The following is a 555,486-nucleotide window of genomic DNA, read 5'->3' as shown; positions in this document are numbered from 1 at the left end:
TGATTTGAATAGTTCCATTAAAGCAATGAAAAAAAAAAAAGCCCATGGCTTAATAGACCTTCTAGTGATAGCTCCCCCTCTTACTATGCTAACTCTGAAATAAATATGTGATCTAGTATTAGGGACATGGCATTTAGAAGACCCTTGCTGGTAATATTTAATTTAATAAACATACAAACTGTGACATTATTAATGCGATGAAGCTTGTACCACAAGCTGATTCTTTCAGGTTGTTTGACCTATTACTTATCACTAGATTCCTCATAAACATATGCTGTGATTTATAAATGGAATTGTATATTAAAATTATTTTGGATTTTAACTCTGAAAATACCTACATGACAAGGTACTCATTATATATATAAATCATTTATACTTGTATATCTTGGCAAACCTTTTGAGGAGGAAGAGGGAATTTATGAAGGGAGAGCATCTCTAGGGCTATATCTCTGGTTATTTTAGCTAATATAGTTATTTTGTTCAACTACTAGTAGGAATTAAGTTTTGGGGCAAGAGTTATACTTATTTAGTATATATATGTCTTGCCTGGGAAATCCCATGGACAGAGAAGCTTAGTGGGCTACAGTCCATGGGGTTGCAAAAGAGTTGAACATGACTTAGTGACTAAATAATAACAACAAAAACGTGTCTTACATATGTGTGTGATATATGTATTCAGATACACACTTAAGTTTCAAGAAATGGCAAATTAATGGAACTTTCTGATTGAAAGGATCTTCCTAGCTCACATTTCAACTTTTAAGATGTATTTGTCTTTTATTTTGTCATTCCTAGTATGAAGGGGAAGGCATTTTTCAATCTTAGGATAATTCAGAAGCAATTTTTTGGTTCTCGGTTAATTCAGTCTCATCTTAAAAGTTCAAATTTAGCAAAGCACATGTTCCCTTGTTCATGCCAAGTGTGATAAAAACTAGTCGAAAAATAAAACTATTGCAAACAAGTAGAGCACTGCACTTCACTGCATTCTGTACAGGCCACATCATTTCTAGGTCTGATGTCACTGCCTACTGGGCTGCCATTTGTGGGTACAAGTAAGGCAGCCTTTGAAAGTTGATAGAAGGAACTAGTGTTTCAGATATGTGTGTCTGAACTGTGTTTGTGTGTTTTAAATATCCTTTTTGAATAGCGGTATGCACACTTGCGAGCATTAAAACATTTGCCATCTTCTATCAACAAAAGGTTATTCTTTATAGGCTCCAGGATGTTTTTCTCACTCTGCATTGGGAGCTCTTTTCTTTGTATCTTAAACAAATTAGCAAAATCATCTCTCCCACTTTGTAATATAGTCAAATTTAGACTATTCTGTGTAATTATAACTTCTTAATAGTTTAATCTTTCTGTTTACAGTATTAAGCTATCACATATGTATTTTAACATCCTTGAACTTCAGTGGATGAAATACATGTTATATAGATTCAGTTTAGGCCATCTGCAATCATCAGTGATATTTTATGAGACCATCTCAGTTATTATATAGATTTCTTTATTTTGAATAGCTCACTCAGAAATTTACAAAAGGTGAAACTGTTATTTCAAATAAAAAATGTTTCAAAGGTGGTTAGTACTTTTATAGCCTGATTTGTTTATTACCAAAAATTTTATGATTTTGGATGTAATTTTGTCAGATAATAGCAATGTTTACTACTCAGCACCATCCTGAGAAAATAGAAGCTGCAATTAGGACTTACCCTTTCCTTTCACAGTTTACCTGCCACAGAATGCTATATATTTTGTTCAAATGAAACTTTTTCCTACCTCTGTCTTGATTTGCTATGTATATATGTGTATAATATATATCTATATGTATATATATATATATTAATGACTGCATTCTAAGTAATTTTTAGAGCTCACTTACCTTTGGGATTGACTCTTAATTTATACTCACATTGTTCCTGTGAAGAAAGTCAAAGAAACATACTGACTTCCTCCTCAACAAATTTGTTCTTTCCTCCTCCAACTCTGCTGTCTTTCTGACACTCATTTTGCCCTGTTGACTCTCTTGCCAACAACTTTTTTTAAAAACTTACTCTTCCTTCTCACACTACCACCCTAAACCTGAATCTTGATAAAATCTCTGCCTGATTCATCAGTTAGTTTATTTCAGATCAGAATTTTTATGCTTTCCCCAAAAGCAGTTGTGAAGTTTTCAGGATAAATATCAGATGCAATTTGTCTTTTTATTTAACTTCTCCCTCATTGGTTTTTTTTTTTTTTTTAATTTTGTGCTTTATTGTCTATTTCTAATCACTTCTCTCAGTATTCACTTTATTATCTGGGCTTTTTTGTGAAAGGACAATATTTTTTTTTATTGGTATTTCTGTTTTCTTTATCTTGACATTCTTAGCTATGTGAGGCACTCCATTTTCCCCTGCTTTCTTTTGTACTTCAGACCCATCTTTCAATGCTTTCTTTGATCCTTTTCAATTCAGCTTCCTCATTTGCACAGACATTAAAATCTTTCTTACTACATTTACCAGTGTGCCCTTAACCAAATGTAATGACCTTGTTACAGACTAATCTTTATTGTCTTAGCTGTTTAAAAATCATAATTAGCCCTTTGGGTGATTCAGAATCACAGATTCTGCAACTCCTTCACTTTCCCTTGCTTCCTCCAGCTTTTCTTTCATGGGTCTCAATGCTTGCTTGTTTATTTATGCAGTTCCTAGGTTTCTATAGGTTTGCTCTTCACAGGATGTGCCCTCAAATACCTCTTGTAAGGAAACTTGCTAGACATGTGTTATGGCAGAATGAGGTGGGAAAAAGATCTGGTACTAGTTTTCCTAATATATACCTTCCACCCATTGCCCAATAACCTTCACCTACTTAATGGTTTCTTATTTCATGTAGCCTGATACATTTTAATTGACATTCTAAATCTTTCTATTTGTCCTTCCTTGAACCACCTGATATAGACTCATGTTCTCTTGCCTTTAAGTTGAATGTGATGAAGAATAAAGTGTATTTAAAAGATTTAATTTTTCTCAGTTAATATTAACATAACCCATTAAGGAGATGGGAACGTGAAGTGTATGTACCAGAACCATTGAGGAAGGCTTTTTTTAAAAAATGGCTATACAACTATGTGTACTATATCTTATTAATGACATCACCATCAGCCCTTTCTCTGCATAGTTAAAAGAAATAAAGTACCAAACTGAAGAGGTTCAGGCCTCATAGATCATGAGAAACAGTTCTACTTGCATCACCACTTTTTAGGAAACTCTTTGCTCCAGAGTTTAAAGTTACATAGATTTTTAATTTCATTTTCAATTCTTTTTACAGATTCTTTACAGTAATCTTCAAAAATATAAACGTGTTAGTCTCTGTGTGTCTGTGTATGATACCATAATGAAACTAGAGAACAAGAACATAAAATTGAGAATAGTGAGTGGGAATTTCTGACAGTCCTTTCATCCTGCAGTCCTAGATACTGTCATAATTGTGTGCTTTTTTGAGGATCTCTTATTGGAGCCTGAATACTTAATAATCTCCTGTCTATGAAAATAATTCTATACCTCTGAGCACTAGAGTCAAGAGCCTTTAAATTTATTACTTAATTTGCACACAGTATACTTTCCATTTGAGTACAAAGTTTGCGTGAATGTCACCATATCCATGGAATGTTTGCATAATATGACTGAAAATCTGTAGTTGTTGTCAAGGCAATTTAGTGTGTGAAATACCTGCCTTAAATTTGTTTTGTAAATATAGGTTTCAGAGGAACTTGACTTTTAAGGTACAGTAGAAAACACCGGACACAAGACATTTTATTTTTATGATTTTCAGTATCCTCATTTGTAAAATGAAGTGATAAGCAAATCTGTAAGTATCTTCCAGTTATATAAAGAACTTTGCTTTTTTGTGGACCTCTGATTTTCTATGCAGTTTGAGTTCACATGTTCTAAGCTACAGTAGAACAATCTCTAGAGCAGTGACTTTTAGAGTTTTTAAACTGTGAGTCACAATAATAAATGGGTCTTCCCTGGTGGCTCAGTAGGTAAAGAATCTGCCTGCAGTTCAGGAGACCCTAGTTTCATCCCTGGGTTGTGAAGATATCCTGCAGTAGGAAATGGCAACTCACTCTGATATTCTTGCCTGGAAAATCCCATGGACAGAGAAGCCTGGAGGGCCATAGTCCATGGAGTCACTAGAGTCAACGTGACTTGGCGACTAAACCATCACCATAGTAATAAATAAGTACTCACACAAGTTTCACAAAACATTTTCCTTTACCACATTCAACACTCTGATATTTTTTCTTTTATGTTCAACTTCGTTGGAAAGACATTTTGGCTATGACCTAGTAAATTTGACAGTGACTTGAGGTTTGAGAAACATTGCCTTAGTGATAGTATTAACTTTACTAGTGTGTAATGTCCTGTTTCCTCTTATATCTATTTTATTTGTATCTATTTCTTTTCTAGAATGGCAGATTATATATATATATTAGCAAAATAGAATCACTTCTTGTTTAATAACCTACTTGTATATATGTTATAAAGAATGTTTTGATATAAATATCAAGAGACTTGTCATTTACAATATTCTTTCCATTATGATCTGCAATTAAAAAAATTAAGTTCTTTCTCTTTGAGATTGCTAAACTTTATTTAAAGCTTAACTTTTAAAATTTTTCGGCATTTAACAATTCTCTCTCTCCAATACACAATGGAGAAGGAAATGGCAACCCACTCCAGTATTCTTGCCTGGAGAATCCCATGGACAGAGGAGCCTGGCAGTCTATAGTCTGTGGGGTTGCAGAGAGTCGGACATGACTGAGCAACTTCACAAGTAAGCCAACACACAAACATACTTACTGTAAACATACTGATTTATTGAAATCAAAGTCACTTCTAGTCTTTGAAATGAACAGGCCCGTATCTGCTGGTGTGTGGTTCTTTGTAGGAACTATCTCTTGTCCTTTTTTGACATGGATGGAGGAAGAGACTATTAGCATCTTATAGCTTTATGTCAGTGTTTTCACATTTGAATCATCAAGGGAACTTTTTAGAAATCCTGTTTTCTGGGTTTGCACTCCATCCCAAATAAATCAGAGTATGAGTGTTTGGTGGTCAGAGCTAGGCAGCAGTGTTTTTAAAAGATTGCTTGGTGATTCCAATGTGCAGCAAAATCTGGAGCCACTCCTGTAGGATTTTTTTGTTTGTCTGTTTTTATTAAAATGAAAGAAAAGGAAGAGCGTTTTTCTTTTTTAAATTTAACAGCTATTAACCACAGTGGCAAACTATCTGTCCATTGTAATTTCATGCCTAGGGACTCTGGTGATGGTAACTTTCCTAAAAATAGAAATAAGTTCGTAAGATTTTAAAATAACTATTTTCAAATAACTTTCTTTGTTTTATAAAACACTGTGATGGTATGGTAATGTTTTAGAACAGGCAGTTTTTCACCTTGACGGTAAGAGAAGAGCAACCTGGAGAATACGGTCTTCTCAATTTCTATGTAGAAGCATTTGTACTTCCCCTGCAGCTTATCATGATTAAAATGTGGTGATCAGTGCTCTCTCTGCAACCTCTACAGACATCCATATGGTAGCTTTTCTCCAGATACACTGAAATTGGAAGGTTGTCCGGAAGTACTGCTTGTTTGACATCTGATGTCATTCTTAAAAGAATAAATGCCACAGCATCTAGAATAGTTCTAATCCATGGAACAAATGCAGAATTCGAGGGGAGGAATTCAGTGTAGCCATGCCAGCCATTTATCATATTTCTATTCAGTTATAGAGGGATTACCTCCAAAATGTACTAGATGGAAAAATTTCTTACCCTTAATATAGGCCAGATACAAGCAGCTTACTCAGATCGCTTCATAGTTCATGGCAGCCTCCCAAGTCATTCATTTTTAAGTGGTTGCATCCATTTGAGTCATGATGAGAACATCACCCAGCAAACTGAGTCATAAGTTAATTTACATATTTGAGAAGTTGTATTCTGTATATTGCAAGAGAAATATCACCTAAATTTTATATTTTTGTTTCATTCAGATTCAGAATCCATGAAAGTATGGAAGGTTATTACTTTCTGTTATTGTCTTTAGGAATAGTAAGTTTGAATTGAGCTGTTTGGGTTTACATAATGTTTATATATTGGAGCATTACATCATAACTAACAGATAAGATGAAATGAAATCTGTTCATTTGCTGAGAAAGGTAATTTAGGATATATAAATTCATCAGCTCTAGGACTAAAAATAGTTAAAACTCAGAAGATTAAAAGGAAAAAGCTTGTTTAAATATATTTTGGGTTTCCTAAACTTAAAGTATTAGAAAAATTATAGTTTTTGTTATATACAAACAATGCAATTTGTTCAGTCTTTAGAAATCTGCAGGTTCTGGGATTTAAAAATAAAAGAGAACCACAGCAATGAGGAAACTTAAAGTTATTGATTCTACTTATTTTTTTACACTGCCTACTACCCACCTCTCCAAATGCAATATTTCATCTGTGCAAGAATTAAGTATTTATTAATGTTCAAGAACTAGGCAGTCATCTGACCATGCCTTATTATAGCTCACTCCTAAATTTAGAAGTGTTTCCAGATTGAAAAATGGTAAGAGGAGTAGAGAACAAATGCACAGTTTTTAGTTTACTCCTTGTTTTGGATTTTATATATTTTTTTGAAGCTAGATTTTATTATCCTAATCAGACTGTATTGAGCTTTTTAAGAGAGCGAGGTAAAATTGTGTTAGAATTTTTTGAGATCTGAAGGTTTTATTTGTATAAATATATTTCTTTTATTTAATTGGCATACTTTCTAGAAATGATATATAGTCAATTTTTAAAAATTCAGACATTTCCTATTTCTGAATTATCTGTGTACATTGCTTCTCACTTGCTTCCATCTGCCAGTCTTTTGATTACTTTTACTCCTTATTTTTACTCGATAACAAAAAAGGGAAGTTTATGGTAAAAAAAATGAAATCTGTTTATCAGTGAATGCAATTTGGCAAGAAGGAGGATACAAATATTTCTAAAATGAAATCTTCAGACTAATGGATTTTATTTATTCTTGCTCTTTTTGCAGTCTTAAACTACAATTAAAGGTTTTAGTTTATTTTTATTGCAAACTGAAAGCAACACTGTAATAGTTCATTTCATAGAAATCCTAGTGAACATGTACTCCAGGAGGGAACTCTTTAACGTGAATGCCTGAACCAAAGCTCAGGATTTCTCTACCGTTATTTCAAAAGCCTCCCTGATAGATCTCCAGACCAGTTGTCTCAATACTCCTCTTTTTTCTCTATGGATTACCAGTTGAAAGATGAATTATAATGGACAGTGATACACCCTCATTTCCATTATGAGTTATGAACAGTGGTACACCCCCATGTCTCTGTTTACGGTTACTATAGTTTAGATAAATTTTCTTTCTCTTCTACCGCTCTTTTGTGTTCACAACTTTGAGAAATGATAAGTAGCTCCTCTCCACAGAAAGACTGAGGACACTTCAGTTAAGGTAAAACTGATACAGTAAGAGCTTTTTATGTTGATCTGAGTATTTTAATATAGCAAGCCCTTGTTGATTGCTTACTATGATAGAGGCTTAGATATAGGCACCATGGAAAATGTAGGATGAATTAAATATGGATTATCTGTGAAACACTATATTGTTGTGAAACACTATATTGCATGATGAAAAGTGGTGAGTGATGAATTCTAGAAGAGAAGAATAGGTAGAATCCTTTGGGACCATAGGAGAAAATGTGATTACACATCTAGTTGAGGGAATCATGAAAGGCTTTTTGAGTGTGTTACTTGTTGAGCTTGGGTTTGCAGAAGTCAGGAGTTGGAAAGATATTCTGGAAAGGAAAAAAAAACTCTTAAGCCAAGTGTAGGAGGTAGAGAAGCAGAAGCCTATTCGGGAAATAGTGATAGATATGATGCTTAGGAAATAAGTGTAGAGAAGGTAATAGAATGGTAAATTTGGAAAGACCTGATGCCATAAAATGGATCATCTTGATGCAACACCTTGAGTCTTAGGTTAAGACAAACAGGGCTTCTGATTAAATGAAAATAACTCAATTGGATTAAATTTAACTGACTTTTTACTATGAATTCCATTAGAAGAAACCATGTTGTGCTATTGTGCAACTTAAATTGTTCATTTAATATTTTAAGGCTAAATTTCTAAATCAGTACATGATTGCATTCTCCTAACATCTTTACTATTAATATTATATGGGTAAATTATATCTGGCTTAACTAGTCCTTACTGATACACATGTAGTTGTTAGTAGGTTTTTCTGTTGTAAAAAATGCTATGTTATACGTATCTCTGTGTACTTGTGTTAGATATCTATTTGGTAAGTTTCTAAAAGTAGAGTTTCTGGGCTAAAGGCTGTTTCAGTTTACAGTTACTCCATGGGTGTATGAGATTTTGTTTCCTCACTCACTTACCAATTCCAACTGTGTCAGTCGACGTAATTAAAAATTTGACTGTACTGATGAAATTAGAAATTGACATCTAAAATAGGGAGGTATCCACTAGCTACAGAAAATGTAATTTTGGAGGATGTGTAATCCTGGGGTAAGGGATGCTGTGACAGTTTAAGAGAAAGTTGACAGGAATAATATTATGTGCCTTTCTAGGTTGTTAGTTAAAGTTTTGGGAGGAAAATATATTATTTTCATTTTAAAACAAGCTGAATATTTTAAAGGTAGAATTTGTATTTATGTGATTTTTAAATTAATAAAATGAATAATTATAATGTTTCATTATTAATGTTTATGATAGCATTTTTTTCATATTGGAGTGCTGTACAAATTTTATTAGTGTGTTAGTCAACAACCTATTACAAGACATAAAATCTCTTTTCATTGCTCAACCAAACCATCAGTATATAAGAAAAAGGGATGGCAAATTGTTCATTTCTTCAAATGTTCTAGTAGAATAGTTTCATACACAAATCAAAAGTGTCATAGAGTAGAATTTAGTTATAAACACCTGCTTCTCTCTCTTTGTTTTTCAGTTTGTAGGCAAACTATTACATTACCTTAGCTAATTTTACTTATTTCTTATACATTTTACTTTTAATAAAAAAGTCACTCTTTAAACTTGCAGATATCAAATGATTTTCTTATAGCTACCACATCGTCTACACTACTCCCTCGACTGGTAGATGAATTGAAGGGGATAGAGGTTAATTCATATTTAAAATAACACATTCAATAGAAAGAAGCTAAGAAAAGATACGGACTTTTCAGTCACTCTGAGTTTCTCTAGGAGGACTTCAGAATTCTTTAGCAGCACAACTCTTTTTCAAAGTGCAGAAGGCAGAGTGTAAAAGTGGCAGTGTTCTTTTGGAGCAAGCTGAGGTCTGTGGATTTCTGTCCCCAGGCCTCTCTTCCTTAGTTCCTCCGTGACTCCTGCAGTTATCTCCAACAGGTCTAGGTTGCTGGGAACATAGTGCAGGGACAATACTCTCCTAGGCAGTTTTGGTGCTCTTGCTTTTTTGGAGCCATTAGGTGAAAGCCCACAGATTACTCAATGGGTTATTCTGTATTGCAAATAAGTCCTGAATTTACTATATGAAACTTTAAAGACCCCAGATTTTAGGTTCCATTTTTCTTGGCTGAAGCAAGACAGGTCTTTGAATTTGATCTTATGTTGTTTGCATGAGCTAGGTAACCATAGTTAATAAAGCAAGCTACCTTTGCGACCCTCAAAGAACTTCCCTGTTATGATTCATTGACCTTTCTCTATGGATTTCTTTTAGAACATGAATCTTCAGGGAAATTTTATATTTGGACTGGATGCTTTGGGCTCTTATCCTGACTTCTGGGCTCTCCTAAATCAAAATAGTTATTTTGGTGGAAAAGTTAAAAAAAAAACTTAGATTTTATAGCAGTCGCCTTTAAATAATCATGTATTTCTGAGATATGTTAAGTAAGCTTTGATGGTTAATGTATTGATTCATTTTAAAGGTAGATTAATTCTAAAAATTTTGCCTTAAAGTATTATATTATTAATAATACCCCTTCTTTACCAATCAACCTGCTGCAGATATATGACATCTATCAACATAGCAGATCTATGACATGTGGCAGATAATTAAACTCACTAATGCCAGCGCTGTGCATTAAAACTTATTAAACCCCAAAGGAGATTGGAAGTGTCTTAAAGTGTTCCTATTGACGTTCAAAAACTTTGTCCATGAAGTATGAACCAAGATTGAACTGAAAAGAGAGAAACTATACAGAGAGTTTTCTTTTTTGTCAGCGTTCTTTGATAAATACTTTAAATTATTATGGTAGTTAGTGACAGTGAGCAGAGGACTCTGTATAACCTGAAATATTCTAGATAACTCTCAGTATAAACAGTGTACATGGCCATCAAGCCAGCTTTCTTACTTAATGCCATGGTTTGCAAAGGTATTAAGTTAACTGTGTTAGCTTATGGATTTAGTTAAAATTTTTAAAAATGATCTTTTTACCTTTAACTAATGAATGAGTTAGAGAAAGTTGACTATTCTGCGTTTTCTAATCAGGTTCATAGCATTTTCAGTTCTGATTAGCATTATATGAATCCTTTGACTATTTAAATTACATTTTTCTTAAAATATTTATGAAATGCTAATAAACTATTAAGTGAACAAGTAATACAATATGTGATAATTTTTACACCATTCCTATATTGCATAAGATTTTAATACAAACTTACTGTATTCTTGATATTTTACATGTTTATTTTACCTTCTGGTAAATGTGTAGATGATATTTTGAGAAGCATGTTTCATATTCACTTTAACAACTTATTCTTGACAGTATGTGCCCTATCTTACGTATCAACTGGAAGGATCTTTCAAAAATTTTTGAAAAGGATGAGTCTAGGAAAAAAAAATTCATATTCTAGTTTGTTTGTTTTAAAAATATTATGGAGATTTAAGACTTAGTTTTTAGTACCAAGCCAAGGGATTGTGTTGTTTGCTGACTTTTACCAGACATCCTGCTAATTAGGGTAGAATAATCAGGGCAGCTTCCAAACATTATATCATGTACATCAAATCTTACTAACATTATAGGCCACATAGGTAGCAATAATAAATTAAATATGGTTCTGTGTGTTGTTATATAACAGTATCACATCTTTTTCAGAGTGTTTGGCTTGCTATCGCTTGTGTCTAAATATGGGAAGACCATTTTTTCCAATGTGCTGCAGTGAGCCTCCAGTGGATAGTAGTTTTTATTGAATACTTTAACAGCATTTATGACACTTTGGCCTTCTGCCTTTTTTATTTTATCCTGTTTATTGGTCTCACTGGAATAAATCTCAGGGACTTAAAATAAGCAAGTAGATAATTTCCTATTTACTTTTGTTTTAATACACTCTTTCTTAGCTGGTAATAATCTAAAAACCTTTGTAAAATTTCATGGACTACCTCTATATACTAATTACTATCTGCCTATCTATAATGAAGTTGTCTGATAAGCAAATTGCAAATACTGGCTTTAACAAATATGCTCATCACAAAATATTTAATTTGAAATAAAAATAAAACTCAAAACCACATTTTTATCTATTAGATTTAGAAATCAATGTATAGGTATATCTTAAAAATACTTTTGTAAATAAATCATATCACCAATTTCTTTTTAATTCTAAATTTATAGCATTCTAAACTCCTCAAATTAGTTTTTTTGTCATGTGTTTTCTCAAAAAATACATATTTCATTGTTAGGATTGTATAACATTTCTGAAAAATATTGTCATCTGTGTACATCTTTATTTACAGCTAATTATTACTGATAATTTATAAAGCTTGTAAACTACTCTCTACAACAACCCTGCAAGATGAGGATTGGCTTCATTTTACAGATAGATTGAAGCACAAGTTTGTTATCTTTCCCATGGGTATATGACTGATAAATGTGAGAGCGAGAATTTAACCTCAGATTTGGCTTGCCTGAAACCACGTACTCTTCAGTACATTATTGGCTGCCTCAAATCAGGAGGACATGTGCATGCACCCTAAGTTGCTTCAGCCGTGTCTGACTCTTTGTGACCCTGTGGGCTGTAGCCCACTAGGGTCCTCTGTCCATGGAATTCTCCAGGCAAGAACACTGGGATGGGTTGATGGGTTGCCATTTCTTCCTTCAGGTTTATTGAAGTATTTAAAAGTCCAGTATAGAGTCATTTGGTCTTGGAAGAAGGAAGCTGCCTGATAATAGATGTGAGATGGTAGGGGTAGAGACTGGGAAGAGAGGGAAGAAATGCAGATAACCCTTTAGAATCCTTTCAGCACTTTGATTTTGTATTTCTAAAATCTGCCTCTATACAAATTGTTATTATCATGCCTCTAGCCCTTACCTCAAATAAATACCCTTGGATTCAATTTATTATAATATGGGTTAGAAATTCAAGTCAAGTATTTAAGAATCAACTAATATTCAGATTTTTAAAAAACAAGCAAAAATAGTATTTCAGACACCAAGGCAACTCTGGAAGAAAGATGATTTTAAAAAATACTAAAAATATTATAGTGATAATAGTAATAATAAATACTTACTGAATGCTTTATGACATTTGTGCTAAGGTATATTAACTATGTATAATGTATATTAACTAATTCAATTCTCATAATAATCCAGTGAGATACTTTTCCTCAATTTTCAGATGAAGAATAGAGTCATTTGCCTAAAGACATTGTAAACAGTAGCTGAGTTAGGATTTGAACTCAGGTAATCTGGTTTCAGAATAATGACTGTTATTAGCAATGTTATTAAAATAAATGATATGGTAACTGATCTCTTTTTCAACTACTATAAAAGCAGTATGAAGAAAAAAAATTGTATCAAATAAAAGTTAAGAACTCAAGAAGGAAAGTAAATCTTCAATGGGTCCTTTAGAACTTTAGTTTATTTAAAGATATAAATATGAGCAAAATAATTTTCACTTTTCAAGAAATAATATTTTATTTCAGGAATACAATACTCATTATTTATTCCAAATGGAATAATAAGATAGTATGTTTGTGAATTGGCTAAGATTTTCCTCTTTGTTGGTTTCTCATGAGTCTTTATAGTTTCTAATAAGTAGACCAATTTCTAATAAGTAGAACTATAAACAGTTTAGGCTATGTAAGCTTGTTTTATACATCATGAACTGAAAGGATTTCAGCTTTTGTTCAAAATTATCAATGTTTCAGTTATATTTTTGTTATATGGCTTCTTCATACAACAGAAATGCAATATATCTGGTAAAGTAAAATTATTTTGAATTAGAAAAAAAGCATTTTCACCAATAAAATATACATTTTATTTTATTTATTTATTTTTTTAATGTACATTTTAAAAACGCAGTATTTGTAGAATTAATTAGAAACTTGTTACATTTCTGAAGAATTAGCTAGTCTCTCATTTGGCCAGTAATAATGGTTAGAACCTTTGAATGAGATTGCTAAAATTAAAAGTTTTAATAGTTTCTTTGATGTTTAGGGTTGCAAGATTTACTAAAATTCTTATGTAGAGTACATGGTAGGTCTAATTGGGTATTTACACTTAGAGATCAAGTTTTGGGTTTGTTTTTGGTTTTTTTGGTAACAGTTTTTGTATTAAAGTTGGACATCCTCTTATTTTTTAAGAACTTTTTATTTTATATTCGAGTATGACATTTGTTCTAAGGTATATTAACCTCGTAGTTAACAATGGTGTGATAGTTTCAGATGCACAGCAGAGAAACTCGGCCAGACGTATACATGTACCCATTCTTCCTCAAATTCCCCTCCCATTCAGGCTATGTTATATGCTTTGTTTTATTGTTAACTTCAAAATGTAAATCTTTTTTTTCCTGAGAAAGGAGCAATTTCCACAAAAAGGGAAAGAGATAGGACATGTAAAAGAGAAAAAATAATAATGAAAGTATTTCTTTTCTACTTATGTGGCTTAATTTGAGTATCAGTTACCTATGTGCAAATTGTGAAATAATTTTTCTCTCATAGTTTAAAAATGCGTATTTTTATGAATGTACTTTTATTTTATGGTCTAAACTTTCAAATAAGGCTATAAAAGGGAGTGACTACTTCTGCATTAGAAATTATTTTCAATAATTTAATCCATACCTTATTATGGAAAAACTCATTGACCCTGTTTGTGAAGACCAACTCTACAAAACTCATTTCTGTGTCTGCAGTGATAAATGGTCTGAAACTAGATTGTTATACATTTTCTATCCAGACACATTGCTCCCTCTCTTCCCACCCCAACACTGTCCTTCTGAACAAGTCCTAGGTTTACTTTGTTGGGCAAGACACAATTGTAACCCTTGTTTTTGACTGCCCTCCCCACACTGTGTCTCTGTTTTACATATTATTTTTCTCTTTCCTCAGTTACCTCATATGCTCTTGCTTTCTCCTGTATCTATTCACATTTGCTCAAAAACGCTCCCAGTGGTTTTCAAGCATGGCTACCCATTAGAATCACCTAACATTCTCTACCATTTCTCCCCGCACCACACCCCTTCCCCCCAAAAACCAAATACCCAGGCTAAAATAAGAATCTCTGTCATTTTTACAAACAGATAAGCAAAAAACAGATGCCTAGTACATCGACATTTTTAAGAAGCGTCCCAGATAATTCTAATAATTAGCCAGGCAAAGTCATAAAGGTATGCTCTCCTATTGTTCCATTTGGAATAAACAATGAATATTATATACCTGAAATAAAATATTTATTCTTTTTTGAGAAATAAAATTTATTTTGCTCAGGGATTAGCCATTACATGAAATGATGAAATATTTGTTTCAGGAGTCATTAGACGGGGTGAAAAGAAGATATTTGGGGCCTGGGTGCTTTTCCTGTATATTTAAACTCACATTTACATGGAAAGTGCTTCATGAGCTTACCCATAAAGCTAACCACGGTATACCTGGTAACCTAGTGAGGCGAGACGGAGTAGGAGTGTGTGTCTGTAGAATTTGCTTCATTTGTGTTTATCATCCCCAAGTAGGTGGTGTTAGGAAAACAAGAAGTAAAATTTATCTATACCTTCTCCTAAAAGCTACTAATTCTCTTAATTTGACATTTTGAATAGCATAAACTATTCTGACTTAGTCTCTTCCTACCTAGTGTTTGCAAAAAATCAATGCATTATATAATAGGAATTAATGCTAGTTTTGATAGCTTACCCATTACTCAAGTACCTTTGTAGAAGGAAAACAAAAAAACACCTTTTTTGGGTAGATCAATAAATAACATCCAGAGCTTGATTAAATCTGAGCACAGGCTCTGGCATTTAGATTAGGTGTTGTCTGAAACTTGCATGGATTAATCAATTTTTGTCTTTTAAAGATCTTACACTGAGATGCACCATAGTGGATCAAATATTTTTAATTAACTGAAATGAAAGCAGTATCCATCACCTACCTATGGTTTTGGAAATTGTTTTGCTGTTTGGTTGAATTAGGATTGTTCAGACTATCTGATGGAACCCTTTCAGACTGGTTCTTGAGGAATTAAGCCCATCCGAGGTGTCTTTAAAGTCTGTGTTACTTTGGATTAAGTAAGATTTTTATAGAAAAATTAATTATATGTTGGGAAAGTAAGGTATTGGGAATTACTTCTGAGTTCTGTAAGTCATTTAATTTTGTTGAGTCACTATTTCTCCACCAGTAGTTTGGGAATAATAATGATTGTCCTGTACATACTTTAGAGGGATTTGGAGAAGGAAGATTTTGCTATGAATATATTAAAATTCAGTAAGTCGTTGTTGAAATATTTTAATAAAATGGGTAATAAAGGTAGTGAATTCAAGCAATAAAAATTGTTAATATTATTAACAAATCAGCAGTCACTAATGGTGTATTGTGCCCCCAGAGTGCTTTATAATACCTTTTCTGCATAATTTTGAAGATGTATTTTAATGAGTCGCTTATGTCTATTTCTCCTATGAGGCTTAACTGATCTTGAGGGAAGGTTCTGTATTTGTCTTTGTATTGGGTCTAATATAGCCCTTGGCACATAATAGGTTCAATAAATGTTCACGCAACAAGTATTTTTCTTATATATCTAGAATAAAAATGTTAATCACTTAAAAATCATTATATCTGTACTTTTTTATTTTTGGGGAGAATACTATTAGAAAACATAATTTTATTATCTCTGAAGCTATGCAAATACACATTTAAGAGAAGATTCAGTACTTTTGAAAATTCCCATTGGATTGGAAAGTGAATTATGTTAAGTTGGAATGACCTAGTAGAGCACTCATTACTGAGTTACAGTAGGTGGAGAGAAGTATCAAGGAAAGATCATGAGTTTTGAAGCTGGGCAGATCTGGATTTGAATCTGCCACTTTCAAGATAGATGATCTTGGGGAAATTTCTTAATGTGTCAGTTTCAATTTCTTTATTTGTGAAAAGGGGATAATACTATTTACTTCATAGACTGTAATGAGTAAGTAGCATCCTTGGTAAAGCATCTGATATAATGTCTGGACATGGCAGGGGCTATATTAGCTGTTACTGATAAGCTAGCAAAAGGATTCTTTTCAGGTAGAAAATAAAGATGTGCTTTTCTTTTTCAAAGGCAGACGTTTCAGTTGAATAGGAATTTCTGCCTTTTTACTTTTTCTTTTAATTTGCTGTAAGATAATTTTGAAAGGTTTTCAAATGAAGCATAATGAAAGATTGCATAGAATATATTTTACTCCTTACTCACAAGGGATCTTGTACTATCAGAGGATTACAAGGTGAAGCTAAGCTGGTGGTTTTCATTCTAACCTCTGTTAGTCCCTGTCACCAAACTACCACACAGTTTGGAGCATTTGCCAGTGTTGGCTCAAGAGAGGCCAATCGAGACACTAATAGATGCATTTTCTCCATGAGTACACCCTTGGATCACACATAGAATTCCTATTAATAGCAATGAGAGTTAAACTTGTAAATCCCTTATGCACTGATGGGAGAATAGACCTTTTAGTTTACTTAGCCATCTTCCAGTTATTTGGCACTTTCCCCATCCCTTGTGAGTTCTCCAACATTTTCATTAAAGGCTTTTCTATTTTCTATTCTGCTTCATTCAGTTTGGGTTGTAATTCACGTTGGCCTGATGCCTTGGCAGCAGTGAATAATTCTAATTGCCTCACTATCTATCTAGTCTGGCCTAATCATAAAGCCTTTCAACTTTTCATTCAGGCTTCCAGCAGTATCAACTTCATGGGTCACAAACTTCCCACTCATATCCTTTCATTGCATTTTAGCTGCTTACCTCTTATGTTTTTAAGAAACTCCAGAGAGTTCATCATTATTTCATTCCTTTTCTGTTATACCATCTTACCCTTTCTGTAAAACTGAAGCAAGCACTGCAGAAACCTAAAGATGCAAGACGACTTTTGTCCAGACATTGTATCAGACGAGCTAGATACTCTAGTTCTCATTTATTTTAGTCAGTTATAGTAAAGGGTTAGAAACTAGAAAGAAAGTTTTAAGTATTCTTCCATGTCTGTTCTGTCACCTCTTTATAGTCAGCTCCACTTTATTGTCTACCTACTTTAATATACATTTTTCTTTTCTGATCCTAAAAGATAGATATAGTATGAGAACCATAATGGTTACTGAAAACAAAGGTCTTGCTTTGAACTGTTGTGATTTTTTGGCAGACAGGGAGCCTTCTCCGAATCTCTATATAGTAAAGGTGTTCTCTTTTGATTTTGTGTAGCAATGCTTATTGTTTATATTAGAAATTTTATGGGGACCTTTCTCATATGGAAAAAATGTGTTTTAAAGAACCTCAAAAAATTTGAAAGGGAAGAAATACACATTCATTTATTATGAAATATTTTATTTTCCTTTATTACTTTTCTTTTAAAAAATATTCTAAACATTTAAAATCTTTTGTTATGGAAAATTTTAAATATTTCAAATATAAAGTAGTATGTAATGAATTTTGATTTATTTACTGATTGATCTAGAGGCTTTAACAGATTCAGGTTGGAGTTTTGTGTTAAGACTAGTACTTTTAAATGTGTATATTGTCTTTTTAAAATACTTATTTGGCTGTGCCAGGTCCTAGTTGTGGCATGTGTGATTTTTTAGTTGCATGGCATATGTGATACTAGATCCCACATATGGGATCTGACCGGGGATTGAACCCGAATTCCCTGCTTTGGGAGTGCAGGATCTTAGCCACTGGACCGTCAGGGAAATCCTCAGACTAGTATTTTAAATGTGATATTGTGTACATCAGTAATGTCTGTTTGTCTCTCTTCTGTTAGTCAAAAGACATGTCTTTTTGTGTCTATAAGCCAAAATGATTATTGCCTAGAACCATTAATTCATTGTTGTTGTTCAATTGCTAAGTCCTGTCCAGCTATTTGCGACTCCATGGATTGTAGCATGCCACGCTCTTCTTTCCTCCACTATCTCTTGAAGTTTTCTCAAATTCATGTCCATTGAGTTGGTGATGCTATCTAACCACATCCTATGCTGTTCCCTTTTCTTTTTCCTCCCTCTTTCCCAGCATCAGGATCTTTTCCAGTGAGCTGACTCTATGCAGGTGGCCAGACTGTTGGAGCTTCAGCTTTATCATCAGTCCTTCCAATGAATATTCAAGATTGGTTTCCTTTAGGATTGACTGATTTGATTTCCAGGCAGTCTAAAGGACTAATTCACTAGAGTTTACACAATGAGATTTAAAAATTCATATCATTCTTTCATTTATTACATAGAATACATATTAAAGTATTACTCTCCCTTGTTTGGTTCAGTTCAGCTGCTTAGTCATGTCCAACTCTGCGAACCCATGGACTGCAGCACGCCAGGCTTTCCTGTCCATCACCAACTCCCTGGGCTTGCTCAAACTCATGTCCATTGAGTTGGTGATGCCATCCAACCGTCTCATCCTCTGTCGTTCCCTTCTCCTTGTTTGGTTAGAACAAGGTATATGAATCCTCTTTCTTTACCTTGGCTGAGTCCCTTTCCTGTTTAGCGAAACTATTACAACATTGTTTGTTAATCAGCTATACCCCAGTACGAAATAAAAAGTTTAAAAAAAGGAAAAAATGAATTGATTCATCAGTATTTTCCAAAGGTGACCAGGGAGTTGTTTTATCATTATAAACACATGGATTTAAACTTGTTGATATGTTATAGTCCATTCTAGTTACTATCAATTTGTCCCGTCTTTGGTCCATGAATGGCTTATTCAGTATAAATCTTGAGTGCTTTCGAAAGAACTCCTGTAGCCTTTGATAACATCTTTTCCTTTCTTGTATAGCAAGATATTTTAGTTTCATCTTCATTTTTAAATGGTTCATCTAAATTCTATTTCCCACCCCTTACATGGAGTCAATTAGTTCCTTAATGACCTATTGTTCATTTTAGTGTGAAATGGAAATTAGACACCACAGTCTGAATGCTAAAGGTGCTCATTTCTACTGGATTCATCTTTTCAAAAGTCTGTGTTATACACAGAGTAAGATTATAAAATAAGATGTGGGTTTGTACTAATACTTCAGTTTCAATGAAGGATTCTAACATTTTTGTATAAGCATCTTTAGTCTTAAACTTGTAATGGCTTTCCCTTATGTTAAAAATCTCTATTTCCTCTCATACTGAAATGTCTGTTCTCTACATTATTAATCTAATTTTTTGCTTCCCACTTACAATATACTCACAAATCTTATAATAAAAATACCAACAGCACTACGAGCAATATAATCAATGAAAACAGTCTAAGATTCCATTACAGTTATTTCCATTCTTAAGACTATATCCCATTAAGTGTGCCAAGTCACTATGTTTTAAAATCAGGTGGAATGTTCCTTTCTTAATGATTTACTGCATCAAGTGGTGTGGTAGGCAAAACAGTGGCCTTTCTAAGATATTTGTGCCCTAACATCTAGAACCTATGAGTATATTATCTTACATGGCCAAAGAGATGTTATAGCTGTGATTAAGTGAAGAGCTTAAGATGGGGAGATATCCTTGCATCGTCCAAGTGGGCCCAGTGTAATTACAAGGGTCCTTAACAGTGCAAGAAACAGAACAGTATGCTGGAATGATGTGATGTGAGAGGGAAATCAGCATATCCTTGCTGGCTTGAAGACAGAAAGGGATCAGTGACAATATGTGGTATTGTTTTCCCATAACTAAAATACCCATCTCTGATAACCAAAAGCTTGGAGGTGTGAGACTCTTGCTTGTTGCAGTTACATGTAATCGCAGGTTTTGGTACGAGTAGTTCGTATGTAATGCAAAATATACTAATCATGCTTATAATTCCAGGTTTTGGTACAAGGCAAGATTGATCCTTAGAAGATTATTGATAGTTTTGACTGAATCAGTGGGAATGGAGTCTTCCCTTGAAATTTCATGTCTGACAATTGGAGGGATTTTTCCATTAGACTAACTTCAGGCTCCATACATGGCTTCACTTTCTTCCTCTATTCCCCAAATATTTCCAGTGTGGGACATATTAGCATGCAATGATGAGGTCTGTGCCTTCATTGAGTGAGTCAGAACAATGTGAAGTAGAAATATTTCTAAGAAGCCATTTGTATCATGGGGTGGCTAGCAATAAGTCATGTAAATTACCACATATATATCCAATTAAGCCAAAAGTAAATGTCCTTGATATAACTTCCAATTAGCATGATCCTCAGTATGCCTGCCCCACTCCAGGACTCTTGCCTGGGAAATCCCATGGATGAGGAGCCTGGTAGGCTACAGTCCATGGGGTCGCTAAGAGTCGGACACGACTGAGCGACTTCACTTTCACTTTTCACTTTCATACACTGGAGAAGGAAATGGCAACCCACTCCAGTATTCTTGCCTGGAGAATCCCAGGGACGGGAGCCTGGTGGACTGCCATCTATGGGGTCACACAGAGTCAGACACAACTGATGTGACTTAGCAGCAGTAGCAGCAGTATGCCCTGCAACCAGCCATTTGAACACTACTCAGCATGCGGTGAAGGAGAATTTGGAGTGAAAAGAGACACTGATCTTAAGCAATTGTGGTTAAAATATATTACTTTTGCACATTTTACAAAATCTTATTTCCATGTGAATCCATTGCTAAAACCTGTTCCAGGAATTTGGAAGAGGTTTGTATTAGTTTCATACTGCTGCAGCAACAAATTACCACAAACTTGGTTGCTTGCTGCTGCTGCTGCTAAGTCGCTTCAGTCGTGTCCGACTCTGTGCGACCCCATAGACGGCAGCCCACCAGGCTCCCCCGTCCCTGGGATTCTCCAGGCAAGAACACTGGAGGGGGTTGCTTAAACCAACACAAATTTATGATCTTATGATTCTGGAGGTTAGAAGACTGAAATGGATTTCACTGGTTTAGAATCAGTATCAGCTGGACTGTATTTCTTCTGGAGGCTCTATGGCAGAATCTATTTCTTTGCTGCTTTTAGCTTCTAGAGGTGGTCTGTATTCTTGACTCCTGGTCCCCTTCTTCCATCTTCAAAGCCAGTGACATAGCATTCAAGTTTTTCTTTTTGACTCTCATCCTTCTGCCTCCTTTTTAAGAGTCTGTGTAGTTACATTGTTGTTCGGTAGTTAAGTCATGTGGGACTCTTTGTGACTCCCATGAACATTAGGCCTCAAGATAGCTATCTCAAGATCCTTAATTCAGTTACATTTGCAAAGTTCATTTTACTATGTAAGGTAACACAGACATACATTCTGGGGATTAGGTCATGGATAACTTTGGAGGGGGGTAATTATTCAGCATATCACAGAAGAAAGGAAGAGTCCTGGAACTAAGGAGTTTTTTTTTTTTTTTTCATTTCACAGTAAATCTGCCTCAGTCCTTTATAAGATTTTAAAGTTTTCTTCATACAGATCCTATAGAGTCCTTGTTAAATGTGTTTTAAATATTCTATATTTTATTGTCACAATTGTATATAGCGCCCCACTCCCTGTTTCCATTTCTGGATGGTTATAGGGGTATAGAGAAGTGTCACTAATTTTTATATGTTTCTACTTAAATGTGGTGTTAAAAAGCCATACCACATTTTCTTATTAATTCTAGTGTTTATTTTCACTAGAATCTCATATGCTTTATAGATATATAATTACATTATCAGCAAAAGGATTGTCTTATCTTGTCTTTACCAGTTATTTAATTTTTTTTCTTATTGTATTCACAGTCTTCACCTAATGCCCATATTTTGCTGAAATACATTCTAATTTAGTTTCAGATTATGATTAATTTTTCATACTAGTATGCCTCTTCTATTTCCTAAACTCTTATTTAGCACTTACATTACAACTTTTTGTCAATTTATCATTATCTAAATGAATAATTTTTTTTGTTAATTTTCAACCAGGGGCCAATTTTGCGCCCCTAGGGAACATTTGGTAATGTCTGGCTTCATGACTAGGGAAGGAAGATGCTGTTGGTATTTAGAGGGTAGAAGCCAGAGTCATGCTGAGCATCCCACAATGTACAAGTCACCCTCTCGCCCCTGAAATGAATAATGATCTGATACATATGCCCAAACTGAGAAACCTCGAGAGTATTATAAGGTTCATTGTTTACCTCTCTTCTTGTTTTCTTCATTTTCTTATACTTAAGGTAGTTATTCTGTTTCATGTGGTGTTTTGAATGATTGCTATCTTGATTTTTTACTTGGATGGTTGGCTTAGGTTGATGATATATTCTCTGGATTCTTATATATCTGCAAGCATTTTTATTATGCTTGGCAAGTGAATGATACAAGTTTTCCATTGTAAATAACTTGCTTTTGAATGCTATCTTGGCTAGGTATAGGATTTTTGAATTGCATTCCCTCTCAGTATTGTGTCCATGTATTTTTTCTATTTCCCAGTGTTATTGATGCCAATCTGAGTTTTTTTCCATTATAAATAACATTTAGCTCTGAAGCTTGTTATATTCTTTTTATCTCTGAGACTTGAAAATTTTACTAGGATATGCCTAGGTATATTCCCTTTTTTCCTTCCTCCCTCCCTTCTTCCCTTCCTTAATCAGTGAACTCTTTCAGTTGTAGGCTTGATTTCTCTTCTTTATTCCAGAGTGAGTTTCCTTCTTTTATTTCTTGAATTATTACCCACTTCCACTCTCCAGTTTCTTCTAGGGTTTTTGTTACTCACCTTTTAGGTGCCTTGGATCTGTTCTCCAGTGTTCTAAACTTTTCTCTCAAGATTTTGTTTTTCTTTTTTGGTATTTTTTCCCTAAGGCAAGCAATAAGCTCTTTCTGAATTTTTAAAAATAAATTGAGATATAATTTGCATACAGTGAAATGTACAGATTTTAAGTGTTCAGACTTGTAAGTTTTGACATAGGTATATATCCATGTAACCCATATCTTCTCAAGATACAGAACATTTTTATCATTCTAGAAACATCCCTCATGCCCCTTCCCAGACATTTCCAATCCACCTCACTAGGCAAGCACTCTTTTGATTTCCTTCACCTTCGATTAGTTTTGCCTGTACTAGAACAGAATGTAACTAGAATCATAGTGTCTGGCTTCTTTTATTGAGCAAGATGTGTTTTGAGGTTCACTTGTGGGTATTACATATATCAGTACTTTGTTTCTTTTCATTGCTTAGTTGTGTTCTGTGTGGATATGCCACAATTTTTGTTATAATTTCTCCTGATTTTGGATATTTAGTTTATTTCCACTTTTGTATTGTTATAAAATTCCTATGAACATCGTTGTGAAAGAGTTTTGTGTACGTGTTTTTATTTCTCTTGGGTAAATATGTAGAAGTAGAATTGTTAGGTCATAGGTAGGCACACATTTAACTTTATGAAAAACTGCCAGACCGATTTCCAGAGTAGTGAGAATATAAGATGGCACAACCACTTTGGAAATTGGTTTGGTAACTTTATTGAAAATGAGTTGGTCATAGCAGCATGGCTCTGTTTTAGAACTCAGTATTTTGTTTCATTTCTTTATCTTTAACTTTTTAAATATTTTACATAAATTCCATACTGTTTTAATTACTGTAGCTCTATAATAAGTCTTGAAGTCAGGAGTGTAAGTGCTCTAGCTTTATTCTTGTTCAAGATTGGTTGGCTCTTTTTGGTTCTTTACATTTCCACTTGAATTTTAGAATCAGCTTGTCAATTTCTGTAAAAAAGCCTCTTATGAATCTATGGGTAAATATATGTTAATATAACAATCTTAAGTGTTTCAATTCATTATGATGGTATATGTCTCTATTTATTGGCCTCCTTTGATTTCTTTTTTTAAAATTTATTTTTATTTATCTGGCTGCACTGGGTTTTTGTTGCAGCACGTGGGATCTTCAATCTTCATTGCATCTTGTGGGATCTTTAGTTTTGGCATATGGGATCTAGATCTCTGACCAGGAATTGAACCCAGGCCCCTTGCACTGGGGGAGTGGAGAATTAGCCCTGATCCACCAGTGAAATCCTGGCCTCCTTTAATTTCTATTAGATATGTTTTATAGTTTTCAGAGTAGAAGTCTTCTGTATATTTTGTTAAATTTGTCTTTACATACTTCTTCTGTTGTAAAGGGCATTGATTTTAAAATTATTTTAAGATTTATTTTGATTTATGTAACATTGGTTTATGGCATTATATATTTCATGTGTATGATATTATATTTCTACTTCTGTATTCCCTACAGCATGCTCACTGTCAAAGGTTTGCTTCCATCTATCACCATATAGTTGATCTCCTTTACTCATTTCACTTTTTCCTTCCCTGTTCCCTCTCCTCTTCCTTTATAATCTGGCTGCCTTTTACTTCTTTTTCATGTCATATTGAACTTGCTAGGATCTTAGTACTATATCAAAAAGTAGTGCAAGTAGATAGCTTTGCTTTGTTCCTGAGCTTGGGGAAAGAACATTCACTCTTTTACCATTAAATCTGGTAACAGTCGTAGGCATTTTGTAGATGTTCTTTATCTGTCAGATGATGAAATTTTCCTCTTCTAGTTGGCTGATACTTGAATTTTGCCAAATAATTTTCCTACAGATACTGAGACTATCTGTCCTTTTTCTTTTTTATTCTGCTAAATTTTGCATTACATTCATTTAGTATTGATTCTTGAATATTAAACCAACCTTATGTCCCTGGAATAAACCCCAAGTAATAATTATGCTTTGTTATTTTTATTTCAGTTACAGGTTCAGTTTGCTAATATGTTGCCAGTATGTTTTTGTGTCTATTATCATAAATGATGTTAGTTTGTAGTTTTTTTTGTAATATTTTAAATGGCCATGAGGAGTCTTTAATAATGTTGTCTAACTACTTAGGAAAATATCATAGCAAACTTAGATGAAATAATAAAGAAAGTATGATTATAGTAGCTGCCCTTGCTTATTAGGAATATAGAGTCTTTTTTACTTTCTTGTACATCTTAAAAACATTTATATAGAGCAATGATTTATAACTGTTATAAAGTAATATAAAATTATTATTTTTGTAATACAGAATTATTATTATTTTTATTTTCTTGTAATGTTTTTGTCTGATTTTGATACTGGAGGAATGCTAACCTCCTGAAACAACTTGAGAAGTACTTCTTTCTTCTCTATTTTGTGAAAAAGATTGGTAGTTTTTCCTCCTCAAATGTTTCATAGTATTTACCAATGAAGACATGTGGGCCGGGAATTATCTTTGTGGGAGGTTTTTAGTTATAAACTAAAAATTTAAAATGCATGCATTCAGATTTTTCAATTGATTCTTGTGTCAGTTTTGACAATTTGTTTCTTCCAGACTTTGTCCTCCTCAATTAAGTTGTCAAATTTGTTGTCATGAAATTGTTCATGGTATCCTATTATTATTCTTTTAATATCTGTGATATCTATAATAATGTACCGTCTTTCACTTCTGATATTGGTAATTTGTGTTTCTTCTGTCTTGGCATTGATTTATCAATTTAATTAATTTTTCAAAAAGCCAGCTTTTGACTTCATTGAATTTTTACGTTATTTTCTCATTTTCTATTTCATTACATTATTATTTATTTTTATACTTTGAATTTTATTTTCTGTCTACAGAATTCCTGGTTTAATTTTTTTTCCAGCATGCAAGAAATGTGGTTACATTCTTTTCTAGCTTGCATTGTTCTGACAAGAGTTATGAATTTCTTAACATGGTTCTTCTGTAAATAGTGTCTTTTTTTCTGGATGTTTTAAAGATTTTTAAAAAAATTTGTTTTCAACAATTTGATTATAATGTACATGGTAATTTTCTTTGTGTTTGTTTTGCTTTGTTTTCATTGACCTTCTAGGACCTACCAGTTTATATCTTCCCTCAGTTTTAGAAAAAAAATTCAGGCATATCTCCTTAATTTTTTTCTGTCACTTTAATTCAACTCAAAATAACTTATAATTTTCCCATGACTGTTTTTTTACAGACTTATTTAGAAGTGTATTATTTAATTTCCAAATATTTAAGAATTTCCTGTTTATCTTTCTTTTCCCCCTAAATTAATTCTGTTATGATCAGAGATCATCCTTTTTGTGATTTAGTTCTTTCTAATTTTTGAAGATTTGTTTTATGGGCCAGGATATGGTCTGTCTTGGTAAATGTTACAGGAATTTTGAGTCGAGAATTCTATAAATGTCAATTAGAATAAGATCTTCTATATACTAATTTTCTTTCTACATTTTCAACTGATTGTTAAGAGGAGTTTGGCATCTTTGTTATTTTAAATTTGTCTGTTTTGTCCTTCAAGTTCTATCAGTTTTTGCTTCATATACTTTGAAGTTCTGTTGTTGCTACATACTCATCTAGAAGTTTTGTATCTTAGGGAATTGGAACTTTTATCCTTACACAGTATCCCTGTTTATCCTTGGTAACATTTTTTGTCCTGAATTCTACTTTATATGATATTAATATAGTCACTCTAGCTATTTTTGGATTAACATTGTAAGTTGTTTTTTACCCCTTACTTTTAATTTACCTACTTGTTTATATTTAAAGTGATTTTTTTTTTTTTTTTTCCAATAGTACATAGCTGGGTCTTCTTTTCTTCCTGTCTGTCTTCTCTGGGAGTCACCTCAGTCTCTTTTTCCCTAGAGCCGTTCCTGTTCTTATTATTCTGGTCAGAAAGATGGAATTTATTTTGGAAATGTAGTCAAGAAGCTCATTTTCTTGAAGGTTGCTTGTTCCAGTTTTGATCACTTTTTATGATTTTCCTATTTTTTTAAATTAAAAAAAATTTGTTGTGGAAGAGCATAACAGGAACACGTCGGGGAGTGGGTGAAGCGCACTGCTGTGGGGCCAGGCTGGGGAGCAGAGGAACAGCTGGGGGCAGCAGTGGTGGGAAAAGAAAGAAAAGGGAAAACACGTAACGCATAAAATTTGCCATCTTGATTACTTCGAAATGAACAGGTTGGTAGTGTTAAATATATTCACACTGGTGGGTAACAAATCTCCCAACTTTTTCATCTTGGAAAATTGAAATTCTGTACCCATGAAACAACAACTCCCCATTTCTCCATCTCTCCATTTCTATGACTTTGACTACTCTAAATAGGTCGAATGGGCTTCCCTGGTAGCTCAGCTGGTAAAGAATCTGCCTGCAATGCAGGAGACCCTGGTTCCATTCCTAAGTCGGGAAGGTCCCCTCAAGACAGGATAGGCGACCTATTTCAGTATTCATGGGCTTTCCTGGTGGCTCAGATGATAAAGAATCTGCCTGCAGTGCAGGAGACCTGGGTTCAATCCCTGGGTTGAGAAGATCCCCTGGAGGAGGGCATGGCAACCCACTCCAGTATTCTTGCCTGGAGAATCCCCATGGACAGAGGACCCTGGCGGGTTACAGCCCATGGGGTTGCAAAGAGTTGGACACAACTGAGCAGCTAGGCACAGCACAGGCAGGTCATATAAGTGGAACCAAGCAGTGTTTGTCTCATAATTGGCTTATTTCACTTAGCATAATGTCCTCAGATTTCATCCATGTTGTATTGTGTGTCAGGATTTCCTCCTTTTCTAAGACTGAATAATATTCCATTGTATGTAGTACCACATCTGTTTATCCATTCATCCTCTAATGGACATTTAGATTGCTTCCACAGCTTGGCTGTTGTGAGTACTGCTGCTCTGAACATAGCAGTAAGATACTTACATTGATTTAAGTATAAGTTTAATTCTTTTGGATATATATATATATATACACACACACACACACACATATATATATATATATATATATAAACTCTCAACTCAGCGGCGTGGCTGGGCTCTCTTTTGATTTTATTTCCCTGTACCACAGGGATGCTACTGCTGGGGGCCAATTTGGTTGTCTCTCTTCTCTCAGGAATTATTGTCTTGTACTACCATTGTCTGATGTCTGAAATCAGTTGTTTTATGTATTTAGTTTTTCTCGCTGTTTATGGCGTAAGGCTAAGTCGCAGAGCAGTTATTCCTTTGTGGATTGAAGCTGAAGACTTTCTCTTTATATTTGGCTCTGGCTTTGAGATTGATTCTTCTTGGGCTTCTCACTTAATTTTTTGTAATGATCACCCTTCCTTTTAATTCAGCTGCTGAATTTTGGAATTGGAAAAATCATGCTTAATTCTAAGGTCTTTTTGAATGCTATAATTGAATCTCATGTATTCCTTTTATTTTTATGTTAAAGTTATTTATCTTCAGTATTTCTATTTCATTAGCAACTTCTTTTTCTTATTTTTTTGTTTTTATTTGTTCATGAGGTATTTGAATCCCCTTAAATGTGCTGTTAATTTAAAAATTTTTACTTTTATTTACTGTCAGGGCTGACAACTTTTGAGATACTTAGAGTAGTATAGTAAACCCATGAAGAGGAGGGCTAACAGTGTTTTCTCTTGTGGGTTATCTGTGGTAATCTGTCAGACTTGTGGTAGCCTGTCAGACTTTTGTCATGCCAAGATAAAGTCCAGAATTTTTGGCATGGTATTTAGTGTCCTTGTCATTTTATTAACTCCTCTTGTCATCTTCACAAATACAAAGATGACATCCTGTGTTCAAGGCATTCGGTTTGGGATTCCACATGCAAATTATTTTCTTAAGCAGCACTAGTTTTGTAACTACTATTGTTTCTGCCTGGTGTACTTTTCTCCGCTCTTATCGTCTCAGTGTATTCTCTCTTGTTTATACTTTGAGATTCAGCTGAGTAGGCCTTTCATCCCAAGAAGAGTAAGGCATGCCTGAGTGGTTGATCGCATTGATGAGACAGGATCAGAAAGGGCAGGTAGTTCTGAAGTAGAAAGTTAAGTAGTGTCTGTGCTATATATATGTATTATATTAATCATGCTCAAAAGACAGGCTCTGGGATATAAGTCTCTTATATTTCCAGATAAATACTAGTGAGAAATGAAGAAAGGACAGGCGCCTCTTTCCCAGTTTTTCTGAGAGGTCAAATGTTTCATTTCATAGGCCAAGACAGGAACATGGAAGAGAAAGAGAAAATGGTTATTTCTGTAATCCTGGTTCCCTACCTCAATACAATTTAGAATTTTGATACTTTGAATTAGTATTTTCTCTATACTCTTAATCTTGTCATCATTCTGGAAACCTGAGTATCAAAGACCCATCCAAGTGTTCTCAAGTTCAGTGGTGTTTTATGCCCTCCAGATCCAAAAGCATTTCCTCTGGTCATATATGAAAATTGAACTGTCCATATCTGAATTCTTAAACTTCCAATCTTATTCTTTTACAATAATTTCCTGTTTTACTAGTTCTCTACATTTTTAATGCTTCTTTGTTTCGTGTTGATACTTAAAAACCTTTGACGCTTCATCTTCTTTCAAAGTATTAGCACCCTTCTAGTTATATTATTATCTAGCCTAGGCATATGCTATATTAGGGTATACAAATTCAACTCTCTTGTCAGTACTTTCACCTCTCTTGCTATTTGTCATTTCACCGTATCCAGTCTTCACAACCCCAAATCAGAAACAGTCCAACAGCCTGTCTTCTCTATTCCAACAAAAGGGATTCTGGAAAAAATAACAGCCATGAATATTGGTATTAAAAATAGTAGAATAGTGTATGATGTTGTTAATAATATCACACACTTATTTTTGTTTATAATATAAATCCAACCAATTCTTCAGTGAAACCCAAGTTTTCATGGTACTATGCCAAGACAAAAGTTGCTCCCAAAATTCACATAGAGAATAGTTTATGATGTATTGAAAATATTGTAAAAAGAGTGTTTTAGAACTGTGTCATAACATAATCAACAATATCATATGAAAATTTATCTCTGTAAAGATAGTTAAAGGGGGCCAGCATAATATGACCGAGACACATTATGGTAGTCAGTTTACCTAATTTAACCCATGGAACAATCTTTTTTTTTATCATTCCGCATTTATGGTTGCCCCTGGAGGAGGAAATGGCAACTGACTCCAGAATTCCATAAACAGAGGAGCATGGTGGGCTACAGTCCAAGGGGTCACAAAGAGAGACGACTGAGCGTGCATGCGCGCGCGCGCACGCGCGCGCACACACACACACACACACACACACACACACCCCTACATACATTCTTGGTTGCAAATGAAAAAAGCAACTGTAATTTAGACACAAAAAAATTGTTGGAAACGTATCATGTAGAATTAATAAAAATTTGGATAACAAGGCTTGAAAAAAAGGGTGGGAATCAAGAAAGGCAGGGCCCAGAAAAGACCCTGTCATAGGAGTAATCTGCTAAGGAAAATTATGTTGCTGCACTTAAATAGACTCTTGCCCCCATTCCGTGATTCTCATTTCTGCTGCCACCACTGTGGCAGAAAATCTGATTGTCTCTGCATCTTTGCTTCCCTTTGTCATGATGTCATGTTAGAGTCCCAGGGTAACAGGTCGTCCAGTCAGTCAAGCCTAAATACCGTGTATACTTCTAGCTTCTAGAGAGTACTCTTTGGTGTTTGCAGGGGGAAGCAGGACCCTGCCTCTTGGGATTTCCCCAATATAAGATGGGCATTTATATGTTAGGCTGACAGAAATAGCAAATGTCCACTCTATCTTTCAAGCAGTCCTCCTTAAATATTGTTTATCTTGGCCAAGATTTTGATCGGTATTGGACAGCATGAGTTCAAGATTGTATTTGCTGACAACTACCTGGAGTGCTGCTAGTCTATGTTGCCAATTAAATAAAGACCCATATGCTTTAACAGACAGTTGAATTGGGAGTAGGATTGATATCCTCTTGTGAAATTTGAGTTGCCTAATATAGACGCTCGGCTGACTAGAAGGCCACCCCCGGTGCAAAGCAAGCTGTGGGAGTACTCAGAGGCATGGCCAAGAATCCACTTTTAAAAATGATTATGATTTTCTCCAGTGTAGAGACAAAGGGAACATTCTTGCCCCATGTAGCAAAATCACAATAATATAAGCCTGGAAATTTTTAAGAAATTATAGCCAATGCCATATTTTATCCATAAAAATAAATTCAGTAAGGTCCCATAGAACAGAATGCCTGGCTTTGGAAAATTGCTACTGAATATTGCTACTATATGGTACATTTTTACCAAAGAAGATATTTGAGAAATGGATTTGAGGATAACTTAAAAAGGAAACTTCCATGGCATTTTTAATTTTGAAAAATGTGGATATAAAAAAAATCTTATGTTAAAATTTAATTTGAAGAGATAATGTGGTCATGTGGTTCAAAAATGGTATGGAGTATGAAATCTTCTACCCCATTTCTCCAGTGATCTCTCGCCATCATTTTTAACCACTTAAATTGGTTTTTGTATTTCATTTCAGTTACTTATATACAAATATAATCAGTATGTGTGTGTAGTCTTGTTTACCTTCTTTAAAAAACACAAGTAATATGCTATATTCACTTTCTTGTACTAAAAAAAATAGTAGACATTGAAATCTTTCCACAGACATAAGTAAAAAGCTTTCTCATTCTTTCTCTTTTAGGTGACATTCCATTATGTAGATGCACTGTACTTTTTAAAGACTAGTCCTTTACTGAAGGAGATTTGAGTTGTTCCCTATCTTTTGCTATTACATCAATGCTGTAATGTCAACTTGTACATAAATTATTTTGCACATGTCTTAAGTTTATATGTAGGCTGTATACCCAGATATGGAATTGTTGGGTCAAAGGTATTTGTATTTGTAATTCTGATAAATATTGCTAAATTAAATTTGTTCTTCTACCAGTGTTACCTGAGGTTATCTGTTTTCCTGCAGACTCTCTAATAATGGTTTTATTACAGTCTTGGAATTTTAAAAAATCTGATAGTGCAAATGGTATCTGAGCACAGTTTTAGTTTATTTAATAGGTTCATTTTGCTTTGAGTGAGGTTGAGAATCTTCTCCTGGATTTGAACACTATTTGCGTTTCTTTTCCTGGGACTTAATTGATCCTATCTTTTGCTCTCTTTGCTATTTGTTATGTTTGTTTTTTCAAGTTTTATGAACTCTTTATGAATTTGTGAGATTAATTCTTTGTTTATGATATGAGTTGCAGGCATTTTTTAACTGGTTTATAATTACCTTGGGCTTCCCTGGTACTCAGAGGGTAAAAAAATCTGCCTGCATTGTAGAAGACCTGGGTTTGATCCCTGGGTTGGGTAGATCCCCTGGAGGAGGGCATGGTAACCCACTCAGTATTCTTGCCTGGAGAATCCCCATGTACAGAGGAGCCTGGTGAGCTGCAATCCATGGTGTTATGAAACAGATCACCAGCCCAGGTTGGATGCATGAGACAAGGACTTGGGGCTGGTGCCCTGGGAAGACCCAGAGGGATCGGGTGGAGAGGGAGTTGGGGGCGGGGATCGGGATGGGGAATACATGTAAATCCATGGCTGATTCATGTCGATGTATGGCAAAAACCACTACAATATTGTAAAGTAATTAGCCTCCAACTATTAAAAATAAATGGATAAAGAAAAAAGAGTTGGACACAACTGAGCGACTAAGCACAATACATAATTGCCTAATGACTTTACCTATTTTTTTTTTGGTACTACTAGGAAGACTTGACTTTTTATTTTAATTTCTCCTGTGGCTTCTGGATTTTGAGTCATTTTACTAGTATAGCTTGTGGATTTAAAATCATGGTCAACTTAATTTATTTTTAATTGAAATATAGTTGAAATATAATATTAAATATATTTGAATATATTTTGAAATGTAAATTGAAATATAGTCTTATATTAGTTTCAGGTATACTACATGGTGACTTGACATTTGTGTACATTATGAAATGATCACTGTAAATCTAGTATGTTCCCATGTAGTTTTTACAATATAATTAACCATATTGGGCTTTGTTTGTGGCTCAGCTGGTAAAGAATCTGCCTGCAATGTGGGAGACCTGGGTTCGATCCCTGGGTTGGGAAGATCCCCCTGGAGAAGGAAATGGAAACCCACTCCAGTACTCTTGCGTGGAAAATCCCATTGGTGGAGAAACCTGGTAGGCTACAATCCATGGGGTCACAAAGAGTCGGACACGACTGAGTGACTTTCGCTTCACTAACCATATTCATTACACTTTTATATCCCCATGGCTTATTTATTTTGTGTTGAAATCTATTAATCTCCTTCACTTATTACCTATTCCCACCCCTCTCCTCTCTGGCAGAAACCCCTGTGTATCTAGTAATCTGTTTTCATTTATTTTAGATTCCACATTTAAATAAGATTACATGGTATTTGACTTAATTTCACTTAGCATAATACCCTCTAGATCCATCCATGTTGTCGTAAATGATAAGATTTCATTTTTTGTATGGCTAATACTTGATTGTATATATACACTACATCCTATTTATCCATTCTTCTATTGATGGACTCTTGGGTTGCCTCCCTATCTTTGCTATTGTAAATAATGCTGCAGTGAACATTGAGGTGCATATATCTTTTTGAAATAATGTTTTATTTTCTTTAGTAAATAACCCCTCCCCAAATGAAATTACTGGATCATATGGCACTTCCATTTTAATTTTTTGAGGAAACTTCATAATGTTCTCTGTAGTAGCTACACCAATTTATAGTTCCACGAACAGTGCATGAGGATTTCCTTTTATCCACATTGTTGCCAACTTTTGTTGTTGTCTTTTAGTGATTGCCATTCTGACAGATGTGAGGTTGTGGTTTTGATGTGCATTCACCTGATGGTTAGTGATACTGAGCATCTTTTAATGTCTGCTGGCCGTCTGTATATTTTTCGAAAAATGTCTGTTCAGGTCCTCTGCCCATTTTTAATTGAATTGCTTGTTTTTTATGTTAAGTTGTATGAATTCTTTATATATTTTGAATATTAACCCATTATTGGATATACTGTTTGTAAATAGCTTTTCCTGTTCAGTAGGCAGCATTTTTAGTTTGTTGATGATTTTCTTCACTGTGCACAGCCTTTTTAGATTGATGTAGTCCCACTTGTTTATTTTTGCTTTTGTTCCCCTTACCTGAGGAGACAGATCTAAAACAAATATTGCTAATGCCAGTGTCAAAGAATATATGGCCTATGTTTTCTTCTAGGATTTTTATGGTTTTAGGACTTATAGTTAAGTTTTTAATCTATTTTGAATTCATTTTTGTATATGGCATGAGAAAGTAGTACTGTTGATCCCTTTGCATGTAGCTATCCAGTTTTTCCAGCACCATTTATTGAAGAGACTACTGCTAATTTCATTTTAGAAGACAGTACTTCTATTTGTGTGGTATATGAGTAAAAATTCATCTTTAATAAAGCTAACAATAAAAGGGGCTTATCAAAATAATGTTTCTAGGTCATATTTCTAGTTCCCAGTTTTTCAAATTGTTTGCATTTCACTAAGTGTTTTCACTGAACTAAAAGAAGTAGGCTAGAATGTAGACATTTGGAATAGACTTGGTTCATGGTGATTGCAGCCATGAAATTAAAAGACACTTACTCCTTGGAAGGAAAGTTATGACCAACCTAGACAGCATATCAAAAAGCAGAGACATTATTTTGCCAACAAAGGTTTGCCTAGTAAAGGCTATGGTTTTCCCAGTGGTCATGTATGGATGTGAGAGTTGGACTGTGAAGAAAGCTGAGCGCCGAAAAATTGATGCTTTTGAACTGTCGTGTTGGAGAAGACTCTTGAGAGTCCCTTGGACTGCAAGGAGATCCACCCAGTCCATCCTAAAGGAGATCAGTCCTGGGTGTTCATTGGAAGGACTGATGCTGAAGCTGAAATTCCAATACTTTGGCCACCTCATGCAAAGAGTTGACTCATTGGAAAAGACCCTGATGCTGGGAGGGATTGGGGACAGGAGGAGAAGGGGACGACAGAGGATGAGATGGCTGGATGGCATCACTGACTCAATGGACATGAGTTTGAGTAAACTCCGGGAGTTGGTGATGGACAGGGAGGCCTGGCGTGCTCCAATTGATGGGGCCGGACACGACTGAGCGACTGAACTGAACTGATTGATGATGTTGGTTGTGGGTTCATCATCATGATCTTTATTATATTGAGTTATGCTCCTTCCTTATCCACTTTGTTGAGAGTTTTCATAAATGGATGTTGAATTTTTTCAAATTATCTTTGAATATTTGTTCTCTAAAATCTTTGCTATTTTAGTTTTTTTCTTTGACCCGACAAAGAAAAAAGTTACTGTGCAGACAGTTAAAATTTTTTATTTTCCAGGGGGAAGAGTCTATTTTCTGATTTTGTTAATTTCCAATGGTATTACATAGTGATCAGACTATTGCCTGTTTATTTTCTGTTTTATGGAATTTGTAGACAGAATGTAAAAGCATTAATGACAATCCAGATATCCTCTATAAAGCCAGATATTAGCTATATTTTCTCTCTAAACTACGGCAGCTCAAGGTATTTTCTTAATTTCTTACTGAAGCTCCTGAAATGAATTGTATATGCTTCCTTAATAGTCATCCACTCATGAAACACCACATTCTGGCTTCCAGGTTTAATTACAGTTTTGAAAGGATTCTTATTTTGATTACTAGTGATTCTGGCTTATGATTTTCAGTTAATATCATACATGGTCTCTCTGTAGCATATTGACAATGCTGGCCACTCTGTCCTGTGTTGGTTTTCATGATGCTTGGTGGTGGTTTGGTTGCTAAGTCTTGTCCAACTCTTGCAACACCATGGACTGTATGTAGCCCACCAAGCTCATCTGTCCATGGGATTCTCCAGGCAAGAATACTGGAGTGGGTTGTCATTTCCTTCTCCAGGGGATCTTTCCCACCCAGGAATCAAACCCAGATCTCCTGCACTGCAGGCAGATTCTTTACTTTCTTCTCACCACTCTGACTTCTGAATTTTCTTTGTGATTTCTCTTCTCTTTGTTCCTGCTCCTTAGGAATAGAAATGATATATATTTGAGTATCTTCTTTTTGTAATCTTCTTGGGAAATCTGATCTATCCCTATGGCTTTAATTTCCATCTTAAAATAGCTCAAGACCTTCGATCTTCACAAATTTAGTAAAAATCTACAGTTTTAGCATAGCATACAAGATTTTAAATATCTGGCCTTTTCTTCTTTTCATTGCTTTTGGAAAATTATATATGCTCACTGTAAATAATTTTAAGAGTATGGGAAGGTACACAAATTAAAAAATAGCCTAAATTCCACTATTCAGAAAATATCATCATTAGCATTAGGCAAATATTATTCTAGATAGCTTTCTTTATTCAGAACTTGTGCAGATATATTTTTTCTAAATGCAAAGCTGTATATATATATATATATATATGTGTATATACACTTACATACATGTATATGTACATATAAGCAGAAGTATAGATAAAAAGAAATAATGTAGGATGGTAGATATAAAAATAGTTTAATGAAAGTGGATCATTTTGAATTAATAGATTCTATTTTTTAAAAAACTGTTAAATTTTATTTTATTTGAATTTATTAGAAATAAAAGAGACTGAACTTAAAGTTAAGCCATTTTAAACTTCAATAAATGCCTCTTTATCACAGGACTTATTTCTTTTAAGAATCTCTTATGATTAAAAAATATTGTGAAAAAACTAAGAAGTTGGGTAATTTTGTTTTACTAAATGAATGTTTTAATTTAGTGTGGAGTTGACATTCTACTATGAAAAGTGAGAAGAACAGGTCTCTTACATCCTTGTGACTTACCACCCTCCAACTTTTATATTATTATTGCTACATTGTCAATGTTTATAATATCTATAATCTATTAACCAAATCCTGCAGTTATTCTGCCGTTCTTTATTAGTTCTGTATATAAATGAATTCATTGTTTACCACAAGCCTTGTCTATTTTATTTTTTTATGTTTTGTTTGGTTAATCTCTTAAGTGATGATTAGCAAGATAGAGATATAGCTTTTGTAATATCTGTGTTCTTTAGTATTTGAAGATGCCTTTTATCTTTGTATTTGTTTTTTTTCCCCCAGTTTTATTTATTTATTTATTTTACAATATTGTATTGGTTTTGCCATACATTGACATGAATCAGCCATGGGTATACATGTGTTCCCCATCCTGAACCCCCACCCCATCCCTCTGAGTCATCCCAGTGCACCAGCCCCGAGCACCCTGTATCATGCACTGAACCTAGATTGGTGATTCGTTTCACATATGATAATTTACATGTTTCAGTGCCATTCTCCCATATCATCCTGCCCTTGCTCTCTCCCACAGAGTCCAAAAGACTGTTCTATACATCTGTGTCTCCTTTGCTGTCTCTCATACAGGGTTATCACTACCATCTTTCTAAATTTCATATATATGCGTTAGTATACTGTATTGGTGTTTTTCTTTCTGGCTTACTTCACTCTGTATAATAGGCTCCAGTTTCATCCATCTCATTAGAACTGATTCAAATGCATTCTTTTTAATAGCTGAGTAATATTCCATTGTGTATATGTACCACAGCATTCTTATCCATTCATCTGCCGATGGACATCTAGGTTGCTTCCATGTCCTGGCTATTGTAAGCAGTGCTGCTATGAATATTGGGGTACACGTGTCTCTTTCAGTTCTGGTTTCCTCGGTGTGTATGCCCAGGAGTGGGATTGCTGGGTAGTATGGCAGTTGTATTTCCAGTTTTTTAAGGAATCTCCACACTGTTCTCCATAATGGCTGTACTAGTTTGCATTCCCACCAACAGTATAAGAGGGTTCCTTTTTCTCCGCACCCTCTCCAGCATTTATTGTTTGTAGACTTTTGGATAGCAGTCATTCTGACCAGCATGAGATGGTTCCTCATTGTGGTTTTGATTTGCATTTCTCTGATAATGAGTGATGTTGAGCATCTTTTTATGTGTCTGTTAGCCATTTGTATGTATTCTTTGGAGAAATGTCTGTTTAGTTCTTTGGCCCATTTTTTGATTGAGTCATTTATCTTTCTGGTATTGAGCTGCATGAGCTGCTTGTATATTTTTGAGATTAATTCTTTGTCATTTGCTATTATTTTCTCCCATTCTGAAGGCTGTCTTTTCACCTTGCTTATAGTTTCCTTCATTGTGTAAAAGCTTTTAAGTTTAATTAGGTCCCATTTGTTTATTTTTGATTTTTTTCCCATTACTCTGGGAGGTGGGTCATAGAGGATCCTGCTGTGATTTATGTCAGAGAATGTTTTGCCTATATTTTCCTCTAGGAGTTTTATAGTTTCTGGTCTTAGATTTAGATCTTTAATCCATTTTGAGTTTATTTTTGTGTATGGTGTTAGAAAGTGTTCTAGTTTCATTCTTTTAAAGGTGGTTGGCCAGTTTTCCCAGCATCATTTGTTAAAGAGATTGCCTTTTCTCCATTGTATATTCTTGCCTCCTTTGTCAAAGATAAGGTGTCCATAGGTTCATGGATTTATCTCTGGGCTTTCTATTTTGTTCCATTGATCTATATTTCTGTCTTTGTGCCAGCACCATACTGTCTTGATGACTGCAGCTTTGTGGTATAGTCTGAAGTCAGGCAGGTTGATTCTTCCAGTTCCATTCTTCTTTCTCAAGATTGCTTTAGCTATTTGAGGTTTTTTTTGTATTTCCATACAAATTGTGAAATTATTTGTTCTAATTCTCTGAAAAATACTGTTGGTAGCTTGATAGGGATTGCATTGAATCTATAGACTGCTTTGGGTAGTATACTCATTTTCACTGTATTGGTTCTTCTGATCCATGAACTTGGTATATTTCTCCATCTATTTGTGTCATCTTTGATTTCCTTCATCAGTGTTTTATAGTTTTATATATCTAGGTCTTTTGTTTCTTTAGGTAGATTTATTCCTAAGTATTTTATTCTTTTCATTGCAATGGTGAATGGAATTATTTCCTTAATTTTTATTTCTGTTTTCTCATTGTTAGTGTATAGGAATGCAAGGGATTTCTGAGTGTTAATTTTATATCCTGCAACTTTACTATATTCATTGATTAGCTCTAGTAATTTTCTGGTGGAGTCTTTAGGGTTTTCTGTGTAGAAGATCATGTCATCTGCAAACAGTGAGAGTTTTACCTCTTTTCCAATCTGGATTCCTTTTATTTCTTTTTCTTCTCTGATTGATGTGGCTAAAACTTCCAAAACTATGTTGAATAGTAGTGGTGAGAGTGGGCATCCTTGTCTTGTTCCTGACTTTAGGCCAAATGCTTTCAATTTTTCACCATTGAGGATAATGTTTGCTGTGGGTTTATCATATATGGCTTTTATTATGTTGGGGTATGTTCCTTCTATGCCTGCTTTCTGGGGTTTTTTTTATCATAAATGGATGTTGAATTTTGTCAAAAGCTTTCTCTGCATCTATTGAGATAGTCATGTGGTTTTTATCTTTCAATTTGTTAATGTGGTGTATCACATTGATTGATTTGAAAATATTGAAGAATCCTTGCATTCCTGGGATAAAGCCCACTTGGTCATGATGTATGATCTTTTTAATATGTTGTTGGATTCTGTTTGCTAGAATTATGTTAAGGTTTTTACATCTATGTTCATCAGTGATATTGGCCTGTAGTTTTCTTTTTTTGTGGCATCTTTGCCTGGTTTTGGTATTAGGGTGATGGTGGCCTCATAGAATGAGTTTGGAAGTTTACCTTCCTCTGCAATTTTCCGGAAGAGTTTGAGTAGGTTAGGTGTTAGCTCTTCTCTAAATTTTTGGTAGAATTCAGTTGTGAAGTTATCTGGTCCTGGGCTTTTGTTTGCTGGAAGATTCCTGATTACAGTTTCAATTTCCATGCTTGTGATGGGTCTGTTAAGATTTTCTATTTCTTCCTGGTTCAGTTTTGGAAAGTTATACATTTCTAATTGTCCATTTCTTTCAAGTTGTCCATTTTATTGGCATATAGTTGCTGATAGTAGTCTCTTGTGATCCTTTGTATTTCTGTGTTGTCTGTTGTGATTTCTCCATTTTCATTTGTAATTTTGTTGATTTGTTTCTTCTCCCTTTTTTTTCCTTGATGAGTCTGGCTAATGGTTTGCCTATTTTATTTATCTTCTCAAAGAACCAGCTTTTAGCTTTGTTGATTTTTGCTATGGTCTCCTTTGTTTTGTCTGCATTTATTTCTGCCCTAATTTTTATGATTTCTTTCCTTCTACTAACCCTGGGGCTCTTCATTTCTTCTTTTTCTAGTTGCTTTAGGTGTAGAGTTAGGACATTTATTTGATTTTTCTCCTGTTTATTGAGGTAGGCTTGTATTGCTATGAACCTTCCCCTTAGCACTGCTTTTACTGAGTCCCACAGGTTTTGGGCTGTTGTGTTTTCATTTGAATGTCATGTTGACTCTTGTATTGGTCAGAGTTCATAGTTGCTGGCAACGGAATCCACTTTAATAAGTTTAAGTAGGAAAGAATTATTAATCTCACAAAATTAGTGGGAGAGCAGAAATAGTAGGCTGTAGGTTGAGCTTTGTTTTAGGTTGAGTTTGCAGGATTCAGGCAGAGTTTTGAGTATAAAATGTTTATTAGGGGTTAACACCTGTGACTCTGGGAGTTGGTGCTGAACAGGGAGGCCTGGCATGCTGCAGGCCATAGGGTCGCAAAGAGTTGGACACGATTGAACGACTGAACTGAACTGGATACCTGTGAGAATAAAGGGGAGGGAGTAGGATTGTGCTGAAGAAGAAGTCCAACTGCTCATGGAGATCAAATAAAGCCTTATCCCATGTGGAGGCCTATATTGTCAACAATTCACCCATAGTACTATTCAAATTTACTTCCCCATATGTTTGGGAAGTATCTCCATCAAGATTCTGATGGTTCTTCCTTAGGAGAAACTTAGAAGAGGGAGATTAGGAGGACAAGCCACAGTATCTGTCACTATAGTGGGACTCTGTGTTGTGAATGATGCTCATTGTTTTCTTCCTCCATTATCCAGCTTAGATTTCTCTACTCTCACTGGCTATTCTTTTGGCCTCGAGGGCTCATTTAGTGTCATGAGTCAGCCTCTACTTAGGTCAAGGTTGCTGTAACTGTGTATTTATAGTCACAGTCTGGCAAGAGAGTATTAAGAGGTGCCCATTCATGTTCTCTGCTACACTCATGTTCCTCCCTACCCCAATGTGTAACAGTAGTCCTGCCTCCTTCTGATGACCAGGGTCATTACCCCTTCCAAGATTATGATTTTTCTTCTTGCCTACTGGAATAATGATTCCAAAGTTGCCTAGGTTACATCCATAGCTTATAATACAGTGGGATTCTTGCTGTAGCACTTGGTAAAAGCGTGCCTGCTTTGAGGTCAGGACCTCTAGCTCTAGATTCCAAAAGCTGCAGTGATGGGAAGCACAAAGTCCTCCCATGGGCCATTAGTAGTAATGGTAAATAGAGCCACACTTGCTTCTGCCTTTTAGTTCCCAGGCCATATACTTTTTTCTTTGGGGGACATTGTTATGTATATTGTTCTGTATAAAGGTCTTTGATCTATTAATAGTTAAGTATTGTGTCTGAAGCATGATACTCTATTCTTGAAGAGTAATCTCTCTGAGATGTTCTAGTTGTGGCTTCTCCAGAGAGTTGAAGTAGTTAATCAGGTGGATAATCCCTCCATTCCCTTCGTGATATATTCTATAAGAAGACTATCAAAAAGAAATAAAAAATAAAAAATAAATAAAATAAAAGAAGGCTATCAAAGAGTGCCATCTTTGTTCCAGTTCTTGCAGTGAAGTGAAATGCTTTTTTTCAAGTTTTGCTTAGAGGGTACTACTCACTGCAGAAATCACTCATAATTAAGAAGGGTGAGTTTGGAAACCTGTAATGAGACTACCCTTTTCCTTTGAACAATTAAGTTTTTCTGAATTCTTTGTGCCTCTCTTATTTCTTCCTTCAGGTTATCTTCCTGCTCCCTCCAACCGAGAATGGTCCTCATGGCTTAATAATAGGATTTTGGGTAGTGGGAATTAGAATGAAGCGATTTATGTCAGCTAGAACTTCAGCCAGTATTCAGAAATGTTGCAGCATGCCCTATATGAACTGGATCAGAGGCCCACCAGAAGTCATTTTGCTTTTAAAATTTTTTCCTGAAGAAAGGAGAATTTTTGAGTTAGTGCAAAGCTGACATGTGAGTGCAATAGTGTATTGTTTGTTCCAGGCATTAGCTCCATGTCTTGGCTCAGTGGACTCATCCAGTTCTGGGGAGAGAAATGCCTCATGTAGTAATTGAAGAAGCTTTCACTAGACTCTTTGGGTTTATGGGCACAAGGAGCATTACTTGGTCTTAAGTGTTGCACATGGCACAGAGTGGGAACAAGGTTATCTCCGACAACTTAGAAATTGGTGGCTCTAGAATCATTGGATAGTAGCACCTTTGACAGACATAGCAGTCATTTCATGGTGGGTACCATCAATATAGAAAAACCTGGAAACCCTTAAAGTACATTTAAGGCAGCGAATACTTTAGGTGGAATGGGAGAGAAAGAATGTCAAACATTCTAAAGTAATTGTATTTGAAAAACTGATTAATATTCACATTTGAAACATTCCTTGCTGGAGAGTGCCTTACAAGTTTAATGTTGTCATGGATTAGTCGCTCAGTTGTGTCTGACTCTGTGACTCCATGGACTGTAGTCTGCCAGGTTCCTCTGTCCATGGGGACTCTCCAGGCAAGAATACTGGAGTGGGTTGTCATTTCCTTCTCCAGGGCATCTTCCCAATCCAGGGGTCGAACACGTGTCTCCTGCATTGCAGGCAGATTCTTTACCATCTGAGCCTCCAGGGAAGCCCAGTGTTGTCATATTAGGGGATTATTAGGAGCCAATATATTTGTGATGAGAAAAACCAACATGGACACCAAAGATACTTTGTAGTGTTATTGGAAAGCTTGCATTTAGATCATAGATAACATGCTGAAAATTGTTTTAAAAAAACATGGAAATGGAGATATAGAAAATTTTTTAAAGTCATAGAAAATATATGTTTAGACTCCCTGACATTTTTATGCTTATTTCTGTAGCCTCAATCTGACATAATATCCAAATCTTAGTAAATACTTTGTAGCTACGAGGGAACAAATCCCGTTATGGTTTTCTTTATTAATATTGACTATTAATTTTATTGGTCAACTGCTTATTTTTTGTCACTTTATTTTGGACTTTCAGTTTATTGGGGGCTTTCTAATGTTTCTTATCACCACTATTTAGACATAGTAGGTCTAAACAGAAGTGCTTTAGAGAATCATTCCCCTATTTGCCTTCTCCAACTTCTTTTACAATTCAGTTTAAATTGTTACCATTTGGGACTAAAAGAAGAGTCAGTAACCAGGTTATGTCTCTTAACTCCTAGCCCAGTGGTCTTTGCAGTAGGCCATGCTACAAATCAGTTCTATGGGATTAGATCTGTCCCATCACCTTAAATATAAGTATTTGTGGATCAGTTCAGTCACTCAGTCGTGTCCGATTCTCTGTGACCCCATGAATCGCAGCACACCAGGCCTCCCTGTCCATCACCAACTCCTGGAGTTTACTCAAACTCATGTCCATCGAGTCAGTGATGCCATCCAGTCATCTCATCTTCTGTCGTCCCCTTCTCCTCCTGTCCCCAATCCCTCCCAGCATCAGGGTCTTTTCCAATGAGTCAACTCTTCGCATCAGGTGGCCAAAGTATTGGAGTTTCAGCTTCAGCATCAGTCCTTCCAATGAACACCCAGAACTGATCTCCTTTAGGATGGACTGGGTGGATCTCCTTGCAGTCCAAGGGACTCTCAAGAGTCTTCTCCAACACCATAGTTCAAAAGCATCAATTATTTGTGGATAGTAATATGCAAATTAATTATGCCTGTATAACTAATATTATATAATAATTATATACATGTAACATATTGTCCTGAGCATGCAGTGTTGATACTGCTCACCTCGTGTCAATAGTAGGACATATCTGTGAATGAACTGCTTTTTCAAATATGGTGTCTTACTCTTCAGTAGTCAATACACCCTGGTCACCTTTTCTGATGTTGATGAAATGGTGGGCCTTTTATCCATCATTGAGATATAGTCTGTAACCCTAAAGCAAAATTTGGCCTTTTACCCCAGCTAATTGGTTATTATAGCACTTGAACCCACATCCTTATCTTAATTAGCATAATGTTTCTCAGTTATGTTAAGTGGCTTAGATATTTGATCCCAAAATATCACTGCAGGAGAAGATAAAAATTTGGAGATGTGAAAAAGTCTGTGAACATGAGGCTATTAGAATGTTATGTATGTGTTCAGTATGTCTAAGAGTTAAAGCAAAACACAGCAATTGTTTATTTGGCGGAGTTGAGGTACAGAGTTTATCAATGTCATCCCACTGATGGCATGAGAAGAAAGGTCTTATGCAGTCAGCTGGCTGGAACTAAAGGCCACATCACCATGATGAGAAAATTTGCTGAAAATGATGATGTGTGAGATGAAATGATCATTTCCTTTTTGACAATTATGAAGTTAGGATAGATAGTGTGGGAGGTGTAAGGGTTACAAAGAGGATTAGGTGTAAGAATAATAAGGCAGAGTGGGAGGATAGCTTTTAGTGCAGATGGTAATGTAATATATTGTGGCTATATTGTAGGGCACATTAAAACTAGCTAAACAGACAATTATAAAGCTGATGGAAATGAAGATTTTTCAAGTTATCTTTATAAACAGTGAATATTACCCTTTTATCAAAATTAGGAATTGTTAACTCATTTATGAAATAAAACACATTTTGACTATATTAACAAAATGAGTGGATATCATTTTTGTAGAAGCCTAAATGGTGAAGTGATTATACCTGTTTTGCGCAAATCTATATCAATAGTAGAGGCCTAAGTATTGTACTCCACTCTTTTAGTAAGCATTTATTTGGATAGCCTGGCCTAATAAAAAGTAAACAGATTGTTGAGCAAGTTGGGTAGAGTGCAGAAGAAAATGCAGTTGTCTTGACTAAACTGGCAGTGATACCATAGCACAGGGATTTATATATTAGAAAGTTTCTCCCATAAATTTAATAATTTCATAATATACATGTTCTGCCTATAAACAGGTGCTCCATTTTAAGAAGTTTGAGTGATCCACACTAATTGCTGCTGATAAAACATGCTTCAGCAATGTCTTTATTCCCAGAAACATCTAAAAATAAAATGTTAGGAAGGATAACTTTCTGCTGAAATTAAAGTCCATTCTCCTGTGGGGAGCATATTTGTACTCATGAAGACTGCCTTAACAAAGTAGGCACTCAATAATGTTTATTGAACAAATGTGTGAATGAATGAGAATTGCACACAATGGGTAATCTTATAAAAAAGGCTAGCAAGAATCATGCAAGTGAAGTCATTTGAGGGATTTTAGGAAGGCCATTCTGTTCCAATTCATTATCCCCATGATTTTTGTCATATTGTCTAAAATTGCATATTTGAGGTTCTTGCTGTTAAGACACTGCTTTACATAGGATTTCTTATTAAAATGAAAAAAGTCAGAAAGATAATAAATTATCTGTAACACATAACAGCACACTGGTTTATACTTTAGAAATTTTACCCCATAAAAGCTGAAGGGAAATAGTGAGGGTGAGGTTAGAGGTTTGGTCAGAGGGAGGGAGAGATAGCTTAAGTTTTTTTGGCGGGGAGGAGAAAGGAATTTCCTAGGAGGAGGAGCCCTGTTTGTTACCTTAGGTAGGTGGTATGAAAATTTGTTGTCAGTAATGGGAAGAAAAGGAGTGAAAGAAAATAATCAAAGAGAAAGATCTACTTTGTTATTTTTATATTAGAACAGAAACCAAGAAGCTAAGTACCCATTGTATTTTCATACAATCTGAGGAAAATGGCCACGTAGATTTCTTGAATAATGCTTCATGTTTTATATCATGTGACCTGATACTCTGGTCATAAGACTGGTAACCGGGGATTGGTGTTATTGCCAAGACACCCATCTGACTATCTATTGGGTGGCCCAACTGGAATAGACACTTACTGTTGAGTGGTGATTAGATCAGCAAGGGTTGTCTGTCTCAAGAGTTTTGAATTCCTGACAAACAGAAACAGAGTCAGTAGAGGGAAAGGTAGCCAGACACTGGATCATAAGAAGTAGTTCATTAAACAAATACTGAATATTCTCTATGTACCAGACACTGCTCTAAAATGCACAAGTGAACCAATGCAGTAGTGAACCAGAGTTTACCTTTATGGGCTTACATTCTGGTTGGGGAGACTGACAATGAGTAAAGAATAATTACGTAATATTATTTTGGGTAGTGTTAAGTCCAGAAAATAAAATGAATCAGAGAAAGGAATAGATTTCTTTTAGGGTGGTCAAGGAAAGCCTCTCTTAGGAGATATAGTTGGCCTTCTGTATCTGTGAGCTCCACATTCTTGGAGTCAACCAACTGCTGCTGGAAAATATTCAGAAAAAAATTCCATAAAGTTCCAAAGCAAAACTTGAATTTGCTGCATGCTCAATAACTATTTACATGGCATTTCCATTATATTAGGTATTATAAGTAATCTAAAGATGATTTATAAGGGATTATGTTCATAGATTATATGCAAATGCAATATTTTATCTAAAGGCGTTCACCTGCAGTTTTTGGCATCCAAAGGGATCCTGGAATCAATCCCTTGAGACTACCAAGGTATGACTGTAGTTGAAGAGAGAGAAATCTAGGTGACTATGAAGGAGAGAGCCATGAGAGCATCTGGGGTAAGTCTGGGGTAAGTATTTGCAGACAGACAAAATAATATGTGGAGAAGCTTTGAGGCAGGATTATGTTTGTCATGGGTAAGGAATAGCAAGAAGGCAAATGTTATTGGAGCAGTGAGGGATAGAGGATGAGATTGGTAGCTAATGAGCTTGGGATGTATCCAGGGATAAAGTTATATAAAGCCTTACAAACCATGGTGAAGCTCTTTTGTTTTATTTTAAATGTGATGGGAAGCAAACAGGCAATTTTGAACAGGAAAATGACATGATATGATAAGCACTTTAAGAAGAACTTGGGCTGCTGTGGGGGCGAACTGACTGAGGGAAGAAAGTGGAAATAGGATGATAGGTTAGGAGGGGCTTGTAGTAGTTGATGAGAGAGAGGTTGGTGGCTTGCGAAAGTATTAGCTGTGGAGGTCACAAAAAGTTGTTGTACTCAGGCTGTATTTTGAATTTAGAGCAGTCAGGGCATGCTAATGATTTTGTTGCTGTGTATGAAAAAGAGAGGACTGAAGGACGGCTTAAAAATGGCATATTACTATAAGACAGGCAGTACATACTTGAGACAGAGGAGGTCATTAGATGAGCACATTATCAGGGCAGCTAGTTGGTTACTAGAGCTGCTTTGGGGGCTTTGAAACTGCTGTTGTATTCTGAACAACAAGGAGCTATTTTTGCACTTCTGCATGTTGTCTGGTTGTACAGTGGCTGAGTCAGTTTCCTGAGTTTTCTTTTTTCTCGTGTATTTTTGCAGTAAATATGCCTCATATGGGTGCATCTATATTCCCTGCAACATGAAAGGCCATAATATAGTTTTGCTGAAAACTCTCCAACTCCCCACGTTCACATAAATATTACTTAATACAGTATCTTGTCAACATTTTCAAGCATTAAGCTTTACTCTTAAAAAAACTTTGGTTTATCTCTAATGTTTCTTAATAATGGTCTTACAAAGCAAAATTTAAACTGTTTGAAAAATCTGTTCTAAAAAAATCACCTGAAAAGAGGGATGCCATGACCTTTTCCAAAATTATTTAGTTGTTTGAATAGTTGTGTATTCAATACCCTCACAAAACGAGTAACTTCCTCGAGAACTGAACTGACTTGTGCTCTATTACATCATTTAATGCCTTGCCTAGTGCCTGACAAGCCGAGGTACAGCAAGTCTTACCTTAAGGAATGAATGAATTGATGTATGCCAAGACAACAACAAATATTCCATCTGTACTGTTTAATTTATATATAGAGGCTATCATTCTTTCTTCCTGGGGTATTCCGACAAGTTTAGTGATCTGGCACAAAACTTCCTTACAGTCAATGTAGTAGTTGATGTGAAAAGGATATATAACTGCAGAGGGTAGATTTCAAGGAGTTGAGTCAGAAACTTACCTATTTGGGTTTGAAATGTGCATGTCATTTTTTTTACTTAAGCTATCCCCACCCCAATTTTGTGTGTTACATAAAAATAAGTATAACTAGAATAAGAAGAGGTTATTTTTGTTAACATCTGTGTACAAATTATTATTAGCACTGCTAATCCAAGAGCTTAATCATTGGCATGATACCTGTATCACCACCAGATGCAAGCTTTCTGAAACTAACAGTAAATAAATGATTTTGAATAATTTTAAAAAGAAACAAAAATGTAAACATTTTTTTTTCAACGTTACCTCATTGGTTCAAAGCTAGCCCATTTATAAATGAATATTTTAAAAATGTGCCATTGTGTTTCTAAATTACAGTTTTCCTTTCATATAAAACAAAAATAGACATCCATGAATAGTAGTTGTTATGAAAACAGAATTTTAGTGGATGTACCAACATAACTAGAAAAAAATACAGGAAGATTTTCAAACAAATTCAGTCCTCAAGACAAGAAACTAACTTTTGTTAAAAATGGAAACCTGCCGCCAGCCACATCTGCCAATGAAATATTTTGTAGACAGGCCTGGGATAAAATAGGTGCTGAAGACACATTGACCTTGTAAAGGGATAGTGAATTAAAAATATAAAAACTGTATGGAGTTGGCCCACAATTTTTCTTGCTCTCTATTTAATTTCTACCAGTAGAATAAAAGGATACGTTATAGGTAGGAAGGCTTTCTTTTCCTTATTATATCAGTCTCAAAAAGTTAGATTTGGGGTTGGGCGGCCGCTTAGAACTGGTAACTTCACAACCCCGTAGGACATCTCCAACAATGAAGCAGGTGACTTCTACGTTGGGTTTTTTCCTTGCTCCTTAAAGTCAACGGCTTGTGAAGGACATCCATCCAAGTGAGAAACCAGTAGGTTGCCATGGACACAACTGTGCAAAGGGAACACAAACTGGCAAGGAATGGTGTGGTTTTCTGGACTCTGTTTTTCTGATAAAGGAACCCTGAGGACCAATCAGTTTTTGCAGCTCAAAAACCATGGCCTGGGGACCAATAACACTCAGGGATGTGGTCATAGAGTTCTTTCCACATCAGTGGGAATTTCTCAACCCTCTTCAAAAGAAATTGTATTGCAGTGTGATGATGGAGAATTATAGTAACTTGGTCTCAATTGGCCATTTCATTTCTAAGCCAGACATCATTGTGTTATTGGAGGAAAGAAGAGACCCCTGGATGGTTGTGAGGGAAGAAACAAGAAGCTGGAATACAGATTTGGATTCAAATTATAAAATAATCAGCAATAGAAAAATGTTTGTATCTGGGAAACATTCATCTCTTTTTCTTCATCAGATCATTCACAGTGGTGAGAAACCCTATGAAGAATGTGGAAGGCTTTTTGTTGTGCCTCAAACCTTGCTCAACACAGAAAGTTCATACTGGAGCAGACTGCCAGGACTCCAAGATGGTATCGGTTGTAGTATTTAAGGAAAAGAAACTCCTGGATGTCAAATTAAGGGAGCTGTCAAGCTGGGTACTAATGTGAGATTTCATCCCTAAAGGCATTGCTGGAGCATTTCAGAGAGGTTATTGCCAGTATTACAACAAGTTAAACATGAAGAAAGGGAGCGTTGCCGGGCTTTCTATGGTGCTGGCAGCTTACATGCTTTTCAACTGTTTGCCGTTCTTACAAGGAACTTAATCAAGAGCAGCCAAGCGAGGACCGCTGAGGAGGGCACATTCTGCATTCTTTGCTGGGCACCCCTGAATCCTTTCATAGCCTAGTGGAGAATTAACAGCCAATAAAAGATGACTGGTTAAAAAAGTCTGTCTTAGCAACTTTCACATCAAGAAATATGAACTATGATCACCATTCTGTATATAACATCCCCACGAATTAATTATTTTATAATTGGAAATTTGTTGCTTTTGGCCTCCTTCACACGTTTCAGCCACTGCCTCTGGCAGCCATGAGTTTCTTCTCTGTCATCTGTGGCTTCGGTTTCATCTTTTTTTCTCTTTTTTCAAAGTACATTTGTGAGTGAGATCATGCAGTATTGGTATATGTCTTTCTCTGTCTGACTTCACTTAGTATAATCCATGTTGTCACAAATGGCAGGATTTCCTTCTTTTTTATTGAATAATATTCAGTTTGTATACATGCCACATTAAAAAAAAACTCTCTTAATGATCTCTTGTTTCCATGTCTTGGCAGTTGTAAAAAATGCTTCTTTGAACACTGGGGTGCAGATATATTTTCAAGATAGTGATTTTGTTTCCTTTGGGTAAATACCAAAGGAACTGTTGGGTTATATGATAGTTCTAGTTTTAATTTTTTGAGGAATCTTCATAATATCTGTACTAGTTGACCTTCCCTCCAGCAGTTTGGGGCTTCCCTGGTGGCTCTCGGATGGTAAAGAATCTGCCAACTGTGTGGGAGACTCAGTTTCAATTCCTGGGTCTGCAAGATCCTCTGGAGAAGGGAATGACAACCCACTCCAGTTTTATTGTATGGAGAATTCCATGAACAAAGGAACCTGGTGGGCTACAGTCTGTGGGGTTGCAAACAGCTGGACATGACTGAGCAACTAACACACACACACACACAGACACACAGACACGCACCAGCAGAACATAAAGGCTCTCTTTTCTCTACGGTCTTGCCAACAACTTTTGTTATTTCTTGTTTTTTTTGGTAATAGCCATTCTTACAGATGTGAGGTGATATTTTATTGTAGTTTTGATTTGCATTTCCCTGATGATTGCACTCATCTCACACGCTAGTAATGCTCAAAATTCTCCAAGCCAGTCTTCAGCAATACGTGAATCGTGAACTTCCAGATGTTCAAGCTGGTTTTAGAGAAGGCAGAGGAACAAGAGATCAAATTGCCAACATTCTCTGGATCATCAAAAAAGCAAGAGAGGTCCAGAAAGACATCTATTTCTACTTTATTGACCATGCCAAATCCTTTGACTGTGTTGATCACAATAAACTGTGGAAAATTCTGAAAAAGATGGGAATACCAGACCACCTGCCCTGCCTCTTGAGAAACCTGTATGCAGGTCAGGAAGCAACAGTTAGAACCGGACATGGAACAACAGACTGGTTCCAAATAGGAAAAGGAATATGTCAAGGCTGTATATTGTCACCCTGCTTATTTAACTTCTATGCAGAGTACATCATGAGAAATGCTGGACTGGAGGAAGCACAAGCTGGAATCAAGATTGCCGGGAGAAACATCAATAACCTCAGATATGCAGATGACACAACCCTTATGGCAGAAAGTAAAGAGGAACTAAAGAGCCTCTTGACGAAAATGAAAGAGAAGAGTGAAAAAGTTAGCTTAAAGCTCAACATTCAGAAAACTAAGATCATGGTATCCAGTCCCATCCCTTCATGGCAAATAGATGGGGAAACAGGGGAAACAGTGGCTGACTTTATTTTTCTGGGCTCCAAAATCACTGCAGATGGTGATTGCAGCCATGAAATTAAAAGACACTTACTCCTTGGAAGGAAAGTTATGACCAACCTAGACACCATATTAAAAAGCAGAGACATTACTTTGCCAACAAAGGTCCGTCTAGTCAAGACTATGGTTTTTCCAGTGGTCATGTATGAATGTGAGAGTTGGACTATAAAGAAAGTTGAGCACCAAAGAATTGATGCTTTTGAACTGTGGTGTTGGAGAAGACTCTTGAGAGTCCCTTGAACTGCAAGGAGATCCAGCCAGTCCATTCTAAAGGAGATCAGTCCTGGGTGTTTATTGGAAGGACTGGTGTTGAAGCTGAAACTCAAGTACTTTGGCCACCTGATGCGAAGGGCTGACTCATTTGAAAAGACCCTGATGCTGGGAAAGATTGAGGGTAGGAGGAGAAGGGGACGACAGAGGATGAGATGGTTGGATGGCATCACCGACTCAATGGACATGGGTTTGGGTGGACTCCGGGAGTTGGTGATGGACAGGGAGACCTGGCGTGCTGCGGTTCATGGGGCCGCAGGGAGTCAGACACGACTGAGCGACTGAACTGAACTGATGATCAGTGATGTCAAGCACCTTTTCCTGTACCTGTCGGCCACTTGTATGTCTTCTTTGGAAAAATGTCTATTCAGAGTCTCTCCTCATTTTTAGTTAGGTTGTTTGCTTTTCTGTTGTTTAAGGGTTTTTAAAAAATATTTTGTAGATCGTAAATTAATTTATACTCCAGTAGAAAATAAAAGTGTAAAAAAAGAGATTTAAAGCATTGCAAATTTTCTTAAGTCATTATGGCTATCATATTATACTTTAAATAATTTTGAAGTTGTTTACATGATCAGTTTGTACTTCTTGGGAGTAACAGATTTCATGTTGGTACCTCTTACTGTTGTAATGGGTTTACCTGGGGGCTCAGATGGTAAAGAATCTGCCTGAAATGTGGGAGACCGAGGTTCGATCCCTGGGTTGGGAAGATCCCCTGGAGAAGGGAATGGCAACCCACTCCAGTATTCTTGCCTGGAAAATCCCATGGACAGAGGAGTCTGGTGGGCTATGGTCCATGGGATTGCAAAGAGTTGGAGACAACTGAAAAGACTTAGCATGCACTCATTGTTGTAATATTCTTTTTTTCAAATTAATAAATTCATCATTGCTGTGAAAGAAAAGGTCCTCCCCTCAGAGTCTTCGCAATAAGTTTAGTACTTTGTACTAACTTTGAAATCTTATATAGGATTACCAATTTTCTTATTTCTAGAAATAAGAAAGTAAGCAAAGATGGTCTTACTGACTTATTGTCACTGAACATGGTCATTGAACATTTTTCTTTCTATATATTTTATTATGACAAATAAATAATATAAAATTCAGCATTTTAAGCATTTTAGTATCCAGTTAAGTTATATTTAGTGCATTCACAATGATGTACAACTATCATTACTCTCTAGTTTCAGAATATTTTCATCACCCCAAAAAGAAACTCCAGACCCATTCCACAGTCACTCCCCATTTCTCTCTTCCCATAAACTCTTGACAACCACTAATCTGCTCTGGGTTTGCCCATTCTAGGTATCATATAAATGGAACCATGCAACATAGGGCCTTTTGTGTTTGGTTTCTGTCATTACTTCTTACATTTGTTTTCACGGTGTCATATTTTTTGTTTCTCAATTTCTCCATTATCACCTTCTTTTGCGTTTAATTGATTTTTTTATGGTATACTGTTTTGTTTCCTTTTTTCCCTATATTTTTTAGTCATTTTCTTAGTGGTTGCCATGGGGATTAAAATTTATAACAATCTTGATTGAATTATTACCAGCTTATTTTCAGTAGTACACAGAAACACTGCTATTATACATCTCCATCCCAATTCATGTTTGCATTGTCATATGCCTCTACATTATGTGTCTATTAACATAGGTTTGTAACTATATTTTATGCATTTCTCTTTTAAATTATGTTGGAAACAAAAATAATAATATGCATTTCTTTTTAAAATTATATTACAAACCAAAAATACAATACCACTAGATTTTATGTTTATCTGTATAGGTGCTTTTGCCAGTGTTCTTATTTCTTCACATGGTTTTAAGTAACTGTTTAGTGTTCTTTCATTTGAGCCTAAAAGACTCCCTTTTAACATTTCTGGGGCTGGTCTAGTAGTAATGGACTCTCTTATCTGGAAATGCTTTAATTTCTTCTTTATTTTTGAAGGAGATTTTTGCCAGGTATGGAATTGTGGTTAACAGGTTTTTGTTTTTCCCTTTCACCACTTTAAATAGATCTTCCCACTGCCTCCTAGCTTCCATGTTTTTGGATGAAGATTGGCTGTTAATCTTACTGAGGTTTCCTTATATAATGGCAAGTTGCTTCTGTCTTGGTACCTTTAAGATATTCTCTCTTACTTTGTCATCTTACAGTTTGATAATAATATGTCTTAATATGGACCTCTTTGAGTTTATGTTATTTGGAGTTCATTGAACTTCTTGAAAGTGTAGATTCATGTCTTTCATCAAATTTGTTAAATTTTCAGCCATTATTTCTTTTTTCTTAAAATTAATTAATTAATTAATTTTACTTTACAATATTGTATTGGTTTTGCCATACATTGACTTGAATCTGCCATGAGTGTATGTGTATTCCCCATCCTGAATGCCCCTCCCACCTCCCTCCCCATCCCATCCCTCTGGGTCATCCCATTGCACCAGCCCCAAGCGTGCTGTATCATGCATGAAACCTGGACTGGCAATTCATTTGACATGTGATATTTTACATGTTTCTATGCCATTCTCCCATATCATCCCACCCTCGCCCTCTCCCACAGAGTCCAAAAGACTGTTCAATACACCTGTGTCTCTTTTGCTGTCTCACATACAGGGTTCAACGATTATTTCTTAAAATAGTCTTTCTCTTCTCTCCTTCTAATACTGCCATTTTGTGTATATGTTTGTATGCTTTATGGTACCCCATAAGTCTTTTAGGCTGTTCTTTTTCTTTATTCCTTTTACTTTCTGCTTCTCAGAGTGTAATTTAAATTGCCCTATCTTCAGGCTCACTGATTCTTCCTTCTACGTACTCAAATCTGCTGTTGAACTTCTCTTAAGTTCAATTAGAGGAGCTGTTGTATTTTTCAGCACAATATTGTATGTATTGTTTAACTATTGTACTTTTACAGCTCTAGAATTTCTATTTGATTCCTTTTTATAATTTTTATCCCTTTTTTGATATTCACTGCTGAATCATACATCATTCTCCTGATTTCTTTTAGTTTTTTTGGCCTATGTTTCCTTTAGCTATCCAGTGGAAAAGTTATGACCAACCTAGACAGCATATTAAAAAGCAGAGACATTACTTTGCCAACAAAGGTCCATCTAGTCAAAGCTATGGTTTTTCCAGTAGTCATGTATGGATGTGAGAGTTGGACTATAAAGAAAGCTGAGTGCTGAAGAATTGATGCTTTTGAATTGTGGTGTTGGAGAAGACTCTTGAGAATCCCTTGGACAGAAAGGATATCCAGACTATCCTAAAGGAAACCCTAAAGGAAATCAATCCTGAATATTCATTGGCAGGACTGATGTTGAAGCTGAAACTCCCAATACTTCAGCCCCCTGATGTGAAGAACTGACTCATTTGAAAAGACCCTGATGCTGGGAAAGATTGAAGGCGGAGGAGAAGGGGATGACAGAGGATGAGATGGTTGGATGGCATCACTGACTCAATGAACTTGAGTGAGTAAGCTCTGGGAGTTGGTGATAGAAGGGAGACCTGACGTGCTGCAGTCCACGGGTTCACAGAGAGTCAGACATGACTGAGCATTGAACTGAACTGATAAGTAAAACAGTTAACTCAAAATTATTGTACATTAATAGTATGTTTGGTATCTGTGTTTACTCAGAGATGGTTTCAGTTTTTTTCCCTGTGAGCGGGCCATACTTTCCTTTTTATTTGTATGCTTTTAATCCTGAACATTTTGAATATTGTGATATTGTGACTCTGGAAATAAAAATCTCCTTCCTCTCTTGGGATTGCTGTTATTGCCTTTGGAAGGCTGCAACCATCTCCTTAATGACTTTTTCAAGGCATTTTTGCAAAACAGAGTATCATGCAAGATACTGTCATGCACAGTCTTGAAGTCTGTGTTTCATTATCTCACAGTCAGTCAGTGATCTAGAAGAGACTTCCTTCAAAGCTTGGATCCAATAAAAAAAGAAATAAAAATATGTTCTCACCTTAAATTCTTTTGACAGACACTTCTTGGGAAGCTGCTTTAGGTCGGTGGGTTGAAATAATAGCCAGCCCCTGGGCTAGTCCCCTAGAAGGCTACTACCAGGCAGATAAGAACACTTACCACAATTTTTGGAGGTCAGGGTCCCTCCTGTCTAACTTGGCAACATCTAGCTACACCAAGAATTGGACTTCTATTCCTATGGCTACCTGCTATATGGTAGACTGATGGGTAATAGAAGCTGCTATACACTGAAATTCACAAAATTTATCAGCCTCTTCATCAAGCACTCCTCCGAACACGTGTTTGCCTAGACTCTGGAGTTTCCTCATAGTTGATTTTGCCAGCTTTTGCCAGCTAAATGGTTGTCTTCATGGAGAGATTGATTCCTGGAGTTTCCTACTTGGCCATCTTCTGTGACATCACTCTGGGCCATGTTTTAAAATTCATTAGCTAATTTTCTCTTGGTGCATTTGGATAATTTACACTTAATGCAGGGCTTCCCAGGTGATGCAAGTGGTAAAGATTCCATCTGCCAGTGCAGGAGATGCAACAGACACGGGTTCGATACCTTGGTAGGGAAGATTCCCTGGTGTAGGAAATGGCAACCCATTCCAGCATTCTTGCCTGAAAAATTCCATGGATAGAAGAGCCTGGTGGGCTACAATCCATGGGTCCCAGAGAGTTTGACGTGACTGAGCAACTGAGCATGCAGGTACACTTAATGTAATTATTGATATAATCTGCTGTTTTGTTGCTTATTCTTTCTTTTCTCATTATATTGTTTCATTTTTCTTGTTTTTATGTTTGTTACTTGAATTATTTAGAATTTCATTTTAACTAATCTTTAGAATTTTAAAATGTGTTTCTCTGTATATATTTTCAAATAGTTGTTCTAAGCCTTACATTATGTACACATAACTTATTGCAGTCTTACTGGTGTCAACATTTACTTCCATTTAGGTCCCTTTAAATGCCTTTGGTGGCTCAGATGATAAGAGACTCTGCCTGCAAAGCGGGAGACCCAGGTTCGATCCCTGGGACAGGAAGATCCCCTGGAGAAGGGAATGGCAACCCACTCCAGTATTCTTGCCTGGAGAATTTTATGGACAGAGCAGCCTGAAGAGCTGCAGTCGGTGGGGTCGCAAAGAGTCAGACACCACTGAGCGACTAACACTTTCACTTTCAGGTCCTTTTATACTCCCCTTTATAACATTGTTATTGTTCAGTCACTAAGTCATGTTTGGCTCTTTGCGACCCATGGACTGTAGCATGCCAGGCTTCCCTGTTCTTCACCATCTCCCAGAGCGTGCTCAAACTCATGTCCATTGAGTCAGTGATGCCATCCAACCGACTCATCCTCTGTCATCCCCTTCTCCTCCTCCTTCATTCTTTCCCAGCATCAGGTTCTTTTCTAATGAGTTGGCTGCCCACATCAGATGGCCAAAGTATTGCAGCTTCAGCATCAGTCCTTCTAGTGAATATTGAGGATTGATTTCCTTTATGATTGACTGGTTTGATCTCCTTGCAGTCCAAGGGACTCTCAAGAGTCTTCTCCAACACTGCAGCTCAAATGCATCAATTCTTTGGCATTCAGCCTTCTTTCTAGTCCAACTCTCACATCCATACATGACTACTGGAAAAACTATAGCTTTGACTATATGGACCTTCTGTTGGCAGAGTAATGTCTCTACTTTTTAATGCACTATGTTTATGACAGCTGTCCTCTCAATATTTTGCTTCTTATACATTGAGAATTGCATCACACAGTGTTGTAATTTTTACTTAAACTGCCTAACATAATCTGGAAAACCCAAGAGAAGAAGAATAGTCTATTATGTCTACCCATATTTTTGCTCTTTCTGCATTCCATTCTTAATTCCATATATTCAGAGTTCCCTTCTTTTATCATTTCCTGTCTTTTTGAAGAGTTTCCCTTAGCTATTCTTTTTGAGTAGATCTTCTGGAGATAAATCCTCTTACTTTTTTACATCCCCAAATTCCCTTCATTTCTGAGGGATATCATAACTGAGTATAGGATCTTGGGTTGACAGGTTTTCTATAAAACTAAAACTGTTCTAAAAAGCCTATTTTAAAAAAGGACACAAGAGATTAATATAAAACCAAAGAATTACTTTGAAAATTGTTAATTGGAGAGCAATGCTTAAATATTTATTCCATCTTTCCTATAGGAACTATATTTCAGGGCCACTAAAAGGGAAAGCCCTATTTTAAAAAATAATGCCACAGTTAGAGAAAGCTCTATTTTTTTCATAAGCAGTGGCATAGGCTTAGGAAAAAAAGCTAGAATTAGAAAATTACCATTTCACAATTCCTAATGAAATTATTATTTCAGGCAATGAGTATTAATTGGTGTTAAAACTGTTAGATGAATGGTTGAAAATGAGCTGGACACTTGAATGGTGCTAAAGTCATATCACAGAGGTTCCGTTTGAAAACAGGGGAGGGACAATATACAATGGATAAGTAGTGTTGTCAGCACCCTAATGCTATTTAAAAACAGTGTTTTTTTTTTTAAGGCAAAACTAAAGAATACATGGTTTATGGATCCATATACACATGGATAAAACTTTTTTTTTAAACAAAGGGATGATGACATTCAGGATAGTGATTACTTTGAGGGAGGCAGAGAAGTAGGATTAGAGAACACAGAGTTTTAATCCTACTGATAATTTTCTTGTTTTAAAAACATATGCTGGATTCATGTATTGTTTTGTATGTATCACGTATCAAATATTTCCTAGTAAAAATAAGAAATATTTATGAAATACTTATAGTGAATGTTAGGTTACATTCTTATGTATGAATATTTAGTCACTGAGAATGAAAAATAACATTCTTACCTTTAAATTGCTTTTTTCTTGATGTTGAAAGTAGTTTAATAGCATAAGAGCTGAGATGGCGCTATTTTTAATAGGTCTTTGTTAAAAAAAAAGAATGTTTAGTTCTGTTTCTCCATCTGGATAGCCTAATATGCATTTCCTAGTTTCTTTTTGCCAAGCCATCTAAAATGGCATGATATCTGAGAGGCCGTACTTAACTTAAACCTTTTAATGGTTATTGATGTGAAACGGTATAGATTTCATTTCATATAATACTTTAGAACTCATCATATAGATCTTTAGGATGAAATTTATGTAGGAGCTAACAGTAAGAGTGTATTTTTTAGTCTTTTATTACTGTTTCATTAAGGATATTTCCAGGACATGTTATAGAGATAGTATGGTTTTACAAATTTATGAATGTAATTCCAAGATAATGTGATGAAGAACTTTGTTTTTCCTATAATATACAGACCCAGCATCATTACAGAAATCTTCAGAAGTGACCTAGGGACTATATAAAATTGAAATTCTATCTGTTGACTTAATATAAGGCACAGTTCAGAGAAGCCACAAAATTCTTATATGGTACCAATTTCATTCATAACTAGATGTGAGTACTGCATTGTCACAAAATATGAAGCGTGTTTGTTCCTAAGGGTCTCTAAAAAAGACACGTTAGACTTTATGGTGGCTCTCAATTTCTAATTATGTCAGGGCACTGCAGAATATCATATTAGCAAAGTAAAACAAAGAAGAGAGACTATATGTTCACACGCTTGTATGCTAGTTCTAAGCAAAACTGTAAAACAGGCAAAATTAGTGTTACATGATTCCCCCCCTCCCCATTAGCCTTTCAAATTTGTTTATGATTTGTATTAGTTTCCAGTTTATTTTTCCAGGATTTATTTTGCAAATTAGGCAAATACATAAATACACATACACACGCATTCTTTGAGGGAGGCTCTTCCTTTCTTATGAAAAGGGTAGCACGTTTTGTGTCTTGCTTTTTTCACGTAACATATCCTGGAGGTCACATCATGGCAGCACAGCGACATCTCTTCAGTCTTTTGTTGTGGCTGGTTGCTGTCTATACATTTTATGAATGTACAATAGTTTAGTTAACCTGTCACTTCTAAAGGATATTTGAATTGTTTTCAATTGTTTGGTACGACAAATAATATTTTATTGAATAACCTTCTGCTGTGTTGTTTTGTGTTTCTTGAAGTTTATCTTCAGGGAAGATTGCGAGAAGTGGGATTGCTGGGTTAAATGGTAAACACATCTGTAATTTTTTTGATATTACCAATTTCTCAACAGAGCTCACATCATTTTGTATTCTGGCCACAAATGTTTGAGAGTGCCTGTTTCTTTATAGCCTTGGCAACAGAATGTATTGTCAAAATTTTGGATTTTTGCCAATATTATAGGTTGAAAAAATGGATCTCAGTATAGCTTTTTGTATTTTTCTTATGAAGTGGTAGAACATATTTTAACTTGTTTAAGGGCTATTAGCAATTTTTCCTGTTTTTGTGTTAGATTTTGGTCATTTTCTTTGTTTTTCAAGGCTCTCTTTGTAGATATCTATATGCACACATACATATGTATATATTTTTGCCATGCAAATTTATTTTGTATTTATAAAGTCAAACTTGTCAATCTTTTATTTTATTTTATGGTTTCTGAATTTTAAATCATAGTTAGAAAGACTTTTCCATTCCCAGGTTATAAAGGTATCCAACCATAATTTCTTCTAGTACTTACATGCTTTCAATTTTTATATTTAGATTTCTGAGCCATTTGGAGTTTATTCTGTACTGATCCAATTTTATCTTCTTCCAAATGGTTATCCAATTGTCCCAGCGTCATTTATTAAAAAGTCCCTTTCCCCAATCATTTGAGATGCCACTTTAATGATATACTAAAATTTGCTATGTACATGGTTCTATTTCTAGACTTTATAGTAGTCTGTTCCATTGGTCTATTTATGTGTCAGTAAATTATAGAGGCTTTGTGGTGTTTTTAAGATCTGATGAGGCTAGCCATTCCCATCCATATTACTTTTCTTTATGTGTAAACTTTAGAATCAACATATCTAGATCCAAGAATTTCTTGGTTTTTTTTTGAGATTGTGTTAAATTAAACTTTAGGAGAACTGATCATCTCAGGAGCTTGATATACCTTTCTGTTGTTCACATCTATTTTTTATTTTATTTAATGAGAATTTCATAGTCTTCTACATGTAGGTTTGCACATTTGTTTTTCAGTGTAGAGGTTTTCTATTATATTTTAGTTGGTTTTAATTTGTATTATATATGAAAGCTGTTGATTTATGGGTTAATTTTCTCTCCTGGTATCTTACAGATTAACTATTGTTGTAGTTTTCCCATTGATTTTCTTGGGTTTTCCAGTTATATCACCTTGTTATTTGAAAATAATCTTTCTTTCTAATTTTTAATTTTATTTTTTATTTGATTGAGTTGGATAAAATTTCAGATACAATTTATTTAGCTGTGCAGCTTTATTTTTGACTTAATTTAGAATATATTTAGCATTTTTTTCAATTTCTGCAAAACTCCTTCTGTGCCCCCATTAGGCCTGGACAGCCTCTTTACTTCTCCTAGGTCTTTTTCACCCATCTTCTTAGCATTCATTCCTGTCAAAATATGCTGTCTCTTGGCATACTTACCGAGGGCCATGCTTTCCCTTCTGAATTGCAGTTTTGTAAATGAAGAAAATTCCCTTGTATTCAGTTTTAGTCCTTCATCAGGCAGCTTACACCTAAATCCTATTGTTTGTTTTTTAGTAGAAGTAGACAAATAGTCCTTGTAAGTATGAAAAAATTTCTTATGTTTTTAAGACTGCTGCTAAAATATCACTGTTCCTACCATCAGTAAGATAATATATTTTTTCTATGGGTAATTAAGATGCAATTAATAAAGCATGATTACTACCTCTCTGGTTCTTGGCTAAGCTTTAATTGCTCTCTTCTATTTTGTTTCAAGCTTTATGCCAGCTGGCTTAGTGCCTTTAATCTCCAAAGTAGCCACACTGTATCATTGGTGTGAACTTCTTTAGAACATGGAAGATTGAATAGGATGCAGAACTATGGGACAAATCTTTGGCAGGTTGGACAAAAATGAGAGGATGAGTCTTACTACTGGGAAACTTAAATAATTTAAGATCAAAATATAATTTTCTCTTTCAAAGGTTTAAACTCAAGACAAATGTGAGTAGCATAACATATTTAGCATAACATGTTTTAACTATTAATTTTTCTGAAACAAAAGATTTTTTTACTCTGAATTTTATCACAATACACTTTACCAGATATATGTTCAACTCAAAATGACATGTTTGATATATGAAAAGAATATGAACTATCAATCTCAAACAACCTAAAGTCTACCAGAGATGGCAAATAACTCTCATTTCATGTCAATTTTGATTGACGAGCTTAGAAGATTATGTTAAGAGTGGTTCTGGGGTTGCATCTAGGTTCAGAGGAAAGGGTGTTGTGATGTTTGCCAAGAGCAGAGATGGAAAAATAGTGACATATATACCTTTTTGAGGGCTTCCCGGGTGGCTCAGTGGTAAAGAATCTGCCTGTGATGCAAGAGACAAAGAAGACGTGGGTTCAGTTCTTGATTTAGGAAGATCCCCTAGAGGAGAGCATGGCAACCCACTCCAGTATTCTTGCCTAGAGAATCCCATGGACAAAGGAGCCTGGTGGGCTACCATCCACAGGGTCGCAGAGTCAGATATGACTGAAGCGACTGAGCACGCACACATGCCTGTTTAAAATACCTCACCTGTGCTTCAAAACGCCAAACATATGGGATGGGCACTAATGAACTATGTTTTAGAAAACAGCTTTTCAGTCTAGATTTAAAAATAACTTTATTGTCTGTAAAGAAATCTCATGTGTTTTTAATGTGTCCAAGTCTGAATTTCTAAAGGCCATCTTTTTCTATGGTTTAAACATGAAAATCACTAAACAATTATGGAATAACTTGTAGATATTCCAGTAGATCAACCATAAGGAGGTAGTGTAGTTGATCTCTGCCATGTGGGAATGATGGCAAACTATTAATCAAAGCCTTTACAAATTGTCATTCATTACCTTGGGATCAAGCCCTCAGCTCAGCAGACATAGAACCTTAATTTTGTCATTAAATTCAATCCATGTATTATCGATGAGTCACAGTAGCCAAGCACGTAGTGTATATTTGCTAATTTGTGCCGAAAACTTTACTGGAACAGGTACTAAAAAACCATAATTAAAGTCTGATTAGCTCATGATACTTGTAGTCAAGTTACTTGGGAAGCCAAATCTTAATCCAAATATCAAATTATTGATTTATGAATAAAAATGTAGCTGCCATTAGAACTAGAATGAATACTCAAATCTGCATACCCACATGGGAATTAAAATCATAGTGTTCTTTTCTGAGCTTTATTTAGAACAAAGAAAGTTTGATTTATTTAGTAGTCTTTTCAGTGAGTTTTGTTTTGGCCCAGCACTGCCAAAGTGTAGCCCTCTGAGGCTTCCTTATCTATGTATTTGGTTGGCCAATTCCTTTGTTTATGATGTATTTAATAAAACATGGTAATATAATTGGTCAACCAGCAGTCAAATCTTTTAGGCTTCGCTTCCATTTGCCTTTCAAGGTAACTTTGAATCTCTACACTTGCCTTTAGGCATTCAGAGTTTTACAGTCAAAGGACAACTTTACTTCTCTATTTACCAGGTTCTTGTGGGAAGCCTTACTAGCTCATAAGCGCTTAGAATATATCTAACTGAAAATTATATTTAGGTTTATTTTTAGTGAGTAACCTGAGAATTATTTCATTATCTCAGTTGTTTAAAACAGATACTATAGAGTAAGAAAGGGGAAAGATGATTAAAAGTCACAAGTTGTGTGCCAAACAGAGAAAGTTTTTAGTGGATGTTAGTATTCAGTTAACTATTTCAGAAGTGCACAGCTTTTCACACATTTTTTGCTGCATGCTCTAGCTTTAGCCCTCAGACCTCTCATGCAGACAGCACATATGTTCCATTGGGCTGTGCTGTTAAAGTTAGTATCTAATGATGTGTGCTATTAGTCTGTGGTAATGGTCCATGGAAGTTGAACTGGGCTCAGATTGTTATCCAGACAGTACTGCAGTGCTTACTAAAAATGTATTTCTGTTTCTTATCCTCATTTTATTTGAGATTGTGTTTCTAATGATTTTTATTTCTGTAAACCCCACACTTCTCAAATTCTGTTCTATTCAACCCTGAAAAACAAAAGCTTGACCCCACTGCCAGTTTCATAGTAAATGCATACTATTAAGCTTTACAGCAACACTTAATCCTCTGTAGCAGTTTCTAGTTGAGGAGCTCTGAACGTTTCATAAACATAACTTTCTCATTTTCCATTTAGTTGGATTTGGGGGAGAAGAAAAGAAAGTAGCAAGTTTAACTTTAGTGTTAATTCTATGGTCCATGTGTAGAATTATAATTGGTTATGGTGAAAACATTTCCAAAAGGGAAATAATTATTTTATATGAAATTGTTACCATTGGAGCAAATTCACAGGTATGACTTGGGGACTTACTACTTCTCTAGAGAACTTGGGACATTTATGTTGATTTTTATTTTGAAAGATCTTATGGTATGTAGTAAGATAAAATATTGCAAAACAAAGGAGTGTTATTTTTAAATTAATATATCTGAATTTTGGGGTGGAAGGTGACTGAAGAAAGAGTTGAAGAAGATTGTATTGCACTTGGACCAGACTTGTGCACCTCAAGACTCTTGGCGATGTTTCAAGGAGGAGATGAGAAAAAGAGATCCCAGCATTGTTTTTCTTGTGATTTGAAGTTAGGGAAATCTTTTGGGGATGAGTAAGGAGTCTTTGACTGGGACAGGTTAAAGAGGGAATTGGGACTGGTGGACAAAGCGAGACAGAAGTGAGAGTGTGAGTAGACAGTGGAGCTGACGGTAGTAGTTCTGAATCTTTAAGTCAGTGCATTCGGCAACTGATTCCAACTCTTTGAGGACAAGTTTTAAGAATGTTTACACTTTAATGATGAAAAGATATTGCATATATGTGAATCCAGAGCTGGGCCCTAAAAATGGAGGTATATGGCATTTGGGCTTACTCAGAAATGACTCTCCCTCCATTGGGAATACTTAGGGATGCACAATTCTAATATCCAGAAAGAGGATGCAGGGTCTAGTTCTGTGTTTCAACTCCTTTCCTTTAGGGATAGATCTTCAACTTCTGGATACATTTTCTGAGTTTGGATAGCATTTGCTTCCTTGAAAATCTGTGTTCTCAGTTGAGAGACTTCTTACAGCCTTTTTCTGTGATAAGATAATGAGTTGTCCTTTTTCTGTTGTCTAGAACTCAAAGTTGGGGACAGGGAGGCCTCATGTGGCTTAAATAGCATGAAACAATTAGAGGCTAGGCCCTACACCTGTTTAGAACTTATTAAGAGGTACACAGGTTCTACTACTCCTAACCAACATCTCAGCACCAACCTTATCTCTTTCCTCCTCCTCCTCGCTCTTAGCTATCCAAACAAAAAGCCAGAAAAACTAGGGTGAAAGAAAGAAAAAGTGCTGGAGTTGAGTCATTAGCCTAGAGGGAGAGTTATGTGGCTTTTCTTTTTCTTTTTTTCACCGAAGAGAAGAAGGGGTATTCAACCCACATAAGCCAAGTGAGAGAGGTTTCCTTGGAAATATTTTAAAGTTCTGGTTTGATGTCTGCTTAGTGGTAGACTTGTTGATCTGTCCAGTGCCTATCAGAACAGGAGTGTAGAAATTGAAGAGAGTGCAGGGTGGGGTGAGGGGCAGTGTAGAGCACCCTGCACTCCATTGTGATTTTAGGCCAATAAAAGATGGTGTGAGTTTCTGAAGAGTCAAGTGTGATGGTTGCTGGGCTTTAGCCATCTTGACAGAAGCCTACTCAAGAGAGATTGCCACTAGACCAAGTATATCCTGGCAGAAAGAAGATGTGAAATGAAGCAGTCTCTAGGGCTATAAGCTGAAGGGACACTGAAAGAGGAAGGACAAGCTGGAGACAGATTTTCTACCTCATGGAACCATGTTTTCCTAGTGAAGGAGCCAGCATTTGAATGCCTGTCACATGGAGCTCATCAATACCCAGCTTTGGCCAAGAAAAGATAACAACAGGGATCAGATAAGAAAGAGTCACTTATCTCCAGCTCTTTCCTTCTTGTCGCAATGGGCCCTGAGAAAGGCTACCAGCAATGGAGTTGGGGAGGAGGAGGAACAGATTAGACCATTTTTTTTCTCACTCTAGGTCATTAAAGCTTGGATACCACTGCAGGGGAGAGGATGAAATAAGCTCTAGGTTGGAACTTTCATATCAGATTGGGCTATTTTATACCTGAAAAATGATCCAGAAAGTTCTGTAATTGTTCTGAGATATCAGTAAGGGACAAGAAAGGGAGAATTAAACTAGTATATCTGAAGATAGTGAATGGAGAAATAGAAAACCTTTGAATGTCTATATCCTATCTGGGTCAGACTGCTCTGCATTCTCGGGCTGCTTAGTCATATGTATTCCATAAAAGTCACTGTTTCATAGAAACCAAAACCCCTCGATTCACACCTGTGAATTGTCACCAGAACCCATCTCATCTTCACCTGTAGCACTATGTGAAAGTGGTTGAGGGAGGGAATGAAAAGGATTGTAATCTAGTAGATCCTGTTCAACTTAATTGGGAGCTTGCTTCCTTGACTAGCAGTAGAACTGAGATTTTTGGCAAATTTGTATTCCCAGTTCTTGGTGTTACCGCAACACTCATGGTTGTTACAGGAGTATGAGTACTTGCTTTACATTCTGGCTTCAGTCTCTACCTGCCAAGGCCAGTTTTTACCCAGAAGTAATACTCGTCTGTCATAGCCAGCGTGCCCAGATGGGATGGACCCTCTAGACTCTTTTTCTAAAAGAATTTGGGACCTCTCAGTATCCACAGAGGAAGAACTTCTACAGCAGTGGGAGATTGACTGCTTTCTCCTTGTTACTAGTGGTTTAGGCAAAGGAGCATTGCCCGTTGGGGATATTTATTGCTCTGTAAATTGTTGTGTGATACTCTGTGTTTATATCATTAAGTTTTTAATTTTTCCATGTAATTGCATAGTCTTCATAATTATTAAACTACTACTACATAATACATTCATTCCTTGATATATTGGGGGATTGGTTTTAGGTCTCCCCCTCCAGATACCAAAATCCACCAATGCTCAGGTCCCTTATATAAAATGGTGTGCTATTTTATTTGCCTATAACTTATGCACATCCTCCAATATACTTTAAATCATCTCTAGATTACTCATAGTATTTAATGCAATGTAATTGCTATGTGAATAATTGTAAATACATTATAAATGCTATATAAGTAGTTTCCTGCATACCAGCAATCTCAAGTTTTGCTTTTTTGAACTTACTGGAATTTTTCCCCTAATATTTGTGAACCGTTTTGGTTGAATGCAAGGATGTGGAATCTGCAAATTCAGGGGGCTGACTGTATTCTGTTAAGAATATATGTCACACTTACCCCAATTTTGGACATTGAACTGTTTTTTCTTTTTTCCTGATAGAAATGTTACTTTGTATACCTATTATTTGCTTTTGTAGATTTTTGTTTCTTAATTTAAAATTTTTTATGATTTGTTTCTTCAGTAGAAGAATTTAATAGGTATAAATGTTCAGACAATTTTAAGAATCTTTAAACATATCTGGATGCATATTCATGAAAAATATTTCAAAATTGTCCTTTGCTGCCTCCAAACCTTCCACATGCGTGTCTGATTTAACCTTCCAGATACACTTTTTTTTTCATATCATTTTTGTGTTCAGAATTTTTAGTGGTTCCCATTGTCTCTTATTTTGTATGAGTTAAAACTTTTGACTTCATGTTTTTCATTCCAGTCTTTTTGGTTCCAAAGTTCTTTTAGTCCTTGTCACCTCCTATATTTACATATTGATTTGTTACTCTATCCTAATTGCTCTGCTCACTGTTGCTAAAATGCACTGCCTCAACACCTTTGCTCACATCATTCCATCTACATGAATGCCCTCTTTTCACTTTTAATTCTAAGTTCTATCCATATATTAACGTATACTTTTAAAAAACATACCTTTTTTTTTTTTTTAAACCAAGTTTTACTTACCCATTCCTATCCTGTGCAAATTTGCTTTTTTCAGTTCTGATGTTTTTTTTTTTTCCCTCACCTCCATACTTTTAAAGAATTTATTTTAGTGTTAATTTTTCACCATCATTTATTTTTCTGGGCTTCCTAGGTGGCACTAGTGGTAAAGAATCCGCCTGCCAATGCAGGAGATATAAGAGATGTAGGTTCGATCCCTGAGTTGGGAAGATCCCCTGGAGGATGGGAGAGCAACCCACTCCAGTATTTGGGCATGGAGAATGCCATGGATAGAGGAGCCTGGTGGGCTATGATCCACGGGCTCTCAAAGAATCAGACACGACTGAAGACTTAGCACGCATGCACATTTATTTTTCTGCCTAGTATTATAGATTGCCCAGCAAGAAATGCCCAAGACTGAACAAACAATAACAAAAACCAAACCAAATGAATAAGCTCCCCACTCCCCACAACATGCTCACCTGAATGGGACTAGTAGAATCTAGAAAGCTGTTATTTCAAAATGGAAGTAGTCTGCCCTACGAGAATAGATATTTGGGTAATTCTGAGCATAGACATTTGAAGGGATCCTTTAATTGCAGTGAAACTCCAGCAACAACATACATTTTTATCCTGTAATGGTGCAGTGGCATAACCAGAAAAATATACAATAATATTGCTCTCTTGAGGTAACAAGACTCTTGCATATGATGAATATATGGCTGAAAATCTAGTTATTTTAAACTTTGAGTGTGTATCTGTTGAATTATGTAGAAAATACCTGCAAGAGGCAAAGCATTATGCTGCTGTCTACAATTTATGCATGTCTTGGAAATGAGGTCTACAACTTGTGAGCCTTGGGAGAATTCTCACAATTAACTTAAATCTTTGTTTCCAGGGTAGAGGGAAGTGTGTCTTACCTCTTTCCTCAAGTGCCCGAGCCTGAATGGAACCTCTTTGGCATTGGCTTTTTCGTACAGTATCAGCTCAGCTTGAAACAATGAAAGTAGTGTATCTGATCACAAGCAGTTGATCCCCAGACATGTTTATTGATGGCACTATCAAGGAAAACAGCATACTGACATACAATACAAAGAAACTTGGCAGACTTTATAGTGGCAATTCAGTTTTGGCATTTATATTGGTAAAAACAGATTACAAGGCTTAGTGCAGCTCAAACCTTATTTAAGCTTGCAAAATGTCTGATTTGATCAGTTGGCATTCCACTGAGAGCAACACCTCTATCTCTAGGAATTCCTCTTCTGCAGTTTACACTGGTGTATTGCCTGTGCTTTGCTTTGAGTGTGTTATATAATCTAATCTTTTTCTTTCCCCCTGATTGACCCCATTCAAAAAAAACTCAACAGAGTCACCGTGCCGTCAGTGCAGTTCTAAAATTTTTAACTGAACAGTGACACTTAGTGGCTAGAAATATTCATTACAGTGCCCTTCCGCAGGAATCTCCATTAACATGTCCCATGGTAATAAAATAAATGATACCAAAATTTAGTCTTCTTGGCAAAGTAATATATAGTATTTGAAGTGTTGTTGGTTTTGCAGCAGCTGTCATTCCATACCAATCCATTTAGTTAAAAAGCAAACAGGTGGCTTACACATATTGTTTGTACTACATAAATTTTAAAATTTTCTTTAGTCCTAAGGAAATAAATGGGGGCATTTTTGCTGTTGATTTCAATTTACCAGAATATATAACAATGCAGTGAAGATATTATTAATTAAGAGCACTATTGAAAGTGATTTCTTTCTTCTAAGCAAATATCTATTGCCCTGAAACATGAACAAGTATCTTAAGCTTAGACAAGTAATTTACACTTATACCTATGAGACTGAAAAAAAAAAAGACAAAACAATTGCTGTCCTTAATTAACCCCTTTGTTTTGGTACCATGGCATGTAAAAAGTTAAATTATAGCGAGGTTCTTAAATGTTTACTCCAAGATCAAGAGTTTATTCCTTTAAGATCTAGGTTAAGTTTTCTCTCAATTTTTACTGTATTTATGGATTTATTTTTGACCTTTAAAGAAGGTTTCAGGACAGTAATTAGTGTTTTATTTTCCTGTAAAATGAAAGCAAGCTTTCTTTCCTGAGGTTAATGTGTTTTTGAATCTCTTGAGGTACTGTGATTGAAAAGCAATTTATAATATTGTCTTCTGCCAGTGTCACATGTAACAGAGATGAGTGGAAAATATTTGATTAGTGGGTGTGACAGCATATGGCAAGATAGTCATGGAAGTGAATGTAAACCATGTTGTAAGACTTATGTATTAGATTTTTAGATAGCAAAGTAAATACAATGAAAAGAAATTTTTTGAAAGAACTGATTTTAGGGAGTGGGAGGAGAGAGGTGATACAGTCATCTTTTAGAAGTGTAGTGAAAAGTCTTCTTAAACTTACTTTATGAAAAGATAAATTAGAATGTGATTATGAAGTTTACAGAAACACTGAAAGTGCTTTAAAAGCCTTTAAATAAGATACACATTATCCAAAATGATAATTTTATTTAGATACTTTCTCAATTGAGTAAATTGAGTAAGCAATTAACTTAATTCTCTACTCTCTGGCTCTTTTGAACTCTTATTCCTCCTCTTTTTACCCTTTCTACCTACCATCAGGAGATGATGTTCCTCTTATAGCTGTCAGGGTGTTATGGATGTACTCTTAATCCTTAACAGGCTGTATTGAAAATGCCTGTAATTGTCTGTTTTTTCTCAGCTGGCAAACTCTTTGAGACTTGAGATTGTGTGTCTTATTCACCGTCTCCAGCAGGTAGCACAGTGCCTGACATGTAGTAAGTACTGATTACTTAATGTCTGTAGGGGCCAGAATGTTGGAGTACAGTTAGAGTGAAGAGGCAAAGTAAAATTTCTTCCTGGTTTCTAAGGGGTTAGGGACCCCATTGCTTATGGGGCTCTCTTTTGTGCTTTTCCAGAAGGGATGATGAGCCTCTGGGCTGTTGATGTTTCTTTTTGCTGTTGACAGTTTAGAGGTAATGGTTTGGGATTCCGTCATTGTATATAAAAGTGGCCATTCTGTTTCAGAGAGTGAGAAGTGAGAGTTCTGTTTCAGGTGGTATACAGCAGGTTCTTTATGTAATTCTCCAAATAGACATACTATCAAAGAGACTGTGTTCAATCTTGGGAAAGTGTAAATCAAAGTACTGTGGTAGAAATGATGTTGGATTGTTGAATGGGAGCTTAGACCTGGAAGGTTAGATCTAGTTCTACTACTCACTCTGTATTTAACCTTGACCATATCATTTAATCTCTTTGATTCTCAATTTCTTTTATGAAATGAAAGAGTTGGGCTGAATGACCTCTAAGGATCCTTCTTATCTTTAATATTAAGCTTGCATTGCTCACAAGGACATAAAACAAAGATATTGAGTTAGATTTTAATTACTTAGAAGGTCAAGACAGGGCTGTCCACTAGGTGAAGTATAGGCCAATAGAAATTGCCTACTCTTTCTTTCATTATTTGATTTAATACAAATGCTCAACATGTGCTTTGTTGACTAATGAGATAACTTATTTCTTTTAGTTTTTTAAGCAAAAATGATGTTTTATTTTTAAAAAAGCTTTACTTTTGGTATAATTATAGATTTATATACAGTGTGATAAGAAGGACTGGGCTTCCCGGGTAGCTAAGCTAGTAAAGAATCTGCCTTCAATGCAAGAGACACGTGTTCGATTCCTGGGTGAGGAAGTTCCCCTGGAGAAGGGATTGGCTACCCATTCCACTATTCTTGGTCTTCCCTGTGGCTCAGATGGTAAACAGTCTGCCTGCAATGTGAGAGACCTGGATTCAATCCTTGGGTTGGGAAGATCCCCTGGAGGAGGGCATGGCAACCCGCTCCATTATTCTTGCCTGAAGAATCCCCATGGACAGAGGAGCCTGGCAGGCTGTAGTCCATGGGGTCACAGAGTCGGACGTGACTGAGCGACTAAGCACACAGCACACACATAAGAAGGAATATAGGGAACTCCAGTATATTCTTTACCAAATGTTAACATTTTACAAAACTGATTCAAGTACAGTATCACAATAGGACATTGACATTAATATAGTCAAGATACAGAATATTTCCATCACAATAGTTCAGTTCAGTCGCTCAGTTGTGTCTGACTCTTTGCGATCCCATGGACTGCAGCATGCCAGGCTTCCTTGTCCTTCACCATCTCCCAGAGCTTGCTCTAACTCATGTCCATCGAGTTTGTGATGCCATCCAATCATCTCATCCTCTGTTGTCCCCTTCTCCTCCAGCTTTCAATCTTTCCCAGCATCAGGTTCTTTTCCAGTGAGTCAGTTCTTTGCATCAAGTGGCCAAAGTATTGGAGTTTCAGCTTCAGCATCAGTCTTTCCAATGAATATTCAGGACTGATCTCCTTTAGGATGGACTGGGTGGATCTCCTTGCAGTCCAAGGGACTCTCAAGAGTCTTCTCCAACACCACAGTTCAAAAGTATCAATTCTTCGGCACTCAGCTTTCTTTGTGGTCCAACTCTCACATCCATACATGACTACTGGAAAAAACATAGCTTAGACTACATGAACGTTTGTCGGCAAAGTAATGTCTCTGCTTTTTAATATGCTGCCTAGGTTGGTCATAGTTTCTCTTCCAAGGAGCAAGCATCTTTTAATTTCATGGCTTCAGTCACCGTCTGCAGCGATTTTGGATCCCAAATTACAGAGTCAAGATACAGAATATTTGGAGTCAAGATACAGAATTTGGAGTAAAGATACAGAATATTTCCATCACAACAAGGGTCTCTCATATTGCCCTTTTGTACCAACTCCCAACTCCTTCCCAAACCCATTTCTAAACCTGGATAACCCTAATATTTTATCCATTTCTATAATTTTGCCTTCTTAAGAATGTTATATAAATGGAATCATGCAGCATATAACCTCTTGTGATTGACTTTTTTTCATGTATTACAGTTCTCTGGAGATTTATCCAGGTTGTTGCATGTGTCAGTAATTTTTTACATTTTATTGCTCAGTCGCATTTCCCAGTATGGATGTACTACAGCTTGCTTAACAGTTGGCTCATGGAAAGACATCTACATTGTTCCCAAGTTTTTCTATTATGAATAAAGCTGTTATAAACATATTCAGGCTTTTGTGTGACCATAGCTTTGAGATAAATGCCTGGGAGTACAATTGCTGAGTCATATGGTAGTTGCCTGTTTGGTTTTTAAAAGAAACTACCAAATTGTTTTTGAATAGTTGTACCATTTACTTTCATACCATCAGTATATGAGTGATTGAGTTTCTCTGCATCCTCACCAGTGTATGGTGTTGTCATTATTTTTTATTTTAGCTAGTGTGATAGATACGATATCTCATTGTGATTTTAATTTGCATTTCGCTAATGACTAATGGTGTTGAACATCTTTTTATGTGTTGATTTGCCATTGGTGTATCTTCTTTAGTGAAAAGTCTCTTCATGCTTTTTTGCCTGTTTTCTAATTGATTTTTTAAAACTTTTCGGTTTTGAGTGTTCTTTATATATTCTAGGTACTAGTCTTTTGTTGGCTATGTGGTTCACAAATATTTTCTCCTAGTCTATAATTTGTCTTTTTATCATCTTAGCAAAGTCTTTCAATGAGTAAATTTGAAAATTTTGAAGAAGTTCAGCTCATCAATTTTTCCTTTTATGGACTGTACTTTCTGTACAATCTGTTAAATCTTAGTACTCTGTCTACTCATAGATCCTAAAGATTTTCCCCTATTTTTAAAAAAATGTTTTACTGTTTTAAGTTTTATATTTAAATCTATGATTAATTTTGAGCTGCTTTTTGTATCATGGGTGAGGCTTATGTTGAAGTTTATTTTATTGCCTGTGGATGTCCATTGGCTTCCCAGGTGGTATGTGGCATTAGTGGTAAAGACCCTGCCTACCAGTACTGGAGACATGAGACAGGAGTTCAGTCTCTGGATCAGGAAGATCTTCTGGAAGATGTGTTAACCCACTCCAGTATTCTTGACTGGAGAATCCCAATGGATAGAGGAGCCTGGTGGGCTATGGTCCATAGGGTTCTAAAGAGTTGGACATGGCTGACATGACTTAGCACCCATGCGAGGATGTCCAGTAGCTCCAGCACCATTTGTTGAAAAGGCTATCTTTCCTTCATTAAATTCTTTTGTACCTTTGTTAAAAATCAGCTAGGCATAATTAGTATGGGTTTTCCCCTGTGTTCTCTGTTTTTTTATTCCATTGATCTGTGTGTCTGTCCTTCCACCAATACCGCACAGTCTTGATTATAAGTCCTGAAATTAAGTAGAGTGTGACTTCCCATTCTGTTCTTTTTCAAGATTGTTTCACTATTCTAGTTTTTTTGGCTTTTCCATATAAATTTTAGAATAAGCTATGTAGCTAAAAAATCTCATTGGGATTTTGATAGGAATCACATTAAACCTATATGTCAATTTGGAGATAATTGGCATCTTTCTACCAATCCCCGATCATGGTCTGTCTATCTGTCTCCCTATTGTTTGGTTTCTTTTATTATCTTTGTATAATTTTCAGCATGTAAATTATGGATATATCTTGTTAGAATTTAAGTATTTCATTTTGAGCAATAATAAATGGCACTATATTTTAAGTATCAGTGTTTATATGTTTTTAGTTACCATATAGAAATAAAACTGATTTTGGTATGTTAATCTTGTATCCTGTGACCTCACTGAAATAATTTATTAGCTCTAGGAGGTTGGTTGTGTGTGTGTGTGTGTGTGTGTGTGTGTGTACAGATTTCTTGTCATTTTCTATATAGATAATCATGCCATCTGCAAAAAGGAACAATTTTATTTCTTCTTTTTCAATCTTTTTATCTTTTTTTTCTTTCTTGTCTTATTGCAATGGCTAGAACTTCTCCCAGTATGTGTTGAACCAAGAGTGGTCAAAGCAGACATTTTTGTCCTGTTCTTAATTTTACTGGGAAAGTCACTGTTAAGTTTAATGCTAGTTAGGTATACATTTATGTAGATACCTTTTTACCAAGTTGAGGGAGTTTCCTCTATGATTATTTATCAGAGTTTTTTTTTTGAATCATGAATGGTTGTTGAATTCGTTAAATGCTTCTGCATTGATTGATATGATCATGTGATTTTTCTTCTTTAGTTTGTTAATATGGTGGATTATACTGATTGGCTCAAATATTGAACTAGCCTTGAATTCCTGAAAGAAATTTCAGTTGGTCATGGTGCATAATTCTTTGTAACATATTGCTGAATTCCATTTTCAAATATTTTGATAAAGAGTTCTGTATCTAATTCATGAGGGCTATTTGCAGTTTTCCCTTTCTTTCTTTCTTTTACTATCTTTGTCTGGTTTCGGTATCAGTGTAATTAGTATTAATTCATAAAACAAATTGGGAAAGATTTCCTTCTTTTTTATTTTCTAGAGAGATTGTGTAGAATTGGTGTTAATTTTCCCTCAAATAACTGGTAGAATTATCTAGTGAAACCATCTGGGCCCGGAGATTTGTTTTTTTAAATTGTTAATTCAATTTCTTTTATAGTTATAGGGATATTCAAATTATGTATTTAATACAAGACAAGTTATGGTAGTTTGGGCTTTTGGGAATTAGTTCACTTCATCTGGGCTTCCCTGATAGCTCAGTTGGTAAAGAATTCACCTAAAAAAAAAAAAAAAAAAGAATTCACCTGCAGTGCAGGAGACCCCAGTTCGATTCCTGGGTCAGGAAGATCCACTGGAGAAGGGATAGGCTACCCACTCCAGTATTCTTGGGCTTCCCTGTGGCTCAACTGGTAAAGACTCTGCCTGCAATGCGGGAGACCTGCGTTCAGCCCCTGGGTTGGGAAGATCCCCTGGAGAAGGAAAGGCTGCCCACTCCAGTATTCTGGCCTGTAGAATTCCATGGACTGTACAGTTGCAAAGAGTTGGATACGACTGAGCAACTTTCACTTTTCACTTCATCTAGGTTGTCAAATATGTGTATAGAGTTATTCATAGTATTCCTTCATCTGTTTGGTGTCTGCAGGGTTTGTAGAGATGTTTCCTCTTTCATTCTTGGTATTGGTAATTTGTGTCTTCTCTCATTTTTTCCTTGTCAGTCTTGCCTGCAGTTTGCAATTAAACAAAGAACCAGCTCTTTTTTTTTTTTTCCATTGATTTCCTGTATGGTTTTTCTGTTTAATTTAATTGATTTCTGTTCTTATCTTTATTATCCCTTCTTTCTGCTTGCTTTGGGTTTATTTTTCTCTGTTTCTAATGTTTGCATTTAGTGCTATAAATTTCTATTTTAGCACTGCCTTAGCTGTGTCCAACAAATTTTGTGTTGTATTTTTATTTTCATTCATTTCTATGTATTTTAAAAATTTCCCTTGAGACTTTTGTCTAGTTTCCATTTTTTTGTGTGTGTGTGTGTGAGATTTTCTTGTTGTCTTTCTGTTTTTGATTTTCAGTTTGATTCTATTATGGTCAGAGAACATTCCCCATGATTTCAGTTCTTTTAGATTTGTTGAGGTTTATTTTACAGCTCAGGATATAGCCTCTCTTTGTATATGTTCCTTGGGCATTTGAAAAGAATGTGTATTCTGCTCTAACTGTGTGGAGTGTTCTCTAAATGTTGATTCAATTCTATTGATTGATAGTGGTATTGAGTTTTTTCTTCTATACCGTGCTGATATTTTATTTCTTCTATAAAATGTTCAATGGGAGTACTGAAGTCTGTAAGTATAATAACACTGTATTTATCTGTTTCTTCTTTCAGTTCTGCTGTTTTGTGCATATACATTTAGGATTGCTTTGTCTATGATGTATCTCTCTGTTCTGGTCATTTTCTTTGTTCTGAAATCTGTTACTTTACCTGATATTAACATAGCCACTGCTGCTTAACTTTGATTAACCTTTGCGTATTGTGTGTTTTCCCATCTTTTTACTTTAACTAGCCCTATATTGTTCTATTTGGAGTGAGTTTCTTGAAGATAGTATTGTATTTTTCTAAAATTTTCATTTGATTCTTTATATCTTCTCTTTTTTGCTGAAGCTTTCTATTTTTTTGTTTCAGACATGTTTGCAGTTGCTCATTAAAGCACTTTGTAATGGTGACTTTAAAATATTTATTAGATAATACTAGCACCTCTTAGCACTAATTTCTTATTGGCAGCTATTGATTTTTTAAAAATACAGTTTGAGGCCTTTCTGGTTGTCGGTGTGGTAAGTGATTTTTTGATCGAAACCTGGACATTTTCATATTGTATCATGAGACCTTGGATTTTATTTAACCTTCCCTTTTGGTTGACTTTCTCTGACACCACAATGGAAGGAGGTGACACTTGAGTGGGAATGGCTCCTCATACTGCTGGGTGGGGGTGGGGATTCTGGTTCCCCACATGGTCTCCACTGACACTGCGGTAGGAGTGATCTAATTACCTTTGGTTGGTGGCAAAAGTATTGTTCTGCACTAGAGCCCCTCTGACATTCTCCCAGTGTGCTAGGGAGTGTGCTCATTACTGCTGGGTTGGGGAGAAAGTTCCCATCCTTCATGTGGCTTCTACTGATACAGTAGGGAGGAGGAGATTATATTACTGGCCAGCAGAGGTGAAAGTCTCAGCTTTCTACTTGACTTTCTTTGATAGCAGTCTGGTGAAGATTTGGAGCAGCTCTTATGGGAGTTGAAATCTAGGCTTTCCTGTCAGCCTTTTCAAGCATGGCCTGGAGTAGAGTCACAGTTTTCTTAAAATTGATTACTTAGTTTGACTGCACCAGTTTAGTTGTGCCATGTGGGATTTCTGATCTTCCTTGCAGCATGCAGGCTCTTTAGTTGTAGCGTGTGAACTTTTAGTCAAGCCCTGTAAACAACTCTTAGTGGCAGCATGTGGGACCTAGTTCCCGGACCAGGGGTTGGAACCAGGCTTCCTGCATTCGGAGCACAGAGTCTTAGCCACTGAACCACCAGGGAAATCCGAAGTCACAGTTTTTATTGTGGTATTCGGCTGGAGTAGATAGGATAAAAGTTTTCCGTGTCACTAGGCTGACCTTTTGTTCACCCCTTGATTGGTGAGAACAGACGTTCATTGGGACTGTTTTGTCTGTGGGCTTCCCCGATGGCTTAGCAGTGAATAATCTGCCAGCAATGCAGGAGATGCGGGTTTGATCCCTCGGATGGGGAGATCTCCCAGAAGAGGAAATGGCACCCCACTCCAGTATTCTTGCCTGAAAAATCCCATGGACAGATGAACTTGGTGGGCTACAGTCCAAAGGGTCACAAAGACTTAGACATGACTGTCTGAGCATTTTGTCGGTACCTGCTGATGTCACCAGGTTCTTGGGTTCTTCAGCTCCAAGTCTGGGATGTATGAGGCAAAAATAAAACCCAAGGAACTCACCATCATGTTGTTCCTTGAGTTTTGATGTACTTAGCCAATCTGCTTTCTTCTCTCTGCCTTTCAGAATCTTCTGTTTATTTTATACATAGCCAGGATTTGGGGGGTGATTTTTAAAATTGTAGTATAGTTGATATACAAGGTTATATAATTGTACAATATAGTGGTTCACAGTTTTTAAAGGTTATAGTCCACTTACATAAAATATTAGCTATATTCCCTATATTGTATAATATATCTTTGTGGATATATATAATATATATTATATAATATACTCTGTTACTCCTATAGTATGGCCTTGTAGCTTATTTTGTGCATAATAGTTTGTACCTCTTAATTTCCTACCCCTATGTTGCCTCTCCCCTCTCCCCACTGGTAACCACTGATTTGTTTTCTGTATCTGTGAGTCTGTTTCTTTTTTGTTATATTCACTGGTTTGTGTATTTTTTATTTTCCACATATAAGTTATATGATGTAGTGTTTGTTTTTATCTGTCCGGCTCCTGTAATACCCTCCAAGTTCATCCACATTGCTGCAAATGGCAAAATTTCATCCATTTTTATGGCTGAGTAGCATTCCATTGTGTGTGTATACATATATATATATGTATACACACACACCACATTTTCTTTATCCATTAATCTGTTGATGAACACTTAGGTTGCTTCCATACCTTGGCTAGTGTAAATAAGGCTCCTATGAACATTGGGGTGCATGTATATTCTTGAATTAGTGTTTTTTTTTTCTTTGTATATATACCCAGGAGTAGAATTGCTGAGTAATTCTACTAGGGTAATTCTGTTTTTAATTTTTTGAGACACCTCCATACTGTTTTCAACAGTGGCTGCACAAATTTACATTCCTACTAACAATGTGCAAGGTTTCCTTTTTCTCCACATCCTTGTTAACATTTGTTATTTGTAGACTTTTTGATGATAGTCATTCTGACAGGTGTGAGGTGATGTCTCATTGTGGTTTTGATTTGCATTTCTCTGATGATTAGCAATGTTGAGCGTCTTTTCATGTGCCAGTTGGCCGTCTGCATGTTCTCTTTGGAGAAATGTCTCTTTAGGTCTTTTTTATGTTGGATAGTATGAACTGTTTATATATTGTCATATCCAGGATTTCTAGTTGTACCCAGTGGTAGGAATATGGAAAAGTACCTCTACTCCATTTTCCTGGAATAATGTGTCTTTTAATTCCTCCAAATAGAGATATTTTATTAGGAAGTTAGGAGTTGTTGTGAACAAGAGTGGAATAGTTATGGGGAGAAGAAGAGAGTTTCACTGTGGTTTATTTATAGTGTTTTTGAATGTTTGAGAAGAGTAGAGGGAAACAGATTCTGCCACTCCTAAAAAAAGTGTGAGTACCAATTGAATATTGGTGCATTCATTCATTCACCATTCAGCACACATTTAGAAATCAACTGTATGCCTGGCAGTGTGATTGATGCTAGGAATATAAAGACAGGTAAGTTTCTTTTTGCCTGTTAGGAGCTCAAAAACTAGTCTGTCAAAGCCTGACATCCAAATAAGCAAATAATGATAACATCTTATGGTAAGTAAACTGAGTATTGAAGGATGAGTTGAAGTTCTATAGGTGATCTGGAAAAAAGATAATGAAGGCAAAAGAAATGACTTGCTTAAGAGCACAAAAGCATAGCATCTTGTGGATTTAGGAAAATGGCAAGCATCAATGTGGAAAGAATAAGGGGGTCGTGTATGTGAGTGGTGCAGTATTAGGCTAAAAATACAGGTTCGCTCAGACTATAGAGGGCTTTAATATGGTATGTCATGCCAAGGAAGTTTTACACTGTCTGTAGGCAATGGAGAATATACTTTAAGCTATTTGATTGAGCATTTTGAAATAATGATTTTTGTTATATATATTCAAATATATCCTTTAATATCCTTTTACATATGTGGATGTAAGACTTGACAGTCTGACTTCTGTCTTTTCCTCCTACTTTCCCCTGTACGATCGTCTGTGGCTAGAAATGGGGGAGAGAAACGTTCGCTTGAACATCTAGAGTGATTTGTGTAAATGTGACAGATGCACAAGTGCAGCTCAGGCTGAAGCTATTGTTTCAAACCTGTTCTCACAGACAGCTTCAGTTTTACTGGCTGGGTGTGTGACTATGTGTTTAAATACAGTAACGCCCAGTATTAATCCTAATAATCCCCTCACAATTCGTTTATCCCCTCAGTCACTTCAGTTTACTTATAAACAGTGGTCTTTCATAGATTCTAGAAGAGCTGTACACTGATGGGGCATATTAATTTTAGGAAATGAAAAATCCATATCTTCTCCAAGAATGGGAATGTATGATTTAGCTCATTTTGTTAAAATAGTCAAGATATTCTTTATCAGGCAGAGTGTTACATTAATTTTTCACTGTTTTCTTCTTAATCGTTCACATTTATGATCACTATTTCTTCTTGTCTTTAGGTATATTCTATTAGTATCTATAAATGTTTCCCTTCTTCTATAATAGCATATATTTAAACCTTATGGGATTCCTAATGTATTGGTGTATTTAAAAAAATTCCGTATACAATAACACTTTATTTTTATGCTGTCTAAATCTTTTATTTAAAGACATCTGGTATGCTTGGCTCGGCGGACAAAATATGACAGTGCTGAAAAGTAGTATTAGCAATTCTTATGACTTCTTACATATTTTAAGATGTTTATGGCAGAAATTACATACTGTGGTGGATAGAGTAGCAGACTAAGAAAAATTTATCACTGATATACATACAATTGCTTACTTGTTTGTGACTTTGGGAAGATCAGTAGCCTTTTCTGATTGAATGATTCTAATTTTGAACACAATTTTATAATTGTGAAAGAAGCTAAAATTTCCTGGAATATCTGTGTAGTAAGAATACTGAGATTTTAAACATAGTTCTTGTTTTTTAAATTTAGCATATTATATTGCTACCATTAATGTTCCTGAAGTGGCTCACTTGAGTTCAGTTTCTTGTAATGATTAAAAACATGCTCTTGATATAGTCAGTGGAAACTTTTTGGCTTGAATTTCTGAATGAATTATCAATGAAGATATAATACTCACCCGTACATGAAGATATAATACTCACCCGTACATTTGCTTGTTAGATAAGTTCTTTAGATATTAAAACTGAATTAGTATTAAACTAAATTTGAGACACTGTTATAAATTTCAATTATGTTTTGCTGCTTACAGTTTTAATTCAGAAATATTAATTGACTGCATCCTATCTCTGTAATGAGATCATGACAAATAATGCTATTTATTAGATATGTGTAAGAACCAGCTCATAGTTTGTGATATTTCAGCTTGTGTGTACTGTCCTCTGCTGGATGGAAAATGTTCTCCCAGTTCAAATGAGTCAGCACCTTGCTGCCTTACTAGTGATTTATTTTGCTTAAACTTTGAAAGTCTTTGTGTTATATTTGCTAAGGATGGAATGAAAGTTTCACTCACAAGCCAGATTCCCTCACATATAAGTGATTCTGGGAAGTTCTTTGATTGTAGAATAATTAATTTTGCTATAAAAATTTTGCAGTTATCTGGGACACTGGTTAAAAAGAGGAACTTAAGTTACTATGGTATGTCTATAATTTACATATATTTATGTATCTTTTATTGAAGCCAAAGGTCAAGATTCAGTCAAACCAGGGAACTCAGCAAGTCATGACCAATTGGCAGTTTTTGTATGGTGAGTGGCCTTGTGATTTTTGTGCATTTCTTTTTAAGACTGAAGTTACTTAAAAATTGTGCATGCTTGGTAGAGGTGCATAAGAAGAAGAATGCTGGAATTTGATCTAATTCACTATACCCATGCCAGATATATTTTGCTTTCCTGAAAAAGTTGTACTGTCTTTACTCCTTCTCCAAATCTGTTGCCTTTCTAAGCATGATACCAAAGGCAAATATCCTGAGAAAAGGGTGATAGATTTTACGACAAAATTTTAAAGTTTCTGTCTACCAGAATCCACTATAAACAAGATCAAAAGGCAACTGACAACTGGGGACAATGAGTGCAATACATACGGTGAACAAAGAGTTAAAATAAAAAAGCATGTCGTACATGTTAGGTCATCGTTTCATCTGGAGAGCTAGGTACTGTTGTTATCTTTATGTTATAGATGAGGAAAGTGAAGTCTGGAGATGTCTTACTGTTAGTGATCGATTAAGGCTTCAAAACTCAGGCAGTTGTAGCCTGAGCTTACAGTGTTAGCTATTATATTACCTGACCTCTACTCCTGTAGACATCCAGAGACATGAACAGGCAGTCCACAAAGACAGACATCCAGTAGCCAGTAAACATGTAAAACATTTACTTTTTAAAGAAGTCAAGTAAGTGCAAATGAAAATAAGAAGGTACTTTTGTATATGAAACTGTAACAGAGATGAAAAAATTATTATGCTCATTATTGGCAAGATATAGAAAAACCACACTATTTACAAATCCTTTCATTGGGAAAATTATCTAAAAATTTTTTTAAAATTCTGTAAAGTTTTAACATTACAATTCAATTTTTAGTTCTTTGAGAAAATAATTGTGTATATGAGGTCTGGTTTCAAGGACATGAACACAATATTTGTTTATGATAGCTACACACTGGAGTCAGCCAAAATGCCCGTCAATACAGTGGTTAAAAAAATTAGTGTGCATTTATAAAATGGAATACCAGTAGTTGTTTAAAATGATAAAAATTATTTAATTATATATATATATATATATATAGTATTAAGAGGAAAACCAGGTCATTAAATCATGAGGATTCCATTTAGAACATGTAAATTTTACATTAATAAAAGGCTGGAAAATTTAGAACAAAATATTGGTAGTGATTATCTCCAGTTAGTGGGACTACAAGTTGGTATTTTAAAATTTTCTAAAATTTCCATAATTTAAAATTTTTGATTTATGTTGAGGTTTGACAGAAAACAACAAAATTCTGTAAAACAATTATTCTTCAATAAAAAATCAATTAATTAAAAAAAAAGAGCTACTATGAAATTTCCTTTAAATTACCTATTTTCAAGATTTTAAAAAGCATAGCCACAGATTTGCAAAATGGAAATTTTGGTCTCTCTGTTTTTTAAGTTCTGATTAACAATACATCTGGATCATTATTTTGGTCTTAAAACTGATAGTTATCAGTAATGTTATTCCCAAGTAAACTTGAATGATGTTATTTTATTCATAATTTCAGTGTGAATTTTTCTTTATCTCATTTGTTGGCCAAATTTTTCTTTTTTTCTTTTCTTTAATCTATCCACATTCATATTTGCCTTTCTATTACCTATTTTTTCCCAGTGTATTTTCTACTTTTAAAAAATACCTCTCTTTTTTTTAATATTTATTGTTTCGTAACACACTGTTCTATTGTTCATTTTTCCAATCCTCCTTTTCCCCATGAGGTGAAAATTTTGCAAATTTGGTGTGAAATTTGTTGTGATGAATAGAAAATGCCTACTTGGTTATTTTATCATAATTATTCAATGTGATTAAGATTATAGAACCTAATTCTCAATAATTGATGTTTAAATTTCAGCATTTGTTTATAAAATTGCATCAGTGTTTTTATTTTCTGTTAATGTGTGATTTATTTGTTAGGTCTTGTTCCTGAATAGCTGGATGTTTTTCTTCTCTGAGAAAGTGACCTGTCTTCCCTCTCCTTTCAGTAAGTCAGTTCTGATTTATTTGGAGTCATGGCACAGTACTAGATGATTCAAGCAGAGGAAGAAAAAAAGATCTGTGGCACTTTATTTTCCACTTTCCCCTGATAAAAGTCCTAAAGGTATCTAATATATGCTGTTTTGCATTTTGCTCATATGTGTCAGGCAGAGTAAAGTGGGCAGGGATTAGAGACCTTTATATTGAAAGGAATTATTTTGAGGCTACTGTGACAAATCCGGTGGCTTTGATTTGCTGCAATTCTATAATTTGAACACTAAGTGGCACTAAAGCCTAGGTCACAGATAAAATATTGTCGATTTAAATTATAAGATTCAGGGGTCTCTTGATAGGCATGGCTTTAGGAAAATGCAAAAGGATCAATGAGAGGTACTTTGAGCTCAAAAAAAAGATAAAAAGTTAGTTAGATAATCAAGTTATTTTTGGGAACTAGAAGTTTACCACCTCTATTGTTGTTTGAATATATTTGAAAGCAGAAAATAAACTTGTTAAAGTGACCAAAGATGATTTACCTCCCTGCAACCTATTCTTGATTATTTTCCCTTTTTCTTTGAAGAAGGGAAGTGAGTCTATACTTACAAGAAAGTTGCAGACAGAGTGCTGCCTTATATGTTGTCAATCTATTCATCCACAGGTGGCAATATTCACAGTAAACACTACTTCTGAGCTCAAGCATCTTTAGAGACTATTTAGTTATACCAATAAATGTATGTTCGTACATTTGATTGAATCTGGGATGTATCAGTGTCATCCCAGTAAGAAAAAAATCAGAATTTATTTTGGAGGGGAAGAAAATTATACTTGTTTTGTTACTTCTCTAAGCATTAAATTTGTAATTTTTTTTCTGCTAACATTCCACTGGTTTAAATAATCTCCCCAGAAAAAAGGCATATTCTTATCTCTTAAATTTTTTTTCTAGCATGTATTGAACTTCTGGCTGTATCTCTTTTCATTATTTCAAAATTATTTTTTAAAAATTATTTTCTCTAAAATTGCAACACATATACTTTACAGTCTCTTTAGGATTAATATTTTACTAATTCACCTGAATGATAAGAATTTTGCATCATAATCCATTTACCTACCTTTTATCATTATTATTGTAATTGTTACTTATCTTTTATAGAAATTAAGAGGAAAGAGCAATCTTTATATTTAGTCTGATATTTTCTATTTCTAATATTCTTAATGCTTTTACAAATATCTGATTTCCTCTCTGGTGTCCTTTCTCTTCAGCCTGAAGAATTTCCTTTATCATTGCTTGTTGTTCAGGCATACTGACAATAAAATTTCTTGTTTTTCTTTTGTCTGAAGATGTCTTCATTTTGTCTTTATTCTTAAAGAATATTTTCACTGGGTATACAATTTTGGGTTGGCATTTTTTCCTTTTAGAATTTTCTTGTGTTGTGCTACTGTCTTCTGATGACCATAATTTCTGATGAGAAGCGTGTCCATGTAAGTCCTTGTTCCTCTGTAAGTACTTTGTCATTTTTTTCCTGAGTACTTTCAATACTCTTCTCTTTATATTTGGTTTTCATGTTTTTGATCATACTGTGCTTAGACTTTTATTGCTAAGTTACTGAAACTGTACATTCATATCTTTCACCATAGATGAGAGATTTTGGGCCATTATTTCTTCCATTTTTTTTGAAAGGGAGTGCACCAATTTTATTTTTCTTTCTGGTGTCTGGGTCTTGGATTCTATTTTCACCTTTTAGTCTTTTTGATATTTTCCCACAGATCTCTTTAAGGACCAGCTCACATATTATTTATTTTATGTTAGAGGTAGTGTCCCCTCATCTGAGCTTCAATTATTATTTGTTTATTGTAACATTCGTAGTTAGTTAATCATGTATGTCTTTCTGCCCAGCAAGATTTTGCACTACATTAACCAGGAACTGATTCACAGATTTAACATTTATGATATTTTACATAATAAATATTTTGAACTAAAAAAACTAGTGAAATTCCCTTATATATAACTTAATTGTGTTTATTGTCTTCTGGTTTCTAATTCTAGTATTTGTATTGTAGCAAACAGTATCTTGGTAAAGAAAAGAATATAAAAATGTTCATGTATATTAAGCTCTAATTACAAGGGTAACATCCATTTTTATATTTTTGTATAATATATGATTAGTTTTTTCAGCTATTTTATTTTCTTTTTAAATGGTGTTAAAATATACATAATATAACAATTACCATCTTAACTATTTTTAAGTGTACACTTCAATGGTAATAAATACATTTACATTGTTGTGTAGTCAATACCACCATCCATCCCCATAATTCTTTTCATCTTGTAAAACTGAAATCTATATCTATTAAACAGTAACTCTCCATTCTCTGCTTTCCCCAACTCTTGATAACCACCACTGTACTTTCTATCATTATGATTTTGACTGAGTATTTCATATAAGAGAATTAATATATAATTTGTCTTTCTGTGTTTCACTTATTTCACTTAGGATGATGGTCTCAAGGTTCATACATATTGCAGATCATACATATTGATAGGCCATCAATAAAAATGTGTGTGAAGTGAGATTTCATTATATTTTGATTTGCATTTTCCAAATGATTAGTGAAGTTAGCATCTTTTCATGAGCTTATTAACCATTTGTATATTTTCTTTGGAGAAATGTCTACTCAGGTCTTTTGCACTTTTCTGAATTGGCTTGTTTGGTTTACTTGTTAAATTTTAGGAGTCCTGTATGTATTCTGAATATTGATCCCATATTGGATACATGATTTACAAATATCTTCTACTATTCTATAGGTTGCCTTTTTACTCTCTATGAGTGAAGTCTGTCAGTCGTGTCTGACTCTTTGCAACCTCATGGACTGTAGCCTACTCGGCTCCTCCATCCATGGGATTTTTCCAGGCAAGAATACTGGAGTGGGTTGCCATTGCTATTTCTGCAAAAACATTTGGATTTAAAAAAATTGCAGTGTATTTCATTGACAATGTCATGTTCATTTTAGGTTTACAGCAAGGTGATTCAGCTGTATTTTTCAGATTCTTTTCCATTTTAAGTTATTACAAAGTATTGAATATAATTCTCTGTGCTATTCAATTGGTCCTTGTGGTTTATCTATTTTATACAGTAGTATCTGTTAATCCCACATTCCTAATTTATACCTTACTACCTTCCCCCTTTGATAACCATAAATTTGTTTTCTATGTCTGTGAGTCTGTTTCTGTTTTGTAAATAAGTCCATTTGTAAAATTTTTATGATTCACATAAAAATGATATCATATGGTATTTGTTTGACTTAGTATGATAATATCTAGGTCTATCCATGTTGCTGCAAATAGCATTATTTTGTTCTTTTTTATGACTGAGTATCCTATTATGTATATATACCACACCTTCTTTATCCATCCATCTGTTGATGGGCATTTAGGTTGCTTTCATGTCTGAGCTATTGTAAATTTTGCTTCTGTGAACGTTGGGATGCACATATCTATTCAAATTAGAGTTTTCATCTTTTCCAGGTATAGACTCAGGGGTAGGATTGCTGCACCAAATGATAGCTCTATTTTTAGTTTTTTGAGAAATGTTCATACTGTTTTCCATAGTGGCTGCACCACTCTGGTGCAGCCATCCTCACTAACAGTGTAAGCTCCGATACTTTGGTCCCCTGATGCGAAGAGCCAACTCATTAGAAAAGACCCTGATTTTGGGAAAGATTGAAGGCAGGAAGAGAAGGGAATGTCAGAGGATGAGATGGTTGGAGGGCATCATCAGCTCAATGGACATGAGTTTGAGTAGGCTCCAGAAGATGGTGAAGGACAGGGAGGCCTGGCATGCTGCAGTCCATGGGGTTGCAAAGAGCTGGACATGACTGAGTGACAACTGAACAGCAGCAGCAGCAACAACAACAATAACAACCATGTAAGAGGGTTTCCTTTTCTCTACACCCTCTCCAGCATTTATTATTTGTAAAGTTTTGATGATGGCCATTCTGACTGGTATGGGTGATATTTCACTGTAGTTTTGATTTGCATTTCTCTAATAAGTAGCAATGCTGAGCACTTTTTCATGTGCCTGTTGGCCATCTGTATGTCTTCTTTGGAGAAATGTATATTTAGGTCCTCTGTCCACTTTAAAAAACATTTATTTATTTATTTGACTGTGCCAGGTCTCAGTTGTGGCATGTGGGATCTTTTTGTTGTGGCATGTGATATTTAGTTCCCTGACCAAGGATTGAATTCAGGTCCCCTGCATTGGGAGCACAGAATCTTAACCATGATTGGGTTGTTCGGATTTTTTTTTTTAAATTTTGTCTGACATTACTATAGCCATCCCCGTTCTCTTTTGTTGCTATTTGCATGAAATATCTTTTTTCATTCTTTCACTTTCAACCTGTTTGTGTCTTTGGATCTCAGGTGAGTCTCTTGTAGAAAGCATATAGTTGAGTCATATGTTTTTATCCATTTTTCCAGTCTCTGTCTTTTGAGTAGGGTATTTAGTTCATTTACATTTAATTATAGAAGAAGGTGTAATCCAGAGTAAAATGTGATTAAAAGTAGAAGTAGCTTTCTTCGTTCCCAAGAGAAACTTTTGAGTGTACTGGGGCAGGGGTGAGTCATTTTATTTGGATATTAACAGAAAGGATGCAGGAAGTTGGAGCACTTAGGGATATCCGAATTACAAATGAAAGAATGAGTTACCTATTGGGGTAAGTGCAGGAAAACTTTTGGAATGGTAAGTGCCTGTGGAAGGTTGTGGAGAAAACATCTAGAATGACTCAGTAATGGTAAATTCCAGCTGATCACAAGTATTAAATCCATAGGTTCAAGCTGGAGGCTATAAATGAAAGGAAGGATTCTCTGCTTTTAAAATTATTTTCAAGCTCACAGCAAACATTATTCTCAGTGGTGAAAAACTGAAAGCATTTCCTCTAAAATCAGGAATAGACAAGGATGTCCACTCTCACCACTATTCTTCAACATAGTTTTGGAAGTCCTAGCTACAGCAACTAGAGAAAAAAAGCAAATAAAAGGAGCCCAGGTCGGAAAAGAAGAAGTAAAATTCTCACTGTTTGCAGATGACATGATACTATACATAGAAAACCCAAAAGAAACTATCAGAAAATTACTAGAGCTAATCAGTGAATTCGGCAAAGTTGCAGGATACAAGTAAATACACAGAAATCACTTGCATTTCTATGTACTAACAATGAAAAATCAGAAAGAGAAATTAAGGAATCAGTACCATTCACCATTGCAACAAAAATAATAAAATATCTAGGAATAAACCTACCCAAGGAGACAAAAGACCTGTATATGGAAAATTATAAGACACTGATGAAAGAAATCAAAGATGACATAAACAGATGGAGAGATATTCCATATTCCTGGGTAGGAAGAATGAATATTGTGAAAATGATTATACTACCAAATGCAATCTGCAGATTCAATGTGATCCCTATCAAATTACCAATGGCATTTTTCACAGAACTAGAATGAAAACTTTCACAATTTATATGGAAACACAAAAGACCTCGAATAGCCAAAGCAGTCTTGAGAAAGAAGAATGAAGCTGGAGGAGTCAACCTTCCTGACTTCAGGCTATACTACAAAGCTACAGTCATCAAGCTACAAGTCATACAGCGCTCCTGCCTAAGCCCAATTTGCATAGGACTGGCCCAGGGCGAAGAAAAAAACATATAAAAAGAGGAGCCAAAGGGCTCTCGCTCTCTTTCTCTCTCTCTTTCCCATGTGTGCATACGCTCTTTCTCTCTCTCTCTCTCCCCCCCCTCTCCCTCTCTCTCTCTCCCCTGCCCCCTGCACGATGGGGTGCTGTTCTCTTTGCATCTTTGGGTTGACGTGCCCTCATGCCTCAAAGATGGATTTTCCTGCTATTATCTAAATAAAACAGAGCTGTAACACTGAAAAAAAAAAAAAAAAAGAAAAGACAGCATGATACTGGCACAAAAACAGAAATATAGACCAATGGAACAAGATAGAGAACCCAGAGATAAACCCACATACCTATGGGTACCTTATTTTTGACAAAGGAAGCAAGAATATACAATAGGTCAAAGATAGCCTCTTCAGTAAGTGGTGCTGGGAAAACTGGACAGCTTTGTGCAACAGAATGAAGTTAGAACACTACCTATTGCCATACACAAAGATAAACTTAAAATGGATTAACAACCTAAATGTAAGGTCAGAAACTATTAAACTCTTAGAGGAAAACTTAGGTAGAACACTCGATGACATAAATCAAAGCAAGATCTTCTATGACCCACCTCCTAGAGTAATGGAAATTAAAAAAAAAATAAAAAGCAAGTGGGACCTAATTAAACTTAAAAGCTTTTGCACAGCAAAGGAAACTATAAACAAGGTGAAAAGACGACCCTCAAAATGGGAGAAAATAATAGCTAAGGAGACAACTGGCAAAGAATTGATGTCTAAAATATGCAAGCAGCTCATACAACTCATACCAGAAAACCAAACAACCCAATCAAAAAGTGGGAAAGGGGCCTGAAGAGACATTTCTCCAAAGAAGACATACAGATGACTAACAAGCACATGAAAAGATGCTCAACATCACTCATTATTAGAGAAATGCAAAACTACAATGAGATACCACCTCACACCAGTCAGAATGGCCATCATCAAAGTCTACAAATAAATGCTAGAGAGGGTGTGGAGAAAAGGGAACACTCTTGCATTCCTAGTGGGAATGTAAACTGATACAACCATTATGGAAGATGGTATGGAGATTCCTTAAAAAGCTAGGAGTAAAACCACCATATGACCTAGGAATCCCACTCCTATGCATATACCCTGAGGAAACCAAAATTGAAAAAGATACATATAAGCCCAGTGTTCATTGTAACACTATTTACAATAGCTAGAACATGGAAGTAACCTAGATGTCCATTGACAGATGAAAGGATAAAGAAACTGTGGTATATATATACAGTAAAATACTACTCAGCCATAAAAATGAATGCATTTGAATCCATTCTAATGAGATGGATGAACCTAGAGCCTATTATACAGCCTGAAGTAAGTCAGAAACAGAAATATAAATATCATATACTGACACATATATATGGAATCTAAAAAGATGGCACTGGTGAATTTATTTTCAAGGCAGCAATGGAGAAACAGACATAGAGAATAGACTATGGACATGGGGGGAGGAGGAGAGGGAGAAGGGGAGATGTATGGAGGGAGTAACATAGAAATTTATAATGCTGTATGTAAAATAGATAACCAGTGGGAATTTGCTGTGTGCCTCAGGAAAATCAAGCAGGGGCTCTGTGACAGGCTGAAGGGTGGGCATGGGGAGGGAGATGTGAGGGAGATCTGGGAGGGAGGGGACATGGGTGTACCTATGGCTGATTCTTATTGATATATGACAGAAAACCACAAAATTCTGTAAAGCAATTATTCTTCAATTAAAAAAATTTAAAAAAAGTCTTTTCAGATGTTATCTAGTTTGGAAGTTCTTACAAGGAGGTCAAAGTATAACCTGTTGGAACTTGATGGTTACCTTAGTGTGATGAACACTGATTATTTTTGTCAGGCAAGTGTGAAATATTTAATTTTTTTCCTCTGTATAATATTTTCTATATTTATGCATTCAAATGTATGAGTGTTGATGGTTTTTGTGCTGTGTGCTTTACCTAAAAATTATAAAGAATTCACTCCTCATGTTTTACTCTCTTCCATTCATATATGGCTTAGTTATTATTATTTCTAAAGTTTGGATCTTTATTTTATCAGGAATGCTTACTGATATAAGACATGAAATAGGATTTCAACTTTATTTTATTTTAACTTAGAAAATGGCCTATGTTCTCCTCTAGGAGTTTTATAGTTTCTGGTCTTACATTTAGATCTTTAATCCATTTTGAGTTTATTTTTGTGTATGGAGTTAGAAAGTGTTCTAGTTTCATTCTTTTACAAGTGGTTGACCAGTTTTCCCAGCACCACTTGTTAAAGAGGTTCTCTTTTTTCCATTGTATATCCTTGCCTCCTTTGTCAAAGATAAGGTGTCCATAGGTTCGTGGATTTATCTCTGGGCTTTCTATTCTGTTCCATTGATCTCTATTTCTGTCTTTGTGCCAGTACCATACTGTCTTGATGACTGTGGCTTTGTAGTAGAGTCTGAAGTCAGGCAGGTTGATTCCTCCAGTTCCATTCTTCTTTCTCAAGATTACTTTGGCTATTCGAGGTTTTTTGTATTTCCATACAAATTGTGAAATTCTTTGGTCTAGTTCTGTGAAAAATACCGTTGGTAGCTTGATAGGGATTGCATTGAATCTATAGATTGCTTTGGGTAGAATAGCCATTTTGACAATATTGATTCTTCCAATCCATGAACACGGTATGTTTCTCCATCTGTTTGTGTCCTCTTTGGGCAAAACACTCTCCGACATAAATCACAGCAAGATCCTCTATGACCCACCTCCCAGAATATTGGAAATAAAAGCAAAACTAAACAAATGGGACCTAATGAAACTTAAAAGCTTTTGCACTACAAAGGAAACTATAAGTAAGGTGAAAAGACAGCCCTCAGATTGGGAGAAAATAATAGCAAATGAAGAAACAGACAAAGGATTAGTCTCAAAAATATACAAGCGACTCCTGCAGCTCAATTCCAGAAAAATAAATGACCCAATCAAAAAATGGGCCAAAGAACTAAACAGACATTTCTCCAAAGAAGACATACAGATGGCTAACAAACACATGAAAAGATGCTCAACATCACTCATTATCAGAGAAATGCAAATCAAAACCACAATGAGGTACCATTACACGCCAGTCAGGATGGCTGCTATCCAAAAGTCTACAAGCAATAAATGCTGGAGAGGGTGTGGAGAAAAGGGAACCCTCTTACACTGTTGATGGGAATGCAAACTAGTACAGCCGCTATGGAAAACAGTGTGGAGATTTCTTAAAAAACTGGAAATAGAACTGCCATATGACCCAGCAATCCCACTTCTGGGCATGCACACTGAGGAAACCAGATCTGAAAGAGACACGTGCACCCCAATGTTCATTGCGGCACTGTTTATAATAGCCAGGACATGGAAGCAACCTAGATGCCCATCAGCAGATGAATGGATAAGGAAGCTGTGGTACATATACACCATGGAATATTACTCAGCCGTTAAAAAGAATTCATTTGAATCAGTCTTAATGAGATGGATGAAACTGGAGCCCATTATACAGAGTGAAGTAAGCCAGAAAGATAAAGAACATTACAGCATACTAACACATATATATGGAATTTAGAAAGATGGTAATGATAACCCTATATGCAAAACAGAAAAAGAGACACAGAAATACAGAACAGACTTTTGAACTCTGTGGGAGAAGGTGAGGGTGGGATATTTCAAAAGAACAGCATGTATACTATCTATGGTGAAACAGATCACCAGCCCAGATGGGATGCATGAGACAAGTGCTCCGGCCTGGTGCACTGGGAAGACCCAGGGGAATCGGGTGGAGAGGGAGGTGGGAGGGGGGATCGGGATGGGGAATACGTGTAAATCCATGGCTGATTCATATCAATGTATGACAAAACCCACTGAAATGTTGTGAAGTAATTAGCCTCTAACTAATAAAAAAAAAAAAAAAGAAAGAAAGAAAATGGCTAGCCAGGAGTGATGTCATCAACATAATGGAATAAGAGTTTTCTGCTGTATTTCCCTCAAAAACTACCAATTTAGATGATTGCACATGGACAGGAAAGCCTTTGTAGAAGTCCAGGAGTCCAGTGGAGAGATGGCAGCACACTGTTGGAGCAAAAAAAAAAAAAAAAATCTGGCATTGGATGCATTTAAGAGGGTAAGAGGGCAATGCAAAAGAATGCTCAAACTACCACACAGTTGCACTCATCTCACACGCTAGTAAAGTAATGCTCAAAATTCTCCAAGCCAGGCTTCAAAAGTATGTGAACCATGAACTTCCAGATGTTCAAGTTGGATTTAGAAAAGGCAGAGGAACCAGAGATCAAATTGCTAACATCCATTGGATCATCGAAAAAGCAAGTGAGTTCCAGAAAAACTTGTGAAAGAAAGTGAAGGTGAAGTCGCTCAGTTGTGTCCGACTCTTTGCAACCCCATGGACTGTAGCCTACCAGGCTCCTCCCTCCATGGGATTTTCCAGGCAAGAATACTGGAGTAGGTTGCCATTTCCTTCTCCAGGAAATCTTCTCGACCCAGGGTTTGAACCCGGGTCTCCTGCATTGTAGGCAGACACTTTACCATCTGAGCCACCAGGGAAGTCCATACAGAAAAACATGTACTTCTGCTTTATTGACTATGTCAAAGCCTTTGACTGTGTGGATCACAACAAACTGTGGAAATTCTTAAAGAGATGGGAATACCAGACCACCTGACCTGCCTCTTGAGAAGTCTATATGCAGGTCAGGAAGCAACAGTTAGAACTGTACATGGAGCAACAGACTGGTTCCAAATTGGGAAAGATGTATGCTAAGGCTATATATTGTCACCCTGCTTATTTAACTTGTATGCAGAGTACATCATGAGAAACGCTGGGCTGGAAGAAGCACAAGCTGGAATCAAGATTGCCGGGAGAAATATCAATAACCTCAGATATGCAGATGACACCACCCTTATGGCAGAAAGTGAAGAACAACTAAAGAGCCTCTTGATGAAAGTGAAAGATAACAGTGAAAAAGTTGGCTTAAAACTCAACATTCAGAAAACTAAGATCATGGCATCTGGTCCCATCACTTCATGGCAAATAGATGGGGAAACAGTGGAAAGAGTGACAGACTTTATTTTGGGGGGCTCCAAAATCACTGCAGGTGGTGACTGAAGCCATGTGATTAAAAGACCCTTGCTCCTTGGAAGAAAAGTTATGGCCAACCTAGATGGCATATTAAAAAGCAGAGACATTACTTTGCCAACAAAGGTCCGTCTAGTCAAAGCTGTGGTTTTTCTAGTAGTCATGTATGGAGTTGAACTATAAAGAAAGCTGAGCACCGAAGAATTGATGCTTTTGAATGTGGTGTTGGAGAAGACTCTTGAGAGTCCCTTGGACTGCAAGGAGATCAAACCAGTCAACTGTAAAGGAAATTAGTCCTGAATATTCTTTGGAAGGACTGATGCTGAAGGTGAAACTCCAATACTTTGGCCACCTGATGCGAAGAGCTGACTCATTTGAAAAGACCCTGATGCTGGGAAAGATTGAAGGCAGGAGGAGAAGGTGACGACAGTGGATGAGATTTTTGGATGGCATCACGGATTCAATGAACATGAGTTTGAGTCAACTCTGGGAGATGGTGATAGACAGGGAAGCCTGGTGTGCTGCGGTCCATGGGGTTGCAAAGAGTCGGACACAACTGAGTTACTGAACTGAACTGAACTGTAGAGGGTAAGAAAAACCATTTCAATTGACCCATGTTATTTGCCCCCTCAGATGGCATAGCTCCGTGTTGAAAGAGATCTCTGAGTCCATGACTTCTCCCATGGGGGAAAGTTAGAAATATGAGTGAGTACCTGTTTCCTCAGCTGTTCAGGATGCTGCCAAAGAGACTGACATCTTTCTCACTCCATATAGAATAGTCTATAGTGTGCCCTAAATAGGGGAACAGCAGGCTGTGCTCTTGAAGGGCATCAAGGGCTTGCTGATCCTACTGTGTCATGGATTCCATCAGGAAGCCCATCCATGAGAAACTGGTGACTCCATGCTTCCTCCCTGCTTGCCCACAGGCCCACGTCACCCACACACTCCCTCCCCAACCATGGCTGGCTACATGAAAGCGAGCCTTTATAGATGGCTAGTGGAGAAGGCAGTGGCACCCCACTCCAGTACTGTTGCCTGGGAAATCCCATGGATGGAGGAGCCTGGTAGGCTACCGTCCATGGGGTCTCGAAGAGTTGGACACGGCTGAGCGACTTCACTTTCACTTTTCATTTTCATGCACTGGAGAAGGAAATGGCAACCCACTCTGGTATTCTTGCCTGGAGAATCCCAGGGACAGGGGAGCCTGGTGGGCTGCTGTCTATGGGGTCACACAGAGTTGGACATGACTGACATGACTTAGCAGTAGCAGTGACCATGAGCAGAAAGTCAGACTGATTCTACAGGACTGGGAAAAATCACACTTTAGCATCCAGCACTGTCCTAGGAAAAGCAAAAGAGAGGCTGTTAGCACCTGGCCTGACTTTGCATTATTGAGGGGTGGCATACAATCTTAAGAATTCCCCAACCAGAGGGAACAAAAGGTATAGCGCAGGTGTATCCATAGGAAAAGTTTGAGGAAGCCTGAGAATTCCTAACAGAGTGGACAGAAGGTGTGTCTCTTCTGAAGCCAGCCAGTAAAGACCAAAGGAATTGATTGCTTCCTCACACGTGAAAACAGCAATGAAAGACTTTGAGGAACATGAAAAATCAGGGAAACTGACCCCAAAGATATAGAGATCTGTGATTTTCCTAATTCAGAATTTAACATGGATGTTTTAAGGAAGCGCAGTGTCTATTAAGACAATGCAGGAAGACAATTTAATAAAATCAGGAAAATAATACATAATAACAAGTTTAACAGAGATGCAGAGATCATAAAAAGGATTGAACAGGAATTTTGGAGCTCAAGAGGACAGTAAGTGAAATGAAAAATTCAAGCGTGAGCAACAACAGGCTGTATCTTTCAGAAGAAAAAAATTTGTAGAATAGAAGATAGGTCATTTGAAATCATCCAGTCAGAGGAGAACAAAGGAAAAAGAATGAAAAAGTATAAATAAAACCTACATGAATCATGGAATTCCATTAAAAGAAATAGTCTATGCATTATGCAAGGTCAGCATTCAGTAAACTAAGATCATGGCATCTGTTTCCATCAATTCATGGCAAATAGATAGGGAAACAGTGGAAACAGTGGCTGACTTTATTTTTTTGGGCTCCAAAATCACTGCAGATGGTGACTGAAGCCATGAAATTAAAAGACGCTTATTCCTGGGAAGGAAAGTTATGACCAACCTAGACAGCATATTAAAAAGCAGAGACATTACTTTGCCAACAAAGGTCTGTCTAGTTAAGGCTGTGGTTTTTCCAGTAGTCATGTTTGGATGTGAGGTTGGACTGTAAAGAAATCTGAGCACCAAAGAATTGATGCTTTTGAACTGTGGTGTTGGAGAAGACTCTTGAGAGTCCCTTGGATTGCAAGGAGATCGAACCAGTCCATCCTAAAGGAGGTCAGTCCTGAGTGTTCATTGGAAGGACTGATGTTGAACCTGAAACTCCAATACTTTGGCCACCTGATGTGAAGAGCTGACTCATTTGAAAAGACTCTGATGCTGGGAAAGATTGACGGTGGGAGGAGAAGGGAATGACAGAAGATGAGATGGTTGGATGGCATCACCAACTCAGTGTAGGTGAATTTGGGTAAACTCTGCGAGATGGTGATGGACAAGGAAGCCTGGCATGGTGCAGTGACCCCATGTGACCATGGGGTCACAGAGTTGGACACGACTGAGCTGAATTGAATGCATTATACTTTATTGGAGTCCCAGAAGAAGAGAAGAGAGAAAGTGGGATAGAGAGCTTATTTAAAGGAATAATGGATCAGAACATCAAAAATCTTGGGAATACATGTATCCATGGCTGATTCATATCAATGTATGACAAAACCCACTGGGGAAAAAAAAAAAAATCTTGGGAGAGATTTGGATATCCAAATTCATGAAGTTCACAGATTCCACCAAATTTCTACCCAGAGCAATCTTCTCCAAAACACAGTATAATAAAACTGTCTAAAATCAGAGAGATTTTTAAAAGCATCAAAAGAAAAGATATTCCTCACATATAAGGTAATCCCCATAAGACTATCAGTGGATTTCATAGCTGAAACTTGCAGGCCAGAAGAGAGTGCCATTATATGTTCAAACTGCTGAAAGGTTAAAAACTGCCACCCAAAATACTCTACTTGTCAAAGTTGTCCTTCAAAATTAAGGAGACATAGCTGAAAGTTCCTTAAGGTGAAATGAAGGACGACAGTAGGGGCACAAGGTGACTGTGGGCAAGGCAGTATTTTTTCTCACTTTATATTCAAAGATCTCAGGTCTTCTTCCATAGTTTGAATTTTAAGAATTTGCTTTCTAATAAGTTGCCAGGTAATAACTATGCTAATGATCCATGTACAATACTTTGAGTTTTAAGGACTAATTCACTGCAAATTAAAATCACCTATGGAGCTTTTTAAATTCCCACTGTATGGTTCACAGCCTTACCATTTAAATCAGAATATAGAGGAATGAGAACTAGGCATAAGTAGTTTTTAGGGACCCCAGGTGATTCGAAAGTACAGTGAAATTTGGGAACTACTGGAAGTATGCTAAAATACTCCCCCACTACCTTCTTGTGAATACAAGGCAATTTGTTTAGGCCATTTTCATTGTAATATAAAATGGAGATCCAGCTGATTGGTGGGAATAGGCAAGTGGAAGATACCTACATATGTGTATTTATTTGTATACCTGTCTATATAAAATCAATCTATATCTAAAATCAATCTTTCTGTCTGTCTATCTATCTACCTATCATCTATCTATCTTACATGATATATATAAGAGCTGGAGAGAGAACTAAAGTAGAAATTGAAGAATATGACTCTATATCATCCTGGTGTTTTTGGTGGAGGCACTTAACCCAGAAATGAATGACCTTTACATATTTCATTGCCAGAGGGGGAAAAAAAACTTCCTTTACTAATTGCTCTTTGCTTACTGTCTATCCACATGTATAATCTCAGTTAAACCTGATGAAAATATTTGCAACACATACTGACAGAATAGTATCCAGAAGGTATAACAAACACCTAAAAGTTGAAAACCCTAATTTAAAAAAAAATGAGCAAAAGACACAAACAGGAATTTCTCCAAAGATGGAACACAGATAACCTGTAAATATAGAAAGGCTGCTCAACCTTGTTTGTAATCAAGTAAATGCAAATAAAAATTGCAAGATACAATTTCAGATCCACAAGACTGGCAAAACAAATGGAATGGAATTTATTAAGTATTAACGAAGATGTGGGACAACAATAACTTCATCCTTTACTGTTGGCCCCAGAAAGTGATATGATCATTTTGGAAAACAATTTAGCTTTACCTACTAAAATTGAACTTCTTAGTGTAAGTCACTCAGTCGTGTCTGACTCTTTGTGAACCCATGGACTACACAATCTATGGAATTCTGCAGGCCAGAATACTGGAGTGGGTAGCTGTTCCCTTCTTTAGGGGATCTTCCCAACCCAGGGATCAAACCCGGGTCTCCTGCATTGTGGGCAGATTCTTTACTAGCTGAGCCACCAGGGAAGCCGTTCTTACTACCTTGTAATTCCACATTCTGTTGTAGGAATATGCTTTAGAAAGGCTTTTGCACAAATGTTTCAGAAAAAAATGTATAAAAATATTTATGGCAGCAAAGTTCGCTGAATCTAACCTTCATTAACAGAAGAATACATAAATAAAGTGAAAGTGAAAGTTGCTCAGTTATGTCCAACTATTTGAGACCCTATGGACTACAGCCCACCAGGCTCTTCTGTCCATGGTGATTCTCCAGGCAAGAATACTGGAGTGGGTTGCCATGCCTTTCTCCAGGGAATCTTCCCCCTCCAGTGATTGAACCTGGGTCTCCTGCATTACAGGCGGATTCTTTACCGTCTGAGTCACTGGCAAACTCACAGTACTACTAATAAAGAGGGGCTTTCCTGGTGGCTCAAGTGGTAAAGAATCTACCTGCCAGTGTAGGAACTACAGGATACATGTGTTTGATCTAGGATCAATCCCCTGGAGGTTGGTTGAGAAGATCCCCTGGAGAAGGAAATGGCAACCCACTCCTGTGTTCTTGGAAAATCCCATGACAGAGGAGCCTGATGGGCTTCAGTTCATGGGGTTGCAAAGAGTAGGCATAACTGAGCACGCATGCACCACACACACACGCACACAATAATGAGCTATAAAATTATTTGCCCAGCAGTACTATACAGGCATTATACATATTATCAAATATCATCCTCAGCAGTTAAATGATATTGGTACAGTTATCTGCATTTTAAAATCAGGATACAGAAGTTTATAGAGAATTATAGATTTTCCCAAGGCAGTACTAGTTGATTCAGCATTTAAGTCCCAGATTTAGCTCTTAATCACCATGCCAGTAGAATTGGGATATAGCAGCTTGTTCTTAAAAAAGAGGTTATTATTTCAAAAAGAGAGAGGGATAGTCATTAAATGATAATGAGTTAACTGGCGTGTTTTCTTTCTTGAAACTTTTTTAAAACTTTTAACTTTCTCCAGCTTTAATAAGGTATATTTGACATATAATATTTTATAAGTTTAAGGTGATGATTTGATACACATGTATATTGCAAAATGATTACCACATTAAGGTTAGGTAATACTTTCATCAACTCACGTAATTATCTTTTCTTGTAGTAAGAAGATTTAAGATTTTTTTCTCTTAGCAACTTTCAAGTATATAATACAGTGTTAAATATAGTCACTATGTTCCCTGATGGCTTAGATGTTAAAGAATCTGTCTGCAATGCTGGAGACTTGGATTCAATCCCTGGGTTGGGAAGTACCCTGGAGAAGGAAATGACTACCCACTCTAGTATTCTTACCTTCAGAATCCCACGGACAGAGGAGCCTGGTGGGCTATAGTCTATGGGGTTGCAAAGAGTTGGACACAGCTGAGCGACTTTCACTTCACATGCTGTTTATTAGTTCCTTAGAACTTTTTAACATTATAATTAGTAGTTTGTACACTTTGACCAGTATCTCCCCATTTTTTCCCTCTCTGTCACCTGGAAGTCACTTTTCTACCCTCTTTCTATGAGTTAGGGTTTTTAGATTCCATATATAAATTAGTATTTTTCTTAATCTGTTTTATTTATTACACTTAGCATAATACCCTCAAGGTTCATCCATGTTGTCACAAATGGCAGCGTTTCCTTATTTTTATGGCCAAATAATATTCCATTGTATATATACCCTACATTTTCTTTATCCACTCATCCATAATAGATAGATAGGTTGTTTTCATATCTTGGCTGTTGTGAATAAATGTTGCCATGAACATGGTGATGCAAGTATCTGTTTAAGATAGTGATTTCTTTTCCTTCAGATATGTATCATGAAGCGGGATTGCTGGATCACATGGTACTCCTATTTCTAATTTTTGAGGACGCTTCATGCTGGTTTTCCCCCCATAGTGGTAGCAAAGTGTGCCCTTTTGGTTTCTGAAAGAGTATATGATGTAATCACATTAACTTTTTAAAAAATGTTTGATGAAATTCACAGTGAAGCTATCTGCATCTGTGCTTTTCTTTGTAGGGAGATTTTAAATTACTAATTTAATCTGTTTTATTTGTTATATGTCTATTCAGATTTTCAATTCTTGTTTCAATTTTAATAGTTTATGTCTTTCTTGAAATATGTCTGTTTATTATGTTATTAATATATTGGCATAGTATTCCATTATTCATAATATCTCCTTATAATTCTTTACATTTCTGTAAGTATAGTAGTGTAGTCTATGTCTCTTGAACATAATGACTTACTTCTATGTCTTCTCAAAGTATGCAATATAGTTATAATAATCATTTTGTCTACTATTTCTGCTTATCTGTTTTATTTATGAGTCTATTTTTTCGATTGGTTTTAAAATCCTTACTATGGGTTGTATTTTCCTGCATTTTTACATGCCCTATAATGTTTTATTAGTTGCTAAACACTGTGAATTTTACCTTGCTGAATACTGGGTTATTTTTAATTCTTGTAAATATTCTTGAGTTTTTTTTTTTTTTTTTAAGGACACAGTTAAGTTACTTGGGAACAATTTATCCTTTCAAATCTTGCTTTTAAGGAACAAAGTAGTCTTTAAACTAGGGCTAATTTTTCCCCACATCTGACACAATGCACTTCTGAGTAATCTATCCAATGCCCTATGAATAACATTTTTTTTTTTTTACAGGCTTAATCATTATCCAGCTAAAGACTGGAGGGATCCCTCTACATATCTCCCTCTCTGTATGTCTCTCTCCTCTTTTGTCTACCTTGCTCACTCTAATTGCCTTGCCCCCTACCCTCCCCCCTGCAGGTAGTCTCTACTAATTTCATCTGTTCAGCCTAAGGAGACCATCAGGCCATGCTTGGAGCCCCCGTCTTGTACTGCAGCTGTCCTCTGGAGAACTGTGGTAAGCTGGGACGTTCAGAGGGCCCACTTGGTTTCCCTCTCTTAGGGACCACTGTTCTGCATGCCCATGTTAAATAACTGTGTTTCACATATTTTGTTCAGGTTTTATAAAGGAGAGTAAATCTAATCACTGTTTCTGTAATGACTAGAAGTGAAAGTGGAGCTTATATTTTAGGGGAGATAGTTAATAAAAAGATGATTAATGTAAATTAAGATTTGAGTTCTTTAAAAAGAGATTTCAGGGAAAATTTCCGGGAAGATGAACTTTTAGCTTGAAATCTGAATAATGAGGAGAATGTCATTTGAAGTTCTGGGGGAAGAGAGTTCTGGCATAGGGTAGAAATCTGGCTAGTGCAAAGGCGCTGCACCTAGAATAGATGATTTGAGTCAACCCTATCTCTTTCTTTTAAAATTTATTTATTTATTTTAATTGGAGGCTAATTACAATATTGTAGTGGTTTTTGCCATACATTGACATGAATCAGCTATGAGTGTCCATGTGTTCCCCATCCTGAACCTCCCCTCCCACCTCCCTCCCCATCCCATCCCTCAGGGTCATCCCAGTGTACCAGCCCTGAGCACCCTGTATCATGCATCGAACCTGGACTGGTGATCTGTTTCACATATGATAATATACATGTTTCAATGCTATTCTCTCAGATCATCCCGCCCTTGCTTTCTCCCACAGAGTCCAAAAGTCTGTTCTTTACATCTGTATCTCTTTTGCTGTCTCGCATATAGGGTCATCATTACCATCTTTCTAAATTCCATATATATGCATTAATATACTGTATTGGTGTTTTTCTTTCTGACTTACTTCACTCTGTATAATAGGCTCCAGTTTCCTCCACCTCATTAGAACTGATTCAAATGCATTCGTTTTAATAGCTGAGTAATATTCCATTGTGTATATGTACCACAGCTTTCTTATCCATTCATCTGCCGATGGACAACTCGGTTGCTTCCATGTCCTGGCTATTGTAAACAGTGCTGTGATGAACACGTGTCTCTTTCAATTCTGGTTTCCTCGGTGTGTATGCCCAGCAGTGGGATTGCTGGGTCGTATGGCAGTTCTATTTCCAGCTTTTTAAGGAATCTCCACACTGTTCTCCATAATAGCTGTACTAGTTTGCATTCCCACCAACAGTGTAAGAGGGTTCCCTTTTCTCTGCACCCTCTCCAGCATTTATTGTTTGTAGGCTTTTGGATAGTAGCCATTCTGACTGGAGTGAGATGGTACCTCACTGTGGTTTTGATTTGCATTTCTCTGATAATGAGTGATGTTGAGCATCTTTTCATGTGTTTGTTAGCCATCTGTATGTCTTTAGAGAAATGTCTGCTTAGTTCTTTGGCCCATTTTTTGATTGGGTAATTTATTTTTCTGGAATTGAGCTGCATGAGCTGCTTGTATACTTTTGAGATTAATTTCAACCCTATCTCTTTAACCTCATCATTTGCAGTTGCCTTATTGAAAGTGAAAGTGAAAGTGAAAGTGGTTCAGTGGTGTCTGACTCTTTGCAACCCCATGGACTGTATAGAATTCTCCAGGCCAGAATACTGGAGTGGGTGGCAGTTGCCTTATTGTGACCTTATTATTCAGCCAATATGAGCTCTTTTTAAAATTTACTTTTAATTGGAGGATAATTGCTTTACGATATTGTGTTGGTTTCTGCTATACTTCAACATGAATTAGCCTTAGGTATACATATGTCCTCTCCCTCTTGAAGCTCCCACCCACCTCCCACCCCATCCCACCCTTCTAGGTTGTCACAGAGAACTGGCTTGTGAGCTCCTTTCAGTTCCTTAATTAAACTGCTGCTTTTCTTTCTCCACTTATGCCATCTCCTCAATGTAAAATGCCTTATTCTTTATCTCTACCTCTGGAAATCTTACTGCTTGTTAATAACTAAGACCAGTTGCTCTCTCCTTCATGGGTCTTCCTTGATAGCCTCAGTCAGTTTTTCCCCTCTGAATTCCTAATACACACACACACACACACACATATATATATATAATATATATTTATACCCAAAATTCTTAACCCTAACTAGGTACTGATTTTGGTACTTATTATAGTATGATTTTTCTTGGTATTTTATTTTCTACTTTATCTTCAGTGCCTAGAACACCTCCTAGCATACAGTAGAAAATTAACGAATGTTTATTGGGTAAGTGGTTATATTATACTTACTTGTGAATATCTTTCTCTGAAGTGGCAGTTTTATATAGCCAATTTGAAGTAGCCCTTTTGATTTGTAAATTGTAAAAGTACTTAATTTTTTTTTTTGGGAGGGGGGCACGGTGTGCTCTGCCAAGCAGCTTGCAGATCTTAGTTCCCTGACCAGGGATCAAATCCATCCCCCTGCAGTGGAATCTGAGTCCTAACCACTGGCCTGTCAGGAAAGTCCCTAAAAATACTTTTTAGAATTTGTGTAATGTTTTCAACAATGCTGACTTTTATCCATGCATGAACCTTCCCCTGTGGCTTGTTTCCAGTCAATTCCTGATCTAATAACCAATCCTTTTCCTCTTTACTGAACCTTCTTAACTTAGACTCAGAGATAGTGTACCAGTGTCTATTGCACATAATCCTTGGTTGCTGTAACACTTTATTTTTACTAAGGTAGCATTTAATATTTATTTCATTCTTCTCTAAAAGCTTCTCAAGAATGATTAATAGACTTTATTTCCTAGAGTTTCTAGTACTTTGCTACTCAAATGAGGTTTTCATACCAGCAGCATTGGCATCATCTGGGAGCTTGTGAGAAATCCAGGATCTTGGGCACCACTTCAGACCTGCTGAACTAGAATTTGTATTTTAACAAGATTCCCAGGTAATTCATATGCATAGAGCAAGGGTATCATGTTTTATTTTACAGAGTTGTCACATGAAACAAGTATTTGTCCAGTGAATAAAAAGCTTCCAGATCAAATATGAGTTGTACTACAAGTCCTTTATTAACAAATTATGTTGAATAGAAACTTTATGAGTCATGTAATATTTACCCATTTGCTAGTTCTGCAAACCCCTAACCCATCCACTGTTGACTCTTTTGAATATATTTTATAAATACATCAGTAAATGTCAAAATGCCCATAACATAGTCATTTCAGCATAAGGCAAGTGGTTAGTGAAGGGGTATTGGTTTTATATGTAAGAGAAAGAAATTCAGTTTAAACTAGCTTTGGAAGAAAATGGTTATTGGCTTTGGTAATCAAACCACAAGAAGTGCTGGACTGTACATAGATTTGAGGGATAATTATTACTTGTCACTCATTACATCTCTCTTTGCTTATTTTCTGTGATATTTTATGCATTCTTCTGCAAGTATTTTTCCTCTGGTGAGAGTCATGGTCTCATTCAGCTCTAGAGCCTCTCATTCCTCCATTAGAGAAGCATGGAGACTAGATGTGTCCCGTATCAAGTTTAAGAACCCAGGAGAAAGATACTAATGCTGTTAGCTCACATTGGGTCAGATGCTCATTTCTGGCCCAATAAATTCGAGCTAAACAGGACATTTTCCATAAAAGAGGCAAAACAATAAATTTCCAATATAAGATCCAAACCATGGCTCTGAACTTGCATTCCACAGATAGGGTGGTTAATATTTTTTCTGCTAGATTCCTTTACTGAATTAGCGTCTGGGACTACCAAAGGAATTTTTTGTGTTTTGCTGATATGTCTTGGTGGTTCTTTCCACCCTCTACTAGTTGTTCACACACTGAACTTGTTATTCTAGAGACATACTGATGAATAAAGATGGTCTTGAAGTTCTCAAAGCGGTTTTCCCCGTATCCATTTGTTGCCATGTGGCATCATGTGGCAGGGCAAGCTCAATCCTCACCATAGAGAAATCTATAGCAACCCTGGATTTCAGAGAAGCTCCTTTTCATGCCCAGTCTAAGGCCTGTCCCATGATGATTGACAGAAAGAATCATCTATTTCTTTTAGGGAAATTCTTTACCCTCAGGTTTGATGTACTCTCCATTACCCAGACAAAGAATAAAAATATTGAATAGTATATTCCTAAAAGTCTCTGTACTTTAGTAATAAGTGATATCAAGTGGCAGATATTAATATATATGTGGGAAATATTTCTCTTGTTCTAGAAGGGCACAGTTGGGCTAAAGATTAATCCATTTTATAGTGTTTAAATGACACACCTCTGAGCCTTCAACACCAGTATTCATATTTATGGTTACATCACAGATTTCTTCACGATTATTCTCTCAAAATAAAGACAGTCTTACTTTTAAGAACTGTAACTCTTGAACGCCTCCAGTGCTTCTAAAACAAATCCAATTTAATGTTTTACTTTACCAGTGAGGTTAGTAATAATTTTTGGTTTGAATAATCAATATTGATAACGTGCAGTGTTTAAAGTGTTCTAAATATGTGGTACCAGTAGAGTTAGGTGTGGTGGTTTTTACTGTAGAAGTGTTTTTATTAGTTGAAACTCTTCCTGTGAGTTTATAATCTAATGTAGTTTCATAGGACTAAGGTGCTATTCATTCATTTATTCATTTAACTAATTATTGCACGCTTTCATTCACTTGTTCACTAAAAATATTTGTTGAATTCATAATAGACATGCAGTGCAATGATGGATCCTGGAAAAACAACAGGGAACGAGACAAATTTATTCCATACTATCGTGGAAGAGACTCTAGTGGAATATTTTGAATGAAGCTCCAAATCAGTATCTTTTTTCACTCTTGGTGGTAAATAAAAACCCAAAAACTTCCATGCCATTATGAAGAGAGTCGCACTGTTGTTATCCCTGATGTCCTAACCTGACTCTGGAGATTTTATTTAGTTTACTATAATGATTCATTCATTCATTCAGCTGAATGGCTTTCTTTGCTTCCTGTATCCAGCAGATCTATGTCTACTGGACTACAGGAATTAAAATTTCATGGTGAGAGAACTGACACCATGATACAGTTTAAAAATATTTGTGTACTTTTATGTAATCGGAGATTTTAATAAAAGAAATGATTCTTATTTATTGCTGATCAAACTACTAAACTCTTTTCCCAGTGAATATTCTACATCCCCTTCTGATGAAAAAGATTTGTTGCTTATTTTATACATGTTCTTATAGTTAATTTGTTTGAGACATTATTGTTACATTGTTGTAATTTGAGTTGAATGAGTCCAGTTACTTCAATATTTACTAACTTGCTGCAGGGAAGGAAGCAAAAACAACAAAAATAAACCTCACAGATAGGATATAATGAAATAATTTGAAAAGACAAGATTAGGTGTTTATTTTCACTTTACTAGTCTAGTTTTCAAGGTAAACAATAACTGACTTCTATTTTTTTTTTTTTTTTTTGAGCCTACCTTCCCTCCAATTTTTGCTCTCTTTGCTTTCTTTCCTAGTCTCCTGGAGTATAATTGTCTATACTTAAATTTCTCTCCTTCTGTGGTTTCTTAAATTGCCTCCTACCACTCTGTAAATTCTCTTGGGAAGGTCTTCAATAACTTCCTTGTTATTAAATACAAGTGGAATTCTCACTCCTCATCTGAGTAATGGAAATGCCATTCTTCCAATTTTCAAGCCCCAAACCTTGGCATCATCCTCAATCCTTTTTTCTCCTACATCCTGCATTCCATCCTTAAGCAAATTCTGATGGCTCTACATTCAAAACATATCCAGAACTCTACCATTTGTCATCTAGTTCAAGCCATTATCATTTCTTGGTTAGGTTATTACAATAGCTTCTTACCTGGTTTCTCCACTTTCCTCTTTGCTAACCTGTCTATTCTTGACACTTATTCTCGTTGCTGGAAAACTGATTCACCCAAATTATAGCTTCATGATCCACTACTTCACTTCCTTCAGGCCTTAATTTACATGTCACCTTCTTAGTGAGGTCTCCTATGGCTACCTACTTAACATTGAAAATCTAGACATGCCTTATTCTACTTTCCTGCTCTGTTTCTTCATTGTACTTACCATCATCTCAGATACTGTATGTTTTACTCATATACCTATTTACTTTTTGTCTTCTCTATCCCTTTACCCCAATCAGTCTTTTTGAATTTTTTATTTTCCTACTATATCTCCAGTTCCTAGGACAGCAATTATCAAGTATCTGGCATGTAAAAGTACTCAAATAATTATTTGTTGAAAGGAAGACATTTTGTTGCTACTAGGATAATTTTCCATTGGATCAGAAATAGTCTGAATAGGTTTATTTCTATAGACATAGTTTTTACTGAGAGGGAGAATATTATGTTTTTTTATTCAACTGTAATGCACAGCACAGCATAGGGTCTTGTAGGTTATTACAGTTTTGCAGGGGAGATGAAATAGATAAAACATCAACACAGATTTATACAAATAAAAACAATTTCAAGAATATATTGAGTTTAAAGATACTTCTGAAGATTGGGAAATGGTTGGATGTATTGGAAAAATGGTTTCTAGAGTTGTAAACTGGGAATCAAGAGTAGTCGAAGCACATATTTAGGTAATAAATGGATCAATGAAAAGTCTGGAAGACTTGAAACTTTTGAAGAAACACAATCCATCATCAGGCTTTCTCCTGGTCCCAAACCTATATTGCCAACTCTTTTCTGATTTGTCTGCCTTCAGACGACTCCCATAACCTCAAATTCAATGGAATTATTATAATGGCCACCATTTGTTGAGGAATTACCATTTACTCGCTACTATTCCAAGTGTTTCACATGTGCTGGCTGACTTAATCCTCAGAACAACCTTGAGTTGGTTCTTTTATTACTTTAGTTTTATAGGTGAGGAAACTGAGACTTTAGGGATTTTCAGAAATTTGCCCAAGGCTACACAGGTATTGATGAAAGTGAAAAGGAGAGTGAAAAAGTTGGCTTAAAGCTCAACATTCAGAAAACTAAGATCATGGCATCTGGTTCCATCACTTCATGGGAAATAGATGGAGAAACAGTGGAAACAGTGTCAGACTTTATTTTTTGGGGCTCCAAAATCACTGCAGATGGTGATTGCAGCTATAAAATTAAAAGACGCTTACTCCTTGGAAGGAAAGTTATGACCAACCTAGATGGCATATTAAAAAGCAGAGACATTACTTTGCCAACAAAGGCCCCTCTAGTCAAAGCTGTGGTTTTTCCAGTAGTCATGTATGGATGTGAGAGTTGAACTATAAAGAAAGCTGAGCACTGAAGAATTGATGCTTTTGAATGTGGTGTTGGAGAAGACTCTTGAGAGTCCCTTGGACTGCAAGGAGATCAAACCAGTCAACTGTAAAGGAAATTAGTCCTGAATATTCTTTGGAAGGACTGATGCTGAAGCTGAAACTCCAATACTTTGGCCACCTCATGCGAAGAGTTGACTCATTGGAAAAGACCCTGATGCTGGGAGGGATTGGGGGCAGGAGGAGAAGGAGATGACAGAGGATGAGATGGCTGGATGACAGCACTGACTCGATGGACATGAGTTTGAGTCAACTCCGGGAGTTGGTGATGGACACGGAGGCCTGGCGTGCTGCGATTCATGGGATTGCAAAGAGTCGGACACGACTGAGCGACTGAACTGAACACAGGTATTAGGGCTTCCCAGGTGGCTAAGTGGGAAAGAATCCACCTGAAATTCAGGAGACTTAGGAGATTCAGGTTTGATCCTTGGATCAGGAAGATCTCCTGGAGGAGGTCATGGCAACCCATTCCGGTATTCTTGCCTGGAGAATCCCATGGACAGAGGAGCCTGGCAGGCTTCTGACTGTAGGGTCACAAAGCATTGTAAAGGACTGAAGTGACTAAACATGCAAGCATACTAATACTAAATGACACTTCTGAGTACAAAGTTATGTTCTTAATCATTGTTATTTTCAAGATAAAATTTTTTAGGTGTTGTCTTAGTCTGTTTCTTTTACTGTTTTCCATATATTGTTGAATGTTACCATTATCTGTCAAGCCAAAATCCTACACATATTTATCATCTTTTTCTGCATCAGAATAATCAGTAAGTCAATGTATTTTTCCTTTTATATATCTCAGGTGTATAAAGATATATATATATATGTATATATATATAATATTTTATGTTTTCTTTTGTCCATTATTACGGCAGATATCATTATTCAGGCTCTTAATCATCTCTTATCACCGAGGATAACTCGTCTCTCTGCCACTAGTCTTGTCCCAGCATCTTCCATGTTATAGATTTTTTTTTTTAACTGCTTATATGTCATATCACTTTTCTGCTTAAGATCCTTAAAGAGCTTCCTATTATCTGTAGGATAAAGTTCAATCTTTTTTGAGAATGGCAAAAATGGCTTTTTATAATTGGGTGTGTCTTTGCTTCTTCCTTCTTTCCCATCAGCTTTCTTTCATACATTCCATGTATCAGCCATATACAACTTCTTTGAGTTCTGGAACACTTGATATTCCTCTTGTCTGGAATACTTTTATTCTCTTCTCCTCTAGAACCCATTCCATAATAAGTTGTCATATGGCGTGTTAAGTGAATGTTTGTCTTTCCCACAGAGTTTCCCACAGAGTTAGCTCCATGATGATTTGCTTTATGCCTTATTTTTCTTTATAATCTTTGTACCTTTATACAGTTTTATTTATTTAGCACATATTGTAATTTATAATTTATTATAGCACATAATGTATGTACTGATTTGTAAACTATGAGTCAATGAATGGACAAATATACAGATGAGTATCAGTAGGTATATATTTGGTTTTGCAATTTTGGGAATACTCTTCAAAGACTGAGTAGTTGAGGAAAGTAGTAGAGACAGTTATCTGATTGGACTGGTTAACAGTGAGGTAGAGAGTTGGAAAAGTTTCCTTTTTGAGTTTAGTCAAGTGTCTTATTTTTTGGATTAGGAAATGGAAAATGGAAATCCACTCCAGTATTCTTACCTGGAAAAATTCCATGGACAGAGGAGCCTTTTGGGCTACAGTTGATGGGATTGCAAAGAGTCAGACACGACTGAGTGACTGAGCACACAGTCTCTTATTTAGTTAATAAAATAAAGAAAGTACTAGTATGAGTAATTTCAAAATTCCAGCTTTCATTCCAATCATAAAGAAAGGCAATGCCAAAGAATGTTCAAACTACCACACAATTGCACTCATCTCACACACTTGCAAAGTAATGCTCGAAATTCTCCAAGCTAGGCTTCAACAGTACATGAACCATGAACTTCCAGATGTTCAAGCTGGATTTGGAAAAGGCAGAGGAACCAGAGATCAAATTGCCAACATCCGTTGGATCATCGAAAAAGCAAGAAAATTCATGAAAAACATCTACTTCTGCTTCATTGGCTACACTAAAACCTTTGACTGTGAATCACAACAAACTGTGGAAAATTCTTCAAGAGATGGGAATACCAGACCACCTTACCTGCCTCCTGAGAAATCACTGTGCAGGTCAAGAAGAAACAGAACTGGACATGGAACAACGGACTGGTTCCAAATTTCGAAAGGACCATGTCAAGGCTGTATACTGTCACTTTGCTTATTTAACTTATATGAAGGGTACATCATGCGAAATGCTGGGCAGGATGAAGGACAAGCTGGAATCAAGATTGCAGAAAAAATATCAATAACCTCAGATATGCAGATGACACCACCTTTATGGCAAAAGTGAAGAGGAACTAAAGAGCCTCTTGATGAAAGTGAAAGAGGGAAGTGAAAAAGCTGGCTTAAAACTCAGCATTCAAAAAGCTAAGATCATGACCTCTGGTCCCATCATTTCATGGCAAATAGATGGGGAAATAATGGAAACAGTGACAGACTTCATTTTCTTGGACTCCAAAATCACTGCCGATGGTGACTGCAGCCATGAAATTAAAAGACCCTTGCTCCTTGGAAGAAAAGTTATGACAAACCTAGGCAGCATATTAAAAAGTATAGATATTACTTTGCCAACAAAGGTCCATCTAGTCAAAGCTGTGGTTTTTCCAGTAGTCATGTATGGATCTGAGAGTTGGACCGTAAAGAAAGGTGAGTGCTAAAGAATTGATCCTTTTGAATTGTGGTGTTGGAGAAGACTCTTGAGAGCCCCTTGGACTGCAAGGAGATCAAACCAGTCAACCGTAAAGGAAATCAGTCCTGAATAATCATTGGAAGGACTGATGCTGAAGCTGAAGCTCTGACACTTTGGCCACCTAATGTGAAGAACCGACTCATTGGAAAAGACCCTGATGCTGGAAAAGATTGAAGGCAGGAGGAGAAGGGGATGACAGAGGATGAGATGGTTGGATGACATCACTGACTCAATGGACATGAGTTTGAGCAAGCTCTGGGAGATGGTGAAGGACAGGGAAGTATGCCATGGGCAGTTCATGGGGTCGCAAAGAGTCGGACTTAACTGGGTGACTGAACCGAGTTGAGGGTGAATAACCTGTCCATGGTTCCAGAACTACTTAGAGACAGAGATTTCAAATTCCATACCTTGCCCATTGTAAGACACAGAACATTCTTTTTGATGTTCTTTGCAAATTTTTGAGTACATGGTAAAAACCCAGAAATTGTTAGTGATAGGATACAGAATGGTTTGGATAAAAGAGTGTTGACTGACTGACTTAACCTGTTTCAACCAGTTAGTTGCTGGGCTTGAATTTGAGTCAGAGTCCTCAATTTTACCTATTTTAGTGTTATGTTAGTGTGGAATACAGCACATTTAGTCCATTCTCTTATTTAACTAATAAAGAAAATACTAGGGTGTGTAATCTCTCCAAATGGATCCAGAACTACTTAGAGACAGAAATTTCCAATTCCATGCCTTGCCCATTTTAAGATGTAGTAAAATGTGGAGGTCAAGAAGCACAGGAGAGCAAACTTGCCTGGACTTAAATCCCAGCCTTGCCATTTACTGAGTCTGTGATTTTGAAAAATTCAGTATAATTTTCTGTAGAGTGGGGAAGGTATCCACATCACCAGGCTAATGTGAAGCTTAAATAAGTTAATACAGTGAAGCCCTCAGAAATTGCAGCATAGTAAGACTAATGAAGATATTGCCTATCATTTTTTATTTAAAAAGTGCAATAATAATGCTTTCTCCTCCACTGAGTTCCCATTGAGTCTACATTATAGGATCTGTCATTCTGTATTGCAGTTCTTTTCATGTCTCTACCCACCATGGACTGTGAGATTTTAAAGGGTAAGATATCTTGCTCCAGTTAAGGATCTAGCATAGTGTCTTAACACACAAGAGGCACTTGATATATATATTTAAAAAAAACTAATAAACTTTCTTATCCTTGGAAAATAGCAGTTAGATAAATATTTCAGTCTTTAACACTAAAAAATAATTTATTAGAAATTTGTGAGGTATCAGGTCTATGAAAGAGAGCATGGAAAAAGCATGCTATATGTTACTTGGCAAAAGAAAGACAAACCACCTAGCTCTGGGCACTGCCCCCTGCAAGAATTCTCACCCTGACACAGTGGTTGTCACTCCAGTTATTTTGTCTTAGACAAAGGATCACATGCTCCCTACCCAGTCTTTTCTGAATAACTTAAACAAGCCTCAATATGAAGCAGAGTTTGTATGCATCGTTGGTGACACAAATACTTCATTTTTGGCTTGATCAGGATTACTCTTAAAATTTTATGTTTTGTAGTACCAACTTTGAGTTTGGATTTGGTGCTCTTATTCTTTTTTGTGGTAATTATAACTGGGGTAAACTTTTCCTTTGGCAACCTGGACAGATTAGAGATTAAGTTATAACATGACACAAAAAGAAAATGCTTCAAAGGCAGGTAGCCTGGATTAGAATTCTGACTCTGCTGCTTAATAGCTGTGTGAATTTCAGTGTTATTTAACTTCACTTAGCTTCAGCATTCTCATGTATAAATAGAGGTTAAATTTACATATCTCAGAGTTGATATGAGGAGTAAATTAAATAATTATACAAACTACTTGATAGTATCTGACATGTAGTAAACACTAAATAAATGGTAGGTTTGATGGGACCTAGGAATCACATATTTTCAGAAGCACTCAAATTTATTCTGATGTAAATTGCCCTTGGATAAGCTTTAAGAAATACTTACCTATAAGGTATGTTCCTTCTTGAGAATTGTTAACTGATTTAAGTGTTTCATTTTTATATGAAGTTATTTCTACTGAGATTACTTAACCTCTAACATTGATAATACAGCAAATGGTAGACCTCTTAGTTTGTGAGTATGTAAAATGACAGCATCTATAGTTTCTGGGTGGAATTTCAAGGTCATATGAATTGTATTAATTCTTCTATTAAATCTATTATCAATTTTATTTGGAACAACATGCTTCTGATTATAATGTCCAATTTAAACTAGTATTTGTAATAAATCAAATTGAATATTTAGTTTCTTTGCCCGTGTTATTTAATCTTGATTTAGAGACCATCAACTTTAAACACCAAAACAAGGCACACAAGCAAAAATAAAAACAAACCTGAAAGCAAACTCCAGTCCACCCTTTCTCCTGAATTCTACATTGAGCAACAGTTACTATTTATACTTACCTAGTATAAGTATACTCCGAAGAAGGCAATGGCAACCCACTACAGTTCTCTTGCCTGGAGAATCCCATGGACAGAGGAGCCTGGTGGGCTGCCGTCTATGGGATCGCACAGAGTCGGACACGACTGAAGCGACTTAGCAGCAGCAGCAGTATGAACATCGGAGAAGGCAATGGCACCCCACTCCGGTTCTCTTGCCTGGAGAATCCCAGGGATGGCGGAGCCTGGTGGGCTGCCCTCTATGGGGTCACGCAGAGTCGGGCACGGCTGAAGCGACTTAGCAGCAGCAGCAACAATATGAACATAATAATGCTTCTTATGCTTTTTTATATGCCTCTCTACTAGTAATGTTCTCCTAACTTATTTTTTAATATGGCAAACTCTTTCATATGTTTCATATATGCTTCTCCTTTGGGAAGTCTTCTCTAATTTCCCTTGCTTCCACTAATCTGGATTAGGTCCCCTTTCTATTTCTTTCATATGGTTGTCACAGTGTCATAGGAAATGTCTTGAGTGTTTATATTCCTTCCATACTGTGAGCTCCTTGTGTCAGGCACTTTGAATTTTCAGTCCTAGTACAATACTGGCTCATAGGATGTACTTAGTAAATGTCTATTAAATGAATAAATAAATTTATAATGTATTTTTCTGGATTTATGAGATGATTGTGAGAAGTGGCATTGAATTCAAACACTTTAATCAAAGTTAACTTTCTTATCACAAAGAAAAGAATTTTCAGTTGTTCGATTTTGTCTTGTTTTATTAATATTGAAGTAAGATAGTCTTTTTAATCTTAATTGTTTTTCCCCCTACATATACTTAACTGCCTTACATTTCCTTATTTGAATATTGGCATTTAATGTCTCAGAAATGAATGATACAATAGAAAAGTCAATTTTAAGTTTGAGAAGCCTAAACCCAGGTGGACACAATTCCCAATAACAGCATTGTAAGAAAAGATGAGCACTGAAGAACTGATGCTTTTAAACTGTGGTATTGGAAAAAGACTGTTGAGAGTCCCTTGGACTGCAAGGAGATCCAACCAGTCAATCCTAAAGGAAATTGATCCTGAATTTTCATTGGAAGGACTGATGCTGAACCTGAAACTCCAATACTTTGGCCACCTGATGGGAAGAACTAACTCATTAGAAAAAACCCTGATTCAGGGAAAGATTGAAGGCAAGAGAAGAAGGGGACAACAGAGGACAAGATGGTTGGATAGCATCACTGACTCATGGACATGTCCATGACTTAGTGGACAAGATGGTTGGATAGTATCACTGACTCAGTGGACTTAATGAGCAAGCTCTGGGAGATGGTGAAGGACAGGGAAGCCTGGCATGCTGCAGTCCATTGGGTCACATGAGTGACTGAACAACAGCAAGAAAAGATGAAGAGCTAGGCTGTCCATTGCAGAAAATTCTCTGGAGGGGAGGGATTGGAAAGGAGCAAGAGCTTTAATTGCCAGTGTGTAACCTTGAGAGAGAGCCATGTATTCTTTCTTCAGTTGTTGAGCCTTTGTTTGGGGTTGGAGGACAGAGAGAAAAGGACAGATAATTCAGATAGATTTGTAGTATTTGAAAGTAGAACCGTTTCCCAGTCCTAAGTAGAGGCTTTGAAAGCTTCTCTCATTACTGATACAGCATGGAAGAATAGGATAGATATGTTTTTATAGTAGTAAATGATCACATTTAAAGGTTCTTTGGATATTTTTCAATCAGGACTTCAGTTTCTTATTTATGATAGATAATTCTGTTGTTTGAAATGTGATGGAAATAAAAAACAAACAGAGCTGGAGGAATCACACTCCCTGACTTCAGACTATACTACAAATCTACAGTAATCAAAACAGTATGATACTGGTACAAAAACAGAAACATAGACCAAGAGAACAAGATAGAGAGCCCAGAAAAAATCCATACACTTATGGTAATTAATATAAGACAAGAGAGGCAAGAAAATACAATGGAGGAAAGGCAGTCTCTTTAATAAGTAGTTCTGGGAAAACTGGACAGCTGTGTGTAAAAAAAATGAAATCAGAACATTCTCCAATACCATACTCAAAAATAAACTCAAAATGTATTAAAGACCTAAATATAAGTCTGGATACCATAAAAGTTTCTAGAGGAAAACATAGGCAGAACACTCTTTGACATAAATCACAGCAATATTTTTTTTTATCTCTCCCTTACAGTAAAGGAAATAAAAGTATAAATAAACAAATGGGACTTAATTAAATTTAAAACCTTTTGCACAGCAAGGAAAACTACTGACAAAACAAAAAGAGAACTTACTAAATGGGAGAAAATATCTGCAAATGATATGACCAACAAGGGATTAATATCCAACATGTATGAACAGCTCATATAACATCATCAAAAAAATCAGACAACCCAATTAAAAATCATCAGAAGAACTGAATAGGCATTTCTCCAATGAGAACATGCAGATGGTCAACAAGCACATGAAAAGATGCTCAACATAACTAATCATCAGGGAAATGCAAATCCAAACCACAATTGAGATTTCACCTCATCAGAATGGCTATCATCAAAAAGAACACAAGTAACAAATGCTGGCAAGGATGTGGAGAAAAGGAAAAGCTTGTACACTGTTGGTGAGGAATGTAAATTGGTGCAGCCACTACAGAAAATGGTATGGAGGTTTCTCAAAAAACTGAAAAGAAAACTTCCATATGACCTAGCAATTCCACTCCTGGCTATATAGCCAAAAAATACCAAAACACTAATTTGAAAAGATACATACATCACAATATCATAACAGCTTTATTTACAGTAGCCAAGATATGGAGGCAACTTAAGTGTCCATCAACAGATAAATGAATACAGAAGATTCATACACACACACACATAGGAAAACTACTCAGCCATGAAAAAGAAGGAACTTTTGCAATTTACATCAACATAGATGGACTTGGAGGGTATTATGCTAAGTGAAACAAGTTAGTGAAAGACAATTTATGATATCACATGTGGAATATAAAAAAATACAATAAACTAATGAATATAATAGAAAAGAAGCTGACTGACAGATATAGAGAACAAACTAGTAGTTACCAGTGTTGGGGCAACATGGGGTCAGGGGGTGGAGGTACGATCTATTGGGTGTAAGATAGGCTCAAGGATGTATTGTACAACATGGGGAATATAGCCAATATTTTGTAATAACTCTAAATGGAAAGTAACCATTAAAAATGGTATATAAAGTATTTTTACAATTTAAAACAATTAAAAAAGTGTTTACCCATTAGGGAAAAAAAGTAATTCCCATCCCACCCCCTAATTTTTAAAAGGGCTATGTAAATGAAACATGCTGAAATATTAACAGTGATTATCTCTTGATGGTGGGATTATGAATGTCTGTCATTTTTATATTTATACTGGTCTGAATATTGAAAAAATTTCAGAATGAAATGGCTTATGATTTCATCTTGGTTTGCTTGGTTAAACGTCACTCATCTTATAGTTCATGTCTTTATCTTCCCTGTTAATCCTTAGTTCAGCAGTGTATCCCTACTTCATACTATTTTAATATTCTGGACATCTCATTCTCTTATCACCATAGTACTTTGAAATAATCACCTGTTTCCTTTTCTAGAGAGGCAAGGATTATATCTTATTTGTCTTTTTACAGACATATATTACACAATAGGTGTTTAATAATTCTTTTTGTTGAACTAATTCAACAAAAGTTATTTTATGGGTAGCCCAGATTATAGGTTCAGATAAGATTTTTCTCTCCATTAGAAAAACTGTTTATAAATAAGTGGAAAAGACGTAAGTGGAAAGACATATGAATTGTGGAACTCTGAAAATTATTGCAAGTTTAGAACACAAGTTCAGGTTCTTAGTTAATGTAAGACCATGTATATAATGTATCTGAACATTGTGTATAAAATATATCTGAAGACTATCTTCACTAATAGTTTGGTTGCTTGCGATGAAGCTTAGAAATTGCTGTGAGAAAGAATTTTGATAGCTTTTCTTCCCTTTTTCCTGTATGGCATTTGTCATCTTTTTTTTTTTTTTGGCAGTGTAAACTCAATAATAAACACTGAGATATTTTTCTTGTTTGTCTTAATTTGAGAATGTATAGTAAAATTCACACATGAGACACTGTGAATAATGATTACTTTAGTGTAATTTTTCATAACTTTATAGAAAAAGGACAAGTTAAGGATTATTTAGCTATAAGATTATTTCAGTAATAAGTGTGATAGTGATTATCTTCAAGTGAGGAATAGAAATGATACATTCAGGACCATTTAACAAAGACAGTGATAATTAGGTTTAAAGGCTGATAATTGGAGATGTAATAAGTTGAGGCATACATATACTTCTTGTTTACATAACAAGTAAAGAAAAATTAAAATTTTTTTCCCACAAAAAGAAATTCCCTAAGGATTTAAAATCTCTGCAGTAAAGGTGAGAAAAATGCTATTAAAAGTTAATCATTTTGTCTTCTAGTCTACCTCTGTTTTTTGCACATATTGTTACTTAAGCACTTGTCAAATATTTTATTTCTTCGTTTCTAAAGTATGATCTCTGAGTCCAGGATTCATGTTTGTTCCTGTATTATTGCTAGCACAATATATACTCAAATATTTACTGAATTGAGTTAAATTGGATTAAGATGCTATCCTCTAGTACTCAATTTAGAGAGCAGGCCTACTGTAGGTTTCCCTGTATGAGTGAAAGAATGAAAATCAAGTCTTTGTTCCAATTTTTAGGACTGGAAAAGCCAGTCATGAACTAAGAGAAAATGGGACTTGGAGGATTTCTTAAATCTGGACATTTGCCCAACATTGTAATGAGCTTCCTAATTATTTATATGTTCCTTTTCTAATAGTTGATGGCTAGAATCATGATTATTGAGTTGGTGGCTAAGGACATCTGTAAAAAAGAGTAGTATTTGATACCTTTAAACTTTAGTATTATACAATGAAGTTCCTTGTTGTGTGCCAGATTTGGGAGTGGAAATTCTTACCCTTTTCCTTGTTGGTCAGATATCATTATTTTTAAGCTGTCAAGAGCATTTTTGTTATTTCTTGAGTTTGTTAAATTTAACTAAGTACTTTTGGATTGGTAAATCAGCCAGATCTACATAATGTTTTAGTTGTTCAGAACATTTGTACAGGTTCCAAAAGATAGAAGTACAAAGGGATAAAAATAAGTAAAAGATATAAACAGTGCTATGATACTTTTACACATGTGAAAAACAGTTTTTGAAATATTAATATTAAACTAGTAATATAATCACCAATATAGTATTAGTATTCGGAATATATTTCTGATCTTGTTGCCTACCTAAAGTTCAGATACAAAAAAGAGATGAAGCAAAGGACTTTGAAGTCTAAACCAGAAACCTAATATTACCAGAACTGAAAAGGTATTCTCTTGAAAGACTAGTGTTGGCAGTACTCTTTAGAATCCAGTGTCTTCTTCAAATACAAATACTATTAGATGGCTTCTTTTCTAAGATAAACATTGCATTAATGTGCATATCTTAACCCCCAGGGCTTAAAATAGCAAAAGGAAGTAGGTACTGAAAGGATACTGGATGCATGCTGACTTGTATACTTGGGGGATTAATAAAAAATGGAGGTCAGCAAGAATCCCATGATGCGGGACAAATCAGGAAGGAAGACACCATGGTGTTTTGTTCCTTTCCTACTGGCCACGACGTGAGCAGCTGGAGAGGAAGGGGGCTCTTGTGTTAGTGCTTCTGTAATTCCTCTCTGTTTGTGTGGTTGGCCTGTGGCCGATCACTGCTTTATTTCATTCATCAGAGAGGAAAATTCCACTTTAATATTGCTGGGTCTGATAAGAAATAGCTTCAGTAGCACAGTGCCTTGCACATAGTAGGACTGACTGAATGCAAATCTGATTATTGTCTCATTCCAGTAGAGTGTCTGAAACATTCAGTTTGTTGGACGAATTCAGTCTTGCAGTATTTAATCTGGTGTTTGAAACTGTCAAAATGTTCTAATAAAATCTTATTGGATTTCTAAATGAGAACAGGCTAAATAGGAATGCTTTTTTAACAATCTAGGATCCAAGGAAACTTGACTATAGTGTAAAGAGCTCTGGACTTGGAAAAGCATGAGTTAACCGGGGAGTATTACCAGTTACTTCATCTTCTCATCTCCAGTAAGAACATAGCAGAATCTCCAAGGTGGACATTATGTAGTTGGAAAAAAAAGCAGCTCATGCAATTTGGATTTCCTTTTCCCTGCCTTCTGTTCCCTTTACCTCCTGAGTTTGAAAATCAATGGAGAAGTTGATCTCTAAGAGCGTTATCTATTACTCCCATCCAAGTACTAACCAGGCCTGACCCTGCTTAGCTTCTGTGATCAGAAGTGTTCAGGTACATTCAGGGTGGATGGCCACAGACAAGCCTGTCTGTTAAATTGGATGGTTTTGCCGGTAAAAATTCTACTACCTAGTGACTATTTTATTCCCAGAAATTATCAATATTTACCTCCTTCATTGGAACTTGTTTAATATCTGGATATATTCTCTCAGGTTATGAACCTTAATTTTAAAGCCTGAAGTTGAAGACAAAGCTAGTAGATTAAATGAGGATTACTTTATCTTTCTCCACTTTGTTTTTACTAGGCTAGCATTCAACCTCTTGGATCAGAGACCTTTAGATACATGGGCTTTTTTGGTCTTTAGAAGTCTAACATCTGCTGTCAAAATTATGAGTAAGTCTTTTACTGGTAGAAATAGTAGCTCTAGCATCAGTTCAGTTCAGTTCAGTCACTCAGTTGTGTCTGACTCTTTGCGACCCCATGAATCGCAGCACGCCAGGCCTCCCTGTCCATCACTAACTCCCAGAGTTTACTCAAACTCATGCCCATTGAGTCAGTGATGCCATCCAGCCATCTCATCCTCTGTCGTCCCCTTCTCCTCCTGCCCCCAACCCCTCCCAGAATCAGGGTCTTTTGCAATGAGTCAACTCTTTGCATGAGGTGGCTAAAGTATTGGAGTTTCGGCTTCAGCATCAGTCCTTCCAATGAACGCCCAGGACTAATCTCCTTTAGGATGGACTGGTTGGATCTCCTTGGAATCCAAGGGACTCTCAAGAGTCTTCTCTAACACCATAGTTCAAAAGCATGAATTCTTCGGCGCTCAGCTTTCTTCACAGCCCAACTCTCACATCCATACATGACCACTGGAAAAACCATAGCCTTGACCAGATGGACCTTTGTTCTAGCATAAGTAAGCATTTAAGAAATGATTGTTTCAGCAAAATACCTATATGGTTTAATAATACACATTGTAGGAAAATATTGATTAAAAATAACTTAAAATACTGTTTTATTTTTTATTTTGACTCTTGGAATAAAAGAGTTCAGAATTTTTCCTAGTTATATTTAAATTCTGTTTTTAAGAAATATAAACTGGGTGACTTAGGGTTTCTTAATGATATAGAAATAATTTTTCTAAATAGAAGTTATTTTTCTTCTAATCAGTTGTGTATGATTATCTGTTATGGTCATTTGAGTAAGAAGGGAGCTTTTATTTGTCAGTTCATGGTAGAAAGTCAAGTTCAGAATTTATGGTTACCAGAGGAAAGGATGGGGGAAGGTATAGTTAGGGAGTTTGGGTGGACATTTACACACTACTATATTTTAAATGGATAACCAACAAGGACCTACTCTATAGCACATTGAACTCTGCCCAATATTTTGTGGCAGCCTGGATGGGAGGGAAGTTTAGGAGAGAATGGATACATATATAAAATGGCTGAGTCCCTTCATTGTTCACCTGAAACTATCACAACATTGTTTGTTAATCGGCTATACCCCAGTACAAAACAAAAAATTAAAAAAAAAAAAAGAAAATCTAGTTTAGCCCTAGATTAGCAAATTCTTAATCAGACATCTTATTATTTAAATCCTTGGTTTCATCTCAATGTGCTGTACACCAAGTTGCTACTCAAATATACTAATCATTATGGCTTAAGAATAAAATGTTTTCTTATCATAAAATAATAGTTTATATTATAAAAATTGTATTAAGAAGGAAAATAGATACGTTATGTATAATTCCACCTATGATGAGCATTGTGGAAAATTTTTGTGTGTTGCAGAAGATAATTAATATTCAGTCCTGCTGATGAAGAGTTTTTAAAATCTGGTGAAATTTTTCTTATTTAAAATAAACTATCTTAATAATTTTGTCATTATCTTTTAACCTTTCTTCATTTGTAACCTCCTACTCAATCTGGGGTCCACTGATCCATGACTTCATTACTTTAGGAAATATGTATAGTCACTCAAAAAACAGTATCAACCTTTTTTCCTACAGAAGAGCTTCTTGAACTTTTTTTTCTTCCATGTATTAGTTGGAGAATCCCCTGCCCCTCTTTCGCTGAGATTTGTAAAGCAAAAGGGTGTGTTCTTGGGCTACTTTGGTTTAGATTCATTCTTTTCAAAGTTCTTTGGTATCTTCATCATTGCTTCTCTTGGAGCAATGATACCAAAATACACGGGGAGAGAGAGGGGAGGGGGGTTCAGCTGGGAAGGGACATGTGTATACCTGTGGCTGATTCGTGTTGATATATGGCAGAGGCTAACACAATATTGTAGAGCAGTTGTCCTCCAATAATTGTATTTTGTCCTATACTTCTCAATATTATACAATTATTATCTTTGATAATTACTAGTTACTCAAAAATACATTCTTTCCCTGTTATTTTTGTTGGAAAATAATAGAAAGATATTTTATTTGTAACAATGTGTGATATCTAAGGTTTTCACAATTAAAATATTGAAAGTATTTGTCTGCCAAATTCTTATTAAGTCAACAATGACCTAAAATGCTGATTTTTTTTTTGTTAGTGCATAATTTAGTTTCACTAAGAGATCAATTTTGATGTCATCTTATCTGTTTTTAGTGACCCCAGGTATTCAGAGCAGGATACCAAGGACCTTGTTAGCATCATCTTGTTTGAATTTTTGTCTCCTGTCGGTTTCTGGGAATAAAGTGGATTGGTTCAAAGTGTCAAAATCTGGCTGAGCTGATTGGAGTCCACCTTGGACTAGTCTGTATAAGAAGTTAGCATCTTATGTGAGTGTCTTAATGTCCATCAGACTTGCAGCATTGCAGACTGTACTTTACGCCAGTAGCCAGGTGTGGGCAGTGATACCGGGCTGGGGAAATCTCTCTTACCGGCCCAGGAATCCAAGGCATTCAGTGCAAAACCTGGCTAGCAGCCCGAGTGAGTAGGAGCCATGTGACTCTGGTGAGTTGGAGTGTGCAATTGCCTCCTGCTTCAGAGCTACCTGATCCGAATACTAAGCAGAGCGAGTGCCGGGCTGAGTGTAAGACACTGAAGACAGCGCAGAGAAGGTGCTGATTCCAGAGGCGTTACAGAACATGGAGATTAAAGACCAGGGAGCCCAAATGGAGCCGCTGCTGCCCACGGTAAGAGACAACCTGCTGTCACCTAGATTAACAGCGTTTGCAGCAAAGCCTGGCAGGCAAGCGGTCTGCAAGCTAGGTTCAGCGAGTGTACTTTTGGGGTGGTGGATAGCTCCCACGACATATGGACAGGGGTCTCTTCCCATCTCGGGTGACTGAAATGCATAATACGAAGCACATGATTTTTTTTCCCCCTTCTCAATATGGATGCACGACGGTGATGAAATGTCTCATGTTTGCTGCTGTTTGAAGAGATGGCTAGGTTTAGCAGCAGGGGCAGCTGTGTATCTCTTTCCCTGTCTGTTACTGCCTGTCTCTCTGTTAGGCTGTGCAGTCAAGCCCCTGCAAAGAAGCCCTCTTTTAATCATTTTTCCTCTGTGATAAATTTCCTCCCCATGCCTCCTCCCCCTGCCAGTGAGGTGAGGGAATCCGCTGCTGTTATAGCTCTAGAGATTTAGTCTCTGCAGAAACGAGGGAAAAGGAAAACAGAAGGATCATGTGTGTGTGTGTGTGTGTGTGTGTTGTCAGTTCTCTCAAAGGGAAATGTGTCATGGTTCACATACAAAGAAGGTATGCATGTTGGGGGTCAGGCACACGATCCAGTTTTGAAGATCTGAAATGCCCCTGAGCTGTCATTTAGAAATAGCCTGTTTATCTCTAGGTCACAGGCTGCCTCCCTGGATCTGATTCCTGGGTGAGTAGTTGATTTGCCTCTCCTCTCCACAATCTTTGGCTGGCTCACAGACTTTTAGTTCTTCAGGCAACATCCTTTCTCAGTCTAGAGCAGCTGATGTTGCTGTGTTCAAGGGAAAAAAAGAAAATGAAAACAACAATACTATTTTCTTGAGGCAACAGAGATGCCACGCGCAAGCTTCCAGCCATCTATCAGCGCTATCACGGCTCAGGGCAGCAGAAATCTCCTCCCTGCACCAAACCAGGCCGAGGGCTGTTCTCAGCTCTGTTACTCAGGTTGGTGACCCACCTTGCAGACTTGGGACTGGCAGCAAGCTGTCCATTTCTGAACCTGTTCCTAGTCTTTGAACATATCTTTCAATCAAATAATTCCCCGGAGGGAGTGAGTAAATTCTGGGCCACTGTATTTTTAGGGCCTTACCTCTCCTGCCGGGCTCAAAATCTGCAAAAGATTCCAGTTTGCATCCCGGAATTGGCTGTGGCTACTGAGCATGCCCAGTTCTCCTCAGGACGTCAGTCTTGGGCAGGGAGGGAGCTGGGAGATGAGAATAATGCAGGGGTCACCACTAAGAATGGAGCCTAGATAAAAGGCAGGGGAAGTGTCAAAGAGGGGGAAAAAAGAAAAGCTTGCCAATTAGCCTGCCTGCTTAAAAATAGAGATATTTCTTTATAGATCAAAGTGGAGTTATTTTACAAAAATGAGACTAAAAGGTTTATCTGTATTTCCAAACTTGAATAGATACATAAATTAGGAATCTGTGGATATTCAGATTAAAGGGTATCAAGAATGTCAGAGAATAATTGTACCCTGTGTGAGAGAGAGGAACCAAACACAGGAATTGGGGAATGGAGATTTAAGGAAGATTAGGATATAGGGGAAGAACCTTTTTTTTCTTTCTTTTAATGGAGAAGGGGTTTGGAAGTTGTCCTAGAAAAGCAGGCTGAAGTCAGTTTGATGTGGTGTATGAATTGTCCCAGGTGGGAAATATTGAAAGGGTTTAGGACCAAATGAGGATTAACTGGAAAAATTTAGAAGATGATGACATTATTGGGCTAGATGGACAAACAGTTTGTGACTTAAAAGAGTAGAGAAAATACAAGTTTGGCTAGAAAAGGTCTGCAGTAAGTTGGGTAGACATTTTTGAAGAGTTGAAAGTGCATTTCACATGGATTATGCCCAGCATAAAATTGTTAACAAAAGTTAATAGCAAGAGAGAATCATCTTAGCAGTTCATTACAAGGAAAATAAGCATGAGAGGCTAGAAATCTTGTTGAATTATAGGCCTACTTTTATATCTGTATAGTATTTTCAACCTCTTCAATTGCTTTTATGACCTCCCCGCCTCAAGTAATCATGTTGAGTAAAGCAGATTTTACTGTCTTAATTTTACATATAAGGAATGAAGACACAGGTAGTTTGAAAAACATGTTTAAGGTCATATAGTGATGAAACCAGAACTAGAATATAGGTCTTTTAAAGCTGGTTCAGAAAATAGAGCTTCTTTAAAAAAATATTATATTATTAACCAGACCTATAATAGTCGGACGCTGGGCTGGAGTTTTTATATTTGGAAGAAAAAGGAAGAAATAGTTTGGGGCTCTGTTTTAGAAAATTAATCAGATGACTTTGCAAATAATTATGTGAGAGGCAGTATGACATAGTATTTTAAAACACAGTCTTACAGGTTCCAGCACTGCTATTTACATGCTATGTAATCTGGAAGACTGATTTAAGTCTTAGTTTTGTCAACTGAAAAATGGGAAGGTGATGGTACTTTTCTGTTCTGTGTTGAGCAAATGAAATAATCTATGTGAAATGGTTGGCATTTAGTTCTAAATAAAATCTGCTATTATCATTGTTGATGGAAGCATAGATGAGATAAATTCTAGGTTTAAGGCTTTTATGAAAGATGGCTTATCAGTACTGTCTGCTCAGAAGGAAAAGTGGGGAAATGGAACACAGAGGAGGCGGAAGCTATGGAAACTTTGCAGTATGGTTGGGAAGCCGTTTAGAAAGGCATTAAAAGCCAAGATTAGATATGGGAAAGAAGCAATCAGAGGTAGGTAGAGAAGTAAGAGAGAAAGAAAAACAATAAGAATGGATAAAAATGCTAAATGAGTGAATATATTAATTCTGACTTAAGTGAAAGGGTAGAATATATTCTTCTTAAACCTCCAACTTTAATTTAGTATATATAAAGTACATCTTCAGACTTTGTGTGAAGGAGGCCCTGCCTGTCCACTTTTTGCTTAGTCCTTCCAAGGGAGTGTCAGAGATTATTTTCTTTTGTTGCACTAGGCATTGTTGCATTTGTAGGCCCTAGACACCCTAAGGTTAGGACATTCAACTCTAATAGGCTCAGAATTGAGTCTGGTTTTCATAGCACCTGACTGTTATGTGTGAAGCAATAGAACAAAATCAGGTTCAGAAGATTCATTAACTTGTTAAATGCCCGTGTGCTGTGCTGAGTTGCTCAGTCATGTCCGACTCTTTGTGACCCCGTGGACTGTAGCCCACCAGGCTCCTCTGTCCTTGAGGATTCTCCAGGCAAGAATACTGGAGTGGGTTGCCATGCCCTCCTCCAGGGGGTCTTCCCAACCCAGGGATCGAACCCAGGTCTCCTGCATTGCAGGTGGATATATTACCAGCTGAGTTACCAGGGAAGCCCATTAAATGCCTACTATTAGCCATACGTGTTCTTGGTGCTAAGGGTAAAGCAATGAACAAGACAGACAGATGCCCTGTGCGCATGGACCTCACAGTCTAGCTAATCCAGAGTAGAGATAGGACTCCATCTAACTTTTTGAGAAACTGCTGTTTTGTCTTCAAATATTTAATCATAGTTGTAAGCTCTTTGATATGGGTGTATATAGAAACTCTATGTAATAGTGATGACAGTGGCATTGCTTTAGAGGATGGAATTAATCTTTTAAAAGTGTGAACAAAAAAAAGTATGAACCAGTTTACTGCACATCACTTTCAGTTTTCTATTGACAGTGCTGAATTTGTTTTAGGGATAAATAATTGGATAATCTTTATAGGCTACGGAGGAGGCTTCTAGGTGAATCTTTTTATAACAAATATTTCTATTTTATACCTTTAATCTTCGATGATATGTAGTGGTCCATGTTAGATCCCTTCTAAAATTCAGATGTCCCAAAAGGAACTTATTTTAAGTTAAACTTACTTACAAAACTTCCTTGAGTTATGCCACTAGAATAAAGGTTGTTTTTTTAAAGGTAATGTAGTATAGCATAGATGGTAGAGTTTAGTACAATTTGGAATACTAATTCCAGATTTCCAAATGACCCAGTTTATTGAATTGTTTTATTTGTGAAAAAATATTATGAAAACATTTTATATTATTATCTTAAGGAAAAGAAAAATGGAACTTAAATGTCAAAGTAACAAAAAGAGCAACTTAGGTTGACTAAGTTATATTGATATTTCTATTTTGTTATAGTTTAGATTATATGAATTTAAAGAAAATGTACTCATTACACATGCTAATACATGGGAAGCAAGAAATACAGTATAAGAAATTAATTTTATTATAAGAATTTTCACTCTCATGACTCACTTTCATGGTGAGTGAAAACAGAAATAAATTATATGTACAGGATGCTAAGGTGGTAATGAATTCTTGTTGGTCAGTTGCTCAGTTGTGTCCAGCTCTTTGAGACCCCAAGGACTACAGCATGCCAGGCTTCCTTATCTTTCACCATCTCCTGGAGCTTGCTCAAACTAATGTCCATCGAGTTGGTGATGTCATGCAACCATCTCATCCTCTGTAGTCCCCTTCTCCTGCCTTCAATCTTTCCCAGCATCAGGGTCTTTTCCAATGAGTCAGTTCTTTGCATCAGCTGGCCAGAGTATTGGAGCTTTAGCTTCAGAATCAGTCCTTCCAATGAATATTCACAGTTGATTTGCTTTAGGATTCACTGATTAGATCTCCTTGCAGTCTAAGAGACTCTGAAGAGTCTTCAACACCATAATGCGAAAGCATCAATTCTTTGGCGCTCAGCTATCTTTATGGTCCAACTCTCACGTTCATACATGACTACTGGAAAAAATATAGCTTTGACTATATGGACCTTTGTTGGCAAAATAATGTCTCTGCTTTTTAATATGCTGTCTAGGTTTGTCATAGCTTTTCTTCCAAGGAGGAAGCATCTTTTAATTTCATGGCTGCAGTCACATCTGCAGTGATTTTGGAGCCCAAGAAAATAAAGTCTGTTATTGTTTCTATTGTTTCCCCATCTATTTGCCATGAAGTGATGGGACCAAATGCCATCATCTTCATTTTTTGAAAGTTGAGTTTTAAGCCAGCTTTTTCACTGTCCTCTTTCACCTTCCTCAAGAGGCTCTTTAGTTCCTCTTTGCTTTCTGCCAAAAGGGTAGTGTCATCTGCATATCTGAGGTTACTGATATTTCTCCCAGCAATCTTGATTCCAGCTTATGCTTCATTCAGCCTGACATTTTGTATGATGCACTCTGCATATAAGTTAAATAAGCAGAGTAACAGTAATACAGCCTTTATGTATTCCCTTCCCCAGTTTGGACCAGTCTTTTGTTCCATGTCTGGTTCTAAATGTTGCTTCTTGAGTACTAATGAATGATAGAATCTAAAAGCCTGCAAGTACCAATTTTATGTTGAAAATATTGCAATCAGATAAGGAAGGGATAGTTTATGATGGAGGATTACAAAATATCTGAACCTTCATCTAGAACTCAAATAGTCAAGAAAGCCTGGCAGAAAAATAATCATACTTCCAATGTGTCATTTCTTTCTAAGCTTGGGATGATGGTTATTTCAGAAGTCTAAACTGGGTATAGACTGCAGTGTATTATAAGATGCTTCAAGTGAATGGAGACATGTGGGTGCCATTCTCAATCTATTTTCTATGCAGAGAAAATTCCACTCTTCCCTTCTCATATCTCATAGGATACATGCCACTTAATCATTTGGCTTTTTGTAAAGGTACTACTTTCAATCTATGTAGTAAACATTAGTTACATCTTATTTATTTTTAGATAAATGTAAATTAAAGTTATAGTATATCCTTCTGTTTAAAGAATTGTCTCAGATACTACTTGAGATTTATTGCTCTTATTTAGAAAAAGGGAATAACTAATATATAATGCATTTACTGTTTGAAATAAGATATCTTTTGGTCAGAAAAGGACTATAGCAATCAATTGGAGACTAGAATTTTGAACTAACTTCTTAATTTACAGATGAAGCTGAACATCAGAGAGATAAGGACATGTATTTAAGGGCAGGCACTTATACTAGTTAATGGCAGAGGTTGGTCTAGAGTTCCCATTTCTTGACTCCCAGTTCATCATTCTTTCCACTGTCCTAGCATAAACAAATGAGTACTGAATTGAAATGATGATGATAATTAGACAATCTTTGTGAAGTAATAATATTAATAGGTATTGTCTCAGGCTTGTGCTAAGCACAAACATCTCTAGTCTTTATGTTTCTCTTGATGGGTTGCTAATGTTATCTAGCCCTGACAGATGAGAAACTGATGCTGAAACAGAGTGAATAAGTTACCCAGATTCACATAGCTAAAAACTGAGCTAGGATTCAAAAATATTGCATCTAACTAAAAATTCATTCAATTCTTTTAAATTAAGGCTAATTAAAAATAAATTGCACTCATCTCACATGCTAGTAAAGTAATGCTCAAAATCCTCCAAGCCAGGCTTCAGCAGTACGTGAACCATGAACTTCCAGATGTTCAAGCTAGTTTTAGAAAAGGCAGAGGAACCAGAGATCAAATTGCCAACATCCGCTGGATCATCCAAAAAACAAGAGAGTTTAAAGTATTGACTATGCTAAAGCCTTTGACTGTGTGGATCACAATAAACTGTGGAAAATTCTGAAAGAGATGGGAATCCCAGACCACCTGACCTGCCTCTTGAGAAACCTGTATGCAGGTCAGGAAGCAACAGTTAGAACAGTTGGAACAACAGACTGGTTCCAAATAGGAAAAGGAGTATGTCAAGGCCGTATATTGTCACCCTGCTTATTTAACTTATATGCAGAGTACATCATGAGAAATGCTGGGCTGGAAGAAGCACAAGCTGGAATCAAGATTGTCAGGAGAAATATCAATAACCTCAGATATGCAGATGACACCACCCAGATGACGCTAGCAGAAAGTGAAGAAGAACTAAAGAGCCTCTTGATGAAAGTGAAAGAGGAGAGTGAAAAAGTTGGCTTAAAGCTCAACATTCAGAAAACTAAGATCATGGCATCTGGTCCCATCCCTTCATGGCAAATAGATGGGGAAACAGGGGAAACAGTGGCTGACTTTATTTTTGGGGGCTCCAAAATCACTGCAGATGGTGACCGCAGCCATGAAGACCCCTGCTCCTTGGAAGAAAATCTATGACCAACCTAGACAGCATATTAAGAAGGAGAGACATTACTTTGCCAACAAAGGTCCGTCTAGTCAAGGCTGTGGTTTTTCCAGTAGTCATGTATGGATGTGAGAGTTGGACTATAAAGAAAGCTGAGCACCGAAGAATTGATGCCTTTGAACGTGGTTTTGGAGAAGACTTGAGAGTCCCTTGGACTGCAAGGAGATCCAGTCAGTCCATCCTAAAGGAGATCAGTCCTGGGTGTTCATTGGAAGCACTGACATTGAAGCTGCTCCAATACTTTGGCCACCCCATTGGAAGAGGACTCCTTTGAAAAGACCCTGATGCTGGGAAAGATTGAGGGCAGGAGGAGGTGACGACAGAGGATTAGATGTTTGGATGGCATCACCAACTCATGGACATGGGTTTGAGTGGACTCCGGGAGTTGGCTATGAACAGGGAGGCCTGGCGTGCTGTGGTTAATGGAGTTGCAAAGAGTCGGACGCAACTGAGCGACTGAACTGAACTGAACTGATGAAACAAGGTACTATAAAGTGTAAGGCATTGTAGGTTGCATATTGCAGGATTCCATTTATTGAAATGTCTGTAATAGGCACATTCTTAGAGACTAAAGTGGATTAATGTTTTCCAGGGTTTGGGTTGTAGCAGAGAACTGAGAACTAACAGCTCTGGGGTTTCTTTTTGGAGTGATGGGAGTGTTCTGGAAGTAGTTAGTGGTGATAGTTGCACATCATTGTGGAATACTGGACACCACTGAATTGTACATGGCAAAATGGTCAATTTTATGTAAGAAAATTGCAAAATAATTAAGTTATTGTGTACTCATTATCACTAACAGGGAGAAGGTTGATTTAAACAATGCTTGTATTATTCATATTTATACAAATCAATGAAAGAGCAAATAAAATACTCACGAAAATTAAAAATAACTTCATGCATACACACACACCCAGTCTCTACCATAAAATTTGTTCTCTTTCTGATAATAATGTTGAGGTTGGCCATTGTTTCAGCAAACTATTTATAGAGATCTTTTGAGATACATATTCAAAGCTGAGTTAAGAAAGTATATGTCACATACAATATATAAGAGAGGAAGAGAACTATTTAACTTGGGTCAAATTGTTATTTCTTACCTAAATCACCTTTCTAAATTTCTCCTGATACTCTTTAAACTTTAACATAAGGAACATCAAAGTAGCTAAATTTCTGAGAAGCTACTCTTTTCCATTAAAGATCACTTGTTTTACTAATATTTTTAGGGTCATTGTTGGTCTAGCTTCATAAAATACTATGTTACTGAATGGTTGGGTTATAGTTAATGTTTAAAGAAATTTCCAGACTATATTTCAATGAGGTTGTGCCATTTTACAATTTCGGTTTTTCCACGCTTTTACCAACTTTTTTTTAAAAAAAATATCCATTCTGAGTTAATTTTTATGTATGGTATGAGATAAAAGTTGTTATTGTTTGTTTTTGCTTTTTTTTTAAAAATAGATATCCAATTTCCCCAGCATCATTTGTTGAAAACACCACCTTTCTCCATTGAATTTTCTTGGCAGCTTTGTTGAAATTAAATTGATAATAAGGTTGTTTTTAGGACTCTGTCTGTTCTGTTGATGTACATGCATAAGTGAAGTGAAGTTGCCTAGTCGTGTCTGACTCTTTGCGACCCCATGGACTGTAGCCTACCAGGCTCCTCTGTCCATGGAATTTTCCAGACAAGAGTACTGGAGTGCGTTGCCATTTCCTTTGCATATCTTCACCTTAATACCACTGTCTGATTATTGAAGTTTTCTAATAATATTTAAAATCAAGTGGTATAAATCTTTCACTTTTGTTCTTTTTCTAAGTTGTTTTGGCTATTCTAGATAATTTACATTTCCATATAAATTTTAGGACCTGCTTGTTAATTGCTATGAAAAGCCTGCGAGGGTCTTAATAGGAATTGCTTTGAATTTATAGATTGATTTGAAAATTGCTATTTTGACAATATTGAGTCTTCCAAATGTGTATGTGAACTGTCTCTACAGTTTTTAGATCTTTAATTTCTTGTGGCAGTGTTTCCTAGTTTTGTCCTGTGAGAATTTTTATGCACTGTATCAAGGATGACAGAAAAATTCCTGAGGTGCCATTTGTACAGAAGTTTCTATATTAAGCTTAGACCCAATTCCAAATAGTTCAGAACTCCAGAGGTTTTCTCAGAGGGCCTAAATGGAGTTTAATATATGGACTCAGTGGGATAAAGTGAGAATGTATTGTAGCCAAGGATTCTGTATGGTTTTGATTTAATGATAAAGACCTTATATTATCAGTATCATCAAATCTTCCTCATTCATCATGAAAATTGTGCTCTAAAAATCTAATAAGCAAGTTTTTAAAGAATTTTCCCATTCCATATTGAATATGTTAGGTTGCTGCAGTGCCTCCAGTATTTATTTGTACTTCTGCTTCTTGCTTATCCTGAGAAACCAAAATTAATTAGAGATTGCTATTGCTTCCTAATGGCTTTTTTCCCCTTTTTGACACATGAGGGTTTGATATCAAAGATGATGACCTAATCAAATTCCAGAAAGCAAATGCCATAAAAAGTAGTTAGATATATGACAACTACTATAAAACATAGCTTTGTTTATGAAGCATGTTTGATTATTGTTATATTTGTACTGCTTCTTTCATAAGTACAATGGGCATAAATACAATGGTGATTTTTTGTTGATATTTAAGCTGCTCTGGTAATAAGCTTGCTCAAACTCTTTTTGGTTTGCTTGGAAACAAGAATATGGTTAAAAAATGAAAAAGAAATGTGGACAGCAAGACATAAACCTAATATATAATATGATTGTAATTTGAGTGCATACTGTACACTTTGTTTTATTAACAAATAACTTCACAGTATAATGCCTGTCCAAAAATCTGATTTTTATGTAATCCTACAGAGTACTTCTGGTAGATATAAAATTTTGGTATTTTTTTCTGCTAAACAAAAGGATTATTGAAAACCTTAAACTCAAAGACCACTTGCATCAGAATCATCAGGAGGACTCATTGAAAATGGAAGTTCTGGGCCTTATTCAAGCTTATAGGCTTAGAATATCAAAGGGATGGTGCCAATAAACAAGGAATTTAAAGAACTCTCCAGGTGATCTTTATGAATATGGAAGCTTGGGAATCTTTACCTAAACAAAATTAAAAAAAAGATTCTTTGAATTATTTTTTCTGTGGGAATGAATAGGAGAAGACAAATGTTTGCAATAAAATAGAGCTGTTTTTAAAAATAAGTCATAATGGATTAGAAAATTAAGTTCTTACTGCTTGTTTTACTTGTTTAGCATTTAGTACATATTACATATCACTTTGCAGTTTCTATCTGTATGGAAAACTATTTTTACTTATATATGAATACCCATACATGTAACTTGTTTCCTTAATTAGAGTGTAGGTTCTTAAAAGTAGAGTCTAGTTTAGATACTTTTGTGATGCTTTCACAAAGCTAAGTGCAGGAAAGTCCTTAAATGTCTCATGGGTTATTAGGCAGCGACACAAGTAGACATTAACTGTCAAGAACTGAAACCCTGAAGACAAACAGGGTTCTAACTGTTCTAATTTGTAGGTATGACAGCATTGGCAAGTTGCCTAGTGGTTCAAAGCCTCCCTTTACTTATCTATAAAATAAGGATGATAACAATAATAGCATCTGTCTCGTGGGCTTGTGAGAATAAATGAATTATGTACATATTACATACATAATTGTGTACCCATACATATATATTTGCATGCATAAATATTATGCACTCATATTATGTTCCCATGTATATATTTTTGTATATATGTTATACTTTTTTGGAGTAATGACAAAGATAATAGTGATTATTGTTGTTATTAGCTTAATTTTTTCCCTTTGAAAATAATTATATTGAAGATTTTTACACCTAATATGCACAATTCATTCAATCAGTGATTTAATAATGCTTATAAAATAACTTTATTCATTTGACAGTAATAAGATGTGTGCCAGTAATATACTCTTGGAAGTATAATAAAATATATTTTTCCTAATTATAAAATTAATATATTTTAGGGTAGCTTAGAAAGCATAGAAAAATAAATACAAAAGAAAACATTCATTTTACTATTTTTTAGCTCTTTATTTTGAGATTATTTTATACCTAAAGAATAATTGCAAAAACAGTACAAAGAGTTCCTGAATACCTTTCATCTATGTTGCCATGCGAACACCTTACGTAGCTACAGTTATTGAATCCAGAAAATTAACATCGGGACAATTCTATTAACTAAACCAAGTGTTTATTAGCATATCATCAGTTTTTCCACTAATATCCTTTTTCTGTTCCAGGATTCCATTTTGTGTTTAGATATCATGTCTCTAATCATCTCCAGTTTGTGAGGTACTGTCTTCCCTTGTCTTTCATAACTTTGAGACTCTTGAGGTATACAGATTTTTTTTTTTTGTAGATTATCTCTCAGTTTGTGCTTGTCTGCAGTTCTCCTAATTATCCTGAGGTCATGCATATTTTTTTGATTAATATCACTGAAATGAAATGAACTCATCTCAGTGTCAGGGGATAGATGATGTCTTATTTCTAGGGATATTAACCTTGGTTATAGAAGTGTTGGTTGGATTTTCCACTGTAAATTTAAAAATTTGCCTTTGTAATAATATCTTTGGGTAGATACTTTGAGACTATGCAAATATCTTGCTTCTCTTCAAACTTTTGCCTACTAATTTTAGCATTCATCAGTGAATATTTCCTCCTTATTACCTATTTATTAGTTTATTTATTTGTTTAATAGTGACTTGCTATTTCTCTCATTGTTTCTGCATTTGGAAATTAGAATTTTTTTCCTGTAAGGAATAGCTTTCACCTTTCCTTCGTTTATTTATTTATTTAATTGCTTAAATGGCAACTCACTCCAATATTCTTCCCTGGGAAATCCCATGGACAGAGGAACCTTGCAGTCTATAGTCCATGGAGTCACAAGAGTCAGATATGACTTAGTGATTAAACAACACGAAGATATTTATTTTATGGGCCATAATCCAGTACTCTAAGAATTCATTTAGTTGCTCAAATGGTTTTATATTTGGAGATTAGGAACTCCTTTCATCTGACTTTGGTCCTTTCAACATGCTCCCATTCTTTTTTTGAGCATTTCCATAGTATCTGGGACCGTAAGATTTTCCAGGGTCATCTTTTATTTACCCTGCCTCAGACCCAGAATCAACTATTTCTTTAAGGAGTTACTAGGCTAAGTGTTAAGGATATTTATAAACACTGCCAATTTTTTTTTTTCTGAAATGATTATATAACCAGTTTAACTTTCACTTGACGTTTCACTAGTGTTTTAAAAACTGACAGCTTGCCTGGTAAACTTTTTAACGACATACCCTTTTGTATTCCATTTCCAACTTTGTTTACTCTTGTGTAGTGTTTTTCTATAAAGTAGGTTTCTTCATAAGAGGAAACGTTGAACTACTTGAAAAATGCCTCTGTTTATTCACCTTACTTAAGGTATTACTGAAATGCTGCGTAAGTCAATTACTAACATCTGTTTCATATGTGGCTCCCTTGTACAGTGAAGGTATGAGCCTCAAGCCTGTCATTACAGATCTGTACTAGGTACCATTTTGGCCATGAGAATTTTCAGTCTGATAGAATGAAATGGTTCCTCTACTTTCTCAAAAACCACAGACATTATTTTTAAAAAATTTTTAAAAGAATGAAGTTGAGATCAGTCCAATTAATAAGGTGTTTCAGTGTCTTGTCATTTTCCTCAGCCTTACTGTTTATTGGGCTTCCCAGGTAGTGCTAGTGGTAAAGAACCTGCCCGCCAGTGCAGGAGACACAAGAGACACGGGTTTGATCCCGGGCTTGGAAAGATCCCCTGGAGGATTAGTCTTTATAGAGTAGATATGGACACTCAGATTTTATTTGCTGTGTTAAGATGATTCTTATGTACCGTGGTTTCAGTTTTATCGATCCTTAAGATGATGAGACCATCATTTTTATTTGAGCCATCTAGGATCTTTCATGTCATCAAAATCATGTTGAAGAAGTACTTGAAGATCCTGACTGACGACAAACTTGACAAAAGTGAAATTTCTAGACCTCCCTATATGTTGTTATTTAAATAAAACATGATTTGGATTCTGAGCATAATTCTCTGATTTAATAATTCTTTTTATCTTATTAGTGGTTTGAAAAAAATTTGTTCATAAGAACTAGGATTAGGATTAATCTTTTTTAAATCAAGTAATTTAGTAACAGTTGTACAACAATAACTGTTTCACATTTGTCTTGGAATTGTTAGTAAAAAAGTACTTTCTATTTAGGTCTTTAATATAAATATCCATTATAAATGGTTATCATAACAGCTTAATAATAATAATTTCTGAATATTAGTTCTCTTAGCTTGGTATGAGAAGCTTAGATAGCAGTATTAGTCTAATAAAAGATACTTGGAATCTCGTACAGACCATTTCTGTAATGTAAGGTAATAAAAGATATTTTTTCAAATATTTATGAGGACAAAAATGCAGAATTGGTGAAGTCTGATTTTGTCCGTTCAAAAATCAATGATGCTTTCCTCATAATTCAGGAAATTCTAACCCTGATATATTCATTTAAAACATATTGAGTCAGCCTTGAACCCAGCTTTAAAAAGATCAACCTTACACGAACTCAATTTTAGTAGCTTATAATTTTGCTTGTTCCGCTTTTATGATTTAAAGACATTATTTCACTTCCATTCACACCCTTAACCTTAACTATCTCTCTTACCTATATAATTCAGTACTCCTAGACTGTCTCCTCTAAATAAATTTCTCCCATCTTTGCAGATGATTGCATGGTCTAGCATAGGACAAAAAGTAGGGTTTGTATCTTTGATTCTGCAGAATAATGTGTCTTGATGCAAAGTATCTGGTTAGCTCACAGTATCTAGTTAGCTCAATAGCTCTTGATTTCATATAGACCAAATATTTACCACCTAACTTCATGGTTACATTGAAACTTTTGACATTAGAATCAGTTTTTCTTGAAAAATATACTTTCCTGATGTTTTTCTCGGTTCAGAAAATATCTTGAAGGAAGGAATGGAAAGCCTTCAAAAGTCTATTGAATCTCAGATTGTTCCATAAAATAATAATTTGATGGTGATGTTTCAGTAATTTATAAACAGATGTTTATATTTCTCTTAAAAGTACCTGCATATATAGAAAGCAAGAAGCAAGAGCACTTGAAAAAATGCAATTGAACTTAATATATAAATAGTTCATATTATTTAGTGAATCTGAAATTTCAATTAATTAATTTACATTAATTCCTATTATAGGAGCCCTTATATTGGGTGAGAATGGAGGAGTAAAGAAGTAGCTTTACTGTCTTTTAAGAAATGCAGCAAGGATTCTATTAATACCTCCCTGGGAGCTATCATGAAATGTTCCAGTCATGGCCTTAAGAAATATTTTGCACTGCTTTGATCATGATGTCTTTGTGCAGATGATCTATGATAAAAGGAGAATAAGATCAGTACAAATAAATGAGACTCAAAGATAATTAAAGTGATCTTTTTAAGTCAATAGTTTCAGTGTTCTGTGTTTTTTTGTGAGATGGTCAGTCAGGTACAGCCAGGAGAGGCTGAGTAAAATAAAATTTTTCATCCCTATCCAGTATTCTTCAAAGAAAAATAAACACACAACTAGAAAAATATATTTGTCAAAACATTTTGAGGACTTTTGTACTACTATTTGAAATGACAGTAAGGTTAGAGTAAGGTAAGTATGGATGGATCTTAATCCATCTAATGCTTCACAATAAGTGATTAAGCATATGAGAGTTAGAGACCATTTGATTTTCAAAGGTAATAATCTAATAATCAGAAGCAATTGAGGAGGATATTATGCTAATGAAATAATCCAGACACAGAAAGAGAAATGCCGCATGATCTCACTTATATGTGGAATCTAAAATAGCCATATAGAAGCAGTTAGTAAGAGAGTGGTTACCAGGATCTGGGGAGAAGGGGAAATGGGAGGTGTTGGTCAAAAGGTACAAAATTTCAGTTGTGAAAAATAAATACTTTCTGGAGAGCCACTGTATAAAAAGTGAACAGAAAATAAATTAAAAAAAATAAGGTCAGGAGGAGCACTATTTTGCAAAATTTGTCAATATTGAACAAAAGATATGATTGAAACTGTGTCAGTTGATCAAGTATTAATAAACATATAAGGGCAAATCATGTGTGTGTCTGGAACAATATGATTACAAGTGACACGGCTATCTCTAAAAGAGTTTTGTTCTATGTTTTTTTATAAGGTCATTTTTTACAGTGGTCAGCCAGTTGTGGAAGAGACATGGGAGAGGCTTAGGAAAACCACGTTTATTATATTACAGGCCATAGACAGGTCATCCAGGTCAAGTGGAAGCCCAGGTTTTAGTCAGGTGGCAGAAGACAAGAGCAAGGAAAAAGTTGAGGCCAGGGCCTTTATTGGGGTTTCTGCCGGAATGGCAAGGTAGGGTAAGCAGTTTAGAACTGTCCAGTTTGAATACTTCTGGCAGGCTTTGTCTATCGGGGTGATCTCTAGTTGCCTGGTTACCTAGTCCTAGGATGATTTAGGGCAGAAGAAATATTGGCTTGGTTGTGTAAGTTTAACAAGGAGGAAGTTGCAGGTATAGGCTTGGGTTTGGTTGGTTTGCATATTGAAAGGCATGTTTAGGGACAAGTCCTTAATTTTCTATAGAATTTGGCTAGGCCTCAAGGGAGCAGTCTCTCCTTAAGTCGGTAAGGTTCCAGATGCCATAGTACAAATAGTACAGAAAATAAGAAAATATATAGAGTTACCATAATTGGTCTGATGATGAATGGGTGTCAAATAGATAAATACAGAATCTAAGAAACAGAACAAATGGATATCCTGTATTAATCTATAAATTCTCTTTAAAACAAAATAAAATAACTGTCAGGCCAGATGTGACCAACCCACTTTATCTACATCCATTTGTGGGAAGGATTTTGGGAATTCCCCCAATACCTTTTTATTTCTTAGTTTTAATTCTCCTATGAAACTATGGACTTTGATGGAATTTTTATTAAAAATTGCAGATATATCAGTAATATATTTTATATTATACAATCTCATGATATTGCTTGCTCATAGCTAATGTATGTGTGTGTGTGTGTGTGTGTGTGTGTGTGTGTGTATACGTGTATATGTATATATACTAATACATATATATGTGTATATATTGGAGAAGGAAATGGCAACCCACTCAAATATTCTTTCCTGGGAAATTTCATGGACAGAGGAGCCTGGTGGGCTACAGTCCATGGAGTCACAAAGAGTGGGACATGACTGAGTACATAAACACACACACACACACAAACGTGTATATTTGTATGTATATGACATCAGCAAAGAGAAATGTATAGTAAAGACAATGTATAGTTCTCGTTAGCCTCACACTGATTTTTCTCTCCACCCTTTCACAAGTGGATTAGTGATTATTTAATGTTAGTCTGACTTCCTAATTGCATATTCCTTTCTATTAAGCCATTACAGTGGTTTGTTTTATGTAAATAAAGGTACAAGGGTTCACCTTTGTTTATTTTGGATAAAGCCTGCATGAGAAAACACATTGTATTGTTTGGACTTTGATATATTTTCAGGAAGCTAAGATTTTTTAAAAATGTAATATTCCCAAGAATTTATTGTTGGCTGAACATTCAAGTAGAAAACCAAGTAAAGGAATTTTACATAAAACTGAGGGCCAGTCAAAATAAAGACCAATGAACGTTTATCAAATGCTGAGAATGTATTTGGAAACTTCTTGAATCTTCGTTCATTTTTGTTCCCCTGAATTATATACAAAACTCCATTTAATATGCATTTACCTATGCTGCTGCTGCTGCTGCTGCTGCTGAGTCGCTTCAGTCGTGTCCGACTCTGTGCAACCCCATAGACGGCAGCCCACCAGGCTACCCCGTCCCTGGGATTCTCCAGGCAAGAACACTGGAGTGGGTTGCCATTTCCTTCTCCAATGCATGAAAGTGAAAATTGAAAGTGAAGTCGCTTACTTGTGTCCAACTCTTAGCGACGCCTCAGACTGCAGACTACCAGGCTCCTCCCTCCATGGGATTTTCGAGGCAGGAGTACTGGAGTGGGTTGCCATTGCCTTCTCCAATTTACCTATGAATGAAAGGAAAAGACTAAGATCCATTACAGACAGCTTCTATATTAACATGAGTATTCTATGAATTAAATCAAGTTTTTATTAAGTTTGACAGATTCTTACATTTCCATTTAATATAATGGTTCAGTTTAGTTCAGTCACTCAGTCCTTTCCGACTCTTTGTGACCCCATGAATCGCAGCATGCCAGGCCTCCCTGTCCATAACCAACTCCCAGAGTCCACCCAAACCCATGTCCATTGAGTCGATGATGCCATTCAACCATCTGTCCTCTGTCGTCCCTTTCTCCTCCTGCCCTCAATCTTTCCCAGCATCAGGGTCTTTTCAAATGAGTCAGTTCTTCGCATCATGTGGCCAAAGTATTGGAGTTTCAGCTTCAACATCAGTGCTTCCAATGAACACCCAGGACTGATCTCCTTTAGGATGGACTGGTTGGATCTCCTTGCAGTCCAAGGGACTCTCAAAAGTCTTCTCCAGTGCCACAGTTCAAAAGCATCAATTCTTCGCCACTCAGCTTTCTTTATAGTCCAACTCTCAACATCCATACATGACCACTGGGAAAACCATAGCCTTGACTAGAAGGACCTTTGTTGACTAAAAATGTCTCTGTTTTTTAATATGCTGTCTAGGTTGCTCCTAACTTTCCTTCCAAGGAGTAAGCGTCTTTTAATTTTATAGATGCAATCACCATCTGCAGTGATTTTGGAGCCCATAAAAATAAAGTCAGCCACTGTTTCCACTGTTTCCCCATCTATTTCCCATGAAGTGATGGGACCAGATGCCATGATCTTAGTTTTCTGAATGTTGAGCTTTAAGCCAACATTTTCACTCTCCTCTTTGACTTTCATCAAGAGGCTCTTTAGTTCCTCTTCACTTTCTGCTAGTGTCATCCGGGTTGTGTCATCTGCATATCTGAGGTTATTGATATTTCTCCTGGCAATCTTGATTACAGCTTGTGCGTCATCCAGCCCAGTGTTTCTCATGATGTACTCTGCATATAAGTTAAATAAGCAGGGTGACAATATACGGCCTTGACATACTCCTTTTCCTATTTGGAACCAGTCTGTTCTATGTCCAGTTCTAACTGTTGCTTCCTGAACTGCATACAGGTTTCTCAAGAAGTAGGTCAGGTGGTCTGGTGTTACCATCTCTTCCAGAATTCTCCACAGTTTATTGTGATCAGTCAAAGGCTTTGGCATAGGCAATAAAGCAGAAATGGTTGTTTTTCTGGAACTCTCTTACTTTTTCGATGATCCAGCGGATATTGGCAATTTGATCTCTGGTTCCTCTGCCTTTTCTGAAACCAGCTTGAACATCTGGAAGTTCACGGTTCACGTATTGCTGAAGCCTGGCTTGGAGAATTTTAAGCATCACTTTACTAGTGTGTGAGATGAGTGCAATTGTGTGGTAATTTGAGCATTCTTTGGCATTGCCTTTCTTTGGGATTAGAATGAAAACTGACCTTTTCCAGTGCTGTGGCCACTGCTGAGTTTTCCAAATTTGCTGGCATATTGAGTAGAGCACTTTCACAGCATCATCTTTCAGGATTTGAAATAGCTCAACTGGAATTCCATCACCTCCACCAGCTTTGTTCGTAGTGATGCTTCCTAAGGCCCAGTTGACTTCACATTCCAGGATGTCTGGCTCTAGGTGAATTATCACGCCATTGTGATTATCGGGGTCGTGAAGATCTATTTTGTACAGTTCTTCTGTGTATTCTTGCCACCTCTTCTTTTTTTTGTTGTTTTTTTTTGCCACCTCTTCTTAATATCTTCTGCTTCTGTTAGGTCCATACCGTTTCTGTCCTTTATTGAGCCCGTCTTTGCATGAAATGTTCCCTTGGTATCTCTGATTTTCTTGAAGAGATCTCTAGTCTTTCCCATTCTATTGTTTTCCTCTATTTCTTTGCATTGATTGCTGAGAAGGCTTTCTTATCTCTCCTTGCTATTCTTTGGAACTCTGCATTCAAATGGGTATATCTTTCCTTTTCTCCTTTGCTTTTCACTTCCCTTCTTTTCACAGCTATTTGTAAGGCCCCCTCAGACAGCCATTTTGCTTTTTTGCAGTTCTTTTCCATGAGATGGTCTTGATCCCTGTCTCTTGTACAATGTCACGAACCTCCGTCCATAGTTCATCAGGCACTGAGTCTATCAGATCTAGTCCCTTAAATGTATTTCTCACTTCCACTGTATAGTCATAAGGGATTTGATTTAGGTCATACCTGAATGGTCTAGTGGTTTTCCCTACTTCAATTTCAGTCTGAATTTGGCAATAAGGAGTTCATGATCTGAGCCACAGTCAGCTCCTGGTCTTGTTTTTGCTGAATGTATAGAGCTTGTCCATCTTTGACTGCAAAGAATATAATCAATCTGATTTTGGTGTCAACCATCTGGTGATGTCCTTGTGTAATGATAACTACAAAATTTAGTAATTACCCAAAGATTTTTTTGACAATTTTAACTTCTAGTACTAGTGACAATTTTTTGGGAAATCAGTGGAATTCTGTGATCTATTTGTAATGTAGCTAAACAGATATTGATTAAATTTCCAAAGAGTCATTTTCAGAGTCAAGGTAGCAATGTATAAAAGTAAAGTATGTTATGACTCATAATTAAAGTTTAGAGTACTCTCTGTTTAGATCCCTTGGCTTAATCCCATTAAAGTCTCGCTACATTTATTTGTGACATTCTTCAACTTGAATTGTTAAAATTTGTTTTAAAAATTCCTTTAAATCAGAGTGACTCTTAGGATACAAAAATTTCTCTTCAACTCATTTTTCCAGTTTAAATTTTGCATCACAAATATATGGGAACTGTTTTGATCTTTGAAGCAAAAAACAAAAAACCTTCAGACTAAATTGATAATTTTCACACTATAATTTCAGGTACTGTGGAAGTCTTTATAGCTACACATTACAGCTCAGATTCATTCCTGTGTAGACCACTGACTGATTTGAAATTTCTATGTGGGAATCAAAAGAGATTTGAGAACATGTCTCCAAATGTCTAAATAAGTAAATATATATTTTATAATCAGCACTGCTGATAATGCTCTGAAGTTTTAACTAGCAAATGATTTCTCCCTTGTAAATTAAATTAGTTGCTTCAAAATTAGACATAACCAATGTCATGATTTTTATCCTTGATATATTGACAAAAGCTTATGGCATACCTAGCTACTATGATATAAAAACATTTCACATTTGTTGAATTTCTTCCTTTTGTCTGATGTATCATTTCTGGAATTTTCATTATTTTTGGAAAGCAGAATTTTATAACAGTGCAGTTTCTAAGATTTTCCTCATCTATTCATAATTCTAAAATAGATACTATTCTTGTAAGACTGCGTATCTTTTATGCTCAAAAAATTTAGAACAGTCTTTTAAACATTCATCTTTTTTCTGGAATGATTATACAGAATCTTATTAATTGAAGACTATTAACAAAATCTATTCTGGTTGTTCTCTCATTTGTAGAAATCAAATTACCCCTATTTAACTGGTTCCTTAGATGTCATTGTAACCACATAGCTAAATTTATATGCCTATCATGTTTAATAGTGTTGTAATTCTTCAAACAAGTGAACAAAATAGTTTCAAGTGTTTTAAAGTCTGTCAGAGTTATTGTCAAGGAACAATTATTTTCATGTCCAAATTAGAGGTGATTAAATCATGAAGAATTTGAAATGTTGATGATCGAGAAGATATGTCCAAATCAATGTACAAGTCTTATTTTTATGTACATGATTATAATTGAATTTTTCATGTTGTGTTTGATCAATATTTTAGAACATTTAATGCAAAGTAATTTATAGTTTTCAACTAGTGTAGATATCCACCAAAATTTGAAATTAATTTCACAGCCAACTTAGAATAAATATATAAATTATTTTGTTTAAGGAAAAGACTCTTGAAAAAAGGGGCAAGCGCAACATAGTTATCAGAGTGATTAGTTATCTAATATGTTTCTATCAGCAAAAGAGGAAACCTGGGTTGATTGAGCGAAAATGAAAGTATTAGTATGACATTATTGAAATTTATGATAATTCTCTTGGAAACTGTTCTTTTTCTACATTCAGTTTCTTTAAAATCTGAATATGGGTTACCTTGGTAGCCCGGTGATAAAGAATCCACCCTCAATGCAAGAACTGCAGGAAATAGGGATTTGATTTCTATTTTGGGAAGATCCCCTGGAAGAGGGAAAACCACTCCACTTCTCCACTTCTTGCCTGGAGAATCCCAGGACAGAGGAGCCTGGTAAGTTATAACCAATAGAGTTGCAAAGAGTTGGACATGAACATGATTGAAATGTCTTATCACCCACACATTTCTGGATTTTTTACATTACAAAATTTCTTTCCATCATCCATATGTCATACAGATCAACAATTTGGGTTATAGGAGTAGGTCTAGTGTCATGGGCCAGTTTTTCACTAACAGCAATTGGGCAGAGCAATGATACCAACCCAATCAAATAGCATGATGACTGGTTTTAAAAAATTCTCCAAAAGTTCTTATACTAGTATAGCATCCATGCATTTTTCAAAATATTATTATATCCATGATCTCACTTCTGTCTTCCCCCCTCCTCTGTCACATCTCTATGAGGTTAGTAGGGCAGGCAGCATTATTTTCCTGAAAATGTAATCAACAAATTCAAGCTCAAGTGGCCATTTGACCATCTTGCAGCAAGTTAGTCCCTAATGTGTTAGTCACTCAGTCATGTTCAACTCTTTGAGACCCCATGTACTGTATCCCGCCAGGCTTCTCTGCCCATGGAATTCTCCAGGCAAGAATACTGGAGTGGATTGCCATTCCCTTCTCCAGAGGAGCTTCCCAATCCAGGGATTGAACCCTGGTCTCCTGCCTCGCAGGCAGATTCTTTACTGTTTGAGCTACAGGGAAATCCTAGTTAGTCTCTAAAGCAGGGCTAAAACTCAAATGTCTTAAATCTTAATTTTGTCAACATTTTTCTGTTATTGTGTGAAATGGCAGAATTCCCATGTAATTTCCTCAGGTGAGGCTGCAACTGTATTTTCCAAAATAGTTTTCTTCTGTAGTACTTCATTCACTCATACACTTATTCATTCAGTTATTTATTTAAGACATATAGAGTGCCATTGAATGTTAAGGACTTGGCTCAGCTGATTTCACTTTTCCTTTATGCTTGGTACTTGCTTGGTACTTCAAAGAACTTTGAAGTGATAGTTGTAATGTTTATTAGCGTATTGTTCTTGCTAAGACTATATTAATTGATAAGTAGGACTAAAATATTCTTAAAACAAGAAATTCATAAAGCTTCAAAAAATTAGTGTATTTCCATTTAAGAAAATATAGAGGCCAAGGTTTCTGTTGATCACCACCCTGCCTGCTTGCCCCCTCCATTCTTCACAGAATTAACCACTGTTTTCAATTTGGTGAGTGTGCTTCTAGACACGGCATGTACCCATAGATAATACATAACATTGCAAGTGTTTACAAAATGACATCATACTATTGTTTTATAAATTGCTTTTTCTTTTTTTTTAATTTAAGCAGTATGATTTGGGAATCTATATGTATTGATTGGATAACTGATCTACTTAATTGTTTCATATTTCATGGTCTGTGTAACCATTTTCTATTATGGGCATTTATGCTGTTTTCAATTTTCTTTTTCTTTATGAACAATGCCATAGCAAAACATGTACTCTAGAGTTGCATTTAATGCATTTTAATTGCATTAACATTTTTAATAGATGCTGAGAAAATTACCCTCCAAATTGGCTGATCCAATTTTATGCCTCTTCTGAAATATTTTTGCTAACCCATGCCTTCTCCCAAATGTGATATTGTATAAAAAGTTGGTTTTGCTAAGAAAATATATGAAAAACAATTTATAATAATTAAAAAATTTGTATTTCCTTAGAGTATTTTTATGCAGCCTATGAGATTTTTAAATTCTTGCCTTCTTTCAAATAATATTATGAAATTTTTGTTTTGCCAATCTAATGGATGAAAAACAATATGTTTTTAAAACATTTAAATTATTTAAAAATTATTTCCTTGGAATATATTTTTGACTTGATTGTCCATTTCTTCTTCTGTCTACTTGCAAAAGACTTTCTCTTGTAGAGTCTTACATGATCCTCGTATGCTATGCTATGCTACGTTGCTTCAGTCGTGTCCGACTCTTTGCGATCCCAAGGACTGTAGCCCACCAGCTTCCTCTGTGCATGGGAGTCTCCAGGCAAGAATACTGGAGTGGGTTGCCACGCCCTTCTCTAATATAATCCTTGTATACTCTAATATTTGTCTGTTAATTACATTATACATTCTATTTTGCAGATTTTACGTGTTTATTTGTGATATTCTTCCTATAGAAGTGTTTGATTGTGAAGTAGTCAAGTACTTGGGTAGACTTTCTTGTAGTGATTCAAAACCTAATGACTTTTTTTTTTTTTTTTATTAGTTGGAGGCTAATTACTTTACCATATTGTAGTGGTTTTTGTCATACATTGACATGAATCAGCCATGGATTTACATGTATTCCCCATTCCGATCCCCCCTCCCACCTTCCTCTCTACCCGATCCCTCTGGGTCTTCCCAGTGCACCAGGCTCGAGCACTTGTCTCATGCATCCAACCTGGGCTGGTGATCTGTTTCACCCTAGATAATATACATGTTTTGATGCTGTTCTCTTGAAACATCCCACCCTCGCCTTCTCCCACAGAGTCCAAAAGTCTGTTCTGTACATCTGTGTCTCTTTTTCTGTTTTGCATATAGGGTTATCATTACCATCTTTCTAAATTCCATATATATGTGTTAGTATGCTGTAATGGTCTTTATCTTTCTGGCTTACTTCACTCTGTATAAATGGGCTCCAGTTTCATCCATCTCATTAGAATTGATTCAAATGAATTCTTTTTAATGGCTGAGTAATATTCCATGGTGTATATGTACCACAGCTTCCTTATCCATTCGTCTGCTGATGGGCATCTAGGTTGCTTCCATGTCCTGGCTATTATAAACGGTGCTGCGATGAACATTGGGGTGCACGTGTCTCTTTCAGATCTGGTTTCCTCGGTGTGTATGCCCAGGAGTGGGATTGCTGGGTCATATGGCAGTTCTATTTCCAGTTTTTTAAGAAATCTCCACACTGTTCTCCATAGCGGCTGTACTAGTCTGCATTCCCACCAACAGTGTAAGAGGGTTCCCTTTTCTCCACACCCTCTCCAGCATTTATTGCTTGTAGACTTTTGGATAGCAGCCATCCTGACTGGCGTGTAATGGTACCTCATTGTGGTTTTGATTTGCATTTCTCTGATAATGAGTGATGTTGAGCATCTTTTCATGTGTTTGTTAGCCATCTGTATGTCTTCTTTGGAGAAATGTCTGTTTAGTTCTTTGGCCCATTTTTTGATTGGGTCATTTATTTTCTGGAGTTGAGCTGCAGGAGTCGCTTGTATATTTTTGAGACTAATCCTTTGTCTGTTTCTTCATTTGCTATTATTTTCTCCCAATCTGAGGGCTGTCTTTTCACCTTGCTTATCGTTTCCTTTGTTGTGCAAAAGCTTTTAAGTTTCATTAGGTCCCATTTGTTTATTTTTGCTTTTTAAAACTTTTTAGAGACTTTTAAAGACTTTTTAAAACTAGTCATTTTACTTTGGAATAAATTGAGATTTATGGGAAAGGTGCAGAGATGCAGAGTCTCCATACATTCTTTACCCAGTTTCTCTAATATTAGCATCATAAGTGGTACATTTGTCAAAACTAATAAATTAATATAAAAGGCATATTCATTTCAGCTATACTGTAAACTCTGTTCAGGTTTCACCAGTTTATCCACTTTTGCTAATTTTCTGTTCTAGGATCTTATCCAAGATACACTGCATTCAGTATTCGTGTCTTCTTAGACTCTTTTATCTGTGATAGTTTCTTTTTCCTCATTTTTCATGACTTTCAGTTTGGTTTTGTCTCACATTTTTCTCATAATTAAACTGAGGTTACGTGGTTTAGGGAACATTACCACAGAGGTGAAATGCTTTTCTCTTTACATCATATCAGGTCGTACATGTTACCAGCATGACTTATCAGTGTTGATGTTAATTAACCTTGATCACTTGGTTAAAGTAATGTTTGCCAGGTTTTCTTCATTATAAAGTTACTATTTTATCCTTTCCATACTCCGTGGAAGCAAGTCATTAAGTTCAGTTCACATTCAAAGAGAGAGGAAGTTCTACCTCCTGGAAGGGGTTAAGTATCTACATATATTATTTGAAATTCTTCTCTGAGAAAGATTTATCCCTTCTCGTCCATTAATCTATGTATCCAATCATTTATTTATATCAATATGGGCTCATGTGTACTTATTTTATTCATTGGATTATGATCCAATACTGTGTTAGTATTTTTTTTCTCAAATTATTCTAGCTTTGGCCATTGGGAATTTTCAGTTTGGCTCCTTATTATTTTTCATTGTTGTTTTGAGGGATCATGTTGAATTAAGGAGAAAAGATATAACTTGGGTTAAAAAAACTCAAAAGTAATAACACATACAAATATACTTATTTTTCCAATTATATTGAAATTATATGTATATATAATTTCCAGTTATATTGACCTTTTGCTTTGAAAATACCTAGGACTTAAAGTGATACAGAACATTTCATTTTTCAGAATTCTTTTGTATTTTGGCAAGTCTCTTTATAAAGTCATTTCAACTTATTTATAAAGTCATTTCAACTTATTACTGTCTAGTTATATTTTGTATGTGCGTGCTGAGTCACTTCAGTTGTGTCTGACTCTGCGACTCTATGGACTGTAGCCCACCAGGCTCCTCTGTCCATGGGGATTCTCCAGGCAAGAATACTGGAGTGGGCTGTCACGTTCTCCTCCAGGGGATCTTCCCGACCCACGGATCAAACCTGCGTCTCTTAGGTCTCCTGCATTGGCAGGCAGGTTCTTTACTACGAGTGCCACCTGGGAGTGGCAATGTATTAAATAATGAATGGTTTGTCCACTATATATAAAGGTTGCTGTTAAATTAAAAAATATTTGCAAACATGAAATATAGGAAACATTGTTGCTTATCAATTGCAAAATTTTATTTTTAAATAAGTGACTATATGGAGAATATATTAAAAGAAAAGTGGCCACTACTTAACAACTACTTATTCAGAATTTTTGGAAAATCTCTTATCTTTGAAACTACATTCTAATAAAATGTATAAAATTAGTATAACATAAAATTAAATAACATTTTTGCATAAAAGTGAAAACTTGAAAAAGAAAATACTGTTTGGTTCATGGATCACCTGTCATTCAAAGATTCCTAACTTGATGCTAATATTCAAGCCAGTAGAACATAGACCTCAGAATTAGAACATTCTTTTGTAAGAATTTTTGAAAAATAGTTTGATTTATAAATATATTGTGAAATGTGTATGTATTCTTAATATAGGTGTCTATTTTATTTAGTTTCATATGATAAAAACCAAAGCTCGTTTAAAATGAAAATTGAGAATTGTATAGGCTTAAAAATTGGTGTCCTGAACATGAAAAATATATACAGTGTGATCAAATTTACAAAGATTTACAATTTGCTGTATTCTAAGATAAAACATTTCAGATGATATTGAGAGTATTTGATGATTTCTCTTTTTACTTCAAACAGTAAATCTGTCGTCATTAAAATTAACATTTTAATGCTAATTAATTGTAGCAAGCTATAATAATCAAAACCAATAAATTTGCAGCATACAGAGTTAATGATGTTACTCTATGAATTTTTTTTATTAATTAAATTATATGGTCACTGGTTGGGAAGATAAAATCCTCTGTCTTAACTAGCTTACTCTGAACCTCAGTTTATCTGAAAAAGAGAGATCTAATAACACCTATATTGCATGGTTTTTGTAGTTATTAATGAGATAATGTATTAGAAACATCTAATATTAACCCTGGCACGTAAATATAGATCCACGAATGTTAATTCCTTTCTTTTTTGCTTTACCATATAAAACTTATAAAAAAATAAGTGTTTTATAGTTCACTGATCCAGATTTTTTTCTAGAGTTATTAGTTATTTATAATATGTTGCTTATATTTGATCTATTTGGACCACTGTGGATACTTATAATGAATCAATACAAACAAACATTTTATAGGAGTGTTTTTTTTTTTTCCCAATGGGGCAAATATTCATAATTGGCTGAGAACACATTTTATAAAGAAATTATAACAACAACTTTTTGTTATATACGACACTACCAACTAAAGAATGTCACTCACTATTCAGCTCTACAAGGATTAGGTCACTAACCACAGCAGGCCCTGACTTTTAACACACTCTGAAAGGAGTTTGCTTTCCAGGTGGTTCAGCAGTTAAAAAAAAAAATCTGCCTGCCAATGCAGAACATGCTGGAGACATGGCTTTGATCCTTGGGTTGGGAAAATCTCCTGGAGAAGAAAATGGCAACCCACTCCAGTATTCTTGCCTGGGAAATTCCATGGACAGAGGGGCCTGGTGGGCTACAGTCCATGGGGTTGCAGAGGGTTGGACACAGCTTAGTGACTGAGCAATGCACCAAAAGGCATTTAGGGCAGAGATCAGGAATGAGGCACTCTGTGCTCTGGGAAAAACTGGCAGAACAGGCATTCAGATAATTAGATATTTCCAGGAGAAAATTTTAAGAACCCAGTTTCTTATATCTTCTCATAAGTATTAAAATCATTAATGGAGACACCTCCTTGTGACTAGCAGCAACCTTCTGCTGAAATGCGTGCTTGATTTCATACCTTTCACCAAAATCATATATACACTGACCTCCCCCACCACCTCTTTGGAGCAGATCCTCAGAGCTACCTAAAAGGCTGCGTCCTGGGCTATAGTCCTCAGTAAGCCCCAAATAAAACTGAACTCATAGCTCTCACATTGTATGTTTTATTTTTGTCTTAGTTGACAATATGATGACAGGCATTTATGGTCGATTTGATAAATTTATTAAAGCTACCTTTCTGTAATTTGGAGATTGTTACCATGGAAAGCAAAAAAGATATTTCCATGAAATTAAAGTGCTAGCTTAAAAAACTAAAATAGGAAATTATAATAGACATGGGTGCATTTGTTTTAAGTCACATCAGTTGTGTCTGATTCTTGGCGACCCTATGGACTGTAGCCCACCAGACGCCTCTGTTCATGGGATTCTCCAGGCAAAAATACTGGAGTAGATTGCTGTGCCCTCCTCCAGGGGATCTTCCTGATTCAGGGATGCAACCCACATTCCTTATGACTCCTGCATTGGCAGCCTGGTGCTTTACCACTAGCATCATCTAGGAAGTCAGTAGACATGGGACCAAGATGCAGTCCTCTGGGCAATGACAGTAAATGACAGACTATTTTAGTTAATAATATGCTTCCCCCCCCACCCCGTTTTTAGTGGCTTCCCTGGTGCCTCAGATGGTAAAGTGTATGCCCGCAATGCGGGAGACCTGGGTTCAGTCCCTGGGTTGGGAAGATTCCCTGGAGAAGGAAATGGCAACCCACTCTAGTACTCTTGCCTGGAAAATTCCATGGACTGAGGAGCCTGGTAGGCTACAGTCCATGGGGTCACAAAGAGTCAGACACAACTGAGTGACTTCACTTATTTATAGTGAGTTCATGCCATACTTGCTTATATTTTTTCTTTCCCTGCAAGCAATGTGTGGCTTTTAGATGTTTTAACTGACTTGTTAATTTAGGAGATGGTTACTGTCCTCTACATATTCTTACATTTCTTTTAGATTATCTGATTTGTTGATATATAATTATTTATGCTTATATCTTATGATCCCATGTATTTATGTAGTATCAGTTGTCATGTCCCTTGTTTTATTCTGATTTTATTTTTTGAGTCTTCTCTCTTTTTTTCTTAGTCTAGCTAGATTTTTGTCAATTTGTTTATCTTTTCAAAGAGCCAGCTCTTAGTATTGTTAATCTTTTGAGTCATTTTCCGTTTCAGCATACATTTACAGATTGCTTTGCCATCTCTGAAAAGAAGAGCTTACAGTTCTTAGCTGTTTGCTCTTTTTTTTCTTATTCAAAGTCAATCGGGCTTCTTAAATTTGTGACTTGATGCTTTTCATTAGCTTTGGGAAATTCTTAGCAATTATATTTTTGAATATCACTTTTTTTATTTTTATTTCCTCTCCTCCTGGGATTTCATTCAATTTAGGTTAGATTATCTCCATATCTTTGACATTTTACTCTTTCTCTTGTATTTTCTATAGATTACCTCTTTATCCTTTTTATTCCCTAGATATTTTCTTTTGACCTATCTCTCATTCACTGAAGTCTTAGTTTCATTCATAATAGGTTTTAGCTCTATATTTAGTTCTTTCTAGATGATTCTTTCATCAACATGTGAGACTCCTTTTTATAGTTTTAGCTTTAGAGACATTTTAACTGATTTTTGTGGCCATAACTATAGTAAAGTGAAAGTTAAGTTGCTCTATAGTAAGTACAGTTTAAAAAACAAAATTCTGTCTCTGATAATTTTTTTCCAAGATGGGAAAGTGGTGAGTGTGTTTCTGTTTGTAATTCATGGTGGTCCCTATTCATGTTATTATATCTTATTTTCTATCTGGTTAGGTTTGGTCATGTGTTGAACATTGTGTTTCTGAAATTATTCATAGAAATAAGTTAAGGTCTAGGATGATGATCTTTCTGTGCCATTCAGATAACTCAGTGCATGACCAAAATCAATGTGAAGGCTGTTTTACTTTCAGTTTATCTTTATATCTAGGTTCCTGCCTTTTGACATCTCAGTCACAACCACAACTCCTCTAGACTTTACTCCCCAATTCAAAGAGGCTGTCAGAAGATATAGTTCATCCTCTCAACCAGATTGGATCAGGTCAGAGCAGCAACTGGCCCCAAATCTGTATTCACCTCTTTGCTTTTCAGTCTGTTTTTTGCCCATTAATTTCTTACTGTTTCATTAACTCTTCTATGCTTTTAGAAAGATTTTAGTTATGGTTCACCCATATTTTTTAAGTTTATTTAAAGGATTTTAGAGTTATCAGTGGGACGATTGGTCTGAATTACTCAATCCACTATTACCAGAAGTATAAGTCCCTCTACAATGCGTGTCCACATTGGAATTAAAAATATACAGTTCTTTGCAGGAAAATAAGGGCAGTCAGTCAGTTCAGTTGCTCCGTCATGTCCGACTCTTTGTGACCCCATGAACTGCAGCACGCCAGGCTTCCCTGTCCATCACTAACTCCCAGAGTTTACTCAAATTTGTGTCCATTGAGTAGGTTATGCCATCCAACCATCTCATTCTCTTGTCGTCCCTTCTATTCCTACCTTCAGTCTTTACCAACATCAGGGCCTTTTCCAATGAGTCATTTCTTCAGATAAAGTGGCCAAAGTATTGGAGCTTCAGCTTCAGCATCAGTCCTTCCAGTGAATGTTCAGGACTGATTTCCTTTATGATTGACTGGTTTGATCTCCTTGCAGTTCATGGGACTCTCAAGAGTCTTCTCCAACACCATGGTTCAAGAGCATCAATTCTTCAGCACTCAGCTTTCTTCATGGTCCAACTGTCACATTCATACATGACTACTGGAAAAACCATAGCTTTGATTATAAGGACCATTGTTGGCAAACTAATGTCTCTGCTTCTTAATATGCTGTCTAGGTTTGTCATAGCTTTTCTTCCAAGAAGCAAGTGTCTTTTAATTTCATGGCTGCAGTCACCATCTGCAGTGATTTTGAAGCCCAAGAAAATAAAGTCTGTCAATGTTTCCACTGTTTCCCCATCTATTCACCATGAAGTGATGGGACCAGATGCCATGATCTTAGTTTTTTGAATGGTTTAGTTTTAAGCTAGCTTTTTCACTCTCCTCTTTCACTTTCATCAATAGGCTCTTTAGTTCCTCTTTGCTTTCTGCCAAAAGGGTGATGTCATCTGCATATCTGAGGTTATTTATGTTTCTCCCTGCAATCTTGATTCCAGTTTGTGCTTCATCCAGTCTGACATTTCACATGATGTACTCTGCATATGTGTTAAATAAGCAGGGTGACAGTATATAGTCTTGACATGGTCCTTTCGAAATTTGGAACCAGTCCATTGTTCCATGTCTGATTCTACCTGTTGCTTCTTCACCTGCATACAGATTTCTCAGGAATCAGGTAAGTTGGTCTGGTAATTTCCATCTCTTCAATAATTTTCCACAGTTTGTTGTGATCCACACAGTCAAGGCTTTAGCGTAGTCAATGAAGCAAAAGTTTTTCTGGGATTCTCTTGCTTTTTCTATGATCCAGCAGATGTTGGCAATTTGATCTCTGGCTCCTTTGCCTTTTCTAAATCTGATTTGAACATCTGGTAGTTCTTGGTTAACATACTGTTGAAGCCTAGCTTGGAGAATTTTTGAGCATTAATTTGCCAGCTTGTGAGAAGAATGCAATTTTGCAGTAGTTTGAACATTCTTTGGCATTGCCTTTCTTTGGGATTGGAATGAAAACTGACCTTTTTAGTCCTGAAGCCACTGCTGAGTTTTCCAAATTTTCTGGCATATTGAGTGCAGCACTTTCACAGCATCATCTTTTACGATTTGAAATAGCTCAGCTGGAATTCCACCACCTCCTCTAGCTTTGTTCATAGTGTTACTTCCTAAGGCTCACTTGACTTTGTATTCTAGGATGTCTGGTTCTAGATGAAGGATCATACCATTGTGGTTATCTGGGTTATTAGAATATTTTCTGTGTAGTTCTTCTATGTAGTCTTGTCACCTCTTTTTAATATTTTCTGCTTCTGTTAGGTCCATATCATTTCTGTCCTTTATTGTTCCTGTCTTTGCATGAAATGTTCCCTTGATATCTCTAATTTTCTTGAAGAGAGCTCTAGTCTTCCCCATTCTATTGTTTTCCTCTATTTCTTTGTATTGTTTACTTAAGAAGTCTATCTTCTCTCTCCTTGCTATTCTTTGGAACTCTGCATTCAGATGGGTATATCTTTCCTTTTCTCCTTTGCCTTTCTGTCTCTTCTTTTCTCAGCTATTTGTAAGGTCTCTTCAGAGAACCATTTTGGCTTTTTGCATTTCTTTTCCTTGGGGATGGTCTTGATTGTGGCCTCCTGTACAGTGTTACAAACCTCTGTCCATAGTTCTTTAGGCACTTTGTCTATTAAATCTAATCCCTTGAATCCATTTTTCACTTCTTCTATATAATCATAAGGGATTTGATTTAGGTCACACCTGAATGGTCTAGTTGTTTTCCCTGCATTTTTCAATTTAAGTTAATTTGGCTGGGTTTCATCAGGGCCTCATGAGCTCCACCATAGAGCCTCTGAGCCGACAACCCACAAACTGGAGAAGAGTTATATCAAAGAAGTTCTTGCACTGTTGCAAAGTTCTAGGGCCCACAACAGACTCCCCAACCTGGGGGTCTGGTAAAGGGACTGAGAACCCCCAGGGAATTTGACTTTGAAGACCAGTTGGATTTGATTACAGAACTTCCACAGGACTGGGGAAAGACACTCTTGGAGGGTACAAACAAAACCTTGTGTGCACCAGGACCCAGGAGAAAGGAGCTGACTGTACAAGAGACCGAACCAGACTTGCCTGTGAGTCTTCAGAAATCTCTGGTGGAGGCGTGGGTCAGCAGTGGCCTGCTGTGGGATCAGGGGCACTGACTGAACAGTCCTCAGAGTGTTGGCCTAAGTCCTTTGGAAGAGGTCAGCACTACCACCATTACCCCTACCATAGTTTGGCCTCAGGCCAACTATGAGGGGGGAACATAGCCCCACTCATCAACAGAAAATTGGATTAAAGATTTACTGAGCATGGCTCCACCCATCAGAGTAAGACACAGATTCCCCCTCAGCCAGTTCCTTCCATCGGGAAGCTTCCACAAGCCTCTTATCTTTATTCATCAGAGGGCATATAGAATGAAAACCACAATCAAAGAAAAATAAACCAAAGTGATCACATGGATCACAGCCTTGTCTAACCCAGTGTAACTATGAGCCATGCCATGCAGGGCCACTCAAGATTAATGAGTAATGTCATGATGGAGAGTTCTGACAAAATGTGGTCCACTGGAGAAAGGAATGGCAAGTTCAGTTCAGTTGCACACTTGTGTCCAACTCTTTGCAAACCCACGGACTGCAGCACGCCAGGCTTCTCTATCACCAACTCCTGGAGCTTGCTCAAACTCATGTCCGTCGAGTCAATGGTTCCATCCAACCATCTCATCCTCTGTCATCCCCTTTTCCTCCTGCCTTTAGCCTTTCCCAGCATCAGGGTCTTTTCCATTCAGTCAGTTCTTCGCATTAGGTGGCCAAAGTATTGGAGTTTCAGCTTCAGATCAGTCCTTCCAATGAATATTCAGGACTGATTTCCTTTAGGATTGACTGGTTTGATCTCCTTGCAGTCCAAGGGACTCTCAAGAGTCTTCTTCAACACCATATTTCAAAAGCATCAATTCTTCATTGCTCAGCTGTCTTTACGGTCCAACTCTTACATCCATACACGACTACTAGAAAAACCATAACTTGCACTAGACGGATCTCTGTCAGCAAAGTAATGTCTCAGCTTTTTAATATGCTGTCTTTTCTTCCAAGCAGAAAACATCTTTTAACTTCATGACTGCAGTCACCATATGCAGTGATTTTTCTGCCTTGAGAACCACATAAGCAATATGAAAAGGCAAGAAGATAGGACATTGAAAGATGAACTCCCCAGGTTGGTAGGTGTCCAATGTGCTACTGGAGAGGAGTGAAGAAATAGCTCCATAAAGAATGAAGAGGCTGAGCCAAAGCAAAAACAACACCCAGTTGTCGATGTGACTGATGATGGAAATAAAGTCCGATGCTATAAAGAACAATATTGCATAGGAACCTGGAATGTTAGGTTCATGAATCAAGGTAAACTGGAAGTGGTCAAATGGGAGATGGCAAGAGTGAACATCGACATTTTAGGAATTGTGAACTAAAATGGACTGGAATGGGCTAATTTAATCCAGATGACCATTACATCTACTACTGTGGGCAACAATTCCTTAGAAGAAATGGAGTAGCCCTCGTAGTCAACAAAAGAGTCCAAAATGCCATACTTGGGTGCAATCTCAAAAACGACAGAATAATCTCTGTTCATTCCCAGGTAAACCACTCAATATCACAGTAATCCAGGTCTATTGCCCCAACCACCAATGCTAAAGAAGTTGAAGTTGAATGATTCTATGAAGACCTACAAGACTTTCTAGAACTAGCACCGAAAAAAGATGTCCTTTTCATCAGAGGGTACTGAAATGGAAAAGAAGGAAGTCAAGTGATATCTGGAGTAACAGTCAATTTGGCCTTGGAGTACGAAATGAATCAGGGTAAAGGCTAACAAAGTTTTGCCAAGAAGACACACTGGTCATAGCAAACACTCCCTTTCGACAACACTAGAGATGACTCTATACATGGACATCACCAGATGGTCAATACCGATATCAGACTGATTATATCCTTTGCAGCTGAATATGGAGAAGCTCTATACAGTCAGCAAAAACAAGATCGGGAGCTGAATGTGACTCATCATGAACTCCTTATTGCAAAAAATATGGGCAGAGAATTAAAATTTTATTCTATACCTAAAATTAAAAACAAATCCCCATGGCTATATTTTGCTGCTTGTTTGCTATTTCAACTTGAGATCTATTCTAACTCAGAATGTTTGAGTGGATGACTACATGTAAATTTAAAGCTTTATAGGAATCTCTATTTCTGGTAAATAATTAACTTTTAAGGAAAAACACTAGTGAGTATATAGATGGCCATGCCATTTTGTTAGAAATAAAATTTATAACACATGTTCAAAAATATGAGTTAGATTTGAAATCTTACTCTGAAACTTTTAAAAGATGAAATAATGTTATGTCAGAAAATAACGTTACTGTAATTAGATTATGACTAGTAAGTATATTTAAATGGTTAGTTCTTATTTAAAGTGTAAAGTTTGATTTTACATCTTCCATTTGACTGCAATCACCCGTGTGTATTATAACTAAAATGTCAGTTATGATGAAGTACTATAAAAAGATGTATTTAGTTTTGTATTTAACTTATTTAGTTAAAAATTTATTATTTCCTTTATAATTTTTGTAGGTACAAGAGCAATAAGAAAGAGTGAAGGAAGTATTTCCTTAGTTGATGTTTGAGAGAATCCTATTCATTATTTTTTAGAGGGAGTGTATCTTTTAATATAATTTCATTGTTTAATGCCAAGCATTGTGCTCCCTTGTCCTGTTTCCTGGGTTTCATGGTCACCATATATTTCATGAGGTTTTATGTGATTGCAATACTTATCTTCATTAGCAGAAGTGATTCTGTGCATGATCATATAGGGCAGAGGCAAACCAGTCAGCAGCGTTTTGGGTAAGAAGGGATTCAGCATTGCTTGTGCTGCCTTGCTTGTAGTACTTCTGTACATTATGTACTTACCATGGGGACCAATGAGTAGGGAATCAAGTAGGGCACACAAAGAGAAGATTAGAAAGTCATTATAATTGGATAAAAACTTAGTTGTAGATATTTAGGCATCAAAAAAGCATCATTTCAAACATTCTAAAACCCATTTAACTTTTAATAACAAAATATTTGCCTCTTTTGGTTTCTTTTTCTTTCTTATTTTTGTTTAGAAAGAATATTGAGTTAAAAAGTATTTCAGTCCTGTATTTCAGATAATATAATTCCTAAGTTCTAAGGAGAACTTCTGGAACTAGACACTGTAACAGAGCAATGTAAATCTCTATAGGTAAAAAGGAGAAGATAATGGTTCAAGACGTTTGAAGGAAGATTTAGAGGGAAACATATAGCAAATAGGAAGAAGAAATGTTTAAAGACAGCTTTGGATAGTGCATATGAAAGAATAAGGAGAGTGGAGGAACTAGATCAGTTAGTTGTCCTGTGTCACTTTTGCAGAAGACTGGGGAAGAATAAATAACAAAAGCAAAGGAATATGCCAGTAGATCCTTCAGTTGACACCATATCTGTGAATCTACTTTTTCAGGATTACAAATAAAGAAAGGACATCATAGACTGCAAACAGAGAATTTAGTGACTGATGGAAGCTAACTAGACGCTTGATTGTAGAAACCCAGGGATCGAACCCAGGTCTCCCACATTGCAGGCAAATTTTTTACCAGCTGAGCCACAAGGGAAGCCCAAGAATACTGGAGAGGGTAGCCTATCCCTTCTGCAGCGAATCTTCCCAACCCAGGAATCAAACCAGGGTCTCCTACATTGCAAGTGGATTCTTTACCAACTGAGCTATCAGGGAAGCCCAGTGCTTGATTGATGCTTTTGAACTGTGATGTTGGAGAAGACTCTTAAGAATGCCTTGGACTGCAGGAGATTAAACCAGTCAATCCTAAAGGAAATCAGTCCTGAATATTCATTGGAAGGACTGATGCTGAAGCTGAAACTCCAATATTTTGGCCACCTGATGGGAAGAACTGACTGAATGGAAAAGACCCTGATGCTGTGAAAGCAGGAGGAGAAGGGGACGACAGAGGGTGAGATGGTTGGGTGGCATCATCAACTCGACGGACATAAGTTTGAGCAAGCTCCAGGAATTGGTAATGGACAGGGAAGCCTGGCATGCTGCAGTTCATGGGGTTGCAAAGAGTTGGACATAACTGAGTGACTGAACTGAACATATGAAAATAGGGCTTGATTGTTAGAGGACAGCTACAATTAGAGCTACAGATGTTTTATTTTCTTTTTCTGTCCTTGGCTTCTCTCTTAAGTGTTGTGGAAAAGAATATTGTGAAAAAGGTAGGAGGCCAGGCATCAGAAGGCCAAGATCTGGTTCTTATTCCCTAATTGAGTGACAAGCCAACCTCTCAATGGTAGTTTCTATAGCTATAAAGTGGAAATAATAATAACAACTATATTACTTTCTTATATTGCTTCCTTATTTTAGTATAAGGAAGCATTATGCTAGGGAGTCTTAGAGACCTAAGTGTAAATCCTGGCAGTCTCTTCTCCCCTTTTGTCTTATTATTTAATTTCTCTAATTAGAAATATTCTTATTTATACAATAAAGGTACAGTAACTACCTTACAGGATTGTGAGAATTAAATATGGCACTGTTTGTGAAGAATCTAGTGGGGTACCTGGCACATAGTAGGTGGTAAATGTGAGCCCCTTCCTTTATGTAGCAACATTAGAAATTTGCTCCATGGCCTTTGGTCAACTCGTGTGGGTCTGTTTCTTTAGTCATTATTTATGCCTACCCCATTTGCACTCTGATGTATTTTGTTTTTACATTCCTTGTAGCTATTTGCCATGCAGTAGAGATAATTATCTGTATGTTTCTGCCTCTGCCAATAAAGGCTAAGCTGCTGGAGGATAGAAACCTGTCTTGTTCACTCCATATTCTCCACCGTGCATAAATCACAGGCAGTTTGTCAATGTTCTATATTGGAAGGATCACTATTAGGTTCTGAATGAAGCTTCTTTGCTTGGTAATGTCTTCAACTTGACTCTAAAGAATGGTTAACACTATAATACAGAAGGATGACTATTTAGAAATTCAACCCTGTGTTTGTTCATCTGATTTTGGATTTTGTCCTCATGCATGTACTTGTAAGCAATTGTCTTAAGCTGATACTTGAGTAGATACTGATTATTTTTGTAATGTTGCTACTTTAAGTCTATAATCTCTAGATCCTCTTTTACAGGCTTCATTTGATTAGGTCAAGCCTTCCCAGAAAAACCTCCTTTTTGGTTAAATTACTATTAATTAAGAGACCTTAATTGCATGTACAAAATCCCTTCTCTTTTACCACGTAAGTGAAGTCGCTCAGTCGTGTCTGACTCTTTGCGACCCCATGGACTGTAGCCTACCAGGATCCTCAGTCCATGGGATTTTCCAGGCAAGAGTACTGTAGTGGCTTGCCATTTCCTTCTCCACTTTTGCCACATAACACAACACAATTATGGGAGTTACATGATTCACTTCTGCCTGTTCTCTGGGTTAGGAGCAGTTACAGGTCCTGCCTACACTCAAGGGTAGGGATAACACAAAGCTGTAAATACCAGGGAGTGGGAATCGTGGGGGCCAGCTTAGATTTCTGCTTACCAAAGTGTTATATAAATTTGTGTCTCTGATTGTCAATTATGCCAATAAACAAACACTATGATTTGAGAAGTTCTACTGACACTTTGAAATTAGTGATACTTTAATTCATTACTGTGAATGAATTAAAATTTTGCATTAAGATTGTTTAGTTTCTTAGACTGAATCAATTACATTTTAGATATCCTGGCCCAGAAACAAACAAACAAACAAAAATTAAATAAAAATCCAGATGAATAAAAACATTTAGAATAAAACATGGTAATGTTTGCCTTGCTTGTTTAATAGGTTCATGCCTTTTTAGTTTACTTGATAGGGAGCAGGAGATAGGAGTTTGTGAAAAATTCCTGGTTTTGTGTCTCTGGGAACTTAAATCTGGTGATTGTTTTAATGTTTAGCAATTTTGACTGAAATTCAAAATATAAGGGGAACTGGAACTGTGTATAGTATGGCAAACTTATGTTTAATTGATGATCATAACCCAAGAAGAGGTATCTGGCACTTATAAACATTTTTACTATGTCTTAATAATTTTTTATATCTTTTAAAAATGAATATTCAAAAATGGAATTGTAGGGGAAAATATGCTCACAAAAAAACTGTACAAGAATAATTATAGGAATTTTATAATAGACAAAATGTGCAAAAACCTGAATGCCCATTGACTGATACATAGTTAAATAAAATATAGTATATCCACATAATGAAATACTGTGTCAATAAAGAGGAATAAAGTACTGATACATGTCATAACATGAAAAAACTTTGTAAACATTATGCTAGTTGAAAGAAATCATTCGCAAAACATCACATATTGCATGATTCCATTTATATGAAATGTCCAGATTACACAAATCCATAGAGACAGAAAGTAGATTAGTGGTTGCCTAGGGTTGGTGAAGGGAAGAGGGTTGACAGGGGAAGAAAAGTGACTAATAATGGGCACAAAGTTTCTTTTTTGGGGTGATAAAAGGATTTTGAAATCAATTGTTGGGATTGCATAACTCTGTGAACATACTAAAGACTACTTGATTGTACACTTTTAAGTAGGCAGGTTTTATGTAATTATGTCTCAATAAAGGTGTAAAGAACATGGAGTTGCATGGCATTCTAGCATTTTGATGCAGCCAAATTATATACTGCTCTCCTTTTCTCTCTTTACTTTGTTCTGAGCATTTTATTATGTGGCAAGTTTAGTCTGCTAAAACATGAGTTTACAAAATTGAAAAATGTTATTCTGTATTAGCGATTTTTAGTAAGAAGCAGTGGAGCTATGTGAGAGCACTGTTGTCCAACTTTTAGTATATTTTCTCAAAAGCAGTATACAATGGCTTGAATGAGAGTGAAGGACAAATGTACCCTGTGTATTCATTAAGTACTTCTGTGTGTGCTGTGTTGTGCTCAGTTGCCTCAGTCGTGTCCGACTCTTTGTGACCCCACGGACTGTAGCCCACCAGGCTCCTCTGTCCATGGGATTCTTCAGGCAAGAATACTGGAGTGGGTTGTCATGCCCTTCTCCAAGGGGATCTTCCCAACTCAGGGATCAAACCCATGTCTCTGGTGTCTCCTGCATTGCAGGCAGGTTCTTTACCCACTGAGCTACCTCGGACACCTGTTAAATCAGATATATGCACTGATTATATGAATACAACTTCAGAACACTGCAGATCACATGTCAATTTAAAATTATAATCTCAGCAATTCTTAATTTATATTATATAGTTTTCTTTTCTCACTGCTGCTCATTAGACTATTTCAATTTAACTTACTTCTCTGCTAGTGTAATCATAGAAAGTCAAATAAGAATAATGTTTAATGACAAAAAAAAGAATAATGTTTAATGACAATGTAGGTGAAATAGAATAGATGCAAGTCTTTATTCTGATTGTATTCAGAGTAGAAGCCTTCATGACAGTCTGAATACTTAGTTTCTGTTTGAAAATGCTTTATGAAAATTTCTTAGAGATAGAAAGCCTCTGAGAATGTACTTCTTTTCTAACTAGTAATGTTTGTTTATGGTTCTCTGAAGAATTCAACGGAGTGGGTTGCCATTTCTTCCTCCAGGGGATATTCCCGACCCAGGGATTGAACCCATGTCTCCTGTGTCTCCTGCATTGCAGGCAGATTCTTTACCAATGAGCCACTGGGGAAGCCCAATATTTTTAAGCTTCCTATTTGCTGGTTTCATTCACATTTTGCAGATTGAATTACTCAAACTGCATAGCTCAGGTGATTTGTCCAAAGCTGAGTAGGTAGTATAAGTGTTGAAACATAAGCTTTCAGCAGAAAATTATGTGAAAAGTTATGTGAAAATTATGTGAAAAATTTTCACTATAAATTCATATTTTAGTACATTAGGATATTTTACTTCAGGCAACAGAATTTTATTTCACCTTGTAATAATACTCATAAGCTAAGCACAAGACTTCATATCCATTACTTTTAAAAAGCATAAATAGTAGTCTTAAGAAATATGCTTTAGGAAGAGATTCTCCTCATTAATAACTATTTTTATAGTGAATAACATCTTGACTATATGGAGTCTTTAATTTTTTCCCAGTGCTATGACCTAATATGGTGTGGTAAGTTCTGTGGTACATTCCTGATATCATAGATAAGTGCTGAAGAGACCCAGGCTCTTTCTGTATGTCTTGGTGGATTAAGTCAAATATTTTAGAGATTTTTTTAAAATAAAAAACATTGCTTAATTGTTTATATTTAAAAGTATATCTAAAATAACCAAACCTCTTTATTCATTGTTTTGAGGAGGCAAATACAGAATGGCACTCTAGTCTCTTTAAAATTATAATTTATCTTAGTTTTTATATAATTATTATAATTAGTTTAGGGTCTTCCCTTGTGGCTCAGACAGTTAAGAATCTACCTACAATGCAGGAGACCCAGATGCTGGGGTCAGGAAGATTCCCTGGAGAAGGGAATAGCAATCCATTCCAATATTCTTGCCTGGAGTAGCCCATGGACAGAGGAGCCTGGCAGGCTAGAGTCCACAGGGTCACAAAGAATCGGAAGTGACTGAATGATTTTCACATAGTTTGTATTTAAAGGGAGAAGCAGTTGTAAAAATAATTAACTGTGACTAGAAAATAATCCCTGTGACTAGAAATTATTCTTTCTTACTGAAATAGTAGTTGTTGTTTAATTGCTAAGTTGTGTTCAAATCTTTGCAACCCCATGGACTGCAGCACGCCAGGCCTTGCTGTCTCTATCTCCCAGAGTTTGCCCAAGTTCATGTCCATTGAGTTGGTGATGCTATCCAGCCATCTCATCCTCTGCAGCCTTCTTCTCCTTTGGCCTTCAATCTTTCTCAGCATCAAGGTATTTTCCAATGAGTCAGGTCTTTTTATCAGGTGGCCAAAGGATTGGCACTTCAGCTTTAGCATCAGTCTTTCCAATGAGTACTAAGGGTTGATTTTCTTTAGAAGTAACTGATTTGATCTCCATGCAGTCCAAGGGACTCTCAAGAGTCTTCTCCAGTACCACAATTTGAAACCATCAGTTCTTTGGTGCTCAGCCTTTTTTATGGTCCACGTCTCTCATCCGTACATGACTACTGGAAAAAACATAGCTTTGACTATACGGACCTTTATTGGCAAAGTAATGTCTCTGCTTTTTAACGTGCTATCTAGGTTTGTCATAGATTTTCTTCCAAGGAGCAAGCGTGTTTTAATTTCATGGCTGCAGTCACCATCTTCAGTGATTTTGGAGCACAAGAAGCTAAAGTCTGTCACTGTTTCCATTGTTTGCCCATCTATTTGCATGAAATGATGGGACCAGATCCATGATCTTCATTATTTGAATGTTGAGTTTTAAGCCAACTTTTTCACTCCCCTCTTTCACCTTCATCAAGAGGCTCTTTAGTTCCTCTTCAATTTCTGCCATTAGAGTGGTGTCATTGACATATCTGAGGTTATTGACATTTCTTCCTGCAGTCTTGATTCCAGCTTGTGTTTCATCCAGTCTGACATTTCAGATGATGTACTCTGCATGTAAGTTAATAAGCAAATAAGCAAAGTGACAATATACAGCCTTGATGTACTCCTTTCCCAATTTGGAACCAGTCTGTTGTTCCATATCTGATTCTAACTGTTGTTTCTTGACCTGCATACATGTTTCTCAGGAGGCAGGTAGGGTGGTCTGGTATTTCCACCTCTTTAAGAATTTTCCATAGTTAGTTGTGATCCACACAATCAAAGGCTTTAGCGTAGTCAATGAAGCAGAAGTAGAGGTTTTTCTGAAATTCTCTTGCTTTTCCTGTGATCCAGTGGATGTTGGCAATATGATCTCTAGTTCCTTTGCCTTTTCTAATCTAGCTTGAACATCTGGAAGTTCTTGGTTCATGTGCTGTTGAAGCCTAACTTGGAGAATTTTCAGCATTGCTTTGCTAGTTGTGAAATGAGTGCAATTGTGTGGTGGTTTGAGCATTCTTTGGCACTGCCCTTCTTTGAGATTGGGATGAAAACTGAGCTTTTCCAGTCCTGTGGCCCTGCTGAGTTTTTCACATTTTCTGGTATATTGAGTGTAGCACTTTAACAGCCTCATCTTTTAGGATTTGCAATAGCTCAGCTGGAATTCCATCTCCACTAGCTTTGTTCATGGTGATTCTTTGTAAGGCCCACTTGACTTCACACTCCAAGACGTCTGGCTGTGAATGAGTGATCACACCATCATGGTTATCTGGGTCATTAAGATTTTTTCTGTATAGCTCTTCTATGTATTCTTGCCACTCTTCTTAATATCTTCTGCTTCTGTTAAGTCCATATCATTTCTGTCCTTTACTGCACCCATCTTTGCATGAAATGTTCCCTTGGTATCTCTAATTTTCTTGACGAGATCTCTAGTCTTTCCCATTCTATTGTCTTCCTCTATTTCTTTGCATTGTTTGCTTAGGAAGGCTTTCTTATCTCTCCTTGCTATTCTTTGGAACTCTGCATTCAAATGGGTATATCTTTCCTTTTCTCCTTTGCCTTTCGGTCTCTTCTTTTCTCACCTATTTGTAAGGCCTCCTCAGACAGCCATTTTGCCTTTTTGCATTTCTTCTTCTTGGAGATGGTTTTAATCACTGCCTCCTGTACAATGTCATGAACCTCCGTCCATAGTTCTTTAGGCACTTTTGCCTATCAGTCTAATCCCTTGAATCTATTTGTCACTTCTGTATGAACATAAAGGATTTGATTTAGGTCATACTGGAATGGCTTAGTGATTTTCCCTACTTTCTTCAATTTAAATCTGAATTTTGCAATTAGGAGTTCATTGTCTGAGTCCCAGTCTTGTTTCAGCTGATTTTATTAAGCTTTTCCATCCTCGGCTGCAAAGAATATAATCAATCTGATTTCAGTATTGACCATCTGGTGATGTCCATGTGTAGTCTTCTCTTTTGTTGTTGAAAGAGGGTGTTTGCTATGACCAGTGTGTTCTCTTGGCAATGCTCTATTAGCCTTTGCCCTGCTTCATTCTGTACTCCAAGTCCAAATTTGCCTGTTACTCCAGGTGGTTCTTGACCTCCTACTTTTGCATTCCAGTCCCCTATAGTGAAAAGGACATCTTTTTTGGGTATTAGTTCTAAAAGGTCTTATAGTTCTGTATAGAACCGTTCAGCTTCTTCAGCATTACCGGTTGGGGCATAGGCTTGGATTACCGTGATAGTGAATGGTTTGCCTTGGAAATGAACAGAGATCATTCTGTCATTTTTGAGATTGCATCCAAGTACTGCATTTCGGACTCTCTTGTTGACCATGATGGCTACTCCATTTCTTCTAAGGGATTCCTGCCCACGGTAGTAGATATAATGGTCACCTGAGTTAAATTCACCCATTCCAGTCTATTTTAGTTGGCTGATTCCTAGAATGTCAACATATTCCCATTTGAATGCACAGTTCCAAGGAATAGCAAAGAGAGATAAGAAAGCCTTCCTCAGCGATCAATGCAAAGAAATAGAGGGAAACAACAGAATGGGAAAGAGTAGAGATCTCTTCAAGAAAATTAGAGATACCAAGGGAACATTTCATGCAAAGATGGGTTCAAAAAAGGACAGAAATGGTATGGACCTAACAGAAGCAGAAGATATTAAGAAGAGGTGGCAAGAATACACAGAAGAACTGTACAAAAAAGATCTTCATGACGCAGATAATCACGATGGTGTGATCACTCACCTAGATCCAGACATCCTGGAATGTGAAGTCAAGTGTAGGGCCTTAGAAGTCAAGGGCCTTAAAAAGCATCACTACGAACAAAGCTAGTGGAGGTGATGGAATTCCAGTTGAGCCATTTCAAATCCTGAAAGATGATGCTGTGAAAATGCTGCACTCAATATGGCAGCAAATTTGGAAAACTCAGCAGTGATCACAGGACTGGAAAAGGTCAGTTTTCATTCTAATCCCCAAGAAAGGCAATGCCAAATAATGCTCAAATTACCACACAATTGCACTCATTTCACACGCTAGTAAAGTAATGCACAAAATTCTCCAAGCCAGGCTTCAGCAATACATGAACCATGAACTTCTAGATGTTCAAGCTGGTTTTAGAAAAGGCAGAGGAACCAGAGATCAAATTGCCAATATCCGCTGGATCATCGAAAAAGTAAGAGAGTTCCAGAGAAACATCTATTTCTGCTTTATTGACTATGCCAAAGCCTTTGACTCTCTGGATCACAATAAACTGTGGAAAATTCTGAAGGAGATGGGAATACCAGACCACCTGACCTGCCTCTTGAGAAACCTGTATGCAGGTCAGGAAGCAACAGTTAGAACTGGACATGGAACAACAGACTGGTTCCAGATAGGAAAAGGAGTACGTCAAGGCTGCATATTGTCACCCTGCTTATTTAACTTATATGCAGAGTACATCATGAGAAACGCTGGGCTGGAAGAAGCACAAGCTGGAATCAAGATTGCTGGGAGAAATATCAATAAACTCAGGTATGCAGATGACACCAGCCTTATGGCAGAAAGTGAAGAGGAACTAAAGAGCCTTTTGATGAAAGTGAAAGAGGAGAGTGAAAAAGTTGGTTTAAAGCTCAAGATTGAGAAAACTAAGATCATGGCATCTGGTCCCATTACTTCATGGGAAATAGATGGGGAAACAGTGGACACAGTGTCAGACTTTATTTTTCAGGGCTCCAAAATCACTGCAGATGGTGATTGCTGGATGGCATCACTGACTCGATGGACCTGAGTTTGAGTAAACTCCGGAAGTTGGTGATGGACTGGGAGGCCTGGCATGCTGCGATTCATGGGGTCGCAGAGTCAGACATGACTGAGCGACTGAACTGAGTATGAATCTGTTAATCCCAGACTTCTAATTTATCCTCCACCACACCTCTCCCCTTTGGTAACCATAACGTTGTTTTCTATGTCTGTGAGTCTTTTCCTGTTTTGTAAATAAATTTATTTGTATTGTTTTTTGGGGACTTCCCCAGTGGTTCAGCTTTGATTTCCATATATACATGGTATACAATCCTTGTCTTTCCCTACCTGACTCCTTCATTTAGTATGATAGTCTTTAGGTCCGTCCATGTTGCTGCAAATATCATTATTTCATTGTTTTTATGGCTGAGTAATGGTGTTGGAGAAGACTCTTGAGAGTCCCTTGGACTGCAAGGAGATCCAACCAGTCTATCCTAAAGGAGATCAGTCCTGGGTGTTCATTGGAAGGACTGATGCTGAAGCTGAAACTCCAATACTTTGGCCACCTTATGCGAAGAGTTGACTCATGGGAAAAGACCCTGATGCTGGGAGGGATTAGGGGCAGGAGGAGAAGGGGACGACAGAGGGTGAGATGGCTGGATGGCATCACTGACTCAATGGGCATGAGTTTGAGTAAACTCCGGGAGTTTGTGATGGACAGGGAGGCCTGGCATGCTGCAATTCATGGGATCGCAAAGAGTCGGACACGACTGAGCAACTGAACTGAACTGAATTGAATATCCCATTATATACATATACCTTATCTCCTTTACCCATTCATCTGTTAATGGGCATTTAGATTGTTTCCATGCCTTGACTATTATAAATAGTGCTGCAGGGAACATTAGGGTGCTTGTATCTTTTCAAATTATGATTTTCTCTGTATATATGCCCAAGAGTGAGATTTCAGGATCATATGGTAAATCATATGATATATAATAGATCACATGATATCAGATCATATGATAGACCATTTTTAGTTTCTAAGAATTTTGCATACTGTTTTCCATAGTAGCTACACCAACTTATATTCCTATTAGCAGTGGAGAGTTTACCCATTTTTAAGATTGGGTATTTTTTTTTTTAATTGACTTATATGAGCTATCCATGGAGAACAGAATGGCTACCCACTCCAGTGTTCTTGCCTAGAGAATTGCATGGAGAGAGGAGCCTGGCAGGCTACAGTCCATGGGATCTCAAAGAGTCGGACATGACTTAGCAACTAACACTATATGAGGTATATTTAGATTTTTTAAATTAGTCCCTTCTCAGTTGCATTCTTTGTAAACATTTTCTCTCAGTTCATAATTTGTCTTTTCATTTTGCTTATGGTTTCCTTTGCTTTGCAAAAGTTTTAGGTTTGATAATGTCCCGTTTATTTTTGCTTTTATTTCTATTGCTTTGGGAGACTGGTCTAAGAAAATATTGTTGTGATTTATGTCAGAGAATGGTTTGCCTGTTTTCTAGGAGTTTTATGGTGGCATGTCTTATACTTCGGTTGTTAAGTTGTTTTGAGTTTATTTTTGTATATGGTGTGCGGGTATGAGAGAAATCAGTAATTTCATTGATTTACATGTAGCTGTCTAACTTTTCTAATACTACTTGCTGAAGAGACTGTCTTTTCTTCATTGTGCCTTCTTTGTTGAAGATCAATGGACCATAGATATGTGGGTTTATTTATGGGCTCTCCATTCTGTTCCATAGATCCTTATGTGTGTTTTTGTGTCAATACTCTTTTGATTACTGTAGTTTTGCAGTATTGTTTGAAGTCTGGGAGGGTTATGCCTCCAGTTTTGTTCTTTTTCCTCAGGATTGCTTTGAGTCTTTTGTGACTTTATATAAATTTTAGGATTTTTGGTTCTGTATTCTTGTTTCTCTACCCAGGACTGAACCAGTTGAATATATGCTTAGTAATAGTTACCTATTGGTTCCTAAACTAACAAACTGTTGTTACCTGTGTATGTCCTAAGTAAAGCTTCTTGTAAGTGTCTATTTTGTCTTAAAGTGGGTATTTTTGAAAAAGCAACTTGTTGATGAGGGTGATTGTTAGACTCACAACATGTTTTTTTTAACTTTCAGTCAAGAGGAAAGATAGATATGAAGCTCGTAGTTTTGGTAGAGTGTATTGTTCCCTCTGCTCAGCCACCTGGCTTAATCAGCTAGTCTGATGGTTTGTTGTAGAGAAGAACTACAATATCATGCTACTGCTCACAGTGCTTCACTTGCCTTTTAGGAATCTCTCTATAAGTCAGTGTAACTGTTTATATCCTATGTCATTTCTGAAGGGACTGAAAAAAATGTTTTACAGTACTGGAGCTAAGTTTTCTAGAGAAAAACACCCACATTGTAAATCAATTTTAGGGAGATAGGAGTATTCCCCCAACCCCTGCAAAAGACTCCCCCAAAACTGAAGTGCAGAATGAGAAGTTTATCTTTGCTTATTTTGTACTTATAGTTACTCATCTTTTTCTTTGGTAGCTTGGTTTTAGAGTTCAGCTTTCCTCTACACAGTTATTTTAGGTCACTATTTTTCACCATTTTTGTTCATTCTGAATCCTTGCTTTCCCTTTTAAAGATTGTTGTTAAGTTGTAATATAATATTGTAATCATTACATCCCATTAGAATGTAATATTATCTAACACTTCCCTTTAACGTATTTGAATCTAGACATAGGCCTTATGAAATGGAGAAAGAGGATATTCAGAGGAGGAAGATGTAAGTTTTAAAACTGTTTAGTTAAAGAAGGTTAAGACCAGAAAACTGTGGGGTGAGGATGGTAATATAGGAGAAGCAGAAAACTCTCTTTGAACATACGATTGCATTATCTCTGTTGCAAGGTATTGTAGTGAAAATTTGTTTTATCTGTACACTATTCTGCTTTCAGGTTGTTTCCAGAGAGGTTGATAAAACAGATTATTTCTATTTACAATTATTTTTCAAATTATTTCTATTCTATAATATGAATTTTCTTGATAGCTGCTAGTTTAGTAAGAGACCTTGATATTTATGTAGAAATGTGGAAGCTATGTATTTCATAATTATATGAGTTATCTGTTAATAGATATTTATAACTTTTCTTAATCTACCAAGAAAATTTCTGAAGCAAAGTAATATGATGATCTTGAAGAGTGTTTTGCAGTTAGATTTGCTTTATTGCATTAGTGAAATGTTAAGCCTCAATTAGGAAATATTTTAAATTGTTGCTGTTGATTGTTGAACTAGGAAAAATGAAAACAAGAAGCTCTGGGATTCTAACTCTGATTCTTCTTTTTTGATCTTGCATGTAATGCTATTTTCTTAATAAAATACCTTTGGCTGTATCTATGATTTAATCCCGGAGAAGGCAATGGCACCCCACTCCAGTACTCTTGCCTGGAAAATCCCATGGACGGAGGAGCCTGGTAGGCTGCGGTCCATGGGGTTGCTAAGAGTTGGACACGACTGAGCGACTTCACTTTCACTTTCATGCATTGGAAAAGGAAATGGCAACCCACTCCAGTGTTCTTGCCTGGAGAATCTCAGGGGCGGTGGAGCCTGGTGGACTGCCGTCTATGGGGTTGCACAGAGTCGGACATGGATGAAGTGACTTAGCAGCAGTAGCAGCAGCATTATTTAATCCATTTGAGTTGCTATAACAAAAATGCCACAGACTAGGCATTTATAAACAAAACAAATTTATTTCTCACAGTTCTGTAGGCTTGGAAGTCTACGATCAAGGTGTTGGCACATTCAGTGTCTGGTGAGAGCCCATTTCCCAGTTCACAGAGAGCCTCTTTTTGCTGTGTCCTCACTTGGTGGATGAGGGCAAAAAGCTGTCCAGAGCATCATTTACCAAAGCCCTAAATCCCATTTATGACTGCTCTGCCTCCATGACCTCCAAAAAGGCCATCTCCAAATACTTTGACATTGAGGATTAGGTTTTAACATGTGAATCTGGGGTGGGGTGGGAGGGGCACAAACATTCAGGTTATTGCAATGACTGTGTCATAAAAATTGATATGAAGAAATGAACAGAATAGTTGAAACTTTTGTGCAGTGTTATTGAAAAAAATCCGTAAAATTTACCTAGGCTAGCAAATAGAACAGCATTTGTGTTTAAACCTTGGCAAATTGTAGAATGTTGATAAATTAGATATTTGGTATCTAATGAATAAACCAATAGGAAAGCATTTTTAGAATTATAACTAGAGATAATGACCCCACAGGAGCCATTACAAATTCCATTACAATGGCTTCATGTAAACAAACTGCCTCTAGTACATTTAGAGGATACATTTAATTTGGTCTATTACTAGACCAAATTAAATTACTTAGATTTATAGTTCATCTTTGAATACATCCTCTTCCAACAGTATAGCTCTTTTAAAAATGAACTGCATAAAACATTAAGAATTTAAAAAGAATAAAAATATAAATGGGAAACATTGACATGTCTAAATTTAGTGGGGATTGTTTTTCATTTTTGGTCTTTTCTGATTTTTAGAGGAATGAGTTAATATGACATCAGAAAGTTATATAGTTCCATAGTTGCTTTTATGGGCAAAGTTAGGTACTTTGGGGCTTCCTACCTAGCTCAGTCGGTAAGGCATCTGCCTGCAATGAGGGAGACTTGGGTTTGATCCCTGGGTTGGGAAGATCCCCTGGAGAAGGAAATGGCAACCCACTCCAGTATTCTTGCCTGGAGAATCCCATGGACAGGGGAGCCTGGCGGGCTACAGTTCGTGGGGTCTCAAGAGTCAGACATGACTTAGCACTATCTTTAGGTGCTTTAGCTGATTTTCATATTCATGTGGTTTTATATATACATATAGTTTTCCCAGTGGGCACATTTATTTTTGTGTGAGTATTTGAAGTTTTGAGAAATTGTCTAAGAAGTGGCAACACCAAAAGATTCTATTTAATATCTTGACATTTATTTTACATTTATTATAAATATTTATTAATAATAAATGTTATTTATTAATGAATATACTACAGTTAAAATTTGAAATATATTCCTAGAAAAGTCTATTATGATATTTCATATCTGAAATACTTGAGAAATTGAAGAATGTATTTCTGTAAACAGAATTGCAGTAGCATAACTGAAATCATCCTATGAAAGACAGGTTTAATCTAAAAATAGTATCTTTTGATAAATGCTACTATAGTAATTCCCTAGAATGAGGTATTTTACCCTTGGAATTAGTGATAAATTATTTTCTACCTTAGCTTTTCCGAAGAAATTATTTTATTTTATCTTATTTTACTTTTCAGGATCATGTATCTGAGAGACTGTGTGGTATGCTGATAACAAAGGTAGAAGATTAATATTTTAGCCTGGCCTATGGCGTGGATGCTGGGAGGGATCGGGGGCAGGAGGAGAAGGGGACGACAGAGGATGAGATGGCTGGATGGCATCACCAACTCGATGGGCATGAGTTTGAGTAAACTCCGGGAGTTGGTGATGGACAGGGAGGCCTGGCATGCTGCGATTCATGGGGTCACAAAGAGTCGGACACGACTGAACTGAGTGACTGAACTGAACTGAACTGAACTGATGACGTGGATATTTTTTAGAAAAATATAGTTGATGCACAATATTAATTTCAGGTGCACTACATAGTGATTTGATATTTACATATATTGTGAAATGGTCACCATAATGAGTCGAGTAAACATATATCCACATACAAAGTTATAATATTATTGACCATATTCTTTATGCTGTATATTATATCCCCATGGCCTATTTATTTTATATCTGAAAGTTTGTACCTCATAATCTCTTTTGCCTATTTTGCCCAACGTTCTACCTACCTCCCCTCTGACAACACCTGTTTTTTTTCTCTGTATCTATGAGTTTGTTTTCATTTTGTTTTGTTTACTTGTTTGTTTTGTCTTTAGATATAATTGTGTTTTGAATGAAGCCAGCTGTGGTGTTCTGTTATCACTAACTAAATATGATACATATGTTCTAATCTTAGTTGAATCCTTTTGCTTTGTGTAGTTAAATTCTATATGTAAAATGGCAATGATTTTCACAGAAAAGAAGAAATAGGAGAAAACAAGATAGGTTATGCCCTTGAAAAAGAAAGCATGGTTAAAGATTGGTTTCACCACTCATGTTGGGCTCTGGGGATTTAAATTAAAGGTTGAATACATAGGACCAGACACTTTGAACCCCTTAATTCTCAAAAAGGAACCAAATCCTAAGGTCTTTAACAGCTGGAAAGAGACATTTATTTTTATTTTCATGAATAAACTCCATCTGATTATAAAAGTTAAGGTTTATGTGCAAACTTTCACATATCACACTGAGCCATAGAACATTGGTTTGTATAATTTAAACAGTCACACTTGAGGTAGCTAGATAAAAAGTAGAGCCCAGAGACCATCTTTTCATACAGTTTATGTGTTGATATGTCATGACCATTCATATATTTTCTCTTTGTTTGTTCAAAATTAAGTCTTTCTTTGGGGAACTCTGTATATAACCCTTAAAATGCTATCATTTAATAGGAAATTATTTTATTAAAGTGACACTGTGATTTTTTTGTCCTTATCTAAAATAAACACACAGACTCTGAGATATTTTAAATTTCAGTGTAAGAAAAAAAAAACAAAATAGTAAAACAAGGACAGGCACCATATACTTGTGTTATTGGCAGAACCAAGTTGAGATAAAAAGCTGTGTTAGTCAAAAAAGTAATTGCTAACAATGAAATATTTTTGAGAATATAAAAATTAACATATAGTTTTGTCATGACAAATATTGAACCAAAGAAAATTTTAGAAGCTTGAAATGATACTCTCTTTGTTAGAATGCCAGTTCCTTGGGTATGTGTTTCCTTTTGTCACCTGGGGCAATTTTTCCAACACGTAACACATGTGATGTTTTTTCTGCTTTTGGAATAATCAGCTTTTCCCTGTGCTCATTAAGGGGGAAAAAACTGCAGCCAAGGTATTAACACAAAGCAAGGTATTAACAGTGCCCAATCTCTACCAAATACCAAGTTCCTTTGTCTATTACCTAATTAACATACTTTAATGAGTTCACCAAGTTTAATGAATACTTCATGTAAAACTCAGCTCTTTCTACCTCCTAGATTAATCTGACACCTGATGTAACAGATCTGGCTAGATATTATGAATAATTCATGAGCAAGTATTTCTCAAATAACAAATAATAAAGAATATGAAACATTTAATATGGAAGGAGTTCTTAAAGATTTGCTATTTAGTTACTTGAATATACTATAATTCTTTCCTGCATCTATTGAAATTCATGTTCTAGTTAATAATAGCTTGAAAGAAACAGTGTAATTTATGTAAATATATTTCTGTTCATGCTAATGATTTTTAAAATGCAATGAACCATTTGATAGTAAAATTCACTGCTTATAAGTTATAGTCTATAAATAGACTTGGTTACTTTGACACTGTTGGGTTGGTTTGCAAAGTCTTTAGTTTTATAAAGTGAATAATAAACATACCTTTCATTAAAAATAGGCTTTTTGAACTATTGAAACTGGAAAGAGTATTTATCATAGTTTTTATTGATTTGTATTGACATATAGTTTATGGATTCATATGCATATGCAACAGTTCATTTACCATTATATTTGGGGGTATAATAGCCCTGAGAATTTTAAGCACCCTGTCTCAAGGTAGCATGTGGATGGTAGGATCTGTTTTCCTCCCATTTTTCTAACCTACTGAAAAAAAGAGGGGTGAAATATATGGATAAGTTATCTAATTTTATGATTTTTGAAAATATTAAGAATACTAGCAAGTGTTATTATTGTGTTCCAGGTTCTGTTCAAGAAGCTGGTGAAACAGTGATGAAAATTAACACCTCTGCCCTCAGGGAGCTTATATTCTAATGGAAAAGACAAGTTAGCAAATAATTGCAATACCCAATATGTAATATATTATGTACATACACTTATATTGTGTACATACACTTAGTAGTAAAAAGAAATGTCTAATTTGACGTTGCACAAAGTGGAACAAGAAGAAATTGTGACATCCCTGCTTACTATTCAGCATATGTTAAACATAACCTAAGTCACTTCAGTAGTGTCTGACTTTGTGCGACCCTATGGGCGGTAGGCCACCATGCTCCTCTGTCCATGGGATTCTCCAAGCAAGAATACTGGATGGGTTGCCATTTCCTTCTCCAGGGGATCTTTCTAACTCAGGGATCAAACCTGTGTCTTTTACATCTCCTGCATTGGCAGGCGGGTTCTTTACCACTAGTGCCACCAATTTAATATGTAACCATAAGCTAATATGGAGTTCTTAACATACCAAAATCTAACTATTATAATAACCTGATGTCAGTTACTGTGAGAAAAAAATACATTCAAGTAATACTGCCTTGATTCAAACTATGTTTGCTCTTCTTTTTTTTTGACTTGTATTCAGAGCCTTCAAGCAAATTGCTTTGATTTAGAGTAGCAGATTTTCATGCTTTGAGGGTAGATTTGGTTTTCCAAAAGAGCCAGAAATTATCCAGAACAAAAGATATCAAGTACAGTAGTTAAATAACAGTGCAAAATTATTTTTGTTGAATACATGTAAATCCATGGCTGATTCATATCAATGTATGACAAAACCCACTGGAAAAAAAAATAATAATAAAAAAAAATTATAATAACAGATACAGCAATCAAACAAGAGTGTGACTATGAGGCAATGAGTTTCATTTTCTTCTATACTTGTACACTGACTATAAAGGCAGTTTCAGAAAAGGTGTTATCAAAACATGCTGCATTGGAGCAGCAATGCTGATATATGTTGCTTCAGTAACAGCAACTTTATAGTTGCAGTGTGTATGTATTAGTTGACTAATAAATGACTTATTGGGCTCAGATGGTAAAGAATCTTCCTGCAATGCAGGAGACCTGGGTTTGATCCCTGGATTGGGAAGATCCCCTGGAGAAGGGCATGGCAACCCACTCCAGTATTCTTGCCTGGAGAATTCCATGGACAGAGGAGACTTGTGGGCTCCAATCCATGGGTCGCAAAGAGTTGGACATGACTAAGCAACTAACACACTAAATGACATTGCAAACTTTTAAATATTCTTCTAGAATAAGGAATATCAGATTTTCATAAGCCCTCTTCTAGGGATTCCCTGATAGCTCAGTTAGTAAAGAATCCTCCTGTAATGCAGGAGACCCTGGTTCCATTCCTGAGTCAGGGATGGAGAAGGAGATAGGGATAGGCTGGAGAAGGATAGGCTACCTACTCCAGTATTCTTGGGTTTCCCTTGTGGCTCAGCTGGTAAAAAAATCCATCTGCAATGCTAGAGGCCTGGGTTGGGAAGATCCCCTGGAGAAGGGAAAGGCTATACACTCCAGTATTCTGGCCTAGAGAATTCCATGGACTGTATAGTCCATGGGGGTCACTAAGAGTTGGACATGACTGAGTGACTTTCACTTCACTCACTTCTAGTCTATGCACTTAAGAGTTTTGGATTGAAGAGGAGAGCAGCTGGGGTTGAAGAGGAGGAGAAGAAACTTGAATATGCCACCAAGGAATGGGTGAAGGAGTCAAGAAAATATGGCCTAGATGGGAGAGAATTCAGAGAAGATATGTTAATTGTTTGAAATTATCTGAAGGGCTTTCATGTAGAAGAATTAGGATTATTCTGTGTGTTCTAGAGAGCAAAGCTAGAGCCAGCGAACGTGTGATACAGAGAAACAGTTACCTTCATTGGAACAGGCACCTTCAGAAGCAGTAAGCGCCTCATCACTAGAAGTATTCAGGTAGAGAGCACATGATCAGTTGATTATATTGAGGGGGAACTGAAATATTAGACGATAGTGTTTTGTCAACCTGTGATTCTGTCTGTGACAGCTGAAGATTTTCTTTTCCAAAATAGACTTTACTGGTGCAGGGAATCCAAAACATTCTTTACATACATTTCAATTCTCATATCTTGGAATATATTCAGGTTATAATATAGTCTCTTGGAATGCATTACTTGTTTTTTTTTTATCCTCAGAGAATATGGATATGCATAATCTCCCCTTTTTAGAGGAGTCTTTTATAGAAGATTTCTAACATTAATTTATCCTTATTCCTGGTTCTCTATCTTAAATTTGTGCACAGAGAAATAAGGCTGCATTTTCACCTTTCAATTTGTTTCACTTTGAATGTTCTTCAAGATGCCATATTTCATTAAATTAAATCATTGTGTCATGCTATCAAGTTCTAGTTTCTCATGATTTATGCTAGGAATTTTATGTGGAAGTTTTCCTCCCTTTTGAGTGAATCAGTTTGTTTCTGCTTCATGCTGAAGTTTCTGTCAGTATTTGTGATAAACTAGCATCTGAATTGGAGAAGGCAATGGCACCCCACTCCAGTACTCTTGCCTGGAAAATCCCATGGATGGAGGAGCCTGGTAGGCTGCAGTCCATGGGGTCGCTAAGAGTCGGACACGACTGAGTGACTTCAATTTCGTTTTTCACTTTCATGCATTGGAGAAGGAAATGGCAACCCACTCCAGTATTCTTGCCTGGAGAATCCCAGGGATGGGGGAGCCTGGTGGGCTGCCATCTATGGGATCGCACAGAGTTGGACATGACTGAAGCGACTTAGCAGCAGCAGCAGCAGCATCTGAATGGACCTAACAGAAGCAGAAGATTAAGAAGAGGTGACAAGAATACACAGAAGAACTGTACAAAAAAGATCTTCACGACCCAGATAATCAAGATGGTATGATTACTCACCGAGAGCCAGATATCCTGGAATATGAAGTCAATTGGGCCTTAGGAAGCATCACTACGAACAAAGCTAGTGGTGATGGAATTCCAGTTGAGCTATTTCAAATCCTAGAAGATGATGCTGTGAAAGTGCTGCATTCAGTATGCCAGCAAATTTGGAAAACTCAGCAGTGGCCACGGGACTGGAAAAGGTCAGTTTTCATTTGATGATGGACAGGAAGGCATGGCATGCTGCAGTCCATGGGACTGCAGAGTCGGACACGACTGAGTGACTAAACTGAACCAAGCATCTGAATATAATTTGAAATGCTAGATACAAGCTATGTGACTATAAAACAGTTCCCACTATAACAGATGAAACAGTTGTTTTTTGACCCACTAGTATGACTGTTTTTTTTTTTTTTTTCCTTTTTTTGTGGAAAAGCAAGGCAATTCAGTGTCTTTGCTACCAAATTGGGATTATGGGACTGGGTAGGATTTGTGGCCTTTGTAGACAAACATTTCCTATCCAGAAACACTGAAAGATATTTCTAAGTAAAAAGGCACTTGGTCTGTTTCACTTGTTTGAGATTATGTATTTTAAAAAATACAGATTATTTTTTTTTGGACTGCCCCTTTTCACATCTAAGCAGATTAATTTGGCAGTTAAATGTGTCATGGTTACTTTTGGTGCAATTAATTTGGTACACAGGTAATGTTATACACAATGCTAATACGAAGGTTTCCCTGGTGGCTCATTGGTAAGGAATCTGCCTTCCAATGCAGGAGACACAGGTTCAATCCCTCAGTTGGGAAGTCTCCTGGAGAGGAAATTGGCAACTCATTCCAGCATTCTTGCCTGGGAAATCCCATGGGCAGAGGAGGCTGGCGGGCTATAGTTGATGGGGTCACAAAAGAGTCGTGCGTGAATTAATGACTAAACAACAGCAACACAACAATAATGTGAATAACACATTTAGATTTAGAGCTCATTTTATAGTGATAAGTACCTTTTGTAGTATTAAATTGGTAATAAGAATATCATGTGATATATAAATATAAAGCCCAGTTGATATTTTAAAATGTGATTAACCCTCACTATTCATCCACAGTAGGCAGAGGAAAGTGTTACTCTTTATTTTTATTTTAAGGATGAAGCAACAGATGCTCATTGTTGCTGTCGCTCTGTAAAATAGTAGCGTGGTGAGTCATAATTTGATTTCCCATCCAGGTCTTCAACTGGGTGACTCAGTGAAACTGACTAGACACATTCTGAAGCTGTGGTTTGATACATTCTCCAAAGGCCGAGGAAAATGACCTCCTTTTCAGGGTTATAAGTGCAGGGCCTGGAGTCAAATGATCCGTGTTACAATTCTGGTTGTACTGCTTACTGTCTGTATGCATTTTGCTGTGGCTTTGATCCTCAGTTCTTGTATCCATAAATTTGTTATAATAATTATACCTACTTTTTTGAGTTGTGGTGTGGATTAAATGAATTGTTACATATAAAATGCTTATAACTATGCCTGGCACAGAGTGATAAATATTATTATTTAAGACTCTAGGGTTACAGTATCTGTTTTTCTGAAAACAACCTTTTAAGTTGCTGTTTACAGGTTTCCCTCCCTCCCTTTTTTCTTCCACAGGCATTTATTGAGAATTTCCTATGCTGTAGGCATTGTATATGAAGGGAAGAATATTTCCTTTCCCCTGTTTGTTAGAGTGAACAATCTGCTGGTCTAGAAAGCCTGTTGTTTTGAATTATTCCGCTGTCCAGATTGGAGGAGGCAAGACTCTTTGATCCCCTCATTTCTTCTTGTCTTTCAAATTTTGAGTCCTTTCTGCTCTTGGCTAAATTTTATCCTACATCCTACCTAATTTACTTCCCTGTTAACTTTGCTTTCAGATCATAATCAGGTCACAAAATTAACTCTGTCTGCAAGTGTTTTTTTTTTAGTCTGGCCCAACCTAATTTTCTTAGTTTTTCAAAAATTATGATTATTTCTTTTGAGCAATGTTTGTCTCTACACCTTTGCTTACATAGTTCATTCTACTTGAATAGTGTTTCCTGTGGTCAGGTAATTACATTCTCCAGATCCCAGCTCAAACCTCATTCTTCAATAAAGCCTTCTTAGAGCACTCTAAGTGCAATTTGTCTTCCTTCTTTGAGAGCCTGTTGCTGAACATTCTTTGAATGTGGGAGCCATTTTAATATTTCTTTGTATCCTTCCTTCCGACATTTGGTGTTGAACAGGTAAAATAATAATAAATCTTCAGTAAATATCAGTTGATTACATTTATTGACACAGGAGGCAGTTTCTTTATATTATACATCTTAGTGTTAAATATAATGTAAATTCCATGTCTGAATATAATTGAAATATGTTAAATCTTTTTCATAGCAATTCAGAGTTTAGGGAATTTTTAGCTTTTAGATTATAATCTAATGCTAGGTACTGTGGGGGTATGTAGAAGGTTAATATGATCTTTGATCTCAAGGTACTTACAACTCAGAAAGGAAGGGAAAGCATAAATGAAAGCCAAAAGGAAAAGACTCTTAAGACCTGGTATTACTGGTGTGGGGAAAGGACTATTTAATTTTGATTAGGAGAATGTTTTATTAAGAAAATTGAGCTGAGCTTTAACTCCCAAAAGGAATTTGCTAGAAGGAGAATGGGGATGTTGGCAAACTGTCATGATAGGAGCGTAGGGTCCTTGATGGGATGTGCTGAGGTGAGGCTGGTGATGTAGTTGGGAATCAGTTCATTAAAGATTTGATGGCTTTTGAGAAATGAAATAACATGGACCAAACGGGAAGCATGACAGCCCTGCTGGACTCTTTACTTAGTGATAAATGAGATTTGAATGGTTTGAAAAGGGAATTTCAATTTTATTATAAGAAATTTTTCTGCTTTATGCATTTTTAGAAATTTGGAAAATATCTAAGGAGTGTCTTTCAAACTTTAATGTTGTAAAACAAGCCCAGCATTTCTAATGAAAATTAAGTAACAAATATCTACCTCCCCTTTCTGTTTTGAATTAGAGGCAGCAGTCTTTCTGATTAACTGAGTTGTTCCTTTGCCTTATTGATCTTCTGTATTGTCTTTACTTTGAGGGGTGTTAGAAATATGAAAAGATTTTGTGCCGTACTACTTACTTAACTTTTTGTGTATTGAGTTTTGTTCTTTCAAGATAAACAAGCAGTTCACAATTTAGCAGAATTAATTGTAGTATTAACAACTTAGGTTATCAGGCTTTGACCTAGGATACAAATTATGATCTAATTCTTAGTCGTTATTAAATTCCAGTGCTAAATTATACCAAAGTGACTGTCTAACTTTATACTTGTTTAAGTATAAAGAATGCTATGAAGAATTTTTTTTGACTGTTTTCACCTAGCTGTAAATATTATGGTTATTTTAGAAATTTGTGTTCAGAGATACAAGGGAAAAGAAAAACATCTTGGAATGGTGCAGCTCTGGAAATAAGGACAGTTATTTTAGGTCATCAGAAAAAAAGGGCAAACCACTCTGGAGTTTCCTGAGAGTCAGACCACTGCTTGTATTGTCTGGGTATGTTAATATAGTGTTATCTCATTGGGAAGCCGCCTCAGGCAGGAAGCTGAGGAATGAATTGTACACTAACTGATACACTGAACTGTGGAGCTAACACTCTTGAAGTGGTGGAATAACTAAGAATGGAATTAGCAACATGGAATTAGCTACAACATTCTTGGATGGATGTTGAAAATGTCTGAGTTTGTATTTGGCCTCTTTCCCTAACTCATGTGTGACCCTGAGATTTCCGTTTCCTCACTTTAGGGCACAGCATTCATTGCCTTGATTTCAGTTGGTAATGGTTTTGTCTTGAGGGTTAATTTCATCAGATCAAGGTGTTCTTTGAAATATTTGATAGAAATAACCAAGTGGAATAATAATCACTGTTTCCAATGATGGTAGTTACTTTAAAAAAAAGAGAAATTAGCATTAATTCTGAGTAAACTGCTGGGGTTGGAATGGGAGGAGATGAATAACCATTTTATCAAAATTATCTAAAAGATGCAGTCTGGTAAGATTTTTCCTGAGAGCAATGAGTATGATTTACTTTGACAAACAGACTAAACAAGTAACACAGCCTCTGCTTCTATCTTTCATTAAAATGCCACGTAATATTTTTTAAAAATTGCCTTGAAATTGGGTATATTTAGATAATAATGCATTTTTTTTCGTAAATGAAGACTAGAATTTCATTATTTGAAAAATCTATATCCAATCAGACATGCTTGAAAAAATAGAATCTATTAATATATTTAAAAATAGATACACTTCAATAAAATGTTCACATTTATTATCAGGTGAAATGGATAATTATTTATTAAATATTTTCTTAAGAAGGCAATGCAGTGTACTGAAATGATGTGGAATGTGGCATTAAGCAGGTTTGAATTTGAAATCCAGATCTAATTAATATTCCTCTATGTGAGACTTTAGGAAGTGTCTTGACCTGTCTGAACCTTGGTGTTCTTTTACATTTTTTTTTAAATTGAAGGATAGTTAATTCACAATTTGTGTTAATTCCTGCTGTGCAGCAAAGAGATTTAATTATATATGTATACATTCTTTTTAAAATATTCTTTTCCATTATGGTTTATCACAGGATATTGAATATAGTTCCTTGTGCTGTACAGTAGGATCTTGTTGTTTATCCATTCCATATATAGGAATTTGTATCTTCTAACCCCAAATTCCCACTCTGTCCCTCCCCCTCCCCCCTCCCCCCTTGGCAACCATGCTTCCTGTTCTGTCTGTGACTCTGTTTCTGTTTTGTAGATAAGTTCATTTTTATTTTAGCTTTCATATATAAGTGATATCTATTGTATTTGTCTTTTTCTTCTTCACTTAGTGTGATAATCTCTAGGTCCATCCTTGCTGTTGTAAATGGCATTACTTCATTCTTTCTTATGACTGAGTAGTATTCCATTGTATATATGTAACCACATCTGTTGATGGGCCTTTAGGCTACTTCTGTGTCTTGACTGTGGTAAATAGTGCTGCAGCGAACATTGTAGTGCATGTATCTTTTCAACTTATGGTTTTGTCTGGACATATGCCCAGGAGGGAGATTGCTTTATCATAAGGCAATTCTATTTTTAGTTTCTTGAGGAACCTCCATGCTGTTTTCCATAGTGGCTGAACCAACTTACATTCTCACCAACAGCGTAGGAGGGCTCCATATATACATGTTAATATAAGGTATTTGTCTTTCTGTTTCTGACTTGCTTCACTCTGTATAACAGGCTCTAGGTTCATCCACCTCACTAGAACTGACTCAAATTCATCCTTTTCTATAGCTGAGTAATATTCCATTGTATATATTTGTTCCAAATCTTCTTTACCCATTCCTCTGCTGATGGACATTTCGGTTGCTTCCACATCCTGGCTATTGTAAATAGTGCTGCAGTGAACACTAGGGTTCATATGTCTTCCAGAATTGTAATTTTCTCAGGGTATATGCCCAGTAGTGAGATTACTGGATCTTACAGTAGATTTCTTTCTTTCTTTTTTTTTTTTTTAAGGAATCTCCATAATGTTCTCTGTAATGGAAAATACCAACGTGTAGGAGGGTTCCCTTTTCTCCACAAAATTTGCTAGAATTTTGTTGAGGATTTTTGCATCTATGTTCATCAGTGATATTAGCCTGTAATTTTCTTTTCTGGTAGTATCTTCATCTTATTTTGGTATTGGGGTGATGGTTCCATTGGTTCTTAAGTCTATTTTTGTGCCAGTATCATGCTGTTTTGATTATTGCAGCTTTGTAGTCTGGGAGGGTTATGCCTCCTGCTTTTGAACCTTAGTATTCTTATCTGTAAAATGGAATAAGATTCTTAATTCACAAAATTGTGAAAGTTAGGAATAGCACAATTAAAGTACTTAGTACCTGGTAGGTACTAAATGAGTGATGTATTATAGCAGATATTTAATAGATAGTAACTATAAATATTTCTTCTATAAATATATAGTTTTGTTGAGCATGTACTTGACACAAACTACTATATTATGTCCTAGGGATATATCAGTGAATAGGATAGAAATGACTCCTGCTATTAACAAGTCTGCATTCTACTGAGACAGACATGAAGAGCTAAGGTTTTTTGTTAAGCTAACTCAAACATTAAAAAAGAAACCAAACATCTTCATTTTCAAGCATCTATCTTTCAAGCATAACATTTCTCAAAATGTGCAAGCATCTAGTGCTTGTTTCTCCTTTCAGGTTATACCAGCTTAATGGGACTTTTAATAAAAAGTTCTTAACACAGCAGACCTATCCCATTTCAATAATCTTAAGAAAATAAAATCCATTTCAAGATTAGAATTGTGAAGTTGCAATCGAACCAGCTCACTGTAGGTGTAATTAACTTTGTGTGACAATGTCCTGTAAGGCCAGAGCCTGTATTATGTGATGAGGGATAACTTCCACTTGGCCACTGACTTAATTGTGCCCTTGAGGCCTTCTTGAAACCTCATGAGTTTCCTCTCATTCTATTTTTGTATTTGATTGCCCTTACCATATACTAAAGATGACCTTCATCATAGTGAATATCTTTCTGACAGAGAGAGGATAGACCTGAAGTCTGCTTGCACAGTGTCTGTCCAGCTTAGAGGGCTCAGAATATCAGTTGCTCTGTTAGCTTTTTTCAAATAATAATCTTTTCAAAAATTAAAAAAAGGCTTCATTGCAGTTTTTTATTTTGAAAGATAGTTATAGGATTAAAAAAATTAAGATGTAAAAGTAAAGAAAGCATAATATATGCTACACTTGTTAGCTATGTGACTTTAGGCAAGGCTTTTCACCTTTTTGGCTTTTCCTTTTCCTCATCTATATGATACAAGGATTCTAATATTTTCTAAGTACTTTTCTAACTCCCAAAGAATTCTATACTTTTGTAGTTCTTGGACTCTTTTTCTTACATATTATTTTACATTTCTACATTTTGTCTGTTTAAATATAAAATACTTATATTCTGCTGCAATTCACTTTTACCAAAAAAAAAAAAAAAATTGTGAGAAATGTGTAAAGCATAAGCTCTTAATTTAGCATTTTTATTTCAAAATAAATACCGTATATCTTGGCTTTGCTTTTCTATGCCTATTTTTAAAATTCTTCTGTCACAAGTATTTGAATCCCTCAATGAAATAATGTATCTTTTCTTTGGATTTTTATTCAAAATTAGATTTCCATTTTTGAATTAAGCAGGCTGGGAAAGCACCATTTATACTAAACCTCTAGACTAGAACCTGAGGGCCAGAGAGCATGGATATGTTTCAAGGTTCCATGAATCACTTGAAATTGTAGGCACAACACTTTGTGGATGTATCTTATATGTATATGATAAGAGTGCTGTTGTCAGATTATGTTGTTTAGTTGCTCAGTTGTCTCCGACTCTTTGTGACCATATAGACTGTAGCCTTCCAGGCTCCTCTGTCCATGGGATTTTTCAGGCAAAAATACTGGAGTGGATTGCCATATCCTCCTCCAGGGGATCTTCCTGACCTAGGGATCAAACCAGCGCTTTCTGTGTCTTCTGCATTGCAGGCATATTCTTTACCAGCTGAGCCATCAGAGAGGCACCCAAAGAGCTCATAATCCCCCCCAAATTTAAGAGCTGCTTCCTGCTTCAGGTAGATTAGCAAAAAGGTGTTATTTTGAAAGAGGGAGGCCTTTTTTCTCTTCTTCACCAATCTCATTTTCTTTCTTTCCTTTCATTTGCTGTGTATTTTAAAATGTTGACTTTAGACAGATTCATTTTTCTCATAACCTGAATTCCTCCAGCTGAATTTCTTTGAGGACAAAGTTTGGATGCTTAATTTAGATAATGAATCTGGGGGAATTAAGAAGTGATTGAATATGAAATGGGAATACAGCATTGCATTCAAGCTCTGGCTATCTCCAAAAAGACGAAGAAAGTGCTTTACCTACTTAAAAAGTAGTTCCATTTCTGCTGTTTATAGAGAGGAAATATTATACACATGAAGCTAGATGCTCATATTTTCCCTCAAAATATAACAGTTTGTTTTTATTAATGCCAAAATGAGGAATGATATAAATATTTAAAATTTGTATTGAATTATAATATGCACACAATAAAATGCATATATCTTGATTGTGCAGCATGTGAATGTTTGCATATGCATACACCTGTGTAACCACCATTCTAGTGAATAGATACAATTTTTTTCAACACCCTAAGAATCATCTCTCTTTCCCCTTTAAGTCAATTTTCACTCTTACACAGAAGTAACCATTTTTCCAGTGTCTATCACCATAGATTAATTTTTCCTGTTCTTGAGCTTCCTATACATGGAAATCATACGGTGTGAATTCTTCCTTTTTCCTTATAGAACTTTTAAAAAAGGTTTATTTATTTATTATGGCTTTGCTGGGTCTTCGTTGCTGCGTGTGGGCCTTCTCCTTTTGTGGCAAGTGGGCGCTACCCTCCAGCTGTGGTATGTGGACTTCTCGCTGCAGTGGTTTCTCTTGTTGTGGAGCACGGACTCCAGGCACTCAGACTTCAGTGTTGTGGCTCGTGGCTCAACAGTTGTGGCCCACAGGCCTTGTTGTCCCATGGCATGCAGGCTCTTCCCAGACCAGGGATGGAACCTGTGTCCCCTGTGTTGGCAGGCAGATTCTTTACCACTGAGCCACCAGGGAAGCCTCCTGAGTTCTTCTTTTGATTATCATTATATCTATGAGATCCATCCATGAGCTTGCATGCAGTAATACTTCACTCTTTTGTCTGTGTAGTATTCCATTACATTAATATACACCACAATTTATTTTTTACCCATTTTACTTTTGATCAATATTGGATTATTTCCATTTTTAGCTATTATGAATAAAGTTGACAAGAACATTCTTGCATATTTCTTTTTTAAAAAATATTTATTTGGCTACTCTGGGGCTTAGTTGTGGGATCTTTAGTTATGGCATGTGAGATGTAGTTCCCTGATCAGGGATTGAACATTGGGAGCTTGGAACCTCAGCCACTGGACCACCAGGGAAGTCCCCATATTTCTTTTTTATACATACAAACTTCTTTCTCCTGGGCATATAACTAGGGCTAAAATTATTGGGTCATAGTGTATGCATACGTTGTGCTTTAGTACCTGTTGCCCAACAGGTTTCCAAAGTGGTTTCACATTTCCACCAGTGACATATGAGAATTCTATTGGTTCCACACACTTGCTAATTCTTGGTATAGGCAGCCTTATTTTAGCCATTCTGGAGATTGTTTGGGTGACATAGATAGTTTGTTCATGCACGGGGAGGAATTTAAGACTTGTGTATCTTTAATTTGTCTTTCTGTTCAACAAATATCAATATTTATTTCAAGCTTCTTGTGTTCAAGGTGCTCAAATGTATTTAGTCCAAACTCAAAACGTCACATTTTGGTTAATGGAGCATAAAATAGTTTATTGATTAGACACTTACTAATACTTGTTAAGTACTTAGTAGTATGTTTAGTGCTGAGAAGGATACAAAAAGTGAAAGTAGAAGCCTAGTGCTTACTCTCAATGATTGCACAGTCTGTGTAGGGAGATAAAAACATGCATATAAAATGCAAAGTCCAAAATGACATGATGGCATGTAAATACTGAGTTGTATGTGATAGACTGAGTAGTATGGAAAAAAGGAATTGACATTGGTGTTTTTTTAGATAAACTTTACAAGCACTTTTCTTTCTCAGTTTCCCATATTGAATCAATTACTAAATGCTATCAATTCTGCTTTCTGAATATTTGAAATCTCTTTGCTTCTTTTACTGTAACTTCAGGTCAACATTTTTGACTTGTTGGTTTGTGTGTCCTATATTGAAATTGCCTTGGGAGTGGCATTTCTCCCTTCATTTTGAGTCCCCTTTTGTCTGTTTTCCCATTAGAATGTTCTCTCTAAAAGCTAGGTCTCATCATTTGAAGTCACTCTCCTACTTGATATTCTTCAATTGTTTCCTATTATTTTGGGGGCAAAATCAAACTCTTTACCAAGTTACTTAAGATTTTTATCATATTCTAGCTCTGGACAATATTTCTTGCCTCATATGTTGCCACCTCTCACGGGTATACAAATAATTTTCTGTATACCCTGAATTACTTCCATTTTTCTGAATCTGCTATGATATTTCATACTTTTGCATATGATATTTTCCTTTGTATTTCTATTCCTTTAAAACTTGAATGAAAATTTACTTCGGAAACCATTTTTGATTGACCGTATCTGGTTTGAACGTTCCGTCTCTGTGCTCCATGTATTCAGAACTCCATGTATTCTGCTCACAGAATATTGTAATTGTTGGTTCATTTATTCATTTTCTCTAGTTGACTGTGACCTTCTTGAGGGCAAGGCTGCTGTCATTTATAATTAATCGGCAGTCAGTAAATATGTAGGTTGGCTAGAATTTTAGTCACTTACTATATAGAATTTTTATAAATGAACAGGATGGGATAAAGTATTTTTGAGAAGTGGAACATATACGAAAAGCATGGAGGTGGAAATTAACATTATGTTTATGGACAATAGGAGAATTAAACGGAGAGGTGCCTGGAAGAGTGGCCTCTACTAGACTGAATGAATAGTTTATGTTGAGGAATAGAGGAACAGAGACTGAAAAGGTGGGATGAAGTCAGATTATGGAGGCTCTTAAGAGTCTTGTTAAAAGGTTTAGGCTTGATATGGATAGCAAGAGGAAGTTATTAGAGGTCTTTGAATAGGGGAATGAAAGAAAGTTTTAAGGAATATTATTTTAATAGAAATCTGCAGAATGAATATTAGAGGAGATATTAGAGCTGATGAGATCAAATATAAGTTTTTCAAGGTAATCAAGATGAGATGATGAGAATTTAGATAACAATATGATCCTGTGGATACAGAGGAAGAGATAGATCAAGTAATATTTTAAAGGACATATTGATATGACCAAACAATAGACTGGAACATAAATTCATTTCTCTTGAACTCTTTTCTGTTGAGTAAGAAACTGGGGATATTAGCTTACTCAGTTTTACATGAATATCAAATTGTATACCTTTCTTTCCTTCATCTTGGGTGAAGTTGATACCTCTTACTTAAGATCCTCATTATCATTTACTATCCACCCAAATCCATTTATAACAGTCATAGAGAACATAATGGACTGACAGTCTTCCTTTCCCTGCAGTTTGCTGTGAACATCGTGCTCATGACTCATATAATTCCTCACTGTCAGCACTTCAAATCAACCATGCAGTGTTGAAGACTTAATCATCATGTGGCAGGAATCCACCTTGAATCCGAATCTCATAGAAGTTTGAAAACAGAAAGAATTTTCTACTATATATATATATAGGATATAACTGTATAGTTAATATTCATTTTTGAGGTGAGAATCTGAGGCTAGAAATATTATCTGACTTATCTAGTGTAATACAGCTAGTTACTTCTTATTCTTCTGAATTTTAGTCCAATAAGCTTTTAATTATATCATAATGTATTTTCTAACCCTAATATTCTTTATTCCAAAGCATGATTAGATCTTTCTTAGACCAAAATTTTAATAGCTTTACTCCTTTATTCCTGTACTAACTGAACAAGCTCCTCATCTTTACCAGGATCCGTGTCTTCAGGAGCTACTTAACTCAATTACACACCTTCTATTAATACCTCCCTACACATGACTACCTGTTTGGTCTATAGGACATATATAGCTGTTATAATACACTCCTTACTAATGTACTAAGCTTTTCTCTTATTTTAAATCTTTTAGCATGATTACTGTGGAAATTTCTTTCTTGTCTCAATTTTTGTGTTTCTGCTCTGAGAATGCAAAGCTAATTTAGGGTGAAAAGAGGCTCATGCAATTATGCTGACATGAACCATTACAGTTTCATGCTATTGCTTCTTAGTATTGTTGTACCTATCCCCATCTCTACTTTGAGCTAATGTTTCTGTTTTTTCTGCTTTTTATTAAAGCATAGTATACATACAAAAAAATGTGCTTTTGCTCTAGACTTTTGAGAAAATAAAGATCTCCAGAAACAGTCAGACTTGTCCTTCTTTTTCCCTTGACCTTATATATGTGCTCAGTTGCTCAGTCATGTCTGATTCTTTGTGACCCCATGGACTGCAGCATGCCAGGCTCCTCTGTCCTTGGGCGATTCTCCAGGCAAGATACTAGAGTGGGTTTCTGTGCTCTCCTCTAGGGGATCTTCCCAACCCAGGGATTGAATCCAGGTGTCCCGCATTGCAGGTGGATTCTTTACCAACTGAGCCACCAGGGAAGCCCTGTGTTAGTTGCTCAGCTGTGTCCAGCTTTTTGTGAACCCATGGACTATAGCCCACTATGCTCCTCTGTCCATGGGATTCTCCAGGCAAGAATAGTGAAGTGGGTTGCCATTCCCTTCCCGACCCAGGGATCTTCAGAGGATCTTCCCGACCCAGGGATCAAACCTGGATCTTCCACATTGACACCCACTTGGAAACTGTTTCTTGATTATAATATGTCACTTTATCTTTACTTTGTCCATTTTCCTAAAGTGTGTTTAAAAAGCTAGCCCCATCAAATATTTTGTGGAAAACAGAATTCCAAATCAAATATATTTGGAAAATACTCATTTTATATTTCTTTCTTAAATTCAATGAACTCAATAGCAAAGACTCTAAGAAATCTAATAGTAAAGACAATTTCATAATTTCATATAATCCAGTGCTTTTCAAGTTTACTTGTTTGTGAAATTATTTTTGTTTTAACATTAATTAATATCCCTTAATACTAATGCACCTTAAAAGGAGTGAATATAGATGATGTTTTTAGACTTCTATACTTGTAAGAATGGTAAGTGCTACAGGGAAAAGGAAGCTGGCCAGATGAAACTTGAATAGGAAGATAGATGAATTCAGGAAGTTTACAGGATTTAAGTATGGTGAGATGCTGTTTGTTCGGCATAACAAACCACCCCCCAAATTTAAATACCAGTCATTTTATTTGCTCATGATTCTGCAATCTGGACTGGGCACATATTGATACCTGTTTGGCTGTTCTTGAGAGTTTTTATCTAGGGTTGGCTAGGAGCTGGGCTCAGCTAAGACTCTGGGATGGCTGGGTTTTTTGCCTCGCTCCATATAGTCATGGGACCTCTCCTAATTGTATCTCCTGTAGGGTAGACAGACTTTTTACATGGCAGCTCATGGTTCCCAGCATTGCAAAAGTGGAAGCTGCCAGGCTTCCTGCAAACATTGACTCAGAATTGGCACAACATAAATTTATTCTGCATTTTTCTGTTTAAAGCAAGTCACAGGCCTAGCTCAGCTTCAAGGTGAGATGACTACATAAGGATGTAAATACAGAATAGCATCGTTGACAGGGGACCACCATACAACAGATTACTACAGATGCCATATAGCAAAGGGAATAGAAAGTGGGTCCATTTGAGAAAAAGTTTTAAATTTCCTATATAGTTGAGTTTTCCCACTCTAGAACTTTGAGTCAAGGGTTGTATTTGGTTTTCTATTACATTGCTGGGCTTCCCAGGTGGCGCTTCCCTGATAGGGCTTCCCTGATAGCTCAGTTGATAAAGAATCTGCCTGCAATGCAGGAGACACCGGTTTGATTCCTGAGTTGGGAAGAGCTGCTGGAGAAGGGATAGGCTACCCACTCCCGTATTCTTGGGCTTCCCTTGTGGCTCAGCTGGTAAAGAATCTGAATGCAATGCGGGAGACCTGGGTTTGATCCCTGGGTTGGGAAGATCCCCTGGAGTAGGAAATGGCAACCCACTCCAGTATTCTTGCCTAGAGAATCCAATGGACAGAGGAAACTAACAGGCTACAGGTCACAGGATCACAAAGAGTTGTAGATGACTGAAGTGATTTAGCACACATTATATTCCTAACTATTTGCACAGTGTGAAGTACTTAGGAGGAATTCAACAAACTTTTGTTTAATAAATTAATGTATCTAAAGAGAAGAGCAGAGGGTTAAGGACTGAAAACATAGAAATGATTCACAGATTGGAATATGTAGAAGACAGAGAATTAGCCAAAGGGACAGTTTCAATGGAAAGGATGGTGGATGATAGTATGTTCACTGTAAAAGTCAAGCACAATTAAAGTAGAGAAAAGTCTATAAGAGTCTATTAGCATTCCTTAAAGCAGCAAGTATCATTCCTATTCTGTTTTACTTTGTTGGTTGGTTGAAGAGATTTTTCAAATTTGTAAATCTCTAATTTAACTAAATTTCTTGCTTTTGCTACTTTAAAGTGTAATGACCCCAGTGAATTCATATTATGATAATTAGACTGAAAGGGGAATAATGCTTTTCAAGTAACTGAAACATTTTTATAAAATGTTATAATTTTGTAAAATCTTTAATAGTATATATAAAAGCTTGTAGGATCAGGAAATACAATAAACTCTAGAGTAACAATCAGCAGTGGAATTCATATCTAGGTTTTTTAAAATTATGATAGAATTTACCATTTTATTAACCCTTTTGAATGTTCAGTTTAGTGGCATTAAACACATTCACATTGTTGTGTAATCATTATCATTGTCTATCTCCAGAACTTTTTCGTCACCTAATTCTGAAATTCTGTAGCCATTAAACATGAACTCCCCATTTTCCCCTCTACCCCTTACAATTCCTGGTAATAATATTTTACTTTCTTTCTCTATAAATTTAACTACATTCCTATATAAGTGGAATCATACAACAGTTTTCCCTTTTTATTTGGCTTATTTGACTTAGCATAATGTTTTCAAGGCTCACCCCTGTTGAAGCATGATTCAGAATTCCATTCCTTTATAAGTTTGAATGGTATTCCATTGCATCTATATACCACAGTTTGTTTATCCATTATCCATTCACCTGTCAATAGATTGTTTCTACCTTTTACTTTTTGTGACTTTTTTCTTTTTTTTTGCATAAGAATAGAAATTTTGAATTTTTCTTAGCTTGAAGTCTGTTTGAATTCTCCATATTTTCTTTCCTAGTTCTGCTTATTCAGTAAATTTTCTGGAAAGATGCCCCAGAGAGAACAGTGAAAGACATATTTCAGCTGTAGATAGAAAGCAGGGCCATGCTTTTCTCATGGTTGGAGAAGGGCTTAAATAAGATGATGTTTGTGTGGAAATAGAGTTTTTATAAAAAGAAAGGGACATAATTTTGCCACTTAGGTAGCTGTGTGATCTTGGATGACATACCAGATCTATCTGAAACTTGGTTTCTTCAACTGTAAAATGTAGAAATAATATCTATCTCATAGGTTTGTTGCAGGGATTAAATGAAAGTACTTAGCTCATTAGAGGTTAATAAATTGAATGAAGTTTCTGCACATTTTCCCCCTGGCATCATCGATTTTGGATTTCACCAATATAGATCAATGCCCGGGATGATATAACTTAAAATGGGATTTGTTCCATAATCTTTCAGGGGCTGGAGAAAATGTAGTGAAAAATGGGTAATCATCTTCTTCCAGAGCTGCTGATACTGAAGTCCAAAAAGAGACCAGCTAAGAAGTCACATGGTATACATAATAAGATGCTGTGGGAGGAGAAGATAAGCAACAGGTTCACATATGGACCCCATAGAGAAGCAAAAGGCAGACAGCCTGAATGCAGATATTGACTTGCAACTGAGCAGCTTTATCACCTGGGAAACTCAACTTTGCTAGACTCAGGGTGATTCCCAGCAGAAATTTATTTATTCAGCTATGGTTAATGATTCTTTTAAGCAACACTAGGTAGATCAGTTAAAAACTAATAACAGCTACCACTTATTGAATGTTTACTGTGTTCCAGACCTTCTGTTCAGTGCATTACCTGTGTCATCTCATATAATCCTCCCAACCATCCTATGATGTGTGTACCATCATGAATCCCATCTTACAGACGAAGAACTTGAGGTTTAAGTAGTTTGTCCAAGATTATATACCAAAAAATGGTGAAGTTGGAATTTGAGCTCAAGTACTTTGTCTTAACTGAGCTTTTAACTACTAAAATGAATTTTCCCCTTTTTATATCCTGATAACTATCATCCAAAGTTATTTGACTTAATACCAGTTACATTTACCCAGAATTTATCTCAAAAGATTCTCAATTACTAAGTTATAAAAGGAATAATTAAGAAGGTTAAAATGAGAAGAGAATCAGTATTTTGCTTAATGTTAATTTTTAACTCCCTACATTTCTACAGAGAGAAGCACTATACATCAAAATAATTCAGGGGAAAAGATGTTGCATTTAAGCTTTAAGAGGATGTTATGAAATCATTGAATGTTGTCTTTTTCAAGTTCTATTTTTATTCTTAAGTTTCCTTCTCTGGAAATTGTACCAGAGCAAAGGCACATTCTTTCATTACATTTATCTGATAAATATTTATTAAACATCTCCTGGAGATTATTTATTAAACATCTCCTGGAGAATATTGCATATTTTTTTTAATTATAAAGGTCTAGATTTGCAATATTAAGAAAGGAGTCTTGCCTTCATGGAGGTGATAGTCTGGGTGGGGATGGACAGAGAAATACTATAATGAAGTATGAGGTCTTGGGGGCAGAAGAGTTAGCCCCCAACATGCAGGTGGAGAAAAACTAGAGGAAAGACAATCCAGCTGAAGCTGAGTTGCCTGAAAGGAGAAATTATTAAAAAGAAACAATAAAACTAAAAATCAAGTGACAAACTTGGAAAAAGATGTACAGTATATGTGATACAAAGTATGTGATATTTTTAGTATGTATACCACTTTTATAAACAATTTAAAAATCAAGCTTCTTAGACTAAGTTTTGAGAGAGGAAATTAACAAAGCACATTGTTGTCTTTGTGGAAGAATAAAAAGAACAAGCAATTCTCAAAACAATTACAAATGACCCTAAAATAATAGAAATGACAAAAATGATATCTATTTTTCAAATATCAGCTTATTAAAAATGAAAAGCTTGATAATAGCCAGCGTTGATGAGGCAAAGTTAAGAGAAAGGGGCACTACCATTCTCTTACAGACACAGTTTAAATAGTTTCATGTTTCTTAGAGGATCCTTTGCCAACATGTACTGAGAGCATTCATTTCTTCTGTAAGAAAAATTTACTGTAGTACTTCATTTGAAGGAAATACATAATCAGAAGTCTGAGCAAAAATGTGTGTAGGAGTTATATTGCAGCTTCATTTATATCAGCAAAATGATGGAAATCATATTGGTTGATTGATGAGGTTTGCTTTGTGACAGATTGATATCCTCCCATTAGCAATGGGTTGTAGACGACTTTGTGTGTGTGGGTACAACTTTTCAAGAAAGTAACAAAAAACATCCGTAATGAATTTCTAAGTTAAAAAAGGTGTGTGTGTATATATATGTGTGTGTGTGTGTATTCCTAATCTATACTTTTTTCAGAATATGTATATATATTCTTTTTTCAGAATACATATATATATATACTCACACACATATATGTATTCTGATTCTGTGGGTGCCTTTAAATATTGGAGGGACATACATCAAAATGTTTGCAGTGGTTCTCTCATTGTGTTAAAACGGTAGGTAAGTTTTTCTTCTTTGTGCTCTGTTTTCCATGATAAGCAGGTATATTTTAGCAATTAAGAAAAAATAAATGGACATAGCTTAAAAATAATATGTTGGATTTATAAATTCAAATGATCATATAAGTTAACTTAGTGAGTGTCAGTTCAGTTATGTAATTAAGTGAATTATAATAATTTAAAAGTTTAATATAGCCCTTCCTAACTTTACTGATTTTTTTCTCCCTAATCTATACTTTTTTCCAAATAAAATGTCTTGTAGACATTTATTAAGCAATGTCTTCATGTTAAGAGACATGGTCAGCTATGATCATCTTTCTTCCAATACAGTTGTTTTTTATTGCTCATAAAAAATTACAGTATAATTATAGTTTATTCAGTTATAATAAACTGTGAAAGTAAGTGAAAGGTCTTAATTATAGTAGGAAAACCACTTATAAACAAAGTTTTAAAAAAATTTTGTTTTTAAAGTAAACACTATATAGTGTTACCAAGGATAAGCTCTCCATTCTAAAAATCATGTCTAAAAATAGGATAGAAAAGTCATCTGCTTTAGAAGGCTTAGGTGTTAATCTTTACTGAGGCAGAATCACTTGACTTAGTGACCTCTTGCTATTGCTTATAATTTTTAATTTTATAGTCTTGAAGAAAGAATATTTTATCCATTCTTTGTATTTAGAATAATGAAAAGTATATCCTAGAATAATGATTATAAAGTTACTGACTCAAATAGAGTCTCTAAATGTATCTCCTGTGTAGAGTCTGATATGCATTAGTATTCACTGAGAGTGGATAGTTAAGACCACAACTATTACATTGTTTCACTCATTAGTTCTATGAAATTATTAGGTAAAAACTTTTACAATCAAAACTGTGGTTTGAAAATTGTTCTTTGAAACTATTGCTTTCATGTTAAGGAATGATTTTTTTATTTGGTAGGAACTGACTAAATTATCTCTTTTGGCATTTTTATGTCCTTTCTTTAGTCTTCCACTCACAACTAAATGATAACATATATTCACAATATTGTTGATGTAATTTAGTGGTTGGTTTCACTATTCAGGAAGGAATAAAGGGAAAATTATGAAAGCAAGCGGAATGCTATCAGACATTACTGATTTTCTAGTAATTAGGATTTAGAAATCATAGTCTTTTAAAAGGAAGATCTTTACAGATGTTATAATGAATTTTTTATTTATGCTTCCCTGCATCAAAGCTTTTTGCTATTTAAATCAACACTTTAGTGGGCAAGTCAACTCTGCAGTAAGAACGGCAGGCTCTTGGCAAAATTATGAAGTAAAACAAGCACATTTCTGGACCTTTCACCTTTTCTTTTGGGACATTTCTATTCAGATTCTTTATCTAGATTCTATTTGGCATGCTCTGTCCTGAGTACCCCTATATTCCCAAACTACTTAAAACTTCCTCAGTTTTCAAAGAAAGTAGTGGATTCATGACACACACTCATCTTCAACATGAATTAAAAGTTCCATTTAAGTAACATAATTTCTTAATCCAGTAAAATATGGAATGACAGCTGGTGCTGAGAATTTCAGGCACTGTCGGGATTTTTCCTGTGTCTTCAATCCCAGTGCGTGAGCCTGCCCAGTCCATCTTGGTCTGTTTCCAAATCTACTCATACAGAACCTTGCTTACTTGGTTTCCTTTTATACTATGGCAGGTGCTGTTTGTGTACTAAAAAGATCTGGAGTCAACAACATAGAATCAATTTTCTTAAACTGGAATTTTAAAGAGGTGAGGGTCACATTAATATAGATATTAATAGATATTAATTTCATTTCTGTGTGAATATACACTATATATACATGTGTGTGCATAGAGAGAGTCTGTATAAAACATCTTTCACATTGTGTTTTATTGTCTGCAATCAGAGATTATACAGAGAGATGAGAATATAAACTTCTATTGTACATCAAGAGAATAAAAAGCACATTTATGCATATTTAGCCCAACAGTTTATTGCCTTAAAAAGAGAAAGTTTAGAATTTAATTTTAAAAACTAGAGACTGTGTTTCTGCTGCTGCTGCTGCTGCTAAGTCGCTTCAGTGTGTCCGACTCTGTGCGACCCCATAGACGGCAGCCCACCAGGCTCCCCCGTCCCTGGGATTCTCCAGGCAAGAACCCTGGAGTGGGTTGCCATTTCCTTCTCCAGTGCATGCAAGTGAAAAGTGAAAGTGAAGTCGCTCAGTCGTGTCTGACTCCTAGTGACCCCATGGACTGCAGCCCACCAGGCTCCTCCGTCCATGGAGTTCTCCAGGCAAGAGTTCTGAACTGGGGTGCCATTGCCTTCTCTGGACTGTGTTTCTACAGATATATAATTAATATTGTCATCAATAAAAATATTACTGAGTACTCATTATGCACTCAAATCTGTGATTTTAAATAATCATAAAATGTTGCCTGCCATAACTATGTTTATAACCTAATTGAAGAGATAGCCTTTTATTCTTTGGTCCAGCAGATATTTACTGAATGTTTATGTATATAATTAAAAATGCTTTCATAAAAATGGTACAGATGAACCTATTTGCAAAGCAGAAATAGAGACAAAGGTATAGAGAACAAACATATGGATACCAGTGGGGGAAGAAGGGATGTGATGAGTGGGAAATTGGGGTTGATACACACACAATACTGTGTATAAGATAGATAACAGGAATCTGCTGGAGATCACAGGGGACTCTGTCAGTGCTCTGCGGTGACCTAAATGGGGAGGAATTCCCAAAACAGGGGTATGTGTATATGTAGAGCTGATTCACTCTGCTATACGGCAGAGACTAACACAACACTGTGAAGTACTGTACTCCAATAAAAATTCTTAAAAAAGAGTCTTAACAGGTAAGGATGTTCAAAAATATTGTTTTTATTTAGACCTTGTTGCAGCTGTGCCTTTTCTCTGACATGGTGTTCAGCTACACTATCTAACAGTTACATATGAACTGCCTGAAGAGTTTTAACCATATTTGAATAAGTCATTTATTACAACATCCTCTTTCTCAAAGAGCCAGCCTTCTGCTGCAGTGTACAGAGCATGGTCTGAAACACACTCTGCATCCTTGGGTTCCATATGCATCAAGACATAGGCAGTTAAAAGACTCCCATTCTTTTGCAAGTGCCTTGTAACAATTGATTTGTTAGAAGAATCTTTCAATTTTATCAATAAAAACTGAATAAAAATTTGTAAAAGAAAAAAAAAATCCTTTCTCTGAGGAGTTTACAGGCTAAGGAGGAGATAAAACACACACATGAATATTATGAAACAAGCCTATGAATGGTAAACTACATTAAATAGACTTTCGAATAAAATATTTTGTATTTAGGAGGTCATGAGCCGCAGCAGCAGCAGTGCATAAAAATAAAGATGTCAATGTTATGTAATATAGGCTAAATGCCAAATAAGTGAGGTTCATAACACGGAGCTTTAGAGGAAGGAGGAAAGAATAGTCACCTAGATATGGGTAATTGAAGAAAATTCCACTTACGAGGTAAGACTTAAATTCTCCTTAAAAAAGCAAAAAAAATGCTATGTAGAGCCTGTTGGTAGAACACTCTAGAATAAGGACTTAAAAACATATTGTTCCACTCACTGGAATTTGCCTTTTCATAAATTAGCATTTTTCAAAGATTTTAAAAGCTTTTGTTGATACATAGAAATATAAAATCAAATTATTCAAATAAAAGGTGTAAGAATAATGAAATATTATACATTTTCCTATGGGATGCAATTTTAAATGTTGAACATATTTGACCCATTTCATTGTGGGAAAATATTTCTTGTGTGCATTATGGTAGAATTTTCTTCCAGCATGTTGCCCCCAAATTATTTAAATACAAGGTAATAAGTACCTTATGAGAGTTAAACCTTAGAGCCAACATATAATACACAGAGATATGAAACATTGATTTAAAGGGACCAAATGACTCCCAAATCTAAGAAAGTTTATTCAACTATTAACATTGGTAAAGAAAGACTATCCAATCAGAAGAAGGAATAGTCAGCAGCTAAACATGGACAAAAGAAGGTCACTAGGGCAAATTCTGATAGTACCCATAAAATCCAGTGTAGGGAACTGTGTTCTTGATCTATCAAAATCCTCAAATGACCTGTGGATATAGATGACATGTCTTGAAACAATCAAACATTGTACTTTATAACTTAGTCATCTAGGTTTGATGTTATCCTCACTAAAACAGGACTTCCCTGGTGGCTCAGATGATAAAGAATCTGCCTGCAGTGCAGGAGACCCCAGTTTGATCCCTGGGTCAGGAAGATTCCCTGGAGAAGGGAATGGATACCCACTCCAGTGTTCTTGCCTGGAGAATTCCATGGACAAAGGAGCATGGCGGGTTACAGTCCACAGGGTCCCAAAGAGTCAGACATGATTGAGCAATAGTACTTTCATTTGGGCTTCCTTTGTGGCTCAGCTGGTAAAGAATCTGCCAGCAATGTGGGAGACCTGGATTTGACCCCTGGGTTGGGAAAGCCCCCTGGAGAGAGGAAAGGCTACCCACTCCACTATTCTGGACTAGAGAATTCCATGGACTGTATAGGTCATGGGGTCACAAGGAGTTGGACATGACTGAGCAACTTTCACTCACTCACTCACTCACTCACTTACTAAAACACTTTCTAATTACAATTTTGTTTTCTATGGTGATGTATTGGAGAGAGTTACTCCACAGTCGTATACTTTAAACTAATAAATCTTGGTAAACAAACAGAATTGTATTCTGTAGGGTGGAAGTGCCAGTACTATGCTCTTTTTTGATTACTGCAGCTTTCTAGTATAGACTAAAGTCAGGGAATGTGATTCCTCCAGCTCTGTTAGTCTTTCTCAAGATTGTTTTGGCTATTTGGGTCTTTTGTTTTGGCTATTTGAGTCTTTTGTGTTTCCATACAAACTTTAAGATTATTTGTTCTCATTCTGTGAAAAATACCTTTAATATTTTGATAGGGATTGCATTGAATCTGTAGACTGCCTTGGGTATGACCATTTTAATAATATTAATTCTTCATATCTAAGAATATGGTATATCTTTCCATGTGTTATTTCTTTTTCAATTTCTTTCATCAGTGTCTTTTAGTTTTCCGAGTACAGGTCTTTTACCTCCTTAGGTAGGTTTATTCCTGGTTATCTTATTCTTTTTGATATGATGGTAAATGGAATTGTTTCCTTAACTTCTCTTTCTGATAGTTCATTGTTAGTGTATTGAAATGCAACAGATTTTGGTATATTAATTTTGTATCCTTCAACTTTACTGAATTAATTAATGAGCTATAGAGCTTCTAGTATATGTGCTGCTGAAGCGAGCATATCTATAGAGCTTCTTAATAGGTTTATTCTTGCATTCTACAACTATAGCACTAAAGAGAATAAAAATTCAACAGAACAAACATTTTGTGACATTTACCATACTTGCCTTATTGAATCATCTTTGAAACTGCTCCTCTATTTGCCATTAGAGTACCAATTTTGAAACAACTATCCCAGAAAGGAAAATATGGATTTCATTCTTTCACTAATTTCATAGATATTTTCAAGTACATATTAAGTTCAGGAAACTATATTAAGTATAATATAAAAATGATCAAATGTAGATTTTTATCTTAAAGCACTTATTAATTAAGAACGATTAGATAAGGGCATATATAACTCTTAAGGAAAGCACAGATATTTCAGAGAAGTCAGAAAGGATAATTGAGGATTTGTTAAAAAGCTGTGAGAGAGCTAGGTAAGACTGAAAGTTTGTGGTAAGAGGAATCATGGAAGATGTGTTGTGTTAAATTTTGCTGAATTTATATGTGTGTGTACACAAATAAGCTAAATTCAATGTCTAATAAATTTATACCTATGGAGATGAGGGGAAGAAGGCATGCATTCTAACAATAACAATAATAGTTGTAAATCATTTATTATGTTTTAGGTAGTCACTGTGTGCATTAAGCATTTTATATTTTTATATCATCTAATCCTCCAGGAACACTATATAGATAGGTGCTGTTATTTTCTCCACTTTACTAACAGGGAACCTGAGGTCTTTGGAAGTTTTATAACTTGTAAAATGGTCTTCAGTAATAAATAGCAGCACCAGGATCTGAACCAATATGTAATAGAATAGCATGAGCAAAGCTAGAGTCCTCAAGCACAGAATGATTATTGGGAATGGTGAGCTATTGAGTTTAGGTGCAATATCAGACAACTTAAGGAGGATCCTGTTAATAATATTGGAAAGATATTTCAGGGTTAGACCATGTAGGTCATCAAGTGCTAAGCTAGAATATTTGTAGAATGTTCCTGACTAGGTAATGACACAGTAGTTTGGGATAGGTTGCAAATAACAAAGATAAAAAATGGTTGCTGTATTTGGTGACTAGTTGATTATTAATAAATCAACCACATTTATTCTGTGGTTACATTATGCCAGGATTTTGAGGCAAATGCTGCCAAAATGAGAATAATGAGGGCCGAGGTGGTTACTGTATTTGACAAAGGGAAAGGAACTGGCCATCTTCCCTTGTGTATTATATACTATCCCCCCTACCTTTAGCTTAACACCTTTTAAAATGATCTGTTGATTCTTCTTTTCCCTGAACCAATAGTATTATTATTATTCTTATTGTTTATTGAGTTTATATTGTGTTGGCCAAAAAGTTTATTTGGGTTTTTCTCTACCATCTTATGGAAAAACTTGAATGAACTTTTTGGCCAACTCAATATACTAGTAGTCTGTGCTGAATGCCTTATGTATATTCTCTTACTTAACCTTCAAAACAGCTTTGTGAGATAGGTGAAACAATTAAGTATGATTAAGTGTATTTTACAGGTGAAGAAACAGGTGAGGAGTTTAAACAACTTGCTCATGGTCACTAACTGGTGAATCTAAGATTTAATCAATGTTTATCTGACTTCAAAGCCATTATAGTATAAAAGTTGTGTTATATACCTAATTTTTTTTTTAATATATTCTGCTTAACCAGGTCTGGAGTGTCTACACTCTCATCCTCAGATCTTGAACTCAATCATTTATGTACTTCCAATTGTTTTATAATCTTATTGTATGTAGTTGTTTTTTCTTCTTCATTTTTTGACACTATAACAAACTTATAACTGTGTCTTTCTTAGAATGGCAATAGCAAATATTTATTCAGTGATTCCTCTGTGCCAGGCATTGCTTTAACTGCTTTATGTATGTTAATTACATTTCATCCTTACAATAATCCTAGTAGGATTATCATCATTTTACATAAGCAAACAGGCAGGGGCTTCCCAGGTGGCGCTAGAGGTAAAGAACCTGTATACCAGTGCAGGAGACAAAAGAGACTGCGGGTTTGATCCCTGGGTCAGGAAGATCCCCTGGAGGCAGGCACTAGCAACCCACTCTAGTATTCTTGCCTGGAGAATTCCATGGACAGAGGAGCCTGAAGGGTTACAGTCCATGGGATCACACCACACAGAGTTGGACAAGACTGAAGTGACTTAGCATGCAGGCATGCATAAACTGAGGCACATAGTATATAAATATTCCAAGTTTGTAAAACCAGGATTTGAACTTCACAGTTTGCCTCCATAGCTTGTGCTTTTAGCTATAAGCCTGAATCCTTTTGACAAACATTGTTTAGAGGTATTTTTTAAGTCATTTATTTGCAGTAAATAAAATTTATTTTTAATGTGACCCAGCCTATATTAAAATCAAAAAGGACAAACTTGTTTTCAATTTTTCATAAACTTCCCTTTAAATACAATTTTAGTATTGCCCAAATTGTATTTTAATGATAGCTAAATCTATCAGAAAATTCTACTAACAGACCATTATTTTATTTATTTTTTAAAAAATGGCAATAGCTTTTAAAGATCAAACACATTGTGCATTTTAATTTGTTTTTCCAACATTTACTCATCTCTGGAATGAATGATGCTTGGAGAAACTACATTTACATACAAACATTGTTTTTACACATGATATTTTGGGAGACTTTGTGGTTCTCCTGAGTGGTTCCTTGGTTGAAGGTGTATCTGCTATTTGAAAGATTTCCTAAGGCTGAAAACTCTATTTTTATGTTTGTGTGTTTCATATTTTGTATGAGTAAAGTCACATTGTGCTGATTGAAAGGATTTCCCTTCTTTAGACTGATTTTTTCAACACGTGTCACAGAGGAAAAAAACCCAAAAAACAACAATGTTCACATTTATATATTTTTTTAATTAGTCTTTGCCACCGTTTAGTAAGTTGTATTCAAAGGCTTTTGTTTTGCTTACAATTCTAGGTGTATTCCCTAAGGAACGTGTTCTGTCCTTGTTAATAAATGTAGAAACTAGGAAAGTTTATATTTTCTAAGTTTTTTGCTATTGTTGTTAGAATAATAACAATATAGGCTTATAAAGATAAATCTATTAGGTTTAATTAAATTTAAGTCTTTGACTTAATGTGTTCCTGATTTCCCTTTATTTGTTTCTTTACTTATTGAGACTACTATTCTGCATAAAGTCTGTATGATAATCCTGGTTCTGGCAAGACAATGAAAAAAAAGGGTTCTTCTTTTGTCGAATTTAAATGGATATAGCCTATCTGTAAGGTAATTTAGTAATTCTTACCTAAAACATCAAAAATGTTCATGTCCTTTGATCCAGTAAGTCTATTTGTTGGAGTTTATCTTAAGGAAATAGAGAATGTGTATGGGAAAGACTAGAGATCTCTTCAAGAATATTAGAGATACCAAGGGAACATTTCATGTAAAGATGGGCTCAATAAAGGACAGAGATGGTAGGGACCTAACAAGCAGAAGATATTAAGAAGAGGGGGCAAGAATACACAGAAGAAATGTACAGATAAGATCTTCACGACCCAGATAATCACGATGGTATGTTCACTCACCTAGAGCCAGACATCCTGGAATGTGAAGTCAAGTGGGCCTTAGGAAACATCACTACGAACAAAGCTAGTGGAGGTGATGGAATTCCAGTTGAGCTATTTCGAATCCTAAAAAATGATGCTGTGAAAGTGGTTCACTCAATATGCCAGCAAATTTGGAAAACTCAGCAGTGGCCACAGCACTGGAAAAGGTCAGTTTTCATTCCAATCCCCAAGAAAGGCAATGCCAAAGAATGTTCAAACTATCGCACAATTGCACTTATCTTACACACTAGTAAAGTGATGCTTAAAATTCTCCAAGCCAGACTTCAGCAATACATGAACCGTGAACTTCCAGATGTTCAAGCTGGTTTTAGAAAAGGCACAGGAACCAGAGATCAAATTGCCAACATCCACTGGATTATCCAAAAAGCAAGAGAGTTCCAGAAAAACATCTATTTCTGCTTTATTGACTATGCCAAAGCCTTTGACTGTGTGGATCACAATAAACTGTGGAAAATTCTGAAAGAGATGGGAATCCCAGACCACCTGACCTGCCTCTTGAGAAACCTGTATGCAGGTCAGGAAGCAACAGTGAGAACTGGACATGGAACAACAGACTGGTTCCAAATAGGAAAAGGAGTACATCAAGGCTGTATATTGTCTCCCTGCTTATTTAACTGATATGCAGAGTACATCATGAGAAATGCTGGGCTGGAGGAAGCACAAGCTGGAATCAAGATTGCCGGGAGAAATATCAATAACCTCAGATATGCAGATGACACCACCCTTATGGCAGAAAGAAGAAGTAATGAGCCTGTTGATGAAAGTGAAAGAGGAGAGTGAAAAAGTTGGCTTAAAGCTCAACATTCAGAAAACTAAGATCATGGCATCTGGTCCTGTCACTTCATGGCAAATAGATGGGGAAACAGTGGAAACAGTGGCTGACTTTATTCTCTCGGACTCCAAAATCACTGCAGATGGTGATTGCAGCCATGAAATTAAAAGATGCTTACTCCTTGGAAGGAAAGTTACGACCAATCTAGATAGCATAATATAAAGCAGAGACATTACTTTGCCAACAAAGGTCCATCTAGTCAAGGCTATGGTTTTTTCAGTGGCCATGTATGGATGTGAGAGTTGGGCTATAAAGAACGCTGAGCGCCAAAGAATTGATGCTTTTGAACTGTGGTGTTGGAGAAGACTCTTGAGAGTCCCTTGGACTGCAGGGAGATCCAACCAGTCCATCCTAAAGGAGATCAGTCCTGGGTGTTCATTGGAAGGACTGATGTTGAAGCTGAAACTCCAATACTTTGGCCACCTGATGCGAAGAGCTGACTCATTTGCAAAGACCCTGATGCTGGGAAAGATTGAGGGCAGGAGGAGAAGGGTACAACAGAGGATGAGATGGTTGGATGACATCACTGACTCGATGGACATGGTTTTGGGTAAACTCTGGGAGTTGGTTATAGACAGGGAGGCCTGGCATGCTGCGGTTCATGGAGTCTCAAAGAGTCAGACACGGCTGAGTGACTGAACTCATAAGGCTACATGCATAAAGGTGTTATTATACTATTATTTATAATATTGAGAAATGGAAAAAAATTAAATGTCTAAAAATAGGGGTTTGGATAAATTGTGGTAGCTCTATTTGATAGAGTAACACTAAACAGTGTTATGGAAAATAATGACTCAGGGAGATGTTCATAATATAATACTAAGTAGAGATGAATAGTTTAATGTAGTCTTTACTTGTTTATTAACCAAGAACTGGAAGTAAAATATCAATAATATCTGCAGTGATTCTCAGTGCTTCCCATTGTCCTGCCATTTGTAAAAGTCAATTTTGATTATCCCACAAGATGAGTCAAGACAAATAGTAACACAAAGTCATTCTACACAAATTCTTTCCATTGTTTTCATTAACACTGAAACTGGTGTGAGAGCTAATTTTCCAAAAACCGTCTGTACCAGTGTAAGACCAATATAGTGTTATAACAAATAATCACACACATAAATAATGATATAAATTAATTAGAATTATATTTAAAGTATAGATAAACTAACAGAGTAGATTTTAATATTTTCATTAAGTTGGAGCAGAAATATGAGTAAAGCAGTAGAAAGAGTAATATATGAGATGTAATTTTTAATGGAAAGATGAATTACATGGAAGCAGAAGAAGTATCTATTCAATTATTAAAATACTACTCAGAAACTATTTTCTAATTTTATAGAAAATCATGAAATCTGAAGGTATATATTTGTGAGATAACTTATAACTTAGGGGCCACCTTTTAAAATTTAAAACTTTGTTTTTTCAGTGTATATTTTACATAACTGAGATCATTCAGTTCAGTTCAATTGCTCAGTCGTATCTGACTCTGTGACCCTAAGGACTACAGCACGCCAGGCTCCCTGTCCATTGCCAACTCCCAGAGCTTGCTCAAACTCATGTCCATTGAGTTGGTGATGCCACCCAACCGTCTCATCCTCTGTCATCCTCTTCTCCTCCTGTCTTCAATCTTTCCCAGCATCAGGGTCTTTTCAAATGAGCCAGTTCCTCGCATCAGGTGGCCAAAGTATTGGAGCTTTAGCTTCAGCATCAGTCCTTCCAATGAATATTCAGGACTGATTTCCTTTAAGACTGACTGGTTTCATCTGCAGTCGAAGGGACTCTCAAGACTCTTCTCGAGCACCACAGTTTGAAAGCGTCAATTCTTCGGTGTTCAGCTTTCTTTATGGTCCAACTCTCACATCCATACATGACTACTGGAAAAACCACAGTTTTGAATATATGGACCTTTGTTGGCAAAGTAATGTCTCTGCTTTTTAATATGCTGTCTAAGTTGGTCATAACTTTTCTTCCAAAGAGCAAGCGTCTTTTAATTTCATGGCTGCAATCACCATCTGCAATGATTTTGGAGTCCGAGAGAATAAAGTCAGCCACTGTTTCCACTGTTTCCCCATCTATTTGCCATGAAGTGATGGGACCAGATGCTATGATCTTAATTTTCTGAATGTTGAGTTTTAAGCCAACTTTTTCACTCTCCTCTTTCATCTTCATCCAGAGGCTGTTTAGTTCTTTGCTTTCTGCCATAAGGGTGGTGTCATCTGCATATCTGAGGTTATTGATATTTCTCCTGTCAATCTTGATTCCAGCTTGTGCTTCATCCAGGCTGGCATTTCCCATGATGTACTCTACATATAAGTTAAATAAGTGGGTGACAATATACAGCCTTGATGTACTCCTTTCCTGATTTGGAACCAGTCTGTTGTTCCATATCCGGTTCTGTTTCCTCTTGACCTTCCTACAGACTTCTCAGGAAGCAGGTAAGGTGGTCTGGTTATTCCCATCTCTTGAAGATTTCCACAGTTGTTTGTGATCCACACAGTCAAAGGCTTTCGTGTAGTCAGTGAAGCAGAAATAGATGTTTTTCTGGACTTCTTTTGCTTTTTCTATGATCCAATGGATGTTGGCAATTTGATCTCTGGTTCCTTTGCCTTTTCTAAATCCAGCTTGAACATTTGGAAGTTCATGGTTCATGTATTGTTGAAGCCTGGCTTGGAGATGCATTACTTTGCTAACATGTGAGATGAGTGCAGTTGTGCAGTCATTTGAACATTCTTTGGCATTACCTTTCTTTGGGATTAGAATAAAAACTGACCTTTTCCAGTCCTGTGGCCATTGCTGAGTTTTCCAATTTTGCTGGCATATTGAGTGAACCACTTTCACAGCATCATCTTTCAGGATTTGAAGTAGCTCAACTGGAATTCCATCACCTCCACTAGCTTTGTTCATAATGGGGCTTCCTAAGGCCCACTTGACTTCACACTCCAGGATGTCTGGCTCTAGGTGAGTGATCACACCGTCGTGGTTATCTGGGTCATTAAGATCTTTTTTGTATAGTTTTGCTCTTTATTCTTGCCATCTTTTCTTAATATCTTCTGCTTCTGTTAGGTCCATACTGTTTCTGTCCTTTATTATGCCCATCTTTACATGAAATGTTCCCTTGGTATCTCTGATTTTCTTGAAGAGATCTCTAGTCTTTCCTATTCTGTTGTTTTCCTCTATTTCTTTGCATTGATTTGAGATTTTACTACATAAATATATTGGGATTTTTTTTTCATTCAATATTCTATTACAGTACACATTTTCCTTGTCATTAACATCTTTATTGGTTACTAATGGATTCCATTTTGTTGTCTCATAATTTAGTTAACCTTCCTCTTGTTATTTCTATTTTTTCTCTTCTAATGATGTAGCACCAAACATCTTTGTGCAGAAACCTTCATCTGCCTATTTCTTTTGTACAGAGTCTCCAAATGAAATACTAGAAAGGACTCAATGTTTTTAAGAATTGTAATATATTTTGACAAATTACTTGGAAAGTGAACTAATTTAGACTTTAAAAAGCAAATAAATAAATAAATAAAAAGCGGTATTACACGAAGCAAAATAGATTACTTATGTTTTCATAGGTATTCTCTGGAATAAGTTGTTTTCGGGGGAAGGGGATCAGCTTCAAGCAACAGGTGCATGCTAGCCATGCTAGCCAGCTATACCTTGGGTGGCTCCAGAGTCTCATACATTTGCTTCATGCTAAAGATGATATTGTAGAGGATGCTACCCTCCCATTAGTAGTCCTCACCCACCATGGCTTGTGGGGTCAGTAGCCTGGCTGTATCTGAAGTGAGTTTTGTTAATTATATAAGTTTCTTGGGTATAACATTATAATTTGGCATCTGTGGACAAAGTGATCACCACCACAAATACAGTTACCATTCATCACCATGTACCTCCTTCACCCATTTTGCCCACCCTCCAACCCCTTTCCCCCAGTAACCACTGATCTGTTCTATGTATCTATGAATTTGTTTTTTATTTTATTTTGTCTGTCTTGTCCTTTTGGATTGTACATATGAGTGAAATCATACAATGTTTGTCTTTCTCTCTCTTATTTCACTTAGCGTAATACCCCCTAGGTCCATCCATGTTGTCACAAATGATAGGTTTTCACCCCTTTTTATGGTTGAGTAGTATTCCATTGTGTATATGTACCACATCTTCATTAACAATTCACCCATTGATGGACATTTATGTTGTTTCCAGATCTTGGCTATTATAAATAATGCTGTAGTGAATGCAGGAGTTTCAAATTAGTATTTTCATGTTTTTCACTTAAATACCCAGAAGTGGAATAGCTGGGTCATGTAGTAGTTCTGCTCTTGATTTTTTTTTTTTTTTTTTGAGGAATATCCATATTTTTTGCATACTGGCTATACCAATTTGCAGTCCCACTAACAGTTTAGGATTTCCATTTCTCTACATTCTTCCTAACATTTTTCACATCTTGTCTTTTTGATGATAGCCATTCTAACACATGTGGAGTAATAGCTCATTGTGGTTTTAGTTTGTATTTTCTTAATAATGACATGATTTTGGACATCTTTTCATGTGCTTGTTGGCCAGCTGTGTGTCTTCTTTGGAAAAAATGTCTGCTCAGCTACTGGGTCCATTTTCAAATCAGGTTGTTTGTTGTTGTTGTTGTTGAGTTGTATGAGTTGTTTATATATTTTTGGATATTAACTTCTTATGAGATATATGATTTGAAAATATCTTCTCTCATTCGGTATGTTGCCTTTCATTGTGATGATGGATTCCTTCATTGTGCAGAAGATTTTTAGTATGATGTCGTCCCATTTGTTTGGGGCTTCCCAGGTGACACTAGTGGAAAAGAAACTACCTGCCAATGCTGATAGATGCCAGAGATAAGGGTTCGATCCGTGGGTCAGGAAGGTCCCCTGGAGGAGGGCATGGCAAACCACTCCAGTGTTCTTCCCTGGAGAATCCCATGGATGGAGAAGCTTGGCAGGTTATGATCCATAGCGTCCCAAAGAGTCGGACACAATGGAAGTGACTTAGCATGCAATCCCATTTGTTTATGTTTGCTTTTTTTTTTTTAATTTATTTTTTTTATTAGTTGGAGGCTAATTACTTCACAACATTTCAGTGGGTTTTGTCATACATTGATATGAATCAGCCATAGAGTTACACGTATTCCCCATCCTGATCCCCCCTCCCACCTCCCTCTCCACCCGATTCCTCTGGGTCTTCCCAGTGCACCAGGCCCGAGCACTTGTCTCATGCATCCCACCTGGGCTGGTGATCTGTTTCACCATAGATAATATACATGCTGTTCTTTCGAAACATCCCACTTTAATCCCATGTGTTTGGAGTCAAATCCTCAAAAACATTGCTAAGACTTATGTGCATTAGGTTACAGCTTGTGTTTTCCTCAAGGAATTTTATGGTTTCAGTTCTTACATTCAAATCTTTAATTCATTTTGAGTTAATTTTTGTGTATGCTGTCAGATAGTGGCCTAGCTTCATTCTTTTGCTTGTGACTATCCCAGTTTTCCCAATACCATTTATTAAAGAGTCTATTGTTTTTCTAAGATATGTTCTTTGCTTCTTTATCATAAATTCATTGCATGTGTAGATGTGAGATTTCTATTCTGTTCCATTGATGTGTTTCTTTTTTTGTGCCAGTACCCATAGTGTTTTGAACATTATAAGCTTCATAGTATAGTTTGAAATCAGGGGGCATGATACCTCCAACTTGTTTCTTTCTCAAGGTTGTTTTAGCTGTTTGAGATATTTTGTAGTTCCATACATACTTTATTTTTTTAAATTATTATTATAAATATTTATTTATTTATTTGGCCATGCCATGTAGCATGCAGGATCTTAGTTCCCTGACCAAGAGTAGAACCCATGACTCCTGGGGTGGAAGCACAGTCTTAACCACTGGACCACCAAGGAAGTCCCTTCATACACATCTTAGAATTATTTTTCTCGTTTTGTGAAACAGACCATTGGAATTTTGACAGAATTGCATTGAGCCCGTAGATTTCTCTGGGTAGTGTGGGGTAGTATGGAGCTTTAAACAATATTAATTCTTGCATTTCATGGACACTGGATATATTTCTATTTATTTGTGTACTCTTCAGTTTCTTTCATCAGTCTTATAGTTACTGGTGTACAGCTCTTTCACCTTCTTGAAATATTCCTAGATATTTTATTTTTTTGATGCTAATGGTGATGCAGACATAAACAGACTTGTGGACACAGTGGGGAAAGGAGAGAGCGGGATGAGTTGACAGAGGAGCATTGAAACATATATATCTCCATATGTAAAGCAGATAGCCAGTGGGAATTTGCCTTAGGACACAGGGAGCTCAAACCTGGTACTGTGTGGTAACCACGAGGGGTGGTTGATTCATGTTGATGCATTGCAGAAACCAACACAATTTTGTAAAGCAATTATCCTCCAATTAAAAAGAAAATTTAAAAAAGAAAATGTTATATCAATTTGTCTTTCTGATAGTTCTCTATGAGTGAATAGAAATGCCAAAGATTTCTGTATCTTGAGGTATCCTGTGGCTTTACTGAATTTATTTATTATTTCTAACAGATTTTGGAGAGTTCCATCTTTAGGGTTTTCTGTTTATAATACCATGTCAGCTGCAAATAGTGACTGTTTTACTTCTTTCTTTCCAATTTGGTTGCCCACTACTTCTTTTTCTTGCTGAATTGCTGTGGCTAGGAATTCCAATTCTTTGTTGAAGAGAAGTGGCAAGAGTGGGCATCCATCTTTTTCTTGATCTTAGAGGAAAAGATTTCAAATTTTCACCATTGAGAATAACATTAACTGCTGGTTTGCCATATATGTTTTTTAAATATGTTGAGGTACATTCCCTCTATGGGCTTCCCAGGTGGTTCAGTGGTAAAGAACCTGCCTGCTAATGCAGGAGACATGGGAGATGTGAATTTGATCCCTAGGTCAAGAAGATCCCCAAGAACAGGAGATGGCAACCAACTCCAGTATTCTTGCCTGGAAAATTCTATGGAAAGAGAAGCCTAGTAGGCTACAGTCCATGGGGTCACAATGAGTCAGAGACGACTTTTCTGCATTTGAAATGACTATATGATTTTTATCCTCAATTTTGTTAATATGACGTATCACATTGATTTGTAGGTGTTTGAGCTCTCCTTGTGCCCCTGGAATAAATTTGACTTGATCATCATGGGGTATGATTCTTTTAAAGTATGGTTTTATTTGGTTTACTTAGTATTTTGTTTAGGGTTTTTGCATCTGTGTTCATCAAGGATACTGGACTGTAGTTTTCCTCTTTTTTTTTGGTGTTCTTATCTGGTTTTGGTTTCACAAAATGTGTTTGTAAAGTTTCTCTTCAGTTTTTTAGAAGAGCTTGGGAAAGAGATATTAAATCTTTGAATGTTTTGTAGAATTTTTCAGTGAAGCCATCTGGTCCTGGATTTCTGTTTTGGGGAGATTTTTGATTACCATTTTAATCTCCTTATTAGTGATCATCTATTCAGACTTCTGTTCCTTGATGATTCAGCCTTGGAACATTGTATGTTTCTAGGAATTTATTCATTTCTTCTAAGGCATCCAATTCATTGGTGTATAATTTTTCATAGAAGTTTCTCATGATCCTTTGTATTTCTATAGCATTAGTTATAACTTTTCTTCTTTTATTTCTGAGAATTCTCTACTTTTTTCTTAGCTAAAGGTTTGTTGATTTTGTTTATATTTTCAAATAAACAGTTGTTAGGTTCATTTATTCCTTAAAAAAATGTAGCTAAAGTTGATGTACGGTATTGTGCTAGTTTCTGATGTACATACAGCTCCACATTCTTTTTCCTTTGCTCTTTCCCATTTTTTTAGTCTCCATTTCATTCATTTCTTCTCTGGTCTTCGTGTGTGTGCTTTTTGAAAAATTATTTATTTATTTGCATTATTTAATTTTTTATACAACTTAAAGATTACTCTCTATTTACCAAATTTTGTCTATATTCCCTGTGTTGTACAATACATCCTTGAGCCTGTCTTACACTCAGTAGTTTATATCTCCCTCTCTTCCACTGGTCCATTGCCCCTCCCTCTGCTAATGACTAGTTTGTTCTCATTATCTGTGAGTCTGCTTCTTTATTGTTAAAATTTGTATGGAAACACAGAAGACCCTGCATAGCCAAAACAATCTTGAGAGAAAAATAACAGGGCAGGAGGAATCATGATCCCTGACTTCAGACTACTTCAAAGCTATAGTAATCAAAACAATATGGTTCTGGCATAAACCAGATATATAGAGCAGTGCAACAGGAGAGAGAGCCTGGATGCAAACCCATGCACTTATGGTCATTGAATCTACAACAAAGAAGGCAATAACATACAATGGAGAAAAGACAGTCTCTTCCATAGATGTTGCTAGGAAAACTGATCAGATACATGTAAAAGAAGGAAATTAGAATATTCTCTAGCACCATATATAAAAGTAAACATAAAATGGATTAAAGACCAAAATATAAGACTGGATATTATAAAACCCCTGGAGGAAAACATAGGCAGAACAAAGTATAAGTCACAGCAATAATTTTGGGATCCATCTCCTAAAGTAAAGGAAATAAAAGCAAAACTAAACAACTGGGGCCTAAATAAAAGTTTTTCACGGCTTTTATTTAGGAGACAATGATAAAAATGAAAATACCACCTGCTGCTGATGAATGGATAAAGAAGATGTAGTATATACCAATGGAATACTACTCAGCCATATAAAAAAGAATTAAATTTTGCCATTTGTAGCAACATGGATGGACTCGGAGAGCATTATGTTAAGTGAAATAAGTCAGACAAAGACAGACAAATACTGTGTGATATCACTTATATGTAGAATCTAAAAAATACAACAAGTAGTGACTATAACAAAAAAAGAAGCATACTCTGTTCTGACCATCAGTGTTGTGACAAAATACATCAAAGAAAAGTACAATTTTCAGTTTATTTTTTGTTTATTTGTTTATAATAATTTTGCTCAAGTTTAAGCACATTTTGAGAGGTCACAGAATGAATGTCAGATGAGCCTGCCTTCTCAACATTTTCTGGCTATTTTATAAAAACTAAACACATACAAGTGAAATAGATTAATGACAATACAATGGAGCATGTGATGAAAGTATATGGACTGTCAAAACGAAATCTATAATAATTTAGGAGGTTATGAATAAACCTCGACACTTCTCTCTACCTCATTTCTCACATTTAGTCTCCCATCACATTCTTTCTAACTAAAAAGTATATCTGGAGTCGATCAACTTCTCTCCACCCCTACTGCCACCACGTTGGTTCAGGCCATCATTATTCCCTGCCCCAAATTATATATCTTGTCTTTCTCCAGTTTTATTTTACTCAATTGATTCTGTCCCATAGCCAGAATAATATTAAACTACAAAAATGATTGTGTTTAAGGATTCCTATTCCCCTGAAGATTAAGTCCATCCTCTTTAAATGGCTTCTGAAGAGTCCTGAGGTTAGACCTTGATTTGCCTTTCGGCCTCATCTCTTCCCTCTGTCCTACTAATGCTTCATGGTCTCACTATGCTGTATTCAGCATCCTTCAAATATCATCTACTCAAGATCTCAGTTTTAACAATAATTCCTTCAATTCAGTTCAGTTCAGTCACTCAGTCATGTCCATCTCTTTGCAACCCCATGAACCTCAACATGCCAGGCCTCCCTGTCCATCACCAACTCCCAGAGTCCACCCAAACCCATGTCCATTGAGTCGGTGATGCCATCCAACCATCTCATCCTCTGTCGTTCCCTTCTCCTCCTGCCCTCAATCTTTTCCAGCATCAGAGTCTTTTCCAATGAGTCAGCTCTTCGCATCAGGTGGCCAAAGTATTGGAGTTTCAGCTTCAACATCAGTCCTTCCAATGAACACCCAGGACTGATCTCCTTTAGGATGGACTGGTTGGATCTCCCTGCAGTCCAAGGGACTCTCAAGAGTCTTCTCCAACACCACAGTTCAAAAGCATCAATTCTTTGGCGCTCAGCGTTCTTTATAGCCCAACTCTCACATCCATACATGACTACTGGAAAAATCATAGCCTTGACTAGATGGACCTTTGTTGACTAAAAATGTCTCTGTTTTTTAATATGCTGTCTAGGTTGGTCATAACTTTCCTTTCAAGGAACAAACATCTTTTAATTTCATGGCTGCAATCACCATCTGCAGTGATTTTGGAACCCAGAAAAATAAAGTCAGCCACTGTTTCCACTGTTTCCCCATCTATTTGCCATGAAGTGACGGGACCAGATGCCATGATCTTAGTTTTCTGAATGTTGAGCTTTAAGCCAACTTTTTCACTCTCCTCTTTCACTTTCATCAAGAGGCTGTTTAGTTCATTGCTTCCTGCCATAAGGGTGGTGTCATCTGCATATCTGAGGTTATTGATATTTCTCCCGGCAATCTTGATTCCAGCTTGTGCTTCCTCCAGCCCAATGTTTCTCATGATCTACTCTGCATATAAGTTAGATAAGCAGGGTGACAATATACAGCCTTGATGTACTCCTTTTCCTATTTGGAACCAGTCTGTTGTTCCATGTCCAGTTCTCACTGTTGCTTCCTGACCTGCATACAGGTTTCTCAAGAGGCAGGTCAGGTGGTCTGGGATTCCCATCTCTTTCAGAATTTTCCACAGTTTATTGTGATCCACACAGTCAAAGGCTTTGGCATAGTCAATAAAGCAGAAATAGATGTTTTTCTGGAACTCTCTTGCTTTTTGGATAATCCAGTGGATGTTGGCAATTTGATCTCTGGTTCCTGTGCCTTTTCTAAAACCAGCTTGAACATCTGGAAGTTCATGGTTCACGTATTGCTGAAGTCTGGCTTGGTGAATTTTAAGCATCACTTTACTAGCGTGTGAGATGAGTGCAATTGTGCGGTAGTTTGAACATTCTTTGGCATTGCCTTTCTTGGGGATTGGAATGACAACTGACCTTTTCCAGTGCTGTGGCCACTGCTGAGTTTTCCAAATTTGCTGGCATATTGAGTGAACCACTTTCACAGCATCATCTTTCAGGATTTGAAATAGCTCAACTGGAATTCCATCATCTCCACTAGCTTTGTTCGTAGTGATGCTTCCTAAGGCCCACTTGACTTCACACTCCAGGATGTCTGGCTCTAGATGAGTGATCACACCATCGTGATTATCTGGGTCGTGAAGATCTTTTTTGTACAGTTCTTTTGTGTATTTTTGCCACCTCTTCTTAATATCTTCTGCTTCTGGTATATCCCTACCATTTCTGTCCTTTATTGAGCCTAAAGATCTTTTCTGGTCCTTAGGTTAGGGGTCTGTCCTATTAATCAGTCTCATATCCCTTGATCTTCTGTCATGGCAAAGCATACTTGTTTAATTATCTGCTCATGTGATGGCATATCTTATATTGTCTTGGATTCTGTAGCACAGCATCTGACTCAAAGAAGATGTTTAATGTTTTCTACATGAATAAATAAATATAGAATGGGAGATAGATGTTAAGATAGCTCTAAAGAAAACTTATCTATTTTGATTACAATAAGAGAGTAAATACTGCATGTATAAATCATAATACATATGGTTTTCCATTCAGGTATGTCATTGTGTACATACAGCCAAAACTTCCAAACATTTTGTCTGAACATGTGCAATTAGAGAAAGTAATTTCTCTAAGGGCATAATGTGGATCACACTATTAAAGAAGACTAATTTCTTTCTTTCTACAAATAATAATTAGATCTATTTAAAGTATAATAATTTCCCTTAGATTTATTGGGGTATAATTGACATATAACGTTGTATAAGTTTAATTTGATATACTTAAATATTGCAAAAATTACCACCATATGTAACTTTCAAGTATATAATACAGTATGATTATCCTGTGCATGGATCCCTAGAACTTATTCATCTTGTAACTGACAGTTTGCACTTTGGACCAACATCTCTGTGCCTCTACCTATCAGCCTTTTAAAGAAGCCCAATTTTTAAGACTCATTAGTCTCCATGATAATACAAAATATGCTCAGATGGTCATCACATGTTGTGAATGGGAGAAGGGAAGTTATACTGGTTTGTAATTAACCTAAAACATTTTCTGTATAGTACTTTTAGCTATCATTAAATTTCATTAGTTTATATCACAGGTATACACATAAAGCATTCATAGGTATATAAAGAAAGTGTTTATTAATTCAGGCTATATATAATGTGAGGACTCTTTTAGGATAATATGTTATATTTGGTGTCCTAATTTTGCATTCAATTGAATATATTATAATTTTAGTCTTTGTTTTCTTTCTAAAACATGATCTTTTATCATGTCACAGAGTCAGACACAACTGAGCGACTTCACTTTCACTTTTCACTTTCATGCACTGGAGAAGGAAATGGCAACCCACCCCAGTGTTCTTACCTGGAGAATCCCGGGGACGAAGGAGCCTGGTGGGCTGCCATCTATGGGGTCACACATAGTCAGACACGACTGATGCGACTTAGCAGCAGCAGCAGCAGCAAAGAGAAAGCATTTCCATTTATAGTTTTGGGGGATATCAGTTTTCTATCATCAGACTATTTTATTAATCTTAAAATTCTTTAATTCTATTCTGTTGTGGTAAAAGAAAGCATTATAAGAATCTCAATGAACACAAATAAGATGCAATGAAAAATCACAATAAAAATGCCAATAACATAGGGTTAGTTTCCTAGATTTTGCTTTAACCATGCAGTTTTGGAATTTGATAGTAGCATTTTGTGTTTTGCATATTAAGTTCTATAGGAGATTTTGTACCTTTTACTAATAGTATAAAAATTATTTTGATTTGAAATGTGTTGATCTGAAAGATATGAAATAAAAATAAAGTTAATGAGAATTAAAAAGTGAATATGCACTTACCTATTTATCTATCTGCTATTATACACAATTATCAAAGATTGCCAGGAAAAGAATTCATCATTTTTAGGGACTTCTAATTTTGATGGGTTGGATGAGTGATGATGCACATGGTTTGGAGGAAAGAGTCCTTTAAGAGAGAGTACAATGTTGCTTCTTAAATCATTAAACCTTAGTCAGACATGGAGAAAATTGCCTAATAATTAAGAACTAACACTTTAACATGGCAACCAGATGCACTGGACAGTTAATTAAATAGAACATTGCTTATTTGTAAAGAAACAACAAAAAAACCAAACTTTACTGGGCACGTGAAATCTTTATAGTATCAGAAGTGGAAAACCTGAAAGACATGACTCATTCTCTGTTTGGATGATGCAGAATTGCTTTAAGCAGTAAGCTTACTGTTTTCAGACAGCATTAGCAGCTTCAGCACATACAACTGTCATCCTCCCTTAATACGCAGTGTTTATAACTGCAAAGGGGAGATGATAAACAGCATATGAGATCTGATATTTTCATCATGACTTAAACAGATACTGATGGACAGATCTGCTGTTTGATGTTTTCTTCACTAGCCCTGAAGATGCAGAGACATAGAGGTGGCTGTGATTATCTTTTGTAAGATAGGAAATGCAATCTTTAGGGATCTCTGGAAATAGAAAGGTCATGCAGTCTGGAACCTGTGAGTCTTTTCAATCTCTAAGTCATCAGGTATGACCTCATGAATTATGATGATGCTGTTAGATTGTAGAGTTATTGCTTTTTCTAGATCATTTAGAATATGTTAATCAATGTAATTGTTTATTATTAGATTCTCTTTAGGATATTTGAACAAGTAATATTTATAGTAAAAGATGCCAGATAAACAATATGAATTTTAAAAATGTGTGTGTGTTTAAGTTTGTGTTTACTTTAGCTTTTTATGGGGAAGTGGGAAGTAAAAAAAGAGATCCTTTGTATGTGATTAAGGGCAAGGCTTTGGGCTCTACAGATTTTTTCCAGATTAAACCTGAATACAGTCAAATTGCAGCTTTTATTTTGAGTGATAAAAATAGCATAAAATTTTCATATTGATAAGTATACACCATAGCTAGCTGCTTATATATAGTGACATATTAAATTTTTTTATCTGGAATTTCTTAAGCATAGAAATAGATGTTACTGCCACTGTACTGTGCAACCACACAGCAACCCAACTGTGATGAGTAGAATTGTGTTTATCAGCATCTGAGCTATTTTCTTGAAATTATCTTTCAGTATCTAAATTGTTTTAATAGGCATTACTTTTAATTATTTCTCAGATCTACTGACATAATGATGCTTTGATTCTCTTAATGTAGAGATCTGCTAAGCACTGCTTATAGATTAAAGCAGATAATAAATCTGGTTTTTTCTTTGTTTTTTTTACAAAGAAATCCAGTGACGTATAAGCTTTTTGTGATTTTTGACCCAGAGATATTCTACTTTTGCTTACTTTCACTTTCAAAATGAAAGACTTAGTTATATTAAACATATTAACTACAAAGAATAGAAAATCATCACATCAAAGAATTTGGATTTATATATCCATTTCATTCTGAAACTCTGCTATTTATTTTAAACCATTTTCACCTATCATGTTATAATGCATTTAACTTTGGTTTTTTATACCATATCCTCAGGGTTACACACTTGGATAAGACGCCTTGCCTCTGTTTGACATTCAAGTTTTGAAGGAATTTTTTTTTTTTGTATTACACATATTTCTGCCTCAATATTAGGGGACTTGGCAGATACTTGACAAGGCATCCCATATTAAATGAACAAAAACAGAGAAAATGTTGCAGCATTTCTCAGAAGATAGTTTTGTCTTCATGATTCCATAGATTGATTAAGATTTAATGCCCCATCAAGGTAAAATGTTGTAGTAAATATGAATATACTTATCAAAGACTAAAATGGAAATCTGAAACAGTGGTTTGATTCAGTTAAGGGGTCAGTTTCTCCTTTCTAATTAAAAACACACTAAAAATTATACCTACTAATATTGACTATTATTTTTTATATGCTATTCAGACTACTTAGCCTGCTTAGATTCTTATTAGCAGGGAAGTTTGCCATATTCTTAAGCTTGATTAGTTTTGGAGTGATTTGAATATACCTTTTAGTTGCTACAAAACCTGTTTAATCTGTTAGAATTTATTTCCAGTATTTGCATGTATTAGTCACTATGAGTACATTCTGTTTCTTGGCATTGCTTTGGGATTCCTCTAAGTATTGGTTTCACAACATTCTGCTAGATTTTTCACTGTGTTTGTGACCTTTCAAAAGAACCAAACCATAAAGATTTTAGTTACTTTCTTCAGTGACACTTAAATGAGGATATCTCAATAATTCTGTAAGGTGAAAAAATTACAGTCTTAGTCTCATTTCTTTTACAAGGTAGAGATAAGTGTCTTTCTGTTGCTATGTCAAAATATATAACATTAAAAAGTAATTATTGGTTACAATATCAGAGACATTTAATATAATGTCAATCTTTTTCCTGTACAGCAAGATGATTTTTGACCTTTTGAATGGTGAAATTGATTGTAAATCTGCTTAGTAACAATTGGTCATCTTCTTTTTGTAATGGTTGCCTTTATCGGTACCATTTTATACATGCATTTCATTATACATTGTAAAGATTTCTAAGCTGTCTATAAACAACTATTTGGGTAATTGTTCAATTCAGTGAGCATTATGTGAAAGCTTATCATTTGCACAATGTTGTGTTTGGTGTTGAGAGGGATACAGAAAAGAAAGAGTTGTTTCCTGCTTCCAAGATTTTGAGAAAATGTACATAATGAATTATGCTCACATTTTGAATTGACTTTTCAAAAGTGGTATGCTACTATCAGTTCTAATTTATTAATTGGTGAACCTTAGGTTGAGTTACATATAATTCTTTTTTTCTCATGTAAATCTCTTGATATTAGAGACATTAAAGATTGGATCAAACTATAAATCAAGTATTATATAATTTTGATAACTGCATTAACTTCTTTTATAATATATAAAATTATTTTTATTAGGGCATTATAAACTGTTAAACAAATTACATTGTATGTTTTATAAGCCATAGGTTTCAATTTGAGAGCAAAAGTGTTGGCAGCATGCAGAAGCAGGGACCCCAACAATCATTTCAAAACAGGAATGTGACCAATTTTGTATAATTCCAGTTTGGTGGTGGTTTAGTCACTAAGTTGTGTCCGACTCTTGCGACCCCATGTACTATAGCCTGACTGGCTCCTCTGTCCATGGGGATTCTCTAGGCAAGAATACTGGAGTGGGTTGCCATTTCCTTCTCCAGGGGATCTTCCCGACCCAGGAATTGAATCCAGGTCTCCTGCATTGCAGGCAGATTCTTTACTGACTGTGCTACATAGGTTATTATGGAAGGGGATTTTGATTTCATAGGGGTTAAGTTTTGGAAGTAAGGAGTAGCAAGTTTTGGACTGTTTGATGCTAGGTAGGTCAGGGTCATTGGGGAGTCTTTTGAATAAATTGGGGAGGATAGCATTTACCTTAGGCTCTGAGGAAGGGGACTGGGAGGAACTAGTAGGGAAGTAGACCTTAACCATGTGGATGTTGGACATCCATGCACAACTCTCTTCTCTTTCATACAAGTGTGCTGGCTGAAAGCAGCGTGCAGTGGGTTGTTGTTCAGTTGCTCAGTCGTGTCCAACTCTTTGCAACTCCATGGGCTGCAGCATGCCAGGCTTCCCTGTCCTTCACCATCTCCTGGAGCTTGCTCATGTCCATCGAGTCGGTGATGCCATTCAACCATCTCATCCTCTGTTGTCTTCTTCTCCTCCTGCCTTCAATCTTTCCCAGCATCAGGGTCTTTTCCAGTGAGTCAGGTCTTCACATCAGGTGGCCAAAGTATTGGAGTTTCAGCTTCAGCATCAGTCCTTCCAATGAACACCCAGGACTGATCTCCTTTAGGATGGACTGGTTGGATCTCCTTGCAGTCCAGGGGACTGTCAAGAGTCTTCTCCAACACCACAGTTCAAAAGTATCAGTTCTTCGGTGCTCAGTCTTCTTTATGGTCCAGATCTCACATCTACACATGACTATTGGAAAAACCATAGCTTTGACTATACCGACCTTTGTTGGCAAACTAACGTCTCTGCTTTTTAATAAGCTGTCTAGGCTTGTTTTAGCTTTTCTTCCAAGGAGCAGGCATCTTTTAATTCCATGGCTACAGTCACCATCTGCAGTGATTTTGGGGCCCAAGAAAATAAAGTCACTCACCGATTCCATTGTTTCCCCATATATTTGCCATGAAGGGAAGTGGGTAGAGAAGATGCAAAAACCTTATTTCTCTGGAATCCCAGGCTGGTGCATGCTGCCCAGTAATGCTTGTTTTCTTGAATTAAAGCAATAGAAAATTATTTACAAGTTCTTTTGGTTTGTACAGTACGGTAGTTAAGCATCCAGACTGCCATGATCACTAGATTCTAATCTTAGCTACACCACTTACCAGCTGTATGATTGTGGGCAAGTTACTTAACCTTTCTGGGTTTTGGTTTCCTCAGTGTGATACAGACATAGTAATGGTGTCTGTGTCAAACCATTGTGAAGGTCAAATGAGTTAAGGCATGTAAAGCACCTTAAGAGTTCTGAAATATACTAAGCATACTACTGCCAACGTCACTTAGTGGCAGACATTATTATATACATTCTTAGAGCTAGGATGAGCTATTGGCAATGGTCATTGTGAGTTTAATTTTGACCTCTCACCCTCGTTCTTCTTATCAAGTAAGAAATTCAGCTAAAAACACTTCATAACAGAAGATTACTGAGTCTTTGGGAAAGACAGCTTAACAGCAATATCAGGTCTTTTTTTTTAAACTACTAGTTAGAGATTAAAATTAAGGAGTAAAAATCAAGGTTTAAATAAAATAATAGAGAAGTTATAGAGCTTAGGTTTAATGACCTGAGTTATTTTTTAAATTGTAAAAAATATCCTTGATGAAGACTTCACTCAAATTTATACACAGCTTGTTTTAGCAATTTTATTTGTTAATGAAAATTTATATTCTAGATGAAAGACTAAAATGAAATATATTATAAATACAATACTGTATATGAATACAACAATTCAAGTTCCTGTTTGATAGAGTATAATATTTTGAATTACTGATGCTTATTTAATGTAAAGACATCAATATGCTTAAAACTGTCAAGCTCCTAAGTACAAGTGTGTAATTTGATGCTTGGATGAAATCTAAATCTAAATCTTAAGTACTCTTGTGTTACATTTTGTGACATTTTTGCATTTTAGTTCTCTTCTCTTGAGCAATTTTCTCAATGTGCAGCTATTTCCCCGGAATTGACACAAGGTCGATCAAATTTCAGCACAAAGCAGTTTGTTAAAGCAAACAAAAAGCCAAACATGCAAAACCCTGTAGTATCTCAGAGAGCACAGTACAGGGCAAGGATAGAAAGACCAGTAGGTCCTTGCCTTCAGGAAACCATAGATAGTGAATTGTAAACACTAAATACAAATGACTATAACAGAATGTGAAAAGTAGTGAGTGCCTTAGAGGTTCAAAAATGAGATGAAAGAGGCATAAATCATTCTGCTGAGTTCAGCTGGCAGAATATTTCAAGCTAAGTGAGGAGAGAGAAAGAAAAGCTCGATGGGGAGCTGGGGAAGTATGTCAAGGGGCATATGAGGTAGACCTTGAAGACTGGCCAAGACAGGAGAAAGGTCATTTTGGGTAGAGGAAATGACATGAGCACAAGTTGGGAGACAGAAAGCAAATAATATGTTTGAGTAGTATGGAATAGTTCATTTTGGTCTATAGTCCAGTGAGGTAACTCAGACTATCAAAGGAAAGATTTGTTAGGACCAGATAATGTAGAATCTTGAGTGTTAGATTATGAATTTCTAAACTGAGAACATTTCCGTGCTGAGCTACTTGTTTTTGGGAATAAATAAAATAAAAGATAAAAAAAACAGCACCTATATTTTGCAGTCATATTCAGAAGTCTAACCCTCCTGAGACTTTGAAAATGAAAATTAAATTCCTGAGTAGATTTAGTAGTTAGTAGACAAGGTAGGGGGTAGAAGCAAAATGAAGGATTTTAATCAAATTCTCTATCAGAGTTGCACGTGAGAGCATTTCTCAGTTTGTCCACAACCACTCAGGAGTCCTAGATTTCAGACCCTAAGAGACCTCCTGCTTGTCCCTGATGTAAACTCCATTTTATTGTTAAGTAATCAGCTTTAGCTTTGGCTTTATTTTAGACATTTCCTAGACCAAGGACAATCTACAAGGATCATTTTATTTTTATTTTTTTTAGAAGGATCATTTTAATACAATGAATATGCATGTCACTATGGTGAATATTTGGATAATAAAGACTTTGTCTTAGGGAAAATTGGAAGGAGAAATTGCTACTGATAATCATGGAAGTTACAGGGATATTTAAGCTCTGCTCATTGCTAATATAACAATGATAAAGTAAGTGTCATTGCTAATACCTTTAATATCACCTCTAAATTTTCTATTCCATACAGCAGAACTTATTCATTATTGTCTGAGGTTAGTAAAAAGGCTGGGTAACCTCCAAGAGCAGATCTCCCTCAAGTGTGACATCTGAGATGTGACTTTTGTTATCAGGAAGATAGCATTTGTGCATGGGAATTGAAAAAATTGGAATTGAATACTCTCATTTAGTACATCATTCATATAAAGGATGTCAGAAGTAAACATGGAATTCCACAGTGTGAGTAAAAATGAAACCAGACACTGTTGCTCTTCTGGCCCTTTATTTAGAGCAATAGCAGACCCATGTAATTGAGAATACTCAGTTTCTTTCTGTAGAATACTGCATTATTTGAAAAACCCATTTTTCTAGAAGTTCTCAGGAAGTTGTTCATATTATTCCTGTGACTTCAAGTTGCTTGGGAAATAGCTATACATATGGTAGTGGCCCAGCAAATTTTCAATACTTATTTTAGAACCATAGATCCATTTCTGGGAGAAACTTTGGAGAATACTGGATTTTAGTTTTTTTTTCAAGTTTTAAACATTCAAACACTTTTTACTTTGCTTGCATGCTCAGTCATTGAGTTGTGTCTGACTCTGCGAACCCATGGACTACGTAGCCTGCCAGGCTCCTCTGTCCATGGGATTTTCCAGGCAAGAATACTGGAGTGGTTTGTCATTTCTTCCTCCAGAGGATATTCTTGACCCATGGATCAGACTCCTGTATCCTGTATCTCCTGCATTGGCAGGTGGATTCTCTATCCCTGAACTGCCGGAAAGCCCTCCTTAAAAAACAGATAAAAGACATTTACTGAAATGATCCTTTCCTTATCCCAAGTCTTTTCAGTTTCAGTTTCATTTCAGTCGCTCAGTCGTGTCCGACTCCTTGTGACCCCATGAACCACAGCACACCAGGCCTCCCTGTCCATCACCAACTCCCGGAGTCTACCCAAACCCATGTCCACTGAGTTGGTGATGCCATCCAACCATTTCATCCTCTGTTGTCCCTTTCTCCTCCTGCCCTCAATCTTCTCCAGCATCAGGGTCTTTTCCAATGAGTCAGCTCTTCGCATGAGGTGGCCAAAGTATTGGAGTTTCAGCTTCAACATCAGTCCTTCCAATGAATACCCAGGACTGATCTCCTTTAGGATGGACTGGTTGGATCTCCCTGCAGTCCAAGGGACTCTCAAGAGTCTTCTCCAGCACCACAGTTCAAAAGCATCAATTCTTTGGCACTCAGCCTTCTTTATAGTCCAACTCTCACATCCATACATGACTACTGGAAAAATCATAGCCTTGACTAGACAGACCTTTGTTGACAAAGTAATGTCTCTGCTTTTTAATATGCCATCTAGGTTGGTCATAACTTTCCTTCCAAGGAACAAGCGTCTTTTAATTTCATGGCTGCAATCACCATCTGCAGTGATTTTGGAGCCCAGAAAAATAAAGTCAGCCACTGTTTCCACTGTTTCCCCGTCTATTTGCCGTGAAGTGATGGGACCAAATGCAATGATCTTAGTTTTCTGGATGTTGACCTTTAAGCCAAGTTTTTCACTCTCCTCTTTCACTTTCATCAAGAGACTCTTTAGTTCTTCCTCAGTTTCTGCCATAATGGTGGTGTCATCTGCATATCTGAGGTTATTGATATTTCTCCCGGCAATCTTGATTCCAGCTTGTGCTTCCTCCAGCCCAGTGTTTCTCATGATGTACTCTGCATATAAGTTAAATAAGCAGGGTGACAATATACAGCCTTTTTATATATTTTATATATATTTTACAATATACAGCCAAGTCTTTTAGAAAACTATAATACAAGAATATAAATAAGTTAAAAAGACAATTGAATAATCTTTGATCAAAATTCTCTTTATAAAAGGCAACAGAGCTTGTAAAATATTGCAATGCAAAATATGCTGCATATAAATGTATATTATCTACTTCTAGCCATTCCTTTTTTTGGTTAAAATTTTATTCAAACTCATAATAATTTATTGAGTTTATTGTGTAGTGTGGAGGGAGGCAGTATAGCGCAGTAGTTAAGAGCCAGAGTTATGGAGCTGGATTTGTTTAGATCCTATATCCTCCATTTACAGACATAGTTTATTTTAGTAATGTTATCTAATCTCTCTCTTCCTTAGTACTGTCATCTATAAAATGAGGATACTAACGCACTAATCTCTAGGCTTGTAATGAAAATCAATCAAATTAATGAATTCGTATAAGTAAATTACTTGAAACAGTGCCTAGCTTAACAAATTTTGCTTATTAAAATTAGTCCCCACTGAACTAGGTAAAGTTGAGGAGAAAGCTACAAAAGATAAACAAGATATAAAATAAATCCATCACTTGAAGGAGTTTGTGTGTGTGTGTGCTCAGGTGTGTCCAACTCTTTGCAACCTCATGGACCCTGGCCTGCCAGGCTCCTCTGTCCATGGAATTTTCCAGGTAAGAATACTGGAATGGGTTGCCATTTCCTCCTCCAGAATCTTCCTGACCCCTATCTCTTGCATCTCCTGCGTTGGCAGGCAGAGTCTACCACTAGATTCACCTGGGAAGGAACTTACATTTTCGTATGTGTGAAGTGTCATATATAATGGTATACATATACATGCATACATAAATACACATATTTAGTACATATGTATGTATAGTGTGTTAGTTGCTCAGTTGTGTCCGACCCTTTGCAACCCCATGAACTGTAGCCTGCCAGACTCCCCTGTCCATGGAATTCTCCAGGCAAGAATACTGGAGTGGGTTGCCATTCCCTTCTCCAGGGGATCTTCCCAATCTGGGGATTGAACCTGGGTCTCCTGCATTGCAGGCAGATGCTTTTGCCATCTGAACCACCCAATAACACCCATATATACATACATACACACATATTATATATAATAGCTTATCTAAGATCAAAATTGCCTGCAAAAGATAAAATGATATGGGGTTCAAACCAGGAAGTCTAACTGAGCTCTTGCTCTTAACTACTGTGTTATATATATGGCTTAGAGCTTATACATTCAAATCAGATTTTAAATAGCCATGTATAAGTTCATATATTGTAAATGCCAAATTGAGATGAGAGACATTAAGGTAAACTGAAAGTGCTGTGGAAGACTTCATGGAAGAAGGGTGACAAGTTTCGTATGACCCACTCTTTGATCTCTTTTTTACTGCAAATAACACGTGTAAAGTCTTTAGCATAGTTTCTACCATAGGTACTCAATAAATTATAGTTGTTATTATTATCATAATCTTTCTGATAATTTCTTCTAAATCTCCCCTAATTGGATAATGTGCTGTTTGAAATCCTTAATTCTATTCTCATGACTTAAATTACCCACCAGTGATTCTTAATTGTAATTATGAATCAAAATCAAATATCTAGCTTTTAAAAAATATTGATACTTCAGGCTTATTTCAGAAGTGTTAAATAAAATCTATGGATTTATAACCCATGTTTTTATATTTGCAAGAAACTTTCCAAGTGAATCTGATGGGCAGCCAAAATTGAGAACTGCTGTTTTACATGGTGATGGTTTGCAGATCTGTACCTTAAATCTGCACCTTAACCTCTGTCTAGTGTTTCAGACATAGCATCTCTGCTCATTTATCTTATCAATATCTCAAACTTGGTATGTCCTAAGCAAAACTTACTATTTTATCTTCAAAACCTCTTTGTTTTTCCTAGCATGATGACCTAGTAATAATTCTCAACTTTTTAATCCCAACCATAGGTCTAATTACTCACCAAGTTATGTAGATTGTTTCTCCTAAGGAGTCCAAAATTTACCTTTTCTTTCCATTCCCATTGTCTTGACCTCAGTGTAAATTCACATTCATTTCTCACCTGGACTATTGTAGTCATTTCTTAATTGGTATTTCTTTATCTTCCCATTGCTCATCTCCAAAGCAGCCTTCTCACCAATCAGCTGCCAGAGTATTCTTTCTAAGATGGAAACCAGGAACAGATATTGCCCTACTTAAATTCATTCTAGGGCTCCCCATTACTTTAATAATTTTTGGAGTTCAGATAAGTGAGAACATGCAATATTTATCTTCCCCTCTGTGACTTATTTCACTTAGCATAGTGCCCTCAAGCTTTATCCATTTCACTGCAAATGGTAAGATTGCCTTCTTTCTCATGGCTAAATAATATTCCGTTGCATTTACTCCATTCATTCATTTACTGATATACACTGAGATTGTTCCCATATTTTATATATTGTCAATAGTGTGGCAGTGAACATGGGAGTGCAGACACCTCTTTGAGACAGTTATTTTATTTCCTTCGAATACATCCCCAGAAGTGGCACTGCTAGATCATATGGTAGTTCTATTTTTAATTTTTTGAGGAATGAGGAAGTGACATTTAAACTTAGCCATTTTTAGTTAAACTCACTCTAAATTCTACTAGTTAGACAGAGACAGGCTCTCTCAAACCTTTTAAAATGCTGTTCTCTTTGCCTATAATGTCTTTAGTCCCTCATTTCACTTGTTTTACCTGGTTAACTATTTCTTATATCTCAAGATTTATTTATATTAAGCACTGTCTCCTTTTGAAACATTCCTTCATCTCTTCAGAGTGAATTAGATGTTTTTAACATGTGTTCTTATGGATTCTAGTATTTACATTAAATGAAGCCCAATACATGCTGAATTGAAGCCATTGATTTTCCTGTCGACTGTGAGCTGTTTCAAAGGCCAAATGTCTTTAACTTTTTCACACTAGCACTACTATTGTTTCTGGCACACTGTAACTACTTAATAAATTTTTGTTGAATATCCAAATGGGTAATGAGTATGAAATGTTTGTGAAAACATATAGTCTAGGTCACTTTGGACACCATTAGGAATTTATATTCACTGAGGTGTGTAAGTCTTTCCCATTCTCTATTTCCTATCTATTTCTTTGCATTGATCACTGAGGAAGGCTTTCTTATCTCTCCTTGCTGTTCTTTGGAACTCTGCATTCAAATGGGTATGCCTTTCCTTTTCCTTTGCCTTTCGCTTCTCTTCTTTTCTCAGCTATTTGTAAGGCCTCCTTGGACAACCATTTTGCCTTTTTGCATTTCTTTTTCTTGGGAATAGTCTTGATCACTGCCTCCTATACAATGTCATGAACCTCAGTTCTTCAGGCACTCTATCAGATCTAATCCCTTGAATCTATTTGTCACTTCCCCTGTATGATCATAAGGGATTTGATTTAGGTCATACCTGAATGGTCTGGTGGTTTTCCCTACTTTCTTCAGTTTAAATCTGAATTTGGCAATAAGGAGTTCATGATCTGAGCCACAATCAGCTCCCAGTCTTGTTTTTGCTGACTGTATAGAGCTTCTCCATCTTTGGCTGCAAAGAATATAATCAGTCTGACTTTGGTATTAACCATCTGGTGATGTCCATGTGTAGAGTCTTCTCTTTTGTTGTTGAAAGAGGGTGTTTGCTGTGACCAGTGCGTTCTCTTGGCAAAACTCTATTAGCCTTTGCCCTGCTTCATTCTGTACTCCAGGGCCAAATTTGCCTGTTACTCCAGGTGTTTCTTGACTTCCTACTTTTGCATTCCAGTCCCCTCTAATGAAAAGGACATCTTTTTTGGTGTTTTCTAGACGGTATTATAGGTCTTCATAGAACTGTTCAACTTCAGCTTCTTCAGCATTACTGGTTAGGGCATAGATTTGGATTACTGTGATATTGAATGGCTTGCCTTGGAAATGAACAGAGGTCATTCTTTCGTTTTTGAGATTGCATGCATGTACTGCATTTTGGACTCTTTTGTTGATTATGATGGCTACTCCATTTCTTCTAAGGGATTCTTGACCACAGTAGTAGATAAAATGGTCATCTGAGTTAAATTCACCCATTCAAGTCAGATTTAGTTTACTAATTCCTAAAATGTTGATTTTCACTCTCGTGATCTCCTGTTTGACCACTTCCAATTTGCCTTGATTCCTGGACTTGACATTTCAGGTTCCTATGTAATATTGCTCTTGACAGCATTGGACTTTACTTCTATTACCAGTCACATCCACAACTGGGTGTTATTTTTGCTTTGGCTCCATCTCTTCATTCTCTTTAGAGTTATTTCTCCACTGTTCTCCAGTAGCATATTGGGTACCTACCAACCTGTTGAATTCATTTTTCAGTGTCCTATCTTTTTGCCTTTTCATACTGTTCATGGGGTTCTCAATGCAAGAATACTGAAGTGGTTTGCCATTCCCTTTTCCAGTGGACCACATTTTGTCAGAACTCTCCACCATGACCCATCAATCTTGGGTGGCCCTACACGGAATGGGTCATAGTTTCATTGAGTTAGACAAGGCTGTGGTCCATGTGATCAGATTGGTTAGTTTTCTGTGATTGTGGTTTTCAGTCTGTCTGCCCTCTGATGGAGAAGGATAAGAGGCTTATGGAAGCTTCCTGATGGGAGAGTCTGACTGAGGAGGAAACTGGGAATTGTTCTGATGGGCAGTGCCATGCTCACTTCAGTTCAGTCATTCAATTATGTCCATCTATTTGTGAGCCATGGACTGCAGCACGCTAGGCCTTCCTGTCCATCACCAACTCCTGCAATTTACTCAAACTCATGTCCATTGAGTCGGTGATGCCATCCAACCATCTCATCCTCTCTTGTCCCCTTCTCTTCCTGCCTTCAATCTTTCCCAGCATCAGGGTCTTTTCAAATAAGTCAGTTCTTCACATCAGGTGGCCAAAGTATTGGAGTTTCAGCTTCAACATCAGACCTTCCAATGAATATTCAGGACTGATTTATTTTAGGATGAACTGGTTGGATTTCTTTGTAGTCCAAGGGACTCTCAAGAGTCTTCTTCAACATCACAGTTCAAAAGCATCAATTCTTCAGCACTCAATTCAGCACATCAATTCTTCAGCTTTCTTTATAGTCCAACCCTCACATCCATACATGACTACTGGAAAAACCATAGCCCTGATTATGCAGACCTTTGTTGGCAAAGTAATGTCTCTGCTTTTTAATATGCTGTCTAGGTTGGTCATAACTTTTCTTCCAAGTAGTTAGCATCTTTTAATTTTATGGCTGCAGTCATCATTTGCAGTGATTTTGGAGCCCCCCCAAAATAAAGTCAGCCACTGTTTCCACTGTTTCCCCATCTATTTGCCATGAAGTGATGGGACCAGATGCCATGATCTTAGTTTTCTCAATTTACTGAGCCATACTCAGTAAATCTTTAATCCAATTTTCTGTTGATGGGCGGGGCTGAGTTCCCTCCCTTTTATTTGACCTGAAGCCAAACTATGGTGGAGGTAATGAAGATAATGGTGACCTCCTTCAAGAGGTCCCATGCATGCACTGCTACACTCATTGCCACTAACCTGCAGCAGGCCAGCACCGACCCTTGCCTCCACCGGAGACTCCTGGACCCTAATGGGCTATTTTGAGTCCATCTCTTGTGGTTTTACTGCTCCTTTCTCCTGGTCCTGGTGCACACAACGTTTTGTTTGTGCCCTCCACGAGTCTGTTCCCCCAGTCCTGTGTAAGTTCTCACAGCTCTATGGTGGGGTTAATGGCAACCTCCTTCAAGAGGGCTTATACCATACCCAGGTCCATTGCACCCACAGCCCCTTCCCCTGCAGCAGTCCACTGCTGACCCGTACCTCCTCAGGAAACACTCAAACACTGTTCTGTCTCAGTCTCTGTGGGGTCTATGGGTCCTGGTGCGTACAAGGTATGTCTGAGCCCTCTCTTGCGGGTATGGGGTTTGATTCTAAATGCCATTTCACCTCTCCTACCATCTTGCTGGGGCTTCAAAGACTAGAGATCTCTTCAAAAAAAATCAGAGATACCAAGGGAATATTTCATGCAAACATGGGCACAATAAAGGACAGAAATGGTATGAACCTAACAGAAGCACAAAATATTAAGAAGAGGTGGCAAGAATACACAGAAGAACTATATAAAAAAGATCTTCACTACCCAGATAATCATGATGGTGTGATTACTCACCTAGAGCCATACATTCTGGAATGCGAAGTCAAGTAGGCCTTAGGAATCATCACAAGGAACAAAGCTAGTGGAGGTGATGGAATTCTAGTTGAGCTATTTCAAATCCTAAAAGATGATACTGTGAAAGTGCTGCACTCAATATGCCAACAAATTTGGAAAACTCAGCAGTGGCCCCAGGACAGAAAAAGGTCAGTTTTCATTCCAATCCCAAAGAATGACAATGCCAAAGAATGTTCAGACTACCACACAAATGTACTCATCTCACACGCTAGCAAAGTAATGCTCAAAATTCTCCAAGCCAGGCTTCAACAGTACATGAACCGTGAACTTCCAGATGTTCAAGCTGGATTTAGAAAAGACAAAGGAACCAGAAATTAAATTGCCAATGTCTGTTGGATCATCAAAAAAGCGAGAGAGTTCCAGAAAAACATCTATTTTTGCTTTGACTATGCCAAAGCCTTTGATTGTGTGGATCACAAGAAACTGGAAAATTCTGAAAGAGATGGGAATACCAGACCACCTGACCTGCCTCCTGTGAAACCTGTATGTAGGTCGAGAAGCAACAGTTAGAACTGGTGGTGGAACAATGGACTGGTTCCAAATTGGGAAAGGAGTACATCAAGGGTGTATATTGTCACCCTACTTATTTAACTTATACGCAGAGTACATCATGAGAAATGCCAGGCTGGATAAAGCACAAGCTGGAATCAAGATTGCAAGAATAAACAACAATAACCTCAGATATGCAGATGTTACCACCCTTATGGCAGAAAGTGAAGAACTAAAGAGCCTCTTGATGAAATTGGAAGAGGAGCATGAAAAAGTTGGCTTAAAGCTCAACATTTAGAAAATTAAGATCATGGCATCTGGTCCCATCAGTTCATGGTAAATATATGGGGAAACTGTGACATACTCTATTTTGTGGGGGGCTCCAAAATCACTGCAGATGGTGACTGAAGCCATAAAATTAAAAGACGCTTGCTCCTTGGAAGAAAAGTTATAACCAACCTAGACAGCATATTACAAAGCAGAGACATTGCTTTGCCAGCAAAGTTCCGTTTAGTCAAGGCTATGGTTTTTCCAGTAGTCATGTATGGATGTGAGAGTTGGACTCTAAAGAAAGTCGAGCGCCAAAGAATTGATGCTTTTGTACTGTGGTGTTGGAGAAGACTCTTGAGAGTCCCTTGGACTGCAAGGAGATCCAACCAGTTCATCCTAAAGGAAATCAATCCTGAGTATTCATTGGAAGGACTGATGTTGAAGCTGAAACTCCAATACTTTGGCCACTTGATGTGAAGAGCTGACTCATTGGAAAAGACCCTGATGCTGGGAAAGACTGAAGGCGGGAGGAGAATGGGACGACAGAGGATGAGATGGTTGGATGGCATCACTGACTCAATGGACATGAGTCTGAGTAAACTGAGCGAGTTGGTGATGGACAGGGAGGTCTTTTGTGATGCAAACCATGGAGGTCGTGAATCGTCAGAAATGACTGAGCGACTGAACTGAACTGAGCTGAACTGATCCCCACTGCTTGTAAGATAGCTGGCATATATTAAATTATTAGTAAATATTAACTCAATAGGTGCATTATGTTATGTAAGTTTAAGAATACTAAAGTATAAGTTTATTGAGGGGTTGTGCTGTGAATTAGGGATTAGAGAATGTGATAATAGTTTCAATGAACTATAATAGTAGCATAATAAATATTAATAATAGAATAATTTTAAGAAGATATTATTACCCTGGTAGATATTTTCTGAAAGGATAGCAAAGATAAAGGAAAATCAGGATAATTTTTATAAGACTACAAAGTAGAATACCCACAGCTAGTTTTCCTTTCTCCCAAAATCCCATGAAGAAAAGAAGTAATGATATTTTTAACCTTTTTTCTATACTAAAACTATATTAAGGTGTGGAGAATGGGAGAGGAAAAAGAAAACAGTGGCATATTTTGTCAGTTGAAAAACAGGAGGAAAATGCCAAGTGATGTGGATAACAGAGAAAACAGAATTGTTAACTGGCAGTGGCAAGAGCTGAGAAACAGCCCAGTCTATACTGAAACATCCTGAAGGGCACCAGATACCTCTGAAAGAGAGAATCAAGCTGCTAGTGTATTGCATTGAAACTAAATCATATTTCTGGATCATCATCCTCCTTCACTTCAATCAACTGGCAAATATTCCAATGCCACTCCATCAGTAGACTGAAGTTTTATTATATGGAGGGAGTAAAGTAGAATCTCTTTGGACTGAGAAATCCAGGAACAGATAAATTCATAAAACATCGTATTAAAAACAACTTCAGTAAGAATACTGTGATCCCAACTCTCCTCCATTTTGCTTCTTGAAAGTTGACAGCCAGGTCTTCATCTGCCAGGCAGGATAATAAAAGATCCAAGTGAACTCAACAAGCTCAGGAGGAATGTCCCAGACATATTGACATCAGGGTTCCCCCAAGAAACAACCAAACCAAATCACTTTACAATATGCTCGAAGCTGACAAGCCCTATCCAAATACGTAGAGCTTCCAATTCACTTTTTGATTTCACCTTTGTACATATAAGCATGAAAGCAAAGAATCCAAGACCTCCGAGGAGAACTAACATAAAATATAGAGATCAATTACCTTTTTTTTGAATTTGATATGAAAAACAAAGGTAACTAAAGAAAAAGTAAACAAGTAGAACTACATCAAATTAAAAAGCTGTTTCATAGTAAAGGAAACTATAACAAAATGAAGAGGCAACCTACTGAATGGGAGAAAATATTTGCAAATCATATATCTGATAAGGGATGAATATGTAGAGAACTCATACAACTCAGTAGCAAAAGAATTGGATTAAAAAGTGGGCAGAGCACCCAAATAGACATTTTTTTTTTTCCACAGGAAATGTGTGGACACCTAACAGATACATAAAAATTGCTCACTAATTGTCAGGGAAATGCAAATGAAAGCCACAGTAAGATATCACTTCACACCTGTTAAAATGTCTGTTATCAAAAGACCAACAAATGGCAAGTGTTAGAGAGGATGTGGAAGAAGGGAATCCCTGTGCACTGTTGGTGGAAATGTAAATTGGGGAAACCACTATGGAAAACAGTATGGAGACTCCTCAAAATTAGAACTACCAAATGTCCCAGCAACTCCACATCTGGGTATTTATCCATAGAAAACAAAAGCACTAACTCAAAAGGTATGTATGTGTATGCCCATGTTTAAATTTATCTTATTTTACTTTTATTTTTCTTTATATCTTTCAGTTTCTTGGCTCAGGACTCCTTCTTGCATCTCAGACATTCTTTCTGGGATAGTTTTATTTCCTCCTGATGTATTTACTTAGAAGTTCCTTTAGAAAGGGTGCCTTAGTGATAAATTCTCTTAATTTCTATTTGTCTAAAGTACATTTCTTGAATGATAGCTTAACTAAATATTTACTTCTAGATTAGCAATTTTTTTCTTAGTATCCTGAATATATTATTTTACTGTCTTCTGGCTTCTATTTTTATTAGTTTGTCATTCCTTTGTAGGTAATCTTTTTTTTCCTTGCTGCTTTAAAAATGTGTCATTTTGCAGTTCCACGTGATATGTATATGTGTGAATTGTCTTTTAATTATTCTGTTTGTAATTCATTGTGATTCCTGAATCTGAGGATTCATGTCTTCTATCAATTTTGGAAGATTTTCACCTATTTTCAAACAGTACTTCTTCATTTTCTCTATTCTCATCTTCTAGAACTCCAAGTATATGTTAGACTTTATCATATTATCCCTCATTTAAAAAATATCTACTTCATATTTTTCTTAATGTTTTCCTGTGATATATTCTGTATAATTTTTTCAGATATTTTCTCCAATTCTTTAATTGTCTCTCCAGCCCACTGTTTTACCCATTCATGGAATTTTAAGTTTCAAGAATATTATATGTGTGTGTGTGTGTGTGTGTGTGTGTGTGTGTGTGTGTGTATAAAAGACCTACAAGACAGATGGAGGCTTGTAAGGCATTTTATATGCAAGCAATGTGAAGAGAGTAAAGACAGCATGAAGCAGCAGCAGGAAATTTAGCAGCAGTTAGCATCGTTTTTCTGGGTACAAAATTGTGTTAATCTGGAGAAATGAGGATGTAAGAGGACTTAGTGACAAGGCAGGAGGTGAGAATTCAAAACAAGCAAACAAATCTGGAGGATCACATGGGCAAACAACACAGAGACTCAATTATGAAGAATGATTGCCCATTAGAATATTTTTGACTAATTGAAATTGTTCTTAATGTCTCATACACTTTTTATCCTTAAACCATCAAATGTAAGGCCCCCTAGGAGGCCTGACAGGAGAGATAGTATTCTTTGAATCACAGTGATGGTAATAAATACAGTATCATATGTTGTGATGAAGGTAATCCTGAGCCAGAGATAGCTTAGCATTGGAAGATTTTCATCACTAAGCTTCTCAACATTTTAACATTTCAGTATTTCAAACCTGACTCTAGACTACTTCATTTCCCTGTCATAATTCTGTAGTCTCTAATAGGTTTTTAAAATTTGCATGGGTGAACTTTTCCAAGTGAAAAAGAGAAAAATCCTAAAATTTCTACATGATGATTAGTTTATGCCTTCTTATCCCTATTCCTATGACAGAGGGTTTTACTCTCCAATTCTTATTCTCAGTTCTATTTTTTCTTGTATGTGTAAAGATGAAATAACACATTGACTTTGCATAAGCAAATGAAACCTAATTGCCACCTCCCCAATCAGACACTTTAGAAGTGGACTCACTGCTTTTTTATTAAAAAACACCAGAAGGAGAAAGATTTCTTGTGCTACTTTAGAATACATATATTTCATATAATTCAGTTAGTACAGTGTATAAATTAGATGGATTGAACTTATATTACCATGAAATGGAATAGTCTACATTTTATTTTTATTTTTTTATAGTCTACATTTTAAAGTAGACACAAGATTTAAATACCTAATTTCAAAATAATATGCTAGTAAAAATATATGGGTACATTTATTTTATTGAAATATACTAAATGAAACTCAAAGTTAAGCCTGATATATGCTTAGATTTCAGTTCAGCTAGTATTTATTGAGCTCTTATGAAATGTTAATCTCTGAGCTGATGCTTTCTTATCTATTGCACTGTGTAATGCAGCATAATATAATTAGAGGTTAAACAATGGACCTTTTTCAGTTTGTATAGTGCTTTAGCTCACATGGAAAAATGAAAAAAAAAATAGGATGTCTCCAGAGTAAATATGGACACATATAGTGAATAGTAACACTGAATTCAGGTGTTAATGTTCACTTTTTATATTTTCACAATTTGAAATAAAAAGTAATGAGATGGATAAGAAAACCAAGAAGTTAAAATTCTGTATGTTTTCAGTGAAACAGTAGCAACCCATTACTAAAGCAAAGTATGATAATAATGTGGTATGTGAGATGTTAAAGTTATAGAAAACATGTTTTAACATTTGTGAAGTGAATAAAATCAACCTTCATTTTCTGTTAAGTATTTTAAAATTAATGAGAACTGACAAGTTTGGAGCCCTTAGAAATAATGTGGCTCTCAGGTGATGTTTATAAAATACATGTGTCTGTATGTTCCTACTAATTCTTAAATCAATACTGGAAAATGTTTCATTAATATTAACCAATATATTAATACATAGGTTGAGAGAGACCCTGTAAACTAAATTAAAAGGTAATTTCTGTTTAGAGCCTCATGGCTAGAAATATATACATATATTACTTCTTTGCAAACGTTTACTACTTATATTTGATTAGTTACTCTTTTTATTCCCTTTTGCATATCCAGAAGTTTATTCTATCCCTTATTTTTCATTTATTTCATAAATTAAACATTCTTGAGTTATCTATGCTACTGACAGTTCTTTGACGAGTCAGTCTCCTCCCTACCATTTTTTCCTCTAATCTTTATTTAACAGTATTTTTTGTTAATCATAACATTTTTTGAATTGTATTTTATTGTTATAGATTGTATACAAAAAGATTGTTTGTATATTTGTAAAAATACGGATGTGATTATATTTATTTTTTTAGGTGGTATGTGTTTTTTATTCAAATATAGTTGCTTTACAATGTCATATTAGTTTCAGGTATACAGAATAGTGATTCAATATTTTTATAGATTATACTTCTTTTGAAGTTATTACAAAATAATGGCTACACTGTCCTGTGCTGTATAATATATCTTTGTTGCTTATCTATTTTATACATAGTAGTTTGTATCTTTTTTTTTTTTTTCTTTTAAAAAGATTTTATTAAAGGTCTTTGCAGAGCAACATTCAGATTCCAGAACCAGCAGCCAAGGAGACCTATTATGCTGTGGGTACCGGCTGGGGCATGGCAGGCGGCTCTGGCTTCCCATCCTTCTGTTCAGAGATGGGGGTGGTGGGCAGTATTTCATCTTTGGGTTCCACAATGCTCACGTGATCAGGCAGAGGCTTCTTAGGGCCAATCTTACCAGTTGGGTCCCAAGGCAGCATGATCTTTACCTTGATGCCCAGCACACCTAGAAGATGCCATAGTTAAGACCTACATGTAGTTCCACTGCCCCCCACTACAGAACAGAACAGGGCAGAAGGAAGAAAAGAACAGATTACTCAAGCATCCTGCATCTGGTCCCTTCTCAGACAAATGCCTCTAATCAATCAATGGACAGGACACTTGGCAAAAGGAACCCATGCACAGCACCACAGAAAGTGGCAAGTAGTTTGTATCTTATTAATTCCATACCCCTATTTTGCCTCTCCCCCTTCCTTCTCCCAGTGGTAACCACTAGTTTGTTTTCTATGTCTGTGAGCCTGTTTCTGTTTTGTTGCATACATTCATTTGCTTTATTTTCTAGATTCCACATATAGGTAAAAACGTAGTATTTGTATTTCTCTGATTTATTTCACTAAGTATAATACACTCTAGGTCCATGCATGGTGTTACAACTGGCAGAATTTCATTCTTTTTATGGCTGAATAATATTTCTTTGTATATACATACCCCATGTTCTTTATCCATTCAACTGTTGATGGACACGGGTTGCTTCCATATCTTGGCTAGTGTAAATAATGCTGGTAAAGCAATCTTGAGATAAAAGAATAAAACTGGAAGTATCATGTGTCTTGACTTCAGACTATGACAAAAAACCACAGAAACAGAAACAGCATGGTGCTGACACAAAAACAAACACATAGATCAATGGAATAGAATAGAAAGCTCAGAAATAAAGCCATTGACTGTGATCAATTATTAATAGACTATGACAAAGGAGGGAAAAAACAACTGGAGGAAAGACAATCTCTTCAATAAGTGATGCTGGGAAACCTGGACAGCTTCATGTACAAGAATGAGATTAGAACATTTCCTCACATCATATAGGAAAACAAGCTTAAAATAGATAAGATCTAAATCTAAGACTTGAAACCATAAAACTCTTAGAAGAGAACATAGGCAGAACACTCTATAACATAAATGGTAGCAATATTTTTTTTTTTCTGGATCTGTCTCCAAAGACAAAAGAAATAAAAGCAAAAATAAACAAATTATACCTAGTTGAACATTAGACAGTGTTTTTGACAGATACTTTGTAGTCAAAGTTCTGTATGTAGGTAGCCATTTTGATTATATGTTCATGTCTCCAAATCTTGATATCATAGTATTTAATCATTAAAATAGATGTGACATGTGAATCAGAGTCATAGCAAGAAAGAGACTGTCACTCAAAAAGTGTGAGAAAAAAATTTAATGAAAGGACTGATTTGGATGAAATATATACACTACCATATATAAAAAAGATAATTATTAAAGACCTACTGTATAGCACAGGGAAATCTACTCAGTTCTCTGTAATGAAGTATATGGGAAAAGCACTGGTCATAGCAAACACCCTCTTCCAACAACACAAGAGAAGGCTCTACACATGGACATCACCAGATGGTCAACACCGAAATCAGACTGATTATATTCTTTGCAGCCAAAGATGGAGAAGCTCTATACGGTCAGCAAAAACAAAACGCAGAGCTGACTGTGGCTCAGATCATGAATTCCTTATTGCCAAATTCAGACTTAAATTGAAGAAAGTGGGGAAAACCACTAGACCATTCAGGTATGACCTAAATCAAATCCACTTATGACTATACAGTGGAAGTGAGAAATAGATGTAAGGGACTAGATCTGATAGACAGAGTGCCTGATGAACTATGGATGAAGGTTCATGACATTATATAGGAGACAGGACTCAAGACCATCCCCAAGAAAAAGAAATGCAAAAAAACAAAATGGCTCTCTGAGGAGGCCTTACAAACAGCTGTGAAAAGAAGGGAAGTGAAAAGAAAGGGAGAAAAGGAAAGATATACCCATTTGAATGCAGAGTTCCAAAGAACAGCAAGGAGAGATAAGAAAGCCTTCCTCAGTGGTCAGTGCAAAGAAACAGAGGAAAATGATAGAATGGGAAAGACTAGAGATCTCTTCAAGAAAATTAGAGATACCAAGGGAACATTTTATGCAAGATGGGCTCAATAAAGGACAGAAATGGGGGGGACCTAACAGAAGCAGAAAATATTAAGAAGAGGTGGCAAGAATACACAGAAGAACTGTACAAAAAAGATCTTCATGACCCAGATAACCACAATGGTGTGACCACTCACCTAGATCCAGACATCCTGGAATGTGAAGTCAAGTGGGCCTTAGGAAGCATTGCTAGGAACAAAGCTAATGGAGGTGATGGAATTCCAGTTGAGTCATTTCAAATCTTAAAAGATGATGCTGTGAAAGTGCTCTACTCAATATGCCAGCAAATTTGGAAAACTGAGCAGTGGCCACAGGACTGGAAAAGGTCAGTTGTCATTCCAATCCCCAAGAAAGGCAATGCCAAAGAATGCTCAAACTACTGCACAATTACACTCATCTCACATGCTAGTAAAGTGATGCTTAAAATTCTCCAAGCCAGGCTTCAGCAATACGTGAACCATGAACTTCCAGATGTTCAAGCTGGTTTTAGAAAAGGCAGAGGAACCAGAGATCAAATTGCCAACATCCGCTGGATCATCCAAAAAGCAAGAGAGTTCCAGAAAAGCATCTATTTCTGCCTTATTGACTATGCCAAAGCCTTTGACTGTGTGGATCACAATAAACTCTGGAAAATTCTGGAAGAGATGGGAATCCCAGACCACCTGACCTGCCTCTTGAGAAATCTGTATGCAGGTCAGGAAGCAACAGTGAGAACTGGACATGGAACAACAGACTGGTTCCAAGTAGGAAAAGGAGTACGTCAAGGCTGTATATTGTCACCATGCTTATTTAACTTATATGCAGAGTACATTATGAGAAATGCTGGGCTGGAGGAAGCACAGCTGGAATCAAGATTGCCAGGAGAAATATCAATAACCTCAGATATGCAGATGATACCACCCTTATGGTAGAAAGTGAAGAAGAACTAATGAGCCTCTTGATGAAAGTGAAAGAGGAGAGTGAAAAAGTTGATTTAAAGCTAAACATTCTGAAAACTAAGATCATGGCATCTGGTCCCATCACTTCATGGCAAATAGATGAGGAAACAGTGGAAACAGTGGCTGACTTTATTTTTCTGGGCTCCAAAATCACTGCAGATCGTGACTGAAGCCATGAAATTAAAAGATGCTTGCTCCTTGGAAGGAAAGTTACGACCAACCTAGACACCATATTAAAAAGCAGAGGCATTACTTTGTCAACAAAGTTCTGTCTAATCAAGGCTATGATTTTCCAGTAGTCATGTATGGATGTGAAAGTTGAACTATAAAGAACGCTGAGTGCCATAGAATTGATGCTTTTGAACTGTAGTGTTGGAGAAGACTCTTGAGAGTCCCTTGGACTGCAGGGAGATCCAACCAGTCCATCCTAAAGGAGATCAGTCCTGGGTGTTCATTGGAAGGACTGATGTTGAAGCTGAAACTCCCAATACTTTGGCCACCTGATGCAAAGAGCTGACTCATTGGAAAAGACCTGATGCTGGGAAAGATTGAGGGCAGGAGAAGAAGGGGATGACAGAGGATGAGATGGTTGGATGGCATCACCGATCAATGGACATGGGTTTGGGTGGACTCTGGGAGTTGGTGATGGACAGGGAGACCTGGCGTGCTGCAGTTCATGGGGTCGCAAAGATCAGACACGACTGAGCGACTGAACTGAACTGATATTGGAAAAGAATTTAAAAAGACGTATATGTATAACTGATTCACTTTGCTGTATGCCCAAAACTAATACAGCATTGTAAACCAACTATACTCCAGCAAAATTTTTTTAAAAAGTGTAGGCAGGATAAAGGGTAATCAAATAGGTTTAATCAAATTCTAGAAATGTGCAACAGCTGGAAACTGTTACTACTCCTAGGCCTAAAGGAGCAAGGAAGTGGTTAATGCAAACCAGTGAGATCTATAGCTGTAGAAGTCACATGACAAGATCTTTGTTCTTTAATAAAGGATCACAGTCATTTCCAAACTATGGTCCAACAGGGGCCATGTTTCCCTGGGCCCAACTCTGTAGTCTTCTGTCATTATGGGAAGTTAAAAGTCAAGGGATCCTAGTGATGCAGTCTGTAAAGAAACAGAGCATGGAGAATGAGTGGAAAGTGGATCTGTAAGGATTAGTAGAGAATATATGGGACACCATAGTATGCTAATATCTGATATTTTTTAAAAAGGCAGAAAAAGTGGTTACTTTTTTAAAAATATGATAAATAGTTATAAGGAAGAAAAAACTCTGAATTGAAAAAGAACTGCTTTCTCCTCTATTAACCCATTTTCAGATGAGATGAGAATTATCAAAAGGACATGAAAAAGTTTCAGTTTTCCTGCCCAGAAGATTGCTGTTAGATTTTGGCTTGTAAAACTAGAAAAGTTTATTTCATTTATGACTCTGCTCAAGAGCCATGGTAAATCAGAAAAAGATTTTTTTTTTTTTGCATACTCTCAGAGCTGATGATATTTATAAACAATTCTAGAAGAAATTTCTGTGTGAATAAGTTCGTCTATCCCAGGGTCATAGTCTATACCAATGTTTTTCAAATTGCAGGTCACAAGCCATTTTTCAGTCCTTAAATAACTATAATGGGTAGTGACTAGGACTTCTGAATGAAGTAGTATACCCTTGAACAGAAAATATCAGAGTGCCTTGTTTATAGTAAGAATAAATGCTATTTGCCAAACTTTTGATTACATGTATATGAATATGTGACTGTGTTGGGATATGTATTTTTCACTATGGACCATGTTCCCCTATCCAATTAAAACACTATTTGCTGGGCTCAACCATCTGAAAAGTGTTTACCCTATAGTATAGCAAAGGTGAATTGTATTGAAAGGCAGTGTAATATATTTACGTGTTGTCTCTCTAACACAGTGCTAAAATTTTCTCCTAGATGAGTAAATATTAATACATATGGAAATTAAGGCATATTAATATATATCTGATTTTCACCAATTCTAAAGATAATGACAGTTCAAGATGAAGTAAAAATTTTACTTATTGCTCTATTTGGGATTACCACATGGACTGGACCCAGTGCCATATGTTGCTCTGCATTTCCCATTATCACACCTCATGTTTACCTGCTCCTGGTAATATGGGGGAAGGGAACTACTCTGCTAAAAGTCTTGAATAATATCAAAGCAATCTTTTGAGCTATAGCCAAAGTTGAGGAATTTCAGTGTATGTATTAGCATTAATCTATATCTTGGGAATTTTTAACTGCAAATATGGAACAACTAGGGATATTTAAAGAGGATAATGTGAAACTACAAAATGAGTCACTTACATTGAGTTATATTCACATTCTAGCTTCTAGTTCTTTCTCTTTTAAAGAAAAATTAAAATTAGGTCACTTCTGCTTGTAACCTGCATAGTAATTAAACAATCAGCTATTTCCTATTTAGATTCTACTTCTCCTTCTGATGCAGAATTTTATTTTATCTCAGTATCTTAACATTAGCTATTCAAGAGAATTATCTTTTGTATACAGAGAGTATACATGCTTTCTATAAATAAGGGGAAAAAACATTTTGTATAAGTTGAAAATTGCTTCAGGTCTTTGAAATCAAAATCAAATATTTATTGTATGTGGAAAACATCTTCATATATTCTATATAAAGCTTTCCATTTTGCAGTTGTTTTCAGACACTGCCATTTTGAGTTATAGTGGAACAGTGCTCTTTCTGACCTTTGAACAAGGATGCATGACTTAGCTTTTGGCATTCTTCCTAACAACACCCCAGAGGGCAGAGTTGTATTCCAATGTGACATATATTTGAAAATGTCTTGCACAGAGAATAAATTTCATTTGTAAATGTATCAAGAGCAGATTCAAAATAGGCTGAAGCTTGCATTTATTTGGTTCAGGAAAATGATATGTCTCGACTTTGGCTATTGCTATTATTGCTTAAATCAACAGATTTTCTTAAACCTTGCCAAACAGAAGAGCAATGGGTCCTGAAATCTATCTTCATTTTAATTTTTTCTCTCATTATATTGTAAGTTTCTTTAATTCTGATTTCAAAGACTTTACCCTGCCTTGTGTCAGCACAAGTTGTCAGAAAGACAACAGGGCATAAAGCATGTCCTTCTGCTACATATTTTGCTGCATTTGAAGGATTTGAGAGCTGATCATTTTAGATTGAAATATGTCTATAATCTGGGTTTCCCTGGTGGTTCAGACGGTAAAGAATCTGTGTGCAATGCAGGAGACCAGGAGACCCAGTCCCTGGGTCAGGAAGATCCCCTGGAGAAGGGAATGGCAACCCACCAGTATTCTTGCCTGGAGAATCCTATGGACAGAGGAGCCTGGTGGGCTACAGTACGTGGGGTCGCAGAGTCAGACATGACTGAACGACTAACACTTTCACTTTTTCCATGTCTATAATCCTACAGCTGAAAGTACTGATTTGCTCAACATAGAGGACAAATCTTTATTAAGATTATGATCAGGAATTAAAAGACTTTCAAAGAAGAAACAAAAATATTTTACTTTTCTAATAGTTATAAACTTGGATAAGCTTAGACATAGATCTTGGAAGATTCGTTCAACTTTATTCTACCTTTTCATTTCTCCTTTCATGCCCAGTGTTCACTTTTAAGGCAATTTTTACATAGATGTTCACAATCAGATACAAGTTGTAAATAATCTGTATTTCTCTTCATTCAGTATTTTGTATTTTGTCCATTCCTACATGGTCAAAATGGAATATGCTTACACCTCCTCCATTATTTTACTGAATGCCTAATCACTGAGTCTACTGTTTTGAGTATGTGTACAGTGTTCAAAATACAGAGCCTATGTCCAGTTCTTCTAAATAAGTAAAAAAATTTAGAGAAACTGAATGAAGGTTTAATGCATATGATTGTAATTTACAGTTTAGTTTGAATAAAATGCATTATACTGAAGCAAAGTCACTAGAGTTGTACTTTATTTAGTAATTGCTACTAATTGCTTTCAAGAGGTTAGTTCTCCTCAACCATGTTTATAATGGCAATGGAATTATTTGTCCCTGCCATAGCATTAGTGGTGTTAATATTACTGATTTTCACATTTCTCTTGTACAGTTCAAAATGTCATCTTGTTAACAAGAATTCTTTATCAGAGATAAAAATGCATGTTACTAAATTGACAGGATAACTATTTGTTTTCTGTTTTTCATCTCACTAACAAATGATGCCAACTAGAATGTTTGACTGTCCTCAATTTCATGGAAAGTCAAGTGGCATTCCTTCTCTGAATGTGTGGTCAAATTAATCTTAGTCTTTTCTTTTGTAAACTAACACTTGATAATCAAACAGAATAGTCATGTGCAAGTAGGTTTATGTTACTGAATTAGACCTCTAAATTATCAGGTTACATTAAAGTTTATTTTCTGAAATTAAGAGAATATATAGTACTATCATTTAGTCTTCTCTCTCTCTCTTCCAGAGAAATGATGAAGAAGCAGTTGTGGATAGAGGTGGAACTCGTTCTATTCTCAAAACACACTTTGAGAAAGAAGATTTAGAAGGTAAGACTTTTGTGGGGGAGAGAATACCTATTGGTATTTCAAAGAGATGTGAAGTTTTAGTAATGTGGAGAACTACAAAAGTTGAAATCAGAGTAGTGGTGGTGGAGGGAAGTGGATATGACTGTTTTGGTGTAGTCTGGAGTGCCAGTAGGCAGTCCTGCAAACAATAAGAGCATTAATTGATTCAACAGACATTTATGGAACCTCTCCTGTATTCCTATACTGTACTCTATGCCAGTCTTTCAGTAACCTTTGCTTCAAGGAGTTAAAATTAATTGGGAAATGAGAAGAAAAAAAATTATGACAGACTAGCATCTTGGGTGGGGGCTATGTGACAGAGGAGGACAGGAGAGGCATCTCACTCAGTCTGTGTTGTCAGAGTAGACTGTCACTGGGAGTTAAGGACAATTGGTGTTCTAGTTTTACTGAGATATCTGTGAGAGAGGGCTCAAGGCATCATTTGTGTGATCAGATAATTCAACAGGGAGATTCTGAACCAGAATATACTGGGTTCAGATATCAGCTCTATCACTTAAATGCTACAGAACCTTTAGCTAGTTAATTAGTTAGCTTCTCTGTGTGGCTTCCTAGTGGCTCAGATGGTCAAGCATCTGCCTGCAATGCAGGAGACCTGAGTTCAATCCCTGGGTTAGGAAGAGCTGCTAGGGAAGGAAATGGCAACCCACTCCAGTACTCTAGCCTGGAAAATTCAGTGGAGGGAGGAGCCTGGCAAAGAGTCGGACATGACTGAGTGACTTCACTTTCACTTTCTCTGTTCCTCAGTTTTTTCCTCTGCTGTTAAAATAAAGATAACAATGGAATGTGTTTTCTAAAATTTTTGTGAGAAATAGGGGAAACATACTTGGAATAGTACCTGGTGCAAGAGTTACATAAGTGTTGGCAATTATTCAGTTCGGTTCAGTCGCTCAGTCATGTCTGACTCTTTGTGACCCCATGGACTGCAGCACGCCAGTCTTCCCTGTCCATCACCAACACCCAGAGCTTACTCAAACTCATATCTATTGAGTTGGTGATGCCGTCCAACCATCTCATCCTCTGTCATCCCCTTCTACTCCTGCCCTCAATCTTTCCAAGAATCGGGGTCTTTTCCAGTGAATCAGTTCTTTGCATCAGGGGCCAAAGTATTGGAGTTTCAGCTTCAACATCAGTCCTTCCAATGGATACTCAGGATTGATTTCCTTTAGGATGGACTGGTTGGATCTCCTTGCCATACAAGGGACTCTCAAGAGTCTTCTCCAACACCACAGTTCAAAAGCATCAATTCTTTGGCACTCAGCTTTCTTTATAGTCCAACCCTCACATCCATACATGACTACTGGAAAAACGATAGCCTTGACAGACCTTTGTTGGCAAAGTAATGTCTCTGCTTTTTAATATGCTCTCTCGGTTGGTCACAGATTTTCTTCTTTTAATTTCATGGCTTCAGTCACCATCTGCAGTGATTTTGGAGCCCCCCAAAATAGTCTGTCACTGTTTCCCATCTATTTGCCATAAAGTGATGGGACCAGATGCCATGATCTTAGTTTTCTGAATGTTGAGCTTTAAATCAACTTTTTCATTCTCCTCTTTCACTTTCATCAAGAGACTCTTTAGTTCTTCTTCACTTTCTACCATAAGGGTGGTATCATCTGCATATCTGAGGTTATTGATATTTCTCCTGGCAATCTTGATTCCAGCTTGTGCTTCCTCCAGCCCAGCATTTCTCATGATGTACTCTGCATATAAGTTAAATAAGCATGGTGACAATATACAGCCTTGACGTACTCCTTTTCCTATTTGGAACCAGTCTGTTGTTCCATGTCCAGGTCTCACTTTTGCTTCCTGACCTGCATACAGATTTCTGAAGAGGCAGGTCAGGTGGTCTGGTAACCCATCTCTTTCAGAATTTTCCACAGTTTATTGTGATCCACATAGTCAAAGGCTTTGGCATAGTCAGTAAGGCAGAAATAGATGCTTTTCTGGAACTCTCTTGCTTTTTCGATGATCCAGCAGATGTTGGCAATTTGATCTCTGGTTCCTCTGCCTATTCTAAATCCAGTTTGAATATCTGAAAGTTCATGGTTCACGTACTTTGAAGCCTGGCTTAGAGAATTTTGAGCATTACTATGCTAGTGTGTGAGATGAGTGCAATTGTGCTGTTGTTTGAGCATTCTTTGGCAATTATTATTATACTAACATTTATGTGTATACACCATTAGTTGATTTTTTTATATTAAGAAAATTTAATGAGAAAATTAGGGAAGAAAATCGGTTACTACAGTGCAATTTCTACAGACTTTCAAATGCACCCGTGCTTCCACAATCTTGGAATTAATAGCACTCACAATTAATAGCGCTCCGTTTATCAAGTAGCAGTATTTAGCAAACAGAGGGCTAGACTGAAAATCAAGAGACCTTTATTTTAGCTTTGACCTTGTACTAAAATATATAGTTTTAGGCTGAGCCATTAAACCTACCCAACAATGAAGGGGATGAAACAGACAATGCTTATTGCTAGTGAGATATAAGGTATATGATATTTTTCATCTTTTTGTTGAAAAGTGATACCCAAATCATCTTAAGTAAAATGAATTGGAGATAGCTCCTAATAATCTACTGCAGCCTAAAGTGTTTATTCCCCTTAAAAATTGTAATGTAGCCACTTAAATTACAATTAAGTTCATTATTCTCGGGTCTTACCTTTAGCTACAACAATTAAATAAGAGGAGAGGTAATATACTATCTAGAGACAACTTTCAAACTATACCCATTCTATGCCTGACATTTTGCTTGATTCACAGAAAACCCCCATGGTCTAGAAAGTTTATATTTACGGGGTGGGCTTAGTAATTTGCATGTGATCTATATTTATTATATAAATTGAAATGAGCAGAAACTTGAAAAATCTAACCCCGTACTGAGTAATATAAAAGTAATTTTTCTTTAGATTTGAAATGCTATTACTTTTTTCTCAGCAGTTTTTTTTACTGTCCTACTTAAGTTGTACCATGACATAAACTATGCTTATATTCACTAAACTCACACAAGAAAACCTAACAAAACAAGAATTTACTTTAAAAATATACTCCATTCCAGGGAAAAATCATCTTGGGTTTAAAGATTGTGATTGATAATTCACACACAGATAAATGGAAGTTAACAGTTAGTAATTTATAAATGGGTCTTCCCTGGTAGCTCTGCCTGCAATGCTGGAGACCTGGGTTCGATCCCTGGGTCGGGAAGATCCCCTGGAGAAGGAAATGTATAAATAGCTAAAGTAAAATGGTAAATGGTCCCTTTGAATGGAAAATACATAATGCTAAAATAAGATTTACTAAGATCATTTTAATTATTGTGTTAGCATATATGACATACATTTCCTTTTACTGGGAATGATTAGGAAATGCACATAACAGTGCACAATGCTTTGAAAGAGATTTCTGATTGAAAAAACACAATTGGATAAATCATATCTGTTTCATTTGCTGATGTCTATAGTGGGAATTTTAATCCCAGAAGTGAATAATTGTGACCAAGTCACTGGTGATTGAAAATAACATCAAGAATGCAAACATAATATTACATTATAGAATTTTTTAAAATGAGGAAAACCTTATTTGTGTTGGTTTTATAAGTATTTTTTTTTGCTTGCAGATCATAGTGAGTAGATAAATATTCCAGCATTTGAGGATGCTGTAGAGGATTCTGTTGTGATGCATGCAAAGAATAAACAAATCTGTTAGTGATTCCCAAGCTAATTACCCTGCATCAGAAAATAATGCAGGGGCAATGAAGTAGTTATCATGGTTCAGAAAAAATCAACTAGTGGTAGCATAATATATTATAACATGGGTAAGGGTAGAACACCAGGCAGAAAGGTGGCATTACTGAGGGTAATGGAGGTAGTATAGTAGTTTCTCCTTTTGTCTAATTAAAGGGAAAGACGGGAGCACCACTTTTTAAGAGCTTCTTTAGCAACATAGATAAAATATACCAATAGATACTTATTTGAAATGAAATAGAAGTTCTTTGGGGTAAAAAAAAGCATAACATAAAATTTATCATCATAACCAGTTCTAAGTGTATAGTTCAGTGTTGTTAAACCTATTCACAATGTTGTATAAGCCATTTCTGGAACTTTTTCATCCTCAAAACTGAAATTCTGTAAAACAGCAACTCCCCATTTCCTTCTCTCCCAGCAACCACCATTCTACCTTCTGTTTCTATGAATGTGGCTACCCTGTACACCTCATATAAGTGAAATCATGCAGTATTTGTCTTTTTTGACTGATTTATTTCACTTAGCATAATGTCTTAAAGGTTTATCCATGTTGTAGCATGTGTTAGACTTACTCTCCTTCTGAAGACTGAGTAATATCCATTGTAGGTATATACTACATTCTATTTATCCATTCATCTATTTATGGACATAATTGCTTTCATCTCTTTGATATTGTGAGTAGTGCTGTTATGAGCATGAATATGCAGATATTTCTTTGAGACCCTGCTTTCAATTCTTGTGAGTATATACCTCTACATGGACTTGCTGGATCCTAGGGTCAATCCTAGAGGAATATCCATTGGAAAAATATCCATTGGGATATCCTGAATATTCAATCCTGAATATCCATTGGAAAAACTCTGGCTACCTGATGCAAAGAGTTGACTCATTGGAAAAGATCTTAATGCTCTGAAAGATTGAAGGCAAAAGGAGAAGTGGGTGGCAGAGAATGAGATGGTTAGAAAGTATCACCAACTCAATGGACATGAATCTGAGCAAACTCTGGAGATAGTGGAGGACAGAGAAGCCTGGTGTACTGTGGACCATGGGGTTGCAAAGAGTCGTATACAATTTAGAGACTGAACAACAACAAGGAGGCTCATTCTGTTTTTAATTTTTAGAGGAATTGTCATATTGTTTTTCATAGCTTATGCACAATTCTACATTCCCACCAAACTGCACAAGGGTTCCAATTTTTTTTAACCTCCTCACTAATACTTGCAGTTTTCCAAGTTTTCCTGATAGTAGCCATCATAATGGATGTGAGGTGATTTCTCATTGTGGTTTTCATTTGCATTTTCCTAATAATTAGTGGTATTAAACATCTTCTCATATGCTTGTTGGCTATTTGTGTGTCATCTTTGGAGAAGTGTCTATTCAAGTCTTTTGTGCATTATTTGTATTTTTAATGTTGTTGTTGATACATGATTTGTAAATATTTTCTCCTGTTCAGTAGATTGCCCCTTTGCTCTGTTGACTGTATCCTTTGGTACACATAAAATTTTTATGTTTTGATTTAGTCCAATTTGTCTAGTTTTATTTTTGTTGCCTATGTTTTTGGTGTTATTTTCAAGAAATACTTGCCAAATCCAATGTCATAAAGCTTTTTCCTATGTTTCTTTCTAATTTATAGTCTTAGGTCTTAACCTCTAGGTCTTTGATTCATTTTGAGTTTCTGTATATGGTATAGAATGCTTGCTCTTTTATCCTTCATATTCTTTTGTTGCCTAACCTTATACTTGTTACAGCTTGCATTCCTCCTCACATTCATTATATACCCAAAATCATTGATATATATAAATAAATCATTGATATACATTGATATATATAAATAAATTCTTTAGTGAGTGAGATACAATTTGTTTTCTGTGTTTTTAGCACGTATTTCTAAAATAATACCTGCTATTTTCTACAGCTTGAGAACATATAGGAGGCAGTAAAACCTTAAGAATATTACTAGAAACTTTGTGTTCAAAACCTTTTAGTTGTTCCATACCAAATTGGGGGCTTCCCAGGTGGCTGAGTGGTAAAGAATCCACCTGCAATGCTGGAGAGGCAGATTAGATCCTGGGTTCGGAAGAGCCCCTGGAGAGGGAAATGGCAATCCACTTCAGTATTCTTGCCTGGACGGCAATCCCATGGACAGAGGAGCCTGGCGGGCTACAGTCTGTGGAGTTGCAAAGAGTCAGACATGACTTCATGACTAAATAACTACAATACTAAATTGGTGCCTTTTCATCTTCTCCACAAAGAATAGAATGTTCATTCTGCCCACCCATTAGTGTTACTTGATCTGGCAGAATAATTATCTTCATCCTTCAGATCACTCTTTCTGAATTTACATCATTTCATATTATGTATATTATTACATATATAATTCTTATTCTTATTTTATTACAAGCTTGTTCAGAAACAATTCTTTGTCTTACCTGTTATTTGCATTATATCACGGTATCTATCCAGCACTTTTTCTTAAACTCGATAGGTACTAAAAAATGTGTTGCATTGAATTTCATTTATATATAATTCAATAATATGTCACTAAACATGTAAGAAGTTAAGTTTATGTAATATAATTAGATGCATAATCAACACTCATCAAATATTTAATTACCTTTCAAACATTTAACATGTAAATACAGAAGGTTCTGATTATGTTGCACTGTACTAAGATAAATAAAACTAGTTACATCCTAATTGGATATTCAGGAATTCATAAATTTAAAACTTTAATGGAAAAGTTAAGCTAATACTTAAATCTTGGCCTACAAATTAATTTTAAAAGACATTTTATTTATTTTATGTTGCTTTTAGCAGAGAGCAAAATACTTTTAAGTCATGGATTTAATAGAGAAAATTATATCTATATCTCGATATTCTTTTGCTCATTTTATTTTAGACAAAAAGTTAGGTTTACTAGTTTATTTCTTTTAGGACCATTCAATATATTGTGGACCCAAAGTCCAGAGAAAATATAAGTAAAATGCGTACTGCAAAGCTGTCATGCAACATAATTTTATCAGTGATACTACCTTCCCACTTTCTTCATTTCACCTAATGCATTCCTGTGCTCCTAAGATAACTAAAATGCTTTTCTGACCATAATTATTGTAACGTCAAAAGTATTTTTCACTACAAAATGGAAGATAAGTGCTGATCCTGTGATTACGATATGGTATTTTTCAACCAAAGTAAAAAATAATTTAAAAAATAAAGAAAACTCCAAAAATTAGGCTTACATCTTTTTTTTTTCTGATTTTTTAATCTCCAAAAATTGCCGTCAGAAGGCAAAAATGAATTCTGCTGAGAGAAACAAAAGTTGCCTTCAGAGATATTGAGATGGGCTTAGAAGGATGAATGAAAGTTCTGAGGACAAAGAAGGAAGGATTTATCATATTCTGGGAATGGCAAATATGGTGTGGCTAACACTGGAATTGTGTACATGGGGGTAAGGAGTGACTGGAAACGAAGTTTAAATATTTGCATAAGGTAAGTCAAATAATGAAGAATGAATTAATTTTTTAAAGTTACTCAGTGTGGTAAATGCTATTATCATCTCCATTTTATGGATAAAGAAACCAAAGCCCAAAAGATTGACTTGCCCAGGCCCTGACTAGCAAGTATAAGAGCAGGGATTCAGATGCTCAAGGGTCTGGGCTTTTAACACCTAGATGTAAACATAATGTGAAGACTTGTGTTTTAGGTGATCGAATGGGGCAAGATGTGTATTAACTGGAAGAAGACTGGGGCATATTTACTCAGTCATAACTATTTTTAAAAAGTTGAGATTATCCTATGAAGCAATAAAGAATTTGATATTACCTGCATTGCAATAGTTTTCCAAATAATTTTGCAAAAATTTGAAAAATTTTATAACTAGTAAATTCCCACTAGACCGATTCATTTCCACAATAGGAAAAGCTCTATCCCATTGGAGACAATTTTTAATATAACCTCATGTTCTCTTATTTTAAATTCTTGTCTCTGCTGTACCACAGAATGAATAATCTTATTGTTTCACTATTTCAAATGTCTTTTATTTGAAAAAGAAAGAACCATTTTTCCTGCTATTTTTGGATGCTAGCTTTTGTGCAATTTAATATTGTGATACAGGTTCAATGTCACTTGATGGAGAAATTCTAACTGGTATTTGGTCCATTGGTAATAATTAGTGGAGTTAATTAACTACATAGGATCCATTTAAAATTGTACATTCTGCCTGCCAAACACTTTAGATTATTTGAGGATGGGAATTAGGCAGATAGACTAATAGTGAAGATACCAGAAAAAAAATAACCAGTAGTAAATTTTATTTCCTAATTGACTATCTTGGCCACCTATGTACATTTCACAATGAATTGTTTTATTTTTCTCCTGGGTATCCTAAAAATAAAAACTAAATAAGAGAATGTTTGTTTTTAAACAGTCTAATAATGGAATTACTTTTACTCCTAAAATTAACTCCCAGGTGAGTTATACATCATGTTCCATATTTCTTCATACTAATTGTTCCACATGAATTTTGTGTGTGACCCACATCTTTATTTTGACATATAAACTTATTTGTGATATTTTTTCTATTTGGAGTTGTAGCTTGATAGTTATTTATAGTCTGTTTTTAGAGTATATTGTAAATTTTAAAGATCTCCTTTTCAAAATTTGGTCATGGCTTATTAGATCATTCGCAAATAGTTATATCATTTGCAAGTATGTCCTTGCATGAGGGTAGTAATAGTAACAAATATTCTAATGTGTATATGTGACTAAGAAATCCAGCAAATTTATGGTTTCATAATTTAGGAGTCCTTGTTGTACTTTTTCCATCCCTAGTTTATGATGTCAGTTTTTAGGCCGCTGATTTTAGAATCAAAGCATATGTTCTTAATCTCCCTCATTGTTCCTTATAAATCTGTCTCTGTTTGCTACCTATTCTCTACTTATCAAAAGCATAGTACAGCTTTGAAGTATTTGCTATGTAATGTGACCTAAGACATATCCTTTGTGTATATTTGTATGTGTATATGTAAAATTTTCAATTATTTGCTATTTTAGTGATATAATAGATGAAAAGAAATCCCTTTTCATTACCTTAAATATAATCCTATAAATATTAAAAGAGGGCATTTTGCAGCAAAGAATTTATTCCTTTAATCCTTCTATATTTTTCTTCAAAAATATTTAATACTTTGAAGACAAACCACAAATGACTAAAGCTTCTTAATATGTTTATATTAACACTATACTTCTGAGTTCTCCAGACATCTGAGACTTAAACGAGTTGATTATTTAGTTATACAGTTTAATAGTGTGGCAGTAGTATTCTGAAAGTGACATTGTGAAGGAATCAATTTAGTCTACTTCTTGATTAAATTCTTCAATCTCTATTTCTATTAGCTTCCCCCTCGAGCTATCCTAGTTTAAAGCCCCTGGGCTCCATGTGATGGTAACCTCCACAGGTTATCCCCGCACAATTGAAGCACAGGTGGGCTACCAATCAGTTTGGACTTCCCTTGTGAAGTCATCATCATTTACCAGTATTAATTGAGTGCTAGAGGTATACAAGCAGTGAGCAAAACTTCTGTTTTATGCTCTTTTCTTTTTTTTTTATTTTATGCTCTTTATTTTCCAAGGTGGTTTACATACTGGTGCTATCAAAAGAGCCCTTGAGTTCTAAACTTCCTTGGGAAAAATTACAGTGGCCACCTTGCACATAAATGTTTACATTTAAAATATCAATTGCAATAAATACTGATGATAGTAAGTGTTAAATAGTCATTGAAAGAGGTGATGTGCTTGATTTTCTGGATTTTTTTGTTGTTGTTCAGTTGCTAAGTTGTGTCCGGCTCTTTATGAGCCCATGGACTGCAGCAGGCTGGAATTCCCTGTGCTTCACTATCTCCTGGAGTTTGCTCAGATTTATGTCCACTGGGTCTGTATGCTACCTAACCATCTCACCCTCTTACTTCCCTCTTCTCCTTTTGCCTTCAATCCTTCCCAGCATCAGGGTCTTTTCCAATGAGCGGCTGTTTGCTTCAGGTGGCCAAAGTATTGGAGCTTCAGCTTCAGCATCTATCCTTCCAGTGAATATTCAGGATTGATTTCCTTTAGGATTGACTGATCTTCTTGCTGTCCAAGGGACTCTCAAGCGTCTTCTCCAGCTCCACAGTTTGAAAGCATCAGTTCTTCAGTGCTCAGCTTTCTTTAGTCCAACCCTCACATAGGTACATGACTACTGGATAAAACCATACCTTTGACTATACGGACCTTTGTCAGCAAAGTGGTGTCTTTGATTTTTAATATGCTGTCTAAGTTTATCTTAGCTTTCCTTCAAGGAGCAAACATCTTTTAATTTCATGGCTGCAGTTGCCATCTGCAGTGATTTAGGAGCCCAAGAAAATAAAATCAGTCACTGCTTCCACTTTTTCCCCATCCATTTGCCATGAAGCAATGGGACCTGATGCCATGATCTTTGTTTTTTGAATGTTGAGTTTTAAGCCAGCTTTTGCACTCTCCTCTTTCACACTCATCAAGAGGCTCTTTAGTTCCTTTTCACTTTCTGCCACTAAAGGGGTATCATCTGCATACCTGAGTTTGTTGATATTTCTCCCAGGAATCTTGAGTCCAGCTTGTGATCCATCCAGCCCGGCATTTTGCACGACGTACTCTGCATGTAAGTTAAATAAAGAGAGTGACAGTATACAACCTTGCCGTATTCCTTTCCCAAGTAACTTTAGTCATGTCCAACTCTTTGTGACCCTATGAACTTTAGCCTGCCAGGCTCCTTTGTCCATGGGATTCTCCAGGTAAGAATACTGGAGTGGGTTGCCATGTCCTCCTCCAGGGGCTCTTCTGACTCAGGGATTGAACCCATATCTCTTATGTCTCCTGGATTGGCAGGTGGGTTCTTTACCACTAGTGCCACCTGGAAACCCCTCTCTGTGTTATACACATCTATACTTTTATCACACATTTTATAATTTTATACACATTTATCCTTTTATTTTATACTTTATTTTCTTGGGTTCCAAAATCACTGCAGATGGTGACTACAGCCATGAAATTAAAAGACACTTGCTCCTTGTAAGAAAAGCTATGACACATTGAAACTTGTATATTATCATATGTGAAACAGATTGCCAGTTCAGGTTCAATGCATGAGACAGGGTGCTCAGGGCTGGTGCACTAGGATAACCCTGAGGGATGGGCTGGGGAGGGAGGTGGGAGGGGGGTTCAGGATGGGGAACACATGTACACCCATGGCTGATTCATGTCAATGTATGGCAAAAATCACTACAATATTGTAAAGTAATTAGCCTCCAATTAAATTAATTTTTTTAAAAAAGAAAAGCTATGACAAACCTAGATACATATTAAAAAGCTGAGACATTACTTTGCCAACAATGGTCCATCTAGTCAAAGCTATGGTTTTTGCAGTAGTCATGTATGGATGCTAGAGTTGGACTGTAAGGAAAGCTGAATGCCAAATAATTGATGCTTTTGAACTGTGGTGTTGGAGAAGACTCTTGAGAGTCCCTTGAACTGCAAGGAGATCCAACCGGATCATCCTAAAGGAAATCAGTTCTGTATATTCATTGGAAGGACTGATGTTGAAGCTGAAACTCCAGTACTTTGGCCACCTGATATGAAGAATTGACTCATTGGAAAAGACCCTGATGCTGGGAAAGGTTGAAGGCAGGAGGAGAAGAGGATAACAGAGGAGAAGAGGATAACAGAGGATAAGTTGGTTGGATGGCATCACCTACTTGATGGACATAAGTTTGAGAAAGCTCTGGGCATTGGTGATGGACAGGGAAGCCTGGTGTGCTGCAGTCCATGGGATCACAAAGAGTCAGACACGACTGAGTGACTGAACTGAACTGATATTTTTATCAGTGCTATTAATAGTATCATTGGAACCTTAATAGAATTAATTCCATTTTGTGTACCAGTATTCTGAGGTTGCTTTTCAGAATGTGCTTTTATATTTCCCTCTGGTGACGATACCCCATTCTGTCGTTCCTCCTTCCTAACCTACCTAGTCATCCCTATTACTCCTAGTTTGTCAGGAATGCTGAAAGCATAATGAAAATGTCTAATTATTTTTTCTTTCCTTCTCTATCATCTCTACCCCTCTATCATCTCTATCCCAACTGAGATCTTCAGTTGGGAAGATAATACACAAAATCAAAACAATCGAAAGCATGATTAAAAGAAAATAGAAATTTGATTTTCTGCTGGTAAATTAAGCTTTTGTCTTGTCTCTGCAGCAGGAATATTATGAATATCCTTTTTGTTGAAGTTTAGTTGATTTACAATATTATATTTACTTCAGATTATAGCATAGTCAATATTTTTATAGATTATACTCCATTTAACATTATTACAAAATGGATGCCATATTTTCCTGTGCTGAACAATATAGCCTTGTTGTTTATCTACTTTATGCATAGCAGTTTGTATCTCCTAATCCTCTACCACTAGCTTGTTGCTCCCCCTTCCCTCTCCCTGATAGTGACAACTATTTTATCCTCTATATCTGTGAATCTGTTCTGTTTTGTTATATACATTCATCTTACTTTTTAGATTCCACATATAAGTGATAACATAGAATATTGTCTTTCTCTGACTTCTTTCACTAAGCGTAACGTTTTCTAGGTTCATGAATCCACATTGCTACAAATGGCAAAACTTCATTCCTTTTTAAGGCTGAGTAATATTTTATTATGTATTATACATTGTATATTATATATAATGACTTTAAGATTATACATAATGTCCTTAACTATTAATATTCTTTTTGATCTTTTAAAGCTGCTTCTAAATTACCTTTGGAGCATTTGTGAATAACGTATTACAGTCTTATCACCAAAAGGATTTATAATATCTAGCTAAATTATTTAGAATTATACCTATTTTTTCCTTTGCATAACTCAATTTTTTCTTATAATAATAGATTGCTATTATTTAACAGGATGACAATATAGTGGGAAAGTGTTTTTTGATACTCTAAAGAAAATGATAGTAGTACTGATCATGAACATGAAAGTCATGTTTACTAAGTTGAAATAATGATTGCTTCTCTCATGCTATCTCACTTTGATTTTCTCTTAAGGTTTATTAATATGCATTCTATCTATTAAAAAGGTGCTCTTAATTGCCAACTACAGTGGTACCCTCTTGTCAGTCCTTCTGAATTCTCAGTTGCTTGTAAAATGTTTGATGACACCTTTGATTTTAGATCTTCCTTCTCTCTTCTCATCTCCCTTCCTGTGGCTTCTCAGAGCAGTCTTCTTTGGTATTTTTTCTGTTTTATCCACCGGCCCCTCTTAGTCTACTTGACATTTCTATGTTTATTCCCAAAATTAAAGTAGTTTTTACTGTTTTAAAAGTTATTAAAACAATTTTTTAAAACAAAAAATTACTTGAGTTAGAAAAATCCAAGAAATGTAAAAAAGTATAAAGAAGGCAAACAAAACAAAACAACAACCCCCAAAACTCACCACTTAGGAGCAAAAATTATTATTACTGAACAGAATTAATATTAGAAACAGAATACAATTTAATTATGTACATAAACAGACATCAGTTCAGTTGCTCAGTCGTGTCTGACTCTTTGTGATCACATGAACTGCAGCACGCCAGGCCTCTCTGTCCATCACCAACTGCAGGAGCCGGAGTTTACCCAAACCCATGTCCATCGAGTCGGTGATGCCATCCAACCATCTCATCCTCATCATCTCCTTCTACTCCTGCCCTTAATCTTTCCCAGCATCAAAGTCTTTTCAAATGAGCCAGCTCTTTGCATCAGGTGGCCAAAGTACTGGAGTTTCAGCTTCAACATCAGTCCTTCCAGTAAACACTCAGGACCGATCTCCTTTAGGATGGACTGGGTGAATCTCCTTTCAGTCCAAGGGACTCTCAAGAGTCTTCTTCTCCAACACCACAGTTCAAAAGCATCAATTCTTCTATGCTCAGCTTTCTTTATAGACCAACTCTCACATCCATACATGACTACTGGACAAACTATAGCCTTGACTAGATGGACCTTTGTTGGCAAAGTAATGTCTCTGCTTTTTAATATGCTATCTAGGTTGGCCATAACTTTCCTTCCAAGGAGTAAGCGTCTTTTAATTTCATGGCTGCAATCACCATCTGCAGTGATTTTGAAGCCCCCCCCCCAAAAATAAAGTCAGCCACTGTTTCCACTGTTTCCCCATCTATTTGCCATGAAGTGATGGGCCCGGATGCCATGATCTTAGTCTTCTGAATGTTGAGCTTTAAGCCAATTTTTTCACTCTCCTCTTTCACTTTCATCAACAGGCTCTTTAGATAGCTAAATTACAGGTAAGTGAATTATAGTATAATTCATAATCTTTTAAACTACTCTATTCATTAAAAAAATCAGCATCATTCCATGTTAATATTGATATTGTCCATTTTAATCATACTTTGTATTTCATTGCGTGATTATATCATGCTTTATTTAACCAATCTTTTATCAATGGACATTTTATTTCTCATTTATCTCTTTTAAACAAAGTTTCAATGAATTATTATTATATTATTATATATATATTTTTGTGCACTTGACTTTCCTGATGTAATTCTCAGAGGATCACCAACTCAAAACGTTATAGAGTTTAAAAATTTTGATCTGTGTTTTATTTAACCCTCCCACTGACATAATGTGAAAGGTTCCATCCGTTCAATATATCAAATATACAAATATACAGATAGACAAATCAAAGCTTTGTCTATTCTCATCTATCTTTCAACTGTTGGTTTCTCTCTATATATCCGTCCTTGATTTTTTTCATCTTCTTTATTCTCTCTCTATATGATTCACTTGGAATCTTGGAATGTTATTCACTTCTTGGAATGTTATTTCCACCTATAAGAGCTATAGGAGTCTGTATGGATGTATCCAAAGTGTTCCATGTGCGTCATATGGACCTTCATACAGTGAATATGCCTAAAGTAGACACTGAAAAAGATGAATGTTACCAAAGTGAGGTCATCTTATACAAATATTAGTTGAGGAAAATGCTAAGGGAATACTTAGCATAAATAACTGAGTATTTGAAAGACTGGTACATGAAAGATGAACTGTATCATTGTTTTATGTTACTTGGAAATAGTAGAGTTTTGCATGAGGAAAAAAACTTAAGTTTTTAAAATTTCCCTATTGGATACAATTATTTAGAAATGTTTAGTTTTAGCAGTGTTGGGTTAAATTCTTCAACTTCTGTTTGTGTCACATTTATTTCTGTTTATTTCTCTCATGAAAATGAGAGAATAAGTCAGGTGCTCTCTAAAGAATTTTGCAGCTCTAAATTCTATGATCTTTAAATGAATTTCTAGAGTGTGCTTTAAAATTTAAATTTCTTGTTAACTTTGCTTAATATTGAAATACTTTGAAGTTTTCAGTTGTCTGACTGACAAGAAAAGTTCATTAGTTTTGAATTTGAAAAGGACTGCTTGCTCTGTATGAGTGGGTGAAGGTGAAAATCTCTCAGTCATGTCTGACTCTGCGACACCATGGACTATGCAGTCCATAGAATCTCCAGGCCAGAATACTGGAAGGGGTGGCCTTTCCCTTCTCCGGAGGATCTTCCCAACCTAGGTCTCCTGCATTGCAGGTGGATTCTTTACCAGCTGAGCTACAAGAAAAGCCCAAGAATACTGGAGTGTGTAGCTTATTCCTTCTCCAGCAGCTCTTCCCGACCAAGGAGTCGAACTGGTGTTTCCTGCATTGCAGGCGGATTCTTTACCAACTGAGCTATCAGGGAAGGCCTCTGTGTAAGTGAAGGGTTTAAAAAATATCCTATTAATGATTCATGCTTCTTGAAAACCATGAAAAATTATTCTTTACGTTTCTTGAAGAAGAAAGAAATTTAAAGTAGAAAAGATGTGGCAAAATATCATCAAATATAAACTTTTTATGGAAAGGGTATATCTGGCTTTATCATTTTGAGATATAAAATTAGGTCATATTTGGTTAGCATTGACAGTATATAATAGCTCAGAGGTATAACCTATCTGGATATTCCAAAAGTATGGCATTTCTCCTGGGGTTCTCCTCCCAAGTTCCATAGGGTTACTTAGACTAAATGGTTTAATCAGTCCTTAATATCTCTAACCAGTTGCCACCTTCAGGGAGAATTAATGGGACTTTAGATTCACTAATTCATTCATTCCTCCAATTCTACTTAATGCCTATTATTAAGTGCTGCCTCAGTGGTAAAGAATCTGCCTGCCAACACAGGAGATGCAGGTTTGATCCCTGGGTCAGGAAGATCCCCTGGAGAAGGAAACAGCAACGCATTCCAATATTCTTGTCTAGGAAATCCCATGGACAGAAGAGTCTGGTGGGCTACAATCCATGCAGTCACAAAAGAGTTGGACCTGGCTTGGGAACTAAACAACAACAACAAAGATACTACTCTAGGTAGTAGTGATATAGCAGTGAAAAAAGAGATAAAATATGGACCTTATAAACTGGATATCTCCCTCCTGGTTGATCTCAACAACTGTTTAACTCTAGAAAACTTAACCTATTAGTCTAAGTATCTTCTACCACCAAGTAGAAATCTGCTTGCATCCAGGGAGTTGGGGTGATGCAAGTTGCACTGGAGTTTGTGACTACTGACTATTATTTGGAGCAAGGCCCTGTCCACCAAAGTTGTTGATCCTTCCTGGTTTATCTGTACAGGTTAATCCAGTCAGCTACACAACTTCCTCCTCCATATATGTGCATACCAAAATCAGCCTTGAGACTTGAGTGTATACTTCAAGTTTTCCCCACTCAGAGTAGCCTCTCTAGTACCTAAGTGACTTTGTCAGAAAGGTGTTTAGCATCATTCACATGATGGACCTAAAACCATCAGCACACACACACACACACACACACACACACACACACACACACACACACAGTAATCTGGTGGCTGCTGTTGAGTTTGGAAAAGGGTCCAAACTCTCCTCCCATCTATGGAGTTTCCTTTCAACAGAGGATGGAAGTGGGAGGCTACCATGCATTCCTGCTTGTCTTCATTTAGGGTACCATACTCCTTCAGAAATGATTTAATGACTTTACATCTCAAAGCAAAAGGATTTGGGTGCAGCTTCCCTTCTTCCTAAAATGCTCTCATGATCCTATATAAATGAGAGGATAAAAATAGATGCCCCCTAACATCACTTTTCACCATCATCTTAGCTCTATGCTTTTGTATTGCCCCCAATAATTTTTTTATTCTCTTTACTTAGAATTGGGTACTTGCTATCCACATAATTACAAAACTACACAAGTAGATCTTTCCAGAAAATGAAGTCAGCCTTATTAAGGTAAATTGACCAGATCACATCTGGGTATAGACAGTTGTCAACAGATTAAAAAAAGGAAGTTCTATCTTTATGTTTCCACTAGGTACCAAGCAGCAGTGTTCTGATAACCCGCCCTCCTCCTCTTCTCTTGGTTACCTCCACAGCCTCAATTTATAGCATTTTCCATTTTTCACAGCTGCTTTCACATCATTGAAATGTGAGCTTTTAATATGCCAAGTACTGGGAATGAGCACTTGATTATACAGACCTTATTACTGCCACTAGAGCCTATCGTAGGCATTATATACCTGATTATACAATTAGTTATTTAACTGAATTTTTGAAAAATGTTATAAGGAAATATAAGGTGCTATAGAATATATCGGCTTCCCCAGTGTCTCAGTGGTAAAGAGTACATCTGCAATGCAGGGGAGGCCGGAGATACGAGTTAGATCCCTGGGTTGGAAAGATCCCCTGGAGGAGGGCATGGCAACCCATTCCCGTAGTCTTGGCAGGAAAATCCCATGGACAGAGAAATGTTTATAGGATATGATCCCTGCACTTAAAAAAAAAAAAAAAAAAAAGACAGTCATCCAATTGCTCAAAAATCAAATGCCGGAAAACAAAATAGCAAGCAATGATACAAATAAAAAGTAGAAAAAAAATCTGTATTAAACCTAATGTTCTTGTGTTGTATCAAGCATTAAATACTGTAGGAGTTCATAACAGAGTGAAATCAAAGGTAACCTGAGCAATCAAGGAAAGTTTCATGAAGAAGGACTTGAGTATTAAAATAGGGAATGGGAAATGAAGGAGTGGGAAATCTAGAAAAACAAGATAATTCACACAAAAATAGAAGAACACTTTTGGAGGATAATGTGAGGTGCATGTTACAGCAGGAGAAAAGTAAGGTGAGATAGAGCACGCATTTTTGTAATTACAAAAGCTTGCAATTTCACTATTATTTTCAAATATTTATGTTTTGCTATTTTATTTTACAAGCAAAAGAGATCAACATATGTTCTGGGATACTTTAAAAAATGAATGCAAAAGACAAGGTTGTGCTCCCATGGACAGAGGAGCCCCTGGCGGGCTACAGTCCGTGGGATCTGAGTCAGACACAACTGAAGCAACAGCTCCCACACAGGCATGTATGCATAGAATGTATACTGGCAATGGTATGTGATAAAATTAGATAGATTTGATACATATGATTACATGGTGGCATAAGAGGAAAAAAGTACAAGCTTTCTTGTAGAAAGCAGTAGAGAAAAAAACAAAAGCTTTCTCTAAGTCTTATTATTCCTATTTCTTGACTGATTTTGATTAGATTCCCTTTGAGCACCCTAAACATCCAACATCAAGCTGTCTTACAATCTATCAAAATGGGAAATTCTCTGTTTTTTTCTTAGAAAGTACATGTTATTAGGATTCATTCATTTATTCAAGAAATATTGTGTCTTATTATCCTCCAAGATAAAAGCTAACATTGATATCTCAAGGTACAAAGTAATTTAGTTTTTATGTTTTGCTCAAAATAGTGTTATAAACATAAGAAATAGTATATTTTAAAATATTCCACAGTATCTTCTAAAGGAGTAAACCTCAAACTGTGATTTCTTTGATGAACAACTTTAGCACTTTCAAGATTTTTATTTTCTGTATAGAATAGTCAGAGTCATGTGGTCTTTTGTTTTGTAATCATTACATATATGGTCCTAGTGTCAGGTGACTATGACCAGCATTGGTGTGACTTTTTAATTCTTTCAGCAAAATAGCACAAGAAACAACAGTGCAGTAAGTAGCCTAATAGTATCTCTCTGCACTGTACACACACACACGCTCACTTAACACCCTCTTGGTTTCTTTTTTTTCTCTCTATAGCTCTAACCTCAGAAGAGGATTTCTGTTGGACTGAGAGCTCTTTGATATGTTATGATAAATGATGCCTTGTTGTGTTTTCTGATTCTGTTAGAGTATCCATGGAATTAAAGATCACATGCTTATTCAGCTTAATGTACTTGACCTTTCCCCATGATTGACACGTCTAAATAAATGGCTGTAGCAACTCAGTAATTATGCACCAGCTGTGTTATATTCATTTCACGGAAAAAACACACAGTTCTCTTCAAGAGTAGATAGCTTGACCCCTTTCTTGCCAGCTAAATAAAGCAGAGTAGTTAATTAGTATTATTATGAATCATAGTAGGATTCCTTTCCATCCCCAAATGCATCTCTTTTCTCAAAGCATTTTGTAAACACTCAGTATACTATGACCACGGACACATAAAGTGTTGTTTCAGTACTGGTATTTCTTACATAATGAAAATATTTACAATAATTCTGAACCTGCTCAATAAGATAGTTCCACACAATATAAGGGTCAGAAATCCAGGATTTGTTAACAAGATTTGTGTTCAGAAAGCAGTATTACCTTTAATGAACCCTTTGTTTTGCTAATGGGGAAACTATTTTCCCTCAACTGACATGCAAGTAAATTTCAAATAAATTCTTTTGTTCAGTGCTTATTTCTTTTAATAGCAGTGTTGCATTCTCACTTCTTTAAAATATGTTCATATCTAAATAATCGGTATTTTTATTAATTTGGGTTTTTTTAACATTATGTAAAATTAATTCTTATTGACCATCTTGATGAATTTAAGAAATGCTCATTGGAAACAATTCCTTTTTTAAATAAAATTCTGGACTTCATCATAAAATAAAAATTGTTCTGTATCTAATCTTGAAAAATAATTCCAGTTATGTTTAATAAGTCATTTCAAAACCATATCATTTATCACTAAGTTTCTTGAATTCTTTATCTTCTTCAGTGGTGTCTATTAAATTTTGGATATAATAATGTAGGAAAATTTTATGATAACATTAACCTGGAAATGTTACTTGTATATGTTTTTCTACAGAGTCTAGGGTGCTTCTCTAATTTCTTAGGCCAGGCTTTATATAGTTAGGATTAGAAAACTTGTCAATATATTGAAAAGCTGGAAGACAATGAAATAAGACAGAAAATTTGTCTTCATCTTTCTTTAAGCCATTGAGAGTGAGTAGCCTGAAGGGGGAAGGGAGCTAACCCAAGTGTCTACCATTTGATAGGCAACATGGTGAATCTTTTATACCAGTTATATTATCTCATATAATCTTTGTAGAAAATTTCCTAAACCTATTGATAAATTTTTAATACATATATTATTTAATTCATCCTAAAATCAAGCACAACGTTTCTGTATCAAAGGAGGACTATTATTATTTAACAGCTGTAACCACATTTGTTCTTTATACCCCATTCTTCCCCTTCAGCATAATGAGATGAGAACCAGATGGTAATGTGCATAGAAGGGGAGACCCAAAATTATGAATCTGGAAATTTATATAGAAACTACTATATAACAGTCTTTTTCCACCTTGAGAGGCAGATAAATCTTTTATACCTTATGTAAACAAATCTCAGGGAAGATAAGGGGAAGATCCCCAGTGTAAACCCTTTGGAATACAAACCAGTAGCCCTGGGACTTTTATTATCTTTTGAAATGTAAACATATAAATATGTGAGATAGTGTCTATATCTTTTTGAAGGTCTCTATGTTTTTAGGCAATCTTTAACTTCCAAAATTTACCCTTTAACCTAGGTTTCAGTTTATTTGGTATATAAGTCTCTAACCATACAGATAATATTTTCTCTGTTTCATAGCCATGAATTGTGGCAATTTCAGTATTATTGCACTGAAATCTGTGACCATTAACTTTGTTTCTATTCTTAAGTTTTTTAGTGTGTTTAGTAGCATAATGCATCATATGTCTGTTATCTATGTATTTTACTAAAAATATCATCTCTGTGAAAAGATTTATATGTGCAATAAAAATTTTTTAAGCATCAGAAACTATCGCGCACTATTCTAGATACTTGGGATACATCAGTGAACAAATTAGAGATCCCTGCTTTTCTGAAATTTAAAAACTTTCAGAAGAAACTAGAAATTCAACACTAATCATTTATTATGCTTATGTAAATAACTTAGTGTAGAAAGTTCCTGGGTGGCAGTGAGAATGCCAAGGAAGCCATTGTGACTGGAGTGGAGTGATGGGGAAATCAGCAGGGGAGGCAATGGAAGAGCTGACAGGAATGGGGAAATCTCAGGGGACATGTGGATCTCAGAGGGCCTCATAGAGCGTTAGAGAAACCTTGGCTTTTTCTCTGAGTGAAACAGGTTAGCAGAAGATTTAGCTGAGGAATGTCATAATCTAACCTGTCTTTTAAGAGGGCTACATTAGCTGCTGCATTTAGAACAGATTGTAGGGGTTAAAGGTAGACTCAAGAAGATCTGTCTGGAGGCTAATGCAGTAATTCAGGTTGGGTGTCATGTGACCTGACCAGAGCAGTGAAATGAAATAAAAAGCAGACAAATTTTGGATATACTTTGAAAGTTGTCCCAACACATTTTCCGGTGGATTTGGTTGTAGGCTTAAGAAGAGAGGTAAAAAATGATTCCAAGGTTTTTGTTCTTCTGAGCAACTTGGAAAATGTTTTATCACTGACTGAGATAGACAAGATTGTGGGGGAGCAGTTTATTTGGGGAGTTGGGTTGGGATAGATTAGGAGTTTAGTTGTCAACATGTTGATCTTGAGATGTCTTTTAGACATGCAGTGGAGGTATCAGGCAAGCAGTTGGATGTGCTAGTTTGGAGTCTGGGAAAGAAGTTTGAGCTGGAGATAGAAAATTGGGAGCTGCTCACATAACGGTTGTATTAGGGGCAGATGAGGCTTTGTGTGACCTGCCTGAAGCTTAAGCAATTTTGAGGATTCTCTAAGAGAAAGAATTCAAAATTTGGATTCAAATTACATACAAAGGTGAATATTTATAATGAGAAAAATCCAAACACTTATTTGGAAACTGATAAGTAGTGCAAAATCATAACATTTGGAGAAATGACATAATATTTTTAGTAACTGCCTGACATACTTCTGCTCAATGGACATGAGTTTGAGCAAACTCTGAGAAACAGTAATAAGGAAGCCTGGCGTGTTGTAGTTCATGGAGTTGCAAGGAGTCAGGCATGGCTTAGTGACTGAACAATGGCAACAACATACATCTGTAATACTTTTCTTCCAACATTCTTGAACTTTAATATCAAAGATTTTAAAACATTCTTTTCTGTTGAAAATATGGAAAGTTAAATTAGTCTTTATCATGATTTAATTAAAATTTAATTTTTACTAGTGATAGTCTAGAAAGATTTCTTTCATTTTTACAACTTATTTACAATGTTATGAAAATTTTCAGGGTTGTCTTAAAGTTTAAAACTTCTGTGAAGCTTCTTGCATATATAACCTGAAAGATTTAGAAGAATTTCCCAAAGACTAACTCTGACTGTGCAATTGAAACCATGCTTCTTTTCCACTGCCCACATGCTTCCAATACTAGGCAGATTATGATGCCTTTGCGTATTATGACACCATTTCAGCCCTGAACATTTGTGTCACGATGTAGCACAGTGAGTACTAGGCCACTGGAAACTATTCTTACTTTAGGATAGTTGGGATAGCTAACTAATAATTTACTCATGTCTGGAAGTGATTATGAATCACATAAATATGTTCCTTTAAACCCAACCTGAATGCATCTCCAACTCTATTTCCTCTTGTTACTGTTGTTTAGTTGCTAAGTCATGTCCAACTCTTTTTGTAGCCCCATGGACTGTAGCCTGTCAGGCTCCTCCATCTGTGGGATTTCCCAAGCAAGAAGACTGGAGTGGGTTGCCGTATCCTTCTCCTGGGGATCTTCCATACTAGGGACTGAACCCATGCCTCCTGCATTGGCGCATGGATTCTTTACCACTCAGCCACCAGGGAAGCCCCTATTTCCTCTTAGTTTCCCCAAAATATTTCCAGATACACAATGCCCCCCTCATTGTGAAGGTATTTTATATTTACAAATTTTCCTAAAATATATGACCATGAGAACACAGTTTTTTAAAAAATTAAAAGACTTTACTTTTCAGAGCAGTTTTAGGTTTGGGGAGATTATACAGAAAATACAGAGTTCCCGTGTGCTCTTTCTCTCCCCTGCATAGTTTTCCTATTATTAACATTTTGCATTAGTGCAGTACATTTGTTAAAATGATAAACTAATATTAATAGATTGTTATTAACTAAACCCCATAGTTGACATTTGGATTGACTGTTAGTTTTGCATATTTCTGTGGGTTTTGGCAAGTATACAATATTACATACACATCATTACAGTATCATCCAGGATAGTGTCGCTTCTGTAAAAATGCCTGATACTCCCCCTCTTCACCCCTAATCCCACTCCCAGAACTCCTGGAATCTCTGACATTTTTAACTGTTTCTATGGTTTTACCATTTCCAGAATGTCATATACAGGTTAACATCTTAGAGTATGTTGCCTTTTCACTGACTTCGTTCACTCAGCAATATGAATTTAAGTTTCCTCTGTGTCTTTGTTGTTGATGATACTCCATTGCATGGATGTACCACAGTTTGTTTATTCATTCACCTAGTAAAGAACATCTTGGTTGTTTCCCAGTTTTTGATGATTATAAATAAAGCTGCTATAACAATTTGTGTGCATGCTTTTGCGTAGGCATTAGTTTTCAACTCATGGTATAAAATGGCTAGTGAGTAAATTAGCACTTAGATTAAGATCTACACACAGACATTACACCTTTCACAAAAATTAACCTAAAATGGATCATTTACCTAAATGTAAACCAAGATTATACAACTTATATAGGATAACATAGGAGAAAATCTAGGTGACCTTGAGCTTGGAGGTGACTTCTTATATGCAACAACAAAAAGCACAATCCATGAAAAAATTTTGATAAATTAGACTTCTTTAAAATGAAAACTTCTACTTTGTGAAAGACACTGTTACAGGATTGAAAAGACAAGCTGCAGACAGGAGAAATCACTTGCAGAAGATAACTGATAAAGGACTGTTACCCCAAATATACAAAAAACTCTTAAAATTCAACAATAAGAAAATAATCCAATTACAAAATAGGAAAGGATCTGAAGAGAAATCTCAGCCGAGAAGATATATAGATGGTAAATAAGCATATAAAAAGATGCTCAGCATCATATGTCATTAGGGAATTGCAAGTTAAAGCAATGTGATACCATTACACATCTATTAGAATGGCTAAAATCCAAAACATTGACATCATCAAATGTTGGCAAGGAAGTGGTGCAACAGGATCTCCCATTCTTTGCTCATTGGAATGCAAAATGGTACAACTACTTTGGAATATAGCCTGGTAGTTTCAACGAAGGTAAACTTAAGCTTACCGTATAATCCATCAATTACGCTAATAGTGAAAAAAACAAATGAGTCTTTTCTTTTTAACCAGCCCTGTAGGATTCTGTGTCAGGAAATTCTTTCAGAGTGTTCTTTCTTTTCTGAACTAAAGACGTTAGTTCAGCTCTGTGTCTTGGCGTCCTCTTCTTATCTGAATATATTTGGATATAGTTTCAGATTGTTTATGTCAGCCTTGACTTGGCAACTTCTTAGGATGTTACTTCTGGCAATTGCCCATGATATTCACATTCTACAAACAAAGGCAATATTGATTACACTCAACCATGCCCTCTGAACTGGCCCATCAGGTTCACGATTCTCCTTATCTTTGTCTGGTAAACAGTTCAGTTCAGTTCAGTTCAGTTCAGTTTCTCAGTCGTGTCCAACTCTTTGCAACACCATAGACTGTCTGGTAATGACTTTCTTAATTAACAATTGTTGGAGAAGGAAATGGCAACCCCCTCCAGTACTCTTGCCTGGAAAATCCCATGGACGGAGGAGCCTGGTAGGCTACAGTCCTTGGGGTCACGAAGAGTCGGACACGACTGAGCGACTTCACTTTCAATTTTCACTTTCACGCGTTAGACAAGGAAATGGCAACCCACTCCAGTGTTCTTGCCTGGAGAATTCCGGGGACGGAGGAGCCTGGTGGGCTGCTGTCTGTGGGGTCGCACAGAGTCGGACATGACTGAAGCGACTTAGCAGCAGCAGCAGCAGCAGCAATTAACAATTGTTAGAAACCTTTACAACCTTTAAGGCTTAGCTCTAGGAAATGGTCACTGTCTAAACTTACACAACTTTTATTCATTTCCCTATCCACTGAAACTGCTCTCAAGAAAGGTACAGATAAACATTAATTTCCAACTGTAATAGCTAATTTTTAGTCAATTTTGTTTGACTCCTTTATAGCATATAATTTCTTAAAGCTCTTTTTCTTTGGTTTCTTTTAAAATGTTTAAAATTGTGAGCTGAGGCATACATATGGAAAAGTGCATAAAGCTTATGTACAAAGTTTAACAAATATTTTTAAACCAAAAACTTGTATCATGAAACAGAACATTTTTAGCACCCCAGAAGCTTTTCATGTGGTTAGAAGCAGGTGTTTAATCTCCCATGTTTAATTTAATTGGAAATTCATGTCTTCATTTTCTTAAATTGTTTCTTAAATCTTTGATTTTTTTCTGTTAACTATTCAGTGTTTTATGCAAGTCTCAATCTTTCTTGCTTTATACCTTCTCCATGATTAATAGCCTTCAACTTACTAGAGCAGAGGATTACAATGTAGTAATGTCCAAGTAATTCAAAATTATTAATGTTAAATGCCAATGTTTGTGACTTATTTTAAATATTTAACTTTGTGGTATATCCTGTTACCTTGTAAGTTCTCCTTCCTAGAGCTTCCTCAAAAGGTTTTTTGTTATTTTCTTTTTAATTAATTCATTAAATTTTTATTTTTATATGTTTTAAAGGTTACAGTCCATATATAGTTATTACAAAATATTGGCTATATTCCCTGTGTTGTCCAATACATCTTTTAGCCTGTCTTATGTCCAATAGTTTGTACCTTCCACTCCCTCTCTTCTATATTCCCCCCCACCATTGGTAACTGCTAGTTTGTTCTCTATATCTGTGAATCTGCTTCTTTTTAAATTGTATTCACTACTTTATTGTATTTTAGTTTCCACATATAAGAGATATCCTATGGTATTTGTCTTTCTCTGTCTGACTTACTTCACTTAGCACAATGCCTTCCAGATCCATCCATGTTGCTGCAAATGGCAAAATTTCATTCTTTTTTAATGGCTAAGTAGTATTTAATTGTGTGTGAGTATATATATACACACACAGGGCTTCCCTGATGGCTCAGTGATAAGAAATTAACCTGTAATATAGGAGATGCATGAGAGGAGTCTTTGATCCCTTAGTCGGGAAGATCCCCTGGAGGAGGGTATGGAAACCCACTCCAGTATTCTTGCTTGGAGAATCCCATGGACAGAGGAGCCTAGCAGGCTACAGTCCATAGGGTTGGAAAAAATTGGACATGACTGAAGTGACTGAATACACACACACACACAGATATATATCATACCTTTATCCGTTCATCTGCTGATGGATACACGTTGCTTCCATATCTTGGCAATTGTAAATAATGCTGGTTATTTTTCTTTAAAGTTTTTCTGTGTATATTTTAGATTGTTCCAGTTTGGTTAAAATAAAGATGTTGGAAATTTTCAATTTTTTCAGTATATAGATTAAATCATGTCTCTTTGAGGGGGTGGGTTCACATCTTCAAATTGTTTCTAATATATGGATTCAGAGCAATATACCACACTTATGAATGCTAGTTTTTATATAAATTGGAGAAGGCTGAAACCAGCTGATATGTATGAATAAAATAATGTCTTATTTATATTTGTATCCCTGATACCCATCGCAATACCATTCAATAAGTTGTTCATTTCAGTAAACATTTGCTAGGTATCCGTTATATGCTAGGCACTGTGTCAGGTGACAAAGATATGAAATAACTGACACATGGACCTTCCCTAAAGAAGATTCATAAGAAAATTACTTATAAGTAAACAACTACAATCAAGCGCTTTGATGTATATGATTAAAACACCAGAGGATCCTAAGGGGAAAAACTGTCATGTATATTTAGACTAAGGGAGTATGAAAAGTTTCATAGATGGCATAATCCTTGAACTGAGATTTGGGAGATGAGTTAGGTATTCACCAGGAAAGAGAAAGGTGTTTCATACAATTGGAGGAACAGTACCAGCATTAAGTGAAAGAGAGACTTGAGAACACCTGGCAATTTAGGAATGAAAGGATACATGCTGCCTTATCGTGTGTGTGGCAGAGTGGAAGCCTAGAGAAATAGGCAGATGTCAGCTATTGTTTGGCTTTATAGATACTAAAAGCTTTATCCTTTAGGCAACAGAAAGCAATCAATGAGTCTAAAACAGGGGAGTTACGTAGTCAGATTTGCATTTTGGGAAAAAATGGCATCAGTATTCAGAATGGCACAAGATTGGAATTAGGAAAGAAAATGCTAGGGAGAATGCTCTAATAGTCCTGATGAGAGATGAGGGTCCAAATTAAGACAGTGGCACCAGTGAAATTGAAGAGAGAATGAATTAATGAGATGTAAAGGAGGACTTGGGTACAAACTGGATGTGCTTTGAGATGACTGGACAGATCTTGCATTTACTGAGATAGATGTTGGATCGATGATACTTGGGGGACAAAGCAAAGGATGAGTTCCATGGAATTTAACATGCTTATGGGAAGGATGTCTGGGTAAATACGTCTAATAGGCGGGTGGATGGTTATGTAAGTCTATAGTCTAAGAGAGAATTGGTGTCACATCCTGGGGATCCCAATCTTGAATGAATAAATACAAGGAGAACCAGAAAAGGAAACTAATTTGAGCAAAAAAAGAAAAATTAAGGAGGAGGATGACCTAGAGAAAGTTAAATCATAGAGAAGAAAATGGTCAATAGTATCAAGTGCCACACATAGAAACAGTAGAGCCTAAACATTCCACAGGATTTGACATTACTAGGATTTTGGTGAAATCTGTTTTAATTAGAGATAATGATTGTTTCACACACTTAACTGTGAAGGGAAGTAAACTGGTAAAATAACTGGTTAGTTAAGTGCAGGGAGAAAATAGAACAAAAAAAATTAATGAAAAAAATATAAATTATGGGGAATAGACACAGGGAATTACTGTGATAGTTAATAAAATAATGGTGGTTATAAAATACTGTATAACCAAATACTTAGTATTGTAGATGTTTGATAGACCTATGTACCAAAGTACAGTGCTAAGCTAGAAGGTTAGCACATCATAAATACTCAAGAACCATTTGATGGATTGAATTGTATTGGGTTTCCAATAACAAGCAAATAATCATCTTCTGTGCCTTGGAATAATCCAAAGCTTAATTTGTGTGTTTACTTCTGATAAAGGTCATCGGACACTATTTATTGGCGTTCATGTGCCCCTGGGAGGAAGAAAAAGCCATCGACGTCACAGGCATCGTGGTCATAAACACAGAAAGAGAGACAGAGAGAGAGATTCAGGACTAGAGGATGGAAGGGAGTCACCTTCCTTTGGTAAGAATCTTCCTCTTTGTTTTAATTAAATTTATCATTGTAATATTATACTTGTTTAGACAATCCATAATTAGCAGTAATACTTCATACTCATAAAATTGTTTATACCTTTATAAAAGATGTTGGGCAGATTGGGGAGAAGTGGGAGAGAGAACATTTAATCTTTTTCTCTTGTGCATCTGTTTTGTGAAGGTGAGAATTAGCTTAGGTTTGTGATTGAGGAAATACACTTAAGTAGTAGAATTTATTGTATTAATTCTTGATAATTTATACAAATAATAGTGCTTGCTCTAAGTAGTTTGAAAATCCAAATGGAAATGTCTTTATCAAGTTCCCATTTACACTACTGCTGATGCTCTCCAAATTTCACTCTTAAGATGTGAAATTTCTACTATTTTAAATGTTATTCCTTTGAAAGTGTACAGTTGACCTTTGAACAATACAGATTTGAAGTTGGAGTGTCTACTTGTACATGAATTTTTTTTTTCAATAGTAAATACCACAGCACTACATTGTTCGTGGTTGGTTGAATCCATGGATATGGAACCAGATATGAGTGACCATAAATTATATATGAATTTTCAACTGGGAGGAAGGTCAGTTCCCCTAATTCTCACATTGTTCATGGGTCAACTGTATACAGAATATCAAAGCACAGTGATATGGAAGTTACTAACAATTCCTGAGTGCCATGAGAGTCTGTGTATTGACATAATTAAGAACTTGACTTTCAGTTGTCTGACCATCCCACTTCCTGTGACCTCCTTCACTGCACCTTGTTCCCTTACTCACCTGTAGTCACGCCTCCTCTGAAATCACTAATGCATTCATTTTGCTCTCTGACCACAGCTTCTCTCCTTATTTGCTTGTTCAACTACTTGGCCTCTCTCCTTTTTTTCTATCCATGTTACATTTATTTCCTTATTCTACTCTGATTTCATGGCCAATTTTAGCAGTACTTTTGCTAGTATTCTAAATTACCTTAGGTTCCCTGTTTTAGTTTTATCCATACCTTCACCTCTACCTTAAAAAGCATATTTATGTTGGGGTTCCTCCATGTGCCTACTTCCCCCAGTAGGCATGCTCTGCAAGATGTGGTCATTCAACAGGCAGATTGTAGCAATTTAAATTCATTACTCAAGTGGGAATTCCCCAGTGGTCCAGTGGTTAGAACTCAGCACTTTCACTGCCAAGCTGGGTTTGATCCATGGTTAGCACAGGTGTGCCCCCCCAAAAAAAATTGTTACTTACGTGAACCTTCAATACTTTCTCCCAATTCTATTGCATTTTTTCAATTTTTGTAATAATTATTTTTCAATCTTCTTCATCCTTCTCTAACGCCTCCTTTTTCACAGTCACTTAGCAGCCGCTTTCTACTTCAAAAGGAAAATATGTCTCCAGAAAGAATTTACTCAACTACCCTCACATAAAGACATAAACATATACTTATATCTGCAACTAAGTTTTTTCCACTTTAACAAAAAGGGAGTTTGCTTTTCAATTATGTTTAATTCCTATTCCCTTCCACCTGGAAATTTACACAATTTATAATCTAGTTGATTTCTTCTTCTCAACTGGATTATTCTTGTCATCCATCCTTCCAGCTGCCTCAAACCTACATTCCCCTGTCAGATTGTATTCAAATATGAGATTAAGTTAGCATATGAAGTTTGGGGCAACAATTTTACTTTTAATACTCTATAGGCATTGCTTTATTCAATACCTGGTTTTGCTAAGTGTTACAGAGAAGTTTTTAGTCTCTATATTTTTTCATTTTAAAAATTTATTTCTTTTAAGCTTGAATGCTTGTAGACAGTTTTTTTTTTTTTTTTTTGCATTCTCTTATTTAAGAAAACTTGCTAAGATAGGCCTAAATGGTGAATATATTAAAACACCTTTACAGTCTGCACATTTTCCTGTCTTTTCTGATTTTGTTCCACTTACTTTGGTCTCTTCTTTGTGAATTATTAATACATCTGTATCTTGGATTTATGATATCTGCTCTTTGTCCTTTTTTTGTAGCTTGAAATTAGTCTCTCATTATTCATTTGACGATCTGCAGTATCAGTTCTGCATTTTACTACTTCTATTAGGGATTTTGATTTTGCTGTTGTATTTTTAGTTTTCTTGAGTTAATTTCTTATCTCATCTGATTTTTCTTTACATTTCCTCCTGTCCTTTCCTAGATTTTGGTTTTCCTGCCTGATGAGCTTCCCGGGTGGCTCAGATAGTAAAGAATGTGCCTGGAATGCAGGAAACCCAGGTTTGATCCTTGATTCGGGAAGATCCCTCTGGATAAGGGAATGGCAACCCACTGCAGTATTCTTTTTTAAAAAAAATTATTTATTTTAGTTTTGGCTGCACTGGGTCTTCCTTGCTTTGTGGCCTTTTTCTAATTGAGTGAATGAGGGCTACTCTTCGTTGTGGCTCACAGGCTTAATTGCTCTGCAGTATGTGGAATCTTCCTGGACCAGGAATCTAACCCGTGTCCCAGAAGCGTTGGCAGGCGTATTCTTAACCACTGGACCATCAGGGAAGTCTCCACTCCAGTATTCTTGCCTGGAGAATCCCATGGACAGAGAAGCCTGATGGGCTACAGTCCATGGGGTCGCAAAGAATGAAACACAACTGAACGACTAACACTTTTCTTGCTTGAGAGCCTGTGTTTTTAGTCATTTGATGGTCTCCATTATTTCTGGACATTTTCTTTTGATTCTGAAGCAGATGATTTTCAGAGGTAATGATCTTCTTTTGGGCCATCAAGATTATTTTGACTTTCCATTGATTTGTAGTATTTTACAGGCTCCCAGATTTTTTTCTTTTTACTCGGCAAAGATATTCATACTATGTATATCCAGCTTTATCCTAAGAGTTCTTAGAGAGACAGGGCTCTCAGTGTGCTGTTTGTCTCCATTGTTGTGTATAGTTATGGGCATTAAAATTCCCCAGATATATTGTACTTATGTCAGGGTAGATTGATTGATAGTGGGGAGTATATAAAGAAGAATACTCTGAGTCTCCTACACTAGCATGTTGGAAGGATGGTCATCTCTGATTCAGTGGAGAGTGGAGGTACGAAAGTGTCTCCACATTTTTAGGGTTTTTTGTTTCAAGAAGTGGGGCCTGGGAGTATGATAAGACAAAGCTGGGTAGATTTCTCTTTCTCCAGCTCCATCTGTGTAGTTAGGAGAGGCTCCCTCGTAAACTCTAAGAATGGAATATCTGTTGGAATTAGCTTTCATGGTTACTTTGACTTTTCATTTTCATAATATATTCACATTATCTTAGAAGTGATTTGTAAACAAACAAAAATAAGCTGGTTCCCTGTCTTCTATCATTTTGTTCTTTTTTTCCTGTGGTTGGATACATTATGTCAGTTTTTCTAGAACAGTGGCTCTCACCTTAAAAACATTTTGATGGCCAAACCCCATACTGATCAGAATCTCTGTGGGTGGGGCATAGGTATTTTTAAAAGTACCTCAGATGATTCAAAGCCAAGATTGAGATCCACTGTTCTAGATACTTTGCTATTCAAAGTGTGGTTCACGAGCCAGCAATATTAGCATCACAGTTGAGCTTAGAAATACAGAATCTGATACCCATTCCTAGACCTACTGAATAGGAATCCATGCATTAATGACAACCTTAGGTAATTTATATGCCCATTAAAATTAGACAGACTCTAGAATATTGCTTGTCAAATCTTGTTACATGTTAGAGTCACACGAAGAGCCCTTAAAAAATATTGATGCTCAAAGACTTTTATTTGCTTAATTTTGGGTGTTTCTCTAGGCACTGGTATTTTTAAAAAAGTACCCAGGTGATTTAATATCCAGCAAGGATCAAGAGCCATTGATCTTAAGAGAGTCCTGCCTCTTTATTTGGTGAAACTTGGCAATAAGTCAGGTGAGCCAGAGTCAGCCACTGTTGTGTCAGCCACTGTTTTTGGATGCCACCTATTCCTTCCTCCCCCAACCATCTGAGTATCTTTATTGATATTGAGACCTAAGATGTGTTTTATCAGGGACAAATGTTTGGCACTCTGGTGATCTCTAAGCAGTAGAACTTCCTAGATTTCACTTTTTTTTTCAGTTTTTTCAGGACTAATAATCTGCTTTTATTCCTCACACAGTCAGTTTAAATGCCTTGATAATTTAGTACTCAGCTACATGCTAAGACTGAAGCTATGTTATGAACACCATTCCCTTGATTTGAGCTTTGATATTCAGCATAGTGTGAATATATGTGATTACTATTCCGAAGGCTTCGAAGAAAATTTCTGACTACTTAAGAAATATTTATTTTACTTGGAAAGATTTCCAAGAAAATCTTTTGAATGCAGGCCTACAAGTGCTTTAAAATGATTAAAAATTCAACTTCCAGAGGTATGGGTTAGAGGAGAGTGTGGGCTCCCAGAGGTTTTACATTGTAAATTGGAGTGTGTGTCTATGGAGACATGGAATAATTTGGACTCATATTTCTGGAGCAAGGATCAATTTAACAAAAAGATTTTAGTGTAAATGTTTGAATTTTGGCACTCCTAAAAATTTTGTTACTCCATTCTATGAGAAACATCCAGAATCCCATTTTATTATATGACCCTGTCACATAAAGCAATGCTGTTAGGAACCTGATTCTGTTAGTGCTGTATCCAGGGAAAACTGAGCAGGCCTTACTGAAGCCAAAGAGCCTGCTCAAGTCACAGGCCTGGGCTGGCTGGGTCTAGTCCGCCAGGGCCCATGGTTGGAATGTGATTTCTAGGTGAGTCCAAAGGCAGACCCAGCTTTTTGGCTGTGCAGTAATGGTGGTGGTGATGCTTTGATTATACAGAAAACTTTTTTTTTTCCATTTTTTTCTTCTTTTTTATATTCTACTTTTATCTTATTTTTACAAACCATTGTGTTGAGGGCTGACTTTCAATAGATCACAGCAAGGGAGCTGCTCTGCTACGAACGAAACCCCGACCCAGAAGCAGGTCATCTACGAATGGTTTAGCACCAGGTTGCCCATGAACGTGGGGTGCCTGATGGGCGAGGGGGCAGTCGCCTTTCTGGCCATACCCTACAGAAAACTTGAATCTTGAAGTTAAATTCAACCTACTTTTGTTACTGTACTTAAACACAATTGTTTGTATAAGAATGTGATGATTAATTAATTTTTCTTCATACTGTAATCAATTTCCTGATGACAGAAAACTGCTAAAACTTTACATCTTGTTATTTTTAATGTCATCTTTCATTCACCTAATATAATTTAAAATTATATTTTCAACTGGGAACATGGATGAGTTGTTTAAAAATAAGTTTGAAGAATAAGCTTGAAGTCAGTGAAAATATAAAAGATACTGAGGGGAATTCAGAACACTTTAATGTTAATTTGCTCCTCAGCCTCCCAACAAAGAATATAACAGGAATATGTACATTATAATTAGTTAATGTATAAGCACTAGAAATGAATACTAAAGATACATACTTTATAAATGCTTATTTAAAATATGGTACTCAAAGGTACTATGTGAATTTAACACAACCCTGGAATTAGGCTTGGGATTTTTCTTTTCTTAGATGTTAAATTGTATACATACATTAGGAAAAATGAAGCAAATACAGAAAACGTATAAGTTCAAATCTGTTTATTGATGGCAATGGCTTTCTCTTCCTATTTAACTCGAAACTGGCTGATAGATGAGAATATCAATTAGTTTTTTAAAAAAAAATTTGTAATGAAGTATAACAAATATTTATAAATGTTAAAACATAGAAATGCAAGTGTACAACTCAGTGGTTTATCACAAAGAAACATCTAACTGTTAATTCGGCTAGCACTCCAGAAACCCACTTTGTCCTAACTCCCCATTACTACTTTCTCCCTTTCCCCCAAAAGCATCTCTAGTCTGTCTTCTTACATTGTGTGTCCTGCCTGTTTTTGAATTTTTTATAAATGAAGTTATATAGGAGGTGTATGTGTCTTGATCAGTTGCCCAACAGTGTGTTAGTGGGATTCAAAATGTTTTTGACTGTAGCTTTGGTTTATTCATTTTTATTATGGCATAGTGTTCATTCATTTGTATATACCATGCACTCTACTATTTATGGACATTTAGATCATTTAATTTTTGGAGATACTATGAAGAACGGTGCTGTGAACATATGTCTCTTGGCTCTTGGTGCATATATGCATTTCTTATACCTAAGAATGAAATTATTTATTACTGAGTCATAGGATATGTGCATTTCAATTTTAGTAGAGGATACCAGTTTCCAAAGTAGGGTGCATGTCTATACTTTCACCAGTAAAGTGTGAGAGTGTTTGTTGTTTACATTCTAACTAACACCTGACAATTTCATTCTATTAACATTAACCATATGATCAGGGGTATAATGGTATGTCATTGTCTTAATTTGCATTTCTTGATTACCAGTGAGTTTATGTAATCTAGCATTTGCTTTTTGACCATTTGGATAGTCTCTTCTATGAAGTGCCTATTCAAGTATTATGCTTGTTTTTTATTTTTTAATTGGATTGTTTTTTTTTTGATTTGTGGAAGTTCTTAACATATTATGGATATAAGACTTTTGTTTTCATATTTCAATTATCTTCCCACACTTGTGGCTTATACTTTCATTCTTTTAATATAGTTTGATGTATCTACAAATTCCAGAAGAGGCTACTAAGAGGCTGAGACCCTTTTTCCCTAGTGTAGTTTTCTATATTTTGTAATTTATTTCCATTATAATTTTACTAAATACAGAAACAGATCCTTATCTTAATCTATTAGAGTCTTAGCTACAGTTTGTATTACAATGATCTATGGACAGAGGAGCCTGGTGGGCTATATAGTCCCTGAGGTTACAAAGAGTTGGACATAAAAAAAAAAAAAGAGTTGGACATGACTGAGCATGCAGGTCAGGATGTTTTCAGTGGCTATCTTAAAAATAAATAAAATAGCTATCAACATTATAAAAATATTTATGCTTAGAAATTTTTTCTGATATTGATATTACTGTAATTTATATGATTTATGTCATAATTTTAAGTTGAATAGACATTTAAAAGGTCATTGAATAACACATTTTGAACATTTGCTGTGTTGAAACATAATCTGAATCTCTTTTTAAGACATTAAAAATATGGTGACAGGATGATCATAAAAAGATTTTTGTGAGCATAACCTAATACGTGTAAAATCATTTCTACTTTAAAGGATGAAAAGCCAGATATAAGAAGTTCTATTTATTTAAAACCCAAATACGGTATCTTTGGTCCAAGAATAAATTATCCTACTTTTAAAATTATTTCCTATGTTATTATCACTGTGTCTTTGAGAAGTCTTTTAAATATATGATACTCTACCTCAGACTTTCCAAACCTCTTTATTCATAACTGTGAGGTTCTTATTTCTTCATATTATTTCGTGGCTATGTTGTGATGAGTGATCCTCATGCTGTATTAGGGGAAACACTAAGAAGTCTTAAACATAATGTTCCTGCACATAGTAGAGTTAGGGAGATTGGGTACATGGTAAATATTATAGATACTCAGATTACTAATGCAGAATACACTGAAATAAGTCATTGAAAACAGTGATGAGAGAAATTGTTTCAAAAGCATGAGGAACATAACGCCAGTATTGAGGCGTGGCTGCTCTGGAATGTGATAAGTGACTTAGTAGTTAAAATAGGCTGCTGTGAGATACAAAACTGCTATGTCTTGTCACAGGGGTAGGTCTAATAGAAAAATATAATTGATTTCTTAGTGTAACTCTAAAATTGCAATTTTTTCTCTTTTTTAATAGCTACTTGAAGCTCTGATTTAAGTTGTTTTTTTTTTTGGTTCAGAGCAACCAGTCATAAAGGTAACAGGCTGTCTTGACTCTGATATGATTGGGTTTAGTATTTATTATTATCACCCAGATGTTATGCTTTTAGGAAAAATATAATATGAGCATCTTATTTCAGATAAACTAAATCATAAATGTATCTGCTACACTGTAATTTCCTTAAGGACATTCATGGGAATTCAGCAGCCTCATTTCAAAATCAACATTCATATTACATCTAGGAAATTGGCATCTTCTTTTGAAGCAGTTAAGCTGGAGACTTGGCTATTGACTGAATTCTTATTCATTTTGCTGTAAAATTTAGTTAACAAATTTCTTAAAATATTTGGTAATAAAACCAAATCTTACATATTAGCATCCAAAAAGAGAAATGTTTTGCTAATGCCTGAAGCAAATAAACTATGTAAATGTAGCTTCTTTTTCCTTTTTCTTATAATTTCTTGAATATATTGTCATTATATATATGATACAGTGATGCACATTGGTGGGAACAAGTGAACAATTTGAAAACTGAGGTCCCCTACATTTTAAACCTTTATTCTTTAGAACAATTTTAGGCGTACATCAAAATTCACAGGAAGGTACAGAGAATTCCCATATACTCATTGCTCCCATTCCTTGCCTCCCCTACTATTAATATTGCTCACCAGAATGGTACATTTTTACCAAGGATGAACCTGTGTGGACACATCATAATCATGTCCAAAGCCATAGTTTACCTTAGGACTCACTTTGGTGTTGTATATCTGTGGGATTGAACAAATGTATAATGGCATATACCTGTCATTTTAATATCATACAAAATGTTTTAATGCCCTCCAAATCCTTTATATTCAGTCCCTTCATCCCACTCCCACTTCCAACAACCGCTGACCTTTTTACTCTCACCATAGTTTTCCAGAATGTCACATAGTTGAAATCATACAGAATGTAGCCTTTTCAGATTAGGTTCTTTCACCAACTAATACATGTAACATTCCTCCATGTCTTTTCATGGCTTAGTATCTCATTTAACTTTAGCATTGAATAATAGTTTGTTGTCTAGATGAATCATAACATATTTATCCATTCACCTACTGAAGGACATCTTGCTTTCTTCCAAGTTTTTGCAATTATGAATAAAGCTGCTATAAACATCCGTGTATAGGGTTTCTTTGGTAGGCATAAGTTTCAACTCCTTTGGGTAAATACCAAGGAGAGCAATTACTGGATCACATAGTAAAAGTATGGTTAGTTTTGTAAGAAGCTAAGCCATCTTCCAAAGTGGCATAAGATTTTACATTTCCAGCAGAAGTGAATGAGAGTTTCTGTTGCTTCACATCCTTGCTGGGATTTGGTGTGGCTAGAATTCTGGATTGAGGGCATTTTAATAGGTGCATAATGTCATCTCGTTGTTTTAATCTGAATTTCTCTGATAACATATGATGTGGAACATCTTTTCATATACTTATTTCCCATCAGTATATCTTCTTTGGTGAGTTACCCATTAAAATTGTTGACCCGTTTTTTAAAAACAAGTTTTTGGTTTTATTCAGTTCAGTTCAGTCATGTCCAACTCTTTGTGACCCCATGAACTGCAGCGTACCAGGCCTCCTGGTCCATCACCGACTCCTGAAGTTTACTCAAACTCATGTCCATTGAGTTGGTGATGCCATCCAACCATCTCATCCTCTGTCGTCCCCTTCTCCTCCTGCCTTCAATCTTTCCCAGCATCAGGGTCTTTTCCAAGGAGTCAGTTCTTCGCATTAGGTGGCCAAAGTATTGGAGTTTCAGGTTCAGCATCAGTCCTTCCAGTGAATATTCAGGACTGATTTCCTTTAGGATGGACTGGTTGGATCTCCTTGCAGTCCAAAGGACTCTCATATTGGTTTTATTAATGTTGAGTATTAAGAGGTCTTTGTGTATTTTGGATAATGGTCCTTTATCAGATTGTGCCTTTTTTTCAAGTCTGTAGCTTGTCTTTCAATTTTTTTGACATCGTCTTTCATTCATGATAGTTATCTTTAGTGCTGTATCTAAAAAGGCATCACCATACTCAAGGTCATCTGGGTTTTCTCCTATGTTATCTTCTGAGGGTTTTATGTGTTTGTGTTTTACATGTAGATCTATGATCCATTTTTGGGACTTCCAGGTGGTGCAGTGGCAAAGAATCCACCTGCCAATGCAGGAGGCTCAAGAGATGTGGGTTTGATCTTTGGGTGGGGAAGATCTCCTGGAGGAGGAAATGGCAACCCACTCACTCTCACCTCGAAAATCCCATGCACAGAGGAGCCTGGTGGGCTACAGTCCCTGGGGTTGCAAAAGAGTCAGACATGATTGAGCACACACACACACATGATCCATTTTGAGTTTATTTTGGAAAAGTGTTGTAAGGTTTGTGTCTAGATCAGTGTTTTTGCATGTGGGTGACCATTTGATGAAGAAATTTTACTATTCTGGCTCCTTTGTCAAAAATCAGATGACTATATTTACGGAATTCTATTGTTGGGCTCTTTATTCTGTTCCATTGATCTATTTGTCTGTTCTTCTGCCATTATCACACTGTCCTGATTGTTGTAGCTCTATAGTAAGTCTTGAAGTTGTGGAATGTCAGTCTTGTAACTTTGTTCTACTCCTTCAATATTTTGTTGGCTATTCTGGGTCTTCTGCCTTTACCTTTCCATATAAACTTTAGAATCAGTTTGTTGGTGTCCATAAAATAACTTGATGGGATTTTGATTGGGATTGCATTAAATCTTCAGATCAAGTTGGGAAGAACTGTCATCCTGTTAATATTGAGTCTTCTTATCCATGACATGGATGTTCTAGCTCTTTCATTATGTTCATTGCATTTTCAGACTGAGTGATGTGTGCCCTTTTGAGTAGGTTATTGCTCAGACATAAAGAGATATTATATGAAAATGCTTAATCCATAGAAGATATTGATACTTTTAAAAATCTGTTTTGACTTTTTCTCTTGTCTTATAATCTCACCATAGCCAACCACTTTATAATTAGCATGTGAGTAACTAAAGCAGTTTGAGTAACATAACTAGTAATGAAAAGATAAAAGTTTGCAAAGGAACTTGCTTATTTCCAATTATGATTCTATTAGTGGTTTTCTTCCTATAGTATAACTTTGTAAATTTGATTTTAAGTAACCATTTGTTGAAAATATGGTCTATAGTCCAATAGAAATAGTTTAGTTGTGATTGTAAAAGTAATATATAGTCTTTGGAATTCCAGTGCTGTTGAATATTAAGCTATTAAAATCCTATTGCTTTTAGTTCTTATCATTGATTCTACAGCATCTGACATTATTGATTTGTTCTTTTCTACCTTGACCCTATTATACTACTCTCTTCATCAAGTGTAAGTTTTATAAGGGCAGAGTGTTTCTTCTTTTCTGTTTATGTCTGTCTAATTCACCTGAGCAATGGAAGGTGTTAATTATATATTTGTTCAGTGTACCACTCCTTTTACATAGCCATCTAATCCTTTTCTGATTTTTTAACTCCTCTTCCTCATCCTAAATATTAAATCATATTATTCCCCTGATACTGAGCCTTCTCTTGTTTTTCATTTTTGAGTCCTTATTTGTTGTAATCATATTACTTCTCTAGTTAAATGCAACCTATGTCTTTACCTCTGACCTTGTCCTCTTTTCTAGAATCAAATATCCAGCAGTTCAGTGGCCATCTTTATATGTTTGAACTATAATCACCTCAAACTCAGCATATCTAAAAGATGTCTCCTGTGCTATCAGCCTACAATACTGGCTCCTCATTCTGACAACCCTTTTGTCCCCGACTTTTGTTGAAAAATAACTGACATACCTCACAGTATAAGCACATGATGGTTTGCTTTACATATGTTGTGAAAGGACTACCATGATAGGTTTTGTTAACATTCATCACATTATTTCTTATCAGTTCAGTTCAGTTCAGTCGCTCAGTCGTGTCCGACTCTGCGACCCCATGAATCGCAGCACGCCAGGCCTCCCTGTCCATCACCAACTTCCGGAGTTTACTCAAACTCATGCCCATTGAGTCAGTGATGCCATCCAGCCATCTCATCCTCTGTCATCCCCTTCTCCTCCTGCCCTCAATCCCTCCCAGCATCAGGGTCTTTTCCAATGAGTCAACTCTTCTCATGAGGTGGCCAAAGTATTGGAGTTTCAGCTTCAGCATCAGTCCTTCCAATGAACACCCAGGATTGATCTCCTTTAGGATGCAGTCCAAAGGACTGCAAGGACATCCAACCAGTATACAATGAAAAGAAAAAGATGTCTCCTTGAGATGAGAATTCGTAGAATTTACTCAAAAACTTACTTACATATCATAAAGCTGTATTAAGTGTAGTCATCATGTTGTCTATTACCTCCCTAGTACTTACAACTGGAAGTTTATACCTTTTGACCATTTTTCTCCACTTTCTCCTCTTTCCACTCTGTACTGCTGGTAAACACAAGTCTGATCTCTTTTCCCATGGGTTTAGCTCAGATGATAAAGAATCTGCCTGCAACACAGGAGATACGAGTTCAATCCCTGGGTCAGGAAGATCCCTTGGAGAAGGGAATGGCTATCCATACCAGTATTCTTGCCTGGAGAATTCCATGGACAGAGGAGCCTGGTGGGCTATAGTGCACGGGGTCACAAAGACTGAGCAGCTAATGCTTTGGTTTTATTGTTTTGTCTTTTTTTATATTCCACATATAAGTAAGATCATATATTAATAGTATTTGTTTTTCTCTGTCTGACATTTCACTTAGCATCTTCAAGGCTCATCCATGTTATAACCCTCTTTCAATTAATGGCACTAGTATTTTCTCATTCTCCCTGCTTAAAATCCTAAACAGAAACAGATCACTAGCCCAGGCTGGATGCATGAGACAAGTGCTCAGGCCTGGTGCACTGGGAAGACCCAGAGGGATCGGGTAGAGAGGGAGGTGGGAGGGGGGATCGGGATGGGGAATACATGTAAACCCATGGCTGATTCATGTCAATGTATGACAAAAACCACTACAATATTGTAAAGTAATCAGCCTCCAACTAATAAAAAATAAATGGGGAAAGAAAAAAGAAAAAAAAATTCTAAACCTCTTTATTTTGACAGGGCTATATTTTCATTGTATCCATCCCCACTACCACTAGCATCAGCATCAGTCATCATTAATAATACTTGTATGATGCTTATAATTTTAAAAGTATCTTTTACATGCATTATTCTTCTTTAGGGACTTGATCCTATCTTCTTCTAGGAAACTAATTCTGTCAGCTGGAAATATTTTCTACTTAAAGTATGTAATTTGTTATTGAACAGTAAATTTTAAATTGCAATTAAGAAAAGTATAACAAGGAGAAATATAGAGTGCTGTGAATTAAGATAACAAGTGCCTGACTTAATTGCATATGGGTGTGATCGTGTGTGTGTGTGTGTGTGTGTGTGTGTATGTGTGTGTGTGTGTGTGTTTTATGAGTCTGATTAGGTAGGCTTGCCAAAGTATATTATAGTGAAGTAGATGATGAAAGATGCAGGAGATCTAGAGGAGACAGTATGTGCAGTGGCCCTGAAATGGGAAGGAACAGGCTATTTTTAAAAATCTGAAAGAAAACTAAGGTACCCAGAGTGGAATTACGAGGCAGAAGGTAAGGCTATTAACGTAGGCAGAAGCTAGGGCCCCACTGCAAACATATATTGATACAAAAAGTATGAGACTATATCATATTTTATATTACATGTATCTTTTTCACTTTTGACTTCCAAAATCCTCCCAGTTGTGACTTAATTATAACCTAATCCTTTAAATTACTTATTAATTGGTTTATTTTCACAAAATATTTAATATTATAGATTTAAGTGATCACTATGGTTTGTTACTGATTTATTCATTCTCTTAGGTTTTAAAAAATAGTTGAAAATACCAGATATTTTATTGTAATAGCATTGAATTTATAGATGGTTTTCCACTAGTGGGCTTTTCCATTAATATAAATATATTAATTTATTTAGGTCTAATTTTATATCATTCAATAAAGCTTTATAATTTTCATCACAAATGTATTGATTGAACATATATTTATCAGGTAACCCAGCAATTCTACTCCTAAGTATTTACCCCAGAGAATAAAAATTTACACTCACACAAAAATTTAGAATATTTATAGCAGTTCTATTCATAATTGAAAAATCTGTAAATTTAATATCCTTCAACAAGTGGCTAGATAAGCAAAACAAGATACATTCATACAATGGACTATTAGCAATAAAAAGAATGAATTACTGATATATTCAGTGACACAGATAAATCTCAAAATCTTAAAGGCATATTGGTAAGTGAATAACAGTCGCTAAAAGCTATACACCATATGTTTCCACTTGTATGGCATTCTGGAAAAGGCAAAACTATAGCAGTAGGGACCAGATTAATGGTTGCCGGGGTGAGGGGAAGGATATGGTGTAATTGCCAAGAAGCCTCACAAAGGAGTTCTTTTTGGTGAATTATATTCAGCACAGTTTTAATGTAAGTGAATTTTATCATAGTCTACTCTTCTGTAGTGTAGCAATGTGATGAGAGAAACTGTGCATGTGTGTATGAGAGATGTGGAAATATTTTCCATGATGCTTAAGTAATCCAAAATAATCATCACATTTGATTTTATCTTTGATGATATAGTACATTATATATTGACATTTTACGTGTTTATGATCCCATATTTTACTGAACTTAATGTAATACTGAATTCATCTTCATTTCTCAAGTCTATTCTGGATGAGTGCTGCAGCGGGGGAGATGTGAGTGGTGTGGAAGGTGGTAACTGGGACATTCACAGCTCCAGGTCTTGTTGACGCGTGTTCCTGTCTCTGGTATCCATAGACACCCCGTCACAGCGAGTACAGTTTATTCTTGGGACTGAGGATGATGATGAGGAGCACATTCCTCATGACCTCTTCACGGAACTCGATGAGATTTGCTGGCGTGAAGGTGAGGATGCTGAGTGGCGAGAAACAGCCAGGTGAGGAATATTTGGTTGAAGGGGGAAGTGATACTAAAGAATTTTCATACTACCAGAAAAAAGAGATTTCTATTGCCACAATTTTGCAAAAATCCATCAGTGCTGCTGATTTCTGAAATTGCTTATCTGGCCTGGGCACATCCTATAATGGGATATGGGTCAGAATGAAATCCGAAGGTTGTAATTATAGTAAACAGTGACTCAGAATCAGCAGCAGCTGCAGTCTTAAAGATAAACAGTAGCATAATTTGTGTGTCATCAGGGAAACAATAGCTATCTAACAGTAATTTATTTGTATCTTTTCAACTATTAACTTGTGCTCCAACTGGTGATATTATGTAGGACTTTTTAAAAGAAAGGACAAAAATTTTAAGAGATTTTAGTTGGAATCCTGGATTTATGTACTATTTGTTGAGGGTAAAAATATTTGTAATGTGTTTCTGTGAAATATATACATTTAAAGATAGTGGTTTTTAAAAAATAATTCTTAAGAGATTACTTTTTCTGTCACTTATAATGAATATTTCTATATTGCTATTTGATGACTTGTGATAAAAGAGCAATAAACTAGCATTTATTTATTTATAAATACAATAAATTTATTTGCAAAATAAATAAATTTGCATTTATTTTTTCATTCTTCTTTTCTTGCATATTTACTCATTTACTTAACAAACACTTATGGTCTATTGTGTGCTAAGTGCAATAGAACAGCAACTACAACAGAAATCTTATCAAATACCCTGGCTGTTCAGTGGTTAGGATTTCATGCTTTCACTGCAGAGCGCCTAGGTTCAGTCCCTGGTTGGGGAACAAAGATCATACAAGCTGCTCTGTGCAGTCAAACAAGAAAAACAATTTCGATCTTGCTTTTAACAACCTCACCTCTAATGCGGGATTTAGATAAGTACAAAGTTGTGAGTACTGTAAAATGAATGCTGTGATCCAGGTGTGCAAAAGGAATTGCACATACCTAGGGTTAACCGTAAAATGGGAAAGACTAGAGACCTCTTCAAGAAAGTTAGAGACATCAAGGAAACATCTCATACAAAGATGGGAAAAATAAAGGACAGAAATGGTATGGGCCTAACGGAAGCAGATGATATTAAGAGGTGGCAAGAATACACAGAAGAACAATACAAAAAAGATCTTCATGACCCAGATAACCATGATGGTGTGATCATTTACCTAGAGCCAGACATCCTGGAATATAAAGTCAAGTGGGCCTTAGGAAACATCATTAAGAACAAAGCTAGTGGAGGTGATGAAACTCCAGTTGAGCTATTTCAAATCTAAAAAGATGATGCTGTGAAAGTGCTGCACTCAATATGCCAGCAAATTTGGAAAACTCAGCAGTGGCCACAGCACTGGAAAAGGTCAGTTTTCATTCCAGTCCCAAAGAAAGGCAATTCTAAAGAATGTTCAAGCTACCACACAATTGCACTCATCTCACATGCTAGCAAAGTAATGCTCATATTTCTCCAAGTCAGGCTTCAACAGTACGTGAACCAAGAATCTCCAGATGTTCAAGCTGGATTTAGAAAAGGCAGAGGAACCAGAGATCAAATTGCCAACATGTGTTGGATCATTGAAAAAGCGAGAGAGTTCCAGAAAAACATCTATTTCTATTCACTGCGCTAAAGCCTTTGACTGTGTGGATCACAACAAACTCTGGAAAATTCTTAAAGAGATGGGAATTCCAGACCACCTGACCTGCACCTAAGAAATCTGCATGCAGGTGAGGGAAGCAACAGTTAGAACTGGACGTGGAACAACAGACTGGTTCCCAATAGGAAAAGGAGTACGTCAAGGCTGCATGTTGTCATCCTGCTTATTTAACTTATATGCAGAGTAAATCATGCAAAATGCCTGGCTGGATGAAGCACAAGCTGGAATCAAGATTGCCAGGAGAAATATCAATAACCTCAGATATGCAGATGACACCACCCTTAGGGCAGAAAGTGAAGAAGAACTAAAGAGCCTGTTGATGAAAGTGAAAGAGGAGAGTGAAAAGTTGGCTTAAAGCTCAGCATTCAGAAAATTAAGATCATGGCATCCAGTCCCATCCCTTTATGGCAAATAGGTGGGGAAACTATGGAAACAGTGAGACTTTATTTTGGGGGGCTCCAAAATCACTGCAGATGGTGACTGCAGTCATGAAATTAAAAGACACTTGCTCTTTGGAAGAAAAGTTATGACCAACTTAGACAGCATGTTACAAAGCAGAGACATTACTTTGCCAACAAAGGTCCATCTAGTCAAAGCTATGGATTTTCCAGTAGTCATGTATGGATGTGAGAGTTGGTCTATAAAGAAAGCTGAGTGCCAAAGAATTGATGCTTCTTAACTGCGTGTTGGAGATGACTCTTGAGAGTCCCTTGGACAGCAATGAGATCCAACCAGTCTATCCTAAAGTCAGTCCTGAATATTCATTGGAAAGACTGATGCTGAACCTGAAACTCTGATATTTTGGCCACCTGATGAGAAGAACTGACTGACTAGAAAGGACCCTGATGCTGGAAAAGAGTGAAGGCAGGAGGAGAAGGGGATGCCAGAGGATGACATGGATGGATGGCATCAACGACTCAATGGACATGAGTTTGAGCAAGTTCCGGGAGTTGGTGATGGACAGGGAGGCCAGGTGTGCTGCAGTCTGTGGGGTCGCAAAGAGTCAGACATGACTGAGCGACTGAACTGAACTACCAAATTTTAATTTTACATATCGCCAGGAATCTTGTTGAGATGTAGATTCAGTAAGTCTCAGGGACAGAGTTTCGGATCTTGCATTTAAACATTGTTTGATTCCTGGATCAGGAAGATCCCCTAAAGATCCTGGGAAATCCCATGAACAGAGGAGCGTAGAGGGCTACAGTCCATGGGTTACAAAGAGTCATACAGGACTGAGCACTCTAGCCATAGAAAAATAAAAAAGCAAGAATATTGCTCTATTCTTATCTAAAGTATCTCTCCTCAAAGGCAATCACTTAATTGCTTCTTGCATATCTTTTCATAAATATTTTAATGCCCACATCTGCATGTAAATGTATGCCCTTTTCATGTTTATATAAGAGGAATTTATACTGTGTTCATGCCTTGTTTTTTTGACCTAATATATTTGGATCATTTTCCACATTATCAGTATGGATTATTCAGTCCTTTTAATCACATTAATGACTGCATTACATTTAATTATATGGATGAACTTTATTTATTTAGCCAGTCTTTATAAGGATTTAGGTGGTTTTATTTTTGTTGTTGTTGTAATAATCATTTACACATATATTTTGGCATTATTTTGTAGGTATTTATGTAGGGTGACTTTTTAACAGTGGGATTTATATATCAAAGAGAGCAGACTTTTTACTTTTGTAGGTATTGCAAAATTGCCTTCATAAAACATTTTGGTAATTTGCACTTTCTTCAACAATGTATGAGGGTTCTTACTTCCCTCAAACCTTTGCTACCCAAAATCATCAAAGTTGTAAAAATTTGAACTAATTTTATAGGTGCAAAATAACTTTCATTGTTTTAATCTGTGTTTTTAATTATTAGTGAGATTGAACACCTTTTCATGTTTTTATGTTTTTCCTGAGAACTCGCTGTTTATTTCCTTTACCAGTTTTATTTCAAGTCCTTCATTTTTGTTATTTGTGTTTTTTAAGGCCTTAAAACTATGGTATGTTATTTTGTGTGTTACCCTTTTTAATGAAAAATATATATAAATTAAATTCTTTCTGATGCTATTATAATATTTTAAATATAGAACTAAATTTGAAACATTTTTTTATTAATATATGACCTGGAAAATTTTAAGATTAAGAACCATCTACCTAATTTTTTTCTTCCAACTGCATCAAAACCTAAGTACTATTTTCATAGACATATGTGTGCTCATCTTTTTTGATGACAGAAAAACAATATGTGATAATATTCTCTACCAATTAATGTTACAAATTTTGCTCTTTTATGATGAAAAGTTGTTGATAAGGAATTTGAAGTGCAAACCTCCCTGTTTAAGGCTAGAAGCACCTATCCTCAACTAGTGCTAGGAAGCAAGTGTTCCTGGCTGATTTAAAGGAAGATTGATGTTATGATGACTGTACAGCTCTGGTTACAGTTTCTTTAATCAATTGCTGAGAATTACTTCTTGGCAGCATTTTAAAAAAATATATTTCTTTCTTCTTTCTCATACCTCAGAATAGAGCAGAGAATTAAGATAGGAATATGTGTTCTGACGTAAAAATCTAGAGTTTTTTACCTTCTAGATCAAATGGTGATCTATTCCTTTTAAGCACTAACTTCTTGTAACCTTCCCACTCTCTTCGAGCTAGGAGATAGCAGAGTAATACCAGAATCTAGCTCTCTGCCTATCACAGTGAAGCAGGTAAGGTTTTATCATGCTCTAATGGATTTACTTGAACAACATTTTATTCTAAGTCACCAAAATATGTTGCTACTTATTTATAAAGAATGAAAGAGATGATCTAGTTAATTATTAGTATTCTCTAATATTATTAGATAGGACCTGTGTTCTTAGCCCTGCTTCTGGTGCATATATTTGAGGTTCAAAGAAACATCTGATGAGCAGTCAAAATAGTAACAGACATTGAAGAGGAGAATAGGTAAATTTTGGCTGAGGCACAATACATTAGGAAAGAACAGAACATGTTTATTGAGGACTTAGAAATGGAGTAGGTTTTAAAGTGGTGAAAGTAATTTTGTTCTAGATAACCTAGTTCATGTAAAAAGACTAATTTTAGTTAATTCATGACTCCCATCTGATTTTTCAAATGCAGTTTAATTCTAATAGATTATTAGCCTAACCATTTGAACTATTTCTTTCTCTTGATTAGTATTCCAGGGGTAATTAATAATTTTCTACCCTAATAGTAGAGATTAAAAAGGATATTTTGTCAGCACATTGCACCTGCCACATATCACACCTAGAATTTTCATGCCCACTGTTGTTGCCAATTAAAGCTTAAGTAAAGTTTTAGATTTTGAAGCTAAATCTTGAATCATAATTATTTAATAAATGTTTGTGAAAACCAGCTGTTCACTTTTAAAGACCCTAAAAGAAGCCATATGACTGGGCTAATGAAATCAGCACAATTACAATGTCCTGCTTATAAGTAACAAGTAATGTTATTAATAGAAAAATACGCAAAGATACCACAGCTGTGCAATTGTGGAACCATGTTTGACTCACTGTGGTTGCCCTTTAAAAATGCTTCCCACAAATGAGCTCAGCAGAGGCAAAGCAAGGGGTAGGAGTTAGGCCTCTGATATATAGATGGTAATGTGGAAAAGGATTATTAAATCAAACCAATTTTATTGATGATGTGAAGGTATTTGATATTAAAAATTGGTAGAGGTTCAAGTCATCAAGATTTTTCAGTGGAGTGTGAGGTGTGAAAATAATATGGATTAAGAACAGCTAATGTCAATAAACTCTAAGTTTGGATATATTTTATTTTCCCTTTCTCCTTGAAATATGCATGTTATGATCACATATGTTATTCTCCAGCCCCTATCCTAACCATGTTCCCCTTAACCCTCAATATCCTTAACTCTACCCCATGAAAAGATGTTTTCTCTTGAAAATTCATGACTTTCCCCAAGGCTATGATTTTAGATGATACAGTAACTCCCTATTTGGGTAGAATCAGAGAATAAAATTATTATAAAAGTTAAACTGAATTAGTGAGAATAAAATAAACAGAAAGAGTTAAATTCCATAGAAAAAGTCCATTTCTAATTTACAGAAGAATTTTGTTTTGTAGATTTCTTATATGTGTATTGTAGAGGAGATTATCATCAACTTAATCCTCAAAGAATTCAGGAAACACCTATTTTATGTTGTTGTTGCTTAGTAGAAAGAGATTCCAATGTGTTAATTATGGATGAAAACAGCCCCAGACTTACTGAAGGAAATGAAAATAAACTCAAAGAGTTTAAATCCACCCTTCTCCCATAGAAAATATCGTGCAATTGGCCTACAATTTCAGTTTTTCTTATTGTCTTTCACATCTCATTCATGCTCATGAGACTCCTGTTTGCTTTGGTTTGCTAGTCAAATAAGTGTCAGCTGAATTTATTTGAAAACTGGAATAAATTACAGCAGTTTAGGTCATTAACTGCAGTCAGGCATTTTGCAACTGACAGTATATTCAGTGACTACAAATCTTGAAACAGGATTTGGTGTGTTCTCAGGCCTGCTAATTTCTATCTTTAGAGTATGAAATGGAATGAAAAACAGAAAAGAGAGATATACGTATATATCTTTAAAATATAGTCATTTAAATATCTTTCAAAGCTTTTGGCATCATTCTAGAGTTGGCATAAAGCACTGAATCTTGAAGTGTTTAGTAACTTGATATTTGTAACTTGTGGGTTCCTTTTTATGGGAAGCATCTGACGTTTCCTCCTGTAATACTCAGAATGGTTATATCAAACCATCCATGCATATAACTTATATTTGGTCATCCAAACTGCATGAAACTCCCAAGAGTCTCCATTCTTTTCTGAAAGACCAAGCCCTCAATTTGAAGGAAATTATTCTAAAGGAAGTAGTTTTGTTTTTAAAATGTCTTTTCAGAGACACATAGATCAATGGAACAGAATAGAGAATTAAGAAAGACTGACCCAAGTTCTTGCCTGGAGAATCCCAGGGACGGCAGAACCTGGTGGGCTGCCATCTATGGGTCGCACAGAGTCGGACACAACTGAAGCGACTTAGCAGCAGCAGCAGCAAGCCAAGTTCTGTGGTGTTGGAGAAGACTCTTGAGAATCCCTTGGACTGCAAGGAGATCCAACCAGTCCATCCTAAAGGAGATCAGTCCTGAATATTCATTGGAAGGACTGATGTTGAAACTGAAACTGAAATACTTTGGCCACCTGATGCGAAGAACTGACTCATTTGAAAAGACCCTGATGCTGGGAAAGATTGAAGGCAGGAGAAGAAGGGGACGTCAGAGGATGAGATGGTTGGATGGCATCAATGACTCAATGGACATGAGTTTGAGTAAACTCTGGGAGTTGGTGATAGACAGGAAGGCCTGGTGTGCTGCAGTCCATGGCGTTGCAAAGAGTCAGACAGGACTGAGCGACTGAACTGAACTGAATGAATCCAAGTTCAGCTAAGCGATTTTTGACAAAGGGGAAGGAAGAATGTCTTTTCAAAAAATGGTACTAGAACAATTAGAGTTCTGTAAGTAAAAAAATAATAAATTAACTTCAATCTAAACTTCACAGTGTACACAATATTAATTCAAAATAAATCATAAATCTAAATGTAAGACATAAAGCTATACAAACTTTAGGGAAATTGTAGGAGAAAATCTTCAGGACCAAGGGCTAGAAGATGAGTTTTCAGACATGATACTGAAAGCACAACCTTTTAACTAAAATAAAATATTTTTAAATTGGACTTCATTGGAATTAAAAACTTTTTGCTGTGAAATAAACAAAACCTGTTAGAGGATGAAGACAAACTACTGACAGGGAGAAAGTATTTGCAAACCACATGTTTGACAAAAATATTATATCTAGAATATGTAAAGAGCTCTGAAAGTTCCAACAGCATAAAAACAAATCGGTTAGGAAAATGTGCAAAAACAAGCAAACAAACAAAAAAAGACCTTTCAGAGAAGAGATACACATCACAAATAAAGATGTAAACGGTGTTCAAAATCATAAGTCATTAGAGAAGTGTAAATTAGAACCACTGTGAGATACCACTGCACACCTAATAGAATAACTAAAATAAAAAAATAGTCATGATAGCAAATGCTGATGAGGATTCAAGAGACTGGATCTCTCAGCTATTGCTGGCACGAATGTAAAATGGTAGCACTACTCTAGAAAACAGTTTGACAGTATCTTATAAAACTAAGCATGTAACTAAGCATGTAAATAGGACTCAGCAATCACAGTCTTGGCCATTTACCCTAGAGACATGAAAACACATTCACACAAAAACCTCTATATGAATGTTCATAGCAGCTTCATTTGTAATAGCAAAAACCTATAAACAACTCAAATATCCTTCAGTGGGTAAGTGGTTAAATAAACTGATAAATCCATACAGTGGAAAACTTTTCACCAATAAAAAGGAACAATATACTGATATATACAACAGCTTGGATGATCTCAAAGACATTGTGCTTTAGTGAAAGATGTCTATCTCCAAAAGTTGCAAACTGTATGATTACGTTTACCTAATGTCCTCAAAATGACAAAACTATAGTGATGAAAAAAGATTAGTGATTACTAGGGGACAGAAACAGGGTAAAGACTGAGAATATAAAGGAAGCTCATTTGTGATGATGGAACAGTTATATATTTTGATTATGGTGGCAGTTACTGAATCTTTTGTTGTTGTTTGGTTGCTAAGCTATGGATGACAAGCCGTGTTAATGGCTATCACATGGTCTCTGATGCATTATGACCCCGAAAGGGGTAAAAATGGTTAAGATTCACTAATATGAAAATATTCTGAACTGTGTAGGCAAAAATACATATATATGTTGTATATGGATGTATATATAAAATTGCTATAACATTCAGTCTCTTCAATTCATTTGAAGAGATGCTGTCAGCGATTTGTGATCAAGTTTTTTCAACCTTCAAACATTCTATAAACTCATGAAGGGCATAGGTATACTCCCCTCTCTAAACTTTTGGCAGACACAGCCATTTTTCCTTGTTAGTTTCCTTTTTACTTCCTGACATTTTGGTCCTTGAACACTAAGAACAGATCCAAAGTTTCTTTGTCTTTCTTGAACTCCACACATTAATCTTTCGGACTTACCCTTTTGGTTAGCTTTTTTAGCTGGCCAATATACTGATTCTTTACTAGACAACATACTTGTTCTCTGTTGGAGTTAGAGTTAGAGTGTTTGATTGTATAATTGTTTTATGGAAAACAGTAATATAATATCATATAGAGAGGAAGTTTGAGTGATATTGCATGGCAAGAGGAACTTAGGTCAAAAGTGACAAGGAGAGAAAAAAAATGAGGAAAATGGTATGGAGTGAAGAGAGGAGAGGCATTTAGGTGAGGGTTCATTAGAAATGGTGGGATTAAATTGGTTATCTACTGAGATTATAAAGGAAGTCCTTAAAAGAATAAGATATTTAGTATGACTGCCAAGCAGTAAAATCATCAATTTCTCTTTATTCCTTCCATTTATCTTAGTTAGAAAAAATCTCAGATATTACTGTTCATTTCACTCCAAGAAGGCAATGGTTTCCCATTTGGCATTGTGTTATCAAGAGTCTTCTATTCTTAGCCCTGGCAGGAACACTTAGGTAATGCAATCTGAGCTCAGTTCTCATGGATTTAGTCCCTAGAAATGACTGCAATCACAAGATTTTATTCAAGCAGACCTAAAAAGTATTTTTACTCCAGAATAATCCCCAAATTATACTAGTTTCTCTAAAAATCGAAGGGCAAAATTTTCAAAAGATTCATATATTGTTTTAAGGCCTTCCACTAAATAAAAATGACTACTTTTTTATTTCCTTTTGCATTTTATTATCATTCCATGAAGTATAGTGTCTTTATTAGTTCTACTACAGATTCCCTGTGACCACTGATTAAACATTTGTTGTTGTTTACTTGCTAAGTACTGTCTGACTTTTGCCACCACATGGACTGTAGCCTGCCAGGCTCCTCTGTCTGATATTTCCCCGGCGAGTATACTGGAGTGGATTGCCATTTTCTTCTGGAGATATTCCCAATTCAGGGATCAAATCCACGTCTCCTGCACTGGCAGGCAGATTCTTGGCCGCTGAGCCACCAGGGAAGCCCAATTAAACACTTACATTAATATATTTTTCAGTTCAGTTCAGTCGTGTCCGAATCTTGGTGACCAAATGAACCACAGCATGCCAGGCCTCCCTGTCCATTGCCGACTCCGGGAGTTCACCCAAACTCATGTCCATTGAGTCGCTGATGCCATCCAACCATCTCAGCCTCTGTTGTACCCTTCTCCTCCTGCCCTCAATCTTTCCCATCATCAGGGTCTTCTCAAATAAGTCAGCTCTTTGCAACTGGTGGCCAAAGTATTGGAGTTTCAGCTTCAACATCAGTCCTTCCAATGAACACCCAGGACTGATCTCCTCTAGGATGGACTGGTTGGATCTCCTTGCAGTCCAAGGGACTCTCAAGAGTCTTCTCCAACACTGCAGTTCAAAAGCATCAATTCTTTGGCACTCAGCGTTCTTTATAGTCCAGCTCTCACATCCATACATGACCACTGGAAAAACCATAGCCTTGACTAGACGGACCTTTGTTGGCAAAGTAATGTCTCTGCTTTTTAATATGGTGTCTAGGTTGGTCATAACTTTCCTTCCAAGGAGTAAGCGTCTTTTAATTTCATGGCTGCAGTCACCCTCTGCAGTGATTTTGGAGCCCCCCAAAACAAAGTCTTTCACTGTTTCCACTGTTTCTCATCTATTTGCCATGGTCTTAGTTTTCTGAATGTTGAGCTTTAAGCCAACATTTCCACTCTCCTCTTTCACTTTCATCAACAGGCTCTTTAGTTCTCCTTCACTTTCTGCCCTAAGGGTGGTGTCATCTGCATATCTGAGGTTATTGATATTTCTCCCAGCAATCTTGATTCCAGCTTGTGTTTCATCCAGCCCAGCGTTTCTCATGATGTACTCTGCATATCAGTTAAATAAGCAGGGTGACAACATATAGCCTTGACGTACTCCTTTTCCTATTTGGAACCAGTCTGTTGTTCCATGTCCAGTTCTAACTGTTGCTTCCTGACCTGCATACAGGTTTCTCAAGAGACAGGTCAGGTGGTCTGGTATCCCATCTCTTTCAGAATTTTCCACAGTTTATTGTGATCCACACAGTCAAAGGCTTTGGCATAGTCAATAAAGTAGACATAGATGTTTTTCTGGAACTCTCTTGCTTTTTCAATGATCCAGCAGATGTTGGTAATTTGATCTCTGGTTCTTCTGCCTTTTTTAAAACCAGCTTGAACATCTGGAAGTTCACGGTTCACGTATTGCTGAAGCCTGGCTTGGAGAAATATGAGCATTACTTTACTAGCATGTAATATGAGTGCAATTGTGTAGTAGTTTGAGCATCCTTTGGGATTGCCTTTCTTTGGGATTGGAATGAAAAATGACCTTTTCCAGTGCTGTGGCCACTGCTGAGTTTTCCCAATTTGCTGGCATATTGAGTGCAACACTTTCACATCATCATCTTTTAAGATTTGAAATAGCTCAACTGGAATTCTATCACCCCCACTAGCTTTGTTTAATAGTGATGCTTCTTAAGGCCTGCTTGACTTCACATTCCAGGATATCTGGCTCTAGGTAAGTGATCACACCATGGTAATTAACTGGGTCGTGAAGATCTTTTTTGCACAGTTTTTCTGTGTATTCTTGCCACCTCTTCTTAATATCTTCTGCTTCTTTTAGGTCCATACCATTTCTGTCCTTTATTGAGCCCATCTTCACATGAAATGTTCCCTTGGTATCTCTAATTTTCTTGAAGAGATCTCTAGTCTTTCCTATTCTGTTGTTTTCCTCTATTTCTTTGCATTGACCGCTGAGGAAGGCTTTCTTATCTCTCCTTGCTATTCTTTGGAACTCTGCATTCAAATGGGTATATCTTTATTTTTCTCCTTTGCTTTTCACTTCTCTTTTCACAGCTATTTGTAAGGCCTCCTCAGACAGCAATTTTGCTTTTTTTGCATTTCTTTTTCCTGGGGATGGTCTTGATCCCTGTCTCCTGTACAATGTCACGAACCTCTTTCCACAGTTCATCAGGCAGTCTATCAGATCTAGTCCCTTAAATCTATTTGTTACTTCCACTATATAATCATAAAGGATTTGATTTAGGTCATACCTGAATGGTTTAGTGGTTTTCCCCACTTTCTTCAATTTAAGTCTGAATTTGGCAATAAGGAGTTCATTGTCTGAGCCACAGTCAGCTCCTGGTCTTTTTTTTGCTGACTGTATAGAGCTTCTCTATCTTTGGCTGCAAAGAATATAATCAATCTGATTTCAGTGTTGACCATCTGGTGATGTCCATGTGTAGAGTCTTCTCTTGTGTTGTTGGCAAAGGGTGTTTGCTATGACCAGTGCGTTCTCTTGGCAAAACTCTATTAGCCTTTGCCCTGCTTCATTCTGTACTCCAAGGCCAAATTTCCCTGTTACTCCAGGTGTTTCCTGATGTCCTATGTTTGCATTCTAGTCCCCTATAATGAAAAGGATATCTTTTTTGGGTGTTAGTTCTAATAGGTCTTGTAGGTCTTCAGAGAACCATTCAACTTCAGCTTCTTCATCATTATTGGTCGGGGCATAGACTTGGATTACCGTGATATTGAATAGTTTTCCTTGGAAACGAACAGAGATCATTCTGTTGTTTTTGAGATTGCATCCAAGTACTGCATTTTGGACTCTTTGGTTGACTATGATGGTTACTCCATTTCTTCTAAGGGATTCCTGCCCACAGTAGTAGATAAAATGGTCATCTGAGTTAAATTCACCCATTCCAGTCCATTTTAGTTCGCTAATTCCTAGAATGTCAATGTTCACTCTTGCCATCTCCTGTTTAACCACTTCCAGTTTGCCTTGATTCATGGACCTAGCATTCCATGTTTCTATGCAATATTACTCTTTACAGCATCGGACCTTGCTTCTATCACCAGTCACATCCACAACCGGGTGTTGTTTTGGCTTTGGCACCATCCCTTCATTCTTTCTGGAGTTATTTCTCCAGTGATATCCAGTATCATATTGGGCACGTACCGGCCTGGGGAGTTCATCTTTCAGTGTCCTATCTTTTTGCCTTTTCATAGTGTTCATGGGGTTCTCAAGGCAAGAATACTGAAGTGGTTTGCCATTCCCTTCTCCAGTGGACTGCATTCTGTCAGGCCCATATGGCATGGCCTAGTTTCATTGAGTTAGACAAGACTGTGGTCCATGTGATCAGATTGGCTAGTTTTCTGTGATTGTGGTTTTCAGTCTGTCTGCCCTCTGATGCCCTTTCTCAGCGTCTACCGTCTTGGGTTTCTCTTACCTTGGACATGGGGTATCCCTTCAGGGCTGCTCCAGCAAAGTGAAGCCGCTGCTCCTTACCTTGGATGTGGGGTATTCCTCACGCCGCTTCCCGTTCCTGCGCCGCCCAGCTGCCGCTAGCCGCTCCTGTGCGGTCCAACCGCTGCTAGCCACTCCTGTGCCAAAAAAGTTAATAAAAATAACTTAGAGTTTTTCTTTGTTTTCAATATATCTTTCAATGACAGATAGAATGTTTGTTAAATGGAATTAAAATGAAATAAACCGGATGTCTTGGGTTGGCTTTTACTTCTAAAACGGTTGAAACCAAGAAGTAATGTCAATATCTTTATGTTTATACCTTTTATTATTGAGATAAAGATTCATTTATCTACAGTGTAACACTCAATATGCTGATAGTATTATTTATTTGTATAGGTGGTTGAAGTTTGAAGAAGATGTGGAAGATGGAGGGGAAAGGTGGAGCAAGCCTTATGTGGCTACTCTTTCGCTGCACAGCTTATTTGAGTTAAGAAGTTGTATTCTGAATGGAACTGTGTTGCTGGACATGCATGCCAATACTTTAGAAGAAATTGCAGGTATATCTTTTATTCTCTTTAGTCTATTTCATCTTTATGGTGCAGCTGATTTTTTTTAACTCGTTTTTTTCTTATAATTCTGTATATGTATATAATTTTTAGGAGATGAATTCTCATGATCAATGTATGAGACTTTAAAAATAACTTTGTTTTACCACCTCATTTAAGATAAAAAAAGTTGGATCTCAAAGATATATGGTCTAACTTCCAGTGGCAAGTAGAACAAGAACCTATATATCTTGGCTCCTATCTAGATTATACTATTTTTGTTTTTCAACGTAGTATGTTATTAGGCTGCCATGAGAAAAAAGAAAGAAAAACCCATAAAGCTAGAGATTGATTTTTTTTCAATATTCAGATACATGAAATAACCAAATGAAAAAATTTCAATAAATAGGAAAAATATTAGCTTAGGATAGAACAGAAAGGTATGGCCGTTTATTTTAAATTATGTATTTATTTATGAGTGTTCTGGGTCTTTGTTGCTGTGCGTCGGCTTTGTCTGCTTGTGGTGCACAGGCTCCTTATTGTGGGGGCCTCTCTTGCTCTGGAGCACCAGGCTCTAAGTGCGCAGGCTTCCGTAGTTGCAGCACGTGGGCTCAGTGATTGTGACTCACAGCTCTAGAGCACGGGCTCAATAGTTGTGGTACACTGACTTAGTTGCCCCAAGCATATGGGGTCTTTCCAGACCAGGGATGGAACCTGTGTCTCCTCCATTGGCAGGCAGATTCTTAACCACTGGACCCCTAGGGATGCCCTGGGCCATGTTTTATTTTTTTAATTTATGTTTTTATTGAAGGATAATTGCTTTATAGAATTTTGTTGTTTTCTGTCAAACCTCAACATGAATTAGCCATAGGTATACATATTTCCTCTCTCTTTTGAACCTCCCTCCCATCTCCCTCCCCATCCCACCCCACTAGGTTGATACAGAGCCCCTGTTTGAGTTTCCTCAGCCTTACAGCAAATTCCTGTTGGCTCTCTATTTTACATATGGTAATGTAAGTTTCCATGTTACTCTTTCCATACATCTCACCCTCTCCTCCCCTCTCCCCATGTCCATAAGTCTATTCTCTATATCTGTTTATCCATTGCTGCCCTGTAAATAAATTCTTTAGAACCATTTTGCTAGATTCCGTATATGTGCATTAGAATATGATATTTTTCCTTTTCTGACTCACTTCATTCTCTATAGTAGGTTCTAGGTTCATCCACCTCATCAGAACTGACTCAAATGCATTCCTTTTTATGGCTGAGTAATATTCCATTGTGTATATGTATCACAGCTTCCTTATCCATTCATCTGTTGATGGGCATCTAGGTTGCTTCCATGTTCTAGGTATTGTAAATAGTGCTGCAGTGACCAATGGGATACATGTGTATTTTTCAACCATGGTTTCTTCAGGATATATGCGTAGGAGTGGGATTGCTGGGTCATATGGTGATTTTATTCCTAGTTTTTTTAAGGAATCTCCATACTGCCTTCCATATTGACTGTATCAATTTACATTCCCACCAACAGTGCAAGAACGTTCCCTTTTCTCCACACCCTTTCCAGTATTTATTGTCTGTAGACTTTTTGATGATGGCATTCTGACCGGTGTGAGGTGATATCTCATTGTGGTTTTGATTTGCATTTCTCTTAATAATGAGCGATGTTGAGCATCTTTTCATGTGTTTGTTAGCCATCTGTATGTCTTCTTTGGAGAAACGTCTGTTTAGCTCTTTTTCCCACTTTTTGATTGGATTGTTTGTTTTCCTAGTATTGAGTTGTATAAGCTGCTTATATATTTTGGAAATCAATCCTTTGTCAGTTGTTTCATTTGCTATTCTCCCATTCCGAAGGTTGTCTTTTCACCTTGCTTATAGTTTCCTTTGCTGTGCAAAAGCTAAGTTTAATCAGGTCCCAATTGTTTACTTTTGTTTTTGTATTCCATTTATTTTAAATTGAATTAAAGTCTTGAATTCCAGAGGAAGCCAAGTGATATAGTTGAGATTAGTTTGTAACTGAAAACTGTGACTTGCCTCTGGGATGAATGATTTGTTCTAGAAGGCTATTATCACACAAGCAGTTATATTTAGGAAGCTTTTTACTGTTACTCTGGAAGTAAAAGAAAAGAACTCCTGTATCTTTTGATCTGGAAGACAAACACATTTTAGTAAAAACAAAATAATACAAAAGAAACCCCCACAGAAATGAGTTTTGAAAGGATATAAATAAAAATGGTTAATGAAGGTTTTTTCAAAATAGAAACAAAGCTAAGACTCAAGCAGTTTTAAAAAGATTTCTAGTTTGGAAAAAAATAAAAACAGTACCATGTGGAATTTATTTGTAGAATAGAAAGACTTCAGAGAGATTTCAATGTCTTTTTTTTTTTTTTTTTTTCATTTATTTTTATTAGTTGGAGGCTAATTACTTTACAATATTGTAGTGGTTTTTGCCATACATTGACACGAATCAGCCATGGATTTACATGTATTCCCCATCCCGATCCCCACTCCCACCTCCCTCTCCATCCCACCCCTCTGGGTCTTCCCAGTGCACCAGGCCCGAGCACTTGTCTCATGCATCCAACCTGGGCTGGTGATCTGTTTCACCCTAGATAATATACATGTTTCGATGCTGTTCTCTCTGAACATCCCACCCTCGCCTTCTCCCACAGAGTCCAAAATTCTGTTCTGTACATCTGTGTCTCTTTTTCTGTTTTGCATATAGGGTTATCGTTACCATCTTTCTAAATTCCATATATATGTGTTAGTATACTGTAATGGTCTTTATCTTTCTGGCTTACTTCACTCTGTATAATGGGCTCCAGTTTCATCCATCTCATCAGAACTGATTCAAATGAATTCTTTTTAATGGAAATAGCAAAAAGATCACCCATAATCATTTAATAAATACTGTTATTATTATTTATTTCCTTTGAGTGTTTCTATGCATGTAATTTTTATATGAGTGTAATATCACTATAAAAGTTATTTTGAACTTTAAAACACTAATCTTTGTTTTTTTTATATATTTTATTTTATTTTTATTTTTTATTTTTTTATTTTTTTCCCTTTATTTATTTATTTATTTTGTCAGTGGGTTTTGTCATACATTGACATGAATCAGCCATCAATGTCTTAATTATATTGTAGGGATGGGAAAAAACCCGAAACACTCTGTTTTTTGATCACATAAATGAGAAAATATTGTATTAGAAAAATAATGTATCTAATTTAATCTTCAAATAGCCTCATAAAGTGTCATTCCCATATTTCAATAAGAAAATAGAAATTCTGAAACTTTCACAGTTCAAGTTCCATCTAAAATCCTCTGACTTTAAGCTCCATGTTTTTTCTGTTACATTACAACTACTGTCTGAAGAAGGAGATGGCTTGAAATGGATGTCGTTAATTCCTCTGAAATTATTTATTTGGTTGTTGGTGCTAGTAGGCATACAGACATTGCAATATGTGGGGGGAAAAGTAAGCATGGAAGGATATTGTTTGTTAAATCACAAACAAAACACACACACACAGGGGAGATAAGCTTCCTTTCCCTCAGTCATACAACACTTAGAAAGAAGTTACATTTTAAAATACAGAACTAGAGCCTAAATGACTCTATCAAGTATACACAGCATACTTTTTGGAAGAACACAGGATACAGTAACAGGTCACATTAACCAAGACTTACAGTCTGTGGGATTGCAAAGAGTTGGATGACTTCGAAACTATAACAACAACCGTGGAAATTAGCAAGCTTCCTGAGAATGTTGTTATAGTAGCCCTCCAACTCAATTTCCTAGCTTTACATTATAGAGTATTGCTGACACCAATAAAACTTTTATGTTTTAATTAAAAATGAAATGGTAAAGCTTTCCCTAGCACTCCACCATTTAGGAAGCTCTTTTTAGTAATTCTACAGCTACCTTTTTGATTCTCAGAACAGACTTGGAACTTAGTAGTATTATTGTTATCCTTCATAAATGAAGAGACTCAGAAGGTTAAAGGTCTTGGCGAAAATAAGGAGTTTATTTCTGCTACTTAGTCAGTGATGGCATTACCTTTGAAAATGGATTAATTCAAATGAGTTTTATATTGGCTCTCTTTATTTATTTATTTATTTTTTACGTATTTCATTTATTTATTTATTCCATTGACTTTTTCATTAACTCTTTTTTTTTTTTTCAGAATGTCTTTTCAATTTATTTATTTATTTATTTATTTATTTTTCCCCAGTGGGTTTTGTCATACATTGATATGAATCAGCCATGGATTTACATGTATTCCCAATCCCAAGCTGTCAAATTCCTCAGTGTGGCAAAATTAGCCTCAGAGAGTAGTCCTCATAGTTTTACCAGGCTTTAAATTTCTTAAAACATTTCTTAAAAATTTCTTAATTCCGAATTGCTTCTTTAGGAATTTATTTCCACCAGAGAATATCCTGTTATAGTTTGACTAAAACACTTATCATCTTATCTTGGTTTTGTTGTCTAAATTTATGTTTCATTTCCCTAAACCTGCCCTCTTCTCCAGGCTCAGTTCTGTAGAATATGTGAAGGTTGTTAGCTGTGTTGAATCTACTTTTTTAAAGCAGATTACATTTTATAAGTCTATTCTTAAAATGAAAGTAGTTCAATGGAAGTCTCTGTACCCCAAATATTAATAGCTTTTTAGTATTCTTTATTCTATTCTAATTAGTCTGTATCTTTCTGGCTCCAAAGTAGACTAACTTTTAATGTCTCATTTTCAATGTACAGCAGTCTGTAAATTGCCATTCAGAAAAGGTCAGTAGTTTAGAGCTAATACCATGTAGAAAAATATGATTACAAATACTTGTGTACATGATTATTACCTTAGGTTCCTTTTCAGTCATTAATGAGAAGAGATTCTCTCTCTTTGAGTAATTTTAATTTGGCTTAGTTAATCCAAATGTATTTATTTCTGTCCTCAATAAAATCTCATTAAAACATTTTCTCCTGATAGCTTGTAATTATTTTCTTGTTTACTTACTGCTATTTTTACTTTGTGACAATTTAGCTGTATTATTGAGTGTGTAGTACTTATGTTTTACATTTTGAAGACTTCTAACTTTGTATTTTCACATTCATTACTATATTCTATTATCACAGACACCTTGTGAGGTAGAGAGGAAACTATTTCCTCCATTTTATAAAGAGATTAATAGTGATATATTACAGGTAACACCTGCAGGAGATGGGAAATAGCTTCTTTTGATTAACCTATAATCATAAATTTTGTTTTATTCATTTCATGATAATTTGGGACCATAGTGATTGTGATTAAGATTTGGAAGTTTTTCTTCACCTCTTATTTGTTATATTTTTCTGTACATTAGGCAGTTACTAATGTATTAGTCACTAGTTTCTGTCTTGCTAGAGCTAGATATAATTGTTTATCTTTAAGAGCTGTAAGCCCTAGTACTTTGTAAATGCACAGACTCTCCAGCTTAATGTTTTCTAGACATTTCCTAGTAGAGGAATATGGCCCAGATATTGTTTTAGAATGGTCAAGGATTTTTATATCAATGTTCTGATATGTTTTTAATAGACTCTTAAATAATTCCTTAAAGAGATTTTTGTAGACTTAGTAGGAGAAAATCCCATTTGTATCTGGCAGGTCTGTCAAGAATTTCTGGTGTAATTAAAGTAGGATTTTCTTCTGGATAAAGTTAATTTAAAAATGTCTATTTCCCAATGTTTTAAGAAACTGAGAATAAATTTAAACTTATTCCTTCAAAATATTACTTAACCTTTTCAAATCCAAGATTCTCCAGATATATTTTCTTATCACAATTTATTTTGATATAGAGATTAATTATATTAAAAATGCTTCTCAATTATATTCATATAAATTATAGGTAATTTTGCAATCTATGTTAATCTCTTCTAAATTCAGTACTATAAAGATTAATAATGGAAATATTACCTCTGTAGTATTTATATTTTAACCTAATTCTGTCAATGAAGGTAAGATATTAAAACCAAACCAGAGTTAGTATCATGGACAGATTAGCAATCATAGATCTGAGCTCGTTAAAACAGCTTTCGTTGTTTAAAATCTTTTGTCCAAGAAAAATCCATAGTTTGCTCCACTGAATATACTCTGCAGATTTGGGAGTATGAGAATAGCCATATATATGTTTTAAATGCCTATACTGTTACCATTCTTGGTCAGGAAATTAAGTATTTTTATAGTAGTTTATATCCCCTGAAGGAGGGCATGGCAACCCATTCCAGTATTCTTGCCTGGAGAATCCGATGGACAGAGGAGCCTGGCCGGCTACAGTCCATGGGGTTGCAGAGTCAGACACAATTGAATCGACTTAGCACTAGCACCATGGTAGTTCACATTTTTATTACACATACTGCTGTTGGTGCTGTCAACCAGTTTAGAAGCCTCTATCCTCCACTTCTCCTCCAGCATCTTTTAAGACAACAGATTATTAAGACAAAACAATTATATGATCATCTTTAAAGAGGCAGAGATTTATATAGAGTCTATAGAATCTCATGGTCTCTAGAGGCTTTCATTCAGTAGTCAAAATGAACTAATCATGGTGACATAATTGCCTTATTAGGACGAGAAGTATTTTTTCACTTTCTGAGATCTTTTTACACAAATGCTACTAATTTTTCTGGAGCCTGTTTAGTGCTAGAAGATTGACCGACTTATCCTTTTTCTTCCTACTCCTTCTGTTACCATCAGATCCTAGCATTGTACTCTGGCAGGCTAGACTGTGTTATTTAGGCATCAGAGCCTGTGGAGATGGTCGGTCTTGACTCTGGGCCGAAAGCCATTATGACCCATTATCCTTTCCTACTTTTCAAGGTTAATACTAATGTATAATATAGTGGTGAGGAGAACAATGTAAGTGATTAGTGACTCACACTCCCTTTGGTACTTAAATTCCACCTTTAGTATGAGTTATATTTTTAAGCAAGTAGATTAACTTTTATAGTTCATTAAGGCATTGCTAGATGCAGTTACTTCAGAGGAGTTTACTGTGTATTTATTTCTGACTAATGAGCAGATGAGTTTTGTTCTTTTTTTTTACTATTTGTTTTCTCTTATACAACTGTTTTATATAAAGACCTTATCTCTGAAAAGCTTTTAAGCCAGTGACATTATTTTTCATAGTGCTCAAGCCTGGAAAGCTGTGCTTTGGTAAGAATGAAAAATTATAAGCATGTACATGTTTTATTATATGATTAATTTTTATTCTGATTAGAATACTGAACTTGGGATACATATCATGACTTATAGATAAAACTGCTGTGTGATGGTGTCTGAATAACCTACTTTACAACTCCTGTTATGAAGTATATAATGCATATTTGGGGAAGATTCCTTGGAGAAGGAAATGTCGGCCCACTCCACTATTCTTGCCTGGAAAATGGACGAGGGATCCTGGCAGGTTACAGTCCATGGGGTTGCAAGAGTTGGACATGACTTGGCGACTAAAACAACAATGATGCATGTTTTATGTATGTTTTTCCCTCTTGGCAGAGTTGCAATGTGAAGTCATATATGTTGACAATTTACCATTTCCTTTATTTCAAATTAATCCAAGTGTATTATAACTACTAGTCTGCAAAAAATTGAGATATAAGTTTAAATATATCACCATACATTTTCAGAAGAGGCTTTGGGGGTAATTACAGAGGATTTTATGACTTATTCCCAGACATGCATTCTACCTCTTTCCATCGTAAACAGCCAAGTGATAGAGCAAAGGCTGGCAAATTATGCTGTACGTGCAAATATGGCCACTGCCTGATCTTGTTAGGCATGTGCGCTAAGAAGGAATATTACATTTTATTACATTTTACATTTTTAAAAGCAATAAAAAGAAGATCAATATTTTGAAATGTGAAGATTTTGTGAAATCCAAATTTAGTGTCCATAAAAATATTTTGCTGCTGCTGCTGCTAAGTCACTTCAGTCGTGTCCGACTCTGTGCTACCCCATAGATGGCAGCCCACCAGGCTCCGCCGTCCCTGGGATTCTCCAGGCAAGAACACTGGAGTGGGTTGCCAGTTCCTTCTCCAGTGCATGAAAGTGAAAAGTGAAAGTGAAGTCGCTCAGTCGTGTCCAACTCAGCGACCCCATGGACTGCAGCCCACCAGGCTCCTTTGTCCATGGGATTTTCCAGGCAAGAGTACTGGAGTGGGGTGCTATTGCCTTCTCCTAAAAATGTTTTACTGAAACACAATTATGGTAATTTGTACATGTTGTCTGTGGCTACTTTCATGCTATGTAAATGGAGTTGAATAGTTGTGACAGAGATTGTATGGCTCACAAAGGCTAAAATATTTATTATCTGAGTCAGTACATAGAAGGTTTGTCTACCTCTGAATTAGGGAAATGACTCCAGAGTAATGGAAAGTTCTTATGAGCCTAAGGCAAGTGGGGATCCCGTCTTCTTAGTCAGTGATTGGCTCAGCAAAGATAGACAGGACTATGTCAGTCGAGCTTAGAATTGTCACTAGGAAGGGGGAAAAAGAATTCTGTTTTAAGAGAAAGTCACAAACAAGCAAGGAAACTCTGATATGAAAGATGTGTATTACTTTGTTGCTGCTGGCAGCCACCTTATGATAGTAAGGAAAACAGCCTGAGGTTAAAGCTCACCCCTTCTCACCATGAGGGGGGAGAATCTGATAGAATCACTGAAAAAAATGAAATGAATCCAACCTAACTTTGATTTTTCTGCTATGTGAGCCAATGAAATTTGTTTTAGATAGTTTGATTTGGATTTTCTGTTACTGATAAATCCAACTTTGCCTCTGCTTGATATACTATTATAAAATATAGATAAATGAATTAAAACTATCCAAAAGTTTAAACCGCAAACCCATAACCTACTTAAAGGAAATTGCAAAGAAAATCTTGTACCTGGAAATTACTGAGGACCTACATATTCTAATCATGCCTTATGTCCTGGCAACAGTGCTGGTATGAGATAGCTATTATCTCTGTCTTAGAAATAAGGACACTGCAATTATTCAACATTACAAGGCCACACAACTGGAATGTGAGACAGGACCCAAGTCTGTTTCCCCAGTCATTTGCCTTTCACATGGAAGGAAAACATTGTTTGGAAGGAGGATTCTGCTAGTTCTCAAATCTTCAGTATACTCAATGGGGCAGTGGAAGGTAATTCATTGTAATCTGCTTTATGTAAGAAGATCAAACAGAGTTAATATTTGGTCGTAGGAAACCAGATTAATTACACTGAGGTTTAGTGAGTTGAACTTTGTATTACCAAGAAACCTTTACTCATCTACTTATTTTATAGGTATTTCTGACACTTACACATGATAAATATCAATCTGCCTAATTATAGCCTTCTGAAAATCTCATCTTTTATTCTTTATTTTATAGATATAGAATTTTTTTTCTTAAATATAAACACATTATCAAGAAAGATTTGAGAGGATTGACTATATATTAATGTGAAAGAGTTGTTTACTTGACTTCCCAGGTGACTCAGTGGTAAAGAATCCACCTGCCAATCAGGGTTCGATCCCTGGGTCAAGAAGATCCCCTGGAGGAGGAAATGGCAACCCACTCCAGTATTCTCGCCTGGAAAATCCCATGGACAGAGGAGCCTGGCTGTCGACAGTCCATGGGGTTGCAAAGAGTCGGACATGACTGAGCACACACACAGAGATAGTTGTCTAAGCTGCCTTGCATCAGATTTTTACAGGTGGACTTTTGTTCACTTAAAGAAAAAACATGAAAAAAAAGAAAAAAAGAAAAAACATGGAAGTTATTCTCTATTAGAAAAGGAGAAGAAGATCATATTAAAATATAAGTATGAGGCTACTTTCCAATTTTAGACGTACTATTTGTATTTATATTACTCCTACTACTATTCCCTCTCATCAGTGTAAATAATGGAGACAATAAAGCATTTTGTTCTCAATATAGCTATTCATATTTGAAAAATAAAACTCCATATGATACATGTTTCAAAATGTATGATTTATAATGAAAAAGTTCCCAAGTCTTTCTTGTGTAACACTGCTACAAAGACAAACTTCTGGTTCTAAGATTATCTAGGGTATGCACTCAGTGGTTCACTACTGTCACATCACAGGAAAGCTGTGCTTATATCTTCTTTCTTCCTTCACTCTACAGACATGGTCCTTGATCAACAAGTGAGCTCAGGTCAGCTCAATGAGGACGTACGCCACAGGGTCCACGAGGCTCTGATGAAACAGCATCACCACCAGAATCAGAAGAAGCTCACCAATAGGATTCCTATTGTTCGTTCCTTTGCTGATATCGGCAAGAAACAATCAGAACCAAATTCCATGGATAAAAATGGTAAATGTTTCTTTATTGTACTCATTGTTTATTATAGCTGTCTGAACTATCAAAGTCCTTTAAAATATATCTTACTTGAAAATGATCTATTGAAATTCAAATTGTAGAAATTTTGACAAAGAATTTAAGTTTCCTGAAAGGCTCATGAAAGAATGCAAGGAAAACTTTTTTCTAGTAGGAGGTCATAGACTCCAATGTAGCAAACATCTACTGTCAGTTGCATCCCAAATAAGATCCTAGTCTTTGTGTCATAGCTTAATGAGTGTCTCATAGCTTAACAGGGCTTTGACTTAATGTCTTTTAGTTAAAATGAATAATCATCAACATTTAGTGATGGTGAGAGAAAAATATTGGCTTCATGTTGTTCATGGTCAACGAATCCCTTTTGAGATCACAATTGGAAAGAGCAGCTAGTACCTTACTTGTGTCTCTACATATATTAAGCCTGATTTCTAGTTCACAGGCTCATTGCTTTTTGCAGTACTGTTTCATTTAGTGTCCACGGAGCAACCACACTTACCATCTTGGCACACCAACATAGATGATGCCAACCATTGTTTTCTAGTACTCATTCATGACTTACTTCTTAGGAATCATGAAGCCAAAGCAATGTTTCTGACTGTTTTAGCCTTTCTGTGTATTTTGTTCCCTCCTCATCCATTTGAACCTCATCTTTTACACTAAGGAAGTTGCTTAGAAATCTGTCACTCATCCTTTCCATCAGTCCTGTGAAGGAAAATGAAGTTATCATGCAGATGATATGAGTTTATTATACTTCTGCTAGCTAGAAAAATTTTGCAGTTTTAAAAAATACAAATTAGTGAAAAATAATTTCAGGTGTTTTACTAGAGAGACTGATTTCTACAAATGGACTGAAGTATGTATATTGACAGCATAGACTTTATGTAATTTCACTCCTGTTTTCAAAAGCTTCAAGGATGCCTTAAATACAAATGCATGAAAATAATTCTACTTTATATAGGTACTTTGGTAATTTCCATACTACCAAATCAAATATAGACAAATAGAAGAAGTACTTTAATAAATCAATAAAGATGGTTAAATGTACTATTGTTTCAGAACACAGAACCAGTTCTAAATGGCAAAATAATTTTTGAAATACTCATTTGATTTTTTTAAAGAGCCTTTAATGACTGAATGTAAATCATTGTTATATTGAAAACTCTATAGTTGTGCATATATTAAGTTCAGTAAAAGTGTTATGAGTGCTTTATATAATATATCATATTGTATTTATCAATCCCACTGGATAGTTTGAGTATTTATAGCTTGCTTTGAATTACATCATATATTTAAAATATACTCATATTCTAAATCACAATTTGTTTTAAAATATATATGAAAATGACAAAATGAAGTTTTTATATTCTGAAACTTATAAACATAGTGCTTTTATTATGCTCACATAACTAGTATTTACTTGATATTTTTTAAGAAAACAGATTAAGAAATAGAAAACAGACTGAGATATTTGCTAATTTTGACTATTGACTTATATCTAGATGATTCTAAAGACCTTATTAAAATATTATCATGATGTAAATCTCTTTGAATGCAAGTAAATTTTATGAAAGTTAACTTCTGTTTTTATTTCATTACCTTTACTGGAAATCAGACAATAAAAATATATGTCTGTAAGAATAATATGTGTTTGTTCAAAGATGCAAGGACCTTATGAGCTAGCCATAATTTGTATCTCAGATTTCACTGGGGATAACATTTACTGTAAAATTATTTTATTACATTATACTTGGAGGGAAAGGGCACTGAATTCACTGGATGAATTATTTATTGTAATATCATATAGACCTAGACACATTATTTGTTACAGCTTTAAACCTTCATTAAACATAAGAAGAGGTGATAGAATTATAGCTTTAAATAAAAAAATCCACATATAGATACAAAGTTTTTCTGGGAGCCTGATTTTTACCTTATTCAGGCAATTGCTTAGTTTTTCTCAAAACTAGAATATGAATAGTTCTGTCACCATCTGTATAATCAGTCTTTATCTGAACACATAATATCTTTTTGAGGCATATATTAGGGTAATAAAAACTTGGAAACATTTCTAATAAAATTCATACACCCAATTAAGTATTGTCGTAAAGTACACTGTCAGAAGTGGTTTTCTAAGCCTAGGCTTATAACACCTCCCTGTGACTCTGTTTTGCTTCCTCACACACTTTGCATAATTATATGTGTTAAGAATTCTGAAAATGTGAATAGACATCACCAATTTAGAAATAAATCTCCTATCCAGAAGTGAAAGAGGGTGAAAAGTGAAAGTGAAAAAGAGGGTGAAAGACCTTTATTACTAAGGTTCTCAATCTGCTTATGAACTCTAAAAACTGATTAACTCTAAATAAATAAGCAAATCAAAATTTATAACTATAAATATAGATTTGACATTCTGCTTAAAAATATGTGATAGAGATTACATTTTTTTGTGTGTGTGCAGTATACTACAGAGAGATACAAAAGGGTTTCAATATTTCCAAAATGGTAAAAATAATATTCTCATTATTTAAAAAAACTCTTCACTAGAGTATTTTATGCAAAAAGAATCTTTTAAAAATTAAATCTGTAGAATAGGAATTAAATAGAGTGAGGATTTCCTAGAAACTTGAAAACAGCAAATGTTTTCCTTGCCAAGTACAGGGATGGAACCAAGCCCCCTCTTGTTTAAAGTATTATATAATATATAAAATACTATATAATATAATACCTTTTTAGAAGTGAAACAATTGATATTCCCTCAGCAACAAACTGATACTTGTATAGAAAACTCTATAAAAGAGTCATATCGAATAAAGTTTCTGCTTCCTTGGTTGACCTGTTTGTTGAACATGCTACCTTGGTAGCAGTCCCAAGGGTTAAACGTTTAGACATTTTCAACCTGAAGATCAAGTGGGATTCTTCCCCAAGTTGTAGGTTAGACTTACTAGATAGTGATTTTGTTGCTCTTCTCCCCTGTCTGCTGTATTTTGTTCATGACTTTTTTAGTAACTTGTGACCATTTATCAATCTTACCTCCAAGTATGCTAGCTTAACTTTTTTGTATAATTTTTTTCTTGGTGTACTGCACATTCTCTTAAGGGCTAAGACACAGGATGTTATGGATTCACCATGCATTTTTAACGCCACCATGCTGTGTTTAACTTTCACTTTTCATTAAGCATCAAAACTGTGAGAATTAAATGTCTGATTCTGATGTTTCAATAAAAAGTGACAGTTCTATCTGGCAAAACAACAGCAAAAATATAATAGAAAACTCATATCTTCCTTAACATTAGAATTCAAAAGAATATTGTAGAAAGTACTAAATTATATAAAGAATATCTGAATAATTTCTTGAAACTGGCAGGACTTTCCAAAATAAAATAAAGGCTTTTGTATTTAATGGTTTAGAAAGCAAGATATATCAGTATTTGTAGTAATCATTTAGATCATACATTCAATTGTATTTTTGAGACTCTGGATTACAAATCTATTCTAAAATATTATCACCCTTGTGATAACCTTTACATTAAAAACATAACTTAGACTTAGTTTCCTTAGGTGTAGGGTGTCTTCATTCCACTGTTTCCTTTACTAATAATTCTCATTTCTTTTCCTTCACTTATCTTTTCTCCCTCCTGTTCTGAACACTTTCCAGTTATACCTTTTATTTAGGATCTTAAAAGGAATTGCAGAGCAGAAGGTCCCTGACTTACTTTCAAAACTGTAGGTTTCTGGAGAACATTTAGATTTGGAAGGATGAAATGACTTGACTCTTTAGGCCTGCACAGATTTCAGCCCTTAAAGTGATGTACACGTCTGTATTGTGAATGATTTTTTTTAATGACTTTTAAAATCAGTATTATGGCTTTATAATTGCATCTTATACAAATGCTGTACTGTTTTGTTTTCAGATATATAATGTTTTATGCGTTTGCCTATTTACGTGCTTTCTTATTTTTTAAATACCGTTATCTCATAAGAGATATCAAGAGTTTAAAAAGTATCCGTTTATAATGTTTTACCTTGCTGGAGAAAAAAGCTAGAATAATAGTTCTTAGAATTACTTGAGAGAAAACATTTAAAAGCTCATGTAGATGATACAATTAAACATTATATAATAAAAGTATTTTCCATTTCTCAAAAAAAAATCAAGATGACATTGTTGACACAACCCGTGGGTCTGTTGAGAAACTGTACTGTTGCTACGTAGTTTTGGAAACTCAAGAGTACCTCTTAACAGCAAAAATGTTTCTAGGATGATGTGTTTAAATTTGTTATTTCTTATATTACATAATTATTTTCAGACATACTAATTTTTCTCCAAGTTTAATTATGTGCATATTTCTCATGTTTTTGAAGTATAGCTCACCTAATCAACATTTTCTAAATATTTAGCCTTTCTTTCTTCATGTTTTCTATTCCCATGGGTAAATGTATTGTTACACATGTATGTAACTTTGTCATTCATTTTTGTATTTCTTTATTTTGCTGTGTCTTGTGTCTGTCTCTAACAGGCTCATCTCATCTCTGTACCTCCCTCATCTCCTACCCTTTGGGTACTCTAAATGCGTTGAAGGTTTCTGAGGTAGTGTAAACCAGCTTGGTCTATAGGTTAACAGTATTGTACCTCCATGTCTTCATCCCAGTTTCCTTCTATTACATGTGATTTTCAGTGGATTAAGCAATAGAAAATACTGGTGTACTTCAGTGATATATTTTTCTCCTATTGATTTGAATTTGGCCAAATAGAGATTTAAAGGCTGCTGTTTTATATACATAATTTATTGAAAGAGGAAGAAAACTATAAGTAAGGACTTAAATGAATTAATATAACTTTAGTAATCTTTTTGAGATCTTTTTTATGGTTGTGTTTCAGTATTGAGAGCCTTTAATAATACTGACACTACTTAAAGTTAAAAAAAAAACACTAATTTTTTTGAGATAATCTCATGTTCCTACCTCACAACTTTATGGTGAGGGAAATGATTCTGCCAGTCCCACAACAGACTTGGTGAAAAATTTTTGTGTATCAAGCAGAGCTCCTATTTTCTAGTCAGAGGTTGCTTGAATTGCTCTGTTTCCTCCTGTGCTTGCCCATATCTTTTATGATTTGCCTTGAAAAAGTACATGGCATATAATAACTTTTGATTTAACTTATATATGATCCCTACATGGAGGTCCAGAGGAAAAAAATGAATTCATGACTCAAAGGAAAATTAATTCAAGCAGTTGTTGATGTGACTACTATGTAATATATACTTTGATAAGATGTATAACAAATACTGGAATTTTGGATTTAAGATGGTGAACTCTTTGAATTTGAAAAGTTGGAAAAATAAAAGTACTGGTTTCTTAAGTGTTTACATTTAAATAATCATGAATGGTAGCCATTCCCTTCTCCAAGGGATCTTTCTGACCTAGGGATTGAACCCAGGCCTCCTGCATGGCAGGCACATTATTTACCATCTGAGTCACCAGGGAAACCCAATCATGAACATGTCTCAGCTAATTTTTAGCTAATTCATCAATTTTTGAATAATTTACCCTAGATATAATAAATTTTTAAGTTAATAAATGTGTTTTTTGGATAATCATCTTAATCTCTAAAAGTTATTTAGATATTATAATAACAAATTGATTAAATATTGCAATGACATTTACTTATAGAATATATTATTGTGGACAGTGATCAATGGTCGAAGAAAAGGTAATATAAAGAAACAGGCAAAAATATGTATGTTCAAAAATATTGTGGCATATTGATTGGAAAAATTATAATAAAAATAGCATTCATAGAACTTCTACATGTATATGGGAGAAGGAAATGGCAACCCACTCCTGTATTCTTGCCTGGAGAATCCCGTGGACAGGGGAACCTGGTGGGCTGCTGTCCATAGGGTCGCACAGAGTCGGCCACGACTGAAGCGATTTAGCAGCAGCGGCAGCAGCTACATTTATATGTGAATGCTCAGTCCTAACTTTACTCTTTCATCCTGGAGGAGGGAAAATCCTAGCAAGTGCTTTGTTATTTTTTTAGGAAACATATTCACTTCTGGCTGAGTATAAAATCCTGTACCTGAAAATTGTATTCTGTGAACTAGTATTGCTTTAGATATGAATGAGAAAATAAGGGATGCTCTTTCAAAACCTAAATTTACTGATTCTTCTTATGTAATAATATTTGAGTTAATGAGAGTCATTTTGAAATCTAAGCCATCACCTTCTTCTGAAAGGAAGTGATAACTGGAATAAACTAAAGAAATCAGTGTTTAGACAGAAAAAGATAATTGATAACAGAATTATAAAAATGATTTAATTTATGAAATTTTCAGTAGTTAAATAGACTGTAGTTCATGTGCACATTTTAGACAGGTGGTAGGTAGATAGAACAAATAAAATTTTAAGCTTTATTTAAAGGCTTCAATTTTTTCAAAATAACCCAAACTAAACTTCGTGTTTAATTTTTCAATAATAATATTATACCTGTACATTTTTCTGTATCCTGTCATTTTCAAATACTGCCTTAAAGTATATACATTTAATATGTGTTGTTTCACTTTAACAAATTAACATACACATTAAGAAATAAGAGTTGGAGTACTTTTTAAACTTTGATGAGATTAAATGTGTTTACTAATATTTGCTAATATTTAACTATTATCTCTGACATATGAGTGATATCAACTTTTGGGTTATATTCATATGTCACACACTTGTAGTTTTTATGCTTTTTGTCCCCTGCATTGGCATATGCATTCTATGCACATACTTAGAATCTGGAACTAGTAGGACAATTATTATCATCTAATATGTCTCCTACTAGTTAAATACTCTCCTATGGTTATTATCCATGTCACTGAAACAGTTATAGAAAACATTTTTCAAATCCCTTCCTAATGATCAACTTTATGAGGTAATATTTAATAAAATTTTTAGAATAAGAATAGATAGAATAGTAAATCTCAAAATATATTAATGTTTATGAGAAGAAATACAAGTGCTAGTTTTAAACATATCTCATGAGTTAAAGGTAATTTATGAAATAGTCTGCTTTTGGAGTATATATGTGAAAACATAGGCTGTGCAATTTCTTCAAATTTTAAGTTGCAGCATATTTTCTCTCCCATGAAATCTCTTTAAAGTGATGATTTTTTATTAGGTTGACTATTTTTGTGTCTGCTCATTGAGTAAAATAATTGTTCTTCCATGTGATTTTCTATCACATGAAATAAATTATTATAAGAAAGCAGATATATGTTTATTTAATTTATCCATGCCTTGAATTTCACCATTCAGTTTTATGGAACATTCAGTAAATTTAGGTTTAAATATATCTAATGTTCTAACTCATATGGAGAAATGATGTGAAACTGGTGATTGAAGACATCTGTTAGTAGCACAAATGCATTATGTAAAAGGTTTTTTTTTTAACTATAGTTATTATTTTGAGAATGATAAATGAAATGTCTGCTGATGAACAGTTCACAGTCATAGCTGCACACTGAAGTTAGAAATGGGAGAATGAAAATAACCGATGCAGCTTAAGTCTGTCACCTCTCTAAAATGTAATTTTTGAAATTTGCTGTAATCAGAATTGGTATACATGATTTAAGGTGAATTTTCTCTTAAAATCATTTTAAAAATCTTCATCAAATGTGTTACTTTATTTTGTTTAATGAAAGCAGTGAAATATTTAAACTTTAGAAGAATCTTAAGCCCATTACTCTCTGGCAAGATAATAATTTTAAACCATAAAAATTGTACTTATTAAAAAATGATCCCTGCCTGAGAGGCTTAATGTTCAAAAAGCAAAATGATAGTAATATTTGAAAGTAAACTATTAGTGTTTTGCATCACACTTGGTAATTTCTAGGCATCAGTGAATAAGTGGATTTCAAGAGAGAATTTAAAGAAGTATTATTTGTATGCGCACTAACAGTTTAGAGAACGTTAGTTAAGTATAGACTGCAGTAATTAGAGATGAGTCTAAAAGTAAACTTTGAATAAAACTGGGATTTAGGGAGGTAGAGAGAAGAGTTAAGCAGAGAGAAATGAGAATATTACTATCTAAGACAGTGGAGAATAAGAACAGTATTTGGGAGTAACTGAGTAATGGTCATAAAATATGGTCAAGGCTTCAAAGCTGGATTGTCATTACTCATCACAGTAAAAGTAACGAGAATAGGGAGAGGTTAGGGAAAAGACAGATACATGTGAGATTAAGCAAACATTTATTTTTATAACTTAATTGCTAAATATGAACAGATTTCAGATAATGTGATTGAAAAGAATGTTTCATATTTAGTGAATAATGAAATGTAATTACCCTTCATTAGCCATTGTTAGCCACGTTCTTAGCTGTATTGTCCACTTGACTAATAGCATAATCTTTCTTTTAATGGGAAAAAGACTACAAAATAATTAAGTTGCTAGTTAGTATTAATGGAAAACAAATACAATTCAAATTTATTGATCCTTTGCAGACCAATATCAATATATTTACACAATTGAATAGTGAGAAGCATAATATATTCACAGTATTTGTAAATATGTGAGGTGAAGGTATTTCTAACTGAATCTCTCATTTAGAAATTTCCAAAAGCTGTTGTCAAAGAACTTTTTCTCTTTGGTTTGTTTTTCAGATGCAGTAGAAAACTGTAAATATGCTATGTACTTTTCAGATAAATATTTGCTCTTTAAAAAAACATTATCTATAAAATTCTTCAGTCTGAGTTTAGATCATAAGAGGTGTATGTATATCATTAGTTTTGGATAAAATTTAAAAATCAATGATGTTTACAGTATTGAGACTGTAATTAGATTAAAATCATTTTGTAGTTGTTCTTTCTTCTTAGAGAATAACTGTTTAGTTTTAATCTGAGAAGGAATTTTCATTTCCTTGACTGAATTCTCCCATTTCTATCTGTAACTGATAAATAAGAATATTTGTATTTCTTGATATCTATTTATATTGAACCTTCATGCTTACCTCATAAATTCATTTAAAAAACCTATGTTAGTTTAGTTTAATTTATATTGCATGCAATATGTCTAGAATTATGTAAGTAATTGTTTGTATTTTGTAATAACAATCTCTTTAGCAGGCCAGGTTGTTTCTCCTCAGTCTGCACCAGCCTGTGTTGAAAATAAAAATGATGTAAGCAGGGAAAACAGCACAGTTGACTTTAGCAAGGTAAGGTTTTCTCCCTCTCATTTAAGTAAGCTGTTATTACTAGATATTACCAACCATTTTAAGAGGTGTTGACACAATTTTTTGCATGCATATATGTTTTGTTTCTTAGCCAAAGCTTGATATTGTTGTAATGTTAGCATTTAAGTTCACGTGTAATGTTTTGCCTATGCATAAAATCAAATGTGTAGATTTTACACATAGTCTTCAGGTTTCAGCCACTTGGTATGATGCATTTCTTCTAGCAAAAATGATAACTGAACTGCACAGGGAATTTAGCAGAAGTTTACTGTTTAAAACTTTCACTGGTTTCATTTTCAAAATCATTTCCCCTTCTATTTGTGGAAGAGTAAATCATATAACTTAAAGCTTCATTGTTGTAATTAAGAGAAAGGCATTAGTGTTAAGAAACACAAGAACATATTAAGACTGACAGAGTTTTGAGTAAAAACATGATAAAGATTGACTCTCTTGAGGGATCCGTCTAATTGGAGACAATTCAAATGAAAAATCATTTATTTGAATGTATTCTGTGAAAATAATGTGATTTTGCTTAGCAAATTCCTGATACCCTATATGTGCTATTGTAGGCTGTGGCAAACTAAACAATCATGAAAGAATTTTAATATTGACAGAAATAAAGGGAGTCAACAATTTTCTTTATTGAAGTGGCTGAAACAGCGGTACCTCAGAGTAAATTTTTTTTTTTCCATTAAGTCCTTAGCACTGGCAATGGTTCTAACAGTGGGAGGAGATGGGAATGGGAGGCAGTGTATAGGAGGTTGCCTGCATCAAGCTTCTGAAGAGAGTAATAGCGACCAGCCCCTGTTGCTGTCTCAGAACCCCTCTGCCAAGGTCTAGATCTAGTCACGTGCATGCTCTCCCTCTGGTGCCTGGCAGAGTCCCCGTGGGACATGGTGTACCAGCTTAAGTCTGTTAATTATGCGTGCAGGGGCTGGGAGGCCAACAAAAGGGGCATGCTAGTCCATGTGGGATGAGACAAAGACACGAAAAAGGACCTCCACAGCAGCAAGAGAGAGAGGTGAGGGCACACTCGGGCTCTTTCCACAGTGGTTCAAAGCTCATCTCACTGTATGGAGGCGTGTGATTCAAGTATTAAGCCAGTTCAAATGTATTCCATTTCTGCTCCAAAAAATATCTTTTTTAAAGCATTACATCTTCATTCATCTGCAAGTTGGAGTAAAATTGTCGCAAATTGCCATACATTTAATTTCTTGATGTTCTTCATTTGAAATAATATCTTAAAAGCAATGACATAAAAAGTTGCTTACTTATTTGTGCAAGCATTAACAGTATAACAAGGGCACAGTGAACATTCTCAAAAACAGTGATAATAAATCACATCTTTTCAAGTAAATTACCTTTTACCTTTTCTTAAGGGATATAACCTACTGACACTGAATTTTATATCTCTATATCATTTTGCTTTTAGTTGTCTGACCTATTTTTGCAGCCTTCAAAAATGCTTCAACACATTTGAAAGAAAATGAATATAGCCAATGGGAGACAGTAGTCTAAAGGTTCCCTAGAACAATTTGAACTATAAAAGAGTGAAAAATAGATTTTCTTTTCTTTAATCCTTTACTTTCTTATTACATTTCAAATCACTGGACCACTCCAGTTTTTAATGGGAAAGTTAAATTTCTAGAGCTCTCTATGCAGTGCCAACCATCTGTATTTCTTGGTCTCTTGCCCATAGCATGGCACATTGAAAAGAACATGTTTTTTGAGAACAAGTATGGGATCTTAACTCTACAATTTACAAGCTACCTGATATTGGAGAAGTTCTCTGAACTTCACCTTTGTCACTTGTAAAATAAGAATAATACCTATTTATAATTTTTTGTGAAGATTAAATGAGAAAATAGAGAGAGCCTGGCAGAGTGCTGGGTTTATAGTGTTCCTGTTGTTCAATCGCTGAGTACTGTCTAACTCTTTGCGACCCCCGTGGACTGTACCCCTCCAAGCTCCTCTGTCTTCTGCTATCTCCTGGAGTTTGTTCAGATTCATGTCTGTTGAGTCAGTGAAGCTATCTAACCATCTAATTCTCTGCCAGCCCTTTGGGTGTTCAATAAAATGTGGCTGCTACTATTATTGCTGAATTGTTGTTGATATTAGTGGAAATAGTAGTGCCAAAAATAAACACTAGAGCCAAATTTAATATGATTTGGTCTCTACTGGATTTTTAGTGTCTTGAACAGTGTCTTGGTTGTATGTGTACAGTGAATCCTGTGAGGGTCAAGACAATTTAAACCTTCGGCTCTGGGTTGTTTTTTTTTTTTTTTTCCCCAGCAAAGTAATACTTCTTACCTTATATTGTGGAAGAGTAGAGAAGTAGGATTTGGAAAGAACAAAAGTGGTACATCATTATGGAAAGAGACTTTAGTGTCAGATTTTGCAGGTATATGAGTTAAGGATTTTTAACCTAAGGATTTCAGACTGATAGTAAATTTATCAAAGTGAATCAGTTAGTTTACATATTACCTTAAGTATTTTAAGTTTAACATGTAGATTCCAAACCCGGTAGAATTTTGAAATATGAAGGTGAAAAAAAGTCTTTTTTCATTTCTTGATAGTTGATCCTGTGTTCTATCTACATTCAAACCATGTATTTTTTAACCCTTCCAGTGGTTAGGCCCATCAAACTTACTCATTTAGAAGTGTTTTTGAATATAATCTGAATTGTCAGTTTCTTTTCTTTTTTTTTTTTTTGATTCCTATAAAGCTTTTAAAAAGCAGATAATTTGTGTTTTTAAACTGACACATAGACTATTTTATTATTTGACTATATATATGACTATTTTATTATTTCCCAAATGTTGATCGGTTCAATTCAGTTGCTCAGTTGTGTCTGACTCTTTCCAACTCCATGGACTGCAGCACAACAACCTTCCCTGTCCATCACCAACTCCCAAAGCTTTCTCAAACTCATGTCCATCGAGTCACTGATCCCATCCAACCGTCTCATCCTCTGTCATCCCCTTCTCCTCCTGCCTTCAGTCTTTCCCAGCATCAGGGTCTTTTCCAAGGAGTCAGCTCTTTGCCTCAGGTAGCCAAAGTATTGTAGCTTCAACTTCAGCATCAATCCTTCCAATGAATATTCAGGACTGATTTCCTTTAAGATGGACTGGTTGGATCTTCTTGCTGTCCAAGGGACTCTCAAGAGCCTTCTCCAGCACCACAGTTCAAAAGCATCAATTCTTCAGTGCTCAGCTTTCTTTATAGTCCAACTCTCACATCCATACATGACTACTGGAAAAACCATAGCTCTGACTAGATGGACCTTTGTTGACAAAGTTATGTCTCTGTTTTTTAATATGCTGTCTTGGTTGGTCATAGCTTTTCTTCCCAGGAACGAGTGTCTTTTAATTTCATGGCTGCAGTCACCATCTGCAGTGATTTTGGAGCTCTCCAAAATAGAGTCTCTCACTGTTTCCATTGTTTACCCACCTATTGGCCATGAAGGGATGGGACCGGATGCCATGATGTTAGTCTTCTGAATGTTGAGTTTTAAGCCAACTTTTTCACTCTCCTCTTTCACTTTCATCAAGAGGCTCTTTAGTTCTTCGCTTTCTGCCATAAGGGTGTTTTCATCTGCGTTATCTGAGGTTATTGATATTTCTCCTCCAATCTTGATTTTAGCTTATGCTTTATCCAGCCCAGTATTTCACATGATGTACTCTGCATATCAGTTAAATAAGCAGGGTGATAATATACAACCTTCACATACTCCTTTCCCTATTTGGAACCAGTCTGTTGTTCCATGTCCAGTTCCAACTGTTGCTACTTGACCTGCATACAGATTTCTCAGGAAGTAGGTAAGATGTTCTGGTATTCCCATCTCTTAAAGAATTTTCCACAGTTTGTTGTGATCCACCCAGTCAAAGGCTTTGGCATAGTCAATAAAGCATAAGTAGATGTTTCTCTGGCACTCTCTCGCTTTTTTGATGATCCAACACATGTTGGCAATTTGATCTCTGGTTCCTCTGCCTTTTCTAAAACCAGCTTGAATATCTAGAAGTTCACAGTTCATGTATTGTTGAAGCCTGGCTTGGAGAATTTTAAGCATTACTTTGCTAGCGTGTGAGATGAGTGCAATTGTGTGGTAGTTTGAACATTCTTTGGTATTGCCTTTCTTTAGGATTGGAATAAAAACTGACCTTTTCCAGTGCTGTGGCCACTGCTGAGTTTTCCAAATTTGCTGGCATATTGAGTGAAGCACTTTCTTTTTTTTTTTGAGTGAAGCACTTTCATAGCATCATCTTTTAGGATTTGAAATAGCTCAACTGGAATTCCATCACCTCCACTAGCTTTGTTTGTAGTGATGCTTCCCAAGGTCCACTTGACTTCTCATTCCAGGGTATCTGGCTCAAGGTGAGTGATCTCACCATCGTGGTTATCTGGGTCATTAAGATCTTTTTTGTTTAGTTCTTCTGTATACTCTTGCCACCTCTTCTTACTGTCTTCTGCTTCTGTTAGGTCCATACCATTTCTGTCCTTTATTGAGCCCATTTTCGCATGAAATATTCCCTTGGTATCTCTAATTTTCTTGAAGAGATCTCTAGTCTTTCCCATTCTATTGTTTTCCTCTATTTCTTTACATTGATCACTGAGGAAGGCTTTCTTATCTCTCCTTGCTGTTCTTTGGAACTCTGCATTCAAATGGGTATATCTTTCCTTTTCTCCTTTGCCTTTCTCTTCTCTTCTTTTCTCAGCTATTTCTAAGGCCTCCTCAGACAAGCATTTTGCCTTTCTGCATTTCTTTTTCTTGGGGATGGCCTTGATCACTGCCTCCTGTACAATGTCACGAGCCTCAGTCCATGGTTCTTCAGCCACTGTTGTCTATCAGATCTAATCCCTTGAATGTATTTGTCACTTCCACTGTATAATCATAAAGGATTTGATTTAGGTCATACCTGAATGGTCTAGTGGTTTTCCCTGCTTTCTTCAATTTAAGTCTGAATTTGGCAATAAGGAGTTCATGATCTGACCATGGCTCAGATCAAATGTTGATGGCTTCTTTTAATTTCAAGTGACTTAAAGAAACTGCCACATTATTTTCTATGTAGAAAGAATTCACTTCATTATCAGTCTTTAACATGAAATATGAAGAGTTGTTGCATTATAAAATCCTAGAAAAGGAAACCTTAAAAATCTCATTGAGAAGGGGAGAAAACTGAATCCCAGACTGAGAGCTAATAGAGATCACGTGCTGTTTAGTGTCACAAGACCGCGTCTCCCCAGGGAATTTCTATTCATTTTCCTCTACTTTCTACAATGGGCTTGAGACTTAAACTTTCTCCCTAAAGACTCACGTGTATTTCCTTCACATCTTAGCGTGTAGCTTGTCCAGACACTTCTGGTTCCACCATTATCTTCGGTCTAACCTTGTTCCCCAGAGATATGACTGTTTCTCATTCACAACTTAAGTGCCAAATAACCAGAATAAGGCATGTTTTCCTTCCTAGTGTAAAGGTCTGGAGACCCTAGATGCATGAGTATAAGTCCAGATCCATAAGAGTATAGCTTGGTTTCTTCAAGATTCTGTTCAGAGGACCAGAAAATTCCAGGATTTCTTTATTCCGTATTTGAGTCCACTTGAGGACTGTCTTAGGGATGTAGGTCAACCTAATTCTTCAGAGCTATTTTTGATGTTTGTAGTTTTATAAAAAGTTAAACTGTGGTCCTTAAATGTGACCTTTTGTTGTATTAAAAGTTAGATTGCCAAATAAGGTTCCTTATGAATTGTATGTTAACATAAATATAAAAATATAGGGCTATCCCAGGAATAATATATAATTGTATAATATAATAAAATAAGTAGATAATATATATCTATTACCCCCAAATATATGACTAGTCCAAGAATAATAAGTACTATAATGTAGAGTGGGCTTCCCTAATAGGTCAGTTGGTAAAGAATCTGTCTGCAATGCAGGAGATCCCAGTTTGATTCCAAAGTTGGGAAGACCCACTGGAGAAGGAATAGGCTACCCACTCCAGTATTCTTGGGCTTCCCTTGTGGCTGGCTGGCAAAGAATCTGTCTGCAATGTGGGAGACCTGGGTTGGATCCCTGGGTTAGGAAGATCCCCTGGGGAAAGGAAAGGCTACCCACTCCAGTATTCTGGCCTGGAGAATAGTATTATACTATATATATTAGGATATAGTATTACAATAATATAATGAGTCTTTTGATATATGTTAACTATAATTTGTTACATTTTAAATCAGAATAAATTTCCTAATCCTGAAATTAAATTCTAAATATTTTAGTGGATTTCTAAGTAACAGATATCAATCAGTGATAAATCAAGTATTGTATAATGCAACAAAACAATGTAAGGACCATGTATTTTCTTTTATAATATTAAGCTATTTCAGCATACTAGATGGGCTTCCCAGGTGGCACTAGTGGTAAAGAACCCACCTGTAATACAGGAGACATAAGAGATGCACATTTGATCCTTGGGTTGAGAAGATCCCCTGGAGAAGGGCGTGTCAACCCACTCCAGTATTCTTGCCTGGAGAATCCCATGGGCAGAGGAACCTGGTGGGCTACAGTCCGTAGGGTCACACAGAGTTGGACATGACTGAAGCAACTTAGCACGCATGCACACAGCGTACTAGGTGCTCCTTGATTTAATTAAATTAAATCTTAAAACAGTCATGTGTGTAGTTGCCCCATGCCCGAGGCACAGACATCAATAGTTAAGGTTATGGCATATGTCAGGAAATACTGAATAAAGGAATTTGCACAGTCTTCCAGGTTGAACTCAAACTTCTCCTTAGAGTTATGACAGATATTACCAATATGACTCATATTGCTTACCAGTTGTAGATTTTCTTAAAAAGCCGTTTTCTCTTTGTTCCAGTGTATTAATATTATATTTCTATGGGTGAAAAAACTTAATAGTTTATTTTACTTTTTTAGGCTCTGAAAGACTTATGGAGATTTAATATGTTTTTCTCACAGAGCTAATAGTGTATAGGTATTATAATTTATAAATTTATATTTGGAAATATGTTTATAGGTTAAAAATTTTGAAATTTATAATATTCATCAAATTTTATAGGCAGTTTTGCTTTGTTAAATCATTTTCTTTAAAATAGAACATTACTTCTATTTGATATTTTATTGGCATACTAGATTATTTTTATATTTAATCCTTATGATAAAATAAATATTTCATATAATGGGTTTTATGTTTTGAGGCACCCTTATCTCACAGAAAATTAAGTAGTTATAAACCTTCTATACAAGTGTGCTAAGGTCTTGATTTCAGAAAGCAGCAAATTTAATATAGTCACTATAGTCTGGCTATGGACTTCCTAAGTTATTTCTCCTAAAAGTTTTAATTTTTTTTTCATTTTAACCTGCTTGAAAAAAATTCTAAAATCATTAAACAGAAGGCGTATCTGCCCCCCCCAAAAGTCTTGTTGATTTCGTGTATTTGTCAGAGCTCTTTTCTCACCCCTGTCTTTCTCTTCTTTCTCCTCTTATTTTCCCTCTCTTCCTTTCCACTTCCTTCTCATCTTCTCATCTCCCTCCCTCTCCTTCTTTCTCCTTCTCTTTCTTTTCCGTCTCTCTGCCTCACTCTCTCCTATTCCCACTTTGGTCTTTAGTCTCCATTTCATTAGGAGCATAGAAAGAATTATTACGGCAATCATTATTACCCACCAATAGGTTTCCATTAAAAGCAACTCAGTGAATTAGAAATAAGAAATAGGCTTTGTAAAAGTGACTTTAAAAATCACTACTTGGTTTTCACTGAGGCTCTCTATATGAGAATTGATAGTTATTCTTAAGAATATTTTACATTCATTTTCAGACTTCACCCTTTAAGCATTTCTTTTATTAATGATGGATTTGTTTTGTGTGCGTTCATTTCAGTCATAGACATCTCATATCAGAAATTCAACTGTGGCTCTTCAGCAACTCCAAATGTTAATATTTTTATTCTTGTTTCCATTACTCTGCCATATCTAAATACTCTGATGAGAAATTAAATTTGAAGATTGATCAGGACAAGTATAAAATGTGAAGGATATAGAACAATTAAGATAAAGTTGAAGACTAAAGTCATAATTTATATTATAAGGAAAATTTTGATTATATTTCTTTTGAAATAGGCATATTTTATATACTAATTAATTGAAATGTATTATGTACAAAATTAAGATAATGTAGCATACAAATATTTAAATATATTGGCAAATACTAATTAAATTGTGATTAGAGTATATGCATTTAATTGAACACATAATCTTTTCTCCCTGAAAATTTCAAGATTACTGATGCTGAAAAGCATCTTTGAAAAGTATTGAGCAGAAAACTGGAGTATTCAATGTATTATTAACAAATTCCAAAAATACAGAAGCAAAAGAAAAAAGTATTTTTAAAGAGCAAGAAAGATGTTTAACTATTTTAAATTTGATTTAAATAATACTTATATAAGCTATATTTATTTAAACTATATTTAATGATGGGTTACCATGTGTGAAGTACTCTGCTAGGAATGATTTAACAAATTTTTCCAATTTTGATTTATTTTATTTTGTGATGCTGTCAGGTTGATCTGCATTTTATGAAGAAGATTCCTCCAGGTGCTGAAGCTTCAAACATCTTAGTTGGGGAATTGGAGTTTTTGGATCGAACTGTAGTTGCATTTGTCAGGTTGTCCCCAGCTGTACTGCTTCAAGGATTAGCTGAGGTCCCAATCCCAACCAGGTAAAAAGTATAAGAGAATATTTTGCACTTTCTTAAGCCATTTTTTTGTGGGGGGGAGGGGGAAGGTGTAAATATAATTTCCTCTGAGAGTTTTTTTCTTGAAACTAAAGTATAATCCACAAAACTGTTGTTTCTTCTTTGTGGAGGAGGGCAAAAAGTACTTTAAAAATTGTTCTGTTCTTTCTTTCTTCTCAAATTTCTATGTTTTCTTTTAGGCGTGCTCCTTATCTCTGAATACCCTGGTCTATATCATCATGAAGTGAAGTGAAAGTCTCTCACTCATGTGCAACTCTTTGCGACCCCATGGACCATACCGTCCATGGAATTATCCAGCCCAGAATACTGGTTTGGGTAGCCTTTCCCTTCTCCAGGGGATCTTCCCAATGCAGGGGTGGATCAAACCCAGGTTTCCCGCATTGCAGGCGGGTTCTTTACCAGCTGAGCCGCAAGGGAAGCCTTAGAATACTGGAGTGGGTAACCTATTCCTTCTCCAGGGGATCTTCCCGACCCAGGAATTGAACTGATGTCTCCTGCACTGCAGGAGGACTCTTTTCATCAACTGAGCTATCAGGGAATCCCTCGAAAGGTGTATAATCATTCTCTGGGCCAGAATACTGGAACTCCATTTTACACTTTTGGTGAAAAGTGATAAAGTATTAGGCTTTTCTCAAAGATTGCATTAGACTATGGGACTTCCCCGGTGGCTCAGACAGTAAAGCGTCTGACTACAATGTGGGAGACCTGGGTGCAATCCCTGGGTTGGGAAGATCTCCTGGAGAAGGAAATGGCAACCCACTCCAGTATTCTTGCCTGGACAATGCCATGAATGGAGGAACCTGGTAGGCTACAGTCCATGGGGTCACAAAGAGTCGGACATGACTGAGCGACCCCCCAGGTGATGCTAGTGTTAAAGAAAATGAAAGTGTTTGTCGCTCTGTCCTGTGGAATTCTTTGCGACCCCATGGGCTGGAGCCCCCTAGGCTCCTCTGTCCATGGAATTCTCCAGGCAAGAATACTGGAGTGGGTAGGAGACAAAGAGAGACGGGTTCCACTCCTGAATCAGGAAGATTCTCTAGAGAAGGGAATGACTACCCACTCCAGTATTCTTGCCCAGAGAGTCCCATGGACAGAGGAGCCTGGCAGGCTACAGTCCATAGGGTCATAAAGAGTTGAACACGACTGAAGCGACTTAGCAGGCACGCATGCATGGATCTTGTATATGAGTGTGACCATATTTGAAAAGATCAAAGTTCAAGGCTTGGTTTATGCTTAAGTGCCATCATTAGGATACTATCTGCTGTATCTTACATACTATATGTTTTAATCTTAGTCATAGTATAGTTCCCATACATAGAGTCTTAAGAATCATTGGTAGTTACTGTGGTTGAATCTGAATCAAAAGGACAAATTTAATTTGATCACCTGAACTTGTTTTTCATTTAGGTGCACATAAAAACTAACAACTTTGTCATAATACAAACTGAATTTTGTTATTTATTATTTATCTCCATGTTATAGAGATAAGACTGTCCCTAGGCAAATTCGTGAAGAAAAATGAATACTGGCCACATTACAGTCCTAGCAATTCCTCTAGGGCACCTTGTTTTCTTCCCTTCTCCCTCCATCAAATGTGATTCCTGTGTGCAGACAGGCTTTCACTCTGATCCTGTTGCCGCAGCAAAACTTATCTTTGTGTGGCCCCGTTTCCTTCATGATGGATGCCCTTTGTGTGATGCCATAATTGTCTCTTGGGCTTCCCTGCTGGCTCGGTTAGTATAGAATCCACCTGCAATGTAAGAGACCTGGATTCGATCCCTGGGTTGGGAAGATCCCCTGGAGAACCGCATGACGATGCACTCCAGTATTCTTGCCTGGAGAATCCCCAAGGACAGAGTGGCCTGGTGGGCTGCAGTCCATGGGGTCACAAAGAGTCAGACAGGACTGAGCAACTAAGCGCGACACAACATATAATTGTCTCAGATGCTGTTGTCTCCTCTTCCAAACATTGAAGGTCTTAGTCAAGTTAAACTGATGATAATTTCAGGTGCTGTGGTAACTGGGTTGGTAGAATGTTTCTTCTATGAACCTTTCAGCCTTAACTCAAAATATAGCCAATTATGTCACTCTGTGTTTTGATTGTGGATATGATATTGCAAAAATATAGAATAGCTTAATTAGGAGAGGCCTCATTTCATTAGAGCTCAGCTGACTAGAAAGGGATTCAGTGTTTGAGAACCTCTATCTGAACCTGTGGATGAACAGATTTGAGGCAGGAAACTAGCTAATAATTCAAGTTATAGAGAGAAGTGTGTCTGTTCATCTGGAGGGCTACCAAGACTTCTGATGCTTACCAAGTTTTATTAAAAAGGAGAAGGATGAACTGAACACATTAAGGTGATGTCTGACATATGATTAAGGCTGCACTTTTCCGTATACATCCTGTAATCTATTCAGAATTTCTGGGAATTTGGGATTCAGATTTAACATGTGAAATTTACTAACCATAGCGATATTATTTTAGTAGATTAAAATTCCTTTGTGTCTTCCAAGCAGTGCTCCAAGCAGTGCATTCTTATTCCACCAGCTAAGAAGGTGTCCGATGAACTCTGAGTAAATGATGGTTATTTATGACAATGATAGCTCTTGTATTTCAAAGGAAAGAAAAAAAAAATCCCAAGAGTAGAGAAAAGCCATAATGGGGTTATATACCCTCACTTTGAAAACTGTCAAGGTTTAAGTGACCTCATTTCATACTGACATAGCAAAATGTGTCTAGAGAACAGTGGAGGAAAAATTAGGGGCACGATAGAGGCACAGTATAAGGAGAGATTTAAAAGGCTAGACTGTTTAGTTAGGAAAGGTGAAAAATGGAAGAAGATTAGTTAGACAAATAGAATAAAGAAAGCCATTCAAGGTTCCTAATTATCCTTTCTTAGGAGGACAAAAGGGCACACTGTGTATATAACAGTAACGCATAGTAAAAATACCAGAAAATAATTTTAGTATTTATAAATAGTCCATGGAATAGAAACGTGAAAATAGTAAGATGTACATAGGTTAGGAAATTTCTTAAAAGTACTATAGTTAGTAAAGCATCTGCCACCACACTAAATTATTCCTGTTTTAAATGTATAGTGGACATTTCTGTGTAGTAGAATTGGATTCAGTTACAACTGACACAAAAAATTAGTGTCAGATCCTCTAAGACTGTAATATATGCATCCTGTAAAAACGTGTACAATCTCTAAAGTTTATAACTGAATGAAAAGTATAATTGTGATATCTATTTCAATATACCTTATAAAGTCATTAGTCTTCATACTTAGAAGCAAAAACCATTTAACAAGTGAATGCTGTAGTTATATTATGGAATACAGGGCATCTTAAAATTCTCATAATTTGCTTGTAGAATTGACCTTTTCAGAGACAGGACAGTAATTGGTCCTCCAAAGTTAAAACACATGTTGATTTCTTCAAAATTTCCAGTTGTGATGATGAATTTGCTAGATTTTCAACCTTATATAGATGGAATATCACAGTGCAGCTGCTATTATTATTCCTCCAGCATTGGAATTAATGGATTTTTTTTATTCTATCTAATTTTTTATTCCTGGCAATCATTTTTTCTATTTAATGTAAATTTTGCACATACCCACTGTTTTTTTGACCATATATTCTTTCTTTGCTTATACTACTGTATTGCCATTCCCCTCTTCTACCTAATTCTACAGCTTACATATGTGATAGTGAGTTCTCTGTCTTACAATTCAAGATTTAATCAGATTCTATCTTTCTAACTTTCTCCTATAAGAATTATAGAATCCTTAAAATTCACACTAACTGCATAGGCATTATAGGTAACTAAATGAAAGAAACAGCAAAATACCCCAGATTCCAATTGCTCGAGGATCTTAAGCATGAGTCATTTTGAAACATAAAATATTTCAAAATATGTAATAATAACCTGTGGAAAAATATGGAAATACTTTACATCAAAACCCTATCTTCAGTAATTCCTTTGAGATGAGTGATGTTGCACTACTAAAATTATTTTTTATTTTTACCTTGAAACATATGTTTTTCTCTTCTTCATTACAGATTTTTGTTCATTCTTCTGGGACCCCTGGGAAAGGGTCAACAGTACCATGAGATTGGCAGATCAATTGCAACCTTAATGACAGATGAGGTATTTATTCAAGTTCATTGGGAACATTTCCCCCTACTAGGTACACCTAACTTTTGGAGTTCTGTATTCATGACAGTTTACTGTGAATCAGATTTCTCTGTATTGAATTCCCCTTTAAATGTTTCCACTATAAAATTTCCCTTGGAAAAATTTGTTCAAAGGGGTAATAAATTCATACACATGAACATTTTAAAACCCTATACTTTAAGAAAATCTGTTATTTAGTGAATTTAGAGTATATTTATTAATATTCCCTTAACAGCATTTGTGTTGCCAAAGTAAGCACCATTGTTAATATCATTGCAGGTCTTGTTTGGGGCAAAATAGTTTTAAGGTCTCAAGAAATAAAAGAGGTAGTTTATCTGGATAGTATACATGGCACCAAAAGCCAGAAGACATCTATCAGCTCTCTTTGTAATTGCCTAAATGTAGATGTTGGAGCGTTTTAACCATTAGAGGAGCTGAAGATAGATTTTAAGGAGGCCTGTGATCTCTGACTCAACACACAATTTTTTCTGTGTAAAAACACTGTATGTAGTTTTTTGGACTGGAAAAGCTTTCGTCAGCTTCTCAAAGAAATATGTCTCAAAAATATAAGATCATAAAAATAAACATAAAATATCACATCATATAACTGGTTTCTTGGATTCTACAATGCCTTGCAAAAATCTATTTTTATTGTCAAAGAAGAGCAGATGCAAAAATCAAGGAAGTGACATAAACTCAAAATTCAGTAGTAAATACCAAATAAGATTATACATTTCTGAAATCTCATCTAAATAATTTAATAATTATTGAAGTACTTGAAAATCTATGAAAAGAACTAATTAGTATTGTATATAACTTTTCTTAGGTTTATGAAATCTGAAAATTTGAACTTATGTTTGAAGTTCAATATAAATTCTTCTATTATATCTGTTCAAATTATGTTTATTGGTTTTATATGAGTTAGTTATTGATATTTACACATAGGAAATAAAAAGTTAGAACAAAACCAATTTTTTCATCTGTTTTAGAAAGAACCAACTTAGAGAGACTATTAGTTTCCTATATATACATCTATAGGACACAACATAGCAACTAAACAACAACAAATCAGCCCTTGCATGAAAGTTCAAACATGAATCCTTTAGACTTGAAAGTTTAGAGATGAACTTGGAGCAATTTGTGACTCTCTATGAGGAGTGAAATAGAGAAGAGGAAACTCAGCCAGAAAGTTATTGCAAAAGATGAGAGCTGTTAATTATAATAGGATATGTTAATTATGATAGTACATTCATTGAATATTAAAAGAAAATTTAAATACTTTAAAAAGAGAATAAAAGGTTTTTATTGTTCAAAGCTCAGGTGGAGAAATTGTTCTGCCATCTAACTGCTTTGAAATACATTGAACAATTATATTCAAGAATAAAATTCAATATGTTGATTCATACAATTTAAGAAAATGATGAATTGAATTTCATTATTAAGCTATAAATTCCATGTGAGCAGTTACCATTAATATTCATTTTTGTTCCTTGATTTTTGTCAGGTGCTCAAATAATTATTTGTTGACTAAGCAGTTCTTTTCCTCTCTGTACTGGGGACTTCTTGTAGGTAGAGTTTAACTTGTACTTTTTTTTTTATCTTTTCCTTTTGTTTCTTATTTAACATGGTGTCTGACCTTCAGTCAGGGTTCAATAGATTTTTTTTTTTAATGAATTAATGACTGAATGTTCTAGTCATCCTAGCAACACCTTATCTTGAATTAAGCTAGCCTCTTTTCTCCCTTGCTGTTGAGCATGACTAGAGATAAATCATATGATTTTGTTTATTGGCACTATTACCAATTTATTAATCCCTTTATAGTCTTAAAAATTATTAAGCACTCCAAAGAGCTTTTGTTTATATTGATAGTATGCTGATATTTATGAGAACTTAAAAATGAGAATTTTAAAAAATATATTTGTGAATTGATTTTAAAATAATAATAAAGTAATTGTATATTAACATAAATAACATAGTTTTAGAAGAACAAAAGCAAAAACAAAAGAACCTTTACTTTTATTTTTCTTGTTCTGGATTTCCGTGTCAACAGTTTTCTCTCTCTGTCACTTAGCTAAGTCAACACTGACTCCTTTGGTTCATTTAGCAAACAGGCCTAACACATAGTAGCTACTTAGAAAATACATATGAAATAAAAGGCCAGGATTTTCCCATCCTTAAAATTTCTTACTCCTTAACATAGCATGTCCCACTGAAGTGTTGATTGAACCTGAATCTTAAGAGTTTTGAAAGAATAATCTCTACTTGGTCCTGAATATCATAATTTCATTTGTCTCAATGTATTTCAGTCTGATTTTTGTCACTACCACTCTACTGAAATTGCTTTCTGTAAGGTCATCATTTGCAAAATATACTCTTTTGTTCAGTACTCACGTCACTTATCTCTTATTGGCATTTGACATTACTGAACACATAGTTTTTTTCCCCTTGAAGAACAGCAAAAGTTAGTTATGTGCTTGTTTTGACACTACACTAAATCTTTGAGATTTGTACTACTGTTTACTCTGAGGTCATAAATATATCCTTCTACATATGTCCAATTAATTTAATAGTTTAATGCTCATATTTAAGCTTTTAATACCTAGAATTGCTTTTTAAGTGGGATATGGATAAAGATCCTGCTTTACTTTTATATAGATAATTACTTGCCTTAGTACTGTTTTTTGATTAGTCCATCATTTGTTCAATAGCATTATTTTATGCCATGGTATAAATATTGTTATAAACTTTTATCTCTTATTTTAAAGCAAAGGCTTCTTTCAGAAAGTTTGATTTACATATATAAACAATGTTTGTCAAACCTGAATCATTAATTCTAGCTTAATGAGCTTCCTTCTATTCTCCTTTTCCTTCTTTTTCTCTTTACACCAGAAATTTCAACATTCATCTAGCATTCTAAGAAAAGATAAACATCTGTGCAATCATAGAATAAAAGAGGTTATAATATTTTACACTAAAACTTCTTTAGTTAGAGGTTCCTATTCAAATTGTTAAAATCACATGTGTGCTAACTGGGAAATGAAAGCACAAAATGCATTAAGATTTTAGACCCTTTTTTTAAATCTATAAATAGTTATTTTCTTTCTATAGGTATTTCATGATGTTGCTTACAAAGCAAAAGATCGTAATGACTTGGTATCGGGAATTGATGAATTTCTGGATCAGGTTACTGTTCTCCCTCCTGGAGAGTGGGATCCAAGCATTCGAATAGAGCCTCCCAAAAATGTTCCTTCCCAGGTATGTGTATAGGAAAATACTCTTAGGACTATCATCATTTTTTTTGCCTTTTAAATATATGTACTAAGAGAGTATAACCGAAGATTCAAATGATTTAAATTGTAACTTCTGTGATGTGATTATAATAAGAAATATTTATCTGGTCTCTGTTCCTATTTCTGGCTCAGAGCTCTTAAAATGCTTGGAATTTTCTAAGTGATGAAAGCAACAAAGATGTCTTTGTTATGTTAATGAGGTTACTTTAGAAACTCTGTTAAGAATGGGGGCTGATTGCCAGGTGGAGCTTTACCAGAGATTAAGAGTTTGGAACTTTCAGTTCCACCCTCCTGCCTCCAGGGAAGGGAGAGGGCAGAGGGGCTGGAGTTTGAATTCAGTCACCAGTGGCCAGTGCTTTAATCAATCATGCCTGTGTAATGAAGCCTCCATAAATCCCCAAAGGGGCAGGGTTCAGAGAGTTTTTGGGCTGGTGAACAGGTGGAGATTGCAGAGTGGTGTGCCTAGAGAGGGTATGGAAGTTTCTCTCCCTTTCCCCATGCCTTGTCCTATGCATCTCTTCAATCTGGCTGTTCCTGGGTTATATCCTTTAGTAATAAAACTGGTGATCAAGTAAGTAAAATGTTTCTCTAGGTCTATGAGCCATTCTAGCAAATTAGTCCAACCTGAGAAGGGGTTCACAGGAGCCTCAGATATATCTCCACTGGATTCAGAGCACCAGCAATAACCCGAGCTTGTGACGGGCATCTGAAATGGGGTGTGAGGGGTAGACTTCCAGGGCTGAGCTATAATAATGCTATTTCCAGGTAGGTGGTGTCAGAATTGAGTTAAATTTCCCACCATATTTGATTTGGTGTGTGTTAGTCGCTCAGTTGCGTCCGTCTCTTTGCAAGCCCATGGACTGTAGCCCTCCAGGCTCCTCTGTCCATGGGATTTGCCAGACAAGAATACTGGAGTGGGTTGCCATTTCCTTTTCCAGGGGATCTTCCCCACCCAAGGATTGAACCTACTAAGTCTCCTGCATTGCCTGCAGATTTACTGCCTGAGCAACCAGGGTACCAGAACCTACTTAACCTCTAAGAAGGCAGGGACATGAAATTCCCTGACACAAAATCTTCCTTCGTTGTATTAAACACAAATTTGGTGTATTGATGATAATTTACTAAATATCAGTACCACGTGCTTGAAGAGATTTTAGGCCCACCTTAAAGCATACTATACTGGAGGAAAACTTAAATTTTAATGAGGATGGAAAATATGCTTAAAAAAAGCACATTACAGACTCACCATACTCAGATACATAGCTTTGAAGTTGGTAAGTGTTAGGAAAATTCAAAAGCATGGTTGTCATTTTGTATGGAAAACTCCCTATTACTGTCATTAATCACATTTATGATTTCAAGAATTTTCTTCATAATTCTTATGTTTGTATTACCTTTGTGTGGGCATGTGGTATGAAAATTGTAAAAGTTCTCCATGTAAAAATCTGATGTGCATTTTACTTGCATACAATGCAGATAGAAATAAAGACCATTTCTCTGATAATGAGTGATGTTGAGCATCTTTTCATGTGTTTGTTAGCCATCTGTATGTCTTCTTTGGAGAAATGTCCGTTGAGATCTTTGGCCCATTTTTTGATTGGGTCATTTATTTTTCTGGAATTGAGCTGCAGGAGTTGCTTGTATATTTTTGGGATTAATCCTTTGTCTGTTTCTTCATTTGCTATTATTTTCTCCCATTCTGAGGGCTGTCTTTTCACCTTGCTTATAGTTTCCTTTGTTGTGCAAAAGCTTTTAAGTTTCATTAGGCCCCATTTGTTTACTTTGCTTTTATTTCCAATATTCTGGGAGGTGGGTCATAGAGGATCCTGCTGTGATTTATGTTGGAGAGTGTGTTGCCTATGTTCTCCTCTAGGAGTTTTATACTTTCTGGTCTTATGTTTAGATCTTTAATCCATTTTGACTTTATTTTTGTGTATGGTGTTAGAAAATGTTCTAGTTTCATTCTTTTACAAGCGGTTGACCAGTTTTCCCAGCACCACTTGTTAAAGAGGTTGTCTTTTTTCCATTGTATATTCTTGGCTCCTTTGTCAAAGATAAGGTGTCTGTAGGTACGTGGATTTATCTCTGGGCTTTCTATGTTGTCCCATTGATCTATATTTCTGTCTTTGTGCCAGTACCATACTGTCTTGATGACTGTGGCTTTGTAGTAGAGCCTGAAGTCAGGCAGGTTGATTCCTCCAATTCCATTCTTCTTTCTCAAGATTGCTTTGGCTATTCGAGGTTTTTTGTGTTTCCATACAAATTGTGAAATTATTTGTTCTAGTTCTGTGAAAAATACCATTGGTAGCTTGATAGGGATTGCACTGAGCGATGGTAATGGTAACCCTATATGCAAAACAGAAAAAGAGACACAAATGTACAGAACAGACTTTTAGACTCAGTGAGAGAAGGCAAGGGTGGGATGTTCAGAGAGAACAGCATTGAAACAAGTATACTATCAAGGGTGAAACAGATCACCAGCCCAGGTTGGATGCATGAGACAGGTGCTCAGGGCTGGTGCACTGGGAAGACCCAGAGGGATGGGATGGAAAGGGAGGCAGGAGGGGGGATCGGGATGGGGAGCACATGTAAATCCATGGCTGATTCATGTCAATGTATGGCAAAAATCACTACAATATTGTAAAGTAATGAGCCTCCAATGAATAAAAATAAATGAAAAACAAAACAAAACAAACAACAAAAAAAGAAATAAAGACCATTGATACTGTTTGAGGTCATTTTCTTATTGCAGGCATGACTTTGTTGAGGGTAGTGGCCACATGGTTTGTTTTTTTTTTTTTTACTTTATGGGTGGTAGTTTTATTAACTTGGTAAGAGGCAGTATCCTTACATGAGAAATTAAACATCTGTAGGCAAAGAGGAATTTGAAGGATAAGCTAAGGAATTTGGTTTCAGATGCATATGTGAAGTGCTCATAAGTGTCTAAGACCAGAGAGCCGACTCAGACACATCGTAACATAGGTGGTAACAAGAGTAGTGCCTGACATCAAGCATTTAGAGCCTATACAGTGTTCGACCTTAGGGAATACATATATCTGAAAGGTGGCCACATGTTTTTAAGCCCACTGATATTGCTGTCTCTATTCCTAGTGAACCTGCCTCCTACAGCTCCCCTGTTGTCCTCCACTCACTCTTGCCTTTGGCTCTGGTCCCTGTGGGGTCCAGCTGCGTTTGTAATTGACTCTGCTGCCTTAGCTGAAGTAACAGATGGCCTAATTGACCCAGCTGTAGGCATAGATGTTTTTCTGGTTAGCCAGAGATGGGTAAATTGACTGAGTAAAAGACTCAACTATGAGTCTTTTAAAAAGTCATCTCAAACCCGCTATTAATTGAAGGAAACTCTACTGATGGCTCATTTCTACATTTCTATCCTGCAGTTATTTTATAATTATTGAAGGTTATTTGCTCTTCTTTTCTCAGAGGAGATTCTATAGTCTGGGATTCTATAGTCTCAATCGCATAATTTCAGTTGATGTACTACTAAAGTTAGTAAGTTGCTTAAAGAGTAATTTTAAGGGTTTAGATTGTCTTATTTTGTACTTGTGTATATTCTAACACTAACAGTATTAATAAAGACAGTATAATGCTTCTTAAAGTAGTAAGAAAGAATCTCTTTAATTAATATTATTTGGAAAATTCAGTAAAAATATTAATTATGCCGAATGTGAGAGTTTTAAAGTCACTTGTTAACACTAATTTGTTTTTCAAACATTAAAACTAAAGTCAAGCATTTTTGGAAACACCTTGCCTTTGAGAAATGATGTTTCTGAGACAAGTGGAGACATGGGAGCTAAAATTAACTTTGTGAGACTTTAAGACCAGCATTAATTGTTGGATGTTGGAGTCTGGGTATTGAGAAGCAGTAGGCTCAGTATGCCAATGCAAGAGTGAATTGAAGTGAAGTGAAAGTCACTCAGTCGTGTCTGACTCTTTGAGACCCCATGGACTGCATAGTCCATGGAATTCTCCAGGACAGAATACTGGAGTGGGTAGCCTTTCCCTTCTCCAGGGAATCTTCCCAACACAGGGATTGAACCCAGGTCTCCTGCATTGCAGGCAGATTCTCTACCAACTGAGCTATGAGGGAAGCCACCAGTACAAGAGATTCGGGTTCAATCCCTGGGGTCAGGAAGGTTTCCTGGAGAAGGAAATGGTAACTTACTCTAGTATTCTTGTCTAAGAAATCCCATGGACAGAGGAAACTGGCATGCTATAGTCCATGGACTCGCAAAAGAGCCAGACATGACTTAGAGACTAAACAATGACAACAACAGGAGAGAGAACATTGAACTAACAATCATGGCACCTGGGTTCTGATACTATCTCTTTTTATTACCTTAAACAGATGCTGTAACCTCTCTACTGATGTTATATATCACTGTGTCCAATAGAACTTTCTGCAATGATAGAAATGTTCTATATCTATGCTATCTATTAAGTCAAGACACTATTGAGCACTAGAAATGTGCTTATGCAAGTGAGGAACTGAATTTTTGATTTTAATTAATTTAAATTTAAATAGCCACTTGTAGTTAGTGGCTATCATGTTAGACAACACAATTTTATATAATGAGTTTGAATTAGATATGCTCTGTGTTTCTTTACAACATTAGTATCTTTAAAATGTATGTTGGAATTGAATAATAGATACTATGAAACTATGTTTGCTTTTATGAAGTGGAGCAAAATGAATCAAAATAAATTAAGTACTGAATTCATATTCATTCAAATATTTTCCTCTCTGGGATAATCGCCATGGTTTTTATTCTTCCAGAAATGTGTAAATCATAGTATTTTTTAAAAATATTTCTTACTTTCAGTTAGAATAATAACCAGTCACCTCAAGGGATACCCCTGAAAATACTCATTAGAACTTTATGTCAGTCATTATAATCACTCCCTTATGTATACCCTTAACTTCCTTGCTTTTCTCTTATGCCATTTACCTGCTTAGATTCCCCAAACCACATTTATCTACCTGCCAGCATCTGTACCTACATTCTTTGCATGTTCCTATATTACTATTAATGAATTATCCAAAGTCAGTTTTCTACCTGTGCAGTAGATCCCATCTCTTCATACCTACTCAAAGAGATTACCCCACCAATTCCCTCTTTATCCCCTATGTCATCAGTTCTTTTGCTCCAAGCTACCATCATTTTTCTCCTGGATTACTGAAATAGCCCCCTAACCAGTCTCCTTGTTTCTACTCTTGGTTCCTAGAATATGTTCTTGACATAGCAGCCAGAGTGTTAGATCATGCTCTCCTTTCCTTAAAATCCTGCAAAAGCTCCTCATTTCACTGAGAATAAAAGCCAAATACTTAAAATGATCTACTAAACCCACACAGTCTGGCTTCCTTTTGCCTCTAAGTCATCTCCCACCTCTAAGTCATCTCCCACCTCTAAGTCATCTCCCATCTCTTTCTTTCTTGCTCACTCCTCTCCTTGGCCTCCTTCCTCCTTATTCTTCAATCTCTGCAGCACACTCCTGCCTTAAGACTATCCACTCACTGGCTGTTCTTTGCCTGGATGTTCCCCCAGTTGTTTTATGGCTAATTCTCTTGACTCCCTCAAGTTTTTCTCAAATGACACTCTCTCTGAGCCTGCCTGACCACTCTCTTTATCATTGCCATTTCTTCCTCCCCACACCTCACAGATCCCTTTAGTATGCTCTAAATTTTTGCTTTTCCATCATTTTTATTTATTTTTTCTTTATTATTATAAATTCTGTGCATGAAAAATAAGTTTAACATCATAACTGTCTCTAGAATCTGGCATGTACATAATGCTACATAAATATGGACATCTTGGGGATCTTTTTAAATCTATGAAACCTCTCTCAATCCCCAAAAGGAAGAAGCAGATCTGTTCAGTGTTTCCTTCCAGTAATTCAAATTGAAGATATCAGAAAAAGCTCAGAAACAAATTTTATTTATTTATTTACTTTTAATTTTTATTGAAATATAGTTGATTTACAATGTATTTGTGTCAGGTGTATAACAGTGATTCAGTTTTATACATATACACATAAATATACATATATATGTGTATATATATTATTTTAAAAATTATTTTCCATTCTAGGTTGCTATAAGATGTTGAGTATAGTTCCCCGTGCTGTACAGTGGGTCCTTGTCAGTCAAGTCTGAACAACAAAAAAAATTTCCTGTATTTCCCTCAGAATATTCACCAGTACCCAATTATTTTTTCTAAACCCTTTCTCCCTACTGTAAGAAGGCACTCCTTGAGGAAATAGGTACTTCAGAATGATGAATATCTTTCAGGGTTTATCATTTGCCTTATCAGTGTATAAGACAAATAGCTTTTTCCATTGTAAAACAATGAATTGATGTGTGCAGTAAGGGATAATTCCCCAGAAGAACAAATAATACCACTTGCCTTCTTAGACTTGCTAAGAAATGTTTTCCCAGGTGATTATTGGGTATTGAGGATATTAAGGGCCACTGTTAAAGCCCTTTACTAACATACAATAGTTATTTACCTGTAAAGGCAGCTCCTTCATCTGTTGACAGACATACTGTCTTTTATCTTTGAACTTAAGTTCATTGTATCTATTTATATACCTGGGAAATTATAAAATTCAGTCAATGAACTTTCCTACATTTTTTTGCATTTCAAAATATTTTTGTCATGTTTTAAATCTGTACCATTTTATCTAACTGTCCCATTGTAATAAGATCATGTGATAATTCCCACTTGTTTAGTTTACACTAAGCATGAAGAACATGTTTATATGTTTACACTATTTTGGAATGGCAGTTAAGTAAAAACTTTAATTTCACCATTAATTTTTTTTCCTTTTAAGCACTTTTGAGCACATCGATGTGCTCTAAGATCACCAGTAGGAATGCTTTTCTGATTTTTTAAACTCTCTGTCACTGACAAAAGTGGGTGGAATAGACCTGTAGAGAAACAGAACTTACACAACCTCAGTATTTTGTCATTGGCTCAATTAGAAGCTTCCTTTTGCAGTAGTCTTTCTGATTGCTTTATATTGGAAAGAAGCTTGGGTAGGAAGATACAAGCCAGAATCAGAGAGGGAAACATAGTTTAAAAAAAGCTAATGATAGCAGTTAATGTTCATGGAACAGTTGAACTAGACCAGGCCTATACCACTATTAACACCTCCTTACCTCAGCCTATCGTAATCCCAGTCTCCTCTCACCCCTTCTTGTTTTAGTTTTTTTCGGATCTCTATCTCAGAATAGTAGTAAGAGTGTTAGTCGCTCAGTCATGTCTGATTCTTTGCAACCCCATGGGTTGTAGCCCGCCAGGCTCCTCTGTCCAAGGAATTCTCCAGGCAAGAATACTGGAGTGGGTAGCTATTCCCTTCTTCAGGGGATCTTCTGGACCCAAGGATTGAACCCAGGTCTCCTGCATTGCAGGCAAGTTCTTTACCCTCTCTGGGTAGTGAAGATCCCCTGGAGAAGGGATTGGCTACCCACTCCAGTTTTCTTGCCTGGAGAATCGGCTATATCATCTCTATCTCTACCTGACATTATAGGTTTATTTTGTCTCCACTAACAGAATGCTTTTTCTTGCTCACTTTTGCATCTATAGCATCCCATAAAAATAAATGGCACACACTAGGTACTCAATAAATATTCGTTGAAAGAAAGAATAAGTATCCCTCAACCTCATTTCATTCTCTCAATGGAAAGTGAAAGTGAAGTCTCTCAATCATGTCTGACTCTTTGCCCCCTCCTTAGACTGTAGCCTACCAGGCTCCTCCGTCCATGGGATTTTCCAGGCAAGAGTACTGGAGTGGGTTGCCATTTCCTTCTCCAGGAGATCTTCCCTAACCAGGGATCGAATCCATGTCTCCCACATTGCAGGCAGACGCTTTACCATCAGAGTTATCACCAGTAAAAGGAGGCGAGAACTAAGGCTTTAGGTGGTTAAACAACTTTCTAGAGGTTGTATAGCCAATAAATACAGAGCCTGGATTCTTAACTGCTCTGCATATTGCCTCGAGGGAAAAAATTGTTTTTATTGTTTACAACTAGCACCTGAAATTAAAAAACAAAAAAACTTCCCACAGGAGAAGAGGAAGACTCCTGCTGTACCAAATGGAACAGCAGCTCATGGGGAAGCTGAGCCCCACGGAGGACATAGTGGGCCTGAACTCCAGCGAACCGGAAGGTTAGTGAAAAGCCTTTGTATGGGACTTCAAAGACCAAATGGTATATCACTTTTGTGTTGGGAATTACTGTTTTGAGGACTAATTTGTTTTTATACTTTGAATACCTATTCTTTGGGGGTAAATATGCTAATAAATTTGATATCTCATCATTAATGATTGTCATTATTATTAAACCAGAACAGTAGATACACCATTCCATTTTATATACGTAGTCTTTCACATTGCTATGCATAAAACACATTCACAGATTCTTAGAATGAATGAGAAAACTGTCAGTTGCCCCTTCCAAAAGAGCCTGTTGAAAATTTCAAGTTCAAGATGGAAATGAAAATAAATACCAAGAACTCAGTCTTATAGACCCGGTCTCATTACATACAAGTAGGATGTATATAATAATATTTTTTATTTTTATGATAGTAATCTGAAAGAGCTATATGACTTATTTTTCTAATCACACATCTTTGAAGAGATGAAAGCTCCAATTTATTTCTTAAAATGATTCTTTATGTTTTTTTTTGACAGCTTGTCTCTCTCCAAGAAATGTGTGAGCAGAAAATCAGAAACCTTTGGGTGGGTCTCTCTTCAGGGAATATGTGCACACAGCCTCCGTTATAATTGAAGGCAATTGCAAAGACTTTGCAGGCTTGGTGCTCCCCTGCCCTCAGGGCCATCTCCTCTACTGCTCTCACTGTGTCCTCTAAGCTGACTTTCCAGTTTCTGACAACTGTGCATTTTAATTCTCCTCTGTTCTTTCCCTTTATCTGTGTTTTGTCTCTAAGGAAATGTCTTCCTCAGTCTGGTACCTAATTTGAGATGATTCAGACAATTTTTTCCCTTTCCCTTTTACTGGAATCATTGTTACTCCTTCTGTTTACTTCCATATTTTCAAATGCTGTCTTTTTATTTTTGGTGTTATTTATATTTTTTTCCTCTCTCTCAGGTGTAACGTGCCACATAGCTTAGATTTTTTTTTTTTCAAAGTTCACTTTTCCTTACTGCTTCCTAAATCCTCCCAGGTCACCAATATCCGGTATCTTCGCTTCTCCAGAGTTCTTCCACAGATTCTGTTGCTGACAGGACTTGAAGTATCCATTACTCATCTGCTCTCCTGGAGTTGCTGGTGCACACCTGGGCTGCTCTTGTACTGTTCTCTGCAATGACCTCCCACTTCCGGATTTAGATTTTTGCTGCTAAAAGCATGTTTATTACACTGTAATATAATAGCTGTTTAGACTCATGTATGGCCTAATAAGTAATTAATTAGAAAACAGTAGTCTAATAGGAAGTGCTATCAAACCTATAAATATTGACTTCGAAGTGATCGTTCATAACCACCTCACATTCTTTTGGGGCTTAGGTGGGATGTAAAAAATAAGTACATGAATAAATAGATTAGTAGATTAAATCTGTTCTGAATTATGACTTTTAGAAGTTAACACATCGTTCAGAAATGATCCTCCAAATAAAAATTATGCATGTTTTTTATTAAACACAAGTAGGAGAACCTAAACTAAGATGATCATTGTGTATGTGTGTGAATTTTCATAGGTTCTTTGCAAACTTCTCCGAATTTTAAATGTCCTTTTTTTTCAATTGAAATTTCATCCTTTTCAACCTCTCCTACTCCACATCCCTCTGGTGGATGTGGAAAACCTAATGATTCGATCACTCACATAATAATAAGATAGTTATTAATATGTTACTATTGTGTCTATATCAGGGCAATTAAAAATTAAAAATAATAGAATTTTCAATTATTCTGAAGAGGTACATTTTTCAAAGCAGATAGGAATTTACTTCTCAAGAGAGCAATCATTTTTGAAGTGATTCTTAGATTGCCACATTATATTCCTATTTAGAAAATAAAGAACAAACCTTTAATATTTTTCTATAACCCAGGTGTATTTAGCATACTTGCAGTATGTTGAACATAGTAGTTTTTTTTAACCTCCATGTGGGAACTTAATCATAGCCTTATTCATTTTAATATGACATCGCTATTCCAAAGAGCACAAAGAGCTTTTAGTAGTCAAATGTTACATCTGCATGTTGTTAGTAAATGTTCAAAGAATGAGAATACCTATTTAATGCTCTCATTCCTAATAGATTAAAAAATTTCATCCTCAGATTTTAGACATTTTGCAATTTAATGCTTCTCCCACTCCCCTCCTCCTACCAAAACATCATCCTTTACATGTTTTTAATGTGGTTTTTGATATTTTTAGAATACACGCATTTACCCCAAGTAAGATCATTATTGTCTTGTTAATTATAGATGTTTGAATATGTTTAGCAACAGTGGCTCAAAAGTACATTTATCTAGGTTGCTTAATATAAGGCCCCTGTGTTAGTTTTCTAAAAATGTAAACAATAATGGAACTTACCTCTCTCTACTAAGTATTATTGTTGTCCATAAGGCCATTTAAGTGCCTGTATGAAATATTATTTGGCAAGCGATTTTTTTGACAAAGAGAGTGGATAGCTGGAGCCATGGTTATATACCACCTTTTCTCTCTAGGTTGATGTTCACTATGGGCTATATAAAAATCAGTTTACCTTCCCTTCTTCACTTTCTGCTACACTAAGTGGAATGTAAACAATTTCAACATTGCCAATGACTGAGGATAAGAGGCCTGATTTTAGGACTAGGTTTTTGTGAAATGGGACAGAGATTAGAGTAATCCTTAAATCTCACTGTTTGAATTTTGATCGTTGAACAGCTGAGAACCTAGTTTGAGAGAACCTAGGGTTTTTGACGGAGAAGGCAACGGCACCCCACTCCAGTACTCTTGCCTGGAAAATCCCATGGACGGAGGAGCCTGGTAGGCTGCAGTCCATGGGGTCGCTAAGAGTCGGACACGACTGAGCGACTTCACTTTCACTTTTCACTTTCATGCATTGGAGAAGGAAGTGGCAACCCACTCCAGTGTTCTTGCCTGGAGAATCCCAGGGATGGGAGAGCCTGGTGGGCTGCCGTCTATGGGGTCGCACAGAGTCGGACACGACTGAAGTGACTTAGCAGCAGCAGCAGGGTTTTTGAGGTTGTTGACACGATTTATTGCTAGGAATTGAAGTGCCTTAGTGGTACAAAGCTATTCCTATAGATCATGATGAAAAGCCTAGCAGGTTAATACGGGTCTCATCTCTGCTGATGGAAAACCTATACTGTGACCTGGCAACAAAGCAAATGAGTATTTTGACTTATGTGTTTTTTATCTTTGTATGTCACTATTGTGTTTTCCCCCCTGTCTTAGGATTTTTGGGGGACTTATTTTAGATATCAAAAGAAAAGCTCCATACTTCTGGAGTGACTTCACAGATGCTTTCAGCCTGCAGTGTTTAGCATCTTTTCTGTTTCTCTACTGCGCATGTATGTCTCCTGTCATCACATTTGGAGGACTGTTGGGAGAAGCAACTGAAGGTCGAATAGTATGTATTATTCTTTTCTCTGAACTTTGAATTTGAATCAGCATTTAAGATTCATAGTTAGATGAGTGTGCGTTTCATTTTGAATTCCTTTATGAGGAGAAATTTGATATATGGTCTAGCTGATATTCATGGGGTCACAAAGAGTTGGATACGACTGAGCGACTGAACTGAACTGAACTGAACTGAACTAGCTTCATATGAATTTCTTGACTAGTGGAACTGGTAATCAGGGAGTGGAATATCTCAGAACAGATAATTCTTACGTTACACAAGGTTCTGATCTCATCCCTGGCCCCCAGTCTTAGGCTAGCTTTAGATTGGTTCTTAGCTCTTAAAAGGTCTATTTCCCACTTACATAGGCCATGCTTCTGCCAGACATTTGTTGCGAATACATGTAAACTTTTAGTAAGTGAAAGAAAAGTAAGATAAGGAAGAGAGAGATAATGTATCCTTGTCTACTACCATTCATATTTTGATGTCTTGCCCCTTTTTTAATTCTCCCACCCCACCTCCTGCCCGAGGTTGCTAGTAGGCGCTTCATTGAATAGACCCCATGTATTTTATATATTTTTTCCCCAATTATAATGGCGGCCTGTACAGCTTAGATAATAGAATCATTTATATCTCCACACAGAGTGCAATCGAGTCTCTCTTTGGAGCATCCATGACTGGGATAGCCTATTCTCTCTTTGGTGGACAGCCTCTTACCATACTAGGCAGTACAGGACCAGTTTTGGTGTTTGAAAAGATTTTGTTTAAATTTTGCAAGTAAGTATTATATACTTTTCACCCTTAGTCCCTGTCTATCCCTCCACCGTATTTATGCTTCTCTCAGCATCACATTTGGAAATCTGCTGGCAGAGGTAGAAGTTGCTGATTTGATTCAGTTTGCCATTTTTGTCTCTCCATGGAAAAAAAGAAATAGTAAAATATTTATGTATTTTTTATGTAATATTTATAAAAAGTTATATTCAGTTCTAAGCACTGAGAAACCTCTTTGAGTTTTGTACCCTTAGGTGTTCCCTGTAGACAAAGTTTTGAGTTTAGATACTCATGGGATGTGAAGCTTATTTACTTTCGCTTCCTGAATTAGACTTATTTCCATCTACTAAAAATGGTGACAGGCTGTTCAGTGACCTGCTTTCTCCTGTTCTCTCCCTCCTCCTAGAGAATACGGGCTGTCATACCTCTCTTTACGAGCTAGTATTGGCCTTTGGACTGCAACGCTGTGTATCATACTTGTGGCCACTGACGCAAGCTCCCTTGTCTGCTATATCACCCGGTTTACTGAAGAAGCTTTTGCTTCTCTTATTTGCATCATTTTCATTTATGAGGCTCTAGAGAAGTTGTTTGAACTCAGTGAAGCATATCCAATCAACATGCATAATGATTTGGAACTGCTGACACAATACTCGTAAGTACCATCTCCCCTGTTGGCTGTGGGGCTTTTCTTTATACAAATATTACTATTGTTATAAGAAACATGAGGATCTTAGTCAGCAGATCGACTTCCTTGAATTGATTCATGACCTAAATCTTGGTCTCTTAGAGCCGTACGGGATTTCGTCTAATCAGCTACTTATCTGATACATGAGTTTTCTTTATAACATCTATTCCAAGAGTATCTTTTTGAAGTTCTGTTTGTCAAGAATTCTGTTAAGCAGAAAATGAACCATGATCAGTTTTGCAGAGATTGCTTTATTGCAAAATATTTTTGATTTAGGACCTTTTCCATTTAATATAATCTGAAGAAACATAGTAGTGAAAAGCTGATTCTAGATTTAAAGCAGTGAGGTAAAAGATACTCATTGGGTCTAAATTGCATTAGCTTGGTGTTTGAAAATATGATAAACTCTTAAATAAAATAGCACTGAATTGAAATGTAATTTTGCTCTTGGAACCTATGACATTTATGATGAAAGTACCCTAGTATGGTTGCTGAGGGTGATGTTACAGTTTAGGATTAAAGATGGAATTGTAATATTACACTTTCTAGTTTTGTATGCCAGCAGTTTGGAATTTCTCTAAGGTCATATTTACAGAATATATGTGAACATCATATTACTCTTCTTTGATTTTATTTTAGGATTTTTTGTTGTTATTATATATATATTTTAAACAGCAAATATTTAAAGCAATACAGTCTTTACCAGGCAGTTATAATCTCTATATCAGCTACCAATGCTTTTCTTATAAACTGCAGATATGCCCTCAAAATCTTCTTTTGAACATTTTTCATCTAAACAAAGATTAGAACTATTAGAAGTTGATATTGTTAATTTTTCATCTAAACAAAGATTAGAACTATTAGAAGTTGATATTGTTAATATTAGGCCAAAACAGTGCAATGTTATAATCTTGTTAAGAATGATGCAGTGATACAGAGTTGAAAACAAGATGAATTAGTATTTTAATGTCTTCTTGGTCATTGTAGATATCTTTAACAGTCCATCTCTGTTTTAGGACAAAAAAAAATCAGTGAAATATAAAATAACTTCCCCAATAAAAGTAAATGGTGAGGATGTTGTGAACAGGATTCAAAAGCAGATGAAGGAGGTGTCAGGGACACTCAGAAAGCAGGCAGATGGGGAGAGCAGTTTGACCACAATGAGAGATAACGTTGATACATGCCTTTTTATTTATATTTAGTTGAAAAGAAAGCAGTGTCACCTAATTTGGGTATCTTTGCTGGATATAAAATTATCTCTGTTTGGGATTTCAAACCTACTACATGCCCTAAGCTAGGTGTATCATGAATAATAGTCTGTTCTCAATGAGCTTCCAGTTTAGTAGGAAATATAGACCAACAGACAACCAAATAAGTACTGTGTTAAAGGATTGTTTTAGAATGCTATGGTACCATGTCAGAAGAACACTTAACCCAGATCTCAGATTCAAAGAAGATTTCCTGGAGGAAGTGACAGAAAACCAAAAAATCAGTAGGAATTGGAAAGGTACTGGGGAGGAGACCTGGAGAGTGCTTTAGGTAGAGAGAAGGACACAAGCTTGGATTTAGAAATTTATTAATGCTTTGAAATATTTGTCCAAAGTTATATAGATAGTTGTAAAATAGGAAATTAGACTCAGGCTTTATGATCCTGATGTAGTTTTCAGTAAATTAGTGAAGCTCTCCAAAATAAACAATATGGAACAAATAAACAGATAAAATCAGAGCTATTCTGTTTGAAGTAGTGGGAAGGCACCAGTTGTCCACACTTTCATCCATTCCCTGGGTTCTCAGTGGCAGCTTCTAAGGTATTTTAGATCAAGGAACACAATTTAAAATGCCTTGGTCTAGAAAGAAAAAAAAAAAAAACAGACAAGCAAGGACTGAACTCTGAATAATGGTCACAGCTTGAGGGAAGAATGAAAAAATGCAACCAATAGATAAAAAAGAAAAAACAGTCATCAGAAAGGCAGAAAACCATCAATAATTTCAGACTAAAGAAGGCAAGGCTCAAGACTGTATCAAGAAATTTTTAGAGAAGACAGTGGTATAGAGATCAAACAGAATAAAGAAAAGAGATCATTGTTAGTTTGAAGGAAAGGTATTGGGTGAGGAGGGGAGCAGGACTAGAAGCCTGTTGGCAAAAAAATCAGAAGGGAGGAGGTGGTAAAGAAATGGAAAAAGCATTGCATAGGCCATTTTGGTGTCAAAAAATGAAAAAAGTACCTCTGGAGAAGGCAATGAGATCGTGAGAATGGCAACTTGTGATAGAAAAAGAGCTACATGTGTTTGAAAATGAGAGCAGAGAGATGAAGGAAAGAGAGAGATTAAAGATCATGCAGAAAGCACAGATAAACATGGATTGCAGCCTCCCAGAAGTCAAAATGTGATGAGATCAAGTCGAATTGTGGGGTTAAGACAAATGATCAGAGGATATTTTGAAGATAAAAATATATCTGTATTTGTCCATAATTCCTTCCTATCATGGCAATCAAGAGGAGAGTGGCACACGTCCTCTCCTTTTCCATCTCCATGTTTTAAAGAAAGATCCCCACAAGTTTAAGTTACAGATATGGTTTATCACAGTGCGCTTATCTGAAACCTAACAGTTTGAAGACTGAGCAAGAATGGTGTGCTAATCACTGTGTTCCGTTGCTCAACTGTCCTCCCCAACCCAAATTAGGAGGTAGAAGCAATGGAAAGACTGGTTCATCCTGATAGTGAGGTTTTAGTGGTGCTTGATCCTGAAATGGGTAAAAGAAAAATACATAGAATAAAAGTCTCCCTGAGAAATGTGGTGCTGACCACATACCCTTACTGCATTGTCTTCAGCTTTCACACCATGATTCCCGAATTTCTGGAACCACTCACATTGTATACATGAATCTGATTAGGTACTGCCATTACCTCCTCTTTGGAGTAGTAAAGCCTCTTTTTTGCTATGCATATAATGCTATCTCTTCTGCTATGCATATAATGCCTGTATTTATCATTGTACTCTTAGTCATGTGCATTAAATGAAAGTTATTGCTGACTATAGTGGCTACTCTAATGTATTATATAACCTCACACTTTTGCACAAAACATTTGCTATTTCATGAACTCCACATGACACTTTTGGTGGCTGTCTTGTTCTTGTCACTGTGACCCTTTCACACTAATCAATCTTTAAGCATCGTTATCTTTCCTTTTCTCCTTTGCTTTCCACTTCTCTTCTTTTCACATCTATTTGTAAGCCCTCCTCAGACAGCCATATTGCTTTTTTGCATTTCTTTTTCTTGGGGATGGTCTTGATCACTGCCTCCTGTACAGTGTCAACAAACTTCTGTCCATGGATCATCAGGCACTCTATCAGATCTAGTCTCTTAAAGCTATTTCTCACTTCCACTGTCTAATTGTAAGGGACATGATTTAGGTTATACCTCAATGGTCTAGTGGTTTTCACTACTTTCTTAAATTTAAATCTAAATTTGACAATAGGAGTTCATGATCTGAGCCACTGTCAACTCCTGGTCTTGTTTTTGCTGACTGTATACAGCTTCCTTCACCTTTGGCTGCAAAGAATATAATCAATCTGATTTCAGTGTTGACCATCTGGTGATGTCCCTATGCAGAGTCTTCTCTTGTGTAGCAAGAAAAGCAAGGAGAGATAAGAAAGCCTTCCTCAGTGATCAGTACAAAGAAATAGAGGAAAACAATAGAATGGGAAAGACTAGAGATCTCTTCAAGAAAATTAGAGATACCAAGGGAACATTTCATGCAAAGATGGGCTCAATAAAGGATAGAAATGGTATGGACCTAAAAGAAGCAGAAGATATTTAGAAGAGGTGGCAAGAATACACAGAAGAACTATACAAAATAGATCTTCACAACCCAGATAATCACAATGGTGTGATCGCCAACCTAGACTTCACATCCTGGAATGTGAAGTCAAGTGGGCCTTAGGAAGCATCACTATGAACAAAGCTAGTGGAGGTGATGGAATTCTAGTTTACCTATTTCAAATCCTAAAAGATGATGCTGTGAAAGTGCTGCACTCAATATGCCGGCAAACTTGGAAAACTCAGCAGTGGTCACAGGACTGGAAAAGGTCAATTTTCATTCCAGTCCCCAAGAAAGGCAATGCCAAAGAATGCTCCGACTACCGCACAGTTGCACTCATCTCACATGCTAGCAAAGTCATGCTTATAATTCTCCAGGCCAGGCTTCAACAGTACGTGAACCATGAATTTCCAGATGTTCAAGCTGGTTTTAGAAAAGGCAGAGGAACCAGAGATCAAATTACCAACATCTGTTGGATCATTGAAAAAGTTAGAGAGTTCCAGAAAATCATCTATTTCTGCTTTATTGACTATGCCAAAGCCTTTGACTGTGTGGATCACAATAAGCTGTGGAAAATTCTGAAAGAGATGGGAATCCCAGACCACCTGACCTGCATCTTGAGAAATCTGTATGCAGGTCAGGAAGCAACAGTTAGAACTGGACATGGAACAATAGACTGGTGCCAAATAGGAAAAGGAGTATGTCATGGCTGTATATTGTCACCCTGCTTATTTAACTTATATGCAGAGTACATCATGAGAAATGCTGGGCTGGAAGAAGCATAAGCTGGAATCAAGATTGCTGGGAGAAATATCAATAACCTCAGATATGCAGATGATACCACCCTTATGGCAGAAAGTGAAGAAGAACTAAAGAGGCTTGATGAAAGTGAAAAGGAGAGTGAAAAAGTAGGCTTGAAACTCAGCATTCATAACACTAAGACCATGGCATCTGATCCCATCACTTCATGGGAAATAGATGAGGAAACAGTGGACACAGTGGCAGACTTTATTTTTTTGGTCTCCAAAGTCACTGCAGGTGGTAACTGTAGCCATGAAATTAAAAGACACTTGCTCCTTGGAAGAAAACTTATGACCAACCTAGATAGCATATTAAAAAGCAGAGTATGACTTTGCCAACAAAGGTCCATCTAGTCAAAACTATGATTTTTCCAGTAGTCATGTATGGATGTGAGAGGTGGACTATAAAGATAGCTGAGCGTCGAAGAATTGATGCTTTTGAACTGTGGTGTTGGAGAAGACTCTTGAGAGTCCCTTGAACTGCAAGGATCTCCAACCAGTCCATGCTAAAGGAAATCAGTCCTGAATATTCATTGGAAGGACTGATGCTGAAGCTGAAACTCCAATACTTTGGCCACCTGATGTGAAGAGCTGACTCATTTGAAAAGACTTTGATGCTGGGAAAGATTGAAAGTGGGAGGAGAAGGGGACAACAGAGGATAAGGTGGTTGGATGGCATCACTGACTCAATGGACATGAGTTTGAGCAAGCTTTGGGAGTTGGTGACGGACAGGGAGGCCTGGCGTGCTGCAGTCCATGGGGTCACAAAGAGTCGGACATGACTGAGTGACTGAAGTGTGTAAGCATCGTTATACTCATGCTCACTGAAGGTTTTGTACTGGTGTTACTGGCTCCATGCTTTCACAGTTTTTATGAGAAAAATTATTAGAAAGTGTCATAGCTAGGATGCAGAATATCTGAGATTGCAGTCTTTGTAAGTTTGATATGCTTGTGCTGCCACATATTTTGTTTAAGTGTGAGATATTGAAAAGAGGTTTTATATTTAGCACCTACATTTCAGATATTCTTTATACTTGGGCTTCTTATATTCAGATATCTTTAAATTCATAGTTTTACCAACCAAATAACAAAATGTCTTTAATATTTTAAAGAGCTTCTTAGCTCCTCTGTCATCCTAGCTTTATAATGTGGTAATATATAACCCTATCTTTGAAGCAATAAGCTTCCCTCTTTTGCCAATAACAAGTGTCAAGATAATTTAGTTTCAAGAATATACCAATTACCCCAGATGATCAAGGTGAATATTTCGTTAGCCATAAGTAATCATTTTGTGGAAATAATTTTCTCTAGGTGGTTGTGATTTTAACAAATGGAAAAATAGAATAAATCATTCTGCTTATGTAAGATGAAATGTGTCTTCACTATAGTAGTAAGCTAAAGCTCTCAAGATAGCTAGCCAAAGAAAGATTGCTGCTGCTGCTAAGTCACTTCAGTCGTGTCTGACTCTGTGCGACCCCATAGACGGCAGCCCACCAGGCTCCCCCATCCCTGGGATTCTCCAGGCAAGAACACTGGAGTGGGTTGCCATTTCCTTCTCCAGTGCATGAAAGTGAAAAGTGAAGGTGAAGTCACTCAGTTGTGTCCAACTGAGATGTATTAATCTTTGCAGTTGGTTGGGTCAGCACAAAGAAGAGGATCTATTACTCTAGTATCCAATATATTAGCAGACTAATATTTTATGTGTTTGTGTGATGTATGTGTAACCCCAATATATTAACCTCCATAATTTAGGTCCATGACTAGTTAGCACATCTTTGTACCCACTGTGTTTAGCACATATAGCACTTAGCACATATAAAATGAACATGTTTGTTTACATTTTTTTAATTTTTGAAAATGTATCTTGTAACTGATATATACATTTAGCATAGAATTTAGAGTTTTTTTCTCCCTTAAAAAGCTGATATTAAGAAACTGAATTATATGACATTACATTATATAAACATGATAGCAGGTACTCCATAAATGAATCAGTCAGTTCAGTTCAGTTGCTCAGTTGTGTCCAACTCTTTGTGACCCTATGAACTGCAGGACGCCAGGCCTCCCTATCCATCACCAACTCCGGGAGTTTACGCAAACTCACGTCCTTTGAGTTGGTGATGCCATCCAACCATCTCATCCTCTGTCATCCCCTTCTTCTCCTGCCCTCAATTTTTCCCAGCATCATGGTCTTTTCAAATGAGTCAGCTCTTCACATCAGGTGGCCAAAGTACTGGAGTTTCAGCTTCAACATCAGTCCTTCCAATGATCACCCAGGACCGATCTCCTTTAAGATGGACTGGTTGGATCTCTGTGCAGTCCAAGGGGCTGTCAAGAGTCTTCTCCAACACCACAGCTCAAAAGCATCAATTCTTTGGCATTCAACTTTCTTTATAGTCCAACTCTGACTCCATACATGACTACTGGAAAAGCCATAGCCTTGACTAGACAGACCTTTGTTGACAAAGTAAATTTCTGCTTTTTAATATGCTATCTAGGCAGGTCATAACTTTCCTTCCAAGAAATAAGTGTCTTTTAATTTATATTCAATAACTAAACTTCTGAGAGCCCATCTAACACTTGCTTCTTAATCTAAACACTTGCTGTCCTTGATTTCCCTTCTTGCTTTTGAACAAAATTCTTATCTTGTTGATAAAGTCTTGAATAGCAATAATATCAAGTATAAGTTTAATATTTACTTGTGTTATCCTCACTGTTCCTAATGGATTATGTGTCTTTTGTGTATGAGATTGTCTTTTTAATTTTTTGCCTCCAGAAAGCCGGGGAGGTTGGTAGAAATCAGTAAGACTTTCTCAAATGTTTTTCAGCAATGTTACCTCTCAGATCCACCTTTAGCTATTATATTTCCTCTCTGTAACTACAGATAAACAGAGCTTAAATAGAATTATTTTTATACTTTCTTATCAAGTAGCTATGAAAGGGCAGAAATTTAAATGAGCATCCTATATTAGAGTGAGAGCACTAAGCAGGAATTGATGGTTTCTTCTTTAAGATGCACTGAATGGCCAACAGTCATGTGGCTACATATCAAATACAGAGTATTTCACTTTGTGGAGATGTGATGACCATTATCAGAGAGGTTACAGTCTTTGAGGTACTGACCCCATTTCTCTTCCTGAATTGACCTGCATTTAAGGATATAATCTGAAATATTTAAAGTGGAATGTTATGATGTTTTTTAAAAAAATTTTACTGGCGTATAGTTAAGTTACAATGTTGTGTAAGTTTCAAGTGTACAGCAAAGTGAATCTGTGATACATATGCATACATCCACATTTTTAGATTCTTTTCCCATATAGGCCATTACAGAATATTGAGTAGAGTTTCCTGTGCTATAGAGTAGGTTCTTATTGATTATCTATTTTATATATAGTACTGTGTGTATATGTGTGTCAATACTAATCTTCCAATTTATCCCCACCCCCCCACCCCCCTTACCCTCTGGGAACCGTAAATTTGTTTTCTACATCTGTAACTCTATTCCTGTTTTGTAAATAAGCTCATTTATAGCCTTTTTTTTTTTTTTTTAAGATTCCACATATAAGTGATATCATATGATATTTGTCTTTCTCTGTGTGACTTACTTCACTCAGTATGACAATAACTAGGTCCATCCATGTTGCTGCAAATGGCATTATTTCTTTCCTTTCTATGCCTGAGTAATATTCCATTGTATATATGTACCACATCTTTATCCATTCCTTTGTTGATGAACTTTTAGGTTGCTTTCATATCCTGGATATATATAATGATGTATTAATTTACATTAAAACTCAACCCAGACCCTGAGGTCGCATGTGTATGTATGTGTCAGATTAAGTTACAACCATGTACAGCTAATATTTTGATCAGGAGTTTAAACTCCAGAAGTGGTTAGCTAATATTAAAACTGAAAGTCTAAATTCTAGAAAAGGTTACTACAAACCCATCTGGAATCCACATCTGAATCAACACTAAGACTTTGCCGAATGACAGAAACGGATTTTCACTAGTGAAAGTACTAGCTTGTTAATCAGTGTACTAAACTATACTGGTAACATTAAAGGTAATCACTTTGAATTAAACAAAAATGAAAACACAGCTTATAAAAAGTTGTGGGATGCTGTAAAAGCAGTGCTTACAAGGAAATTTTGGCCCATGAACAAAGGAGCCTAGTAGGCTGTAGTCCATGGGGTTGCAAAGAGTTGGATACAATTGAGCGACTTCACTTTCACTTTCACAAGGAAATTTATAGCAATAAATTCATTTTTTTAGAAAAGAATATCTAAAATCAGTGATCTGAGCTTCAACATTAGGAAACTAGGAAAAAAAAGGAAAATTAATGATAAAGTAAGCAAAAGAAAAGAAATGATAAAAAATTAAAGAAATCAGTGAACTCAAAAACAGGGAATCAATAGAGAAAATTAATGATCTAAAATATGTTTATGAGAAGATCAATAAAATTGATAGCCTCTATCCACACTAATTAAGAGAAAAAAAGAAAGGACACAAATTGGTAATATCAGAAATGAAAGAGAGAACATCACTAAAGCTCCCATGAATAATAAAATAGTACCATGAACAACTGTATGCCCTGAAATTTGCTACTGTAGATGAAATGGGCCAATCCTTGAAAGACACAATATGCCAAAATTCACACAAGAATAAATAGATAATCTGAATAGGCCTATATCTGTTAAAGAAATCAGATCAATAATTAATAAGCTTCCAAAAAAGAAAACACCAGACCCAGATGAGTTCATTGTTGAGTTATACCAAACATTTCAGGATGAAATTATACTAATTCTCTATAATCACTTTTAGAGTATAGAAGCAGAGAAAATACTCCCTAACTTGTTCTATAAGGCTCAGTTCAGTTCAGTCGCTCAGTCTTGTCTGACTCTTTGAGACCCCATGAATCGCAGCACGCGAGGCCTCCCTGTCCATCACCAACTCCCGGAGTTGACTCAAACTCATGCCCATCAAGTCGGTGATGCCATCCAACCATCTCATCCTCTGTCGTCCCCTTCTCCTCCTGCCCCCAATCCCTCCCAGCATCAGGGTCTTTTCCAATGAGTCAACTCTTCACATGAGGTGGCCAAAGTATTGGAGTTTCAGCTTCAGCATCAGTCCTTCCAATGAACACCCAGGACTGACCTCCGTTAGGATGGACTGGTTGGATCTCCTTGCAGTCCAAGGGACTCTCAAGAGTCTTCTCCAACACCACAGTTCAAACGCATCAATTTTTCAGCACTCAGCTTTCTTCACAGTCCAACTCTCGCATCCATACATGACCACTGGAAAAACCATAGCCTTGACTAGACGGACCTTTGTTGGCAAAGTAATGTCTCTGCTTTTTAATAGGCTATCTAGGTTGGTCATAACTTTTCTTCCAAGGAGTAATCATCTTTTAATTTCATGGCTGCAATCACCATCTGCAGTGATTTTGGAGCCCCCCAAAAATAAAGTCTGACACTGTGTCCACTGTTTCCCTATCTATTTGCCATGAAGTAATGGGACCAGATGCCATGATCTTAGTTTTCTGAATGTTGAGCTTTAAGTCACTCTCCTCTTTCACTTTCATCAAGAGGCTTTTTAGTTCCTCTTCACTTTCTGCCTTAAGGGTGGTATCATCTGCATATCTGAGGTTAATGATATTTCTCCCAGCAATCTTGATTCCAGCTTGTGCTTCTTCAGCCCAGCGTTTCTTATGATGTACTCTGCATATCAGTTAAATAAGCAGGGTGACAATATACAGGCTTGACGTACTCCTTTTCCTATTTTTAACCAGTCTGTTTTTCCATGTCCACTTCTAACTGTTGCTTCCTGACCTGCATACAGGTTTCTCAAGAGGCAGGTCAGGTGGTCTGGTATTCCCACCTCTTTCAGAATTTTCCACAGTTTACTGTGATCCACACAGTCAAAGGCTTTAGCATAGTCAATGAAGCAGAAATAGATGTTTTTTTGGAACTCTCTTGCTTTTTCAATGATCCAGCTGATGTTGGCAGTTTGATCTCTGGTTCTTCTGCCTTTTCTAAAACCAGCTTGAACATCTGGAAGTTCACAGTTCACGTATTGCTGAATCCTGGCTTGGAGAATTTTGAATATTACTTTACTAGCATGGGAGATGTGTGCAATTGTGTGGTAGTTTGAGCATCCTTTGGGATTGTCTTTCTTTGGAATTTGAATGAAAACTGACCTTTTCCAGTCCTATGGCCACTCTATAAGGCTAACCTTAGACTAATACCAAAACCAGACAAATACATTATTTTTAAAAAAAGAAATTATAGGCCAATATCTCTCATGAGCAATAGATACAAAAAATTCTTAACAAAATTTTAGCAAATCAAATCCAATGATGTATTTAAAAATTATACATGACAACCAAGTAGAATTTATCTCATATGTGGAAGCCTGGTTCAACATATAAAATCAAGTAATGTATCGCATCCCATCGACAGACTATAGATGAAAAAAATCACATGATCATACAGAAATACAGTAAAAGCATTTGACTGAATCCAACACCCATTCATGATAAAATTCTCCATAAACTGGGAATAGAGGTGAACTTCCTCAAAATGTTAAAGAGTATCTATGGAAAACACAGCTAATGTCATATTTAATGGTGAGAAACTAGAAGTTTTCCCATTAAGATAAAAAATGAGTCAAGGATATTGAGTTGTATGAGCTGTTTATATAGTTTGGATGTTAACCCTTTATGAGTCATATAATTTGCAAACATCTTTCCCAGTCAGTAGGTTGCCTTTTTGTTTTGTAGGTCCATTTGGTTTTATAGCCCATGAACTTTTTTGTATGACATATTAAAATAAAAATAATAATAAAGGTTCATTTTTATTTTAATTCTTTAAAGGCAGTAACTATCATATATTTCTATATATTCCCCTACTACTTAACATAACACTGTACAAAATAATTTTAAACTGTTAAATCACTGAATCAACAAACAAGACCACATGCTATGTGCCAGACACTTAGGTGTAAAAGTAGCAACATAGGTGAGTCTCTGCGCAGTGTAGCATTTTATCTACTGAAAGACATAAACATTAAATATCATACAAATAATTAATAATTATACTTGACGTAATTGCTATCACATAAAGGTACAAAATGCCATGAGAGTGAGAAATACTTCCAAAGTTATTTGTATTTGGGGGCCAAGGAGAGACTAGCTATATGAATGGAGATAAAATTCAGATGAGAAAAAGTTTAAGAATTTCATAGAGAAAGTATGTTTTTAGTTTCAGCTAGTAGTGATGGTGTTTTGCAGAGTTATTTTACATATTTTGAAAAGCTGTTTCCTGCATAATATGATATAGCTATAAGTTTAAATAATTTATTAGAGAGAGAGAAGTGTTAAGTACTTACAGAATCTCTTCTAAGAATAAAATCTGAAACCTGGAACTAGATGTACTCAAAAGAGACTCTTATTTACATAGTTATCTTAATGGAAAACAGATTAAAGGTTTAGTAATAGAAGAATGAGTGAACTATACCATACCCATTAAAAATTGTGGTTATGAAGAGTAATGAGCAAATATTAATAGAAAGTACTTACAGTATAGTTCTATATCAAAGAGATTAGAAATGTATCCTCATAAATATGTTGAAAATATACATAAGAAGAATTACTTAAGAAATATACCAAAAAATTAGTTACTGGTGGGTTCTGAGAAATTTCTTTTTCAGTTTTTATTTTATAAATATTCTATAATGTGGCTTTAGTTTTTTTGAAATTCATAATACTTTTTGAAAAAGAAAAATGAATAGGCATACAAACAAGTTTGACTTCTACAGATACATCATAATTCTCTGATTTTATGCCTTGTATTAATACCTAACTGGTCATACAGCACTCTTAAGGTGATTTAATAAGTAAAGAGACTTAAAAAAAAAAAGAACCACAAACATTACTGTTCAGTGCACACAGGATGGTACTAATAATTTACAAAGGCAAAGCAGAGTATATGCAACTCAGGGACTAAAATTGGTAATAATGTTGAAGGGAGTTCTACCAGTTATGTTTTCTAGAAGGCACCCATAGGCCCTTCTTGTGTAAGGAAGACTGATCACCTTCATTAGCCTTGTAAGGAAAGCAGAGATTTCTGGATGAAGGCATTTAATTATAATGTTTATCTAATCAGTCCATCCTAAAGAAGATCAGTCCTGGGTATTCATTGGAAGGACTGATGCTGAAGCTGAAACTCCAATACTTTGGCCACCTCATGAGAAGAGTTGACTCATTGGAAAAGACCCTGATGCTGGGAGGGATTGGGGGCAGGAGGAGAAGGGGACGATGGAGGATGAGATGGCTGGGTGGCCTCACCGACTTGATGGGCATGAGTTTGAGTCAACTCCGGGAGTTGGTGATGGACAGGGAGGCCTGGCGTGCTGCAGTTCATGGGGTCACAAAGAGTTGGACAAAACTGAGCGACTGAACTGAACTGAACTGAACTGAATCATTCCATAGCCATATATATATATATAATTATGGTGGTTTAGAGCACATACTTTTCATTGGGTAGTAAAGGATAGTAGGGGTTGTGTTTGGTGAAGAATATGTTTTAAGCCAAACAGTCCAACACCAATGATGGCATTTTATGCTGGTGTTTTAAAAAAATGTAGGAAAAGTGCCGATACTGCCCATTCTTTTGCCTTTGGATTATTGAACTTTCTAATCTACTAGCTGGCGGTAACCACAATGTAATAACCACCACAACAACGATGATATCTAACACCTAATTAGTATTTCCTTATGCCATACCCTGTTCTAGATGCTTTTACCTATATTAACTCATTTTACCCTCATAATAACCCTATGAAGTAGATTGATATCACTATTCCAACTTTAAGAAAACTAAAACAGAGAGAGATTAAGTAATTTGTCTAAGGTCATGAAGTTAAGTACTTGGATTTGAATGATATAGGAACTCTGGCTGAAGAATCCAAAGTCCACTGTCATAGACACCAGGCTATCTTATGTACCTAAAAAATTTTTTTTGCATTAATATTTCCATCTTAAGGACAGAGGCACTAAATTTTATTTCAGTACTTAATAATATGTACTTAACAGAAGGTCTTATTCTAAACTCATATTCTGTCTCCTCACATTGGTTTCTCTAGTTCTTTTTTTTTTTCTCTTTTGTAGGTTTGGATAAAAATTTATTTGGACTAAGTTCATCAATATAGGTGAAAAAAAGAAAGTGGGATTTTTTTTTTCTCGTTTTATCTTATTTATTTAGAATATCTGCTTCTGACATTTTAAAAACATAAAATCTAAGCCAGAGCTCTCTTTGAGCCCTCAAGGCTTGGTACAGAGATCTTTATCAAATTTCCTGTATAAATGTGAAGCCTCTGAGAAGTATCTGCAGAGATTTCAAATATTAGAGGTGTGGACTCAGGAAAGATCAATGATGATTTACTTGGTATCTGTGATGTATAAATCTTTCAGGTTAAAAAAACATACCTTTTCTCCTTGGATTTGATTTCTGGAAGAGGAATATTATTAACCAGAGAAAGTCCTGACAAGGAGGCATAGGTGACTAATGTTCACTTATAGAGCTGACTCCCTCCCCAAAATATCTCCCCTATGAGCTTGACATTTTTATCTCAAATTTCTTAATACTTTTGTTACCAAGTCCAAGCTCACTCTGCTCACTGCACAATAGGCCAGTGAATCCGAGAGACAAGGTGTCGAGGCAAGGAAGAGACTAATTGGGGAGCCGGCAGACCGAGAAGATGGCAGGCTAGCACCTCAAAATAACCATCTTATTGGGATCTGGATGCCAGGTTCTTTTATAGATTAGAGGGAAAGAAGCAATGAGGAACTAAAGTCAAAAGGCAGAACAGAGAGGGAGATGCAGTGGGGAAGTAAAGTGAAAGGGTTTTCAGTCTTGCAAAACATCTCCAAACGAATGGTGAGCCTTCAGAAAAGTGAAAGTGAAAGTGAAAGTCACTCAGTGTCCGACTCTTTGCGACCTCATGGACTATACTGTCCATGGAATTCTCCAGGCCATAATATTGGAGTGGGTAGCCTTTCCCTTCTCCAGGGGATCTTCCCAACCCAGGATTGAACCCAGGTTTTCCTGCATTACAGGTGGATTCTTTACCAGCTGAGCCACAAGGAAAGCCCAGAAAGGGTTATTAATCTCTTCTATTCACATGTGGGTAAGGACAAACTATCTCTCCATGAACCGAACAAAGGCACTTTAGTTTTCAGTCAAGCAGAGAGACAGGGTCCTCCAGGCAAAGCCATGGAGTATGATTATAATAATAAAAGCAAGTCAAAGAAACGGTTTCCAACATGGAGTCAGAATTGGCTTTCCCCCCACAACACTTTCAGAAAGTCACTGTTGTAGTGTAAATGCACTCCCAGGAATAGAGTAACATATTAAGCCATTGCCCTCACTAACACAGTACCAGCACATTGGAAAACAGGAGACCATGGCCCAAAGAGAATGGTGCACACGGCAAGCAAAGTGAATGGAGAAGTGATACCAGCCTGGTGGCCAGATTTACATGAGGCTGTGAGAAAATAGGAATCTGGAAGTTGGACAAGGGAGGTGTTAGTGGTGCAGTTGTCATGATACGAAGACTGGGTTTCAGGGTGTTTTGGGGGGAATAACTTAAAGGAGCTGCTGCTGTTCAGTCGCTCAGTCGTGTCCAACTCTTCTCGGTTCTGTGGCTATAGCCCGCTAGGCTCCTCTGTTCATGGAATTCTCCAGGCAAGAATACAGGAGTCGGTTGCCATACCCTTCTCCAAGGGATCTTCCTGACCTAGGGATCCAACCTGGGTTTCCTACATTGCAGACAGATTCTTTACAGTCTGAGCTACCAGGGAAGCCTATACATACATATACCTATGTGGATAATTAAAATTATTATTTTGATCTCTGTAGCAGTTTAAATACTTTCTGTGAGCTGAAGAATTGATGCTTTTGAACTGTGGTGTTGGAGAAGACTCTTGAGAGTCCCTTGGAGTGCAAGGAGATCCAACCAGTCCATCCTAAAGGAGATCAGTCCTGGGTGTTCATTGGAAGGACTGATGTTGAAGCTGAAACTCCAGTACTTTGGCCACCTGATGCGAAGAGCTGACTCATTTGAAAAGACCTTGATGCTGGGAAAGATTGAGGGCAGGAGGAGAAGGGGACAACAGAAGATGAGATGGTTGGATGGCATCATTGACTCAATGGATATGAGTTTGAGTCAACTCCGGGAGTTGGTGATGGACAGGGAGGCCTGGCGTGCTGCGAGTCATGGGGTTGCAAAGAGTCGGAGACGACTGAGCGACTGAACTGAACTGAACTGATTCTAATAAGATGTCTTTAGGGAGCACACACCAGTTTCAAAACCAAGCACATGTTCACATGGCTTTAAGTTTGAGATCCCTGACCAAAGGATTGGACACCATCTGTCAGGAGGACCTTGAAATTTTTAGCCTGCAGGTCGAGTGGCTTTCCAAGGTGTTTGCTGCTTCCTTACTCGCGCAAACTTAGTTAGCTGGGATTCCCGGTTGGGAAGTGAAGGGATGTAGAATTTTGTCCTTCCCCTCACTGCCTTCAGTATACTTTATTTTCAAAACCATCTCCAGAGATTTAGAAGCATCAGGAATATAAAAAATATTTCTTCCTCAGAAGGTTGGAGGCCCCAGAACTGACCTTGAAAAGATTTATTTTTATCTTTTTTTAAAAACTGAGAATTTAGGTAGAAAAATATAGTCGATACCTGTTCTTAAAAATTTTTTTTGCAATATTTGTTACATTAAAAGAGTGTAAGAATAAGGTGGTTGATACATATTTGTTTTCTAATTATAATTTGGAACATAGTTATAAATACTGTGGTTTAGGAATTAAATATGTACTCTGTTATCCCCTAGTCTACTCTGGAATAATAAAATATATATCACTGGGGACAATATCCATAGTTCTAGAATATTCCTAGACATTTGGTTCTGTTACAGAATAAAGTTAAATTGGAAATAAGACAATGTTAAGTAAAAAAGCTTCCTTTGCCCACCTCACCTTACATGGGCTCCATTTTGGGGGGTATATACCATAATGATTTAATGATATATATTATATTCTGAAATGATCATCATAGTACATTTAATAATAACATCTATCACCACACATAGTGAATATTTTTTTTGGTAAGAGAAATGTTAAGATCTGTCCCCTTAGGAACTTTCAAATATGCAATACAGCATTGTTAACAATATCACCATGCTGTATGTTAAATTCCCAGAATTCATCTTCTAACTAGTTTGTACCTTTTGATCACCTTCACCATTTCACCTTTATTCTTGATGAATATTTGATTAATTATAAAGTTCTGGGTTGCCAGAACTTTTTTTTTTTTTAAACCCATTAATGACCTTATTCCATTGATTTCAAGTTTAGGTCAGTTCTATTTTTAATTTTTTGAGGAATCTCTATATTGTTTTCCATAGTGGCTGTACTAATTTACATTCTTGTCAACAGAGCAGGAGGATTGCCTTTCTCTACATTCTCTGATGCTTGTTATTTGTTGTGATTTTGAGAAGAGTCATTCTGACAGATGTGAGGTAATACCTCACTGTGGTTTTTATTTGCTTTCCTCTGATGATTGGTGATATTGAGCATCTTTTCATGTGCCTATTGGTCATCACTATATCTTCTTTGGAAAAATATCTCTTCATATTCTTTGCCCATTTTTTAGTTGGGTTGTTTGTTTATTTGATGTTGAGTTGTATGAGTTCTTTGTATATTTTGGATATTAACCCCTTACTGGATATATCATTTGTAAATGCCTTTTTCCATTCAGTAAGTGGACTCTTCATTTTGTTGATAGTTCCTTTGCTGTGCACAGTTGTTGTTTTTGTTTTTTTTAGTTTGATATAGTCCCATTTGTTTATTTGATAAGAGTTATCTAAGAGGATGCCACCTATGTTTTCTTCTAGAATGTTTTTCTTGAAAGTTTTACATGTTTTTAATCCATTTTGAGTTTATTTTTTTATATAGTGTTAGAGAACAGTCCAGTTTGATTCTTTTGTACGTAGCTGTTTAGTTTTCTCAACACCAATACTGAAGAGGCTACCTGTCCTATTGTATATTCTTGCCTTTTTCATCATAGATTAATGCCCATATGAGTTCATTTTTGGGCTCTCTACTTTATTCCATTGATCTATGTTTCTGTTTTTGATACCATTTTGATTACTGTACCATTGTAGTATAGTTTGAAATCGGGAGGTGCGAACCTCCAGTTTTGTTCTTTCTTAAAACTGTTTTAGCTGTTCAGGGTCTTTTTGTTTCCATACAAATTTTAGAATTATTTTTTCTAGTTCTGTGAAAAATGGCATTGGTATTTTGATAGAGATTGCATTAAATCTGTAGATTACCTTAGGTAGTTTAATCATTTTAACAATATTAATTCATCCAGTCCTGAACATGGTATATATTTTCTTTTTTTTTGTATTGAGTTTGGTTTCTTTATTCAGTATCTTAATAGTTTTTTTCTGAGTGCAGGTCTTTTACCTCCTTAGTTAGATTTATTCCCAGATATTTTCTTTTTTTGATGCAATTGTAAATGGGATTATTTTTTTTTAATTTCTCTTTCTGTGGTTCTCATTGTTAGTATACAGAAATGTAACAGATTTTTGTATATTAATTTTATATCCTGCAATTTGATCAATTCATTGATTAGTTCTAGCTGTGTGTGTGTGTGTGTGTGTGTGTGTGTGTATGTGGTGTCTGTAGAGTTTTCTATGTATACGATCATGTCATCTGCAAACAATGACAGTTTAATTACTACCTTTCCAGTTTGGATTTCTTTTATTTCGTTTTCTATCTGGTTGCTGTGGCTAAGACTTTGATACTACCTTGAATGTAACTGGCAAGAGTGGGCATTCTTGTCTTATTCCTGATCTTAGAAGAAATGCTTTCAATTTTTTTGCCATTAAGTATGACATTAGCTGTGGGCTTGTTACATGGTCTTTATTTTGTTGGGATGTGTTGCCTATGGGTTCCATTTTTAAAAGAGGACAGACCAGAAATCCCATGCCCTACTAGAGCCTTTCCATGGTACCAGGCTGCTAGTGAGCTTTAGTTTCTTATTTTTAAATGGGGACAAAAGTACCTGTCCTAGCAGTCATAAGAATGAATTATGAATTTAATTCAATTATACCAAAGTACCTCATAACTCATGATATAAACTTAGAAAATGATAGCTACTTTGTGTTAAGCATCTGCTAAATTCTTAGGAATAGTATTGGAAGTTTTACTTGTGTTATGGTACTTCTTTTAAGGCTCAACATGATCCTGCACAATTGTTAAAATACATTTGATGTATAATAGTTAATAAAAGCTCAAAGAGGTTGTGTGATTTTCAGAGGCCAAATAGACCTAAAGGGGCAGAGTCAAGATTTAGCTCAATATTACTTCCAAATAGAGATTTTACTTTTCTTTGTACTCAGAACTAAGGCAACAGGATTATTTAATATTTTATGCAAGGTGGCATTAAGAAAGCGGCAAAAGTCACTGAATAATCTGCTCCTTCAGCAAAGCTAGCAAGGAAAACACCCAGATAAAGTTGTGCTTATATTTTAGAGCAGGTCACCTGAAAACCCCTGGGCTTCACACGTTTTTAAAATAGTTTTTGTGTATCTGACTACAAAGTAAAAAGGGAAAAGAATAGATGTTTTAGATGCAAAAGGAATATGGTATGGCATCCCTGCCAGATTCAAGCTTATATTTTTCATTAGTTTTATTTTGCTCATTTTATCAAATCACAAGTGATGAAACAGGAGAAACATAAGGACTTCATTGCTTTAGGCTAACAGATGGGAAACAACAGAAAATTCTTTCCATAAATGCAGAAAAATAATTTTCTTCATAATAGCTAATATGCCTTCTTTAGGCATTAAGATATGTTTCTGTTTATAATCTTAAGACAGCTATGTTTTTACTCTTTATAAAAATCAAGCCTCCCAATAAAAACAGGGTATTTCAGTGCTCTAATCTTTATTTTTTAAGATTAATTTTTATTGGTGTATGGTTGATTTACAATGTTATGTTAATTTCTGCTATACAGCAAAGTGAATCAGTTATACAAATGAATACATCCATTCTTTTCTAGATTCTTTTCCAATATAGATCATTACAGAGTATTGAGAAGAGTTCCCAGGGCTATACCGTAGTCCTTACTCATTATCTGTTTTATGTATAGGAGTGTGTATGTCAATGCTTATCTCCTAATTCATCCGTCTTCTCTTCCCCTTTGGTGACCATAAGTTTGCTTTCTACATCTGTGACTCTATTTCTGTTTTGTAAATAAGTTCATTAACATTTTTTTAAGATTCCAAATATAAGTGATATGATGATATTTGTCTTTCTCTGTCTGACTTACTTTACTCAGTATACAATCTCTAGGTCTATCCATGTTGCTGCAGATGGCATCATTTCATTCTTTTTAATGATTGAGTAATATTCCATTGTATGTATGTATCACATCTTGATCCATTCCTCTGTTTATAGAATGCTTCCATGTCCTGGCTATATTTTCTCCAGATACATGCCCAAGAGTGGAATTTCTGGATCACATTCAGTACCCTAATCTTTAAATTTGGTTAGAAATGGTTAGATTGCTTCACTGATTCAATGGACATGAATTTCAGCAAACTCCAGGAGATAGTGGAGAACAGAGGAGCATGGTATGCTACAGTCCATGGAGTTGCGAAGAGTAGGACACGACTTAGTGACTGAACAACAACAATCTTTAAATTCCATCATTGAAAATTTAGGTGTGCAGCCCAGTTTCTAACCTCTTAGAACGTTTTGCACAGTAGGCTTTAATCATTGGAGTGAATAATTGCTCAGGAAAACAGTACAGCTTCATGCAATATGACTTGGTAGTCAACATTCTCATTTTCCAATAAAAGGGAACTTTCATGAACAGAAACATTGGACTCCTTGAAATTTCACCGGTGAAGAGAATTTTTCTGAGCAGCTTCTTGAGAAAGTATATCTTAATAGGTTTATCATGAATATGGGGTCTTCATTCCTTATAATATAACTGACAGACAATCATGTTAGCCACTGTGTTTGCGTAGTTATGGAGAGTATCATGATCTGTTTTACCATTAACCTGTCTGCCAAAAGACAGGAGCTGTGTTCTCATCCAACAAACTTTGGTATCATATCTTCAGCAAACTTCTACCCTCAAAATCCAGGTTCAACTGACATGACCAAGGCCATGTCTATCTGATTAACCCATGGTACCAAATACTCAACTGTAGTTCCTAGTTTGATGGCAAGTCCAACCTTTATCTCATTCCCCCAGATGTCTTTAATGAAAGCCCCTGGGTTCTTGTATATATGGATTGACTCCTATTTTAGCCATTGGCTTTACCTACTCTTCTAGCCTAGAAACCATCCTGTGCATGTCAAAGAAAGGATCCTGTCCTCGTTGCTTTTGGAGACTGTACCATAGCGTGGCCAAAAGTAATGTGAACAAAATACCCATCTGTTGTATCCAGGTGCAGATAATCAACCTCAGAGGCCAGCATTTAGAGATTTTCAGCCCCTCAATTGGCCAGGTTGCTGCTGAAGATAGATGGGTCAATCTCATAGCTAGGCATCATGATCCTGGTTCCCAGGAGCCAAGTTACATGAGTCTTCCAGTAAGATGAAGGCTTTATCCTGATTTCTTCTTCTTTTAAAATGTACTAATTAATACTTTAATCTTTGAACAATGACTAGTAAATACTTTAATTTTTGAACAAGGACTAAATTTTTATTTGAAATAATGATTAATTTTCCCCAGTGTAAAGTAAAGGGCATGAGTTATAGCTTTAAAGAGTTTATTTTACAAACAGTTAGGTCCTAAATATATTTGCCTATTATTCAAATGAGTCAGAACTAGTAGTTTGCTTGGTTTTTGTTGCTTCAGTGGGGAAAGTTAACAGATGACTTGACTAATTTAGTGATTTTGTAAAATATGCACATAAATAACCTGAAATGTCCATGGATGAGCTGTTTGTTAGTATCTTGTTAGTATCTTGCTGTTGTTCAGTCGTTAAGTCATGTCCAACGCTTTGTGACCCCATGAACTGCAACACGCCAAGCTTCCCTGTCCTCTGATTTAGTGATACAAATGGGATCAAATGGCTAGCTAATAAATGTTTTTGTTCCCAACTTTCTTTCAAATAAAATTCTGTTATATATGTATATATATATGCATGTATATTTATGTTAGATGTATGTTTAATGAATAAATTTACTATAATGCTAGTTCTTTCTTACTGTATTCTCCTGTAAGACATTTGGCATATTTTCTTTATTTTGCATTTTAGTTTTCTTTTGTCATCAATAAATTTATCAAGTTTTCTGAATATAAAAGTATTTTCCTGGATTTTTCCCATTAAGTTCCTATGGTATTAGGCTTTTTTTTTTTTGAGGCAAAGTAACAAAGATTCATTTGGAGGAATTTCCAATCATAGAAATACACTACCCCTTACTAGTGAACTGCCTTAAAGACAAATGTTGGCAAGTTCATAAATGTATGAGCAGGACAGCTGCAAGACATTTGTATACCTCAAGTCTTGCTTTTTCACCTAATCTAATCCTAGCACAACTATAAAATTGAAGCAAGAGATTTAAGACACGACATTTGTAGACACCATGGATAATTTTTGGAAGCTACCATAAGTGTAATCTCTAAGCCTCCATTTAGAGGAGGATTCACAATCAGTGTGGATAATTTTTTTTTCTTTTACTATTTTTTCTTTTTTTCAGAACTTCCCTGATGGCTCAGCAGGTAAAGAATCTGCCTGCAATGCAAGAGATATAAGAGACGCGGGTTTCATCCCTGGGTTGGGACGATCCCCTGGAGAAGGAAATGGCAACCCACTCCAGTATTCTTGCCTGAAAAATCCCATGGACAGAGGAGCCTGGTGGGCTACATTCCAATGGGACAAAGAGTCAAACACAACTAAATACACATTTTTTTTTTTAAACATGTAGTCATATGACTTCACACTATGGACGTGCTACTTGGAGCTCTATTGTTAATTTTTTTGTTCCCAGGCCAGTGTCTGGGTATCTTAATTAAGAGTGGAAAGGTTTTTCATATTAGAATTTGTCCTTGGATCTCAACCTGGGACCCAGAAATCATGTCTTGGGTAACATGGGTTAGGCATCTGTAGTAGCTCACCTGATCTGACTCCTATACTTCCCTTGGTGAATGCCAGATGAAGGACCTTTCCTACCACAATTCCCTGCTCTGTCTACTGACTCTTCTTGCAAGACCTCTCAGTGACCTGAGTACTTTCCTTTAGTGTCATTCCTTGAGAGCCTGAGCTGCAATTAATCTATGTATGCCTAGATCTGATCGCTTCAGCTAATGATTTAAGTACTGTAAGCAAGGGCTGCATAACCAACATACATTACAAAAACCACAGCAACAATGGGATAAAAAAATCTTTCAGAAAATCCTTTAAAGGCTTCCTATGGTTCTCATTTTAGCATTCAGAGTACTTACTAGGACCTTCAATGCTCAATTCATACAGTCTGGGCCTTGTTTATGTCACAGTCCCACCCCTCATCTCTTCCTGACTACCCTTCTGTTTCAGCTATGATAACCTTCCTGTGCACGTCTGCTCCTGACTCAGGCTTTTTGCTCTCTCTAGTCCACCACCCCCAACCCCCCACCCCCACCACCGTGTCCACACCATTTCTTACTAAATTTTGTTGTTTTAGATCTCAACTTAAACCTTGTTTTCTTAAGGTTTTCTTTGAGTATCCAGACTCAAAGTATGGCTCTCCTTTTATTTACCTTTTTAGCAACCTAGACCTCTTCATAGTATATTTCGCAAATGTATTTATATAATTATAATTGACTGTGTTGTATTCCTCTTCTGCATTAAAAACAAAACAAAACAAAACACTAGGATCATGTTTCTTGTTTAATACTACACTTAGCATAGTGTCTTAGCATGGGCTTCCCAGTGGCTCAGCTGGTAAAGAATCCACCCGCAATGTGGGAGACCTGGGTTCAATCCCTGAATTGGGGAGATCTTCAGGAGAAGGGACCGGCTACCCAATCCAGTATTCTGGCCTGGAGAATTCCATGGACTATATAGCCCATGGGGCCGCAAAGAGTTGGACATGACTGAGCAACTTTCACTTAGCATGGTGTCTTGCATGATACTCATTACCTTTTTATTGAATTAATTAAGCATTGTGAATAATGTCTCATGACTATACTTTCTATGAGCCCTTTTTTCTGTTATCACACATATAGAACAAAACATATTGTAACCTCAGTTCCCCTGAAAGTATAACCTAAGTCAGAGGCTTCCTTGAAAGTTAATTGATCTTAAGGAGCAGGGGTGAAGAACAGTAAGAGTGTGATTGCTATGGACTGAATTATGTCCCTTCAGAATTCATATTTTGAAGCCCTAACTCCCAGTGACTGTGTTTGGAGACAGTGTCTCAGAAAGTAATCAAGATTAAATAAGGTGATAAGAGTGGGGCCCAAATCTGATCAGTTGTGTGCTGGTAAGGAGGGGGGAAGTGCTCTTATCTCTCTCTGCCATGTAAGGACACAGGGAGAAAATGGTCTTCTGCAAGCCAGAAGAGTGTCTTCAGAAGAACTCAACCATGCTGGCACCTTGGTCTTGGACTTGCAGCCTCTAGGTCTGTGAGAAAATATATTTATATTGTTTAAACCACTCAGTCTATGGCATTTTGTTATGGCAGCCTGAGTAGGCTAATATAATGACATAGGGAAAGATAAAGCCAATAAGAAATTGTGTTACTGCATTGGTTAAAAGTATAGGTGAGTGATGCTTGATTTGAAGACTTATGAAATTCAGCTCACAATTGTTTTCCCTGGTGATGAAAAGGGGAAGCATATATCTATCAGCCTTTGTAGCCCATTGGTTAAGGATGGCAGAAGTATAAGAGCAGGAAGTAAGATATGTGATGCAACCTGAAGAAAGGCATCAAAAAGCGTTGCACTTGAAAGTGAGCTGTTGAAATCCATAAAGAATTGATCACTGCAGCAGAGCCTGGAAGAAAAGATGTGTCTGATAAGATGTGAAGTGGTATACAAACTATCTGATACATAGACCACCACAAAAGTATCCTGTATTCAATATCCACAAGTAATTTATGTTTTTAGTATTTCTACAATGCTTATACTACATGGAAAAATAAGTGAGGCAGTTTTTATAAACTAAAATTGATAAAAAGTTTGATTGCAAGTAAATGCTAACTCTGACATTATTGTATTGATTCTTACAAATAAAATCTCGGAACATAATTTTTCAAAGTGTCAAAAGAAATGTTAATGACAATTTAAGCATTGTTTATCTCAGAATCTAAACAGAGGGATATGTTACTGACCAGAAAGCAAATTTAACATGTTTCTTTATCACAGAAGCAGTAAGCTTTGAATTACAATGAAAACGGCATTGAGAAATAACCTGTTTTAAAAGCTACCAGGGACAGATACTGCTAAACATAATAACTTTTTAACATTTGTTGATTTTCAAAATAATTATAAGTTGAAAACAATCCAAATAGCTTGAGAATATAATTCTGATCAATCTGAGTATGACGTAAGAGAAATACTGGAATGGTTTCCCCATGATTGCAAAACTTTTGAATATTTTAAAGAGAGAAAAAAAGGTAAAACTAAATATAAGAGGGACCTCAAGATAATTTGTACACATTGAAATAAGAAAGTAAATTTGGAGCTTTCACAAGGGAATCAATTATTTTTTTAGATACATTTTATTGTTATCAAAATAATCCATATACACCCTGAAAAATGCAAATAGTAAAGAAAGATTATAATCAAAGCACCAGCTCACTGAAAGACAACACTTTTAACCTAGATTTGTGTTTATTTTTGGTGGTACCTAAATTGAAAAAGCAAGACGGTTCCAGAAAAACATCTATTTCTGCTTTATTGACTATGCCAAAGTCTTTGACTGTGTGGATCACAATAAACTGTGGAAAATTCTGAAAGAGATGGGAATACCAGACCACCTGACCCACCTCTTGAGAAACCTATATGCAGGTCAGGAAGCAACAGTTAGAACTGGACATGGAACAACAGACTGGTTCCAAATAGGAAAAGGAGTACGTCAAGCCTGTATGTTGTCACCCTGCTTATTTAACTGATATGCAAAGTACATCATGAGAAATGCTGGGCTGGATGAAACACAAGCTGGAATCAAGATTGCTGGGAGAAATATCAATAACCTCAGATACACAGATGACATCACCCTTATGGCAGAAAGTGTAGAGGAACTGAAAAGCCTCTTGATGAAAGTGAAAGAGGAGAGTGAAAAAGTTGGCTTAAAGCTCAACATTCAGAAAACTAAGATCATGGCATCCGGTCCCATCACTTCATGGGAAATAGATGGGGAAACAGTGGAAGCAGTGTCAGACTTTATTCTTTTGGGCTCCAGAATCACTGCAGATGGTGATTGCAGTCATGAAATTGAAAGACGCTTACTCCTTGGAAGGAAAGTTATGGCCAACCTAGACAGCATATTAAAAAGCAGAGACATTACTTTGCCAACAAAGGTCCATCTAGTCGAGGCTATGATTTTTCCAGTGGTCGTGTATGGATGTGAGAGTTGGACTGTGAAGAAAGCTGAGCACCGAAAAATTGTTGCTTTTGAACTATGGTGTTGGAGAAGACTCTTGAGAGTCCCTTGGACTGCAAGGAGATCCAACCAGTCCATTCTAAAGGAGATCAGTCCTGGGTGTTCATTGGAAGGACTGATGTTGAAGCTGAAACTCCAATACTTTGGCTACCTCATGTGAAGAGTTGACTCATTGGAAAAGACCCTGATGCTGGGAGGGATTGGGGGCAGGAGGAGAAGGGGACGACAGAGGATGAGATGGTTGGATGGCATCACCGACTCGATGGACATGAGTTTGAGTAAACTCCGAGAGTTGGTGATGGACAGGGAGGCCTGGCGTGCTGCGATTCATGGGGTCTCAAAGAGTCGGACAAGACTGAGCAACTGAACTGAACTGAAATTTCTCTAAATAATATGCTTATATTACTATTTCTTTATTTACCAATATTAAATGTGACTAATTTACTTTTGCTCTTATGAATATGGATTTAGTTCCCTTTCTACTCCCACCTCCAGCCTTTCTTGTTGCTCTGTCTCTCCTTCCAAAATAAATCTTCATATCTTAAGTTCCATCATTCCCATAACCTTTGTAACCATAAATAAACAAGTAACCACAAGTAACATAAATTTCTATTTCTGTCTCCACAGGTTGTAGATAATACTCTTTACTTTCTCCTTTGTGTTGACTTAAATAGACTGCAAGTTATTTCTCTAGAAAAAATGGATTTATTCAGGATCAGCAAAGAATTGCAGTTTTGGATCTGAAACCATGGCAAGCTGTGTACAGGACCCAGGAAAATATGGAGAGAACCCTTTTATAGAGTGGAAGGGAAATTGGGAAGGCCATAGTAACCCAATAGTCCACGGCTTTCCATTGGCCAAGTTCTGAAGTCTCTCACTGGATGAATTCTTGCCTGGAAAGAAAAACAAACCTTTTCTTTTGCCTGTTGGGTTCTGCTGTTGTGATAGGACATGAGAGCTTCACCTTCTGGTCTCCTGACTCTATTTTGTTGAGGTTTCTGTTTATCAATTTTTTATATTTTCTCCTTTTGATCACATCTTCCTCTGAAAATACTGCTGGTTAAGTGTCAGGTTTTCTGCACTGTTTGATATAAATCACGCAAGATCCTCTATGACCCACCATCTAGAGTAATGGAAATAAAAGCAAAAATAAACAAGTGGGATCTAATTAAACTTAATCAACAGAAAATAATCAATAGAAAATTAGATTTAATGATTTACTGAGCATGGCCCCGCCCTTCAGAACAAGACCCAGTTTCCTCCTCAGCCAGTCTCTCCCATCAGGAAGGTTCCCTAAGCCTCTTATCCTTCTCCATCAGAGGGAAGACAGACTGAAAACCACAATCATGGAAAACTAACCAATCTGATCACATGGACCACAGCCTTGTCTAACTCAATGAAACTATGAACCATGCCATGTAGGGCCACCCAAGATGGACGGCTCATGGTGGAGAGTTCTGACAAAATGTGGTCCGATAGAGAAGGGAGTGGCAAACCACTTCAGTATTCTTGCCTTGAGAACCCCATGAACAGTATGAAAAGGCAAAAAGATAGGATGCTGAAAGATGAACTCCCCAGGTTGGTAGGTGCCCAATATGCTACTGGAGATAAGTGGAGAAATAACTCCAGAAATGATGAAGAGATGGAGCCAAAGCAAAAACAACACCCAGTTTTAGATGTGACTGGTGATAGAAGCAAAGACCAATGGTGTAAGGAACAATATTGCATAGAAACTTGGAATGTTAGGTCCATGAATCAAGACAAATTAGAAGTGATCAAACAAGAGATGGCAAGAGTGAACATCAACATTTTAGGAATCAGCAAATTAAAATGGACTGAAATGGGTGAATTTAACTCATATGACCATTATATCTACTACTGTGGGCAATAATGCCTTAGAAGAAATGGAGTAACCATCATAGTCAACAAAAGAGTTCAAAATGCAGTACTTGGATGCAGTCTCAAAACCAACAGAATGATCTCTGTTTGTTTCCAAGGCAAACCATTCAATATCACAGTAATCCAAGTCAATGCCCCAACCAGTAATGCTGAAGAAGCTGAAGTTGAACAGTTCTATGAGGACCTACAAGACCTTCTAGAACTAACACCCAAAAAAGATGTCCTTTTCATTAGAGGGGACTGGAATGCAAAAGTAGGAAGTCAAGAAACACCTGGAGTAACAGGCAAATTTGGCCTTGGAGTACAAAATGAAGCAGGGAAAAAGCTAATAGAGTTTTGCCAAGAGAACGCACTGGTCATATGAAACACCATCATCCAACAACACAAAAAGAGACTCTACACGTGGATATCACCAGATTGTCAATTCCAAAGTCAGATTGATTATATTCTTTTCAGTCAAAGATGGAGAAACTCTATACAGTCAGCAAAAACAAGACTGGGAGCTGCTGTGGCTCAGATCATGAACTCCTTATTGTGAAATTCAGACTTAAATTGCAGAAAGTAGGGAAAACCACTAGACCATTTAGGTATGACCTAAATCAAATCCCTTATGATTATACAGTGGAAGTGAAAGATAGTTTCAAGGGATTAGATCTAATAGACAGACTGCCTGAAGAACTATGGACAGAGGTTCGTGACATTGTACAGGAGACAGGGATCAAGACCATCCCCAGGAAAAAGAAATGCAAAAAAGCAAAATGGCTGTCTGAGGAGGCCTTACAAATAGCTGTGAAAAGAAGAGAAGTGAAAAGCAAAGGAGAAAAGGAAAGATATTCCCATTTGAATGCAGAGTTCCAAAGAAGAGCAGGAGAGATAAGAATGCCTTCTTCAGAGATCAATGCAAAGAATAGAGGAAAACAATAGAATGGGAAAGATTAGTGATCTCTTCAAGAAAATTAGAAGAGATACCAAGGGAATATTCATGCAAAGATGGGCTCAATAAAGGACAGAAATGGTATGAACCTAACATTAGCAGAAGATATTAAGAAAAGGTGGCAAGAATACACAGAAGAACTATACAAAATAGATCTTCCTGACCCAGATAATCACGATGCTATGATCACTCACCTAGAGCCAGACATCCTGGAATGTGAAGTCAAGTGGGCCTTAGGAAGCATCACTATGAACAAAGCTAGTGGAGGTGATGGGATTTCAATAGTTGAGCTATTTCAACTCCTAAAAATGATGCTGTGAAAGTGCTGCACTCAATATGCCAGCAAATTTATAAAACACAGCAGTGGCCACAGGACTAGAAAAGGTCAGTTTTCATTCCAGTCCCCAAGAAAGGAAATGCCAAATAATGCTCAAACTATTGCACAACTGTACTCATCTCACATGCTAGCAAAGTAATGCTCAAAATTCTCCAAGCCAGGCTTCAACAGTACATGAACTGTGAACTTCCAGATGTTCAAGCTGGTTTCAGAAAATGCAGAGGAACCAGAGGTTCACAGGTTGACACAACATCCGTTGGATCATCATAAAGCGAGAGAATTCCAGAAAAATATCTATTTCTGCTTTATTGACTATGCCAAAGCCTTTGACTGTGTGGATCACAACAAACTGTGGAAAATTCTGAAAGAGATGGGAATCCCAGACCACCTGACCTGCCTCTTGAGAAATCTGTATGCAGGTCAGGAAGCAACAGTTAGAACTGGACATGGAACAACAGACTGGTTCCAAATAGGAAAAGGAGTACGTCAAGGCTGTACGTTGTCACCCTGCTTATCTAACTTATATGCAGAGTACATCATGAGAAACACTGGACTGGATGAAACACAAGCTGGAATCAAGATTGCAAGAAGAATTATCCATAACCTCAGATATGCAAGATGACATCACTCTTAGGGCAGAAAGTTAAGAAGAACTAAAGAGCCTATTGATGAAAGTGAAAGAGGAGAGTGAAAAAGTAGGCTTTAAGTTCAACATTCAGAAAGCTAAGATCATGGCATCTGGTCCCATCACTTCATGGCAAATAGATGGGGAAACAATGGAAATAATGACAGACTTTATTATCTTGGGCTCCAAAATCACTGCAGATGGTGATTGCAGCCATAAAATTAAAAGACGCTTACTCCTTGGAGGAAAAGTTATGACCAACCTGGATAGCATATTAGAAAGCAGAGACAAAAAAATAAAAAAATAAAAATAAATAAATAAAAAGCAGAGACATTACTTTGCCAACAAAGGTCTGTCTAGTCAAAGCTACGTTTTTTCCAGTAGTCATGTATGGATGTGAGAGTTGGACCATAAAGAAAGCTGAGCGCGAAAGAATCGATGCTTTTGAACTGTGGTGTTGGAGAAGACTCTTGAGAGTCCCTTGGACTGCAAGGATCTCCAGCCAGTCCATCCTAAAGGAAATCAGTTCTGAATATTCATTGGAAGGACTGATGCTGAACCTGAAACTCCAATACTTTGACCACTTGATGCAAAGAACTGACTCGTTGGAAAAGACCCTGATGCTGGTAAAGATTGAAGGTGGGAGAAAAAGGGGATGACAGAGGGTGAGATGGTTGGATGGTATTACTGACCTAATGGACTTGAGTTTGAGTAAACTGTGGGAGTTAGTGATTGACAGGGATGCCTGGCATGCTGCAGTCCATGGGGTCAGAAAGAGTTGGACATGACTGAAGGACATGAACTGAACTGAATTAAACTTAGAGAAGCTTTTGTGCAGCAAAGGAAACTATAAACAAGGTGAAAAGACAAGCCTCAGAATGGGATAAAGTAATAACAAATGAAACAACTGACAAAGGGTTAATCTCCAAAATATAAAAGCAGCTCCTGTAGCTCAGTACTAATAAAACAACTCAATAAAAAGGTGAGTAAAAGACCTAGACAGACATTTCTCCGAAGAAGACGTACAGATGGCAACAAACACATGAAAAGATGCTGAGCATTGCTCATTATTAGAAAAATGCAAATCAAAACTACAATGAAGTATCACCTCACATCAGTCAGAATGGTCATCATCAACAAGTCTACAAACAATAAATGCTAGAGAGAGTGTGGAGAAAAGGGAACCCTCTTGCCCTGTTGGTGGGAATAGAAATTGATACAGCCACCATGAAGAACCATATGGAGATTCCTTAAAAAATTAGAAATAAAACTACCATAAGACCCAGCAATCCCACTACTGGGCATATACCCTGAAAAAACCAGAATTAAAAAAGACACACGTACCCAATGTTCATTGCAGCACTATTTACAATAGCCAGGAAATGGAAGCAACCTAGATATCCATCAACAGATGAATAGATGAAGAAGTTGTGGTACATATATACAATGACATATTACTCAGTCACACAAAGGAATGCATTTGAGTCAGTGTCACTCAGTTGTGTCCGACTCTTTGCGACCCCACAGACTGACTATAGCCCACCAGGCTCCTCTGTCCATGGGATTTTCCAGACAAGAATACTGGAGTGGGTTGCCATGTCCTTCTCCAGCCTATTATACAGAGTGAAGTAAATCAGAAAGTGAAAAACAAATATTGCGTATCAGCACATATATATGAAATCTGGAAAGGTGGTACTAGTGAACCTATTTGCAAGGCAGCAGTGGAGACACAGACACAGAGAACAGACTCGTGGACACAGTCAGGGAAGGAGAGGGTGGGACGAATTGAGAGAATAGCATGGAAACGTACATTACCATATGTAAAATAGATAGCCAGTGGGAAATTGCTGTGATGCAGGGAGCTCAAGCCCATACTCTGTGACAACCTAGAGGGTGGGAAGGTGGGAATTGGGAGGGAGGTTCAAGAGGTGCAGGGCATATGTACACATATGGTTGATTCATGTTGGTATATGGCAGAAACCAACACAATATTGTAAAGCAATTATCCCCCAACTAAAAATAAATAAATTTGTTAAAAAAGAGGTTTTCTGGTTTCACCAGTTTTTTGTCCTTCAGTACAAGGAAGGACCTTACCTGAGTATAGTGTCCCAGGTTAGAAAGAAAGTGCACAGATTTGAAACCTATTTAGGTCACATTTGAGTAACAAGGAGCTCTAGGAAGAACTCTCAGTTACTTTTTATCTAAGTCCATGTTATCAAAATCGTAGACATTGGAGATCATCTGAACATATGATATCATCAAAGGTTTGGTGACAGATATCCAATGGGCCTGGTTTATATGACTTGGAAAAGATGTCTCATTAGATGTCATCTGCTTCAATTGTGGAAAATCTTTACTTTGAAATCAACAAATAATGTGCAATCCAGTTAGGATTTGTTGCTTTTTAGGTGTGTCATGTGAACTCAAGAGTCTGTTCCCTGGAGTTTGGTAGCACAAGGGTCAGTTAGCAACACCTAATAGGAACCTTTCCAGCAAGGTTGAAGAGAGTCCTTCTGGATGTGTTTTTTCCAGTGACAAAATTTCAGATTTCAAGGTCTGATGCTCAAGGTCTTTGTCTCCTGAGAGTGAGCTATGAAAAGATTACTGCACTGAAATATTTTGCATTTTTAATAGAAGTAATCAGGCCTTTGAAATGTTGGAATATCTCCTTTCATCATTTTGGAGAAGGAAATGGCAACCCACTCGCTATTCTTGCCTAGAGAATCCCGTGGACAGAGGAAGCTGGTGGGCTGCTGTCCATACAGAGTTGGACACGACTGAAGTGACTTTGCATGCATTAATGCATTGAAGAAGAAAATGGCAACCCAGTCCAGTATTCTTGCCTGGAGAATCCCAGGAATGGAGGAGCATGGTGGGCTGCTGTCTATGGGGTCTCACAGAGTTGGACATGACTGAAGCGATTTAGCAGCAGCAGTGATAGCCTTTCATTGGTTATGACTCAAAAGAGGCAAGGAGCCAAGTGCATTGGGCATCCAGAGACTGTCTCAAAGAGTGAGAATTTATAAATTCTAAAAGAGGTGAATCTGAGATTTAAAAAGACCAATACCAATGCTTTTGGCCAATGTATTTGGAGGAATTTTACAAATTTTGCCAACTGAGTCTTAATAATGCCATTAATGGGCTTCCCAAGTGGCGCTAGTGGTAAAGAACCTGCCTGCCAATGCAGGAGATATAAGGGAGGTGAGTTCAATTCCTGGGATGGGGACGATCCCCTGGAGGAGGGCATGGCAATCCATTCCAGTATTCCTGCCTGGAGAATCCCATGGACAGAGGAGCCTGGCGGGCTATAGTCCATAGCGTTGCAAAGAGGTGGACACGACTGAAGCGACTTAGCACACACACAAAATGCCATTCATGCATTCAGCTAAACCAGAGGACTGAGGTGGTATGCACAGTAAAAATGTTATAAGACAAGCCAAACAGTTCAGACTTGTTGAAGTACCTAACTAGTAAAAAAATGAGGTCACTATGAAGTTCAAGAGAAGTTCCCTGGATGAGGATGCTCTTTTCCGAAAGAACTTTAACCTCAGAAGAGGCAGTGGCTTGTCTGCAAGAGAAAGCTTCAGTCCAGTGTGAAAACATACAGACCATGACTAAAACATACTTATATTCGTGAGACAGAGGAAATTGTATCACTCCATTTGCCAGACCTCAAATGGTCAATTAGGTGGTTTAAAATGTCCAGGAACAGTACAAACAGGCTTCCCTGGGTTGTATTTCAGACAAGCCAACAAGTAAAGTAGGCACTTTTTGTGGCATTGTTAAAGTTTCCCTACCAATATTAATTCATGAAGGCTATCATTTTGTCAGTAGACCAGAGATTTAATGCATGAACAGTGGTGAGGAGTGGGAATTTTAGAGTCTCCAGTAGGGCTAGGTTGTTATTTGGTGCAAACCAGAGCTTTCTCTTTTTATCAAACCAACAATTCTTGAATTTCTAATCTTGCCTTTCCTTTTCAAGGTCAATTGTTGGGCTTCTCTAGCCAGTTTTTCTAAGTTGTCATTTGGAGAAATATCCCTTTGGACCATGGAAAGGTTTCTCTGCTGTTAGTTCCGTTAAGGGCAGCATTCCTTGTGAAAATGTAAGCAAGGCAATTTCCCTTAGCTTTCAGAGTCAAGTTTAGAATGACCCAGCATATGGATAATAGCTAAGGGCTTCCCTGGTGGCTCAGAGGTTAAAGCGTCTGCCTGCAATGCGGGAGACCCGGGTTTGATCTCTGGGTCAGGAAGATCCCCTGGAGAAGGAAATGGCAACCCACTTCAGTAGTCTTGCCTGGAGAATCCCATGGACAGAGGAGCCTGGTAGGTTACAGTCCATGGGATCGCAAAGAGTCAGACACGACTGAGCGACTTCACTTTCACTTTTACTAGGGCAGACGGCTCCCCTGGTGACTCAGATGGTAAAGCGTCTGCCTGCAATGCAGGAGACTCAGGTTCAGTCCTTGGGTCAGGAAGATCCCCTGAAGATCCCCTGGAGAAGGGAATGGCTACCAACTTCAATATTCTTGCCTGGAGAATTCTATGGACAGAGGAGCCTGATAGCTATAGTCCATGAAGTCACAAAGAGTCAAACAAGACTGAGTGACTAATACTTTCACTACTTTTCACAAAGTGGCAAATAAAAGTAACGCATCCAATAATTCTTAATCATAGGGGCCATTTTAAACTTTATTTCCAGTGGAAGTAAGGAAGCCATATTATTCCATAATATTAAAAAATCATGAAAGTGTATCTGAAAGCATATGTTACTCTGAAAGCATATATACTGTCAGTCTAAATATTGACAGTTTTGCCCTTGGTTAAAGTACAACCCTGTGTAAGAATGTATAATTCAGCCTTTGGGACCAAAGTACTCAGAGGAAAAGACGTTCCCTCAAAAATATTAAAGGCAGTTAGTTGCGATAGCGTAGCCAGCACAATATATGCCATTTTTACCTTTAAAATAAGAACCATCAGTGAATCATGAGACATCAGCATTACCAAAATGAATTTCCTGTAGATCATCATGAGTAGTCAGAAGGTGATTCATCAGTATTAAGCAGTTGTGAGAGACTTCATCAGTGACAGAGGAGAAAAGAGTATCAGGGTTAAGGTTATTACAACATAAAAGAGGAGGAGTTAACAAAAGGACTTCATAGGAGACGAGGAAGCCATTGAGAAATGTTGAGTAGATTGAGAATTCAGGAGGGCTTACATTGCATGAGGTACGGAAATTGTCAAAGGGATCCCACAACATTTTTCTCATGGCCTTAACCAACAGGGCAGTGTTAGTAATGGCTCTAAGACAACAGGGTTTGTCTTCTTGCCAGAGGATCTAATTACTTGCTAAAGTACCTAGCACGTTGATGGTGGTTGATGGTGGTCCCCGTGTTTAGTTGAGTATGCTAAAGGCATTCCCTTCCTTTTCACATACACAAAGGAAATCTGAGAATAGGGATGCCTGAGGGTAAGTGGGTTTATCAAACTCTCCTTTAAGTATTAGAATATTGTATCATCTTATTCTTCCGTAAAATTGAGTCACTGTGGTTATTTATCAAAAAATATAGACTTTTGGCCATAGGAGAGAAATAAAAATCCAATTTCAGCAATAACCATCTAGAAAACCTTGCAGTTGGTGCATAGTTTTGGGTTTGGGGAAATTTAGACACCATGAAGCCTATCCGAATTTAGGTGTAACCCTTGTTCTGATATTAGATGCCCTAAATATCAAACTTGGGTTTGGGAAAACTGCAGTTTTTCCTTGTAAATCTAATGTCCCTTTAGGCTAAAAGCTTTAGCAAATGGATGCTGAGGAGGCTTGAGACAGAGAGCAAAGAAGCAAGTTATCCATATATTACAACAAAGTAGAGCCCCTGGGAACTTTATGTCAACCAGATCAGCCTTCAGAATTTGTGAGAAATAAAAAGGACTCTCAGTAATACTCTAAGGCATTACTGTCCAGGTGAACTGTTTTTCTTTGCAAGTAAAGGCAAAAAGGTATTGGCTAGCTTCATCAACTGGAATACTACAGAATGCACCACATTAGTCAACTAGAGTAAAGAATTTATTTCCAATGGGAATGGATGTTAGAAGCATATGAGGGTTAAAAACAACAGGGTGTCAAGGGATAATAATATTGTTTATTGTTTGGACGTCCTAGACAAACCTCCATCCTTTTTACCAAAGGAAGTTACTGTCATAATTTTGTGTAAAACTTGTCTTTTCCTTTGCCCCAACTTTTTTTTTTTTTTTGTAAATAAATAAAGCTTGGTTCTTACTTAAGGAATAAACTCTCTCAACACCCACTGTGCCCCACCCTGCAAAAATTAGGAATATCATGGGACCTAATTGACAAGGACAAGGGATAATGCAGTCTTGAGCCTTGTAAGCTTTTATTGTTGTTCAGTCACCCAGTCATGTCCGACTCTTTGCAACCTCATGGACTGCAATATACCAGGCTTCTCTGTCCTTCATTATCTCCCCGAGTTTGCTCAAGCTCATGTCCATTGAGTTGATGCCATCCAAGCATCTCATCCTCTGTCATCCCCTTCTTCTCCCGCCTTCCCCAACATCAGGGTTTTTTCCATTGAGTCAGTTCTTCTTATTAGGTAGACAAAGCATTGGAGCTTCAGCTTCAGCATCAGTTCTTCCAATGGATATTCAGGACTGATTTCCTTTAGGATTGACTTGTTTGATCTCCTTGCTGTCCAAGGGACTTTCAAGAGTGTTCTCTAGCACCACAGTTCAAAAGCATCAATTCTTTGGCACTCAGATTTCTTTATGGGCTTTATAACTTGAAGGATTTCTCTAATTATAGGCTATTGACTAATTCCAGGAAGGACTTTTGAAGGATGTATTTGAATCTTGACGGGAGTTGTGCTATGAATTTTGCCAATATTAGTTGGAGATTTTCTCCATGAGGAGGATGGTAGCTGATTCAGTAGGGAGAAATGACCAGTGTTTCCTGAATTCGGCTCTAGCACTATCAGAGAGAGAGCAAGTAAAAAATGTCAAAGAGTCATTTAAGTCATCTTCTTGGCTTCCTAGTGAAGTTCTAGAATTATTTACTCCTTTTGGGAGAAAGAAATTCTGGCATGATAGTGCTATAAGAAGTCTCAGCCTAGCAAGTGCTTAGAGGTGGAAGAACTAAGAAAGGGTGTGTATCTCTCAAAGAGCTTAAACAAAAGGAAGTAGCTTCAGAGACAGGAACCTCTTGAGGTTCACTAGAGATGCCCACTATTGGGACTGTTTTAGTACACCAAGACAGAGGCTGCTTTGTTGTAGTGGGATTGAGGACCCAGAGTGTGGTTCTCTTGTCAGTTAGGACTGGGAGAATGTCATCCTCAGTCTGAAGAAAGGTTTCTTTAAATCAGTTAGGAAGAAGATTGGGGAGATCCCCTATAGTCCCTCAGAGTCACATCACTGAGAGGACATTGGAAAGGCTGGTTAGAGGGCTGAAGGTAAATTTGTAACAATCTCCTTTCCAATATTCTGTTTGCAATACTAGCAGAAACTAGGAGGGTTTTGGTTTCATTTAGGGGATTTAATTTGCTGGAGTTGAAGATTAAGAAGTTTAGCAGTCTTCTTTTTAGGTTACTCATCTAGACCATGAAAGAGCTGGTTTGCCAGATGAAATCTAAAGTGAACACAGTTTCCTATTCCATCCTGGTCCTTCATACTAGAAGGGAAATATCCAGGTTCATCCCACTAATAAATACAGAGTTAAAAGCTACCTTGGTGAAATGAACATCTGAAGGAAGACCAGAATTTTCTTTAAAAATAATCTGAAATTGATTATAATAACAGTGAGCAGAGTTATTAGAATTTTGTGTATAGGATCGAACTTTGTTTCAATTAATAGGCTTTGGAAAAGCCCTAGGAATTGCCCTATGAAGACACCTAGCAATTGCCTGAGCCTAATCATATAATTAGCTTTTCAGGTGGCACTCGTGGTAAACAACTTGCCTGCCAGTGCAGGAGACATAAGAGATGCGGGTTCGATCCCTCGGTTGGTAGGATTGTGTGATTAAATGAAATAGTGCATATGATGCACTTAGCATAGTACTGGGCCTGTAAAAATAATGTCAGCTTTTGTTATCACTCAACCCCAAGTTCTATAAGACAGGGACTGTATCTATCTTGATTATCACTGTATCCTTTAGGGCCTTAGAAGGAAATTGAGGTTCAACTATCTCAAGCAAAGAGTTAACAAGAAAATAGTTAACCATGTACTTAAAAGTCCAACACCATCACTTTTCAAATGATGGACATGAAATTTAGAAAATCCAAGTGTCCAGCCCAGGGGCTTCCGAGGTGGCACTAGTGGTAAAGAATCCACCTGTCAATGTAGGAGACCTAAGAGACGGGACTTTGATCCCTAGATTGGGAAGATCCCCTGGAGGAGACCATGGCAATACACTCCAGTATTCTTGCCTCAAGAATCCCATGGGCAGAGGAGACTAGCAGGCTACAGTCCATAGGGTCACACAAAGTCAGGCACCACTGAAGCAACTTAGCATGATCATATAATGTTAGTGGGCTGCTCTCTGTTTGTAATTCTAGAGACCTTTCAGGATTTTCCCAATTGGCATTTTTCATCTAATGCTGAGTCTGGTCATCATGACAAGTATATGAACTAGTTGATATTAGTCAGAGAAACCCAGTTAATAAATTTGACTGAGTATTAAATCCCTGAGCAAATTCGTAAGAATCTTCATTTATTTTAGGGAAATCTTTGGCTATGGCTGGCAGTTCTGCTTTAATCCAGGGAGTAGAAGAAATTAAGCATTTAGCCTCTGGATCCTTAGAACGTTTAATTTTAAGGGACAAGTTCAGAGGAAAGGGGGAGTGTGTTGTTTCAGAGAAAAAGGAAACTTCATTGAGAGAATTAGCATGGAGGAACTAAGGGTATATAGATTGTGTGTTAGCCACTCAGTCATGTCCAACTCTTTGCAACTCCATGGCCTGTAGCCCACCAGGCTCTTCTATTTATGGAATTCTCCAGGCAAGAATACTGGACTGAGTTGCCATTCCCTTCCTCAGGAGATCATTCCCACCCAGGGATGGAACCCAGGTCTCCTGCATTGCCGGCAGATTGCTTCCATCTGAGCCATCAAATAGAGGAGCTGTATATAGCACAGCAGGAAAGGAGGAAGATAGCATAAGAGATGAGGCTTGAGATAAAGAAGCCAAGGAAGTAGATCATGAGGCTTAGGAAGCCATTTTATCTTTGTTTGTTTGCCTCAGTAAATCTTCAAATCTTATTATGTGGTGTGGTAATTTTAAGCTCCTAATAACATTTGGAAGCCTCAAATGACTGATTGAAATATGAATTCCATTCAGTTTTGGAAATTTTAGAGCTGTGGTTGTCCAATTCAGCCTAAGAAAAGTTAAGGGAACTTCAAAAATTTCTCATAATGTTCATAGATACTATACGTTGTCTTTGATTGGGTCAATACATTTAGTTAGAAATGTGCCTGAAGAAGAATCATGATTTTAAAATAAAAATTGGCTAGAGTCCCTGTAAGAGGGGTACCCTAAAAATATTTAGATAACTGGGATCCCAAATCTTGAGGGTTTTCTCTAGAGTAAGAGAATAATTTTCAAGCAGCTCAAGTAACTCAAATAGCTCAGATAGCGTAAACAGTGCAAATAGCCTACAGGCCTAATACCAGCCAGTTCTAAGGGAACAGTCTGGTCCCAGAGGAGCCAGGCCAAAAGCTGCTCAGCACAGTTCCAGTATAACAGCCCCTATTCAAAATGGAATGGGGCCAAAGGCTGAATCGGCATAGCTCCAGTGAAACATCCCATGTTCCAAAAGGAATGGGCCGAAAGCTAGCCAGTTCCAGCTGGAACAGTCTGACTTCAAAATCAGATCAAAGTGCCAAATGAATACTCACATACAGAACAAGGCCTTAACCAGAAAGGAAGGAACCTTAAAATAGATACTGAGTAAAACCTGGAGAGCTTCAAAATGCAAAGTAGATGGAAGCTCAGATCCAGGAGAAAGACCCACCCTCAAACTCCAGGGTTGGTGAAAAAAGCAGTGAGAAGCAATAGGCTCAGTGTTGGTACCACACCTGTTGGCTCACCAGCTTCAGAGCTCTTGGGGGCTTTCTGGGGATCCTCTTAAGGGCCATTAAATTGTTGACCTACAACAAATAGACTACCAGTTATTTCTCTAGCAAAATAAAAAAAGAATTTATTCAGGACCTGCAAAGAATTTCAATTTGGGATCTGCAACCATAGCAACATGTAAGTTCCCTGCAAAAATGGAAAGGAGAACTCTTCTAAAGGGGGAAACGAAGTTGGGAGGGCCATAGTGACCAAACAGTCCATGGCATTTCATTGGCTGAATTGGATGAACTCTTGCCAGAGAAGAAGAGAAAATGTCTCTTCTTATTATTGGGGTCTGCTGTTGTATCAGAGGTGAGGCTCCCCTATCTGGTCTCCCAAGGCTATTTAATTGAGGTTGCTGTTTATTAATATTTTACACTTGTAAGAAGAGGTAAATAAATCTATCTTTCCTTTCAATTCTCTGTTCCTCCTCCTATCTCCCTACCTCTTATTCTATTGTAGTGGTCTTTTAGTCTGTAACCAAAGTTAAGTGTTAAGTAATTTGCCTAATCTCACATGCTAGCAAATAAAAGGTCAAAATTCTTCAAGTGAGGCTTCAATAGTAACTGAACCGAGAACTTCCAGATGTTCAAGCTGGATTTAGAAAAGGCAGAGGAACTAGAGATCAAATTGCCAACATCCACTGGATCATTGAAAAAGCAAGATTGTTCCAGAAAAACATCTATTCTGCCTAATTGACTATGCCAAAGCCTTTAATTGTGTGGATCACAACAAACTGTGGAAAATTCTTCAAGAGCTGGGAATACCAGACCACCTTACCTACCTCCTGAGAAATATGTATGCAGGTCATGAAGCACCAATCAGAACTGGACATGGAACAACAGACTGGTTGCAAATTGCAAAAGGAGTACATCAAGGCTGTATATTGTCACCCTGCTTATTTAACTTACATGCAGAGTACATCATGAGAAATGCCAGGCTGGATGAAGCACAAACTGGAATCAGGATTGCCGGGAGAAATATCAATAATCTCAGATATGAAGTTGACACCACCCTTATGGCAGAAAGCAAAGGAACTGAAGAACCTCTTGATGAAAGTGAAAGAGGAGAGTGAAAAACCTGGCTTAAAACTCAATATTCAAAAAACGAAGATCATGGCATTGGGTCCCATCATTTCATGGCAAATAGATGGGGAAACAATGGAAACAGTGAGAGACTGTATTTCCTTGGGCTCCAAAATCACTGCAGATGGTGACTGCAGCCATGAAATTAAAAGATGCTTGCTCCTTGGAAGAAAAGCTATGACGATCTTAGATAGCATATTAAAAAGCAGAGACATTACTTTACCAACAAAGGTCTGTCTTGTCAAAGCTATCGTTTTTCCAGTAGTCATGTATGGATGTGACAGTTGGACCATAAAGAAAGCTGAATGCCGAAGAATTGATGGTTTTGAACTGTAGTGTTGGAGAAGACTCTTGAGAGTTGCTTGGACTGCAAGGAGATCCAACCAGTCCATTCTAAAGGAACTCAGTCCTGAATATTCATTGGAAGGACTGATGCTGAAGCTGAAGCTCCAATACTTTGGCCACCTGATGCGAGGAACAGACTCATTCAAAAAGACCCCTGATCCTGGGAAGGATTGAAGGTGGGAGCAGAAGGGGATGACAGAGGATGAGATGGTTAGATGGCATCACCGACTCAATGGACATGACTTTGAGCAAGCTCCAGTAGTTGGTGATGGACAGGGAAGCCTGGCTTGCTGCAGTCCACGGGGTCACAAAGAGTTGGAGATTATTGAGCAACTAAACTGCACTGAATCTGTGTAAAGATTGGTTCTAAAATGTTTTTTTCAACCCACATTTTAAAAAACCTTTACATAGCTACATTGATGTAATTATTTCTCACTCTAGTCAAGAAGTGTGCTTAGGTTACATTTTCTTCTCTATGGCTCTAGTATTGTGACTCCTTTGGCATTCAGAAAACAATGTTCTTTCAGAATGGTATCATAAGGAACTCTAAGGACCCTCTAAGTACTGGTGAAACAACTGTACTGTTAAAAAATCATTTTAGGAAGCAATAATAGAAATTGTTTTAAGGGCATAAGTCACTTTTATGTGGAATCTAAAAAAAAAAAAAAAAAAAAAAAATGAACATTTCCAAACCAGAAACTGGCTCACAGACTTTGAAAACAAACTTAGGGTTACCAATGAAGAAAGTTGAGAGAGATAAATTAGGAGTTTGGAATCAACTCATACACACTACTGTGTATAACATAATCAACAAGAACCTACTTATAACATAGGGAACTGTACTCAGTACAGTATTCTATAATAACCCATATGGGAAAAGGATCTGAAAAGGAATGGATATATGTATATGTATAAGTAAATCACTTTACTATACACCTAAAGCTAACACAACACTGTAAATCAGCTCTACTCACATATAAAATAAAATTTTAACTAAATTTTTAAAATATTGGAAGTTTTGTTAAGAAGCAATTAATAGAAGGTAGGTAACTTTATGACAGACAGGCCAAACAACAGGGCAGTTACTATACCAGAGAGAACCAGGGAAAGAGAGACAGCTAAGGAAAGTCCTCTTTCCTTAGGAAAGGAAAGCTAAAGGGTCAGAAAAAACTCAAACAATGACCTCAGTTGCAAGGAGCTAGAGTTTAATTGCATCATGACACCAGAGTGTTTTATGTCCTAGGTTTCTTAGCCTCCAATTAAAATGAATAAATTAATTTTTAAAAAATCCTGATAAAAAAACAAACAAACAAAACAATAGAGCAATCACCCAGCAGTTAATGGAGCCTAATAACTGAATGTATGTGGTAATCCCTACAGCAAGTCCTAAGAAAATAACTGAAAATATTTATCAGTTTGGTTCAGTTCAGTTGCTCAGTCATGTCCGACTCTTTGTGACCCCGTGAACCGCAGCACGCCAGGCCTCCCTGTCCATCATCAACTCCCGGAGTCCACCCAAACCCATGTCCATTGAGTCGATGATGCCATCCAACCATCTCATCCTCTGTCATCCCCTTCTCCTCCTGCCCTCAATCTTTTCCAGCATCAGGGTCTTTTCCAATGAGTCAGCTCTTCGCATCAGGTGGCCAAAGTATTTAAGTTTCAGCTTCAACATCAGTCCTTCCAATGAACACCCAGGACTGATCTCCTTTAGGATGGACTGGTTGGATCTCCTTGCAGTCCAAGGGACTCTCAAGAGTCTTCTCCAACACCACAGTTCAAAACCATCAATTCTTTGCGCTCAGCTTTCTTTATAGCCCAACTCTCACATCCATACATGACCACTGGAAAAACCATTGCCTTGACTAGATGGACCTTTGTTGGCAAAGTAATGTCTGCTTTTTAATATGGTGTCTAGGTTGGTCATAACTTTCCTTTCCTTCCATAACCATAAAAGGAGCAAGCACCTTTTAGTTTCATGGCTGCAGTCACCATCTGCAGTGATTTTGGAGCCCAGAAAATAAAGTCAGCCACTGTTTCCACTGTTTCCCCATCTATCTGCTATGAAGTGATGGGACTGGATGCTATGATCTTAGTTTTCTGAATGTTGCGCTTTAAGCCAACTTTTTCATTTTCCTCTTTCACATTCATCAAAAGGCTCTTTAGTTCTTCTTCACTTTCTGCCGTAAGGGTGGTGTCATCTGCATATCTGAGGTTATTAATAGTGAAGAGTAAAAACCCAACAATGTTCATAACATCATTATAAAATGAATTTTCCTTTCAACATTTCATGAGCTGCTCAAAATCATTATATTTACTTCTGTTTTCTTCCTCCTTGCAACATGTTTTTCTTGTAAAGCTTTTTTTCCCCCTCCCTTGTATTGCTAACTGCCCTTTCTCCAGCCTTCTGTGCTTGAATGTCCTCAAGCTTTCCCAAGAATTCAATAATTCTACCCTGTTAACTGCTTATTAGAAGTATAAGTATATAGTACAACAGATGTTGCATGGCAGATCTCTAGAACTTACACATGGTGCATAACTGAAGTTCTATACCTCATTTCTCTCTTCCTGTCTTTGGAAACCACAATTCTACTTTGTAATTCTATGAGTTTTACTACTTTAAATACCTCATGTAAGTGAAATCATGCAGTATTTGCCCTTCCGTGGCTGGCTATTTCACTTTAAACAATATTCTCAATGTTCATCCATGTTGCTGCGTATGAGAGAATTTCCTTTTTTAATGGCTGAATAATATTCCATTGTGTATATAACTACACTTTAAAAAAATTCATTCATTTGTTGATGGATATTTACATTGTTTCTACTTCTTGGCTATTTTGAACAATGCTGCAGTAAATATGGGAATACACTATGTCTTCAAGATCCAAGTCTCTTTGCATCCAAAAATGAGATTTCTGGATCCTGTAGCTCCTTTTTATTTTTTGGAGGAAACTATATAGTGTTTTTCATAATGGCTGCACCATTAAACATATGTTTTATTGCTGTTGAGTTGTAGTTACTTCTTACACATTTTGAATATTAATATCTTACCAGATATAGTTTGCAGGTATTTCCTCCTATTCAATAGGTTGCTTTCTCACTCTGCTTATTCTTTCCCTGGCTATGTAAAAGCTTTTTAGTTTAATGTAGTCCAATTGTCTATTTTTTTGCTTATATTACCTGTGTTTTGGTGTCATATCCAAGAAATCATTGTTAAGGCCAATGTAATAAAGCATTCCCCCTCTGTTTTCTTCTAGAAAATTTTTAGTTTCAGGTCTAATGTTTAAGTCTTTTATTCATTTTGAATTGATTTCAGTGTATGATAAAAGGTCCAGTTTTATTCTTTTGCTTGTGGATATCCAATTTTCCCAGCATTATGTGTTGAAGAGACTTCAACATTTCCACATTGTGTAGTTTTGCCTTTCTTGTCGAAGATCTTTGACTGCATAAAGGTTTATTTCTGGGCTCTCTGTTCTGTTCTATCGGTCTATAACCTGTCTTTGTTCCTGTACCATACTGTTGTTTTTTTTTTTTAACTCTAGCTTTGCTATATATTTTGAAATTAGGAAGTGTGAGACTTCCAACTTTGTTCTTTTTGCTCAAGATTGTTTTGACTGTTCAGAATCTTTCATGGTTTTATATGAATTTTAGGATTAATTTTTCTGTTTCTATAAAAAATGTCATTGATATTTTGGTAGTGATTGCATTGAATTTGTAGATCACCTTGGGTAATGTGGGTATTTTTAACAATATTAAATCTTCCAGTTCATGAACACATTTCTTTCTTTTCAGTTATCTGTGCCCTCTTTAATTTCTTTCAGCAGTGTTTTGTAGTTTTAAGTGTACAGTCTTTCACATTTTTGGTTAAATTTATTTCTAAGTATTTTATTCTTATTGATGCTATTGTAAATGGGTTTGTTTTCTTAATTTCCTTTTTAGATTATTCATTGCTAGTTTATAGAAACTACTGAGTTTTTTAATGTTTTAATGTTGATTTTGATCTTGCAACTTTGCTGAATTCATTTATTTTTACAGTGTGTGTGTGCGTGAGTATGTGTGTGATCTTTAGAGTTTTCTTTGTATTAGATTATATAATCTGCAAGTAGAGATAATTTTCCTTCTTCCTTTCCAATTTGGATGCTTTTTTTTTTTTCTTAACCTAATTGCTTTAACTAGGACCTTCAGTACTGTTTTGAATTGAAATGGCAGGAATGGGCATCCTTGTTTTGTTCTTTATCTTAGAGAAAAAACTTCTGGTTTTTCCCCATTGTTTACTATGTTAGCTGTGGGCTTGTCAAACCTGGATTTTATTATGTTGAGATAATGTCTTTCTACTCCTAATTTGATGAGTACTTTTATCATGAAAGGATGTTGAATTTATCAGATGCTTTTTGTGCATCTATTGAGTTGATCATATGATTTTATCCTTTGTTCCATTAATGTGGTGTAATACAATGATTGATATTTGTTTGTTGAACCATTCTTGTGTTCCAGGGATAAGTCCCACTTAGTTATAATCTATGATCCTTTTAATGTGTTGTTGAATTTAGTTTGCTAATATTTTGTTGAAGATTTTTGCATCTATATTCATTAAGGATATTGTTTTTTTAGTTTTCTTTTGATGTCTTTTTCTTTGGTATCAGGGTAATTCTGGCTTCATAAAATGAGTTTGGAATTGTTCCCTCCTCTTCAGTTTCTGGAAGAGCTTGAGAAGGATTGGCACCAGTTCTTTATATGTGTGGTAGAATTCGCTAGTGAAACCATCTGGTCATGGGCTTTTCTTTGTTGGGAGGTTTTTGATTACCCATTCAGTCTCCTTGCTAGTTATAGGTCTGTTCAGAATTTCTGTTTCTTCATGATTCAGTCTTGGCAGATTGCATGTTTCTAAGAATTTATCCATTTCTTCCAGGCTATCCAAATTGTTGGCTTGGAATGTCTCATAATAATCTCTTATAATCTTTTTAATTTCTGTGGCATTAGTTGTAATATCTCCTCTCTAATAATTTTGAGTCTTCTTAATTTTTTCTTAGTCTAGGTAAAAGTTTGTCAAATTTTTTGAAAAAAAATTCAGTTTCATTGATCTCTACTATTGTTTTTCCATTTTCTATTTCATTTATTTTTGTTCTGATGATTATTATTTCCTTCCTTCTGCTAACTTGGGGATTAGTTTGTTTTTATTTTTTTAGTCTCTCGTGTTTTAAAGTTAGGTTGTTTATTTGAGAATTTTCATCTTTTTAATATAGGCAATTATTGCTATAAACTTCCCTTTTTGTGCTGCTTTTGCTGCATCCTATAAGTTTTAGTATTTTTTCGTTTGTTTTCATTTGTCTTAAGATACTTTCTAATTTCTCTTTTGATATCTTCTTTGGCTTATTGGTTGTTCAAGAATACATTGCTTAATTTCCATGTATTTGTGAATTTTTTAGTTTCCTTCTGTTTTTGATTTCTAGTTTCATTGCACTGTGCTTTGAAAGTACACTTACTTTGATTTCAGTCTTCTCAAATTTGTTAAGACTAGGTTGTGACCTAAAATGTGATCTCTTGTGGAGAATGGTTTGTATGTGCTTGAAAAGACTGTATATTCTGCTGCTGTTGGATGAAATGCCCTGTATATGATATTCGGTTCATTTGGTCTATAGTATTTTACAAATCATCTGTTTCCTTATTCATCTTCTATCTGGATTCTATCAATTATTTAGAGTGAGATGTTGAAATCTCCTAATATTATTGTGTTATTATCTATCTTTCCCTTTAGTTCTGTCAGTGTTTCCTTCCTATATTTGGGTGCTCTGCTATTAGGTACATACATCTTTTTAATGTCATATCAACCCAATTAATTGACCCTTTTATCATTTATCATGTCCTTCCTTGTCTCTTTTGACAGTTTTTGACTTAAAGTCTATTTTGTCTAATATGATTATGGCCCACCCTGGCCCCTGCTGTTTCGGTTACTATTTGCATATTTTTTTCTATACTTTAACTTTCACTCTATGTGTGTTCCTAAATCAAAAATCTTTTCTAGAGAGCATATAGTTGGATTTTTTAAAATCCATTTAACCACTCTGTATCTTCTGATTAGGGAGTAAAATCCATTTACATTTAAGTAGTTATTGATAGAGAAGAACTTACTATTGCCATTTTGTTAGTTATTTTCTGTCTTATATTTATCCTTCACCCTCTTTCCTCTCTTTTTTTCTTCCTTTGTGTTTTGTTGATTCCTTTTGGTAGTGATATGTTTTGATCCCTTTTTAATTTTCTTTTGTGGATGTCCTACACAAAATGGTACTTTCTTGGTGGTTACCATTGGGCTTACATAAAGCATCATATATTTACAACAATCTATTTTAAGCTGATAAAACAACTTTAATTGCATATAAATACTCTTCACATTGACTCCCTCTTCTTTATACTTTCTGTTACTGATGTCAAAACATTACATCCTTCTAAATTATGTATCCATTAACATATTTTTATAGTAATAGTTTTTAAAAATACTTTTGTCTTTCAAACCCTATACCAGAATTAAAAGTGATTTATGTATCATTATTACAGTATTTTGTATTTGTCTGTATATTTACCTTTACTAGCAAGCTTTATACTTTCATATGCTCTTGTGTTGTTGTTCAGTATCCCTTTGTTTGAGCTTGATGGAATCCCTTTAGCATTTCTTGTAGGCAGTTATAATGATGATGAACTCCCTCACCTTTTTTTTTTTAAAAACATGGGAAGGTTTTATTTTCCCTTCATTTCTCAAGTACCACTTTTTTTTTTTTTTTTGCTACATATAGTGCTCTTGGTTGGCAGTTTTTCCCATTTAGCACCTTGAATATATCATCTCACTGCCTTCTGGCCTGTAGAGTTCCTGCTGAAAAATTCACTGATAGTATTATGGGACTTCTCTTGCACATGGTGATTTACTTTTCTCTTGTTGCTGTGAGAATTTTATCTGTATTTTTCTTTTGACAGTTTGATTATAATGTGTCTTAGTGTGGATTTCTTTGGATTTACTATGGTTGGAATCCATTGGGTTTCTTAAATATGGATATAATTTCCTTCCTTAGTTTTGGGAAGTTTGGGGACACTATTTCTTTAAATAAGCTTTCTGTCACTTATACTCTTTCTTCTTCCAGGGCTCCCATGATGCGTATATTGATTTGCTTATGATATCCCATGTGTTCCTCAGGCTTTCTTCACTCTGTTTCATTCTTTTTTCTGATCTAGTCTTCTGACTGGATAATTTCAAGTGACCTGTCCTCAAGTTCACTGATTCTTTCTTCAGCTTAATTGAACCTAATGTTAAATCCTCCTACTGAATTTTTTTACTTCAATTATTGTATTCTTTAGTTCCAAATTTTCTGTTTTGTTCTTTTTAATATTTTCTTTTTTGCTGATATTTTCATTTTGTTTATGCATCATTTTCTTGATCACATAGAGTATCTTTATAATGGTTATTTTAATTCTCTGTCAGGTAATTTATATGCCTCCATTTCTTTAAGATTAATTTGATTAATTTTATTCTTTTGGGCCATGTTTCCCTGTTTCTTCATGTATCCCATAACTTTGTTTTAGAATTGGCACATGACATAAAAGCCACATCTCAGAGCCTTTATAGACTGGCCCTTTCTGCAGAAGACTTCTAATCAGCCTGACTAGAGATTCTGGGGGTCTCTGTAACCTTTTCTTAGACGGAAGGGAATGCAAATTCTTTGAGCCTGTGTGTGCAATTTCTCAATTAGGTAAAATTGGCTGATTTCTTTTTCCAGGGACTCATAATTTTTTGCTCTACCTGGGGTCACTCTGTGGTACTGCAAGTTCTCTGGTTTTATAATATGTGTTTGTGTTCAGTTGTGTCTAGTTCTTCATGACCCCATGGACTATAGCCTGTCAGGCCCGCTGTCCGTGGAATTTCCCAGGCAAGAATACTGGAGTGGATTGCCATTTTCTGTTCCAGGGGATCTTCTTGACTCATGGATTGAACCTGCATCTCCTGCAGGTCCTGCATGGGCAGGCAGATTCTTTACCACTGCACCACCAAGGAAGTCCTGGTTTTACAATAGCTAGCTGCTATGATGTCCCTTGTTCTCAGAGGCCTCCAGATTTCTCCCGTGTGCTGACTCCCCATCAGCGTCCTAAGTTAGGTGAGACGGATACCAGCCCCTTCTGCACTCTTTTAAAGAGTGTGAATATCAGACGTATGCTCCTTTCACTCCTTCCAGAGGGAGAAGCCTCAGATTGTTCTCCTACCCCTAACTGCATTGAGCCATCCTAGTCCCTGAAAGCCAGTTTACCCATTCTTCTTTGTTCTCAGTGGCACCACGGCATCCAAACTGCAGTGGTTCTGTCAGTGCTCTGAATTAGACAAGACAGATACCAGTTCCTCAATAGCCCTCTGAAGAGCTGGAATGTCAGACACAGCCTCTACTTTTCTCCTCACCCCCATTGTAAAAAGTGTGAGCCAGGTTATTCTCTACCACTGCTGAACTGTGCCAGCTTAGAAAAGGGGCTGAGGCAATCGAAGTGAAATTGCCCTTCTTATCCATTTGAAGGTGGCTTTTCACAGCTTTGCACTCTGGTACTGCAACATCTTGACTAGATTCTAGAATTCTCATTACAGTATTTTGGTCCATATATTGTTAAATTGCAGTTTCTGTGGGGGAAAGAGTGGAACTTTCCATTCATCCATCTTGTGATTCACTCCCTCTGTGATCTACTCTTAGGCTCTACTAGATTTGTCATTCTGAGAGTCCTTTCACTGCCTCCTGAGGTTGGAAGCCCACTTTCCTTCATCCCATATCTTTGTTTACTTACAAGTTATGCTTTATAATTAATGACACATGCACAAAAAAATAAAATCTGCAAAGAATACACTTTTTTTTTCATTCCTCCTTACATTTGATTTGGTGATTTCACTCAATAGAGACCTCTAGGTCCAAAGTAATTTTGCCTTACAGTGTTGATGGTATTGCTTAGAGAAAAGACTGAGGCTATGCTTGGAGTGGTATGTATGTAAGTCTCTAGCAGTTGGGGATGGATTTCTGGTATCAACTATTGTATAGTCAAACTTTAAACAAGTTCTCATGTTTTTGGCTCCAGCTGTTTACTCTGTTTCTTTTTTGAGTATAAACTCTTCTCTTAGTCAAGACCCTCCTTGATATTCTACTCAGGAGGCCAGCTCCCTCTTTTACTGCAGTTGGAAGTGTATATATACACACAAACATATATATATATCCTATGTAAATATATATATCCTATATAAATTTATAAATTTCATATATATATATATAAATACATATATCTGTTCATATATAAATATATACATATATTTATGAGTGAGTGAGTAAGAGAGGACTACCTAGGTTTAAATTCTGGCTCTGGAGTTTCTAGCTGTGTAAACTTGGCCATGTCACTTGTGTCTCGATATATTCATGTGACAACCTAGTTTAAGGATTAAATGTAAAGGTACTATTATTCTTAGTATTTCTCTTCTGTTCTGCTTTTTCAAAAATCCTATTTTCATATGACTTTCATATTCCATTTGTTTACATATTTCTCTTTTTGATGTTTCTCCTCATGTCTCTTTTTATATTATTCCTTAGCTTAGTGGATTCTAGGTAATAACAAAATAAACATGTGTATTCAGTCCTCTTTTTTAAGCTAGAAGCCAAATCTGATTTTTAATTTTAGAAAATATTCAGTGATTTAACGGTTTTAATGTAATTTTAATAATTCAATCTATTTTTAAATGAAATTATTCTTTCTATTCATATATTATCTTTACTCTATTTGCCTAGTGATCTAGTGACTCAAAGTTGGATGGGAATTTTCTTTCTTTTGATAGATTCTTAGTAATAGTAGTGAAACTATTTTAATGCTGGTCAGAATTTAATTCTCTTTAAAGAACTGGAAACAAAAGAAAAAAGAATATCAGCATGTTAGAGAAAAGCCTATTGTTCTTTTTTGTATTACATCAATTGAAAGTTAACAGTTTTATTACAGATTATGAAAAACCAAAAAATGAACCGGAAAATAATGATGATAATCATGATGATGATAGGAGCAACAATTACAAAATGCATACATGTATACATGCCATTTAATATATATCATGTTACATATTCGTCATAATAGCTCTGCTAGGTAGGCATTTCAGTCCTCATTTTACTTTATGAGGAAACCAAGGTTCAGAGTACTTAAATAACTTGCCCATGCCACACAACCAGTAAAGCACAAAGCTTTCTGACACAAAGGGGTGTGTTCTGTGATTATGTACAACTAATCTGGGGCTTGGGAACCTATAGATTTGAACAAATTGCATTAATGAGTGACTATTACTGCCTCTCAAAGACCTTTGTTTCCCTTTTGCTGTGTCTCCTCCCTCTGATACCACAGTGGTCACTGCAGCTACTCATAGTGGCTGATACTTCCTTCTCTCATTCCCTTAAAATCCTCATTAACAACCTTCTCATTGGAATCCTCTGTTTTTTAGTGCCCCAGTCCCAAGTGAGCCCAGGTAGGAATACATCCTAGTGAGACTAGGAGCAGGCCTGTCTGTGTTGCTCAAGTCAAGTAGAATTTCTTATAATCATAGATACTGAGTATGCTTTGAAAAATGAATGAGTACTGATAAAAAAGAACAGACTAAAATTCCTGATGTAGAAAGAGAGACTGTAGCTCAGGCAAAGGAATTTATCAAGTAGAAACTATAATATATTTTCCTATAGAAATAATGGTAGTTGAGTTCTACAGTTCAATTAATATCACTAAAATAGTAGTCCAACCTATTTTTAAGTTTTGTAGTATATGTGGGTTAACCTGGGAGCCCAAATACGATTTGTATAAAATGCTTCTAGAAGAAAATGCTCTCTGAAGGGCAAATAATAGACTTAATGAATTTTTTTAAACAAACCATTTATAAATTGAAGTTAACATCTAAGACCATTAACTTGTTGATAATCTTTGCTTGTGTCTTCTCATTTACTTACGCAGTTATAAAGAATGTGATATCAAAAGCTGTTTTTTATTACATAGTAGTAACAGTTGCCCAGATCTTTCCTATTCTTTCTGCTCTTACCCTCAGCATTCACGGTGTTACCTTGTATGTTGTTGATTTTCAGTCACTCACCTTGTGTCCTGCTCTTTGCAACCCCATGGACTGCAGCAGGCCAGGTTTCCTTGTCCTCCACTATCTCTCAGAGTCTGCCCAAACTCACGTCTGTTGAGTCAGAGATGCCATCCAACCATCTCATCCTCTGTTGTCCTTTTCTCCTCCTGCCCTCAATCTTTACTGGTATCAGGGTCTTTTCTAATGAGTTGGCTCTTTGCATCAGGTGGTCAAGGTATTGGAGCTTCAGCTTCAGCATCAGTCCTTCCAATGAGTATGGGGATGACAGGATTGATTTTCTTTTCTCACTGGATTGCTCTTATCCTCAGCATTCATTTTGTTACCTTGTATATATAGTAGCTTTTCAAAAGATTTTTGCATACTGATTGTTTGATTTTTAATAAGACTATCACTCATCACAAAGAAAAGTATATCCTGAGATACACAGGGTTCTTACTTCAACTTAGCTTTAATTTTAAATTACATAGCATAATTCTAAGTGATCTCTAGAATATAAAATATATATATAAACATATATGATATGTTTTTACAATATTAATAAATATAAATTATAAAAAGACATTTGGATATTTATCATTTTTTCCCACTTATAATTCAGGGGTAAATAGTTGTTGTAAGATTTAGAAAGCATCTTAATTTAAAAGGCCCCCAAAGCCTTGTGTTCTAACCTGTACTTTAAATAATTTCCTCTGACTAGAACAGAGAGGGAATGACCTCTCATTCCAGGAAACATTAAAAGTGCTGTAATGTCCTAGTAATATATCTATCATATGTCTGAAAATAGTGTTTTGGAATATTTAGAATGACCTAACTACTTATCTCTCAGATGGAAGAAGGCTGTGACTGGGGAAGAAGGACCACTTACACATCTATTTTAAGTCTGGTCACAAAAAGATACTTACTTCATAAAAGATACTGTTTTGTCTTTGCAGATGTAATTGTGTGGAACCACATAATCCTAGTAATAATACACTGAAGGAATGGAGGGAGTCCAATATTTCTGCCTCCGACATAATTTGGGAGAACCTAACTGTTTCGGTAAGTGAAACATGTCTTGAATCTTATTACTATAAGGTCTTTTTTGACATTTTGAATGAATTATTGCCACTAAAGTAAATTATTCTAAATAAATACTATTACAAAAGTGACAGTTTTATTTCATCCATTCAAATATGCATAAGTTAACTGGGGGTTTTCTTTCATTATTAAACTTTTCCAGTAGTTAGTAGTCCTGAATTACTCTAAAAGCACACATATATGGCATAATGTTACTAGATTAACTGAAAGCACGTTAAATAAGAGTAATGTTGACCTAAATTAAACCATATGACAGACCTAAGTCAGCCTCTGTGTAAAGAATGTTTTTACTTTGCTTCATAATACTGCTCCAGCTGTTCAGAATATGTTGAGGGGGAGGGGATGTTTGTTAGTATTTTGGTATAAATATTGAACTTTTGGGGAAAACCAAAGTCACTTTTCTTAAAATTCTGGCACCTCCCTCAGAAAGAGTTTTCTCACTTCCATTTTCTCCTTATCTTCCTTCCATTTAAGAAAGAGAATGACAACATAATTTTCATCTGTCAAAGTTAAATCTTATACCTCTAAAAATATTTATGTCTTTCCTTTTTTTAACGATATCTTTTCCCCCCCTCATAGTTGAATGTCTCTATTTTTCTTAATCTCTTGTAATATTTGTGCACACCTATTTCCATCTATATTTACATCCTTTACTTCTGGTTAGTCAAATCTCATAATTGGAAAAATGGAAAGATTCTGCTTTTAATAAGTATTAAAATCTGAGTCATTCTAGTTTCTTTTCTATTCTTCTCAGTTACAAACATTACAGTCCAAAGCTTCTGCCGATTTACCTACCTGTATAAGCTCAAATCCCATTAGAACCATCAGCATAAAACTATATGAGTTCTAGTTCATTTTAGGAGAAACACATTTTAGCATGTGAGCCAGTTAGTGATATACACAAACCTTTTTTGTTGTATAATTATAAAACTCTAAACTCGATTCTTACAAGAACACTTGACCTGTTGCCTATTTTTCTTACTTTTCCTCATTAAGTAATTTTTTCAGAATCAAAATTTAAAAAATTCTATCTTTGACCTATATTTTACTACCTTTCTTCTTACCGTAGTCATTTGCTCTAAAATGTCTTCACTTTCATTTTTTTTTCTGTTATAGTTAACATTTATTCTGTTGTATTTTTCCTTAGAAAAAAGATTACCAAACTTTTCCCTTTCAGAGAGCCGTTTAAATTGACCAATAAAAGAAATGATGAGCTAAACAAGAAAGAATGCTACAGTTGTTCAGAATTTAGAGATGGTTGATCCATTCAGCAATGCATCTTCCATTTATATTCCCCTTTTATAAAGTATAAGGATATTATATTTTAAGAGATCCTTGCTTTTGTCCCTCATCTTGGTGTCCCCTACAATATACTTACCCAATAATTTCATCTTTAAATTATTTAATGTGATAATTTAATCTATGTGTTTTATAGTCTTGAATAATTTAATGTTAAATAATAATATTTATTACATATAGTAGCAAATCCTGAATCATAAATTTCTAAGAGACTCATAGCACAATTGATCTACCTAGGCATGAGTTAATTTTAAATATTAGAAGTTTTAGGGTCAAGCAGAGTATAGTGAAAAATATTTTGCAATCAAACAAAGCAAATCTAATCCTGAGGTTGTTTTTTTTTTTTCCTTTGTTAAGTTCTGCACTAGGTGTTAACATTCTGGCAGAAATTTTCATATTATTTTTCATTAGGTAAAAGCACTGTTTGCAATGAATAATTGCTAATCTTGACCAGAAATAGCGCTTATCACCAAAGGGTATTCTACATAATGAAAAAAACTTACAATTTTAAGTCATTGAGGGCCATAATGATTCGTCTTAATTGTTATTCTAGTTTTTTCTCAGCATAACCATCAGGATCATTAAAAGCATTTTATTAATTTTATTAACAGTGCTAATGGCTGTTATAACTAGTTTTGTAAAAATGGTCATGTAATATTTACTCTGTGTATTAGTCACTTGATAATTTTTAATTGAATTGTTACATATCTCATGAATTGTAATTTTTACCTTGCTAACTCAGCAATGGCAAGAACTTTAGCTTTCTTTGATTCTCCCAAATAACTGTATGCATAGGAAGTGTTCAATAAACATTTAATGATTATTTTGAAAGGCAATCTCAAATCACAGAGTTACTATTTAATGTAAATGTCTTGGTTTATTTTGTTTTCTAGCTTTATTGAGGTATAATTGACAAATAAAAATTATATATTTAAAGTATAAAATATGTTTTGATGAATGTATACAAGGTGAATGATTACCACAATCAAGCTAATTAACACACATATCACTTCACATAAGCAACCTTTTTACTTGGTGAAAACAATTAAGATCTACTCTCCCAGCAAATATCAATTAGTTAATGCAATATTATTAACCATAGTCACTGTATTATACATTAGCACTTCATAATTTATTTATCCAGCACAACTGAAACTTTGTTCCCTTCAACCAATATTTCCCCATTTTTCCTCTCTCCCTAGTCATTGGTAACTATCATTCTGCTCTCTGCTTCTGGGTTTGACTTTTAGCTTCCACATGGAAGATAAATCATACAGTATTTATCTTTCTGTGTCTGACTTGTTTCAATTAGCATGTCTTACAGGTTCATTCATGTTGTTGCAGTGACAATGTTTCCTTTCTTTTTAAGGGTGAATGGTATTCTATTGTATATTTATACTATAGTTTCTCAATTCATTCATCCATTGTCAGATATCTAGGTTATTTCCATATCTTGACTATTGTGAATAATGCTTAATTCAAGTGTTTTATAGCAAGCTAGAGTACTTAGGTTTCTATGTTTATATATATATTTTAGCAGTATATCAAAATCTGTCATTATAAGGAATTCCTAGACAAGGTTTAAAATATTCACAGTCAATTAACTAGCAATTGGTTAAGAATTGTTTCAATGCCAGAATTACATATTTAGCTTATACATAAATAAGGGGCAGGACACTAATGCCAACTCTAATTTCTTATTTTATCAAACTTAATTTTTACCAACTTATAAAATTGTTGAAGCTTAAAACGTGTTGAAGAATAATTAGTAGAAATGAGTTTGTCAACAAGCATTTTTTTCATTTTTGTAAGTGAAACCATATGTGAGACTCAAAATAAGAGAACAGGATTTAGATTTAGTTTTCTCTTCCAAATCTCAGGACTTTGTGTGTGTGTGTGTGTGTGTGTGTGTGTGTGTGTGTGTGTTTAAGGGTACAGTTGGTATAAACCAGAAAATAAATGTAGAATATAGTAGCTCACAATTTTTCCTTTTTAAATAACATACTGCCCCACTAAAAGAAAGAAAAATGTACTTTTCAAATTTGCTTTGAATTAAAGTGACGAGGCAGGCTAATGGTAATGTATTATAGCTTATAAGACACTTAAATAATTCTTTAAATGGTTTCTATATTATTAAGAATTGAGACCAAGACTCAACCAAGTCCAAGACTTGGAGGACTTTTATATCTGCACAAAAGATTGAAGATGATCACAAATATATAGGTAATGTGCTTACAAAGGAACTTTTAGCTCCTCTTTGTATTTATCCATTCTTCTTTTTTTAATTTGCTTTTAATTGAAGGATAATTGCTTTACAGTGTTGTGTTAGTTTCTGCCATACAACGGCATGAATCAGCCATAAGTACACATATACCTGCTCCCTCTTGAACTTCTCCCCCAACATCCCACCTCTCTAGGTCACCACAGAGCCGCAGGTTGAGCTCCCTGTGTTATATAGCACCTTCCCACTAGCTGTCTATCTTATACACGGCAATGTATATGTTTCCGCGCTCCTCTCAATTCATCCCACCCTCTCCCTCACCCATTCACAGGTCCAGTCTCTATGTCTGGGCCTCTATTCTTGCCCTGCAGATAGGTTCATCTGTATCATTTTCCTAGCTTCCATACATATATATTCCATTACTTTGCTTAGTAATTGCTTTACTAGTAAAGCTGAACAAGGGGCAAGAGAAGGGACTAAAAATTTCAAGGATTTGTTTTTGCTACTTTATCCATTTTAACAGAGTTTTGAGAGAAGGAAAAACTAAAGCTATAATTAAGGCTTGGGGATTTTTTTTTTTAATTTATTTTCCAATTAGCAAAGTTTCTGTGCTCTCTATTAACATGGTTAATTGGAATTCAACTTTAGCTAGCAAAAAATGTAGCATTTGCAGTTAGATTAGTAAAAGGAACAGAATTGTTTTAGATAATTATAAAGTATACAAACAATATTTCTCAAAAATCCTAGCCTTACAGGTAACTGTCCCAAGTGATTTTACTGGTTTGTCTTTGGATAACAAGGTAGCAGTCTGTGATTTAGTCTAGAATCTTTCAAAGGTATTTGTTTCCTGCGGTACTTCAGGGCTTGAGGCTTTATTCATTGGACAGTCTCTGCTGGTGATCAATCTGGCAGTCTATATTTTCTCCTAAGATCTTTCTGTACCATGGTACAATTCAATTCCTAATTCATGTTCAGAATATCTCAAGTACTAGCAAGGTCACTGAATCACTTAAACCATTCTTTTCTGTTTTGAAATAAAAAATTAAAATTGAATGTTCTAATCTTTAAAATGAAATGGTAAAACCCAATCTAATATGAGCTTTTAAAAAAAGTCTTAATTTCAAAATAATATTGTTTAAAATGCTGTTTTTTCCTCCAAGAAAGAAAAATTTTTTGACTTTGCTGCCACCTCATGGCTAAAACAGCAATTAGAAATGATTCCTCAGGGGCTTATAAAATATATACCAGAAAAAAAAAAGATCATGAAGTCTGTTGTTGTTGTTGTTGTTGTTGTTATATAGTTGCTCAGTTGTGTCTGACTCTTTGTGACTCCATGGAGTATAGTTTGCCAGGCTCCTCTGTTCATGGAATTCTCCAGGCAAGAATCCTGGAGTGGTTTGCCATTTCCTTCTCCAGGGTATCTGCCCTGCCCCGGGATGGAACCAGGGTCTCTTGCATTGGCAGGTGGGTTCTTTACCCCTGAGCCACCTGGGAAGCTCCTGAAGAAGTCATAGTAAATATGAGCTTTGCCCTGCTCCTATAGTACTTTTTCTCTTTTGTTCCATAATTTAAGTTTGAGCCCCATCTTTGACTTTTGGTTTCACTTCAGTAATAATATATCGTATTTTTTTGTTGTTGCTTTTCTCACCTTTCTTGGGAGCTTTACTGCTACTGCTAAGTCACTCCAGTCGTGTCCGACTCCGGGCGACCCCATCCCTGGGATTCTCCAGGCAAGAACACTGGAGTGGGTTGCCATTTCCTTCTCCAGTGCATGAAAGTGAAAAGTGAAAGTGAAGTCGCTCAGTCATGTCCGATTCTACAGAATCACTGTTCTCCTTTAATATGCAATAATATTCCCACCAAAGGCATCATGTTTATATCACAACCCTGCTGCCGCCCAGCAGTGGTGAGGCCATAACAAATTACTTACCTTCCCTACACCATAGTTTCCTCAGATACAAAATGGAAATAATAGCAACTACCTATTTTATAGGGTTGATGTGATAATTAAGACGATGATTGGTGAATCAATTAGTTTTATAGATTTAATTTTTAAAAGGCAAAAATTGTAGAAATGGTTCATATTGCTCACTACCTATCCAAACATGAGCCTTAATTAAAAACCTTGGCAAGTCAACTGCAAGTGATCTTAAGACATTAGTTTTCTGAAAGAATTATGGCCACCTTTTTTTCTTAATAGCTCTATTTGTTTTACTTCCTCCGGCAGGAATGCAAATCACTGCACGGGGAGTACGTTGGACGAGCCTGCGGCCACGAGCACCCGTACGTTCCAGATGTTCTCTTTTGGTCAGTGATCCTCTTCTTTTCCACAGTCACTCTGTCAGCCACGTTGAAGCAGTTCAAGACTAGCCGCTATTTTCCAACCAAGGTACTTAGACTACAGTTTTTCTGATCAAAATGTGAACCAGCATAGAGCATGTTACGGTGATATGTGTATTTTAGGACCAAAAAAGAGTGATTGCTGTCATTAAAGGGGCCACTAAAAGGTTTTTGTGTGATTGAGCTGCCATATTAGGAGTGAGGTGTGGTGAGGTGGGGAAGAGGAAGCATTTTGTGAGACTGGTGCTGGGAGTGCAAATTGCCTCTAGGCTCATCTCCTAACTTCAAATCCCAGAGATGAACTCCCACTTTCCGACTTTCATTTTTGGAACTCAGAAGCACACACTGCATTACTGATTGTCACTTTCTTGCCCAGTGAACAGTGGGAACTATTCCAGCCTGACAGACACCTCACAGGAGTCACCGTTACGTTTTGTAATTGGGAAAGCCCCTGCAAGACTCATTGGAACACTATCCTCTTTTTCATTTTTAAAGTGTCAGTCCCTCCCCCTAACCCACCACGTTTGCATCTGCATATTTGGAAAAGAAAGTAAACAGAGAAACAGCTTAGTTCAATATTTAACGCTGCAAAGTAACACCTATAAGGCCTGACTCAGCCAAAAAAGGACTGAGGAAGGGAGGGAGGGAGAGAAAAGGAAGAAGAGAAACAAGAAAACAAGCTTTTGGGAGATGACTAAAAATTGTGATGAAAATTCTACTCTGCGAAAATGTTTTAAGAACTGTTTGAGAGAAGCTTCTGTTTTTGTTACCTCTTCCTTCCCTAAGGTGGAAGATTCATTTCTTTCCCCCAAAAGCTTAATTTGATTAATATAGAATTGGTTTTTTTAATTAAACTCCTGAATTTTGTGTTTGTGTGTATGACATAAAGGCATCCTAATAAAAGCCAGATATTACTGAATATTGTTTAAGGGTTTTGCTCAAAGAAGCCTTAATAAATGAGAAATGAAATAACTTTTAAATTTACTTACTCTATTGTGAACATTACCTGCTGCTATACTTATATCTCAGATAAACGTAACTATTGTGATACTTCAATAAAAACAGATTTTATTTTATAGTGTTTGGGGTTTATCATATTAAAATGTTACCTGTGTGAGAAAGAGTATTAAAATTTAGCCAGATTCTCTCCACACAGTGTTGTTCTTTATTTTAAATATTTTCACACTGGAATTCATAATAAACTTAGATTTTTATTAGCATCACTGGTGTAATAGTACCATGCAGGATTCCCATAATAAACTTAGATTTTAAATAAATACTGAAAATAGCACAATCACCATTGTAGCTATTTCACAATGCCTCATTTTGAAAAGGTTGAGTGTATATTTATCTTAATGACAGAGGTACATAAATATAAATATGACAGAGTTAACAGTAAAATTATAGTATGCATAAAATGTAATATGATATCATGTCATAAAGTGTGATTCTAGATTATGTTCCTGAGTATTCCTCGCTATTTATTGCTCCTTCAAGTGACAAGTGTTTTAATTATCTTTAGGTTCGATCCATAGTGAGTGACTTTGCTGTCTTTCTTACGATTCTATGTATGGTTTTAATTGACTATGCCATTGGGATCCCGTCTCCAAAACTACAAGTACCAAGTGTTTTCAAGGTGAAGTTATCATAACATTTACTATCTCTCCATCTCTGTAGGTCTAATTTTTATTCAGATGATGGTTATAAACCTAGCACTTGGGATTTTCATGAAAATATAAAGAATATTGATTAATATAACAGAAAATAAAACGCCCACAGCCCAACTACAATTTTGGTCTAATATTAAAAAATAAGTAGTAATCACAGAAATAGAGACCTAGAAACCACTTGAAAAAGTTTCCTGTTAATTCTTCCAGTAAGAATATCTATATTCCTAAAAGATAAGGGAACATTTTGAAATTAAGGGAAATGCATTTTCTTGATGCAGAATTGCACAATGGTTAGGTACTGGAAAACAAATAAAATTAGGTCTGAAATAGAGTTTGAACCACATTACAACTATGACCTTGGGCCAGTTACTTAATCTTTGTGAACCTGTTTTCTCGCCTATTAAACAGAGCTGGGGACTTCCTCAAAGAATTGTCAAAATGAGTTCATTTGTGACTCATCTCAGGCACCAGCCATGTTTAGAACCCTTCCCTGAGTGTGCTTTTGCTGTTTTTACTTAGTGGCCTGAATACACATCTAAAATGAGTTATACACAGTTGTCAATGTGATATTTGTAAAAGTAAATGAATTTGCCAATCCAATAGCACATATGATAATAGTAATATAATTTTATTTAATATAAATATTGATTGAGAACACAGATTTTTGAGCCAGTCTATCAAAGTTGAAATCTTGTCTTCTCCACTCACTAGCTTTGGGACCTTGAGAAATTTATTCTCTATGCTTATTTCCTTGTCTGTAACTTCTTTAGACTGTTGTGAAGAAAAAAGTGAGTTGAAATATTTAAAACACTTAGAATGGTGCCTGGTACCGTGTTTTGTAAATATTAATATTAAATATAATTCACTTGGCATATCGGTTTATAATTAGGGCTTTCCTGGTATTGTCTCTAAGACTTCATTTGATTAGATATTTATTAATCCAGTTAATAACTATGCATTCTTTAATTTTTCACAGCCCACAAGAGATGATCGTGGCTGGTTTGTTACACCTTTAGGTCCGAATCCATGGTGGACAGTAATAGCTGCTATTATTCCAGCTTTGCTTTGTACTATTCTAATTTTTATGGACCAACAGATTACAGCTGTCATTATCAACAGAAAAGAACATAAGCTAAAGGTATATTTTAGCATCCATTTTAACATAAATCATTATGATTTAACTGAGATCAATTGATGTTTGTTATGTTTATTATGCTTTGTAGTCTATATTATACTTTGTATTCTATAGTCATTTGCATAGTGAAATATTAAAATTTTCAGTTATAATTTTATTTTCTATATTCATGGTACTTTGTCTTACAATAAGCTTCAAATTAGTTATTAATTAATTTATTTATGGCACTTAGCTGAGCTCTAAATTCTAAGACCCTACCTCTAGGACTTAAAATTTAAAAATGTTGCCAAAGTTCTAGTGTTCTTTACCATGCTTAACACATTTTAATGAAATGGTCTATTTTGGTGAAGTGTAGCTTTACCAGTGTCTTACATGAGCTTCTTCTATTTCTATATTTGACTCTAAGTATGTCTATTAGATTTCATTCATTTTGGAACAAATTACATCTTCAAATAATTCTCATTTTTCTTTAGTTACTTCTCCATCTATAATGTCTATGACATCAAAACCAAGTTATAAATGTTATAATTTTTAAGTGACATCTTTGTTGAATTTTATTGCAGATTTCAATGACTTTCTTTTACAAAGAGAATAAATATAAATATATTTAATTTATTATATTCTGACCCTGTCTTTTGCAACTGTGAATAAAGTTGTTCATTGGTATGAGACATGTAATGTGAACACTGTCATTTATAGGAATATATTAAGTTAAATTAAATCAACAAAATCATTGAATGGTTAAAAGTACTCTGAATCAAACCTTATAAAAATTAGAACATGCACAATCTTGTTTTTTCTGGTGTCATGGGATAATGGTGAGCTATCATCATATATTCTTTAAATTCTAGGAGAAATTTTGTCAGAGCAACAGAAATTATACTTTATAGAATTTTTAAGTATGTACCTTAGAAAGATTTTAAAAACCTGATTGAACTATTTGATAGGAAGTAGTAATGACATAAATAGAAGAAAGCACAGTTATTTGCAATAAATCCTCCTGAAAAGGAAGTTTGTCTATTACATTGGGGAGAATGTGTATCTATTTTAAAATAAAGAGCATTTTTTTATTCTCTTTTTAGAAAGTAACAAGAGCGCTCAAAACCTTTTTTAAAAATGAGTTCATATTAACTTCTTGTTTTTGTCAAAGAAAAATTTTAATTATTAAAGATATATTCTACAAAAATATCACATGAAGTCTTAGGAACTAGACCAGTGATGTGCTAGTACATGTTTAACAACCAATTCTCTGTGTGTAAAAAAAAAACCCTGATTTATAATGTTTGCCGATTTTCATGATGTGAATACTCCCATCATGGCCCTTTTCAAGCTACCAAAGTGACATCAATTGGCAGGAAGAAAATTGAAAATTAAACAATTGGCTCTTATAAGTCTATATGAGCTGGCTCCAAAATACTGCTGAACTACATTATTCAATATTGGAAACTTTGAATCATTTACAGCTCTCAAAATAAGAAATTCAGATTTCCAAGTTAGTAGTCAACTTATTTAATATCAATCATTCAAAAATATTTGATAGTAAAAATATCAGGCTTCTGCAAAAGCAAATACTGCCACAACCTAACTATTAAAGTTACAGAGTTAAATAATCTATAAAGCTGGTGTTAAGAACTTTATGTTGAACATTGTTAGTCTGCTATTCTCTAAGAAGTAGGAAAACATTTTTCCTAGACACCAGTTTATTTTTTAAAACTGAAAACATCTCTATTTTTCTCATCTCTATTTTTATTGTATACTGAAATATGTATTTTCATACTGCATATGTTGCATGTTTTTTTTTTTTTGCATAAGAGCATTATCATGGTAATCCTCCCATGTCAACAGTAAAGGCTGCATTATCATTTTAACGGAAGTTTATGTATTTCCTTGTATGACACGTGTTTTTAAATGAACTGAAAGACTCCTGTTTTAGAAAGAAAGCTATATAATCATTATTTCCCTTTCAAAGGAAGTTGGGTTTTTTTTTTTTTTTGGCTTTTATAATTAGGCAGAAATATTACTGATTTCGCTGAAAAAATTCTCTTTGTATATTTGTTTCCCAAATATTAGTGGAATTATATTAAAACAGAATGTAGAAGTAAGTGAAGAATTGCCAAGGGTGACGTTACCTCTTTGGCTGTCCTGTGTGCTTGCTCTTTCCAAATCTCTCTACCTTATAATCACGTAATGCTTGCTCCTTGTTCCTCCTGAGTCCATGGTAGCCCCTTGACATTCACAGACTTTCCAAAGCTCCAGATCAATAAATGTACTATGTTATTTCACCTTTATGTATCATGTAGAGTAGCTAAAATAGTAAAGCATTCTTTAAGTGGTCCTTTCAATTACCTGCTTTTCTAGAATTAAATGTAGAATTAAAGCATTTAATATTTTTGTCACTAAAATGAAGTTGAGACTATATTATTAAACTATATTATATTATTTGTACATACTTTTTATTGTACAAGTTGCTGTATAGTCAAAAGATGCCTATTTTACCCCTTAATAGCCTGGATTTAATAGACAGAGCAAATCTGGTTTAATCATAAAGCCAGATAAGGCTTTGCTATATTGTCACAAGAAGAGTTGGTCTTTTCTTGGCCACTATGAGTCTGAACACCCCCAGTTTCCTTTGGATATGGGTATTTTCAAAGTAAGTTCTCTCCAGTGAAGACATATTTTATCTGCACTGAATACTTTTTTTTTTTTGGCCTCTAACCCAGTGTTCTGTAAACTTCAGTATCACGTGGGCTGCTGCTACTGATTTTCCTGTTAACAACAGCAAAAAATCACTTTCTCAGAATGTTCTTTACTCAGAGTAACGGTCTGTTCCATAACCGCTCTCCCCACCTGTTGCTTCCCTGAAATGTCTGCAGTCTCTGGCTTTCACTTGAACCACATTGTCACAAAAAGACACCTGTTTCTTGAATATATCCCAAGACCACAAGTTAACCACATTATCAACTTTTGCTGATTTTCTTTTCTTATTTGAAAACCCATTATGTCTTGGTTGGGGCATTTCCTGAGATAGTTAGATGAATGACGATTTCTAGATTCTGTATCAAGCACCTTGTAGAGGTCATGTTATATATTTAAGTTGACATCACATAGCCAAGTCACCTAGAAATTTCATCATTTCATTATCTCTTCCAAACCTATGTTTTAGATCTTTTTACTTTTTCTTCCCTTCCATTACCAATACCAGTTGCCAAGGTTTTCTCCTAGAGGAATTTTTTTATTTTAGAAGACTTTTCTCCTACTATTAAAAATTTTTTTGTCATTTTGTGTTACTACATATGCAATAAAGCTGTGTTGAGTGAAGAGTCTAGCGCCAACTCACGGGGTAAGTGACTGACTCCTCCCTCAGAATGAAGAATTTCAAGACCAGCAAAACTCTAACTCATGACATCTCATGATCCTTTAGGTCACTCAAAAGCATCAGAAGTTGAAAATGTAAAAACTTGAGAATGCAAATTACCATTCATATTATATGTAGATGTAAATCCATACTCTCTCTAGCATTTCTCATTTGTTTGTTTCTACCCTAGAGAAGTAGAATCAGCATTGGTTAACTGAATCCCTTTGAAAATCATGAAAAATTTCCACTTTTAAAAGAAGCATATTCTCTAAAAGTGGAAAGCTACTGTCTTTCAGAAAAGAAAGTTTCTGTTAAGATATAACTGTGGGCTTTTCTTCATGTTTCTGTAGACAGTTCAGGCTTCTTTTGACATCATTTTTTAATAAACAGCAATACAATCCCAGATCACTTGAGTAAATGAATGCATTTGCCACATTCATTTGGCACCACATTCTCTTGATGATTATGGCATTTGATATGTTCTTTTTTGCCCTCTTTGTCAGCCTGGTTCTTCATGTCAATCTATAGTCTTTTATGTGGTTAACTTGACAGATGCAGGAAATTGCTGCCAAGCTTTGAAATGAATTTTTTCAGCAGTGGCATCTGGGTATCAGATGGTCCTCTTGGCTGGCCTCTTGTCTTGCTGCATGTTGGTTTTAGTGGGGTCTGGTGTAGCATCACCTGTTGCTATGCTCCCTTTTCTTCCCATATGTCCATTTCCCGTGTTTAATGGATGAATGTGAGAATAGAAGCCCTGATTCTGTCTTTATTTCAGAAAAAAATCTACAGAAATATGTTAGAAGGTACAGAGTTCTCTCTCTGACAAAGGGATACTTCCCTTTGGCTGGCATGCCCATCAGCTAATAATTTGGTTACAAAGACCATGGTTTTAAAGACATTTTAAATGGAAGGCAAGACGAAGGATGATGATTAATTAGTGGAAGTGCCAGAACTGCTTTATTTCCTTTGACTCACATTAAATTAAGCTGCTCCCATTGTTGTACAACATAATCAGGGGGAAGTTGTATTTTTGATTTTATTATCTGCTTGGACTTTACAAAGCTAGCTTTCTAAATTTAAAAAGGAAATTATTCTCTTGGAAAGTGTTATTTTGTCTGCTTACTGCAGTCTCGCATCCCACAGTTTACATTTGTATCATATTTTTTTTTAACAGCAAGCAAGTCATTTTATTTTTTAAAAACTTTTAATTTTGTTCTGGGGTATAGCCAACCAATAATGTTGTGATAGTTTCAGGTAAACAGCGAAGGGATTCAACCCTACATTCTCCTCCAAATTACACTCCCATCCAGACTACCACATCATATTTTTGAAACACTAAGACAAGAACTATAGGAAATGGCTGTCATGAAGGCCTTCCTCATATTCTTATGCCATAGGGAGCATATACCATGGGAAAGACCGGGGTGTCCTGAAAGCATAAGCCTGACTCTCAAGTCCCCATGTCCTCTGCCCTCCTCTCATGTCTATCTCTCAGCTGCTAGCACCTCTTCCATTCTCTCTTAGCAATACCACAGATTTGCAAAACAGCCCAGGGGGCACCGTTTACATTGTACTGCCTCAGTGGCAAGGGCTTGAAGATCAGGTCCTTTGCTGTCCTATGTTCTTCACACTGCACAGTTCCTAGGACAACACTTGTCTAACTGGTTAAGACTCCGTCCTTAAATGGGTCTAAAAACTTTTATTTAATTAATTAATTTATTATTTTTGACTGCACTGGGTCTTCGTTGCTGTCCAGGCTTTTCTCTAGTTGTGGTGAGTGGGGGATACTCTCCAGTTGCAATGAGCAGGCCTCTCATTGTGGCGGCTTCTCTTGTTGCGGAGCACAGGTTCTAGAGCATGTGGACTCAGTAGTTGGGACTCGCAGGCTCTAGAGAACAGGCTCAGTAGTTGTGGCATGTGGGCTTAATTGTCCCTCAGCATGTGGGATCTTCTTCGACCAGGGATTGAACCCATGTCTCCGGCATTGGCAGGAGGATTCTTTTCCACTGAGTCACAGGAAGCTCAATGGGATTAAAATTTGAGTTCTATCCTATGTAACTACATCTTCCAAGATGTTCTGCAAAAGGACTAGGGGACCATAGTCTGGCTCTGGTGAAGCTTCTTATACTTTCTTGGTCATGCTGACACAAAGGTGTTTCTCTTCCCACCTTCCAGCTCTCTCCAGAAAATCTCTCCAGAGTTATTAGCAGAAAATCTCTCAAGGTTTATTAGCTGAAAAATTGTCTAGGGTTATATTCACAACTGAAATTGAGTTTAGGCATTTGGAGCATTACCCTGACTAAGCTGACCCAAGGAAGGGTGCCAATGAATTGGTGACAGCGCAGGTGGAAAAAAGGTACTTGTGTGGATATGTCTCATTTTCTTTGCTCTGTCATCTCCTGCACTTTTATAATTTGGCCAAGGGTAAGCAGAAAGGGAAGGAAGTACAACTGATTTTAAGGGTGTTTTTCTTAGTAAAATAATGAAATAAAATAGCAGAAAGAAAACACTACCATGACAAATACACATCAAATAACTCAGTATGTTTTACCTTTAAGGCTATATTAGCTTTCAGATAAACTAGAAACTGCTTGCAACTTGGTAAAACTGCTTGTAAAAAAAAAGTCAAAATTACTCCTCTAGAGTAATTGGTAATTTCTGCTCACATTCATAATAATAAATTTAACAGTTCTATTTATTTTAAAATTACACCTAGATTTGATTCTAAAAATATTTCAGTTATGCATATTTCCTTTTAAAATTGTCAGTCTGTGACTTTTTGATTGCACTAAAAAACTGGAATATACTGAGAAATTATGTAATAAGTTTAAACATGTTTTTATTAAGGAGCCTTGAAACAAGTACAAAAGAAGAAAGTTTTTGTTCAACTGCAAAAATATGATGGTCGCTAACATTTACTAGGTACTTACTGATATATCAGACATTGTTCTAAATGATGTGAAAATCATTTGTAATTCTCAGAACAACTCAGCACTCTGTCTCTTGTCATCATCATCACCATTTTTCAGATAGGGAAACAGAGGCACAAAAGTTTAGATGATTTGTCCAAGACCATTGCTTAAGCCGGCATTTGATCCCTGGCGACCTGTCTCCAGAACTTATTGTCTAGGCTAAGCTGACCCAACTCTTAACCATCTTATTACACTACCTCTCATGAAGTAGTCATTAAAAGTTGGAATGTAAAATAGTGTTTGCTAACTCTTAGGCTTTACACTGTCAGTTTCCTATGGGTGATGGTGACAAAGCTATTCCCCATTTTGTTTGTGTCCTCTAAGGACTCTTAGCCAATCAGTTTCCTCAAGGGAACAGTTCTCAGTTCTCCACACCTCCACATGTCCCATGCATCCATTTCTCCTTATTTACATTTCCTATCTAGTTTAAGAGAGCACTGAAGTTTGCAACATCTGGAAGTCAGTGATGGAGTAGAATAATATAGGGGATAGAAAGCACAAAACTATCATTTTAAGGAGAGGTCAAATTTTTCTAGTACTGCAAGAGATGAGAACAAGATAGTTCTATGCTAGGATAAAAATGAGTTTGTAAAAGGAAGTTTAGGTTCTATGATATTATTTTTCACAGTAAAAGTCAACCATTGAGACAAAAGAGCATAAATGGAAAGGGCTTAACAAGAGTTTATTCTTTAGGAGTTCTTAGCAAAAAGGCCTCCTGGATATTGTCAGGAAGTGGTGTCTAGTCACAACCAGGCCATTCTTAGCTCTACTGGGGACACAGTCGTTTGTTTTCTCAGCCTAATGCCTGATATATAATTGATGCTTAATAATTTTTTGTATAAATTAATGATGAAAGACATGAATTACAAATTAACCTGCTCATTTAAGGAACCAAAACAAAGGGACTGTATTTGATAATGACTTTACCTATTCAGTTGAAATAGAATGGGAACTAATGTACTAGTAAGCCAGAATTATATCTATTAAAATATGTAGAAGTCACTATAATCATAATTGCAGTAGGAACATCTGTAGCTTTTCTTTTTTTTTTTTTTTTGTGTAGCTTTTCTTTAAGTGGACTGTATATTTTGAGACTATTCTCTTTTTATCTTTAATTTATTTTGCATTTTAGAATCAGTTATATAAGATTCAAAATAGTATCTCTTTTCTATTCTTTTCTGTTCTGTGGCGGTGGTGTCATTGGTATTTATGCCAAATTCAGGTAGAATGAGAATTCTGTTTTCTTTCTCTTAACAGAAAGGTTGTGGGTACCATCTGGATCTGTTAATGGTGGCTGTCATGCTGGGTGTGTGCTCCATCATGGGCCTGCCGTGGTTTGTGGCTGCCACTGTCCTTTCCATCACTCATGTCAACAGCCTGAAACTGGAATCTGAATGTTCAGCTCCAGGAGAACAACCCAAATTTCTTGGCATTCGGGAGCAAAGAGTTACTGGGCTTATGATTTTCATTCTCATGGGCTCATCAGTCTTTATGACTAGTATTCTGAAGGTAATGAAATCTCCCTTTGTGAACTTGAGAGAAGGCAGAATATATGTATTATTGTTTAAGAAATTTCATTTGAGTCTAAGCCATCAATTTGTAAATATTGTATGGCATGTGATGAAAGTGATGAATTTTTTTTACCATGTTTATATAGCTTCTTACCAAGGGAAATTATGTGCTATATTTTAGAATCCTTAAGTATGTAAAAAATTTAATCTGGCAAAGTAAATTTGATGTATAAATTATTATTGTAATTTTGAAATGGTAATCAAGTTCTGGGAAACAGTCACTCATCTCTGACTAGTGACCTGAGTTTACTGTACACCTACACAAAAGAAAGTTTCTAATTTCTTGTCAGTGGACAGATATATTTGCAGTTAATATTACTTAGTAAAGGGGGAGGTGTAGAGATAAGCAGTGCCATGGTCATGACCACATATGCAGTTTTGTATTTTAAATGTTCCATAAAAGTACTACATGGACATTGTTATTGGATACACTTTTTTTTTCATGTTTTAAAATAATTGAATTCATTTTAAAGATTTTAATTCATTTTAAATAACTGAATTAATTTGAATTTCCCTAATGTAGCATAATAATATACTTGATATTTATTGTTTATTATTCATCATATGTGATTTTATTGATTTTGACCTATTAAATATGTCTAATAGACCTATTATTATCCCTTTTTAGATATTGGGAAACTAAGGCACAGAAAGCTTAGGTAACTTACCTGAGGTTATGCAGCTAAAAAGTGCTAGAGCTTGGATTTGAACCCGAGGCTTCTGATCTGCCCCATACTTCTAAAATATTTACCTTTCTGTGTTTTTCTTTGGAAGTACGAAATGTCTTGACCACATTGTATTTGAAAATAACCTGTGCCTTTTTTCTAATTGTTCTTTTACAGTTTATTCCTATGCCAGTGCTATATGGAGTGTTTCTTTACATGGGTGCTTCATCACTAAAAGGAATTCAGGTAAATTACTTTATAATAATATAGTAAGTAAAGCATATACAGTAAAGCTGTGATGACATATCTTAAGGTCTCAAAGTCACTTGAGAGCTAAGAAAATGTCATTATCTGAGGAGTAGCTTTCAGTCTATAGTTAAATTTCTTAAAAATTTCTTAAAAATGGTTCATAATCTGAGGGTACTTCTGTTTACTATGAGTATATTGAAACTGTGGGACTTTCCTGGTGGCTGACACAGTACAGAATCTGCCTGCAATGTGGGAGACCCAGGTTCAATCCCTGGATTGGGAAGATCCCCTGGAGATGGGAATGGCTCCCCACTCCAGTATTCTGGCCTGGAGAATCCCATGGACAGAAGAGCCTGGCAGGCTACAGTCTATGGGGTCAAAAACAGTTGGACATCTGAGTGACTAACACACATACATGTTAAAATTGTAAAAAGTTTATACTTTATAATCCTTTTAGAAAAGGATATCAGTATATTTAAAACTATATAAAATATTAAAATGCTTTTAATCTTTGATATCTTGATGATGTATGTGGACATCTATCCATGAAAATAGTAAAAAAAATATGTACAAAGATGTTCCTTGTAATACAATATTATCAAAATACTGGAAACAATACAATTACTCAACAACAGTAAAATAATTAAGTAATTGATGGTTAATTTAAATTTGATAATTTAAAATTAACAAATGCGATGACCATAAAAATAACACAGTAAAAATGCTTATGACAAAGTGAAATGTGAAGTGAAAAAGTGGGAAAACAAGTTGTAACTACCACAGGTTTAAGAAACTGTGAGTATGGGTAGATTAAAAAGGAAGGTGGTGAAAGAAAAACAATTTGTTATGGTAATAAGATTCTGGGTGATTTTTGCCTTTTATGTTGCTTTTCTGTTATTACTGCAATTGTCTTTATAGAATTATTTTATAAGTTAATAAGGAAAACCTTACAGATTGTTTAATTATTGGTTAAATAAATATAGTTTTGCATTAATTTCCCATTGTTACCTAAAAAATTGCTATAAAACTTATTGGCTTAAAACAGCCAACATTTATTATCTCACAGTTTCTGTGGGTCATAAACTTGGGAACATAATAGCTGGGTGATTTTGGCTCAAGATGCCTTATGTGGCTGCTAGCAAAATGTGGACAAGAACTGCAGCCATTTGAAGACTTGGATAGGACTAGAAGGTGTTTATCCAAAATGGCTTATCCCAACGCTGTGGGCAGGAGATAGTAGTGCCTCTCTGGCTATTGGTAAGCGGCCTCTCCATCAGACACTTAAGTGTCATCACGACAGAGATCCTAACCTCCATCCGAATGAGAAATATGAGGCAGAGTGAGGCTGAAGTCACTGTGCCTACTGACAGTCTACAAAGTCACACATGGTCACTTCCACTTTTCTTATATTTGTTAGAAGCCAGTTGTTGTGGCCAGTTTGCACACACGAGGAGGGAAATTTAGACTCCATCGCTTGAAGAGAATAATATCAAAGAATTTGTGGACACATTTAAAAAATACCGCAAGAGGAACTTCCCTAATGGTACAGTGGATGAGAATCTGCCTGCCAGCACAGGGGACACTGGTTTGATCCCTGGTTCGGGAAGATTCCACATACCATGGAGCCGCTAAGCCCGTGCGCCACAACCATTGAGCCAGCTCTAGGGCCCTCAGGTCACAAGTACTGAGCCGTGTGCTGCAACTCCTGAAGCCTGTGTGCCCCAGAGCCCATGCTCTGCAACCAAGAGTAGCCCCGACTTGTAGCAACTGGAGAAGACCTGCATGCAGCAATGAAGACTCAGAGAAGCCCAAAATTAAATGAATAAAATTTTAAAACATTTCTTTTAAGTGCTACAAGATTATTTTAAATTTTTACTGAGGCTGTTGGCAAATTATTCCTGTTTATGTTATTATAGTGGGTTGAATAGTGCCCCTTCCCCGCACATCCACCTGGAATCTCAGAATGTGACCTTATTTGGAAATAAAGTCTTTGCAGATGAAATTGGTTATGGATTTCAAGAGGAGCTCACCCCGAATTTAGGATGAACCCTAAATCCAATAACTGGAGTCCTTATAAGAAGAGGAGAGGACACAGAGAGACGCAGGGAAGAAAGCCACGTAAAGGTCGAGGCAGAGATTGGAATTTTGCCACCACAAGCCAAGGTATATCAGGAACCAACAGAAGCTGGAAGAGGCAAGAAAATTTTCTTCCCTGCAGCCTTCAGACAGAACAAGGCCCCACCAAAACCTCGATTTTGAAATTCTGGCCTCCACATCTGTGAGAAAATAAATTTCTATTGTTTAAGCCACCGAATTGTAATTTGTTACAGCAGCACTAGGAAACTAATACAGATTTCTATTTAAAATTTCCTTTGAATAATCTTGCTTTATAACAAGACTATTGTTCCCAAGCACTTAAATTTTCTTGAAAAAGAGACTAGTTTGAGGATTATTTATTGTATAGTTTATTTTTGTTGGCTAAAAGAAAATATAAATTGCCACTTTTTCTCTGACAAGATAGACTCATTACTTTCAGTGACCTATAAAGGAACAGTCATCTGACTAAATGTTATGAATTCGTCAAATTAACACTTTTTAAGTGGAGCACAGGGTGTTAGATGGTGAGCTGGCGGTTTAACAACAGACCACAACAGAAACAGAAATAGAAAAGTTTATCACTCATAGGTCTTCACAGGAAGGACCTGGCCTTGAGGGGCCACGTGGGGAGGCCAAGACAAAATGGAGACGGAGAGAGAGAGACAGGACCTGGGGCAGATGCCTTTATTAGGGTCAGTGGGTGGAGCACTTTGGGGTTCCTTGGCTAAGGCTGAAACTGGACTCTTCAAATCAGAAGAGCAGGTTTGGTGAGCTTTGCAGAGGTCTTATCTAAGGAGTGCATAAGGAGAAGAGGGCAGGGGAAGTTGTTGATCACAAGGGCCGTTGGGGAAATTATATCAGGAACTTATATTTACTTGTGACTCTGTAGGTAGCTATCTAAGGTATGGACTTGCATGAGGGGCTAGGGTAATTTAAGGTTGCTGCAGCCTGCTTGATCGGACAAAATTGGTGATGAGGCAGCAGCACCGTGGAAGAGCTTGGCTAAACTCTCAATGCTGAGGGACAGGCAGTACAGGAACTCTTTTCCTGAATAAATAATTAATCAGCTTCTGACCTTGGGAGAAGGAAAACCTCTTAGGCCCGAGGATGCTATTGGATGTCAGAACCAAGACAGAACTTTAACATGATGTTACTGTAAGATCACTATAATCACCCTAAGTCGATAGGATGAGTGTGTTCTCCTGATACTGGGTAAAAGTAACTTGGGAGGGGATGTGTTGAATCTTAAGAAATAAAGTAAAATCCTCAGGGTTATAACTGAATGTTTCACTGTTATAACACTTGAGAAGTGTTATGCATTTAATTTTACTCTAACTACATTTAATTTGTTCATTTATAACTTTATGTATGAAAAATATATCTTAAAAGAATTGGTCTGGCAAGACAGATAGGGAAGAGTGCTGAAGAGGTTTTGTTTATTTGTTTTGCTGGGGTTTTTTTTTTTTGCCTTTGGCAAAAGTTCTATGAGTACTAATTTCATCTGTAAGTGAAAAGTATTTATTATTAGGCCTCAGGCTCACATAAATATAGCAGCAGAAGTTTAAGAAACAAAGTAAAATCATTTTGATAGCTTCAACAGATTTTCCCCCCTAATTCCACTCACATGATTTTATTATACCCATTAGCTTTGGAACTAAACAAGAATGTCAAATTTTGGAATTATTTGGGGTGTGAATCTTTCAAATGAAAGTTGAGGAAAATATTATCAAAGACCCATGAGAAAAGGATAATGAGTTCTAAATAGCACAAATGAAACAGCAAATAGGATCTCACACTAAGAAACAGAGTTAGTGAAAATTTAAGTGAGCCCTGAACTCAGGGAGCTGAAATTCCTATTTGGAATATTGTGGCTAACTGGATAGAGAAATGGGATGCTGATATTAGGACAAGATCAAAGGTACATGCAAAACTCAGAATATATTTATCATGACTATCATTGGGTACTTGAGTAAAAATAATTAAAAATGTGCTGAATATCAGCAGTTCAAGAAACATGTTAATTTGTTACCCCGTTTGTTCGAAGAATGTTGTATATTACCTGTTTGGCAATATTAAGAAATTTATCTAGGTTTCTTATTGTGCAACATGGCAGGAAAAACAGAACATAGTGTTCTTATGAATGCTGTTTCTGTACTCAGATATATAGCCACATTTATATTCATTCCAACACTTTAAGAATCCAAAGTAAAGCAAATGTGCCATTTAAGCAATAACAATGGAATCACCCACACACTGAAGTACAGTTATGCAATAACATAACTTCACACATGGAGAAATGGTAGCTGGGAAAAAAATTAGTTCTATAGAAATTGAAACACTCATTTATAGCCCTGAGGATTTTACTTTATTTCTTCCCTATTCCTATCTCCACCATGCACTGAGTTTTATTTATTTAATGACATGTAATTGTAAGAGATATTTAGGAGTTAAAAATAAAAAGACCCGGTGAAATATTTATGGACAATTTAGAGAGGAACAAACCAGGAACTAATTCAGCACTTAGTACTCTGCATAGGTTTTCAACGAATTTTTTGGAAGGTATAAATGAATATGACTAAATAAATGAACACTGGATGGACTCAACTATGTGTGATTCTGGTTTAGATGCCCGAGGGAAGGTCATGCTGTGCCGTAAGACAGGTAAAAAACAGAAAGAAAGATGAGTTTGTGTTGAATTGGGAATATGAGAAGGCGTCAGTAAAACATGATGTATGACACTACACTAACACTTATTTGACTCTATGGGCATTTTTGTTCCTTGGCATATTAGAGTAATTTTGGAAAATTTGATGAAGATTGCTTACAATTTTCTCATATAAATTAGCTAAGGACTAAATCTAATGTTACTCTTAAAACACATAGGAGATATTCCATGGTATGAAATAGAACTGACAGTGATTGAAACTGTCATTTTCTAAATCATCACTTCTTGTTGGAAACATTGAAAACTGTAAAATTTGGCCTGAGAAAAATTAAACAAAATGATCTGCATGAAACAAAGCTCACATGCAGTACATTTTGTTAAGTAAAATATGATTGAAGATTTCAGATTCTTGTGGACATTTAATCCATAAAATTTGAATTGAGAAAATTAACTTTGGTGGATAAAAATGTCAAAGCTATTAAAATAATATCTTGTCCAAAAATAATGTACTGTCTTTATGATAAAGTTTAAACAGAAGTAACCTTGATTCAGATGAAAATAATGTTAATAAGATACAATTGAAAATATATATAAATGATTTGACAGTGTAGTAGAGGAAACTGATCAATAAATTAAACTGAGTTAAAATTTGCTCTGGAAATACTTTATTAATAGTAATTCATCTAGGTTAAATATTTATGGCCACAGTATTTGTATTTTTAGAAACAGCACCAAAACCTTTTATGGGGATGAAAGTGGCAAGGTCAAAACAACAGAGTCAAAATAAGGAGGTACATCCTATGTAGCAGCTGCATGTGGGTCTAGAGCTCAAGACAGTAAGAGCTGCAGTAGAGATTGAGGGTTGAGATTCTAGCAAGTTTGTGAAAGTTGAAACAGTGGGTATGGTTGAAATATTCAATAAAGAAGGGTACAGGAAACCCCAGTACTTAGACAAGTAAAGGAAGACATTGAGATGTGATGATGAAGATGAGGGTGATGATTATGTTTTGTCTCAAGGCTATACTCTCTGAGGGAGCAATGTTTAGCATTGGCATTGATGTTATTAAACTCTTCTAAATTATAACCTGTATCCACATTTGAGAAAATATGGGATATTATCAAACTGAAGTTGTGGTATTTCAGAATGTACATTTAACAATCCCAGATGTCAATGTAAGTGTGATCTAGATGTACCATATACTGGACTATATTATACATTTACTTGTCCTACTTTTATTGTTGTCTGTAAAAAGCAATTTAGTCTGTTTATCTTTTAGTTCTTTGATAGAATAAAGCTCTTCTGGATGCCTGCAAAACATCAACCAGATTTTATATATCTAAGGCATGTGCCACTTCGAAAAGTCCATCTCTTCACAGTTATTCAGATGAGTTGCCTCGGCCTTTTGTGGATAATAAAAGTTTCACGAGCTGCTATTGTCTTTCCCATGATGGTACGAAACTTCTAAGTCAGCTCTTTTTTCTCTCTCTGATTTTCTGCTCTCACTAAAAATCCATGAACAAATTGGAACAATAGAATATTGTTATTGGAAACCTTTGTATAAACTTTAGCGACTAAAACTAGTCATTAAGATTGGATTTTAGATTACATATGAATTTAAGTGATTCATACTAGTTTTATCTCTATCATTCTGAACATTAGTTTGAATTAATTAAAGTTGGGTGGAAAATGTAAACTTTCACAATTTAACTTTAAAGATATTCTAGCAAATCTGAAAAGTTAAGGATACTTTTAAAATTAAATTTTATTAAATATTTTAGATGAGTTTCAAATATTTCAAAGCTAAAGTATTAGAATTTGAATGACTATAAATAATTAAAATATTATCAGCATAGGTATTAAAGGTTTAATATTCTTAAAGTGTTTTTAAGGAAATGGTCAAAATATAGTTTTTTCATTGCTTCTTTAAATGTCTCCTATAATGGGTAGAATCATAGCCATTATTCTGGAGATGTGATAAGAAAAGAAACTGAAGGAAGCAAAAGCTAGACAATATCTATTATATAGACATATATAAAAATTTCAGTTTAATATCAGACCTAATTGTAGTTGACTTGTTTCTACCAAGAAACAAATAAATCTAAATCTCCCATTTATATTTTTTCCTTGTTTTAAAATCTTTTATTATTTCCTTCAGGTGTTAGCTCTGGTATTTGTAAGAAAATTGATGGACTTTCTGTTTACCAAACGGGAACTCAGCTGGTTGGATGATTTAATGCCTGAGAGTAAGAAAAAGAAACTAGAAGATGCTGAAAAAGAAGTAAGTCAGAGCAAAATCAATATCTTATAAAGAAAAAAGCAACACGTGCACAGCAACAGCTCTGCAAAATAGATTATTGTGTTTGTCTTTAGTGATTACTAACAAGCACAGGTGGACTGCTTGGAAAGATGAGTGTTTAAAATCATAAAACTGAAACTTGAACAGAGAGAGCACATATCTTATATGAGCAAACTCTAGTGAAATATGCAAATACTTGGTACTTCATTATCCTTCAAATTATAAGGTTTATTTTTCTGATTCCTCCCCTTAGGATGGCAGAAATTTACTAATCCTTAACTGTTTCCAAATTGTGATCAAACAGTGATTGCTTTTTGGTTGAATATGTGAGAAGAAAAAAAAAGAGACATCATTACTCTTGGTATTTTCCTAAGGAACAAAATTTTAATCAAAAGATTCTAATGCTAATTAAAAGATAAAATTAGTTATTCTTGAAATAGATGAAATGTTTAATAGGAAAGCATGTTGCTCTGATTTGCTTTCATCACTTCTCGGCCTTTGGCTAAGATCAAGTGTGATTTTCTTTCAAAGTGCTTTCAGTTCAGTTCACTCACTCAGTCGTGTCTGACTCTTTGCAACCCCATGAACCGCAGCACGCCAGGCCTCCCTGTCCATCACCAACTCCCGGAGTTTACCCACACTCGTGTCCATTGAGTCGGTGATGCCAACCAACCATCCTCTGTCATCCCCTACTCCTCCTGCCCTCAGTCTTTCAAAGTGCTTTAGGACTGAGTGAATGCTGTTTGAGAAACTTTGGGGATTTTGCTACTTTCACAAACTACTGATTTATCCTATTCTGTTTTACATGTTAAAATAATTTGTTTTAAGCTTTATGACATTTAAAATTCATGGATAAATCTGGATCTATTTTGAAGGCTAGTAGTCATAATATTTTTAAAGTATTGCAAAGAGTATAAATGAAAAAAAAAAAAAAATGACCAGTGCATCGTTTAGCAGAATGACTGAGTCCATAAGTTGTAAAACAGAAGAACAAAATTTCTGTATAACTAGAAATGAATTTGAAAGAAAACACTTAGTGAGACTTGTGCATTATTCTCTCCATGTTTTCTTCTACAAAGCAGTCAGTAAATGTATTTAGTTTCCTCTCTGTGGTATATTTTCGCAAGCCATGGGCATATTCCTCTTTCTTCTGGGGAATTTGTTTGCAAACATTCCAATGGTCTTAGGTTTTACTTAACCATTAGATGAGTCCAGATTAGGCCATGAAGTCTAATGGGATTTTTGCTCAGATGTTTCTACAAATATATCTACATAATATGTGACTGTCTGGCATTTCTTCACTTTTCCATGGTGAAGAGATTTTCCTATGTGTTGTAGAAGGCATACTTTGATTTATACTTCTAGCCATACTAAGGGAATGGCAAACCACTCCAGTATTCTTGCCTCAAGAACCTCATGAACCAAATGAAAAGTAATACTGATATAATGTTGAAAATGTCAATATAAAGTTATCAAGCTTTTTTATTTTTCTAAGGTTGATATACTCATATTTAAGTATGAGAAAAAAATTTTTTAAATAGTGCTTTAACTATTTTTCTGTTTTTTCTAAGCTTTAACTACTTTTCTAAGTTTATATTCTCATTTAAGTGTAAGAGATTTTTTAATAGTGCTTTAACAAGGATATTTGGATTATCTGTATATGTTTTTAGGGCTTTATTAAAGGTTTGCTGTCATCCTTAGGTACTGTTCAAGAAAAATGAAACAAAATTTGGTATAAAATAAGTGTAAATAAAGTGAATGTGAATATAGATATATTATAGGCTTAAACTATTCATACTTGACATAATTAAAATTTATGTAGGTTGAAAATAATTTCTAAGAAGTTTCAAATTCTAAGGAAGACAACTTTGAATACAAAACTCACTGACCACAAGGTTTTCCTTAGTTTCCCTGATAATGAGAATGTTAAGTATTCTGATGCAGTAACTTGTAAATGTAATTTTGCCTTATTCTCCTGCTTCGATTTCCTGTCAAATGTCTTTACTACTTTTGTAGGAATCAGCTAGCAACAGCCTCAGGCATACAATCGTATCTTCTACAGCATTCATATTAGGCCGTATCTGTACCATGGAGCATTCTTGCCCTTCTAAAACTTTGTAAAAAGAAAAATACCATGTATATATAATTGTTGTCATCTTTTAGTCACTAAGTCGTGTCCTACTCTTTGTAACCCCATGGACTGCAACACTCCAGGCTCCTCTGTTCTCCATTATCTTCTGAAGTTTGCTCAGATTTGTGTTCATCAAATTGATGATGCTATCTAACCATCTCATTCTCTGCCACCCCATTCTCCTTTTGTCTTTAGTATTTCCCAGCATTAGACTCTTCTAGTGAGTTGGCCCTTCGTATCAGATGACCAAAGTATTGGAGCTTCAGCTTCAGCATCAGTCCTTCCAAAGAATATTCAGGGTTGATTTCCTTTAGGATTGCCTGGCTTGATCCCCATGAATAGTATATACAATATATTATGCTTAATATTTCTTCCTTTTTTTCATTCAAAGAAAATTTCATATTCTTCCTTTATATGTCTGTGAAATAGGAGAAAACAAATTTGACAGTAATCATAAATGTATTAGAATATGCTATTTCCATTGCTGAGAACCATTCACATAGCTGCATATGTATGGTACTCATATGTATGTGTGCCATATGTCCATTTTGGAATTTAGTAACTTCAGATAGGCAGAGATGCTATGGAATGAGCTTCTAATCTTTTTACATTATAGACTCATTATTTACCAATTGTTATTGACTGTTTTCTGATTATGTAGATAAAGAATTTAGAAGTAATTAATATTACTAAATCTCCTAAGTATTTTCTAAAAGGATTCAAAAAGAGATAAAGGATTTTTTGAGGAAAAGTTAACAGCTGTATCCTTTAGTTCAGAGTATGAGAAAAAGTAAAGGAAAATGCCTTGCAATACATTAATCAGGTAGGTTTATAGACCTTTAAATTCTCAATTAGCTTAATATGATGTACTTTAATGTTATCCTCTTTAATGTGTTAGTTATAAAGAAACAAGTAAACCAATAATACAGTCATGAAATAATCCATAGTAGGACATTAAAATATAGTTCTGACCAGTGCAAAGAAAGATAATTCTACATTTGACAACTGGAGAGAGAAAGTATAATTTAAAGATATTAACTTTCTAACCTGGAATTGATATTAAAAGAATATGATCAGTATAGAGAGTAGGAAGATTTAAAAAAGACTATACTGAAACTAAAATTCTGGTTGATTTTCTACTTGGTAACCCAGATTTCCGTATTTCATTTGCTTGAGGCTTATGGACTCCACTGAAGAATGTAGCATCTTATACCAAAGCCCAGTCTTCCAGAAGACTGGAGAAGACATTTACATGAATGTGGAAAATGTACAAGTTCTACCCAAAATGTTGCGTTTCTGCAATTACTTAGATTAATTGAGTAACTCAGATTGTGATCCGGAAAGATGGTAAAGAGCAGAAATGTCTCAGCTCACTGAGATTTGAATTTTAAGTAGACTCACCTCTTGTCCTTTTGATGATAGTTACAAGTTTGTACCTTTATCTTTCAGGGCTTTACTATCAGTAGCCCACTTCTGGTCTTATGGCATTGAGAAAACATTAGTTTGACCTTAAAATTCAATAATGAGTTAAGCAGAATAAATAGCTACACAGGCCAGTCCAAGGTCGCAGAGCTTCTGTTCCAAATTTTCATGTACTTCATGCATATGCATATGCATATGGTTCAGTTTTTAGAAAGAAAGGATTATAATCAGGATAGAAATGAATATTGGAACCCTGACATTTTGCACATTGCTCTGTGTAAAGGGAAGACTGCAGAATCAAATTCTGGATGTCCAAATGTGCTCAGAGTACCAACACACTTTACTTCCTACTTCAGTATTCTCTAGGACATTGTACACATTTGACAAAAGGGCTGCTGATAAAGCAGAAAGCCCCAGCAGAATGTTTGCTCCTCGGTGAGGGAGGAGGAGGTTAATGTTAGATAAATCCTAGAAATTCAGCTCTGCTCGGTGATCATGATATTGACATCTCTTGGTTTGTGGGAGGTTCACTCCAACATACATGCTATGGGGAAGAAAAGGAGGGGTGCAAGTGGGACTTAACGATCTGTCTGAAGCAGGCTCGTGAGCAAGGCCAAGATTATACATATTAGAGAGCATATCTTATGCTAAGAAAGATCAGAATCAGTTGTGGATTTAGGAAGCATGGCCTAATTATTGTATAGGCAAATCTTACTTCTAGTTGAATCTCAGAGCAAGGCAAGCATATTATTCTTCCTCAAGCAGTGGTTTTCAAACTGTGGTCCTAGGATCTCTGCTGTATCAGCCAACACCTGTCAACTTGTCATAAATCTGAATTCTTGGACCCTACTCCAGACCTACTGAATCAAAACTCTGGATATGGGCCCAGAAATCTGTGTTAACAAGACCTCCAGGTGATTCTCATGAGTTCTGAAATTTGAGGTATGACCTTTCCTAAACCCCCAGACCCTGTATCACCAGAATATATTCCTCTAAATCCAGAGTTACTCTGTCAGAATTTTTTTATTTTATAATAATTTTGATAAGTCAATTAGAGAAACTGAATCAAATATGCTGATGAAAAACGTATGTTGCATCCATCTGTTTATATGAATTCTATATGGACTACTCCTCCTCCCAGTTTTTTTCTTTTCAGTTTTCATCGTTCAAGTGAGTAGTTGTATGTATTGGCTCTTCTGCATATTGGAAGTCTTAAGGAATATCTCTTATAATATTTTATGGTTTACAAATAATTATAGGGGTGTGTATGTATGTTTGTGTGTGTGTGTGTGATGTTTGCAACATTATCTATTCTATTAATAATTGAGGAAGGAGATGCTCAGGCACTTCTTGCATTCTGTTGCATTTCATGTTGTCTTGCATGAAATTAAAGGGGTTGGACTTGATTTCTGAATTCCCTTCCATTTTTTAATATCTAAGAATTCTAAAATTGCTGAATGTTTTCTCTAATACTCTAGACACCTTTGTGAACATTGGCTCTGTGCTGCTGTTGTTTGTACTTTTAGCTGTTTGAGGACTCCTCCATAGATACAGACTTTACATGAAAAGTGGATACAGTAACATGCTATCTGTTTCACTAAAGGTAGAGCATTTGTTAGATATCATAATATATGAATTGTATTTTTTACACTATCACAAACCATAATGCCGATTCATGATCTAACTTTATATGTAAATCCTTCATCAAAACACACCACAATTTACCTCTGATTTTATTTTCCTTTTCTACTTAGCACAGGCCTTTCACCCCAGCCAGGCTAGTTGTTTGTTATTGTGAAAACATGTCTTATTCATTCCTACCTTTTATTACCTTGTTTCTTCCTACCTAAATTTCTTCCTTTCTATTACCAAACTGATCAAATGAGACTGGCCCAGATACCACTGCCTCTTGTTCTATTCTTTTTACAGTGATCCTTCTTATCCTCTAAGAGTAAGGTTTATGACTCTCTTTTCATTGTTGTATGCCCAGTACCTAGCATACTACCTGTCGTGAAATCATGCTTAATATGTATTTGCTTATTGGATTCATGAATAGCTCCTGGATTATTCTTTTTATTCACTGTATGCTTAGCACATGATACATACCCAGTAAATGTTTGAGTGCTATTGAAGAGATTCATTTTTAAGCCTCCATATTTCTGCTTTTTACTGGGTATAGAATCAACTGTCCTTCACTTGTTTAGTATCAGGACAGTGCTTTGGCTATCTGAATGAAAAGTTGGTGTTCAAATCAGAATATGAACATTCCTGTAGTCAAATTGGCAAAGCCCCCTCAAGTGCTCTTTGGTAAACTTTGATCATCATCCTTGTAGAACTCAGCAGATTTTTGATGGACATTGTGTAAATGAAATGCTGAATGGAACTCATTTTAGGATATTTCAGACTAACAAAGTTAAGGATACCCAGTAAGCTTTTTGCTTTCTGTCTCTTTCCTTGTAAGATGGAGATAAAAGAGGTTGTGATTGTCGTGACGGCTAGTGCCTGATTTGACTGCTCCTCCCCAGAAAGTCTCGATTTTTGGCTTCCTCACAGAGCTGCCTGGGATGCAGCCGGCCCTCTATCCCTGAGCTCTGGGGCCCACCCAGCTTCCTTCTGGCACTGAAGGCAGCGGCTGCTCCGCCACCCTTCTCTTCAGATAAGCATGGCTTGGAAATGCTATCTTTAGAGGTGATGAGTTTTTGTTTGGATAGAATTATGACTAGTATAAAGCCCACACATGCTAACAAGCCACAGAGTGCAAAATAATTATTGAAAGTAATTTGAGAGAAAAGTGGAAAATCATCTGAGGAAAAAAACAAAATTGTTCCCAAAGCTTGATCCAATTTTTGCTGTTACATTGAATCTTGAGCCTTAGTTTTCTGCTGCCAGGTAATCCAGGCATTGATGGCACCGCTGTTCTCTTCAGCCTTTCCCCCCACCCCCAATTTTTACTCTTTATTAAACCTTTATACCTGACTTCTTTACATTTTATTATGAGTTGGTCAGAAAAGATACTACATACCAATCTTACCTTTCAGTGGACAACCAAGAAAAGAATTACATTTTGCTTGTATTTGGTTTTACTTAAATATCATTGGGGATTGTTGATTGTTTTCTCTTTATGTCCCTCCATATGCATCATCAGGGCTTCCCTGATAGCTCAGTTAGTAAAGAATCCACCTGCAATGCAGGAGACCCCAGTTCGATTCCTGGGTCAGGAAGATCTGCTAGAGAAGGGATAGGCTACCCACTCCAGTATTCCTGGGCTTCTCTTGTGGTTCATCTGGTAAAGAATCTGCCTGCAATGAGGGAAACTTGGGTTTGATCCCTGGGTTGGGAAGATCCCCTGGAGAAGAGAAAAGCTACCCACTCCAGTATTCTGGCCTGGAGAATTCCATGGACTGTGATGTCCATGGGATCACAAAGAGTCGGACAGGACTGAGCAACTTTCACTTTCACATGTGCATTAAGATAACCTTTTCTTAGTAAAAAAAGTAACCTTTTCTTCCTGAAAGGGTAAATGTGTTCTACCCATGGCCTCAATGGTGTGCATATAAATTAATATGGCCCATGTATCATTTCCATATATAGAAACTAATCCATTTGCAAGGCATGTGTCATTTTAGACTACAGATTAGCTCTGCACAAGTGCTTAAATATATAATTTCAAACCAATGATACTGTCTACTCACTTTGAATTAGTTCTGATGGTACCTCCCCATAACATGGGGAACAGGCATAATACATAAGAAATAATACATAAGAAATACATAATACATAAGAAATAATATATATCTGAGAGGTCTTCAAAGAAAATTTTTCCTTGAAATGTAACAGAGAAAGCAAATAGAATAAATTCCCATAATGCAAAGGGATGACAGGTACATGCCAATAGTATCACAGAGTACAGATATGACACTGGGTTGGTTGGGAGGGCAGCTTCTAAGCAGAGAAATAGCAGATCCCATACAGTGCCCTGACCTCTCCTTTATTACACAGCATGGGTTGGGCAGAGGTATTCTAAGGCCTCAGCAGAGGCTGAGGGCTTAGCAGAGGGAAGCCTGCCTGGTCACACGTTAGATGTGTACGGAGAGCATTTCAAGAGTGAAAACGAGACCTGCCCCCACATTACCTCATAACTTCATAGGCTAGCTGAAGAGGAGGTAGAAAACACCATTTCTTTAAATAACAAGAAATATGGCAGTGGTTCTCCAGACTAGGCAGCATGCAAGTTGAGGACCCTAGGAATAGTCTTGTGTGCCAGGAAGAATGACATCAGCCAAAGCTGATTTAGACCAGGCAAGCTTCTGCTAAGCTACTGAAAGAGGGAAAGCAATGACCCTCCAGGGCCTTCCTTTTTTTCTCTCTTCAGTTCCCATTTGGTCAGGAAAGTGACTTAGCTCTTCATCTCTCCACAACTTAAATTTTCATTTCTGGAGTCAGGGCCAATAATTCTAACAGTTTTAAATGGCCCCAAATAGTTCTCTAAACTTGAACGTTCCTAATTGACCCATTTGAAAATAAATGCATGAAATAGGAGCTATAATCTGTAGATACTACTTTTAATTTTTGGTACATGGAAAAAGGCTAATGATAACATTATTGTAAATTAAACTAGGATGTTTCAGTGCTTCATAAGTTTATCTTCATCCCAAAGATATACTTTTTTTTTTTTTTTTTTTTAATACTGGGTCTGAGGGGCCGGCGACCGGGCCGGTTGCGCGGCGTCCTCCGCCTCGCCATCGTCCTCCTCCTCCCCAAAGATATACTTTTAAAACGTTTGTTGTTCAACTGCTAAGTTATGTCTGACTCTTTGTGACCCCATGAACTTCAGCACACCAGGCTTCCCTGTCCCTCACTAACTCTTGGAGTTTGCTCAAACTCATATCCATTGAGTCTGTGATGCCATCCAACCATCTCATCCTCTGTCATCCCCTTCTCCTCTTGCCTTCAATCTTTCCCAGCATCAGGGTCTTTTCCAATGAGTCAGCTCTTCTCATCAGGTGGCCAAGGTATCAGAGCTTCAGCATCAGCATCAGTCCTTCCAATGAATATTCAGGGTTGATTTCCTTTAGGATTAACTGATTTGGTCTCCTTGCTGTCCAAGGGACTCTCAAGAGTTTTTTCCAACACCACAGTTTGAAGGCATCAATTCTTTGGCACTCAGCCTACTTTATGGTCCAACTCTCACATCCATACATGATTACTAGAAAAACTATAACTTTGACTATATGGACTTTATTTATGAATAAATGAATATATGAAACATTTATACCCTTTGGAGAAGGGTGGAATATTGCCTTGAAGAAGAAATCTGAGGTCTAGAACAAAAGCTTATAATGAGTCTTCAGTGGAAAGTACTCCTGTGTTCTGGTCCAAACAGGGAGATATCTTCTGCTGTCTGTTACCAAGTCTCTAGAGCAGTGGTTCTCAGAGTGTGGTCTTCAGACCAGCATAATCAGCATCACCCAAGATGTGTACTTAGGCCCTACTCCAAATCAACTGAATCAGACTCTGGAGGTACAGCCCAGTAATCTATATGTTTAATAAATCTTCCAGGTGATTCTGGTATAAACGAAAGTTTGAGAACCACTGCTCTAAATACACCTCTTATTCCTTTCTAATAGACCATTCTGGGAATGTAATTTCAACTTTACAATAATGAAAATGATTACCAATACATTTGTCCTTGTAAAATTTAGATTTTTTTGTTTTAATCTGCTTGGAAATTAACCATATTTTACATTCAATGACATGAAGGAGATTGTTGTTAGCATTTAAATTGCTTTGTGGTATGAGACTCTCATTAATTACTTCTGTTCTTGGTAGCTGATGCTTTATTGAAAGGACCTGTGCTAGCATTAATAAATGCAAAGTGGAAGGTTCCGAGGTTAATGAGATAGTGAAATATTAATTTCTGTTTCTTCTTTAATGTAAAATGGAGGCTCATCAGATTCACATTGTATATTTTACATTTGTCTTTGCAGGAAGAACAAAGTATGCTAGCTATGGAAGATGAGGGCACAGTGCAGCTCCCACTGGAAGGGCACTATAGGTAAGATATACATGTAAAAACACACCCATTGGAGTAATGTAATATGTTGTTATGTACGCTACTTGAGAATTTCATATGTGTGGATTCCTACCGGGGTTTGTTGAAGCTGTGTTAGAGCGGAAAGAACTAAAACTCGGTATTAGATTATCCTGCCCCAGTTCTGCCACTAGAAGCCGTGTGACTGGCTAAGTAGCTTAAAATGAAGTGAGGTGGAAACTGTTCCCTTAGGTCTCGTATTTTATAATGAGCATGAAAGTTCTTTCATATTCTCTTAAAGTGGCACCTGAAGACAGATCAGTATTCAATTCTGGAATAAATGAGTTAGGTATTCACTAAAGCCATCACATGTAAATGTTTGAACTCTGGGAAAAACATAGGATTTACCCCTACTGAAAGACACTTCCAAAGAGATAATCTATTTCCTGAATTGAAGGATTCAGTTATACTAGTAATTTTAGGAAATATTTATGTAACTCTCCAAAATATGCTAATCTTCATGCGCAGACACATAGCAAAAAAAGCAAACTCCTCTAAGTTATAATAAAAATGTTTGAAAGTATTTGGCAAAAAATTATATATATATGATCCCAAAGTGCTTAAGGATAATTTAGGGCCATGCCAAGAAAAAAGCATAGAAGGCTTTTGACTAAGGAGGGAATTTTTCATAGCGTTAAAAAAATAGGAGTGGCTCTTCAGGGTCTGACTGTAAGATAATATTTCCTAGATATAAAAAATAAAATTATCATCTACCACTTAAGAGTGAGCACAAGTACAAGACAGAAGAGATTTTTCCCTTTCTCTTTCTTTCTTTTTTTAAAATAATATTTAAGTTTTAAAATCCTGTTGATTGTTTAGTTGAATCAGCATATTCTCAACTGTATTCTACAGAAATCTGCCTAGTTTCCTGTGGTACCCCTCTTAAAAGGATTTTGTGGTTTAGTAAGTCTGAAAAATGTCCTATACCACATTCCAGTTTAGAGATTCACAATGCACATTGGCATATTAAAGAATCTAACTAGTATTGGCATTTTTAAAAAAAGTTTAACTTTGTTGTAGCCAGCATTTTTTAAACTCTTTTGCTCACAAGACTCTTTTTCACATAATGTTATGAAAAACTTGTATTCTCCATGACTCTTTTGGAAACTAGTTGATCTCATTCTTTGAGTTACCAAGGGCTGGATGAATGAGAGGTATTAAGGAACACATGTCCAGATTAGGAAGGAAGGAGCCTGTGATAACTGTTTTACCCAGATTCTCAGTGTTCCTCTTAAAAATTTAATTTGTTGCCCTCTTGTGAATATCCACAATGAGGGGTATGAGAGATCAGTTTAGGATTTCTGTAGAACATGACTTTTTCTATAGCAGAGAATCGTTTTTACCTGTGGTAGAAAAGAGTACTGATTTCTCACACAATGAAACTTTCTTTGGCTTGGACTGTGTTTTTTATCTGTTGATATTTGGTTGCCTTTCTGGCCCGGAATGTTTTAGAGAGTTCTAAATGGACAGTTTTAAATAGTGCAGTTTTAAAATGTAAAAAAAAATGCATCCAGCATAGTTACAGGCCCTAATATTACAGGCTCCCCCAGCCACTGAATAAAATGTTTGTTGAGTGGATACCAAATGTCAGACTTTGTCTGGGTCATGGAGAAACAGCAGAGGACCAATGTTCAAGAATCCTTGTTCTCATGAAGCTTGCATTCAAGTAGAATAGAGGTGGGGGAGACAGAAAATACATAAATGAACAAGTAATATAGTATAGTTTCACATGGTGAAAAATGAAACAAAAATACAAAGCAGAAAGAGGGATGAAGTTGCCACGGGGAGATGGAAACAGAAATTTTAAATAAATCAGTCAACAAAGGCCTATCGGAGCAGGTGACGTTTGAACTAAGAATGGAAAGGCTTATTTATATTTGGTTGGCCAAAATGTTTGCTTGGGTTTTTTCTTAAGTTATGGAAAAACGCTAACACACTTTCAGCCAAACCCATACCATATAAAGGAACATTATAGGCAGAGGAAGAGTGAGTACAAGGCCCCGAGGGAGCAGCCAGTCTGTAGGGTCCCAGGACAGTCAGGAGGCCGTTGCGCTGTAGCTGAGAGGAAAGAGCAGGGGTGTAATAGCAGAAGGTAAAGTTGTAGGGGAAGCAAGCCCTACAAGCCCTAGAGCCCACCCACTGGGCTTTTACTTTGAGTGGGTGGGAGCCACTGTGGAGTCTGAGCAGAGGGGTGAAGTGCTATGCTGGGCTGTGAATGTAGGGACAAGAGGCCCAGCGGTGAACATGCAGAACCTGAACTCCGTCATTGGGAAAGAATTAGGAAAACTGTACCCCAAACCAGTTTCTGTATAACTAGAATCTTTCATTTAGATTTTTATTTTTCATAGTTATGAAATTGTTTAGAGAGAACAATTATTAATAATACTTAAGTTTTAATTATCAAAAATACTGTACAGAGGCGTAATACTGTCCTATATTTAGTGTCTGTGGTTAGATAACTGCAGTGTCTTATTTAATGTTTATTATCTCATTTTGGGTAAACTCCTATCTAGAGATGATCCATCTGTGATCAATATTTCTGATGAAATGTCAAAGACTGCCTTGTGGAGGAACCTTCTGATTACTGCCGATAACTCAAAAGATAAGGAGTCAAGCTTTCCTTCTAAAAGGTTTGAATTCTAAAATAATGTGAATTTGTACTGAACCCAGTCATTTAATGACATGACTCCATGAGCAAAAGAATAGTATTGGTTTCCATTTAACTTAGTTCTAAAATATTTCAGAAAAGTAAAAAGTGGTTAGAAATCACAAAGATCCCATTTGTTGATATGTTTTCAGTATCTCCCTTTCAAATTAAAAGCTCACTCCAAAACTATGACAGTGGGGAGAAGTGGGGCTATAAATGAGTTTCAATGCAGGACATTTTTGGACATTCACTTTGGCCTACTCTTTGACAGAAGGATTTTAGTGTATTCCTTCATCATCCACTTCTTAGGACCCCCTTAGATGTCTGACCATATTTTGCATTCTCCTGTTGTTCTTTTTAAAACCCATATGGCACCTGCAATGGTAATTTTGTATTTAGTTTATTTCCAGTCCCTTATTCCAGCCCTGAAAAATCTTCCCTAACCTTTTTACCCCAAAACTTACAGCTCTAGAAAGTTTTATGCATTTTTCTGCTCTGTATGCAAACATTACATACAACTCCTATAGCTGTGGATGACAGTTTTAAATGCATGAGGTGGGAAGAATGTGTTCTTAAATACCAAGAGTCATCACAGGATTTCCAAAATGCATTTTCCAGAATTTATAAGTAAGAGTTCAAACCCTCTTGTCTTCTTAGATGTTGATCTGAAGAAAAATCTCTGTGTTATGCTAATATTTCTTCTTATTAAGAGAGACTGAAGGATTTGGAACAGTGTTTAATTATTAATTTCCTTTATTTTCATGACCTTAAATTAACTTTTTCTACTTAATTTTTTATATTACATTTTTGTCATAAGCTCCCCTTCCTAATCACTCTAGAAGCTGATTTCCCAAAGGTAAGACCCTTTCCCTCAAACCTATTCCTTGGTTGCATTTCCTTTTGTTAAGTGGTGTCTTCTAGAAACCTGGTCAGCCTGTGTTTTTTGTGTGAGTTTTGGGGAGGCAAAAGGTGTGTAGAGTCTTGGGCTTAGGTCCAGTATCAGACTGTTTACAGTATTCGTATAACTACTCAGCTCTTTAAGAGGGTTTGCAACTTGAGTACTTTTTTCCCCCACTTCACTTATACAAGTGCATCGTATATAAATCAATAAACCTCGTAGAACTGTATTTTGTGATAACATCAGATTTCTATATTGGAAAAATAAAATTTATCCCTTGAATTAAGAAATTGCAAAGCTGAGAGCTTCCATTTACCATGCCTCCAAAACTGCAAGCTTTATCTTCATGATAATGATTTGGAAGCATGGGTTAGAAGAAGAGGCAACATTAAACTTAGAGACTATCTCTTGTTGCTGGTTTTTGTCACCCCAAAATGGCATGCTGCTTCAGTGTCATATCTATGTCAAACAGCAGTGGATGTGCAGAGAGCCTAGGGGTCTTCACCCCATAAAGCTGGGGATTACTTCCAGTTCTCTCTCCCTCTTCTCCCTCTTTCTCCCCATCTCCTTCTCTTTCCCTTCTTCAGATACCTCCAACACTTGTTCCAAAAGTTACTTGACAGGTTCTTTCAAAGACTTCTGGTTGATATTTTCTGTCTTTTAACAGGGCTTTAAAATCTTTATGTATTTCTTCACTTGGCTCAAGTGGAAGTAATATTCTAAGCCATATTTATTCTAAGCCATGCTTGATCTTCCTTTCCCAAAGATCCCTGCTGCAGTCTTATAGAGTCATCCTCACAGTAACTCTGTTTTGCTAGATGTCTTGGAAGAAAATCAGAGTCATGAGAAGGGTATGACTTTTTCTCAAAGATATTGAAATATATGCTTGGGGACTCTTTCTCATTAAAAATATGGCATTTTCCTGATTTTTAAAAATATGAACCCCAAGTTTATGAGCTCAAAATAAAATTCCAAGCATGAGAATATGTGGAAAATTTGAGGCAATCAAATTTAGAGATTGCTTTTCTTCCTGCAATATAGATGAAAACGCTTTCCCTATTTTCCTTTGGTTCAAGCAGCAGTTTTATGTCATGATATTTTAGGTACTCCTTAAAGTAAATGTCATGTGATGCTTTTCACCAGAAAAATTCAATTGTTTAAAATATCTACGTCAGATTACTTCTCACAGTGGATTAATTCTAGTGAACAATGTACCATGCTTAAAAGCAGATCCAATTTTAAATAGATCGTCCTTTATATTTTCATATAACGACTTTTTTTTCTTATTCTTTGAACATATGTTCCCACTAGCATAAGATTCAAACTATTGTGGAATGAAAGTTTGCCTAGTTTTCTTTACCTTTAAATGTGATAAAAATCTGTAGCATTCCATGTGATAAAATGTCTATTGGTTAGTGATTAATGTCTTCGTAACAGTGGAAACTGGCAGAAAGAGTGTGGCTTCTAGAAATCCTAAACCCACCAACACTAGTAACAGCAACACCCTCCCAAAGCCACTGCTCTCTCTTGGTATCTGTTGAAGGCACTGCAGTCTGATGACTAGGACCTGTACAAATGCTATACCTGCTAGAGTATCCATTGGCAAGAAAAGCCCTAAGACCAGCTTCCCAGGGTCTGTCTCTCGAGACCGAAGCTGGCTTCCCAGCATCTCTGACACCCCAGCCCTAGTTGTTTCCCCCCTGTTCCCCTTAGAGGCCCTACTGCCTATCAGAGAAGCCCAGATACCTTCTTCTGAGTGGCATTTGAAATAGTGGTTATATTTTCTCCATTATTTCATTTACTTTACTTGTCTAAAAAAATTCATCCAGTTTAACTGAAAGGAGGATCCAAGAACTGACTGTGGGCTCTACCACATCTGTGGGGTGTCTCATCTGATCCTAGTTCAACAGTGCTATACAAACCTGTGACAAGCTCCTCCACAGCTTATTTAAATAAACTGGTGTAAAAAAAGACAAAAAAAATTTAAAAAATAAATAAATAGAACTGGTGTACACCGGTCCTCATTAAAAACCGCATTGACTCAAGAGTAGCTGGGCAACTGCTCTGGTAAGCTGACCCCCCAGAGCAGCATTTCTTGGGCAGGTACCTGGCAGCACTTGGTTTTCTTTTGGGGGCAGAGGTGGGATCGAGCGCCTCTCTCGCTGCTTTCCTCTGACCCTCCACCCCACCCTGCTCTGTGTTGGATGCTTCTTCGTGCTGTTTTGCTAGGCCTCAGCCCTCTCATGACTGCTTGGTAAATGTTGTGTATATCAGCTATTATGGTGTCATTGACAAATAACAGTTTCATGGCTTGCTTGGCAGCATGAAGGTAGTGGGTCGTGTTTTGCCCTCTCTTGAAATATGATTTCCTTATGTTTTGTCTCATCCATCTGTGTCCCCTGATCCTTACAAAGTACCTGGTATATAAGAGGTATGCAATATGTGTTAATTGTGGTAGCATGTAATAGATATGGTATAAATTTAATACATACATGTAATGTATTTGTTACAATGGGAGTTTAGAATTGGTTGGCATCCTGAAAATGATGTAGCAAGGAATAGAGTAATAACCATGTACTAAGAAGATTTAAGTGAGTAATATTTTTCATGGAAGTCTTGAGCAAGTTTTAAAATTTTTACTTCATTGATGAAATATGACCTGATACCAAAACTACTGGTTTTATAGAGCAGGGCGGGCAGGGAAGGGGGGAAGCCCAATCCTTTAATTGGTTATTGTTTTGTCACAAACAACCAGTATGACCAAAGCAGGACATCAGAAGGAAGCATGTCTGTGAGTGAAATTGACATTCTGAATGGATTTTTTTTTTTTTTTTTTGGTGGCTAATGGTGCTGTGGGAGTTTGCTCATTTATCGAAAGGTTATGGAGCATAGTGCACAAAGGAATTGTGCAGGTGTAGAGACCAGTATGTCTCTGTCTCCACAGTCTCCCATAGATAGAATATGCTTTTCTGTCTTTCAAAAGATAGAGCTCACTGGAATTGAGACTATTAGCCTCAGGATTCTGCTACTCAAGCTGCAAGAAAATGAGAGGCCATTTGGTCCAAAACTAATTGACAGATGAGGAAACCAAGTCCCAGATAAATTAAATAACTAGTCCAAGGTCACATAGCTCCTTCTTTGCTTCCGGAACTGAATGTCATCATCTGACTCCAAACCTAGGGCTTCCGCCACTGTTCTATGCTGCCCCTTTTCATTGGCTTTGTTTGCCAGAAGAGATTGGGAGGCAGGTAGTACCCAGGGAAAAGTTAATTTGGAAAGTAGGGTAGCAGACACTTGTCATCTGAAGGGAACTTAAAGTAGAAGAAAGTGAGTCATGCAGATAGAGGAGTTAAAAATACAGAGTTAAGCCTCTCAACACATCATGTGCACACTGTCATCTTTTCTCATGGAAGGAGAAAAGAAAAGAGAAAAAGTTGCTTTGCTCTGACCTGCAAGGAGTGTGTGCTGCGAAGTGTGGCAGGCACAAACCCGGGTGCCATGGACACCCGCTCACACCAGCTCTCAGCGCTGGCAGCGTGCCACAGATGGCAGAAGCTCCAGCACTTCTTACCTGATGGCGCCGGGTGGTGGTGACAACTGAGAAGGGCTGTTTCTAGCTTGAATTGGAGGAAAAAACAATTTAAAAAACACATTCTTAGAATGTGTCTAAGTTATTGACCACTAAGAAAGCTGCATAGGAAGCCCCGTAGGAGAAAGGGGCTTTTAACTGTCACTTTTTTTTTACTTGGAGGAGAGTTATATAAAACCAAGGGTTTCCCCACCATCAACCATTTCATAGTTATACTGAGCCAAAATTAGCACTAAAAATGTATGGGTTCTTGCAGCCGAGGGACCCAAAGGCTGACTGTGGGTTGCCCTGGAGTCAGCAGCAGGAGAGGCCTGGGAGAGGCCGCAGAGTGGGGCTCACCTGTGCTGGACGCAGTTGGGAGGGAGCCGGGCTGCCCTCTGGAGCATGTGCTCTTGGTGTGAGCTTCATGCGTGTCAGCACATTATTTGAATTTTGCATAATGACTGTCAACTTGAGATTAGGTAAAGTGTGCATTGGAAAATTTTTTTTAAAAAAATGAGAGAGTCACATTACCAGGTTGCCCATTGATAAAGTTAATTGGAGAATAGTTAAAACAGAAGCCACTTGGGAATGGGTTTGTTCCAAAAGGAGTGAGGTGAAACATGATTCCTCTAATGTACAGGAGGAGTTTGTGAGGAGATGGCATGGGTGTTCGGAGGGCAGTGTGCGGGGTGACAGGGTCCTCCAGACCAGCGGAGGCGTGCCTGTTCCCCTGACTGCAGTGCAGTTCTCACGCAAGATCAGAATCCAGTCTGTTCACAAAGGATGCGCCACTTGCAGCAGGGCCCAGAAATACCTACTGCGACATCTTGTTTATGTCATTCATCGTACAGTGCTATCTTAAGACAGGGAGGGGCATGACTGGTATTTGCAACAATCATCAGTGATTCATTTGGCCAAATGAGGACCATGGTATTAATCTTGCATGCTTTGGGGGCTGTTTTTAAAATGTCTGGTTTTGTTTTTTAGTTTCTGCTTTCTGAATTTCCCTTTTCTGCAGTTCTTGGTTTCTACCTCACTGAGTGCCGAGGATTTTAATCGTTGCTATCAAGGCTTCACAGCATGAAAAAGCAATGCCTAAGGGCCCTTGTGGTCATTGAAATTGATGGGTTTTGTGTCTGAATGAGGTCTCCCAGGGGCCTCACTGGATTGAAGTAATACATTTCTCCTTTCTCCCCTGTAGCACTGAAAGCCGAAATGAGAAGAAAGCTGACTCAGGGAAAGGTGTTGACAGGGAGACTTGTCTATGACTGATCTTCAGTTTATTTTTTACATATATAAGAGAAGAGTGCCACAATTATTCATAAAACCACTTTGATCATGTATTATAAATTCTGTCTTTCATCTCAAATCCACCTTCATACTGTAAGTAGTGCAATACTTGTTTCATTACTGTGTTTAAACTTCTGAACAGTGAGACACCCTTGTGAGCATATAGAAAAGCTAATGCAAGAATCTCTGTGTTCCTTGCTGTATTTTAGACATTTGTAAACACTAGATTCTCATTGTCAGTTTTACGAGAGCAATAGCTTTCTTAAAGAGATAAGTCATATTTACCTAGTTTGTATTTTCCTACTTAGGGACTTGAAGATACCTGATAATTTCATTCAGAAGAATTTTGGAAGGTAGTCTTACTTCTTTTTATTTTTTATAGCTTAGCATTAGTGACTTATTTCAAAATACCCAAATCAAAAAGTTAGTTTGAAAGCATTTTTAATAATTGTATTTATGCATTTCCTTGATTTAATATGATATTTAATACTTAAGAATTTATATATAACTAAAACTTAAAGTCATTTTGAAAAATATATATGGAAACCTATTCACAACTTGTTTAAAAGAATCAGATACTAATGCAAAGAACCAAGTAGTATTTCCTTAATATTCAAGTTTTGATTACATGATCAAATACTAGGCTTGTATGAAATGCTTTAGAAAAACTTTGTAGGTTTTGTGAGATTTTCAATATAAATCTTTATCAGAAATGTACTGTTAAATTTATCTCCCATTGAAAACAAGTCTTTTCCAAATAAGCCTATTATATACATACTTATGGAATGCCACGTGGTGTCATTGTATGTGAAATTCCACTCCTGTACATTTATTCCACTGCTAAAGGTCATGGACTGCTTAATGCTGCTTCTGAATCATGTTCTAATGTTAGACTGACGGTCTCCAATTGTCTTTTTTTTCCTGCAGAGCTCTTTTCCACTTCTTAACTAAATGCATGTTGTAGAAAAATAATCTTTTAAATGAAAATCTCAGATTCTGTTTGAGAAGCTTCTATAGATATTTCAGTCTATATGAAATAATTCATCTTTACTAAGTTTATACAAGAGGAAGGAAAGTATAGAATTTTTGAGTAATGTGAATTAATAAAGATGAAATCGCATAGTGCTCTTGTTTCCTAAGAATTACCAATGATCATCAACCTTATAATCTTCAGTGTCTAGTTTTGCAATAATTCAGAGCCTTATGGCTTTCCCAAACTATTTATTAATATTCTGAGTATAAATGTACATGAAAGTGAAAAAAACCCACAAATCTTCTGGTGATTAAGCTTATGAAGGAAATAACAACAGAGCCTCCACTAGGTTCAACATTTTGATACCTTCTGTAAAATTCCCCTTACAGTTTTTCAAGGAACCATTTCTTCAATGGAGCATAAGCCTAAAAAATATAAGAAGAGTTTGTAGTTAATAAAGTCTGTGTTTATAAATGCCAAGGAAAAACTACAGAAACTTTCCATTCCAAATGCATTGCCTTTGTGTATTTTATAATACAGACACTAGATGTAAACATTCCCATTGTTTTATGAGTTAGACTAGCTGTACATGTCAGTCAGTCCCCAAAGAAGCCTTCTAGTGTTTTAATATATTAATAACTATTCTGTTTAAGATGATCATAGTGAATTAAAATCTTCACATGATCACCTATTTGAATAAGCACTCATATCCAATGAAATTCTGTATTTCTGAGTACTTTTATAGTCATTTTGTTCTTGTGTGAATTTTAATGCTATCCCTATGTTAATCTTAATATTTTGAAATCATATAAAATATAAGAAAAGCATAGTGTTATATATTTCCTCCTAATTTTAGATTCCTGGTCAAAATTATTGAATATCTTGAATGTAATTTATTGCAAAGTTTAAGTAATGTGTAAATGTGACTAGGATATTGTGTTTTTCACAACTAAGACATGTTATGTGGAAATAAATATTTATCCTAATTTCCTTGCACATTTTAAATTGTGATGCAAAGTGTCTTGTCTTTTTTTCCTTAGTGTCAATCAGTAAATCAATGTAGAACATTTTGAACATAATATTTAAATTTAGACACAAGTAACGATGTCAAGAAAACTTGGTGATGTAGATGTTTCAAGAGTATTCAATTTGAACTTCATGAACAAACTATGATTAGAGCTATATTAGGATGTACCTCTTCATTTTCCCAGAAAGCAGTGACTTAGATACAAATGGCATTGTACTCATTACTAGTAAAAACTTCCAAGATCATTAGTAAGGTTTCCCGTCATTGGAACTCTTTAGACTTCTGTTTTTACCCCTCTTGGGAAAAGCATTTCTTAAAATTTTCATCCTCCTTATTTTTTACAGAAGGTCAGATGGTATTACTGTGTTTTTATAGTGATCTGGCAATATTTTATGGAGGTAACTGCATTCAGGACTCCAATGTACTGGTTAGTAGTTTTTTCTTGACTTATGAATTGACTTTGTAATTGCTATCACTTAACAGCCTTCAATATTGGGAAGTTTTCTCCTAAATATAATTTGAGTATCTCCTTGTTGTAGTTTAGCATGATAGAAACTCTCCACTGATGATTCGCTAGCAACTTGTATTTAAAGACAATCCCTAGATCTCTCAGGACTTTTCTTGGCTCTTAAATGTGTGGCTTAGTTTTTTTTTTTTTTTTCATCTTCACTGATCTACCTCTCTTTCTATTTAACTTTAGCCTGTTTGCTCTTAGATGTGGGACTATTTTACTATCATTGCAAGAATGCTCTCCAAATTTTCCAGTATATCTCTCTCTCACATATTCATACAGTGAAATGAGATTATAACCATTTGAAAAACTTATGAGAGTAATTTGGGTAATATGATGATTCACTAAATATCTACTTTGAAAGGCTAATTGTAATCAGTCCCCTTGAAGAAACCCAGTGTTCAAGGATTACTCAAAATACTTTTAGAGAGATCCTTGGGTGTTTTTCTTAGAAAATTGTAGCTCATGGATACAACTGTCCCTTCATTACAGTTTCTATTGGTGTATTAGCCACTTCTTTCTGTGCTGGAACTTTGAAAATAGGACAGTGGTCCTTTCTTCTAAGGGCAAGGTAGACACATAGCTTTAACATAATGTGATGTGTACAGAGTTGGTTGTACAGTGAGAGCAATGAATAATTCAAGGATGGAATTTTGAGTAGGGCAAACTTTGAAGAAAATGTTATATGAGGTAACATATGAATTAGGATGGTAATGGGGAAGGAAACCTACTCCAAGAACTGCAGTGATTCTCAAACATGTCAGTGTTGAAAACAATAAAATTTAAAAGTAAATATATATGGTAATACAGAAGCCTGACATACTTGATAATATAGGATTTTTGGAACTCAGCAGACAGCCCCAAATGATGGAATGTTAGGAGACTAGTGGGGACCCATATGAAAAGGAAGGGACACAAGTTGGAGACATTATAAATGTTGTTAAATTCTATATTAGGATATTTCAACTTTATCCATTAAGAGTTTTGAGTAATGAAGAGGCATGCGTTTTAGGAAAGGTTAGTCTGGCAGCATGATTGGAAACATAATGGGGAAAAAGTGAGTCCTGTACCCAGGGTGACTCTCAGAGACTCAAACCAAACTATCAGTGGTCTATAAACTTGTCTTATGATTGAAGCCAAGCAGGCTGAAGCACATTCTGTAGGCACTTAATAAGTAACTCCAGGCACAAGAACTTCATGATATATCCTTTCACAGAGAGTATTCCTTTATATAATGTTTGGGGTTGTATTTTTTTAAAATGTTCAGAAAAACATAGTATCAGCAGTAATCCTGAGACAATTTAAAAAATCTAAGTGTGCAACAAAATTCAGCCAGGGGCTGGCTCATGTGAGTCCAGAAACCACCTTCCCCACTGCTTACCTTTTGATCCCACATTCCTCATCCACTCTTCCCATAGACTTAGCTTTGGATTTATGTATTTTTACCTTCTGGTGTGTGTAGAGTTATAGATTTCTTCCATTTGCTTATAAGGTCTCTAAAGGTAACGACAGTGTTTTATCCCTTCTTAGTAATTCTCTAGAACCTAGCTCTTCCTGTTCTTTGCTGTTTATTCAGCCAGCAAAGGCTGTAGACAGACTTGTAAGTAAAATATATCAGAAGATGTGGCTTCTTAGTTTATTAAGAATGATTAAAGCTCCACAAAGGATTCTCACTGACATGGCAGCACTGGAAGAAAAGCAAATGCTCATTAAGAAACTTCATGTGCCTTACACCTGTGGACACAAGACACCTATGGGGAGAACTGGTATAAACCATGAAATCATCAAACCAGGTATAGTGCATAAATCTTCACAACAATGCGATTGTTATGGAAGGCAGGCATTCTGGTATCTCTTTCAAATTAAGTAGCTGGGGTTCAAAGAGGCTAAGGAATGTTCTTTAAAATGTTCCTCACTGTGAGTATCCATGCTGAGGCTGTAAGCCGCGTCTGTCTAGCCTAGACTGGAGTGCACTGACCGCCTAGCAGGAGGCGCGATGTGACCGCCTTCCGCCTTAACCGGACAGTCATTCAGGTTCATGCAACCAGCACCGGGTTGAATAATATTTCTTCAATTTGTTACATTTTCCTTGTCACTCATCTTTCTGCAATTAACACAGGAAACCAAACCTAATCAATGAAAATACTTTTTTGCTCCCAAGTCACAAATATTATGACTTGGGATGTGCTCAGTTGCTCAGCCCCATGGACTGTAGCCCGCCAGGCTCCTCTGTCCATGGAACTCTCCAGGCAAGATCACTGGAGTGGGGTGCCTTTTCCTACTTCAGGGGATCTTCCTGACCCAGGGATCAAACTCATGTCTCTTGAGTATGAAAAGGAACACACTTAACATGGAATGGGACACAGAGCCCTACAGAGGGTTTAGAGGACTCACACAAGAGACCCTGCACATCTGCCAGAAAGTTCAGCAAACAAGGTCAGAGGATGCTTTAGAAAACCCAATAACCCTATGACCAGGGGTGAGGTAAGTCAGCATAACCCTGCCATGCACAGGCAACACTTATTGGAATAACTATAAAGTTTTCGTTGTTTAAGTCACACTTTTCATCATACATGCATTTTAAATAATCTGACCAACTTGGGGTGACTGTTCAGATGAAAGATTATTTAGAATAAGAATTTTGATTGAGTTTACTGGAGATTAATTCCAGAAAAACCACTGTCAATTTAGCAGTAAGAAAATTACATTTCTTTTTATTAATTCAAAGTTTTGAGTTTAAATGTTAATCCTGCCACAGAAAGGTGACATCAGAAGGATGATACATTTCTGAGCATGACATTGGTCTTATTAATACCGTGCTCTGAGCTTTTCTTACGGGTAGTGACGTTATGCTTTACTACTCACACTCATGATACAGTTGAGAACCATCTGTATCCCTCAGACATATCCTGAATACACACTCCAGATTGTTCAGGATGTATATAAAAATGCTCTCGGACACTGCTGAAAGAACAGTCACAAAATTGGAAACACAAGATTTTCTTACTTTACTCTGAAGAAACCATTCTTTTTTTTTTTTTTTTTCCATTTGTTGTTGTTCATTTGCTTAGTTGTGTCCGACTTTTTGTGACCCCATGGACTGCAACACACTAGGCTTCCCTGTCCTTCATTATCTCTCGGAGTTTGCTCAAACTCATGTGCACTGAGTCAATGATGCCATCCAGCCATCTCACCCTCTGTCGCCCCCTTCTCCTCCTGCCCACCATCTTTCCCAGCATCAGGTCTTTTCCAGTGAGTTGGCTCTTCGCATCAGGTGGCCAAGATATTGGAGCTTCAACTTCAGCATCAGAACTTCCAGTGAAAAATCAGTGTTGATTTCCTTTAGGATGGACTGATTTTTTTTTCATTTAGAGATTATTCAATCTTAAATATTATACAAATGTCATAGTTTTATAAATTGGAATGCTCACATCAACTTGGCAAAAGCAACAAATGCCAAATGGTGAAACTGGTAGCCTTAGTGACCACCTGCAGGTAAGAAACACTCAGAATGTTTGTGATGTGTTCCCTGAGCTTCATGATGGTGGCCCAGAGTCATCAGGATGCACCAAAGTATGGTCTTTGCCGGTTATTTAAGAAAGTTTGAAGGTGTGTAATCATTTTTAGCAAAGTTTACAACAAAAAAAGTTCAAAAATAATTTTAAAAGTGATTTTCTAAAAATCTTGGTCAAAACTTTAAGAAGAAACACTGTATCCATAGAAGAGATGTGACCATTTCTTCCTTCGTTTGGGATGTGCACTCCTGGGTGCTGTTGTGGTCTAACAGGTTGCTTATGAAGGCATCTTATCATCCAGGTAACTGCGGAGGCTGCAACAGTTAAAGGCAAGCAAGTCTGCACATCTTACTGGCATGACTAGTTCTGTGTTTTTCAAATATACCCTCAGATTGTCTGTCTCTTATTTGTCAATTTAACTTCCTTTTCCCAAAAAACTCATCTAAAACTCTTACTGGAGAGTAAAACTGTCTTATGAGGGTCAGATGAAATTTACTTTAACTTCAAGCACATTATCACCATTTGTAACTCTCATTATGTGAAAAATATGTGCTGGGATTTTTTTAATTATCTCTGGACTCTATAGAAAACATAGAGCATGTTTTGAAACTAAAGAAACAATAAATTCATAGAGTTTTGATATTGTTCAGTACTTGTACACTATCAGATACTATGCAATGGTCTTAATATCTGTATAGCATCTAATATTATACAATATCTACTGTTGTAAAATGGTCTTATTAGTATCTAAACAATATCTGATATTGTACTATATCCGGTTTCAATTAACATAAAAGGAGAATTTCAACTTACTTTGCTTTTCTTATTACTAAATTCAGTCTGGGATGTGAACATGTAACCTATGATTTCTGTTTCTGGATACAGAACTCTACAAAGATTGGTCTCGCTACTCAAGATGAATGAACTCTATTATCAGAAATATAACAAGAACCCTATAGGTTTGAGGGTTGACTTACGGTTCCAAATAAATGAATAATATATGACACTTAATTAAGGAGAAACCACTCAATTCCATGTCCTGAAAATACAGTTGAAACAATTTCAGAATCTTCTGTCCATTCCTATGCGTGACTCACCAGTCTCATATTGAACTGATAAATTTTTTTCCAGTTCTTCTATTTTTATATTTTTTTGCTGTAGCTCATCCTTTCTGGGACAACTTTTTCTAACTATGAGTTTATAAAATCAATTGTTAAAAATGAGGCCATTTTACAAATAATTGAACAAAAATATTATGTGTTTCTTATTTATCAAGACTTTACTTTTCTAGGCTAAATTCAGCATCTTAAATCTATGGTTTCATTAATATAGTTATGTCAACCGAAAATAATTAGTTAAACACTTAAGTTGTTGACTTTGTTAAACTTCCACTAAGCCATCTGGGATATCAAGATGATATTTTTGATATTATGTGCCTCATCATAGTTCCCTGGAATGAAATTATAAGTTACATACTACATAAATAACCAAAATTATTTTATGTTGACTTTTTAAAAGCTTATATATAAGTATGATAACAGAAATTGTATATATAGAGATATTAGATTAAAACCCTATGAACTGCTTAATTTAGCACATTTCTTTGTATCTATTTCTTACAAAAGCTGAACCCTCTCCATGTTTACAAGGCAGTTTGGGATAACAAGCAAAATAAACAAGAGCCTTTCTGGGTAAGCATGTCCATATGCCAATACAGTTTAGGTCTGATTCAAGACACAAAACACCTCTGAAAAAAATGAAGGCATATTTATTACTGACCAGGAGAAATTCCACAGTATATAGAATGGGAATCATATTATATACATTTGTAGCTTATTTTCAATTTTTAAAAACAAGTCCAAGAAAGTTAAAATATTCTTTTAATTAGATGCTCAAAGAAATGCAGTAAGAAAAACTGATGCAAAGACTCCTTCAAGTTAGGATTTGCAATACAAATATTTTCATATCTTAACAGGGCAAGCTGATGTGTTCACATCTCCCTTCCAAGCTGCTTCTCTCACTAGGAAACATCAGTATTTTTAAAGCACATTTACAATGCTTTCCCATCGCCCTTGCTGTGTTTTCGTAGCACCTATAGCCATAACTGGCACCTGGGGGCCTTGCATTGCTGGCAGTTTCCCTCTCATTTCTTTGGAGTCTATTCAACTGCTGTGGTTTTACTCAGAAGTCAGTGCTTTGCATATATGATTTCCTGAGACTGTTTGAATGGTCTTTCTCAGAAAACTGTGCCAGTCTGGCTGAGAACAGCTCTTCTCTGAGGAGCTGACAGTAGCCTGGTTGGGTCAGCAGGCTTGGACTGGGGTTCGCAGCCTTGCCCTGCCAGCTTCTCTCCCTAACCCCTCTTTTCTTGCCCCTGCCTCAGTGACATCACTGCCCACATCCTGCCATTCCTTCAAAGAAGAGAACAAAATATGGACTAGTCCAGTTAGAAAATAATGCTGCTCAGGGAACCTCTGCAAAGCTCCCATAAAAACAATTCTTAGTTGCTGTTTCACCAGCTGATGTGGAAATTATTTTAAATAATAATAATAAAAAAAACAGACTGAAATTTCCATAAGGTAAGTCTCTTGCAAAGACAGAAGTCCCTATTTCAGGTTATAGATATGAAATTTGGGAACAAGGTAAACTTATTTTTCTCGATTTGAGTGTATTTTTTTAAGGCATCATCCTGACAGTGCAGTTTTGAGATAATGAGAGCAAAAGTAGTTTTTCACAAGCTTTAAATGGCATGCCGTTCTGAGGTGCTAAAGTAGAGAGAAGCATTGTTTTAGGAAGTGGCTCATGTGGGTGTATATGTGTTGGTGTGCTGTGCTGCTGGCGATCCCATGGTCTTCATCTGTATACCACTGGAGAGACAAAAGAGAGAGGTCAGGATTAGGAAGTCAGTTGCCTTTTTTTTTTTTTTTTAAATCCAAATGAGTTCTCATGAGCATACATGGAATAACACACAATGTTTTAACTCCTCAATCAGTCTGTAAACTGAAACATGATCAAACAAGTTTTCTTACCACCCCCGCACCCTCCCTACCCCGCCCAGACCTTTTCCAAGACATGTAGCTCTGTCCTGCAGGAGTCTCTGATTGTCCTCGGTAAGTGCTGAGACAACTCACCATGAGTTTGACTTCACTGCACACTGCTTTAAGGATATGTGTATTACAATGAAAATATCTAAGTCCATTTTCAAATTTGACTCAAAGGACACTTAGAAACTTATCATGCATAGGATGGAATGTTTATCCCATAAAGCCAACTTCAATTAAGTGCTATCAACTGTTAAGTTTCCCCTCCAGTGCAGTAAAAAAAAAACTATTAAATGTTTTTAAAAAGCAGTTTTTCCTAATGTATATCACTAAGGAACTAGAAAAATCCACTTCATATTCTATATATATGTTTAGCATAAGTGAAGTCAAAAATCAAATGTATTATTTTCAAACACGTAAGATTTTTCACTGGAATTTCTTATCTTTATGTCTGACATTTATGTAGGAAGAGTTGATGATCTGAGGCAAAAATTTATCAACTCATACCACCATGTTAAACACGTGGGGAGTCACTGCCAGGAAAACATATATCATGGAGACATAAATTAACTTTCAAAAATTGCTTAAAGTATCATGTCTTTTCTTGGAACAGTGGAAATATACACCACAACCTCATAAGAATCTAAGCCCCAAAATATATGCCATGTTTTTTGGTATCAAATGACTGTCCCACTTTTAAATACAGTAGGTACTGCTTGAACTGAGCACAGAGCAAAGTGTGTATGTTAAAAGAGAGTGAGGGGAAGCAGGCTATTAAAGCTAATACAGACAAGAAAGCTCTTAACACAAAAATATTTAGTGCAACACACACATATAATCTTTTTTTTTCTCTTAATCTGAAAAGATCTAGTGCATAAAATGAATCTTGCTTAATACCTAGAAACATCCTCTGAACAGGCAACAGCAATTCTCTAGCCATTTCTGACTTTATAAACCCAGCCTAATTGTTTATTACCTGTAGTTGCTCAACAAAAGATAACATTGAAGTTGCAAAAACTGAAACTTGCTGATTATTATACCTCACCTTTGTTAGAAGGGCTAGTAACACATACTAGAGGTGGATTTTCATATTTGAGCTGAGCGATTATCATGCTGCTTTCACTTTAGAATTACTTCGCCACACTTTTCACTGGGTAAGTGATTACTTTTGAGTCAAATTAGGGAGAGACGGGACAATCATAGGGCTAGAAGAGCAATCACAAGATTAGGGATCTGACACTCACAAGATATGCAATATTGTGCTTTTTCAACCCCTAACTGATATTGAACATGACTGTGTTTCTGGCTCAAGTATATCACTTCTTCAACTTCTTACTGGAAAAATAAGACTCTTTTTTGCTTTTGTCCCTTTCTCCTGGGACCTTGGTGAGAGAAGTAATCGTGAGAGGGGAACCAGACCCCACCAGGAAGTTCCTCCCCCTTGCAGGAAGCTTTGCTATATACCATTGACTGGAAATCCACTCCAGCATCCACCAGGGCTTTGGAGATCTGAGCTGACTGCTGAAAGTGAACGTTATCTGCAGGGAGAGAAAGGAAACAGAAAGTAACTAATAGCTGCTCCACTTTTCTGGTAGGAAAAGGCACAAGAAGAAAGGGGACTGTCTGAAGTTCTAGGACTCAGCATCCCATTTATCCCAAGACAAGTGAGTTGTGGAAAGCAACACTGTTTTATTGAAGTAAATGTAACAGTCTTGCCCCTCATGCTTTTGTTTTGTCAGTAGTGAAATTGCAAACCTGTCTGTGATACTAAAAAGTCTAATTAACTGAAACTCACCATCTGCTGTTCCATGAATAAGGAGGTACTCAACTTGTTTAAAATTTTCAGCTCTGCTCATGACTGTTGAATTCTGGAATTGGGAAAAAGAATGTCATTATTCAAAAAAAGATCTGCCATAAACTGATTTTTCACTTCAGTTTACAAAATAAAATGTTTTCAGCTGGGGCCCCCTTTGATACAAAATATAGCAAACCGATATTCAAGCAAATGCTGTCTCCATGCAAGGCAGAATGCACAGCATGCCCTGTGATTGGGAGAAGGGCTGGAAAGCGAGACTGCCACATCTTCCCTGCACATGCAGAAGAGGGCACCTGCCACCCAGGCCGCATGCAAAACCCCTCGGGTCCCAGATCCCAGATTGGCTGGGTCCTCTGCATTAGCACAGGGCAGAGTCTCATATTAGCAATGTATGTTCCATGGGCTTATGCTGTAGTTCAGCCAAAAAGTGTATTGCCATGGCAACCATGTGTCACATGGTGCCATACATGCTACATTTCAAAGAGCCTGTACATAGCATTTGCAACTAAACATACTCTGCAATATGTCATATGAACTTTGGTCCACATTGCTAGGCTCTGAATGAGAAGCAGGCATTACCTTTTTTGAAACAGATGTTTGAAACCTAGGCAAATGTAACATATGGGAGGGTAGAGGGGTGACAAAGATCAAATATGGCCTTAGAAAATCAGTGGCCGGTTGTCTGCCTCATTCTGTCTTGAGGAAAATGTCACTATTGGACCAAGCCAGGTAATTAGGAGAAAAAATTGGGAGGTCAGCTTTTTGAAGGCTGCTTCATAACCTTAGGAAGGACTTCTAAAATGAGGCTGGGGTCTCAAATGAAAATGCTTTGAAAGTATGGAACTAGTCATCTGGTCTTAATTTGGAGATGTTTGCAGAGCTGGGCTGAAGGTAAAATGTCACAGACATTGTAGTGACTTTGGGAAGGCGTGAGCTGGAGCCTACTTTTGTTGTCTCATTATGAGTTGGGCAGAGGAAGGGCCATTAGCCTCCCGATAGATTTCAAATCAGTCAAATTGTCCTGCAGCATCTTGGTGAATCAAGTCAACTTTATGAGAGGCAAGGTTTATATTTTACAGATATCTTTGTAGCTAACATCAGGATGGGAACCCTGAAGGTCTGGCAGGAAGAGGATAGGGCTGTGGTCCAAGTGGCTGTGTTCTAGCTCCAGCTTCAATATCAGTGAACTATGCACCAGGAGACTTGCTGCGGAGCACTGTTGTGTTTGAAATGGGAGGAAGATTAACTCCTCTTACTGTTACTGAAATAGGAATCAAGAGATGTGGCTTTTATTAAGGTTAAATTACTGATACTGATGTCAGGATGTTGTAACAGTGTTTCTGGAAAAAAGACATTCTGTCTAGAGCTTTCAGGACAAAGTCACCCAACATGTTTGCATTGACAAAGTGATCTTGTCCCGGAAAACAGTGCAAAGGCCCTCTTACTCTGTGCAGGCTGGGTCACTTGTCCTGACCATATGCCATTTTCTGACCCATATGCCATTTCTGACCCAAATTGAGAATTTACCCACAAACTTTCAGAATAAACATCTAGGACTCATTAAAAGTCACACTCTTATTTTACTTTACTCTTAGGGAAATGTGTTATCTGGTGAGATGTCCCAGATGAATTCATCCATTCATTCATCTGTTCATCCATCCCAATGTTATTCCATCCATTCTTCTATCTATTCATTTATTCATTGTCAGTCAATATTTGTTTGTTATAAACCCAACTAAACAATAAACTCCATAAGAAAAGGAATTTGTCTATATTGTTCATTATTCTGAGCATTTAATACAGTGCTAAATATCAATTAAAGGGATAAACGAAAGAAAGGTAACCACTTATATTGTACTGTTCACTAATTGTACTCCATCCTAATTTTGCAGAGGCAAGGGGGAACAGCTAGGGGAAGTGAAATAAAATATTCTCATTCTGAAATTTACCGAAATATGCTTTGCCCACTTTAAATCCATACACAATGCCATTAGTAACAACAGCTGACATTTACTGTGTACTCTGTGCAAGTCACTCTGCTAAGCATCTTAAAGGATTTATCAAAGCACCGCTCTATTTAATCCTCAGGACGTTCCTACGAGATAGGTCTATTAATAGCAATCCCACTTCTACATGGAGACAATCAAGTGCACCAGGTTATAGGAGGAAATCTGAGCTGGACAAAAAGTCTTGACAGTAAAACCTCTTTTACCTCCTAAGTTGCATTGAGTCTCCAGTAAAGTTCCAAGCTACTTATGATATGATCTTCCAGCAAAAATACAGGAGGAAAGAAATTGTTACTGAACTGTCCTGGGATTTGCAGTAAACAGACACACGGGGTATTCTTTGCGCCTGCGTGCTCATGGCCTTCTTAGAATTCATCGCAAGAGAGCATTCATTCATTGGAAGAGAGCACGCTTGCACGGCCCTGCGAGATTTATGAGGCACTTTTGGATTGTGTGGCTGATGCAGCGCCTATCGCAGCAATAGAACCCTGAGCAATGTTCTGCCCCGGAGAGAGGAAGGGGTCAAAATCAGTCTACCAAAAAGGCCAGTGTAGGATTCAAAACTGGGGACAGCAGAGTCTGGGGCGGACACACCAACAGTGAACACTGACAGTCGGAGGGAGCCCCAGGCCCGGGCGCCCGAGTCCATCCTCCTGCGCCGGCGCAGTTGTTTCCTCCACCTTGTTTCTCCCCACGAGAAGCAAGTTCTTCACTTGCCAAAGATGGTCACCTTTAGCACCTAGACCTGACCCAAATACACAGCTGTGTCACCTCCCCCCGCCCCCCACCTCTAAAAGCCTCCCAGGGCTTCCTTGCTTGGCAGAGCGCAGAGCAAAAGCTACTTCACAACCTCCCTAAGCCATAAAACTGAGAAATGTCATTGAAACATGGAGTAATAGTTAGGAGACATATAAATACGCAGGACAGTTAGCAAGGAATGTGATAACTACTGGAGTTTGGACCAAAACAGTTTCTGGCTGCCTTTTTTTTTCTTAAATGGAGTGAATACAGGCTGAAAGAAGACAATTTTTATAAACAAGTAAAACCCTGAGCCTAAGATAAATGTTGTGATGTACACACTGTAGCTGTGATGAACTAGACATGGTGAGAAATGCAACATACTGAGAAAAAGACGAAAACTGTGATAAAAGTGTCATGATGCAAATTGTTTTACATTAACAATATTACACTACAAAGAAAGAAAGACAAATACTTTAATGCAGCAAGCGAAAAATAAAACAAAGGCTTCCCCTGCAACCACAAGATAAGTGTCATTTCCAATGTGCACGTCCCCCTGTTCGCTGGGAGATGCATCAAGAGGGACCTCTCAGTGCGTGGGAGCCAGGCAGCCTCAGGCACACACCCATTTCAAGGCTCTCGGGCTGCTGAGAACATTTCCCCCCTCGGGGAAAGATGCAGCTGTGTCCCCCTGCCTCCGGAACCACCGATCCTTCCCTACCAGACTGAGCATCCTGGCTCCTCCAAAGAGAAAGACTCCTGACAGCCCGCTGTATGGCACAGTTTAATCAGTGAAGGGCAGCAGCCAAAGCCAGTGAAAGAAATGCAGGTGCTAATTTAAGGGAGAATTAATGACCAGAAATAATTTAATTGTGCTAATTCAACCCACCAAAATAGGATAATCCCCACTTGCCTATCGATGGAAACAGAAATAAAAAAGGAAATGGATGACTAAGTTAGAAGCCGAATAGTCTGTCACCAGCTCCTAAAAAGGAAGCTTAGAGTGATAAATGGGCAGGGATGCAATGGTGGTGCAGTTGGCACTCTCCCGAGGCTAGAAACTTCCGGAGAGCCCCGCTGCCAGCAACAGCCTGGCAAAGCGAAGTGGGAAGGACTGGACCAGTGGCAATGCCGATCCTCAGCATCTCTGCGAGGAGCTTTTCCTTCAAGCCCCAAGAAGAACCATCTGTAGCTGCTCGTTGGATCATGCTGGTTCTTCAGTTACCTTCCAACAAATAAATCTTTGTATTTTTGAAATAAAAGAGAGAGCTGATAAGAGTGGGGAAGTACTGTGAGAAACAGAAGGTCTAACAATTTTTAAGCTACCCCTTGTGCCATCCAGGAACCAGAAGGACAATTTGCTTCCCAAGGATAATGGTGGCAGCTGCCATGGTTTTGAAAGCTTACTTCATGGCAGGCTCAGGTGTCTCCTTTAATCCTTTCAATAACCTCGTGAGGCAGGTCTGATTGTCCCCGTCACAGATGAGGAAACAGCAGTTCACAGGGATTCAGTAACCTCTCCAAGCGAATAGATGGTGGAAACAAAATTTGAGCACAGGTCAAACTCAAAAGTCCTCACCTCTTAACATCATATTCTAACGTCCCTTTACTTCATAGCCAAATTACTCATCGTTACCTGGTAGAAAGAGCAGCCACTGGTCTAATGGACAACCCATTACTTCAGTGAGAAAGCACCCTCAGTGTTCTCCCACTTGCCGTCAAAGCCTCATAAATAATATTAAATGAAGCTCTTTAAGGAAGCACCATTCATGCCACAACAGAGGCCACAAAAAAATGTTAAGAAAAAATTAATTCAACCCAGCATATCAGATGTTTTACTAGTTCACATTAATCAAACAACTGTACCAAGGGAACAGTCCCCATCCGCCGACAGGGGGCCCTACCTCAGGCCTCACCCAGCAACACTGGTTTCTTTAAAGATCACACAGCAGTCAACATTTTATCAGCGCTCAACAAACAAGTTAAGGTTTGGCTTAAATCTGAAGGTCTCTCTCCCTTTGGCATATTCTGGGATAATAGAACAAATGTCAAATCAGTACAAGATGGCATATTTACAAAATTGCACCCTGTTTTGCATAACCTAACGATGCAGCAGTTCTTAAGGATTGAACATTTCAAATCTGCTAGCAGAAGACTGCCAAATCTATGACTGTTTCGTACACTTGCCAAAAGCCTATCAAATTCTGAGCAAAATGCAAAATAAATCTCCTCTACAAGTTAAATCAGTCCCTTCTGTGTGTTCCAGGCTGCCCTCTTCTCTTGGCAACAAGGCCCAGGACTTGGGCCTCATTTCTCTTGCCCTTGATCTGATGCTGCTCTCTGTGAATCCGTTCCCTCCCCAGCCTCCCATCCTGCCTTATTAGCCACCATTTGGCCTGCTCTTCCCACAGCCCTGCTCCATGTTATCTCTCGGTTCATCCAATCTGCTTCACAAATCCCCGGAAAACAGCTCTGCCCACCACGCCTCTGCTCCTTTGCCTCACCCCTCGGGCAGCCGATGGAAAGCACCTATGCTCTTCCTCTGTGTCTCCCGGAATCTTCCTTGACTGGCTCCAGATAAGTGCCCTCTCCCTTTCCTACCCCTCAGTAGCTACATCTTATATAACATTTCCGCACCTCAGTTTCTGGGTCAATAAAATGGAGATAATTAGAGCACTTATCTCAGAGAATTTGAGGGAGAACTGAACCTAATAATCCATGTAAAGAGCTTAGAAGAGTGAAGTGCTAGTGACTCAGTCGTGTCTGACTCTGCAACCCCTTCGGGCTGTAGCCCACCAGGCTCCTCGCCTATGGAATTCTCCAGGCAAGAAAACTGGAGTTGGTAGCCATTCCCTTCTATAGGGGATCTTCCAGACCCAGGGATTGAACCTGGGCCTCCTGCATTGTAGGCAGATTCTTTACCATTTGAACCACCAGGGAAGCCCATCTGGTCATAGAAGCACTTAATGAGTGAATAAAAAAATGAATGAAATAAATGAAACTGAGTCCCCCTTGGTTGAGAGGAGTGGGGGGAAGGTGAAATCCCAGCTTCTCAGCCACCTCCCTTCCTCACTACATGCTCAGAAGGCATGCTGGGGCTCCACAGTCACGATCTGGAAATCACTAATCTTTTCCATACATATTGGGTACTCTGTCATGCTCAAGTTCATGCTTTATTACTACTTTCTTTTATTTCTTTTCAAAAATTTTGTCTGCATACTTTGTCCCACCAACAAGGTCACCAACTTCTGAACAACTAAAACACCAGGCACCTCAAATAGGTGAATGAAAGTCTACCACGTTAATGATTTTTTACAGATTTGCTTGGCCATGTAGAAACTGTGATTGGCCATGTAGAAACTATTCATCACTGTTAGGAACCCACTCCTCAAGGTGGGGCCATGGTCGCTATTTGCTTATTGCTATTGGGGTGGTGGCTTCCCAGGTGGCACAGTGGTAAAGAATCCACCTGCCAATGTAGGAGACACAAGAGACGAGGGTTTGATCTCTGGGTTGGGAAGATCCCCTGGACTAGGAAATGGCAACCCACTCCAGTATTGGGAAATCCCATGGACAGAGGAGCCTGGTGGGTTACAGTCCATGAGTTGCAGAGTTGAGCACATATTGGGGGTGAGGGTTGTCTTATCGTCTTTCTGATTCTTTTGCTCAAATCTATTGCCATTTCTATTGGCTATGGACTAAGTGAGGCTCTGAGATTTTCAGCAGAAAAAAAATGTTTCCACAGAGCTTCACTGCCTACTGGCTTCACTGTCATCCCTCTACTTTGCTTGCCTGCTTAGAGCTTCTGGGACCAGCTCCTTGGAGTTTAAGGGGCATGAATGTCTTCTTCCTCTTTAAGTCCCCGGTATTCTTTAAAAGTGCTTCTGTCTTGCCACTTGGCAGTAGGTGGGTGATTATCTACAAAAAGGGTCTTATGGATCACTGCTTATGTCACTGCATTGGGTCCAAGTCTTAGTCCCAGGGTCCCATAATCTATATGGTGGCTTTGTAAGAATAAAAAAAGGCACTCCTTCTGGTTGGATGCAGCCCCAGAGGTGCATGCCTTAGTGAATGGAGCTCAGACTGGCTTCTAGCAGTGCACAAACTGAACAACTATACATGTCATCCCCACTTGTTCCATTTACATATACAAAAGGTTCCTTCAATTTCCTTTCCTAAATAGTAAGTACGACTTTTATTTCACAAAATGTCCTTCTCTTGGTTGTCCTCTACATTCTTCCAAGTCTGGGTCATTAATGACCTAATAATGAATCTTTTCCTCATCTGAGTTTCATCAAAAATTATAGTCTCTTCCAAAGGCTATAATTCTGGTTACAGATAAATGATTCTATAGTTGAAAAGGTGTACAAAGATCAAGACCTTGCTTGTTACACACTTCGGTCATTCCTATCCTGGAGGTACTGAAGAAAGTCAACAGGCTATCCTATACGGGACTCCTTTTCAGACTATTTCTCCTGACCCACAGGAAGACAGAGAACAGGGAAAGCCTGTAAGGAACTGTCTCCTTTGTTTTTTCCAAGAGGGTAGGAGGAGGGAAGGAGAGGAGGAGACAGAAAGGGAGGAAATAAAAGCAACCTGGGAAAGAAAAGTAAAAGAAGATGGGGGTCCAGAGGGGCAGCTGGGGCCTTAGAGGAAAATAGAATCTTTGAATGTATTCCTGCCAGAGACAAAAGCACAGACTCATTTAAAAAACAAAGGAGGGCAGCTTTATTCTAAAGCCTGCTGTGCACCAAATATAGGTACTCAGATTCAGCTCTCCACTTTCTGAGGAGGCAACTCACAGGGCAGAAACAACACAGAGAATACATCTACCTCACTTTCTCCTACCCACCTTAACTATCGCCCACCCAAATAATTCCTCTGAGTAACACATTGGGAACCTTTAGCTCCCTGGTACTGGCAGTTTTAATGTGTCCATTGCCAGCAGAGAATTCTGTGCCAAGAAAACCCGACTCCTGGCGTGGAAGGATTAAACAGTCCTCGGGAGCCATCTGTGCAGCAAAGTGAGACAGTGACTCTGTGCTCCCAATGCGCGTGTGTTGCCATCGGCAGTAGGAAGTGACTTCTATTTACACGACCAGCTCACGCAGAGAACACCTAAGAGGAGCGAGGAAAGTGGCCACGCCAGTGGGGGGGCAGAGTTAGAGAAGAGGGGGATGGGCATGGGAATGAGAGGCCTGTAGGAAAATCTGGAAAAAGATAGAGCCTGACATGGCAGATTAAAACTATTTATCCTCTAGGGCGAGGACTGACTGAAGAGGAAACACCCTGTTGGCTGATGTTTTTGGAGTGCAGTAGAGTAGGTGCCATGGACTTCCTTGGATATCAAGGTTTGGACTTCACCCTGTCCTTCGAGGTTCAAAGACTTTCAAGATGGGGTTTTTAAAATGAACTTTGACTCATCATCCACCAGGATTTAGAGTCAGAATGAGGGTCCTGGGCAGTATACCTCTGATGTTTGGGGATTTTTTTTTTTAAGTACTTTGGGATTATTTGAGAAAGACTTTTAGCCATGCCCCAAATATGGTGCACCACAGGAGGGATGCTTTCAAGTGTAAGCATCCTGGTTGGGTCACTGACAAAAAAATTAGAGCTGTAAAATGAGAGAGATGATGGAGATGTATAGTTTTTATAACAATGTTTCCACTCAAGAAGTTTTAAAATTAAATCAAAAAAGATTTTAAGGTTTCTATTTTATACTGGGTGATCCAAAGAATACAATATGGAGGAAAGCTTTGAATGACTAATAATACCACAGAGGGGGGAAAAGAAGTACAAAGTAACTATGAATCCAAGAATAATAAATTGAGGATAGAGAGATATACAAGGAAAACATGTGAGTCAAAAGAGAGGATGCTAGTCCACCAGGAGAGCAGTACAAGTGTCCTAATAGATGGAGTGAATGACAGTCGCATAGTCGAGTCCAGCTCCCTGTGATCCCATGAACTATAGCCGGCCAGGCTCCTCTGTCCATGAAATTCTTCAGGCAAGAATACTGGACTGGGTTGCCATTTCCTTCGCCACCTAATAGATGGAGGTGGAAGGGGAAAAAATGACATTCCAGGGCCCCTGTAAGAAAGGTATTGAACACCTGGTTAAAGAATAAGAGCTGGACTTAGTTGAGTCCATGGGAAAAGTCCATGAAAGTGCTATGAGTGGAGGTTAAGCTCCTACCTCTGTGTGTGATACAGCCTGGAGTGTAGGGACACCAGCTAAGGAATGAGCAGTGGGGCTATGGTTGTGAAAGGTGGTAGTCACATGGCATCAGCAATGTGATCATGAAGCAGGGAAAGGATGTCTAAAGCAGCTGATTGGATGTGGAGCAGAAAGAATGGGAAAAACTGCGTCCAAAGTATCACATGGGACAATCGGAAGACATAAGGACAACCTGATTATGGGACTGCTTTGTAGTAGAAGATGATTCATACATCCCATTTCATAAGCTGTTACTTCTCTCTTTTTTTAAATTATTGCAGTATAGTTACTTTATTATGCTATTTTCTGCTGTATAGCAAAGTGAATCAGCTATGCATTTACATATATCCTCTTTTTCTGGATTTCCTTCCCATTTAGGTCACAACAGAGCATTAAGTAGAGTTCCCTGTGCTACATAGTAGGTTCTCATTAGCTATCTATTTTATACAGTTGTTACTTTTCTATTGTGACTGGTAAACAGAGATGAAAACACAAACTCAGACACAAATGTACTCATACCCCTCTCTGCCACACCTCACACAAGCCTTGCTAAATAAAGCTGAAAGGAAGATGTAAAACTAAACTATACATGTCTAGCAAAACTGGAAATTGTATTTGCATTTTATTGTGCTTTGGTCAAATGGGCTCAGAACCCCTAATAATGATGACATCTTACAAAAATGTACAAATATGGCTTAGACCAATGTATGAATACAAAGCCCAAGCACTGAGAGCCGTGGCACAGATGAGAAGAAATTGTGCTCTTAAATTATATGGGTTATTGTTTTTCTTTCTTTTTAATTCACTATCCTGGGAAGAGTTTTGAATATCCTCTGAAGAATGTAAACATCGGATGACTGACCCAGCCATCTGTACGTTTAGGGGTTTCCAACTTACATGACAAAATCTGGAAGTTTTGGGGAATGGTGCAATGCCCTGAAGGGTCCCTAGTACTTAGGCTGATATTCCAGCTGAAGCAAATGTGCTACCAAAGAGAGTGCCCTGGCCCTGCAGTGACACCCACGCTAGCATGCAGGCTGCCAGTGATGGCTGCACCCAGGCCCCATCTCAGATGTGATAGCCCATTTGTGTAGTAACCTACCCACTGGCTCTTCCAAGCAGGCAACCAGCCTGATGGATGCTATTCAGTAATTTGGGTTCAAGAGCTTTTCAGAGTATTACCCTCCTGCACCTATAGGACACCTGCTTTACTCAAATCTTGTGGGAAAAAAAAAAAATGTACACAGTTGGCGAAGAATAAGAAAATTACAGGCTTGTACATACATCTTAATTATGATAATACCATAAGAAATTTTAATATGTGGTTAAAGACTTAGAGTGTCTTCTGGGCTCTAAAGGAATATGTTGAATTTGACATGTTTTCTAAACGGAATTTTTTTTTATAATTAAAGTAATTATCTGGTGTTGCTTTGTATTTCCAAATGAATGCATATTGTGACCTATATAGCATACGATAAAGGCTGTAATTATGCAGAATATAGTAGGGGAAGCTACTGGAGTAACTCTAGACCACCTGTGTTATTTTTTAACAAGAATTTTGTTGGAAATAAAAAATATATATTTTCTAGAATAGATACACTTAAAAATGTTCTTATACCACTTCTAAATAGGTTATAAAGTGGATCTAGCTCACCATCGCTTACCCTGTAAGAGTCAAGGTTGTCTTCTGGAGTTGGAAGACCCATGTAACGCTCTGTGTACACGGAGTCTGTGATGGAGAGAAGAAAAAAACTTGATTCATACAATACAAGCTTTCCCCCTTTTACTGGGTTACTTTATGTCTTAACTTGCGCAAAGGTCTACAGTGTTATACCATCAGAAGTATCTCCTTTCTGATCGTTTCTGCTTGGCTTGTTGATGCATCCAGACTCCTGTCTTTCCATACTCAGCCCTGTAACCAATTCCCATTAGCCCTTCCCTGCAGGACAGAGGGAGATCAAAACAGGTGATCTAAAACCCAAACAATAACTCACCTGCAGAGAAGTCAAATGTGAAATGCTCAGTGACAAGGATACTACATTAAAGATCTGACTCCCTTAAAGATCTTGATTAGCAAGTCATTTAATGTCTAAATTGTGTTGAATTTCTTGGTCCTGACACATGTATATGCCCTACTTTAGGATATTCTCTTTCCTACTGGAAACTCCTCATAATTTTCAATTACTAGTTGCTCACTTAAAACATATTTTTTTAGGTGGGGGAGGGACAGACTGAAAGCAAAAAATTCAGTTATCATTATTTGAAGTACAACCCCATACTGGCTCAGCTACTCCATCATAAGGCAAGTTAAATATGTTTTCTCTCATTTTGTGGAGAGAGACATATATATACATATAGCTATATGTATACATATATGTATATTTTTTAAAATGTCAGTGAGAAAATGTATTGTTGCTGAATTCCAATATAACTTTAAAAATGTGAAATAACTTTTTGAAAAATGGCCAGGTTACAGTAAGTAAATAAGTATAATATGTTTCCATTGTGCTATATAGATTAATGACATGAATATCACTGTAATTGTAGCAGTATTTCAATACCAATTTAATTAATTATTTACAAGAATAGACCATCAAAACAATAAGCTTAGGCAACATTCTAACCCCTTTTGAATGACTGGCATTGATAACTAGTATTAGCTGTTCCATATACATTGCTCAGGCCCTTTCAATGGAAATCAAAATATTTTCCTCCAAAATGAGTTTTTATTATTTTGTCATTTTGATTAAAGTGAATACAGACTATATGTAATTGTACATATCTAGAGGACACTAATATAGGAAATACAATATTTTAAAGCACACTTTAAAATATGACTTTCCCAAAATGTTCATCTTTTAACTTTAAATAGAAATAACTTGGGATGTACACTTAATGGGGTGGGGGAGTAGCAATAGCTTTTAAGGGCAAAATAATTTTTCCCCCAAACAGGCATAATTCTTCTTGTTCTAGAACATAATAGCCCTTTCTTATTATGGTAACCAGGTTTTCTTGTGTAAGAAAATCTAAAATTTTTAAAATACTATTTTAAAAATGCATAATGTCAGGGGTTAATGTGGGGCTTCCCTGATAGCTCAGTTGGTAAAGAATCTGCCTGCAATGCAGGAGACCTGGGTTTGATCCCTGGGTTGGGAAGATCCCCTGGAGAAGGGAAAGGCTACCCACTCCAGTATTCTGGCCTGGAGAATTCCATAGACTGTATAGTCCATGGGGTCGCAGGGTTGGACATGACTAGGCATCTTTCACTTTCGCTAATGTCAGTGTAAACTTTAGAAGTGTGTCTTGCAATACCATTTATGCACTCCTTCCACTTGATTTTTGAGTAATATTGTTCAAATTTTCACACATGTAAAAATTCTAGAAAGTTCTTGTTAGATTGGTCCATATACATTTAATGAACTCTTCTTACCATTATATATTTCCAAATTCATGAAGATTGTTTATATTATCTTACTGACCACCAGAGGTCTCCAGAAATAAGCCATCATACAGAACAATTAGTATCTAGCAGGAAAGTATTATATGAAAAAAAATCTGTTGTGTGAGGATCAGTCCTAACCATGTTCTCCAATTTTTTTCAATAGAAAGACAATGATGTATCTTTTACACATTGGCTTCTCTTGACTTTAGAGTTTTCCACAGTTTTGGTATTACCATATACTACCATACATTAGAGTATAAAATATTTAATAAGCATATTCATTATCAATGATTCTATCATTATACTGCAGAAAGGACTTGAGATGGGGTCAGAAGAGATACAGGAAGATAATTCATCTTGTCACCACCTCTGGCTCTTCCCCACTACCTAGAGTTCTACTGCTTACCCCTTCCCCTTGGGAATCATAGCCTTACATGTCTATGATAGAACAATAGATTCTCAGTGGTGTAAAGAATATTCTAGAGTGGCTTTCACCTACTTAGTGGAAACAAAGCCTCCAGGAATTCTCCTGCCAAAGTCTCTTCTTTCCACCCAAAGTCCTACTTTATATTTAACCTTAACCTGAAGGGAAAGAAATACTTCTCTTATTCTTGTAATATGTGAAGCCCCAAAGTCAAAGTAGAATAAAGGTAAGGAAGGGGATCTGAAGAACTGTAGCAGTGGGAATGCTATAAAATGTGGAAAACATAATTTCTTGATAAGACATTTAGGAAACAGAATTGGTTGCTAGCTAAATATGTAGGTAGCATTTAATACCACCCAGCCTTTCCCAACAGCAGCAGAAGTGAGACTGTTTTATTACAGGTATCCAAAAAGTACGTCTAAGATGAATCAGCTTCTTCACTGTAGAAACAGGGAAACTAAAAAATGAATGGCTTTGGCATCGAGATGTGAAGGTTCGCCCTCGGCATCTCTGCACCGAGGGCCATCACCTACCATAGTACTCCCACCTGGATACAGGCGCCACGGCTATTCCACACTTGAACACACCACTTCCTGCTCCCAGCACCATTGAGGTTACGTACCCTCCGTATGACTAAGAAATGGAAACAGTTATTTTTATGGAGGTAAAGGAATTAAGGACATATGGTAGGCAAGTCGCAGTTTCCACATTTCTCACATCTTTATATACTGTGCCTCTTTCGAGATAGAAAGCATGATAGAGGAGGCTTAAATTGGCCTTAATTGGGCAGTATCTACAGACTACCCGTTCAGAGCCCTGGTCCCTTTTCTTGGTAGGTGTAAGAGGGAAAGCATTGACATTTTGCTGAATAGTACTAATTAAAAATGAAACGACAAAAACAAAAAAGTTAAAGAAAAAAAACAAAACAAAAAGGCAATAATCTCTAAGTTTTTACTTTTTTGGACTCCTGAGAAGTGTCTCTCCTTCCCTCTCCCCCTCTATCTTTCCTTTTCTTTATCCCTCTTTCTTGCCTCTTCTTCCTCGCTCACCTCCTTTCCCCCACTGTAATAAACAAAAGTGTAAGCCTGGGGGGGACTCATTGCCCAGAAATCTAAGACATTTGGACCTTTTTAGATGGACATGATGGTTGCGATTTACACCTCCAAATATGTACAAACAAAAGTAAATTATCCTGTTTTGGATTATATTCACTAAGGAATACATCAGCCAAAGTACTCACCCAGCCCCAAATTGCAATCCGTTTGTCGTCCACAAATCCCATTTTCGAAAACTGTCTAAAATACATGGAAGAAGTCCACGAATTAGTATCATACTGTGTATAGAAAACTAAGGTAACTGCACAAATGTGAAACCCTGCCATTTGTTCTCTATTTCATTCTTTTAGAAATTAAGATTAATTGCTGCCAGCAATCAAATAAACACCTGAGATCAATGTCTATCATTGTTAACTTAAGAGCCAGATGAACAAGGTTTACTTGTTTTGGAGTCCATAAAAATTATGTCTGTGTGTGTGTGTTGTGTGTGTGTCTGTATGATTCACAGAAAACAAATCCTGGCTGTTTTTTTCACAGCTGTATATAAAAATTTGCAGCCCAGATGCACTTTTTTTACATAATTGAATTTAAATCTCTCCAGATGTTTTTCAGTTTGAGAGAAGCTGCCCCTGCAATAGAGAAACATGGGAGCTTGGAGAACATCTGTGCAGGGCTTAGAAATATCTCTGGGCCCCCTACCTGAGAACTTAAACACCATTCTCAAACACATCCTTTCTTATGATGGGTGTTGATTAGTTAACTCAACACTATGAAATATGAAGCAATTCTTCCTTGAAGGATTAAGATGTCGTTTCGTCACTAAATTGTATGGTTGGAATCCAGGTAAAGAAAGGAGAAAAATATTCTTTGCGTCTATTTCTTAGTCTTAGACTTACATCAAAAGGCAACTGGTTTACTTAAAAAAAAAAATCTAGCAAATGGGACTCTTAACTTGGTAGTATTGAGGGAGGTGGGGGACCCTCACACTGACCTATATGTGACCTTAAGAATCTTTGTTTTCAATTGATGGTATATGTCTTAGATTGCCCTGAGTTAAGCAATATTAGAAAAAATTCAATGTAAGTAGTTTTCAGCTCATCTTCTCATGTAAACTTTTTAAACTTAGAACACATACATACAGAAACATGTACCAAATCACAAGTGTACAAGCTCATAAGCCTTTACAGAGTGAGCATACCTTGAAGCAAAAAATGGGGCAATACTATCACCCAGAAGCCTCTGGGTCATTTTTCTCTTTGAAAAAAAAATCTTTTATTCAATCCCAGAAAAATTCCACCTGAATTTGTACCAATATAAATTTGATTGTGGATATAGGATATATACTTTTGTTCCTGGCTTCTTTCACTCAACAGTCTGTGAGATTCATCTGTGTTGTTGTACATAGTTCCTTTGAGTTGCTGAAAAGCAACTACTCATTACTTTTTTTTTTCCATTTATTTTTATTTACTCATTACTTTTTAAACAGAGTTGTATATTGTGGATAACACAATTCTATCATTTTAGACTTGAGAAGCCCTGGAAGCCATGCCCTTTCTCACAGAATCTGGATAAATAAAGATGAATTTGTAAAATATCAAAGCCTCAGTCTTGAAAACAACTTATGCTCTTATCTAAATCTTTTCTTTATTTATTTTTTACTTTCAAGGAAAATAGCTAATCATTAACTTTGATTTAACAAATTTAGGATTACTTAATAAATTATCTTTTCTGCTTGTTGGTTGTTCCTTTTTTAAAAGGCATTTTATTCCATCCATTTAATCATTCACAATTTTTTTCCATTTCCTAGTTTCTGATTTCACAACGTTATTTAAAATCGTTAATTTATTATGCTTTTCAGACATCTCTGCAGGTGGTTATGGAACCTCAAAGACTACATTCCCCATTTACCAGTTGAATGCAACTGAAAGTAAGTTGAAGGGAAACCCAGATTCAAGACCTGACCAGTCTTGGCAAATTATCTAACCTAAGAGCCTCCATTTCTTTACCTGAAGTGTAAGGTCTGAACACTCATCTCTGAGGGTTGCTGTGTAGCTTCAGGGATAAGGCAGTTTGTAAAACACTGCATGTTACATGTGCACGCCAGGGTAACCACCAATTAAGATTAAAATCTTTCTTAAGTCAGACCACATCTATTTATAGCCTCACAATTGATGTGCTTCATCCTTAAAGGATCCCTTATAACTGAGTGACAATGGTCGTATTCTACAACTTTCCCAAATTGGGGGAGGAGCTCTCACTCAGCAGAATGTAGGAACCACTCCTAAGACTTCGTGGTTGTCATCCTACTCTGACATAAATACACCAATCTCCTCTGTTTATCCTCGACTATAGGAGTGGCTTGCTTGTTTAGTTAGACGTTCACTCAGAGGCGCATTTATCCCTGTTTTGTCCATGTGTTTGATGAATTCTGAGTCCCTACTGCTAGAAGATGGTGGCACACATATCAATTCCCTTTTAAGTCTAAACATAATATTTTCACTAAAAATCTAGCCCAAGGATGAAAGATTCTTCCCAGGACACTAGAAACTCTTTATACTTCACAACTTTAAAATATAAATGGGGGGGCGGGGAATTAAACAGCCTTTGAATTCACCTCCTAGTCACTCACCTGGTTGCTTCAATTTGATCTTCAACTTCAAATGTTCCCAATCTTCTGTTGATTGCATGCATGATCTTATCTCCTTGGTAACCACTTCCTCTGCCATCAAAGCTAGCTACTACAATGTTTTCTGTGCTTGCAAGGTAAGTAGCCCAGTTGAGTCTGAAGATAGCATCTGCTTTTTGACTACAGGGGCCTGCATATCTGTGAAAAATGCCAAATTGTTAGCCTTTGTGGTTTTCCTGAATCAAATGAAGAAGGCTTGAGTTTCTTCCCCATGGACAAGAGGTGTACATCTTTCCTTTTCATGAGCCTGAAATCGTGCCAGCTGCCAGGGTGTTCTCAATGGGTCCTGTCAAACTTGAGAGTCATGGCAACATGACTATAATGGCTGTGTGTTTCCTCCGAAGATGCCCATCAGTTTTATCTTTGAAGATTGCCATCAAACACAGACTTCACAGGCCAATGTTTACTAAGTTGCATATATCTTAGAAATCAAAGTAAATACTCTAATAATTAGAATAGGGGAATTGTATAATGAAAAAATAATGAAGATGACAATAAATGCAGCTTCAAGTATATCTTTCTGATTGAGCTTACAAACACTCTTAGACTACAAGCTTCCTTGATTAGAACTTCCTTAAGGACTTTGACTGCTGTAGGACATGCACTGCATTTGCTTCAATAGCCAGCACAGTGCTGTTCACTAAGGCCCACAAGGCACTGTGGAATGGGCCAAAGTATGAATGGACACCTCAAAGAAGGGACTTCACCGGCGATCCAGTGGTTAAGACTGTACTCCCAGTGCAGGAGGCATGGGTTCTATCCCTGGTCAGAGAACTAAGATCCCGCATGCCATATGGTGCAGCCAAAAAAAAAAAAACCACACTTCAAAGGAGAAAGAAATAGACTATTGGAAAGTGGGTTATTGTTGGCATTCTACTTATTAACAAATTTAATTCTCTCATAGCTGCATTCTTCACAGGCTGTAACTTATCCATACAGAGCTGTGTATACAGTCTTCATCAAGTCCTCTCATTTCCATTTGTTAATCAAGACATTTCCTCCAGGTCATCAGATCTTGTAAACAGGTCTTCTTTGCATGATCTACAAGACTCCTGGACCCAGATCTTCTCTGGTAACTCTTCCCTTCCCAGCCCATCTCTCCTACTCATCTGTTCACTCTCCCTGCCAACAGAATTGGACAAGACCTGCTTGGACACCTTTGTTAACATCTTCCTCCCTTTCCTTGAGGATGGCAGTCAAAAGAATTTGTTTTAAGCCAAATATTGATTGTATGACTTTAATTTTGACTCAGATAGGAAAGAATGTGCCTGCAATGCAGGAAACCTGGGTTCCATCCCTGGGTTGGGAAGATCCCCTGGAGAAGGGAATGTCTACCCACTCCTGTGTTCTTGCCTAGAGAATTCCATGGACAGAGGAGCCTGATGGGCTACAGTCCATGGGGTTGCAAAGAGTTGGACACTTTGATTGACTAACACTTTCACATTTTTTTTTCATTGTACAACTTTAATTTTACACTAGATATTGTATCATTCTAAGTTTTAGAAAAAGAAGGCATTCATGAATTTCTTAAGCAAGTAAACATTTTTTTTAACTTGTGAAATACCCTGGTCCTTTCAATGATATTAAATTTGGTAGAGTTAATAGCTTCCCTTAGTATTAACTATGTGTCAGGTTAAGTAAGCTTGAAGATTAAGCAACACTATTTTTAAAAATAGAAAATAAAGATTCAGACATCTAAGAAAATGAAGAGGAAAATCACTGAAAAGAACTGGGCCTGAATTTACCATGTTTTTTTAAACTTTCCTAATGAAAGGGAGATCTAGTTATTACTTACTAAGGATTTCAAGAAGATAAAAATATCACTTTTCTCTTTTTAAACAAACCCTTATGTGAAAACATTACTTTTTTTTAATTGTAAAGGATCTTGTTCGGTACTGGGGCTAAGGCCCCAAGCAAGTGAATGTTACTGTAGTCAAAATTTGACTAAATTTTTAGGTGTAATGAGAATCCAACAGTGTATCTGAAAGTTTAAAATACCTCTTTCTCTTTTTCTGAACATTTATGTTTGGTTTACATGGAAATGTAAATGCAGGGGAATGTGCTGTATAAAGGGTGTGTCTCATGTTAGTATCTGTATTCCTTCTGTTTTTTTTTTTTTTGCTAGTAACAGCTGGAAAGTATCCCCAAGTTGTCAGTTTTCTTTTCTGTATAATGGACCCAATAGAACTGACTACATAGGCTTGCAATGCGGACAAAATAAGGCAAATTACCTGGCATGCAGCAGGCACATAGCACTTGTGTTGGCTTGTTTTGTTTTGAATAAAGGAAATGAGGCAAGCTGGGATAGGAAGAGTGGCATTGTGGCATTATGTGTGAGGTCAGGGCAATTTTGGAGATTGAAGTAAAATGTTTTCCTACTAATTACCAAAAATGCAAAGATACCATATTTAGACCTCATGGGAGCTCACATTTACTGCTCAAAGACTTGTGATTTCAGAACTTTCTCAAGGACGTGGAGAAGTTTAAATTATATAATGAATACTTTCTCATATCATATCTTCTCTTCACCAAAAAAGGAAATGGAAAATACCAGGCAATGATATTTCAGGAACTACATAAAGAGAAACCTGACACTGGAATGAATTAAAGACCACCAATGAGAGATATCTGGGTAAATTTAGGGATAAGGAAACTGTGAAGACTAGTAATACCCATCTATTGCTTATTAAAATGTCTAAGAGGTAAGGATGAAAATGGGGACTTGAGAATTTCTTTCAAATTCCCTTGGAGTTCAAGGGGGAAAAAAATCAAAACAAAACCCATATGCCATTATGAGGGAAAAAGAGTGTCTAGCTTCTCTATTAGAAAGATGGTAGAAAATACAGGCTTGGATCTGTGATTGCAAAATGGAAGAATTATTAAAATTGCTCTACAATAATTCAGGAAGCAAGAAAGGATGCATTTGTCTCTATTGAAATTTCAGTGAGCTACACTGGGTAAACATGTACAATGGTTAACTTCTACATTATTCCTTTAGCTTGAATACTTACACGTCTATTAGCAGAGGATATTTCTTGGATTTATCAAAATGAGGGGGCAAGATCATCTGATACCAAAATTCTAAACAAACAGAAAGATTAATTAGTGAATTAAGAACACATTAGCACACGGTTTTGGTTTCTTATCTCTGTCAGTGACAAGTAACATGTAGAGTTTAGCAATTTGTTAAATTATTATAGAAAAAGAAAATGAACCGTTTTGATTTAGCATGCTTTTCAGCTATAAAAAATATTCTCTTTCAGGTTAAAATATTAGTTTAAGGTTAAAACAAAGTTGTTTCTAATGGATCTATTAAATACATTGGTGTTTTGTAAAATAAAAGTGCATCTTAGAATTGCTAATGTTTTGTTTTTATGATTCTGTTCTTTGGCATCTGATCTACTTATCTAGTTTGTTTATGGCTTATGTTCTAAGTTTTCCTCCAAAATGTTTTCCTCTTCTTGAATTTCTTTGAAGATGTTTAGGATTTTTAGTTGGCCTTAACACTATTTTAAAATTCTGATTTAATAACATTTTTGTAATTCTTATTGCCATCCCAGGCTGTAAGATGAGTTCCCATTTTCAGCTCTGTGTTTCAGAGAATGAAACTAGGTTTACGTGGGGCAAACTGTTCTGCACGATCTTGTGCAGGTCTGTTTAATTCTCTCTGCTTGATTTAACATCAGTTTAGTAAAATTTGTCCCTAAAAAATAAATTGGTTACCTTTGCTACCAAATTCAGGCTAATTAGACTAATCTTTAAAAACGAGATACAGAGAGAGAGAGAGAGGAGAGCTGTTTCATATTTTAATAAGAATATTTCCAGCTTCAGTAGATTTAACCTACAAGGAAAAAATTCCTTATCTCTAGAGATGTTTCTTCCTTATGTTCACCTTTCTTTTGTATTTTGGTTGTTATAATTATTTTAGTTGAGGAAAAAAAGAAGAGTTTAAGAGTACAATCTTTATATAGGTAGATTTTTCTTTAATTTGTATTTTGCTGGTTATTTTATGCTTTCTGATCAAATGTGCTTATGAGAACTAAAATTTTAGTCTCTTTTATATTTGAGTAGAATGTCAAACTATCAGTTGATCATGATGCTTTTTAAAAATATGTCAAACCCAGTGTTTGATCTCTCCTTTGTTTGAATCAACACTAGTTAACTGGAAATGTTTTACTTCCTATAATTTTTAAGATGCACAGTCTTTTCTCTGGGGGTCACATCCGAATATTTAATATGTTATATTATAATATTCAATGCCTTCTGTTCCAGGAAGTCCAGTTAGCTCTTCGAAACCCTAAGCCCTTGCCAGTCAAACCAGTTTCAAGGGCCAGCAGCACTAGCATCACGTGGGAGCTTATTACAAGCTTCAATCCTGGGCCCACGCTCACAGGCTGGCTCAAAATGTGCACGTTAATGAGGTCCCAGGTGATCCATAAGCACCTGCAGTTTCAGGAGCATTGCTCTAAGCTCTTCTTCAGAAGCACCTTCCACTCCCCATGCTTTTCCTGCCACTTAAAACTGGAGGAGCTGAATGTCTTCTATTATTATCCTTTATTAAAAAACAATCTAAAATAAATCACTCTTGATGGATGCCCCCCCTTCCCTATGAATTATTAGCCCTTAATGGGAAAAAAAAAAGCAAATAAAAACAACTACAAAAAAAATAATAGGATTTCCTACTCAAAGAAACCCCTTGTTCTTACTGGTCCCTGAACATAATACATGATCAGGCCATTAGGCCAGGGCCCATCATGGAGAGGAGATTAGGAAAATATTCAAGATTTCTATCCTGGGACTGAAGTTTCAACATTTTACAGCCAAACTTAATTTTTTTACACAAGTCATTTTCAATCTGTTTGGGTTAAAGGTAAAATATATTAGTATTTCATTGTTAAAAACACAATTAATACTTAATAGTAGAATAAAATTACTTAATGGGATGACACTGAACTAGCTAGCAACAGGCAATTTATCCAAGTATTTTCCATTTAAAATAATACATTTTATGTAGACTATTATATTTTTAGATTAAAAAAATGTAAAACTAGTCATTCTTGTGATAGAACATTTCATGGAAAAATAACATTATAATAGATTTATGTATAAAATACATACTGTCAGATCAATTTACATTTAGTTATAATTTTATTGGTGTTTCCGTGAAAAGTTACATTCCAAGAGAAATTTCACTTACTTGTTCCATGCAAATGAATGAAGTCCAGTTTCTTTGAGGGCATCTGGACATCCTGCAGCACTTGATCCAAATCTGAATTGTTTTCCAGGACTCTCAGTTCTCAACAAATATTTGAAGCATTTGTTACAACGTGAAGAATTTGGATTGTGCAAGGCAATAAGGAACAAGGGGGTGATTCACTGATGAGACTATACACACTTCATATCTTAAACCTTGTGTTCAAGTCATTGTCAAGACACTCTAAAGCTGAAGAAAATCCCATTATGCTAAGCACATGTTGCTCCTATTCACACACACTTTCCTAAAAAGCAAACCAAGGATAAAATATGAAAATGTTACCTTTATCATTGCTGCTGTTATGCAGAGTATAGAGGGGCAGACCAGGACCTGTTAACATAATCAGGGAAAAAACAATATTTCAGAGCTTTAAAAAAAAAAAAAAGATACCATACTTTTCAAAAATAGCATTTGTTACCATTTAACTTTGATATAACTTTGACACCATTTAGCTTTGATAGAATGAATATCACAGTGGATAAGAGGCTTATAAGTGTTAGCTGATTTTCTTTTTCCATAAAATGAGCGCAATTTGAGTCTAAGAAGTATTAATATTACTGGAGAGGCACCGGGCTCTGGAGAATGAAACAGAAATTGCACATCTGGCCCTGCTTAGTGCCTTGCGCACATTATCATGTCTGAACCCAATTCTTTCTTCTGTGAACTAAGCCTTTGAGACCCAGGGTAAGCCACCAGCCTTCCTGGCTCTAACTCCGAGGTCCAGAGAGGCCACACCCTCTCTCAGGCCCTGCCCACTAGGGGTGGAGCTCCGGAGACAGGTACCCCCCGACCCACACTCCACTGCCGCTCCACTTTCCACTTCCCCGCCTTCAAAGGGCAGATCCCATCCGCTGCTGTCCCCACTATGGAGGACTGGGCCAGGCGGCACATCTGCAGTGTGCCTGACTTGGATAAGCGATTCCTTCCTGGCATGAGAAAGTGTTTTTCTCACATGCTCAGATCTTCACTATTTATCCCAACTGTGGTAGTTGCAGAGTGGAAGGTAATGTATAGAAAAAGCTACTTAGTGAGCTATTTAATTTTGACACATTTGGATCACACTATTTTTACACTTGATCAGAACCACAGTGGAGGCATTCTAAGGACCTGGGATTGAATCCTTGACTTTCCTGCTTTGTGACTCAGGACAGCATACCTATGCTTCAGTCTCTTTATGTATAAAATTAGGACAATCATATCTACATTACAGAGTTTTCTTAAGGATCAAATAAGATTATGAATACAAAACTTGAGCACAGTGCCTGATATACATAAAACACGTGCCCAAAAATGGTTTCTGGAAACAGCCATGGTAAAGAACTAGGAAGAAAAATATGATATTAAAGCATGCCAGTACAGAAAGGTTCAAATAAGGAGACCTCTTTTTGGCAATGGACAGTTCTTGTCAACTTTTCAGCATATCCAAACTTCTTGCTCTCACTTTAAGAAGTCATCTAGTGTTTAATGGCAGGGGCCTGTGTCTAAATCCTCTTGAGCGTCTTATTAGCTGCATGACCTGTGAAATCACATTACCTCTCTTCGTCCAGATTTCTTCATTTTTTAATAAAGAAAACAATAATAACAATAGTTATAGAAGATGAAGCTGTGAGCAGGCTGAGTCACAAGACCCACCTTACGTACCTTTTTCTCATTTAAAGGGGCAAGTGCATACAATTAAAATTTGCATTAAAAAATGCACCCTAGGTGTATATATAAGGATGAAAAGTGCCTCTGTCATACATAAGCTCTGGGTATGTGTGCTTTCAGTCTAAAAGCAAGCCTCTTGGTTAGAAGGAGAAAGAAAGATGGCTAACTCACCACTTACCTGCTGAGTGGAAAGGGAAAAGGACTTATGTAATTTCAAGCATTCAGATTCAATAGGAGAGAAATGATCAAGGCAGAAAAAATATTTCCTAAACTGGACACTAAAAAGGAGGTTTCAGGGATGGAGATGCTGAGCCAGGAGGGTGGTGAGAAGATTGTCCAGAGAGGGGAGGGGATGGAGGGAATGACTTGAGAGGGACTTTGTGGGTACCCCCTGCTCAATTCAAACTTACCGGAACATCTCAGCTGATAGTACTTTGCATCTTGACTGAACGATACAGAGTAATACTGACACCTGTCTGGATTCAGCTCACAACTGAGGCACATCACTTTTGTATAGTCATTAAGTTGGATTCTGTAAAACCAATGGTGGAAATTAAGTACTTGATTAAGGGATAAATGAAAGAAGGAATTAAATAATGCCATGTACTAGTTTCAAGGATATCAGAATGCCAAGGAATACTCATGAAACTTAATGAGTTAATATGCAATAAATGCAGGACTTAATCCATAATAACCTCAAACCTCCCATTGTTTGCAAATATCACAAAGCATCTAATAAAGTCATGCTTTTTTGATGACATATGGGTTGGTTTATATAAAAGAGGAATAAAAGCATTTGATAGTAGTTCCAATTTAATATATTAGGACTAGGCAAAAAAAAAAATAAAATAAAAAATGAAAACATAAAAGCCAGAAATTGTTCATTAGCTAAAAGCTCGTTAACACTTTGATAAAATTCTTACTTATAAAGATTTCTTCCACCTGGCATTCCTTTATATTCATTACTAATGTAGTATCTGGGGAGAAAACAAATGAAATGTATTAATTATGTTTTACAGAAAAAGTCAAGTATACTCCCTTTAACTCAACAACCAGCATTAGTGTTCATACAAGTGCATGTGTATTAGTGCTTGCCCGACTTTTATCATTTTTCCCTGCCCCTTTATTTCTCAGAAATAGGGGCATCATCTCTATAAATAGGGGATTCTTTTTTTTTTAACAGGCTAAAATATCTGAATATGAGGATGACTCCCTTAGTTAAAATGACAAGCAAAAACTCAAAAAAGTCTTCTTTCAGAAAAACATGACTGGACAACTAGTCTGAAGTTGAAGCCCCATTTATCTATGTGGTGGTGGTTTAGTTACCACGTTGTGTCTGACTCTTGCAACCCCATGGACTGCAGCCTGCCAGGCTCCTCTGTCCATGGGATTTCCCAGGCAAAAATGAAGGAAATGGGTTGCCATTTCCTTCTCCGGGGGATTTTCCCAGCCCAGGGATTGAACCCAGGTCCCCTGCATTGCAGGCAGATTCTTTACCGACCAGGGAAGCCCTCATTTATCTGTACTGTTTTCCATATTCTCTGTCTCATAACACAGACCACTCAGTGGCAGGTGCCCCATCCTTCTGAGACTGGCAGAGCCACTTTTAAACAGGACCTTCAAAAACTGCTTTGAGCAATGGCAAAACTCCTCTGTGGTGAAACCGATACAGAATTATAAAAGTGCCTCAAGTTCTAATGAAAAACAACACTCCCGGTCCCACCATTTTGTGCAGGGTCTTTGACAGCCTCCACAAAGCTTTCCATTTGCCACAGGTTAAGGCTGAGACAGATACGGTAGCCTCTCCAAGCCTTCTAAACATACGGTGTCACCTGAAATCTATCAAAATGCCCCAGAATAGTTCAGTGTTCCAAAACGTTTAAGAAAAAGAGGCTGCAGCATCTCTAATGTAAAGCAGGTAAGAGCAAGAGGTAGTGCTGGTTGGTGGCATGGTATCAAGTCTGCTGAGCATATGTGAAAATCATTAAGGCTTCCGTATGTTAGAAAGAAAAAAGTCCTGAACACATTCCAAATAGACTACTCTTTATTTGTAGAAGATTTTTTCCTTATTTCTGGGCAAAGGAGGGCGTGATTCTGACAAATACATTGACATCCTACTGATGATTAGAATACTTACAGATAATCACTGGTAAGAGCTTCTATCCCAATGACCTCCCAGGCTCCTTTTGTAATAAATGTGCAACTCTGATGGGATTTAAAAAAAAAAAAAGAGGTTTATTAGACTCTCTCTGATCAAAGTTAAGGGGAGGATTAAATAATTTATATCAGGAATTCAGGTAATCTCAGGTCTTTTTCTTGGGTCTCCCCCCGCCCATCCTACCTACTCCAGATACCACCGGGGTATCTGAATTAGTCTGATTATTTGTACATCGTGATCGACTTTACCACATGATTTTCACTTCAAATTAGTTTCCCAAAAAAAGGAGATCAACCCAAAATAAATCGTGTAAAAATACTCACTCTCTTATCTGTTTGGAAGTGACAAATGTGTTTGTAACCCTCTTCGTTGCTAATGATCTTGTAGAAGCTATTCCCGTCAGAGGTAAAATGAGGCTCTGCAGGCCTAAACTAGAAAATAATAAGAAACATAAAACATGTTAAAGCACATTAGTCTTAGCTCACTACCAGTTTTAGTTTCAGAAAGTCCTTCCAACACCTATGCTCAAAACCCATGATTCATTTACTTGCCAAATTCAATCAGAGGGTCTCAAGAGAAAATTCTCCTAGAAAATGCAGACAAAAGATCTAACTCCTAAGGGCTTTCTGGCGGGGAGCAAATGAAAGAATGGGCTTCCCAGGTGGCACCAGTGGTAAAGAACCTGCCTGCCAATGCATGAGATGTAAGAGATGCAGGTTTGATCCCTGGGTTGGGAAGATCCCCTGGAGGAGGGCATGGCAACCCATTCCAGTATTCTTGCCTGGAGAACCCCAGGGATAGAGAAGCTCGGCAGGTTATGGTCCATAGGGTCACAGAGCCGGACGTGACTGAAGTGGCTTAACATGCATGCATGCAAATGAAAGAATGTAGGGAGGATTACACACGACATTCAACACATAGCAGTGGTCATTGTTACCCTCAGGCATCTTCTGTTTGTGGAGAATAATGCTATGATGTCTCCATACAAGCGTAAAATAAATAGCATCAGTCTTTCAGTTCTATTAAGTAAACTTCCTCCATGTCACAACGTGCTTTCTTGAAACAGACTAATATTATTTTTGACTGTTTCTGGTTGGAGGGTGGTTTGTAATTTGAGGGATACCCCGCCCCCAACCCTGTTTCTTATACATCATTTTTTTGAAAGTCAGACTTAGAAACTCTTTAATCATTTCTGGACTAGATACCATAAGGAATGTCTGTCGTATATTTCATACAGAAACATTCATATAGTTATCATTTTTATTATAAGCCTTCTCATTTTGCTAAATAGGATCAACAATTTACCCAAAAAAATAGTTGTATGGAAATATAGAACAAAATTTCCATTTTCTACAGTTCGATAAAAGATAGTTTTCAGAACATAATGTCGTTTAAGCAGAAGAGGGTCTCTCCCAGCCTGATAAGAATATGTCTCTTTTCGACTTCGATTTCCTTACTACATTTGAGAGCAGGTAGAAGATGGTCTTTTAAAATTGTTGGTTCACTTCACCCTCGCTGTTTCCTCTCTCATCAGCTCCCATTTTGGGAAGGAAGGAAAATGCTTCTCTCTTCTATTTAGTGATTCAAAGCGAATTCATTTATGGAGCAAGCCGAGGCGTGCAATACACTTGGTGTTCTCATTACAGAGCTCGGAAACACATTCCCCTCTCTAGACCTGTGTTCACAGCCTTATCTTTTTAATACATTTCCCTGTTTCCCCTGGATGGAGTTGTGCCTAGTAGAAATGTGTGAAAAGTGGCATCTGTCTGGTTAAATACAGAGAGGAAAAAACATATTTTTTTCAAAGAGTCGTGAGGAAGTGTAGCATGTCTCTTGCCATGGAGGAAACCACTTTTCATGTTGGCAAACCTCTCCCCTCTGCCCAATCAATGCCTGAACAAAAAGGACGTGTGAATGCTCGGGGGCGGGGGCTCTGAGCCCAGCTGGAAGGGCTGTGTTCCTGGACCAGGGGGCCGCACCTCTGTGCTCTGAGAGAGAAGGAATTTTTATGTTTTTTAATGTCACTTTGTTTCTCTCATAAAGGGGCTGAATAGAAGTGGTTGTAATAATTAGGTGTGATTCAATCTTCCTCTTTCACACTGCCACAGTGGCTGGAACGCCTTCATCAGTTTGCTTCACTCCATGGTCTTGTAGCAGTGTGGCCAGTGAGCCCCCACCAAGGCGTTGTGTGAGGCAGGGGACCTCACTGAGGGCCCCTGCTTTCTTGGATAAAGTTCTGTCTCAGGGTATAATAAACTATGAACCCACATATGATTCGTCCAAAGAGAGGGGCAGAGCGGGTGAGGTGTGTATGCCACCTCGATTCAGCAGTAGAGAGTAGTGTCTCCTTCTTCATTTGTGCAGGCTGTGGGCAAAAACTGTGTTTTCTGCCTCCAAAGTACCTAACTTCAAATATGAGGTCAACAAGGACATTTGGTATCTTGGCTGCCTCTCAGCAACGGTTGTTTTTTAACTTTCCGGGAGCTAGAAATTTGCCTAGAGTATGTCTTTTGTTTTATCTGCTGTTCTCTTGAATTTTCAGTTGTCCTTTTACTTTTTTTTCAACTGAACATGTTATATATGCTCTATAAAAAGGTCTCTCTAGAGGGAGCATTTAAATATTATGAGGAAAAGGTCAACTAATATCTCTATTAATAACAAATAACATAGAGCCCTTGTTTGTTATATCTGCATATGAAATAGCTCTGAGTATCTGATCCACAGAACAGAAAAATCCATAATTTTTACAACTTACTCTTCCAACCCAGCCAGTGGTACTTATTTCAATGTGTTGCCGTGCCTAGGGAGGGAAAAATAGAGAAATGAGATATGAATTCTATCTTTAGCTGCAATTGGTGGCAATAAGATTTATTGTACTTAAACGAAAGCTATCTCTATTCACATATTTATATTTATGTTAGTACCTTTCACATAACTACATTAGAACATTTACCTCTCTTGCCTAGAGCTCTGTCCTGGGAGTGTAACTCGTACGTCATCCCTAAAACTCATCTAGCATTTTCAATTCAGTGAGTACAGAACTGAAGATTACCTCATCTTTCCTCCATCCCCACCAGCTTGTTCTTACTCCTTTATTCTTCTCCAGGTTAGTGGCACCATTTGCCCAAACCAGAGACCTGGGAATCATTCCAGCCTCCCCCTCTTCTCACAGGAACCTCCTTAGCCCCTGTCTTCTAGTTTTTTGACTTCTTTTGCCCTTCTCCACTGCTACTGCCTTAGTTTGTGTCCGTCGGGTTTCCCAGGTCCATCGCTCTGATCTCCTGGTTATAGACTCTGCTGTTCTGTTCTCCTTCCAATCTGCTTTCCACTCCACTAAACCCGCAGCTGACTTCATCAGGCAACAGATGGTTCTATCTCATTATGATCCTCTCCTATTTAAAACCTTGAAGTAAGCTCCCTGTGTCTTACAGGGTAAGGCCAAGCCCCTCAGAATGGTACCCAAGCCTTAGCCTATACCTCAAACCTCAGCAACATTGCAGCTCTCCCTCAACCCCTAGTCCTATATATCCCCAGCCCCTGTGGGCTCCAAGCTGTTCACCTCAGACTCACAGCTTCCGCTCACAGGGTCCACATGCCATCCTGTGCCCTGCATATGGCAGCTTACTCCAGGCTGCTCTTGTCTCCTCTGTGTCGCCTCCCACCCCCCTCTGCCTGTCCCTAATCAAGTTGATTTTATCTTTTGCCCTAGATTTCCTTTGTACCTTGCATATACACTTTTAGAGCACTATCCTGATATTGGGATGATTTAATTGACAGGAAGCAAAGAGCTTGGTTTTATAGTTTAGATTCTGACTGGCGCTGTGACCTAAGCAAGCTCCTTACCGTTACTGAGCCTGTTTCTGCGGTGTCTGGCTACTGTGAGTGTTCACAGTAATGGTAATTATTATTCGTCTTCGTAACAATATTCCCTACTAGAAAATAAACATTTTGGGGACAGGCATGCTACCTAATATTTTTTTCCACCCAGAGCCATGCATAGAACTTGGAACAAAATAGATATTCAATGATTGCTATATACATGTGAATGAGTGGATCAAGATATAGGGCCCAAGATTTCTGAGGCAACTCTGCCCTGGGCCTAACTAGAATGAAGCAGAGAGAGGAGGTGTATAGGCACAAGCCCATTACCAGAAAAGGGCTCATAGAGGTGTCCTTGGTATACACCAGAAAACCTCCCCCAGACTTTCCCCTCCTGAGGCTTGATCCCTAAGGGGCTTTAAATTTGATCCAAGAGCTGAATCTTGTGGTCTCTGAGCTGGAAAGGCCCCCAGCACTTCAAGGTTGGATTAACACTTGCCTTAATGTTGAAACCCTGTCAGCCCAGAAGTTATCTATTTACTTTCTAAAGCTGTTTACTGCTGAAAAGTAGTCACAGTCATAGGATGGTTATTAATAATAGGTTTGTGACCTCTTGATACTTGTTTTGTTTCTTGAACATAGATTTCAGCAAGTTACTCTGCATACTCTGTTTTCTCTATTGAAACATGTTTCCTTGACCTTGCAGCCCATGGTTTTCTTGGACTTTGTGAATTTTGACATCAAATTCCATTTTATGGTTTTCCAGCCACCACCCATATCCCAAGTGATAGTCACCATACCTAAAACAGAGTAGTGAGAGAAGGTGAAATAGAAGTACCACCAGGTTATCAAAGTATCTAAAAGTCAATCAAGACTTCTTCACTGCCTCAGGGTCAGACACAGAGAAAGAACAGAAACTCAAACTGTATTTCCTGATAGCATTCTTCCTGTTATCATACAGCCCTCAGATCACATGGAGCTTTGGAAGCAGAATATCCCAATTCAGCCTTACCACTGAGGAAATCCATCTTCCCGTGGACCTGTCATAGTCACAGATATCCATGATCGAATAGTTCTGAATCCTGCGGAGCCACTGCAAAGAAATCCTTTCTTCTGTTACCCATGTCACGCCACACAAGTAGTGATCCCTGAAAGGAGGGAAGGAAGGAAGGACAGAAGGATGGAACGAAGGGAGGGAGGCAAGAAGGGAGGGTGGGGAGGCAAGAAGGGAGGATGGGGAGGGAAGAGAGAGAGAAACTATTTCCAGACCTTGGTACAAATAGACATTTTGCTCGATGAAATCAATCTTCATGGGAATACAATTTTCAATAGTTGTTGAAACCATTTAACACCAGAGCATTTTACCCTTTCTTAAAGCACAAAGTGAAACTTAAATCTGAATGGAAATGAAAATATATCTGACAGGAAGAAGCAGCTAACATCTCACAGGGTAGCATATGTGACTCACACCATGACTAAGGACTTTGCAAGTCCTCAACTGGCCTTTGGTGGTGCTGGGGTATCAAGAGGGACCTTTTCCTGTCTCTTTTCTGCTGTCTTGAAGGAGCATTACAGTGAAGCCAGAAACTCTGGCTGAGATTTGAGTCTTTACTGATGATTTGGTGTGCTTCTCTAGAAAATTCCTGCTAGTAGGTAGAAACTATAGCTGACCCCTTTCTCTTAACTTCATTTTCAAAGCGGGGAGAAAAATGGACTCCTATCTCTGCAAACTTTGAAAATCAAATCATTGTATCATACTAATCTTTTCTCAAGTGTCATAATATGAATCATGTGAAGAAATTAAGGAAACTTTTGTTATTTTAGCATAAATTCATACAAACAGAGATATCTCAAGCAGTGCAGCCTCCTCCAACACATACCTTTAAGAATTTTTGGAATTACATTTTGAGTGATAGTGAGATGCATGGAATTCATAATTTACCTTTCTGCTAGCCTCCCTAAATATTTGCTTTGGATAATTTATGTTATTCCATTTGCTTCCCACACCCTTGTGTGATTTTTATGACTGTTCTTAAATCACTCTCGTCCAGTGTCTGATAATAACCTTGTTTCCTTTTGTCACAAGGATTCCAAAGGAATCTTTTCTTCCAGCCCCTTCCCATCTGACCCTATGGCCATATCTGTTCCCCTAAAATGGTCCTTCTTTACTTCACAGGCTGTCCCTGTCCCCTCCTCTTGTTATTGGGCTCTCTCCCCTGCTTAACTGCAAACTCTCTGAGGGTTCACGGGGTATCTCCAGGGCCTACCTGGCACAAAACAGGCACTCCCTAAAATTCTGTGGAATGTGGCACTGAACAGATGGGGTAATCCTGTCCCATCCTCATGACCTAAATAGCTCTGTCCTTCCTCAGAATTAATCATCACTTCCAGTCTCTGCTCCCTTCACAGACACTAAATCAAACAACAAACATTTATCAAGCACGTAGGATGGACCAGGTGTTAGATAAAGCACTTTAAATCCTTTACCCTTATGGCGCGGATCACTCACTGTGTTAATGTGCCCAGCGGTACCCGGGCCTCCAGGCTGTCCCCGCTGCAGGTGGCAGGCGCTGGAAGAAGACTAGAGCGCGTCACCCAGCAGCACCACACTCACACGGAGACTCCTCTCTACTTCAGTCCTTTCTCTCGCTTATTAAGAACTGCACCCTTTTCCAGTCTGCACGGCTGGTGTGCCACGAGCACCCTATGAGGTTTCCCGGCTTGGTGAACCTGCCCTTCAGTCTGAAACGATAGACATGCTTGAACTTCCTTAGTTGTCACTGTTGTTCAGTTGTGTCTGACTCTTTTGTGACCCCCATGAACTATAACCCACCAGGCTCCCCTGTCCATGGGATTCTCCAGGCAAGAATACTGGAGTGGGTTGCCATTTCCTTCTCCAGGGAATCATCTGACCCAGGGATCGAAGTCACGTCTCCTGAATTGGCAGGCAACTACTTTACCACTGAGCCATTCAGGGTTTTCTTAAATATCCCCTGCCCATGAAGCTTTTTTGAAGACCTTTCCTTCTACATGGCTATCACAGGTCTTGTGCCATGTATCCAAACCTCCAGGCCGCGGAGTCTGAGAAGCTGAATGCTGCTTCCGCTGACCCAGGAGTGAAGGCATCTCATCAAACTCTACTGCACTGAGCCCAAGGCAGTGGAATTAAATGAGAAAATGGAAAGGCAAATCTATCTTCCTGGGGGTAGGGAATAAATACTTGTAAAGGGAATGGAAGAATGAAGCGCAAGATAGAAAACAAAAATTTTTGAAATTAACTTTCTAGACCAGGGGTCAGAAAATTTTTTCAGGAAAGGGCCAGCCAGTAAATATTTCCAAGTTTTGGGGCTACAAGCTCTATTTCACAATGGCTCAGCTCTACCTTGGCAGCAGAAAGCAGCCAGAGACAATATGTAAGGGATGAGTGTAGGTGTGTGCCAACAAGGAGCGGCTGAGATGTGGAGTTCATGTAAATTTCACGTGTCAGGAAGTATAATTCTTCTAATGGTTTTTCTTCCCAACCATTCAAAAATGTGAAAACTGTTCTTACTTGTGGGATCATCCAAAAATGGGTGGGGGCTGGATTAGGCCGGCAGGCCCCGGGGGTGCTACCCCTGGTTCTGTACCAGTAGTTTTTACTGTTTTAAGTCAAAACCCCTTTGTAAACTGGATGAAAATCATGTACCTCTCTCTAGAGAGAAAAAGCTTCCCCACACACATGCACACATTTTCCAGGGGTTCCATGGGCATCAATAAGGATGGTGGACTCCAGAAATAAATAGCCTTCCTCTTTTCCAAAGTGGCCTGGTAGGAGTAAGGGGCAGGTGAGGTGGAAGAAAACCCTTTAACATGATTAGTGGGTCTCCTGGTACTATAAATTTATCTACTGAAAGCCATAAATTATGCTTCAGGTTCAGCAGTCAGACATATAAAATTTTTTCTCCGTTTGAAAACATTGAGCAACAGAATTTGGGAAGTCTGCCAGGAAACTCACATGCATCTGGCATCTTCCCTGCCTGTTTCTAGATCAAAGGTTCCTGAACCTGTATCTTCAACTACCTTTGTCACTCTCCATAGCCCAAGATGTACTCTGTACCCTGTGAGGGCTCCATAAATGTGGTTCACAAGTGGAGCGGACCGTAAATTCTGAATTCACCTATAAACACACTTCTCTTTAATCACAGTTTCTCTTTAAGATTTGGAATTGAGGGGAGACGGAATGAGGGTGCATAATCCACCCCTGATGTATGATCATGCCAGGCCAGGATGTCAGTGAGTCATGAAAAAGACATAAGGAAACCAATGGCTTAATTGTACTTTTTACAGGAAGATTTAAGTCCCCGCTCAAGGTCAGAAGAATCCAACAAGTGGGATCATCAACTACACTTTGCCCTTGGTGCCAACTGCATTCTGTAAAAACAGGCTGGTCATAGTGGCTGGGGGAGGGGTGGAAGAGTGACCAGGCACTGGACAGGCAGCCCGGTATCCCCATGAGCTGCTGACTGCCTATCCCAGGTTAGACATGGTGATTCAACCAGCTCTTGTGACTTCTGGAACAGAATTAGTCTAAGAGGAATACAGTTGAGTTTAATACTAAAGCAGTGAAGTAATTCCTGGACACAAGGAGAGCTCAAACCCATGTGGAGTCCACTCTGTGCCAGGAACTGGTGTAAGTGCTGACATAAAACTCATGACCACCTTATGAGGGAGGAACGTCCGAGTTCTTGTTTTGCAGACAAATAAACAGAAGCATAGAGAGGTTAGGTAATTCATCCAAGGTCATCCGCTGAACAGGACTGGAGTCAGGATTAAAAATAAGCAGTTGGCTTCAGATTTCCTGCTCCTAGTCATTCCCTCAGTAGACCCTCCACCCATCCCTCTGGTAAACATTGCTGATTCGTTTCACTCTCTTAATTCTTTTCTGGATAAAACTCCTCACTCTATGAAATTTATTTATTCCTCAAGAGTGAGTATAGGTGGAATAACTGAATATTACAAAGCAAATCCTATTTAAATGTGTAAGGAGAGACTTGCCTTTGAAAGCACATGACAGGGAATCCCTTTGTAAAGTGGCTGTTGCCGTTCAAAGAGGAAGCATGTAATAAAGGTCTGTTGTGTGATAATAATTCCCCTAATTTGTGTAAATGTTTGTTTTTGTATGTTAAACATACTTAAAATAAAGTACTTATTATTAACTGGAAAGAATATTGGAAAGAATACCACTTCTAAGAGCAAAGACCCTGATACTAGAAAAGATTGAGGGCAGGAGGAGAAGGCAACCACAGAGGATGAGATGGTTGGATGACATCACTGACTTAATGGACATGAGTTTGAACAAGCTCCGGGAGATGATGAGGGACAGGGAAGCCTAGTGTGCTTCAGTCCATGAGGTTGCAAAGAGTACGACACGACTTAGTGACTGAACAACAACACTAAAAGCAACTGTAGGTGGTGGAGTGATTAATTCAGTGAATCACTGAAGCGGGCATCCTGCCAGCACTAGCCATAGGTTCCATGCCCCCCTCTGCTCTGACAGCAATGCCAGCCCTCCCGGGTCCACTGACAGATTGCTGAGGACCAGAATGATGGAGGTGAGATGGAGCAGAGCTGAGGGATGCAGAGCCCAAGGCATGTGAACTCCTAAAGTGCCTCCTTTCTTGCATACCTTGCAGCATATTTCAGTCCAGTTCACTGACCTCCAGAGTGTAAATCTTAGACCCTGAAGGTCCCCACTTTATAGAACAAGGGTCATCAGCTGTTCAGAGGAGACATAAAAAGGCTTTATCTACTGTGTCCTTCCAGAGCAGAGAGAATGGAGTGAGGCTGGTCACAAGCTGGGTGTTTTGGGGCCCAAGAGTCATTCAGAAGTAAAATAGGCTATTCCTAATCCTCTAGTTTCAGGTCACAGAATTTTCAGAGGGCTGGGAGGAGACGGAAAGGAGGGATTGCCATGCAAGTTTATTGTGAAGGCCGTCTTTTCGCACTGGCTGTATAAACTCCTATCCCCCCAAGACAAAGTCACCTCAACCATCCATCTATACACGAACTTATCTATTCACTTATTCTACGTGTATTGATTAGGCACTTGCTATGTCCCAGGCACCCTTCAAGGTACATACGTGCTAAGTCACTTCAGTCATGTACGATTCTATGTGATCCTGCAGACCGTAACCCGCCAGGCTCCTCTGTCCATGGGATTCACCAGGGATGAATACTGTAGTGGGTTGCCACGCCCTCCTCCAGGGAATCGAACTCACATCTCTTATGTCTCCTGCATTGGCAGGCAGGTTCTTTACCACTAGCACCACCCAGGAAGCCCCCCTTCAAGGTACTGGAGATATTATTGTAGGATTGGCCCAACCCTTACCTATAAACTTGTCCTGTGTCAATCCAGTCATGTGAAGCACTTCTCTAAGTAAAAGTTAGGAGACTTAAGATTTTACATTATCTGCTATTTTCTCCCAAATATTTTGAGCTTTCAAGTTCCCAACACAGGACTTACCTGGTGGTGCAGACCTGCCTGTCAATGCAGGGGACTCGGGTTTGATTCCCTGGTCTGGGGGGATCTCACATGCAGAGGAGCAACTAAGCCCATGCACAACTACGGAGCCTGTCTCAGCAACAAGAGAAACCACTGCAATGAGAAGCCCGCACACCACTACCAAGAGGAGACCCCATTTGCCGCAACACTGAACAAAGATCCAGCACAATCAAAGATAAATAAATAAATAAGAAATAAAGAAAAAAAATTCCCAACCCAGGCAGTCAATGCAAATGAACAGTTTAATCTGATCAACTTGAACTTTTAATTCATTGAGGGCAGCCACTGCAGGAGTGCTGGTTCTCACTGGTTGTCAAAGGAGCCCCATCTAACAAACGAGCCTTATCTTCCTGTAGGATTTCAGCTGCTGGGAGCTCTATGATGAAAGGATGAGGCCTAGAGAGAAACTCAGTGATGGGCGTGGGCAGAGGGGGGCCTCACTCTGGGAGTGAGTGAATTACCATGTGACACCATAGAGGCCAAGAGGCAGCTGAAGAGGCAAAAGTTGCCTGGATGAACTTGACCCTGCTGATCTTCCCAGGAGGCCAGAAAATGGAGCATCACTGTGTACTAGAATATTTTTCACCAGAGGGGAACTCAAGCCTGGTTTTAGAAAAGCTGCAGCTGTACTGATGCTAACAGAGACCAGAGCTGGATTTGCAATTTCATACACAACACAGTCCCGTAGCATTTCCAAACACACTTCTTTGGTTGAAATACATTCCACAGAAAATACCCACAGTGAGTGAGGCAGCCCTCACCGTGAGAGCAGCACAGAGAACTATGAAGAACAGAGACTTAAGGATTCATTCATATAGGGTGAAAAACAAATCCTTAAACGGCTTAAGTTTCCTGAGCTCTGAAATTCACAAGTAGGCCTTAGAAAGTGATTTCTAAGTGGGGAAATGCCATCCCTTCATCTGGGAAATAGCCGTGAAAATGCTACCATAGACAGCAGCACATGGGTAATAAATGAGACAATGTGAGCAGAGCACCCAGCACAATCCCCGCCCAGTACATCTTAATTACAGTATCCACTCTGGCTGGCAGACAGGGGCCGCTGTCCTATCCCCAGCTCCCAAGCTAACTTGCTATGTGACCTTGAGCAAATGTATTTACCTCTTTCAGCCTCAGATCTCTCATCTGTGCCTCACACTGGTATTCTGAGTGTCTCTGGAGCAACAATAGGCTCTGCTCTTCTGAGACTCCTAGGGGAAGGAGAGGGCACGGGGACTGGGCCTGTAACCCAAGCAGCCGCCTGCCATTTGCTTATTTGCACCACCACACCTCTGTGTTTTATCTCACTTGCACCAAGGTTGCTGGGTCCTTAAAACCATCTGTAAGGTCCAAAGCCCCTTCCTGGGCAGTCCTGAGCTTTCGCGTGCTCAGCCATCCTTCTACTCCAACGCTCTTCCTCCCCATCATGCCCTGTCCAATCTGCTCATTCTCCAAGATGAGCAGGGTCTTTGATCCCCAGGGTCATGGAAAACCCATCTCCACCTCCTCAGAGTGCCTCCTGACTTTTGTTTATGCCTCTGTCATAGGCGTTCTGGGAGTCATTTATTGACATGGTTTATATCCTCCACCCCATCATAAGTGTTGGAAGGCAGACTCACTCCTATGACATCCATGAGTGTAAACAGTGAGTGCTTAATCAATGTTGATGGGAGAGATGGCTGGAGGGGATCAAACAGCAGATTTTAGAACCTCCAGGTAAATTTATACATCCTTGGACAAATTCAGGGAAAAAAAAATGTTTTAATTGATAATTAACTTTCCCTCAGAATAAATAGGTTAATACAGATCTTTTCTAAGCAAGTGAATGAATTAATAACAATAGAGCAAAGCCTCCAGCTTGCCTGCTATAGTCAGTGCAACCCTGAACAGGAAGATGCTTTCATATTGCTCTGATAATAACTTCAGGCATCTGAGGACACCAGCTGAATCCACACAGAGGGAGAGGCACCTCGCAGAGTGCTTACCAGGTCTTTCTTTCAAGTCAGAAAGGTTTGAATACAGACTCCTACTGGGTCCTTTTCTAACCTCTAGACTTCATTTTCTTACCTGTATCTGGCATATAATAATAACTACTGGAGGACTTCCCTGGTGGCTCAGTGGTAAGGAATCCACCTGCCAATGCAGGAGACACAGATTCAATCACTGGTCTGGGAAGATCCCACATGTCACGGAGCAACTAAGCTTGAGCACCACAACTATTGAGCTTGTGCTCTAGAAACTACAAGACTCAATTACCAAGCTGTTGGGCTGCAACTACCGAAGCCTGAGCACCTATAGAGCCCGTGCGCCGCAACAAGAGAAGTTACTGAAATGAGAAGCCCAAGCACTGCAACTAGAGACTAGACCCCGCTCGCTGCAACTGGAGAAAAAGCCTGTGCACAGCAACAAAGACACAGCACAGCCAAAAATAAATAAATAAATAAAATTTAAAAATAATAATTATTATTATCGGAAAGAATTACTTAAAGACTAATAAAATAAAGCATGTAATGCTCTGAGTCTGGTACATAGAGAGTGTTCAATAGATGCTAGTCATCATTTAGAAGCAATGACAAAACCAACATAAGTAATGGAAAATAGACAGCAACCTAATAGCCAAAAGTGTCATGCAATTTAGTGTTTATAGGAAAATAATGGAAAGGCAGAGAATTTCAATGGATAGGCAATGGCAACCCACTCCAGTACTCTTGCCTATCCCATGAATGGAGGCTGGTAGGCTGCAGTCCATGGGGTTGTGAAGGGTCAAACACAACTGAGCAACTTCACTTTCACTTTTCACTTTCATGCACTGGAGAAGGAAATGGCAACCCACTCCAGTGTTCTTGCCTGGAGAATCCCAGGGACAGCAGAGCTTGATGGGCTGCCGTCTGTGGGGTCGCACAGGGTTGGACACAACTGAAGCAACTTAGCAGCAGCAGCAGAGAATTTCAAACCACCAAGGATTATTCAAGCAAGTGACATCTTGAGACACATCAGTATCACGGGGTGGTGGTGGTCCCTAAAATTAATCCACAGTTTCCCTGAATTTGTCTAGGTCTTACCAGGCCCTGCAAAGACTCATGTGACCTGACCTTCCTCCCATACTCCCCTCTCTACTCAGATGCTCTGGAATCTGTGGCTCCTTGCAGGGCCTCTTTGGTACCATGCATGCTCCCTCTGTAGGGACTTTGCACCTGCTCTTCCTCTGCTTGGCTACTGCTCCCCCAACTCTCCATGTGGCAGGATCTCCCCCTCTTCCTTCACATCACTTCTCACAGGCATCTTATTAGAGAGATCTTCCCTGACCTCCCCCCACCATCACCATCGCATCTGCCCTCCTTTGATTGTCTTCACATTTCACTGCCTCATATGATGTAACCTTATTTGTTTACTTGGTTGTTTGTCTCCCCCACCTTGAGTGTAGGCTCCACGATACCAGAGACTCTGACTGCTCTATTCATTCTGCAAGCCCACCCCTAGAGCCCTGTCCAGCATAAAGACTTGAAGTTTGTACTCAGGTGAAGAGTGTGTAGGGTCAGGCCACCCAAGATGGCTGTTCTCTCGCTCTCTGTGCATCTCCTGCTGGACCAGAGCCTGCTCCACGTACACCCTACTCACCTGACTGACATTCCTACCTGCTTGCTCCAAGCCCCAGCTAGTGACTGTTCTTATCAAAGGGGCGGTGAGGGGCATGCCCCTCTGCTGGTTTCCATGGTAACTAATAAGCCAAGCTGCCACAGTTCCTCCTATAACTGGCAGTCTCCCCTTCCCCTCTGGGAGCAAAGCCTGCTGCCACATCCTGTCATGTCACCAGAGCACATGGTGAGATGTTGCTCCAGGACCTTGCTTCAGACATGTAGATCCCCCATCCATTAAACCACTGATGTCTCTGTTGCTGACACTGGGCTCTGTCCTTCTTCTTAAATGTGGGCAAGTGCAGGCCTTGTAGGCCTATGGGGTAGAGCCCAACAGAATAGTTGAATGGAAGAATGAATGATGGGCCAGGCCAAGTGACACCATGAGATGCTGCCATTGATTCTGTCATTCATTTTGAAAGTGTTCTCCCTGAGAACTGAGGAATTGTTTACAGCATGAGCATTTGGGTCAAGAGTCTTACCCTATTAACATAGAACCAGGAGGAACAATTTGTTTGGAAGTTGCACTAACGTTCGGGCTGAGACTGCTGATATCTACAACAAAGAACTTTACAGTTGGATTCACAGCTCCTGCCTAGGAAAAAAACAATCACGGAACTGGTATTAATTAAAAAATATATATATAATATCATTGCACAAGTTTAAAATTATACAAAAATGGCTAAATTATGACCCTAAAATTATAACCAGACACTCTTAAACAATTTAATATAGATAAAATAAACTTAAAGGAGAGTCATGACATGCAACCTTCTCACATTCAGGCAGAAATACATAAACGGCTCCCGTTTAAATAATGAATGTTCATAATTCATTTATGTACTTCATAATGTTCATATGTACTTCAAGCAAAAAAGGATAAACTTGTTAAAATCAATTATTTTAATCTGTAAATATATCCTGACCCCAGAAAACAAGAAGATTGATGGCTAACCACTAGCAAGAATACCTGGGTTCAGCCAAAGATACAATCCACTAGTAAAATTAACTCACCTGAGCCCAGAGCCAAAATGCTAATTAGGAAGCCAATATTTCCACTGCAAATTCAGGTTCACTACTTTGGAGCTTTACAGTCAATATTGTGACAGAAATCTATAAAATTATTTTATATATACACACAGATTTTTCAATTGACAAATTAGAAATAATACGATATTTTTAGTGAGAAGGTTCTATGGTGTTTTTTTTTTTTTGCCAGTTTACTCTTCAGAAAATAACATTCCACTGAAAATACATTTCCGTATTTAGTCTCTGATTTTTTTTCCTTTTAACTTCCTCTGTCTTCCTAAAATGGCAGCTCTTCATAAACCAAATTGAACAGTGAGTTGGTAAAAATAAAAATCCCTTTCCCCAAATTGCTCACAGCAAAAACACTTCACTATTAGATTTTCCTATAAAAAAAATAGTGTGGCCACTATTTTTATGACACTAGTGAAAAATCCTGGTCCTTCCCTAAATCTCCCTCTTCCTTGGCTTAATAAAGCTCTTCAGTTTTTATAAACATGCATCCTGGAGAGAGAAACAGTCTTGAAAACCAAGACATGACACTATTATTCCAAATGTGGGACGTGTGAAATTTACATCAATGCCAAATTTATCACAGAACTACTAAAACTAGTCATGTATCTGTTAGTTAGTAATACAACCTGATATATAAGCATGCTTTTCAACTTTATCTAGGGCACAATCCAACTTCTGCAAATGAGATGAGCTTCTGATTCAATTACAGCCTCTCTTTTCCTCCATTCAAATATTTTCATTCCCTCTGCTTCTTTCAAAAGCATTTTCCCCATCTTTTTCGGCTTGTCATTCCTCAAAGTTTTTGGAGAAATTACAAAACCTTAAATCACACTCTTTCCTGGGATAATAAAAATACTTTAAAATTGCCAGATGCTGTTGACTTCAGCAAGAGTAATCACAGCAAGCTGTTGAAGAGAGACTGACAATATTTTCATTAGCAGGGAAGGATTAAATGAAACCATTCTCTTCCCATCAAATCACGGAACCGCTATATGAACAGAGCACAGACCTTTGGATATGGAATCTTCACGGTCTTTGGGTATTGCAGTGACTCATCGGAGTAGAAGGAGTATTCAATCAGCGGGACTTCTGTGTCGTTAAATTGGGCATATGCTAAAAAAGTGCCGTTTGGAGACCACCACAGAGCGGAATAAGTACTGAAGACTTCCTCTGAAAAAAAGGCAGAAATTGTTCTGTTACAAGAAGTAACTGATAAATTGGCTTTGGCATTCAAAATATTGTTCTCATTAGCTTTAGTAATTACAGTAGAGTTCAACTAATGAACCACTTTGCATTTGCTGGGCTTCCAAAATCAGAGTAATACAAATGAATAAAAATAAAATCTTCAAGGATAGAGCTGGATTGTAAAAATAAGTAACCCGCTGGACCATTTTTGAATATTTTAGCACACAATATTTAATATAAACTCTACATTTTTTCTTTATCTTATAATCCTCTAAATTTATGCCACAAAACATACGAAAAGTAAATCTCACATAAGGGGCTGATTCTCCTTTCTAATTTTCAAACAGTCAACAGTTTGTACTGATTCTGCAGGGTACCGGTGGGTGGTGTGTGGCTCCAGGCTATCAAACCAACATGGTGCCCAGAGTTTACTCCTCTTGGCATGAAAGATGTGGGAAGGATGGATTTAGAATGGCAGGAAGCTCCATGAGACTCCTATCAAGGAGCCCCTCCTTTGCCTAGTCTAGAAACTGAGAACTCTCTTAGATTAACACCTTCCTCTAAGGGGTAAGAGACATGGGTTTGATTTCTAGGTCGGGAAGATCCCCTGGAGTTGGAAATGGCAACCCACTCCAGTATTCTTGCCTGGAGAATCCCATGGACTGAGGAGTCTGATGGGCTGCAGTCCATCGTGTTGCAGAGAGTTAGACACTACTGAAGTGACTTATCACACATGCACTGGTATATCAGCTGATGGGGGAAGAGGTCAAGGACAGAGGCAAATGAAAGGAAAGGTTTTGCTTTCCTGAACAATGTTGGACTCATCCTCAATCTCTAGCAAAGGTAGCTCTTTCCTGTGTTTATTATGGAGTCAATTCATGGGACTTCCAATCTCTGGCTCTTAAAATGCCAAAACCTCTTTCATCAACTGGGAAGAGAGGATTCAAGTGGATTTGATGGAACCTTCTAGTCCTTTATGCAGAGTTAATCTACACATTTCATATTCTGCTGTGAGTGTAAAGGTAAAAGCAAAAGCATAAAAACTTGAATCTTAGAATTAGGAAATCATTTTATCCCACTTTTCTGATTTTCACAGCCTCCTGACAAAAGTTTATTTTCCAGATGCTTATTTTCAATAACAGTGATAATCGCAGTAGTAGTTACAGGAATAATAATAATAATGATAAAATATAATCGTTATAAGGATGAGCAGCTGACATTTGAGGTCTTCTCTCCATGCACCAGACACTGATATCTGACATCTATTATTTCACTTAATCCTCATAATAATTCATTGTGCAGGTGAGCAAAGCAAAGTAGGCAGGCTTAAAGACAGTAAGTCATTTACTTGGGAGCACATGACCCATAGTTGCTAGAATCAAGAATAAATCCAGATTTTTCTCTTTGGAATTCAAGTTCCACTGTTCATTCCTGCTGATTTCAGCATGTCTAGTAACAGAAAACCTTCTGCTTGATCAGGCAGCTTGTTCCTCCTTTGACTCCTTTATACCTATATCACTGAGTCACACTTATGCAGCAATTTAGAATTTATAAAACACTTATCTAATTGAACCCTAGGTGACTCTATTCATAGACTATTTTACTGAGAGGACAGCTAAGGTTTAGAGAGAGTGAGTGAATTGCCAGAGACAAGAACACAGGCCTTGTGACTCCAAACTAAGGGGCTTTCCCACTAAAAACGTCTTAATATACCAAATCGATGTCTCATTCCCTGTGGCTTCTACTCATTGTTTCTAATCTCAGATCAAGATGGAATTACATAAAATGAATACATTGACAGCAAGGTAATGGTTTGTAAAGTCACTTTTAAGTACAGGTGGCAGGTAGAGTTAAATGCTTTGAATTAGTAGTTGTTTAGAATACTGAACTCCTCCTTTCTCTCTTTCATTCTTTATTTTTCTTTTCTATTATGGTTTATCACAGGATATTGAATATAATTTCCTATGCTATACACGAAGATATTGTTGTTTATCCATTCTGTATATAATAGTTTGTATCTGCTAAGCCCAAACTCCCAGTCCATTCCTCCCCGCCCCCACCCCAACTTTGGCAACCACAAGTCTATTCTCTATGTCTGTGAGTCTGTTTCTGTTTCATAGATAAGTTCATCTGAGTCATATTTAGATTCCACATGTAAGTGATATCATATGGTATTTATTGTCTCTTTCTGACTTAGGGGAATACCGAACACATTTTTCCATAACAATGATGTGTCAAAACCATTATTATAAAACTACTCTGATCAAACTCAAAGTTCTAAGAATACAGGGATCAAGGGTAGGGAGAAAGAAGAACAATGAAGGAAAGAAAAGATTTCCAGCCCTACCTGAACTGCTTGTGAGCACCCCCTAACACACCATCCTGCGATACCTCCCATCCCACCACAACTCCCATCATGCCACTCTGAGTTTCCTTAGGCACCACTGGGACCTAGTTTCCTCCCTCTAACTGGATATCTCATTTGCTCCATGACAATTACTTGCTGGGTTCTTTGTCTCTCTCTGGGAGCAGCAGTTGAGTAGCATTTGTGTCTGTTTCCCCAGCACCTGGCATAGCAACTTGTCAGTGGTTGGCACCCCACGTGAATCACACACCCCCTTGTCAACACTACTGCCTCAGGGGGTAAGGAGTGCTCTTCTTCCCAAATTATTTCCTTGCCTATCCCCTCTCATCTGTGCTCTCACCAAAATTTTCATTTTCATCTCTGGGTCAGGTAAATGATGTTCATACTCAAAAGTGACTGTTATGTAATTAACTTCATCCTAGAAGATAGACTATTAAAAAAGAAAGAGGTTGAAGTTGAAGTGTTAGTTACTCAGTCGTCTTTGACTCTTTGTGATCCCATGTACTATATAGCCCAACAGGCTCCTATGTCCACGTAATTGTGCAGGCAAGAATACTGGAGTGGGTAGCCATTCCCTTCTCCAGGGGAACTTCCCAATCCAGGGATTGAACCCAGGTCTCCCACATTGCAGGCAGATTCTTTATCATCTGAGCCACCAGGGAAGCCCTTTATTAACTAAAGTAAATAATAATCAACTAGAAAATCATGAAATAATGCAAAAACAGAGAAACTGAGAGAGAATGCTATTTGGGGACCCAGGGTGGGGAGGGGGCCCAAGTTCCAGATTATAGGCTCTTCTGTGAGTGTCCCTCCCCAAGGCAACACATGGCCCTGTTTAGATCTTGCAGCTTTGTTTGTTCTTTTACTAATGAACCTATGGATTCTCCAAATGCACTTTTTTGATCCCAACAAGTCTTCACGGTTGCAGTGGAGAGGGTGGCTCCAACAGGAGAGTGATCTGATATATGGAGAAACAGGTATGCTCTTTCTAAGTATGGAGTATTCGTAAATGTACAAAACCAATAGTAGGAATTTCCCTGTAGGGACTAAAGTCCCATTTTTTTTTTTTTTCCATTTATTTTTATTAGTTTGAGGCCAATTACTTTACAATATTGTAGTGGTTTTTGCCATACATTGACATGAATCAGCCATGGATTTACATGTATTCCCCATCCCGATCCCCCCTCCCACCTCCCTCTCCGCCCGATCCCTTTGGGTCTTCCCAGTAAAGTCCCATTTTTAAAGACAAGCCCACATTGGAACTGTGAAGCCGTTCTTCTGCTTGTGAATGGCTTAGTCACGAACAGGGCAAAACAAGTTTCTTCCAGCTATTATCTACCTTAGAAAGAATCTTAGTGTTGGGATGTTTTCATCTTAGAGATACCCAGCTGTTCCAAGGAAGGGTGGGTCAGAGCTTTGGGAAGAGAATTTCTTTATCCAGCTCACACTGGGGATCCTGAGGTTGTGCTGTGCTGTCCAACGAGTGTTAAAGATGCTTTTTAATATCTAAGTGACAAGTGTTAGTAAATTTTATTGTAAGTTTTAATCTAACACTTGTTTCTGGTTCATGGGAATTTATTTTTCTTTTAAAGTGTTTTCTGTTGTTCTTACAAAGTTATCCATTTGATTGAACTCAACCTGAACTGGTAAGAACCAAAATTGAGCCATGAATAAAAACTAACTTTTTTTAAGTAGAGAAGAAATAGCAGGTTAAAAAAAAGGATGAGTCTTTAATAAACATCATACAATCTTGTAAAGGGTTTGGAATAGCCTCAAAATGCCTTTTTACCTTGGCAACTAGAGACACAAATACTGTTTTCCTAATATTTTATAAAACTCTTTACCCTAAAAGAAAGAATCATTCTTTTTAACTTTTTCAGTTCTGTTATTTGAACCCATTTTCCCCCTAAGTCTAATTATTTTTTTTCTTCTTTAAAAACAGGAAATGATAATTTGTCTGTGTTCAAATGAACCCAAATCCTCTATAAAAGAGGCACGTTTTTTCCCTGGGCTCCATAACCTCCAGACAATGTTTTGTCATCTTTTGGAATGTTGCTGGAGTTTTTAGTTTTCCTTAGTAACTTCTGGGCTAGGTAGGCTTGGTTTGAGAAACATCTGATGTTAATCTGGAGACTTCTATGCCCCAGTAAAGCAGAAACGCTACCTACACAGACAAGCCAATTATAGCAGCAGAGCAAAGACAATGGGAGCATTGAAGTGACAGTGAGGATGTAGCAGTAACATTCACTGTGAAGAAATTCTTAGTCTGTGAGATAGATACCTGGTGCATGAGTGCTAAAGGATATTTGATGACTTTTTTAAAATATAACTTATTTTGAATGCCATTGAATTTCCCTGTTTTCAAAGACAAGTTTAACTGTTTTTAAATATGAACAGATTTTCTGATTTGAAAAAGTTTTAACGTCTTTACCTTCATAAACCCAGTCAGTTATTCCATTATAGATTACATCTTTTTGCCCAGTTTGTGTGATCCTCTGACTTGGAGAATTTGGTTCATTTTTCACATAAATATCATTGTTCCAAACGTATGCCTAGAAAGATTGGAAAAAAAGATGGATATACAACATGTTATATTTTATCCTAGAGTTTAAAAAATTTATCTACTATTTTATCCTCAAATAATATTGGTATGCAAGTGGAATGACTACCTTAGATTATTCCGTTTGAGCAGGAGGAAGAGTCATTTACGTTCTTAAATGTATAAGTATACATGCTATAATACCCAAATAATCCTAAACACACTCTTTATCTACCAAAAAGAAGCAGCCCACAACCACTGCTATTGAATAGTAAAGTGTATGCAAATCCCAGAAGACTGTCCAATTCTATAGAATGATGTGTGCTTTGCATTTCTCTTGGCAGGGGGTGTTGGGGGGGGTGGCTGGAGGGGTGGGGTGGGGGGGTGGGGTAGGGTGGGGGAGCTGAGTAGAGAGAAGGCAGCTGCAAGCCCAGAGTCAACTACAGATAAACAGTCTGTCTTCCTGTTTAGATTCTTCAGGACTTCTGACATTCTCCAAAGACTATAGAACATGAAGGTGTATCTATAGTGACATAGAAAAAGTCAAAGAACTAACAGAAAGTGGGAAAGTTTAAAAAAAAATTAACAAAATAGAACAAAAAGCAAAATACAACAGGGTTAGAATTTGAGTTTAATGAACATATTTGCCAGTAAATAAACAATTTCCTAACAGTAGTTCAGAAATTTTCAGGAATTGTATTAATATTTACCCTGTTAGACTAATAAAATATTATTTTAGGCAATAATACTCTATGTGATAGTGACTACAGCCTTCCTCAGAATCTGCTTTGTATCAGGGTTAGGAGCCTCTGCAAATGAAAGATTTGAGCCATTATTTTCCTGTTAAGAAGAGAGACTTACTAACCAATTTATGACCCACTGGTGACCATGTGATCCACTGTGTGTTGTTTGGGATTCTCTCTTCTGTAATTAACTGCCTGGAAAAATATAAAAAGAAACATTTCCAAGTGGGTAAATCACAGTAGAATTTCTTTTCTTTTTGATTATTACACTAGAGAAGCATAATTGATTTTGAGAGGAAGTCACTGACCTTTTATTTAAGTCATAAATGTCATAGGAAGCTGTGTAGGAATGCCTCCATTGCTACAAAAGAAAATAGACATTTCAGGCTTCTGTGATTCTTGATAGCTTGACCACTTGCTATAGAAGCCCAGGTGAGAGATAAAGCCATATAACATTGTATAATTCTCACATTTTATATCTTACAGTTCCCTATGTAGAGTCTTAAAATTTTGGAATTAGAAAGTATCTCAGAAATTATCTAGTGCAAACTCCTCTGGATTTCATTTATCATTTATCTCTGACCTTACTTCTGCAAAGGACCACAGTGGGCTGGCATGCCACTTTCTGTGCAAACATAATTCCTAGAACTTAGCACAGTAATGCAAAGTTCATCTGTTTATGAAAATGCAAATGTTCACTTTTCAGCCACTTTAGTGGCAAAATATCTTAAAGATCTCTAATTCTATTGGTGGTAGTGATGAGGAGAGGTGTTTACTCTCCTACATTGATTATGAAAATATAAAGTGCTATAGTTTTCTTGAAGGCCACTTGGCAATGTGTATTAAAATTGAAACACATACACACACACGCACACACAAACACACGTGTGTGTGTATATGTATATATATACACATGCACACTGGAGAAGGGAAAAGCAACCCACTATAGTATTCTGGCCTGGAGAGTTCCCTGGACTGTATAGTCCACGGGGTCACATAGAGTCAGACAGGATTAAGCAACTTTCACTTTCACTTTCATACACACACCATCAATATTTTAAAAACTATCTCAAGAAGCTAAAAAATGAAAAGAAAACTAAATTCAAAGAAATTAGAAGAAAAGAAATAATAAAGGCAAAATGTTAGTTGCTCAGTCATGTCCAACTCTTTGTGACCCCATGAACTGTAGTCTGCCAGGCTCCTCTGTCCATGGGATTTTCCAGGCAAGAATACTGGAGTGGGTTGCCATTTCCTTCTCCAGGGGATCTGCTTGACCCAGGGATTGAACCCACGTCTCCCGCATTGCACGCAGACTCTACTGTCTGAGCTACCAGGGAAGCCTAAATAAAGGTAAAAGCAGTAATTGAATAGAAGAAAATACAGTAGAGAAAAACCAAAAAAACCTGAAAACTGGTTCTTTAAAGACCCTAGTAAAATTACCAACAGAGTAAGAAAAAAGTATGAATGAATATATCAGAAATAAAAAATGGGATGCCACAACAAGCTCTGTGTATGTGCTCAGTCACTCCATTTTATCTGACTCTTTGCAGCCCCACGGACTGTAGCCTGCCCTGTTCCTCTGTCCATGGGATTTTTCCAGGCAAGAATACTGAAGTGGGTTGCCATTTCCTTCTCCAGGGGATCTTCCTGACCGGGGGATGGAATTTGTATTTCCTGCATTGACAGGCAGATTCTTTACCACTAGGGCCACCTGGGAAGACCCACAACAGGCTCCACAGACAGTTGGATTATGTTAAATGTGTTTTAGCCATACACTTTTTAAAAGAGCTTTTTGATATGCCATTTTAAAAGTCTTTATTGAATTTGTTACAACACTATTTTTAATGTGTTGGTTTTAGGTTGTGAAACATGTGGGAATCCTAGCTCCCTGGCTAGGGATTGGACACCTCACTGCCCCAAACTGGAAGGTGAAGTCCCAACCACTATACGTTTACCTCTAGGAGTATGGTAGGGAAGACAGACATATAGACAACTAATTAAAAAAAAAAAATCTTAAGATATTTTTCTTTGCTTAAGAGAAAAGAAAAAAAAGATATTTTTTCCTTGTATACATGGTAGGGAAGTTCCTACCTATACATTTTAAAAGTAGGATAAAAGGACAAATTCCTTGAAAAATGAGTTATCAAAAGTAAGATGAAATTGTGAATCTGAGTAGTTTTACATCTAATAAACATCTGAATCTATAAATAACCTCTGTACAAAGAAAACTCCCAGTTCAAATAATTTTGCCAGCAAACTCCTTGTTATTTATCTGAATGAGCTGAAAACTTATACCTACATTAAAACCTACACACAAATTTTTACAGCAACTTTATTCATGTTTGCCAAAACTTGGACATAACCAGCCATGCAGAAGATGGAATATTATTCAGAACAAAAAGGAATGAGCCAGAAGACATTAAAAGAGATGAAGGAAACTTAAAAGCATATTGCGAAGTGAGAGAAGCTAATCTGAAAATGCTACATAGTGTATGGTTTCAACCAGGTGGCATTCCGGAAAAGACCAAATGACAGAGAGTAAAGATCAGTGGTTCCTAGAGGTTCACGTGAAGGGAGGGAGAAACTGGCAGAGCATAGAAGATTTTTAGGAAAAATGAAAACATGCCCAACACAGAGAGTAAACCCTAATGTAAACTATGGACTTTAATACATACAGACAAGTATTCATGTTTGCCAAAGCATGAATAAATCTGCCGTAAAAATTTTGTGTGTAAGTTTTTTTGCATAGGTATAAGTTTTTAGCTCATTTGGATAAATAGCAAGGAATTTGCTGGTAAAATTATTTGAGCTGAGAGTTTTCTTTGTACAGAAGTTATTTATGGATTAGTATAGTATGATACTATTAACGTAATGACAGATAAAAATCATTATACATTATACATTTGTCAAAACTCATAAAATGTACAACACAGAGTAAACCCTAATGCAAATGATGGACTCTAATTAAAAATAATGTGTCAGTATTGGCTCATCAATTGTAACAAATGTACTACTACACTTATGCAAAATGTTAATAATAGCAAAAATAACAGGGATGGAGTGAGGTGGAGGGGTGGTAATGAAGTATATGGAAACTCCCTGCACTTTCCACTCATTTTCCATAAACCTAAAGCTGCTCTAAAAAATAAAGTCTATTAATTCAAAAAATAAATGAATTAGAGCCATAACAGATGACTTGGAAGAATATCCACATGGTATCTCTGAGTGAGAAATGCAATTTACAGAAAAGTATGGAAAATAGGATTCCATTTTTATAAAATAAGCAATAACTAAAAAGAATCTCTATCTTCATAGAATTAAGTGAATAAACAAATATAAAATATAGAGGGATATACAATAGATTCTCAACATGGGATACCTGGGAAAAAGGCAGCGAGATGAAGAGCTGTTGTCTAGTCACTAAGTCATGCTGACTCTTTGCGACCCCATGGACTGTAGCCCACGAGGCTCCTCTGTCCATGGGGATTCTCCAGGCAAGAATACTGGAGTGGGTTGCCATTTCCTTCTCCAGGGGATCTTCCCGAGCCAGGGATCAAATCCATGACTCCTGCAATGGCAGGCTGATTCTTTACCACTGAGCCTGGGAAGCCCATGAGGAATAGAGGGCCAAGCAAAAAAATGGAAAAACAGTGAGACTGAAGGTTTTTAAAAAATATGATCACATATTTGCATTTATGAAAAATTAATGTTTATATGAGGAGGCAGATATAAATTAAAAATATTTTTTAAAAAATTACTTGCCCGTATATCTGTTTTTCCTACCATATTCCCAGAGGTAAGAAATTGTGTCTTATTCAGCTTTAAACACCTGGAGTCTGTCCTAGCACAAGCCACATAGGAATATTCAAGAAATAAACCAAACTAAAATAATTAAATATTACCTATGAGGCTGAAATAATGAAGTGGGTAGCCCAAGGACCCCGAGCTGTATTGGCAGAACCGAGACAAAAGTCAGGCTCCTAATCTTGAATAATGTTGCCCACTCATTTATCACCGTCCCATCCTCTCATGTCAACAAATATTTACTAAGTCTCCTCTTTTTGCAAGTCATACATTTCTTTTTGAATCCTGGATTATTTTGACACACTCCATGCTTGTTTCTGGGAAACCTCAGACTATAATGCTCATTAGAGCCAAAAGTTGTGGTACAGGCTAAAAATATTAAGAGATTTAAGAAGTTTTGAGATCATTTCAGGATGACAGATCTATCAGGGGCTGTAAAGGGAAATCCAAGATGTTTGTATATTCACTTCATCTTTTGAAACAGACTCATAGTCTATTTAGGCTATAAACATTGGCACCTATCCTCTTGATTAGGCATTACTGGATAAGACAGGCTCCCTCTTTTTAAGGAGCTCATCATTGAATGGGGGATATGGAGACATAAACTACTGGAAAAGAATCACAGAGCATGCAATGGAGATGGGTGGGGAAAGGCAGGAATCAAATTAGGAATTGAGGAGGCCGAGAGGCTTATAGAAAAGGTGATTATTGGTCTCAGAGGGCTGTCACACAGAGAAGGGCAAAAAAAGCATCATGGCAGAGAGAGGTTCAAGCACAAAGGTAGAAATGATCATGTATAAGAATACAAGTTTTGGAGTCTTCTAACCTGGACTCAAGTGTTCCTATAGACTGAATCTTTGTATCTCCTCCTTTCCCCAACTCATATGTTGAAACTTTAACTCCTAATGTGATAGTATTCTGGAGGTGGGGCCACTCTGGAGTGACTAGCTTGTGAGTGGGGGAAGCCCTCATGAGTGGGATTCATTTCCTCATATATTAGTTTCCTTGCCCCTTCCACCATGTGAGGACACTTGGAGAAGATGGCCAACTATGACCTAGGAAGCAGGACCTTGCCAGACACCGAATCTGGTGCCACCTTGATTCTGGACTTCTCAGCCTCCAAAACTCTGAGGAACAAACTTCTGTTATTAAGTCACCCAGTCTGTGGTGTTATAGTGACCCAAATGGATGAAGACAAGTCTCTAACATGTAATATCAGACAGGCTCCTTTTTAAGCTCCAGTTTTCTCTTTAGGAAGATGAGGATAGTGACAAACAATCTCGGGAACATGAGAATGCATGTGAAGTACTTAGCAGGGCTCCTGTGAACACGTCACAGATGATGCAACTCTTATTGTCTGTACAGCATTAGGCAAAGAGGGGAGATGCTATGAGAACTTCTGTACTAGACTGCATGGTACTTATTTATTTACATTCTCACTCACTTATCTTTTTATAGCCACAACTTGAAAGTAAGAATTGATCTTTCTGAATGTGCTGGCTCAGTCATGGAGAAGCCACACAGCAGGGTCTAAAGAACACTGGAAATAGACTTCCTGAGAAATGGAATAAAACTAGACTTTTCTTTGTTCTGGATATGTTTCTTGAATATTGGAGTGGGTAGCTGATCCCTTGTATACGGGAGTGGGTAGCCAATCCCTTCCCCATCAGATCTTCCCGACCCAGGAATGAAACTGGGGTCTCCTGCATTACAGGCGGGCTCTTTACCAGCTGAGCTATCAGGAAAGCCTGTATCACTTGGGAGTCCTTAAGATTACCCATGGCTATGCTGAGTCAGATGACGTGGGGTAGGCTGTAGGTATCTGCATTTTGAAAAAACCTCCCCAGGTGATCCACTGTAAGCACAGGCCTAGCGTGGTGAATGCGGGGATCGGGAGAGGGGGTGGTGAGTTCATAAGGGCAGACTGAGGTCCAATCACTCAGGGTTCTCAGGTTGCCTTGGTTAGAGTTTGGGTTTTATTCTGAAAGTGATGAGAAGCTACTGATCATAAGAGTTTAGGCATAGGCACAACATAATCTAACTTAGGTTTTCAAAGGAGCATGGATACTCTTGGGAAACATGGATGGCAGGATGAAGGGGACAGAATGAAAACAGCAAAAGAAGATAAATGCACATGAAAACTTCAGTGACATAACAAATACAAATTACCAATGATGGTTGTCCAGCAAGGTCTAACCATGAAATATATCTGTTAGTACATATCACATGGCACTTGTTGAACTTGGCAAAAGAATAAATTGAGCTGGTATTTACCTTGCTGTTTCTATCTTAACGTCACAGTCATTATATGTTTGACTTTAACATGGGAAATTGTTAACCAGCGAATCTCAACCCTGGTTGCTCGTTAAAATACTCTACATATTAAAAAAAAAAAAAAAACACAAAAAACTGATGCCAGCTTCACCCCCAGAGACTTCACTTTATTGACCTGGGGATTGGACCTGGACACTTGGGAGTTTTTAAAAGCTTCTAATGTGATTTTAATCTGTAGATGGCAATAAGAACCACTGAATTAAACAAATACTAATTCATTAATTGGGAACAGATGTGTTAAAGTTGGCATCAACTTCTGATTCGTTCCTGGTGGACTGGTTTAGCAGGACCTAGTCAGCGAGTCTTCATGTCCACGTAATGGAGCCCAGCACAATGAACCAGGGTAAATATTATGATTGGGAGTCACCATCCTCAAATGGGAATGGAGTATGGGATGGTTTGCATGACCTGAGTACACCAATGATGGTGTGAGATAAGACCACTCAGTATTTACTCTTTATTCTAGAAAAGAAAGGCAGAGGTCAGGATCTCCAGCTTTGTGTTTTGTTTTCAAGCAGAATCTCTCTACAGGTTTCTAATCTTTCTTGTATGTTTCAAAACTTCTCATACTCAACAGCCATTGTCAAATCCATGAATAATCAAAAAGCTGCAGTTACAGTCACTGGTGATTGACAGCCACCCTAAACATGAAAGTGTTAGTTGCTCAGCTGTGTCTGACTCTTTGTGACCCCGTGGACTGTAGCCCAACAGGCTCCTCTGTCCAAGGGATTCTCCAGGCAAGAATCCCAGAGTGAGTAGCCATTCTGTTCTCCAGGGGATCTTCCTGACCCAGAGACTGAACCTGGGTCTCCTACATTGCAGGCAGATTCTTTACCATCTGAGCAATAACTTAGTGACTGAGCAACAACAACAACAACTAAACATGAAAACGAGGTGTGATTAGGCTGAAACCTCTCCTGAAGGTGTGGGAATCTGATGCTGGGCTGGGCGACTGCAGGAAGCTCAGTGTTCCCCACAGGGCGCTGGTGACTGCTGCCGAGCCTGCCCCTTAGGAACGGTTTGTATATGGTGGGACCTGAGGGCTGAGAGGTGGTCTGAGTCACTTCACAGAATCTCTTCTGGAATGAGACATCTAATTGTTTTTAAAGCAAATAATTGAGAGTCTTACTATTTGTCAGACAAAGGAAATAAAACAGTCTATTACTAGATATTACAAGTCAGACATGTAAACTTACTCTTATAATTTAAGAGTTCTATTTTATTAACTTATAATTTTAGTCTACATCTATAATATTACTTAAACTTTTTAGTATTTGAAAACTCTAAAATGAATTTATTTTAAAACACTCATTAGATTTATCTTTTATGAAGGAGAATGACCGTTTCTTCTTTTGATACTGAATTAATGAGTTTTTAGAGCCTATTGCTTGACTTAGGTAATAACCTTAAATATTCATAGACCTGAGATCAGTTATAAAATAACATGCTCATAGGATTCTTTAAATGTCACAGTAAAAAAGCATTTCTTTTACCTTCACATAGTTGTATTCGAAGAGAATATATTGTCTATCTGGAGAAACCGAATAATCATTTATAGAATGTCCAAATTCATCCTGTCAATCAAGTAGAAATAAAAACAGTTGAATGATTCCATTTAACTGCTATTGTTGAGTACCTACTATTGTTGGGTATGGTTCTAGACTTGTGTCTCCTACCTTGGGAGGTTCCAGTCTAGAAGAGGGGGCACATTCCCCTACACAGATGACCATGAGGCAAGGTGGGTGGTGATCAAGGTTAGAGAGTCAGGAAGGGAAAGGTTAATTTTAAGCAAGGAAAGATGGATATGAGGGTGGGGATCAGGAACAGATAGAGAACTTTCTCAGGAGGGGAAATGGCAAGAGTATAAACCCAGATGTGGAAAGGGCATGCATATTTAGAGACTGCCTAAGTGTAATCTGAATACAGTATAGGGTGTGTCAGACAAAGAGAGGACATACAATTAGAAAAATAGATCGTGTCTAAATATAAGAAATGGAGCTATGAACTACTTTTTGCACATGGATGTGACAGAATCTTATGTGCCTTGCCCAAAGATGCTCTGGCAACCCAGTGGCTAAGATGAGATGAGAGAGGAGGGGTTGCATTAGCCTTAGACTTGGGCAATGTTGTGTTCTGATTTACAAAATGGAGAGAGGGATACACATTATAATATAGTACTTACTGTCACAAAGTCAATCAAGGCTTTCAACCAGGGCTATACAGTGGAAATGGAAACCTGAGAGACACTTGACATCACAGGAGAGAACTGATAGGGTTTACTGAGTAGCTCAGTAAGGGGGATAACAGAGGCATCAAGGAGGATTCTGAGATTACTAGCTTAAGTGACGTGGAGGAGGGCACTATTTACTAAGACGGGGAAGAGGAATAGGATGCCTTCCCTTTGCTAGAAGAGGGAAGTGGGAATAACTAGCTTAGCTCAGGATACTGAGTTTAAAATGCCTGCAGACCATCCATGTGCAGGAGCCAGCAAGCTATTGGAAACAGAGGTCTAGATCTTGGGAGGAGGTTAGTGTTACAAGCATGTATCTGAGAAGCACTGATGCTGTGGAAATGCATGGAATATGCTGAAGGGGAGCACGCAAGGTGAGGAGGGAGGCTCGCAGTGAAGACAGGGCCCTGAGGAGCACTTACACGTAAGAGAATGGGCAGAGGAGGAGGAATCGTCAAAGGAGACTAAAAAGTAACCAAGGCAGGGAGCATTCCAAGAAGAGAAAGATCCACCGCACCATATGCTGCAGAAAGAGTCCAACAGGATGAGAAACGATAGTACTCATGATTTGAAAGGTTATGAAAAAAATCCCCAGAATTCCCTTAAAGCATGAATTAATTATGTGATTAAACATACAAATGTACTGTTCTCCAAGAAAATGGAGCTGTTTCCATATTCAGCATTGAATAGCAAGATATTATTTTCTTGTTTGTAGAGATATTCATGATCTAAAGAGAGAAAACGACCAGATCAATACTTCAAGTTGCTATTAAACATCTTCATAAACTAAAAATTCATGCAATAAAAATGTAAGATTTAAATTCACACAAGTCTAAGTTGGAAAAACATGAACTGATGATTATGACACTAGTATGCCTTCATTTTCCCACCATTATTATAAAGGGTTCAATTCACTTTTAATTTTTTATAGTACATGTCAAATAAATACTAAGGTTTCTTTCTGTCTTATCTCCTTTTGCACCCGTAAATAGCAAACAATACTTTCCCATACGGTTTTAAAAAATAAGAATATATTCTCATTGCCATAAAGGTGCCCCAAAACCTAACTGAAATTAAGTGTAAAATGAAAATAAGCATAAAAATCAGCCCCTCTCTCCACCAAAAAGCCTTACCTGAAACCCATCTCAAGTTGTAGAACTTCATTCTAAAAGTATTTTTTAAATAATCAGCTAGAGTGTAGGTTCTGCGACTATCAGTTGAAGCATCATCTATTGGTTGGGAGAAAAAAAGTCAAATATTCAGTATGAAGGGATAACTTGTTTTGAATAAAAGTTTTCAAAATGGATTTCTACAGTATACACTGATCACAAAATACAGAAATACATTCACAAAATGCAAAAGACACTCTGAAAGATTTTGGATTGAGTAGATGGGTAAACACGCATTTAGCTGTTCAAGTGAATGTGAGCATGTGTTTTACAGTGCTATATTAATGAGCTTCATTTCAAAGGTCTAGATCAGCAATGCTCAAGGGAAATATAGTATGAGTACATTTTCTAGTAACCATATTTTAAATTTTTTAAGGTAAAATTAATCTTAATAGCATATTTTATTTAGCCAACATATCAAATATGTTACCATTTCAATGTGTTATCAACATTTAAACGTTACTAATGAGATCTTTGAGGGCTTCCCATGTGGCTCAGTGGTAAAGAATCTGCCTGCCAATGCAGGAGACACAGGAGACTTGGGTTCGATCCCTGGGTCTGGAAGATCCCCTGGAGGAAGAAATAGCAACTGACTCCAGTATTCTTGCCGGGGAAATCTCATGGACAGAGAAGCTTGGTGGGCTACAGTCCATGGGGTCACAAAAGAGTTGGACATGCTTATCAACTAAACAACAACAACGAGATTTTTCACATTATTTCTTTCTGTATTAAGTCTTTAAATTCTGATATGCAGTTGATGTACCAAGTTGAGTATATCTTGACTTGATAGGCACCTTTTCAGTCACATAGCCATGCAATGTGTGACACAAAGCTAGATCATCCTTCTGTGAGGCCCTAAGGTTCACTGCTAAGTCCTCTTGCTCCACACAAACCTTTAAGATATGCTAATCACCCAGTTCAGAGATCTTTGTTTCTATCATCACTTTTCCTTGACCTTGATTAAAATTTACATGGAACCTTTCTCTTGGATTCTGTGACACCTCAGTCCTTCTCTTAACTCTCTGACCATTAGTTTTCCATCTCCTACTTTGACTGTCTTTTTCTCCATTGACTTGCAAGGCAGAAATGCTTTGGAATTAGTCTTCAACTTTCTGCTCATCTCTCTCTACAGTCTTCCTTGCAGGGAACTCCAGAGAATTCGGCTTCAGGAATACTTTCCACTTAGATAAATGACAAAATCTGCACTCATTACCTTAGCCTACTACACCCACACTCACATTTCCAGTGCGGTGTTCAGCCTTCTTACTTGACTTGTCCCACTGTAACCCTATCATATCTTGTCTAGAATAATTGTCCACCTTCCAAAACTAGATTGCCATAGGAAATTGTGTGATTTTATACTCTGTTACTGAAGACCCAAATTCAAGATCTGAAGATCATTTTGATGTCTCCCTCTTTTTTACCATCACCTACAAACAATCTACCCTACTGACTCTTCCTCTGAAATCTTTTCTCCAGGTATCCTGCCATCAGGTTCTTCCACTCCAGTTCCTGCACTGCACCATCACTGGAATGATCTTTCTAAAGTTCCACTATCATCTGGTGAGCTCTTCCTCAAAAGCTTTCACTGAGTCTTCACTGTCTACAGGAAGATTCAGACTCCTTCACCTGGCACTTGCAGCCTCCACAATCTGACATGAGGCTCTAGGCTTATTTCTGCTCTCTTCCTGCAAGAACCTTCTGATCCAGTCACACTAATCTTGCTGAAGGCAGTGGATCCTCTTAGGCTTACTTACCTCTATTCCTTGCCCTAAGCTACTTCCTGGAATGTCCTCGACTGTTTCCCCACCTGTCACAATCCTCCAGCCTCCATTTCCTTCCTCTATCATTCAATTCTGCCTTTGACTTTTGCCCCTACACTACTCATTGGGCTCCTATCACTTAATACCTCGTGTTGATAACTCTTTTTCCATGCCTTACCTGTGTGACCTACTCAAGTAGGCCATGTATTCTTTGAAGACAAGGCTTTGTATTTTTGTTGATTGGTTTTGGGGGGTTTGTTTTTCATCAACCTTAGCAATTAGAACTGGAGAAGGCAATGGCACCCCACTCCAGTACTCTTGCCTGGCAAATCCCATGGACAGAGGAGCCTGGTAGGCTGCAGTCCATGGGGTCGCTACGAGTCGAACGTGACTGAGCGACTTTACTTTCACTTTTCACTTTCACACATTGGAGAAGGAAATGGCAACCCACTCCAGTGTTCTTGCCTGGAGAATCCCAGGGACGGGGGAGCCTGGTGGGCTGCCGTCTATGGGGTCGCACAGGGTCGGACACGACTGAAGTGACTTAGCAGCAGCAGCATCTAGCACAGAGGTATGCCTTAATGTGCTGTGCTGTGCTTAGTCGCTCAGTCATGTCTGACTCTTTATGACCCCATGGACTGTAGCCCGCCAGGCTCCTCTGTCCATAGGGATTCTCCAGGCAAGAATACTGGAGTGGGTTGCTATGCCCTCCTTCAGGGGATCTTCCCAATCCAGGGATCAAACCCAGGTCTCAAACCCAGGTATCTGCATTACAAGGGGGTTCTTTACCATTTGAGCCACCAGGGAAGCCCATGCCTTAATAGAGACATGTAAAAAAAGTTTTCATTGGTTGGTGTTGGGTGTCATCTTTTAAGCACAGTTAAGCCAATGTGATTCCTCTTCCTCAGTCCCAGAGCATCTGCTGATTACAAATACCCTAAAGTCTTTTTCCAAACTCTCTATATTTTTCACATACATATAAACAAACACTCACAAAATCAGCCACTACCATAATATTCCTATAACTGCAGTTCTTTGAGAGGGATTTCAAAGCCAGCAGCATCTTCTCTTGTTAATTTTTTACAGCCCATGGAAAGGTAGTTCTCTTACAGGAAATGTCCCTTCAAAAAATGTTTTTAAGATTTTATTTCTTTGGATTTGATCTCATAACATAATCTTGTTTCTGCCTATAAAACCTTCAGTTTTGGCAGATAAACTTGCTACACTTCATTTTATTATTTTATTGATTTTACTTAAGCCTAGTTTGTTAAGTAAAAGATTTTTTTTTTTAACTGTTGTTTTTTTCAATTCAATCATGCACTTCTCCTCTGAAGGTTAGTAAAACATTTGTATTTGTTAGCAAAAATACAAGTGGGTGAAGCTGGTCCTTGAACCTAACTTTTAAACAAGAAATAAAGCCTTGTTCTACAGAAAATAGTATTTGTAACTCATATTGGACTACAAAACTACAAATGTGGATTTGTTCACTAAACACCCTCATTGTCTATATTCATCCAGTCATCCTATTATATATCAAATCATTATAAAGTGAGTATTATTGCAGAGAATAAATACCCTGCTATCAAGAGCTATTAGTCTAAAATGGACAGATGTAAAACATATCCTCAAATTAGTACAAATCAAAGTATCAGTGGTTATAGATGTGCACATTCCAAATATTATCTGCTGATGAATATGTTTAGACAGATCTAGAGAAATAGGTCGATTTATACACCAACCACACATATACATGCAACCGAATAAGTGTTTGTGTCCTCTCAAAATTCACATGCTGAAATCCTAACCGCCATGCGATGGTATTGGAAGGGGAAGCCCTTGGAAGGTGATTAGGTCATGAGGTGGAGCCCTCATGAATTGGACTGCTGCTGCCGCTGCTAAGTCACTTCAGTCGTGTCCGACTCTGTGTGATCCCATAGACGGCAGCCCACCAGGCTCTGCCATCCCTGGGATTCTTCAGGCAAGAACACTGGAGTGGGTTGCCATTTCCTTCTCCAATGCCTGAAAGTGAAAAGTGAAAGTGAAGTCGCTCAGTCGTGTTCGACTCCCAGCGACCCCATGGACTGCAGCCTACCAGGCTCCTCCGTCCATGGGATTTGCCAGGCAAGAGTACTGGAGTGGGTTGCCATTGCCTTCTCCACATGAATTGGATTAATACTCTTTAAAAAGTGACTTCCTGCACTTCCAATGCAGTGGGCATGTGTAGCTTCCCTGGTCGGGGAGCTAAGATCCCATGTGTCTTGCAACTAAAATAAAATAAAAAATTACAAAGGGACTCTAGAAAGCTCTCTTGCCTCTTCTGCTATGTGAGGACACAAAAAACGGGTCCTCACCCAACACTAAGCACAAAGTCTGCTGGCACCTTGACCTTGGACATCCTAGCTTCCAGAACTGTAAGAAATAAATGTTTATTGCTTAAGCCACCTGTCTCTGGTTGTTTTGCAACAGCAGTCCACACATACTAAGACATACATATCTATAATAAGACAGACATAGCAACACAAAACATCACTGACTATTGAAAAAAAATTTGGCTGAGCCACATAGCTTGCAGGATCTTACTTCCCTGACCAGGGATCAAACCCCTGGCAGTGAAAGCACCAAGTCTTAACTATTGGGCCACCAGGGAATTCCCATCTATCACTGACTTTTGATTTCGTAAGAAGAGAACGATCTACAATATAGATCAGATACGGTGCTATCTAAGTGGTATCTCACATGGGAGTATTTGCCCAGGTTTTATAGCACACTTCAATCTGGAATAATAAAATAACTGAGGCAAAAGTCCTCTGTGATGCCACCTGCTGACCCAGATGCTGCTCCTCCTCACTGGGCACTTACCTCTCCCACCACCTCATCTGATAACGCGGGACTCATCCTCTCATCAGGCCTCAGAATTTCTACACCCACCATCTGCACCAGATTCAGGCTCCCTTCTGCTCAGCATGATTCTGATCCCTCTGCTGATGTTCAGATACCAACACTGATGCTGTGTGCTTGCTATGGCCCAAAACATAGGTGTGAGGCCTGGGCCACCCTCAGTTTGTGGTACCCTCACTCAGGTCCTTTACAACGACCCTGCATGCCAGGGTTCCCTGTCCTGGCTCCCCACACCCCAAACACCACTGCAAAACTGGAACAAGCAGAGCAACAAATGTTCCTTGTTTTTTGCCTCGCCATTTGATGAGCAGCGCTCATTGGGAGATACTTTCGAAACCTCTAGATAAGCAAGTTCTATGAGACGTGAGTGCCAAGTTCAGGTTTTGACCTTTAGCAAGTTCACTGTTTGCTGCCAACCTATTCTGTCATACACCAGAGGACACGGTCACATTTCTCTTTCCTTGTCTGCTTGCTCACTGACAGGGCACCCTGAAGGTCTTTGGCTGCTCCTTTGGTTTTCCCGGAGGGCCTGGGACATGCCGTTCATTTGACTGATCAGTTCAAAGCGCTGTGCTGCCCAAGCAGAGTGGTTAATCATATGTTACCCATCAGCTTACACCAAAACTTCTAGATTTATGCCTCCTTGAATTTAAAAATCAAAAACAGTTAACAACTTTAATACAGTCCCCTATATATGAACGTTCAAGTTGCAAACTTTCAAAGATGTCAATGTGAGTGCCAGCCCCTGTATGCCAGCTATTGCACTGTACTTTTATGCTTTTCAATGTACTGTACTATAAGATTTTAAATGTTTTTTTTTTCTGTTTGTTTTTTTATGTCCATGTTATTTGTATGAAAAGTATTATAAACCTATTATAATAGGAACCTATTACATATACAATGCATAATCAGTTGTGTTAGTTGGGAACCTAGGCTAACTCTGTTGGATTTAAGAACAGACTGGACTCACAAATGCATTCTTGGATGGAACTCATTCATACATAGGGAACTTACTGTACTTTCTTCACTGAGAACAACTATTATGTTGAACAATATGAAAATGTTATTTCTATCCAGAAGAGCAACTTTTAGAATGGTTCAACCTAAGAATAATTTCTCTTTAAAGTGTATGATATCTTAATGAGCCCTTGTCATAGGATCAAAATCATTTCTGAACAAAAAAGAATTTTAGAGTGCTGTAGTTCCACAGACTAGCCTTGCTTTGGCCAATGGTTATTTTATGATTATAGGATATTTTGAACATTTTTATACTCATTAATACTAAACTTTTTCAATCTGTATGAAACTATGATATAAATATTTCTACTTCAGAAGGATAAACTATTTTGGTAAATAAATGGCTAATGAAATGCAACTAAAAAGAAATGTACTCTTTACAGATCACAAACTCATAAAGTTGTTAAACATGGGGAAAAGATATCTGGTTACAGAGTTCTTGTGTTCCATATGGTAATCAGTTAACATTTAATACCGATATGAAAGAAATAAAATGAGCATTACTTTAGAATTTGCTCTAGCAAAATAGAAGCCTTGACATTGGGAAAAGAGAAAGAAAAATCAAGAAGGCAGGAGAAGAAATTGACTGGAAATCAGCTCACATCCCTTATTAACCAGCAGCATATGTGGGCTGCTGCCCATCACCAACGAGTCAACAAATACCAATAAGGGGTTGGGTCCCTGGTGGCTTTGAAACCAGAGAGCTTGGATTTGAGCCCAGACCTAATTCTTGCACAGCAGCCTTAGGAAAATTATTGAAGCTGTCAAAACTTCAACTTTGTAATCTATAAAATAATAATAGCATTATCCAGCCTCAAGGGATCTACCACAATGAAATGAGATAGTGGATGTAAAGTTCTTGGCTCAGGATTTAAAATTTAGGAAGTCCTCTAGATAGGTTATACTACCTATTATTGTCTTGTTCCAAGTATGTGCTAGGCAATCAAGATACAGAGATGAAAGAAGAGTCTCTCCCTGGGAGTACCTAGGAGTGCTGCTGAGATTAGAAATTTGACTGCAAATTTATTTATTTTTTAATTAAGTTTCACTGTGTTCATATAAAATAAAAGCTAATTAAGTTTCACTGTGTTCATATGCCAAATGATCCTAATAAGGTAGCATAAGAGCATCACATTGAGAAAGCACCTAGGATAAGTAGAATCGAATCATTTGCTTGGTATTAACGAATATCTTTTCTTCCTTTGACAAGTTTAATACTATCCACAGTGTTCTCCCATGGAGAGAAAATGTTGAGCTTAGGGAAATTACAGGATTTGTGAAGAGTGACACCTCTCTGGTTATTATACACAGGAGGTATTGGAATATAATCACTGTCACCAGATTTCCCTTCTCAATAATAGAAACTTCCCAGGGATGCCAAGTGCATCTGATAAATGCATTGCCATTGAGCTAGAGCCCTTGAACCCGGGACTGTGTCCCCTATGCATTTACTTTAAGATCAGAGTGTCAGACGACCAAACTTCTGTTAGGGATGTAATCAATGTATTTTCAAAGGTTTATTTGGAAAGGCCAACCAAATAGTACAATGCACTTTTTCTAGAACAGCAACAGTTTAGAAAAAAGGAAACAACTTAATGAGGGGTTGCCCATGTCATGGCTCTGGTCTCCATCCTCCTCCTCCCCTTCCCTCTTCTCCCTTCACTACATCTACTCTGGCCTCCCCACTGTTCCCCAGACACACTGGGCCCACTTCTGCCTCAGAGATTTTGAATTTGCTATACCCTCGGCCTGGAGTGTTCTTCCCCTGGGATGTGCCCAAAGTTTGCTCCCCACTTCCTTGAGGTCTTTATTTAAACCTCACCTTTCTTCCCTGAACCAATGTTTACAATCTTCTGGTTAAGAAATTCTCTTCGTATCGCCCTTCCTGGCTTTACATTTTTTCCTCAACAGTGATACCACCTGACATTCTATATTTTTTACTTGTCTGCCTCTCTTGGTCACCTGTGAGCCTCAGGAGGACACTGATTGGGTTGTGTTACCTTTTGTTTGCTATTATCTCGCCATGGCCTAGAACAGCGTCTGGCCATAGTAGGCACTTCATAAATATTTGTCAAAAGAAAAGATAAAAGCCAGACAACATCAACAGGAGAACACAGACACAGGAACACAGCTCTAAATATGAGCTTTGTGAACTCCAAGCTACTGGGCAGTAGGAAAACAGTGCACTGGGCCAGCTGGGTCCAAACGGAGTGAGGACAGGAGCCTCAGGCTCCGGCCTTCCATGTTGTCACCAGGACACGTCATTTCTCTATGCCTGTGACCATCATTTACGTATCGTCTTTCAGCTCAAATGTACACATCTATGCTTTGCTCAGTAATGCTGAGAAGCCCAGGCCCCTTCACCCTCAGGCTTCCTGTTGGGTCCTGCCATTAGGGGAACGCAGAGAAAGAGAGGAATGAGTAGGAGAGCAGGGGGACTTCCTCTGTCTTGCTGATTCTGACAGCATGTGCCCCAAAAGGAGTCCCCGTGCTGGCTCACACTTTTCTTCTTGTATCTGAATCTGCTGCATCCTGCCTCTCAGGGGTGCCAGAAGCACTCACATGCCTCACACACATTGGAGTTCAGAATCCAGACCTTTTGTGTCCCTCTTCTCCTTTTTTCCCAAGTCCTAGAGGTACCTCGTTCCTACAGCTCCTGTCTCTCACTTACCTCAGAAATTTTATTGTTGTTGTTGCTCTTTAATTTGTATAACCAATTCTTATATCAAATTTTCCTGCTGAAACATCTAGTGTGATTTCTATATTTGTCACATCTCTGTGAAGATTTACACATCTTACCTGTAAAATGAGAAAATCTCTTATGGCTATAAGATGACAATATCTAGACCTGAGGTTGGCAAACTTTTTCTTATAGGTAGTGGTTTAGTCTCTAAGTCATGTCTGACTCTTGCAACCACATGGACTGGAGCTTGCCAGACTCCTCTGTCCATGGGATTTCCCAGAATACTGGTGTGGGTTAGCCATTTCTTTCTCCAAGGGATTTCCTGACCAGGGGATCAAACCCAGATCTCCTGTGGAGCAGGCAAATTCTTTACTGACTGAGCTACCAGGGAAGCTCCTTTCTTATAGGGCCAGATGGTAAATATTTTAGGCTTTGCAACCTCTCAGGTTGGCCACTGCAGCCTGAAAACAGCCACAGACCACAGGTAAATGAATGGATGTGGCTGTATTCCAAATAAAACTTAACTTGCAAAAATAGGTAGTCAACCCTGGCTATGGCTTGATGACCCTATCTGGACATTCCTCGGAATGGTCAGCAACCATTCTGAAAAAAAAAAAAAAAAATGCTCCCAATATCAGTTAGAAATATAAAAGCTGATGAGAAGTGAAATTGGCAGAACATTCATGTCTCAAACTTCAGCTCAAGATGGAGGTATCTATAGCCACTGGTGAAGACATGCAAGGCCAAAGGGACTGCCTGAACTAAACCCAGTTCACCCTGCCTTCACCCCAGTGAAGAGCCAGGAGGCTCTGCACACACAGGAGCCAGCACTAAACAGGACCTCAGAATGGCTTTATTCCTTTCTGAAATGCAAACTGTCCTATTTTTTAAAAAATTCTGATTATAGTCACTCCCCCACCCTTTGCTAGGACTCTTCTGAGAATAAAAGAAACTGGATAATAGTGGCCAAAATTAATATTGACAAGGCTTTTATTCCTCACTATGTTGACTGACTTTAATCAGTGTAATCCAAGGTGATGAGAAACAGTTGAAAGTTAGAAACATCTTAACTGTATAAATAAATGATCCAGAGGCCTGTGAAACAAGCTACTATTTTAGCAAAGGGCTGGTTTCTCTTGAAAAATACTCAGTAGTTGTAGTGAGACATCAAAGCTAAAAATGATTAGTTTGGAGAGAAGACTGATCAGAGAACATCTCATTTGGGGAAGCTGAAAGCTCTAATACTTTGTCACTGAAGAACTTTCCAGAAGGATTTATAGCCATAATCAGCAAGACTACTCTCTGTGACACCTGTTTGTCTTCCAAGAGATGAAGAAAATGATCACTAGAAAACAAAACTACCACAGACATTGCCCTTTCCAGCATTCACCCAGCAAAACTTTCAAGAGTGTGAGACAAGTATTATTATAGTACATGCCTCTGGGACTGTTAAAATGTTTTTAATGTTAAAAATATAGAGAGAGGGAAAAGTGAAAGTGTTAGTCACTCAGTTGTGTCCAACTCTTCGCAACCCCATGGACTGTAGCCTGCCAGACTTCTCTGTCCATGGAATTCTCCAGGTGAGAATACTGGAGTGGGTAGCGATTCCCTTCTCCAGGGGCTCTTCCCAAGCCAGGGATCAAACCCAGGCCCCCTACATTGCAGGCAGATTCGTTACCATCTCTGCCACCAGAGATATAAAGAATAATCATTACAAATGCTCATAGAGACCTTCCAGTGTGCTATTGTAGCATCACACACTTATTAACTTATTTTCATCCCCATTTTACAGGAAAGGAAACTGAGGTATGGACAGAAACCAGACCCAAGTCCCATGATTAGTAAGCCCTAGGCAATAGAGTTCTGAAGCCTGTGGTCATAACCACCATTCTAAACAACCTAAGTGTTCAGCAGAGTGAGGTACATGGTAAATGCTTGTTGGCAGTTTCTGTGAGTTAGCATAGATGCATTAGACTTTATGGAAGTGTCTAGATGAAATGCTTGCAAATAATCTAAACAGGCAGGTTGGTAGTATCATTTGAACCTGGGACAGTAGGTAGGTTACATTAGAATATAATTTTTTCTAGTGCTCTGAAGTTAAAGGGGCACTGATTCTTTCTGTAAACCCTAAAACTTTCTCTCTGGAGTGTTATTTTTTTTCTTGCTTTATATATATTTTTTCCCACTTATTTTTATTAGTTGGCGGCTAATTACTTTACAATACTGTAGTGGTTTTTGCCAGGATGGCAACTCTGTGACTTCTGGAAAGAAAGTTGTAGCACCTCCTTCTCTTCCAACTCGTAACTCTCATCTTTTCCCTACACTCATGAAAAGTAGTCATGCAAGCTTTATAACTGGTTTCTCTTCTTCCTACCTTTTCCCCATGTTTCCTAGATCTTAAATATAACAAATCTTGAGTAACTCAGGCCCTGCAGTACACATGTTCAAAAGAGTATGAAGTTTTCCAGGGAAAAGATTCAATGAGTCCTCCTTCAGAGCAAAAGCCACCATAGGGGCTTGCTTCTTCCTGGGCTTTCCACTTCTGACTGTCCGTCCTGCCATTCTTTAACCCTTTCCTTGGCACTTGGAGTCAGAAACGGGCCTGCCTCAGGCTCAGATCCTGGTTCCTCTTGATTTCTTAGAGGCTCTGAGGTTTTTCATCTCTTCTCCCACATCATCTTCACTCCCTTTTCACTGCTTACTTCTGTCCTGGGTTTCCCAGGTGGTGCTAGTGGTAAAGAATCCATCTGCCAACACAGGAGACGTGGGTTCGATCCCTGGGTCAGGAAGATCCTCTGGAGGAGGAAATGGCAACCCACTCCAGTATTCTTGCCTGGAGAATCCTGTGTACAGAGGAGCCTGGTGGGCTACAGTCCATGGGGTCGCAGAGACTTGGACATGACTGAGCAGCAGGTCTCTGTTGGCATGCACAGGGTGCACCCATATCAAATACTGACCTTGCTGCCTCCTGTAGCCATCTCCTTATTTCTTCTCTTGAACTTAGCAAATTTCTGAAATAAACAATCCACATCTGTGGTCTTTAGTTTTTCAGGATCCCTCCTCATGCTCTGGATTTACCCTTTGCTCCATCCATCACACTTTGCTACCCAGTTATCTTCTTTGGTATTTATTTTCTATACCAAATTGTTTGCCAGTTAATCAAGTAATTTTCTATGGTTAATTAAATATTTAATCTGAACAGTTGCATCTTAAATAGACTGTAAGTAAGCTGAAAGGATGAATTAATTTTATCGAAAAGCTGCTAGCACTGTACTGTATGAATAGGTGAGCATGATCTAGTGGTGGATGACTTGACCCCATATTTAGGATTATAAGAATTTTAATAAGAATTAAAGCAACATTTAAAAATGTTCATCAAAAATGTGTTTTTACATGAGCTCTAAGATAATTTCTTTAATTCACCAAATATTTATCAAGCTGTACTGGGCTGAGTGGGCTTTACAGGTGGTGCTAGTGGTAAAGAACCCACCTCCCAGCGCAGGAGACATAAGAGATGTGGGTTCAATCCCTGGGTAGGGAAGATCACCTTGAAGTGGGCATGGCAACAGAAGAAGCTGGTAGGCTATGGTTCACAGGGATGCACAGAGTCAGACGTGACTGAATAGACTTACCACCACCACCACCGCTGGGTTGAGTAGACCACCCCCCAAAAAAAAAAACTTTATGTCCACTGAAAACCTCAGAAAGTTGACTTTATCTGGAAATAGGAGTTTAGCAGATGTAATTAGTTAAGTTAAATGATGTCATACTGCCTACCATATAGCACAGGGAACTGTGCTCAAGGTTATCTGGCAGCCTGGCTGGGAGAGGAGTCTGGGGGAGAATGGATATACATACATGGATGGCTGAGTCACTTTGCTGTGCACCTAAAACTATCAACATTGTTAATCAGCTGTAGAAAGTGAAGTCACTCAGTCATGTCCAACTCGTTGCAATCCCATGGACTGTAGCCCACCAGGCTCCTCCCTCCATGGGATTCTCCAGGCAAGAATACTGGAGTGGGTTGCCATTTCCTTCCCCAGGGGATCTTCCCAACTCAGGGATCAAACCTGGGTCTCCTGCATTGCAGGCAGACACTTTAACCTCTGAGCCACCAGTATAAAATAAAAACATAAAAAATGAAGTCTTGCTGGACTAGTCAAACTGGCTGGTGTCCTTATAAGAAGGCCATGTGACAGAGACAGGCTTTTGCTGACTTGGAAAATGAAAAGGATCATGCAGAAAGAGAAGGAAGAAGGCCATGTGACAATGAAAGGAAAGATTGGAGTCATAGAGCTACAAGTCAAGGAGCATCAAGGAAGGCTGGTAACCACGAGCAACTGGAAAAGGCAAGGAAGGTCTCCTTCCCTAGAACCTTTAGAGAGAGTACAGCCCTGATGACACCTTGATTTTGGATCTCTGGGTTTCATAACTGTGAAAAGAATAATTTTTTTGTTGTTGCTGTAAGCCCCTCAATGTATGGTAACTTGTTACAGCAGCACTGGGAAAGTATCCACTGTGTCCTCAATGTTCTGAGCACTAGAGATTGGAGTGAACAAAGCGTGAAAAATTCCTGCCCTCATGAAGCTTACATTTTAATGGGAGTATGGAGATACAGGAGCAAATAATAGGCAAATAATGCCTTTTGTTGTTTTTCCCAGGTGGCTCAACGGTAAAAAGTCCACCTGCCAATGTAGGAGACTTGGGTTCCTGGGTCAGGAGGATCCCCTGAAGAAGGAAATGGCAACCTACTCCAGTATTCCTGCCTGGAAATTCCATGGACAGAGGAACCTGGTGGGCTACAGTCCAAGGGTTTGCAAAAGAGTCAGATACGACTGAGTGACTAAAACACAAATAAAAATACCCTTTATGAACTGGATAAGATATAACACTTTATCTGTGCTTTTTATGAGAAAATTGGGAGTAATTTCCCTCAGATATTTCTGATCTGCTCCATTTTCTGATTTGTATCTTAAATGTTACAAACTCAATTCTTTCATATTCTTAATCATTTTGGATGTGGAGAAAAAGCAAGTGCTAGGCTCAAAATTCCTTCAGGACCAAAAAAGGCAGCATCAAAACACCCTGTTTTATAATAAATTCATTTGGTTAGGAAAAAAAGAGAGAAGAGAAGGAGAGAGTTATATGATCAGATTCTTGAGAGATCCGAGCTAGCTTGATCAGTAGCTTGACATCTATTTCCTTTTGTTAGCAAATTAAAATTTTCCAATGTAATGAAAAATGAGCAATCACAGAATATCTGATATGCCCACATAGACGTCCCCTTTCTTTCTTTACAGTTCAACTTAGGTAATTCCCTTTCCTCTTCAAAGGGCTAAGGGGCTTCTTCCTAGTCCTAAAAGATGAGTCAATTTAGGTAATTCCAGTTCAACTTAGGTAGTTCCCTTTCCCCTTCCAAGGGCTAAGGAAGAAGCTTCTTCCTGGTCCTAAAAGATGAGTCTTGATTTATCTAGTCCAAGCATGTCAATCCATTTCCCTTGCCAGAGATCAATGTAGAATAGACAAGTGACACAAATCTGGCCAAGGAGACATGTGGGAAAGTCTGCCCTGGGCTGAGGGACTTCTGGAAATAGTTTTCCTCCTTAATACAGAGACTGTGAATGAGGAACAGCAATCTCTCTGCCTTGTGAAATGGTTGTGTGAGCAAATGATGTGTTGCCGCTGCTGGACCTGAGAGGACAAGCTTGAGAACAAAAGCCAACAGTATGAGAAGAGCAGAGCTGAAAGAGACCTCAGGCTCTTGAAGAGGTTGGGAGGACCACTGCAGCTCTAGAACGGTCCTCCTTCTGCACCTCCAGTTACAGAAGACACTAGCAATAACGCAATGTGTGTCTTCAGTCATGCAGTCATGTCTGACTCTTTGTGACCCCATGGACTTTAGCTCACCAGGCTCCTCTGTCCTTTGGGATTCCCCGGCCAAGAATACTGGAGGAGGTTGCTATGCCTTCCTGCAGGGGATCTTCCCAACCCAGGGATTGAACCTGCATCTCTTTTGTCTCTTGCATTGGCAGACAGATTCTTTACTGCCTGCACCACCTGGGAAGTAATAATGCTATAGTAAGACTCTATAGTTTAAATAACTTTGGGCCAGATATTCTGTTACTTGCAGCCAAAAGTATTCTATCTGATACAACTTTCATATAGAAACGGGATGGGGGGAGGGGCTTTACGTTTTTGAGAGCTAAACACACAGGTGAACTGCAATGCTGGGAGCCAGTCTACTCTCAAGGCCCCAAGGTTGGAAGGATTATATCCAGGCTCAATAATTATTAACCCTTTATGCTTGGTTGGTTTCCATATGAACTCTCCTGGGCAGCATTTATCATGTTCTCTGTAGAGCTTCCACAGCACTTTGATCATTTACTAGAAGGCCACTTAGGGCTTTTTATCATAGTTAATGTTTATGCTTCTTTTAATATTGTGAATTATTTGAGGGCAAGGGTCGTGTCTATTATTTTTATATCTCCAGTGATCAACAAAGTGTCTGACGTAGAAAATACTCAATAAATATTTTCTGGATTAAAGAATGACCTTCTGTTGACAGGCTGGGTGCATAATGTAGAAGGCCCTCAGAGCCCTGCCTTGGAAAGCGGAAATGTATCCAAGTAGGATGAGAGAGTTAGAGGATCCACTGCAGATTAGCTCTTGTGGCAAGCTTAGAACCATGAGGGCAAAAGAAAGCTCTCCATTTGGCCTGGAACAGCCAGTCAATTGTCCAGGGAGGCATCTTATGTCTGCTCCTTCCATTGATACCACCTTGTCCAAGTAAGCATCATCTCTCACCTGGATAAATCACTCCCCACCCTGCACCGTGATCTAGACCAGAGTCAAAGACATTTTAGAAATACAAACAAGATCATGCCACATTCACGCTTGAAACAGAGAAACTCCTTTCTGTGTCCCTCTGTCTTCTTGATTGCTTGTGCTTTTTAATGCAGACAGTTAGCTAAAGCAAATGGTTTATCATTAAGTTTGAAAAGATTTCCTAGGAAGTTGTGACTTTGAAGTACAGTACATAACTGCAACTATAGCACTTAGCAAAAATAAAACAGCTAACTCAGAAGTGCTGATTTTGTAGTTTCAGTTTGCTTTCAGACTGAGTGACACACCCTCTTTGGGAGGTCACAAGGGACCTCTGAAGACTAAAGGTAAAAATATTTACAAGATAATTGATTTACAATAATAAAAGCCATAGAGCAATGACTAGTCATTAAGTTACAAAAGCTGCCAGCAAAGTAATTCTTTAAAACAGTTATTCATGGAAATCAGTGGCTTCCCAGTTGGCTCAGCGGTAAAGAATCCGCCTGCCAAAGCAGGAGACACAGGAGACTAGGGTTTGATCCCTGACTCAGAAAGATCTTCTGGAGGAGGAAATGGCAACCCACTCTAGTATTCTTGCCTGGGAAACCCCATGGACAGAGAAGCCTTGCGGGCCACAGTCCATGGGGTCGCAAAGAGTGGGACATGATTGAAGTGACTGAGCATACATGGAAATCAGCAGACTCAGGGAAGGCTAGAAGTTACAGGATCTGAATTCCCAAGTACTAGTACTTCCTCACAAAGCACTAAACTTCTATGCCTCAGTTTTATTCAGTGTACCAAGTCAGGAAATTAATACCTTCTCTGACCTGGATTGTGTTGTGAAGATCAAATGAAATGACACAGCATGCATTAGAAGCACGTGTAATCCAGTGTAAGTACTAAACCTGGACCAACTATCGCCACTGAAAACACCTATAAGACCAGTCAGAAGAGAGGTGATAAAGAATTCCCTGGTGATAAAGAATCTGCTACGCAGTTCAGGAGATGCCTGTTCAATCCCTGGTCCAGGAACTAAGATTCCCACATGCTGCAGGGCCACTAAGCCTGCTTGCCTCAACTAGAGAAGACAGTGCACCGTCATGAAGAGAGCAAGGGCCACAAGGGAGACCCAGTACAGTCAGCACAGTCAAAAAAAGGAAAAAAGAAAAAAAGAGTGGCATGTCAGTTCTGGACTGGAAGTCATTGCATCTCTACAGCTTTGTGTAGGAATAGAGGCGGCAGCAGCAAGCACTTTCCCCCAGAACACTTAGCATTCAGGGATTAGCAGTCATGAAATTAAATACAGTCATATAGAGAGGAAGCTGTCAAATTTATGTTAATATGGCCACATTCATTTTGATCACATTTTGATCACATTTGATCACAAATGATCACATTGATCATTTGATTCATTACTTGATCACAAAGTACCAACTCTAGAAGCATGGTGTCTGAGCATGAATCCCAACTCTGAGGAACTTTGAGTGAGTTCCTTAATTTCTTTGGTAGCCAGCCTCCAAGATGGCCCCAATGAGCCCCACCCCAATATTCATAGCCTGTGCAATGCCCTCTCAATTTGAATCAGGGTTGGTGTGTATGACCAATAGAACACAGAAGAAGTGGTGGCACATAACCTCTGAGGCTAGGTCAAAAAGACTCTGAGATTTCCTACTTGGTTGTTCTCTTAGATCCTTCATTCTAAGGGGAGACAGTTGCTTGGAAAGGCCCATCCTTTGGCAGGGAACTGAGGCCTCTGGGTAACAGCCACATAAGAGAGCTTGGATGCGGATTACCTAGCCCCAGTTAAGCCTCAGATGATGTGTTGACTGTAACCGCATGAGAGTCTTTGAGCCAGAATCACCCAGCTAAGCCTCTGACAAATTCCTGACCCACAGAGACTGTGAGATGACAAATATTTGTTTTAAGTTTAGAGACAATTCATTATGCAGTAATAAATAACTAAAGCACCCTCTCAAGATTTCTCTAAATCTTCTGTAAACCTGGAGATAATAACCTCTGTCAAAGGGTTGTTGTAAGGATCAAATGAGAAGTGTATCGAACACCCTTGCCCAGTACCTGGCACAGAGTGAATCTGTGTTGGTTATTACATCTTTGCACCTTCTCTTCCACAAGGAAGGTGGTCCTGCATGTACTTACTGTCACATTTCCTAGGTTTAGCAGTTTAAGTCTTAAAATTTCAAGTACACTGATCTAGCTCTAGTTGGTCTCTTGATGTCACTTTTCTCTGACCATCGGTTAGGCAAATAGCCTTCCCTTTTTCTGACCCCTTTTAAGATGAGAGGCAAGATGTCTAAGATAGAGAAATTTAAGGCACATGCTATAGCTAGGGAACCAAAAGCCAAAATAGCTGGCCTGAAAAAGGCCAACCCACTGACCTCAGGAACACTCGACAAAGCTTGATAACTGAGTGCGCTTGGAGTCAGCTAGAGCTTTTACAGGGCTCTTTGTTTAGAATTTGTCCTCTGAAATACACAAAGCTTTCATTCAGGCTTGCTTCTGTGTTTTTAAACCTGGAATAGATCCTGGACTTCCTCAGGCAAACTTCATAGATGTTATCTTTTTTTTCTCTGATTATTCCTGTCTCCTCCTTCACATTTGGGTTTTCTTTTATTACTGGTAGATGGCAAAGCAGTCAAATTTCCTATGCACTGAAAGAAGATACTGAGGAAATTCACTGCTACAGCAGTGGAAAGAATACAAGAAAAATCGATATGTCTCTATCCGATAACAAAACCCAGTAAGAAAACTATCCGGCAAATAACAAAACTCAATAATAAAACAATTTGACAACTATTTAAAAAACTCAGTCTATAATATATCATAAAGAGGGAATTACGGGGATTGCAAATACTGAGTGAGAAGGTTTTATTGCCTCTAAGTCATAAAGATTTCAATTCCACTATGAGTAAATTATTTTTATACATTTTATTGCTGATTCTCTGAAAAACAATGTCTAAATATGCAATATCTTTTTCTGTATTTGAGGAATTTAACACAAAATTCAATCTGTTATTATATATACAGAAGGAGGTAAACTTTTAATATTACCTGGTGAAATGCATAACTCCTGACCTCAAGGAGCTTTTATTCTAAAAAAAAATTGTGAACAGTATTAAGCTTACACCTTTTTCTTTCTCTGTCTCAGTCTCTCTCTCTCTTCTCCAAGTGTGTTCAGAGTTCTGCCTAAGTCAGCTCTTCATATGGAAACACCTATTTTAAACCAACCTCTCTGGGGGATGGACTTGAGTTTGCTCATTTCTTCTTCCTTTTTCTCTTGGCTTTTTAATTCTTTGCTTTCCACATAATCCAAAACTTTATTTTGTTGTTCTATCAAAATCTTTCTTCCTTTCCTCTTTCCTTCTTTCTTTTTTTCCCCCACTTCCTTTCCTTTTCATTTATATTTCCTCTCTCCCACCTCACTTCTTCTCTTCCTTTCTGGTTTTGACTTTAAAACCTTGATGGACAATGTTGAGGGACGCTTCTTGAGTGACGTGTCTGGATCCTTTGTAAAAAGGTTATCTGTTATTATTGTTCAGAAATGGTATTGCTGGCTTAGCAAAAAAGCTGAGCTTTTATCTTTGCTCCTTATGATAAGGGAGGAGTTGAAACAAGATAATTTCCCTTTTCTCCTCAAATATACATACATGCCAATTAAGAAATACACAAGAAAAATAATTTGATTGTCTAAGTGTAAATAAAGCACACAATGGAACCAAATCTCCACCCAGTAGTTTAAGAGTTCTCAGCCACCCTATCTCCCTATGTTTCCAATTATCAAAGTCTAATCATACACATTTCTGAGTATCCCTATAGCCTCCAAATTCTACTCTACATCATCAGTCTCCTGGTCACTTCCCTTTCTTCCCCTCCAGCCTTGTGCCATGTCAGTCCACCTTCCCACTGTCCTGCCCCACATTGCAGGCACACTAGAATTTTCCATCATCCACAGGTTAAAGTCCTGCCACTCACTCTTCTCTCTTGCTGAGTCCTTGTACGATCCAAGATAGAGGAGGTGATATTGTGTCTCTAAGATGACTCACAAGTCATTCTAAATTTTCTTGAAAACTTACCTCCAGGAATTGATATTAACTCTTCAGACCTCCTCACAAAAGAAACCTCTTGTGAGACCTCTTTCCCAGAAGTGATCTTCCTAACACTCTGAGAAGTTTGCTCAAGCCTCTCTAAATTTCTTCACTGCATCATAATAAAAGTTAGGTGGAGACATGTGAACCTCTCTGGAAGTCCCCTTCAAGAGAATGTCTTTGAAATTTTTGTTCAAATTTCATTTGGAGAAGAGACTAGGTATGGTTTAAGGGAAATGGCGAGACAGCCTCTCCCCAGTCTGTATACTCCTTCCAGCAAAACAAAATCCCTGTAGTTAACTTAAACAAATCCCACGGAAGTCAGCTGCATGACTCAGGCCCCTAACTCATTTCACTGCCATCTCAAGTGACTTATTATCAAAGTTTGCTGTTCCTTTCAACTTTCTTGAAGGGAAGTTCTGATAATTACAGTTTCATCCATTCTGCCAAGGAGGCCTGAGTGCCTCACAATATGTTAGAGATGAACAGACTATCCAGGTTACTTTGATTTGTTTGCATATCTGCTTCCCACTAGCTTGTAAACTTCCTGAAGTTGGAGGTCTTTATATTTATAAAATTTAATCTTTGGATTTGCAGCGACTTGCACAGTTCCTGGAACATAATGTAGGTCATGTGAATATTTACCGATTGTATGGGCGACCCATCCTTTCCCCACAGGAAGGCTTTGTGTGTGTGTGGTTGTTTAAATATACAAAGTACCACTTTATGAAAGCAGTTATATTTTAACAGCTTGTAACAAAGAGTTGAGAAAGTGGACAGATGCCCACCATTTAACAGCCTAAAATGGTGGTAACCATGGCTTTTTTAAGTTACTGAAAGTCATTATCAATAGGTCAACAGACTCAGTTATTTAACCTTTGGCACCTTTGCCCTGGCCCTGAAATTGCTGGCCAAACATGGTTTTTGATGGTTCTACAAACTAATTCTGAACTGTCACCTTGAAATCTAGATAAGACCTCCTGGTATATAAGCACTGTCTACACATTTCCTGGTTGACTAGACCATCAGAGAAGGCACTTCAGTTAGCTGATTAGAATGTGAATACTTAAAGGAAATAACTATTTAAAAGGAAGTAGGGCCAGAGCAGACCCAAACTAGTTATTCTCATTTGTTTGCATCCAATACTGTGCATTTCATTATATGGATGTTTTATATTAAAAACTAGGACTAAGCTGAAACAGTGAAGCAAGTGAAAAGAAGTCAAGGTGGGTTTAAATGAAAGACTCCACCAAACATAACTGATCCCACCTCCTCTGAATATCACCATGGACATGGTGATATTTTCCATCAGCTTTAGGGAAAACCACCTGGGTTCCCTATGGACTTTCTTTTCTCAAAACTGTATTTGGGGTTTTTTTCTTAATTTTTTCCCTCCCCTCATGACATCCTTACAGCTCGTTGGGATCTTTAAACACTGTCTCTTTTTCTTTGAAGATCACAATCATGAAAGTTCTTTTTAAGAAAAAAAAAAAAAAAAACTGAGATTCAAAAGGTACTAAATTTAAATTTGATAAAAAGAGATCTCAAAATTTCCCCTTATTTTCAGGAAGTATGTATTTGCCATATGCAAAACGTGGCAGGTGCAGGGCTCTCGCAGCCTAAACACTGGAGACCAACGAAGCGAATCTAGCGGCTACACTAGAAGCAGCAATCATGCCAGCGAAGCCTGAGCTCCACGACCGGGCACACTGGTCCCACCCGGTCTCCAGCAAAATTCCTAGGTCTCCTTGGAATGTTAAAATAGAACCTGATCCCGGTCTCCAACTGTCTTATCTTTTTCAAGTGTTTTAAACTTACTGCCTTTGGTCAGCAGAACCACGGGCACGGTGATGACGGTGACGAGCGCAGCGATCGCCAGCAATCCCAGGAGCACCTTCCAGGGTGTCTGCAAGCCGGGCAGGTCAGGTCCAGTTAGAGTCAGCCATCTGGCCCCAGTCTGGGTAAGAGGGTCGGGGCCCGGGCTGCACAGGAGGCAGCGGAGTTTGCCGTCGGGCGCGCACTGGGAGAGGGGCGCAGGGGGCTGGGAGGGTTTGGAGCTCGCGAGTCGGAGGTTGCCAGAGCGCTTTCCCTTGAACTTCTGGCCTCCGGGCAATTTAATGTTGCGTCTAAACGCACCTCAGAAGCCAAGTAAGGGTTCTGGCTTCTGTTTTGCCTGTGGCTCTCCAGGTCCTCCAAGGCTCGGTCCCTGGGTTCTTAGCCCCGCGGATCCGAGAGGGAGCCAGGAGCCTCGGGGCGTCCCTTCACCTGTCAGAGGGTGGCTCTGGAGCTTCCGCCTAATGAGAGCCCCTGGTTTCGATCAACGAGCTTTGGGGTGGGGGTGGGGAGTAATCTGGGGAAACTTGAGTGAAGAGGCATCTGCAACTCACCCCTGGGGCTCTTTGCGGGGCGAGGGGCCCTTTAATCACTCACCTTCATGGTCTGCGTCGCTTCGAAACTGTAGTTTCAGAGCCGGAGCGCAGGCAGAAGTCTGGCGAGCCGCCCGGACGCGCGTGCAGCTCCGGAGCTCCGGGCGCGTAGTCACAAAGCGCTTCCAAGTTTCAGCCCCGAGTTAAACATTAGTGAGCGCCGGGTTGGCTGGGTATAAAGGGTTGCAGGCAGGCTGCGGGAGAAGGCGCGCTGGCCCTGGAGATCTGGCGTCCGGGCCTGGGGGCGCCCGAGAGGCACCACCCTATGGGCGCGCGGGGCACTGGGCGGCCGCCGGACGCGCAGGGTGCGAGGTCCCGGGAACGCGCCGGAGGGGTGTGACAGCCCGAGCTGCGGCGAGCCGGCGCCCTGCATCCGACTTGGAGCCCGGAGGCTGCAGGTCGGCGGGAGAGCATGGCACGCCCTCACTGAAACTCCCGCAATCTCGAGTGGACAAGCGAGGGCACTTAGCCCAGAGAGGCTATGGGGCTCTGCAGACTCAGAGAGCTCACTGCTGGCAGCTGGAACTAAAACCCAGATCTCTGTCCTTTGCCAGTGAATGATATGCTGGGGATTTCTAGGGTATTTAAAGCTCCTGGAAGGCAGGGAGAGAAAAAGTGATTGTTCGCTTGTGGATGGCACTTTGAGACTTAAGTGTCTGAATTGATTCTCCGCAGGGGATTTCTGGTTTGTTTTCAGGCTTACCTTCTCATCAAGATGTCAGAAATAACAACACTAACACTTATGTGCAACTTACTTTCCCCCAGGAGCTGCTCTAAGCATTTTTGTGTTTATTTTACAGGGAGGAAGCAGAAGGTTAAATTAGCTGGCCAAGTCAAGGCAGCTAGGAAGTCGTGGAGCCTGAATTCAGAATCCATGTCCTTAACTGCCGCTCCACATGGCCTTTTATCTTTCAGTCTTCCAAAGAACATTTGGAAAAAAAAGTAAAAGTGCAGGTGTGGCTTCTTCCTCCAGGTCCTCAGGATGCCCAGTAGGTTCCTTCACTCATTCCCCTTTTCCTTTATTCATTCATCCCCACACCCTGCCATTTACTTCACCCATCCCACAAATACTTGTGTGGATACAAAGCATCAGACTCTCATCTAGAGTCTGGAAATAGAGAAGTGAGACAAGGTAGATAAGATTTGTGCATTTGGCACTTTCAGTCTGAAATACACAACAGAACCTTTGCATTAGGGTCCCTCTACTTCCTCTTGTGGATAAGCACTCCTGCTCCCTAAAAGGCCTCTTCAACTTGTTCACTCAGCTGCAAAACAAAGTCTGTCTTCCCAAGTTAGAGGTAAAAGGTTCAAAATGCAAAGTCCTGTGGGGCATTAACATATGATTAGGAATAAATTCCAATTTCCATCCTTTATCTCCAGTCTGGACATTGCTTCTGAACTCAGGAATCATTTTGCTTTCTGACTGCTAGTTGCTTATGACACATCCACTTACCCACACCCACCTTCAGAGGCCCAAACTGAACTCTTTATCCTTTCCATCAGTCTCACCTCATGTTCCTCTGATGATTTCTGTCTTCATTAAAAGTACCCCCACTTACCAATGACATTAAAAGTGTCCCCACTCATCAGTTACAAAAATGAAAGACTTGAGTCATCTCAGTTTTTCTTCTCCATTCTTCTGCTATGTTCACATGGCCATCATCTCCTCTCAGTTCTGCTTTTACAAGTATTTCTCAAATCCATCCCCTCCTTCCCCTTCCAGCTGCTAGGAAAGGTGAGTCAGTAGTGTGTGCAGCCTGTGAACTGGAGGTGGAAAGAGAGGCCATCTGACAAGGACTACAGGGAATGGCTCAGTGCTGGCCTCGGCTCTCACCGATTTGTGCACTCAGCAATGGAGAAGGGAAGTCTGTACAACGGCCCACGTGCTTAACCTCCATACCCCCACCGTGACACTATCCTTCTAGCAAGCCCCAGGGAAGCTGGCTGACATCCAAGGGCATATCATCTTGTTCTCTGGAAAGTATTCTGCAAAACACAAATATCTCCACACTCTGTCAACTTCAAGAGATTCTTTCCTAAATTTCTCCCACGTGACCTCTTTGTCACTAGTCTTTCCATCTTGCTCTTCCCAAGTCCCTAAGACACCAACTGGCCAACACATTAGCCACCACTTGTAAGTCAGTGTAAATCTTATATTAGGCCATCTCTCTTTTCAGGCACAATGAAAAACAGATGTACTACTCCAAGTTCTCTCTGTTAGGAAGATTTCTCTTTCTACTCTATTTCAGAGCATCCCTGAGAGGGGCTATAATGTAGCAGCCATAATTTGTGACTGGTGCCAGCTTACTTTGCGTAAGGCTGACTCTTCCCTTCTCTGTTGCCTGTTTATGAGGAACTCCTGTGCAGTTATAGGTGTGTGTTTAGGGAAAAACACCAAGCGGTGGGAGAAGCACCATGGAGTCCAAGCTCATTGCTTATGTAATTTTCTTATGCCATCTGAATCACTTGTGCTCATCTACTGTGTCTTATAGATACCGTGTTCACTTAATCATGGGACATGGCTGCACATGTGGGCCAGCTTTATCATTTGGTGGGCCGGGTGACAACCAATTTGTTATTGAAGTTCAGGTTGTATAGTTGTGGGTCGAATTGTGTCACCTCCAAAAAAGATACGCTGGAATCTACTGGACTTGGATTCCCAGTAACTTTTCAGAAAGTTACCTTATTTGGAGACAAGGTCTTTGTAGAAGCCATCAGGTCAAAAAGAAGTCATTAGGGTGGGACCTCATATAATATGAGTGGTGTCCTTATAAAAAGAGAAAATTTGAAAACAGAGATAGATACACATAGAGAGAAAATGGTATAAAGAGAACTCATAAAGAAGACTATGATCTACAAGTCAAGGAGACAGATTTAGAACAGATCTTTTCCCTCAAGTCTCAGAAGGAGCCAACCCTGCTGATCCCTTGATTTCAGTCTTTCAGCCTTCAGATGGATAGCGTCACTGACTCAGTGGACAGGCATTTGAGCAAACTCCAGGAGATAGTGAAAGACAGGGAAGCCTGACCTGCTGCACTCCATGGGGTCGCAAAAACTGAGCAAGTGAACAACAACAACCCCAGCCTCCAGAACTGTCAGGCAAGGAAATGCTGTTAAGCCATCTTATCTGTGGTCCTTTGGTACAGTGGCCCCCGCACACTAACATACCAGGCGTTCTACAGTCATGATTTCAGTGTCTCCCAGGGCCTGATAGAAAGAGAGGAACTGATTTCTTTCTTTTTTTTTCATTTATTTTTATTAGTTGGAGGCTAATTACTTTACAATATTGTAGTGGTTTTTGCCATACATTGACATGAATCAGCCATGGAGTTACATGTGTTCCCCATCCCGATCCCCCCTCCTGCCTCCCTCCCCATCCCATCCCTCTGGGTCTTCCTAGTGCACCAGCCCTGAGCACTTGTCTCATGCATCCAACCTGGGCTGGTGATCTGTTTCACCCTTGATAGTATACTTGTTTCAATGCTATTCTCTCAGAACATCCCACCCTCGCCTTCTCCCAGAGTCTAAAAGTCTGTTCTGTACATCTGTGTCTCTTTTTCTGTTTTGCATATAGGGTTATTGTTACCATCTTTTTAAATTCCATATATACGCGTTAGTATACTGTATTGGTCTTTATCTTTCTGGCTTACTTCACTCTGTATAATGGGCTCCAGTTTCATCCATCTCATTAGAACTAATTCAAATGAATTCTTTTTAATGGCTGAGTAATATTCCACTGTGTATATGTACCACAGCTTTCTTATCCATTCGTCTGCTGATGGGCATCTAGGTTGCTTCCATGTCCTGGCTATTATAAACAGTGCTGTGATGAACATTGGGGTGCACGTGTCTCTTTCAGATCTGGTTTCCTCAGTGTATATGCCCAGAAATGGGATTGCTAGGTCATATGGCAGTTCTATTTCCAGTTTTTTCATATAGTGAATAGTAATTGACTATTGTAGCCCACATCTAAAATTACCCCAAAGTTTGGGTGTTACCTTTGTGCCTGTGTGCTGAGTTGCTTCAGCCGTGTCTGACTCTTTATGACACTAGGGACTGCAGTCAGCCAAGCTCTGTGTCCATGGGGTTCTCCAAGCAAGAATACTGGAATGGGTTGCTGTTTCCTTCTCCAGGGTACCTTCCCCACCCAGGGATCAAACCGCAGTCTTGTGTCTCCTGCATTGGCAGGCAGGTTCTTTACCACCAGCACCAGATGGGAAACCTTAATATACACCAAAAGATAACGGATATTTTGGCGAAGGGCATGATTTTGTTCTAAAAATCCTAGGCAGATTATCTGTGATTTTCCTATTGGGGCTTGCCAGAAGCTCTGCCTGCCACAGACACTTGTAATAGCTATTATCTGTTGGGTCATTAAGATCCAAGGATCAGGGCAGCTTGCACTATATAGCCTAGACCTAGGGAGCCCTCGCTTATTCTAGGTTCCATTCAAAACAGACAGCCATAGGTACAACTGAGCAAATAGGTTGGAGGCGCACAGCTGGTTTTGTGGTATATGGTGTCTCCAAAATCCAGAGATGTCCCTGAAGGAAAAAAAAAGTACTCTTCAAGTTAATAGCCATAGATACTAGGATTGTATTGTCTGGTCCAGTGAAGTTACCATGCTAGTACAATGGGCATGGTTCCATAATCCATCTTTTGTCTGGGCTGAATAGTAAGTTAACTGAGTATAGGGTAGGGAACCTGCACTCTTGCATCTTTTGGGTTTTTAAATAGTGACACCAATCTCTGTCCTTGTCCAGGGACATAGTATTCCTTTTAGCTTACTATATGGATGTAGAAGGACAGTTCCAGGGGCTTCCACTTAGCCTTTCTTACCATCAGCTCCCTCTGTGAGAGATGCGAGAAATAAGTCAAGGAATGCAGGCAGACTCTTAAAGCTGGAAAAGGTAAGGAAATGAATTCTCCCCTAGAACCTCTAGAAGGTATGCAGCTCTGATGACACCTTGACTGTAACCCAATAGGACCTATTTCAGACTTCTGAGCTCCAGAAGTATAAGACAATACATTTGTGTTGTTTTAAGACACTAGGTTATAATAATTTTTTACAGTAGCAATAGAAAAATTAATGTACCCTGGACATGGCTAATGTTTTAACTCCATAGCAATGGATTGCTCTAGCAATCCTAGAGCCAGGATTTAATAACTCCTGGGGGATCTGGTCATATCCCTTCTCATTGAGCATTCTCAAAAGTATCTGTAAGTCCCATGTCTTTCTGAAGGAGACTGTGAAAAAGATTTAAGGATGCATGTAGGAACATTGCAGGCTCTGTCCTCTGTTTCAAACAGGGCATTTTGGGTTTACGAACTGATTTGAATCTGGAAACGATGAAAAGCCATGGATTTCTATTATTGCAACTTAAGTGAGATTTTGGACTCAGATCTAGAATTTTTCTAAGTGCTGAAATCAAACCATAACTTAGAATGCTACCTATGAACTTCGTTCTTAAGTACTCCATGATAAATGAAACACCGCCATTGCAGGTTACATGTTTTGATTACCATGTTATCCCTGGAGATGTTTATAGTAATAGCTTCTTTAAAGAAACTGAGTCTTTGAAGTAGAGTCCCTGTGAGTTATTGCCCTGGAAGGATGCAGCCAATGTCAGACTGCAGCACAAAGCAGATAAAAAACTTAAAAAACAGGCGGAATAAACACTCTGATCTCTTTCTTCTAGTCTTTCCTGCTTGTATGTCCCAACAAAGGCAGAGGACAAAGGAACCTGGATAATAGAGGATGTTATCTGCAGGCATCACTTGCCTAGGGCAATGGGCAGGAAAGATAAAGGTGAAGGATGGATAGGAGGGTCTAATGAAAAATAACCAAATAAACAGCCCAACACCACATAGTATTTGTTAAATTGTCTCCTAATAAAGATTGAAGATATTCCATTTATCCTTTTATCTTTCTCTTCCATCCTTCTCTCTCTAGTGCCTCATTAAATGCCTGGAACAGAGTAGTCAATCAGTGTTGATGGAATAAATGAAAAATTAAATGAGTAAAAAATAACATTGGGTCTTTCTCTGTGTTCTTGGTGGCTGCAACTGGAAGTGAGGAAAAAATGGGATCTCATGTGTGGCAAGAAAGGAGAGAGGGAGAATGACAGGGCTGAGAGCGGTGAGGGAGCTGAAGAGATCTCACTCCTGTCCTGCTCTGCAAGGGAAGTTAAAGGAAGTACAAAAAGGTGTTTATTCTTTTGCCCAGTGCTCTCCTTGACCTCCACCTATTTAGAGAACTCTGTCCACCTGTGTGGGAATGACTTCTAGCATGTCTTTTGAACTCCAGGTCAAAAGTCACTTCTTCCAGGTTACCTTCAACAATAACCCCATCTGTTTCCATACAATTTTCTGCTTTCCCTACCAACCACAGTTTGGCAGATTATTCTGCTTGTGTTGTTGTTGTTCAGTTGCTAAGTCATGTCCAACTCTCTTCACGACCCCACGGACTGTAGCCCACCAGGCTCCTCTTCTGTCCATGGCATTCTCCAGGCAAGAATACTAGAGTGGGTAGCCATTCTCTTCTCCAGGGGATCTTCCTGATCCAGGGTTTGAACCTGGGCCTCCTGCACTAGCAGGAGTATTCTTAAACACTGAGCCACCAAGTGAGTATGTTATTTACAACCAAATTAATTTCCACCTAGAGATATGGAGATGATAGTTAGCTAGGTGGATAATCCTATGGATTTAAATGTATGGAAAGAAGAAATTTCAAGCCAAATGAATAACTGTACACAAAGGCTGAGTGAGAAACCTGGAGATCTTTAGGGAATATCTATTAGTTTAGTTTCACCAGGATATAGGGTATAAAGGTTGATCCTGGACATATTCTTTAGTCTTAAATTCAGTTTTCAGTATGTACTAGGGAGCCACTTAGAGTTTTTGCCAGGTGAAGGAACACAATCAGACTTAACTTTAGATATAAAATACAGGCAACAGCATAGGCTGGATAGCTGAGAAATGGAAGAACTAGAGATGGGATGAGAATCATAAACTTGGATGTTGCAAAATTAATTGGGCAGGTGCTTCTCTGTGTAGAGCTTGTCATAAAAGAATTTAAATCATGTTGATTTGTATTTGTTTACATACAAGTCTCTAAAAACTGTTTCCCATGTGTAGTGTGAGTTGTTTTCCTTGCCCCAGTGATCAGTAATGCCAAATAAGTAGTTCATCTTACACTCAATACATAATAAAGTTCTCTTGCTTCCCGTTAGAACAGACATTAGCCAGAGAGGAGGCTTTTGTGCACTTCTTTGATTGTTCTTTGGATAGTCTGTGGGTTTTTAAAAATTTGAACAACTTGCTTATATTAGCTACTGACTTAAGAAATAATTATATGATTTTATGAGAAAATGTGTTTAAGATCCTTGGAGCTAGATTTTCACAAAATGGCCATGGTTATGATCATTCCTTTATGCCTTGGGCTTCCCAGGTGGTGCTAGTGGTAAACAGCCAGCTTGCCAATGCAGGAGACTTTAGAAACAACCCACTCCAGTATTCTTGCCTGGAGAATCCCATGGACAAAGGAGGCTGGTGGGATAAGGTCCGTAGGGTCACAAAGAGTCGGACATGACTGGAGAAACTGAGCGTGCGCATGTACAATCTGCAAATGTGAGGTGATGTGGTGGTGGTAACACATGTACATGAGGCTGGGAGGGTGAAGGAGTGGAGAGGCTGACTAGTGGTTGCTCTCATTATGAAGAGCAAGAGCCAATAGAACAAGGCTAAGGACTCTGACTAAACTGAGATATCTAATTTGCCATGGGAGGGAACACATACTCTCTTCTGAATGGTAGAGCACATAATTAGAAAGTTATACGCAGAAAAGCCTTCAGATCCATTGTATGCTGTTAAGAACAATAGGATAGGAAAAAAGACTTCATGTACACAAAGGTCTTTGCATACAGCAAAAGCATTGGACTAGAGTGAAAAGTAAGCCTGTCATTTATTAAAATTGTAGTCAAATATACATAATACAAAATTTACCATCTTAACCATTTTTAAGTGTACAGTCGTTTCTTTTTTATCCATAATAGTCCAGTGTTTGTAATGTAATTTTGGTGGATCAAACATACGGCTTAAAATTATATGACTCTCCTTTATCTTGACCAAATGGTGGAGTAAAACCAGTACTCTCGTTGTATATTTTTTGAACTAACATCTGTTTTCTGGCAACGGAAAAGAGTGACTATGTGGGAATTCGATCTTTTTATTGATATTATAGGGGAGTCTGCTATGGCTGTATGGACCTTTATTCCAGCGATATACCTAGTGCTCTGAGAGAAGGGACAGTAGTTGTATTTAGAACAGAAACTAAACCAACTGGGGAGAAATTTGAAGAGCCAGAAATTACCAAAGGTACTCCAAGAGGTCCGATGCTATTTAACTCCCTGGCTGAAAAGCTTTGTTTTATGCAGAAGTATTTATCTAGGCTCTACAGCATATTTCTCAAACTTTTTATTTCCTTATTCTCTACCCTCTCCCCACCCTCACTTCTATTTCAGACATTTTTTTTCCTGAGCCCCACATTCAACTTGAATTCTGTATGTCTGTTTATGTATTACATGGTCTATATAAATACATATTATTATATGTTCTACATAAATCTGTGCTTCATACATCAGAAGAGAACATTTTTTTTCCCCCAAGAACCACTCCCAAGGAGGTAATATTGCCCTCACTGAGAATGTATGCTCTGTAGTGGCACTGATCTCAGAGTGGACGCAGCAATTACTCAGGATCACCAGAATATAGCTACTCGTTTAGAGTGCTGGTTCTAGCATAGGATAGAAATACTGAGTTCACTCCGATAAAGCTAACGTATGAAATCTTAATGCTGAGAAACTGAACATGCAAATAGACAAGGGCCAGACAACTGAATTCTCATTCACAGCCTCTATAACAATCTGTCCAAAGTGGTCAGGACTTCGCTGATTGTCAGCTTCCCTATTTTTGCCCTTCTTTCCAACCCAGAACCAACCAGAAAAAGATGAAAATGCTCGTTAATTCAATCTTGTCAGAAGCTTCACTTCTCATCAGCCTGCCTCCTGTTTCCCACAGCGATCATCTCCAGTTCCAGCATACTGGAAACCCACTCTACTTTTCACTGTAGCGAGGCTACAGTAGTGCTTCTACTCCCTTGCTGACCTTTGAGTCCAAATGTCATTACGGGCTGATTCTTGCTATATTAAGCTCTGAAAAAATAGCCGTGGCTTGTTCTCATTTGGGTGATCTTTGTTTATTTCCATAATACAGAATGAAGACTGCAGCCATGGAAGACCTTACATATTTAAAGAGACACCGCAGGTTTAATAATTAACTTCTTCCTTTCAATGTTTCAGTAGCATGAATGGCTCATCTATTGATCTCTGTTTTCTTCAACCATCCCAAAGGCTGTTATAACATTATTTATCTTGTCCTTTATCAGTCACACTGTGTAAATAATTTAAGTAATGTTTTGGCTATTTAACTACAGCAGTCATAATATTCAAAGATATTTGGAAATGCAGGCAAGTGTCAGAGAGTTTGGTAAGTCATTCAGTGGGAGTCTTATACATACAAAGACACTGTTACTTAGTTTCTTGAATATTTACATGTTAACTTCGATTTTGATATGGTCCAGAAACAGGCTCACTGCTCAAATGACTACTTCTTGAGAATTTTACTACAAATGCTCTCTTTAGAGTTAAGACTTTCTGTCATATCCACCAGTGGGCTGATAAACAAAAAAAAAATCAGCAGTAACTAAAAGATGAATTGTGAATTCATGTTAATTGTGAGTAACAATGCAAAGACCATCCAAAGACTTCTAGATAGAAACTAGGTGATGGCCATCAATATTGAGAAGAAAGCCTAATTGGTGGCTGGTCAAAGTGTAGCTTAGGAGTCTGGCTTCTACTAATGGAAGACCGAAATATTTCAATAAGCCAAGTCTATTATGTAATATACAAAATATATTTTAGATTTTTATTTTATTACTTATTTGTTTACTTACCTTTTCTTATTGTTGTTGACTTCTAACTTAATTTTGTTATGATCAGAACATAATTTTTAAGTTCTTAAGACCTACTTTATGGCTAAGCATGTGGTCTGGCTTTGAGAATATATAATGGGAACTTCAAAAATAAATGGGTATTGCTAGTTGGTGTTCTAAAGATGTCAACTAAATCAAGGATTTTCCAATCTTTTTCAGACTTTTAAGACTTATTTTTTTATACTTTTATTAGTTGGATGCTAAACTGTTCTACTAGATTCTTAAAAAATATTTTTAGTGTGGCTGATTATTTATTTACATTTAGCTTTAATTCAATCAAGGTTTGTACTTCTTGATATGCTACTTTGCCAGGCAGTGTACTGGAAATATCACAGTGAACAAGTCAGGTCCAACAGGGGGATCACAGTCTTTACAAACAAGTTTATCATTGTGAATCCATCCAAGCTTGTCAGCAAAACCCAAGACCAAATGTCAGAACTGATTAAGCTTTTATTACTGACTCCTAATACTGGATGAATCAAACTGGAATCAAGATTGCTGGGAGAAATACCAACAACCTCAGATATACAAATCTGATACTACTCAAATGGCAGAAGGTGAAGAGGAGCTAAAGAGCCTCTTGATAAGGGTGAAAAAGGAAAATGCAAAAGATGGCTTAAAACTCAATATCCAAAAAACTAGGATCATAGCATCCAGTCCCATCACTTAATAACAAATAGATGGGGAAAAAATGGAAACAGTGGCAGATTGGTCACTGCAGCCACAAAATTAAGACACTTGCTTCTTGGAAGAAAAACTGTGACAAACCTAGATAGCATATTAAAAAGCAGAGACATCACTTTAAAGACAAAGGTCTGAATAGTCAAAGTTATGGTTTTTCCAGTAGTCATGTACCAGTGTGAGAACTGGACCATAAAGAAGGCTGAGCACCGAAGAATTGTTGCTTTTACAATTGTGGTGCTGGAGAAAACTCTTGAGAGTCCCTTAGACAGCAAGGAGATCAAATCAGTCCATCCTAAAGGAAATCAACCCTGAATATTCATTAGAAGGACTGATGCTGAAGTTGAAGCTCCAATACTTTGGCCACCTGATGTGAGGAACTGACTCACTGGAAAACACCCTGGTGCTGGGAAGGATTGAAGGCCAAAGGAGAAGGGGACGACAGAGGATGAGATGGTTGGATGGCATCATCAACTCAATGGACACAAGTTTGCCCAAACTTCAGGAGATAGTGAAGGACAGGGAAGCCTGGGTGCTGCAGTTCATGGGGTTGCAAAGAGTTGGCATGACTTAGTGACTGAAAGACAATAGTAAGCCCCTAGAAAGCATTTGTTGGGGAGGATGGGGTGGGAGAGATTAGCCTCCCAGGGACCACAGGACTGTGTTGGGCTGTGTATCTGATGTTTAGAGTTTGGTCAGTCCTCTTGGCTTGTTCCTCTAGCTGTTCTTCCTTCTGTTTCCCTCCCAGGTCTTGCTGTCTCTTCTCTTCCATTTTCTCTTCTGTGCTATGGTACCCCCTTCAGGAATATCTGTTTTGAACCAAGCCCCAGAGGCAGAGGCCCTCCTCTCCTTTCTCTTCTCTCAAATTCCATCTATTCTGTAAGCAGCTTTTACTGGAGGTTGACAGGATTGAACTAGGCATTTTGTCAGGACTTCTAAGGCCAGAAGGCTTCAAAAAGTTTTGACAAATACACCTGCACATACCTCCATCACTCTCCTTACTATGAATGAAGCAAAAATTCATATTCTAAGGCAAGTTAAGTAAAATTTAAGCATACTATTTTTTTCCTGCCCTCTGGTCATGTCTCTCCCCTCTACTATGCATTGTATATCTGCACATGCATCAACCGCGGTTCCCCATTGGCAGAAAATACCTTCTCAGCCATAAACAGCAACAGATTATACACTAGGAGATGAGCTTCTTAATCTCGTAAGGGGCTACAATGACCCATGACTCACTGCTCACTTTGTACTTACAGATCTGGATTGTGCAAACTATTAATATTATTTAATGTACAGTCCTCTGTCTCAAAGTTATACAACTGTGCTTTGACCTCTAACGGGAAGAATAGTTCCCCGAGCTTTCTAAGAGGCTGTTCCTGGGTTATAATTCTCAATTTGGCTCAAGTAAAATTCTCTTATTAATTTCTTAGATCAACAGATTAATTTTTTTCATTGGCACTGTATTGCATTGACATTGTCTCTTGGCTTTCTATTTCTGTTATCCTGTTTTGACTGTGGCAGGTATGTGTCATTAATATTTATATTTCAAGAAACTACAGAAGTGTTGGACTTGGGTGAATTCAGCGAAGTACCAAAGCTTTGAACACAGAAATACCAGCTTCATCCAACCAATCAATGTACCACCTGGGAGGCAGCTTGAAGAAGAGACAAGAGCAAGGCTTTTGCAGTCAGACATGCCTGGGTCTGTCATTCAATTACTACATGCCCAAGGGTCTTTTTTAAAAAAGCCGCTTCGCAGAGTTGTGGAGATTTAATGAGATAATAACTGAGTAATCTCGGCTGTTCCCTGAACCTTGCAAATTTATCTACACACTGATGTATCTCTGTAGTTGGGATCTCTAGGCTGGATTCGGAGTCACTTGGATGTCCTGGCCTGGATGACTCAGAGGCCTATCAAGTGCAGTTTATCCAAGAGTAAGTTAATTATTAATTATTGTTGACACTACCTTGCTCATCCCCAACCCCATCTACAAAGTTCTGGCCTTTCCCTGATGCCCCACTTTGGTGAGAGGTAGTGCTGCCTCATTGCCCAAGCCAGAAACCCAGGGGTCCTCCTCAGTGTCTACTCACTTGGCACCCCACACATCAACCTCATTAGCATCTCTTTTATTTGTCTGCATCCCTTTAAGCTCACTCCGTCATTTTTAGGGGGTCTTCTCTTCCAGTTCAGACCATCCTTCCAACCTCCTTTGATCTGTTCAAGTCACTCAGTCGTGTACGACTCTTTGTGACCCCATGGACTGCAGAATGCCAGGCTTCCCTGTCCATCACCAACTCCCGGAGCTTGCTCAAATTCATGTTCATCGAGTCAGTGATGCCATCCAGTCATCTCATCCACTGTCACCCCCTTCTCCTCCTGCCTTCAATCTTTCCCAGCTGGCTTCTTGTCTTGTAATTTCACTCCAGTGCAGCCTCTATTACTTTCTTGTTTAAAGTGAGTGGCTTCTGCTGCAGGATAAAGTCCAAATTCCTTAACGTGATCTGGTCTCTTCTTCATCTTCCTTCTAAGCTCACCTCCTTAACCTGATACCTATAACAAGCATTGCTGTCCTCTCCTTTACTTCCAGATCTTCAAACATGATGCTCCCTCTGCCTGGTATTCCATTTCCCTTGTTTTTCATCTGGCTAAATTACAGTCACCCTTCCAGATTCCAGGGCCATTCCCTCTAAGAAGTCTTGCCCACCACTTGTCCAAGTGAGGTGCTTTGCCTCTGTGCTCCCAGAGAACTTTGTGCTTACACCTTTTTAATAATGCATTTGTCACTCAGTAATGTAATTATATAATATAATAATTGTGTGTGTGCATTCGTGCTCAGTTGTGTCTGACTCTTTGTGGCCCTGTGGACTATAGCCCGCCAGGCTCCTCTGTCCATGGGATTTTCCAGGCGAGAATACTGGAGTGGGGAGTCATTTCCTCCTCCAGAGGATCTTCCTGACCCAGGGATCAAACCTGTGATTCCTACATTGCAGGAGCAATCTTTACTGCTGAGTCATCTGGGATTTATGGACCCTACTTTACATGTTGGATGTTCTTTTAAGTTCTTTACTTGTATTAGTTCATTTAGTCTCATAAAAATCCTATGCAACAGGTACTGTTATCATCCTCACTTTGCAGATGGAGGACATGGAGGCATAGAGAAGTATTAACAAATATTCCTCTCAGTATCACACAGCCAGCATTTGAACCCAAGAGGTCTGACTACAGAGTCCATATGATTATCCAATCTACATTAAAAAAAATATTTTAAAAGATTTTTTTATCTAGATAATTTTTCAAATTTTTATTGAGTTTGTTACAATATTCCTTCTATTTTACATTTTTTGTGCTTTTTTTTTTTTTTTTTTGCCACAAGACATCTGGGATCTTAGTTTTCTGACCACGGATGGAACCTGCACCGCCCTGCATTGGATAGCGAAGTCTTAACCTCTGGACTGCCAGGGAAGTCCCCACCATGCATTTTTGTATCCAATAACCTCCAAGGATGTT

At 36.9% G+C, this 555,486-nt stretch overlaps 2 protein-coding genes and 1 pseudogene across 4 annotated transcripts; 1 reads left to right on the top strand and 2 right to left on the bottom strand.

Annotated features, from left to right (window-relative positions):
- The first annotated feature begins 124,140 nt into the window (after positions 1-124,140).
- On the top strand, positions 124,141-451,616 carry SLC4A10 (solute carrier family 4 member 10). 2 transcript variants are annotated; one of them, XM_061135667.1, is made up of 26 exons: positions 124,141-124,254; positions 249,221-249,302; positions 277,722-277,868; positions 292,565-292,703; positions 306,165-306,325; positions 316,478-316,666; positions 325,792-325,883; positions 326,833-326,922; positions 334,473-334,630; positions 338,729-338,816; positions 341,952-342,098; positions 350,219-350,319; positions 353,575-353,749; positions 354,384-354,517; positions 354,918-355,163; positions 408,890-408,995; positions 414,782-414,943; positions 416,417-416,530; positions 417,541-417,702; positions 425,284-425,535; positions 426,440-426,508; positions 432,551-432,724; positions 433,430-433,552; positions 443,111-443,178; positions 445,728-445,844; positions 451,532-451,616. In XM_061135667.1, exons 1-26 carry the CDS (start codon positions 124,207-124,209, stop codon positions 451,596-451,598), a joined length of 3,411 nt encoding a protein of 1,136 aa, XP_060991650.1. In that variant the 5' UTR covers positions 124,141-124,206; the 3' UTR covers positions 451,599-451,616. The 2 variants fall into 2 exon arrangements, with proteins under 2 accessions (XP_060991650.1, XP_060991651.1); XM_061135668.1 differs by lacking the exons at positions 124,141-124,254; positions 326,833-326,922 and adding an exon at positions 221,403-221,483.
- Positions 375,792-376,451, bottom strand: LOC133051281 (ribulose-phosphate 3-epimerase-like; annotated as a pseudogene).
- Positions 451,617-459,394: 7,778 nt separating the features above from the next.
- On the bottom strand, positions 459,395-541,544 carry DPP4 (dipeptidyl peptidase 4). Of its 2 annotated transcripts, none has more exons than XM_061135556.1 (26): positions 541,248-541,544; positions 540,636-540,723; positions 519,496-519,591; positions 518,999-519,090; positions 517,626-517,706; positions 510,303-510,355; positions 510,117-510,189; positions 509,144-509,264; positions 504,172-504,332; positions 502,604-502,716; positions 492,961-493,096; positions 490,885-490,929; positions 488,453-488,560; positions 488,109-488,176; positions 486,895-486,948; positions 486,382-486,503; positions 484,607-484,654; positions 484,268-484,366; positions 482,082-482,151; positions 479,014-479,208; positions 476,570-476,624; positions 475,863-475,962; positions 473,128-473,192; positions 462,483-462,555; positions 462,152-462,225; positions 459,395-460,513 (listed from the first exon to the last, which is right to left on the bottom strand). In XM_061135556.1, the coding sequence occupies exons 1-26, from the start codon at positions 541,251-541,253 to the stop codon at positions 460,412-460,414; spliced, it is 2,298 nt and encodes a 765-aa protein (XP_060991539.1). In that variant the 5' UTR covers positions 541,254-541,544; the 3' UTR covers positions 459,395-460,411. The 2 variants fall into 2 exon arrangements, with proteins under 2 accessions (XP_060991539.1, XP_060991540.1); XM_061135557.1 differs by having other exon boundaries at positions 540,636-540,799; positions 541,248-541,543.
- Between the last annotated feature and the right edge of the window lie 13,942 nt (positions 541,545-555,486).

Source organism: Dama dama, chromosome 33 (genome assembly GCF_033118175.1).
Source record: "Dama dama isolate Ldn47 chromosome 33, ASM3311817v1, whole genome shotgun sequence".
NCBI lineage: Eukaryota > Metazoa > Chordata > Mammalia > Artiodactyla > Cervidae > Dama > Dama dama.
The sequence above is the reverse complement of the archived record's forward strand: the minus strand, read 5'-3'. Positions and strand labels throughout refer to the sequence as shown.

Bases quoted from the DNA above. Each gene is read 5' to 3' on its own strand.
- DPP4 (XM_061135556.1), bottom strand. The intron at 488,561-490,884 runs GTAAGTTGTAAA...ATTATTTTCTAG, and splicing joins CCACTGGCTGGGTTGGAAGA to TTTAGGCCTGCAGAGCCTCA. The intron at 460,514-462,151 runs GTATATAGCAAA...TTGTCTCTCCAG, and splicing joins GAGTGGATTTCCAGTCAATG to TGGTATACAGATGAAGACCA.
- SLC4A10 (XM_061135667.1), top strand. From the start codon at position 124,207: ATGGAGATTAAAGACCAGGGAGCCCAAATGGAGCCGCTGCTGCCCACG. The intron at 306,326-316,477 runs GTATATCTTTTA...TTCACTCTACAG, and splicing joins TACTTTAGAAGAAATTGCAG to ACATGGTCCTTGATCAACAA. The intron at 325,884-326,832 runs GTAAGGTTTTCT...TTATGCGTGCAG, and splicing joins GCACAGTTGACTTTAGCAAG to GGGCTGGGAGGCCAACAAAA.